The 445,744-nt window shown below is 37.4% G+C and overlaps 7 protein-coding genes across 13 annotated transcripts; 3 read left to right on the top strand and 4 right to left on the bottom strand.

The window, feature by feature from the left end:
* Positions 1–12,699: 12,699 nt before the first annotated feature.
* On the bottom strand, positions 12,700–295,837 carry BBS9 (Bardet-Biedl syndrome 9). Its single transcript, XM_054645353.2, has 23 exons — positions 295,386–295,837; positions 294,184–294,304; positions 290,722–290,872; positions 289,499–289,563; positions 286,933–287,046; positions 265,950–266,124; positions 262,195–262,279; positions 260,299–260,482; positions 258,943–259,072; positions 243,255–243,436; positions 239,910–239,986; positions 237,712–237,765; positions 235,756–235,858; positions 234,709–234,813; positions 232,715–232,729; positions 229,136–229,276; positions 226,862–226,957; positions 222,485–222,657; positions 220,497–220,649; positions 171,016–171,198; positions 154,035–154,257; positions 127,002–127,112; positions 12,700–16,389 (listed from the first exon to the last, which is right to left on the bottom strand). Exons 2-23 carry the CDS (start codon positions 294,293–294,295, stop codon positions 16,343–16,345), a joined length of 2,679 nt encoding a protein of 892 aa, XP_054501328.2. The 5' UTR covers positions 294,296–294,304; positions 295,386–295,837; the 3' UTR covers positions 12,700–16,342.
* A 44-nt stretch (positions 295,838–295,881) lies between these two features.
* On the top strand, positions 295,882–321,770 carry NT5C3A (5'-nucleotidase, cytosolic IIIA). 6 transcript variants are annotated; one of them, XM_054645365.2, is made up of 10 exons: positions 295,882–296,142; positions 309,582–309,688; positions 316,545–316,643; positions 317,088–317,157; positions 317,842–317,888; positions 318,037–318,122; positions 318,400–318,489; positions 319,726–319,888; positions 320,223–320,423; positions 321,158–321,770. In XM_054645365.2, the coding sequence occupies exons 1-10, from the start codon at positions 296,031–296,033 to the stop codon at positions 321,257–321,259; spliced, it is 1,077 nt and encodes a 358-aa protein (XP_054501340.1). In that variant the 5' UTR covers positions 295,882–296,030; the 3' UTR covers positions 321,260–321,770. The 6 variants fall into 6 exon arrangements, with proteins under 6 accessions (XP_054501340.1, XP_054501348.1, XP_077034467.1 ...); XM_054645389.2 differs by having other exon boundaries at positions 296,033–296,168; XM_054645382.2 differs by lacking the exon at positions 295,882–296,142 and adding an exon at positions 309,057–309,197.
* A 5,492-nt stretch (positions 321,771–327,262) lies between these two features.
* Positions 327,263–345,741, bottom strand: FKBP9 (FKBP prolyl isomerase 9). The gene is made up of 10 exons (XM_054643776.2): positions 345,322–345,741; positions 341,301–341,446; positions 340,509–340,698; positions 339,691–339,836; positions 337,932–338,121; positions 335,749–335,894; positions 334,427–334,613; positions 332,059–332,204; positions 330,266–330,429; positions 327,263–328,923 (listed from the first exon to the last, which is right to left on the bottom strand). Exons 1-10 carry the CDS (start codon positions 345,576–345,578, stop codon positions 328,741–328,743), a joined length of 1,755 nt encoding a protein of 584 aa, XP_054499751.2. The 5' UTR covers positions 345,579–345,741; the 3' UTR covers positions 327,263–328,740.
* Positions 345,742–364,009: 18,268 nt separating this feature from the next.
* RP9 (RP9 pre-mRNA splicing factor) lies at positions 364,010–376,937 on the top strand. The gene is made up of 6 exons (XM_054634785.2): positions 364,010–364,266; positions 365,874–365,904; positions 366,673–366,802; positions 367,127–367,218; positions 368,650–368,711; positions 369,802–376,937. The coding sequence occupies exons 1-6, from the start codon at positions 364,064–364,066 to the stop codon at positions 370,019–370,021; spliced, it is 738 nt and encodes a 245-aa protein (XP_054490760.1). The 5' UTR covers positions 364,010–364,063; the 3' UTR covers positions 370,022–376,937.
* Positions 376,079–383,060, bottom strand: LOC129118270 (uncharacterized). Its single transcript, XM_077178760.1, has 5 exons — positions 382,906–383,060; positions 380,311–382,203; positions 379,224–379,349; positions 377,206–377,371; positions 376,079–376,106 (listed from the first exon to the last, which is right to left on the bottom strand). The coding sequence occupies exons 1-5, from the start codon at positions 383,051–383,053 to the stop codon at positions 376,079–376,081; spliced, it is 2,361 nt and encodes a 786-aa protein (XP_077034875.1). The 5' UTR covers positions 383,054–383,060.
* A 3,321-nt stretch (positions 383,061–386,381) lies between these two features.
* Positions 386,382–400,247, top strand: KBTBD2 (kelch repeat and BTB domain containing 2). Of its 2 annotated transcripts, none has more exons than XM_054654327.2 (4): positions 386,382–386,579; positions 393,576–394,103; positions 396,926–397,091; positions 397,524–400,247. In XM_054654327.2, exons 2-4 carry the CDS (start codon positions 393,934–393,936, stop codon positions 399,057–399,059), a joined length of 1,872 nt encoding a protein of 623 aa, XP_054510302.1. In that variant the 5' UTR covers positions 386,382–386,579; positions 393,576–393,933; the 3' UTR covers positions 399,060–400,247. The 2 variants fall into 2 exon arrangements, with proteins under 2 accessions (XP_054510302.1, XP_077034388.1); XM_077178273.1 differs by lacking the exon at positions 386,382–386,579 and adding an exon at positions 389,689–392,897.
* A 3,456-nt stretch (positions 400,248–403,703) lies between these two features.
* AVL9 (AVL9 cell migration associated) lies at positions 403,704–445,307 on the bottom strand. Its single transcript, XM_054638446.2, has 16 exons — positions 445,101–445,307; positions 429,491–429,611; positions 427,369–427,454; positions 425,209–425,280; positions 424,306–424,395; positions 423,870–423,936; positions 423,184–423,224; positions 422,032–422,070; positions 418,460–418,529; positions 417,315–417,862; positions 414,402–414,536; positions 413,388–413,607; positions 411,918–412,035; positions 411,086–411,139; positions 409,116–409,204; positions 403,704–408,272 (listed from the first exon to the last, which is right to left on the bottom strand). Exons 1-16 carry the CDS (start codon positions 445,164–445,166, stop codon positions 408,178–408,180), a joined length of 1,911 nt encoding a protein of 636 aa, XP_054494421.2. The 5' UTR covers positions 445,167–445,307; the 3' UTR covers positions 403,704–408,177.
* Between the last annotated feature and the right edge of the window lie 437 nt (positions 445,308–445,744).

Raw genomic sequence — 445,744 nt, 5'->3', positions numbered from 1 at the left:
TGGGAGGGACTGCAGAAAACTGATACTGATCACCTTCTGGACATCACTATCAAAATCTCTCTCCCTGAGGAAGGAAAAGCTACTTTTTTCTTCCAACCTCAATCTGTACAGGTTGAAGCTGCATAGGAACACAGAATAATCTAGATGCCATTATCAGGGTTTTATATATACAAGTGAGGTCCAAAACTTTCTCCACGCTGTGCAGAATACATTATAAACTCAGTATATAAGTACAATGCATGTCACCTGGAAATATTTTTTTTTTCTGAGAAATATAATTTTTACATTTCCATGCATTTTAAACAAAGATAAGCCTGTAGAGGTACATATTATTATGCACTACTCCAGAACAGATTTTCACACATCCAGATGTTTTTTCCATTGGAAAGATGTACTGAATCTTCTGGTAAACTGGCCTTTTCTTTCTTCTCTATCTGTAATCAGTGGTTACATTTCCCTTTTCTAATTACAGTGCAGCCACAGCCTTTCTAAAGCAACAGCCATAGGAAAAATAAATCTACCCTGATAATTTCTTAAGTGACAACTACCACAGGAGAGTACTTATATTATCAAATGCATCGAATCTTCTCTTTATGCTGGTCTAAAATTCATTAAATATTAACATCTCCCGGTGTGAGAAACACACAAATCACAATGAGGGCATCAAATAACAATCCAGGCGTCCAAGTAACAGCAGGGAACATGCTAAAATAGTCTGGAAAATGCAAAGAGGAAAGTTCTTTACAAAATGAAGACAGGAGGTGACAACAACTGAGCATCACACTCAATCCCTGCCATAATTCATTCACTTAAGACAAATACTTCACAAAATCATACTAAAGCAGAGCAGTCACAAAGCAATATGTCCAGATTTGTGACATGATTTTCCATGGAAAGAAACCATTGTCATCATGACTAAAGCACCTTCCACACACTGATTAGGCCTGAAACTTACCTCTGAACATGTGCAGCATGAAAACATTGTCCATGGGGTAAGCTCACTCCATCTGTGCATCTTCTGTTGCGGCAGCAGTGCTGAGGAGAGGAATTTGTTCGTCTTCCTTGCTTGGAGCACCTGCTGAAAAGGGACTTTAGGTCTCCCTGTACCATGGCTACTCCACACCTCACTGCCTATTGCTGTCCAGTGGAAGAGCCTGCTGAGGACTGGTGCTGCCTCCGAGTCTCCCTGGTTCCCTATCTCCTCTGTCATCGGGGAAGAGGGGAGATGAGAGAGACGCTCATCCTTAGCAGCAACCTTTGTTGCTTCCTTGATATTGATAATGATGACATATCACAGGGGAAGATCACTCATTTAAATCTCTCATGAAGTAAAACCCAGCCTGGAAGGGAAATATGCCATCTTAATCCTCCCCCACCTCAGTTTCACCCGCTCAGTGCTACAGGTTTGTCTTGGCTTTTTATCTCTCCTTTACCCATTCTGCCAAGCCTGCCTTATCAGGGATCAGCATCCTTTTTCAGTGTAATGTTGTGTTAAGTTTCAAGGTGGGTTGATTATTTTTCTCTCTTTTGTATCCCTGTTTAAAGAGATATCTATTTTTCCAAGCAACATTCAAAGCTGCGGTCATTTTAGCAAAATCAGAGGGTCACACTGAAAAACACTGTCCTGCTATCAGACACATACAGAGATTTTGTGCTATGGCAGCAGTTAAAACAGAAGTCATGTCATCAGACCACTTACCTCTTTTGTATAAGCATTGCATGGTATCAGCTGTTATTGAAAGGATACGTTCATTAGTTCTATTTAGTGGTCGGCCTTGGCTCTTCCAGCTGATGGAGCAGTAGCTGTTCACAATTACCACTTTGTGCAGAGCTCAGCTCCTTCTCCAGGGATGCTTTCCCAGTGGTCAGCCATAAAAGAATGTCATGGTCACCCAGCACCCACCCTAAAAGAAAAACAAAGCTTTATGGTTAACAACAGCAACAGTGAAGAAGGCAGTGATCACATTCACATTTCTCTTCATGATTTTTTTTTGCAAGTCAAAATCGCTAGGAGGCCCATTCTTCATGAGCTAGGGAATTCTTCCAGAAGTGGCAGAAGGCAGCCATGAGTCATTAGAATTAGCATGTATTTTCTTTTTTTTTTTTCTTTTAGGAAGTTGCTTTTCTAGGTCTTGGGCATAGATTCTTCTAGAGCATCCCTATCATGCAAGAAAGCATGCAATAAACATGCTGCATGTACATCAACACTGCAGGTGCCCCTGCTTTTACTACTTCTATTTTGTTATACATTATTCTAATACAGTTTCTTTGTGTTTATGAAACTCTTAGCATAAAGAAGAAATTATGACCCAGATATACACTGTCTTGAAGGCTCTGTAGATTGGCACAAGTTGCTGCTTCCAGTTCTGGCTTGCTAAAGAACTATGCATTTACAAGGTAGTGAAGGTGGTTTGCATATCTGATCAAGCTTACACATTTCTATTGTTATTAACAACTTGCAAAAGATAAGGAACTCTCCATCCAGTAACTTACACCATCAAAACAAAGGTCAGGGTGAACACATTTGCTGTAGTTGGAGGCTGATAAGCTTCAGCCCTAAAAATTCTTGCAGAAAGACCTATAATTTGGGAAAGTGTTTTACTATCGTGGTGCATAGGCACACAGCAATTGAGAAGCTCAGTAGTAACTCATAGAATTGTGATGAAGACATGGCACTTTCCTGCAGGAGAGCAGCTGGGAGTTTGCAGTTCATTCCTCAGTTCTGAGTGGGCTGCAGCCTTTGAAATGTCTTTGCATGTTCATTCATTTCAGTGCTTAATCCTGTTTTAAAGTTAAGAGTGTCTGCCAGTGTGGACAAACAGTATTTCTTGCACGCCACTTCTCCTCTAGGAGATGATGTTAATAAACCTCAAGAGTGGCCTGATTATGTCAAAGAGGTGCTCCTGACAAAGCTCCCCTTCTGCAAAATATTCAGGAAACTTAAATGCAAGCAAGGATGCAAGCAAGGTCTGAAGACCACACCAACAGGTTTTAAAACTGTAACAGGATTAAAAATCACATATGGTCAAAGTCTTTAAATAAAAGCAAAGTACAAGAAGTATCTAAAATTTACAGTGAGACTTACTTGCATAAATGTTTATAAATTTTATCAAACAAGTCATAATTTTGACAGTTTTCCATAAACCCCTGGAACATGCAAAGCATTTAATTTATTTGTGGCAAGATAAAGATAATGAGCAGCATTTTAAAAGTTTATTAACATAAAATGTCCTGGCACAGTCATACTTACATACTTCTATTGTTTAAATTATATTTTCTAAGAACTCTAAAAAAAAAACCTTACAAAAGGGAGCTTCTGATTGCAAAAGCATTCAAAATTATCCTCATCATTTGTATTCATGGAAAAGTAAACCAACCAAACAACATAAACTAAACTGGATACAAGCACCAGCCGTACCTCAAACTGAAAAATGCTTGAGTGCAGCAGAAAATATGGCTCCAATATGGAGACAATAGGCTGCTGAAATAGTCCATATCAAATATGCTAAAACAACAACAAAAGAAGTAAATTACAGCAGAAATGCTGAGGCCATCCCAGTGATGGGGTTCCCAGCAGAAGCTGTTCCAGAGGCCACAGGCCAAGCAAATAGAGTAAAGCAGTGTATGCTGGTACTCCTTTCTGTTATTTCACAAGCTGTAAATAGCTTGCCTTACAGAGATAATAAAAATTATTTTATGTGAGTTATGTGGGGTTTTGTTACATTTACTCTTGAACATCTGCTGTGTCTGATAAAGGATAAGAGCTAATGAAATCACATGAAGAGTGGCATACATGGAGTACTGCTTTGTTTCCAATTTGTGAGACAAACCAAACCCTGCCTTTTTCTTGCCTGTTCTACTACCTGATGAGTGCAGCAAACAAGGAGTACCCAATAAACATTCTATAAAATGGAAGATTGATTGATTAATTGATTGATTGGAGATGATGATGGACCCTGTCTGTACTAGACAGGTTCTTTATCCCACTGCCTGCCCCTGCAAAAGACAAAATATGTTTATTGTGACAGCAGACAGTTCCTTCCAGCCAGGATCCAGTTGAAAAGCAGCTGCCTCTACTCAGCACAGAAAGGCAAAGGCTTTCATTTTTGCTAAAAGACAAGTCTCCATGGTATGCATGCTGTAAGAGCATCACTTCACCTACTAAGAGTGTACTCCATGAGTCCATTCCTTTTGCTGCTGGTCTCCTTCACAGCAGAATTTCTCCCAGGACTGTTTTTTCTTTTGAACGACATCCAAACGCTCACAAACTCAGCGGTGAGACTTGAGGAACGAAATGCACGGACTCGGAGCCTGCTCTCCTGCCCCGGGTGCCCTCATTGGCACCCAGGCGAGGCAGAGGAGCTCGGTGAGGTTCCAGCCGCCCGCGGGAAGGGAGCGCGGCCGGGCGGGCCGGGCGCTGTGCGCGCCGCCGCCGGCAGGTGGCGCCGTTGGGAGCGCCGAGCGCAGGGCGGGATGAGCCGGAGCCGCTCCCAGGATGGTCCCGAGCCGCGGGTCCGCTGGCAGCGAGCGGGAGAATCCGTGTGTCACCATGTCTTGATCCCATCTGCACCAGCGAAGTGCTCTCTTGGTTTATTCTCGGAATGTGGCTTTTCTTTTAACTCTTCTGGCTTTGTCTGTACAGGACATTCGCTTTTGCTGTCCCTGCGACACACCTTATTTTATCCGGAAACAAAAGAGTTTTACAACATAATAACCCCTATTTATTGTTATTTTCCAAATACAATGCCTAATCAATTTACTGATCACCTTTTATCTTCAGTATATTGGCTATACAACATTACAGCTGGTAATGTTGTATACAGCTCCTTACCCTTCCTTCTTGGCTTCTGACTGAAGTGAAGCACACTCAATTAAACAATAATAACTGATCGGTCCTGCTGACTGACTGTACCACACATACAGAAAGCAAAGATCCGACAATCATAAGCAGCCTTGTAAAGCCCCATCAATCAGGATGTGTCCAAATAATGCACCTGAGCAAACTGGGGCAATCCTGCACTGATCTGCCAAAATTTCTGCAAGTTATGCAGCTTCATAATGAGTAACCTGACCATTATTAAAGAAGCAATACTGCAAGATTTAATAACTGAGTTGCCCACCACTCTTACTGGCTTAATTAAACTCTGGATATTCTGCCTACGCTTAAATCAAGTAGGTGCACGTACACACACACAAAAAGGCAGAAATAAGAAAGTATACTAGCAACAAAGCAGAAATTCATTAAAAATGCATTTCATTTTGCTACTGATTTCCCCAGGTCAGATTAATCTCAGACCTTCACCAAAAAGAAAACACAGAGCCACTCGGGCAAGGGAAAAAATGCACTTCCAGAAGGCAGTGTAATTCATCTACCTGCCTCTCAACTATCTAAGGCTCTTTCAAGAGATGAGAGCAACATTACATGTGCCAGAGGTGGGCTTTTGGTGTCATTACACAAATCTGCAGGGAGTTTTTGCCAAATCCCTGAGTTTTCTAACAGTAGCATACCTCCAAATACATCACTTAGAAGCATGAGGTGAACATAGACAGGGAATAGTATTTACTTTGGGAAAGTATCAGTCACATGTCTTGTATATATTAGCAGGTTAAACCCAGGAGAGGCAGCTGAATTACTTGTGACCAAAGAAAACAATTAATCAACAGTTTTAAGGCTTCACAGAATTTTAAATATGTATTTACATGTGGTATACACTATTTATTTTAGGTATCTTTAAACCTAGACTCTGAAGTCTGAAGTTGGCAGAAGATGGAAAACATCTTCTGAGAGGTTGCTTGGTGATAAACTATTTTCAGACAGAACAGAATTTGTGGCTTAGGGGTTCTGGGGTTTTAATTCAGCTAACTTGAAAAACAACATTGAGCTGCCTCTTTACCAAGTTACTTAAAATTCTAATCAGTTTTAATATTGCTATATATTATTTTAATATTGATCTAATTATCTTCATTATTCTTATGTTTGGATTAAATTGAAGTCAGTCTATATGGCTGTAGGGTAGCTTGTATTAGTATGGAAGTCAAATAATAAATAAGACCGCTAGTATTAAACAGAGAAAACTATGCTGCTGAAAGTATTTTGGAAACTGCTCACCATGCTAATAGACCACATAATTTAGACTTTTTCCCTGGAAACACTCACACATTAGAGTAGTCCCAATGAGGTCAGTGTGAATAATCCCATCATGGGCAGAAGGTCCTCTCCTGCAAGCACTTTTGGCAGCAGGTGCCTATAGGAAGCCAAGCTAACTCCATTCAAAAGTGGGGTGACTGCAGCATCAGGGTGCCCCTGTGTTCAAGGCTCACTTTGTGTTGGATTACCCAGCAGTGAGTGCTGTGCAGTCAGCCAGCCACACCTGTAGCCCGAGGATACACAATCATGGTCCAGAAGGACACTGAGGACATTCCACCCCATTTAGTAATCCTTCACATTCCAACTGGCAACAGACCTAAAATAATCCACAAACTCAGCTCAGCGGCACCTAGGGTCACCCAGTGTTCCCTGGGACAAAGTGGTTTAATGGAAACCAGACAGAAAGAAACCCAAAAGTCCAACTGGAAACCTCTGGAGAAAAGATGTGTGATTGCTCCATGTTTACAGACTACATCATGCAAGCTGCATGACTTGGCTGCCCACTGGCATCCCTTGGATGGCTTGAGTGGGACAGCTGCAAGATGGAGAACCCCAGCTTTCCCTAGAGATCACCCAGGATGGCATTTCTAAGTTTTCACAATTACTTTCACAATTACTTTCTTAGATGGATTCGTTTTGAAGTAGGTGTTTACTTTCCTAAATGCTCCTATGAAGAAAGAAAAATATCAAATAACAAATTACAGAATTGAGGGTTTCTCCATCCCACTGTAGAGCTGCTTTCAATTGCTGCTGTGCCAGCAGTAATGAAAACAACTGGACTTCTTAAAAGACCATTTCTGTGCATTTGTATTTTTTAAAAAATCAACCTCACGATCCAAATTATGATGACTTCTCATCTGAGCATTTCACAAAATGACAATGCAGGCCATCTATTAGAGAAAGTAATTCTGTGAGCAATAGCCAGCGCTCACAACAATTCCACAATTTGCCTTTGGATCCACTCCAGCTGAATGAATAGACAGCACATTTCCCAAAATGCAGGAATTTTGCTGCCATGAAGCACACTGAGGACAACAATCAGGCCTCAGCTTTGTAATGATGGGATTTTAAAAAATGGCCATTTAATTTAAAATAGTCTGTGGTTTGTAAAGCTGTTTCTGCAGAGCACACAAGCACACGCTTTCACAGGCCTTCAGCTGCTGGCCCAAGTGCAAAGAAGGATTAAGGCAAGACAGCTTGAATTTACATGATGCAAACTAGAAGGATCAGGAAGAAAAGATGGCTCTGAAGACTATACTTTTTTTTTGTCCTAAAAGAGGGATAATAGAAAATAAATAGGTTTTTTTACAGCTAGCAAGATCCAGCCAGATTGCAAAGGTATGAGCATGGGAGCAGCCAAACAATAGCTCTATTCTCCCACAACCAATTTCTCCAAATCTGGAGTCTCACTTTCTGGGTTCCCACACTGAGCCTCAGGCCTCAAGTTTAATTAGAAAATGAGTGCAATCCAAAAAATTATTGGTTAGCTTTGATAATGAAGGCCTTAGCAAGGCAAAGGACAGGGACTGAACCTAGCCTAGCAGTGTGGCACAGTAACCCTACAATATTCCCATGGGCACACAGTGAAGATGAAGAGAGGTGTGGGAAACTGTAAAGAAAGGCAAAAAACTCTAATACCAGCTTATGAGTATTTGCTAAGCACCACTCTGTGGTATAGTTTACAATGGGTGGAAAATACATAAAGGGGAGCCAGAATACACCTTTGACATTAACTGGGTGAAGGCCTAGAGCTGCAGGAATCTGTGGTGAGTTGTAAGGGATGCTGGCACAACTCTGCTGGAGTTGTGTGCTGGAGCAGGAGACTTACCCTTGAGAAGTAAAACTGGGAGCATTCCCATTTCTGCTGTGTTCAGGAGCAGAGAGGAGCCTGTGGGGAAGGGGGAAAAGGGCTACTGCACAGCTCAGGGGCTCCACAGGGACACCATCTGAGCCTTGACTGAACCCAGATTCGTTCTGTCCTAGTTCAGAATAAAACCCACACTCTGTTCTCCACAGAAGGCATATTACTAACAGTCTAGCCTCGAGCAACAACGAAGTAGGCGCAAAAAATTAAGAAGGAGAAGGGTGCTCCTTTTGCTTGTACCCTATGGCTGGGGTTTTTTTTGAACAGAAATGTCCCCTGGCCACATTGGTGAGTATGTTTACCATTTTGGGAGCTGCTCCACCACACCCATGGGATGGTGAATCAGGGAGAGTTATACAACTTTGTTGTTTATGGGAGGTTTCACCCACTTACCGCTGCTGTGCTGCTCTGTCTGCTCGCAGTTGTGCACAACCAGTTTTGAAGGATGGGTAACCAAGAGTAAAAATGATATCAAAAAGGAATAATTTGTCTTGGAACTTGGTGAATAAAAATTTACAGTAGTGAGGGCCATCATCAGAAAGAGACAAACAAATTTCAAATCAGAAGTCAACCTGGAAATTATTTGGTAAGGAATCCCCATACAAAAAGTCACAGTGCATGTAGATTTCCATAAATGTTATGAGAAAGCCTCCCCCAACTCTACTGCAGCAATCCAAGTAAACAAATATTCAGGTAAATTCCTGAACTCACTTCCTAGCTCAGCCCCCAAGGTATGGACACACCCACTGGTTTGAGATCTAAGAAACCTAATTCAGCTAAACACTTCAGGGTTCAGATTTGTGTTTTGGTATCCCTAATTTTCTTCTCAGTGCAATGTTTTTCTTTTCAGTGCAATGATCCTGAACAAGTAGGACCAGACTGTGTTTCTGTGCGATCAAATTGTCAAGCTGAAGGTAGGGAGCTCACCAGGTTTAGCATCTCTCAGCATTCTGTAAACTGGAAGCCAAAAACCAGTGGGTAGGCTCGAAAAAGTTGATCTTGGTGAGAAGCAAGAAAGGTTAAATGCACGAAGCTCTGTTAGTCATTGGGATTTATTTGCTCAGTTCTAATTTTAACTTTGGTTAGCCCAATAAAAGGTATCACATCACCGTCTGGGTAGCTGTCGTACAAAAAACAATGCGGCTACCAACTTTCCTCCATTGGATGACATACTTGGGCAGTAGCCCTTTAAAAAAAAACCATCAGCTTCTTTAGTGCACATTTGGTTTTCCATTCATATTTTTCCTGATGGTGAAAGCAATGTTATTCATCCCAGAGAAGAATAGATACATTGTATTTCAAAAGTTTAACCAAAACACGCAGTTTGCTGCAAATTTTCCTTCTTTCAGGATTTTTAAAACACACCTACAAAGTGGTGTGTTTGCTGCTGGGCAAAATCATCAATTTACAGTCAGTGGAATTTGGTAGGAAAAAAAGGTAAAAGGAAAAAGAAATGAATGACAGAATTGCAAGAGCTGACTGCTACTTACAAAAATGCAGATGATGAGATCAAGGACTAAAAGCAAAGACTCCTCTTCCCATTAAATGAGCTAATAAATAAATGTTAAACATGGAATGATTTTTTAATAAAAGAGACAAAAATAGGAAAAAAAAAAAACCAAAACATTTCTCTGTGGTAGCTGGCATGGGAGCATTTCAACATGATTCTGCTGGGAATCCAGTTCCTTGGGTCTCCTCTATGGTCTCCTTGGGTCTCCTTCTATGACTTCTAAGCGCAGTCAGAAGGGACAAACCTCTACATTTGAAATACTGTTGTCCAGAACAATGGGGGAAATGCTCCCCTCACAAGTGACACTCCTCCTGACTGCCTCTGAGACGTGTGCCCTGAAATAGGCAGTCCAGAGTCATGATGAAGGAATCACGTCGTACCACCATGAAATATCCAGTTAATGCTGGAACAGGGTGTTCAAATACACTGCCAAGAGAAATTCTCTTTGTTTCTACTGGATCAGAAGCAATCACCACATATTAACCAAGACGTATTCTTGCGAGTTCATAAGCCCAGCCACGGCTCAAATGGAAGGAAGACACTACACTTCCAGGCAGCTGGAAAAAAGCAGTTCCTGTTATATATGCAGTAATTTGACTGTTCTCCAATATTTATGGATCTTGACTTCATTATGCCATCAGGGGAAAAAAAAGTACAATATTCCCCTTTATGTCTCTTGTAATTGAATCCAACCATGAGTATAAAATAATGTGAGCATTTGAAGTAACTATTAATTACTGACTGCTTTCTTCATAATGAATTGGAGTATCATCTGTTATAGACCAACTTTTTCATATATTCTCTAACACTTCCAAGATGCTGTAGGACTAAGCTACCCTTTAAAATTAATGCAGTATTAAAAATCAATAGAATAAAACCTTTTTCTTTCCCAATAAAGCTGTAAACTTTGCAAATGGTCTCATCAGATTTTGCAAAGTAAAGAGGACTGGTCTAAGTCATCCTTGAATCATACCCTTGCTGTTTCCTTGCTTGTCTAAGAATAGCACCTGTGCTACCTTCATTAACAATGATATAATGTCTCAGTCTAATCAGAGGACAATGGAGCTTCCAATGTTTAAATAGTATGTGAAATTCAGGAAATAGTAATTGTAACAACCAAATCAATTTAGAGAAACCATCACAACTTTTTAAAAGACAGAGGGCCAAGCTTTGTGCTGATCAAATGTCAAATTAAGTAAGATCATCCTTCTTAACAGAATGTGTTTTGGAAATACTTTCTTTCCACATTCTCTTGGTTGAGGAGCAGAGAGAGAGCATGCTGCCCATTGCTTGATTTCCTAAACTATTTAATAGTGTTGCTATGATTGTTGAAAAGTTGCTATCATCATCCTAAGAGTGACTTCATCTATAAGTGACTGAAGTATCATGAATAAAATGCTCTGGGGTTTTATTTTGCAAGTGCCTGTTTCACATGCAGCATCACTCTCTGCAGAGAAGCAATCACTTCTAGGGTGCAGTGTGGCAGCTGTTTAATGAATAGCCACTAGCTGAGCCTCATGCACATTGTATCATAGGAATAGTACCTTCTGGAAAGACCCTCATAATCTATTACATCGTCTAGCTAGGAGTTCAGTGGTGCCAATATGTCATCTTATTTTGACATGAAGCCCCTAGCAGGAGACTATGGATGCTCAAGAGCAAGAGCAAAATACTCGCTTAAATTTATCAAAAGTAGATTTGGGCCTCTAATCAGGTTACAGTAATGAGTCAGGATGAGTCAGGATCTCCCTTCAAGATTTCAGGCCAGGCAGCAGCTTACACAATTGGAACAGCTTTTATCTTGTTTCTACATCTGCATATACGGTCAGTCTGCTGGAGCTGTGGTGGAGGGCGAGCTATGATTGGCACTGATCACTCCCACTTAGGAAGCCCTCCACGTCTCTATTCTGCTTATAAAGACAAATGAAAATATCTTATCAAACACTGTTATCATTTTGTTCTACAGCATTAACTGGTTTTGCAGAAAATAATTTCCTAAAGGAACAGTTTTTATGATGACAGTGTGGTGTTACAGTGGTGCTAGCAAACAAATGAACAATACAATATGTTGATGCTTTATCAAATGGAAAACACTCTCATCAGAGTTAACATCAATTTACATGGTGTAGCCTGAGGGTGGGGATCTCTTCCAGGGCTTCTGCTTACTTTCATGATTTTTTACCTGATATGTAAGAATCCTTTCATTTAAAGCACCAGAATGGATATTGAAATCTTCAATATAGCAGGTTCATCTGAAAGCATGAATGCCTCTTACAGACATAGTAAATACAAACACATAGCAATATATGTAAAAGAAACATCAATCTACAGTAAGTGCACATGAAAACAAATTGGTATTCTACTCCCTTTCCTGATTGCAACGACATTAAACTCTTGGAAAATACCACAGTGTTTTAAAACAGTAATTATACTAATTTAAATCTATGTTCATGTTTCATTGTTTGTACTCCTTGATATGGCAGATGTAAAGATAGAGCAGTCAGGACACTTTGTCAGACAAGACCAGGGCAATTCAATTTGCTGGGTTATGCTTCCATCCCATCATTAACTACAGCACTTGCCATACACTTAATGCAAACAGAAGTGCAAATTATCCCTGCTGTAACCTGCTAGTCTCCTGGAAAAAAGCACATTTCCCCAGGTTAGCAGCTCCTATGCAGCAAACAACCAGCTGTCCTGCAAAGGAGGACAGAAATAATTATTCCTGATACTATTGACTATTACAATAATTTACATGACAGGGGACAAAAAAAAAAAAAAATTAGAGAGGAAGTTCAAGACTCTAAAACAAGCAACTTTTTTCACTGTTACCTAAAAAACAAACTCATGTTGAACTTGGTCTGCTAGAGTATTAGATAAATTCTCATTGAAACAATGGATTCATAAGCTTTCCTGGATGAATTTGTTAATTATAAGCCTGGCCCTATGGGCATGTGGCCTCAGATCAAGGCTCATGAAGCAGCATAATGCTGTGCAAACTTTACCTTTGAGCTGCAAAGGAGCTAAGTCACCTGCAAACAGCACATGAAGATACCACATAAATACCAGAGCAACCTCATGCTGTAAAGGAGTAAATGAAGAAAGCAACAATATAAGAAGCAAACAAAGCTGTGGGAAATTCAAGGTTAATTTCAAATGAAGAAGTGATACAGAAGCTTGGTTTCAGGAGTATGTCATATATTTTACAGCACTTTTTCACCAGTTTGGTTTGTTTTTTAGTAAATTATTTATAAACAGAAGATTCTGATAAGAAGGAAAGATATTTTTTCAATATGACGCATACTTGTAATTTTTAATTTTTTTTTTCCAATGCTGAAAGAACTTCACATAGAAATACAATCTCTGCTCAACAAATTTCAGTTTATGGCAGTAAATTACTCTTTATAAGCAATACAAGAATATTGAAATTTATCTCTAATTCTCTCTGTACAGTAAATGCTGAAGAAGACATTATAAAGGAAAGCCCAACCCCTTGAAAGCAGAGAAATAGAGAAATGCTGTTTTTCTGTGTCACAGTTGAATAATAGTTGGACAGAAGAATGAATCTGGGGCTGGAAACCACAGTCTTAGTTTGAACTCAGCATTGCGTACAAAGCCCAAAAGATGAGCAGCGTCCAGACCTCCAGATTTTGGTCATCAGAGTAGTAATTGTTTTAATCTGTTTTTCTAAAATGTAATGGCTGAAAAACAAAATTAAGGAAAAGCCACTGGACAATAACATTCTGAAAATAAACTTCTACCAAGAAAATAAACTTTAGAATTATTTACCTGTTTAACAGAAAAATATATGCTTTATGTTAGGACTTTTTTTAGAAAATGTATTTCAAAGTTCTAGATAACAAAAATGCCATGAATCACAGCATTCTTTTCAAAATGTCACAAAATTCCTTTCAGATTTATTTCAATAAAATTGTAATTTAAAATTAATTTTAGTCTTTGAGCCACTTAGCCATATGAAATCCTATTCAAATAGCTAAAAGTGAAGATAGGCTGCATATTTAAGTTGCCCAGAAGAGCTGACCAGGCATTACTATAAAATCCTGCTCAAAACAGTTTGACTGGCCACCAGTGCCTCTCTCAGCCTCAGAAACATCACTGATGAGAACCAAACAGATGGTCCCCCCAAACTAGCAATGTTTCCTTACATTCCTTACACCTCTCCAGCTTCCAAACTTCCTGTAACTGGCCTGATTTTTTCCCAGCCAAAAAGAAGTTTCTTAAAAATTCAAACTACATTTGAGAACTGCTAAGAATTACTTTACAATATTTCCTCTTAGGCTGCAGCATAAATGACTCCATTTCAATTACTTCCTTCCTCTGAATTAGATGGACTATTTGGCATTGGGGGAAAGTAAGTAATTTTTATTCAATGCAACTTTTAAATTTTGATGATACTATCAAATACTGCAATTTAGCACAATACAAAGAGGTCCTACTTTACTACGATAGACAGTTCTACCTTTTTCTTCCTTTCCCCCCTCCCCTTTATTACCAGCATATTTTCTCCTTTTTGTAAAACCTCATAAGACCTTATTTTGCAAAGCATGGAGCAGAAAAGGCAAATAAGAGTGCTTCTGAACATTACATCTTAAAATGACAGAAAATAACTTAAATAAGAGTGGATGATATAATTGACCTGAGTGCCTACTTGTCATTTACACTAAAGTCCCAACAAAGCCAGGCAGCTCTGAGCACTGGGATCACATTCAATAATGGGAATCATGACAGAGTAATATATTTCACAGAAGTCTCATAGCAGTGTACTTTCCAGCTACATTATATGTCTATAATTTAGGATTCTTTGGTCCAGGATTCTACACCATTATGGTATGGGCTTTCTGTAGTAACTGTGCTTGATTTTTTAAGATTCCCTAGTAGCCGCTGACAAGAGGACAAAAGAAGATTTGAGATCTATAGTTAACATTTAAGCCTAATAGCTACAGTAATTGATTAGTTCTCCATGGACTTTTTTGGTCACTGAGGTGTGTACAGAGACTACAGGAGATTATTTTATTGTGTAATTTTCACAGCACAGCAGGGTACCTTGACAATGGGCTGGATACCACCCTCCTGACAAAACACCACGGGGGAGGGATCCAAGTGAAGAAAACTCAGAGAGCAGAATCACTCCATAACAAGCAGGGGGTAGGATTTTTTCCTTCCTGGGAAAGAAGCAAGATTTCTGGCCCCACAATTTGTAGATAAATCTGAGATCTCCTGGGGGACAGAGTCATTTTTGTTGGGAGTTACAGCTCACTTCAGCCCTAGAGGTATCAGAGGCCTTACCCAGTTCCTTGGCTACTGAGCTATTTAATAGCTAACATGTTGAAAAAGGCTTCTTGAAACAGTTATATCGTGTACTGAGCCAGAATAGGGCCAGAGGGTTAAGCAGCAGATGCATAAGAGCTGCAAAGCTGGGGTTTTTTTTTGGGGTGGGTGGACGTAAAGAAATTGAAAGTAGACATGGAGATGATGAAGCTTGATAGCTTAAGACATTCTGAAAAATAATGTCTCCTCATTAGCCATAGATCAAGCTAGCATTGACCACAGCAACTATTACAAACTCTTTTGAAACAGCTCATAAGTGAGTTGGAGGGGCCTTTACTACAGCTAGAACACGAGCTGGTGAATCCCTGTTGAGGAAACCAACAGCAGTGGGGGATGTGGAGATGGCTCATGCACTTGCATCTACCACAAACTAAACTCCAGCTATCAGTGCATTCTGTATCTGCCATCCAAGAGACTGCAACTTGTATTTTGGTACGAACTAGCAACAGTTGTTCAAATGCCTGTTTATACACTTGATCCTGGTCTCATTTATTTTCAGTTCCAAGTGTTTTTCAGTAGTATCTCAACTCACTCTCAGAAATCCAGACATGAACCTGACTCTTCCAAATTCTAGGCCAAGTTTGCCTCGGTTGCTGGGTGTTGTATTTCAGGCACCTTGCACGGGCCTGACCTTGAGAAGGCAAATACTCAGAACTTTCAAAATACACAACACCCAAAGCACCCTCCAACTGGATTAATAAAAATGAAGGCACTCAGAAGTTGGTAGTTACTTTTGAAAATCTTAGACATAACTAGAGCAGACTAGTTGACAAGAAAAGCAGAAATCACTGGTAACCATAAAAAGATCCATGTGTTGCTGTGCTCAAGGTACTTACAGTGTAAACTTTACTCCCATTCATAGTGGCATAGTTAATGGCAAAAGGGTTTGCCCTTTATGTCCAGTAACCATATTTTACGCTATATCTCTAGAGAGCAGGAGTCTGTATAAGCAATGAGAGAGAGGGGAAAAGAGTTGATAGATTACCAGTTTTTCTCCTGGTGGTGAATTCAGCTGTCTGGAATCATGAATGTTAGTACAGGAGGAAACGAGATAATTATCTTTTGTCAAAACTGTGATATAACAAATGTTAATATAATCTCAAAGGGAGGTACAGTTCAGAATATCTTTTGAAAAGACAAAACATATCGTGAAACAAAGTTTGCTTTTAACTATGTATAAACAGTCTTTGATCAATCAACTGAATCCTTAGAAAGGGATGATATATCACAAAACACAACAAAACACCCCTACCACAGTTGGGTAAGTGCTTAAACTTTGCTCACAGAAAGGATGATAGCAGTTGGCAGGGAGACCCAACCAAATTATTAGAGCGGAAATTTTTTGTTTTTATATAAATTAGCACAGTTCTCTCCTTCTGAAAGCTGTAATCACTGCAGAGTAAAATGGATTGGTAGTGCTGCATTATAAATGCATCTGGCATCAGATAGAATTTTTTCCTGAGGGTTGTCGTCAGAGTTCATGGCTTTTTGTTTCCTCTTCTGCATCCTCAGACAGACCTGTAAAGCAAAAACGAGATGCTTAAAAATTTAGTGCAGTTGGCAACTACATGCACTATATTGTTGATTCTATCACTTTGTGAAAGCCTTGGTTATAGCTGGAGGAAACAATTTATTACATGCAAAACACTTAGGATAAAAATGCTTAACTTGCAAATTCAAGTGCTCACAAGTTCAGAAAATAAAAAAAAAATACAATAAAGGCAATTTCACATCAGCTTTTCTATACACATCATGGACGATAACAGTTGAAACTACAAAATCATGGACTACATTCGCACTAGAAAAAATGACAGAGAACAACTGGGCATATGATCTGAGACACAGTTACTCCAATTTACTACTTGCATTTATTCTGTCCCTTTTTGTGGGAAAAAAATGACAATACAAGTTGCAAAACAATAGAAAATTGAATGTATACACTCATTAACAAGGAAATAATTAGATATATATGTATAAAGATAGATAGATAGATAGATAGATAGATAGATAGATAGATAGATAGATAGATAGATAGATAGAAAGAAAGAAAGAAAGAAAGAAAGAAAGATATATATATATATATATGTAGTATAGACATATGACTATCAGCTTGGGCAAGAGGAAAATAGCCATACTCTTACATTGAAGGTAACTTCTGCTATAAGCCAAGAGAATGAGTTTCCCATTTTCAAATATTAGTTCAAGATATTAATCAATCTTAGATAGGATAATAATCTTAGCAATAATGAACCTGACAGAATTTGAAAAGGGGATAGGGACTCATAGAAAGTTGCTTCAAATATCTAGGAAGAAAGAAAACAGTGGATGATCACACAAATTTTTACACACACATACTTGAATCACTAAAATTAGAAGTTGTTATTCCACCCAGAAGCTTCTTACATATGCACTCTTAGTTTAGATTGAAAATTATTTAAATCCTTTTCTAATTAATTTAAGCAATCCAAAATAAATTGGCACTATCTCCAAATTATATATGACTAATAATAAAATAACACACAGATTTTATTAGGTTTGTTTTGATATGCTTTTTTTCCTTCTTATCTGAAGAAGGCTAAAGTCCCTCTACATACAATGAAATGATCCAGCAGGTCAGCAGAATAAAAATGTGAGCATCCAATGTTCTAAACCAAAGCCACCAGTCTCCCGTCAGCCTAATTGCTTTTACAATCATGTTCACACAGAATTTAGCACCAACAAACTACATAAAATTAAATCCATGTGCTTTCATTTAGATCTGTGCAATTTCACATGATCAAAACAATCTAGATTTATTTTCCAGCTTTTATTTTACACTTCCAATGTTTTTGGTGCTTGGGGATTTTAGAATTTACAGTGGTTTTCGTGGGTGATGGTACTAAACTGAACAAATGTTAGCTCAAGCCTTGAGATAAAAAGACTAAAGCAGTAACATTTCGGCAACAGCTGGAAGCCCAAAGCCCTGAGGGTCTGAGAAGTTCCCCTTACTGATGTTGCCACTCTTTTTTTTAAGGACAATTAAAAGTCTCATGTTAAGAGCTGACTTGGGGTTCCAAAGGTCAGCCCTCGAATGGCCATTCCTTTGTTCAAAGCTCTCATCACGCAGCCCACGCTGGGATGCCAAAGGACCAGCAGCAGGTCCCATCTTGTTTCATCAGTGATCATGGGGAAGGAGGTAGGTAGCATGATAAGGAAACTTGTGGATTATAGGAAACCAAGATGAGGTACAAACATTGAGGAGGAGAAAGAAATATTGCTCTAGGACCAAAAGATTAACAAATATAAGGTAGAGGGGATACCGCTTGAAATGCACCATGGAAGTAACAAACTTTAACTTTTTCCACTGTGCTACTTCTGCAGAGCTTTCCTCAGCAAGTATCTGTGTTTAAGTTGTGCACTGGCAGTGAAACACTCACCATGTAGCTCAATGCAGTGTAGAAACCAGTGCAAAGCTATAGTTAACACTGTTCCTAACTACATAGCTTTGTTGAGCTGTTTGGAGATCTGCCTAAAAAAAGTACCTGAGAATATCTTGATTTCACACCATAGTCAATGAAAATAGTGCCAGAATTATGAAACTGGCTGCTGCATGCTCCTATACACATAGGAGAACACACACAAAATCTGAATGTCCACAAGCTGGACACACACAAAATCTGAATGAGAAACAGAAAAAAAGGAGTTTGGACTATGGTCAGCTCTTTGTACCCAAAAAGAATGGTTGCAGATTTACCAGAGACCAAGAATTTACCAACTCTGCATTGGTGTTGCACATTTAAGCCATGACACTGCCACTGCACAGTGCCCTCAGCCTCCTGACATTTGAGGACTGGCTGGCTACTGGACCTCTAAGAAGCATAACAAAACAGAAATTAAAGAAAGGAGGCTTACAAAAATATCTGGGGGAAAAAAAAACTCTCAATGAAAAAAAAACCCTCTCAAAGCTATATCATAATGCATTTTTTTTCCTTTGTTAGGCTGAAAACATGGCCTGTTAAAAATTAAAGTGTAATGATAAACTTACCAAAAAAAATTCTTTGAGACAAAAAATAGTGCCCAGAGCCCAAGACACTGCCTTCAAAATCTGTTACTTCCCTGACATTAACTTCTTACAAGTAACCCTTGTGTCTATTTCTACAAATTGCTGTGCCAAAGTGAACCATGAATGGTTACTTTCACGAAAAGCCATGGATCCACTAAATCTAACACATTTACTGTAATTACTGGCTGGCAGAACTGAAGTCACAGAGAAGGATTTACCCTGGTTTCACACAAGTTTGCACAACAGCCCTGTAGGCTCCAGCTATAGGGAACCTGGAATACTTCTGCATGGATCAAAGAACTACTACATGAGTAACTGTGGGAGAGGTGAGCTGACAGGTGAGGCACAGACTGCAGCTATTTTTATTGTGCAACTCCAAAATGGGAGGCAATGCAGAATCAGGAAAATACTGCTTGCAATAACCAGCCTTCCCACCTCTACCCGGTATTTTTTCTGACATGCAACTTTTATTAGTCATCGAAGAGAAAAACATAAATGTCACGTTGATGTAACTGGCACATTCTACATTGTAGCTGATGAGATAATTAACATCAGAGAAGTATCTCATTAGCATATTCCAACAAGCTTAGGCAGATCCTAAAAAATACCAGGTATAAATATAAATTCTGAAGATTAAGGCTTCTTTACCTCATTTATCAGGGGAAAAAAAGCTTCCTTTCATCTTCATATCCCCCATTATGAAGTTCTCTCTGTTTTACAGAGCATCCAAAAATCCTATCATACCAACACTGGTCTGAGCACATACACACAGAGAAATGTATATGGAAAGGTTTATGTCTCTGTTTATTAACACAGCTACAAACTGAGAAGCTGCTTTTGGAAATGATCATGATAAGTTTTAACTCAGCAGTAGGCAACTCCAAGCACCTCCAAGAGCTTTTGGAGTTCAGTTTTCAAAACAGAGCCAGAATACATGATTATATTAATATCCCGATTTGTAACATGAGATGGAGGATATTTCACACCAAGAAAGTCACTTAAATCCCTCAAATGCCATGTATTTGTCAATTAGCACCCTCAAGAAAGCAGCTTCTATAAACAAAGACACAGAATACTTCAATCATGTTATTCACCTCTTCAAAAGCATGACTTAATACACACATATCCATTGAGTCACAGAAAGTTCATTTGTAGATCAAAATGTACTTTTGAGGCTTGAAAACCAAGTTCAAAGAAAATCAGTTACAGTTACAGAAGCACCAAAGACAGCAGAAAACCCCCAACTTTCCTGGGATTATTATTCATGCAGTTAGAAGAAAAAAAAAAAACAAAAAACCCAATGACACATTTAAAGGGAGAGATGATATTTGAGCATGATGGCAGTAGGGAGGAGAAAGAATCATTTTCTGTAGTCATATATTGTTCACACTCAGCATGATGCTGTAAGGTTTAAAGATGTTCAGGTTAAATAATTAGGCAATGGAAGAAACTACCCAGGGAGGTGGCTGAGTCAGGGATATGGGAAGTTTGCAGAGATAGGGCAGATGAAATCCTAGTGGGGATAGTGAAAAGGAAGATACACAGGTTTTGAATTGGATGACCTAAAGGATCTTCTCCAATCCTATCATTTATGCTGCTATGATTCATGCTGAGGAGAACATTTTGGACCCTTATGAATTACTGGCTGAGTTTCCTGGATACTATTGTACATTAGTCTACTCTAAAGCATGCATAAAACTAAGTCAAAGTTGGCTTTGAAGTGTTTGATCTACAATATCCAATACTTCCAGTCTCTTTTTCATACAGTGACTCAGAAAAGAGCTGTTATAACAAGACAAAAGTTATTTTGAGTTCAGATTAGGTTAGAAAAGGGAGGCACTCTGTTCTTCAGCTATTCCCACCTAAAAGAGGAAAAAACCCACCCCGTCTCATGGCCTAATGGTCAGTATTGCTATTTCTAGACCTGACATAAGACAGCTTTAGAACAAACTAGAGCTTTAAAGTAACTGTTTTTCATAAAATTTTGGATCCAAAACTAAATGTTCCAAATGACCAAAGTTAATAGCCTTTTGCTTTTTTGTTAACAAAAGATGACAGATTTTTCCCAGCACCTTTAAGTCATATTTCTGAAAATCATAATTCTTCTTTCAAGAAGGCCCATCTATTCATTATTAATAATTTTCTTTTCATTAAAAACTACTTGAGGAAATGTATACCACTTCCTTTTTCTTAGTATTTAACCTTCATTCTGTAAACACAATCCAAAGGGCTTTTCAAAAATTGAGGAAAGCACCAGTCTCGCTTATCAAACAGACACAGTTTAGTAAGAGTGCAAAATAGATTACTCTAAAATCAACAAGCTACAAATTTTCCTGTACTGCTTTAATGGGAGAAACTGGACTTCATAGGTATTCTGTATCACTTTTAATGGGCTAATAAGCTGAGAGGAGCCCCAGCATTGCCTCCCCAAGTCACCAGTGAGTCACTGACCACTACACACATAATTTAAAAATGCTCAGATTTTTGTATCAGGAAGTGGAGTGATGGTAGCTGAATAAGTGGGAAGCATGGCTGACTCATTTATGAAAGAATTGTGTAAAACAAATAGATTTGTTTTTCATTTAGTGTGACTGAGAGAAAGGGCTTCATTCAGTGAACTTTGCTTTGTCCTAAGGGACCATATACATCACAGGGTGGATAATGTGAAACAACCATTTCCACCCCTGTAAATGTGCCCCCCACTAACTGCGACTAACGCGACAAATCCAACCTACATGAAGGTATCCCCTGCTACGTTTCTAAATGCCACAAAATAGCAGGGGTAGAAGGGGCAGCTCTGACCTTGGGGAAGGAGGAGGGTCTATTCCCACAAAACTCACAAAAACCTTGCTAAAGTCTTCCTTTTGTCATTCTGACTTAATAGTGGCATGTAGTAGCCATGTAACACAATGGAGTTAATAAGGAGGTAACAATGACAAAGGCAACATTTACCAAATGTTCACATAGGGTTTTTTAATTAAGTTTTAAACAACTTAGAAAGTTTTTGTGCACTCATGCCTCTAGGCATTAGCCCTCAGTATGGTTTCTTTAGGATTTTCTTCTGATTCGTATTTGGAAAATGCCCAAGACATATGAAATGATTCTCATATAAAGTTTGAAAACCAGGAAAAACATCCAGTGGCATCACTAAAATTTCCCAAGGTTCACACCTGCTTCTTCTAATGACTCCAGTTACATACACATGTAAATATAAATATAAATACACACATACACACACTCCACATACACAGAGTTGGAATTAACACATTCTCTAAGAACTAAGGAGCTGTCAAACCACCAAATCCAGCTTTTATATATATATATATATATATATAGGAGATCCAGATGAATGAGATGCTAGTTAATTTGAAGCAAAGTAGAGCTCTGTAAACAGGACTCTAATAACAGTGTTTTAAGTTCCTCTTAGGAACAACAAAAAAAATATCCAAAAATTATTACAAAGCAAACTGAGTATGCTTGTAGGATGACAACCTGTTTAAAAAACAGTCACCTACCTAAAATCATGTCAATGATCATTATTATACGAACCATAATTTTGATGAAGCCAAAATTTTGGATGAAAAATACTCATTTTCTCCAAATATCTGACATCTCACAATCACCTACCAAATCCTGGACATTTTTCCTGGAAAGTTTGCAAAGTTTTGAAAATTGATTGTTTTCATTTAGAGATGATCTCAAGAAGTCACAAATGACACATTTCAGCTGGAACTGATATTTCTTGCCCGGGAGTAAATCCTGCAGATGAGTTTGCTTTTCAGTAGCCAAACCTCCCTTCTTTCTCATTAGCTATCTGCCCTTGTCAGGGAGGTAAATTAATTCAGTGGCTTCTAAGTCAAATATGCACAATACAAATCTAAGATTTAAGTAATTATGGCCATACAAACACTGTTGCTTCAATTTATTCTTCATCATGCCTATATCTTCCCATTCACTGCAACCCACAATCCTATTAAGCTTTTCAGAAAAGTTGAGTCTTTAAGAATTTGCTTTCAGAAAAAAAAACACTTGCATCATGCACCTTGAGATTAAACAGACTATAATATATTAAAACCAGAGTCTTTTTTGTGTGGACATAGCTCTTGGCTTTTTCCTGGGGAGAAGCAATGCCACAGCAATCAGTCTTTTGCCTGCCTGATTCGTTGTGCTGTTGTGTTGACTTCCCAGACAGACGACCAGTCAGCTGACTATTAACAAATCCTTTATCTTCCATCACCATGACAGATAGGCAAAACTCCAGGGGTAGGGTAGCTTTAGGGCAAGATTTTCCACCATTTTCATATGAATAGCAGTGAATCCTGCGCCTGGAGACAATCACCCAGAGTCTGCCTGCAGGAAGATCTAAGAGCCTTCACCGATACCATATACATATATACTTATACATATATATATGCATATATAGACACACACACACACACATATATCTATTACAGGTTGGCTGCAGCTCACAATTAATGTCTTGAAGACCTACAACCTCCAAACATTCCTCATCTACATAATGTCACTTGAGCTAATACTGAGCAAACTTTTCAGCTGAGATTATTTTCATTTGAAATCTATAAATACAGGTCAAATAAAGACATAGGTCAATTTTCTGCTGAATTTATCAGAATTATTTGGTTAAAAATTAAATAACTACAGCATTTAAAAAAAATTAAAAATCCTTTGAATCTTCATTTCACACTGAAGCATTGCAAATAAAATTCCTTGAAAATATATATATATATACACACATATTTAAAATAAGTTAGTTGATATGAAGTCTAAGTGAAATACTTCATTTGAGGAGAAAAAAAAGAAACCTGAATAAATAATTGGAGCTTGCCCCAAAAAAACAAATTGTCCAATCTTTTTTTTCTTCAAGCCAGAAACTTTTAAAAAACCCAAAACCAGCCAGCTATTCACAGACCTCTACTCTTGTTAGTGTGTACCTGTAACTTAAGTAAAAAAAGTGCAGTTATTCTCTTAATATGCCTGATATCATTGTTAGAATGAAGCTTTCAACAAACTTATTTATGATACATCCATATAAAGTACAGGCAGCTTTAGCCAACACCATCTTCAGTAAAATATAGAATAAAAAGTCTACTAAGTTTATAGTGGGGGAAAAAAACCTCACTTTTTTCTTGAATAAAGAGTCTGGTACAAACTTGCATTTAGAGCCTGTGCTGTGCTTCTTGAATGAGTTTAACTTGTCGGGCCACAAAACTCAGTACATTATGTACTTTGCACATAAACATCAGTTTCTCCAGTAGAGATTTCCAGCGTGTCCATTACAGCCCATGGCTCCTCAATACCAGAAAGATATAATCAAATAGAAGAAATTCAAAAAGAACAGCATAAATTATTGTGTGATTTTGTAGAAAACAGAAGAGAGGGGGAGAAACAAAATAGCTAAAGGCAGAGCAACATTAGGAATTGTTCAGTAAAACAGATATGAAAAAGGATCAAGAAAATGAAGTCAAGGAAAGGAATATTCAAAGCTGCTTTAATGTCATGTATTTTCCCTGGGGAAGTAGTGGAAGCCACATGGCTTATGACATTTGCAAATTAGTACCACAATGAAGACGAAAATCTGGTGGTCAGGGAGATGGTCAAGCTGATATAACAAGAGTTTTCCATTTCTAACTTCTATTATTGTACAACAGATCTGAGGTGCTACAAATTCCTAAGTGCTGTGTAATATTCACAGAAACATCAGCTTTTGCTTACCATCAAGTATTCAGCAACTGAATACTCTTCAGTACGTTGCTCCTTGTTAAAATGGAACATTACAGTGCAAATGATAAAATCATATTCAAGATTTCCATGGATTCTTCTGGAAATAACATACAACAGGATTTTACCATTTGATGTCATTTTTCCTTTGGAGTCTTGTGGGAAAAAATACTTTGGTAGAGAAGTAGGTTTGAAGAAAAATGTGTTAATAATAAAAAAAAAAAAGCAGGAAAAACTACTTTTGTATAATACTTTCCAATCTTGAATTTCACACATTTTTTTTAAGCTACAGTATATGAGAAAAATGCTTTCAGGAGGTTTTTCCAGAATGCAATCTTTTGATAAGTCTCAGGGTTGGCTTAAAAGCAAAAGAACAAAATAAAAAGAGCCTGTACTAAAGTAACAGATTAAATGTCTTACAAACGGACACTTAACTCCTTTCTATTGCTCACCAACATTCTCAATCTGCTTTTTCTCGTTGTTGTCTTGGGGTTTTTTGGTGCCATTGCCCCTTTTCATTAAATCTTATATTTGCAAATGCAAGGGGTGATTTTTGAGGGAGGGAGTGGCAGTGTGTAATAGAATCACAGAATAGGTGAAGTTGGAAGGGAACCACAAGGATCAAGTCCATCACGTCCAACTCCGGCATGAAAGCACTTTGTAGTTTTTATCTGATATGTTTTCTAAACTGTCTTAATATCTCAATATAATAAAGACCTCCTTATATTCACTACTTTCCCACTGCTAACAGTCTTCTCTCACACAAATGGAAGTGAGTTACCTCCTGCTACACCCCTGAATATTTCCAGGCATATTTGGCTATATGGGAACTATATAATGGGAATTTCAGTACTCACAACAAAAGTAACTATAATGGGAATTTCAGTACTCACAACAAAAACAGCAAAGCTACTCAGATTTGATGATCCAATTAAGGATTCTTATAGCCCAAAGCTGAAGAGCAACTAGAAAGTTCTGTGTCCTCCAACCTCACACCAATCAGAACCAGAAGGAGGGCAGCACTTTGTGGGACTGAGCCTTTTATCACCTCCAGAAAGAGAGTAGAAGCCAACACACCAGCATCTAAGGCTTGGAATGATGAAAGTAACAGTTTTAAATGTATTATGGATTTTCTCATGGGCTCAGGAAGCAATAAAAACTAAGTACAGTCAGACTGCAGGAAACCAATATAGCTTTCATAATTTTTTGTGACTTTAGGGAAAACATGCTCAACTTTTATAGACAGCTAGTTCAGTATTACAAATTTTCAGGAAATGTCACTGCTATGGGATTCCCACAACAAATGCAGGTTATGTTGAAATTACTGTTTTCTGCAAGGACACTGCTCAAAATAAATTCCTGTCATGTAAATGGTGTGAATTTACAATGCAACACAACTCCTTGATCACAGGCTTTTCACAGAACCAGATACAAAAGATGCTAGGAAAAGCAAGATTTCATTCTGGTGGTTATATAACATTGACTATTGATTAAGACGGTAAGTGCCTGAATAAAGCTAAGAAAGCAAAGACAAACATGCTAAATCAAAAAACAATCCTTAAAGATCTAATAAGATTAAAAAATTCCAGAAAATACACTGAAGTGCAAGGAGAAGGAGACCTTTTGTTGTGCAGTGTTTCAATTTATCAATCAGTGCAGTTCTTTCCAACTCTGGAGGAAGTTTAGAAAACATCAGTGGCTTGGCACATTTTAAAACAAAGTGCCAAATTCCAACATAGTTAAAGGGTATACCACAGATAGTTTAAAAAAAAATAAAAATCCTTGATTTAAGGTCAGGTACTGTAAACACTTACTGTGGTTTATGCATAAGTAATTCAACTCAACTTAAGGACTCCTGTAGGAATTCTCACACATGTAAATGCATGCAGTCAAGCCTAATTTTCATACTATACAGTCTTTTAACCTGCCAACTAGTTTTCTCTTTTTAGTCTGATGAGTAGTATAACATTACCAATTAAATATTATTAATTAATGCAAACAGTGATCTCTCTTAAAGTATGAAATTCAGGTTTCCCTGATAACAAAATCAATTTAGTAACAATTTTTTTCTTTTTTAATCTTTTATACTTTACTGTGCCCATGACTTGCGAGTAATGTTGATATGGGGTTTTTGTGGGAGGTTATAAGTCTAAGAAGAATCTGGTGACATCACCCGAGGAAATGCCTAAGTCCTATATTACATTTAACTCAATACAATTTTGTTTAAATCTTTTGAGACAGAACAGCATCTGTTTCCTAAGAAAGTGTTCTCAAAGGAGTCTCTGCTTTTACACATGGCAGTTCTGATCTCTCACTGCAGGAGAGCTTTACATCAAAGTTCACAAAAGCTCCAAAAGCTCCATTGGAGCCTCTCAAGGTGATACTTTCAGCAAAATTATAGCGAGAGAAATGTTACCGAGAGACATTTTGTTACAGCAAAATTGAAATTCAAATACAGTAGATGAAGATTTATCAAAATGTAGACATATTCCTACTGTGCCTGCCCATTATCTGTTCTATGAGGACATTATAGTAAGCTGGATGTTATTGCTTCTCTCCCAGTGCATTTGCAGTTTACAAATTACAGGTCTTGTTGCTGCAACCAGGGATATTGTTTGGAAGAAACATTTTGAAAGGAGCTGTGAGTTAAGGTATAGACCAGTTTTGGTTTAATCCTTACTTGCAACAGTGAGAGCGTTTTGCAGCCTCTCATCCATGAAATCACACTAAACAAGAAAATAAACATCATCCTCACAGTATTTTCAGCTAAAGGTGCAAAGATATGAAATGACCTGAATGAAACAGGCCAGCAGAAATGCATGACTGAACGACTGAAAACCACTCATTCAAGCGTGAAGATAACAAGGTTAACCCATAGGCGATGAACAAGGAAACAGCAAAACATATGAACAACAACATGTATCAAATTTTTAAATAAACTGTTTAAAGTAGCACCTACTCTTCTCTCATGCCTTTCAGAAGGCAATAAAACTGTTGAAGCACTGTTGAAATAGATCCCTGTATTAGAATCCAAATTCAATGGGTTGCTGTATGGACTACGCAGCAGCTCAAGACAGATGGTTCCTTTAGGCATGGTGGAATAGGCTTAACACAGCCATATCTTCTGCACCCACACAGGAGAAATCAAACTGTGCCATCAGCAATAGTATTTGCCTAAAAGATTCCATAGCTTTTACCAGCCTGAGTTCCTGTGCAGTAGCTTGGAAAAGGATTGCCAATCATTTTAACAAGTAACAGATTTTAAAAAGAATGAGCTGTTCTCATATTTATTACCATCATACATAAGATGATAAGCTAAATGACTTTATATTTGTAAATCTAAAGTGGATCTACTGAGATACCTATCTTCAGATATGCTGCAATACTGCTTCCCCTTCAAGCCAAGGCTGTCTTAAATGACACCATAGAAATGCTCCTAATACTTTTTTTACCTTCTAAATCCCAGGATTTCCAGGATCAAAATGCCCTCTCCCTTTATTCTTTCTCTAAATCTCATCTAAAAATCCCTTTATCTGGCATATGATGCTATCTTCATCAGACAATGCCAGACCTGGCATACTTCAAGCCTCATCTGTTTTTCCAGGCTCCTCCAGGAAAGGCAAAAATATATGAGGAAGAAGATAAAGTCTGAATAGAGTTTGAAATAAATCCCTCTCTCAGTGAGATCTTTTTGTATCATTTTGACACACTGAGCTCTTTATTGGACTCAATGACACACTGAGCTCAATGGTTGGACTTGATGATCTAAAAAGTCTTTTCCAACTCAGACGATTCTATGCTTTTATAATTCTATTATTAGTGCAATCTACCTAAAACTTTGGGTGTAGACTATTATAAACAGGAATAAATAATTTTAATTAACTGACTGATGGAAATAATACAAGGCCCCGCCATATCTTTCTTAAAGGCCCTGGCTCATTTGTCCACAAAGCACATCATCTACTTTCTTAATCAATGGGCACTCAAATTCATGACAGGAACTGGCATTGGCCTTCAGGGTGGGAACAAAAGTGACCCTCAAAGCTCAATGTGATTATGAGTCAACTGAAGTCGTGAGTCAACAGCAGTCTGTTGCTGATTGACTCTGCCTCACCAGTAGGTGTTACTTCAGCCATTAATGCAGAGTGCTGTATGGCTGCAGGGATACGCATGCCTGCCAAGGTACATAAAAAACATCCAAACCAAACTAAAATCTGCCAGGTCCTGAAAATATCATGTAACACCCTGCCCTGTATCTACAACAGCATCCAAAGTAATGTTTGGGAGAGCTGACCACGACCACACCCATCCCTGTGTCTGCTCTGCAGCCTGAAGGCTTTTCATTGACGGCCGTTCCACTTAATCATTCAAAGCGATGCTTGGCCATTTGATTGCTGTGATTTAACACAGTAATAACAATAATCCAGACTATGCTTAAACCACTCATAGTACTTCCAAAACTGTTTATTAGCATTGGCTTCTGCTTTACTAGCTATTTTCAACACCCTTAATACTGAAGTTCCTCCTCTGGCACCTCCAAGAAGGCCAAGAGTATATGAAAAAGGCTGCCTTATTTTTTGTTTGACTGAGTAGTTGATAACTGCACTTAACTTCACAGTTTATTTATTTAACCTCCGCTCAAGCCATCTAAAATGCCCGGTGCATTTCAACTTCAGGTCCAAGACAGAACTGTATACAGAACACAGTCTCTTTCATTTCCCTCTTGAAATGAGATTCAATAGCTCCTCTTCAACCCATGAATCAACTGCAAGGCCCTAATTTAATAATCCCATCCTTTTATTGCAATCACTGTCTGAAAATTCAGGCGCTCACACTCAACACCTCCAAGCAAAGCATCAGACACACCAGACTGAGGACTTCTGTCATGCTTTGACTAAATCCTGTCTTTGAGCTAGTTCTTTCCAACTGGTGGCTGAGACTCTTTGTGAAGACCTCCACAATGGGAAGCTCTCTACTGACAGTTTATTCTGTCATAGTCTTTCAGCACATGACACACGTTCCATGGACTGGAACGGCTTCTTTCTTAATGCATGAGTCTCATCCTTCTTCACAGAAGAATTCACAGGAACTGAATGCATAATTTAAGACTTGTACCCCAACAGAAGCTAACATTTTTTCAAGGAGCCATTAAGATTGGACAAAGAAAAGGGCATTTTCACTTAAAAGTAGGTTTTTTTCAATGGGCAAGTCACAAGAGCAATAGATAACAAAACAAAATTATTTTTTTGTTGAATATCTCACATGGGTTCTCTGAAAAACACCCTCTGTTTAAAATATGCACTAACATTTTTATCAAAATGTTTTTAAGAAACTTACACAACTTTTCTTGTCTGTACAAACACAGTACATAAAAGGCAGAACTATGTATTCTTTCATCTATACACAATAAGAAAGAACAGCGTTTCTCTGGGAGACTTTTATGCTGTAAATCCAGTGCTTATAAAATCAGTGTAATTGAAAGAAGGTGGGATGCAGCACAAGGGTTTCTCTTCGCTCTAAGTGTACAGTTCAGCTCACTCAAATAATAAAAACTCTATGCATATTCAGTCTTATACTTCTCTTAAAGTGAGGCCCCTTGATTGTGCCAAATAACGTGTTGTCCAACTTGGACCAAACTGAGAACACTAAGCTCATTTTCCTAGTGAACTGTGCTGTACTTGTGTGATTTTTACATTACAAACAGACATGATCTATAAGAAAAAAGAAAACTTTCTAAAGTCAGCTTTCTTCAAATTCCTTAGATTACTGGTGAAAACTTAAAGGATAATATACTTGAGATTAAAACTGAAAAAGATTATTATCATGATGCAAATATACCTATACAGTCATATATCATTAGGTAATCATGTACATACTTATATTCACTCTGCCAAATTCTGCACCATCACCATTATTTATATTTGATCTGATAGCTGGAAGACACTCCTTAGACCATTTTCTTTAAAACTGTAAACAGTAGATAGCATCATCTTTTACAGTCATTAAAGATTTACAAGTTGCTAACAAAACTTTTACCACATTCATTTCTTGCTAACTTAAAAGAAGGAAGAAGATAAAAGGACAACTTGCATCTCATTATATTGAATTGCAACATTGAGAAAGAAAAACAAAGATGACAAAGCAGAGGCTTACATGGTAAATCTGCTGATTGTTGAACATATTGAGATAAAATAAGAGCCATAAATCAACTTGAAACACTTGGAAGTATTAAAAAGACCAGGTAACTTTCTAGTGTCTTTCATTCTTCCTACTTCAAGTTAACTATTTTCATAAAAAACTCCTACATTTGGCTCATGGCGGATATCAAACACTAAAATTAGGGGTGACTGTAAAAACAGCTTTTTACTTTGAAATCTGACTTGCCAAGGAGCAAAAATGCCTTTGCAAAGGCAGTTCTTCTGAGACCTGAATACAACACTGAAGTACTAAGAGGCCAGATCAACAAAATCAGAATTTTTTTAAGGCTGACTTTCAATACTGGTACTGGACATACATATATATATACACACACATACACACACATATATATGTGTGTGTGTATAAGTAAATACTTGGAGCTATGCAGTCTGCAATTGCAACTCAATTCCGGAAATGGAATGCTTGCATTATGGAAAATGTTGGTATTTGCTATATCAAAACATGTAAATAAGGCAAATAAAGAATCTTTTTATTAAGTTTCAGATCGGCAATGCTACAATACAGAAATTAAAAGCTCCAATTCTGATTCCTGTATCTGATTTTTTTGTCAGATTTACATACTTCCTCTCCCACAGTTTGCCCAGCTAAAGCCACCTAAGTTTTCTCTCATCTCACCTCACAGCAGCTTTCACATCTACTAATTTCTTCCCAAGCAAGAACCACAAATTAGGCTGCTTTTGAGGTAAGGCCATACTTATTCAAATTCATATTAAACCAAACTGCTGACCTAAAGTCATTATTTTTGAGCCTTCCTTCTAGTAATCTGAACTTCTCCTTTATACCCATCTGGCAACTTCTACAAAAACTCTATGAAATTATATATTTTTGAGAAGTTTATCTCTCTTCATGAGAAACTGGCCATGAGGGTTGAACAAAGGCGAGGAGATAACACAAATCAACAGTCCTGGTTACGTAAGGTTTCAAAACAGATTAAAAATTAAAGGTATTTTTGTTCAATACAAAACAACTGGATGGAAACCATTTTGAAATTATAATTTTGATATGTTCTAGCTCAATAAATCCAAATGCCCCATTTCCATAAATCAAATTTCTTCATGTTAAATGAAAATAGATGAACTTTGAGCTTGGCTTCCTACAATCTACGTCTCAGAGATATTCACTGAAGCTGTGTGAAAAAGTTTATGTAAATTAATTCACCACTAATTTCCATTCAGTGGGGAAAAAAAAGGTATTGACGATTTTCCCTTTTTTAAATGAGAAATTTTGGAGAACTAAAGAACCCTTCAAAATCAAAAGTCACACCATGACATTTAACTACATATATGACTTGGAAAATCGTCCATGAGGAAGCACTTCTAAGTTAGAGGCTGGTATTAAACTTAAAAAATAACCCTATGATTTTGCCACCAGTCACACATTAAAGAGCAATCATAATTTAAAAAGCAGAGTCAAATCAATACTTCTAAAAATTCCTTCCTGACTGTAAATTTTCTGTAAAAGGATTGTACTGAAAGATGCATCATTTGAAGAGAGGAAGAATCAACACCATTTGAGATGCCCAATTTTTACCCTCACATTTCTGCAGTACAGAGCATGGGGCTCACAAGCCCCATATGTATGAACAACACCCTGGCAGGATCGGACACCTCCATGCTCGTGTACAAACCAAGTGCCAGCACTGGAGACCCCACATGTCCTGAGCACAGACAGCCCTGCAGCCCCCATGAGATGTGACCAGGAGAGCTGTAACCCCTCTGCTCACCCTTCTGGCCCTCAGCCGCTCTCAAGGCACAGAGAAGATTTCAAGGAAAAAGGTGGAAACCAATTTTTGTGGGTTGTTGCCCACAGAATAAAGGAGAAAACAGGAATCTATGCGGCAAAAAATTTCCCAGTAAGGGTTTGCAAAACAGGTGCTCATTTTCAAAAGGAAACAATGAGGTTTTGGGTTTTTTGATTTTTTTAAACATATAGCTCTGGATGAAGACTAAATTGAAGTCCTCATCCTCAGAAGTGTAAGAATGATTTGCAGTTCTTTCAGCTGCTACCATACAACCCTACAGGTGCACCACCAAAGTGACACTTTAATGGATCAGTGGGGAAAGGACCATGTAGTTATGCATCTGACACATGCACAGCAAACACAGAGCACCTCTGTGTCAGTGAAAAAGAAAACCTGCTGGAGGTAAACTGAGCAGAATTTGTCTATTTTAAAGGAATACTAGGTATTATTTAGCAGCCTTTAGAATGCTGCTGTTCACTGGGGGACACCACTTCAGGAAACAAAGCATGGTAACATGAAAACATATGCAAGCCACCCTCACTTTTCACAGATTTTAAAGAACAAAAGGGCTTCAACTATGATGTTCTCAATACAACCATCTAGTTGGATGCCTGGAACAATAATGAATATAGAATTTCATCCAATAATTTACTCAACAAACCCTTAACTTCAAGTTGAGCTTTTTGAAGTAAAAATTTCAAGTGAAGAATGAATCACATCTGTATGGAAGTTATTCTTCTCTGCCCAAAATTTTTCTTTATTTCTAGGTCCAATTTTTTCTTGCTTCTCCTTCCAGGCATGTACATATGCAATACATTGGCTCTGAAATCATTATCTGCTTTTGTTCATCTCTACTTTACATCAAACAAAACACAAGAGGAAGTAAAAAATAGTTGTAATACTCACATTACAGAGCACTTAATCTCATGGCTAGTGACATACAAACTACAAGATAGCGATCTGGAATATAACACACATTGTCTACTGGAATTGCCATTGCTTGGATAGTGAGCTCAATTTGCCAGTACTAGAAGGATTAAGTCTAGGTAAAGCACATATCCGAGCAAATTATGCCCAACATGGACAGTTCCCTCATTTGTAGGGAGCACTTATGGAATAAAGGAGACAGAAATGACACTCACTACACTGTGCTTCTGCAGATTCAGCAGATTTTTCTCCACAGGATAAGTAATAGTCTGGTGGACTTCTCTCTCTTTTTTCCACAGTGTGTTTGAAAGCCAGATGACCTGGCTTATGCAAAAGGTTTTGCTTTAATAAGTCATTCTACAGCAAGATAATCTTCTTTATAAAATAACGGTACTTCTGTTTACCAAATTTGCTACTCTGCACATTGAAACTTTATACCAGAAGGTTCCCTGCTGATTAGGAAGGATGCTGGTGTTTTCCTCACTAGAAGGCACTGGCAGACATATTTCCCCAGAAGCCTTCAACTACTAGTTCCATAACACAGTAAAAATGGTAGAATAAGCTTTTTGTTAAGAAAGATACACACTTTAACAATAAAGAAGAAATTAGGAAAGTCAGAGGAGCAACATGTGGCGAGATAAAGACTATATAGTGTGTCTAAAAATACCAATTGTATAAAATACCAGTGTCCTAAAAATACCATTTGAGCACATGAAGTAGGAAAACAAGTAGTATGGGAATACAGTAGCACCAAGCTGCATTGGTGGAAGAGGGAAGGGCAAGACCAGTTTTGAACCATGGTGATTCTCCATCACCTCTGATGGATGGCACTGACCAAAGACTGTGGCTGGCAGTGAAACCTTCAGCCAGGCTGAAGATTAAATGGCAGGCAGGGACGCAGCAATGCAAGCTCCCTGTGGGACACTGGCTGAACTGAGGTAACAGAATTCACAGTATAAACATAACATTTCAGAAAAATATCATTTTACCATGTTCATCAACAAACCAAGAACAATACCAGGAACACAGTTACACCCACATCCACATCATCTTTTACCATAGCCTCAAATCCTCAAGTCATTCCTGGCAGCTGCTCCACAGAAGGAGCAGTAATTTAGATATACATAGATACTGGGACCAGGTCCCCCGCTTGGGTCACCCGGCTGAGAATCAACAGGCTACTGTTGCTTTGTTTCTAACCACTTCCTGACTACAGTTTGGCTATTTAGTCTTTCACCACCTGGTTTATATTTGATTTGCAAAAATTAAAATAAACAATATCCCTCAAGGAGCAACAAGAATACTGCCCAGTTTGCAGTTTGTGACCAGAGAAGCAAGGAGCTGGGGCCATACATTCTCTGGTACCTAGGCCACAGGTCAGACCAGTTGCCAGCTAAGCCAATATTTCTGGTTTGAAGCATCTGCTGAACTCTTGCAGACAATTAGAAAGATTTGTTCCATCACTGAAATAGAAAACCAAATTTAAGAACGGCTGTGTAAATAAACTAGAAGTTCATTCAAAACCTGGGACACAGAGGCCAGCTATTTCTGGAATATAAAGAAAATTTGGTTGGGAAAAATTCTTAAAGTTTGAAGATATCATTCTGCTTATTTTCTTCACTGTGAATGAATACATAGGAATAAAAATGGCTCCAAAATATCAAGATTAATATTATTTCAGCTGTTTCTCTGTGGATAGAATGCAACTTTTTATTTTGTTGATGACCTTAAAAGTCACTTGCTGAATTAAAAAGCTGTGATTCCTATCTTTTCATGGTAAGTGCATGTTGTATTGCAAAGAATTGCATTTAGAACTGTAATATCATAAGCATTTTTTAAATAAACAAATCCATTGTAACATTTTATTAATCTCTCATGTCTAATAATTTTAGTTTATCCACTTTTAATTAACTTGGGGATTATTTCTTCCTACAAAATTAAGTTTCAGCATTAAAGTAAACTCTAGAGTCCAAAAGCCTGCTTAAAGTTGCTCAGGTAACATGTTTGCTTAAAAATACAACTTGTCAATTAAGCAAAATGGAACAACAGCATTTTAAACTCTTTTTAGAACTTTAATTCACAAATGAGTTCAGAGTTACGCAAATCTAATTGGAACATGATTATGATTATGCTCCTTAGCAGTCTTTTAGCATGGTGATTAGAACCTGAAAGGAATCCAGTGGGCACTTATAATCTGTCTCCAGAAAGTACAGAGCAAGCATATTTTATCACCTTTGTAAGCTGGACTGATAATGCTCAGTCCTGGCAGGAAGGCAGTAGGAAGTAAGTCCTCCTAGTAAGTGGGAAGAGAAAGAAGTGCTTTTGTTGACCACCCCCTTATTTTCATATGCCCCAAAACAGCTACACATCTTGTTCCTTATCTACTGATTCCAATTCTTAATTAACCAATAGAGGGGAAAAAACCCAAAACTTCTCTGGCAATGACTACACTTATTTTCACACTGAAGTGCAGGGAAAAAGAAAATTTAAAAATCTGTTGACTTGCAATTGCAATTTTCACATGGTGCCACATGCCATGGCACTAAACCAGGGAAAAACTTGATCTATGCTTACATTTTAGCACACACATATTTCCATTTATTTCTGTGTCAGTACTCACAAGTTTAAAGTTAAGCATGATCCAATTTTTTGGAATAAACTGGGTAACTTCTGCTTTCCATTTCTCTCCTTGCCTTCTGTTTCTGCCTAAAATCAAACCCTTCTTTACCTTTAAGAATAAAAATAATCTTTCAAACATTACTTAAATAAAAGCACAGGAATGTTGTTTGCTCTCAATTGATGCTTCTTTCATAAATTCATGCAGTCCCATTTGCATTTTGGGTTTCCACAACATCCTGCAGGAAGGTGTACTGCAATTTACATGCCATGTAGAAGGGCGTTCCCTTTATTTTTTTGCAACCTTCTGCCCTAATTTTAGTATTTTGAGAGTTCAGAAGTTGTGGATGCCCCATAACTGGAAACATTCAAGGTCAGGCTGGACAGGGCTCTGAAAGCAAACTGATCTAATTGAACACGTCTGTCACTGTCATATTTTCTGGAAAAATCCCTTTGCCCAGGATTCTTCTCCTGGGAAGCTGAGAAGCCTCAGAGAAAACAGAAAACAATATTATTTCATTTGCTTCTCCTGTGTTTTGCTGCTTTGGAATGTGTTTGGAGATTGTTTATCCAACAGGTGGTTGTTTCATTGGTTTCATGTGAATTGTTTTGACTTAATGGCCAATTACGGCCAAGCTGTGTCGGGGCTCTGGAAGGAGTCACAAGTTTTCATTATTATGTTTATAGCCTTCTGTAAGTATCCTTTCTGTATTCTTTAGTATAGTTTAGTATAGTATTCTTTAATATAATATAGTATCTTAAAAAAATAAATTAGAATTCTAAGAACATGGAGTCAGATTCATCTTTCCTCCCTGCCATGGGGGACCCTGCAAATACATGTCCTGACTTACTGCACACCATTCAAGCTTTTCTACTATGTCTCTATCATATCATTTACTTCTCTTCTATTCTACAAAATGTTACCATGAAGCACCTTGGCTCTAGCTTAAATTTTGTCCTTTGAATCGGTCTCCTCCCCCTTCTTTGTCTTCCCTGTCCTCATGGAGCAGCACCTCCCCTCTCCATTTTCTAAGAGATCCTGTAAGGGCCTTGGTAAGTCTATCAACTCTGCACACCAATTTCCTAACTCAAGGAGGAATTTGTCCCTTTTTGTCTAAGTGGTTATAGCTGGGCAAACTATGTTTTTTCCCCCAGTCAGACTCTGTTCCAAAAAGATTTCCAGTCACGTACTCTTTCCTCCTGCAGCAGGCCCAAGAGGAGATAGCACAGGTACAGACAACACTTGTGTTTGTAAAAGGTCCTGTTGCTCTGAGCAGGTGAGAGACAGGAGATACCAAACTGGCTAGATTGCTTTCTTGCACCCTTCCAGACATTGTGCATCCAATCCTGATCCTTAGATGCCAAATGCCTGCCAGCAGAATGTCCTCATTCATGACTGTCACAAGTACAAACAGGACTCACAAAATAAATGTATTCAAAACTAAACCTAATCCCCAAACTGTGACAGAAGCCATTTGAGTAATCCCTTATCTGTCAGAGCTGTACTCCACTTCCTCTCCACATTTCCCACCAAAAAGGGCAGAGATGAGCACCGCAGTTCAGTTGTGGGAAGCTGCTGGCATGGAAGGAAGCTCCAGCTGAGCCTATAATGGAAACCACCTGTGACTTTGCTATGACAGAACAAAATTTCTCATTATATTCCCCTATACTCCTTACAAGACAGGAGATTTTCAGTGCCATGCTAGAAAAGGAAAGACTATTGCAAAGGATAAATGCATACAAAGGAGGTTAAAAACAAAAGAGTACTCTATTCTTTATTTTTTTTATAGTGGGTACACTCAGCACCTCCGTGGGTTAGTAAAACAAAAACATATAGTGCAAAATGTGATGGAAAACAAATAGAAAGTAAGAGTTATTGCAGCAATTTCCTTTTATCTCAAGATAATGTCATCATTGCAGACAATAGGAAAAAAATGTCCATCTGCTTTTAATAACCAATGTGTTGTTGGCCTATCAATGTCCCAATCTGGGTTACCAAAGCATGAACTTAGAGCTAAGCACAACTGGCACAAATCCCTTCACCCTTTCCCCATCTCAGCTATATTTTCCAGCTTGGATGTCATACAGAGCACATTGAAAGTTAAGATTCCTTGGAAAAATGCATTGTTTTGGGTCTCAGACTTTGTGGATTCAATGCATTTGCTCAGTTTTGAATCTAAAAGTAATATCAGTTACAAGAAAGAAGCAGATGAAAGAAGTGCTGCCACTCTACAACTGGTTACAGATGATATCCCCCTCTTTTTAAACTGCTATCATAGTACCGAGGCATGAAAGTAAGAGGGACCATGTTTATTTGGGGGGACAACATATTGAATAGAGCATAACAGCCCTATGAGCTAAGTCAGGCAGAGATCATTAGGCAAAGTTCATTTGAGGGGACCTATAAGCAAGCTCCCGGACCCTCAAAGTCATCAAAAAGATGGTGGAATGTAACCTACCACTAAGAAGGAAAAGTAACAGGCACAGAGATATGCTGTCTAACAAGATTCACCCCACAGTCTTAGTGGGATACCGTTTTTTCTCCACACTCTGTCCTGAACTGTTGTGGAGTGTTGCTATGTACTGTTGAATACTTACCACATTCCACCCCAGGGGTGGCTCCATTTCAGTACTGGGTGAAGTGATCTTATTTAAACATTACTTAGCTCACAGGAGTGCTGTGAAACTTAATTAAATTAATGCCTGCAAAGTGCTTTGAGGTTCTCAGATGAAAGGTGCTACAGAAATCCAAAGTACTATTAGTGTTTCTAAGGATAGGTGAAGCAGTTTGAATAAACTAAAAACCTACATAAATCTTCCCTCAAAGTAAAAGCTTTTGGAGTATCGGTTAACCTGGTTTTTCATTTTGTTTTCATTTTTAAGACCTTTACAATTCCTAACTTCACTTGCAATTTAAACAACCACTTTAGAGCTACACAAGACAAAGCATACTAATACCTCATTCATTTTCAGCCTCAACTTTACCTCTGCTTAAAAAGGTGCACTCAGTATTTCAAACCTTATCACTGTTGAAGAAGATAGCCATCTTTTACCTGTGATCCATTATGCAGGCAACTTTCTTAGATACAAAATATCCAGGTCTTGACTCTTCAATAAGTTTATAGTTTTGCAATTAGCAATCAATTGCTACTGGAGAGTTAGCTCCAGTCTCTAAATGTTCTGAGTAACAATAACACGATGAAAGGAAAATGCAAGCCGTAACTACCATCGTCATCTACAGACAGGAGAAACAATAGTTTTCAGAGAAGAGAACAATAGCTTGGAGAGATGGGGCTTTCTCCTCAGCCTCCATGACTGCATTTGGAATAACACACTTTTTCGTATGTCCAAACTAGGACACTTAAGAGGTCCCAGTCCTAGTTTCCTTTCCAAAAAAAAAAAAAGAAAAAAACCAAACAAAAGGGTTCAAAATATTATAATCAAAGGGCTCTTTTAACATGCAAACCGAGGCCAGCCATCTACATGGCACATAGCTGAAGACTATGTAAGAAATGAATTTCTAAAAAGCATAAACACAGAGCATTATTAAAGTCATGTCACGACATGTAAAACTTGTACTCAAACAGAAGGTAATTAAATCCCAGAAAACTCATGAGAATGCTTGTTCTCATGAAATTCTCATCTTACTTTCTGGGTCAAAACAATATGAATAAATATTCCAAACAGAAAACTGCAGAAATTGAGCTTTTAATTCTTTTGAGATTTGTCTGTCACCATTTATTTCCTTTGCAGGCTGGAAATAAGGGAAGGACTGCTGAAACTCTGTCACCTGCAAGAAAGTACTGAGGGATGTGGGTACATAAAATGATATGGCTACTCCACTTCAGTATGCTTTATTCAGTGCAGACCAAGAGGAATTTTTATTGATTCAGTGCACTTTGGGGGTTTGGCATCTAGTTACAGGTTGTATAACACTACTGTGAGAAACCATTTTTAACCTTGAGTATGCATGACTGCTTGTGACCACTTTTATGTTATGAGGTAACTACACAGGAACAGAGGAGGCTGTGGTCAAAAGGAAGGAAGTCCCAATCCCTGCCCTATATATATTCACTGTAATTGCCATCTGCATATAAAAATATGTGCTCAGTTTGAGTAAAACCACATAGAACATACGCATTCTCTTGAAAAAGCACAAGACCATCAGCACCAAGCAAGATAATAAAATGCACAGAATGTGCATTATATGACAGTGCAATTTGACAAGCAAATAAACACCCACCAGGCCAGAGACTGATCAAACTACAGAGTATTCTGCTCACATGCAGCCACAGAAGTCAGATCTGGTGACTGCAGTAGAGTATACACAACAAAAATATGCCACAACTTCCATGGCAAACTCACCCTATCAGAGCCTGGCACATATTTTTTAACTTGTGTTGCCTACCACCATGGACCAGGAACCATTCACACACAGATTTCCATTCACCCAGAGCAAGAACCTGTCTAGGACATTCTCCTCACTTAAGTCCTCATATGTTCACTAGATATTTTCTTTCAAATACTTAGCCATTATTTTTCTGAAAACTGCAATAGTTGCTTCTCTGTTGCTTACTCTCTGGGAGCTCTACAATATTAATAACCATCTGTAAACAGTTATTAATATTGTAGAGCTTTTAGAGAGAAGGCAACAGGGTACAATTCCTCCTCAATTCCTTTCACACATGGCACTTCAAGTCTTGTCTATATCTCCTTGTTCTCTGCCCCAGACTCCAGTTCAAAAAGTCTTTAAAGACCCACTGTTTCAATTACCTTTAAAGTCACACACTTTTTAAGTGGAATCCGTCTTAATTCATTAAGATCCCCTTCTTTCCTGAAGAACTCAGATCTGGTTATTTGGCATACCTAAAATGCCCATATTACTGCATTATCCTAGCTGTCCTTTGCCCTGCTGTAACTTTTCTCTTTCAGTGTTTTTCCCTCTTTTAAAATAACATGCATTCCTTACACAGACCTAAAATTATTTCCTGCAGCTATTCCAGAATTTTTAAACAGTTATTTTTGCAGTTTAATATAAACAGTATTTATACAATGCCTTCTATCCAAAAAGCTTGAAGAACTTAACACTTTATGTTAAGTTTTACCATATCTCCGTGAACTGCCTCTTTATTTACAACTCGCTTCCCTCTGGGCAAGTAAGACTATATCCACATTACAGAACCAGGATCTAATGCAGCAGGGACCAGAAAACCCTATGGGCTGGCTTCACCCTTGGCTGAAGCTCATCTAAGTATGGGCTGCAGCCCAGAACGAAGGTCCACCCTTCCTCCTCCTCCCTCTTCTTGAGTCCCTGCAAAAAGGGCTCACACAGCCAAATCAGGCAACAGATGACACTGCTGAAAATAGATCTTGACTTTTGTCAGGTTGCTAATTGTCTCAGCTCAGCTGACCATCCCACCATGCACTGGTGGTTTCACCACAAGGCAGGGAATACACATGGCTGAGAGGCAAGCATAGCTCCTGCTCCTTTCAGCAGGAGCTTGAACTTAAATGATTCAGATGCCTGTAAAACTTCAGCCACAGTGTAGAGACAGGCAGATGGCTGCTCTAAGGAGTCATTAATACAAAATGGAGTGTTTACCTCCTTTCTCTTACTCCAGCTGCTTGTTTCCATTTCTTCCTTGTGCTGGTGCTAAGACCCACCAGACTTAACAACTGAATTATCACATAACAGCAAGGAAAGCTAAAGCAATACAAATCACACAAACATTTATTTTCTGATGGTTTAGTGAATAAAGTGCTAGCACATGAGCAAGGCAGGAGCAGGAGAAAGAAAGGGGAACAATCTCCTCTTTCCAGCGAGGAGTGATCCTGGACCAGCTTAGTCATCTCGTGTAGCTCCACGCTACAGGAAAAGGCCACAAGCTAGAGTGTTGAGAGAATTGACCAGAAATATGTACTGCCTGTTTAGTGCTGTACTTGCAAACACTTCAGGCTTTTATCTCAAATAGCCTTAAAGACCTTTTGTCCACTCATTGTTTGCCAGTATTTGCTGACTTCCTACTTTCTTTCTTAACCTCTTAGTTTTTAATTTCTTACAATTCACCAATTAAGCTCTGCTGAGTATTAGCTGACTCTTACATTCCCTAGTTACCCAAACTCCAAATCACCCTATTCTCTATGTATAAATCCCCTTCATCTTCCTTTACTGTTTTATCTTTCACTCAATTTCTTCAAAATACCTCTCACAGTAAAACATTGCCTTCCTTTTAACTTCTTCACTAGAAGTGGAATTTACCCAGTTTTACTTTCTATTACAATCATGTCTTTCCTTAACAGAGCTCTGAATTTCCAGCCTTCCCCTTGGAGCTAGTTCTCAGAAGACTCAATTTGTTTTCTCTGCAATGAAGAAGGGCCACCTCTTTCCCAACCCAAAAATGAGCAGCAGTTGTGTTGTACACACCACAACAGAATTTCATCCCAAGAATAACACACACACAAGTCAATAGAAACCATACAGCTACTAAATGATGCATTTATCATAACAAGAGGCTGTCAGTCTATAATGGTTACCTCCATTAAAAATGTGTGACAAGCATCACACCACAAGTAAGTTTTAAATTTAATTTCACCTTCTATCTGTTGGCTCTCGACCTTACATTTAGATCTAATTAGACTGTGTTAACAGACAGTGCTGAATGAAAAACCGTATAAAAAGGGACAGAATAAGAGCTGAGCAATATCCTCAGTAGAAGGACTTGATCCCATGAGGTTCTCAATGCCCAGAAGTCCAATGCATTTAATGGGTACCATTATTAATGGGTGAGGGTACCAACTGAGCAGTAAATAAATATACTGCCTCAACAACATTATGCCACCACTGATCTGAACAAAGTTCGTACGCCAGGCTATATAGCACTGCTCCCATGAATCCCTAGAAACTCGATTTACAGGAATGCTTTTCCAGAAAACAGTAGATAATCTCTTGCCTACATGGCACAATCACTCACAGAAAAGCAGTTGTGAAAATCTCTCAGCATTGCTCCAGCTACAAGAACCTATGTTTGCCCTTAACTGTAAACTCTTGCCCAGCCCTAAAGCATTAAGAAGAATGACACAATTGTGTAAAGATGGACACACAGGCTATTGCAGACCTCTTCAGAGAATAGGATGCACATTTCTTTAAAGCATGATAAGAAAGCCTTTTTTATTTTTAACGCAAGGATGCAATGTGTTTTTTAATTTCTGTGCTTTCCTACACAACTGTCATGCAAAGAACAAAACTCCAACTTACTGTCAGCTTAAGATGCCCCCCAAAACCAATTTTAATACATTACTACTAAGAGGACAAATTGGCCATTCTGTCAACAGAGAACACCAAGAAGTTGACTAGTCTCCTTACAAGATGGGCAAAGATGAAATGTGATGAATGTACAGCTGATGAAGGAAATGTATAGTGAAAACTCTTCAGGATGGTACTCAGTCTGCTAGCAGAGGGCTCTGCCTTGCCAGCTGCCAGAGCTCAAACAAAGCCTTTGATGAAATCACAACTACCCTTGTCTCAGTTTCACAAAAAAAAAGGAGACTGTGGACAGTTTAATTATCACAGAACCATTACCATCAGCGGCAGTTTCATAATCTTGAAATGCTGCCATTCTCAAAAGCCATTTGCCTGAAAAAAATCCTTAAAACACAAGAGGCTGTCATACTGTCCAAACAATAGAGCAATTCTTATACAATCAGACGCCACAACTAATTATTCAAAACAAAAACACCCCCCCTATTTTTAAACAAGGGAACAAAGGATGTAAATTTTATCCAGAAATATTAGATTTTAAAAGGAGTAAAAATATCCAAAAACCAAAACAGATGAACACTCTAGGACTTGCCTTTCTTTCATGCCTATACGTGCACAAAACTGATTCTGTGTTAAAGGAATGAGTACATACACTGTTCATGTTCCTAACAAAGACAATAAAAAATAATAAGTAATAAAAGCAAACTGTAGGAGCTGTTTTGGTCACTTTCACTTAGATTTCAAAGGAACTGCCTGCTTCATTCACACTCTATCTTATTTGGGTTAATCAAACTGTATTTTATTTTTTCTTTGACACCTATAAAGATTGCTCTGATAAAGTGCCTATTAAGATAAGTGTTTCAATGTTCTTTTTTCTTACCATTAGTCACAATTTCCTAATGCTGATATTTTGCCAGGATGACAGAGGAAGCAGTTACAAATGCAAGTGATTAGTATGTGTGTGAGTGCCTTGACACACAGTTTTGGTCACTTACTAATACAAATACTGAGCTGGCCTAAGGGCATCTTTGTGTCATTTTCCATTAATAGAAAAATATGAACCCTTTGTAGCAAGCTGCTACTAAGCATTATGTCCTTGACTTCTATTGAGTTAACTTTTCAAACATCTGATGTTTGTTATTCATTTTGTACAGCATTTGGACGTTCTAAAAACCTCAGTAATCAAAGCAATATGCGCATTGGAAAATGTTCTTTTTGTTAGTTTATACTGGTCATATATCAATCATCTGACTATACAGAGACTGGACGGAGTTCAGCTTTTTTTCTTTTTACAAGACAGATCAATATGTAACAATTATGTATGCAAATAGTACCCAAACACATGGGAAAAAAACAACACAGACAGATGGCAAAATCCTCAGCCAGTTGAATTGAGTAGGGCCAGAATTACATTCCTAAAATTTTGGCTTAAGAAATCCTGCTTGAGAAAGTAAAAGGAATCCAAAATGCTGGAGTTTATGAAGAGGAGACTCAGAGACTGGAATAAAAACACACTGCCAAGATCGGAAGACAAGTTAGGAGCAGCTAGAGAGGAACTGCTGCAGGAAAAGCACAAGTACAACTGAAAGTCTGAAAGGACAGTTTGAAAGCAATGACATGAGAGGAAGAAAATGGGTGATTCAGAGAGGAGACAGTAATTAATGTAAGCAAATAAAACCAGTGGTTGTCAATAGAGGAAACAAGAGAAGAGATGTACCTACTTTGCAGCCCATTTCATTTGACATAAATGAGTGGAAGGAAAATGGTTATTGGTTGTCAGAAGGGGTCCCAGACTAGCAGGGGGCTTTTAGAAGTGCTATAAGCAGCCCAGTGGTGGGTTTCATCCAAGTCTGAAGTGGGTATACAGGCCAGACTTCTGACAGCCCTGTACTTGAAGATGAGGCTCCATTGCCAGGGGATTTCAGAGGTCTGCGTGGAACATGTGGAAAATGGATGCAACAAAGGAAAGCAGAACCAGTCCAAGACTTGAAAACAATCAAGTGAATCAAGTGAATGGAACAGACTACTGAAGAAAAAAGGCTTGCACCTGGAGGCTGCAAACACCATAAGTAGCAGCTCCTGTTTCTAAGGTGGCTGATCTGCATTAAGACTCAAAGAAATCCTTTGGAAGAAATTCAAAAGGATTTCTGCTGCTACAGGAGGGCCCTGGCATTTGAGGTCACCCATGGTCCAAGAGAATATTTTTCTGGCTGACCTGAAATGAGAACAAGGCAGGAAAATTTTCTTTGCTTCATTCTTCTGACCTGGCTGCTTTTCCTGGAGTCCCTTAAAACAGTAGCAAAGATGTGTAAGGCAGCTTCTACAAAAATAAATCAGTGGGGATCCATGGAAATCAGGTATTGTAACCAAGATATGCCTTCCTTGATTTTAACTAGATGTTATCTAGCTTCATCAGAAAACTGTTTCTTCTTCTTTCTTCAGTGCCTGCTTTTCTTTTTTTCCCTAACAGAAAATGAACGTATAAAGTAATTTGGGAAAGGCATGCTGCACCACGTACATTATAGGACACATAACAGCCCATCAGAAACAACTCTGAAGATGGCTTTAGTTCACATCCACATCCCAGTAAGTTCTGCACAGCCAGCAATATAGGGAACTCAAAGCTCGCTTCAGTGGTGTCTCCTTCCACTGCCAGAGCAACTTTCAGCTCTGCTCCTAGCAAAACAACCATGTCTAGAGCAAAATGTTTTAAACTCTGTATAGACGTAAAGGCAGAGAGAAAAATAATCCCTTCACTTCCATGGAATCAGTTAAGGAAGGGATAAATTACAAAACAAATTCTAGATGTAACTAGAGTTGAAGTGAGGTGAATTAGTAAACCAGCAAGGTACTGCTGGCATCCTGTGAGACATTTCCATGAAGTCTAACTTCTTTTTTCCTCCTTAGGAGACACACAAAAAGGCTGTTTAAGCAGCGTGCAGAGCCCTAACTAACCATGTTCTGAACACAGTCAAACACTTGGGAGTCTCAGTGGCTGCCACTACACAAACAGAGAAAGCAGACTGGTGTGGCAAGAGATTGCTCATACGTGTAGCAAAGTAATTGGATCTAGCAGCCATTGCATCAATGTCACCTGCAAGGAGGTTTTTGGGACACTCTGCTTGGCAGTTTTGATTGGCCCTACACTGAAGCAGAAAGCACAACAACATCTGCATGCCTGGGTGTGTAACTTCCAAGAGGAGGTAAAATACAGTACAGAGAATAGCTCAACAATCCTGATAACAGTGAATTAATTGGATGTAAAATAATACACCATAATATAGGTGAAATGTAATTTAGACCATCAGTCTTCTACAGAATTCATATATGTGTTAGTTGAACTTATAGACAGCAGGAAGAATGATTATTTGGAAAGATACCACATTAAACAACAGAACAAATGCATAAAAAAATATGCATCCTTTATTTGGGACTTGGCATAAAATTGAACGGAGGGAGAAACACCGCCATACATTGTTGACAGAACAGAAATGTATTTAACACTTCTTCGATCTTATATAAATAGTAAGCTTATTCTATGAAGATTTATGACACTAATTCCACTAGATTATTTATTTTAAATGAGGTATTTAAATCAATTCACAAATGGATTGTTCCACGCCAACTTGGATAGCTCACAGGCACTGTACAAGGATTTTAACATAGTAGCCCTTTTGGCAGGGGAGGGGAAATAGCCATGTTTTTCCTTCCCCACCAAAAAAGGCTTTTCTATTAGAAATATAAACTCAAATCCAGGGTGACAGCTCATCTTTCCCTAAATCTAGGCATGTTTTTTTTAAAAGCCTATGAAATTATAAAGAGTAAGGAATTATATACAAAATAAAAATATGACAGAAAGGGAAGCTTTCATCTCTCATGGAAGCAAAGACTGTTTTTGTTGATACATATGGAAAAAATTAGGCCCAATTATATGTTGTGCTTTGGCACTGTGGTTCCAACTTCACCACAGGCTTATTTTTTTCACAGATATACCATTACAGCCAATTCTACCCTTGAACATTTGAACTCAAACCTCGTAACACAGGCATTTTTGTTGCTAGATTACTTGTACCCTGGATGAAATGTTCTGTGTTACTGTTGTCCTATATTTAGAAGTTTAAAAAGGGTTATCTGTATAGACTTCAGAGAACATATACTTATAAAAATATAATGAGATTAAAACATCTTGTGAATAAAGCACACTTTATTGGAGGAGAATATCTTGGTTTATAAATTAGATTTTAGAGAGACTGAATGTGATGTGGTAAGAGACAGAATAATAGAGATCATCAGAGAGACAGAGGAAAAAATTAAAAAAGAAATCTGTATAAGTTTTAGACAGGACAGATAAGGAAGAGGAAGCCATGACAAAGACAAGACTGTAACAGTCAAGGGAATGACAGAAAGGACACAAAGGCTAAAAGTGACAAAAATCTGAGGTTTACAATAAAAATTTTTATTAAAATTGTATTAATCGTCACTTAGGAAAGACAATAAAATAGGCATATTTAAATTGTAATAAATAGTTAATTAAAGGCCTTGAAAACACAAATTTTTATTACAGTTTTGCAGCTATTTTGGAAACAGTGATGAAATTTGCAAATCAAAAGAGTTTGAATAAGCACTAATCCAGTTACTCCATAAGTATCTCTGTGGCTAAGTCCTTATATAAGTTTACTGATATTTTACTATTTGAACAGAGAACACGGACACAGCTATGTTAAAATTCTGCATTAAGCATCTCTCTGCAATATCTGTGAAGATCATTAGTCATAGCTGGGCTAAAGACACAAGCTTCCCAAAGATCACAGGCATAAGCAAACATGGCCTGGCTATCTATAACCTGGAAGAATAAAATGTCAGAGCAGGCAAGCCATCAGCCATCTATCTGTGGTATTTCCTAAATGCCTAATATAGCTCGATATACAGTGTCACCTAACTGAAATACTATAACAATAATTGGTTCTTCCTGTACTTAGACAAGAATGAACATTATGCACAGAAAATGGAGAGGGACATAAAGGACAAGGGAGAAATATTAAATGGAAACCTAATGCATATAGTGCATACTAATAAATTGAGCTATTGTGGCTTGCAGAGGAGGACACCGAAGTTTTCCCCTATGTAGCAAAGGCTGCTGCAGAACCAGGAAAGAATTCTTCTCAAATGGATTAATTTCTATAACAACTACATGAATACTACAGAAAAAAATCCTGCAGATTCAGATGTTTAAATTAAATCTTAAAATTACCAAAACCTCTCCAAGAATCAGACAATTATATATCCCAAATAAAGTTTACTCAGTTTCCTCGTGAGTTTCCTCAATTTAGAAACAGCGGAAGAAAAACTGAAAGCGACTAAATGTATCCAGCATTTACCCAGTATTTGGAAAGACAGGGGTTTCTAAAGTGCTTTTCTGATGCTTGTTTAGGACATGTAATCTATTTTCTTAAAAATTATTACTGTCCACAAACATCAACAAAAGAAAACATCCATATTATTAAATATAATGTGAACTCAATTGGTTTGTTTGAAATTAACTCCAGCCATCTTGAAAATACCAAAGATACTTTTGTGAATACTGTGCCCCTTCCAGTCTTTCATGGGAAAATACACCTACTGTTGATATCTGCAATCTTGACAGTATGGATAATCACATTCTGATAAGATCATGTTGTCTGGGCACTGCAAAATTACATAGTTCTGTAGTCTGCTACAGGTTTTCCATTACATGCACAAAGAAAAGAGTAACCTGCAAATTCTGAAGCAAGTCAGGTCTCAGGCTGATGTCACTTCTCCTCCATATTATTCAAGTAAAATTTGTAACTAAAACCCAGAGTTTGATAAATAGACTTGAATACGAACTTTTTAAGATTTTAGAACCGATGTTTAAAAACCAGCAGAATAAGTAGGACATTAACACAAAAAACCCAAAACCATACAAACAAAAAAAAAACCCACCACAAATATATGGTCTCTTAATATATCGATTGTTTATTTCCTATATTCCAATTTTTCATCTCCCAAAAACTCTATTAAGGAGTTTATGCTTTTATAGAATTTTGACTATCCTAAATTAGGAATAAAAAAATTATAATGAAGAAAAAACATTATTAAGAAAAAAATATTTATGTAACTTGTTATTATATATTTGATCTGGCACACCAAATTGAAAAAACATCAACTATTATTTTTATCTTTTATCTCCAACATTATTGGTTCTTCTTCAAAACTTATAGCAGTAAATCATAAATATTTTTGTAGAACTATTTTTTCACCAACTAAAAATGGGAGAGTACAATAATAAGTTATTAAATTAAATCAGTAATGCATCCTTTAAAGGTGTATACTCACACTAGAGCAGCCCCATTCTCTTACAGCACTGATTATTGATTCAGTGGTATTTGAAAAAAAATGACACCATTTTACATTTTATATTTCCTGGAAAGTTTCCTAGGATGGCTTCTCACGAACAACGCTGCATTTAGTAAGAGACCAAACTTTCTCACAGTAGTCTCACAATGCCTCACAGTGAGAATGATGCTGAGATTGGAGAAGCCTGAGACAGTCAATCTACACAGTGCTATGGAATACCAGGTATATTTAAGAGTGGTAAGTGTAACACAATGGCTGTGGGAGTAGCGTAACTCTCTCCACATGCCACTTCCACTTCTGGAGAAAAATGCTGTGGGCTCTTTTCAACAAAATCTTCCAATTCTGTTCACATGATGAAGCTAAGCCCCAAAGAAACTTCACGTTACTGCCACAGAAGTGAGGCAGTGATCCACTGGCTGGATTAACCTCATGCATCTGTGTTCGTTCAGGGAAGTTAAAGTGATTAAGCAAAAAAAGTTTGAAGACAAATGCATTAAATAACATTTGTTACAGCTTGTATATTTTTAGCACCCTGGTGGCACACTCTACCATCATCCTAATTCCAAAAAGAGACCCTTCACAAGGGCAGTTTTGGTTTACATGCTTTATTTCTCAATCTTAAATAAATCCACTCTCACTTTCCTAATCATCCCTCTATACACAAGCACTCTGGAAACAATTCACTGCAATCCTTTTCCTTTCCTCTGTCTCCACAGAGAATTATACAGGCTACAGTTTTAAAGAAAACACAGTTTATGAGTCAAAAAGACTGTTTGGGGAAATACAAAGTAGATGACAGATGTGTAATACAATATGGAACTTGCATATGTGTATGTAGGGGCATACAGGTTAAATTATTGCCTGATGAATTTCCCATGACAGCGAAATATAGGCAGTCATTCTGACCTTTTAAAAGTTGTTCATTGGTGCTCTGGTGCTGAAAAACAATCATTAAAAATTATTTTCTGTAGTAAACAGATGGCTCACCTTTGCAAAGGAGATCTCAGATGTTCTGTATAATGACTCCTATATTTCCTTACATCCCATCATAAGGCAAGGAAAAAAGAGAAATAGCTGTAGTAGCCCTAACTCTGAGTAGGCTCTTGCTGTCAACCTTTTGGGTTTAGAACAGGTACACGCAATTTATGACAGATATTAGAAGAATGATTTTGAACACTACAGAGAAGCAAAGAGATCTATACTGCTCATGTACATTAGGTCACCTAAATCTCTGTTAAGTCAGTGAAAGGCAATCGAAGAAAGTAATAAATTTTTATTGGACACATCTTTTGGGAGTTTTGCCCAAGTAGCATTCCTTCTTTTCAGCCTGAGCAGGAAGCCAAAATACAGCATCCTTAGGGTATTTCTACTACAAAGAGAAAACTAAGAAAAAGTTGCATGTTTCTTTGAAGCGAATTCTCACAAATGCTATTATTTGCCTTTCACCCCAGATTCAGCCTCATCTTAGCTCAGTCTTTGCTTTTTCTGAGGCTCAGTTTTCATAACTGTGTGTCTACAATTCTCCACAGATTTGGTTTGTTTGTCTTCCATATATTTCCACAGAGAGAGGGAAGGCTTATTGGGAACTTTAATGGGTACCTCTGTGAAGATGTGGCCCCCAAAGACAAGCTACAGGCCTGCTCCTGGATCTCCGGGCTCCTTGGGTCTGCTGGCTTGTGCCACCACATTGCCACTCCAGCAATGCTGCAGTAAAGCTTCCTGTGCTGAAGGCACGTTCATTCACTTGCTTAGACATGGAAGCGTGTAGGCAATAGTCAGTAGGACTCCTGAGTCCACACATGTTTTGCTAAGAGTTAATATTAAGTGGCAAAATATCTCTGTATCTTGGCAGGAAACAACTTTCACCTCTCACCTCGCAGCTGACCCCACGGAAGCTTTACTTCTTCTTTTGCTAAATTAAGTCTTGCATTGCAATATAATAGCAGTACCACAAAAACAAAGAAACAAACAAGCAAACAAAACCAAACAAAAAAAATCAAAACAGAAAAACCCACCAAAGTCAAGATTAGGATTTAAGTTTTTGATTTGGATCAGAAAAACACTGTTGAAGAGCTGCTCTAAGATGTAAGATCTTAAGGCAAAATCAAGAGATTTATAATTATCTTACATGTACAAAAAAGTTAAATTGGATGCTTGCCATTCACACAACTACAAAATGCAGCACCTGGTGCCAAGCAAATGATGTCCACAGTTTAGACTGCAATTAACCACAGACAGCTTCACAGCCCAGCGCTGGAAGATGCTTTTTGTCTTTGAGATGCTCACTGAAGCTCAGACACTCTCATAAGAAACATTTGTAAATACTGCAGCAGTTTTCAGCAACTACCCAAATACTCTAATTTCACTGAAATGTACTGAAATCTGAATCTATCAAGAAGGATGTTTGGGGAATTTTCAAGGGGTGTGTGTTACAGACTACATATACCTTATTTTGAAATTAATGTTAATTTACCTTTGATGTCTGGTATCGGTAATTGGTTTTTCCAGATTCTCTGTAATTAATGTACTTGCATCTCTACACACACACTATTTTGATCATGGATTTACTACGTCTTTGAAGTAGAAAAACTCCCTTTTTTAAGCTAACACTACCCCTTTAGTATGGCTCTGGTACAAGACTACTTAACTAATCATTTCATTTTAATGATGTAATGAAAATACCACAAGGCTGTCCTTACAGTCCTAATTACTACTAAAGGGATCTATGAGGACACTTTAGAATATATTCATCCTGTACTCCATATACCATAAATTCAATTAGCAAGCTATACGTTAATACTTTGATTAATATACTTCAGAGAAATTAATTCTTCATTAGTGACAGGTATACTAAATACTTCATTCCTGTTTGTACCACTTGCCCTCCTAATTATGATTTATTCCAGGGATTAACTTAAAGACTTTGAAGTAACATAAGATTACTGTTGAGTAGCAAATACAAGCAAGATTTAACAGTACATATATTTATCATTCTCAAGAAGTTAATATGAACAAGTCTATCTATCTAAAATAAAAACATAGTTTTCTTTTCCAGACAGCAATCATCCAAGCTAGAGGCAACAGCAGAATTTTAACCTTGATTTTTTTTTGATTTCTTGCTTTATTATCCCAGCTTATGTATTTTCCTGTGAATTACATACCTCATGTCTCCATGGTTTTTTGGACTTAAGTTGTACTTAATTTTAAAAGGCTCCACACAAAAGGACAAGTTTAAACATTCTATATCATTAAATTAAATCCATAGGAATTTCTGAAGCAATTAAAAAAAAAACTCGGCCCCAAATATGGGGTTTTATAGACTTGGACTAAGTTCTTCTCTGTAGAATTCTTAACATAATTGTCTTCCTCCCAGATTTTCTCATTTTCTCTTTCCAGGAGGAGTCTGAATATGCTGTTAAAAATGAGCAGGTTGATTATTAACTATAATATTCAAGATCAACATTAACAACTACAATTTTCAAGACTGGCCTTCTTAAAGTAGATTTGCCTTTTCTGAGTCTTTTTTCAACCTGTCAAGAAAAGAAACCATTTCACTGCAAATGTATAAAAGCTGCATTATTTCACTGTCCACCAGCACAGATTTCTTTTTCTCTTACATTCTATTTATAAATGAAAACAGATGAACTCAATAAAACATAAGTCCACAGAATTATGACTTCCTTTATTCTAGTGGTAAAGAAGTTATACATAATTGGCTCATAATTTTATCCAGTGGTTGAAACTTTTTCTTGAAACCAAAAAAGGAACCACTCTTTAAAAACCTGATGGTTTCACTTCAGTGCAATCCATCCTATTTTCTGATGCTAGTGAACATGGGTTGACTAAACAGCACCCACATACTATATGTCTTGATACTCAGGAAAGTGGCTCTATTTCAGTCTCAAACCTGAAGTGCACACCATCACAGCGGATCAAGACAACTATTAGCTTATCGATAAGTAAGACAAGGTGGCCAAAGAGGATGGAGGCCAAATTCCCCTTTCACATCAATGTTATCAGGGAATTGAATCCCATTCAACAGAAAGCAGAACTTTGCCCTCTGTTATGCAAATCCAGTATTAATAAACAAATCACTCTATACATTTCATTGTTTTATGTCAAGTTTTATTTCAGGTGTACACTAGAGCTTAACATTTTGGTTTCCTGCCAAGACTCCGCAAAAACTGCTTTGTATTTTCCTTTTGTTACTTTTGGGTAAAACAATCAATTACCAAATGCTTCATGAGTAGGTAATAAATGCCAATTCTAAAAAGTGACTGACACAAATATATGGCAATGTACTGTATTTTGAAGACCCTAACCAAGTAAAAGTAAACATGAAAGGTCCTCCACACTAGCTCCAGAAGACAGGCCAGATCTTCAGGTCACATAAAATCAGCCAAAGTCCATTGACTTCAGTAGAACAGCACAACAGCACTGATTTTCACATAGAATGTGTTTCTGGCGTTCTAGAAAAGGCACTATTTCTTTCAAAGCATGAGAACACTATAATGCAAAGCCACTAATAATGTTAATGTTTCATTTGTTACCTGCTTTAGTTTTATCTAGCAGTTGACTTCATTATACAGAGGAATGGGGGGGGCAGGGGGGAGGAGGAGGAAGAGTAGGATTCAGCTTACCTAATGGTAATCATGCAAAAATTAGGCATCTACTCCAATAGAATAAAAGACTCTCCTTTGACAGATAATAGAGAAAGGAATTCACAACCACAGAGTAATCAATTTCTTTAGTAAGACATCCGTCTTAGAGCAGGATGATGTTTCACCCAATCCTACTTTCCTGCATAGTCTACAGCCTAAGCAGCGAGCACTGATCACATATCTGACTTTGACACTGTAATTGTGGAAAGTTGCTGATTTGGTTATTTCATTTTTCTTTTTCTTAGCATACCTGATGCTGAAAGACAAATCAGGCATAGTGCAGAATGTACATATTAGCTACTACATTATGAAATAACAATTATCAGAAATTCAGGGGTTTTTTAACTTATGTGGAACGGTATGAGTTGCAAATAGACAGGATGTGTAGTACTGGTTTTTTTTCAACAAATCAGTGAAGATAAGTTCCTTTAAAATCACAAAGAAGTATTGTTTCCATCTTGAGCTACAACATACTTAAATCATACAGCCACCTTGAAAAAATAAAATGGGAAGAGGTTATAAATTACAATCCAGTCATTAGCTCAAAGTTCTTTCCATCACGAGATCATACAGAATCATTTTTCCCTTTTTAATCTCTCCCACCATTCAAAAGAAATTAGTTTTGGAAAATTTTAATGCTATGAATACAATTGTGTGGATATATACGGAAATTCTACTTTTCAAGTCACTTAGGTCACTCAGCCAAAGACACACTGTTTTATAATGCACACCTTGTTGTGTGCTGTGACTTGCACAAAAATATTATTCATACAAAGTTTGTAATAACATACTTTTAGCATTATTATAATAAACATTGTTAACAAATGTTCTATAGTTGGCAAGAACAGTACTCCACCTTACACTAAGCTATTAGTCTTGCAGAATAAAGTTTCACTTCTAATAATTCTAAATCCAGATTTTAGATATGTTTTTGTGAAACTACTTGGAAATAAAAATGACCAGAGAAGCAGAAAAGATAAACACAAAATGAAGAAAAGTGGCATTAAAAATCAGAAATATTATGTTACAGATCAAATTAAGATTAGAAGTCATCAAGAAGTTTTCAATAGACTTTTTAAACTTGAAAATGTAAATTTTAGCAGTTCAAAAAACAAGGATTACAAAAATGCCTCCAGGCAGAAGATACACTTCAAAAAGGAGAGTCTTCAGGTCAAGAGCTGAATTCCATTATTTCTCCAGCTACCTGGACATTCCCTGCCTACCAATATATTGGCTCCTTGGAGGTGGTTGACTCATTCTATGCAACATTTTTGATAATTAAAATTCACTGGAGGTGAGAAGTCAAAAAATCTCTATTTCCTAAAAGAACTCAATGGCACAAACCTTCATTGTGGTCTTTCCCTCTCATCAATGCTTTATTTAAAATGAAACAATTTTAACAGAAGAGACTGAAAAAATATCAGTTCAAAATTATCAGCATAGCTAATGGTACAAACACATTCATCTGTCTTAAGAGAGCTATGGTCATACCTCTGCTTAGGTCAGTGAATAAATATCAACTATCAAAACACACCCACAGGCACAATTCAATTTGATTTTTCTCACTAATGTTACTTTGAAACTAAAACCATCTAAAAGTAAACTGAAAAGAACAAATAGCACTCCAGAGTCTACTGAAGGCATTTCATTAAGCAGGTATACCTGGATTTTGCACAGGTGAACCAGTCCTGACCCCTAACTTCTGCCCTTGGTGGGCAAGCTCCAGCCTGGCCACCTGAACTTGCTCCATTTCATTGGTATCCTTCCCTTCCCAGAAGTCCCAGACTGAATGCAGTACCTACATGTGGCCAAGTGTACCCAACAGGCGTCAAGAGGAAGGGGAAAAATATGGTCTCTCAGCCTATGTGCTGTGTTCCTGCCCATCAGGGGCTTGTTGCTGTTCTCCCTCTGCCAGGACATGCTGGGGACTCTGCTCCACAATCTGTCCAACCTCTGCAGGCCCTTCTTACCCACTGCTCCCAGCCAGCCCCTCCTGAGTATCACTGTAAGGGGTTAATTCTTCCTGCTGCAGCACCTCACAGTATCCTTGATGAATTTACTAACGTTCCTATTGTCCTTTTCCTCCAGCCTGCCAGGACCATCCTGAATGGCAGCCCTGACCTTCAGGGCCTCAGCTGCTCAACCCAATTTCATGCAGTGCACACCTGATGAGAGTACACTTCTCCTCCTCCTGATGGATGATAGAGATGTTCTATAGCATTAAGTCACAAACAAATCTCACTTGTGACTGACCTCCAGGCTGAGCATGACTCACTACATCTCTTTCACCAGTTTTTTGCTTACCTACTTGTCTAGGCCGCAAAGCCCCAACTTGGATACCCCTTCTTTTTGGGTGGTTATAGTACAGAGCTATGTTCTCATGTCATTTCTGTTTTATTCTTCAAAACTCCCCAATTACAAATGGTAAAAAAGGAGACCTAAGACACAGAAGCCAAAGCTTCTTTAAGGAATTTATCTTGCTACTGAGCTATACATCATAATTTATACTCCAAAATATGATCTATCATTTGGACAATTAATTATTTTAGAGTATTCCTTCAATTTTGCTAAATATTGCTATAGGAATTAAGAAAATCATTGCCATAGGAATTAGGTACATACAGTTCCTAGTTTCTTCCCAGCCCAGCTTGGTTACTAAGACTGCCACACTAGCACCAGCACCACTTGGTTCAGCAGATTAAGGCTTTATACCTCTAATACATAGACAAGAGTCTCTCGTGGTATCTAAATGCAGGTTGCATTATAACAAGTTGTGCATCTGTCTTGTCAGAGATTTTGTCAAAAAAATGTTTACTATTTAGATCATTATTTCTTTTCAGTTTGAATGACTTGCAAATCTTCTTTCTCAGCAAAACTATGGTATCAGCACCATGCAAACAAAGCAGCTAAACAGAATTGCAGTAAGTGTCCCATTTAAGGGTCAACTTTCAGTTTGCTAAGGACTCCAAAGAGTAACATAACATATAGTATGTAGTTTTCAACAAGAGCCTTCTATTCCCAACCCCCAATTTCTTTGAGCCCTTGGAAGGCTATCCAATTTAATGGTTACATCAGGAATCTTAATCCCTCCTGACTTGACTTTAAGCACTCTTCTGATTAGATAATCCAGACTGCATGAAGTTCCATTTGTTTTCTTTGTTTACAAGAAATATCTTCACAACAGTAGAAAGTATGTTCTCATTAACTACAAAAAATGGAGTCCATGAAATAAAATAGGAGATGCACTGAAAGAACAACTTTTGTTTTCAGTTCTATACAAGGAAACACTTAAATTGGGATATATGAGCCATCTTGGAAAAGTCAAGGTTATGAAAGAACTGACACTTTGCTCCTGCAGCAAACTCAGGCAGACGCAGATGCAGCCCAGGACTACAACTGCTAGTGGATCCAGTTCTTTTTGGGAGCATAGCTTCAACCTTTTTGGTCAGCCATATTAAAATTTTTGCACAAAGATAATATTACCTTCTTTTTTGTACTTGACTCAGTCACTATTCACTTAAGAATGGTGTAAGCCTCCAAATTAAAAAAAGACAACCAAAAAAAACCTGATTTCTTGGCCAGTTTGAAACACTAGACTTCCCTCTTGATTTATGAGAGTCACTTTCGCCTTTTTGGCATAACCTGTTGTAAGGCCAAACAACAAAATAATCCTCTGATCTCCTTATTCCATTGAAAATAATTGCTTTTTCTTTTTTTAAAGAAGAATTTGAGGTGGTTCTCTTGATCAGATACTAGTGAGAAAATAACCTATGGTGGAAAAAAATGATGCTGAGAGAGCCTTTGATTCCATCAGTGACTCAAAGCAAGGTCAGAAGCATTATCCATAAAGTCATGAGCTTTCTGGTCATTTTTGCTAAAAAAGCATCTTTAAAGGAGGAGGGAGGAGAAGAGTCAGCCAGGAAGCTACAGAAGTCACTCTAAGATGAGTGAGAACTGGCTGAAACTGGAAATAGCACCATGAGGGAAGAAATTCCTAGGGACAGAAAAATCATCCCTGTGTATGCCTTGGGAAAGGGAAGAATCACCTCTGTAAGACAATTAGTTCAGCTACAAAAAGTCTGAAAAATGGGTAAGACTCAGTGGTTTCCGCAGTCACAAGGAATTCCTTTTCATAAGAGAAAGCCTCAGCTCCTCTATTTTTTCAGTATAGAAAGAAACTACAGATGTTTAAAGAATAGACTTTCAGTCCAGCTTTGGCTGTTAATAACAAGCTGAAATCCCAGAAAAAAATAAAGTACCACTTAAAACCTTTCAAAACATCAGCTAAGATGGAAACAAGATTCAATTGCTACTACTCCTCTTTGTATTCTAGCCACATCCTTAATAAAAATCTGCCTAAGCCCCTGCAGCACTTGGACAGTACTTAAATGCTCACTTCCTCTTATGTCATTAATATAACTGCCTATGGAATTCACTGTCACAGAGGAAGAATTTAACAGAATTTCCAGATACATTAGACTGTCTTTGATTTAAATACTGAAAACTATGCAAAGATTAAGATTCATCAATGGGATTACTCTTCTCTGAAAAGCTACTGAAAAGGTGAATGCTCTTTTAATCAAGCAGCAGGTCAGGTTCTTTGTATTCACTGCTAGAACAAATCCTCCATGACTGCCTCAGTCTTCCCTTCTGTCATACAACCTCTACTCATTTTTAGAATTAATGTAGTCTTTGGCTGCACTTTACAGTAGGTGATGAATCATATCTGCTTTTCTCTAGCCACATTATATCCAAGTTACCAGAAAAAAAAGATTAGTCAGGAGTGCAGACCACAGCATTAAAAGAATAAGTGTCTTGGATTTTTTCTTTGTAAGAAACATTAGAAGTGGGAAGCCAGAAGTGAGCAGGTAACATTAGGAAAGCAAGCTCATTAGAGAAATATATAGCAGCAGTTCTAACTCAGAGCTTTGAATGTTGCACAAAAATCGTTGCAAGCCTCAGATGGCACCCCACATGCAAGTGATTCTGAGAGTCATCGTCTTAATTATTCAAATTGAAATATGTGCAAATCTTGCATAGACACATTCACATACACTAACTTCATAATGAACAAAAAACCAGCAATATGATCAGTAAAACACAATGGGAGCCTCTCGACTTGTGTTCAAAGGCCCAAACTGAAAATAATGCACTTACAGTTTGAACTCTGCGACAGAAGTAGGTAAGTTCTCCTGGCTGTGCCTTCATAAAGAGGTGATAATTCTAGCACTCAACAATGCTCCACGAAAGAAGTTCCAAAAATGCCACCATGAACTCATATATCACTGCCCAACACAGGATGTACTTAATGCTCATCAGTGCACCTACCTTTCATTAACACCTTCCTTTAGTTGCTCAATTTACTAACACATGATTCATTACTGTCAGAAAAATATCTTGAAACATTCTATGATCCAAGTTATTATTGTAATTGGCATCAGCCTAAGCCACATTCACTATTCCACAGCTAACTGTGAGCATCAGATGTGATTTACAAGTCCTACATTTCTGAATAGAGGTATGAAAAATATAACACTTTTCTGTGACTTTAGTTGACTTTCTGGTTTGGTTCCAGAAACAGTTTGTGCTCTGGCTAGGACAACTCACAGCACTTGCCTGTGTCAAAATCCTATGACACATTCAGCACCTTCAATTCCTATCAAGTTGACAGCACTTTGATCTTCAACTTTATTTCACCCCACACAAAACATTTGGCAGGTTTGTGAGTAGGCACTGCTTGTTTCGTTCTTTCTCATGAAAATGATAATGCAAAGTCATCCTGTCTAGTTTGTAACCCCGGGTGCAATCAAGAACTTCCTGAAATTTTTCCATTGTGTTGTTTTGCCTTATTTGAAGAATATAAACAGAAATTCGGTCATAAAGGTGAAACAGCTCGCTGTGAAATCTCTGATCCCTTCCAGCAATGTCTGTAAAAACTTACACATTAACATTTGCTTTTCTAAATCACTCACTAGCCTTTCCATAAGGAAAAATAAATCATCTTCACTAATGACCACTAATCATCATACTGGGTTAAAAAAAATTTCTCAAGTCCATTTTCCCTTTGATTTTTGTCTTTGGGGAATTGGTTCCAGTTAATACATAGCACACCCCTTGCTTGACTAACCAGCATTGGCTGGAGGTGATTTATCCGACTGCCATTACCTAGGTAATTTGCCATGTATCATTACACTGTTGACCAGTGATTTGGGAGTCCCAGCAGTATCCCTGGGATGTAAAACTAGTGAGAACCTACTATATGAAAGCTGGAGTTATTATACTGCTCCTCTCTGAGCTATTTAAGCTACTTTTAGGAGACCCTGGAGCTTGCTCCTTCAAGTGCAGTATTTATTTTCCATGACAGTTACAGACTTAAAAGCTCAGGGCCCAATCCAAAGACTCTTGTAGTGAGCGGTGAACTTTCTTTGCTTCACATCAAGGCTTCACACGCCACTCGCAGAAGCTACGGCCACAATAGGAGCCTGTTCTGAAGACAGAAGGGATGGTTCAGGAGGGCTGAGCATTTTCACTTCCCCCTACTGCTGCTAACAGCTGGGGAGAGCAGGAACATGCTGTAGAGCCATTCCAGTGCCAACTCATAAACAGGTACAGAGGGAGCAAAGAAGACCCTGGACTTCAAATCCCCTATTTTACAATTTGCAAACAGTTCATTCTTTTGTTCTTTCTCACTGACACACAGAAGAGTCATTTGGGGCAAGTGCCTTTTTTTTTAAAAAATAGATTATACAAATTTTCCCCAAGAATGAGAAATATTTGAGTCTCAAAGACCAATTAAAATGTTCTTTTCTTTCTAACTCTTCAGGATTTTGTGTAGGAAATAATTCCTACACAAAGTTTGAAAATATCAGCTGTGACTTTACACTTACGTGAATTTTACTAAGTTAAAAAAAATTGGGGACCCAGACCATTCAGGAAAACATTGGGTAGCTTCTGCAAATTATCCTAATCCACAAACTAAGGATTTAAAAACAGAAAAATATCTGATACAGGAAATTTTAAAGCAACTTTAGACATATTTTATACCTCAATAATTGTGAATACTACTTTTCTGTAGTACAGAGACTGTTTACAGAACTATGAATCTGTGATTTATCCATTGGATTTGCTTGGTACTTAAAAAAATCTCATTTTGTACATTTAAAACATCTGTTGTTCTGAACGTTCCTAGCAACAAGAAGGGAACTAAATCCAAAATCAAGATCATAATATGGCTCAATCACTCTTCAGTTTTACTTCTGTATTAAAGCTGCTTTGGGGTTTATGAGCCAAAGAAAGTTTGTCTCATTACAAAAAGGAAATGAACATACACTTTGAAATGACTATTTACAGAACAGATTGTCATCAGACTAAGAGCTGCTGCTTTCAGTAGCTAGAACAGACTAATGACATAATACTGAAAGCTATCAAAGTAATATGATATAAAATAAAACAAAAATTAATTAAAATTGTAATTCTATTATTACACAGCTATTTTTTATATTTTTTCCCATTTAATATAATAGAGATTAATCTGGTTTCACTATATTAAATATGAATTCTCTGTCTCAAAAATGGTAAAAACCAATTCCTTTTAAGACCAAGGATGCAAAGTTCTCTTCTTTTCACTATAGAGGTATTGAAAAACTGAAAGTACTTTTATAGCTAAAGAAAAACAAGAAGAGCAGTAAAATAAAATCATTAAAAGGTTCCTTGATTTTTTTTCCCCAAAGATCAGAAGGAAGGAGAAAAGAAAAAGAAAAAAATAAACGGAAAGAATTAGATTAAGAATTACTTTTATGTATGAAGATGTATATTTTTCACATAACAGAATGAAAGCAACTTCCTAAAACATTTATATTGTCTATTTCCAGACCACGCATCCTCCTTTCAGTTGGCCTTTCTCTTGACTCCAAAGCTGGCTGTAGGATCTTTCAGCTTGAATATCCTTGTTTCACACCTGCCTTACAACAGTGACACATGTTTAAGTTATTACATTATGCACGTGTTCATATGACATGCCAGGAGTTAATGTTTCTGATCTGTAAAGAAAACAATGGCTTCCTATTACCAGTTAACCAATACATTCTGCATGTGAGTGCACTGCAGCACAACTGCTGGGAAATTTTATGTACCACATACACTTCCTTGACCAGTGCCAATATTTCCCCCTATGTGTAGTTTTTACACTCCACTTGTACAAACTCTTCCAAGGATTGCTCTACCTTATTCATTCCACAACACAGATATAAGCACACCTTGGGCATGGCAGCTGCAGACAATCCTTTTTTTTAAGAATTCCACCAAAGGGTCAGCTATGCTTGTTAAGATATTTAAGGTGTCCGTTCTATTTAAACCAAGTCTAAAACAAATTTTTTTGAATGGAGTCTAGTAAGAGAGAACAATTCCGCATAAATGAAAAACATATGGAATTGTTCAAAAGGTCAACTATGTAAAAACGTGTTATATACGGTGTTTATAGGTATTTTATTCACAGACAAGGCTGGCATTGGGGTTTTATTGATATCCTGGTGAAAAGCACATTAATCAAAGGGTTGCAACCCCCTTTTCTCTGCATTTTAATGAAGACCACGAAATAGCACAGTAACATACAATTATTTTTGAAACATATTAACTTGAATTTAATTTATATTATGCTTTGATTGTAAATCACCTCTGGCTTTGTATCCAGATATTTACAGGTAACCTGTTCATATATGCCATGCCTGTTCATATGCCACATGAACATTTCTGAACCTCACAACTGTGATTACAGATCCAAACCAGAATCCTATACTATACTAGTCCAGGCTCAACTCCACTCAAAAGTGCTGAATATTTTACCACAACTAACTTGATAATCCATCAAAATAGTAAATACAGTCTCAGATTTTGCTGTGTTCGAGAACATTCAAGATTTGACCAGAAGCAACTAGACTAAGCCTAAATATGAAAGTCCAAAGGAAATAAAAAGCTACTGCATAGTGAAGACCTGAAGATACAAAATCATTTATGCACAGAAAGCAACTTAAGAAAGGGAGAAGTTTGTGCCTGCACATCACCTTTGCTTTCAGTGAAGCCAATGATATGATTGTGAATAAAATATGATGCAGTATGGTGTCTGTACATTGACTGTATGAATGCAGCACATGACATTTCTAGGGCCATTTACGTTTGGCCCTAGGAATCATGCCAGTTGTGCACAGAGCACGGTAACCAGTAAGAAAGTGCCAGGCACCAGCTTGGTACTCCTGGGTACCAGTTAGGAGCCTCAGTAGATGGAATTCCCTTCAATCACCTTGGTAACTGTCCTTATCCAGCTGCACCTCTACTGCATTTAAGGAACCAGGAGCCCTACAGGGAATGCACGAGCAACTACAACAGGAAGTTGTTAGCTGCTGGGCTCAGCAGTCAGAAATCTGCTTTCCATTTACACCTGCTCCAGCCAAAGCCTGTAGAACAGAAACAAGCCCTTGATTGAGGTTCAGAGGTGTAATAGTAGGTGTGATTGTAGAATACAGAAAACCATTTATGGGTAACGTTCTTTTTAACGTCCTCTATTTAAGAGGCAACCATGGATACTGGATTTTGTTCATTTTAAAACGTTTTAAATCAACAGGCATACATGGTGCAAAGGGTCAAATTTGATGAGAGATACTTGGAGTAAAATTGATGTTATAGATTGATGTATTTGCTCTCTATATTTCTACCTGTAATAAACACATTCAATATGTAACACTGGGCTATATACATGCATGCAATAAATATTTATATTAACTAGAGAAACAATATTGTTCAATCTTATTTTCCATCTACTAATTTCAGACTTGGAACAAAATTTTATCCAAATTTTAAAAAATCCACTGAAAATAGGAGAAACTTTGATCATAGAAAGTATTCTATCTGCAATTAAATATTCTGCAATGGATACAAGCAAGAAAATCTGAATACTAAATATTTAATTTTCAGACTTGGAGGGAGAGAGGGATATAAAAAAGAAAAAAACCTGAAATGAAGATCATCTTCTATGTTCATTAATTTCATTTGCAACATGTCCAAAGAGCAGCCTTTTTTCAGAGATATCATAGAAACAATATTGATCTATACAATTTCTGAAAACAGCAGAAACCTCAATAAAAATGCATGGACTGTTCAAATTAGGTAAAATTAAAATGCTTAATTTGGGGCCAACAGGTGCTGAAAATGCTCCACTCATATGCACTCATAAAAAGAGAAGATAATTAACCCTCCAATCTCAATGTTAACATCCAAACTACATAAATTCCACCATTTACATCAACAGACACTTCAGGTTCCATGTCAGTGTTCAAGTTATTTCAATACTTTTTTTTAACCATTGATTATTGCACCAAAAATGTAAGGTATCTACACATCAAAGCATGAACCCACATGAGTATATTCAGAATTTTAAATGTAGTATTTATGACATTGATTTGAAAACATTTTGCTCAAAGCACACCTAGAAATAGAGGAAAAGGCATGCAAATGTTGCTTTTTTAAATGGCCATTAAGATTTATTATTTGCTATGATAAATTCTTTTGATGAAATCTTAAAAGATTTATCTTTTAAAATATATTTTTCTACTAAATGTACTTATTCAGATTTTTAATCCTAAATCCTAGGAAACATCCCTCTGCATCCTTCTCATATTTATTTCAAATACAACTGACTTATCTACTCCATTATTTTCATTAATTATGTTTAGCATATACTCCAATAATTGAAAATAAATATATAGTCCCTGTTTCTTCTCCAGTCTTTATACTATTTAAAACATTTTTTCATCCCATAAATATGATAAAGCATAAACACATGCACACAGCACTTCTCTATGCTCTAAGTATCAAATTGGCAGCTGATGACTAAAAAAGAAAACATTCTAGATTTGAAAATTCTTCACAAGCTACTGAAACTACCCTCTAGGAAATACTAGGCATGTTGATACACAGCAGTCTTCTCTTTGTATCCTATATAATTATTTACATCTGTGCTGGTGCACATATATTGACTAATTCAGCACAGAGAAAAATCCCTCACCCAAGGAAAACAATATTTTTCTGTCAGGATCCGTAATCTGAAGTGGCATTGACCACTAAATCACTAAATGGTTATTTCACAGATTTTAGGGACTGATGAAGTTTAGCGCAATTCAGGACTCTCTATGTGCAAAATGCATATTGCGTTTGACCCTTTCTTCATTACCTTCTTCCTCTTGTTCAGCTAATCCTGAGACAATTTCAAGTCTCAAAGATCTCAGAAAACTGCAGCTTGAAGAGAAAATACTGTAGCTACACAACTTTCAAATGACTTCCTTATTCTACCTCTTGGACTTTTTTTTCCTTCTTTCCTTGCATAGTACCAAACTTCTACATAACAGTTAATAAAACTGTTCAGAAATAAAACTGTTCTTCTCTCAGTAAATTATCTGTAAAAATGCATCATTCACAGCTGCTTTATTAACCTAGGCCAGATTAAATGTGGCATTTCCGGTTATCTCAAGGGTCAAGTCACAGTCTGAATGTACCTAAGATGCTTCTTAAAAATTTGCTGTGCACAACTGTGCACACACTTCCCACATCCATGCCTGTTCTTCCATTCTTCCTTTTTCTTGACCTTTAGACCGTCAATAAGACTAGTTCCTAAACCAAAATTACTTTCTGTGTGGCCATGATTTCTTCTACAGTTATAATTTTGACCTCCAAACTCCTTAGCAAGTCACATTTAATCAGAGAAAGTACAGATAAAATTTAATTAAATGCCATACGCAAACTAAAAATCTTAAACAATTCAAGCAACAGTTGTCACTGATATTACAAAACTTATTCTAAGGGAATCCAGTTTGGGAGAATACAGTGCCTAAGATGAATGATCAACCTTCTTGTGACGCACATATAATTAAATTAATATGCCAGGGTAAACTTCCACACAGAAATATGCTTGAAAATAGAATTTCAATGAGGGCCAATATTCAGCCTACAAGAATATAAAATTTGAAATGCAAGAGAGATTTCAACAGAGGAACAAAACCCAAGCCATTAAACATTGCCAGTGAGGGGAGGATGATATATATGAAAGGAAACAGAACTGAACTGGAGTTCATGGAATTTTTCAGAGACAGAATGAAAACAATGTAAAAATGGGACAAAGAATGAGAAGAGTTACATAGTTCAATCACATGGAGTAGGATTTGGTACAGGACATGTTTCCAACATTGAAACTTCACAAGCTCACTTTCTGGGATTTGAGCTGAACAAGATTTGCAAAAGTCCTTAAAAGTAACTTTGCTCTTCCTGAATAAAACCCCGAAACTTACATTAGTCTCGAAAACATACTAACTCTTGAAGCATGCATTTGAACCACACACATTTTATTCCTTACAATTTTCATTCAACTCATTTATGTGGGGGAATGGGTGATCTGCAAGAATTTTTGGAAGCCTTATCAGAAGACATAAAAAATACAGATACTGGGAATAGGAAATCTTATAATGAAAAGCATGACACACAGCTCAAAACCCTGAAACCAAACTGTTTCCCCAAAACATCTGGCTTTCTTTTGTGGGATTTTATGTCCATAATAATAAATAAGTCAGGTTTAGGAGTGCCAGTTCATTAACTATTTAAGAATGTCTAAGGCACAGCAGCTGCCTGGATCTCACAGCATGTCCAAATAGACCGAATGTTCTCTGTTGGTAACAGTATATTCAAATACAAGTATTACTATTGTGGATTGATACTAATAAACACAGGTTTAATTTTAAATGGAGTTTAAAATCCATTTCCTTCCCTTACCATTTGTTATTTATTTTTTAGCTACTGAATATTCCTGGACAGTTAACAAAAATCTTAAACATTTCATCACTTTGCAGTACTGTTGAAGGCTTCGGATGTAACAGTACAATATTTCTGAATTAAAGTTACTTTTTTGACTCAAGTACGTAAATACATACCATGCCTGTATATTTTTCTTTTGAAACTTTCATTTAATTCATGCCTTACAGTTTCAACTCACCAATTCCTATCATCTGCACTGAGGCTGAGGAACAGTAAAAGAACAGTCTTTTAATGTCACCACTCCTACTTCTTACTCTCTTGAATACATTTTTCTTTTTTATGAGTCCATGAAGATGATTAAAAAGACAATATTTTTCATCTGGATTTAGTTTTGAAAATGTGTAAACTCCATTTCTGAAATTAGGAGATCTTCACAACCAGCTAATGAGGGGTTTTGATCCTTTGGGGAATCATTTTGGATTAGGCCACTAGGAATTTTACTGCTTTAAAGGAAATCTCTGGGTAGCAGGAGGACAATCGAATTGTTAATAAAACTTGTTTTAGAGAATCATTGCACATCAGGTGCAGCATGGAGAAGGAAAAGAAGTTAACTGTAGAGCTGTAAAGCTGTGAGTGCTCTTCGCTAAGACCCAACAGCTGTAAACAGTTCTCACAGTCTATTTATCAGGTTGGTTAGGTACTGGAATTTAGAGTCAATTACGAAGACTGTATTTTCATAACTAACTGTTTCAAGTAGTTGGACTAAGTAAGTAGGCTAGGGAAGAGAAAACTCCTCAAAAATAGATGCATATGATCATTGTAACGTTTAAAAGAGGAGATGCGTTCTCTGCACACGACATATAAAAAGACAAATACATAAATATGTTTGGAAAACATGCAAATCTCATAAAATACTCCAGTGTCATTAAATAGCCTTCTCAAAATTAGAAACAAGAGTAGATAAAGGTGGGGCATATTTTGAGGACCTAAAAACCTTTTGAAAAGATGATACCAGCCTTCTGCTCATGGTGAGACTGAATCCAATCCAAGGCAAAGACTTAGAGCAGTATGCTCCAGCATTGCATTCTAGGATTTGGCATATGATTGGAATTCTTCAAACATTTTTACTGTGATATAAGGATGACAATCAAAACAATTTCAGCCAAAAAGAAAGTCATTTTCTTTTACAAAATATTTTAACCATCTGGAATTTTTTGAAAATCATTTTATAATCCAAAACACAGCCTGCATCAAAACTAAGTTAACTAAATGGAATTTTTCTTGTCCTCCAAGAATTACCAAATAATTAGGGTTGGAAAAATCCTTTAAGATCATCAAATCCAACTGTCAACTCAACACAGTCAAGTCCATCACTAAAACAGGTCCCCAAGTACCACACTACATGTCTTTTAAACAACTCCAGGGACAGTGACTCAACCACTCCTCCAGGCAGCCTATACCAATGCTTGACAACCCTTTGAAGAATTTGAAAGAAATTGAAGAATTTCTTCTTAATATCCAATCTAAACCTTACCTGGGCACAACTTTAGGCCATTCTGCTCATCCTGTCACTTATTACTTGTGAAAAGAGACCAATCCCCACCTGGCTACAGCCTCCTTTTAGGTAGTTATAGAGAGAGATAAGGTCCTCCAAGAGCCGTTTTTTTTCCAGGCTTTAGACCAGCTTCCTCAGCCATTCCTCATCAGATTTATGCTCCAGGCCCCTTACCAGTTTTGTTGCCCTTCTCCAGACACACTCCAGCATGTCATTGTCTCTCTTGTAGGGAGAGGCCTAAAACTGAACACAGGATTTGAGGCGGGCATCACCCAGTGCTGTGTACAGGGTGACAATCACTGCCCTGGTCCTGCTGGCCACATTATCGCTGATCCAGGCCAGGATGCCACTGGCCTTCTTGGCCATCTGCGCACATGCTGGCTTGTGTTCAGCCAGCTGGTCACCAGCAACCCCAGACCTTTTCCATGTGGCAGCTTTCCAGCCACTCTTCCCCTAGCCTGTACCACCGCGTGAGGTTGTTGAGACCCAGGTGCAGAACCCAGAACTTTGCCTTGTTGAACCTCATGTAATTGGTCTCAGCCCATAATTCCAGCCTGTTGAGATCAAGTTCTGTGAAGTTTACTTGATACATGCTCAGCAAGCCACCATTTCAGTAGAGGCAGCTCATGCTCCCTGAAGGGCTTGTTAGGTACTCAGCTCAACCCTCCCTATCAGAAATGCAGAAATGCCCACCTTCTCCAGACCAGCCTACAATCTGCTTCCTTAAATTATTTCAGACAAGACAAGTAAGCTTGACTTAGTAATTTAAACTGTAGGATTTTGCTAAGTAAGGTCATTTTGTCTGAAGCAGTTTAGACTGCATTCAGCAATTAGCTCCACTCACAAATCTAAATTGTTGCTAATTACTGACAAGGAAAAAAAGAGGGGGGAAGAGGGAGAGAAAAATAGTGCTTATCTGTGAAAAGGTTACAGATTATTTCTTTCACTGAGGGGCAGAATAAAAACGCGCGTTTGCAATCCATTAGAAAATGGCACTTGTGAATTCTTAAAATGCATATTTCAGGGAATAGAAATCTTTGGGAATGAAAGCCTGTCTGGATTGATTAAATCATCAGATGCAAAGTGTTAGAATTGCCAGTCTTGTTTCCCTGTTTAATCTCTTGTTGAGGAAGTCCCCAAGGCACTCTTTAATTGTGTTTATACAGCAAAGCAATGATATATCACATGTGGCAGTACAAAAATATTTTCATGCTGATTCTATAGGTTTGCATAACTCTGATTAAGGTACTTTTCCTGTTTTAACTTCACAGATTAACTTTTAAATTTAAATTTATAACTGAAGATTTGCAAAATTTACACTTACACAATTAAAGAACACTTTAAAAAAATTATACTTGATTCACTTTCATTTTCATTGCATTTTTTTTTACGTGATATAAGATGTGATGCAAACATTTATTGTGCATTTCTTTCACATACCCTCACAAACAAAAGCAAGTTTGTTCCCCTGGTTATCACCCATTCAGGCAGCAGGGTACACAAGATTAACTGCAAGCCTATGCAGAGACCTAATTCCCAGTATCTCTTATGAAATGCAGACTGCAATAGTTTTCTATTTTACTCACTTGTCACAATGCCTCACAGTTTCCAAGGGTTTGTTGTTTGTTTTTTTTTGTAAAGCCTGACAGATGTGAAAGATTTGAAGTATTTCTTTTGGTTTTTGTTTCGGCTTCTTAATTGTACAATTCAACATTGTTCAAAAGAGTCTTAGGTGTGGCCAAGAAAAAACCTTTAATGGTCTCCATTGCAAATGGAAAGGGGAATAATTCAGATTGCAATCTAAAAAAAATTACAAATGTTTTTGAAAGGAGCACCAACTAAAAAATTTCTGTATTGTTTGAATAGGATGAAGTACATTGGAAGCTGCTAACTCAGACAAAAAAAAAATACATTTCCCATAAATACTTGAGTTTGTACTTGTGTTGCCGCACTGCCATGTGAAAAATGAGAAGATAATCAAACTGCAGCCCCACCCCAAGAAAAACTAGTCTGAAGAAGGATAATTTGTTGGGTTTAGCTCCCCATAAACAGACTCCATACACAGCAATACAAAACATAGATTTTTACAAACAAGGAAAAGGCATCTCAAGCCTCAAAAGTGGAAACAATCATACATTCCTACAAGGATCTCAGGTTTTGTTTGTAAAGTTGCAGCTAACAGAGCACTGCAACATCTTGTTTATATCTATTTTATCCACAAAGATACCCACTTTTATCTATATACTGTATGTATAAATGTTTATGGATACCCTAATGCTACATTCTGCAGACTTCAATTCAAGAGCATTAAGCATTGTTTAATCTATTCTGAATTTGAGTAATAATGAGAATCACACCGGAGTTTCTCACACTTAGCATGTGCAACAGGTATATATTTTCAGATATGGTTTTATGGCAGACAAGGTACATAAGGGAGTGAAAGTTACTCAGGCACACTCCTATAGATTTTGCAGACTTCAGGATCACATACAAGACAGGAGTTGGACCCCCAATAAATTACAGGCTCTTTTTCACTTTTAGAATACATTATTTTCACTAACATTTATGGAGCCCAAACAACCAGTCAACATGAAACACTTCTGTTCAAATGATGCCATACAGCCTGTGCAGAGACCTCTAAAACCTGCCATGAGTATTACACACCACACTTCTGACACAACAGTGTAAAGCCATCAGTGATTAATCCCAACTGGTTTCTTCCACTGCCAACACTCCTCAAAGTAAGATGTCCTTATCGGTGTGTGTACCCTGTGCCACCTTCCATACTGTGACAGAGCATATCAAAGGCTTTGCATGATTTTTTAAAAAGCAGTTTAATAAAAGCAAATGAGCCAGCAGGTTTTTAAAAAAAGAAGAGCTCTTGGCACCCAAATTCCATTACATTTCAAAGGAATTTAAGACCTCAACTCCCTTAAGGTCTTTAATGTAGGTTAGCAGCATACCATTTATTAAAACAGTGACTATTTGATCCCCGCTTGTGTAAAAAAAAGACGGGCACCAAGAGGCAGCTTCAGCATCCTGAAATCATGATTTACAAATATCAATTTAACCTTATATGTGGTGCCTGCACAGTCATTACCTAATAACTACTTTATTGCTTCCTGGCAGGGGCCTCCTTCACTGTACCAAAGCCACTAAATAATACACTCAGGCTCCCACATCTCTTCCACATCATGGGTCTGTCACTGGATCACTGACCAGGCAGTTGTCATCCTAAGATGGGAATAGTTCCAAAAAAAGCTGACTAGACTAGGTATGACTTATCTTCTTTGGAAAGAGCTCAGTAGAATTTTCATAGAGTGCTATCAGATCAGTTGGGTGCACCTAAACCAATTTTTTTAATATATTCACTTTACAACTGTAAAAATACTCCTAGCACTGTACACTGCCTTTGAGGGAATGAGATATTTGAAAAGTGGATGCTCCCATGTTTTTCAGGATACATTAATTCCAAGCCTAGACATGGATGGCTCTTCAATGCCACCTAGGCAATTTTTCATTCTTCAATTCAGCAGTTCTTCTTACACTGTGAAGGAAAAGCAACTGCCATTCTTATTGCCCAAGCAGTAAAAGCCTATAACTTTTAACACAAAAGCACAGAACAGGAGGTAACTACTCCCTCAGTGTAGATCAGCAAGACAGAAACTAAGGGCAGAACCCAGAGGTTGACCTCATGTTGTTTTGTAACATAAGCACTTTCCACCCAAAGGGCAAAAGTCAAGGAGAGTTTGATTGTGGAGTCAAAATAGTCCTACTGCTCTGTTATTTTAGCCTCCCTTTCTTCCTCCAGATTATTCCACTCAACATAACCTACAGCATTTAGTGATAAACCTGCTGGCACAGAATTTATAGAGAAACAACACTTGATTCTCTTTCAGCTACTTATCTTTTTAAGCAGTGGAAAGAGAAAGACTCCTACTATATATAGTGACTCCTTGGTGTCTAGCCATCCCCCCCCCCCAGCCCAGCTCTGTTTTTGGTATGCACACAGGACATGATGGTTTTAAGCACAGCAACAGAGAACAGTTCACTTTCCCAAAAGGACATAATAGGTGCTTTTTCACAAATGAAGGCCACTTGTAATGCATGGTTGACTGTGAAAAGTAACTGTGAAGCAAAGATAAGATCAAGTATCTTTGACCATGTTGAAGAATAGAAAGCCATGAAGTTTATGCCACTAATTGAGAATTTGTATGTACTTGCACGATGTACAACAAAATCAAAGATTATTCCATATAGGAATAATGTAGAGCAATAAAAAACCCTTTTTTTTAATAACTAGCCAAGTATGAGAACAGCAAAGGAAGCAAAAAAATTACTAAGTAAACTACTTTCCTATTCTTATGAGTCTGGAAAACTTCAGTGACTGATGTGTGGAAAAAAAACCATAGAAAATGAGAAAGGTATTTTTTAGTTTGCCAATTAGTAGTAAACATTATTTTGCAAAGGAACACTTCTAATATTGCATATGATTAACTTACACATATATATACACATATAATTAACTTACACAAAATTAAATATAACTCCCTTTCTGACTCTATAATTAGAAAAATTAATGTACTTAAAAAAAATTTTTAAAAAATTTAAAAAATTAGAAAATTAAGCACTTAAAAAGCTGTAAGCAGCACCCCAGCACTAATTCTATTAATCAAATATTTCCAAATCAAATTTTTAGACTATCAAACTGTTATTCCAGCACTGATATAACCAGCAATCAAAAATAAGACACTTTCCCCTCAAAATTTAATTTTTAGGCCAATCCTAAACCACTTCTCAGATAGAACACATAGCTTTTTGTGAAGTCATGCAAAGGTCATATTAAGTGCTGTATCTGAGCTTTTTTTTTTAATCCAGTAATATGAGCAAGAAAGAAAGTGGATTGCAAAAAAACCCCAAACAACCAAAAATCGCAACCAAAATAAAAAACCCCACACCTTCTGATGCCTGAAGTCTGGGAAGGCCAATTTCTCTGCCCACTATTTTATACATCTCAGACAAAAGCAAATATGTTCAAATCACAAGTGACGTTCAGGGGAAAAAAAAAACTTATTTATGCACAGAGAATTCTGATTTAAACCAGGCAAAGCAGAACAGCAGTGATTTTGCATAAAGAAACAAACCCAGGAAAGAGTAATTTGAAATTAATCAAAATTTTAGAAGTTTTAAAAAGTTCTCTGTACTTTTTAATTTGTTGCAGCTTGGTCAGGAAAAGAAGAAAAAAGGCTGTGTTCCACCTACTACAACCCTACTTCCGTTATAGTTATCCTTGTATCCTTCCCAGCCTGTATACGCTTATTTCCTAGACAAAATACTTTTTTCTTAATCACTTACACAAAACACAAGAAAAACTTACACAAAGAAACCTGGATTTACACATCTCCAATCTCTGTAAGAAAAATATCAGAAAGAAAGAATAATCCAGCTAAAAGAGCTGTCAGTCTGGATGCCATTATGGGGATGACTCATGAGTCCATAGGCACCAATCTTTGTGTAACAGGCTGAGTTTTGAGAACTGAAATTTCCAATTTGAGTGGTGTAAGTTTTTTTTTTAAGAACATGAAAATGGATCACGTTTGTGTTAGAAAGCTACAGCTGACAATCTGTTTTATTCTAGAGTTCAAAACTGTGTCTTTAAGGAAACGCCTTTTTTATTTTTAATTTAAACTAGCTTCTAAACAGTAATTCCCAGGTGGTTTCAAAATTCAATTTCTTCACAAACATGAGCAACATAGGGTGAGTGTTGAAGTTGACCATAAAAAAAAACTAATCAAGTTAAGTCAACTTGAGAAAGATGTTGGAATTCTGACTAATATAACACAGAACTTTCTGCAAATGTTTCTGCAATGCAGATCTACCTTCTTTTCATAGCTTTCTAAGACATATTAAAGGACAAAATTGAGCAAGAATAATGCTGTCCTATAAACAACAGTACAAAAAATGCACCTACAGACAGTGGCAATAATATGACTTGGCTCTTACATCAATAGGAGTGAGTATTCTTGTGTGCTGTCCATATGCAGGCTGTGTAACTCTGAAGGAAATAGCCAAGGGACTCATTTATATCTGTTTTTGCAGATGATACAATTTAATATGAGGATCCGTGGGGTGCATGACTGTAAATCTTTGACTGAAAATTACACATGGAGACAGAAAGCAACAGAATTATTTAAATAGTTTGAGCCTAACTATGAACATCTCAGAGCTCCTACAGCATCAGTACAGAGTGCCAAACCCATAAATCACTAGCCTGAATGAAAATGAAAACGTTTTATTTGTGTAAAAACATGAGAAAGGATGACTTAATTAGAGAACAAAACCTTCACTATATCCAGTTGATTTATATGTTTTTCTCATCCATGAGACAAATGAATCTTGCATTACATTCCTCTGCAATAAAGGGCATGAGTTATCCCTCACTACCACAGCGAGCACAATAATACATCAAAGGGCTCAGGGAAGTTACATTTAATGATATCCCTTAGATAGTCCATAAAATAAAGCAACACATATTGCCATTTCATTAATCCCAACCATCCTAACTCTGTAAGTATCTCAAAAGGCAGGCAAGCTTACCAGTATCTTAACACAACTTTAGCAGAAAAAGATGGCCCTGTCTCCTACTGCTAAGCAAAAACATTTTATGGTATCTTGTAGAATATTTTACAGAGTTTACAGTACTAAATAATAAGGTATGAATAAATACACTTATATAGTATGTCTGTACCTTCCCAGAACAGAAATACACATGTCTCTGTGCCATTCAGTCCTGCCCACAAAGCTTCTCAGTGATCAAAAATTCTGCCTGCCTGTGGTCTGTGTTCTCCTGAGGCTGGAGATCATGCAAGTACTTCAAAGCACAGGCTGTCTTCATGACCCAGAACTTAATATTTTTATTTTTCTGAGTTCAGGCTATTTGTACAGCCTGCCTGTCCAGCAGCAATGAGTTCAGGCTTCTTCAATGCCTCCTTTCTTATCAGCACCAGTCTCATGACAACATTTTAGAGGCAGGTGAGATCAATAGGCCCCATGGACAAGGCAGCATGCTTAGTTTTCCATATTGCATGTGAATGAGTCTAGGGGGTCTCTAAGTTTTCCCTTAAAGGCTGTGACCATGTTACACTAGAATTGACACTAAAGATGAACAGATGGCAAATACAGCCTTCCTTTGCACAGCAGGTGCACACAGAGATTCTGTATTACTAGTCTCCATGGAGGAAAATAAAATTCTCAGGTCCCTAACATGTGAGGCTTAAAGGCAAGGATCAAACAACTATCTTAGGCATTATACCACTACACATTACACCAGAGGGAGTCAGTTCCACCTATGTTCCTGCATCACTATCTATGGCATAAACCTGCAGAAATATCTAAACATAAAACACAAGGTGTAGTGGTAAGTGGAATTTAGGTTATCTATATTTGGTATTGGTCCTTCAAAGGAGACCTAAGTAATGACTTGATGGAGTCAACTTTCTCCACAGTGCAATTGAGAAGAGCTTAAACAATAAAAAAAAGTTTGTAGTAACAGCTACAGTGTTGCCTACTAGGATTTGGGCAGCATACATAACTGAGCAAGGCACACGTGCATTTACCTTCTCCAGTGCCAGCCTAGAGGACACATTGTTTTTGAAGAAGCAGGAGAAAGGAATCAGTTCCTTTTTGTAAAACTGAATAAAACCCACACTCCTCCTGTGCTCCTCCTAGAATACTAAAATACCAGGTTGCTGGTGATTTTCCTCTTTTAACCTCCCACTTTGGGACATATCAGGCATTTTATGGCTTCTAAAGCAAAATTTTCCCAGAAGCATTATTAGAGAACAGAGCTTTTACCACCTCCTCCAAAATGAAGTAGTAATTCAGCAGCAGAATAGTAAGGCTTAAAGCATGCTGAAATCCCTGCTTTGCATGCATACTAACACTGTCCCCTTGTACTCCATTGTCCTCTCTCTTTCCACTTCCTCCCTCCTGTTTTGTTGTCTGATTGAAAGCTCTGGCACAGGCTGCCAGGCTGCTCTCCGTTTATACAGCACCTACTATAACAGGGTCACAGCCTGTGAAACAAATTCCAGTGCACTAAAACACTATAAACAACCACCGCCAACAGGCCTGTCAGAGCAAATTAGCTGAGTATATTCTGGTGACGCATGATCCCCAATGGCTTCTTAAGCAGTTTCTCTTCCTGATTTATGAAATCATCCACTTTTCCACAATGAACCAGATGGCTGTTAGCGCAAATTATTGAAATTCTGCTTGACTTATGCAAAGTACTTTATAGTACTTTCATCCTCTGCTGGCGCAAGCTAAGACTTTCAACAGCACAAAAAGAACAACTTATACCACCATCTGCCCCTCCATCCACACTGACCTCGGCCCTCCTCATAAACACTCCAGTTTTGATGGTATGACTCAATACACATTCATATCTGAGCTCTCAGTCCTGTGGAAAAAAGCATCTATTTGGATAGGATGCAGCTACACTTAGTGCATCTTTCTACTCTTGACACTGCACATACCTGTTAGTGCCTATACCCTCTGTAAGAGGGTAGAGCTGGGAGAGGGAATATTGCAACTCACTCTGCCCTCCTCTGCTATCAGCAAAACCATCCTCATGTTTCAACCATGAGACAGAAATGGATGGAGCATACAGGACCTCCCTAGCATTTAGAAGATTTTTCCCAGCAGTAGCTGGTTGCTTCAGCTTGGTCTAGACATGAACAATTTAAGTTTCCTTGTAACCCCTGTGGGAAATGTCCAGCTGTGAAAACTGCTGGAATTTCCTGATAACCTCAGCGTCCTGCCTTGTATTTTAGAATAAACAATGTTGACAGCAACAGTGTGCCAGAAGTAGACTTTACCAGTTTGCTGCAGAAACAGGGAACTTCCATCTACTTTTCACTTTTGTTATGAGAAATGATACACATATCATGAGCCATTTCTGCCACACTCATACCCATTCCCCCAGTTACATAAGTGAGTACACATAGAAGAATAGAGAATACACAGCAAAGGAGGATTATTTCAAAAGCTTTTACCCATTACTCTTGTTTCTATTGTTATAAGAAATTAGTAATGATTATAAAATTTTTCATATTTTCAGCCAATTTTTATAGAGTAATTACAGTAAGTTAAGATTTCATGTACTGTATAAAATCACTCATGAGGAAAAATAATAATTATACACCTCTTTTAAACCAACTTCAAACAATGGGCAGCCATGTAATTGGCTTTTGACTGTTCTTTTCAAATCAACACAGTCTCTGGGTTGTATTGTCAAAAAGACCATGAGATACCACAACCTCAAATATATACACTTCATCTCTGTACACCCTTTAAAAAGTATTACTATTATTAATTAAAGATTATTATTATTCTTGTCATGTTTTGAAAAATTAGAACTCAGAATTCTATGCTACACTATTTTTAGCCACATGCCCACCTTTATGTACAACTTTAAATATATGTTGAAATTTATTTTATACACTGGGAACAAGGTAACACATCACGAACTAAAAAAAATAAATTCATGTCACCTACCCAACAATAAGCTGGCACTTCTTAACATGTAAAACCCACAGAATTTCAGGAGGGTTTGTTTTCCTCATATGACTCTAGAGATAAGTGATCGGTTCAAGTATCTGCATGTTCAGCCATCATCTGACTGAATGTGGTAACATGAGCATTAGCTATGGTGACAGGCCACTACACATTGTCTGTTCTTCCTATCTCACGTATTCAAAATTTGACAAAACCATACTTTAGGACTCCAGGAAACTCCTGCATATACATCCACCCAGCCTGATTAGCCTGCAAAAACAAATGGTGTAGTGGCAACTATGAAAGACAAGTTCAAAGGCAGGTCAGAAGATAACAAAACTCCACATGAAGAAGGATCAGTTGAGCTCAGCTGCTTTCTGTATGATCAAGCAGCACAATATCATCTCTTTTTCTTTAGGACTATACTCAATTCCTGCATCACTTTTTTCAAAATAAACTTCCAAAGCCAAATACAAATATCAAGCAGCAGACCTGCAGCAAGTGAATGGTGACAGCAGAATCAAATGGAAACAAATGGACAGGAACATCACCAACTGCTTCTGGGGGAGGAGAGCTGCAGGTCACCAGCTACATCTGGTTGTGCCAGCCAAAGGCAAAGAGATGATGAGAGCTGGAACATGAATAAGTATCTTGATATGGTTGTACTGGGAAAGGCATAATGGAAGGTGGAAACTGGCTAACAGGCCAAGAAAAAGAGAGAACAGATCTATTCAAACCAGAATCACACTTACAAATACTTTTAGTTGGATCAAGCCAGGTGGCTCATCTCAAATTACGTTACACTACCATGGTGCTCCTGTGAAGTACAAATCCAGCCCCCAGTGTTGAAGTAACAGTGCCAGACACACCGAGTCGCTCGTGCCTTCTCTCAGGCCATTAAAATGTGCTACAGGTCTCAGACCTGGTCCAGGAGAAGAAGTTTTATTTGACCACCCGAGCCAGCGAAGGTGGCAGGCAGCGAGTGTGTGCTGATGTCTTACCACAGGGAGAAGTTGAGTCACTGTTCACAGTGCCAGCTGGATTCAGGCATGAGTTTAATAAACTGGTTCACTGCAGTGATCATGCCTGGTTGTTGCTGGCACCAAATGCTTTCATCTCTAAATGTCACAGGCAGGTTACTGTGGCTTTTCTTTTTTTTTTTTTCCAGTAGGTGAATAAAAATGTGGAAATTCCAGCTACAAAACCCCAGCAAGAAAGAGAACAGAAAAAAAAAAAACCAAAACTTTTGATGTTTGTTGCCGAAATAAAATGGCTCCACAATTCTAGCTCCACATTAAAATAGGGACAAAAATAAGCCTGTCCTCTGTGGTCAGTCATAATTTCTGAAATCTTGGAATTATTTTCTGTGCAATCATTCTGCAAAGATTTTCTTGGAATGGGTCAGGGAAACATCAAGCAAGGAGGTAACATCTTGTCAGAACCTGAGGAAACATGTCCAGGCAAGTGAGAGCTAACCAACTTACTGCTTGCCAGGAAAGTTGCACATACATGCCACTGAAAATTCTCAAGAAGTGCATAATTGTACTGCCCCATTGCTTGTCAAATTTCCTTCTCTGGCTGGGATTGATCAATATTGAACTCTATTGCACTTCAGAAAAAGAACTAATCTCTACATGGGAATCTACCCTCTTGAGACCTCGTTCAGAGCTTTTCAACCAGATCTTAATGATCACATTACAACTTATCTTCTCTCACCATAAATAGGAACAAGCAAGCTCAACAGCAAAATTTTCAGGAAGAATCTTTAAATCTTAGTGCCCTAGTCAGCTTAAAAATACACCTAGTTCTCACTGCTCCCAAAGCTTCCAGAAAACAAGTTAAAGCCACCCGAAAATGTCTGTCACCCCCAAATGTTGGCACTCGGTAGCAGATGGACTTTTTTGCTGTGTCACACACAAAAAAGGCCAATGATAAAGAAAAATAAGGTGAAGGATTATTTTTCATTCCTCATTCATCAGGTTGCACATGTCTGCTGACCACTGAACTTGTTTGATTTGCAAGGGCAGCAGGGAACAATAACAATTCTCCAACAGAAAAGGAAACAGAAGAGTTATAGAATCACACATAACCCTCCCCAACATCCTTTTAACAATCAAAGGAAAAAAGATAACCATATTTCCATTGTGGATAATGAAATCTGATATTCAAGTCATCTTGCTGCCTCCTTGTTGGCACAATTAATTTAAGGAGAAAGTCTCAATTTCCCACTTCAAATATATGTGTCACAATCAAATATAATTTACACTTCATTTATCCCCTTGCATCAAAGAAACAATATAGATACAAACCAGGCTTCTAGAAATGGGAAGGCCATAAATTTGATCATATTTAAAAGGAGAACAAAAAAACAAAGTGTATTTTTATAACTTTTCCAGCATCTAAATAGGAAAAATTACTTGCTTTTCTCCTATTCGTTCTGGATACAGGTCAGATGTGTCTCTCAAGTAATTTGCGTCACCCATGGCCTCACTAAGGATTGCCAAGCCTTTACAAGGTTGTTTCTCAGCTTTGAATATTGCCAAAATAAAACTGCTTGTGTATTATAGGGAGATGTGAGGAACTTGTGTATTATAATATTTGAGTTCTGTCTGAAGCAGAGATTTAATAAGGTCTTGCTGCTTTTTGATAAAAGCTATTTCTTTAGAAATATAACACAAAAATAGCTTTACATGGACAACCAACAAAGGTAACAAGAGACAGGACCATTCACAGTGTCACTGCCAGTCTAGACAAACATGCAAAATCCTATGCTCAATCTCACAAGGCTCATTATATAAAACCATACAGAAAACAAACCAGGACCGAGTCAGCATTTCCTGCCAGGAAAAATATTATATGGCTTACCAGCTGCTGAGGACAGGAGTCTGAATTCAAAGAAGTAAAAATTATGTGATTCAGGATCTAAATGTCTCCTCAGAAAGAACAGGAGCAGGACAGTCAAGTGGTTTAGCATGCCCAGGGCAGGATGTATTAGCAGGATTACTGGAGATGACTTATGCCTGTTCTGCAACTCAGAGTAGGAAATGTAAGCACGTTTACATGCCTGCCTCAGTGCCTTCTTGGACAGGACATCAGACCTTTTAGTGACCTTCTAATTTCTCTTTCCTAAACCCATTTGCACATAAAAATTTTGGACTGCAATTTTTTTTGTTATTATTATGATAATCCATGTTAAATCAATGATGTTGCTTTATACAAACAGTTTATTCTAAAGTGATGGCAGTAAATTTTTACCACATTGGACAGTGAGGGGATTTGGGTACTGCATTTTTATATAAAGAAGAAATCACAAGCCCAACATTCTTTTTCGTTATTTACACAATAAAAATACACTAACATAATTTATCTTTTAGATGCAATCGATTTTTTCCCCCATTCTATGGATTACAATGAAGTCTGACCTTCATATCAGGTCCTAAGTAGTTGCCTCTCTAACCAAATTATTTTGGAGTTCCCTGATAAGCAAACACTGGTCCAATATCACACTTCAAATGGTTTTGGTTAGATACTGGTAGCCTGACATTGATTTTGCTTTTCTCAAAACTTTGGAAAATAGTGAGTCATGTAGTTGGAAACACAGCAACTGGTGGTGGAAACTCAACTTGCACCTTTTCAGCTCCACTGAAGTTTGTAGTGATGATCCAAAGCAGCATTTGGATGTCATGTGTAATATATACAAAAGACATAATCATTGCTTATTTACCCCAGAAAAAAACGCAGATGCTTAGGTCATCAACTGCCTTCTCTTGATACTTTAAAAAAATAAAAATTGCTATATATTCCTATAAAGCAGCTGTCTTTTTCAATACAGAAGAATAATTCCCATAATAGCAGAGCAAAGTTTTAACAAAAGAACAGCAAGGCTTTGAAGATTCATGAATTTTCCATACTGGAAATCTAAAATGTCAGAGCTAATCACAAAGATTTTTAAAATTGGTTCTTAGCCTTTTTTTCCTCCCACAAGCCAGAGAAGATACATTAAATTATTTTATTCTGAAATATTATTAATCATTGAGGCTCTTTCTCTTCCTTTGAACTTCAAGTGAAAAGAAATCAGAGCCATTAGTGTTGGGAAAAACAGCTTTTCGGAGTCAGGGCAGTGATTCAGGTTATACCTGAATTTTCTCCAATATGTTCCTGTAATTAGTGAATTTGACTTCCATTAAGTATAAAACACATCATAAAAATATCATGGTTTAGCATACTAAGTGTAAGATTCAAGTTAAGCAAATTCTATATTTTAGTCCTTAATTCCTCCTTGTATTTATCTAATTCATGTAAAAATGGCTGCTTTAGCTTCCCTCTGTGTACATACATGCAAATACTATTGCTTGCATCACTGACCATTTTGCTGACAAATTAATCCAGAAAATGTTTATGCTCATATCTCCAGAATGAGCATGGAAAAATTCTAATTTACACAGTTGCCTCTTGCAAAATATTGTGAAAGTTTGTTTAAGACACTGTGTGACAAGGAGTTAGCATCATTTCTGGGCCAGGAAATAAGGTAGAGAAACAACCACAGCATTATGGTTGAAGGTCAGAAACTGATTCAGGGATTCCTCCAAAGAAACTAACAGCAGCGGGATATGACCCACTTTGGACACCTGCGCAAAGCATTTGTACTTGGCCAATGTCCTTAAATAATGACAATTAAATGCTTTGGAATCTTTTTTTTTTTCTTTCCCTTTTCCTTTTCTATATTGTAGAGGTAGACCAAATACAACATCATCTTCCTTCTGGGGTGATCAGCTTGTTCAACTGGAAGTGTGTTTTATCCCAGAATTCAAAAATAAATGCCTGCATGCTCTTCCACACTCCAAAGGGCTCTAAAGGATACAGGAAACATGACATTGCCAGTTCAATGACTTGTGCAATATCACTTTATTGAAAGCAATTTTGGGAGGCTTAGGTTCAAACTTTTTCTCCTAGATAATCAATGAGCTTTCTTTTGTTGCATGTCCCAACACCTGGGTAGATGAAAGTACATAAAAATTAAGCAATAATGGGGAAAACGTGAATGTAGTTCAGATGTCTTGCATGGTTTGGAAGATCAGAGAAAGCCACAATATGAAACTCTTTCTTTCAAACAAAATGCAACTTTCAACACTTATTTAGTGCTTTAAATGTAGTATTTTCTATCACAGTGACAATTTCCCACTCTGGTAACACATTGTTTTTAAATTGAAAATCTTTGTAGCAATTAAAGGCTTAAAGTTCTAGTATAGAATCTTTACTGAACTGATTACATCCACATAATAGATTTTATAGTGTGCAAAACCAAAGAAAATACAAAGGTAAAAAAATATTTTACCATTTATCTGCTGATGATTCATTCTGAAAATAAACTACATTTGTATCCCCGTTGGCCTAATATTTTCAGACTATAAAAGTGAACAAGTTGTGTGGCACCTGTCAGTTTATTAGAAGCAAATTACCTATGGATGAAATTATGAAAGAGGAAGGTCATCAAAGGTATAAATATTTGACTGAGCCTTCTTGATCAAAAAACGTACCTCTCTGACCTTTCCTTTTCCTGTACTTGCCAGAAAGTTATTCCATACAAAACATTTTCTCACAACTGCTCTAATTTCCTAAAGGCTACTGTTTGTTATTCTAACTGTAAAGGTAGCAAGCAGCAATGTTAATTAATGACCTCCTAGAAATCTGCACACAATTACATTGCATGCAAACACTAGAATGTTAGTAAATTATTTCCCTTCTATACAATAGCAAGGTTGCTTTCTGCATATCATTACATAAACCTATGTAGAAAGATATTTCTGTAAATTATGTCACAAATTACCTTACTTCCAGTATCCCCATGTTAGCAGCTGAATGAATATGCTGAGGAGATGTTGCCATTCACTTTAGTGATATGATATTCCACAGGATTATTTTCCATTATACCCTCAGGTTTTGTAGTGATTTTTATGCTAGCAATCACTGCTAATGTTTTATTCAATATATTTAGCACAACTTTTTGCTAAATTGCTAAAGCAATGAGCAAATACTAAGAAAAGAAAAAAAATGAACAAGTAGAAAGTGAAAACACCAAATCATGGTCCAGTGAACTCTGGCTTTGCCTTAAACAAATTCGCAAATATGTTCCTCAGCTCCTCGTTTCTCCCACATTTCATAAAGCACTGTTAACCCCTTCCCTTTGGGTGTGGGTGGGAGCTCAGGGCACCAATATGATATGTTCAAATCCACACAGCCTTCAATGAGTTAACTTTTCTTCCACAAAGGTGAAGAGTTTTGCTGACCCAGTGCAAGTTGGCTTGAATAAAATTCAATTCTGCTGTAGTCAACAGGAAAGTAGGAAGGAAAATAGGATTTAACAAACAAAGCATAAAAAGTCCACAGCAGGAAATCATTATTTGGGCAATTGTTCACTTTGTTAACAGACTGGACTGTATTAATATCTATCAGTGCATACTGCTGTGTTTGTGGTTTCTCTGTAGTGGCACGTCTGGTCTGATTAGTTACAAAGTGGTCATATAGGCAAGTGAAATCTGCAATTGTGTGAGGTTTCCGAAGAATACAGAATACATATGTCATTAATGCTTAATCTGGCACCAGCTTATTCTGGTTAAAGTTTGAGTGGTTGACTAAAATTAAATCAATACTAAAAGAGGCTCAGAATGCCAATAGAAGTGGTTTACAGACATAGTTTCACTGACCATTACAGCTGCTATAGATTAGGCACGTGAAACGCTTCAGTTCAAGTTAACATTTTTAGTATAGATACACAAAAAACTGCAGCCACAGTATTCTGTGTGCTTGCAGTCAAAAACATTCTAGGAACACATACAACATTGTTCCAAGTTACCATTTCACATTTATCAATTTCAGTCATGCTTCTTACCACAAGAAGGTTAAATTAAAATTATTAGAATATATACATGTGTGTGTGCTTATGTGTGTGTATATATATACACACACACACACATATATATATAAAAACATATGACATTGCTGTTAAGAAATACATTTCTAGACAAAGATCCTATAAACCACTGGGGAAAGCCTGACATTCTACAGGGTTTTACATAATAATTATATTATAAAACTTAAAAAGCCATTGATATTAACCAGTGAACACAGTAACACCAACAATGTTTGTACTGGAACAGTTCCTTAACTTTCATGAGAGGAGTCATAAACCAGTTTCTTTTATGTATTCTGAAGGTTCTGGATACAAAGCAGCATCACAGGCAGAACACTCTTCTCATCTAGCTATATTTTAGGTCCCCTTTTCCCAAAGGAAATATTTCCCAGCCTGCCTGCCTTACTAAAGCTTCTTTGAAGCTACCTTAAAAGCTACAACTTGCCTCTGAGAAATGAACTTCTGGTTAAAAACTGCAGGTGGTGAGGTAAGAAAAGGCTTGCAATATAACTTTTTATCAGACTCAGACATTTTAGATCAATATGAAGGCAGTAGAGATGCCAGTTTTAATTGACTGTGAATGCAGTTCAGTGGTTGTTCTGAAGAAAGATTTTGATTTACTTGTTTTATGATGGGAGTGTGGCCACGCCAAATACTATTTCCCAATACTGTAGAGACTTAAACGAAACACATGGTGGATATATCACTCTGAGCCATTCATTTATCATCTTTTATGGAATTTGAGGGATTTACTAGGCCCACTTTCTCTTAACTATTAACATTTTATCCAGTTCACAGGGCATCAGCTATTCAGGAGAAAACTGGAAAAAGTCAATACATATAGCCAGCAATTGCAAAACATATCCCATGCATTGCATTTCACTCTTGACCCAATAACTTCCCTTTTCCAAACTTGATATTTCAGAAGACATTGGTATTTTTTATATCTGATAGTTCATAGGACTATCATTAGCCAGATTTCACTGTACTATGCTCTGACCACTTTCCAAGGTGTGGGATCAAATCCAGTATCTGACAACATTTGCAATCCCCTCTAGACAAATCATTGGCTGAAATGTACAAAAGTGCTTCAAGGCTCCTTGTAGCAAAGTCAAGCCCTACACAAAACCATTTGGCAAACTTGGGAATAAGCTCAAGAGACACCTGTGTAAGTTACCTGTGCCTCCTCTGCCTTTCACTTTCAGCCAGCTTTATATTTGAGCAAAGGGGGTTAGATTTACAGAGAACCAGTGGCCCCTTGGCCTCCATAACTAACATGGAGGAGATGCCCTGTTATGCCTATTCACTCTCAGCCACTTTTCAAAAATAAAGTGTATAAGATTACTTACACATGCCTCAGCACACTGCTTGGCTCCAATAGCCATGTGGCTTTACTACTCTGTGTATTGGATTAGTGCAGGAGTTTAAAAACTTTTAATTGAATAATTTATTATTCTGTCCACCTTGCATTTATTAAAACTTTGGTTTGAGCCATATTTAAGTCTAAAATAATTATTTTCAGTTTGGGTCTCCTAATTTGGAATCAGTTTCAGGTAGAATATCAGAAATTTTGTGGAAGTTATCTGTAATTTACAGTTTCATAAAATCCTCCATTGCAAATCTGAAGGATAACAAAGATTGTTGGTAATAACCTGAATTTACAGAACAGATTTTTTTTTCAGTTTATTGTGAAGGGTTACCTTTTAAATTTTACTTATATGGACCACTTTTTTTTAGATAATCCATTGTAAAAGTAACAAAGCTCATACTCACCTTTATACAAGATTGCAACTCACTGAGGTAATCTAAAGGGTGGATTACAAAGCACTAAATACTTGTCTTTTACAAATTACTAGCAAGAAGGAATCTCATCATTTATTTCAATTTCAGGTACTTGAATACCATCTCAGTGCACTGAATTCTGTTGACAGTTGCCAGGAATTTTGTAGGACAAATTCACAAGATTACACTGCAAGTTTTTGCTGTTAGTGTCTAAGTACTACCCATATAAAACATTCATTCTAATTATTTAAATGACAAAGTCAAGCCTTACAATGAGAACAATTAATCTTGTGGCTTTGAAACTAGGCTAGGACTGAGAGGTAGAGCCAGTATTACACTATGCTTTCAGGATGTCTTCTGAAATATATTTAAGAAGTCCCTTCAAAAAATGGGAATGGTCATATTTTTTAATTCAAATTACAATTGCCTTTTCTAGTGATAGATCATTTATAGTAGCACAATAGTAATATAATCTTGAAGAAACCTATTTTTCAACTTTAGACCACAATCTGCACTGACTAAATTCAGAAAAAATAGAGGAGCACATATAGAGATCAGTGATTCTGGAACAAATACAACAGTGGAAAGACTGCACTAGGTGCCTGCAAAGTGAAACCTGGACATATAAAACACAAAAACTAACACAAACATGTAAGGAGAAAGCATCTCCTGCTATTTTACACTCTCTTAACTATACAACGACCATTTCATGGCTTACACTTCTCTTATCCAGTGGCATATGAATTGTATTTCAGTTACATACTAAATCAATACTAAGATAGTATGAGACTTTTTATTCCTCAGATTCATACAATAACTGAATAAAACAGTCTAAATCAAATCTCCTGCTCCAAACAGGGTCAACACTGAATTCAGGTCAGGTTACTCAGGGTTTTATTTAACCTATCTAGGCCTGAACACCTCCAAAGGAGGAGATGCCTCAGTCTCACTTTGAAGCCTATACCAAAGTTTTAACATCCTCATCATGAGAAGCTGCTGGGTTTTTTTTCCCCTTCATATAATTTGGGAACCTCTCCTGTTTCAATTCATAACCATTGTGTCCTCTCCTCCTGCCTTGCAGCTCTGTGAAAGCAAGGCTCTTCTTAAGACCTCTTCAATTCTGGCATCCTACATTCAAGGTCCATCCAAAGTGTCCTCTTGTCCAGGCTAAACAAGTCCCATTGCCTCTACTCCTCCTCACAGAAAAGTTCCAGCTCTCAACTTCATAGTTCACTGCTGATCTTACACAATTTTACTGACACCTTCCTTATACTGGAGGGGACCAAAGCTGAACCCAGTATTGCCCATGTGCATATTTTCATGTGATTTTGGGATTTCTGACAGTGGTTTTGCTTGTTTAGGTTTTTTTAATTTTTTTTTTTTGCTGGTTTTTGTTTTGGGTTGGGTTTTTTTGTTTGTTTTGTTGTTGTGGAGGGTTTTTTTGTCCAATTACTTAGGTTAATCTAAATGTAGCCATTAATCAGAAATATTAATATAATGGATGATGAAAAAGGATATAAACCTCATGGCCTGTATCCTGATACTGTTATGAACTCCTAAGATAAAGGTTTGGAGTATATAATATATATTGTTTTCTGAGTATACAGTTTATTTATACTTAATTTATATCAACATTTGTTATTATGCACTGGTTTTGGAGTGTCTATTTAATCAAGAACAATATTTGAATACCATTTTGTTCCAAGAAAAGGTGTAATTTAGGAATAATAGATCTGCTGCATGTAAAGGACTAGAATGTTCTCATAAAAGTTTTGTTACTCAAAAAAGAAATTGTCAGATAGAAGTATTAAAATTTACACCAAGTTTTCATATTTTACTTCTCATTTTCTCTAGTTTATAATACTTGTGGATTAATTCCTGTGAATTAATTCCCGCTATAACTATTCTATTAAACAAAGTACCAAAATCACCCTCATCAGCTCCTGCTTGGGTTCTTCCTCGCTTTGGACCACCCATACACCAGGTTCATGTTGTACTCTGCTTTCTATACTCACAGTAGAGAAAACTCTTTGTTTCAACACTATGAAATTTAATCCTTCTCCATTGCTGCATTTTAAAAAGCATCATCCTTGCCTTCATACAGCTCAGTCATTATTTTCTCATGTCACACTTTTCATTGGAAGTCTTATGAATATAAAACTTTTCTCAGACTACAACACCAAAACCCCACAAAACCCTACCAAGCTTGCAGTAACAAAGCCCGCCTTATTTGCTGTCATCTTGATCTTTTCTGTTTATCAGTATCTTCAATCTTCTCTCTCAACCAGCATAATGTCTTGGAAAAAAAAAGTGCCTTAAATCTTTTTGTAGGCAAAAATAATTATTGCAATGCACAAGTCCCATTATATACAAAAAGCAATGCAACAATTACTTCATTTGTTAGGAAGAGGTTAACATCGCTCTGTGGGCTCCTTGTCAAGTTCCAGCAGTTACAAAATGTCTTTGTGTAATGTATCAGCATTCCTGAAGTTTTGTGAAACGGGGGAGGGGAAATCAATATTAAAAATCAGGGAGCTGGAGCCTTCACATGAAATACAGTTTTGTTCTTACCACAAAGCTAAGTGGTTTTGATCTTTCTGAACTTCTCAATCATGTGCGACCAAAGAATTCTTTGCAATGAATTATGTTTGCCTTCTATGTTAATGAAAAGCCAACATGCATAATTTATAGAAGCTAGGAACCAAACATTAAAAAATAAAGTCATAAAAAAGCCATAGGAGTCTTTAATGGCAGAGTTCTCACCATCTAAATGGAACTGTTATACAATATTTTTCTGTCAGATTTATTGGGTTTTATTTGAATATGTTCGACTTCGCAATGATGTTTGTACAAAAATTCCAAAGAGCAAAAACATTAAAAACCAATAAAATCAAACAAATTAATGGTCACAAGAAAAACAAAAAGTCTGTAGAATACTTAATTTTCTTTTAAAGTCAGTATTAGGCCTAAATCTCAGCCATAAACATCTAAAATACAATGTTCCTCTTTCACAAAGTTGGATCCTAGTGTTTTACTTTCTGTTTTGCTTTTATGCTGCTACTCCTCAGTACAACGACTTCCTGTAAGGAGTAACTGCCATCCTCTTTCTTGAGTGACAGAGAAAGGCTTCTTCCAGATGCAGGAATCGAAAAAGCAGAGGAAAACAAGAAAAGGTCTGAATCCTGAGCTACAAGCATCAACAAGCAGCATTTCCATTGGCTTGCACAACTTCAAAGTATACATTACCATGTATGTTTTGCAGTGCCATATCATCCCCACACCCTCATCCTCATATAAATTAGATTGTAGAGTAAACATTCTATTGAAAGACAAAGCTAGCAATACAAAATGTTTTCTCACCCAGTTCCTGCCTGCGGGACATATTATTTGCTTGGTATTCAGAGCAATCAGATTTTTCACATAACGAGTAAGAATCATCTCTCACCCTTAAAAAAAAAAAAAAATATATATATATATATATATATATATATATATAATTTGAGCTTGTCTACCTAAGGTGAGGTTTTTTTATCCGCCCCATCTTGCAAACTGGGACTAGTAGAGAAGAGAGTTGCTCTACTATCTAAGTGCTAAGCTGTCACTGATTTCACATGACAATGCAACTTGATTGAGATGTATTAAATACAGATTTCCAGAGAAAACAACTACTTTGTACATCTGAAGAATTAATTTTCCAAAGTACCTTCAATAACTAAACAGCAAGATCTTAACCAAAATGTTCCATTGATAGTAAGTTTGAAGGTATGTTTTGGGAAAGCATTAAAACTATCAGTAACACAAGCTTATTCTGTGCCGATGCAAAATACACAATTATGAGCAAAGTTAAGTAAGACTAGACTGCTTAGTTCTGTAAGCAGAGGAATGGAATAGTTTCTACTTTGAAAACAACTCAAGAGCTGGATCTCATTCCCAAGGAAAGCCTAATGAGACTGAACTGTTTCAGAAGTGAGGTGGTTAGACAGCACAAAACACCATTTACCTACAACAAAAACTGAATCATCAGTGCAGAAGGGAAAGAGCTCCCTAGAATAACACCCTTCCCTGCTTCTTAAAATCAGTAACTGAGAAATGTGTCCTCTCCATTTATTACTGCAATATTCTTTAATAATCTTGAAAATACAGTATTGATTTGGAGAGAAGCTGTTACAAAATTAATTGCTAACTTTAATAAGGTAATTCATTGGATCTTGCATTGCTTCTAGTGATAATTACAGATTACAACTCCAGAAACAACCTTCTGTTCACCTTTTCTTTGAGCTAACCTACTACATTTTGGCATTTCCTGTTCGCCTGTGGTAGGTCTGTCCAGAGGTTACAAAGAAAACAAGCTAGGACAAAAATGTGTACTCCTCACTCTGATTGCAGTCTTTTTTCCCCAAGCATAGTTCCTATGGTAAGACAGCCTTCTTCCTTCTAAACATTTTAACACAAAAAACCTACTTCTCAGGGTTAGACATAACAAATTCATCATCTTAGTTCCAAGAAGACATACATGCAAAGACCTGTTCTACAGGTTGTCAAAAATAATTGACTAATTTTCTTAAATGGCTGAATGACAGGAAGCACTGACAAGACATTACAAGAAAATTATAATTTTTTTCCCCCACATAGAAGTTTTGCTCCTATGGGGTAAAATCAATTGAATAAAAAAAAAATACTGAAAGAATTATTGTCAGGCATTTGCTTCCTCTGTAGCATCTAAGAATTAAAACCATTAAATCATCTGCTTCAAAGTGCTGGTTTGGCTGCTATTATTACAGAAATTAAGTCTTCAGATATTCAAAAGCCCCACTAGCTTCATACAAAAAGCATAAGCAATTCCAAATATCTCTATATATGATATTATCTCCCTGATGATGAAACAGATCAGGAATCGGAGAATAATTATAATAATTAAAAATCTTCATTTCATATCGGACCACATTCAGTACCACTGAATGGTATAGGGATCCTGATGTCTTTAGTCAGTGTACGACTAGGCAAGAAATCAACACTATTAAAAATATGGAAAGAATTTAACAGATCTTTCTGACACTACTATCATATTTAATTACATTCCTCTAAAATTTCTATGGGAAGATTCAAAACTCACACTGACTTCTATTAATGCCTTCAGACATGTTTAGAACACACAGAGTTATTAGATCTTTGGAAATTTTAGGCCTTAACTATTACTAAATTTTAAAGAACTTTGCATGAGAAGCCTGGACACTAGCAAACAACTAGCAACTCTGAGTTGACAGCCTCAGAGGCCAAAAATTAAAATAACTTTATATCCTCTGATTTCCTTTTTCAAATAAATTACAGACATACAACGGCAATATGGCATAAAGGAATCTGTACCATTGACGTGTTTGATTTTCCTTGTCTTTGGAATACACAGTGAAATAGACAATGGAGTAAATCATACAGATTCTTTAGTAAGCACTTAGTGAATCTAGAGTCACTAAATAAATTCTTTATGACTTAGAATTAATTTATAAAATCCCATAATAAATAAAGGATTTTTCTCTACTCTACACCCAAGTCGACTAAAAGACTGTTCATGAAAATTATGCAAATGTAACCTCCAACACAAATTAAGCACAGACCCATCAATTATGGTTTAGCTCTCCATAAGGAAAACAAATATGTTGCACACAAGATCACATACCACTCATTATAACCTTTCACAAATTAAAATTCCATAACTACATTAGTTATTACTTAATAGACTACCACACTGAGTAACTAATTTATTCATTGATTTTAGACAATTGAGTTAATAGTAAATCCAATACTTTACAGCCACAGATTTTGCTAAGATACCTTCTGCAGCTGAAGTTTGCATTGCTGCAATGACTCACACCCAAGCAGTCATTTGGCTAAATTTCAATCAAGATTCTACCGTATTATGCAAATTCAAAGCTTTATGATTACAAAATTAAAACTGTTTCTGAATGTAAATGAATATAATTTTTTAACTGTGAAAAGGTAATAGCATATTTATACTACCCTAGAAAATAGTCATTCTTATAAGTTCTTTCTTTACCAATACATAGCAATAAACTCAGCCAAAAGCCATTTTCTGTCTTAAGCATCTCAAAGTAAAATGAGTATCAATATCAAAAAGGGCCATTTGAATCCATTTAAATATCATTGACACTTTCTTTCACCAATTTTTTTTTTAGAGAGTGACCAAGGAAATTAATGCAATCCCATACTTTAATAGGAAAGTAGATCTCTATGGTTAACATAATGAAAAACTTCAATAGTTTCTAATTGGGTCAAACTGTCAGTAAGGGCCCTTTCTCATAATCTGAGATGAGGAGAATGAAAGTACTGCTCCATTATTTTATGCAGATATTCTAGGCGGCCAAACATCACTTTGACAGTCGATATCCTCATTACAAAAGTCTGATTTGATTAGGCACCTTGGATGCTTTGATAGAAAGACTGAAAATTACTTCAGTGATTGAAATCATCAGTGCTAATAAAAATGGAATTGGAAGAGATGTGTGTGCTGCACTGCTGTAAGTCATATTTATAATTTTTTTTATTAAACTCCGAGCTATGGATCATAAAATAAAAATTTATTTAGGCTAAGACAGAGATATATGTATAAACTTGGCATAACTTGAAGCTGAAATTATACTTTCCTACATAGTTCAGAACCAAGTAAAGCAGTAAATGTAGCAAATCAATAGGACAACACAATGCCAAACCTGAAAAATCCCATTTCTGATGACCACAGGTGCCATATCTACAAATACTGGTAAACTTTCTGGGTAGAAGTTTCAAAAGCATTACTAAGTAAATCCTAAATAAAAGGAATAGTAAAAGTTATACTAAGCATGGTTGTATCCAAATAAAACAGAATTTCACCTAACACATTTCTGTGGTTTGAAAACAACAAACAACACTTACCAAAAAGTAAGATTTTCATCAGCTGGCAGATTTTCACATCTCAGGAACTGACTATGTCTTTTACTGCTCTAACCCCAGTATTAGTCAGGATGAGTATTCACACTCCTAACCTGTTTATTAGTGATTTTTAACATAGCTATCAAATCATACACAACTGTACATTCATTCCTTTGATCAGCCAGCAAACAAACCCTCCTAAAATAAAGGGAAAAAAGAAGCCTAAGTAAACACAGAAAAAAGCTTTCTATTAACTTCTTTCACATGTTGCAACCTTAATTGCACAGTAAAGCAGCATTTCAGTGAAAAAAAAACCACCAACCAAAACCAACAAACAAGTAACCCTAGAGAGCCTGTTTCTACTTAACTACTTTCCCCATTTTGACTTTTTAACAGCAAGAAGAAAAACACAACCCATACAAAAAATACAAATCTTCCCATAAAAGCTCCTTCCCAGGTTGACTGTTCGTGCACGTGGGAATTTAGTACAAAGACATTTTCTGCAAAACTTCCAGCTTACACAATGATGACTGAAAATATTATATCTCTGTTAAAATGACTGGCTATTTATCAGGTCTACAGGGGAGACTGATTCTGGAGAAAATATTTAAGACTGAATAGAGACATGGCACAAAGAGAAGCACTTTTCATTTTATTATTGAAAAAGCTTTGCCTTCTACATCTCCAATTTCATCCTAATACACAGATGATTTTATACCTATTTAAGCTGTCACTGTACAAACACCATGTCCATCGTAGTCCTAAGTAGCAGAAAATTTTTAAGAGTTGAACTATTTACAACCACCAACCTTTTTTCTTCCTGAAGGAAAACACTGCAGCATTATGTATTTGTTTTACAATGTCTATTGTTAAAAATTTCACAAGGAACATATAAGTTTATGTGGAGAGCTGTTGTCTGTAAAGGGAGTAAGGTTACAGATCAACAACCAAATTTTACAAGGACTTTCACTGTCACCAAGGGGTCAGTTTGATTAACCCTTTATCAGTAAGGCTTTGCCTCAGGAATACAGCAATTTTCCAGTTTCAGAGAATTTTCCTCTTGCCTGTTCCAACAGCTTCACTCCTCCCAAGAAATCTGGCCAGTGTTGCTGACTTTAATTTTAGATTTCTGCTAATTTACTTGTTAAAAATAGTACTTCTGTCTTAATACTATGTATTTTGAAATATTGCCCATTCTGTAGCACTTAGAGACATGTATGAGAAAAAAAAAGAAAAAAAAAAGTAGTTAAAATATTCACTGCTTTCATGCACAGAACAGGACCAGAAATCTAATACTGTGTCAGCAGACAGACTGTTTCAGAACCACATCCACACACTCTCTGGCAATATGCAAACTCACTGCCTCACCCTTATACACTTTCTTCTTCAAAGCAGATACCAAAGAAATTATTTTGTCCCCAGATTTGAACATCAAAGACAGCAGGCAAAATTAATCCCTGGTGTAACTCAATGCAATTGGTCCTTGGTCTTAGTCCCTAAGGAAAGCACTACTCCAAAACACACATTTAATTAATATCCTCTCTTGCCTATAGATTCCTATAGGGCTTTTAAATTTTTCCTTGTGGCATGCTCTTTGCAACTAGTCTAAATTCATACAAAGGCCCCTTCTATCCTTGTGCTTTATTAGTGCTAGGAAATAATTTTAACATGTATGTTAAAAGATGTTTCCACAAGAACACGGATAACACAGAGTGAACACTCAACAGTGGAATTTTGCAACTAACATAAAGCAAAACCAAGGAAGTAGCTTTATAGTCTGTCACAGCATATGGAAAACTGGTGAAAGAGAAGGGGAAGCAATGGCCCAAGACAGATAAAACTGGGTATGGAAAAAAAATAAAGTTTGACCACTATCTTGCTCACAATAATAATCAAAGGCAAAGCTCCTATTAGCTAAAAATATATAGGATCAAGCTTTTCATGAAGTGGAATAAAATTCTCTCAGTTCTCTCAAGCAGAGATTATTACTGAATTGATGTAAGCATATACTGAAGGGTCTTTCTGAAAAATAATCATCTTGAGTGCACATAGAAGTAAGATGAATGATGTTTTTCTGAATCAGAGCTAATATTAGAAACACAGCAGCCAGGAAGAGAAAACTGAACAGAAGTGTAATGGAGAGGAGCAATATAACCAGAACTGCATTCAACTTCTTGATATTAGAATTAGACAAACCAGGTAAAATAAAGACACAGTCTTGTTTTAAAAATCCTTTAACTGCCTCTGCATGCATTACCATGTCTAGCTCTGAACTGAAGTGCAGGGATACTGGACAGCAGAGACATATGGATATTTTATGTTATAATTTGCAAATATGCGTATTTCCAAAGTTTACTTGACAAAGAAAACCAAATGATCCCTCACACCCATATTCCATGATTCTAAAAACACCCCCAGCATTAGCATACTTAGCCACAAGAAAAATGTGAATTTAGATTTTTATAAAGACAAACTATATAATTGTGAACTGCTATATATAACAAAAAAGATGTTTCTGAAATCTGCTGCAACATCATCCAGCTCCTTAGATTGCCTAGAATGCCAGGATCCAAGACTCCAATAAGAAAAGATCAGTGTCAGACCATGAGACCCAAACTAATGCCCTTAGCGAGGTGTTTGCATAGTGAGATCAATACGTAGAAAAACATCTGAAACTTTTTGTTCTTGGGCTTTTTCCTCTGCCTTGTACTTTCTCTGGAAATAGCCAACTGAACAGAATCACTAGCCATGCTAACACAAATGTCCTTGACTATAAAGTATCCATGAGCTCAGAAAAACTAAATGTCTGGTATTCAGCTTCTGGAAGCATTTTAAATTAAATCTCATTTTACACAGCTGATAAGAATATGACTTCATAGAATGTGCTATCTGTGGTACAATGTGCTCTTCTACTATGAAGGTCATGCCAAACATTCTATATTTCATTATTTTCTCATGTGTGCAGGCTTTTTACAATAAAAAAATTCAACTTTTATTGTACCATATTTTCAGCTGCTACGATTCCTAAGGTACAACATGATTTTTGAGAAAAAAATTAAAAGCAGTAACAGCTTGAAAACAAAATTAAGCTTGTGCCTTTAAAGTCTCTTCCCCCAAATTTAAATGATGTTGCAACATACACCCAACTCTGAGTGCAATCCAGTTTAAAGTAACTGATTATTTGCAAAACCATTCTAAGATACAGCACTAACATGCTCTTGCATGCCAATTAATGGGGGGAATTTATCATACATGCTGTTGATTTGTATTTTCTTTTCCAAAAATTTATAACTTAGGAGAAAAGTTCGTTAGAGCAGCACTCACAACCACCATGTCAGGGTTCTATAAATGACCTTCTTATCAAGGGATAAGCTTTGTAACTTTATCTACAGCTTTTGCTCAATTAAAAATTCAGCAGCAGCTTCCAAAAATCATGGAGCAGGAAGATTGTCCTAGCCATACTCACATTTTGGTGAGACCCTGGACATACTGCAGTCAAAGGGAAGGTGCTCCAACCTACTTCAGGGAAGGAAGCTCTCAGGCCTGGTATGATGTAGTACTCCATACGCAGTTCCACTGGTCAGCAATTATACAAGAGCAGCAAGACACAGTAGAATTACCAGTCATACAGCCCTTCTCAATTCTCAAGGAATAGCTATGTTTATTTGGCTTGAGGGACAGCTTTTAAGAAAATATTTTGAACCCCAAAACTTTCTGATCCTGACTTTCTACATGACCTTGGGTAAATTTCAAACTTAATATATTTCAGCTCCTCCTGCACTAAAACAAACGCACCATGGCATACACAGCTCTATAAATCTCTATCCTGCTTAGATGAAAGGCATAAGTGAAAAATGTTGTTATTTATTAAAGGAGGCTTCTACCACAGCCCTTCACTTAACACTGTTAGGGCCACCCTTTACCTTTAAATCTAGCAAGACAATTATTGATTAATGACCACATCACCTCTGTGAGAAATATAAAAGCAATATAAACATGCCTTTTCCTGACAGATCAGCTGTCTTAAGCAGTGACTTGTGTAGTTTTATCTATTTATTATAATGCACCCCCACTTTAGTAGTTTCCAGTAGTCTTGAGTGGATACATTTTAGCCAATCCTAGTTCCTGTGTGGTGTGCTGGGACACCACACTATAGTTTATAGTTTATCAGTTACTCACAGGCTCTTTTACAGATCAGTTCTTTTGTCCTCTCATTTAGGTTTTGCATCTCTTTGAAAACATAGGTTCAAATTTCCAACCCAACAGGTGGGACTAAAAATAGATAAATATTTATAATAAAAAATAAAATATCATCTTAAACTACAAAATATTTAGTAGTTAATATTTAGTATTATAAGTATACCACTAATAATTGAAGCTACCTTATTAAACTTGATAGGAATCTGCACTATCCAGGGCAATATTGGCCAATTAAATCCTGGGGAAAAAATTATGCTGCATTCAAAGACACCATACCATGAATGATGTGCTGTTGGGATTGCTGTAGTTCTTAGTACTGAATGCAATTTATTGCTCAGAATTCATACCTACCTTCAAATAGCTGGGACTGAAAATATACAATAATACTTATTATTAAGTAAAAGAAACACATTAGTAATCTATTTTTGGAGTGCATTACTGAAAGAAATTTCCCAGTTATTACACACACCAGTTATGTGGTGTTGCTGGCAACAATTTCATAAGTTACCAAAATTCATCTTAAAACCACACTTGGCCTGAATCAATCTTACTAGAAAGCTGTTTAGGAGAATCCCTGTACTTTGTAGGTGGTGAAGGGGTGACTTATTTAGCAATTATTTTATCTTGGAAAGAAGTAATAAAAAGCAACACCTTCAGCTAGAAAGTAACAATCTACCTGAGGGAGGTTATATTTTTCCAAAAGTTGATATATTTAACAATTAAGTGTAAATCTACTAAAACACACTATCCTCTGCTAAAATTACTTATTAAAATAAGCACTGAGAGGGAGAGTAAAACTCTAAGAATGGGACATGCTTGGTGACTGAAAAACATTATATTAGCCATAGATAAACTGACTGAAATAAGCAGACTGTCAAAATATGACAGGAGCAAACTGCTGCATCCCAAATATGAGGACAGCTTTATAACGTGACAATGAGTTATAACTAAGGAAGAATGCACACAAAAATAATTTTTCATCCCTCACAACAAGAATTTGTTATGAACAGTAACCAACTGCACATTGAAGTTGAACTACCATCGAAATCCATGCATTTAAGAATGCCAAAATCAGTTTCTAAGACATTGGATAAAATATAAGGAGTACAAAATATAACTCCTCTCCCATTGCCAATTAATAAACTCATCTCTAGGTTATCATGAATTAAACAAATTAACAAAACAACCTAAGAACAGCAACAAAAAACCCTATCATAACCAAACACAAATCCCCCACACATCTGCAACTCCCTGTAGCAGTTTTTGTAGGAGAGCAGCATTATTCCTTTTTCTAACAGCTGTAAATGTATCTCATCCTAAAACGAGCAAAAGATGCAAGGCATCCTCTAACTGTGAATCTAGGTCTAAACAGAACCTCTAAATCTCATGAAGCCTCAAGGTAAACTAAAGCTTCAAGGTACAGTGGAGTTGTTGGAGGCATTTCTTTACCTATATATTGTACTTTGAATGCATCAGTATCTGCATTATTTAACACTGACAGTACCAAATACATTATCGAGTTGTACACAGAAAGATCCCCAAAAAGCAAGTGAAACCACAGTAAGAATCATTGCTCTAAAATCCCAGCCTAGCCTGAAATAAGGGAAATTAATAGATTTTAATCAAATCTACTTCTGCATCTAATTGCCTACATTTTGCTGAAAACCTTTATATCCAATGGATATCATAGGCAGTGCTGCCAGGCCAATGCATGGGTAAGTCACGTGTGCAAGAATTTGTAGAAAACAAAGACAGCCAGTGCTGAGGTAAACACTCACTGGTACCTTGCTCATTAATTTACCAGAAGTCCCACCATTGGACCCAGCTGCTTTTAGCTTTCCTTTATTCTCCATTTTCTTTCTTGCTACTATCATATTTCTTGAGCATAGATAATTGTAACCTATCTAAAGAATCAGAGGTCTAAAATTCAACATCCACAGATCTGTAAAAGTACAGTCTTCCAAGAGCTTCAGTGTTTAAATGAAGGGGGAAAAAATTTTCAAGAGCTATAAAAACAACCGCCCTTCATTCAGTGAAAGAGTTTTACATTGCAAAGTAATCAATAAATTATCTGTATGACCTTCACAGCCTCTGTCTCCTTCCCCTTCCTGGGAGTTCAGTGGGTACAAATGAGGTCTCTATTGCACATCCAGGATTCCCATTCTTTTCCTCCAATTATCATGTTGCTCTGAGTTTTCCCTTCTCTCTAAACTACTTGGTAGAGAAGTAACCTTTTTTAAGTGTCTGTACATCAAGCAGATGACCCTTGATCATCTTCACTTTATGAAGTGTTCAGTATTGATGAAAATTGCAATCAACAGAAACATTTTTTTAAAAGGGCAGTGGGTGGTTTAGAATTCAACACTGGGGAAAAAAATTAAGAATTAAGTTTAAGCCATTTCTTCAACAAAGGTGTTTGTCTTTGAAAAAGTTTCATAATACAACTGGATCGAACTGTTCTCTAGACTTACCCATCTTTTCTCTCAGAATGCAAAATTTTTTCATTGCTAGCACTGTGCCATGGGCCTGGAATTCTACTCAGGAAAAGTCTCAGAAAAAAGAGACAAGGAAGCAAGCAGTTTTCCAATAGAAATTAAATTTGCAGTGTGATAAAAGTATATGCAAGGAGTTCACAATCTGAAGCCAGTATGCATAAAGTATAGATACCCACATTCCCTATGGAAAGCTTTAAAAAGCTCTGCAGGAGCTGCAAATAGCAGTGAGGCCTAAAGCAAAGCCAAGGAACACTTGGAACTTCTGAGAAACTGAATGTCAACACAATATCATTTATGAAAGTATGCGGTAAATTCTGAGAAGCTGCCTTGCAAGTCTCAGTTCAACCAATGACTTTAGCAGGAGCTTAATTGGTTTTCCTTCTACCCTTCCTCTTGAGCTGGTTCTATTTTGACCATTGAGTGAAAAGCAACAGGCAGTGTAAATCTCCTAATCCGTCACTCATGACATTTAAACAGACTGCGTTGTCGTGAACAGCATGACTCAGATTAAATTTCCATTAAATACTTCCCTGCTTTAATTAATTTTTCAATGAAAATTGACACTAGTAACACAAAAAAAAAAATCCCATCATAAGCAGGCAAATTGGCTGGAACTCTATCAGAAAGCTGTCACTAGGCACAGTGAAGAATTCACTATCAGGTGGTATCAGGTGGTTACTCATCAACAGAAGAAAACTCATCATATTGAAAGGCTCCCCTTTCCAGTCTGTATGAATTCCTGCTGATTGTGACATAGTTATTTTTTCAAATATTTAATACTGGAGTTCAGAAGAACCAAAAAACTCTGAAAATTCCAGACAGCAGCAAAGCAGAGCAATAGAAAGATTAGTGTCAAGTAACTATTACTTTTATCAGTATTAGAGCAAATAATTCCAGGTATAATGGACCCTGCAATCATGTGAGAATATACTTAATATGCATACTGCAATGGCAATAGAAAAAAGAGAGCCTGCGCATACAGAGGGACTGTTACAGCCCTAAATTTCAGCTAGGTGCATGAAATAATCATATGCATAAATCTATTCCTACTCAGTATAACAGTCCACTGATATTAAAACACATTTTGGAAACCATTTACTTCAGCAGTCTGAACATCACAATTATCATATTAAAATAGCTGACTAATTAATTGTGTACACAAGTGGCTACTCCATCCTAAAATGTATCCCAATAGCTTCAGTGATTTAAATGCCATTATGAAGAGAGATAGTTGAAAAATCTGGACCCCATTCACTTGCATAGTAAGTAATAGACTACAAAATGTGATTTTCTCATAATTATTAACCAGTAAAAAGGTACTTGTTCTCTTTTTATGTGGCTGCTACTGTTTTCAACCTCTGGAGTAATAGTTGAAAATAAATTCAAAACATTTACAACTGTAGGAGGAATTACTAGATCAATATAATAATTTTAAGAAAAACTCTAAACCTTACAGAACCATACCAATGACAAAATGCAGAAAATTCAGGAACATTTCCTTTGGTTAAAACAAAGAACATTCAATATATTGACATCTGGTAAAATATAAAAACTAGTAAAAATTATTCAACCTGACCAAAATTTGTACTTAATCTTATAAAATATGATGACACAAGAATTAGATGAGACTTTAAGCAAGCTTCTTCTACTGCATTCCACTTCATTACAATACACTAAATAAATTTTGAGGTAAGAGGCTAAAAGCCTCAGCATTTTTTATGCATAGAGGGGAGTCTTTTGCTTTTTAGTTGATGTGTCACTCAAATTACATCATTATCAATCATGAAGGAAAGAACAAGCTGTTTTAGAAAATCTGGAGATGTGGCCAATGTCTCTGGGAGATACAGGGAATGGCCACATCTTTTTTGAGGAAAATGGCAATCTCTCCTTGCCATTAAAAACAAATACAGCCCCTGAAGAACTTTGGGGAGTTTTTTAACCTCTTTAACTCATAGAAGGGACATAACCATGGTCATATGATGGGAATACAGCTAAGAAGTGGTATTATAATCTCTCCATCATCTGGCATATAAAGTGTGCCCCAAGATGCTAAACCTGAGAGCTCTGATGCCTTTTCCAAGTACTTCCCTTCTCTCAGAATGATTGTGAACCCCTAAAAAATAAAACGTCTCTAACTGAAGCAAAGACAAGACAGGCAGCAAAAGGGAGATCAGCAAAAGATCAGCAGGAGGAGAAAGTAGTAATGTCTGAGTCTATTCAAGTAACTCAAAGATCCAGTCATCTCCCAATTCACTTCAAATTGATCCAACAATCTTTTGCTTAAACATAGAATTCCATAGTCTAAAATAGAGTCTTCCTTTTAACCTCCTTAGACATACAGAAAATGCAGGATGATTGGTTGAACACAGATACATAAAATCAGACAAGGCACCCATAATAATGAGGTAAGTTGGAATTATACCAGTCCTATCTATTTTTGTTTAGACAGGATATAATCAGTTCTTCAGACTGAAAGTCAGCACAACCCAAGTCATGCACAAACAATTAAGAAAAAAATTACCTGAGCATATCTAACTTCCTCAGAGAAAATTTAGGAACAATTCATAAATTTGTCAGTTTTGTCATTGTTTCTTATAGTAATATAATTGTCGAGGAACATACAGATCTTATAGTCCAACCTCAAGAACTTCTTGCAAAAGGCTATAACCATCAAGGAATGTTTTGACTACACAGCATGTCCTGAATTAATGGGAACATAAGACCTTTTTACTGGTTTAAAACCATAACTATGAGAATTCATAATGTTGATGATAGTATAGCTTAAGAAAAAAATGGAAGAGGATTAATTAATTTGTTGTTTGCTTGGTTGGAGGGGTTTTTTTTTGTTTGAATGTTCTAGTTAGGGTATCCATTCAGTAATGTATCACATATGCATTGAGAGTCACAGAAAAGTTTTTATTGTGGGTTTAATGCATCAAAAGCATAGTTTTAGCTGCTAGAAAAATTCAAGCAAGTCCTTCAATTGAGTTGCACACAAGCAGGGCCACTATCTTCAAGATAACTCATGCTGCTTCACAAACTGTTCTTAAAAATAGTTATCTGTTTCCCCAATTGACTTGTTTTAATTCTCCAGTATGGTCAATGGGGTTTTTTCCCCACAAAATAATATTATATATGACCATAGAATCTTTTAGTTTCTTGAGCCTAAGTCCACAGGCCTACTTTTCAGGGAGCAGACCAGTTAGCCTAAAAACTGAATCTGAAATAAGACCAAAATGTTTTAAAAATGCATTAAAAACCACAAGGATTATTAGTTCTGCTTGTCAACTCCATTTTAATGGTTTTTACGAGTCTAATTCTGACATTGAGTGAGAAATAGCAGGCAAAAAAACCTAACTATAACTTATCAGGGAAAATACAAAGAAATGTAAGCTATCTTGAGTGATTCTCAACAGCTGCACTTTAAAAACAGAATCAGAATTGCAAGTGAATAAACTCTGATGAAAACAGTGATTTATTTTTAAGTATGTTGTACTTGGAAAAATCATTATAAAACAAAACAAGGCAGAATGCAGCAATGGAAAAGCAGCTAAAAGAAATCCATATGGGCTTCATTTTTTCACATTTCCCCCCCCCCCCGACGAATCCTCTTGCCCTCACTGTTCTTTTCTGTGCCCCCAATTGTATTCATCTATCTTTCTTGTATTCCTGACACCTTCACTAGAGACCTCAGAGTTGCTTGTCTCTATCCTTCCCTTTCTTACAACTAATTATCCATCTGCTTGGCATTCAGATCCTTTCCAAAATTTCCAAAGACATACGCATTCATATGTACATGCAGGACAAACTCAAATCCAGGGGAAATTAGGTCCCTAAGTGTACTTGCAAGCCTGGATATGAAAATCAGGCTGGAAAAACAAGAGGCAACAACATAGCAGTAATTTATTCTACATTTGATTCTGCAGACTGGATGGCCAATGCACCAGAAGTGGAATTGGAATTATGGGAGAGATCCAGAAGTACCTTCTCAGAAATCTTGAAGTTAAGGCTTGAAATACATAAGAAGTGGACATTTGATTCCAGACTGCAGTCCTGGTCACTTGCCTAACACAGTCTAATATTTTGCTGGGCACAGCAAAATATCTTCAAAGTAAGGGGCCCAAAACCCCAAAAAAGCTATGTTTAGAGACAATAACGACAGCAAGTAGGAAATATTATAATTACATGGGTTGGAACGTCATCTCCCTTCTTTATCAAAAGCATGACTGCCTACCGAGATTGTCCAGTTAGAATGGATCAAGGACAGAAGCCTCCACTGAAGACAGCCATTGTATCTTTGTAAAAAAACCTCTCTTGATTTTGAGTATGTATAGCTGTTATGCCAAGTTGTTCTCTGAAGCAGACATTGGGGGTGTATTTTAATAATGCTCAAAGAACACAGCTCCAGGGATTTCCAGGCATATTCCCCCCCTTACTTGATGAGAAGTAGTGAAATAAGGGAACTTTCAGTCCAACAGACTTCCTTAGTGCATTTAGGGCATCTCTAAGGCTAAAGTAGAGCCTGAGCTCACCACTGTTTTCTTAGGATTTTTTGTCCACTTCTTCTAAGTCCTATTTTAAACACCAACACAGGTGTTTCCAATCTTGCCTTTAGAAAACAGACACTGTGAAATCAATTTCGGTACAGTACACCACCATGAGAAGACATTACACCACTATGTGATCCAATAGACAGATAAACTACTGTATATCTTCTTTAAAAATAAAGATCTAAGTTGTTCTTAAAAATAATTATTGTCAATTGTATAATTGCATGTTGGTTTTGTTGAAGAGTATACACTGTACCAGTAAGAGCACTTGGAACAAAAAAAAAAGAAAGAAACCAACAACTTTCCTCAGGAGGAAATTTTGTATGGTATCTCAGTGAATGTTTATTTGTAATTGCAGCCCCCACCTTCACTATTCATGGTATTGCCTATGTGAAAACAGCCAGCAATTGTCAATCACACAGCCCAGTGAACAATAACCTAGTATACAGTTTCAGAGGAAGAAAACTGAGAAAGACAATAGGGGAAAAGTGATTTTGGCAGAAAGTTGAAGATACAGGGTTTGTTGCTGCTTCCATACCTCAGGAGAAACCTCCCTTCCTGCCTATTTAAATAACAGCAACAAACACACATAAGGAACAAGAATACAAAGCATTTAAAATTTGGGCTCAGTACCATGATAATAGATGATATAAAAGCACGAGGGTATGAGAACATCCAGTAGGTGCCATATGTTGGGAAGTGCCAAACACTGCATGCAAGGTACTAAGAGACTACAGCCTCTGCTGAAATAATTTGCAGGCACTTGGGATGACGCCTCTGGTTGTGCACTGCCAGCTGTTACACAACACATTCCTGGAATGAGATCAGCGTAAATGAGCAAGGCTATGTTTAGTGTGGGACATAATGGGTTATGAATCAGGAGCACTGAAGACAAGTTGGTCTCTTTTTTAAAAAAAGACATGTTTCCAACATGTATTAAACACACCAGTAAAACAGTGACTGCAACTTTGAAAATATCACTGCAACCATTTATTCCACTTAACATACCACCTGTATGACAGAAAACAAAAATATGTGAATACAAATGGAAAGTAAAATTCCACCACAGTTAAATATACCACACAGAGAGACCTTTTCATACAACATTATCAGTCAAAATAAGAAATGTCAGAAAACATAACGTCAGTGAAATCTACTAATAAAATTAAATTTCGTCAAGGCTGCAGCCAGAGGAGACAGCAATAAAATCTTGGTAAACAACGTTACGCTGTGTTTTTGAAAAATATCAGAGGAAGAAAATCTAGCATCATTTTTATTTTTATTTCAATCCTGACTATTTCACTCTATTAGAGTTCTTTTTGCAATTAACTGGAGAATCAAATTAAGGGGGTTAGTCATCTAACTACCTAGTAGGCAGGTGCAATCAAGCAAGAAGGTGACTAAATCCCAAAATATGGCTTCGCAATTAAACAGCAAAATTAAAGTTGTGCTTACAAAATTATAGGTCATCTTTCAAAAACAACCCCTTAGGGTAAGAAGAAGGAAAAAAAAGAAAAATAAAAAAGAGAGTTCCTTATACTTTCTCTGAGATTTGCAAAGCAACTGATCCTGATACTTCAGCACCCAAGGGCTTTTCTGTTAGAATGAAACACAAAATAAATGAAAGGAGGTTCATCAGCAACACTTATGCTTTTAATGTCCCATATAGCTTTATAATTAGACAGATCTGATCCATGTGAGTCAAATTAATCTACAAATTTGATTAAACCAAAACTCTAGTTGAGGTTTCCCTGTTCTGTGGATCAAGTTATTAAATCACTTTGGTCTACACCAGCATAGATCTAATGTGCTCTTCTTTAAAGCCACCAGGTTTATAAAGCCATGGTATCTTTTTCTTTTTTTTTTTCTTTTTTTTGTTCAGAAGCCTGTGGACAAGTTGAAACACATGAAGTTATCCAACCTGAACAATGTGAAGTGGAGGTAGAGCAAAGAACCCCTCTCACTGTTACTACCCCCACTTTTCTGTTGAATCAAAACTACAAGGTTTTATGGTGCAGCCAATTATCAAGTCAGTTTGGTTGCTTTTTCCTTTCTGGGTCTTCTCCTGATGCAGGTCTTGAAACTTCTGCCCCTGTTAAGCCTGTGAATCAGTGCAATTTACAGCACTCCTTACAATAACTGAAGATGGGCAAAAGGAAGCACAGACAAGAGATACAAGGTATTTTATGTAGAGAGGATAATTTATTTTTCACATACCAACTTAAAGAGAAATTAAGCTACAAGAACACTTGAAAAAAATAGGGGTTTGTCCTACATTTCATTTAAAAAATAGTTTGATATACTTCACTAAAACATAATGGAGAACCACAAACTCGTGGTACATTGCATAAGAACAACAATGAATGCTGCAATTCAAAGCAGTTACAACAAAATACTTTAAGAGCAGAGCTATCAAGTGGTAGTGAAGTGCTTTAGCTTCAAAATACTTCTACATTTAAAACAAAAAGCAGAGATAAATATTTACGGGACAAACTAAAAAGATCAGAACTACCTCGGGCCTCAGTTCTGCAAACCACCTGTCTATGAATATAAGCATGCATATAAATGGTGAATCTAGAAGTGACTGCAAAGACACAGTTGATCCTAAAAGCTACCATAAAGAATCTTCAAAGGCTTTTGTTATTTTTTTTAAGTATGCCTCTTTTTTTATCCTGCAGAACAAGATAAGAGAATATAAAATTAAACAAAATTTCAACTCAATTAAGAAAAAAGTGAGTGAAAAGATATTCATCCCTTGTACATCATTCTTCTGAGAAAAAGTTTTGTTTGTCAGACCAGCAATGCCTAAGGGAGAGTGCCCTCAAAGAAGCACTTTTTCACAAGACAATTTCTGTCTAAAGGAAATGTGTTTGAATTAGAGGGGTTTGGATGCATAAACCTAATAAGGTACAGCTGTATTTTTCCTTTCTCCATAGAAAAAAGTTTAAATCAGACTGAGAAAAGTAGAGTTAATAGTCTAAAGATGCAGCAAGGATAAGAAAAGTGGTTAGGGTAAACAATTTTAGACAAATTATGTACAGGGGGAGTTATCATATAAAGGATGAAGGTGATGAAGTCATATCAAAGTTCAAGCTGGTCAGAAAAACAATAACCTTTTAAAGGAATCTAGTATGAAAAAAATGTATTTTCTAATAAGAACTCTTGAAAAAATCCCAACCACATGAAAATCTAATTGTCTATCTATTTGGCAAGTACTGAGCAACCCATTCTTTCTTAAACAGTACACAGATCCTGAAGTGTACTGAGCATGTCTTTAAAGGTTCACTTCATTGATGGATAAGTGTAAACTGATTGCAAAATTTTGCACCTGAGCAATAAAGTAAAGAGCTAGTTTCAAAATTATATTGAGACTTTCAAAACTTCCTGTAATATTTGACTAGAGTTAAACTCTCAGACTAGAAGAATTCTAAAATTTCATCATCTCCTGATTACTGCTATTTATGGATTATATAAAAAGGTTTGTAAATTAAAAAGACTGCACAGCACACAATCTAGTTGACTTTTATTCTGCTTATATGAAAGATGCACCCACTGAATGGCAAATGTAATTGTGACTGCTACATGAAGACCAACTTAACCAGGCATTCACAAAACTGAATGAAAAGCTGATCCATTTTGCAAAGTCTGTTTCATTGCCTTACAAGGGAATAGTCCTGGACAGTCATAAAAGGAAAACTAAACCAGTATCCAAGACAGTCAGAAGTAAATTTTTGTCCAAAAGGCACACTTGCAGCTTTGCAAAAGTTGATCATGGATTGTACTGCAGGTTTCTCTCAGGTACTTAAAAATTCAGCTTAGGTTTCATTCAACTGATAAAGACACATTTGGCCAGCTCTTCACACAGTATGATAGCCCTTACCAGGTAAGGGTGTTCAAACCTTTTTAAACTCATATTGCTCTAAAATTCCACACAAAATCAACTAATAATAGTATAAAGCAGGGATAGACACAATAAGAAAAATTCCTTTAAGTTCTATATCACAATGTAGCAACATTTCCTATTCCAAGTGTGTGTGGGGGGGAGTTGTAGGTATGTAGATACGAACAGGGAGATTAGAGATTAAAATATACTTTTCGATTTTTACTTGAATGTGGGAATACACTTAAATACAATCAATACCTGAATGATCCATAACAGGAACTACTCAGGTAAAAACAGAAACAGGAGGACAAAATATGGATGAAAACAATTCCAATTACCATGTGAAAATACTTCATTTAAAAGTTAAGTACCATATACACAATTTGGATACTTAATAATTAAAGACCAATTACTGAAATGCTTTACTCAAATATGAGTAAAAATTGAATAGCATGTTCAGTTAATTCTGTTGCCACTACCAGTGACATATACTGGATGCATCTACACTACAACTTCAATTTGGAACAGAAATGAGCTTTTGAAGTCATCCCCACTTTCCGTACTCTGGTCCATATATCACAGAACTACAAGAACACAGATGAGAGTCATTTTATACGGAGCAATGCTAGAAAATGTACTCCAACCACTAATGGAGTCCATTGGAGCAGATTAGAGAGAGTCGGAAGTGAAACACCCTGAAATATAGATAGTGTGAACATCAAGCTCTCCACACAAACTGTTTCCTTCCACAAATGCCGAGCGGTTTTTGCCCTGCACTGCTCAGCACAGCCATTAAAATCACTTTTTAGACCACAAATTATGTCTACTGTCACAGGCACTTGCTTTTAAGTACTGCTGTGTAAACTGTACAAACTGCACTGGACCTGTTACTCATTCCTGCTCTTTGGAATCTGAACTTAAGAGCCCTTGGTCTCCACAGGCCCAAGCAGACAGGTAACCTGCTGATGCTACACATCTACAAATGTAGTCAAAGAGCATAAACAATACTCATTCCAAAATAGGCAACAGCACTCCTCCAACCCCCATCATTTAACTTTCCAGGACTGACTCAAACACTTCTGCAGCTGCACAGAGAAGTGGCTGACAGAACTGCTTGAGGTGGGACTAGCAAAACGTGCAAGCATGGCATGAGAAGTTCCAAAGCAAAGGCACTGTCAGACATGAATTCCTGAACCTAGTAGAGCTGCCCCTAATGCCATGTGGCCCCCTGCACAGCATTCAGGCACCAGGGTAAGCTCCAAAACAATCCATGGAAAGATATGGGTAGATATGGGTATCTTCACTAGTTCTTTAGAGGAAACAGTTTTCTCCACTAACTATTCAGAAGCTGCTAATGCAGGTGGAATGAATGATGAAGTTTGAACCTAAGCTCAACTTGTGTTTTCATATATTGAAACACTTTCTTAGGGGCCCACAGTGAGCAGTCAAAACACAGCTCTTTGTGCTTGATGCAAAGTGCATTTAATTTAAAAGACAACCTATCAGTGATATGAACAATCTTGAATATATTGGTGTTACAATAGCAATATTCAAAATAATTTAAGAAAATATTATGCCATCTATTTTTGCTATACTGAATTCTGAGCTCAGTGGACCAAAACTCTGACCTATGGATTCACTGGAGACAGTAGAAACTTATCTTCCCTTTTTGTCTTCATAAAATGCTAGGTATCTAGTAGGTTTGACCTTTGGAGAAGGCAAAAGCCTGCTTCTTTCCAAATCTAATAGATTAAGTAAATAACCTGAATATTTGGATAAACATTCCAATTAAATATGAGTAGCTCTACATAAATCTTATACAGATCCTGATGCTGAATTCAAAATTACACAGGCACAAACCTTCAAATAATAAATTACACCTAAAATAACTCAGAAGTTCATTCCAGAAGAGATTTAAAATGTTCATAATTTAGTAAGACGTTTTTGTTTAAAGTTTTAATGAATGAAATATAAGATACTGGCAGCCTTGCCTCATTCCACTGCTGTGAGCTCAGTAGAATTTAAGGGACATAAGTAGGGGGTCAAGTCACAAGCATAAGAAGTAGGAGTGCCTTACACACATGTTTAGCATTGTTTTCTTTATTTTACCACATACTTAGTAATGCACTTGGCTAAACATACTTTCACATTTCAAGTGCACCATTGAAGCATACTACAGATCTCTGCATATCCTCCAAAGGTGGAAAAGTTTATACTTTCCTATTGGCACCCTTTTTGTGTTGGATCAATCTAATCAGTTATACTCAAACAAACTTGTGTTTGATACTGCATTGCCATTGTTGGTGGTCCTGTATTTCCACTCCTGTCAAATGTCCTGCAGGTACTTAGCTACCATTTTCTATTAAATACCTAGTTGTTAACACATCATCTAAAACCATGGCAATGATTTGAAACGGCATGGAAGAAATAAAGAGCAGAATACCAAATTTCTAATGTAGCTTTGTCTTAACACACTTTCCTGAATGGGAGTGTTGGGGAGCAGACATTTGAAGATATTTTTCTCCATTTTGTTATTAAAATTTTAACTGAACTGCTCCTTAGGTTTTGAAAAATATTTCCATATAATGTTGTTATCCCTTACTGGCCCAAGATAAACCAAGAGTTGCTGACAGGTGTCTGTTATAAGGACAAGACTTAAGCAAACTGAAAATGGATTCAGAGTTTGTTCAGTCTTTAAAAAACTGGACTTCATAAATGTTCAATATTATTTTATCTCCACATAAATTTATGATCAAATAATTTGAAAGCATTGCTATTCAGCACATTTACCTGTACTAAGGCTCCTTTGTTCACAACATGATAGACTGTTTCTGATCTCACCTGAATGCACAGTACCCTTCAACAAAATTAATATGCCCAACCTTAGTTGGCAAGAGAAAAGATTGGAGTCTATGCCAAAATGAGTTGCCCAGTGCCAATGTTTGTATCACCAGAATACCTGACAAATCAGTTTGCTTATCACTCTCTCAGTATCAGAATTATTCTGCCACTTCAGCAAAGGTGAATCTATTACCAAGACATTCCCTTTTCTATTGACTGTAAATCTATGTTGGAAATTAAAGGAAATGTTTTTACAAATTTCACAAATTCATCTCAACATGAGACAAATTTTTCCTCAGAACAACTCAAAAATAACTATTCCAGCTTCCATTGGAATGGCAGGTGGAAAGAGGTGTCATATGACAGGACAAATGGATATGAACAGGTAGGAGAGATAGATATTTTTCTGGGAGAAAAGAGGTTCACAAAACAAAGGAAAGTCTATACAGAGATTCTTATGGAAAGTTTTGTCAGTTATTTTATATCTGTAAAAAGAAAGAAGGTCTCTTGGGATCTCTATCATGATGAGCCTGTTAATTCTACTTCAAGCAGTGCCTGCCAAGAATAGTCTCCCCTGAAACTGTTACTTATGACAAAATCAGGCAACAAGCATTGCTTAATGTATATTGCAGATTTTAAAACTCATCCCGTTTGCTGTAAAAATAGAGAACAAAGCATATCACCATGGATATGCAATATGGACAATAATACATATAAAGCAAAATCACATTCCAAGGACCTAAAATGGCTATAAAAACCTACCTCAAATCCAACTTCTATTTTTCTGTGCAAGGAGATAATGGTGAGAAGACAAGCATGAAAGACCTGCTTTTCAAGAGCTAACAGAATATTTCACTGGGAGTTAAGAAAGAGCCCCCTCCACCTTTCTTTTGGAACATAAGAACCCAGTATGTCACAATGCTTCTACTCTGAAAATTAGAAACGTTAGCATTCAGGTTGCTTTTAGTAACTAAAAAACAAACAAACAAAACTTAATAGGCTGTTTCTCCCGCAACTACAGGGCACTCAACAGGTAAACCCTGAAAGATGACAACTTTGAGAAGTACTGAAACTACAGATAATTCCAAGACCAAATAACTGTTGAAAAAAAAAATCATTTGTGTTTGAAATAGTGATTTAGGTTAATGATTTTGAGAATTAGAACATTGTTTACAATACCTAATTCATCTCATAACAATTTTTAAATTTCTATATAAACTTCAGTTGTTACCATCTTTTCCACAAATGCTTTCCTACTGTTTTACAGAAATAAGTCTGGAAACTCTTTCTGGTTTTCTAGACTGAATTGCATGGATACTTATTATTTCAGTTAGCTACTTTTTGATTATTTATTATAACTGTATTATATATTTCTCTCACTTCTCTTCTGTGATTTTGCAAATAACCAAGAACCTAATTTTAGGAGGAAGCAAAATCAGCTTCGCACACAAACCTGTGAGGGGTGCTTCTGGAATAGTTTGAGACCAAGACCTTTGTTGCCTTAGTTGTAGCTGCCTATGTAAATTCCTGCTGGTAACAATTAGTGCTCATTCAACCTTCTGGAGGAGTTCAGGAATGAACCTGGCAGAGAATCATTATTTTGAGCAATAAGAACTGAGAGGCAATGCTCAGCTCTGGAGGGAACCCTGAGAGCCATTGACCTAAGCTGCCTAAGAAATGACCCTGAATTTGAAAGCCAAAACAAATGGGTAGTAAATACAGATAAGACAAAATTCAGTTAGGGGAAAACATACTCTAATCACAGAGCAAACCATTGAAAACTTGCATTTATTTCAACTACCTTTCTCTAAATGTAATATAGTAAGTTTTACCTGCCACCTATGATTGCTCTTTCCAATTCAGGAACACGCAACACATTCAGAAACGGTTACCTAATTCTTCTGAATAAAATCCAGACTACAAAATCACAGAACTACAGACCAACCAATCATATCTGGACAGAAAATCTAGGAGTCATAACCACCTTCACAACTACCACTATGTGCTAGAACCTTCAGCATCTCTACTGAGCATACAAGCTAAGCACTGAAAAGAATTTAATATTCTCCAGTAAGAAAAACAACCCCAAGTTTGGAGAAGAAAAACAAGAAAATGGGAGTAGAAAGGGCATCACTTCAAAACAAAGCCAACCAACAGAAAGAACAGATCTGAAATACAGATCTTAAGGGTTATCACTTAATGAGAAAAGGAATCAGTTTTGGCTAATCAGTCTATGTTTTCATGTTTGCCCTTGCATTAGAGAATACAATATATAGAGAATACAAGGCCATGGGGTAAATATCAAATATTGAGGATCCAGAAAAGAAACTGAAATACAGGATGTGACACATGACTTTTAGTCAGTGCAAAATTGAACAGTTCTTAAGAAAGCAAAAGAAATGCAAAATTTTTTGTACCATTTATTGTTATTACACACTATTACACTGTGTTTATCAAATAGCCTCTCTGAAAATCCCTATTAACAAAGGGAAAAGAAAAGAAAGAATGGTATTTAATTTTAGACCATTCCAGATTGATCTCTAGTCCATGCTCAAACATCTGGAATTCACCCAGAATAAAAATTGTATTTTTACAGAAATGAACTAACACAGACTTTGAACAGTTTGTTATCCTAAAATTTAGCTGTTAGCTACAAATACTCCAAAATGTAAAACTGCTGCTCAAGGGTATTTATGTGTTGGCTTAGCTTAGTGTTCATGATGGAGTCTTGACCTATTCTCCATTTGACAAAACCAAGGAAATGCTGAGAATAGGAGAAGCAGCTGTCCTAATATGACATTTCTTTCAGGCTTACAACCAATTTTACTCCAAGAAGGACCAAGTACAGTTGATATAGAAAGACCAGAGGGCGTTTTCACTTTGCCTACTATACTCCCTTGTGAGTCCAGTGAGGCTACATATGCTTGGCAGTGCACGCTTAAAAACTTTGTTGGATTAGGTCCTGTGTCCACAGTTTTAGAGCTGTGAGAAAATTGCCAGGAAAAAGCATAAATGAGTTCTGGCACAATGGACTGTGAACACAAGAATGAAGAGGCTCCCCATCATACACAAACCATCTTCCATGGCATAAAAATAACCTGGTACTTCTAGCACTGGTTCATTAGGTAAGAGAACTCAGAATAACTTTATAATTACACTTAATAAGGCATGGCACACATAAAATATCCTGTTAGTACTCTGGGTTCTTTTCTCAACACTCCTATTTAAGGGTTTGATTGTGCTTTAGCTACTGGGACAGGGTAGGCTAACATAAGGTGGGGCAGTTGTGGCTTCCCCATTCCCTTATTCCTTGACCCAGCACTCATGTTCCTGCCACTGTGAGGGGAATGATTCAGATGGCTGATCAAGTCAAAAGCTAGAAGGCAATCACATTTTATACTTAATTTGACATAGCTATGGCCTGCTGCCACAGGGATGGTCATGCTCTCCCCCTGCATCATGATGTACATACCAACATCTCTCCCACAGCAGAACTAGCAGTTTTGCAGCTGTGGACACAATTACAGCTCACTGACTCCACAAGACAGTAACCTGTCCTTTTGATGGTCTAACCATAAGGATAAAGATTAAGGTTAGGAAAACAACAACTTGAACCAAATTTTGAAATTTTCATCTGTTCAGCTCCTTAAAGCTGCCTTACCACCTGATCATTAAAAATAGTGCTTACACCAGTGAATGAAGAAACACTTGGTGGCTGAGAGGATGAGAAGATAAAGCCATGGCAACTTCCCCACTCTAGGCTGTAGCTCATTTGGATACAACCAGTCTAATTTTGAGTTAGCTACCCCAAGTACTGCAGAAGTTATCTTTTCAGGCATGTTTTGCAACAGACCTGAGGGACAGTTGCAGTGATTGCTTGTTTAATGCTGCTAGCAGTGCAGCCCAGGGGAAAGCAAGCAGATGTTTTTAATCACATTTTTCACAATCAAAAGCTTTACTGAATTATGACTACAGGGGGGAGAACTAATACCCACGTGTTGTGGTACATTTATGTATTTTCTACTGTGTTATTGTCTTCTATCCCCTGTTCTTACCTTGCTCCTTTTTCATCTTTCTCACCAGCAATGACAGAAGTTCCCAAGCTCAAAGTGACAAATTGTTGGTATTCATAAACACAAAAAAAAAAAGTAACATTTGCTGGAATATTCACAACAGAATAAAGCTAGAAATGATTTTTTTTTAATAAATAGAGCCACAGGAGACCTCTGACTCTAACTGCAGATAATTTTACTATTTCTTACTCCTAGCTTTTCCATTTAAGATTTTCTTGAATGGGATTGAGATCACATCAAAATCCAAGTTGCAACATTTTGCTAAGGCTATTTTTCAGAAAACAAACTTAGCTTCTAACTTCTAAAGTAGTGTTCTCTGGAGTGCTAAAACACAGCTGGGGTATTGCACAGTCCTACACAGACCATCACCCTGTCCATGACACTCAAGGTATTAGATCTGAAGACACCTAAGACATCTATGAGACAAAATACTGATTCAATTCAATTATGAACATAAAGGTTCATAATTGTAGAGCATTCTACAGGGCAAGGCCCCAAAAGAAAATTTTAAAGACAACTAAATGAAGACTTCAGGTTTTATTAAATAGTATTTTACTTGCTAGATAGTTACTACGCAGTAAGCTGAAAAATTATGTAGTCTATCAGTGCCACTAAATTTTTTACTCTATTTAGAAACTGAGCAAACTAAGGAACTACAGGGTTTCTCTTGTGGTTCACCTTGTCTGTCAGCGCCCCAACATCCCAACACTTGTCCTGTGAGGGAATGTGGCTGAAAAAATAACCTGACACTAAAAAAAGAAATATGTCTTCATTAAATGATATCATGCATTTTTTTGGGGGGTACCATTAAAGGAATCAGACCTAGCTCTAACACCACTCTAAATATCATATCCTGTTCTGATTAACATTTTGGAACACCTTTCTATTTTTCCCTTTAAAAGAGAACCAAATTTTGAAAACAAAATCTTCCTAGGAGATGCAGACTATTTTTGCTTCCAGCCTATGTTTCCAAAGTACTAAACTTATTCAGCTTTGTGCACTGACTTACTGCTTAGCAAACCCTAATGCAGGGGTACATACACTAACAGAGGCCACGAAGACAGACCTGCTTCCTGCACTGCTTCGTGCAGCAGGAGTACATCTGGTTGTATGTTCCAGCAGTTATTAAAAACCCAGCACTTACCCAGTTTTTCATTCACTCCTACTTCAGCCTCATATCCTACTTTTGGAAAGATTTCAGTAGGCTTAATACTAACTTGGTGAGGGTGACACCCAACCACAGGAAGACATAATTACTCTAACAGGTGAAATAGCTGAGAGGATACTCTGTGGAGTACAACAGTACAAAACTCAGAACTAGAATGTGCTTAGCAGTGATGGCTGATAAATATTTGATGAGGCTGACAAATTAACTGCTTACCTCAGGGTAAGTTATAAGCACTGCATTGTTGCAACTGTTGATTTTAATAATAAGGGCTACTGCTCTGCTGTTGCTTGTCCCTTTTGTGGAAAGCTTCCTAAGCGTAATATTGTTTTTTCCCAGGGTACAAAACAATTCCTTAACAAACTCATCCAATCACCCTCATCAGTGTGGTGAACTTGAATCAGTTCTGGAAGCCTGACTTTTGAATTCTGCCATTACAACTGATCTATCCCTTGATCAGTAGGCATCAGAAGACCCGCATTAACTACAGTCAAAGTATCAATAACTACTACATTTAATTCTCCAGTGACTTAAGTTAAAAATACGATAGATTCAAGTATTAGGTACAACACAGTCACATGTGCTGCACTTCACAACCACAGGCAATGAGAACCAATTTAAGAACCAAGGAGCTCATGACAGTCCATCACCTGTGATGGTTGTGACAGCACACAGAGATGGGACCCCATAAGATTCTATTTTACAAGTAGAACGCGGATTAGGCATACGTTCACTCTGGAGAAGTGAGTGGAGAACTTAAAAACTGTGGAAGAGCTCCTAACACTACAGCATACAAATGCAAAATAAGAATTTTAGTGTCCATATTAAGTAACCAGTTTTAAGAATTACAACCAGCATGACCAAAATGTGCACTGCTCCAGCACACCAGAGTGAGAAAAATTTTGATCTACAATAGACTACTGGGATCTGAGGTAGAAGCCCCTTCCAAGGCATATCAACACCAGGATCACAGTATCCCCTACCTGTACAAGCATGGCAATCACATTGCCTCTATAGAAAAGCTGTGAGTGGTAGAACCTCAAGGGTGCAGTAGCATTTTGAATATTTCATTTTAATAATTAAGAGGAAAATATTATGATTCCAACCCCAGAAATATTTTAATACTATTCACAATACTATTTAACTAAGATGATGTGAACTTGCAATACACATCATCCATATTACCAATAATATCCATTCTGCGACAATTCAAAGCTCTAGCAAAACTCCAAAGTGGCTTATAATGGCACTGATAATTTCCACAAAATGACATGGAAAACCTATTTGCAGTTTCAGTAACATTCTCCAACAAAGAGCATGTGGGAATGTGCTCCCTCTTTTGAGGCGTGTCAGCAGTTGTTTAAATGAGAGTCACTGTTTCCATTCAAATCCCTTATTTTTCAGGGGGTTGCAGAGTCAGCCCTCAGGGAGAGAGAACTGATCCTTGCAGTTTCAGGTGCTTTCATGCAATCCTGTATCTCAAAAACAGTCCTTTTTTCCTTTCTCTGAAGAACGTTTAAGCCATTAGCTCATAATATGGATGGCTGCCTCCTGGAACGGTGAGGGGAGAAAGGGGCGCAAGACACTAAAATTACTTCTAAAAGAAGATATTTTGGAAAATAACCTCTAACACCTCCACAATGTCATTTTTTTCCAGCAAACAGTTCCTAAAGATCTAGAGCTAATCTCCATTTGGTGGCCAATGTTGACAAGCTATAAAGTGAGTCTTGGCATTTTGTATAACCTGGAAAAAAAGACCTGGAAAACCATTTTAAAGGCTCATCCTGGAATTAACAAATAACTAATACTCATCTGATATATCAAATGATGACAAAAATATTATCTTCAGGGTTCTAAAAAAGGTAGTGAAACAGTTTTTTGATAAAAGTAACCCTAAGTGTAATCTGACTTTATATAATATGTAAGTCATACAATTCCAAGTTTCTGCATCAGAAAAACTCCTCCCTTGGAGTACTCAGTGAGTTTTTGGGATTTCCTGAAATTTGCCATACTGGTTTTCAGCAGTAGAGGAGATCTTAAAGTGGAGTGCTTGGCTCTGTTTTGTGCTATTGAATGCCTCCGATTTAATTACTTCTTTTATACAAAGATGGATGGCAGAAGCCAAAAGTGTCTATCTGCCAACTGTGTTGTCCAGACCATGAAAACCTGAGCAGGATTCAATATGCCTGGCAGCATCTAAATTCTTCTTGGCTTAGAATTTTGAGCAGGCATTCAAATAATATATTGATGAGTGTCTCTGTCCTTTTATTCTCTTTATTTTAATAATAACAGCTTATTAGAAATAAGAACAGCATGAAATGTTTATAGCTCTCAAAGACTTACATGAACATATAGGAACCATTATTATCTAACACAAATAAATATAAAGAATCAACAGCAGAATGTAAAGTTTACAGATACTATTCTATAATGTCAAGAAAGTAGCACAGATATCTGTGGGCTATCTCATAAACCAAAAAAGATCTGACAAAAGAAGTGAAGCCAGGAATAATGCACTAGTCCAAAGAATGTATAAAGTTCAAAGCTATCCACGTTCTGTACAAAAATTACAATTTTCCAGTTAAACAAAAAACTAGGTACAAAGTTTTGTGTTGCAGAATTGGAGAGCCAGTAATGCATTAGGTAGATAAACACATGTGTTGAGAAACAAGTCTTCCTGAGTATTCAGTAAAAAAGACCTCACCTGAGCTAAAGAACACAGTGCCAGCAGTTCAAATCCATGAGAAAAACTGCAGAATGGTGGGCATATTTGTAGTGTGCACTTTAAACAGCACTTCTTGATGCAGTGGAGGAAGGAAAAGCAACACAAGAAGTCTTATAAACACTTACAAGGAAAATGGAGTATTAATCTGCACCAAGACATATGAGAAGTAGGCAGCAGCACACAGCAGAGAAGTCTGACTAGTTTCTTTCCTGCCCATCTTTACTTGCAGGAGACAAGTGCGTGAATGAATCCTAGTGACAGACAATCATCTACTTCTCTTAAGCACATAGTTATGCAGGAAAACTGCCAAGGAAATGTGAACACTAACATTTAGTCCCCAAAAAAAGCTTTTAAACTTCTCTTTATTTTTTTTATTCCTTTCACTGGGCTACAACTCCCCTTTCTTGCCTACAAAACCTAATCATAATTCCTAAAAATGTGTTTAGATTTTATTTCTGGGTTTGTTTCATATTTAGCGTGCCCTCTCTTCCCAACCTATCTTTTATGTGTTTCTTCCATTATCCATCAGGTTTCTCATGTTCAGGTCTCATTAAAAATAAGGAAAGGCTTTTTGAGAGATTCCAGAAAGCTTTGGATATGGCCATGAATATGTTGATATGCCTTGTATCACTCTTTTCTAATCCCTAACTGCAGCAATAGCAACCCTTTCCTAATAATTTTAAGAGCGCCTTTGAATTCTCTCTTCATTAAAAAATATAACACTTTACACAAACAATTCTTTCAATTAAAGCCACCAATTTGAAGGAGAAGGGTCAGGCTGTCTATATCATGACTTGTTCATTTCCTACCTCTTTTCTGTGATGTCGCAGCAAATTCTGAGACAACCCACAAAGCAGAGTGTAAGGGAGTCCTCAGTTCTTGGTTACAATGACAGTCATGAAACAAAGCAGAATTAATCAGAGACTTTTTTAACCTCTGAATGAAAACATTTTGTAAAACACTAACAACTGCTGGTATGGGGCAAACACAGAGATTGATCTCTTTACTCACTGCAGCTGGCAATATACATTATAATATAGTACAATCTGCAAATAATACAACGTATATAAGACTTGCTGTGTTCTCATGTGCTATATTACATTTCAGAGGAGATGTATATACAAGCTCCTGCTAAAAGAGAAACTGTACTTCATTTGGTATTGACTTAATGAAGGAATTCTCACATTAATCTCTTAAGCTGTACTGCTCTTTAGAAAAACAGACTGTGGAAAAGAAAATCTCCATAAATCTCTTCAACTCTCTCCAGAAAAATAGGCTTTTTGTAGCCCAGTGATTTTCTTTGCACCTTTTCTTGTGGAAACAATTAGCTTAGTAATTTTAAAGTATTAGGTGGGCCCAGCTGCAGGCTCCTGCTATCTTTCCTACTGCATAGCAATGTCTATACAGAAAGAAACAAGGATCTAGTCTCCTAATACCACAATACATCAGTGGGAAATACCTAAGTGAGCAACTAATGAGGTTAGGTCAGAAGGAGCTTTCACTTACCTGAGGCCATCACAAGTTTCCGCATTTTTGACAGATTTGTTTCTAATTCAGGATTCTTTGTTAACCAATGGCCAAACATTGGGTTGAAACTCACTTCTCAAAATGCTTGAAACTGAACTCCAACTGTCAGTATCACAATTACCCCTTCAGATGAGACCTGTTAATTGGGCCTTCACAACTTTTAAAAAATAAGTCTGTTAAAAAACTCATGCCATGAGTGTAGTAACCAAACTTCAGACAGAAATTCAGGTTCAAGACTTCAGCCATGAAGAGCTGAAAAGGCTGTGTTGCAAACAGTACTGATTCATTCAGCTAATTGTTTAGAAAGTTCACTATGGGCATGAAATCCCTCTCTAGACAGTAGGGATATTTTTTCAAAATTAGCTTAACTTAAACATTTCCCTTTTATTTAATCTCACGTACAATACAGTTAGTAGTACAATTGATTTCTGTCCTATTATACTGTCTAACCTGGAAAAGTAAATTGCCTTGTACATTGAAAATACTTTTGCTGTAATTGGCAAAAACATCAGTGTCCAAATGATTACTAGTGCAGCAAATTACAATTATTACAATAACGGTAGTAAGGCCATCTGCACCTTACTCATGCATGTTGAAAATTTAGGGCAGTTAGTAGTCCAATATATAGACAATATATGTATGAGAGAAAAGAGAAATCTTTCACAGACCTATTTTTGGGTTTTTACAGCAAATTTAGGCACCCTTCAAAACAAATTCCAAGATATGCCTTTCCTCATATGTGTAGGCAAGAAGTAATATTAAGAACAGTTCAGCACAAAAATAAAAAGACTCAGTGGAGAGCTGGCAGCAATTCATACCCAAAAGCTCCTTACTATCTAACTCTTTATAGAAAGCCAAGTGTTTAAGAGTACTCCTTTCTAAAATCAAATACATGAAACACTATCACAAAATTTCATCCTATATTACATCACTTTTTGATGAGCTACTTAGCAAATGTAGTCTGCAGTTTCACACAGTTGTGTATTCATAAGAAAAATTAAGCACATAGATAAATATAATGTGTCCCGAGACCCTTTAAAGGAAAATAGTTTCAATCTTGTTTATTAAAAAGTTAGTGCAAGTAAACATGTTTGTGAGCTGGAACCATGGGATAGTTCTTAAAATTGTCTAGGCTATTAAAAACAGCAATCTTTGATCAGAAGGGTGAAGTTGAAAGATCTCTTAAATGGCACCTACAGCATCTACACGAGCATTGCCATTCAATGCTGGAGAAAAAGTAACAAAATAAATAAAATACACTAAAGACATGCAGCTGTACCATGTCTGGGTGTAGCTTTGGAGGGTGTTTTGACAATCTGACACTCAGAAGGTCTTGTTTTACTGGAGTTTATAGCTCAACCTCACTGTTGTATAGGTGCCTGTCTATTTAATCAAAAATAATAAGGCACATTCAAACTAAAGACAGTTAAAAATCTACCCCAATCATAAATAGAAATGCTGACACAGTTTTTGGTCTTAGATACTTTGAGTATTAAACTATGGAAGTTTATTTACTTTACTAAATATAATCATAGAAGATGAGAACTTTTAAATTTAATCTTTAAGCCATCTAAATATTTGCATGACAGCAACATACAAAGAATATAACTAAAACAGTAGAAGCACAGTAGCAAATCCAAATGCTAAATATTTTGTCTTATAAATAGCTCCTCAGAAATATTTGTGTTTAAACAATAAATGTAAATACAGAGCCATACTGCTCTCTCAGGAAGAGACAATTATTCTGCATTATCATGGCAAAGTCAGGCAAATATTTCCCTTAAATATTAAAGATTTTTTTGTTGTTGTTTAGATAGATCATTTACAGAATAGGTTTACAGGATCTTAGATGAAAAATTCTCCCAGAAAAATCAAGTCTTACAAGTTGTGAAAATTCCACTACCTGCATGTCATGACACTTGACAAATCTGACTTCCAGTACTGTAAAATCCTGAACAAGTAAGGTAATTCCAGTGTAATCAGCACAATGGTTTCACACAAAAACCCAACAACAACAACCAAAAAAACCAAGATACATTTTTCAAGCCAAACATTCTTTTATTCATACTAACTTTTAATCTGCTTTTCCATCAATTTAGAGAAGTTAGTCATGATTTACCAGCATAAAACTCTTTATTCATAAAAAACCAACCAGACCCTTTCTATGTAAAACAATAAGTAGGAATATTTGTTGGAAAAAAAGGTCTTAGGAAGTTCTCTTTCATAGTAAGTAGCATGCAGCACAGGGCATACAAGCAGTTCAAAATACTTAAAGGACTATATACTGATAAATGCATATGTTATTACATCCTAAAGCTCACCACCAGCACAGTTTAATTGCTGTTTTAAGGCAGTTTCCCATGTTTCTTAGAGATTTCTCTAAAAAACTTGCACGAACAAGAACTGCTATATACCTCTTTGCGACAAACCATATTTTCAATCAATTCCAACAAAAATATTCTAGCACAAGTGAGAGCTTGAGAAGTAGAGCTCTGCAAATCTCTTAATTGTTACCTTCTAGAACACATGAAAACTTCTCAATAAAGTCAAATCACTCAAGCAGAAGCAACTCTGGTTAGGAATACATACTTGTAGAGAAGAAAACAGAAGACAGCAGGAAGAGTACATCAAAAGAGAAAGCAATTCCACAGTACATATGTAGAGTCTACAGTCACTACATTCATATTTTTGATTGCAGTAGAGGTCACCATTGATGTTATAGCTGTCAAATTCTCCACTAGGCTTGTGCAGTCTATATGCAATATATGCTCCTCTGTCCTCCTTCTAACTAAAACAGCAAGAACAAAATCAGCAGGGATTTATCATGCTAGCATTATTCATCCCAAAGCAATGCACACAGACTCCATGTCTTGAGGTGGTAAGAAATGGATGAATTCTTTTCCATTCACTGGGACAGAGAATGTTAAGGGAGTACTTCGTATCTACTCAAAGCAAAAGCCATCTAAAAGAATCTACTCCTACAACTGCAATAATACTGTTAGCTTCCAAATATCATGAATGTGATCCCATTCTTCACTATGAAATCACAATATACTTGGATTAGAAAAAAATAAGTAAGAAAAACAACCCAGTGAGAACTACTTCAGCAATTAAAAGAAAACATCATAAATCCAGTAATTCCCCTTCCAAAGAGACTCCATTATTGGGCTAAAACCGTTCATTCTGTCCTTGCAGACTTGTAGATGACTACTAGATGTCATTTTCAGCTCTCCTAAATAACTATTCCAAGTAAAGCTAAAAGTCTTGCTCGCATGCTTAGTAGGTCCCTGGAAAGTCTCAGTATAATACTTTGCATGAGGTAATTTGCAAGTCTGTGACAAGATGATGCCCTACAGCACAGTTTCTCACTGAGTTTCTCTCAGTCTTACGGGTCTCAGTCCCTCATTTCCCTCAGTTCTTTGCATAGCTCATCCAACACATTATCATATAATCACAGAACATCCTGAGTTGGAAGTGAGGTCACTAGGGTCATCAAACAACCAACCCACAACTTATCATAAGAATCTATCTTGAACTCCATTAGGAAATGAAGGAAGATATGACAAGAAAAATTACTTTTACTCTACTTTGTCCGTTTTTCCCTCTCATTTAATGCACATAGTTAAATTAAATGCAAATTTAAATAAAAAGATACATAAGATACAGAAAATATTCTTTGAGGGCTCTTTGTAATCACCATGGTCTTGCTGCAGTCTGTGGTGCCTGAGCAAGAAATCAGTCCAAAAATATCATGTACAGAAAAACATTGAAAGGCTGTGATTTCATGCCTACTGTTACCTTCAGGTTTAAGTAGCTCCCTTGGCTCTTACACTCATAGCAATTAGAATTTCCAGACAGCTTGGTGGCAGATATTCTAGGTGTTCTCTATATTGCAGCACTAGCTGGCAGATGGCAGTCAATTCTTACCATGAATGAATTAAACTCACTTGTATAACACATGGCTGTAAACCTGAAGACTTTTAAAAAGCTTTCAAAGTTTTCATTCTGCCTTTTATAGCTACAAAGCAACAACAGCCAACTATGTGACGTAAGTCTCAATTTATATCATGGGCTAAGACCTACACTAGGATATGTAGGTCCCCATGCTGTTGTTTCTGGAGCTCATGAATACATTTCTACACTTTTCCACTCATGCTAGTCTTTTCAGTAATAAGGTTATTTAAATATAGGAGAACACTATCTACTGAACAAATATGTGCTTGATCAGAAGACTGGAGCATCAGGCAAAGAGATATAACCTTCCATATGTTTGTGAGTCTAACTGCCTAAAGTTGGAATTTTATCAGGATTGTACCCCACATCAGAGAGATTATATACTTTTCCATTACCAGGAGGTTACTTAAGATATCCAGATGGCAAAGGTTAAACTATATTTATGTCGACTTTGACAGGCTCTCTTCTTCTACTGACCTGAAATCCATGAGGACCACAAGTAATTAACACTCTAGAAAAGTCAGAGCTGTAGGCCTTCAGGGGATTTTTCAGGTTGTTTTGTAAGCAGGTACTAATTTTTAAGTTACACTGTGGCATTATTATACATTGCTGCATTAGATACCCTTCTTTCCTGCCTACTAATAAAAGTTTTCTAATGTAAATTCTACTATTGAAATTAACTATCTATTCCAACTCCCTGCCTGTCTGTGCTACAATTAGCTGGACAAACAAGGAGCTGAATGCTTTTTAAACACACAATTAACTGAGTTTTGCAGATAAATAAGGACTTGTTATGTTTTACTGTTGTTGGTTGCAACCTCTAAGCTGCTTTTCTTAACTTCAACACCCATCCATAATGAAGACTTTTGATTTACAAGCAACATTCAAATACACTTTATAATAAATATTATAGGATAAAATCAGTCAAGGAGAGGGGAAAAGAAGTGTGAAGGTACAACTTAGCAAGCAAAATGTGAAATTGCTATAGTCAAAACCTGAGAATTTACCAGACACTTTATTAAACTGCAAGGCAGTACTTTACAGAGCTGCTTTTAAAATATGTTAGCACTATATCACAGTTCCCGGCAGCAAGAAGTCTTTCCAGAAAATGTGTCATCACTGTATGCAGCATATTTTATAGCCAGTATAATTTCATTTTATTATAGCCAATAATATTTTTCTGAAATTCTAGGAAGTCTCCCCACAAAAGATAAGTAATGACCATATTTTAATCAGCTGGCACAAAATGTAACCACCATACCACAGGGGAAAAAAAAAAAAACCCTTTATTACACCAAAATGCCCACAGTTTCATTTTGCCTCTGTGGAAGAGATCATGAATAAAACCTGTGAGAATCTCATTCAAGTACAAAGCACAAAACCTTTGAACTGTGAAGTTATTTCATTCCAAGACTGACCTTTACAGCTGAGCCATTCTTGACAGAAGAAGCTGAGTAAGTTCAGAATCCTACACATTGTACTATTGTAGTAAGAAAAGCTAGAAATTATGCCAACAAAGGCTGAAATAGATGCCTTTTTTTTTTCATGCGTCCACAAGCACTCTGAAAAGATGAGCTGTACATCCATAAGTGAAATAACATAATTTTCCTTTTCTTACCAGGCTTGGATTTCTGCTTTGTGGTCTGCCCATGACTGGCAAACACCGCTGTGGAGCCGGGTATAATGGTCCTTTCCTCTAGATCAGACTCTGGGATTGTAGCACAGCCACCTAGGTGAAAATGGACAACTCTTAATGTGGGGTTTGTGCAACAAAACAAATTCACTGGTGCATAACTGAGGAAAAGAGGCGATAAATTAGCTGACAGGAACATATAAAACTAAAATAGTCTTTACTTTCACTTCAAGGAAACAGTTGCTAAAGAAAACAATTACCATTGTATAGAAGACTGATTGTGCTTTAATGAATTCTCTTTACTACTTATGTCATCTTGAAAAAAAGTTGGAATTCATTTAGACCACAGAATATGCAAAACTGCTTCCATATAAAACATGGAAAATAATGCTATTTTTATTAAAGAACAAATTACTCGGAGCTATTTTTGTAATAAAGTAATTAAGTGTGAATGAAATAACTTTACAAAATCAACAAACCTATGAAGATTGCTAGCTTGCCACAGAAAATGACATACTGATTTTTTTTGATGGGCTATTAAATACAGTACGTTTATTAAAGGAAATGCAGGGACACTGTCAGTGTCCAATAACATGCCTTACTCAAGCAATTATAGGATATATGGTATAACATCTTTGTATGTTTCAACATTGTTTTATGAGCCGTTCATTAGGCAACACAATTACTTACAGCTTTTTCTTCAAATATGTTCAAATGCCTACATTTAAACGATGAAGCGAGGTATAATCTAGTAGTAGTATCAGCTGGAATAGCTTGCAGTGGAATAGGTTGATGTATATTTATTTCAGAACAGCTGTGGTCAGGACACTGGAGGATGTGTCACTATTCCACAGCAAGAAGATGGCCTCACAGTAAGCACATTGCCAACAATACAGCACACAGCTGAGCTGCATCTTTTTCTCACAGCCCTCCCAGGAACACCACTAGCAAGCAAACAAATCCATGTACTCATCTATTGGGCTCTGAAAGCACGCTTGTAAGCAGCACATCAACTCCCAACGGCACAGACTGACTTTTTACCTTCATGCAAGAGTTGCTCTGTTTTGAAAAGACATGTTCTACACCAGGCCCCATAAAAAGTGCATCAAATTTGCAGCAACACAGGCTATCCTCCCTTTACTAAACTAAATGAGTAAAATTTAAGAAAAGGCTGCGTTTCTAAGTAGGAGAGTTGCATTTTCCCTGGCAGTTTCAGAATGACTGGCAAACCAATGCACCATGTCTTGAAGAAATGTACCGCCCTGACTAGCCAGGGTAAAACATGGCAGCTCCAGTGAAGCCTCTGAAAACACTCAGTCCTACCAGATAAAGAACTAATACAGCATCTTTGGCTCCTAAGGAAGAGTGAAGACAAGCTGCTTTATCCGAATACACCCTGAGAGAAAGTATGAGTTGCATCACAGGATTTATGTTTGATTTACAGCAAGCAAATTTTTTTCAGTAAGAAAGGAAGGTGAGGAGTAAATGCATCAGACTTGCAACCCATGACAGCTTCAAATATTTAGGATACCTGCTATAAAAATGGAAGAGAAAATCAGAAATTTAAAAAAAAAAAAAAACCTCTTCATGTTAAAATACTGTAACAGTAGGGTCATGTCTGACATTGCATTAAATACAAATGTACCAACAGCCTAAATGAAAATAAATAACTGTAAACCAGTACTTCTGTTGCCATTTGAAAATTGTGACTAAAATGTAAACTACAAGACTCGAGGAAATAGAAGTCAGTGTTTTACAAGTCAATTTAGATTTTTCACATTTTTATTGTTCAGACAAAATCTACACGCTTAAACGCTAGCCTGTAAATACAGGATACAAAATTAAGGTCTCCTGCCCCAAAGAACTATTAAGAATGGCATCATATATTTTAATATTATAACATTTTGTAACAGCATGAGTGAAAACTCACCAAGTCAATCAGTATCTATTGAATTTCTACATGGAAATAGAGACATTTTCTAACATTCATTCTAAAACCCAAAATTCAGTAACTTACATAGCCTTGAGAATTGATGGCCTCTGGTGCCAAAATATTTCATTAGTTTTCAATCATGACAGTGACTGAATAAGAGTTGGAAAAGGTCTATTTGCCCTTAGCTACAACACAATAATTTTTAAAAGGAAGTAGGAAGATACACAGATACACATCCTCAAGATAACAACGGATACCCTTGACAACATGCTTTGATTTCCCATAGGAAGGAAGGTGTGGAGACCACACTACAATTACTGTCACACTGAAAGAAGGCAAACATTCAAAGCAAATTTCAAAATTTCACTAGACTGAAAAAGAAACTGGATAAGGCACAAGTACACACTACTCAATATAATATTTGGTAGACCAAGATTTTGTGATTCAAAGACGTTTTCCAACTCAAAAAGACAGCTATATAGGAAAAAAAAAAGAAAAAAAACAGAGGGGAAAAAAGACCTTTTCTGCTAGGACTACAAGCTTTTCATTTCATACTTCAAAAGTTCTACTCATGCTCTATATTCTGACTTCTCTGATCAGAACTTCTTTAAGTTAAAAGAACACTTTGATTTTCTTTATATCTCTAAATACATTTCAATAAGTATTCACTGAAGATCTGTTTTAGCAAGCATTTTCAGTTTTTATGTACATTGAATCCTAAAAGAAATCACAGCAACAAAATAATTCACGTTCATTCACAATTAACTGAATGGTACAGATCTGAAAAGTGGAATATTTAAGGAAAAAAGGGGAAAAGAGGAGGAATAGTAGTACATAAATCTACACACTGGAAATTTTCCAAGCTGAGAAGTCCTCCAGATGTCAGTCTGTAAACAGAGCTTCATAAAATTAATTTTCCCATTAATTGTTGGCAGGAATAACATCTAGAATATGTTATTACATCTGACCCACTCTTTCCCCCTTTTCCATGTAGCTAAATTCTTGTCTGGCATCACAGATCTTTTATCAGTTGCAATAAATCCAAGAAAGCAAGCTTTTGTCAACAAAACTGCTTGATAGGGTACAACATGCATAAAATTACACTCAAGCTAATTGTGAACTTTGTTCACCAAAGGAAATGAGACTTCTCTTGCTTATTTTCACTACATCTGTTTTTGTAACACTTTTGGTTCTTAAGCTGGAAAAAGATACCTACACCCAAAGGAAATATAAACATATAACACATATTGAACAAAAATTAAGTCATGACAGTTCTCCTACAGATTCCTATCACCATGTGTTTATGCATTTTAATATGGCTTTAAAAGTTGAAAAACAGGAAAACAAAAGTGGTATACATCAGAATAAAAATGAAAAGGCACTTTGAGGTAAAGATTATTTGAGTTTCTTTTTTCTCTTCTACTCAATCACAGCCTAAATTAAGCATAAGTTTCCATTTTCCTCTGAAATTAATTCTTACAAGAGTCCACAGAAACAAGAAAAAACAGCTTCCTGAGCAGTCTTTGGCAGCAAGATACTCAAAATGTGAGCAGTAAGCTCTGTAAATAGCAGGTTTTGCATCCATATGTATACCATTAGAAAATGGAGACAATCTAAACAGTAAAATTATTTCATAGAGATTTCAAAAAGCTATACCCAAAACTATGTTCACTTGAGTTTTCTGTTCTGTTGACAATCTTAGGAAAGTGTACACCAAAAATGCAGTGTAATGCTTTAGAGGTTATTCTCTCTTAAAGAGTTTATGAATTAATTGCACTGATTCTGCTAGTTGCATTTATTCAAGTCCTCTAAATTTTATTAGGATCTTCCCATCAGAAAGTAGCCTGTCTGTTGAAATAAACACTGCATGTAGGTGGTGAAGATAAGTAATGCTATTGCTGTTTTTTAATTGGAAGATAAAGCAACACATTCTATAGAAGAAAACAATACATATTTGAGTGTATTATGAGATCCATGGAACATTTATTCACATACCAGCCCCGGCTTAGAGGCCATCATTTGAATAGACACATTCCAGGAATGCAAACACATTTCCATTTCAGAGTCTGAAGAGAAAGAGGGAGAAGAATTATGAAGAAGGGGAAAAAATAAGGGGGAGAGAAAGAGGGGGTTGAGGGACTAAGACAGAAGGGAGGGCAGGGAGGAAGGGGAAGGGAAGGCAGAGAAAAAGGTGTGTTTGTTTGTTTGTTCTTCCTAAATAGGTGCCTGGTAAAAAACAGTGGTACATGTCCAATAGCAAACAGTCCAGGTTTAGTTTGGATATTCACTTGCAGAATGTAGAGTCACTAAATAATCAGTTATAGATTTCAGAACTTATCACTTAAGTCTAACAGTGGCTACAATCCTGCAGTCAAACAACTCCATTGTTTTCTGTGTGCTTTGACACAACCAAATTCAACAAAATGATGGGAAAATATTTCTGTACTACATTCCAGTAGAACAAATTAGGGGGAAAAAGTTATACTAACAGAATATGTAGTCCACGGTTATAGAAAATCACCAAAATATATTTTCAATAGAAGCATACAAAGAAATACTAAACTGTTGTTCTGATTTACTCATGTTTTACTGAAATGCTTCTTAACAAAACCTCCAGTTCTTAAATTCCATAGTTGTTTTTCCTATAATGAGTTGTCACGAGTTTCACAGAGAGCTATGCAAAAATAATTCACACCAATTGTGTGGCTTCTGTTTGAGCTTGTAGCCCATTCAAATATTTTGAACATGCCTGAGTTCATAAAACCTTGACTTACAAAGTTCAGGGTAGTTTGGCAGCAGAAGCTCTTTATGGGAGCAACTGTGGTGTTTAAACTGTCAAATAGTCTTGGCCATTCTTCCAGGATGAGGTTCAGTGCATGTGGTATGCAAGTCATAGGAATGGCATTGGGAAACACATTGCTAAGAGCAGATCCAACAGCTGTTTTCATTAAAGACACATTATTGGACATTTGGGCAAGAACACAAGATCAACATTCAGTAGTACCCTTACTAACTCAGGACTGAGAATGCAGGAACAGTGAACTGAATAAATGCCACCCAATATCTACCAAAGGCACTTGTTACACACTGAGAACAAAGGACAAACGATGACAGTTGTGCTTTGGCTACAAAAGTACATTGTTCCATCCACCCACCTATTCACCTGACGAACACAGGCTGCCTGAAAAACATGGTCTGTGTTCTGATATGTCTTGGGAGAGGCAACTTACTGAATTTTGTAGTGCTTGTAGGGTTTCCATTTGCTTTTACATAACAGAAAAGAAAAATCAGCTTACAAAGGGATTTTTCAAGGGGATTATCAACTCTTGACAAATAACACAACAATAAAAAAATCACTATTTTTTCAGAGCACACTGCCTTACAAAACACCTGGTGGTTTTTGTTGCCTGAGTCTCACATCCTCTTCCCTATATTCAGTGTATCACTAAGTATAGCTTTTGTTTATCATAACTGTCTTAGGTTACAAGATGTGACTAGGGGGGTGTATTCTATTGCCATCTGTTAGAGGTGGGACAGTTATCTTCTTAAATGGACAGTTTTCTTTATCTCTTCCACAACCAATCCTTCCTTCAGGGAGATATCTTCTGTTAATGGGTGGGCCATGGAGTGTCACTGCATGACTGATAAAATTACACCATCCCATTGTGAGATGCTCCATCCAGAGGGAGGAGCCAAGCATTCCTACCCAGCTAGAATCTGAGATTTGGAACACCATAGCAGCCTTTCCCCACTGGATTCTCAGAGGAGCAGCTGTTTTCTCCACTGGATTCCCAGAGGAAGACCAGGCCCATCTACATCACCACTGAACCTTCAGAGGAAAATTACACCCTTCTACAGGATCTCTGCTTCAACAGAAGCACATCTGTCACTCCAGGGGGACTGCAGCCACCATTTAACAGGACTGCTACCCACACCCTGACCAACAGGGCATCAGGTTGTATTCTGACCCTGTCAGCGGTTGTCAGGTTTTTTTCTGGTACTATTACACTTGTATTTTAATTTTCCAAGTAAAGAACTGTTATTCCTATTCCCATATCTTTACCTGAGAGCCCCTTAATTTCAAATTTGTAATCATTCAGAGGGAGGGGGGTTGCATTTTCCATTTCAAGGGAGGCTCCTGCTTTCCCTAGCAGACACCTGTCTTTTCAAGCCAAGACAATAACTAAACATGGTTCTCTTTCAGAATGCTTAAATAAAGCAGTAGCTGAAGTTTCAGAATATACTGTCATCAATCTATTCTCAGGACAACATTCTCCATTCAGTAACAAACTAATTTCATGCTAGCCTTCTGGGGAGCAAGAAGAATAATCATGGCTTTTGTTTTGGTTTATACAGATAAACTAATTTTGGACACAAATATACATATTTATGTATTTGGATATATTACATATGAAATACATAAAGAAGTTTATACAAAATATTTTTAGTAAGGCTTTTTTTAATCTGTAGAGCCTGCATTGCATTGCTTTGGTAATACACAGTTGTAAAGAGACTGCTAGACCTTTAGACTTTTATATTAACTTACATCAAAAACTTAAGTAGGTAATGCTCCCTTTGATAAACACTTTCCTTATTATTTTTGCTAAAAGCACAGTTAAAAGAATTTCCAATGCCATTTCTGGTTTCTATCTGCCAATGCAAGAGAGAGCATCTTAAAGACAGTGTTTGGAGCAGCTGGGATCTCTGGAGCATGCTTGACAAAAAAAACTTTCACAACATTGTCTTTATGTAGTCTCTAACCTTTCTTCAGCATACAGTGAAAGTAAACAGACTAAAACTGACTTTTATAGCCTTGATAACAAACCCTCCTGGCATCCATCATTCTGAAAATTCAGAGAAATATTTTGCTCCTATTCCCATTTAAAACACTTGTATTTCCTGGAGCACGTAGGTGAAATTTTCTTCCAGTTGAAGACTCAATAATGAAGACACATATATACCATCTACTTGTATGTATGTGCCTACACACACAGATTTTGGACTTACTGGTGAAGGAAGAGCAAGTCCTCATTCCCTGCACTCAGAAGTTGAAGAGACTGTAAATGTCTGTGGCCTGGTTTACAGTATTGTAACCCACAAGTTACAGAAGTGTTCCATCACACAACCATAGTGCAAAGTCCAAGTGAGCAGTCTTTGAGTGATTAAGGGGAACAAATAGCTATTTAATCAACAGGGAGTTTACAGTATATTGGCCTATACAAAACACTTAACAACAGGAGAAAGCTAAAAATGTAGGTCAGTGAAAATGTGATTTTTATCTTAGCTGTGAACAAGAAATATAAGACAATGCAATTTGCTGCATGGGGCCTTGTTATGCTGGGGATTTTGGATGTTTGAGACAGCCTTGAGAGAACAGAAGTAAGACAGAAACAGTTGATGTGGGATCTATGCCTAATCCAGATGAGAAACTGAGTGAAATCAAATAAAAAGCACATGCATGCTAATGCATGATTCTGAGCTAGAGAATACAGGAACAAAACATGCTGAAATAAGATGTAATATCAGATATGCTAAGGATAACAGAAGACAGTGGACTAGCAACTGGGATTAAAATGTAGTTACTGAAGAATGGATGTTGCTCAGAAAAAGTAAATTAAATTGGTAACGTAATAATACTTCATAGCACTATTGTGATGGACTACTGAAAGAGTAGTACACAGAATTGGCCACTTTGGAAGGAATTGTTTACAAATTCATTTTTATTTTTTCATCCCTGAATAGAAACCATGGAGGTGAATTATTCTATTTATGAATAAGACTAAATTACCTTATTCTAACACAGGGATGGAGTTTCTGAACAAGGGGGTTCTTTTCTTCCTTCCTTTCCAACCCCTCCAAATAGAAAATATAGGGGATAGAGGTCAAAACAGATACAGATTTATCTATTAGCATTCTGAAATTATCCAATTATCTCTTATCTAATTATGAATAGTTATCCAATTCCTAGAATATAAATTACTATTCTCTATCCATTTATCTATCTAGTGATGAAATAAACATGGATAAAAGCATCCTCTTTTAAAGTTATTGAAATAAACCAAGATCTTTCTGGTGGATTTATAAGACAAACTGCATATAGATACTTTGGGCACTAAAAGTTTAGTAAGGAAAAAAGAGAATTCTCTTTTTTAATAATACTGAAGGTCCCTTCCACAATTGAAAAGCAACTTTTGCTGAAAATTCTTGCTTCTCGGTAAATTATATCAAAGATAGCATTGTTTTAATTATTGGAAATTTCTACTTTATCAGTTGTACCTAAATATTAGGTTTTTCCATAGTATGTAGAACATGTACATAACGTTGCATTTGTTTAGTAATTAAAAATGTTGTTTTAACATAATTGTCAGCTATTACTTTTAGACATTGCACTGGGAGTTAAGAATCAATCCAATTATACTAACCTATCTTTGCTCCAACACTGCAAAAGGAAACATACACTACTTATATTTACTTTATTTTCACTAGCATTTAATACTTCATTCACTATATACTCCACTTAGCAAAAAAATCCAAGTATTATCTGGGGTTAGCTCAACTTTCTACAGCATTAAAACCTCTGGGATTAACTTTAAGAGGAATCAAGAAAAGGCAACTTTGGCTCCACTAAGGATTATAATACCATTTAATTAATTTACTTTATTTGGAGGAAATGAGCACAAAACTGTTCATAATAGTTTAAAATTGCATCTTATCCTATAGACAGAACTTTTTCCTTTGTTTACAGAAGTTCCTATTCAGAAAATTTTACTCCGCAAACTGTAGAATTTTATTCCTTCACTAGTATCACACCTGTACTTGTGCAAATCATGCAATTTTACTAAAGTCACTACCATTCAAATGTTATGAAAGTGATACAACTGAGGGATAAACAACTTTGCATAAACATTTTATGGCATATCTCCTCCTGCAAACATTTTAAGAAGTAGCCAGGAGATTCATGTGCTTCACATGATAAACTTTATATTAAATCAACTTTACAAAACTGCTAAGTATCTTTTGACCAAACACAAGGTATCTGAAGATCTGAAAAACCATGCTTCCAAAAATCTCTAATGAATGGGGAGAATCCTGGCACTGAACTTTTCAGAGAGGGGGAAGAGATTCAGTTTTATTAACATCATAAAATGAACTATACTTACTAGAAGATAATGAATAGTTAGGGAGAACTCTGTTCAAATTCAGCTGCTTTTTTTTTTGTAAAAGCCAGGTCTGCTTTTATAATAAAAATGCTATGTCTGAAACAAAGTGGCTTTTTATAGGAGAAAGCACAGGATTAACTGTTCTGTTTCATTTTATTTAAAAGCTGACATTGCTGCTACTGTCTAAGGTAATAAATAAAGTAAGTGACTGAGCAAGTGATGCTCTCAGTCTGCTACTTTTATGCCTTATGCTTATTTAATTCTCTAGGTTTTAAGGATCATCTTGTAGCTTGACCAGGATAAGGGCCTACTCATTTTTAAAACACACTATATTTCTGAATGTGACTGGATACCCTGAAATCTGCTTAAGTACAAAGTGAAAATTGTAGGCAAAGAGGAGCCCCTACTTCCCTTCCCCTCCAAATCACATTTTTCTTTGTTTGTACAACATCAGTACATACTAGAGAAGTCTATTTCAACTTAAACATACATTTTGAAATGCTTATTTTAAATAAAAATTAATTTAGGAATGTCAGGCTCATCTTTGAGGAAAGTATACAAAGCGAGACAAAGACTAAATTATGAAACATACTATTCCAAGTACATTTAAATGTATTGGACAATTAACACAAAACTGGAGAGATCTTATGGCTTGCTTTGCCCAATCACACCAATCAAGAAAAAAAGAGAGGAAACAAGTTTAGAGGTCCTGCCAGGAGTCTGCTCCAGGCCAGGCTCTCCATGGGGTCCCAACCTCCTTTGGGCACATGCACCTCCATGAGCTGCAGGTGGATAATCTGCTCCACTGTGTACTCTCATGCTGCAGGGGGACAGCCTGCCTCACCACGGTGTTCACCATGGGTTGCAGGGCAATCTCTGCTCCTGTACCTGGAGTACCCACACCACCTCCTTTCTCTGCTGACCTTGGCATCTGCAGAGCTGTTTTTCTCACACATTCTGACTCCTCTCTCCAGCTGCAGTTTAACAGAAGTTTTTCCTCCCTTCTTAAATACACAATCCCAGATGTGCTGCACCACCCCTGATGAGCTGGGTCTGGGCCAGTGATAGGTCTGCCCTGGAGCTGGCTGGCATTGGCTATGTTGGATATGGGGAAAGCTTCGGGCAGCCTCTCAGAGAAGCCACCCCTGCAGCTCCCTGCTACCAAAACACAACCAAGCACTACTGAATACACACTCTTACAGAACTAGACCAAAAGAACATACTAGTTTATCCCTTTTTCCTAGGCTATCATCACTACTTGGTCTAGAAAGTCAAATATTATTTGAAATTGGTTTTTATTGTTTAAAGCCATTCTCAAAGCTAGGATTTTGCAAATGTTGATATGCTTTAAATTATTTGGTGGACTTTATGAAGCTACTGATTAAACTAACACCATGCCTGCTGCTTCTCCTATACTTCAGCAACGTAACTTTTCCTTTACTGGTGCTTTTTATAGTCCATCTTTTCTTTCTTTAAACTCTCCGATTATCTTTAAATGGCACTGACTTACTAGCTATACTTTCTCTACTTGTACATTACTTGAAAGAAACTAACTAGGCCAAATACCTGTATCTGAGTGGCAAACCAAAGACCATCTAAAAACATGGCATCCAAAGACCATCACTGTAGCTTGTTGACTTCATACCCGTGATATGCGATACCAACTTCTTTTCACAGTTCATTAACAGCATAAGCAATCTCTTAGTGCCCACAATTGTGGGATATCTGAAGTCATTCTAAATATTTTAGAATCAAATTTACTACAAACACTATTATCATACATTGTCCTCTTCATGCCATTGGACAGAAGTAGTATTCAATATGAAAAAAGAATTGGGGGTTGGGGGTCTTTTGGACTTGATATCAACTTTGACTCCAACAACAGCAAAATTCCTGCAGACCTTGGTAAGATCAGAACACCTTCATGAAAAGCAGTAACTTGATGGGGGACAATTTCTATAAATAAACAAAACCCATCAAAAACCCCACAAACCGCCGCAAACAAAAAAAAAACCCACTAAGTAAACATCATGCTTCCTAATTTCCTTCCATTGAAAGTCTGCATTCATATGAAGAATTTGTTGTACAGCCAAACTTCCTGTGGCATTATGATTCTCTTCATTTTCTCTCAAGATTACTGAACCATGCTAGGTTGTCTCAGCTCCTCCCCATAAAATAAGCTTAATGACCTCAAACACAGAATTAATAAAGGCCAAGGATACATTTCATTGGTAAAAAAGTGTTCTCTACCCCTTTGCTTTAATTTGATCATGACTACAACACCAAGTGAAGCAGAGCAATGGTAGGCTGCACATTGAAGAGTAGTGTGGTAAGGTAGAGTGTAAGACTGCACATTGAAGAGTCAGTGTTCCCTCTGACATGGTTAAAGTACTTCTTGACGCTGTTCTTTTCTGCAACTTCAAGTTTTGAACAGGATTTCAAATCCAACAAACAGTTCCCTACAGGCCAATGAACTTTCTTCCTCGTTCAAAATTTATGAAATCAGACAAGTATCTAGAATGCAACACATCCCTCGAGTATATGACAATAAATTAGACATTTTCAAAGCCTTGAAAAAGGTTATCTTAATTAACTTTAACAGATGAACTCAGTATTAACTTCAAATAAAAGATTATATTCTTGTTATTAAGCACGACATCATTCACATTAAAACACTAGCTATACTTTGTTCATGTATAGAAAAAATATGTTAGAAATGCTAAAAAAGAAACTCCACAGGCTAAATATAGATTTTCCCTTTCCAAGTGACCCAGAAGAAAAAGAAATTGGAAAAGACATTGTCTAGATAATGATTTACCTAAATAGAGTTACTGAAATCCAGCTCCAGTTTCCGTTATATAGCCAAACAGCCTGCAGGTATAATATCTTCAGCTGGCACCAGGCTTAATGCTTCTTTATTGATCTGCTATGGCTTAAGTGCACACATAGGATATGGATTGTTAAACAATTCTTGTTATCTATCACTGATTATGGAAATATAATACATCTTGCAGCAGCATCTGCACTTTCTCTAACACGAAATGCTACTTAAAGCAAACTGTCCATTTTATCCTGTGAACTCTCTAACACTTGTGGGGGTTTTGTGTACCAGTTAAATGCCTGAATTTGTTAAGTACCAACTGCCCAAAAAGCCCTCTCTGTTATAGCCCATAGCATAAGAGATAAAGTATCATTAGATTCTTTGCATTTGATTTGCAACAAATGTAACATATAATTATAACTGAAAGTAATAAGTACTTTCAAGTTCTTTCTATTTCCTTCTCTTCCCCAATTGATCCTTTCCTTCTTCTCCTTTAAAGATTTTAACAAATTTGTGGGATTTGTTCAAGTCAGTCTTTGCAAAGGGTTTGGGACAGCTATTAATACAGCATGCTGAGTGTTTCCTATTTGGTGCTCAGTAGGAATTAAGATAAATAAATCAATGCTTTTTCATATTTTCTTTATACTTTTGTCTCTGTACTTGTCACAGAGACAAGAATATAGCAGTGCCATCAGAGCGTCAGAGTTACAAGGAAAAATGAGGCTTCTGCAGTCCTCTAGTTTTTTCTGCCCAACAGAGAATTCTGTAGTTGTGTTTTCCTTTCTACTAACATCAAATTTGCAAAAAGCTAAAAAAAAAAACAAAAAAAACCTTCTGTACCTTCCCTTTGTCCAAACACTGAAAGAAGACCCACCTGATGTGAATTCAGACTATGAAGGTACTTTTAAAAGAAGTCCACTTCAGGGTTCACTCTCATGCATTCTGCTAAGTCAGATTACCGAACACAACACAAATGTTAGAACAGTAACAGAGAACTGTCAAATAAACAGGAGAAATCCTGACTAAATTAAGTCAATGGCAAAACTCCCAGTGGCTTCAATGGGGCCAGTATTTCATCCTTATCTTGTTGATCAGAGCAATTATTTCACTGTTCAGAAGGACCAGACTGCTGCACCTGCCAAGAATTTCTTAAAGCAGCCTACCATGGTGAGTTTTAATGGTATATACCACTATAACTATTCCTTTTGCATTCTACTAAGGTAAATTCTTCAACTGGCAAAAATGTAACATGATTAACAGCACCCACAACAAAGGTCTTTCCTTTGTATCAGCCAATGTGTCAGACATAATAAAGCTCTCCTTAGCATAACCTTACCACAGGTCTGCAAACAAATGATTATCACTCCCTTAACACCTATTCCCAAACACTGATGGTCAAGCCTGCTAAAGTGGTATACCCGCATTAAATAAGAACTATTTGACCCAGCAAATGAAGTGCTTTCTTGGTTTGGCAATGTGTTACAAAAAATGCTTCCTATTTCACAGTGAATCACAAAGTACACACTGGAAGGAATATCTTTTACATACCATGGACCCAAATTCACAGTAGATTAACTGTGAGTAGTATAACTGAACACTTCTTCTATTTCTTCACAGGGTTTACAATATACACTGTAACTACACTAACCAAAATGATGTCATGCAGATACAATCCAATGGCCAGAGAGAATCAACTTATCCACATGAGAATCAATTTCACACTGAGCTAGAAGAAAACCGGTTTTAATGTGCTGCAAAAATGACCAAAACCAAGGCTCTTTTTGACAAGGACACCAGTACTTTTTTATTTGAAAATATTTGAGAAATCTGTTGTAAAATTGTGCCACAAGCATTTTTCCCTTGATAACTAATTAAATGAACTATCCAAGCACAACTGCTTCATTTTTTCTCCTCAGACTAGGATATAATTGCAAAGTATTAATTCTGCCAATACAGTTCCTTTGTAGGGAAACATGGCAGATGCTTACTGCCAAAGGCATCATAAGAACTTGTCTTACTTTCAGAAGGACTTTTAATCACAGGAGCATAAGAAAATCCTGTCTGTAAGACATGATATGACCCTTTCTAGATCTTAACATCTTTACTTCATCATATCCGGCTGGAGTCTATTTTACATTACTCCATAGGATCTCCCCCATCTCAACTCAACAACTTCCTGGTAAAATGTAACCATACCCAGGATATCTAACATAATTTACTGCGCTAACTGAAATCTCCTGCCTAACTCCTGTCGCATTGTTCCATGCTTTATTAACAACCTGATTCAAATGAGAACGTCAGTCCATAACTTCATTTAAGCATCTCTGAACAGCAACCTAATACCACTAATGACTACTCTGGTTACAAGAAACCTGCTCCATTTTAGAGAAAATAAAACCAAGTAATTCATATCTATTTAAATAGATTAAGATTGGAAAGTCTGATCATTCAACAAGATTTTACCCTGAAATGTCCTCTACAAATCCCTATATGTAATTCAAGCATCCATTTATTTATAAGCTGGTTTCAAGAATGTCACCAGCAATTATTTTCACTTTAAAACCCCTCAGGTTTGACTGAAAAGTTTATTTGAAAAAAGTGCTAGAAGAAACACATGCCTATCAATACTGATAGAGTTTTAAGATAATTACAAAAGATTTCTCAATGCAGCCATAAAATTTAATATAGTTCAGCACCACATAACTTACATTAAAAAGGTTGTTCATAATATTTATTACCTCTAGCTGCACTATTTCTGCTCACCCATCCATTTGAATTGAGGCATCCTTCATCATCCATATACATCAGACCTTCTCTTTGATCTCTAATGGTAAATTTAAAGGCTGAGTAAATGTTCTTTGAAACACAGAGTGCGGCACAGCTGTTTATTGTTACATAGAAGACAGTAAGTCATTAAAATTGAAACTCAATTAAAACAGTGGAACATCCCCCTAATCATTCCCCAACTTTGAAGTAATACTCTTTTTGGTGATATCTCTAATTTACAGTTAACTAGTTTCTTAAAGTGGAATAAGTCAAGCTTTGGTTAGGGTCAGAATTAATAAAGTACATCTTTCATCAAAAGACAGAGCACTCCTGGCAAAGCACCCTGCTGTGGTATTTGCACTTAGAACATGCAGCAAACACCCACCAGATACGCAGCCTACCATGATAATTGCATGAAACTCATCAAGCCTGCAGTTTTTACCAGTTTGCTGAAGGCTTTCACAATCCTAAAAAGAAAACTTCAGCATTATGTAGCTAAGTACACGTTACTTTTCAATTAGTTCTGTAGCAATATTCTAATTAGTAGAGGGTGAGCTAAGTCTTTGCTTCAAAGTGTAACTGAATGTAAACAAAACCTTAAGGATTCAAGTTTAAGAACTCCTTCCTTTTGCATCCTTGTTATCATCAGTCTTTGTGTTTCAGCCAGGACATAATTAGGAAAAAAAAGCATTACTTTTTAAAAATTTTTAAATCTGCCAGAGTCATGAAGCACCGCATATGCTTGATTTGATGACATTTTCCAGCTCAGATACCAGATCAAATTCTTAGGGATGGGCAAGTCTGAATGAACACAGGGGCAAGGGAAACATGAATTTATGGGCCTTCACTTACCATGTGAACATTAGCTGAACTACTGATACCAGGCTCATGAATAGACATAACAGCTGACTGCTCACAAAAAGCAGAACAGTCCTAAACATGCTCTCATTCTTTAAAAATCCAGAAAAATAAAAAAAAAAACCTGCAAGTTTAGTACTGATGATACACAGCTCTGTAATAATGTCAGGCATTTAGATTCAGGAAGATGCTGCCCTTTTTCACCATAAGAAAAATCCATCAAGACCATGGGGGTGCAATTCACAACATAGCTACTGAGGAACATTGACTGTCATTCACAACCCAAGATGCTGCCTTAAAATGGCACTATTTTCATCCTTTGGCTGATATGCAAGGGTATGAGCAATGCTGGCCGAGGCACTGGCTGTGTCTCATGCTCTCTAAAACCCAGCATGTCCAATCACATCTACCTCCAAGTCTAGGATCCAACCACCCAGAGGCACTGAAAACCATCCTACATAACCAGATGGAGCTGGCTGGGTAACATGTTCCCTGAAGTTCAAGAGCTCTCTCTCAAATTAGTGCAGTTAACCTCAGGGAATAATTCTTTAATTGCAGTGCAGCTTTCCACTGCAGAAAAGAAAAAAAAAAAAAAAAAAAAGGCAAAAAAAAAGAAAAACCAAACACCAAAACAAAAAGAGGAATCATTTATTAGCACAGACATCTCTGACTCTCTGAAACTCACAACCCAAGAAAATTTTTGCTGAATTCAAACTGCAGTTTAAAACTTTGTGAACATACAGTTACGCACTTTAAAAACAATCTGCTAGCACAGAGTTTGTCATGCTTAGACTAAGACCCAAGGAAATTTCAGCTTCAAATGTTAAAGTCACCCTTTTACCTAAAGTTAAAAGACCTTTAAAACTATTTTTTTTTTTGTTTCAGAAAAGCACTGGGAACTTTCCTATATGCAACTCAAAACCAGCTGTACTTTGCAAGTAAAAACTTTCCAAGTGCCTGGCTTTCTGCAGATTTTTGGCAAATCTGTTTGAAAAATTGAAAAGTGGGGGCCTGAGCCAAAGCTTACTGAAGTCTGTGGAAAAACTCCCACAGATTTCATCAGGATTTGGATTAGGCTCTGAAAAAGTCTGAAGTAATTGAAAAATCAGTTCTGCATGTATAAAATATGAAATTTTCACTAGGTTTAGATTTATTGGACTCCTTTATGGTAATGTGGAAGAGCAAATACACTGTAAATGGTGTTAGTGATGTACATATAGTTTTACACTGTTAATTCACCACAGAGTTCCATAGACTCGTACATGTTACTTATACTACATGTACACTACATTCCAACACCATAGAAATGATGAAATCAATCTCACATATACAAACCCCTTCCTTTTAAAGTGACTTAAATATTAAGAAAAAAATAGCATTAATATCTTTATTGTTCAAGTGGGTTTTTAATTTTTTTTTTAACTGAAGACCAAACATTCGCTTAATTTTTTTAAACTGAAGATTAAACAGACCTTCAAGAGCTGTAAGACAAATTCAGTGATAACATACATAAAAAAATAATTATGCAAACAACTGTCTCATTCTGGTCACACTTGCTTAGGGCAGTTTATAATTATGTAACACCAGCAATTTCACCAAAAGTGCACCTAATTTATGACAGTGTAAGAGAATCAGGTTTACTCAACCTAAATGTGTCAAAAAAGCAAGAATAGCAAAGGAAAAATAAATGGATTGTGCTACCTGAAATAATAGTCACAACATATCCTGATGTGTAAGCAGTTGCAACTCTGCTGACTGAAGGATGCTGCTGCCCATCAGAAGAAACTGAACAAGTCACTACACTTGACATATCCTGCTTCATTCTTCTGTATCATCTCTCTGCTTATAACTACTTGTGGATTGATAATTTGCCATGGTTCTACTTGAGGTAGACAACCCCTGTAATTTTTTGGTGGTCTTGTCCAGAAAGGGATTGCAAAGGAAAAGTAATGTCATGCAAACTGCAGAGCTAATTATGGTCTTCAAATGCCTGCAGCTCATGTACAAATACCAGCGCACTTCATCATATAAGCTGCTCTCATAGGCTGTTCTTCAAATATCACAGGAAACAAAAGCTTAAAGGAACCAAGACCTGGTAAATGGAAATCCAAAGACTAACTAGACCTACAAGACTGAATCTTCATTAATATCATACCTTAAATAAAATTATTACGCTACATTATTAAAATTTGGCTTTATTTTTTTTAAATGACAATATTTGTAGCCTCTAAAAATAACTATCCAGATTTTAGCTTTAAATTTTTTTTTACCTGCTATTATTGAATCTTCTGAAATGGAAGGTCAGAGACTGTACACTTTTCTCCATTAGCAATATTTTTTCCATAGTTTTGAACAACTACCTTATTAAAGCAGATTTTAGAAGTTTATTTTTGCTTGTGGTCTCTAATGGTTTCAAACAACATAGAAAATAAGGTCCAGTGACAAGCAGGATCATTAGGGGAAATTTTTCAACTGACAATTATTTTCACCAAAAGCTTACCTCAACATTATGAATCATTTGTGACCATTTCTACCTAAGTAGAACATATTAAAATTTAATTTCAACGCAAAGAGCCAGCAATAGAAGTGTGCACACCAAGGCACTAATGTGTTGATCCGAACTCTGCTTAGTTGAGGCAAGTTGGAATTGCAATACTGCCAACTAAATTTCACAGAACCACAAATGAATGAATCCCAGATCTCAAGAGGGATTCCTTTTTTATTCATTATGCATGACATTTTCCTCTTTAAATTATTCATTTTTTAAAAAATGTTATTGCTTTAGCCTTCTTAACCTTTGTACTCCTTTCCCCTGTGGTTTTTGCCAGCTGTAATATCAATTGAGAAGGGGAGATGTTCTAAACAACATAATAAAAACCTTTTCACAACCCTACAAAAAAATGTGTCTTGTTACTCTTCCATCTTATTTTTCCCCTTTTCACAACACTGGGACTTGGATTGCCCTGAGGAAAAAAAAAAAAAAGCTTATATTTTCTATCAGTTCTTTCATTTCAATTTAAAAAATATTTGAATGCTTTACCATTATTTATATAATCCCTGAAAATTAACCACTTGGGGAAATATCATTTGAGTCCTGCAGGGTGATGAAAGTTGACCAAGTGAATTAAAATTAAAGACCACCTCAAATATTGTTCCCTACTTTCTTCCCGTGTCTGACATTCAGAGTTCCTCCTTTCAGTGTGCTCACCTGAAACAAGCCAAATGATGCAAGAACAGGCTGCAATGCATTGTTAGGCTCACCACAATCTCTTAATCTGTGTTTTAATAGCAAAACACCCAAAAAAAAGTGCACATAGGAGCTACGACAAGACTGCAAGGCATATTTGAACTCTGTTTATACATGGGTATTACAGTATGACCTTAGGAACATCACTTATCTCCTGCATAGTTCAATTTTCCTTTCCACATAAATAAATGACCAAAGTTACTAAAACAATAGAAATAAAAGTTTTAAAGAGCTAATGAAGTTACAACAGAGAGAAATTACAAAGAGTAAAGATCCACATCAGAGAGCCAAGCAATCAAGTTTCTGGCTCCACTAAACTGTTCTTAAGCTTTTCTTCAGGAACCACAAAAACTTGTTGCTGTAAGCTCTCCCAAAATTCTCCCTAATGACTTGCTACTCCCCTTCCTTTTCACTAAATCAGCTTTATGGGACAAGGGACATATTTTAGTCTCAAAAATAGAACCCAAACAATTAGTTTAAAATGTTTGATATATTACTATTCACTTATTTCTAGGCTTTTATATCAAGGTAGAACTGTCCATTGTGAACAGCTGATAATTTTCTGAAGAAATTTTTTCAACACAAAGAACTAGAAGTTGAATTAAAGCTGCAGCATTGTATCATGTTCCATTATAGAGTATATCATATCTCATTGTTAGCTCACCCAACACAATTTAACAGGAGCGTATGACAATGCCAAGGGCTGCAAGAGTCAGAGCAACTTCTTTGCTCTTACCATTCTTATGTGATTATCATTGCAATTAGATGGAGAGAAGAAAGTTATGCTTAAATTGGCACAACAGTTCAGCCGTGCAGAGCTGCACAAGTTGGACACAGAAGCACACAATGATTGTACTGTTTATGGATTTAGTCTCTGTTATGCCTTTGTCAAACCTTGTAAAAATCTCTCTGCCTGAGAGATCCAGACTGATACCACAGGATTTTCCCTGCAGTTGGAGGGGATTGCTTTGGACTGCTTTGGGGGCCCCAGATTGACAGCTGACCAGAAAAGATCTTCCTACCCTTTTGTTGCCACCTCTCCCTGTCAGACTTATTTACTCCCTTGGGTGGTTAGTGGGGGTACTTGCTCCAGCTATCACAGTGCAAGGACTCTGCATGGACTTGCATGGACATCAAAGGGCACAGGATAGAGAAGGAAACCAGTGAAGCCAAATGTAGAGAGGAGAAATACAGAAAATAATTGAGGAAAACCAGAGGGGGGAAAAAATGAATCAGAGCCATACAGGTAGCCTTACTTGAAGGAAGAACTAAAAGGAGAAGATAGTTCACATTTTTACTAAATGTATGTTTACTTTGAGGCAGTATGAAAAATACGGGAATTTCAAAAATACTTATAGTGATGATAGATCTGTTTTGGTTTCAATATAAGTAGTACACAACTTTTCAACCTGCAAATATACATTAACTTTCAAAACAGGTAAATAGAAGTTTTGAGCATTTAAGAAAATGAAGAATAATGAATACAATTCTTCAGTAATACATAGCTACACTTTATATACATATATTAAATAAATTTAGCCAGCAAATGTAAAAAAATCTGTCTTTCTATTAAAGTGAGGAGTTCAGTTTTATATTATACATTAAAACAATAATTTTTCACTGACTGCAAACAACCCACTTCCCAGGGAAATCCATAGTTATTTAATTGATCAACCTGTATGATTTTAAGGACGTTAGGAAAGATGAGTTAGTTTGCCTTACAACTGTTAAAGTCACTTAATGTCAATTTCATATTTAAGGGCCTGTGCCAAGAAATCTGTAGGAATTAATTGACACGTTATAATGTGCTTTGGGTAGTAAAAGCCTCCAGGTACATTTAAGAAAAAAGTCCTTAGTAAAGTGATTTTCAATGAGAAATAAGCACTATGACTAAGGTTTAGATTTCCTGAATACAAAGATACTTACCGATGTCCTTTAGACACTGCTGTAAATGCTACTTGAATGGAAGCAGTTAGGGAAGAGTGGAAACAGGTGAGGGGCACTATGATAAAGATGGGTAAGATGCTGAATCTAATTTGGTCAATGACCACCAGTTCCAACAGTCAGCACTGACCAGTGCTCAGGTCTACAAAATCCTTTCAAGTACTTTCAACAACCTTTGTGAATACTCTTCCTTACATAGATTTATTAAGCAGTCCTAAAAATCTTTATGAATAACCAATATATTAAAACTAAAATAAGAAAAAAAATCTAAAAACATTATTTTAAGGGTTACTAAAGGAAAAACAAAAATGTAGTTCAATATTTTATTCCTACAGAAAATATATGGAAAATATCTTAAGTGAGAATCATACTTCATTATGGACTACAGTCTTCTGCAGAAATAAACAGCACTGGACTTGTGTCACATCAGTGAGAAACAACCTATATTTTTATACACTTTGCACCCAATGAGGGGCTACACAAAACTGACAGTGCATCATAGTCTCAAGCTCACAATATGTAAGCTACAGGAAAATATCTCAAACCATGTTCTGTCAGCCTCACATGGTTTTTCTAAGTATCTGCTGGTGGTTCAAAAGCATTGTCTGAGCCTCAGGGCCAACTTCTGTATCTGTGCCTTCTTCAGGCTACTTGAAATTCAAACTACATGATTCTAACTCCTCCAGGGGAAAAAAAAGTTGTTTTAATTGCTACCAAGATAACATTACAAACACAGACTGGAACCTGCATGAGTACAAATGGAAGCCACTACACTTTTCAAGATATTCTCAATTTAAGGCTCTTAAAGCTGGAGGACTTGACTTAGACTGCATGTTCTCTTCCACTAATGACCAACGAAAAATTCATAATTAAGGGTGTAAGAGAGGAATTTGCAACTACAAAAATCCCATTTCTTCAGATCAAACCATTACTAGTCTTTCTTCAGATAAACTCAGTTTATTAAGAACTTGCAGTAATATTTATGTCCAATTCTCATATATAGATTAATATTACTCTCCCAGGATCTCAAAACCACATGTTTTTCCAATTAATACTAACATTCTCCCCAAGTTTAATAGCATGTAAACAGAGAGTTCCATAAGGAATATGACACATTCTGTTTCATCCCAGTTTTCCAGTGAAGAAAACAGCTTTCAAAGGGGCAGTATTCACTCATAAATACCACCACAAGATTTTGAAAACAGGTTTTTATAATCTTATGCAAGGAAAAGAAACCCTAGAAAAATTTGTCTTCTAAAGTATGAATATAGATTCTGGATGCATATATATACTTAATGTGGTAAAGCTTTAAAGCTTGCATTTACCCATTCATAATCTAAATGGTAGAACCATTATTATACAAAATAAAATTATAATGAACTTGATAAATTAAAAACCTAGGAAAACAAAGTATCTAGTCAAGTAAACACCACCATGCTGATTCTGTATAAATACAGAATGGGAAACATCTGGTTAGGAAACAAATTTGTAGAAAAGGGTCTTGAAATTAAAATAGAGCAGAGTGCAGTATGATATACTTCCTGCACAGACTAAAGGAAAAGTATTCCACTTTGGTAAACAAAGAGCAAGACAAAATCATTCATAAAAAGAATGCTAGCATTTTGTCACAATTAGCATAAAAGTTACTAGAGGAATGGACTAAAAGCATTCCAAATTTTCAAACAATTAAAGAACATCGTTAACTGCCAGCTCCACTTTCAATATTCACAATAAAACCCTCTGATTTGCAGGAAAAATCGTACATATCAAACATTAGGAAAACCTTCCAACAATGACACTAAACTATTTTAACAGCTATCGAGATATTGTTCAAGGTGTTTATGAGTTCAGATAAACTCTGTCATGGATGTTCTGAATCCCTTAACCCCATTGCAACACAAAGGGAAAACTAAATGAGCAGTCATCTCACCTTCTAGCTCTAACTTTATATAACTTTCAAATATTACACTTACACAAAACTATTTATAAGTCCTATTTCAAAATATTCATCCTTTTCCTTATAATTTCATTTCTAAGGATTTAGTCATCTGGGCAGATTACAGTCTTTGGTATTCCACAAATTTCAGTGATGGAGACCAGTAATTGACTTTCTGGTTAAATAACGTTTTTTTCTACTGCTCTAGTTATACTTAACTATGTGAGTAAATCATGCTAAAACACAGTACAATGATGTCCTAACAAAGCCAAGAGATAAAAAATACTGGAGTTAAAAAAAAAAAAAACAAACAAGGCAGAAGAAAAAGTACGCTCTAAAGAAAAACAATTCCTTATTTAAATTTAAAACTCCTTGCTTGAACAAAGCCTTGAACTGATACAGGCAGTATTTGCACATCTCATTTATTATAGGAAAAGCAGGATAGCATTCTAGTCAAAGATTAACTGAGCTTCCCAAAATATGGGTAAAGCAATATTGTAAACAGGCCTCCAATCAGACTGACATCTAAATAAGTCTTCAAACACCCACACTTGATACTCATCAAGGTTTTAAAAGCAATCCTGCACAATACACAGATATTATAAGAAACCATTAAAAGCTTCAGAATTAACTCACTGCAGGTCATCAGGATTTATGCTATAAATTCTCACACCCATTAAACTCAATACATGACAATGTGGGTGGTCTACAGCACCTTTCCAAGCACTTCCCTGGCATTCACCCACACTTGGGGTTGGCACCAGGCCCTTAACCCCTCACCATTCCTCTCATCCAGCTGTTTATGCACTGCCAAAGGCAACACAGTACATGATATAGCCCGATGTGGTTTACAGCTATAATCATATTTAGCCAATGATTCTGATTAAATTTTAATCACCCGTATAAGAACATCTTACATACTGGGAAACTATCACGTCCCTCCTGAAATTTCTCTTTATTTTTCCCTCAGAAGAAACAAAACTGAACTTATTCAATTTAAGGTTTTCCTTAAATTGTGCTCCCCATGAATTCTACTCATGAAGAACAGAAAGAAATAATCATATCTCCTCATTAAAAGTCATATGACTACAACCCAAAGTTGGAATTCACCTTTAGGGGAAACATATTGCTGCCTTTTTCTCAGTTCATGGCCCAATATAACCCCACAAGTCTATCCTATGGCAATAGTGCTTATGGAATTATTTCTCAAATTTTAGTTTGTCAGATTGTTCCTTGCTAGAGTCCTTGGCGCTTGCTTCAACTGAAAATTGTCTTAACTTTAGATCCTCCTCTAATTTATCAAGATCAGAATTATTGCTCTCTCAATATGCCTCAAACTACTACAAGCTTGTTGCAAAGCCACAATTTTAACATTTGTGCTCATATTCCATCAATGAAACTATTAAAGAAAATAGTGAACAAAACCAGACCCAGGAGAGACCATGATCTACCTCTAACATATACTCTTGGATTAACTACAAATATTGACAAACACTTTGGAAGACATCTTTCAAATAGTTACACACTTCAAGATAATCATCAGCTTTTTAATGTGGCTTCAGGCAATTTCTCTAGATTTCAGGGTACACCATCTTGAACGTATTAAATATAACTTCTAGAAATTGAGCCTACTGCTACAGTGCTGCAATACTAGAATGGTCCTAGGCACTTTAAAAGAAATTTTTTTAAGTTGATTACTATGGAGAAAGGGGTTTTCATCATTAAGAAAAAATGGGCTTAAGTGGTATTGAACAATATTCTCAAGCCAATGCTCACGACCCTACTGAATAATTATGGGACCACCTTTGGCTTGGAGCTTAAACATCCTGAAGAACTTTCCCCTACATTACCATCCAGTACTGCACCATAAAGCCTCAGATAACAATACAATTCTCCGTCTCCCTCTCCACATATGGTTCTACCTCGTTCTCCTGTACCTATTCCAGTTCTCTCCTTTAAGGGCTGGGAAAAGGAGTTTCTCTATTTTCTAGGCATTATCAAAGAGCTCTTAACAGCACAAATATTTTGTGTACTGGTTTTCCTATATAATAAGACACCATTCTCAATTTCTTCCACGTGTAGAGACAACAGGTGCTTTTAGCTAGACTCAACAGTAAGCCAATTTTTTTTTTTTATTATCCCCACTAACAGCACTGTTTTCATATTGAAGAGTGGTCTTGAGCACAGGAATTAATTTCTTTTAGTAAGTCTAACCAGGCAAATGAATTCCAGGAACGTGCCTAGAGCACTCCAACTGCTAATGAAGAACCAGTACCGGCACAGAGCTAGTTCTGAAACAAATACAAGATACAAATCACATTGCCAGCCTCAACTCCTTCTGCCTACAGATCTGCTTCTAACAGACCACATTACTTGCCAAGGTAGAGATGGCCAGAGAAAACCTGAACAGGTGACAAGACAAACATGTTTAAAAAGTGTCAGTAAAACCTTTATTCTCACAAAGAAGTTCTAAGTTTTCTCAGTCTGTTCAAAGACAAACACAGTTTCAAATCACACAGCAAATCCTGCTGGAGGATAGCTATTTAAATACTATGCTATTCTGAGTGTTTGACAGCAGTATTTCTCTCTAATGAACTTCTCATTAATTAAGATAACATTTTTTAGTTTCAACCTCTTTCAAAAATTATATTCTCTCAACAGTTAATGAGTAAATGCAAAGAATATCAAGAGCAATATTTCTTCTAATTTGTTTATAATAGTTACAAATTTTTCTCCTTTCCTAACAGACTCATAATCTAATTGCATAGTTCTTTGAACTCAATAGTCAACTAAATAGGAAGAAGTGAATTTCTTTATTAAATCAAATCACCTTATTAGCTTAGGTGGAAAAAGTTGAACTGCAGCTACTCACACCCTTTCAAAATTCTTAGAAGAGAAAACAATGGTTATATAATCAAAGTTCAACAAATTAAACGCCCTTTGCACATATTTTAGTCTTGCAAAGAAATACTAGCAGAAATATGTAAAGCCAATATGAACTTAGTTATTATGCCTCACTTCCTTACTTCACATGACTATGAGTCTGGTTCCAGATATGACAACAGTATAACACTAAAGTAAATTAATATATGTTGATAGAATTTCTACCACTGCGTAGTCTGCAGCTGTTTTACCAGATCATTTATAGTGGCACATGCAAAGGAGGGCTGCACATAACAAGGACTTTTGAGTTGTTGAAACATCGTACAGACCATTCATATTATATTAAACAAGAATTTAATTATTCTTCATTATGTAAGAAAGCAAAATACTGATAATCAAGATACTGCCCTAACATAACTCCAATCTTAATCAATAACAATATCCATATAGCCAACAAAACAAACTCCTAGGTTTAAGCATGATGCATATATAAAATACAAACTTTTCCTTACATATGTGAAGACTGCTGTAGGAGAAGGAAGGCACCGAGGTCAAAGACCATAGCGATATTACGGTTTTGGAGATTATGAAGCTGAACAAGCAGCCAATCCAGATCTGGAGCAGTAAGATGGGGAAAAAAATACCTGTTTCCAAGTCACCAAGAGCATCTAATGTTTACTAAGTCTATCTATCTCACTGGAGGAAAACAGCAGGAAGAAAATGTCTTGCAACAGTACAAAGATGCTAAACTCCAGACTCTACAGAAAAAGTATAACTCTGCTCCCACTACAACTAAAAAGTCAGAAAACAGAAAAGGACATTAATAAAATTTCCTTTAAAAATAGTAATTCCTTGACAGTCATGTAAATTATTGTGAAATCTTGCTCACATTCTTATTCTATATGGGAAATAATACATACTCAAATTAGTTCCATCTTCAATTTCTTGCTTTCTATGAGATACCACCCAGTTAACTAGTACTTTCTAAAGTTACAGATTTTTAATTTTGTGTTATTACTACTTCATTATTTATCATATGGATAATGCCATAAAGCCACTAATACAAATATATTAATTTCTTTACCAAGAAAACAGGACTTTTCACTACTCCTTTTTCCATCACATTAGAAACGTACACATGAATATACACAAGCATACATCCAATTGAAAAGTGCAAAGAAATATGTGATAAGAAATTTCAGTATAACAGTGACCATCTGTATTTCATTTGCTGCATTACTCTGCACACTGTGCAAGAGCAACTGTAAGTGTTGAATAGAATGAGAAAGCTTCAAACTTGAAATTATCATATTACCTAAGTCATTCTACTTGTCAGTGACACCAACAGGGTTTGGTTCCCACAATCAATGGAAAACAAACTGCCAAGAAAATAAAATGTGCAAAATTTTTAGCTTTAATATGCAAATAAGTACTTTGGATTCTGAACATTCACGAACTTCATGTCTTTACCTGGCATAGCAGCAGCTGAGTGAGTGGCCGAGTCCATACTCAATGAAAGGCGACCGCCTTTGGCCAATCTATCACAGAAGAGGGTGATGTTTTTCTTCAGTCTGCTGGTATCTTTGGGCATGGACAACTGGCTGCTGAGAGTCAGGGCCTGCTCCTTGGAGCTCTTTGATAAACAAGTTCTTAATAAGTAAGAGACTGCAGCATCCACAGTTTCTTCCCAACCCTGCATTAGAGAAAAGGAAATTAAATAAAATTAGGTGAACTGCAATATGATATATCATATTAAAAATAAGGTAACAAATCATGGACCGAGAATTTTCAAACTAAATTGGTACATAAAATATGGCTTTGGGGTTAATGACTGTCATGAAAACCCAACTTCAACTTGTACAAGCAAAAGTTGAGAAAATAAACTTGTTCCAATATTGAGGTCAGAGAAATCAAATTTCATTAGTAACAATGTATGGACAGTATGTGATATAAAAGCTAAATTCAGTTGTTGCATTAATAACTGAAAACTAGAAGTTCCTGGTTGTGACATTTGAAATTAAGAACAGAATGGAGATGTAAATAAAATCATAATACATAGTATGTAATATTAGGATGATGAGACATCAAGGCCAGGAAAAAAAATACATATCCAATTGTACGTTCCTTGGAATCACAAAGAGTTGCATAATATGCCATAGCAGAGAACATCATGACTGCAACACAAAGGTATAGATATTCAGTACCCATTTATCAGATCAACTAACCCTAAGTTATGAGCACACGTGTCAGTGCTGTGATGAACAGGGACTTTGATTTCAGCAGAGTGTCAAGCTGTAAATATTTATGAAAAGACCAGCTTAGTAATCACTTCCAGTGAAAACAAACAAATTACACTCAGAAAAAGCAAGTAAGTTTCTTTTCAATAAGCACCTTGAATAGCACATTTAAAAGTTAGCTTTGAATCTGTAATCTTTACTGGGGTTTTATACAAATAAATCAAAGGCATTCCTTTAAGTAAGAATTCTGGATAGAAGTCTTACTATTTGTGACAAGGTTATTAGGTTAATGCATAAAATCTAATACATTATATCTATCTCATTTTTGCAGTATGACACACAGATTGACTCCTTTTGATGTATTCCGGAATCTTAAATTACACTGTGATGAGCCTATGTGATTAATCCACAGCATCTATAATTAATGAATTTCAAGACAGTCACAAAGCTTTCTCATGTCTTTTCATTACAATCTCACAGAGCTTGGATAGAGTTAGCAACTAATACAAAGGGCTTGGTGGCCTGCTAACTTCATGACTCACAACATCTCTTAGTATTCAGCCACCTGTAAGCAAGTTCCATGTATGTGCTGCCTACAAGCACAGGAAAGTATATTTAACCACTGCAGTATTAGTGTCTGCTCTCTCAATGCTCCTGATTGGCTGTGACTTATTTTGGCAAGTTAAGTGACTTTAGAAATTCTGACATGACAATCTGGAATCACCCAGCTCTACTTGCTGCTAAACTAGCAGAAGCTAACACCAAGCTTGCTCTTTATGAGGCGAGTACTCAGAAAAGAAAACTCAGAATCTTCTAGTTTCTAAGCTCTTTCTCATGATGTGCTCTACTTGATTGAAAAAGCTAAGCTGAACAGCAAAATTGCCTACATACACGAATTTCCATGACTCAGTAAGAGTAATGTTTGAAAGAATGACAACGTCAACCCAGACATAGCCCACTGAGCAAATAAGGTTTATGGGCTTCTTCAATTAAATACATCATGGCTTTTGTGAAGGACACTACTTTCAACACAGAAAATCAAAGGCCACCTTCCTGATCATGTTAAACTCCTAAGAACAAAACCAGGGCCAATGCTTACTAGTGGTCAAGTACACCAGTGAGATCACACAGTCATATGCACTTCATCATTGTCCAAACACACTCTATACTGAGTGTCCTGGAAATGTGATGTGTGTGTATAACATATTGATATTTTGTAGAGGAACAGGATCACCTAGTGAGGTTTTCTTAGTCAGCATTTGCCTTTCTGACTTCAGAAAAATAACATTAACCTATTATCTGGATTTTCCCCCCATAAAAAGTCCATAAACTAGAACAAAAACTACGTAAACCAGAAAAAACATGCCAATCAGTCAATCAGTGCTGTAGTAGTTTAACATTTTGCAAATATTCTAGAAAGAGTCCATTAGAATGCAATGCATCCAGTGACCTGTGATGGTGACAGGAAATCATCCATTCTGCAGCCAATTTAAAGAGGTTAATGAGCTGGTAAATGCTGTCTACATTCCCACATACTGGGCAATGAAATTTAATATGTACAAAGCACCAAAAACAGCCAAGCCAGCCACTCCTAATTATACTACAAATCATGAAAAATAAGAACAACATAAACATAGGAATCTTGAATTTCACTAAAAGACAAAGAAACACATGATTAACTGTTGTCAGCATACAGTAGCTCAGAAGCTGGCCAATATGTCTCTCCAAATAAGTTGTAAAAATGCAGGCAAAAGCATTTAAATGAAAGCACTGACTTACAAGCTAACAAAAGTCAGGAAATTAAAAGTGGATAGTATTCTGTCCTTGGCTCACACAGGTATGTTTTACTTTATACCACAGCCTTAACATTTTCCAACCCTTGTTCTTGTATTTCATTTCCATGTAAAACTGGTTTCTCAGTAGACCATAAAACTATCTTCTCCAATTCAAGGTCTGTTGACCTAGTAAGTCCAGTCAAATCCAAAGCAGCCTTTATGATTAATGAAAGGGTACACAAAGGCTACCTCTAAATGAAAAAAGACTTGCTGGAAAACAGTTAAGGTGATTTTGTACAACTAAGAATTAATGGCTGCAAATAAGACTGCATTTGTCAGCAATTTTTATTGGTGCAAGGGGAGAATTGAAGGAACAAGAAAAACTCTTCACATGTTAAAAAAGCAGAGATGTTTGAAAATGAAAGTATTCTCATCTATAGCCCATACTGCAGAATGTTTCTACTGCCACAGTTGTAATATTCACTAATGGATTTCTGTGTAGTATTCTGCATATTTAAGGACCAAAAGTAACACCTTCAACAGGAGTGCGATGCCAGTAATCCATCATTCTATGGCCAGCAAGCATTGCCGTGACTGCGACAATAAATGCCAGTCAAGACTCGCAGAAAGAGGCATTATTAAATCATCCAAAATCTTTGTGTAATTGAAATAGATAAGAAAAATATTTAATTCATCCATTTTACTGTTTCACAGGGAAAGGTGGGCTTCATGTTTTGCATATACACATTATTATTTTTCTCTTTTAGGTAATAGGTAGAGATTGGAACTATCTTAAAACCATATCAAATACACTGCAGGAGTCTGAAGACCAAATGCAGATTCATGATACTAGCATAGCTAACATTATATTAGTACATATCATTAGTGTTCTGTACAAATTGCCACAAAGGATCCTCAGATGTCATGGCATATGCATATCTGAGTGTAACCATAATTATACATTCAAACTCACTTTGGCATAAGGCTTCATCCAGAGTACCTTGTTTGTAGCCTGACACTTAGCTGCAACATTCCACTCCCCAAGAGTTTAGTTGGTTAAAAGCAAGGTCAACTAGACAGAGATAGGGGCAGGATCTGAGAGGAGGATTTCCATATTGTTGTTGTTAAGACACATAGAACACATATAGGTAGGGAGAAGTCTGATAGAGCTCTGTTGGCAGATTTTGTGGGTTTACTCCTATGTTGTACCTTCCTAACACATTTATACAGGTAGTATATTTCAGAGATCTACAAATTAAACCTATTTGTCTTAAGTACAAATAAATCATTCTAATAGCATATCAGTCAAACTTGAACAAGATTCCTAAGCTGTATGCATAAGCCAGACAAGTATTTCATTGTGTACCTTTTACTTCAAAAGCCTTTATCTTTATTAACAATACTCCTAAGGCAACAGCCATTTTCTGAGCTGCCTATGATGTAATTTATCCTGGAGTGACAACCAAGGCAGTTCTGAAAGAATTCAGATACAATGTGAAACATACTGAATAAACTATGCAAAATTGGTGCCAGCCAAACGATGGGAATTCTTACAGCTGTTCACTCAAGAATTTGCCTGGCTATATCTTATTTCTTTATTTTAGACACAACAGTGATTTCATCAGTTTTCAAAAATGCTAGAATACTTGGAAGTTCACAATATTAATTACAACCTTGGCATTTATGCATATCTCAAGCACCAGAGGTTTCTGTATCTGAAAGCATTGTTTATGCTAATTCACAAGGAACACCAGCCATGTGCCTCTCTGCACTCCGCTTTTACAGCAATTAAAAAAAAAAAATCTTATTACATATACAAACCAGTAATCCACTAATCCATAGCTACCGACCTGGTAGTATCCAACACAGGCACAGACTATCAGCAAATTTGGCCAGGAATTGACTGTGGTAGCAGCCTTCCTAACTCATATTCTTCAAGCATATTCTATATTTCTAACTTATTTATTTGTCTCAAAGAGGAGATAACAGCCACAGAAGCCACAAACTAGGCATGCAACACCTGCCTGTGCTATCAGAAATGGAAATGACAAACCTCCCTTGTTAGTGTTCCTGAAAAATTATGGCTAAAAAAGAACTGATAAACCCTTCAGGAGACCTTTTGAAAAGAATCGGAATAAAAGAAAAGGCAAATCAATAGACTCAATAGCTATTAAGCACTTAGAAAAAAAATGCACCAAAATAGTACTGAAGTCTCAATGTATTACATCTGAACAGTGCCAAGAGACAAAGAGACAGTATATTTTTTAAGAAAAGGCTTTCTAAGAAAAAATTTTTCTTCATTGAAGAATTATCCTCGTAACTATATAAAGCCAGTTTTCATTAATGTAATGCATTAGAATCACCAGCCACAGATTATCTGGAATCTTCTACAATTCACTTTTGCATTAAAAAAAAAAAAAAAAAAAAAAAAAAAAAAAAAAAAAACCAGAAAACCCAAAGCAAAAGCACCTCCACACATACAAATAACAAAAACCTACCACTGGGATAAACTAAAAAACAAGGAACTGGCAAAATCCTACAGACTAATGGAATTCAAGTCCGATGAAAATCCAGACAAATGACTCAAGCTTAAATACATTCCAAATCTATAAAGTGCCTAAGAAGGACATTTGTATTGAGCACACAACAGAAAAATCACAGCTGAAGTTCTTACATTAAACCTGCTTTCTCTAGTCATATCTTTTTTTAAATCATTTATGATGCATAATGTTTATAATATTAACAGATTCAATTTTGACTCCTACTGACACTTAAAGAAATTCAGTTCTAATACAAATTCATAGACTAATGAAAATTATATCGAAGTGAGGATATACTGGAACATCCCAGACAAAGTAAGAGCCAGAAAAACAAAATAAAACAAAACAAAACAAAAAAAAAAACCAAAAAAAAAAAACCACACCAAAAAAAAAAAAAAAGGAAGAAAATTAGTATGATATGTAGTTCCAGAAAAATAGTTCAAAACCATAGATGAATCAATTTCACTTTAAATTATGGAAACCATCCTTATTTGTGAGATAGCACTCGGATGTCAACCTGTCACAGCATATGCCACAGCACATGTCACAGTTGAGACAGCCACAATACATAGAGTATCACCATGCAGCTTCAGAAGGCTTTAAGCATTATTCACCCAAACAGAGCAACACCATACCATATGAGAAGGCTTCAAGCATCTGCCCATGCAGAGCAACATCACTTCAGAAGGCTGCAAGTGGCTGCCCTTGCTGTTCTTCAGCAGAACCTTTTATACCATTATCTTTCATACATTGCACCTGTGTGCCCTCTGCTCCCTTTGGTGGTTGGTCAGTGCACCTGGGCACACCATGGCTCATTGCTGTCAATGCTGCTCACCTGACCTACACAGCTGTAGCCCATTGGGGATGAGGCTCGGCCACAGCCCCACTCCCAATTACCACAAACTGTACCTACATCAACCTACTCTGAAGAGCTTTATGGACATTTAAATCTTATTAAGGGTTTGGACTTAGAAAATTTGCCTACTCCAAACAAATTACAGCTTACTTAAAACATGAGAAATAAAAGCCAAACAAGGGACAAAAGAAAATACAAATCCCAGAGAAATACAAGGTAACATCTTGATAACTCTGACCACAATATGAGCAATCAAGCTCTGTAGGGATCCTGGCACAAAAGATATGTAAAGTAAAAGCTTAAACAGTCTGTTAAGAGCAACAAATAAAAGACTACAGAAAGGAATCAAGATTGTACAGGAAACTGCATGAGATCTGTTTACAATATTTATCAAACCAGTCCAAATATCGCAAAACAGATCTGTGTAGATTTATTTAACATTAAGTATTTATGCCAGCAACTATTTTCCAGCTACTTAGGAATATCTAATTCAAATATTAGTCTCTCACATTTTGAGGTTAATAGACTGCAAAAATCAGATTTAGCAAAAATCCATTGTGAATAAAGTGGGTTAATTTAAAAGTCTGTCACAGACACACTTGTAATTCCTGCACAGCTGCGCTGTAATTGCCAGTCATAACAGAAACAGCAACTTTATCTGTTCAATGCAGAAATATTTATTTTATAGGAACTCTCCAGCAGCATAAACTACTCTCTACAAGAACTTTTCATTTTGAGTCCTACTTGGTAAACATCTATTGATAGCCAATGGCAACTTCACCTGAGAAAAATCTCTATGACAGATTATTTCCTGGAAAGTAGAATTGTCATTTAAAAGTTTCTCTGGTATTTTTGTCAGTTCACAAATGACCAAATGCTTCTGCATTAAATATAAATATAGCTTTTGGAGGATTCTATTCTATGGACACTTAACTTTAAAACAAGATTTGCCAAACTCTCCTTCTATAGTGTCTTCAGATATGGAAAGAAAGTTAAAAATGCATATGGCTTAGTAATCAAAATAGTGTTCTTAAAATTATCTTATAGAATAGGCAGTACTTTCTCTTTTAGGAATGGTGCTCCTAAACTAATCTAATGGAAAAATCAAACTGTAGAAGAGCAATATTTAAAGCAGTGGGTGTTTTAGAAATCTAGCAAAGTCAGCATTACTAAATAAAGGTTCTGAAAGCTGCATGCACAAGGATGATGACCTCTATCTTTTGAGATTTTAAGTTATTTTTCAAGTCTAATTCTGAGCAAAGTCCTGCTCACAGAAACAGGTTATGGTTATCAGCAGTTGTAGGGTTTTCTGTATTAATGAAACATCTGGTAATATGATTAAAGAATGTAAGAAAGCAAAACTCTGGGTGGGGATCATAGTTATAATATTTCTAACACTGCTTAACTCTTAGATGCTTTTGAGATAGTAATTCAGGAAAGTGCATGCTTGACAAAAAAATGTATTCCAGGATGAATATAGATGATGGTTCCATTAGCTCCTCCATTAAAATTTGACCTCTATATACTGCAGCCGAATTTCCAAATGGGCCGCATCCTTTTGCATTGGATGTTCTTCATTTGTACAGAAAGACTTTCAAAATTAGGTTAAAATTAGATTAGAATTAAATCAGTAAGTTTCTTCTTGACAAGTAATGAGTCTGTGTTACTCAACTCTTCTTTCAAATTGTCTCATATCTCAAAATTGGAGCAATACAGAGTGTTTCCTGATGTCTAATTTATGGGGTTTTTTTCCTGGACAACCATGGGTTTTTAAGAATGGATAAGAGGCAAGGAAAAGGACGTATATTTTCAAAAGATAAATTTTAACTATCTAATTGTACAGTTATTCATCTAGTAATGCTTATTTGTTGTAATATTAACACATCCTATCTGGAATAGTGAAAGTTCATACACTTCATGAGTTTCTGTAGACACTATTCCCCAATCCTCAAGTTTTGAGAGATTTTTTTCATCTTAATTTTCTTTCTACCTTGACTTCTTATGACCACTGGCCCCTTCTGGGAACTGATGAAATAAACTCTTGCAAACACTACATGAATGGAATGGCACGACTTCTTTTGTTGCCAGCTTCAGAAGTCTGTTGTTTTGATTTTTAGCGCTGAAATCATCTAACACTTCATCTTTCTTTTCCTCAATAACTTTTCACCAGTTAGTTAGGAAAACTGAGGTGCTGTTTGGGTCTTGCAGAGGTTGTCAAAGCTATCTACAGGCAAGAAAACATACCAAGAGTTGTGCATCTTGCTAAGAAGTGCTACACATCCAGCAATAGGTTTGCCATACATTAACTTTACAATTAGGATCAGCGAGATAACTTTAAGTATGGGGAAAAGGAATCAGATCTTGTTACATTCAGCCTGGAGGAAAAAAGTAGAAAAAACATATGCTAAAACAAGGTTATTGAAACTTCTCATTGCATCTCAGCCCATACTCCATCTTTATTGACACTGATATTCTTGGAGAAGAACTTTTCATCCTTCACTATATCTCTTATTAGGTTATTAATATAATATGTTATGAAATACTGACAAATGAGATTGTGTTTCCAAAACCTATGAAATATGGAAGCATGGAAGCACACACACTAAAATATAGTAGATCTGGAAAAAAAAACTTGTTATAAAGTTGATTTCCTATTTAAATTCTCACATTACTTTAGATCTACACACCACTATCTTTAAACTCAGTTGTGTTACTTCAAATTGTGGAATTTCTATTCTCCCAAAATGCACAGGTGAGGACAAAGAGGACAGTGGTAAACTGGACTTGCATGTTTACTTGGATAGACAACTTTTAAATTTATGCTAGGGGTTTTTTTTCTACAACAGTATCTTAAGCAAAGTTCATTAACTCCTCCACTGTTTGTACAGATTTGATTTATAAGCTGTTTTATTTTTGAGGTACCTAAACCATATTTTTTGCTTTATTAAACTTTCACTTACTTCAGTGAAAAAGCCAGGAGATGATGAAGGACATAAATTATGCAAACTTTATGTTCCTTTAATCTGGCCTATTTTAATATAAATCTCTCACTACCTGTGCAAATGTAAGAGAATACTGGTATATCACTCTTAATCTAGGAATTCTTAATCTAAGACAAAGCACCTTGCCATTAACAAAAATGAAAAAAATCCATCTGAAAAAATGACTACTCTAAAATCATGATTTAAAAAAAGTGAGGTTTTTTCTGGAATCTTGTAACAAGATGAAAAATTCATATGATGTTTTCTGTATGAGATCCCTATTTACCTACCTCTATCTATCTGGGTGATATATCTTTGTAAATTCCAGTAGACACCTTATACAGCAGCACACCATGTGAACAATAGCTGTAGGTTATCTAGTAATGACCAAAAAATGCTACATGACTGCAACTTAGAACCAAGCACAACCACCAACAAATTCAGAACCAAAAGCAGTCTCACCACAACTGGTTCCCCCCATTTCCCCCAAAAAACAAAGATTAACTTGGTAATTTGATCTTCATACACCCTCTCAGAAATATTTCTGACCATGAGATCAAAGGGAAATTATGGATATTGCTGCGTACCATTGCCACATGTTCAATATAAACAGAGAGCTTCACAAAACTATTGGGAGGTATGGTTAGATACAATGCTACTAACATAGCACTACAGTATTTGTAATAAAAGCATCATAGTTTTGAACTAATGCCAGACAATCAGAAAGTAAAACCAACAATAAATATGCAATTTTTATTTCTATAAACGCTGTCTGATTAGAAAGCCTAAAGGTCATACTCCAATGATGATAGAATAATAGATTTGTTTTTTCAGTATATAAGCAATTCCATTAGAATTTTACAATCAATCATAAATCTTATTACATTTCTAATATACTAGTACAGTACTGATCAATACACAGAATCACAGAATGGTTCAGGTTGGAAGGGACTTTCAGGATCCTCCAGTTCCATAGGCAGGGACACCTTCCACTAGACCAGGTTGCTCAAAGCCCCATCCAAGCTGGCCTTTAGCACTTCCATGGACGGGGTACACAATCTGTTCCAGTGCATCACCACCCTTCTAGCAAAGAATTTTTTCATATTATCTAATCTAAATCTACCACTGTCCAATCTAAGGCCATTCCCCCTTGACCTAACACTACATGCCCTTGTGAAAAATCCCTCTCTATCCTGCTTGTAAACTCTTTTACTGGAAGGCTGCATAGCAATAGTCTGAGGATCTTTCAATTAGGACACAATATCAAGGGAATTCTTCATTGACAATAAACTTCTTTAAAAAAAAAAAGAAAAGAAAAGAAAAAGAAAGAGCCACTCATTATATATACTGAGTGTTAAGACCCTTTGCTGAGCAACATTTCTGTAATCACTGTAATGCATCACTCCTGTCATTAAGCAGTTTAGATGACAACTGATCTGCACTCCTGGTATGCACCACATAGTCAGTAATTACTACTACCCTAAAATGGCTCTTTGTACCTGAACTAGACAGATCACCCTAACAAAGAGAAAGTTTAGAGGTCCCCATCACAATATTACATACAGAAAGATGTCAGATAACAGAAGCTTATTTAATTTATTAAACAAAGAGTACATCTCTTACAACTGCAGTACTTCACAGGGTACCCAAATTACTTTAAAAGATGGTGATATGTGCTGGAAGCAAACTAACTAATCAAAGCGGAACACACTGCCTTGACTAATTTACACCAAGAAATAAGATTCCAAAGTAGGTCCCTGCTTACATCAGAGACAGTGCATTGAAGATTAACTTCAGGATCTCCAATACCAGCAGAAAAAAAATCAGTGCTCAAGTTACAATTAATTCTCAAAACTTTTTAATTAAAATACATATAACCAATAGATATGTCAGATTCTCCATTAGCATAAGCTTTTTACCAAGGCTGAATGCTTGTTCTGACCTTGATACAATTTTCAGGGAATACAACTAAACAGGACAAGAATACAATTCTTTCTGTGCTTTGTACTTTGACAATTCATAATGCATACCAAACCTATTTCTGCATAATTTTGTTTAAATCCATTTTATGCCATCTGGAAGAAATAGAGAAAGCTTTATTTTTTGAAAACCATTACTATTGCCAACCACCAGAAGCAAGCCTGTTAAAAAAATAGAATCTTACAGCCCCTTCTTATCAAACACCAAAAAAAGAGCAAATGATAAAAAATTTGAAAATACAATAGGGCATAGCTTCTTTCGATAATCTTTTTAAGTGGAAAGCATCAGATAAACATATATTATAGATTTTTTTAGTAATCCATAAAAGCTTCCAATAGATCACATTAAGCCCTTCTTTCTCAGACCAAGAGAATATTGGCACTTTTCTATTCTACTCAGAGAATTCACTGGGAGGAATTACATGAGTTTAGCTACAAATGAAGATCACTCGGTAGTGGTGCAATGTGTCTTCAACTTGCTATTGCTGCCATAACCCACTGTCTTCTCAGTAAGTAAAATTAACAGCATGAAGAGAATGATTACCAGACACTTTAAGGAACTGTGATAGTGCCAGCAGTAGTGGTAAGACCACCTCTTTGGTCTTCAAATTTCCTCTTTTGCCCAATTTACTTAACATTTGATCTTTTGTGTTTAGACATTCCAACACTGTCAAATAATCAATGAGTTTGAAACTCTGCTTTTAAGGATAACAAAAGTAGAAACAGTTGCAGTAAATTAGTGGCTTTAAAACCACGCATCTTTCTGTCCACCTACTCATATTAAGAGCAACTGAGGGAGCTGGGGTTGTTTAGGCTGGAGAAAAGGAGGTTCAGGGGAGACCTTACCACACTCTTCACCTCCCTGAAAAGAGATTGTAGCCAGGTGGGAGGTGATCTCTTCTCCTGCACAACCAGCAACAGGACAAGCAACATTTCAAGCTGCACCAGAGGAGGTTCAGGCTGGACATGAGAGTGGGCTGCCCAGGGAGGTGGTGGAGTCCCCATCCCTGGAAGTGTTCAGGAAATGACTGGATGTGACAAAGGTTGGACTCCAGGATCTTGCAAGTCTTTTCCAACCTTAAAGCTTCTATGATTCCAGTTATCTCTGGCATACTCTGGTCCTCTTGAAAGCAGGCTAGCAGGCAGAGCACTGATTTCCATATCAAAACATACTATAAAAGAATGTTTGAGGTACTTGAACTATGGTCTCTTACTTCTCTTATTTTCTGGCTGGGTCACATACACACACATGAGCAAAGGAACCGGGCACCACTACTCCATTTTTAACTTTTCTCCCTAATACAGGACTTTCCCTGCCCAGGGAAGTGTGGCAACCTCATTTCTTCACCTTCTTCCCATCACTTGACAAATTTATGTTACCCTGAACCAAACTAAGCTTCAGGCTGAGACTGATCTTTTTTACTGAAAAATTATGGGGCTTATTGGGAAAAGCAGAAAGCGCCTCCCTTTTATTTTAGTGATTAAGGGTTTAAAGCTTACTAGCTTTTTGCCCCCATTTCTTTTAGACTTAGATGGTTCACTGTACCAGAAGAGTCTTTCTGAATTGTTCTGTTGCATGATATTGATTCAAATAGGTGGAAGACTTATCTATTAGTTTTTATCATTAAAAAATGTTACTGAATGTCATTTAATGTAATTTTCCAAGCTGGATAAAAGGCAACAAATTTCATGTGTTTTTCTCTCTAAAATCACTTATCTGCAGATATATTATCCACCTTGTTTCTAAAAAGAAGGAGGGGAATAAACATAATATATCTGCAGTAAACTTGTCTGTTCACAAAAATAAAGAATACAACCATATAGAAAACTGGCTTCAAGTTATCCATCATTACGGCCCACTGCCTTATGGTGGTTTTGTGGGATTGCATTGGTTTATGGGGTTTGGGGTGAGGTTTTTTGTTACATTTAAGAAATTTTAACTAAAAGATAATTTGTACTAGCCGATAGCAAACAAGAAAATATTAAATATTTCAGCCTATTTTTAAATATTTCTTTTTGGTACACAGCTGGAACTTTGTATTTAAGAAGTGGTTACAATGACAAGTGGAATATAGAAAATATAAGGCACAAAAAACTAATTCCAGGTGATTTTTATGGCAATCAAGAGCTAGGTTGGATTAATTACAAGAATTAAAGTGACAATTTCCAATAAATTCTAAAAATTAGAGTTTATAAAAATTACTCTTGCCAAAGATACAATTATTAGCTCAAAGCTTCAAAAGTACTGGACAGCAATGGAAAATTCAAAGAAAATTTTTTCTTATGTCAGTCATGACAGAATTAATCCTGCTGGAATTACAGAAATAACCTTAACTTTGATTTTGAGAGTTTAATCTCAGTAGAGGATTCTTTCCTTTACTGAGGTTAAACTCAGTAAAGGAAAAAATGGTATTTTTTACATTACTCAAGAACTGTAGAGTAAAACCCATTTGCTATCATGCATAAAACCTAGCAGGCTATCTAGTCTTTCCCAAATGATTTTTTTCTTTTTTTTTGTGCATTACATTCAGATCATCTTCTTACAGTAAGTAGAGACACTTTTGATAGTAACTCCTATGTGACTTTTACAGGCACTTCAGAAGTGTTTTCTGACACCATTTCTTTTTCGTCATTGCTTTAAAGTACATTTTTCAACTTTATCTAATCAACACTGTGAAGTGGTAAATTTATAGTCCCTAATGTAAGTTAATTACTGTAAATCATAGAGTCAATTAAAATATGCATTTCACCCTCAGGCATATTTTTCTTTCAAATTACAACTTCAATAAAATCCTAAGATCTAATAGAGACATTTATTTGGTTGGTATGACTCCAAACATAAATAAAGAGAGATGGAAATGTACTTCCTCAACACCGGTTTATAGCTGTTACTGTTAACTATAGTTACACAAATGTGACTACAACAAGCAAGGAATGATTCTGAGCAATGAAGCACTTGTATGTAATTATTTGGTAACATCAGGAGAACTAGGAAAATATTTACTCTTCAGTAAAGTTGCTGTTGATGGCTGTATTGCCAAGGGCCCTCCATCAGTCTTAAAGTCAGAATGTTTGTATCGACAGACCTATTCTCCCTTTGTAATGTGTTAAACAAAGAAAGCATTAATACCTTAACCATCAGGCATATGAGCCATCAGTCAATCCAGATGCCATCCAACCATTATATCAAAACTACCCTGTGTAGCATGAACCCTTTGAACCCTTTAAATTAGCCTGGACAAATTCCCTCCTCTCCCAAACGGATTTCCTATTGTAAACACGTACTTTATAACAAACTCAGCATTTTTCAAATCCTTTTCTATCCAGAAAACTCAGCTTGGTAAGGGATAATCACTAAAAAAACCCCTTAGAAATATGAGAGGGTTTTTTGTTTCAGACTTTACAGTACTTCAAACTGCTGTCAGTCCCTGTTACAAGCTAATAACAAATATGCTAGTCTAGCAGAACAGTGACCAACTCTCCATGTAACAAAATCTCTAGTACTTTTTAACATTATTAACAAATCATGGATTCTTTTGTCTCCAAAAGCACCCTAAAGTGCTTTTCTACCATATATTTCAACAGATAGAAAAATACAGAACTCAAAACCAGTATACATGTGAAAGTATAGTTTGCATACAGCTGTAACACTATGCTCTGAAATAGTATTAATATATACTTCTATATTCTAACTATGGATTTTATTTTAGTCCCACGGTAACAAAGTACATTGGGCAAACTGTACCTAACTTCCCGGCAAGTACTTTTCTTCAGTTTTGGCATCAATTTTTAGTGGCTTCATTATCAGAAGAATTAGCTCATTTACCCCAAGAGAGATCTCGTTATATTTCTGATGCTCTACTTCTACAACTGTGCATCATTCATGAAAGAATCACTGAAAAATTGGAATGTCCTTGGATTTCCAACACTAAACAATCCTTTTTAGTCAGTTTTATCAAAGCAGTGCTATCTAGGTGTTAGTTAGAAATTTACTGCCAGAAAACAAAACATGATGCCAAATATCTGTTATTCATATAAAATATGCAAGTTTGCAGTATTTCTTCCACTATTTCATTGTAAAGAAGAAAACTCAAATTTTATATGTTCTTAGACAAAAGTCTGCAGCAAGAGAAATCATTTAGTAGTCTGAGAAAAAGTGGTGACACAATGAGAACAGAGAATGCCACTTTCGCATTTGCTAAATATCTAACTGAAGTGATTGCCAGGTCTAGAAAACAAGACACAATCTGTTCTAAATGAAATGGCGTGTATGAGAATAATGTTGATGTTATGGTAAAAGAGGCATTTCTTTTTATGTTAACAGTGTATTCCAAACATTTCCCTTTTTTTAAGAAAACACTTCCATAGTTTAACGCTCACAAGGCAGAAAATATTCTGGAGACGTAGACTGCATCCAAACTGTCTTCTAACACATTCCCTCCAAATAAAAATACAACAAATCATTGTGCAGAATTGTTTGAAGAGTAAATAAAAATTCTTCAGAGTATTTTCTTTCACCAGTGTTCTACTTCACTGCTTACAAGGAAACCTGAACACTAGCTAGAAGCTTCTGTCTGTAAATATCATTGGTATGTCAGAAGATTTCCCCATTCCCTGCCTAAGCTTCTTAAATTACATTCAGATTTCTGTGGTACCATAATTTGGCACATAATTCAGTATTTTGTAAAGGTTTTGTTTCTATTTCCCCCTCCAGTTGTTGGTTTACATTTTTCATCCTGACTGCTCTGCAGGATATACATCCTTACAATGCTTATGTGAAGTCTCGCAGCTTCAACATGGAACATTGTTAACCACCACGTTAAAACCACACCGAGATATAGGCTGAAACAAAATCCTGCATTACAGGATACAACAAATGGTACCATATTTCATCAAAACATGCAGCAAAGCAACCCAATTCCTGATGGCAAAATAAAAATTAGTCATATAAAAAAATGTTTGTTTGGGCTTTTAGGAGATTCATAGGAACTTTCTTTGAATTCAGTTCATGGGAATGCACGTTCCTCAGTTTCAAAGCTTGGTTTTCCAAGTTTAAATGAGGACTAAATCCAAAACAAATCTCAACAAAACTGTTTTGCTTTGCCTGGTATGAGTCAATATCATGTAAAATGCCAAAACACTTTTTGCCCCCCAGGTGGAAATGGCAGAAGATCCTATATTCACTTGGAACCCAGCACAAGTTTTCTAAAAGACCACAAACCACTCTAAGTATTCCAGGTATGCACCGAAATCTGGATTCACTGTACATTGCAAAAACCCTGTGCAGAGCATGAAAATTGAAATTAATGTGTACTTAAGATAATTGTTGAAACTAACTGGGGATCAACTCTTAAGTTGAGAACATTCTTTAATTCAACTAAAGCAGTGTTTAGCTGTGGACCTTAGGTGTGGATATAAGCAGCATCACTTGTGTTCACAGACCAATCTCCAGATTTTATACACAATCTCACCTGGTCACACTCATTAAATCAAAACAGAATTAGCATGACATCCACAGAATGCAAAACTATATAGAGCATGGTTTGGAGTACAAGGAAATTGTCTATTCACAGTACTTTCCTTCATAAGTTTCATCCCTTATATAAACCACTGTAAATACACTGAGGACAAAGTATGGCAAATGATTAATAAACTCAAATGTATGTACTGTATTTGCTGTGTGTACCTTTTATGTTTCTATTGGAATGTGGACATGTATGTTATAGAACATTCATATTAGAGTCTTGAACACCTAGGGGTCTTATTCTGTTTATCCTAACCACAGGACAGAAGGTGAAACTCAGCTAAATTTATGTGAGACATTCCGACTTGGCCTGGTAAGGAAAGGCTAAGCAGAATTTAACTGGTACCACACATGTCCTCTTTTGAAACATTCTCTAATCTACTCCTACTTTTCCACTTTGCTGTGAAATCAGCACAGTCTGCACCAAACACCTACTTACTAAGGCTACTTAAATTACTTCAAAGGACAGTCTTCAGCAAAGTACAGGGAGAAATAAGGAAATTTAAAGGCTTAAGATGTGTGAATGAGCATTTTTTAAGCAGCTCTTACAGATTCTTACCAGCTCTTGTGTATCTTCTGCTAATGGCAAAAACGTAGCTTCCAAAATAGCAACTTGATCAGTGCTGAGCTTCTGCCACAAACTAATCAGCATAATCACCAGATGGGTGGCACTTTTCAACTTTGCAAATGCCTGGAACATGTTGGCTTGATTTTCTTCTGCTGCATCTGCTAGAGCTATTACCTGCAAAAATTACAAACATCTGTTAAATATAATTTTACCATCCGTGAACACTCAACACTGAAATTACCTTTGGCACACTCTTGTTTTCCTTTAGAAGATCCTGAGGAATTCTGTTTTCCATAAACACAAACCACCGAGTATTAAACGAGTTATCATTTATCTAGATTTTTCTTTTGCATACCCAAGGCAATTTCAAGTCCATATGGCAACAGGATTAATCCATCTAGTACAGTAAGTGTAGAAAGGATTTTGTTTAGAGCATACTTTTAAGGCATTCCTGAAATTAATCCCCATCATATCACATAATACGTGACAACAAACTAATTTTCAGGTTTATATCACACACTAATCTCCATATGACCAGTAAACCTACTGTATTAATCAAAAACAACACATTGATTTTATGCTATTAAAAAGGCAGCATATAATTATTTCCATTGGAACACAGCTGCCATCTGTTATTTTATTAACTCTCATGTCTTTCCATGTTTTGCCCTAGTTCCTTCAGCGTTTATGCCAAAATGTAAACATTATGGATCATGTACATGAAGGCAATATCACTTTAAGTCCCAGACATTATGAAAGAATTTTCAAAATAAAATAAAACTAACAGATTCACTTCTTCTAATATGGTAAGTGTTTTGCTGAGTACTTCAAGATGGGGAAAACCTATTATATGATACTCGGTTCAGAAATCATTTCAATAGGCAATTGCTGTAACTTCAGTATGACAAGAGACTTTCCACAGTATTTGCGCTGGAGAACTTCAAGTAAAGGAAAGGTACAAAGGTTAGGGATTCATCCTGGGGGAGCACAACTTAAAAGACCTGTTCTCAGGAGTGCCATTATATCTCCATGCTACCCAAACATCACTTGGTTTACAGAAGTGTTGATTATCTGATTGTTATTTAAATCAACACAAAGCACCTCTCTCAACCACTTTCTGTTTATTTATTTGCAAGACAGGGTAATAGGTGCTTGACTGGAGTTGTGAAAAGCCTCATAGAAATGCAGTTAAGTGTAATTAGTATTACAGCAGAATTTACAAAGTACAACTTGCAGAGCCTGATCCATTAACATTTTGGCAACAGCAGAAAAATGAAAATACTATATGATGCATCTTCAGCAGGGAAAGAGAGCCAACCAGCTGTTAGCATTTGGTGGAGGAAAACTATTTTTAATCTGCAATGCTGGCATTAGAGATGTATGTGTGTTCCCTCCAAGCTCCCATGTGACTGGGAAGATAAAGAAAACAGAATTTTAGGGAACTATAAATATGAAACATTTCAAACAAAATGTGTTGATAGCTTTTGTTTTAGATTTTAAAATGTAATCTTTCCAAATAAAGCAGAAAACCCACAGGACACCCATGAGTCCAAACACTACACAAATCAGAGCCAAGTAACGAAATAGACAAACAAAAAACCCCAGCTAACCATGTGAAGGAGAATGAAGAAATTAATCCTAAGCAGTGAAAACCAACATAACAAACTTTGGTCAGAGAACAGTAATGATACCACCAACATGTCACCTGATGCATCTGTGTTGGCATTCAGTTTGCCCTGACCAAAGCCTTGATGCTTTCCACACCTCATGCTCTACAAAAGGTGAAGTTCCATATCACAGTCAAGAGTTATGGGTGACAAAGAGTTATGGGTTTCCAAGAGTTATGGGTGACAAAGCCACTGATAAGCAGCACACTATGTAGCAACCTACACCAGCTGTCTCTGACCCATGTAACAGTAATTTTATGCATCGTACAGCTTCATCTTTCTGAGACAAGCAACAACAGTAAAATCTTCCTCAGTCTAACAGAGCCCTTCAAATACAATTTCTTTTCCTGTCCAATATACAACTGAAATTTTGGGAAGAACAATGAATGAAGATGAATTTAATATGCTAATGAGGTGTACTCATTCACTGGTATGCTTCCTCCAAAGTCATCACTGACTGGGGATAGTGCAATTCAGAATTCCTGGCAAGCTACCTGTACCCTACCATGGATAATGCTCAGACAACATTAATTTTATTGAAGATCTAAGCAAACAGAGTTACCCTTGTGTGACAACTACCTGAACCCCACTTACATAGCAAAGGCTACTTTCTGGAGTCATTCATAAATTCCCAGGTGATTTCTCACTCTGTGCTATATTTCAGCTGACACTCTCCTATGTACTTCAGAAACACAAACAGGATAAAGCAAAGTAACTGACATGGCCTTTTACCTTATGGAGCCTTCATTTTAGGATAGGTTTTCTTCCTATTTTATAAACATGAACAAAGGAGATGCTCACCTTTTCACAGGCTCTAGGTGTAAAACAAATATATCCCAGTACTTCCAAACAATACCAGATATACCAAGTCCATAACCTATTTTGAAAGCAGTTTCATAAAAACCCTTAAGAAGAACAGCTATTAAAAGTTCTTCTTTGGCACAAAATTCTACAGTTCTCATGCACAATAATATTAGGCAAATGTTATAAAAGTGGTAGACCTAAGTTTCTAAAGGAGAAGTGCAGTCTTTAAGCATTGCAGGTCACTGAAACATAGTAATTAAATCTTCAGATAACTGCATATATACAAGCTCTACTTTAAACTTACAGAAATAACAAGGAGGGGAAAAAACCACTTCTAAGCACTAATTATTCTGTTAACAGATGAAGTGACCCAATATAGCTTTCTGAGATCTGGAATATCCAGGACACAGGACAATACAATATGAATTACCACACTATAACGCAGGCACACACAGACATAGTAATTTTTAAAAAGCCTCAAGACTAAAGATTCCTTGACAATACATGGTTACACAGTAAATACTTGAGAGGAGGGGGGGAAAAAATCTTTTCTCATGGAGTAAAATTACTCTAAAAATCTCCCAGGACACGAGCTACAAATTTTAGAAGTATTCTGGGGCACTTCACTCAAACACTTGTGGAATTTAGGAATGAGTAAGTTTTAACAACATGACATTAATATTTTTAATCATTTTATTTTTGCCTGAACATCTCTATTTATATTTTGTAATATTTGAGGAACATAAAGGATCTGTACCCTTTGCAATCTGAGATCTTTGTCTCTTCAGACTCAATCATGATTTCTCCATCATTTCCCAATTTTATTTTCAGTTCCCAGAGTAGCTGTTCAATCTGTTTAATATCTATTTTATCTAAATAGATATAAAATCTTATAAAAAAAGAAAACCTCTCCCTGTCTCAATTTTCACAGGATAGGTAGGAAAATACATTGCAACCAACAGTCTCAAATGTAGCTTGCATATAAAGATTTTAGACCAACTGGAAACTATTAAGTAAAAAGTCCATCTACATGGCATAAGACCTATCATTGCCTACTTAACATTTTTCTTTCTCCTTCTTCAATATCACAAAGCTTTCAAACAAAGAAAATTAAAAATAAGTTCTTCAAATGATCTTTCTAAAATTTATGAATGAAAGGAAAGTATCTGATACAGGAAATATTTAAGAGATACTGAAATAGTGTGGATGTACAATATTGAACATATATTTTTATAACTGATCAAAACGTGCTTTTGATTTATATTATTTTGATTTTTTTTCTGAACAGACCCATACTCTCTTTCAATACATGTAACTACAGAAAAGTACAGTTAAGTTATTCTGAAAGTATACTGTAAAAAAACAAGTAATTATCTCTAAACAAAGATCATGTTTAACATTTTTACTACATTTCATATTCTCACTTGCAGTGGTAGAACTGAAATTCAGATTTTTTTTTATAGTCTTAAGAACTTCATACCCCAACACTATTACAAGGATTTGACTTCAATAATTTCCAAGTATAGAACATTTCTCAATGTTTTCAGCCTGAAGTGTTTAAGCAGAAAGATGTCTCTCCATGCTTATTTCATTGCTAAGTAGGTCTTGTAAGATGCCAAGCGTGTGAAAACTGTAAACTAATGCTGATGCAAGTTTTAAAATCAGTCAGAGTTCTCCATCATTAGAGGTAGTGTAAGATATTTTTAGGTCATTGTTTAACATCCAGCTATAACTTCAAAATTAGTTATGCCTCTTGAAAAAGGCTTGCAACATAGCCCACTCTTGTACATGCAGACAAATTTCTTGAGGCAATAATGGACCTTAATAATGACTCTACCAGGCTTCTTCTAATAATATAAAAAAATACAAACACAATTCCAAAAATACAAAACACTTTCTTCTTAGCTGGATAGGAAGTTGAAGAAAATTTTGAAAAAATAAAGGGCAAGAAATGATCGTGAAGTTCCAGGGAGCTTCCTTTGTGTTGGTAGTATATTTTCTTGGAGTCCCTAACACCTTTGGGACTGAAAACCCTGCCAGATTTTATGCCTTATCCTAAAATGGAAAGCAGGAAAAAGTGACAGATAATATGGTTTTCTTTTTTTTGTTTGTTTTGTTTGTTTTGTTTTTGTTGGTTTTTGTTTGTTTGTTTTTGTTTTTGTTTAAACAGAAGAAGAAAAAAACCAGCTATTCACAACTGGTAAAAAAAATAGCCAACTAGTCTCACTGTCATCTAGTTCTAATATATTTGGTTCAGCTTCCAGAATTCTGAAGTAACTTTACTTTTAGCAGAAATGAAGTATGAAGAAACAGAATTTTGGCATTTAAGGAATAGAGAATCTCTTTACATGCCATCCATAGCACTTATGAGCAACTCTTGTATGAAAATTTTGTTACAATGTGAAAGGTAACATCAGAAATTTAACTATTCTGAAATGAACACATGGATGACGAAGCTCACAGGTCTCTTCTGGCAATTGTTTTTACAGAATAATTTATTGCAAGAAAGTTAATTGATCTAACCCCTTTCAACTATTTTTAAGCAGAATTAGATCTTCATAAAGCAGGATGTTAATGAATATAAAGCAGGAAGAATTGGAGACCTGAGAAATGCTAATTATGGCTTCTTCATTGCTGTTGACACAGGACACTTACTTCGAGTCTCACTCTTTTCCCAATTTTAGAGAAGGAAATACAACTCACTTGCCAAACCTAAAACAAGGCCCAACAATTTTTTGTGTGTGGTTTTAAGAAGTCTCCATCACATATCTTAATTCACATAGGATGTGTAAGCATTTGAAGTCAAATATGTTTTTTCTTACAAACCCCTTTTTTTACCTCTATATATGAAATTCTTAATACCCTTACTCTAGAAGCAAACTTTTTGGTTTTCTAAACAGGCAAGTCTCAAAGTAGTTTCCAAGACAGAGAAGTAGTGATTAGCAGCCTGATTCCCTGTGCAGACGATCTCACTCAACAGCCATTGTGCACAGAGCTTTTGACAGGTGACTGAAGCTTTATGGAATGTGGGCAGAGATATCCATGTCAGAGGGCGATCTTTATCGAGCGCTCCGTCACCAGGAAGAATAGGCACATCCCTGTCACAAGGGAGCACTTCTAAACGCCATCGCGTTCCCACAGCGCGGCAGTGGCGACCTGAGAGCGCACGTTGGGATTAAGCACCCCAGGCCACAATTATCTGACCCTTATGAGAATGTCTCAGCTTGTGCTAACCATGACTGCAGCTCTTTAAATTGTGGCACAGGACCACCATGATGACAACAAAGCTTCAATTCACTAGACACCAAATACTCGACTTTCAAGTGAAGCTCAACATGGCCTTGATGAGAGAAGACAGCAGAGACAAAAGACAGTGCAGCATGATGACCCATGCTTTATCTGGATGCACACAGCTACCTCCTGAAAATCTACTGCCTCATTTGATGAACATGAAATTAACACAAGTAATTACTATAGCAGTCTGTGCCACTGAAAACAAGAGTTAGATTACGAAAATACTGAGGGCTGTCAGGGAAGCTGTGTGGTTTTGTTTTCTTCTGTTGCTTCCAAGACAGAATTATCACTAACAGCTCTACTGCACCTTTCTAAATTGGATTTTACCACAAAGCAATACTATCTACAAGCATAAGAAAGGCTGCACATTTTGATGACAGTCAACTCAAACACTTGCAAGGGCTAAATGCATTTACTGTTTACATTCAGAACCCTCTCTTGCAACTTCACAAGTATCAAAGCTGTGTCTTACACAAAACCAAAGTGGGAGTGGATTATTGCCACAGAGAATCATGCTGCATCATTTATTTTAATTCTTTCATTTTAAGAACTAGTGACAATGATGTCAATAAGAAAATCTTTGGGGATAAAGTAAATATAATTTCAGCTATACAGTAGCATAGTGGTATAAATATGGTCAGTTCAAAAGGAAAAAGTATCTCGAGCTTCTTAATTTTTCCTCTTTTGAATACTCATTAAGAAAATAGGCTTCTTCTTCAGAAGTCTCTCTCTCCAGCTTTTATCTACACTATTATAGTCTGAACAGAATTATTTTTGAAAATGACTGCAAAATATTTAGTGTGTTTAGAACCCCAGACACCTGAGTGCATTATCCAAAAGTACTTGATTACCAATACATTTAAACCCAAATAAAAACCCTGATAGGTCAATGTCACTCTGTTCCATAGGAATTTTCTATTTTGTCCGTCCTAAGTATATAAACAACTTTCCCCATAAAATCCAAGAATGAAGACCACCTGGTTAGCTCTACTTTAAATTAGTACATTCTAATTAATGTAAGAAATTCATATTCCTTTGATTCTTAACATGCAGCTCTTCATGTGCATAAATCAATTTCAAATTTTTTTCTGCCTTAGCAACACTAATCTAGTGGCAAAACCTGCTTGTTCTCATCATTGTTGCCAGTTTACTGCTTATTTAAACCATTTTAGTGCTTTATACTGCTGCCCATCCTTGACTGAGCTTCCTTGTGTAAAGCCATGGGAACAGAAATGAGGAATTCCTTTTGTCTCTGATGTCCCATCTGCAGTAAGGATTACAGTTAAGATTATTTTAACTTGTTCAATATACTTACCTATATTTGTCTCTTTTTTCCTATATTATCGGCTTTTAGTGTTTGTTTTTAAGAGTTTACCAATTTTGAGACACCAGATGAGTTAATATGGTCAATATTAACAATACAACGATGATTATTTAAATACCTGACACCTCCTCTCAATGGCCTACACACAGGTAAATATTGCAAGCAGTTTTGCATGGGAGAAATTGCAACAGTGAGAAAAAGTAACAAATTCTTATTTGGTACAACTGTTAAATACCAAGATGGGGGCGAAAAATTCTTGGAATTATGCTACAAACATGTTCCAAAATATATATGGTACTTTGCAATGCATTTAAAAATAAGTTCTACATTATAAAATCCAAATTTAAAAGTGGAGTTATAAAATTAGTAGCTTATCCAAGTGAAGTAACATCTGTTACAAATTACATAAAACCCACAAACACAGTGAGTTACAATGAATCCTTTACTTAACCCTTCAAAACAAAAGTTCTATTTAGGCAAAGGGATGTGCTAAATAGCACACAGATATGTCACAGAATCTGTGATAGTCAATGAATGTTGAAGACAGAGTTTCATTGTGAAGCAGTGGTTGAATTGGCAGCAATGTATATAAAATACAGCCAAACATGAGCTAAATGGAGACAGAGAGGTGGAGAACTTGGTCTGTGTCACCAAATACATGGCATTATGTAATGACGAACAAAAAAACTTTACAATAAAAGAAAAAAAATTAAACAGTTGAAGTTGAATGCTTCAACTGTGTGTTTAAATAAGCTTTGTACCTAAAAAACCAGTTGAAAAACCAGGAGACCCAACCTGAAAAATTTTAATTGCCTATCAGAGCAATTAAATTATGGATGGCCAAGAAATCAAGACAAATATATCAGATTGTACTTCTGCAAAAATTAATGTACAATGAAGCTCAATGGGTCAAACTAAGGATTCATTTACCCCAGTGGGAGCACTGCATGCATTCAGTAAAGGCAGGATTTCATCCTGTCAAAGACCACTACTCTCACTGTTATCAGTCATATGCACCTAGTGGGGGAAAAAAGCATTTGCAGCATGTTAGATATCACGTGATGAGAGTAGTTTTAGAAATCTAGAATAAATCCACAAATTATTGCTTCCCAGAAAGTACACTGTAAAACAGGTCCTAGAACAGCTTCGGTTCATATCTATATCTTATTGTAATAATGAAAAACAAGAATGTATTGACATTCAAATACATCTTGAAAAGAGCAATAAGAACAAATCCAAGTAATACATAATATAGCTATTTCCCCTCTGTATAAATGAACACAAAGCTATTCCACCAAATTCTATTCTGAGACCTTTAACAATAAAAATATCAATATCAAACAAATCAGCAAGCCAGCTGAAGATAGAGAAGTTCTAACCCGAATTCCAAGCCACTGCCAATCCCACTTGCAATTTTGGCACTTCTGCTTTATACTGAATTAACTGAAGAAATTTCCAGAACTCCTCATTCAGGTGGAGCTAGTACATAATTTTAAGTAATTAAAAAACATTGTGGTTGACTAATACTGTGTCTAAGAGTAAAAGTAAGGCTAAGAATGATTAAATTAAAACTACACATTCTGGAAACAAATTCCAAACATAGAAACCAAAGAAAATGGATGGCAGGCTAATTAGAAGCTCAGACTTAACTATAACACTCATTTCAGGACCTCTCTCATTAAAATTACTTTTCTATTTTGAGACACTTATGGACTTTCTCTGTTATTAGTAAAATCCTGAGAACACATGACAGTACATTTAGAAATAAAACAAGCTTCCCAAGTCAAAGTGCAAAGGTCATCATACATGAATTGCTTGCTTGAATACTTTGTCTTTGAATTCCAAGTTTTCCATAATGTCTTCTATTCTTTTTTTACTGGAAGAGACATAACCATTTCCAAACATAGAAACATCATGATGAAATACAGGTTTTGTAAAACTCAGTCAAAAACCACAATCTATTAACCTTGAAGAAAACGAAGCAGAGATTTAAGTTCTAGTCTTACTGGATTTACTAGGAGGAAAAAAAATGTTTCAAAAACATCATGGCATCATTTAGGAAAGTAAAAATTCATTGTTCATACAAGGTGCTAAAACAATATATTTCAGACAAAGAAAGCTCTTGTGTTTCTCCACAGATGAAGTACAGCACAGACCACATTAATGCTTGCTTCACCACAATACCCAGCAAAAAACCCTTTATGAACTGCATGCTACTTCATGTGACAATAAACTTCTAAGTCAACAGGCACTGCCATACAGCTATGATTATTTTTAGTAGGGTACTTTCATTTTCTGGGGGCAAGACAAGTATTGAAAGAGCAAAAATATCCTACTGCCAAGTCACACAGCAGGCTGTCTTAACCTAATAATGAAGCAGCAAAGAGCTGCATCATATCCCTGCTTGAAACCCTCGACCTACAGAAAGAGAACAAAACAAAAAAACACCTGAAGTAACATCACAGTGTGTACAACAGCAAATCTTCAGGTGTTGATGAAAAGAACATATATTTTTAGGTCACCAAATTAGTTGTGCTACAGATAATGGCCAATGATACTCATTCTTCTGCACACCTGGAGCTGCACCTTCTAACTCTTCTCTCAAAGTGAAGAATTAAGAAAATTCCCACCTGAAATACCCTGCTAAATCACAAGCACAAAGCCTACAGGTACACACCAGGTGCAGTTTTCTTTACCTGCACACCTGCTTTAGCCACACAATAAACTCAGGCAGCGCATTCTGCCAGTTAAACATAAGATTTAGAACTTAGGCAGAAATAAAAACAATATTAATTTTAAAAAATTAAAAGAAAACAAACAAACAAACAAAACACAAAAAACCCCAACAAACCAAAGTAAGAAAATATTCATCCCAAAAAATTTATGTTCAAAATAAGATGAACCACAAAACAAGTGATTATTTTAGAGTGCAAAAATCATTTAACTGAGGATTATTCTAATTAAGTAAGCATATCTCACCATAGGCTATGGGTAAATTTCAAAAAAGTAAGTCTGCCATTATATATGCACATACATACTTACAGGGGTGAGACTTTACTGTTCAGCGTAACATTCTGTGCCATTCTCCCGGTGCACTTCTAAACACAGCTGAAGCTATATGGCTTTCTAACTTTCATTTCAAAATACAGTATTTATTGATCCACTTATGTCACAAAAAACAATTCAATTGACAATTGGCAGTAATGGCAAAAGTCCTTCACTAATGTATTTGGAAATACGACTTTATACCTACTTGCAGTAAGACAACTACTAGCTCCACTCATATCCCTCACTGTTGTTTTCTCCTTAAAATGAACGAAAATATGGAAGTATGGAAGAGCTAGTAAACAGTATAATGAAACACCTCCCAGTATGTTTAGCACCAATTCTCTATCAAAAAAAAAGCTGTGTGGCAAACTTACCCATTTTTGACCTAGCCTCACTACCTATTACCCTAGCATGCTGACAGTAAAGCAAAACAGTTCAGGCCACCTGGAGTAAAGGGGAAGAATCTCTCACTTTTTAAAAGTCTTTGAAGTCACACTCAAAGATTCACAGTTCACCATTGCTTCCTAGAAGAAAGCCATTTTATCCATGAAGGAAAATTTTGACACCATCAAATGTACAAGCCTTAATGCCTTTAGATAACAACCTTCCATGCAAAGATCTGATTCCTCAACTTCTCCTTTATTCTAACAAGCAGCTGAGCTTATGGAGGAGATGGAACAAGATGTACAGTTTTAAAATTTTAAGTCCTGCTAAGGCTAAGATTCCCAGTGGGGCTGCTAGAGGTAGGGAAGCACAGGGTAGAGATAGCAAGTGTCAGGTACAATTCAGTGTCTGAAATGTGATAATTAACCTTGTAACTTTCTCTGGTTTAAATCTAGAAAAATCTCCTCATTGTCTGAGCAGAAGTTTAAGGATAATTCTACTGCATATCCACTCAATTATGTAGAGCAGGAAAGAGCTTGCTTTTCAACACTAATATATAATCACATGCAAACACACCCCACTAAATTAGTAACAAATGCTCTTACTGATTTTGGCTGAGATAGGCTTTCTGATAAGAAAAGATTTTCCTTTAAAAAAAATGCAAAAACTTAATTTAAACACTTTTCTTTTTCCCCTGATGTAATACAGCTGAAGTTCATGCCCCAGTTCAGTCAAATCTAATAGTTTTAACTTAGTTTCAACTATTACTGCCATAACAAGAGGTATTCAAAAGGGTATTTATGTTTCCTTTATTCTATTGCATCAAAGTTAGGAAAACACATCTGGGTAGCGTACACTCTAGCCACACTGCAGACCAAAAATCCAGATAAACGTTTTGTCTAGAGGGATGACTAAATAAGTTGGCCAAATATCAGAACAAATTCACTTTGATGTTTTCAGTTGGTGGAGCTCAGAAACATGACCTAAGTTATACAGTTACATCCCCTGAAAGAGTAGCAATGCTCTCTGCCTTCAGCATCTGTCAGGGTAGGAGAGGTGGAGGGAAAGTATTTGTTATGGATGAGGGCAAAATTCAACATGGATAAAATGATAGGAACTTAAGGAAAAACATTTGTCTACTTTCACTCATATTCATGAATAGTCCATATTCATATCTTTTCTAGGACCACCTCCAGTTCTTGCTTCCACTGTTTCCAACAGATGCCTTGCAATCTGATTAGGAGTCCATAAAGAAAGATGGCATTTGAGACTTACACTGCAGGTCCACAGAGCTGAAATCAGACTGCATTGACAGGTTCCATGCAAGCAATTCCCTCTAAAGTGATGCTAAGCCACTAGTCAAAAGTTAATGGTGAAAATATATAAAAATAGATAAAACCTCACATGAGGTGTATAACAAACTGCCTGAGCTCCATCAATCATGTAAGGAAGCACACAGCTGGACGGTTGTTAAATGATGGGACTGGAGAGAATTACTGAGCACCATTCCTGTGGAAAGAACTACTATAGAGAAACCACTGTTCAATGAGAATATGAACCAAACACAATGTTCTTTACTAAATGGAAATGGAAAATTCCTAGGGGAATATATAAGACAAAAATAATTTCCCAAAGGATATAACTCCATTGCAGAGCTTATGGTTAAAGGAACTGGAGGAAGAAGTGCCTGCTACCCACACAGTGCAAAGAAACTATGAGGAACCAGGAAGATATGTACTCTTGCTTTCTTTTGGAGCAAATAGAAGACCACAGCTGCTTAAAACAGAGTGAGATCCACAAAGAAAAACTGTAAGATGAGGTGGCTAGTTTCCCTTAATTTCCTTCATAAAAGAGTGGAGAGACCATTAACTTTTTTTTAACAATAGAAGGTACCTAACTTTCAATGTCTTTTACTCCAGAAGACCCTTCTTTGTCTCCATTGACTACAGAGAAAATCAAACTTCCCTAGATGAAACCTTCTTTTGCGAATCTCACCCACCTATATCATAGCAAAGCATTCCCCCCTTTTTCAAGGGATATCCATAGATGACCCTTAGCCATCAAGTCCATATGAGAAATAGAATCAAAGGACAATTTCATCTCATCAGACACAATCAATTCATTATCAATAAACGTCTTTCCCTTAACTTTATTGAAACGACTGACAGATTGTAAGCAAGATGTTGCTGTGTTTGAGTATTTCAGTGCAGATGTATTCTCATGCCTCACAACATTGCATAAGGAACCCTAAAACTGCAGGGAGGAGGAGGAGGTCTTAGCTTTTTTCAAAATTAAAAAGGAGAATAGAAATAAGCTCAAAGCATGTTACATACTAGTATTCACAACTTTTTACTTCCATATAGCAGCACAGTATTAAAGACACAAAATTACCAACACTTTCTTTTGAAAAGTAACATGTTTTAAATCTGCAAAAGCAGCCACAAAAGAGGTCCACAGAGAAATTAACCACAAACATTTTAGTTCCCTTAAGAAGAAAATTTTAGTACATTTAGGTTTTGATTCATGATCTATATACAGCCCAAAATCTAATTAATTCTGTCTATAAGATCTAAAGTTTTACCTGAAAACTGTTAACAGTATTTTTTCCCATTGAAACAAACCATTCCAACATAAGTCTATCCTTCTATTTAAAAGTCAAAGTACAGCTGAAAAACAATAAACATATACCCAAAGCAAACAAGTCTCCTTTATTTGGGGCTCAATTATTTTCCTTTTTTTGTGCTATTCCTAGTATTACAAAAAGCTACAGCTAAACAGAATTTTGTGATGGAGGAAAGGTTCTTTTAGACCACTGTAAAATAGTTACTCTTTGTCTGAACCTGAAGTTTTATCACAGACAACTATACACTGAATTCACATAGAAAGCAGGTTTTGAAACACAGTATCAAATATTGTAGATCTACATACCCATACTATAAAACACATCAGTATTAACAAGAAAGACTCAAAAACTACAGTTTAGAAAACACCTCACATACCTCTGGTAGCTTAGGGTGTCACAGTACTTACAAGTCAAGTTATGCAGAAGGCAGCCTAAATGTTTATTAGAAAGTTATTGCTTCAGAAAATCTCACTGATGTGGTTGCCTTTACTTGGGGGAAAAAAACATCATTGTAATCTGCCCTTCTAGTATGATCTGAGCACTTTAAAATTAACCAAAATAAATTTATTAAATATGGTATATGCAGGTCAAACTCATTATATCTTTTTCATTTGTCAACAAGTCTAAAAACAGATTTTTTGCTACACAGTTGTTCTATAGTAATCCTGTTTTTTAAAAAGTAAATATTGACCAATTATAAAACATAAAATTGACTCTACTTTAATGAAACCAGAAAAGAAAGCTTTGTCACTGACTTCAGTATAACTGAGATTTTACACACAGAAAAAATCAAGTGCAGAATGTAAGCAAGCTAGAAAAATACATTTTTTTCAATAGATAATAATAATTCTTAATATCTAATTAATATAAGTATATTAAATATACATAATTCTTAATATATAATTATATTCTGAAAAAGGAGTTTTCTGTGTGTAGAGGAAACGTTCAACTGCTATTGGTCATAACAATATTCACAGAAACAGAAAAACTGAAACAAACTGAAGCAAAGAGTAACCTTGATGCAATAATTCACTTAAGAAAAAGTAGCTCTCTATTAAATAAAATAAATCTTTCTCTCAATATTTACCATTTTCAACATTCAAAGATCCCTTCCACTATCAGGACTTACTATCAAAGTACTGATGGACAAAATCCCTTTCAAAATGGCAAGGGGTACTTCTGTCAGTAATTATCCCTGCTAATTGAAAACTGACCCCTTTCATTTAGTCTTTTCTAGTGAGTGCTTGTCTTATCTGTTTTTCTCCATGTGATATCAGCCTCTCAGTTCACCTGCTGCTCCATTAAAGAGCTTTACCCCTGCATAACTACTTGTTCTCTTTTCAAATATCTTCCAGTTTACAACAAAATTCATTTGGGTATTTCTCAATTTATTTCTTTATTATCAATCTGTGAAAATATTGCAAAGGAATTTTTTTTTGTCACTTGATATAATTGGTGTTTGAGTTAGGAGCATATCTTATTTAAGACAGAACATCAAAATAATTTTTTCTTTGAGCTTTGATGACGATGCTTCACAGCTGACATACAAACAGATTTTAGAAAAAAAAAAATATTATCTGAATCTGTAACCCATCTAAAGGTTTTTGAAAAGCAATTTAGCTTTTGTCCCCTCTCATTTATTTTCAGGCACTTGCAATTTTCCCTATCCTTTTGTGGTGATTTTGCAAAGTAATATCCAGAACAAACAGTAGAAATGGGAGACAAACTATACTGATTAACAACAATCCTTAACATATAGTTTTTTCCTTAACCATGGCACAAAAAAGTTCAATAAGAAGTAAATTTTTTTAATAGTTCAAATTAAACACATAATAAAAGAAGATAAATAAAAATATATCTTTCCATACAGTTGTATCAACCATTACTGGTTATATTATACTCTTAAATAATTTTCTAACAGAATTCCATTTCAGTCATTCCATTATTTTGATTCATGATATATGTCATGCCAATATCCTTACACAAATCTCAGTATTCATCTGCTTTATTCAAATATCAGCTTTACCCAGTTCTCTGGAAATGCCCTCCTCTGTCACTCCTTATTGACCTTCCTTGTATACAGAATTGTCTGTCCAAACTTTTACTGTTCTTAAACATGAGTTAAACTCTTACTGAGGATTTTAAAAGGTTTACAGTAATTTTTAATATTCTCCTTAGTAACTTCTGGAAACTATTAAATCATTCGATCAGAACAAAAACTTCTCCCTTTAGATGAGTGAAGCATACACAAGCATTACTCTTTTATGTCACATCATAGCTGAAAAAAACCCCAAACAAACAATAAAGTAACACTTCTAATGAATGTACCAGTCTCAGGAAACTGAAACTCTACAGATTCTAAAAGATTTAAACACAATATAGCATTCTAACATTCCTGTTTGCTGAATGGCCCCCTCACACTGACCCTTCTACATGCATTTCAAAACCAATCAGAAGAAAGCTTTAGGAAAAATATGCTATTAACTAATTAACTTAAATAGGCAGGGGATCAAGCAGGTTTCTTCCCTATTGTGCGGAGGTCTTTTATCCCTATCTTCTGTTCTCGACTTGACCGATACCGCTTCGAGACACACAAATTCCTCTGCAGGAAAGAAAACTCACACCTGCACTAAATGTATTCTTAGAGCTTTTTCCTTAATCTTTGTCACAAATTTAACTACAACAACTGAATTTCTATTTCCTTCCATTCCTCTCTGCTTCAAAAACATCTGATGCCACAAGTTCAGTAAGCAAAATATCAGCCCATTTGGTTTAAGCTAACCCAATAAAGTAATTTACAATTCGTTTTTTTAAGAGTTCAGTTTACATACACATAAACTTTACATTTTATTAGCAGTGTGTTTTTAGATTTCATACGATGAGAAAAGTATCTCAGTAGGTATACAGATTTTTAAGTATGTAAATTCATTGTGAAATGTGTTTGAAAGCATCAGTGGCATTTATGACTACAAAACTGATGAGCTGGTCAATTTGCTACAAGATGATTATACTATCAAGTAAGGCCGTGGGTGGCTGTAATTAAACTTTCCATTATATTTGAAACTTCTGATTGTACTACAAAAGCTCTATATAACATGGAAGCACAGAAGCAGTTATTCTCCATGGTAATACAGCATTGCTTGAAAGGTGTTTGCTTCCCAGTAAGGGTCAGATTTTGTTTATAAAGCACAGCCCTCTAAATTGGCTGAGACACTAGCTGTACCCAGGATTCACCATGGGAATTAAGATTTTCAGGAATCAACTACTGAAGATTCATGGGTTTTATTCTCCACAGCTAGGGAGAATAGAATTTTTATAGAATGGGATATTGTGAGAGAAGGAGAAGTTGTAGTTTTCTCTATATATGGACAACACACATATTCTATATATAATATAGAAAGGATATTTTTAGGGACACATCTTCACTGCTGCAAACCATTCTCTTAAGAAAGTAATTAACAGTTAATTTGAGTAATTGTTAGGCAAAACACGAGACTTCTGTGTCTGGACTTATTCCTGGTAATTTTTAGGAGTTTAACAAGGGCTTTTCCCTATATTCCATTACAACTACTTTTATTGACCTTCAAATAATTGATGATGTGATAGTACGTACCAATATACTTGTCAAAACAAATATATTCCATGTATTATCAGAACAAGACCCCTATAACTGAAAGGCTAATACATTAACCCATGGTGCCATGTACTGTGTGGGCAGCAAGAAATGTATATGTTTTCATTGCATATTCACCACTTTGTTTCCAACATTACTCTGACTGCTTGGCAGCCCACAAAAATATTTTAATGTAAAAATGCCCAGTTTTAAAAAGAAACTGGTCTCCCTAATCTTTTTCTATAATATAGTGTTTTCATTCCAGAACTAATAGAAAAGCAAGTTAGCAAAGTCCCACCACATTTTTCATATCACTACTAGAACATGGTAGCCTGAATTTTTTCTCATTCCAACATGATTTGTAATTGCTTTAGAAAGCATTAGTTGAGTGGTCTCTAATCTGAATCATTAATCTGGATAATGTTTACATTGGTTTGCCATATTTTCTCAGTCTTAACTCCGTCTCCTTTAAATAAAGGTATGCTTTGGTTTTGCCTAAGATCACTTAATTATCATATAATATAGTGCCAAGACTTAAGGGCAATCTTAACTTCATTTCCGTAAGTGGTATCAGCTTATCAAAAATTTTGCAAGCTTAATTAAAACATGATGGCAAACAAAGGATGAATTAATTTAATAAGTGAATATAAAACATGCCCTAGGTGTAAAGCACAGCTGTACATCACTATAGGCTAGATCCCAAAGTACAACTCCTCATCAGATTATTTCAGTGTCCAGCAAAGTGTTTTGCAAATAGGTCAGAATCTGTACAAGTCCTTGGGAAAAGTTGTTACCATAAAGGCGAATTTTACAAGCAACAGTCCTCCACGCCCACGAGGTTAATGTGAATGGCAAAAACATTCCTCACAGCATAAGATGACCTGTATTGTTTTTAATTGGGTTTCTATGTCTTCTTCAAGCCAAAGGAAAATTGTGTCTCATTAAACTGACAAACTTTTTACAGCCACCTGGTGCTGATGAACAGGAATACATCCACATGAGAAATGTCAGTGAACTTCAAATAATACGTTTTGCACTTTGACCCTTGAAGTCAAATCTACATGCAAATAAACCCCTGAAAGGCTTCAAGAAAGCAATTTCTACTGGTGCATATTAAAATACAAATTGTAGGAGATTATAATAATAGTCTAATAATTCACAGTTGCTGACCTTAAAATAATCTGCTTCTAATCCCCACTTAATTTAAAACTAAATATTTTAATAAGCAGGCCTTTACCAACGTTGGTAAAGGTTTTTCTCCATCAATACTTCCTCCCATAACAGCTATATTATTTCTCTGCATTTATCTTATTTTTTATCAGTATATCTGATTTGATATTTTCCCTTCAATGGAAATTAGGCAAGGATTCTGCCAAAGAAACAGAAGTCTTTTTGACTGAATTATTTTAATTTTTTCTACACATTTAACTGCTTTCATGCTTTCAGAAGTATTTGTGTTCTCCAAAATTACTTATTGCCTTATTTTTAACTTTATCTTCAGTAAAGAATTTTATATAGTAGAAATGTTACAAGCTCTTTGCATGTCAGGTGAAGAAGAATAATGTGACTGGGCACATTTCCCTCTTTGTCCTAGTTAGTGCTATTAAGACCTTTTAAATAAGAATTTTAACAAGTATATTCTTGATTCCCCATCTTTCTCTCAACTTGTCAGCAAGCTCTGCTCCCCATGGAATCAAACAATAAAAGACTAACTTGACATCTTAAACAAAGGCTCTGTCCTTCAAAGATACTGGGGTGAAGGAGCAATTTAATTAAGATGGGAAAAGAAGCTGCCAATCAAATTTTAAAACACCATTCATTAGATGAGTTAATAGATAAAAAGTGCCACAATTTCTGGAATCTAATCTCTTTCACTGCTGCAAGCAATACCTCACTGAACATGAATTGCTAAAAGGATTGACATAATATATTTTGGGGGAGGGAAGGTTTAGAAATGTTCAGATATTTCAGTGAATCACTCTGCCATAATGCTTGCAAAGCAAGACTGGTGTGTTCCCCTTGGGCAAACACCTGTTTACGAATTGGGACATATCATTAGAAGTGACTTCACCTTCTTTTATGCTCCATGCCAAATTCAGTACAACTCATTTGGGCTATGCCAGACCAGCATTCCATTCCCATGTTACGGACAATTAATTGCAACCTTCAGTTAGACTACTTATCTAAGGTGTTTAAAACAGGAAAAGAAACAGAAACAGCTTTCAGATTTTCCACCTAAAGAAATATTGCCACTAGTTTAGTTAACACAAATATACCCCAGAAAAGGATGAATGAATGAAACAAATTATTAACCTACAAAGTGCGTAACACTTCCCATTCATTAATGATGTCATTCAAATTTATACAGCTACCTTTTTTAAATTAAAAAACAAACACACAGGGAAACAATAGAGAAAAATTCTACTCGACAAACTACTCAAAGGACTAAAAAAAAACCTTTTGTCATCCACAGCATTTTTGCAAAATTCCAATATGGATATATATATATATATAGAGTAAGTTTTGCTGAAAATAAAAAAGAAATAATAAAGTAAAATGACAATGTATCTACTCCTTTAAACAACATCAGTAGGAATCATAAGTGCAAAATCAAAAACATGTAAGCTACTTAAGTGCCATAGATTGATGATGAAATGCACCAAATCTCTTCCAGTACTTTTTGAGAATACAAATAGTCTAAGCAGCTTAAAGTCCACTGTTATTTGAGGTACCTAAATATGGCATGGGAACTTACAGTGGATTATGTAAAATTCAGACGTGTAAAGACTGGTATTTTTAATATCAAGAAAATTCACCCATCTGCCATTTATTACTCTACACTCTTATTTTTATTATTGCCATCACTCTTTTGACTGTGCTGTAGAACTGTAGATAACAGTGGTTAGAAATAACATGAGAGATTGATGTAACATTATAAATACACACTGTTTTAGTTGTAGTGGACCACATCCTGGTTACCAGGCAGATGTTTGCTTTCTGCTAACACACAGTAAATGCATACCATCAAAGCCAAAATGGGGGTCACTTCCTACATTGCTTCCTCCAGTATCAGAAACTTCAAAGCAGCAAAGCCAGATCTGTGCCTGTAAGATTCCCTGTGAGTGTGCCTGAACTGTCTCTACCACTCCAAGGATCACAGCAGGTTCTGCCTTGTACCCACTGCCCCACGAAGAGCCTGGGAGCTGCTCCGCAGCACACGGAGTCCACAAGTAGTCCCAGATGCCAAGATCTCAGCATGCTCTTGATGACATCTGGGACATGCTGGCATGTCATCCCCATGCTTACTTAAGGGAGTGCTGGAGCCTCCCTCTAAAAGCAATATGGTCAGAGTCTATAACATGCCCCCATACTCCATCCCAAGAACAGCTGTGTTTGAGTAATTTTGACTGAAACAAAACTCATTTGAGGCCTGTGACAGCAAAACAGAAGGTAAAGACTTCCCCAGATCTCCCTAGCAGACCAGACAGGTCCTTTTTCTGATCCTAAATATTAAAAGGCAAGATATAAATATGACAGCCAATGCTTTTCTCAAGTTTTATGTCAGACAGGTCTAAGGATTGCACATCCAGTATTACTGCTTATGAAGACACTATACTGAACTAATAGTTAAACCCAAACATTTACATTTAGCTTATTTATTTATTAGTAAAATATTAATTAAAAGATAACATTTTAATGAGAAAACTATTGCCAAGCACTTAATAAATCATCAAAAGTATTAAGACAAATTCATATTCATGAATTCATAATTAATTCTGTGTGCTTCCAAGAGTATTTACAATAATATTGATGTAGTAGATTTCTATTGATAATATATGAAATCAAAAGTAATGCATATAAAGGACAGCCTGAGAATGGCAACTTTAAATGCCAGTATTTGTCTAGAGGAAGGTGCCCCATAGCAGAGAGGACTGGAACTAGGTGATCTTTAAAGTCCATTCCAACCCAAGCCATTCTATGTTTTTATGAAAGGACTAAATATTAAAATATTCTGATGACTAACATTAGTCACTTCCATGTAACTCCATATGTAGCATTTACCTCTCTTTTTATTTTTTTCGTGATATCTAGGGCTAACTTGTTATACTGTTATACTGTTCATTAAGCAAAACTTACTTGCAAAAAGTAGAACAAATATTTAGATTAATGAGCTGGGGGGACACAACTAGATTTTTTTACTTCTACAGCTTAACTGCAGTGTATTACAGTAGCCAGGCAATATTACAGTTGTTCTATCTGTCCTCAAGGATTGCACTTAGTATTCCTGAAAAAGGCATTGCACAAAAATATCTGAAACAAAATATTTTATCTCAGTCTTTGCTAGCAACTATCTCTAATATCTTAACCAATTTTTTTCAAAAAACAAAGAAAATTTTAAATGGCAATAATAAATTTTTCCAAAATCTGGTATTTATTTAAAAGCAATTTCCCACACTGTCTGTAAGGCTGAGTAGCTAACGATACAAGATCTGTACGTTTGAGCATAACCATTTTGTAAGTGTCTTACTACATCATAGATTTGAAAAATAGCACCTAATACCTTGGAATAGTGTGAAAGAAATAAGGGGTTGTGTTCTCTAATGTGGCCAAGCTCTGTGCACTTGGTACATTATGCTGTCTTTTAGCAGAAGTGAACTGAGCCACCTCCTGCAGCCATAGGAACTGTGCAGCCGTTCCCCATTTATCTGAGCTCAGGGGCTCTCAAGCATGACCCTTTATAGAGGTCTCATGAGTAACTGGTATTTCTATATCCTCCTAGAAGGATCTAAAAAACCCAAATCTAAGGAGGTAAGTACAGGTGGCACAGCATTCTCTAGTCACTACATTAACAAGTCAGTCAGGTGCAAGACAGCTCTAGCCAGAAATTTTACTAAGGTGCTTTTAGCGCTGTTTTAACCCAGTAATCTTAGGCACAGCTCTTCACACTATGAGTTCAGAACTGCAGCACAGCCAGAAGTAACTCATACCTGCCTATTACAGATGTGTAGACAAACCCAACCAAAAGCAGAACTCTCATGCATTCATTTTCAATATTGCCACAGAGCCAAGGATCTTGCCAAATAGAGGTAATGTTGAGGTGTAAAAAATATATTATTGCAATTTTAATTTTAGTTCACATTTCATCATTATCACTAGAGAAAGAAAGAGGCTGAGTGCTGAAAAAACAAGTACTTCAACTCCTGGCTCAATTCTCTGCCATCAATTCCTCATGTGCTAACTAGAATAAAATCTCACACCTCAGTCTCAAAAGACAGATCAAAACTACAATGTAAATTATCCAAAAAAAAAAGAACTCTGTTCCACCAAATTTCTGTCAGATTATATAATATATTAGGTCTAAACAAGAGAAAGTATAATATCCAACTTGGATCGTGTAAGCCGTGCACTCAATCCAGCCATGCAGACAAGGCTGTCCCACCTGTTTTATTACAAACACCTCACATGTAAGAAACTGAAACATTCTAAAAATCAAACAGAATGTATGCCGCTAGAGGTATCCTAAAAAACTCTGCTTTTTATATTCATATGAATCTATACACACAAATACATATTTGAACACGCTATATATAACATACTACAGACTACATAAATATACTTCCACGTATCAGCTATATAAAATTAGCATGAGGAATCCACACATTTCCTTTTCACAAAACTGTTGTGAGTTTTGGTAAAAATTAATACGACTTTACTGGCTTGGGACTTTTTTTATCTTCTAATTTTCATGTTGAACATGAAGCACCTACACTTAACAGAATTGGCCCTTTTAAATGAGAACCATAGCAGTGTTACAGCACAGATTTTTCAGAAGTGAACTGCAGCCTAATACAACTAATATGCATAGAGCACACTCTCCCAGGACTAGTATTCTGCTTCCAGAACAAGGGAGGCCCACTTATTCAGCTGACCTCCCATCCTGAGAGGTATTAGGACTCCTCCTCAAACTACTGAGTTTCAATCCTGGCATAACTCCAGTACTGCACTCGTTTCATAAACGTGCTTTCAGAGCCAAGACATCTGCGTACTTCAGTGACATGCATGTTATAAAAGGAGTGTTTATATCCAACTTCAGCATAATGTGAAAGTTTAGCAGCCACAAGACAGCTTTATACATTGACTGGACGTTACTTAAAGGCTTCATTGTACTTCCAATGACAGTATTCAGCAAAATAACTAGAACTCTATAAATTAATTACACTTTCTTCTAATAATTATTAAACTCTCCTGGGTTTATAAATAAGGTGGCCCAAGCACCAGGAAACATGGCAGGAAGCCCAATGACTGATTTAAAATTTATCCCTACTGACCAGTACTTCCCACTATCATTGTTCACTGCAGGAAACAAGAAAGTTAAGCTTCAAATCATCCAATATGCTGCACTGCAGCTGCTGAGCTGCACAGCTTTCTGAGAGTGCTCTGTCCCAAGGAGAGCCAGTTCTCTGATAGGGTAACACAGTGGAACTGAAATTCTTTCATGCCCATGAACCCTATTCCTGACCTGGCATTTAAAGTCTTCATTTCTGCCCCCTTACTGCTAGTCTTCCTACATATACCATTCACCCTGGCAAATTCAATGTATATTCAACTATTTTCCCAGTAGTTTGAAAGGAATGAAAAAAAACAGTAGTTTCAAATACCTGTCTAGCTCTTTCAGAGAGAAATGGTACATACTGCATACCTACAGGAATTACTTGTCTTCCAAATAAAGCTGGACACTCCACAAGCAACTTTTAAATGGGTTATTACAATGTTTATAAAAAGCTACTGCTATGAGCTTAGAGTGCAAATATGTTTTATCATCATTCACTGTCATCTGAATCTGGATGGAAAAGTCACAACTGCTAACAGTGATACCTAGACAGATACCATATTGGAAAAAGAATGCATGAGTAAGGATGAAAGAAAACATCTGAAAAAAGCACCATTTGTACCTAATCTTCCATGGAAGATGTTACAACAGTCCTATAAAAACTGTACTCACTCATCTTGTCACTTTCCTCTAATGCTCTGCTCTCATTTGCTAAAAATTTCCATTTTAGATTCCTAAATACGTTATTTAACTCCATAGTGAAACGTGTAGGAGTACCCCCTTAAATAGCTGAAGAATGGAATGGTGTCAGGGCCTTAGTAATTTCACAGAGTAATCTACATAATCTTTGCTGACTATAAGTTAGATATTTTAGCATTATCAATCATATCTCCCTACTCTTGCTTTTCCCTTAAAGCTTTTAAGGAGAGACCATGACTTTGAGCCATTTTCAGTAATAAGAAGAAAAGCAGAAGCCTGCAGTACCAGTTTGGAAAGCTTTACAGATGCTTTATTTCCTCAGAAAAGCACATTCCTCTTCTGCCTTTCACCTTACAGACTCCCACTGCTGCTTGTATCTTCCCATGACTTTCTGTACACATACCCCACATTCCCTGTTTGGTGGTGTTTACGGTCCTCTGCATAAATTTCCTTTCACTGTACACATGCCCTACTACTCCAGAATTAACATATATCCAACATACCACATTCTATCTCCTAAACCATTTACACTCATGGAAAAATATCTGAAGGGAAGAAACAGGTCTGAAATAAATATTTAACACTAATTGGAATTTCATCACTTTCATCAGTAAACATATGTTAAAAATTTAATATTTTCATCGTAATTCTTAAGAAAGTTTGTAAGCAAGCAACAAATAAACAGCCTTTTTCAGATGCTTTACAAATTAATACAAATTTGGCAGGTCTCAATTTTTTTCCTCCTCGCTTCACTGATTGTCTGGCAAGACAGTAAACTTTTTCCATAAGTGATGCAATAAAATCCCCATCTTAAATGTGTAATTCAGCTCCATCTTAATGGCTCCTTAAAATGTTTTATGGCCTTTCTAGATATGTCCAGTACTAAGGCAAGTGTAAATAAATTCAGAATTCTTTGAGAATACAATATTTAAATACAGTACACAAAGCTTCGTTTGTGAGGCTGGGGTCAATACTCAATACATTATGTTTTCTGAGACAGCTCTACTGCCTCCTTTTCATAAAGCCTTACTTGTAGAGGAGGGAAAAAATGCCTTTTCCTGTCAAAGAGCTCATCTGCTAACACTGTAATGAATATGATATTTTTAACTACAAGATGAATGTAGTGTGAAATGAATACAGGTATCTATGATCCTCCCAGCTCTAACAGCAGTTGTGTTATGAATATTTAAATAAACATCTGGAATCCCTTTAGAATTTAGCTGGAAAGGGAATGCTTTACTGAGAATAGTGAATGGAGAACAAGGATTCAGACATCTCTCAGATGCATGAAATTGTTACATGGTTCCTCTCTCTCTAATGAATATAAAAACATACCTAAATAACAGCTTGAAAAGTATGATTAACAAGAAGTCCAAGTTTTAACATTTTCATTTTGCAGAATATTTGGTAATTTAAAATCTCAATGCAAACCCATAGTATTAAAACTTACCAGTTGAATTTATGAAACCATTCCATTTTTGAGTCATTTAATTTTGTGGGGTTTGAGATAGCCATGCTATCAATATGAACAATACAAACCCATTTTACACCCAAAAAAGTCAAGAGTGGAAAATAACATTTCAAGTTCTTAATTTCAAAATGCTACCTCTTTCCAATTTCCTTCTTTAGTCTGTATTAGGAAATATAAGTCACTTTAGATTTCTAGATGAACAAGAAATATTCACATATCCTCCATACAGAAGTTCGAATAGAACATTCTGACAACTACAAATAATTGTGAAAGGCTGCAGACCAGCTAATACTAACTAACAGGCAAATTTTAGTGATTTGGCATTTTCTGATGAAAAAATACTCAGTCAAAAAAATTAAAGAGCTCCAGAGAAGGGACAGCGTTCTCCAAAATAACGAATAATTCTGCATGTGTAGTAAAAGCATAAAAAAGATAAGTTTAATATGGCAGAAAAAGGAAAGCAGAAAAAAATAAGAGCATGAAAGAGACGTATCTGCAGTAGACATTCAGGATGCCAAAAAGAAGTGGCTCCTGGACATCTGGATTTGTAGGTGTTAAAAGACATCAAATTAAATAAAATTTTGGCAGAAAATACAATGGAAATAACATTATTTCCCATTTACACTTAAAATCATAAAAATTTTTTTTAAAAATCAGAAATATTTTTTCTGCACCTCTGCCACATTGGAAAACTGATGTTTGTCCTTCATTGAACATCATTCTTGATCTGTCTTCCTACTACTTCTTACACACCCCACAAGCTTGTAATGTAAAATTTGTGAAGACATGTAAAATTCCATTTTCTTATGCTCCAGGTTTACAACTTCACTGCTAAAATCAATCAGCTGTTCAAATAGATGATAAAACAGGAGTCACATGTAGATCTCAAGTTAAATTTGAAGGAAAACTCCAAATTGCTAGAAGAGAGCATCCCATGAGCAAAATGATCTAACACAGTCCATCACAGGTTTTTTACATCTAGAGGTTGAATGTCACACATTAATCTGCCAATCTGTTATTTTTCCAAATGTTTATACAGCTCTAAGCCTCTGACTTTAGAACCTTTGACCAGAAAAGTGTAAGAATCAAAGTTTAGCAAACCAAGCTGGTAAAAATGCTACTTTTGAAACACACTAAAATGCACAGTCAAATGTTGATACCTAAACAGCAGTTGTTCTTGTTGCTGGATTTTTTTATTTTACACTTTTAAAATTATTGGTGAGATGGTTGGTTTTTGTTCAGTTGAAAAATCAAATATCTGGGCAAAGATCTCAGAGGATTATCAACTTTAACAAATTCATCAAAGCATTAAAAATGAAAATAGAGTATTTCAAACATTAATATGAAGCACACTTTGCAAAAATTACACCAAAATCATTTAAATAGGAGTACATATTTGAAAAACTGAAAAGAAAAGTAAATGGAGAAAGAATTTCATAAGATGACAGAAATTCTTCATTTTACTTGCTATGGTTAAAGATTGAGTCTCAATGTCCTCTTACTACACTGTCACTTGGAAATAGCATTTCCTGCTTTTATTGCACTTTCAATGTGTGCATCATAGTACTATACTCTAAACTGCAGCAAGTGAAGATTGTAAAAACTATCACAGTAAAGCTAAAAAAACATTCACGTTTCCCAGTGCCAGATCTCCCAGTATATTCACTGGGTCACATTGTCCACAATGCAACTAATTACATGTGATACATAAATTGTAAACATTTAAGTGACAGAGATTGCCTGCTGAACCTAATTATTTGGTTTTCTCAACTGCTGTTATCAGTTTGAAGGAAGCAAGAAAAATGGCTCTAAGAGTGTGAAACTTGAAAGAAAGGGAAAACTGTTTACAGAACAAAGGCAGAATTATATGCTAGCTATTATATTCCCTTACTGTTATTTGGTATCTGCTAAAAGCAGATTAGTAAGGTTTGTAAGCAATCAGTTTGTATTACTAATAAAGTTTTTCCTTCCCGGAGGTAGGAATAATTGACATTTACCACTATTTCTAAGCAATTTATATGTAGCCTAATTCTGTGGCATATATTAAAAATAAAATTATTTTAAAAGCTAAACACTAATTTTCATTGAGTAGTACCTAAAAAAACCCACGTACTGGACTTCATTTGAATTTCATTTAATCTGCATCAATCCTGACTGGAGACCACAGCACAGGAGGAGTCTGTGATCCAAACAGTATTTCATCTGCAGGGGCTCACACCAGTGCTGTGCTGCACACCCAGCATGGTCTTCAGGCCTGTGTTGTGGGGCACAAATGCCCTGGCCACTGGACACATGGAACCAATGCCTTGTGCAGAGGAGCCTATTGGCAGCTCCACCTCCATACCAGCAATTGCACCACTTGCATGGCCTTGTCTTTACCTGAACATGCACAGCAAGGTCTCCCAAGAACATAATTCCATTTCTATTGGAGGAATTAAAAAGAGTTGTTTGCTTGTTTTGCAGGATAATCCTTTAATAGCTGGAATGACCAAAAGAGAGAATCTTTCCACAGGGGGTGTCTGTCCAGCACACTGCACATAAGTTGGAGGTGGTGCTGGGCTCCCAGCATCTGAAGGGATGCTTTTTACAGGGTGAACAGCATTGTGAATGATGCCTCATGGAGTGCAAGTGCCTTTTTTATCGAGATCAACAGCTTCTAGCACAAAGCATCACCTTGTGTCTATGTTGTCTCTGTATCTCTACTGCTGGCTCAGCACACTGCAGCTAGCAAGAACATGGGAGCCTGCCTAGGGCTTTGCAGCAGCTCCTGCTACCCACTAAAGACCCAGAAAGCCAAATCCAGGAAAGCACCTAATTGATGCCCTGTAGCTTTACGCTGAACCCTTTAGAGAGGGCTTAAAGCACTGCCCTAGGAACTGTGATTCCAGGTCCCAACCCTCCTTAATTCCTATTAAGCTCCCTAGTCATCAGGATGAAAAGACCCAGGAATGGCACCCACAGAAGTTGGACCCAAATGAAGTAGGGAATGCAAAATTTATAATGCCAGAAAATAAATTAATGCAAACTACAAGACAGTGAGAAGAAATATCTTATAATCCACTGAGCTCTTTGGCTATGGCATATCCTACTCTGGCCAGACTAAATTCTTTCCCCATAACTGTGCTATTCAAAGGAATGCATTCAGATGTAACTACTATTATGAAGGTCAAATACCACACAAGTTATTATAAAAATTTTTTTCCCTCATATGCTGGATAATATCAGGTATAGCAGAGAGGAAATACCCAGGGGAGTGGGTTTCACTGATTATTGAACCAACCAGATTATTGAGCCTCTTCTCTGGTTTTTGCTTGCAAGTAGATTCATCCCATACTGTTTTAATTAGAATTTTGATTAATTATTAAAAATTCAGTTGTTATAATTTTCTTACATCATACATGAGCATGCTGCAATTAATGCACTATTTTAAGCACTCAGGCTACTCAAGCATGTTTCTGAAAAGCTGACTGTAAACACATTAGACAATGAATCAAAGTCTATTCTACAAAAACTATGGTAAAAGCAAAGAAAACATGAATATGTAAGCTTGTATTGAAATACTAACTTACCCAGATTTTCTATATTAAATCTACTCAACATCTCACAAACACAGTTTTACTATAATTAAGACACGACAACACTGCTGTAAATAACTGGGCTTTCTCTACTCATTTAAGCTCTGAGAGGTCTGTGTTTTAATAAGATCCAGCATGCACATCTCCTTTTCAGAGAAACAGAAAAAGATCTGCATATATAAGACAAGTGTCATTCAAAACATCTAGAGCCTGTTAAAGAATGCTTGCCTAGTTATTCTCCAAAAGACTGAGCAAGTCTTTTCCCCATCTTCAATAAAGACCATAGTACAATCCTGCCTCTTGGAATAAGCACTCATTTTCAACCAAAAATAATCACCCTACCCATCATCACCATGTAAAAGCAAAACATTTGGCTTCTAGTTCTTTGGTGTACTCTTCCTTTACTATTGAATCTATTCCTTTTGTCCCTCAAGCTGTCTGCCTTTGTTTCATCTTATTTATTCCTTAAAATCTAGAGACTCTTTCCCACCCTCATCTCATTTTTTTTTCAGAGCTGTGGGTCTGGTTATTTGTGAGCTTCCAATTTCCCCAGCAGACCTCCCACCTTTGTCCAGACTCTCCCTGTGTATAAAGATGAAAAATACAAAGAAATACGGTTTCACAGATGCCAATCATTTCTCCTTCATGATATATCTACCTTAAAGCATGGGATTTTTTTTAAGTATTCATGCCAAGAAGAGACTGTTTCCTTGTTTATGCAGCTGTTTTAAAAATGAAAAAGTTTGAGAAAAAAAAATTCTATTTCCTTCTTTTCCACATCATAAGTATTTAGGAAGTATGATATTTTTAAATTAATTATCATTCACCTGTCTAAAGCTTTCAATTTATTATGACCCAGATTCTCAAAAAAGTCTATGGAGAAGTCCATTTTTTTCAGAACTTAAAAAACCTCAAATCTTAAGTATTCATGTAAGTACACCAGGCCCAAATCAGTGAGTCAATGAGCAGGCTATCATTGAGTCTCATGCATGCTGGGCTGGGCCCGTTGCACATGAAAAAAAGTTCCTGATAAAATGATAAAGAAGTAAATATTAAAGCTACCAATGAAAGACTTCTTTTTCTGCTCTAGCATTAGGCAGACCTTCAGTAATCTTAACCACGATGAGTAGTTGGATTTGGCACATATTTGAATCAGCTCTACACAGAACAATTTACACGATCAAAATTATACCCATAAGATCACACATATGGACCAAAACACCAGACTTTTTAATCTGAAGGCTGTTTTTAATTCTGCTCTTGCTATTTTTTCAATATGATGGGTTTAGTAATTTGGCTCTTCTAAAGGCATTAGCTACCAGGAAAACAAAGACATAAACAAGAACTAAAATTAAACCAGTTCTTATATACTTTCTGCCTTTCACAATTTGGCTTTATAGGACTACAGTACACTTACAATTCTCATTTCCTTGGAGGGAAGAAGGGGAACAAAGTCTGAGTGGTATCAATAAGGTGCTACAGTTCACTCTGTCCTGTCACTAAATGTGAAACAGGATCTCAACCACAGCAGAATTTGCTGTACAAAGACTTCATACAAGATTACCACTGCAGAATTCAGCATAATGTTGGCATTGCTAATGGGATGAAACTAGAACAGTATGAATAATACATTACACACACCAATCAATGTTACACTGTAAAAGGCTGATGGAAAATAAATACTCTTCATGAACACCAAGGAAGAACTTCCAAACACAAATATTTTATGATTATTCATTTATTATCTTTACTAGATGAAAAAAAATCAACTGAGTGACAAAAGTGTAAAAGCAGCATAAATGTTGCTCTCTCTTTACCAAATATTTACTATTTCTTTGAAGCATGACTAGCTTCTGTACTTGCTGGGAATTCTTCCCCTCCCCCGTGCTTTCCCTCCCAATCACGACACACAAAATCTAAATGTCCAATCCTACTTTAAATAATTTCTAGGCCTCCATAGATGATTTGGATTTAAAAACTAAGATGAAGTTGTATGTATAAAAATAATTTGCCTGCCAGTTATTTTGTCTGAAAGTTTCAAATTCTCTTCCTCTCTTCAGTGTCACCTTACCCATCTCCTATCCCAAGTACAATCCCTACTACATTTCTCTGCGCTTCAGTCTTCCTAAATTCATACTTTCTTACCCAAAAGTAACAACCTTCCACACATATGTACCTCCCTTGAGCTAAGATCCATCTTTTTTAGTCTCACTAGCACTATAGGTACAAAGAATTATAGCTACGAAGTGCTTTCCTACACAATACCTTACTTCAAAATTGTCTGCACCCACCTCTCCCAGGGGCTTCACAAATCCATCCAAGGTTCAGTTCTCCTTCTCTATTGCCCCACAACCTCAAGAACAATCAGACTCTGTGCAGATCATAAATACCCCCTGCTAGTTGCAGTGCTTGGAAAAGTAAAAAGAAGGCTGCAAAGGTTCTCATATCATGATAACAAAGACATCTCTGTATTCCAGCGCCTTGAAACTCTCTTCTTTCCCTGTATGCAGTTCACAGTCAGTCCAGGAGCATATAGTCTGTATCATCATTGAAGCAAAAAAACACAGGGGCATCATATTCTCTTCAAGTTAACATTCCACCTTCTCTTTTCCTCTCTCAAAAAAACCCAAACACGGAGCATATTCTTTGTAAACACTTTCTTAGAACATTCTTCCCACTTGCTCAATTTTCGAAATCTTCATTTCACTTACAGAACGTGGTTGTCAAAGACTAAAGACTTCATCATATATTAATTTCAGAACCAACCTACCAAATCCCATCATGATAATTATCAAGGGGTTATGATAATTATCAAGGGGTCATGATTATCCCAAAGACTTCTCAATACAGAAGGCTTTTATTACTATGTTCAGGCTCATCAGATTATTGTTGTGATTGCTATATCTTTTCAATGATACATCTATATTGGCCACCTGTAAACTTTGCAAGTTTTTCAAATTGTGATTTCGTATCTACAAGTGGTCTTCCCAGCAGAATTCATGAAGCAACCAGCACCTGAAAATACAAATAAAAACTACCTACACAGAAAGTCCATTCTGCTGGCAGATATACAGATGAGTCTGCCAGAAGACAAAGTCAGAGGCCAGCTCCTGACTGCAGTCAGTGCCAATTTAAAATATTAATTTTTATAGTATTAAAGCAATGCTTCTGTAAAACAAATTGATTTTGTCTGCATTCAAACACTTTATATCTTTCCTTCTTTCCAAATTCCAATCAGTTAGAAAGTAAAAAATAAGTAAAAATCCATCACTGTGAAGGTACCCATTATGCTACAAAAAGAAAAAGAAATATTGTATTAGACTGTACAGTATTTGAGGCAATGATTGGTAATTTAAGTTTGGACTGCCACAGGGAAAGGTTCCAATGTGAGTGTGGTCACAGTGTACTACCACAAAAGAAATGCTAAGAGTAAAAGAATACTGTAGGGCAGGCCTAAAATTAGTCATTGCCACATGTCCCACATTATTTGGAGAGAATTTTAAGCTTTTCTTTGTGAACCTTATGGCCTGTACTTGTTGACCATTTTTCCTTTAGTTTACTGAAACTAACAATGAGCTTTGTAAAATTAAGTATTACTTTCACAGGAATAATGGCCATTCCAACAATCACATTTTCTCATTAGTGAGTGATTCTTAAATATATTCCCTCTTGTCTTCTTGTAAATAAAATCTTTACAAAGCTAAGGCCAGAAAAATACCAGATGAGCTTTGCACCATTCTTGCTCTGTTAAGTTTTTCTGGTATGGGAAAGGTCAGTAACTAATTCCCTTCAGACTACAGACTGAGACGGATCCAAAAATTTAAACAAAAAACAGTACTAAAAGCCAATAAATGAACAAGATTCATCTGATTGTGTAACAGCTTTCCTAAATACCTCCATGTTCTTATCATTCTGGCCTTCATCCTTACCCAAGGATAGTAGAGCCATTACATTCAAAATTTGGTTAGGATTTGGTGAACTGAAATGGCAAGATCTTCAGGGGGAAAAAAAAAGTAAAAACTTTTTTCTGTACTTGCAGAACATGCAATACACTGGATGTCTTGAGACTAACTGGAGTCTGTAGGTACCAGAAATATTTAATTACTTTGCACTGTATTGAACAACTTGATCAGAAACAAATGGGAATTTTCAAATTTAATAGAAACTTTTTTTTTACTGCCATAGAGAGATCCAAAGTCACAGTGGAAGCAAATTATTCAGCATGTCTCAGAGGCTGTTATCAACAGCTGCTAGAGCCAGAGGACATGGGAGAGCTAGGGAACTATTGGTTGCAGCAGACTGAAATGTTGGGATAGCCTCCTAAAAACCCTGATCTGATTTCTCTCCAAACATCCCTAGCCCTTCAGCATGGCAACATCAGTTTCTCCATACGCTACTTCTGCCACTGTGCCCTGGGGAATTGTCCTTATCTGACCAGTGAGGAGGACAGGGAAGGGACTGGTGCAACAAACCCTGCACTTGTACTGGGCAAAGGTGTCAGGGAAGGGCCACTGGTGGCAAGAGGGGAAAGGGACCCGCTGATGGATGGGAGGCAGACTGTGGGGTGATGGGTCACCAGTGCCCACAAAGGACTGGATGGGGATCCCAGCAGACTCACTCATCCTCAGTCTCTCATGTGACCTGCTCATGTTGATTAATGAGCTGAGAATGAACTCTCTGGGAACAGTTCCCACTTTAACTTTGGCAGTGCAAGGCATTTTGAAACCCAGGATCAGGAGGACCAAGGGATCAGGCTGCAACCCAAACAGTGAAAACATAAGCCTGATTACAGCTCTAAATCCAGATTCTGACATGGGAACAACACTAGAGACTATTAGTAAAAAACTACAGCTTGATTCAAATTATATGAATTTTAACAGACAGGTTAAGGAAAACCACATTCCTTTGAGATTTCTTAAGAAATATTTTATACAACCATTTTTATTTTCAATTCTTTAATATACATATTTAGCTAAGAAAATACAGAATATATGTCGCTCTTAGACTCATCAACGTGTTTTTAGGCTAAATTTCTTCTTTTCAGTTTCTGAAAACTACTACTGGGTCCAGTGTCATAAAAAACTATACTTTTAGATGGTGTCTTCACTTCTTCTATATTGCTGCTATCCAGCAAAGTTTTGCCTACATAAAGATAAGACATCCTTACTTAAGTGAGTTTAGACATGCAGACACAGAGGGAACATGCAAGAATCCTTTGGCATCATTGGGAATTTCCCCTCAAGATTTCTGGAAGATTGACTCAAATTGCATGTATTATCTAGATAGATCTATTTGCATACTACTCTTACTTACATTTTGGAGGGTCACAGCAACTATATAATCTGGTCTTAATGGGGTCAATTAAATTAGGGCTTTAAAAGGTTAAAGAAAGATGTTTGCATGTTATGGTGAAATTAAGGCCAAAACAATTAGACTTGCAAACTTCTAAGCAATTATGCAGGTAAAAAAAAAAAAAAAAAAAAAAAACAGACCAAGCACCAAAAACCACCAAAGAAACAAATATTAGTAGCTAAAATTATAAAAGACAGGAGAGGCTAATAGCTTAAGTATGGGGAAGAAGGCAAGAAACCTGAATTGTAGTTTCAACTCTTCCATCAGATTGCAGTCTGGCCTCAGATGAAGTACTAACCAGTAGCATTTAGCTACCTACTGTTCAAAGTTCTGCTTCTACTTATAAGGAATGTTTGAGAGACTTTAGAATTTACCTAATTATATAGTAACACTTCTTTAATGATAATTTTCCTAGTAAATTATATCAATGTTTCAGAAGGAAAAAATAGCTGAAAAAATTTAACTAGACTGCAATCTTCTTATACATTTCATCCATAATTTGGTATTTTATGTATGATAAGCTCCTTTTTTTACAACATACCAAGTCTTACCAGGAAAGCCAAACATATTTACAATATTTGTCTTTTGCTGCACTCTGCTGGAACAATCCATTTTTCCACTGAAAGTAAATCTCTGCCATACATGATGCAAAAGTTAATAAAAGAGAGAGGCAAAAAATTTGAGCATTTTTTTTTGTAAAAAGTGTACTCTTTTGAAGAACATATATTGTCAAACCAGAATCTAGACATTTAAAGCCATATTTAGTTGGCCTAATAAAGTGACCTATTTTTAATGTTAGAGCATCTAAAACACTCCTAGATAGAAGGAATTAAAGAGGGCTCCCCAGGTTCAGAATAAAACTACAATCAATTAAGTGCCTCAATAAGACACAGAAAAGCCTCTTGAAACAGAGATTGGAAGAGCCTGGATTTGCAAATGCATCATTTGACCTATTCTTCACCTGATAAGCATGCTATTTTGAAAAAGCAACATATGCACAGACACCTAGCCCCTCCATTTGATCCACAAGCAAAATACAAAAAAAAAGTTAAGAGACTACATAGGTTATTATAACGTTTGCAGAAAATGAGACAAGACTTTGACTCTATTTTAAAAAGATACTTCAATTCTCTTTTAAAAAAATACTTCGATTTCTTTTATGAAATGTTACAATTCAGTCGCATTTGTTTCAATTTTAAAAAATGAACAAGCTTACCTGGGCTAGAGAACAGACCCTAGCTTGTGCTAACAGTCAGAGCTATTAACTCCCGTGATAATTCACCCCAGCTGAGGATCTGCTCCAGAACCACCCAAAACATGCTACACAAATTAAATGTGACCTCCTACTAGAAAAATGCACCTGTGATCAAAACAAAGTGTTCTGACTTTTTTCTTTCCTTCCCTCCCTCTCTCCCCTCCCCTCTATCCAGAGAGAAAAAATTCCTTTGCAGTGGCCATTAACTTCGAAAAAAATTTTAAAAAAAATTAAGAGGAAGTAAATATCACAGATTCAACTGAACAGAAATATCACAGCCATGTTCTTGCATACTTCCAAGAGCAATGAGGAAAAGCCTTCACTCTTAGACCTGTCTTGGCTGCTGCAAACACAGATGTTGGCACCAGCTCTTGAACACAAAGCATGATATTCAATTTTACTAATACCTGTAAAATTGTATCTTGGCACTTTTGCTAGCAAAGAAAATTAAGTAATGACCCTTCTTAATACTTTGTAATCCATATAAATCTCAAAAACTCTTCTCAGGGAAGGGTTCCCACAGAGCTTTTTGTAGTTTTTCAAAAAATAAAAAACAAATAAATAAAAAACAGGTAGTCATTACAGACTGACTTGCTAAATCCAAACCCAAGAATAAATACAGTCAATAAGCAACAAATCACTCAAACCTTTGCATGAATAGTAAAGTAATGGTATCAGAGCCTATGGATACAGAATGTATAAACAGTGGCATAAAAAACAACACACAAAAAGTTTTCAGACAAACTATCGACTTCAAAGCTTGAAGTACTTAGCCTAGAATTGGACAGGCCAACCAGTTTCCCTGTAAATGCATTGCTGGTATTCCCCCATTTAACTGTTTTTGAGAAAAAGTTTAATATGTTTCAGGAATCAAAACTGATTTTTACAGGAACAAAAGTATACACTAGAGGACAAATGTTTATCTGTTCCATAAATGGGTTTCCCACAGAATCAAAAACACATGAACAAGATGAAGATTTGCATCAATGTGTTTTCTCCATTTGTCCCTGTTGCGTTTGTTAAAAATAAAGTCAGTGGTATTACAGCCATACACATAAACAGAGAGTTATACTTCTAACTATAACCATGCCAGTCTGCAATTTTTAACCTGTAATATAAGAAAACATATGGGAAGAATGGGTGAAGGAACTTTTTGGAGACACTGGCTTCCAAAAGCAAATGGACAGTGCAGAAAAGAATGCAATAACTAGATAAGGAGAGCAGCAGTTTGGTACAGGGTAGGAATCAAGTCAGACAGACAAATCTGTTGTAAATGAGCTTCCACTACAGTGGATCTTGAGAAAAAAAAAAAAGATAAAAAAAAAAGTAGAATAGGAAATTAAACAGGATGCCTTTGCATATGACAGGGCGTTTAGCATTATGGAATTTTGACTGATTGCAATTTTAAATTATAATCTCTTCATATGGTTTTATACTAATTAAAACATAGAAAAAGACAAAGCAATAAAAAGAGCAAAAAATACAACCTAGTGGATGTGAATAAAATACTAAAGATTAAGTCATTATGCAAGCAGTTAATAAGTTCTGCAGTATAATTTCTCCATACAATTAAAAGACCAAAGAGAAGTGATCTTTAAATTTGTAAGAAAAGACAACTCATCAGATGTTTTAATGAATATTATTCCTTGTGATTCGGATCAAACAAAACAGCCTTCCTCCCAAAAGGGGGTAAAAATCTGAAATATAGCTATTAGTAGCCAACATGTAATCTGCTTTATATTTGCTTCCACAATAAAAAGAGAAATTTACTGTATCAGATGCTTATAAAAGCTAAAAGGAATAAAAGTAACTAGAAGACATAGACCATGTCAAAACACAACAGTCCTTTTCAAAATACTTATTTTAAGACAGACTTTCAATTACCTATTGAAATGCAACAGACAGCTATTGAAATGTTCATTAAGGAGAAATGAAAAAACAAGGAAAAATTCAAAGTTAAAGCACATGAAGCACGTAATTTTCTCAAAACTCTAAAATCCTAAACACATTACAAGGCAAATGGCTACTGTTTTCTTTAACATGACAAATCTATTTAGCTAGCAAATATTTAACCAGTAGCTAGAGGTTGCTCTTTAAGTACTAAATAATGAGATGTAATTAAGGTAGCAAAGGCAAAAGGTTACTAATTTAGAGCATTTCTATGGAGTGGTGTTTAAATTATAGGTTTTGTATAAAATGCATGGGCCAGTGCACAAGAAAAAAAATCCAATTTTAACGGAATGCAGAACAAATTAACATTTTAACATTATAATACTACTCAATTGTATAATGGGATTTTGCTAAGTGTCACAGAACAGAAAATAAAAGTAACACTCCAAGGTATGCTTGTTAACCTCTTCAAGCTAAATATATTACAAGCCTACTGACAGCAGTAAATAGACTCATTGTAACATGAAAGACTCTGAATTCAAAGTCCTTTAATAGGTGTTGCTTTTTCTTAGTAGACTAGCCTTAAGAATATAAACAATGAACAAGATAAAAATTATGTTATCCATTCCAAATACTTTCAGATTTCCTAAAGGGAAATGGAATGATTCCTTTAAAAATACCATTTAAAAAAATCCAGTTCCTGTGATATATAAAGTCTTTTTCCATACTTCTCCTTTCCATATTACAGGAATTTAACTGGCAAGCATAGCCTTCAGCAGCCATACATACAGTTTTCTAGGCTCACCAAGAGGCTTTCTGGAAAAAGAAGGACCACAGTTGTTATGGTCAAACTCTGTCAACTCAACATTTCAGGGTCCTTGTCCATCCAACAAGAAATTCAAGCAAACACCTAATTTTAAGATATCTAAATAACATTAAGTCTGTATCCAAAACAAATTGCTGATATTAAACCAAGAAACTGGCAGCCACAAAACTTTGTCAAAGAACTCAAGGCGAGCAGAATGGGCAGAAGAGTCTATTTAATAAAAGCCTGAAAATATTATGTCTGCAGTTATGATACTCATCATTACTGTCTTCTTCATTCCTGACTTCTGAACCCCACAGTTCATTATGCCAAATTTTCCTTCATTAACTGACTTTCTCCTTTTCATACCGCTTTAAACTATCCACAACAGAATAATTATAGGCTTCACAATGTAGAAATACTTACTCTGTAGAAGTTAGTAGTTAAGCAAAACTGAGATATAAAATAGACCTGTTGAGATGCCAACTGGCAGAAAGAAATGGAGAAGAAAGTTCTTTTGTCTTTTGTTTTTGTCAGTTTACAGATTTAACCAACAGTTTAGCTCCAACATAAAGTGTACCTTTTATTAAAAGGTCTAAATTGAGAGAATGACCACGCAAGTCACATTTTTCTGCTGAAAGGTAGTGGCTAAAGAAGCAGCTCTGAGCTGACTGCAAGGGACATCCACACAAGGAAACCAATTTTTTTTTAATTGATAAGTCACCTATACTATTTTTGAAATATTTTTTTCTTCAGGAATCCACAGTCTACTACTATACTGCCTCTAGTAAGTAATACCACACAGAATCTTAATAGAGCTGAACAGGAGTGTGCAGAGCAGGGGACTGATAATGTGAGGTCTTATTTCCACCTCTGACATTGGTCTATCCAAGTCATCTTGGGCCAGCCATCACCAGTGACTAAATCAAATTTTCACACCTGCAAGACTACCCAAGAACAATAGAATAGTAATTTAGATACTCATTCTCTCTATGGTAATGGAAATAAGTAGCTGTACAGACCGATGTAAAACATTTTTAGCTTAAGTTTGTAGAAAAAATAGCTTGGTACTGCTGGGTTTACAATACAGCTACTACAGTAACCAAATTCACTTCAATACCCAACTGATACTAAGATCTGCAAGCATTAGATGAGCAAATAATTTAGTTAATTTGGCCATCAAATTCTTATTTCCTGTGTGGTTTTTGGTTTTGTTTTGGGGAGAGGGAGATCTTTTTGTTTGGTTTTAAATCTGAGTTTGGCATAAAATGCTATTGAATTACATGAATTATGTAGCTCTTCCCCTTAGTATTTATTGTTGGTATACTGAACGTATAACCAGGCATTTCACTGAATCCAAGTATGAAAGTCTGTGAAATATTTACTCTGTGAATTTGAAACCAACATACAGTTGATATCCATGGACAATGCTAAACTGTCATCTACTGTATATCAAAGAAATCAGTACACTTATCTTGACCTTACAGCAGAAAATTATCTACTTCAATGTTTTATTTCAGCTATCTGAAGGCACTGCACCCATGTACACACTGGTAAAACAAGTACAATAACCACCCAAAGGCAAGCTATTAGAATTACTTCCCAGGCCACCAAAAATGCTCATAGTACTGCATGCAGAAATTAATAATCATGTCATAGTCAATTCATAATAGCTGGACTATTCAATTAAAATGAGAAATTTCACTAATATCATGTATAGAAACACTCAAAGTAAACACTGTGGCTACTACCAGATACACTCAGTAGTTCTTACCTATAGATTTTTTATGCTTCTGTACTACAAAATTACAGAGCTGATACAGAAAACTTTCTAGGGAGCATGAAATAACAGTGTTTCCCTCCTTCCTTGAAGATGGTATCATTTTTTTAATTCAAGTTTTGATTACACTACCACATAGCACTTCCTCCGTTGCCTATGGAGTATACTTCTCCCAGTGAAAGAGACTGTCAGTGATTTAAACGCCGACAAGGATATCCAATAATCTGATTATCTGATATGACATTTCTTTCAAAGAAATAAAACATATCAGTATTCCTTCCTTTGAGGAATTGTAGCCAACTGGTTCCATTTTCACTCATTCAAATGCCCACAGGCTCATTCAGTCCCTACAGAAAGCCCTCATATATGGTCTGGTGACCTTATATTAGGCTGAGGACACAAGATCTACCATTTCAAGGGAACATTATTTCTTCCCCTTCAAAAAGTCATAAGCCAATGAAACAAACAGAAAGTGCCAGAGAATGTTTATAACACAAAGAGTGACAAAAATCACTTCTTACTGTTGCCTTTATACACCAGAGGGTACAACCTGCCCATGCCCCTGAGGACTGAACCAAAGTCTGGGGAATCCTTCAATAGGTCACAATGGTGCTATAGGTCTAAAGTGAGAACCCCACCCCAAGAGGAGTGGGGGAAAAAATTAATAAAGATCACACCTCTGGTCCTTTACTGATTTGAATGGAGCAGTGGGTGTTCAAAGCTGGCCATTCACAGGTTCAAGGGGAGTAATTCAGTAGACAGGGCTGTAGGACACAGCACAGTGTAGCTGGAACCCTCCTATGTGGAAAATATGACAGACCAGACTGAATGCAGTCCAACAGACTCCAGTTGAGGCACTCTCTGCCATATCAACCCACACAAGAACATACTACTGCCAATCTCTTTCTCTTGTGATGGCTGTGCCATTTCCTGCTTTTACATGTGTCTAATTCCCTCCACAAAATAGAAAAGCCCCTTACTGATAATGTGAACAATTTACCTATTTGTCCCACAAACTGACTAACCTGTCAGAAGACTGTCCCACACTGAAGTAATTGCTACCACAGACCAAAATACAGAAGAGTTTTGCCAGTAATCCTAATATATGCTTCCCAAGAACAGCTAACTACTTTAAGACCTTTTTTTGGAATACATCTTCTAATAAAAAGGGTCTTTGATGATATTGTAAGTATTCCACTGTTAAAGTTAAATAAGTCTTAAGGAAATAGAAACATAACACTATTTGAACACCAGTAAAATAGAGAATTTTAATTATATGTAATAGCCAACAAGCTGCTTCTAGTGGCTATGAAAAAACTACATTTAGCAAAAACAGCAATAAAACAAGAGAAGTTAAATATAACTCCTCTAAGGGACAGCATATTTATTCAAGCCAAAAAGAGCTAATTTATACTATGGGTGTAGCTCTCACTTACATTATCTGGGGAAAATGACTATTACAGAAGAGAGTGTGATATATAGCCTTTGAGTCATGCATGATAAACCCTAATGGTTTTGCTTTGAGGTAAAAGTCCTTACTAATCAAGTAATGAATCATTCCCAAAATGTCAAGTTCCCGAGGCCTTGTGTGTCAGAAGTGCCACTGGAGAGAGAATACTCAATCATTAACAATCACTTTTGAGATTTTTATCAACTGATTAATAAGCAAGGAAAAGAGTTAAGGGGCTTGAACAAAGAGTTAATGGACCTTTAATGACATTCCCTGTGTTTTAGTGAACAGAACATACTGAGTTTTATTTGCCACTGACTACAAACCACCAACAATCCAAGTGCTCCAAACATTGCAAGTGTTAAAATACGGCAAGGAACAGTACTTTGCCTTTCAAAACATTAGAAAATGGTATTTGCTTTAAAAATTGTTATGAACATACTTACTTTGTATAACACATAACAGTGTAGTAAATTACAGATTAGAAAATATGAGACTGGCTTCCTAATCAGTAGATGGAAAAGAGATAAGGAGAAAAATTAGGAGATTATATTTTTTTCTGCAGTATTTCAGGTGCTGGACCTGTTAGTACCAACTATCATAGAAGTAGAAATCTGAATTTTATACAGACAATACTAAAAAGACACCCAGGAACAACTCTGAGGACTAAAATGAAGATATGATGAATTATTAATAGTTATAGATATGTATATGCACATGTACATGAACACTGACATCTAAGTAGGACAAAGGCATTTGCCTTCAATATATTTTCCATCTTTGTGCTGAAATGATTATGGAAATATCAAAAGAAATTACAATATCTAACAGTCTGAAACCACCAAGAATCACTAACTTAGAGTTCTATTTCCAGCTCCCTTGAACAAAAAAACTGTCTAGCCAGAAGTCAGTTCAATCATGTGAGTCTCCAACCAAGAACCAGAAATGACAGACTTAAAAATCAAATGTAAGGCTGTCATTTGATAGCTGGGGGAATCTTATTCTGAGAGCAGAGAAAAATGGGAAACAGAAGCAAAGAGGGGAGAAAGGAAGCACAAACATAGCAACAAGATCCAAACCTCTTGCTGAACAGATGAAAAGAACTTTGGACCTCCCAATTGAAGTGGCTCTCTTTTCCACACACCTATTTTTCATGATAACAAGAAAATTCATGTACACATGCACATATAAAAATTCCTTCACAGAATTATAAAGTATCATAAGTGTCAAATACCCATTCTTTTGGGGGGAATTCAGTACCAGGAACAAGCCAAAGCTTAAAGAGTTGCCACCAGTTTGAATTAATTGGATTCCAGAAAACTCTAAGCAGGAGAGATACAAGATCAAACTTAGAGCATATACCCAGAGACCAAAAGACAGAGCACCTGAAGTACTGCTTGGTACAGCCCCCAACAGCACAGCTAAAGACTAAAACAGAGCTGCAGAGAATGTAGCAGACAGTCACAGAATTGCTCCACACCAGCTGAAAGACAGGAGATGGAGAACCATCCCCACCTGGGAGCCACACAGCTACATCAGTGCAGTACTATGGGAAGGTGTATTAGTACACCTTTTTGTTTGACTTTGACACAGGTGCAAAGCCTCCAGATGGCCTCACATTCACATCTAGCTGATGCTGAATGCAGGTGACCAGATGTGTGACAATAGCCCCAGCAAAAGGCAAGCCCTTGGACACTGGGCCAGAACCCCATGTTTTATAACCAGGCTCCCAGGAAAAATGAGGACTTAAATCAGCCAATGATCTGTTCTGAAAAGTGATCACAAGTGTTCCAAAAGGAGGACAAAGTACGCTAACCTTTAGATATTTTTCAACTGTTAATTGGTTTTTATATGAAGTGCCAAATTTCAGAGAGGAAATCATATAATTTGAAAGGTACAATTTGGAATCAAGTAGTTCTTTTAATCCTATAATGATTTACACCCAAAACTAACTTTGCCTGATAGTGTCAAATACTCTAAAATGGACAAGAACCAGCACACAGTATTTAAATACATAAAATATTATTCAACAAGGTTGCAACACTCTTGCATTTAATCACAAACCACAACAAAAGAGAGACATAACATGCATGATCAGTAACACTGGGCTAAAAATTCCTCACAATTGTCTGGTTACGTAAGATGTGCTCAGAGGGATTCTAAGTTCCTTTAAGTTCTGTCCAAAATTTAGTTTAATTACACATTCTGCTGAAATCTCAAGAAACATAAATATTTAGTGCACTTCTCTTGGCCTTCTAAGTTTGCTCATGGATGAAAAAGATTTTCTCCATACATTTGGTTTGGAAAGTTTGTTGTATCACAGCTTTCTTTTTTTGGAGGCTTTTATTAAAAGAAAAAAAAAATCAGTTAACTGTTTAACATGAGCTGCATGTTCTTTGAGCTGCAGATCTGATCTTACATGCTTTAACTGTGTGCTGCTCTAAATATTTTTCTTTCTTTGACAAAAAGAAAATGAAGGTAGCTTTGGATTTGATTACCAAAACATCAACTTTTAAGACCAGAGACCAGAACAGATCCTGTCTTGTAGTACTGTTACTCAGTCTGATTCTGAAAATTACACGGGATTGAAAAGCTCCAAAAGGATCAAAACAGTTGCCAAAAAAAAAAAAAAAACAACCAAAAAAAAAAAAAAAAAAAAAAACCACACACCAACAATAAACAACAAAAGTAAGGACATTTAAGCATCAATCTTGTGCTGCAACAAAATAAAACTATGGGCCAGTCCTAAGTTTTTGCAGCTGGCATTCATAGTACAGTTGCTTAAATTTCATCTCAAAACCATGAGATAGTCCCTCTTTCTGTTTAAATTAGGCTATGTCAAAGAAAAGCTGTGTAATGAAGTTCACAATGTTCTGAAAATATATGCACCTTTCTTCAAGACTTCCACATGAAAGAGAAAGGACAAGTCCTGTGACATTACTAATTAAAAGAACCAGTGCATTCATTTAGAGACATCTGGCTTCCAAATCCTCAGCAAAAATGCATTTGTTTCTTCAGAAGTCTCGACTGAATGCTCCAAGCTGCCCAACTAACTTCCAGGGCTGTATATGAGGGGACAGCTCACTCTCAGTCCTCAAGGAAAAGGGCTACCTTTATATGTGGATAAAGCTTTCTCAGTAACAGGCAACAAATTCCTATACAGTTTACTGCCATGTAAGTAACTAAAATTGATCCTCCTGATGGAATTGCCTTCTTTAGCCTAAATGAAGAACTATGGTGTCTCTACCAGGAAGCAATTGTGTTTGTTGACAACTTTTAACAAACTGATGGTAAAAAACTACACTTACTTTCCAGAAGGGAGAGATGAGGGAAGTCAAACTGGAAAACAAATCTGTAGGAATTGTGTTATTTCCTACTACCTTAAAAGAAAAACCTATGAGCACTTCATGAAATCAGAAAGACTATTTGTTTCAAGAAGAGTTTTTAGGTGAAAAATTCCCATGTGCATTTATCTCTTCAAGAAGCAATTCATATACAAAACTTCCAAGATGCAAGACTAAGATTAGATAAATACAAACTGTGTACTAAATACAGCAAAATAATCTGGATAGATTCTAATTGTTTATTGAGTAGGATCAGAAAGTGACATTGAAAAATCACCTTATTACTACTTACAGCCAACTATTTATGAGAGACAGGTTATTCAATACTAAAATAAATAAGATGAATACAGAGGAATAGCTGAATTACAAGAAAATAAAGGAAGCACATTTTCAGCATCAATTAGTTCTGGTTAGAAAAATGTGTTAAATCCTTTCACTAATGGAAGATGGTCTCAAATTTATAAAGCACCTGAAGGAAAAGTAAAATGTATCACTGATCTTAAAAAGAGCCAATCTGGAAAATACACAGTTCTTAAGTCTAGATGTCTAAGGCTATGGAACTGTGCTGGCCATTTATGTCAGATTTGTTCTGTCAGCCCATTCCTAGAAACTGTCATTTCCAATGACCACACAAAATTTTAACATGAAGAGCCAGAAATCATTCAGTTCCTCTATATGTGATTTTTAAATTTTATTTTAATTAGCAGAATGGGAGGTGAGAAACGCTATTTAGTTGTTTCTACTGAGAAAGAGGGCATCATCCCTCTTCTCTGGGTAGGTGGCTGCTGCCAGTCAGCACTAATTCATGCACTGGCTTGACAGTGCACAAATAAGCAACTGCCAGAGGGAGAGTGGGACCAGGGTAAAAGATAAGATCTCATCATTAGGAAGCACAAGAAAGTCAGTGGTTTTCCAGGATGAGAATGAAGAGACGTCAAAACATGGGGAAACCTGAGGTACTGCACAATAGAGCCATTAAAGAATAGGAAGGGAACTATACTATGTATGTTGGAAGTGTCAGGATATGGGGAAAATCATGATTTGCCTTGTTTTTTCTGACTTTTTTTTTGTAATACTAACAGAAGCAATGCAAGGTAGAAGTGATTGCTAATAACATTCTTTTTTGTAAACTGGAACTGCTCAGTCTTGTCTCAGATTCATGTTTTAAGTATTTAAAAGTGGCTAAAGAACAGTCAGTGCCCTGGGAGAACTCCACCCCATATTTAAAACTCATCCTCCTCCTTGCCTCAAAGAATGTAGCTGTGGTAGGCTTCCAAACAGGGTTAAACACAGCTTACAGCTTAATATTGCTTATATTCAGCAGGATAAAATCCATGTGCGTTGAAATAAGAAATTGAAGCATCTCATTTTTATGACATTTATTAATTCCAGCTTGTACCTGGAAGTCCAAGTAATGTTTGCCAAGAGGCAATGCATGAAAATTAAGATTTCAGGGTAAGAACCTGCAGCTACTGCCAAACTATGAATATTTTTTTCTATTATGACAGAAAACACATTGTAGACATAAAAGATTATTAAACTGCACTTTCAAGCAATAACAAGTCTCTGGTAGGGGAGCATTATACAAAGTACATGGTGTTTACAACAGCTACCATAAAATTTGCTGCAATCTCATTTCATATTTGAAGTCCTTTAAAATACAAAATGTATATGGAATCTCAACTACCATTCAATGGCTTTTAAATGTATCTTATTAAAATCCTTTAGGGCAAGTGTTAGCAGCATGTTCAAGTGCATATCTAAATTTTTTTTAGCAGATCAAGTGGGAATCTATTTCTAATTGAATTTTTTTCTAATATTTTCATAGCACCTTCCTAGAAATCCTCCTTAAACATCATAAGAATAACATTTCCTATTTCAAATGTACAAGACTACTATGTACTTAACAGCTTTCCTTTTCCTTCCAGAATGGAACACCTGATGTTACTATTTGTTAACTGTTGTTAACACTCACTTGAATCTATTTAGATCTAAAATATTGCTTCAGAAAGTAAAATTCTAGAAGAAAATGTAAACAGGACTATAAAACTAAAAACAAGCTTTTCGTCATTGCACACACTGATGCCTGCTTACACATCTCATTACTGTCAAGATGGAAAGTAAAGCTCAAGTTTCCTTTTAATAGACCAATCAGCAATTTTATTGGGGCACTAAATATGGCCTGCCTTGTTGGAAATGTACAAGGATTAATGCAAGAAATTGCTTCATAAATAGAAATACTTTTTACCAGGGAATGAAATGCAGCTTGATTAATTTTCTCCAGTTTGACATCTATAACTTTGGCATTGTACATTTACCTACCTATCACACAAACATAACTCTTACTTGAAGCTGAAAAGCTGAAAATCAACCTTTACAATCTACTTCAGTTGTAAAATTTGAATCAGTTCAGAAATTCATAACAATTTGCAGGTGGGCAAAGAAACCATACAGAACATGTTTAAAGTAGGTATTTATCACACCTAGGCAATGAAACTACATGAGTAGAATATTCATTGTTTTATTTGTATTTTAAAAGTTGTTCATAAAAAAGTTATACATCTGCAAGGAAATGCAGGCAGCAATACAAGGCATCTTTATATCTCTGTGGAATTGCAGAGGTTATAATACTAAAGTTTCAATTTTAAAAAAATCCTACACTATAATAATTATTCTACTAAGAATGTAATTCATATAGTGCCCAAGGAAATTCTGCATTAAAAAGACTAATAAAATCACACACTCACTAACTGTAAACCCCTTTCTGCTCTTGATGAAAGGGTTTGGAATACACTATAAAACCAAAATACAGACATTTCCCTTCTGAGTACAAAACACAATGTGAGAAGTAACAAAACCTTGCTTTGCTTTGCACATAACAATTACTTTAGTGAAAAATGAGGGAATAAAACAAGGCAATTTTTTATTTTCTCATTATAAAAATATTTAGCATAAGAGAGTATATGAGATTCTCAGACGATTATAAGAAAAGGCATATTTATTTCAATGTCAAAAAGCTACATGCCTAAAAGAATTTTTGGAGTGAGACTTCATACTGTTCATATTTAAACAGCTTCATTATTCCTTTTCAGAAAACACATTTATCATATTTTGGATACCTCAACTATTTGCATTAGACATACTTGCTCAAATAAAGACAGAATATGATACTGAATTAAAGAAAGCAAGGTCTTTTCTAATACAAAAATGCAACATTGAGCAATTTCATTTCACCTCCAGAGAAGAGTCAATATTAAATCCTGCCACAGCTCTCACTTTCAAAATAACACATGCAGCAGTGGGGTCTCTATGGCAATCACCATTTTACTACACTTCCTTTATAGTAACAATAACAACATTTCTTTTTTGGAAGGGGATTCCCACAAAGAAAAGAAATTACAAAGGAAATCTACCAAGAAATCTACCAAGTTTAAACAATTATGAAAAAATGTAAACATTTGTTCTTTGAAAAGAAATCTCTTTTCCTCATTCTTCTTTCACCTATTCTAACTCCAATTCAAAAAGCCTACAACAGTAATGTTAAGAAAAGTAGTCATCTAATGTTGGTATTAAAGACTTTATTAACTAAGCTTTGGCAACATGCATCTATTTCAACAACGTGACTTATGCCATATTCTCAGAATTCAGCTTTCAAATCAACTACACAAGGAAACTGTCAAGCACATCACAGTTGCCCTTACGTTTAAAGGCAAAAAGTTCTACACAGCAAAAGCAGACTCAAAAAATTCTCTTATGCTAATCTTTCAGGCTTATTTAGTCATGCCATTTCAAAGTATTAAAGAATAACCCATCTAGCACAATACCTAGTATTTATTAAAGCAACTAGAAAATCCCCACCTTCAAACTTAAATCATCTCATGTGAACTAAGTAAAGACTGGAATATAACTGTGAACTCAGTACAGACTGGAATAAAAGCAAATCTGACTTACATAAAAGCATACATGGAAAGGCAATTTTGTCCAATTTAAAATGTCTTCTTAGATGAACAGTAGGGGGAAATACTTTTTCTTTAACACCTTTGGATTTTAGTTGTTGTGATATACAACACTGCAAAGGTAAGTCTTTTTTCCAGTAAGGACTCTAATTGTGACTCAGCTTCTCAAACAAGGAATGCCAGAAAGTAAAATCAGATCCTCCAACAGAAAAGCACAACACATGTAAAATAACTTTTTTACAAAAGGGACACATCATGAAAAAGTTATCCTAAAGCAACACAGAGCTGAGGCAAGAAGAAAAATTGGTTTATTCTTTGTTCAGTATAGGGATGGTCTGGGAAGGATTTATTTTTTAAAAACACTGCTCTTCTGCAGATATCACATTCTGAAATGATTAGAACATAAATCCCCATAGGAAGGACATGGTCAGTCTCAGACAATTTTGTTGTGAATGTTACCCCAGCCAAACCATTCCACCAGTTTACAGTGTACTATAAAATATTTACACAAGCTATGAACTATAAAATATTTTCACATGAACTATAAAATATTTACACTATCAACATCAGTTAGGAAAGAATGATGTGCTGTCAAGCTGGTATGACCCAGGAGTAAAGATTTTGTGGTCACAGATTAAATAAAACTATTGCAAATCATCTGGAAAGTTACAGGGACTATTAGGTTAAACAAATTACTGCTTCCTGGTCTCTTGGATGGTAAATGTAACCAGGAAAGCATAGCTTATGTGCTTTAAGCCAGGTTTTACCAACAAGATAAAGAAAGGTTAGGCTCATAATCAAACTGACCTCTCTGAATGTTCCTTCTAGCAAGGTGTCCAGATGTTGAAGAGGAGCTGGAGTTTTGTCCTTGAATCGTGTCAGCAGTCGCCGCTCAATAGCTCGAAACTGCACAGCCCTTTCAGACAACAGCTCCTGATACTTCTCAGCATTCAAACGTAGCTGCAATTTAAGGGTTTTCAAGAATTCAGGTTAAGGGTCATATACATTCATGTATGCACATTCCAAATGAAATGCAAGAAGGATAGGAAAATTTTTGAGACAGAGCGTAATACTCAAATACTCAAATACTCAAATATGAATACCATTTATGCCAGTTTCATACTTTATACACCTTGTGAAGCTTAACACTTTCAAGAATTATCATTTGCCACTGAAATCAAAACTAATTGTCAACAGCCACAATAACCAGTGAAAATGCATAAGTATCTCACCTAGAAGCCTATTAACAAGAATGAAGTTTCACCACCAAGATACAAAGGCTTCTTCTTGGTTTGGTGTGCTATTTACAACACATGTGCAGTGTACTGGACTTGATATTCATTGCAGTAGAAAGTAAACAGTTATTCCCTCAGCATGAACAGAAGTACTGAATTCTGTACTGATTAAATTATTGTCTTTTTCTGAATTTAAATCCTCTTTCCCTTTATCTATACTGGTTAGCTAACAGCAACAAAATTCCTTGAAGTGCTCACAAAAGAATCTTTAAATGATAAAATGATTAAAAGATAAAATAAGAATTTTTATTATCTGGGCACTTGATGTACACTTTCCAGTACATACCTCAAAAATAAAAATTACCAAAGATGAGTCTTTCACAAAGCTGTGATACCACTGTACAGCTGACGTTATAGCTAGCAGAAGCATCAAGACACACAGCTTTCCAAATGCAGGCAAAAGTGCCCCAAAATGAAGAGAAAAGGGACGTTTCTTAAATTTACATACCAGATTATATTTAAAAATAAGCAGATGTCAATCTGTCCAGTACATTATTATGATAAACAGTTCAGAGGTGCTAAGGGAAAAAGAAACACTATGAAGTTTTACTAAAAGTAGTAGGAAAAAAGGGACATCTCCGGTAAGGGATAACTCAGGTAATTTTCTCCTAAGCTTGCCAAAAAAAAACCCACAGTATCTTGAAACTAACAGGGATGGAAGCATAGGAATGCCTTTAATAGATCATTTGACATTTTTTAGATCAGATAATTACAGTATAAATTCAGAAATTTTAAAAGAACCAGCTACAATATATTTAGAGTCTAAATTAGCATCCCAGAAATCACACCTGTATTTTGAACTTCAATGTATTTAAGCTTGATATATACTCAAAAGACGCCTAGGTTTAAGGTATTTCTACAAAAACATTCACTTTTTTTTTAAAAATTAACATTTTTTTTTCTTCTCAAATCAGTTGAAAGAAAATAGAAATAGAAAGAGCTTGAAATATAGACCAGGATCTAGGTTGACTACTCAAAATATCCCAGAAAATCCCAACGACACCTTCCATCTTTCTGAGCAGTGACAGCTCCACCTCGCAGAAAATTTGGCAGCATGAAAAAACATCCAATAGTATTTCTCATTCCTACCTACCTAGGTTGTTGCTTTGCTCAAATATATGAGTTTAACAGAAATTTTCAAATAGCAATTATCTCTTTTTATTGGAAAGGTATGGAGGAAAGAATGCATGAATTTTAATTGATTAGCTATTCCTCCTGGAGAATTCTGTACTGGAGATTCTTCATTGTCACCTGCATGGCCAAACAGGAAAAAGTAATTACATTTCTTTTATTTCTGGTCTAGTAAACTTCCTTGAGCCTCCAATGATACTTCTACAAGGGCAGTTTCTTAAAAATCTGAAGGGACTTTCCCTTAGATACAACTGTATTTTCTGAAAGCCAAGTGCCTGTGATACTATAGTTATAATCTGATTAATTATTGCACTAAAAACCAATTTTAAATTAGCAGACCATTAGCAATTCACATTTTATATAACATACCTCAAAATGTCGATCAATTAGTTCAAAATATTCTTGCAGGGGAATTGAACCAGAAAAGGTACATGCAAAATCCTTGCAGTTTTGCTTCTTGAAATGCTCTTGTAGTCGGTGTATGAGCTCTTTCGTTACCAGCCAAAGGTCTTCCAACTGATCACTCTGAATTCTGTATCGTTCTTTGAGTGCAAGAACAAATACAAGAATAATAAACACAGTTTTCTGACACATAAATTTGCTACACAACAGTTTAGCTAACACTCAAATAGAATTTGTTAACTGTATCCAAAGTCTAAATGAGATCTCCTTAAGACATGTACATTCAGTAGTGTTAAAGAAATACTTGTATCCTATTGACTGTGCTGCTTCACTTTAAATACAACTAATATTAGCGAAATTGATTCTTATCCAACCCATACTATGACTTGGTAAAAATGGCTCAGTGTACAAATGAAGAGTGTTAATATAAACTGAAGTGAAAAACCAAATCCTGATAGCTAGTGTTATCTGTCCCAGCAAATTCATTTAACTCATCAGATTTTAGTGAATTTCAAAGTACCAGGCTAGTGGAATGAGATTTTATTTCTAGTTCATGTTCATATAATCCTCTCTCCAGCTTCTATGAAATCAGAATTAACTAATATTACTATTAGTTTAATTAACAGAATTAACTGATAGTAACTAAAAAATGTTGAGAAAAGCAGTGTGGAAAATCATAGCAGCCTTTTAATTTTTTCAGAAAAAGCATTTTCAAACATTAGGTCCTTACATCTTTTCATTAAACATCTGCCAATAACTAACAAAAAAAAGGATAGAAATGTAGCTATGAGAACTTGACACAAAATCGTTCCTTTTTTTTTTGCCCTTGTTAAAAAGGTCCACAGTAAATCAAATTAACCAGAATTCTTTTAAACTTGAATGTACTTATTTTAAATTTTCTCAACATTACTAATTCAAGATTGTTTGACATTACCACTGGCATCATTCCCAGGATATGTATTTCACTGAATACCAAATGACAAATTCTGTTTACAGTGTAACAGGAAAGAAGCAAGTTTTATTTAAAAACATGCTTGTTAAAGAAAAGAACACCATCTGCTAAAGATAGCATTCGACCTAATATCCATTTTTTAAACACTCACAATGTAATGGCTGGACTTACTTGGATGTATGACCATACTTTGCCTTAAGTGATTTTTCCTTGACGGAAATTAGCTCAGATGTTTTCAGGCCAAATCAACAGTCATTCCATTTATAATTGACATATCTAATACATTAATGGTTTAAAAAGGACAAAACTAATTTCCTCCAAATTGCACATTTAGTTTCCATACACTGTTTGTTGGTCAATACAAACACAATCTAATTTTACCATGGTCTGAGTAGAGAACATTGCAGTCATTTGCTTTTCTGTGATGTTCCAAGTCTCAAAAAGGACAAATTAGATTTGGAAATGTTACAAAACTGAGAATCTGTAGTTAAACTAAACACATGCTTTAAACAGAAATACAGTGAAAGAGAAAAAATAAGTAACTGTGCTTCTGTTCATCCCATGCTTTTATGATGGTTAACCAATTTGTAGTAGTCTTTTTGTTAAAATAAGCTCCATTACAGAAAATTACAACAGATTTTCAGAAATTTCTCTATCAGAAAAGCAGAAAACTGATGGGCACCAATAAATTAAATAGCTTACAGTGTCTTTTCACACTACAACTATTGGCTGTCCAAATAGGACAACCTGCATTAGGAATAGCTGTTCAGCCAGTAGGAACTTTAGAAGATTCAGTTCACTTCTCAGCTAGGAAACCCACATCAGAAGAAAAACCCCCCAGCCACAGTTAGCAGTCAAGTCCTCTTAAATTTTGATTAAAACACAATTTTAAAATTTTCAGCCCAAAAAAAAAATGCCTTAAAGTCTTAATCTAGCTGGTGCAAGCTACTTTTATTATATATTTTCTGTCAATACCTACTTCAGGCTGAGTTTCTTTGCAGCAGTCTTGACAAGTTGAAGTAATATCTTCAATTGCTACACTGGTTAAAAGGGATTAGCTAATAGAATTAAAAACTAACAGGAAAACAGATGTTGCTCCTGTTTGCAGCTTCAGCAATGAAACCCAACTGAACCTGGCAACCTTAATTGCTACATGCAGCTCTTCCCATTCAGAACTTAAGGTCCATTTGATAAGGAATATTGGAAAAGAGGTCTTCTTCCATTGTCCATTATAAACTCCTTTCATGGAAAACCAGAAATAAGATTTGACCTTAAAAACTTCTTTTACTTTTCTGAAATACCATTTCTTCTAGTAAAATTTTATCTACACATAGAGGGTTCTTTTTGAAGAAGATTTCCTCAGTTAAAATGCTATACAAGCGCTTTTACAAAGTATAAACTCAGTGTTACATAGCAGAGTAAGTACCTATCAAATAATACATAATTTCATCAACATTCATTAGTTTCACAGAAGATCTGTTCAGTCAAGCACAATCATTTCAGTATCAGGATATTCTATCAAAAAATGCTTTTATATAATCCATAGTCTCTGTTTATAAAAATATTCTGAATTATGATTGACTATCAGAGTTCTTACAAATATCTACCTTTAAATAAGTTTTAGTTAGTTACATTTCAAATAAGCACATTCCCCACCTAAGACCTTCTCTAACCAACTCAGTTCAATGCATGAAGTGGATGCTGGAAACAGGCTGCTAACATACAAAGTGACATCATACTACTCATTTGTTTTCTAAAGTTAGGATTCCCATACACAGTAAATGAGTAGCCACACTAAGAGAAACAGACATTGTGAAGCTCCTTTGTAAAGCCAACTTCACAAGTAAAGCAGTGTGGGAAAGTTTATTCTAAGACTGCAAGCGTCATTCCTAGCTGGTGAATAAACAAACCTGAGAGGAAAAGATTGAAGATTGGGGGTAGGGGTGTATGTGATTAAAAGTTATGGCCTTCAGTAGAAACTAAAATATATTCATTACACAGAAACAAATTTGTCCTTACAGCAATCAGATTTAACAACTATGCAAGAGAAAGTCCAAATCAAAGATTTGAACTGCAATCCAGGAAAAAGTTATTTGCAAATCCTTTCAATTCTTTGATTTTTAAAAACTATTATTGCACTTCTAGTTTAGTTAAATCTGTTTAAGATCTCCTATTCAAAGAAATATTAAAAACAAAGTAACAATAAAACAGCATGTAAATAATGCATACAAAAAACAATACAGATGGATTTGATCCTTAGAAATGTAAAACAATTCTTGGTAAAATGAAAATTACTCTCCAGATGGTTTCTGTTTTTAACACATATGATTACATTACAAAAGGTATTAAATATTATTTCATAGGTCACAGCTGACCCCATCAATATTTATATTGCCCATCACAAATATGGATTTCTGAAAACAGTAAGGAATATTATCTCGGTGTTGAAAAAATTTCAACAAACCAAATTGTGATTTTTCACTCAAAGCAGTTTCCACAAAGCATTCACAGAGTGTTCCAACTGAACCCTCTGCAGTGCACAGTTGCTTTTCTAGCTTTTCAATTTGTAGTCTGCTGTATTAAATGAACACTTTGTGCTCTGCTGGCATGGAAAATGCTAAACACAATTGAACTTATGTGGTTCCAAGGCACATGCCAAGAAAGAGTTTAGCAAGTTGAGCAGTTGTACAGAGCAAGACCACAAACTCTTGAAAATTAAGAGAATCTATCTCTTTCAAAGAGCACAAATTTAGGTGGCTGGAACAGGACTACTTAAATCACAAACTGCCCTATACAAGAGATACTGGACCAGGTAACAGCTTATCTACATGCATGTTCATACACTCTTTATACATAATAAGAAGGATCTTGAATCCATATTCTCTTTCTTACAAAGATATACAGTCACCTAAAGAGAAGAGATGGGCATTTACTCAGATGTAGAGAAGCAAGTAGGGTCTGATGCTTAATTTAAGTCAAGGATGACTCAAAGTCAGAGGGAAGTTAGAAACTTGCTTTTTTAATCCCTTTCAAAAATTTCAGTAGGTGACTAATTCCAAACACAGATGTTGAAATTCCTTTAAGATGAGGGGTTTTTCCATTATTATAAGGACAGTTTTAGTTTATGAATAAAAACACTGCTAAAAACTTTAAGAAAATCCAATTTCTTCAGAGAACTACCACTGTAGTGTACTATATTTTGAGTATGATTTTTTGTTTTGTGATACAATTTTATTTTTGAAAGGAGGTAAGAAACCATCAATTAACACTTTGAAACTCCTGTGGTAATTTAGAAACACTGATTATCCTTTTTTGTATGATCCACATTTTCATTTTGGACATATTCAAACTGATAATCAAGCTTCTTTTACCCTAATACTGACAGAACTTACGTGATGTTTTTGAAGCAAGAAGAGTGGTTTTTGAACCAGTTAAAAACTGAAATCCGAGAGCATTTGCTTGGTCACCCTCAGATGGATCAACAAAGTCTGAAAAAGAAAGTTAAATACCGTTTTCTGTAATTTGACACTGGCATTCAGCAAAACTCAATCCATTGCCAGGACTATATCAATCTTTGTACAAGCAATTGAATGTGATTGTTTCCCTTCTTAGGTTCAAAAGTAACAAATATCAGCAGTTTAGTACACCCTTCCTTCATTCACAGGTGGAATGTGAGCCACACACTGTTTCCCTTCCCCAGCCTGAAAACAAAAATTGTTTCCCAGAGGTTCAGTCTGTACATTCTAAAAGAACTGCAATTATTGTACAGCCCAAAGACTACCACTTTCACCAGATGCAAGGTCACCTTTAATTCAGATATTTATGCAAAACTTTTGCAGAAATTATCATTAAAATGGTTAAACCCACTCTCTTTTTAGGTTTCAGCAGAGAGGAAAACAAACATTCAGCTTGCTAAAACCAGCTACTCTGCAAAGTCCATCCATGCACATCTTTCTTTTCATTCCATATAGTGGATTATACCAGTTAAAAAGGTGTAATTTTAGAATATTATGTTTTTAAAACTATTATTTGTCACCACTACTCCCACTACTTCTCCTGAAAATAAGGCAAAAAAGGGAGAAGAGATACTACTTTTATTGCATTTACCAATTCAAATTTTGTTCACAAATTACATCAAAATAATAAATATAAACATAATAAACAGCATACTCTTTTTATTTAATCACTGTAAATGGAATGAACTGAAATCAGAACATTTTAATACCTTCTTGGCCCTATGCTTTGCTTTGTATTCTCAACAATGAATCCCTAGGCTAAAAATAAAATACAATGTGCTATTCTGAAAGCATTATTGCTTAGCCATAATGGAAGCTCATTATTAAAAACCTCAAAATAGAGACCCTTAAAAAAATGCTGCACATCCAGTTGAGAGTAAAGCTATATTTACCCTTAAAATGAAGAGAATCATACTACAAAAAAACAAACAAAACAAAGAAACAACAACACACCAACAAAGCTTACATCACTGTTCTCAGACAAATACATTATATAAGCTTTTAAAGAGATGCAGCTAAACCTTAAAAATACAATAATAAAGTTGTTGGCCCATACAGCTCTTAGCAAATTGTTCCAGAACCTTAGTCATCTGAATTTCTAAAACTTAATCACTGCCAGACTGAACTTACTCACAATCACGTTATAAGCCCTGTTTATTAATTTCTTCTTGTGCTAATATGATCATTTAGACCAATGATATAGCCACAAAATATTTACTGAAGTCAACTGTATTATCTTTTTTTTTGCCTGTGTATTATTAAGCTAAATGAGTCACTTTCCTTTAATTCTCTTGAAATCTCTAGATAACATTTTTCTCCACTTTTGAGTTATATGTATTATATTTTATTTAATATCAGCAACTAGCACTTAGTTTGCCAGTGCACAGTAATATGATATTGGTTTCCTGCATGGAAACATTTTGTGTAATGCATCCTCAATTTTTATTTCTTTGCTTATGATTAGAACATATTGTACCACAGAGTACTCTGTGGTAACTTCCACCTCCTCTCTCTTCCAATTGCAAGCACATAATTACAGCAAATCTTATCTTCTTAACATTACACTTCATAGTACTCAATTTCATTCTTCTTCCTCCAGTCCTAAGTGGAAATGAACTTCTCCTTCATGCTACTTTAATATAATGCTGAACAGAGAACATAGTTTGGTTTCGCACATCAGAAAATAATAATATGTTCAAGTCTTCCTTTTGGTTGAAGAAGGTAACTGAAATTATTAAATATAATCAGCTTCATACTGATACATCAAATACTCCATAAGTCATCCTCCAAAGCAAATGTACCCCTTACGTACAACATTTACCACTCCTGCTTTGCCCTGCTCACCTTTTTTTAAATGAATGCCCATGATTTCCCCATTACCACACTGCTTAAGTAATTTTATGTAAAATTACTGTCTGCATACATAAAAATTAGATCTATACCATGTAAAGAAATCTGCAGTTTTACCAGAGACAGGTATACCCTGTCCACCTACCCCAGGTGTATTACTGTTGAAATATTATGCCATCATTTCTTCCAAAATATATTTTTTAATATACTAACGTAAGATTTTTTAATTACTTCATTACTTCACATGGACAAACAATTCCTGTTGGGAGCTTCTAACACCTTTTATATTTAAAAACCTACCTGGAAAAATGGTGACAAAACTGATGGGAGGTTTGTTGGTATCAATAGTAAGCTTGTGGTTTGCTGCTTTTGAAGGTTGAGCTGGAAAGCAAACTAACTTCAAAGGCAGACTGAAGCTACACTGTGAAACTCTTGGTATTCCTAAAATGAAAGAACACAGATTTTTCATTTCCACATTCTGAATACAGGATACTTAATACAGCTGTCCTCAAGGAGGTATAACAAGTTATTTAATGTGATTAAGGAATGTCTTAACACCAAAACTATATAAAATTCTCATTCTTCCTAAAATTTTCCACCTAAAATATCTTTAAATTTAAATACTTCCAATTACTTTCTCAAGTGAACATCTTTATGTAGATGGGAAAATAAGAGTTATTAGTAAAACAACTGCATACTATACTTACACTAACATGCAATGAAGATTAGTTTTATTTAATGCTCTAAACTAACAATACCACTTTAACATAAAAAAACCACTGCAATTACTCCCAATGCTTCAAATACAGAACTGAAGCATCAACATTTTCATCAGGAATATCACAAACTAAATGCTCTTTATAAGTATATTTACTCTTTTTTTATACACTCTTAAATAACATCTATGCAACCTTCATATTATCTGTCAGAAGTTTGTGGCTTAGAAAAAGAATGTATCCAATGGATACGTCCTAAATCTATATTAAATTCTGTATTTCAATTTATTGCATCATAATAAAACAGAACTGTAGAACCAACTGGCTACTGCCCTGAATGTTGGGATCTACTATCACAAGCAATGTCATCAGAATGGTGCAGGAGAAAAGAGGAAGTTTTAACATTAACATTTAGAAAACACATTTGAATGTGTCAAAAATTTTCTCAGATATAAATATTGTTTGAAATTGCTGGCATGTCAGAGATTGCCTGGTATGTTCTATGCAAAAGGCAAAAGTGCTCATTGCTGTGAAATATGGAGTACTTGCTCTGTCGAGAAGACAGATTGTGGGATTTTTAAGGACAATTTTTTGATGAAGCATCTACAGGAAAACCTTGTTTAACATAATAGATTTTTAGAGACAATAAAGTAAGCTGGTGTCAGAAAAGTCATGAAACTGATAGGTACACAGAGGTATACACAGAGAGTATAAAAATTGAGCTCAAACATTCAATAGCCATCCAAGAAACCTGTTTTGCTAGTAATTTTGTTTGTTTGCTGCTCCTCAGATCTCTTCCAATGAAAAAACTACTTCTAAGACTCATCTCAGGGAAAAAATGCTACCATAAGGCTCAGATTATTCCCTGTGCTTGTCAATTCACAAGCTGTTTTGGCTGACTGATAATGCCTACAAGTAACTGTTCTGCAGCAGCTTATAAATATAAAATCATAGAAAATTGAGCAGAAGACTCATTCAAATTGAAGACAGGTCTTCAAAATTAGAGTATCTCCAGGTTCCAAAGAAAATTCCTAAAGGAATAGTTGAAAATAAACCCATGATCTGTCAGAATGATTCATTCAACTGTATCTTCATCATCTGATGGGAAAAGTAAAATTTTTCTTGATGACAGCATAACACAAGCATCTTAGTATTAAACTTAGATAAGGAGATTTATGAACAGGAAATATTAGTAGCAAAAGTAGGCAAAAAGATTTTGATATATATTTATATTTAAAACAAGACACTTTTCTTGCTTTTTTCAGACCAGCTTTTTTCTACACGGTCTGCTGTCAGTCTACCTCATCATAAACATAACTTTTCAATATTTCAGACAAAGGTCAAATCAAAACTAAATCAAGTATTATCTAGCTTTTGGAGGAGACTGGGGAGATTTCTAGTTGATTAATCCAAAAAAGCTACATATAAGAAAAACAAACCAAAAAGCTGCAACAAAATTTATCACTACAGTTAAAACTTGCTGGGAAATGTTTCAGAGTATTTCAGAATTTTAAATGGCACTAAGGAAACAAAGTAGTAGCTACATGTGGGAAGCACAATTTCCTCAACCCGTTGATGTTCTGTCTAGCAACACATCTCACTTCATTTAGAGTTGTAGTACTTTGCATGATACACAATTTTAGCATTATAATGAAGAAAAAAAAAAGGAAATAAAAATTCAGATTCTCCTCTAATCTGAAAAAAACAGATGATGTTTAATGTTATCTCATAAGGTGCTAGTATTTAAAGGCATACTATGTACTTAAGTAATAAAACAGTTGCATGCCCTGTAGATACTATTTCATTTTCAAATTCCTCATGCATTTATTTAGTTATATTTGAAATATAAATTAATGTGCATGATAAAAAGTATTAAAACTCAGATGTCCCAATTTAGCATGCAAAATATTCAGAGAATTAATATTTGCTCTGGTATTGTTGACCCTGAGTTTATATAGTGCAATGTATCCCACAGTAATGCAAAAAAGATTTTGTCACAGATAATTCTACCGTGCTCTGCTATATTCTCCTCAGGACAAGGTTTTCATCTTGTTTTTTCTTAAAACAAAAATCCAAACTTCATTTTTAGAATAGTATCCTTTCAAATTATATACAGTTGTTTTTATACAGTTTATTGATCATTAATTTTTTAAATTACTTTGTCTAGCAGAAACATGCCACAGGGTAACAGTTATTCTTGTCAAGAGCAATATCTTATTGAGATGTTTCGAGCATCTATTTCCTGTACAACACCTCAAGGTCCATTGAAATATCCAGAAACCAGAAAAGGAGGGGAATGGTAACAGTTACCTTCCTGCTTCTTTTTACTGCACTTAGTAAGCTCAAAAGAGCATAAGTATTGAAAAATAAGACTCTCATATATTCATCTATAACTTTTGTTTAGAAAAACTGCAAAACTGGAAACTCCTTTTCAGTTGATCTCTAAATCTATGACAATCAACTTTTTTACCTTCTCAAAACACAGACAGAATGTGTATTTGTTTATTTTAAAGTTCATAAAATATCTTCTACAAGCAGCACATCTTTTCAACACATCTACAGCTACACTGCAAAAACCACCCTTCTCTTTTTAGTCTTCATATACATAAGTTAATTTTCCAGTCTTTTTTTGTCTCTTAATTGTACCTTATCCATGAATTGTATCTACCACAATCACAGCTAAGTTTTGTACTGCTGGTAGTCTCAGACAGAAAGCAGCCTTGCAGCCTTGAATGCAATGTTTCCAATAGGAATTGGAATGAAGACATGTTGTGACATCATTCTCAGAGCTACTCAGCCCAAATAGCATAAATGCCTAATTGCTGTTTCAGTTGCACCAAAGATATAATTTAGCTGCCTAGCTGCTAAACCTGGGAAAAAAACAGATATAAGAAAGTATAATTGTTTCCAATTTCCAATCTCAATGTACAAAGAACTTAATACTTACACAAAATTCCCATGTTACAAATGAGAAAGTACAATATGCTTCACCAAGAAATGTCCTTATGACCTTCTGTTCTCTATATCCACAGCTTCACAGCATCAAACCAAGAATAATAAGAACTTAGAGAAATAATAGGTAAAATAACAGCTCCCTTCCAAATCTGTTTAATTCAGCATACACTGTCACTCATAAAACTTGGCAATTTTTGTATTCACTCACCTTCAGGATTGAGCTCTGCCATATGAGCAGCAACAGGACAAAATGGGGAAAAAAAACATGATATATTACTCAAATTTTAAAAAAAGGAAATATAACATGGGTTTAAAAACTTAAGCCACATTTATTAAGTAGACGATACATAAAGACGTAATACTAGCCAAAAACAGACATGAGACCATATTCATCAATAGTGCAACTCCATCCAAGTGACTGACTCATCAAGCTTCAGCTGTCTGAATCCCACAGAGATAGACTGAAGAGTGATTTGGCCACAAATATGGATATCTTTAAAAACTAGAGGAAACAGTCTCTGTTCAGATAAAATGAAGTCGCAAAAGTCTTAAAGTTTGTTTACTAGGGTATTACACTTAGGGATTTGACTGCCAAGTAACACTAGTATTTGTACGTAATTTCACAGAATTATCTCAAATTAATTATTTAAAAATAAAAAAATTAGCAGATCCTATCCCTAACCCTAATTATGTTCCTTTACTTAGAAGTCTTTGAAATTCAACCAACCAAAGATAAGTTTTTAAAATTTATTCTTCAGTTTTAATAATTCTGTTAGTTGTCATTTCTGCTTGTTCTTTTTTTTAATAGAATGTAAACCATCAAACACATTCAAGATGCAAGCTTTTCTTACTTCCCTAACCAAAAGAGTTGCAAAATACAACTTAATATCTAAAATAATTTAAGCTTTATTAGCATTACCTGAAAGAAATAATACATTTATTTTCCAGTCTTAGGAAGCAAAATTAGAGAAACAAGACCAGCAAAACAAAAAGCAAGCTTTCAAAATCAGAGGATCCAAGACACTAACTAGTGTGCTACCTATTCAGTCATTCCAAAAACCTGTCTAAGGCCACATCACTAATTTGGACAGTTATGAATGCACAGCATCTCACAAGGAATATGCAGTCAGAATCAGAGGACAGAGGGACTGAAGTTGAACAAGCTGCTCATACAGGTTCCCAATTAAAAGGGAGGGCTTCCTTTTCTTTAGAAATACCCATTTCATTATTTTTCTAGAAATAAACATTTCAGTCACCACACAGCCAAGACTACCATCATAAACACAATGCTTCAAGTGTGAAAAGATACAAAGAAAATATTTACATAAAAGTGTCGATATAGGATAAGGCACTCAAGACCACCACCCTCCACAGAAGCCCTTAGTACACATGCACTTCTTTCATGCCAATCTACTCCATTTGTGCTGGCACAGCTCTGTCTTTGCACAGTGAACCAAATCAGCAAATCTGGCTGAGAAACAACTGGTGACTGTGTGACCAACAGGGGAGGAAGAGCAGGAGCAAAGCCAAGCAGCAAGAAGCGAAGAACTGACAGCTTAAACTGGTTTATGCAGCACTTAACGTGGAAGCCCTGCCTAAATACAGCTTCTCAGTAGCCTGACACATTCACAAGTCTGTGTGTAGAACACTAAGCTAATAAACTTTCAGTTATGGATAGCAGAATAAATTTACATATTCTATTACTAGGACACTGTAACATCACATAAAATAACGAGTTGGTTTCTATTTCTTGGGCTTAGTTTATTATTTGGAAGGAGTATGTTCATCTGTTAAAAAGGAAGTGAGGAATAGTCATTCCCAGTGCTTTTTCAGATCTCATTCTCTGTGAGGAGGCATTATCATCACATTTGTTGGCAGATCAGGAGGGTAAATAGTCATAAAGATGTAATCAACTTCTCACTCCAAGAGGTGAAACAGAACAGAAACAAATTGATAGGACAGGGTGAGAAAGCTGGTACAGCTGTTTCCCAAGCAATAAGCTTCTGATTTTTCCTCTTTAAGACAAATTATGCAAATTGATGCAACATAAAATATTAACTAAAACTGAAGACTAGATAAACATTATTTCTTCATTATTACTGCCCTTAGTAAATTTCAAAATAAGATTTATAAGAAATACATAGGGGAAAAGGCCTCAAAAAAAAAAAAAGGCACATCACTTTCAAGTCTCCAGTGGCTCACCTGTTGGTATATTATATGAAACCATGCAAGTCCCTTCTAGTTCTGGTGGACAACAATTCTCCTTTAAAAAGACAGACAGGACCACAGTTTCAGATGAATCTGGTTCTAAAAACAATACAAAATTAAATCAATTAACAGGAGCATCCAAATGAAAGCAGCATATTTCCTAGCACTTTGGGAATTATTTTACTAAATTATGATCACTTCTCTATTAGTTCACCTTTATCAAATCATGGTACAGCCTTTTCTTTTAATCCTTAATTTGTAAAAGGCAAAATAGGGCCTTCAAGCATCTTGAAGCATAACCTATAAAACAATTCAGCACACTGAACATGGCAAATATAAAAGAAATTAAATTTACATTGTAATTCTGGTATTTTACAAAGACATTTGCTCCTGTCACTCGTTGAGAAAATATAAGAATTGCCCCTTCAAATGAGAGTAGCAGTCAGTAAAGTCCTGTTTCAATAGGGACTATCACTTCCCATTTCAGAGCAGAAATGGCCCGCAGTTCCAACTGAAGCAGCAGGAACACTTGTCTGAACACTTCAGCTCCTCCACATAGTCTTAAAGGTAACCCCACCTGCAGTCTAACCAACAAGAGTGTGGAAAATCAGGATGATCAAAAAGCTGATTCTACTTTGGGAACAGATGGTAGACTGTTCCCCAGTTCACAAACTTACTGTCCCTGCTGGAAGATCAAGACTGGCATTTCTACATAGACAGAAATGTCAGCCAAACAAAATAACCCAAGACTACAGAATAATCGGGGTTTTTTTGCCTCTATCATGAAGCTGCCACCCTGTCTCTCTTCACCTGTCACACATCATATCATAACCAAGGACACAACTCCACTCTTTCCTACTTCATCTTCCTCCACCAAGCAGTGTCAAAAAGCTGTGGAGTGCAGGCAAGGCAAACTTGTAATTGCTTTAACCACTGTATATCTGCAACAACGCATTCACTGGAGGCTGGGCTACACCTTTTCAAACCTCAGAAAAAGTAACAGAATAATACAACAGCTGTGATGGTACTGCCATAATTTACCTAAATCATCGAAGACAAACTGGTCACAGGTCACTGCTAATGGAGCTTGCACACACACGGCCAGGCATGGCTTCTGTGCTTTCACTCTGCTCTGGATTGTTATCTAGATCAAGGAGCATACAGAAGTATTTAAAGGAAGTAACTAATTAATCTGTACAGCAAGAAAAAAAAATCCATAACCAACAGAAAGATACGAAAATCTGCAAAGACCAATTCAGCAACAACACTTAAGGACTTAAAATTTCAACTTCAAAACAAGTATTTTCATTTTACAATTCTTATTTACTCACAGCCAATAATTATACACAGTAACTTTCAAGACAAAAACCTGAGGGGATTTCTCATGTTTTTTGTAATTTTAAACCAAGACAAACTAAAGCTAAAGTATTATTTGAGGGCTTAATACCCTGCACGCGTCAAGAGCATTTCTTCTAATGCAAACAAATATAAAACTTTGCATTTGTTAGGTGATTATAGTGAAAAAAACCCAAGAAGAATAAAATCAAAGATAAACAAAGAAATTACTTCCTTTAACTGCATACAGTAATGCATAGTCTTCTGAATAACTTCAAGTTTTGGGGTTTTTTTACTGCAAACAAAATAAGAAAATCCATATACAGGATACTCAGCACAACAACTCCAGATAATGAAAGCTCAGCTAAACATAGAGTGGCCCTCATTGCTTCTATTGTGCACAGCTATTCCACTGCAAAACCAATGGATATCAAAATAGTGTCCCTAACTCATATCTTAAATGAAAGTATAGTATTGACTGAAATCTGAATGTGGTCTGCATAGACAGAGACCATATTTCTAATATTACCTATTTTGCATTGCTGGTCTACCAAGGAGGTCACTACAGCCAGGTTAAATGAATTTAGAATATTATTACTTACAAAATTACTCAAGTGTTAGGAAACTACTTTAATTACCATCAACATTGATTTAGGTTTAAAAATACACCAGTTATCACAGAAAAAAAATTCCAGAAAAAATTGAATTCATGGTAACTCCTACATTTAGTATTTTTGTTTCACTAAAAGGTAAAAGATGCATAAACAAGAAAAGAGAATGAGGAATTAACTATGTCTTCTCATTAAAAAAAGCTTATGAAATACATAAATACATCATTCATTTGAACTCCTTTGAGCAGACTTATCACTGATTTTATCAGAATAGTGGTTTTATCCTGTATCATTTTTAGCACTGAAAAATGCAGAGAAAGATGTTGGACCAAGTACAAGTAAACCACACTAGTCTGAGGGGATCTGGTTCAAATAGTTCAGTTACCCTCTGAATTTTTCACTCTAGACTCTCTAGAAAGAGAACTTGCAAGGTCCTAAAAAATTAAAATCCATTAATATTCTTAGAAGATCATCCTAAAGTCAAAAATAAAAATCATGATCCTTTTTAGGCAACACTGAGGAAAAACCATTCTTGCACGCACATGCATGTGCACACATACACACACTTTCTTTACAATCAGTTACAGGAACCAGCTGTCATGAAGAACTGCAATTTTCTAATTAGATTTTCCTACATTTTTAAATTGCTAAAGCTATGAAAGTATTTTTACAAAAGAAAGTCTATTTCTGTTAATTGACAACCAAAAAGGTCGCTGAAGATTACAAACTTCCCAGTTGAGTAACCAAACTTTTATTGCCATTGGAAAAAATATTCTCATGACTTCAAAAACTACTTCATTCTATCTAAATAATGTTTCTGTGATGGCTTACTGATAAGCCTATCAAAATTAAAACTGCAGTCACTTTCTGACTGTAGCAGAAGGCTTGCTAGAATGACACCATGTCTTACTGAGGAGAAAAAAAATTAACTATGTATTGTATTTCAAACTTCTCTCATTTTCATTTTCTAAGTGAAATACACAGAAAGTAACAGGTTTGTTATGATTTGCCACCACTATTCAAATGCTACTGTTTGAGTTAGGCACAGTACCTTTACTGTGAGTGATGGCACTGCCCCTGTTTTTACCTCACTCTCAATGGCTTGCTGTGGAGAAAAAAATAAAAATATATGAAATTCAATGTTCCACATGAACAAGTGAACACAATAAAAGCAATATTACTTTCATACCATCAACTTGGTAAACACAGAATTAACATTAAAGGACTTATCATTCCTATGACAGATTAAAATACACAAAACACATTTCTGAGTTCCTTCTGAAAATGTGAAGTCTCTGTTTGAAACTCCCTGCAAAAAGGATAGCAAAAGGTCATGAATGTAGTATATATAAGAAACTAATACACTCTGATGTATATAAGAATATTTGAAGCTGTTTTGATTGGCACACTACTTTTTACTGTATATTTATTCAAATTCTGAAAATACTTTCTGCTATTCAGTAGGAAAAGGTGACTTCCAATCTGTCAATATATTATATACACAACATAGCATCTACTATAAAATCATCACACACTATTTTATAATCAGAAATATACCTGAAACTTCAAAAGAAAATTCTAGCAGGCACTTCAATACTCCTGCTAATTTCTATTTCAATAGGCAATTCCATCTACTTCAACATTTATCTTGACCTTGTGGTCTATTTTAATCTTATTTTATGTTTATATTTTATTTTGAAACAGGTCAGTCACTACAGTTGAACAAAATGCTCCCATTTAAACTATTATAAAGAAACACTTCCCTCACTTCTGCTAAAATACCAAATTACTGATTTGACCTTATACTTTCTCATTATTAAACAGTAAATTAAAAACAGTAAAATAAGGGCCACTTCTGCAAACTTCGTAAGAAGTCAGAAAGCTGGTAGACTCTCTGGGTTTCAGAAGTAGGACTTTCATTTGTACATTGTGCACATTTCTCAGCTAAAAAAAGACAGATACTCTCATACAGGCTTGTCACGCTCTCTGGTGACCAGTGGTTGATTCTGAAACAATAGCAGGGGTATAAAGATATGGAACCTTACCACATTCAGCTTTCAGAAATTACCTGGATTTCCTGGATCAGAGGCCACACACAGGAAGTAGCATTAAATAACAGAATGGTCTTCCACTTGCTTATCTACACAATTTTAATACTCTATATCCTCTTTGCTTTTATCACACAGATAGCAATTTCAATCTTTTCACAAGTGCAGAAGTAGCATTGGAAATTGTAGCTCCCAAGGTAACTGCAGAAGGCCTAAAATTGTTCCTACTTTTGCTTATTGATCCTTCCCCACAAAGTATCTTATCAGATTTTTCCTTCCTAAGCAGCTACTGAAAGAACCCACAGAAAAGCCGACCACACAGGAAACTAAGATATATGGGCAGATAAAGATTCAGAGCTGTGGTTTGATTGATAGACTGAGTTACTCACATATGAAACAGACCAGTTTCTGGATGGTTGAGCAAATGAGCACAGCAGCATTAGAGCATTCTGTGCACCTAACAGTTCCAAGGGTTGTGAGCAGATTATTGCAGCTAGCCAAGACCAGGTCACACTGTCCTTTTTTCCACAGACAAGTGCCAGGACACTAGCACACATTATAAAGAGGTCCATTTATCAAAGAAAAACATCCTTATGTATTTTTTAAACAGTAAGTAGCTGTGAAAAATCAGTTTTGCCAAAACTAGTGGCCAGAAATGGATAATTAAAGATGTTGTAGTGCAATAAGTACTTTGTATGTACAAGTATGTTATGTACAAGCTCTTCCAAATCCCACTTTGACTAATTTTTGTAAACTACATATGTATACAACATGAATAAAGTAATTAGGCTGCAACACCAAAGAATATTGAACGATAGCTTGTTGAAGAAAGATTATTTCCTAGAATGCAGCTTGAGTAGTTTGAGTATTCTGTCTTTGAAAGATCCAAGGGTGACACTTTGTTTCCCCCAACATTTACCACTGCTCACCACTACAAAGTTATTCCAGACCCTAAGTTCCTGTTCACTTATATTTGCTCAGCCAAGGATCTAAAGGTCCCCAGACAGAATATAAATAAATAATTTTAATAATTCTAGTTAAAATCTTTAATAAAAGTGGGTGCTAATTGATGGAAAACTGTGGGCCATGAAGCTCAGTCACACAAATGTAAATAGTAATCGCTATGGATGATCAGTCTTTATTTACTCATATGAAATCAATGGGTTTTTTGGAGTCATTTCCTTTTTATACAGGTACGTACAGATTCTTCATCCAAATCAGGTGAAACTTCTGCTGTGACAGTTACATCTCTCTGTTTTTCAGATTCAGGCAAAATATCTTAAAGAAAAAGAAAAAAGCAAAAGCAAATCAGTTATCCTCGAAGAAACATTCAGCTACATTCCTAAAAACAATACTATTTCAACTGCATCAAGTCTGAAAGTTAGACCTCTACACCTACTAGTGTAAAGAAAAAAAATAGCAATGTGTATGATTTTGGAAACTTCAAAAAAAAGCGTCACAATTTCATTAGATTTCTACAGACAATCTATACCTGGATCTCATTCTGGGTTTCTGATTTAAGTATGAAAAAGGATTTAGATGCATTCTATAACAAGATTTTACACCTAATATCCATGATCTTCAGAGACTGTATTTTTAAGGTATTTTTAAACTTTTGTCCTCACATGCATATGCCAATATACGATGAATAACTACCTCCAAAATAACTCCACACATCTCATGGCACTTCCATATAAATAATTTTGTAGTGAATATGTTTAACAAAGAAAGATTCTGTGTCTAACAGTCTAATCTTCAGCAAATTCCTCTGCATTATGAGGTATATCAAAGTTTTATGTATAGACCATTACATGTGGTTTGACTAAATTAAGTCACCAGATTATTTCTAGGACTATCAACATACAAGGCAAAAGAATGCTACAAACTCACTAAAATCCATAATACAAAACCTTATGCCAATTTACACACGCAAAAAAAAAATTATACAAATTAAATCCTGAAAAACCTTGAGGAATTGCATAACCTCTTAAGAGTCCAGAAGTACAGCTCTAGGATATTTGCATTTTTCTGAAACACATTTCTGTTTTTTAACATACTAAATGTATTGGAAAATTAAAAGTCTGAACAAGAAATATATAGTTCCTAAAGTAACAAGTAAAGAGTTGATGTAAAGGGGCGATTAACATATTAATTGAATAACTGAGAGCATGAGCACATTCAGAAAGCTGCAAGAATTTTATTACACACAGAGTCCTGAAAATGACCTAGAAGTAGTAGACAGCACATTATATCTTTCTAACAAGGGGGTCAAGGGAAAAGATTTTGATGAAGACAGAAAATAAGTATTCATTTTCTTGTGCTCAGAGAGAAATGCCTCCTTTAACTACAAGAGAGAAAAGCAAAACCTAAACACATTTCTCCAACACCACCTAGAAAAGAAGTTTAGGACTATTTTATACTGCCACAATTGTAAAGAACTGGTCCTGCCAGTTACACATAGCTCAGCATGGTCCATTCTTTTTCTATCCCTTCTCAACCATTTCTCTTCTGGTTGCTTCTTCAAGCTAACAATGTTGCAACCTCTGTCATACAGTCATTTTTCTAATAGAAGTATAACAGAGATTACAATCAAAGTTTACATGTAAGTATCAGCTTTTTGTTACAATTAAACTGAGCCAAAACACGTTTAATCACTTATGTCATCCAGACTGATGCAAGTAACATTAGATTTAAGTTAGTATAACAGTTAAGATTTTTAAATATTTCATCAGTTTATACTGTAAATCCTTATTCTTCTAAATGTATAAAACAGCTTAAGTTCAACAGTTTAATGGTCAGCACTGGACAGAAATACAAGACATTTATGGAAATAACTACCCTAAGGTTTTTTAACACGATGACCTAATTCTAAATACCTTCTGCATTTGAAAGTCAAAATGAAACAAAGAAAAATTATTTCCATATAAGGGCAGATATTTTCAAAACAACAAAAGCTCTGACTGCACAAGCATGAATTCAAAAGACAAGAAATTCAACGGGTCATTTTAAAGACCGTGTTCAGGAGTAAATTAACAGCAACCAAGGCTCATGCTGAAGTTTTAAGAAAAAAAAGCCAAAATGAAACAAAAGCCAAAACATCCAAAATTGACAGGTATTCTTCACAAGTAAAATGTTTTGTTGTATAAGAATGTTCTCATACAAGTTTTACATCCAGATAAAGAAACTCAAGCACAGCATCATTAGGACATTTCTCCACAAAAAAAGAGCATTAGGACATTTCTCACAAAAACTCATCTGAAAACACCACTTGGATCAGATTAGACAATTTGAGGAAGAAAAGGAATTTAAGAAAAAAGAATGGTGAAAAAATCAAAAATATTCATAGCAAATTTATCATTCATGACAGTTATTACAAAATTTTAAAAGGACAGCTACAGTTCCTTTCTCTCTTCTTAGAGTTTCCAGACAACATGTTGAAATTAACAAGCTGAAGTGGATTCCCTTCAAATTTGTTGAGTTGTTGTTTTTGTCATGCTTTTCTTTCCTTAAGTTATGATAGACAGACAAGATTATCAGATACCCATAAGGATGGACTGTGGTAAAAATCAGTGGAATTTATGCACATCTATATGCTTAAATTACACATTACTGGATTCAGAAAATTAAAATCCTGATATATGTCAGTCTACCATGATAATGGATGAAGTTACATGTAATTACAAAATAAAGAAATCTTTGCGTTGCAGAATCAAACTCATGCTTGCAGATAAATAATTTTTTTTCTAAGAATTTCAATTGCGCAGTTTTTCTTTTTTTTTTTCACCTAGAAAACCATGACTTTTTCTTTAATGCATTTTAAGAACATGCTATCTATCATGAAGGAAAAAAAATTAATTTGTTCTTTCTATTTGTTGAAGATTTATCTATAGCTTCCTGTAAAATCACGTGCTTCCAATTCCTTGTACAAGCCAGGCTGTTCAAAAACACAGTTATGAAAACATAAACTTTGAGGGATCTCTGTAGAAATTATGTGCCCTTATTTGAATAAAATCAATGCAAGTTATTAGCAATGTATATAAATTCCAGAATTTATTATCATCAGATGTGTCATTCTGTTCTACAAATATGCTTTTGAATATGAACTAACAGAAAAGTTGCTTTTAAAAAAGTCATTTTTTGTTAATTTCATAACTTAAAAAGTCATTTGTATTAATAAAATGTATTTGGCAATACTTTTATTCTCTCTGAAACCTAACTACATCAGATTGTTGAAATTCTTCAAGTTTTCTTGCCTTTGTGTAGTCCTTGCACCATCAATTTTTATTCTGAACCGTTGCACTAGTGAGAAGTATCTGCAACCTTACGTAAATAACTTTAACCTTCCAACACCATTATGAAAATACAAAGAAAAACCCCTTTATCCAAGGGCTTTACTGTCTAGGATTTATTTTTTTAATCTTAAATACTAAATTTTCTACAGAAATGTAACTATGGGTAAAGTCTGAAACTAAAATATTTTAAAATGCTAAAAGGAAAGTCAGGTAGATAAAGGTAAGTAAAAATATAGAACAAGAAAGAAGTATACCTTGTGTTTTTGTGGCCTCCCTGATGATTTTCTGAAGCTCTTTCATTTCAGCATTCATTTCTTCATAGTTTATTTCCCTAGAGTCAACCTTAGGAGCCTGGAAGAGTGAAGGATCAGTTCCAAGGTACGAACATTGAAGATGCCCATCATCACTCAGAGTGACTATAACACCCTTCAAGTCTCTGCACAAAAAAAATAAAATAAAGCTTACTAAGAAATTGGGAAGAATCACAGAAGCAATAACATTAATAATAATATTTATTCCTTAATTAAGACATCTTCATTAATATTACTCCCACTTAGTGCAATCATACCTAAGAATGGATTTGAATGACTAAAGAATGACTAAAGGGCCCTCAGAACCTGTAAATCTGTACAATCAGAAGAGGTAATGGAAAGGATCAGAACAAACAAGCTGAATACACTGGACAGTTGTAACCTATTTATTCATCTAAGTCTTTTGAAGTTGCAATATTTACATTAGTATGCAGGAAAAGGAATCTGGGGGAGGGAAAAGGGAAGGGAAAAGAGGGGTTAGAAGAAATCATGAACAGATGGAAGATGCTCACAAAGAAGACAGCTTTAGGGCTTTGATGGTATTAATAGCTCCCCTAACCAATTCTTTGGCTGCTATTGCAGCTACTGTGCTGGCTTCAAACCCAGGCTGGCTCTTCCCTCCTGTATGCATCTGAAAGGAAACCACACAGATTGAGAGCATTCCCCTTACACTCCTCTGAATCAATACCAGTGAGTGTTTTACTAGCTGCACTATAGTCTCTTTTCTCTCAAGGGAAAAGTACCTCATTGCTCCTACAAAAATCTCACTTGTGTTGCTTATCTGATCTGTACAACGTAAATGCAAGATTCAGGAAAGTATTTAAGAAACTATGAGACAATAGGGACTATTGCCCGCATTTTGCATAATTTGAAGCTTAATCCAAACAGAAGAGAAACTGAACAGTAAAAACCAGCATAGAAGTTAACACCAAATGCTAGGAGCATAAAGTTTCACTTTATTTTTAAAAATGCCTACTTTTAATTAAATTAAAAGCCTAATCATAATCACAGCATTACACATTCATGGCAGTAACTTGCTCTTACTCCATCCTTAGAATACCTTATAGCAGACACTGCCTTTGCATCAAACACAACTGCCATAAAAAGCAAAGATAGATCAAATTTAATTCTTAGATATTAAAAGTGACTTGGACAAGAAGGCCTAATTCACTATCACACAAATCAAACCCTTGTAAAATATTGAATTTATGTAAGCGTTCAAGCTATAATTCATATAGAATTAACAAAAATTCTTTAAACTTATACACATTGATACCTTTCAAAGGCCTCCTCTAGTACAATAGAAATAGCTATGTAAAAGAAATAGAATTCTCTCTGGTTTCCTACACGGTCTAGTAGCATGGCTCCAGAACACACAGATGGAAAACCTTAATCCAAAATTTTCATTGGTAATAGTAATTACAAAAGCCAACAGATGTCACAGATTAATTTTGACCACTGATGGTCCACTTGTACTGTTCAAAATGTGTTTTTGTCGCACACTATTGCCACAATCCCAATGGTGGTTCTACAGCTGCAATCAAATAATCTGGAAAAACTATGATGTAACTGAGATCATCTGAACTCTGTATAGTCATAACTGCGCACAGGAATGAAGACCCTACTGGGCACTATACAAAAAAGGAATTGCTGTAGGTAAGTTTAAGCTTTCTCTTTCTACAGAAAGAAATTGTTACTCAGTGAAAGAAATAAATCTCTTTGTTGAATTATGAATGTATGGAAACTGCTTGTGAGGGTTTTTTGGACAGCAGGTACCTCCAGTCAGCCCTTCACTGAGGCTGGAATATGCAAATCTGAACTGCCTTCTGGAACAGAACACACATCAAAGGCCTCAAACACAATGTTCCTCTTATCTACCATATAAGCTCATCTTAAACAGAAACAGTCTTCTTTTTTGGGACTACTGCTTATTGCTACAAAAAAGCTTCCATCTACCACTGCAACTTTTAACATGCAACTTTTCAGCACACCCTACCAAAAAGGTAACAGGAAGCTGTCTTTGTGAGCACCATAAGGCTGGAGATGCCAAGACTCACACAACAAATATTTGAAGAAAAATAAGTGGAAGATTTATACTAATTTTCAACTTACATATCCAGTATCTGTGCTAGCAGCCATCCTGTGAATGTCATTACTTTTTTGTGACCTGTGAGCTTGGGGCTGGTATCCTAAAGGGACTTTCTGACAAACTGTAAACTATCAGCAGGAACTGAAACTACGCATGAGTCCTAGTTTCTCTCACTACTTGGATATTTGTTGTTGGTTTCTTTGCTCAGGAATGGATCTCTTCTTTTAATTACATGCAGAACTGCCCATCCTAATTTTCTTATATCCAAAAAGCTTGGCACAACACAAACCTGTGCTTACAGAACTCTGGATGGCACATGAAACAAATACATTGGGACAAACCTGAGTTCCCTAATATGAGAAATGCTAGGAGACAGACTATTATGAATACTTGCACCACAACACAACCTTAGCAAGCATCCAAATAACACCCAATGTACAGGATTTTTGTCAGCATCTGCCAAATGTTTGCAAGGAGCTTTGCCATATTGGTCAGGGGTGCAGCAAAGTCTTTAAAACTGGGGCATTGTTGAGGCAGTGCATGCTACCAAATGTACTGCCCCACTCTTTGCTATCAAATTATAGCAAATAATGACTTTTTTAAGGGGTGGGGGGCAAAACAAGAGAAACAGCACCAGGAGCTTTTTCTACAACTGGATAAAGAAAACTTCTGAAAACAAGACAATTTCTAGAATTATCCAGCAACGGCTTTGGACAATCTTAACATTTTTTCCCAAAAGTATGCATCTGTTAATCTAATAAGGAAAGATCCATGAGGAATCTGAATGTAAATCAAAAGGGCATGAAGAAATATCGCTACAAAGTCAGCAATAAATCTTTGATGATATACTACTAAGGTATAATACATTCAAAAGTGGTTTGTAAGTACCGCCTTTCCTATACACAATTAAGCTGGCAGTCATCTGCAGCTAATCAGTCTGTCAAATGAGATCCATTTAAACTAATGAGGTGATTTACCTATGTAAATTATGCCTGGCTTAACTTCTGAGTCAGCATTACAGAATGCACATTCAGAAGCTCCACCTTAAAATGAACTCATTTCAACCACCTTTTCTGATAGTCATGACACCCTTGACGTCTACACTATCAGAGACAAAAGCATTAGTTTAAGAAAGCAGCATTACAAACTACAATTTTCCTTTGCTTCAGTTAGTGTTCTGCTGGGTCCCAACAAGATTGTTCAACATGAAACATACCTAAGTATAAAAAAGCCTTTCTCAGTAATCTTTCCTCATTAAAAGCGGTCCATGAATTTGCACATCAATAGAAACAATAAGAAAAATATGGGTAAGCAGTTCTAATATTTTTTTTATAATACATTCATTTCTCTGTTGGAATGTTTGTCAGCCAGTCAAAATTGCACTATTTTCTCAATCTTTTTTTAACAGTGGTTAAGGACAGCAGGGGGAGGGGAAGCATATTTAACAGTTTTATAGAACTTTCCCCACAGCTACTGCTCTCACACAATATCCTTGCAAATACCATTACTTCATTTGGCACATTTTGCATACAATCTGGAATTTCTAGTACTTGTTAAATTTCTTTTATTGTAAGCTATTCTTTTTTTACTATGTATCACACAATAGTCAGAGTAATAGTAAATCTAAGGGGACATTTTAACAGTGAGGAACTCAAAGTATAAAACAAATTATTCTGATATCTAAAATAACTTTACAGTACAAAGCAACTCCTACACACATATGGTAATAATTTGAAAAAACTATCTTTTATTGGATTCTGGGTAATAATAATGGCATATGCTTTTTGTAGGTCTTTTCTTACTAAACAAATTGCTCATAACATAGTTCTTGAAGAAATTAAAATGCTTTGCATGTTTCCAGTTATATAATACCAAACTGATCACTCAAACAATTGATTTAGAGGTTGAATCAGTAGTTCTGTTTTACTTGAATGACACATGCTAAGCTTTGGACAACTCTTAGGACAAGGTCTGGTTATTGACACCATTTGCAGCTTTAATTATTTATATTAGCTCATAAAATTTCTACTTCAATTTCAGAAGTGGCCTTAATTGCTATTACTCAAACTAACCATTTTAGAAAACAAGATTCTCTACAATACTACTTTCTGTTCCTTATTGACAATGTATTATTTAAAAACTACTAAACTAGGAAACTAATTCCTGGAATTGTGCTCAAGCATTTTGAATCCATTTCTCTCCTCATTTTATCACCCTTTGAGGTAATTTTAGGCAAGAGCATATCTCAATAGCACTTTTTAGTTTAGTGCTTTTGAAAACCTAAATTATTCTAAGTTCACTACCATTTCAGTATCATTTTAAGGCATAACTACATGAAGTATCTGTAAAAGATACTAATGGAAGATCACACTAGGAATAACTAACTATAAGAATTTTCTAACATGAACTAATGGGAATAAAAGTGAAAAGTCCATCTAACTTTTATTAAACACACACTCCAAAATCTCAAGTATGCCCACAGCTGAATATTCAAAATACATCGAGTGTGACTCAATGCAAGCTACTGCTGATACCCAACAGTCCTGCACATCTCTAGAGCACTCTCAGGCTTCTTTAAAATGCTTTCCTCAGTTAAAAAATTTTGGTTCAACTTACATTAGAAGTAATACTTACATGTGTGAGCCTTCCCCATGCTGCTATTACACATGAAAACAGACAACCTAATTAATATTAAAAATTAAATTTTTTTTAAAGTCTTTATATTATATATTTAGCATGCTTTGCACACTCTGCAGAGGACACACAAACAAATAATGCAAACATAGTGCTCAAATATAATTATTTAACAATATGTAATTATATTAAATAACATAAAGGGACTGCTTTACAGAAAAGCATCCTTCATCTTTCCCATTTGTATGTTACCTTAGGATGGCTGAACTTAAAAGAATACCAGATACTAAACTAGTTTAAAAAATTATAAAGTGCATGCAAGAAGAAGAGGGAAATGAAACATGATTTCATCTTGATAACCAATGCAAAAGCAGTTTTAAAAGGGAAGTTATTACTAGAACAACATGTCAACATTTATCCCCTCTTATAAACACTGAAATGCAGAGGGCCAGACCTGAGTAAAACCTGAATGTGACCATTTTAAATGGCTGAAGAATTCTCCACCTTTCAGGTCCTATATGGGTACTTTTGTTCCCTACTTGTGAGTGAAGACATCTCCACAAGCAGCTTTACATGGCACCACTACACAGCAAAACAACAAAGCAGCCAGCACCAGGACAAACTTTCACCAGGCTTTAGCTTTTGTAGTCCTCCTTGCGTAGTTTTCTCTTTGAAAAAGACTCTGCCTAAAATGCTGCCCAGCAACCAAATAAAAAGGAGTATTTTCCGTCAAACAAAACAAAAAAGAATAAAAGAAGAAAAAATAAAGAAGAAGAAAAGGAAATTGACTGTTTTTACTTTTACTGCCAAGTTAAAAGCAAGCACTCCTCCCAGGAGTTTGGGTCGGGGGTCCTTTCTGCCAGAGCACTACTGCCACCTGCGGGGCAGCAGAGCTGTCATACAGGTGAGCCCTGAGCGCCACCACGTCACATTATGTGAAGCGGGGTTATAAGGTGCGGGGTTTTTTTACCAGGGTCACTGTAACAGCTTAACAGTTATTTCCTTGGCACAAGACAATCTTACCAGGCTAATATTTAACAGTAAATACCCTGGGACACACATCCCTGCATGAGACAACCTTCTGATCCCTCCAGGCAGGGAACACACACACCACACACTAATACAGGCAGACTAGGCATGAAATTTAAGCTCATGCTACAAGCTGCATACAAAATGCAGAATTTTATCTGAAGGATTACCAACTTTGTTTCTTGTTTTAAATATAAAATCAAAACTATTTCAGATCTAACAAAAGTTTTATTTAAAAATTACAGCAGATAGATATCCAAAATGCAGTTTTAAAGTAAAATTAGTATTTATCACCAAACAGAATAAAAACATAACATTCAGAGTGGTGACAGAGGCCTCCAGATATATATGTTCTTGCTTTAAGCAAAAAAATATAAAGAGCACTGAAGTATAATGTATTTAAGGAAAAATTCATAATTTACACATTGCATTTCTCAGTATCACAGTTCCATATCTAAGACACTTAGTGGCATTAGGAGAATTGAAAATGAACGTGAGGACTGACAAGCAAACTGGATTACTTTAGTAAGAGTGCAGCCTATATGTCAGAGCTCTAAATAACAAGAAACAAGAGAAATTGCATTGTGATTTCTCTGTGACAATACCAGCATTAGCAACAAGAAAAAAAATTAACGCCAGCTGTGACACATTTAAACATCTCCATGCTTCATTCTCTCTTAGAGTGTATTTCTGCATTTGCACTTTTTTCATGTGAAACCTACAATCTGTTTCAAGCCCAAGCTCCCTCACAGACAGACAAGTATATAACAGCTTTCAAGGGCTCTACTAACAGCTATGCCATTGTGAATTTATGATATGGAGAGCCTCAACATTTATCCTTCCTCTAAGCCTTCTCTTCTCCCACTTCCAGGTAGAGGTTAGTGTTCATATCGCTACAGGCAAGCTGGAGAGGCCCCTGGGATCTCTGCTTCCAAAATAAAAGAAAGGCAAGGAGATTCACTGATAAAATCTACATTCCAGTTAAGTTTATCATTTTAGATAAAGTATATTCCTAATGGTTGGCTTCCTGTAAGATAATACTGGGAGGTACACAAGGAAAATTAGACCACGCACAGATTATAAAGAGGTGAACAAGAATAACCATAATGTGTCTTTAAAACAGATTTATTCTGAAAGCTTGAAGAATTGCATAACTTTTAAAACACTCAACTCAAATTAGTTTACATCTCTTTCTCTTCACAGTTGCCTGCAAGTTTCAAAATTCACCAGCATTTCAGTAAGGGAAAAGTGTGTACACTTTCTACTATTAGTTTTGACAATATTTATAATTGTATCCTCACCCTGTCTGGTAAAGAACAAAACTGTTTTTTCAAAGCATCTCTAGCACTTTGCACTACTTGCTGCCTCTCAGTTCCACAGCTTGACATAAATGCCCCATGTGCTCCTCAGTGTACAAAAAAAGTCTTTCAGGTTATTAGCATAATAATCAAGACATTCAAAATCAACAGACTGAAACTCTTCATAAAACTGTTTTTCAGTTTTATGACAAGACATCCAGCACTTTCATGGGTAGAGTGTCAGAATACATCCATAAATTCCAATGCGCTGCTCAATAACCAGCTCCAAGACTGAGAGTTCAGAACCTGATACAAGTTATAGTCCACTCTGTCACAACAACTGGCACACACAAATAATGGGCTAGCCAAAAACACCCCCATGATATTTGTTTAAACACAAGGACCTTATTTAAAATACTAGAGGGGAGTTACTTGCCTTCTTATTGTTGAGAATTTCCACTTTTAAGGTTTTCTCTAGAAGCATGAAGGTAGCAATATTTTCAGTGCTATTCTAAAGTTGAAACACTTACAAAATCATATGAGTGTAAAAAGTAGGTTTTTTTGAAAAAGCAAATAAGTGACATGCAATAAAATTAGGAGAACTGGCAATATGGGCATGTGCTTATCATCATAGAGTAAACACCATTTGAAGCTGGCTTGCTAGAAAATCACAGTATATGGTGGATATAGTATGTGGCACATCTGTGTCATTTTCAGGATCAGAATCCTACTAAAGTAAAAGAAATACAATCACATTAATATTTTGCAGCTAGGATACACATATTAAATTTATCTCTTCAAAAGATCTTTGAAAAGGGTTGTATTTTCTATTGCCATCTCTCAAAAATCTAGTGGCAGATCAGCGATGAGAAAAACAGATGTAATCTTTTTTTTCCCCTTAAAAATATTTCTTTAAAATGCAATTATGTTTAAGTAGAAAGATTCTAGAAATCTCTGCATTTAATTTCTCAGATCAGGCAACATTCTTACAGAACACTCAAATAAAAATTTATATATATACATGTATAAAACTGAACAGTTCATACTGTACGTCATAACTGGCATTGCCTCTATTACAGTACTACTACACAGAAAGGGAAAATCTTTCAACAAACTATAAAGTTTGATTCCTGCAGTTTTCTTTCCATAAAACTGTGTAATAAGTGCTAAGTTTTTTTGGGTTTATATGTAATTTTTGCCATTTTTATACAGTGATCCTTTAACAGTTGTGGTAGCTGTGGTGATGTCAGTTATAATAAGGAATAACAGATGGGCTGGAATGAAGAACAAAGTATTTTCAAGCACCTGGATAGCTAAAAAATTCAATGAGGGGAGTTTTATTTTGACTCCACCCAGTATTACCATATATGTGGTTGCACTTTCACACCTTATAGAATTAATTCAACTACAATATTTCTCCATGTTTTTTCCAGTTAAATTCAATTCCTGTAATTCCTGTTGCCTTTCTACTGTTTGGAGAGCCCAGCTACATAAAGTACATTCATCCAACCACCCAACATACTACAGTTCTGTGCCAAAAAAAAGTTTTAATTTCAAGTTCATATTTGGTCCAGGCCAATACTTTCTCACTAACAAACTGATGGCAGATTTTAATTTTTTTTTTAAATACTGGATGCTAAAATTTCATAAAAGCACATTATCAACCAATGACTATACACCAGAATTTTGAACTCCAATTTTTTGATTCACCTAACTTATTTAAATTAAACTCATCAGTCTGTTGGGCTACATATGAGTTCAAATCTGGAAATTAATCCTGAGTCAAAACAAAGAATTTAAACCCTTGTTTATGTTCTCTTCTTTAAGGAGACAGGTTGCTGAATTAGAGACTTTTTATACAATTTTATTCAGATAAAGTGCCATGAAGTTGCAAGCAAGTTAACTATGTCAGGCTTAAGTCAACTATGTCAGGCTCAAGCTATTACTCGTACACACAAGTCTTGTTCTATGAAGCCAGTGAACAGCACCCTATAGGGACTTTAAACCTCATTAGACCAGTAAGTATACAAACCACACATTTCTTACCAACCATTCTAATACTATGAAATACTAATAAATCAGAAAATCCCAAGAGAGCATTGTATTAAATATTTTTCAAAAAGGAAAAAGTATTATTCTCTCTATTCACTGTATTAACTGTAAAACTCTTTATTGTTTGGTGTTGTGGGAAAGATAGGTTTAGTTTTAAATGCAATAAACACAATATCTCCTTCAGCAGAGTGTTCCCCTTCAAAATGCAAAATGGGCAACCCTGAAGTGCAGCACCACATGTCCATTGGCCATCCATGTCCACTGGCCTATGCTTCAAGTGTGTTGGAGGTGGTATAGGAACAATCTCTGTCTCAGTCACCAAAAATCCTCAGCTGCAGACTGATGGGGAGAGACTGGATAGGAACAGAGTATTGTAACACACAGTAAGGTACTAAGTCATAAAACCCACCCAAGCCTTCCTCACATATTCTTTCACACCCAGGGTTAAAGCACCTGGAATTTTTCTGCAGGTACTCATCATTTTAGTGAATGATTTTTAGTAGAGTTGGAGTAAAATGGTAACTCAGTACACATCAAGAAACTATTAAGAAGTCACTGTCTTTAAAACTAACTTGTATGTTAAAATATTGTAAAATACTCTTTTGCAATGCACCTTCGTAACTGTAACACAAGTGGGGATATCCTGAGAGAAAGTCCAGTAGTCATGGGTATCAGCACCACGTGGGACAGTTCAATATTCAAACACTTATTAACATGATTACACAGAAAATTAAATTTCAGTCCCTTCATTAGTCAAAGTCTCTGCTTCTTTATTATTTATGCAAGGGGAGAGACTCATACAAGAACAATTCTAGATGTAATGATTCACTTTATTTTGTCTTATAAGTAGTAAGAAAATTGGACACTACTATAGCAACTTAAATCAGTAATTTTTCAGTGATTCAGTAAACTGCAGGATCTCCTGCATCTCAGCCTACATAATGCAACCTTAAAGTAATAAATTTTGGCCTCTAATTCAGCAAAATCAAATACAGAACTGCATATGTCAGAAAATTACCACCAATAGCCTATGGGTAGCTGGTTTCAAGAGATGGCTGATGAATATATTACTACCTGACACAGTCATAACGGGCTCATGGTTCATGTACCACTGTTAGGAGTTCAGGCATGACCCCAAAAGTCAAGACTACAGTGATCATACTTGGAGAAGCAGTACTGGCAATTTGCAGAAAGAAATCACTTCCTGATTGCAAACTGAGCAAAACAGAATCAGTGGTGATTCGTGGGACCCTATGATATATTTGTAGGATGACTGTTCCAAATAAACCTAGACAGACTTGAAGTTCATAAAGAGCTGAAGTGTGGATAAAGCTTGCTAAGTAACCCCGCTTGTCATCTTGACCATATAAAGTCTACTCTATTTCCTGACTTTTCAACAGTAACATTTGTTTAAAAAAGAAAATCTATTTTTTCCCCCATCTCAAATAATGAAAATCTATTTACTAGCTGAACTCAAGCTAAAAGTTTGAGTGCTAGAAATCTAATATTTTAAGAAACTCAGAAATTCTAATTCTTTGGAGGTAATAAATTACTTTGGCATAAAAAAACCTTTCCAGACTTCTTTGTATTTCCACTTCAGAAAACACACTGTTCCACTACCAAGTAAATGATATTTATCTATCAAATAAACGAAAGTGAAAGCAAATATTCTAGCTACTTTCATCAACTTGTCCATACCTGTCAACCCCAGGTAATAAAAGCAACCTCACATTTTACATGGCACATGCATCGTTACGGGGTTTATTCTTTTCAAGAATCTTTCTTCCATGAAGAACAGTCTCACTCACAGATATAGAGGTAGATAAAAATGATCACAAAATAAAATTGGTTTCTGTATTCTAATTCCCAGATGTAGCTCCTAAAAACAAGAGACACTGCATATGCAAAGCATCCAGCTACCTACAGACAAGTACTAGAGAATCACAGAACATGCTGAGTTGGAAGGGACCCACAAGGATCACTGAGTCCAGCTCCTGGCCCTGCACAGCACAACATTATGCACAACTGACTCTATATACAAACCACAAGTTTTGAAATAATGGGTTCACAAATTTGGGAAATTAAATCACAATTTGCCATATTCAGAACAGGTGACTTATCCCAAACACAAACTCACAAATCTCTGCCTCACTACAGTGGCTCTAAATTTTTTCTTTTGGGTATTACTAACCAAATTCTAATGTGGCTGAAGGGGAAAATATCCTTCAATCAACCATTACGTTTGGTGATAAACTAAAGTACTAAAGTACTAAAAGTCCCCAGCAGAATAGAGAAGGAAGAAATATCTTTCCCACAACACACCCCCTAAACTCTGAGGCTGGCTTCCTGTTTGAACTGTGCCTGCTGATAAATTCCACATGAAATCAACATTTTTTTGCCATATGTATACCACCAGACTTCATTTTTTGGCGGACAATCAAAAGCACAAATAACCAAAATTAGACACATTGTGAAACACTGATTTGAAGAGGTATTTGAGCAAGTTTGCAGTCCATTTCATTTTAAAAGAAAAAAGTCAAGCTACCTTTTGGCATTCACCGGCTTATCAGATATAACTTGAAGACTGTATACAAACAAAACCAAGAAATAAAGTGGAGAGTAGTGAACTTTAAAAATATTCAGAAGGAAAAAAAGAAAAAAATAGTCCCCAATTTAAAGGTTTCATGCTTTCCTATGGCAAAACACAGGTTCATAACTTGGTAGTAATCAAAACGGAAACCCCTTTCCCAAGACTACATCCAAACTCTTAATACGTGTATATATAATTCTGTATCTATGTGTTTGAATTCAACTCCCACTGGCATTTCAGATGTTTGTGATAGAAATATCCCAGAGGCTGGCAACATGAGCTATTTTGCCTCAGACCAAATGCACCTTAACATAATGTTCTAGTTTCAGGCCAACAAGGATAGAGTAATTAATTCTCAGTGCAATCAATCAGCCATTAAAAGATTCACTCTGTGAAACAGCTCTGCCAAGTGTCAAATAAATAGAAAAATAGTTGTCTAGGTATTATAATCTACTCCAAGGACCTTTTATGGTCAAGAACATGGAGACAGAATAATTCAGATACAGAAAACAAATACAACTTGTGAAAAAAAGTGAGAAGAGAAAGAGAGAGAAAGAGAAATCTTAACACATCTCAAGAAGCATCAATCAGTGACAAAATTGTAACATTTATAATCTGTAAGTGTAAGAGATACTGCTTATAAAATTTCCTTTGCAAAGGAGATGCAGAGGTACAAAGTAGGTCTTAGAGGTCTCTCATGAAACAGAAAAATGGAAACTCAAGTGCAGGAAAAAAGGGAATGGACTTTAAAGTCAATTCTATGAAGATACTTACATAATTATAATGAATACCAAGCAAATACTGCTGCTTACAACTGCTATTTCAACACTGAAATTCTGAGCAGAGTAGGGATTCTTATCATTCCTTCGTGCAACTTTCATAGATTTCAGCTGTTTTAGCTGCAGCATATGGACAGTTTCTCTTCAAACCACTCTAGAAAGGTTTGGGAGGGGCTGTTTGTGGATTTGGTGGGTGGATGTTTGGGGGTTTTTAATCAACTCAGGCAGAACCATTTTCTTCTTCTAAACCATTTTCTTCAAGAGTTTCAGCTTCAGTGAGAATGTGTTTGCACAGCCACAGCTTGAAGGATAACAACCCAGGGCACACAAAAATATAACTGTTCAAGCAGGCTTATCCATGGGAAGATAAATTTGTGCTGAGACAGAGACCTAAGCAATTCAAATTAATTGAAATTGTCAGTGTAAGTGGTTACACTTCTGAAGCAATCCAGGCAGTGTGAAATATGTAGGAGTCCCCTTGACATTAAAAATATGTCAGAAACAGTAACTAATATATATTAGCAGAACCAGAACATAAACTTCCAACAAAATAAGGGACAAACTTCTATAATAATTACAAGAACTGAACTTGAAGTTCAGTGATTAGTCACAGAGATATTCAGGAAAAACCCAGAATAAGATAAGCACTCAAAATTTTGCCTGTAGTTCAAGTTTCTGATCACAAGATTTTGAAGCAAATTTTCAACATCCTGACAGAGAGCATTGAGGTTTTAACAGAAGGCAAAAAGTGTAATTTAACAGCTTAAAAACACATAACTTTTAGAGTGCAGAAACACCCAAAATATTCTAAGTAACCGCTTCTCCTTGATTCTATTTTTTCTTCCATGTTTCTGAGAATGTGATGGAAATCAAGCAGTTTGTACTGGAATTTAATCTCAAATGTTGTAGTATATTATTATCTTTTTCTATATACTGGTATTCCAATAGAGAAATACTGTATTACATGTTATTTTAAGAGGAAAAATCAATTCATAAATAATGAGGGGCATACACTGGAATCACAATGCTTTTGTGAGGCAATCATTACTCCCGTCCCAAGGGATTTACATAAAATAGCTTCTAATTGTGTTTTTCTTATCCAGCAAGCTAGAGTCACATATTAGAACTAACAGACATTATGACAAGGGGAAAATACAAATGAACATGTATGAACTGTAGAGACAACTGTTTCAGAGTGCTCCACTTACTTTGTAAGTATTATTGCAATAAAAGTGAAGAAAGTAATTAATTGGCATACATTGTATTTAAGGCACTTCAGTCTTTCAGCAGTGTAGGATTAACAACTTTATGCTTATTAAAGTCCTTAATATTATTTATGTTACAGTAGAGCTGTGCTCAGAGGCCCCAACTAAGACGGAGGTCTCTCTTGAGTACAAGAAAATCATTATCACATTGACTCACAAGGAATTCCCTTTCAAAATACTAAAAAAAACCCACCAAAAGGAACATATATGCCCTGTTTAAGCCAAATTACTATCTCTATAGGCTTTACTACAGTTTTTGCTGTTTAGCTCATTTTTTTTAATGCCAGAAGGAAGTACAAGCATACTGCATATTTTCCAATAGACAGGTAAAATCATAGCTCAGAAACACACAGCCCTGCATCTCTCCCAGTGCCTTTCAGGCCATGGGGGGCAGGCACACAGATGTTCCTTGGTTCATCAGTACCTGTATAAAGAGCTTTGCATCACTGCATTGCTGCCTCTCTACCTGCTAAAGAACACAACCTCAAGTCAAACCCTGGCATTCGTAGGTCTGTGGGAATTCTAACTAGCAAATTGAGCTGGGACAGATTTTAGGCTCTGAAATTTCTCCCTAATATCAAACTGCTGAGTGTTGAAGTTCACAGGGAACAGGCAGAAGCTGCATAAACATTTTAGACACATTATTGAAACAGATGGTTCAATATAATGGGTTCCCAAACAAGTAATTGTATATACAAATGTTACTGCAATCTGCTATTGTAAACGTCAGTGGTTTTTTTCAAATTTTTGTAATTCAAATATTTTTTTCCATACTTCAAAAGCTGTACTGTTGTATCCTGTATAATTAGCTTCTGGGTTATACTAAGTGGCCCACTGAGACTGTTCATTATTTTTCAGTTGTTAAGACATCTTGTTGGATGAAAGCCAGCCCAACTCTCTCCTAAAAAAATAAATTATGAATAATTTTTTTTTTTAAATTTGGTATCTATTAGTAACAAACAAGACACAAATATCCATCAGATGACTCTGCACAACTCAGTAAAGGAGTTAGTCAGATGTTCTATTTCCATTTGTTTGGAGGTAAAATGCTTGACTTATGATCAAATGTTTAGCAATCCAGTGTATGTTGGCCCAGCAGCCACCAGCCTGCTGAGGATCAGATCTACATGACAAGGACACTCCTGCTGCATCCCCTATGGTCATAGGCACTGGGCAACCAGCACCCAGCCCAGCTCTGGGAGCACACAGTACAGGCATAAATTGGACTGTATACAAACACTGGCTGAACCTTTCTGTGGTTTGCTTATCTCAGTGACAGTCCCAGCACAAGTTATAAACACATCCTACCTTCTCTTCACCCAATCACTTTTTCCTTGATCTGTCTCATGCTTCTTTTAGGAGGAGTTTTCTTCTGGTGCAGTGCAGCCCTCAGCAATCTAAACATTCTTTTATTTCCATAATTTAACACTGGATTTTAGTAATCTGTTCTAACAAATCATCTCTGGAATGCATATGCTCTGAAACACTTAATGAAGAACAGATTTTCAGTGAGCTTCTCTATTTTCCTGTCTCAGGGAAGGACCTTGCCAGATTGCACAACCACACTTTTCATTCTTTTCAGAAAGAAGCTGCTGGCCTGGAGCTATGTGATTCCAGGTTCAAACCTCACTCAAAAAAAACAAGAAATCTAAAGCACAATAGAGCAATTCTAGTATTGTTCTAGCATACATAAAGCATCATAAAGTTACCCCAGGACATGCACTCATTATTAAAATGAACATCTTAGAAAACAAAGGAAAAAAATTTAGAATTTTCCCTTTAAAAGTTACCTTATTTGTTACATACCTCAGATCTGTTTGTTAGGATCTATACACGGATAAATCTAAAACCAGAGATTAATCTAAGTAAAAAGTAAACTTTAACAAGCTACTTACTGAAAATTCGCTACTTTTACTGATACAGGAATGCAGGGAAGTTGACTGGCCCATTTCAATGTAATATCTTGATAAACATTCAATATTTTATTGTGGTTTGCAATTAAAGTGTTTATTGTTCCTTCTCGCACTGTTCAAAGACAAAAAAACAATTTTAGGATGAAAGATTTTTCAAAAGACAGTACTTTTCTTTATAGTTATGTTTTCTTTTATTTTTAATCCATTAGTTGTTATAAATTAATTTATTATAAAGCATCAAAACTTAGGAAAGTTACATTGACACAACCAAGGACATATGTAATTAATTACGGATACCAATTTTAATAGCATATTTCACAATACATGCCACAACTTTCTAGGGTTCTGGCCAGCCATGTTTGGTAATTTAAAACATGACAAAGACTCATAATGGCCATGTTGACATACCAGGATAGATATGACAAAATATACATCAATTAAATGTCTGCTATTTATACTATTCACTAATTCTTTCACTTGTGAATACCAATTAAATGTGCATGCATTTATAGGGTTTATTTATAGTACAATTCAAATCAGAAAGTACAAAATGTGAAGATTGCTAAGATCAAATTTCTTCAGATTAAAATTATATTTCAAGTTCAAAAGGAGACATACTGTCAAAAACTTATCAGATAGTTTTTGAAACATTAAAAGAGAATAGGTATTAACAGTCTATAATTTGAACCAAGTATCTAACCAAGTTGTTTCCATCAATGTAATAACAATAAACTTTGATATTTTTAAGAATCTGTAAATATCAGAAGGTCATAAATCAAAAGGTCCTCAAGCAGAAGGTCCTCAAACACTAGTTTACTCTTCCAAAGACTGTCATTCTTCCATGTTTGTTGCTTTCATAGCTGGGCACCAGACAAGTATCTTCATTTGGTGATAAGAAAATATTTAGATTCTAAAAATTATGGCACTTCACAAAAAGTAACATTTGAAAATAAACCTGCCTTGTTCAAAAAGAGAGCTCCAAATTCTATGATTCTACAGATCATAGACTCACAGAATCACAGAATGGCTTGGGTTATAATAGACCTTAAAGATCATCAAGTCCCAGCTCCCACTAACATGGGCAGGGACACCTCCCATTAGACCAAGGCCTTATCCAAACTGGCTTTCAACACTGCCAGCACTGGGGCAACCTGTTCCAGTGTCACACCACACTCAAGAATTTCTTCCTAATATCTAACCTAAATGCCATGGACACCTTCCACTAGACCAGGTTGCACAATGCCCCAGTCTGCTTATTCAGAAAAATATATTTATTCAGTGGTTAAAAAAAAAAATTAAAAAGTAACCAAACTAAAGTTACGTTTTCCTTTTACAAACCTGAACAGTAAGGAATGAAGCAACTCGGACTGTAGTCAAGCTTCTTCATGAATCGTATTTGCCCATTATCCTTTAGGCAAAAGAAGTTTCTCTCACCAAGCACAAAAACAGAAGAAGCTCCCTGATTAAAGGAGACAACGCATATATCCAGTGCTTGCTCTCCAATGTTTAAAACCCAATCCACCTTCAAAAAAAAAAGGCATGCTTCAAAAATCAAATGACAACTGCATATTAAAGACAAAGACTCAGAACTAATCAAATTATGCATCATTAACATAGATAGAAAAGCAAAATCAAGGTCTTTCTCTGGATAAGAATTATCCTCTTATTCTGAGGGCAGTCAGTAGCTTTCCTTAATGTGATTCAAGGAGCAAAAACATCTTAATAGTCAGGAATTGTTTGCTATGCAAACAGTTAAGTACATCTGGAATTTAAAATACACATCTCATTCAAAATGGAAATACTTCATACTTTAACTAATGAATCCAAGAATAGATATTTAGAGTAATTTTCATCTGCCACACTACATGTCCTTGATTATTAAAGGACAAGGATAAAGAGCAAAAGGTGACAACTGATTCTGCCAATATATGTAAATGGAAAACTAGACAAATGTTTTAGGTGTGTAAGCCAATATTTATGTTTGCAGACACTCATGTACACCCTCTAATCTGGAAAATGCTGGTGTATGTCATAGTTTGTTTACTTCTCCAACTATGTACATTGATATAATAAACAACTACTTCGAAATCCTGCCCCACCTGTCTTTAAACAATACTACAGCTTATTGACACATTTCATTGGTTTGTTTCTTCAGCTCCTCTGAGAAATTTCAACTAAACACATATGCAAAAAATGCTTTTGACTTTTGCCAAGCTGGTTAAACAGAAATTTAGAATTTTGAAGTAAAAATATATCAAAGTTCAAGTGTCAGCACTTCCTATATGAAGAGCACCTATTATTTTGCTTAAAGAGCATAGAATGTGTCAGCAAACATCCTGGCATATCTGATATATGAAACTTGAAGTGCCATCTTAAAAGTTAAAGGGAAAAACCCAGCTTATTACATTTGTTTCCAAGCATGCTTCACATTTTAGATTTAAAAAAAAAAACTGTTTAATCTGCAGTATAGCTGATGAAGTCTCCAGGTTTTTTATTTATAAATTGCCTTCTCCTACTGCTATATGGAGGACTCAGCCTACGAGTATTTGAAAAATTCTACAATTAGTCAGTGGAAGAAAGATGCTCTCCCAAGATTTTACTGTTGTACCTGAAATATGATGACTCTAGCATTTTATATATGCAGTATATTTAGCAGCCAAGCAATTCTACTGCAGGACCACAAAGCATTAAATTCTCTTCATCTTACAGAGAGGCAGCTCAAATATTAAACAAATTACTGACAGGGACTTCCAGAAGACTACTGAACCCACAGGTTCTTGACAAAGAGAGTTCAGGACACTATGTATGGAAAGATTTCACTGAGAATTCTTCTCTAAGTACAAAGGATTCCCTAAGGAGAATGAGATTCATTTTCCACAACACAAAGTCACAATCAGACTTCATTTAAAAACATGAGCAATAATTCAGGTGTACCTATTTATCTATTTTACTACAGTGTAGGTTCTGCATTACAAATTGCCCTGGAAATAGTTATTTTCACTGCAGTTGTTTTTCTTTTCTCATTAGAACAACAGCAAGTTTTAAGGCCCAGCCTAAAACAACTGAAGCCCAAAGAAACCTTAATAGAAATCTACTGGAGTCTTTCCATTGCCTTTAGCAGCACTTGGATGAGGTCCCTTGTCAGCAGACAATGTTTCCATTCGTTACCTAGCGTCAGCCATTTCAATATGTGTGCAGTGTCCATACAGGGGATGTAAAATAAACGGGTTTTACCACAAGCCTTTTCCCAGAACTGAGTTTTCGCTGTTCTGTGTCATGTCTTTCATCAGCATCTGTCGCAAATGCCAGCACTTGGTATCTGTTACAGGCAGTTAAAAAATATTTTTTTAGAATTGTATCTTTGTAGTTACCTTCTACATTAAGTAAAAAATAAAATATTATTATCATGAGTACACATACACAGTAAAATCACAGCCTAAGAGGATGGTTAGAAAGCCTACTACAACATGCCTACTGTCAGCAAGGATGTTAAGACTAGCATCAGTGTAGGATAGCAGCTAAATGTAAAGGTAGAAATTAAAACAAGCATTTCTATTCAGATTTTATGTGGAGTTAAAATAAATTCAACAGTCTAAATATTAGTAGATAGAAGTACAGACCACAAAGATAGAAGAAACAAATGATGAAATAGGAATTCTAATAAAAAATTACTTTTTCTTGCTCTTATTAAGCTTTCAAAAAACTTCTAAACCACTCAGAAATACAATCTGCTCTATCTAATAGTGAAACTTACAAGCAGCTCCATTAAGCAAACTAAAGTGGCTCCAATCTAAGAGACCACAGTAAACTGAAATGAGTTGGTGGCACATTTAGCAAAAGTTGAAAGTTTTGGGGAGGTTTTATTATTTTAACTGCCAACAAACCATGCTAAGAAAAATTGGCAATGAAGACATTTGAACAAACAACATCAACTGCCATAAAAACTCTGCACATCTATCTGTCCTCTTTACAACTATGTAAAGTTGTGTGTTCGAACTGCATCCTCACTGATTCTTCTGCAACTCTTTCCTGAATTTGTGCTGGTATCCTAACTCACTGATCTACCCCATTTCCTCTGTATGCACATAGGTAATCTGTAGAATACTGAAGGTTTCTACATAAGTGAAATAAACAATAGGCTAAGACCTCACTTAAACTGATCCAAAAAGTCATGGAGTACCATCAGCTCTGAAGCTTAAAGCAACACAACTCTGAATGTTCCAATTCAATCTAAAATAGCAGTACATATTTTTCCTCATTGTCAAAGTTGGAGATTTAAAATGATGACAACAATATTCTTCATATTTCATGAATGTATTGAGGTGCAGCAAAAGGACAAGATGTAATGGCCATATATTAAAACACAAGAGGTTCCACCTCAACATGACAAAAAACTTCTTTACGTTGAGGGAGGAGGCAGAGGCTGACTGGGGAGTCATGGAGTCTCCCTCTCTGGAGACAGTCACAGCCTAACTGGATATTCCTGTGTCTTGGCAGGGGGCTTGGCAGAGGGCTTGCACTAGATGATCTCCAGAGGTCCCTTCCAAACCTAACTATCCAATGACTCTCTGCTTGCTACTGAAGGATTTTAGTTTTACTTACAAAGGTAAACTATGTACTTGGAGTAAAAAAAAATCTAATTGTTTAAGTTGAATGCTATGACCTATTTAATAATACTGAGAGAGCTGCTTTTAGTACAACTAGGATGTCTTTAACTGTCCTCTGTATGAATGAATTTACTTCCCTTTCTCAGTTTAACACATTTATAAGAGAAGCTGCAGATTCACAGAATCACTGAATAAATTGAGTTAAGGAGTAAGAAGGATCCTGACCTAACAAAATTTTCTCTTCACTGTATTTTACTGATAGTTTTGGAAAGCACAATAACATTTTAATAACTAATCAGAGACCTAATACAGAGGTTTCAAATCAAGCTCACATCAAACAGCAAAACATACTGATATGTAAGTACCAGCTACCTGCATATAGTCTGTAATGAAAAAAAACTCAAGCCACAGATGACCAACACAAACTTTCAATTCAGCTATCACATCAAACATATAAGAGGCATTTTGCATTTAGATCTTGAAAGAATTCAGGACCAACACAGCAAAAATTGCTATCAAATGAGGCAATTGGTCTGTAGGAGCTATAAGAAGATGGGTAATTTGAAGTTTGGCAACTTGTTCTGCTAAAAGCACTAGATGGAATTGTTGTATTTTTTATTCAATACCATAAAAATAACCTCTTCTCTCCTTAGTATATCTATTTCCTTCACTTTAAAAGGATTACTTAACTCTGTTCTAATGTCCTAATATTTCAGACACACACTAGAGATTAGTTCCATTAGTGTCTTAACATTTGACATTAAAGACCAATAACCAAGTGAAAAATTCCTTTACAACGATATCCCTACAGTAACGATGGCACACTTTTGATTTAATAACAGACTGACGAATAATTGTAGCCACATCTTTTGTAAAGGTCAAGAATCTGAACATAATTTAAACATGTGAGATGTTCATTTTAAAGGAAAAAATGTTTCTTTATTCCTTGACAGCATTAATAAATTATATTACAATTTTATTCTAATACTGTATTAGAATTTAAATTCTTAGGAAAATTATTAACTGTTTATTAAATTACTTTTACTTGCAGCATGTATATCTTGTCCAGTTTTAAGAAAACAATACATGATACCTATAATCTGATTAATCTTAAGCAGCAAAATGAAAAGAATATTGCTTGAGAACTACAGGTGACAAAGCAGGGTAGTGTGACAAAGCACGTGTTTAACTAACATTCTCTGGATTAGATTCCCACGGCATTATTTATAAAAAGGGGCATTCTTATTTTCTTCAATATGTATGATTACCTCTGAAAAAAATCCTTAAGGTACTTGCCCATTCCTTCAGCCTCATGAGATTCCTCTGAATGGCCACCCTATCTAACCTTCTTGTATGAGCCACTTCCAGAAATTTGACACTGTCCTTGAATTTCAGGACATGCATTGTCCTTCTATCCATGGTGAAGATGTTAAGGAAATACTGGCTTCAGTATCATCATCACTCATCTTTGCCTGCTGGTTAGAACTGTGAACAACTATTGCTCTTACAGAGCAGACTGACAGCTCCGACTTTCTCATCCATTTTAGTGGGTGTGGATTTTTTTCATCACAGGTAGTAGCTCTGCCTCAAACACCACCCCAATTTACTGCTAGGGATAGAGAGTCTATAACCCTAACATTAGTCCTCTGTGAGAACAAGGGTCTGCAACAGGGAAACATCTTGAGAAAGGCTTCACAGCAGACATCCAACACAATGTCCCACTGCTCAAGCATCCATCTGATTCTAAACAGATGGATATTTGATAAATTCTCAACATGATGGTTGCATCAGAGAGCCCCATGGACTCAAGCTGATCCTCCACAGTAAACCCAAATGCTCCCTTGCCTGTCCATCAAAATCTTTCACATTCTCTTTCTTATTATCTATTAGATTTGTGTCTGGTTGGCCTTGTAACACACAGACCCTCTGCTTGGAGGAAATGGAAATGTCTTGTACAGTCTTCACTTTCCATATTGTTCTATTTTTCTAAATGTTGAGCCCATAAACTTAATATGGTCACAAGCTAAAACAGCTCACAACAGTTTCATCCATGTTCCAGTGCTGAAAGCACAGACTAGACTGAACTGGAGCAAGGAAAAAAACCTGGCACTTGGGAGCAACAGAGCCTTGATAAACTAGCAGACTTACTACCTTTATAAAAACAAAATAGGACCATAAAGTCCTCAGGACTCACAGCACACTTTCTTCTATGACTGTACTGAGACAGTCATCACTCAGCAGCATATAACATCTTTCCTGCAACTACTTGCTTTTGGATACTCCAGCAAAGGCATTAAAAATTAAACAAGATTACTTTCAATGTGTTTTCCTAGTAAATGATACCACCAAAATTGACTATAATTACTGAACATAAACACATACTTGTAACTCTCAACCTGCTGACAAGAAGAGACTGTAATGAAAGAGTCTGTGCGAGAGCTGTAAGCCAAAGGACCAGGCAGAAGAAAACCAGGTAAAAACCGGCCAAAAGCGTAACTTTCTTGTTCAAACAACATGAGCATCCCATCCATGGACTGTATGCAGATCAAATCTCGACCTAAGGGAAGCAAGAGACAGAAACACAAAGGAAACAAAGCAACATTATTTGTGTAGTTTTAATATTAAAACCATGAGTAAATTAAAATTTTACTCATAAGTAATCCTAACAAAAGCAAATTTTCATTTATGGCAGTGTTTACTACAAGGAAAAACACTAAATATTCCAACCTCAATAAAAGCTTACTTTCTAAAATAAACAAACTAGATTGTGGAGGGGAATAACATTCAGAATACGTTAAAAAAAAAGCAGCAAGATACTTTATTTCAAAACAAAATTCCTAAGGATATAACTATTATAATTTCTGTTTAAAGAAATGTTTCAATATTCCCATAACACTAAATTATTCTGGTTCCTAAATGCTTCCATACCTTACAAGCAGTCATAACAACTGTGGTTTAAATTAACCAATTCAATTCTTTCAAGTCTACTTAAGCAACATAACAGAAAGACCCACAAATATGTATTGTGAAAATAATACAAAATGGTAATATCTTCCATGTTTTACATTCACATTTTCTGTTCTCAAGGAAAGAAAAAGCAAAAAAAAAAAAAGTCCAACTCTGTATTACCAGCAAGTCTAAAAAATATCAAATAAAAAAATTGCAGCTTGAAGTAAATTACTTCAAGCCTCATGCATTATTCAGCAGCCATAAGACATGACATAAGCCACGGCTTGTCATGCCTCAAGTACACCAATCTAAATTCAAAGTCTCACTGGGAAGATTTCTTAGATCAAAAGCTGATTATGCACTTCATATGCAAGAGTAACAACTCGTACAAACAGTATTTTTTAGGCATTCAAAGAGAGCTATACCATTAGGACTAACAATTTCTGAAGCTGATAGATGCATCTCTCCTGAATTCATAGATTAGCTCTTACCTTGCAAACACTACATGAAATATTCAAATATCTATTGTCTATTCAAATGTAATCCGAAATGTCTATTCACCACAATTAAAATACTCTATTTTGTCTAAGGAATAATTCCGTATGCATGAAAAACCCAAATAAATTGTCTATTCATCAAGTTCCACCCTCAATCCTTTAATGAGTTTTCTAACATAAGAAGGTGAAGCAAAACAAAAATAGACTAAAAGTTCATTCTTACAGTTCCAAAAAGCTAACAAAAGTCAAAGAAATATTCAATATCTGAAATGCAACAAATGTACAGTGCAAAACATTGTTCATCTCCACTGTGATTCTTCACAGAAACTTTAACTACTTAGAAGTAAATAGTGTAAAAGGCCAGAAAGTATGTTGTATTACTTGTCCTTGTGATTGAAATACACAGTAAAAATTTAGATTAGGGTAAAAACAGGGAAAAAAAAAAGAAGGAAGATAAAGCAGCAGGGTCCTTCCCACTTCCTTCATCTCTTTTTCCGATTTTCCCATTTTCTAAAAATCCTTTTGTTCCAGATTCTGCATATAATTCATAACATATCATAAACCCTATTACAAATAACAAACACATGATAAGAAGGACATTTGAAAGCGCAATTCAGATTGCTCATTTGGTTGAGGCAAAGTTGAATCTTTCAGTCTCCAGTGAAAAGACAAGAGCAAGACAGACTCTTCTCTGTGGCATCCACTTACAGGACTAAAGTAAACAGTAACAAACTGCATCACATGAAATTCTCTCTGAACATGGGTTGGAGGGGTTTTTTGTTGGTGGTTTTTTTGTCGTTTTTGTTTTGTTTTGGGTTTTTTGGTTGTTTTGTATTTTACTGTGAAGGTCATCAAACACTACAGCCCGTTTTCCAGAAAGGTTGTAAATTCTTCTCCCATAGACATACAGAAAATACAACATGTTCTGTATGTTCTGTATTCAGAACACAATCCTAAGCAACTTCTAGCCAAATCTGCTCAGGAAGCGGGACTGGACTAGATGATGTCAAAAGAAGAATCATTCAAATCAGACATTCAAAGAAGTCATTCTGTCTTTTATCTCTGAACTACTCCAAGGCACCTACACTAGATTTCTGTCCCTTCTAAGCTGTGAAATTTCACAGGATTTAGTCCTATCACATGCTTCTGATCAGACAAGACTAGGAACCAGCAGGGAAAATTGAGCAGTTTTGTACTGGTATGCTATCAATGTTAATGATACCCAGTTTCTACTTCCCAACAGCTGCTGACATTATCATCACACTGCTAATGCAGTCTAGAAAGGGTACGAGTGAGCCAGCTGTATAAAATAATTATTAACCTATAAAAGTTCCCTTAGAAACTAGTATAAACACTGATATCTAGTAAAAGGTGCTAGCCCACTAGTTGTCACCACACTCTCTCAGATATGGTTATTTTGAAGTATAGTCACTGGCTACTACAAATAACTAGTGGCATTTTTGTTTGATGTGCAAGAAAACCATGCTTCATAACCCAAGTGTCCGTGTAACCACAGCCCTTCTCCCTTTGTTACCTCAAAATCACATTCAGCATCAGGCACTGTAAACCCTCTCACCACTTCACAGTAGCCAGCTGTTTGGTTCCACTTCTATCCTACACTTTTCTTAAGAATACAACCCTGTAAGTCTGGGTATAGAGAATTTTAAAATCCCCTTCCAAAGTCTACTATGAATTCTCCTTCCATCAGTAGTGTGCTACAAAGGAAATCTGCAGCCATCCACTAGCCCTATTTCCTGAACTTTAACTTTCAATATCTAACTTCAGGGGGACTCCCTGGCACCCATAACCTGAAGACAAATGGATTACAGATAGCAGCTTGAAATTTTTATGTTGAAGGGCACAGTGGTAGAACACACTTGTACTTTGGGGGTTTTAAGGCTGACTATTTTTCATCTTTTTTAACACAGAAAGATATAAAGTCAGGGGAAAAAAAACAAGAATGAAAAATTAAAACTGTAAATAAAACAATTTAAGTCACAGAAAAAAATAACGATGTTATGTATGTTTAAATTTTTACCAAATTGCTATTACATTTTGAAAAGTTCTAAGCATTGCTTGATATAGACCAAAAGTAAAAGACATTAATTGCAAAGTGAATGCCCTTACTACCACAGAAATCTTATCTATTTTGTAATATAATTAAATTACAGGTACTCCTGGTTATAATGATAATAGTAAGAAAACTGTCTCTTAGACAACTGCTGGCCAAAATCTTTGGGGTTTAAGGTTGTCTAAAATATACTATTAAGTTGTTAATTTCTACTCTTCTGATGAAAACTATAGCAGATACAATTGATACAAAGTGATAATCTAGTAGCCATATTACAATTCAAATAACAGAAAAAAGCAAAAGTCATTACAAACGTTGAGGCTGCTGCTTAAGTAACAAAGAGTAATAGCTTCTATTCTTCTCTATATTATAAACATCAATCTTCTTAGCAATTCCATAACATCATGAAAGTGATGAAGTGAAGCACTACAGCATTTCCTGCAATATATATGAAGCTACATGTCATGTGAAACATGGAAGCATTCATCTTTAGCATGCATAACCAAAATCACACACAAATCTCATTGTTAAAATCTCTCCTGTTTACACAGTAGTGACACAATATGATATGACATGACAAGTTCTTTAGAGCAATGATCTGCAAGCACACTGTAGTACTGAACTGTACTGTCTGAAGAAACAGAGGCACAAGACTAAATCAGCAATCACTCTTTTGGCTTTTAAAAGCACAGCAACTTATTAATATACCCACCACTTTGTTCATCATAATTGTGTTGTTCCTACTCACTAATTTTCAAATTTGGATTTTAACTAGCTTGTACTAATGCTTCAAACTCCAGTTATCCAAACTATTACATGTAAAGCACAATTAAAGAATGTTAAATTGTGTGTGAACTCCTATTTCCCACTTTTCATAGGTCAACTTATTTCCTTCAGCCATTTGTTTTTAATGTGTGTGTAGTGAATGGAGTTGTTACGTTTCACTTTGAGAAATGCAGTCTTCCAAACACTCAACCAGAAATGTCCATTTCAAAAAAGCTTATTGCAGCCAGTTGGCCTTGCCAGTGACACATTTATAAAGTGAAAATATAAACCACAGTGTTTTCTGTATATCAGATGGTACCACTTAGTGTACTCTACATAGTTTCAGCAGCTTGCATCTCAAGAGGAATGTCCCTTAGTCAGAGAGAGCTACTTTTAAGCACAAGACTAGCTACTGTTGTTTTGTAGTCTTATTATGAAAAATATATTCCAGATACGAATATATTTACATCACACTTTTAAGCCACAATGTATTTTTAGAGCTAATGCAAAGACAAAATGAGAGGCAGGTGGTAGTTCTTTGAAATAAGCTTCTAATTAAAGTTATTTTGGTGCTCAAGTTTTTTTGCATGTTAATGATTTCCTGTACTCTGAGCTTCCTCTCTGGCATCAAATAATTTTCATAGAATGTACATTATTTAATCACAGGGCCTGAGCACCACGTGAAATCAGGCAATGAAAACTGCAGTGGGATAAATTGGAAATCAGAAAAAAACATCATAAAATTACAGAGTTTAGGAAGATGTCAGCAGAGAAAACTTTAACTGCCTTCAATGGTAATCAAATGCCTCACTAAAAAAGGCTCATGTGGAAGGAAACATCAATGAAACAAAATTAAAAGATAAACTGGCATTTACAACACACTCAGGAGCCTAAGAGTCCTTTAATGATACATGGGAAATGCTTTCCTCATATGATAAAAAAGTGACCAGTGAAGTGATGCACATAAACTACATTCTCACACACAGGAAGACAAGTTCCTGTCCTGACTTGAAGCAAGCAAGTATGCTTTCCTTTTCCTTCATTGTTGAAATTTGCCCCTGAAATTTCTCACAGCATAGGGAACACAGATTTCTCCAGTTCAAACCCATTTTGGAAAACTTGCTGCTGAGTGTAGCTCCTTTAGTAAAGCAGATCTTGGGCAACTATGAGAAAAGAACTTCAGGGATCAGGTCTGGCAAATAGAAACACCATTTGAAAATAACTTGAACAGTTCTTCAAACAATGTATGCCGAGTAAAAGGCAAGTCTTAAATTACCTCCCTAACCCAGTGCACGAAGCAAGTGTCAGTGTACATTCAGAAAGAACTCTGAATTTACTGGCTTGGAGGTCTGGTGGCTGCTCCTTGCATAACTACAGAAAGGCTCAAAGTTCAGGGCTTCAGCTGTGGCCATTCATCCTAGGCCAGAGGATCTGACTGCCAATACCCTGAACACAAGCAAAGACAAAAATTGCCCTGCATTGCTCAGTGCTAATGCAAGTACCCACCCCAACTGATGCACAAAGTATACACATGTTCCAGCTGACACTGACTGGGTGCTTTTTTACTGGAATTCAAAAATCACTCCGGTGGGAAGGAAATAAAAAATAGAGTAGTGGATAGGAAGAGAAGAATTTCAAGAGAAACTAAGGAAAGTGTTTAAGGAAAACATGTATGTCCTTTCGTTTTAAGGAAAACATGTAAGTCCTTTTTCTACTGATGTTAGCTTGAATTATATCTTAAACCATTCTGGATATTAAAGCATTGCAGTAAAACATATTCATAAGTTCCAACATATTCATAAGCCCCAGATGCTCTCTCTGTAACAGCCCTCTCTGTAAGGAGCCTCCCTGGTCAAGTCATAGTAAAGCATGGAGTCAGCGCTGCCACAAGAAAAAAAACGTCATTGCTTCTCTCACCTGTCATACTGAATTCTAACCTCTCGTAGATTTCTGCCTGCCATAAAACATAAGGAGGATTTCAGATAGAAAGAGACTCTTGAACTATTGAAGTATCTCCAAAGGCCAATCAGCCCTCACTCACACAGTTAATCCCTTAGAGACTTGTGATATACGTCTTTGTTCTTGATTCAAGTCTTGCCACAGAAGATGAAATAGTTAAATTATGTTACTTGGGAATTATGCCTTTAAATTTCATATTAACCTGAGGTGGTGGAAGGACCCTTAGGAAAAACACTAGTATGATTCAAAGGAGTAGGATAGACCAGCATGCAGTATAAAGACCCCAAAGTGTCATAGCTGCAACATCCAACATACTAAAATGCCTACTGAAAGAAACATAGTATTTGGCACTGTGTATGCATGACAGGTAAAGTCTCTTCCCCTAAACAGACTGTAGTACAAAAATTTGTTTATCACAACCTCCATATTAAGAGAATAATTTTTTCTAAAAATAAATGTGAATGCTTCCACTAGTGCAAGAAATACCCTCAGTAAAAATGTTCAGGCACCTGTGAAAGCAGTGTCACTCAAGTTTGTTCTTTTTTTCAATGCAGAAGATTAATTATATATAGCATAAATAGAGGAGGTCCTGAAAATGGCTGTATGCCTGGATATAGCCTGAACAATGATGATTCATGAAGAGATGGTAAAATTCTTGTCCTTAAATTCTGTTTGTTGCCATAACTTGTTCAGTAACTACTTTTCAGGCCCCAGCAGCTGCAGAAATCTTTTTCTAAGAGCCTTGCATTCATACAGGCATTACAACACTTGCACTTTTTCTAAAGCAAGTAGGAGAAATTCCAGTCTGTGAACTTTTCTGCTCTCATCTAAAGTTATACACCTATCATACATTATATAAATATTACAGAACAATTCTACTGAACTAGCAAATCTCCCACAAACAAGTACTGTCACCAGCTGCCCTTCAAAATCAATAACATGACTGAAAATTTCAGGCACATGGATGTTTATAGAGAATCATAAATCAACAGCAGACCTTTCACTGAGTTAAGCTGAAGTTGAATGCATGTCCTATTTTTCAATATTTTTGGTACTTTCAAAAGTTATCAGTAAGATCTTAAGTCACCATCATCAAATAAATCTATCAAGTTTAAAATTCCATTTAAAACAGACCTGAAAATTTTGTTCTCACGAAGCAATGAGACAGAACTACATGATCCCACTGTTAAAACCCAGTGAAATTCCCTATCTTTTCTCCTACTTCTCCTTTTATAGTCTCCTTACACTAAGAAGCTTCATGATGGCTAAGCACTTCCCAAAGTACTTTGATGCATGAAGCCCTGTCTCAGGGAGGATGATGAGTGAGTTGAGAGCTTATGGGTTAGGATTAAAGGGCAAACTATTAAGGGTGACACTGTTGTGGGTAATTGCTACAGGCTGCCTGAGGGGGAAGAGGAGGAAGCAGATGAGGTCTTATACAGACAGCTGGAAGTAGCCTCACAGTAACAGGTCCTGGTTGTCATGGAGGACTTCAACCACCTGGACATTTGCTGGAGGAACCACAAGTAAGGCATAAACAACCCAGGAGATTCTTGGAAAGCACTGACAATAACTTTCTGGCACTGGTGGTGAAGAAGCCTACTAGGAAAGGTGTGCTGCTGGACCTTTACTAACAAACACAGAATGTGTGGTTAGAGATGTGAAGGTTAGGGGCAGCCTTGGCTACAGTGACCATGAGATCATTAGTGTCCTGTGAGGAAGAAGGAGGTCAGTGAGTAGGATCACAACACTGGACTTCAGGAGAGCTAACTTTGGCCTCTTCAGGGACCTTCTTGAAGAATCCCAGGGGAACATGCCCTAGAGGGACAAGGAGTCCAAGACAGCTTGTCCAAGCAGTTCTGCGGAGAAGGATCTGGGGGAAACAAGCAAGATGTCCATGAGCCAGCAGTGTGCCCTTATGGCCAAAAATGCTGATGGTGTCCTGGGATGCATCAGGAAGAGCATTGCCAGCAGCCTGAGGGAGGTGATCCTGCCCCTCTACCCAGTCCTGGTGAGACCACATCTGGAGTGCTGTGTCCAGCTCTGGGATCCCCAGAATAAGAGAGACATGGAGCTTCTGCAGCAGGTCCAGGGGACAGCAACAAGGATGATTATGGGATAAGGTCATCTCTCCTATGAGGACAGGCTGAGGGAGCTGAGCCTGTTTAGTTTCAGGAAGATGACTGAGGGGAGCCCTCCTCAACATATATACTAAGTATCTGAATGGAGAGTGTCAAGAGGATGGACCAAGATTCTTCCCAGTGGTGCCAAGCAATAGGATGAGAGGCAATGGGCAGAAACTGATCTACACAGCATGTTCCACCTGAACATGAGGAAAAACTTCTTTACTGGGAGGCTGTGGCTATGCACTGGACTAGACTGCCCAGAGGGATTGTGGAGTCTCCCTCTCTGGAAATATTCAAAAGCCATCTGGAAACAAACCCAACTAACATGCTGTAGGGACAAGCAGGGTTTGTGAACTAGATGACATCCTGGGGTACCTTCCAACTTTACACCTTCTATGTGATTATTTACTAATTTTTTGAGCTAAAGAATTCTTAAAGATATGTACTGAAGAATGATCTCCTGAATAACTGCATTCACATCCGAAGAACTCATTGAGAATATTTATAACAAAGTCAGATGGTCAGAAGCTTACAACACAAAAGTGAGGGTTTACCGTACAGAATATTAGATGAAAGTCCAATATATCTTCAAGAAGTTTTAAATATACTCTAAAAAAAGTAGAAATAAACAGCTTGACTTAATTTGCTAAAAAACACCAAGGAAACACAGCCACTTTTCACATTCAAGTCATTTGTCTATATATATCCTAGGCTAGTAACCAACATACAGAAAAGCTTAACTCTTACTTTGTGGTCAAATGACTCAGTGAATTACATGTCTATCAAAAAAATCACCATCCTACCAGTTTCCTTCTTGGCAATCTCAGAAAAGACATCACAGGAACAATTTGTTATCCTGTATTTTTAGACTGTTGGAAACACTGAGAATACTCAAATGAGGAGTTGGCTGTAAAGGGGCTGATCACTGATGAGGGCCATGCTGGGCATCAGTCAGTGGGTGGTGAGCAACTGTACTGTGCATTATTTGTTTTTCTTGGGTTTTATTTCTCTCTTCTTTTTATTATTATTATCATTACTATCATACTTCATTTAAAATTTTGAACTGTTCTTGTCTCAACCCACAGGTTTTACCTTTTTCTGATTTTCTTCCCCAGTCCACCCAGGTGAAGTGGGAGAAAGTGTGTGAGCAGTTGTGTGGTACTTTGGGACTAAGCTACCACAATGATGTAGCAGGGCGATTTTTGATAGGAATGATTTGCACCAAAATAAAATTAGTATAAAGCATTATAGTTTGTACAAGATACATTTCAACCCTCTAGGAAAAGCAACTAACAAGGGTTTGGTGACTCTCCAAATAAATTCATATAGGTTGGAGACTTTTTTTGTAATGGAGTAATCATTGATGACCACTGGAAAAATAAACAAAAGCTACATACACACACTTCTAAAAGACCCTTTGAGAAGACAAAATAGACTAAATAATTAGAAGCTAAAACTTCATTCTTTTGGAGGAAAAATTATGGGACAGCAAACAAATCTTATAGACAAATGCATTCACATGAAATGCTGGAACATTTAAATAAGAAAGTACATATGTAAATAATAAAGTTGTGCATAGGTTTGAAGTAATAGAAAATTCATCATGCCAAACTATTTACCAGACAGGATAATAACATATACTGCATTTCTAAACTTTAGAGACAGCATCTCTAAACTGAAATAAAACATCTGACGTGATCTCAGACAATTGACTCACAGGAAACCAGAGAATGGCAGGCAATAGCACTAAGAAGAAGAGTCTGGAGATTAGAGTAGGACGATGAATTAAAATGAGTCAACAATATGTCATCAAAAAGACAAAAGTCAGATTGGGCCATTATTAATATACATGTGCTATTAAAAACATATGAGGTAATTATTGTTTGCCTTTGCACTCACTGACTCTTGGCAGGAGCACTGCAGAAGCCATAACCCCACATGTAAGACACAAAACATTTTATACTACCCATGCACAGTCACTGCACACTTTTGGGTACCATACCTCAACAAGGGAAATTAGACAAACTGTCACATAGAATTTACCAAAGTTTTGAAAAACAAGTCTTTCACTTACATATACAACTGCTCTCAAAGTTATGTATTTCTGCAATTGATTTTACTTCACTTAAATTATAGTTCTTTTCTTAAACAAACAAATGATTAGGAGATTTATCTAGGAATTCATAATTGAGGCAAAGTTCTGGCCAACTGAAGGCAATGAGACTTTTTATTTCAGTTAGGCTGTGATCATTAGGCCACAATCATTACTGTTAAGAAGAGGAAACGGATGGTAAGAGATACAGAGAACATTTTTCTTGATGATTTTTCCATTCACCTCTTCAATTTAGAGAAGTTCTAACTCAATTATTATTAGGTAAAAAAAAAAACCAAAACACTAACAGTTTTCCAAAATTGAGTGAGAAACCATTTAGAAGTAGTCATCACCAGATCTATTCCATGAAAAAATTTCAAAGCTCAAACCTTTCAAAAAATCTGTCCTTACGCAGAAGCAATTTAAAAGGAAGGCAACAGTTAAATATCCTGCTCCTTAACAGAACTAGCCAATAAATCAAAGTCTGAATTTATACTGCTGCAGTGTTTAAACATAGTCATAAGAATCATTTAACCTTACAGCATAAAACTCAGCTGATAATTTTTTTTCTGACTAACACCTAATAAAATTTATTCTTGCAGAATTGTAGAAAAGTTAAACACAGTCTACCCTCCTCACAAAGTTTCCTGTTACAAGGTTGCATGGTTTATGCATATGTTGTATTTCATTATTAAAAAAATTCCTCCATATAGCACCCTCTTTGTTGTAACACTCAAACATACTTTGCCTCTAGGCCTGTGCTATAATAAAAGTAAAATGAATTCAAGGCCATTTGCTGAGAAAAAGATAGGTTCAAGGTATTTTCACACTTTTCTGCTTGTAACATTTTCATGTCAAGGCTGTATTTTCTTTTTTCCTTCCCTTTGCTATTGTTTTATTATCTGCCTTTACTGGTAGAGTATCCATGGAACAACTTCAAATAAATCTGAACTACTCTGGAAGCTGAATTAAGGCATTAAGGTTTCAGATGAAAATGTACATTTCAAAGCCTCTGCTTATTAGGGGGATCCTAATTACTAATTAGGGGGATCCAATACTAAATCATTTATCAACTCATTAGAAGAGTTATAGAAAACTGTGGTTAATTCACTTATTATTTAACTATTAGATAATGCAAGTGTGTGGAATCACACAAAGCAGTAACAGTGCTTTTGCAGTGCAAAACCATTATCTGTAAGCAAACATTATTCAAAAATAATTCAGCAGTTATGAAAGCAAAGTTATTAAACTATGATTTCTGCCTGTCATTAAATAACATCAGTATTCTATTCAAGAGCAACTCAATAGATTGTGTCCCCCACTGGTGAGCTATCATGCTGGTTTTTTACTTCTTAAGAAGATTTAAAAAGGTCTTTAAAATTGAAAAAAAAAATTTTTTTTTTAATTAAGAAAAGGTGGAAGCATTCAGAGTGTTTATACACCCACTTTAATGTACCACTTACACCCTGAAGAACAACCACAGAACTCAATCCTCACCTGGGAAAGGGCATCCTCCTCCCAGAGCATGTGATCATTCACACACTTCCTAAGCACTTCAGAGAGCAGCTCAGGAAACCTGCACTTCATTCACCAGGCCTCAAAGCAGAGAACTTTAGTATTCACTCCTTACACACTGATATTTGTTCATATATGAGCTACTATCCTGCCCAGCATTCAGCCTAATGCACAACTGACCACAGGAAATTTATGTGATAATCTGTAAAGCTGCCTTAGTTTCAAGTAACAGTGGCTTTGTTTTTACTTTAAAGCCCTTCTCTACTCTTCACATTACTTCAGCAGAAATTTATTGCACATACTTTCCTCAAACATAAGTCACATCTGACTCAAGGCAAACAAGGCAAAGAATGAAATTGTGGCTTAATCTGCAAACTTTTTCAAAGAAGTAATAAGGGCACTTTTCTTCCCCTATAAAAAGCATAATACCATCATTTCTTATAAGCAGGCTCCACACCAGTAAATCTCTTTTTAAGAACAGTCAGGCACAAGAAGTACATTGACTGCTTCACAAGATGTAGAAGGACTTAGGCTAACAGTATATTGTGGTTAAGTCCTAAACCATCCAACAGAAAATGGTAAAGTAGGAGTAAGATTCATTTACCAAACTACTGTCTTCTTTCTCAGATTTCTCTACAGGCAGGAAAACATACCCTTTCTAAATACCTTCAATATGGGCATTACAAAGTAAAGGCACAGGTCAGAGTCTATTCTGTATCTTGTAGGTACAACATTAAGGTAACTTCAGCACTAATTATCTAAACATCATGTTAGGAAAAGATGATAAAAATTAATTATTAAGTAATATGAATTTATTTGCACTGAGCCAAAAATTAGTTTTGCTTAATGTCCATTCCCTGCAAATCTTTTACTGTGCCAATATGTAAATTCCTGAGATTCTTAAGCAGCTAATAATTATCTCAACTAATCTCAGGGTGATTATGTATCTATAAGGAGTTTTTAATATTTTTACAACAATTTACTACTATTACTTCATACAACTAATGTCAACAATGGTAAATTGATTAACCAAAATGCACCGGTAGAACAGATCAAATTCACCATTATTTTAATTAAAATAACGTGATTTTGGTGTAACCATAAAAAATAAAACATGGGAATGATATAAAATTATGACCAAATTATATCAATCAAAAAATGCAACAATACTGGCTCAAAATCCAATCACTACCTAGCTACCAAAAACAAAACCCTTCTCACTGTTTTTCAATTAACATTGTTTTAACTTTATTAAGACTAAACAATATATGGAATATTGCTTAATAAGACTTGACTATTTCTAGATTAATACTAGATTTATGCCTTAGAAATTGAACTCGAGGGAGACTGTATGATAAAGAAGAATAAGAAAAGAAATTCTCAACTAAAACACTATATGCAGTTCACTTGCTTCACTCCATTCATACCTTTTAAAAATGGAAAAACATGCAACTTATTTATCAGAAGCTTTCAATCAGCAGTGACTTCCAATCTTCCAGGATGATCCGCTCCATAATTTTCCCAGACACAGAGGAGAGGCTCACTAGTCTGGAGTTCCCCAGATCTTCCTTTCTACTCTAATTATAAATAGGAGAGGTGTTCCCCTTTTTCCAGTTACCAGGGCTTTGCCTGACTGCTATGATTTTTCAAATACAATGGAGAGTGGCTTTGCAACAACCTCAGGCAGTTCCCTCAGGACCTTGGGATGTCATCAGGCCCCACAGACTTGTGGCTAATCAGTTTCACCAAGTAGTCCCAAACCTGCAGGAGGAATTTGGCTCTCCCAACTCCCACTAGATGTTCAGGAACTTGAGAGACGTGGGAAACCTGGCTGCCAGTGAAGACTGAGGCAAAAAACTCATTGAGTACCTCATTCTTCTCCGTATCTGTTGTTACCAGTTCTTCTTTGTCATTTATTGGTCTCCTTGGCCTTTCTTTTCTGACATTGTATACTTACAGAATAGCTTCTTGTTATTTTTCACACCCCTCTCTAAGTCCTGTTCCATCAGTGCTTTGACATTCTTGATCCCATTCCTACACATCTGAATGATATCCCTGTACTCTTCCCAGGTAACCTGTCTTCTGTTTCCACTGGCTGCATGTTTCTTTCTTCTCAGTTTGAGGACGAGATCCTTGCTCATCCATATCAGTGTCTGCCCTACCTTGTTTGATTTCTCTCACACTGGGATGGGGAGCTTTGTGCTCCAAGTGATAGCTCTAGTCAGCTATTTTGTCCCTAAGGACAGTTTTTCAGGACATCCCATTCACCAACTCCTTAGATGTCTGGAAGTTCACTCTTCCAAAGCTCAGGGTCCTGACTTTGCTTCTTGCCAAGACCATACTCCTTGAGATCACAAACTCAGCCAGGCCAGGGTTGCAACAGCCCAGGCTGCCTCCAAACTTAACCTCTCTAATGAGCTCATCATCTTAAACTATAAGCTGGAGCCAAATACCAGGTCATTGGTATTTGACTCATAAAGACTCAGAACATACTACAGATGTGAAAACAGAAAATACTTTCCAAGATAATTTAAACTATCAGCAAACATCACTTCATATAATGACAGTTGAATTCTTAGCAGAGCAGTCTCTGGTGGCGTAATTGCATGATGCCATAATAGTACAACCTGACCTTATAAAACTTATGTGATCAATGGGTTTATATAAAGTAAAATTTTTGTAAAGCTGAGTACTCACCATAAGTAAGGGTGAAACATAAATCTTAAGGATATATGCTTTTTCACCTTCATTTTCTTAATAAAAAAAAGGACAGCTTAAGGTAGAGTACCCTCAAGGTCTTTAAATTTTCTATCTGAAGTAAACCATGAAGTTTACAATCTGTTCATTACTTAAGGGCTGTGACATTTTGTGGCTAGGTTAAGAGTTCACTTGGTTCAAAACTAGGGTTCAGCACTACTGACTCACGGTTTTATCATGAATCATCCTTTCTAAAATGACCCATATGCTAGAACTGGAGCCCTGGATGACAAACTCAACTTATAGCTCTAAGACCGTAAGGAAGAGTTCAGATATATGAAAAGGAGATATGCATTCTAAACTTCAAAGGCAGTGTCTTGAAGTTAAGTTAAACTTTTCAAAATCTAGGCTAACAATACCAGGTTTTTTAAATATAAAATCAATAGCTGATGTTTATATGTCCCTTCTTGATAGTTTCTTGTTTTCATTTTAGCACCAGTGTTCAGAGACAGCAAGGAACAAACATTTAGCTAAAGCAGTAAAGAAATGTAAAGATCTGCACTATAATCCTTTGCCACAGATTTTAAAATTCTAAGTCACAACCAACTCTGCCTACACTATGTTTGACTTCTACATTTTCATCTTTGTAGGTGTTTTCCATTTACTATTTTTAAACATTTCCATTAGCTTTGTTTAGAATTCTAGCTAAACTTATAAGGGATTTCATCGTTATTTCTCACACCCCTGAACCAGTAACAGTTCTGCTGAAAGTAAGAATCAATTTCATCTCACCGTTTTGCTAGCATTCTACAACCACCAGAATACATTTTGTTTCGATCAATAAGACTCTTAGCTATAGAGGTTTTCAGAAAGTGCTTTTGTGCTTTCTATACCCCACTAAGTGTTGCAGTAAATACACCTGTAGAATCAGCTCGAGAATAAATACAGCTTTAAAAATGCTGACTGGTAAGTGTTGTAAGAGGACCATCTAGTGGTGACAACCACAATTCACACGCTCCCATTTTTAAGAAAAATGTACAGTTAATCTATGCAAGCCACTAGTCAACTTCTCCGTGTTTGGGTTTTTTACTTACAGATTTAATAGTTTCTCTAATTTAGATTTCAACTTTCTATAATAAGAATAAATGAGTTTGTTGTTTCTTCATCAGTTCCTGTTATGAGAACATCTGTCTCAATTCTTCCACATGTGAAAATTGCACATAGATCAAATCATTAATCTGAAGACACTAGCTAGAATGAAATTTAGAAATAAGGCTACATAATAGGTTTCTTTACTTCACAATACTCCCCACAGAGAAATCACTAATAGATTTTTTCTTAATACAAGAGTCAAAAAAATGAACAGTTCAGAAGTGACAGTCATACATTTTATATTATACATCTCCATCAGATTTCAGCCAAAGAGATTTGCTGTCAAATAGACCAAAATATTACAAGGGTCTAAGCTTGCTATAAACTAGCAGGGACAGAACAACAAAAACTTGCACTGAAGAAAGCTGAATGAGAATACAATACACATCTAGCAGTGTTTGTTTCTGTATTTCGAACATGTGAAACAACTCCAGAGACATTAAAATCATTGAATCATAGAACAGTTTGGGTTGGAAGAGTTCTTTAAATGTCATCTAGTCCAAACCTCCCCCACAATGAGGAGGGACATCTTGTAGATCAGGTTGCTCAGACCCCATTCAATCTGACCTTAAGTGTTTTACCACCTTCATTGTAAATAATCTTCCTCCTTATATCTAATCTAAATTGTCCCTCTTGTAGGATGAAGCCTTTGCCCTCAGTTTTCCTTTAGGCTCCCTTTAAGTATCTAAAGACCACATACAGGTCTCCCTGAATTCCTCTTCTTCTTCTCCAGGCAGAACAACTCCAACTCTCTCAGCCTGTCTTTGTAGGAGAGGTGCTCCAGCTCTCTGATCATCTTCATGACCGTCCTCTGGACCTAACAGGTTCATGTCTTCTCTGTGATGAGGACTCCAGAACTGCAAGCAGCACTACAGGTGAGCTCTCACAAGGGAGAAAATCACCTCCCTCACCTTGATGGTCACACAGCTTTTGATGCAGACCAGGGTACACTTGGCCTTCCAGGCTGTGAGTGCAAACTGTTGCCTCACACCCAGCTTTTCATCCATGAGAACACCCAAGTTCTTCTCATAGGGCCATTCTCAGTGAGTTCATCTCCCCATTCATTTATCTGGGATTGCCCAGACACAGGTGCAGCACTTCAACTTGTTGAACTCTGTCAGGTTCCCATAAGCCCACTTCTCAAGCTTGTTCTGGTGCCTCTGGATGGCATCCCATCCTTCAGGTGTGTCAATCGCACCACACAGCTTGGTGTCATCTGCAAACTTGCTGAGAGTGCACTCAGTCCCACTGCCTAGATCATTGATGAAGAAATTAAAGAGCACTGCTCCTACTACAGATGCCCAAGTCATTCTATAGGATGGTGAAAGGTCTGGAGAGGAAGCCTTATAAGGAGCAATGGAGGTCACTCAATTTGTTCAGCCTAGAGAAGAGGGAACTGAGAGGAGATATCACTGTGGTCTTCAACATCCTCCTGAGGGGAGGTAGAGGATCATGTATTGATCTTTCACTCTTGTAACCAGTGACAGGACTTGAGGAAATGACAAGAAGGTGAGTCAGGTGAGGTTTAGGTTGGATATCAGGAAAAAGTTTTTCACACAGAGAGTGGTTGAGCAGGCTCCCCAGGGAAGTGGTTACACCACGAAGCCTGTCTGAGTTGAAGAAGCACATGGTGTGATTCTTGGGGTGTCCTGCACAGGGTCATGAGTTGGACTGGATGATCCTGATGGGTCCCCTCAAACTCGGGATTTTCTGTGATTCTGTTGTATTCTAGATGCAACCACAAAACTAATTCATCATCTAATGAACAGCCTACCCATCAAAACCATCTCTCCCCAATTTAAAGAGATGGATATTGTGGGAGAGTGTGTCAATGACTTTACAGAAGTCCAGATAGATGACATTCATAATCCTTACCTTATCCACTGATGTAGTCACTCCATAGCTCTCTACCACTTGGCCACTAGTTGATCTGCCAGGACTTGCCCTTAGTGAAGCCATGCTGACTGTCTAGAGTCACATCCCTGTTCTCCATGTGACTTAGCACAGTTTCTAGGAAGTTCTGTTCCATGACATTTCCAGCACAGAGGTGAGGCTGACAGGTCACTACTTCGAGGGGGGGGGGGGGGGTGGTCCTTTCCAGCCCTTTTAAAATGCATTCAGTGTTCTGGGGCTCCTCTCAGATAAGTCCCATAGACTTAGGTTCTTCAGGTGGTCACAAAACCAATCTTTCCTTGCAGTGGGAGAGACTTTTTTCCCCCACTACCCCCCAGAAGAGAGATTACAAGTGAAGACTGAAGCAAAAAAGTTGATGAGTTCCTCAGCCTTCCACTCATCCACTCTTACCAGTTTGCCAGTGTTGCTTCCTTTTTCCTTTGACCTTCCCTTGGCCAATGCACCTGTAGAAACCCTTCTTGTTACTCTTTGCACCCCTCATCAAGTTCATCTCCAGCTGTACCTTGGCTTTTCTAACCCCATCCCTACTCAACCAGACAGCATCCCTATATTCCTCCCAGGTCACCTCTCCCTGTCTCCATTGGCTATGCATTTCCTTCTTGCCCTTTACTTTGACCAGCAAGTCTCAACTCAGACATGTCTATCTCTTGCCTTCCTTTCCCAGTTTCTCACATCTGGGGATCCTGAGCTCTTGCACTCTATGGAAGGCATCCTTGAAGATCTGCCATTTTCTGAGTCCTTGTCCCTGAGGGCAGTTTCACAAGGGGTCCAACTAACTCCCTGAAGAGTGGGAAGTTAGCTTGTCTAAAGTTCATTGTCCTGACTTTACTTTTCACCCGTCCTATACCCCTCAGCACTGCAAACTCAATATTTTTGTTCTTTTGTCAGCGTTAAATCCTACGGCTGAGTAGAATGCACTGCTTTACCACTGAAGGTATAGGATTAAGAGCTCCATAAAAAGAAAAAAAAAGCATAACCTTCAGGAAGAGAAATCTGAGCAAAGACTGAGCAGCTTCATAGATCAAGTTCTCTGTGTAAACTCCTACAGCATTCTTTGCTTACTCAGATGAAAAATCATGTTCCTGGGGGATTGACATTCACCCTCCTCCCCAACACTCCCACGGCATGCTTTCCCTGCACGCATGCTTTCCTCCTTCTGTTCAACTGCCATTCTCCTGCATCTGCTTCAGTAGTTCTGTGAACATGACCTGTGAAGGGCCTCTTTCACCCTCACATTGTTTCAAACATGCTTGAGTATAGCAGTAAGACACATATTAGTCACAATAGTAACAGATGGCAAGAAATGCAAAACCGCTCCTTGTATTTTCTTATTCTACTTCCAGACTGTGGTGCAGAAGGCAGACTGTTAGCAAAGCAAGCTCATTGCTGCAGGCTTATAGCACCACCAAGAATTAACCTCTACTGAAGGCAAGAGACACTGTTAGTAGATGCCTAAAAAGAATTCCAGAGAAGCCTGTGGAAGGCTGATGGTAAAAAAAAAAAAAAGTTAATTTATTTACAGACTCTCAGTGGCACACCAGACTATCTACCGAACACAGATACACAGTGATAGCATGGCAGGCTAGACCAGGACAGGCATTTGTTTACTAAAATTAACAGCACTTGCTTTCCTTTCTGGCTCACTCTGGCTGGTTTTGTGAGGTAGAAATAAAACCACAATACTGTCCTTCACAAGCCTCAAGGACAAAACAAGATATTAAAGATGATGCTTAAAAAAACCCTGAAATAGATTCACTGCAAAAGGCTTGAGGCAAGATTAGAAGCATTTCCTTGATAAAAAATCTAATCAGATAGTCCAGGAAAGCCACATAAAAAAAACATTCAGTCCAGGATACCTACCAAAAAAAAATTCCTTAATTTTCCAAAAAGAACTTTCCCCAGTGTCCTTTTTGACAATTTCTCTGATGCTTCAACACATGCCTTATTAGCCTCTTATCAGGTGACTGAACATTCACTATAATTTTCCTAGATTTTGGTCTTAAACAGAAAGCATCTTGATCTTACAATTTGAATATATATTATTCATTACATAACATAAACACCTGCCTTCTTTGTTTATTTATGACTTGAGATCATTCTTTGTCCAACAGCAATAAACACACATATGTGAACTGGAACATGGTGAAGCAAAAAGGAAAAGGTAATCAGCACAACATGCTAACACAGAAGACTCAGAAAAGGTTACAGAACTTACCAGAGTTCCTTCTGCTGTTCTTGCTGCTTTGTCAGGATTGGCCCTCATTTTGACCATCCTAGGTCAAGTGTTTGGCTTGCTGAGTAGGTTCTAGGGTAAACATTACCTTTTGTCTCTCTAGCTTGCAAAGACACCTTCTAAATCAGATTACTTGCTTCCACCACAGCTCATGACACAGGTCAGGCATCAAGATTGAGCTGGTGGTCAGACATCTTACTTAGGTCTCCATGGTAAACAAACATGCACGTAAAAAATCCAGAGAATTTCTTCTGCAGAACTGCATAGTGGTACATGTTTACTTGTTTTATTCTTTCTGAACTGTTCCAGACACTCACAACACTTAGTTTATTATCCCCTATACATTTGTTACTGCAACTCCACTGTAGAATGTCAGAGAACATTGTTCCCTCTTCTCAGATTTAGGAACCTCTGTATTGTCTTTCTGCTTTTAACAGGAATTTGCCCATACCATATACACTCACTTCTCAAGATACTCATAGCCCTTACACCTTCTCACCCACATGAGCGGACCATTTTCCCCAAGGTAGCTGTAAGAAATTACTAGCTGAAAATCTCTTCAATCAGTAAGGATTTTGGTCAGCCCAGGGACAAGCCTGAGTTTGAGTTAAGGCATTGTAGCATTATTACTGCAAGATTATTACAGACACAGAACTGAGGGACTGTCTACATATATTTGCCATATTGATGAAGGAGACTTTCTGCCTCAGAAAGTGACTTATCACGCTGCCAACAGGTTAGTGACACTACTTTTGTTGATGACTGCCACCCCCCAGATATTTTTAGGCAATCTCTACTTCTGAAGAAAAGGAGATGTTATGCAAAACCAATCTCAATGCTTCCAAATCAGAACACAAAAACAAGTTCACAAGTTCAAAAAATACTGATATCTATTAAACTCATTCAAATCTACAAATACACCATAAATATTACTGTCTACTGTTCTGTTTTCCCAATCTAAGTTTAAGTAGCTTTTTAGAAGTCTGCATTACATATCTTTCAAGACACTTGATACCTTAGGTTCAGCAAAAGAAGATGTGAACTTTTTAACTTGCTCAGGATAAGCAAGCCCAGAAAAGTAAAAGAGAATCCAAGCACAGAAGAAAACAATTATTTTTAGACATTGAAGTACTTTACAAGGGAAGAGCCAGGAATTTTGTCACATTTTTTAAAATCAATATTATCCTTGTAAACTCATATCCTCTTCAAAATGTGAGAAAACAACTATTCTGCATTTCATATTCTTCACTCATTTCAACTTGAGTTATTTTCAAGGTGCATCAGATAAAAAGTACCATGATGAATAGAAAGATGTTTTTCTCTAGACAACAGCATCATGCTGCCTTTCAAAATTCAGTTAAACAACTAATTATAAATAATATACAAGGAGCTTACCTTTTACACCACCAAATGGGCCATAAGTCATATTACAAGCAGTTCTCTGAAGATTGTGCTCGTACATCAGTTTAATCTGATACTGGTTCCCATGCTCCACATTCCCCTGAGTTCCTACAAAAAAACAAAGGATAAATATTTATTAATTTGATACACACACTGTGGAAGAACTAAAGGAGTATCAGTGTCAACAATCTGAAGAAAATGTAACTTAATTTCTAGTGACTTTTGAGATACGTAGGCTCACACTGCTGCTTCCTGAAAAAAAAATCACCAAGATATAAAATTCCAAAAGTCAGAACCAGAAATAAAGTCTCATTATACTATACATGGTATAAAGACCTCACAAAAGGCTGAGATTTTATTACTTAAATGTATTTTTCATGTTGGGCACACCTCTAAGATCAGGAAAAAAGCTTTGATTCCCCCTGCTCAAAGGGGCATTCTTATGATTCTCTAGCTATTTGGTAAATATACTATATCCAACAACCAGCTTCAGTAGCAATAGTCTTTGTCTCAAATTAAACTGTAGCTGGTCTTTAGCTCCAATTTGACAAAGCTGTGTTTAGGGCACACTCATCACTTGCCTTTATTTTGCCTGAAAATTGAATGCAGTGATCAGCAATGTGAAGATAAAAGACAAACATATGGTAACAAAAATCATTTTGTTATATGCAGATAGTCCAGGAAAGCCACATAAAAAGATATATGTCACAGAATATATGTCACATTCTCTGAAAAGGTCTGCATGAAATTTAACTTCCTGACTCCTTCAAGGAACTAACAGAAAATAAAAGCCTTTCTAAAGAAACTGAAGTTCCTCTTTTGAGAATCAAGTTTTTCCTGAACCCCATGAAGAAAGTAAAGTTCATTACATAAAATAATACTTAAGGACTAATATTAGCAAAGGGAAAAAAGTAAACAAAATCCTTTGAGAACAGTCACATCAGTTGGAAAAAAGGTGTTTTGCACTAAATCCTGCCACAGCTTTAATTATACATATATTATTCCAACAACAACTTAACATTCTATGAAAGATTTGTAGCTTAGGCTAACCTGTTAGGCAATTTCTCCAAACAAATCAAACACAGTTTTGACCTCTAAAGCAGGCCCACATTAGGGAAAAGACTGGAATAGACATGAGGGGAAAAGCCCTGCTGGGTAGTAACTAGATAATCATCAACACTTCAGGATAAACAAGTTGAAAAGTAGTCAGCCTGTGTATATTGATTGCAATACAATATCAAGGCCACACTTTAGTCAGCCCTGAAGGATGCTTTAATTTGTCCAAAGAAGCAGCATAGTGATTTTTATTATGAATAACAGATATGGTAGCATGTATAAAGCAAGTAAAGATTCCATTTTATGAAAATGTCATTTGCCTTAAAAGCATAAAGAAGTAATGATAGTTATTTCTCAAAGGAGCTTGTTTGAGAGTACCCATTCAGATGACAGAAATTACCACTAAAGCAGGAATGCTTACAGATTAGTATGAAAAGTCTGTTAAAAGATAGCAGAAATTTACCTTTATTATTACTTAACTGCTTAAGCCATGTAGACCAAACAGCAAATTATAACTGCTAAAGACTTCTAGACTTAGTATTGTATGCTCCTAAGGCAAATTTTAAAATAAATTGTTTTAATAAAAATTGTAATGGTAGGCTATAATCCTAAGGCATAAACACTATTGCAGCAAGAGAAAGCACTAAACTGCAGCACATCTCCAAGAATCCCTCCTCAGCAAAGACCAATTTCACAGGTGTCTCCAGATAGGCAAAGAAAGTACATTTTTGTAACCTGACTACAAGGCTGTAAATAGGAAACAAGCTGCTCCTACAAGAAAACCATGCTCTTGTAATGAAAGGAATCACAGAGTGTGTCCCTGCATGGAGAAAATGAACAACGCCATGCTGTCTATTGAATTTTGAAGATGGGTGTACCATTAATAGAAATCTGTGCTTTGCTCTGAGCATACAGAAGAAAAAAAATCAAAGTACAGAACATGTATTTCATTACTAGGCTCTTCACATACAGAGAGAACACATCATATAGAATTTCCAGCCAAAGGCAGTCGAAGAAAGAGGATTTAAGACAAAACACAGTGGTTTCACCTTCTTACCAGTATTAACCTTCTGTCTTCTTATGGGCTACCTTACCAATATTCTGGCTTTCTAAAAAATTATCTGGACTTCTGAGTTCAGAAAGAATCATAATTGTTTCTTTTTAAAGAGCTAAGTAGGTTGGCATTATCAAACCATCTGTTCATTAGCATGTTGAACAGTAACACCAATTCATAAAAACATAATAAGAACTAGTTGCTCACAATCACTACTAACCACAGACCATCACACACATCTCAGCATCTCAGGCATGGAGTAGATCAGCAAACCTCTGCTAAACCTAATTACTAATATCTCCTCTTCATAGGTGGGCTTGAGTGAAAGAACATGACTGCAGATCTTCAGTGATGATGAGCAAACATTGTATATACCAAGTTTAAGATTAACCTAATCTAAACTTTAGAATACACTTAAAAACAGTGGAAAGCTTGGATCTGTAAACTAACCTGAAACAGCATACACGCAGAGTTTTCGGCAATGCAACACAGCCAGATGAAGTCCTTCAGTACCACTGTAAAGAAGGGTATAAAAAACACTATTTTTAGATAAATTCAAATAGAATTCATACAGGATAAAATTCAAGAAACATGCTAAAATTGCTCTCATGTGTAGGCCAAATGCAAAGGTTTGGGTGTTAGATGCTAGTATAAAAACTCAGACGTACTGATCTTCCAAAATTCATGCTGAAGTGCTTGAAGTTAATTTCAAAATCAAAATGAATCCTTTAAGAACATATTTTGAGATGCAAATATGAAGAGCAACCCAACTATGTTCCCAGTTTAGTTTGCAGTTTAGTTTGAAACTCATTTGAAAGAAGGTGCTGTTAATCCTTCATGGAGAGACAATATGCAGATCAACCCTCCAAACAAGAATTATTCAGCAACATCAGACACTACTTTTTTTTAAATCCACTTTTGTAGTAGCTGCATGGAACCTCCAAACCTTCACATTCCTCTTCCTCCAAACACAAATAGTATTTCTAGCAAAATACTTGAAATGTTTTAGCTTATTTCACAGAGTAAAACATTATCATTCCTGCAAAGAGTCACTCCATGAGTACTTGACTCTTTGATCTCAGAGCACGAATCTTCTCCATGGTTAGTTCAGGTTTTACTTTCATTTTTAAATAAAGTTCATGCTACAGTATTAGAAGTTCATTTCAAAATTAAAATGAATCCTTCAAGAACCAATTTCTAGAATAAAGTTCTCTTAAGCAGATTCTCTTACAGCCAATTAACTATAAAGTGTTTTCCTTAGAGTCACAGTATCTCTCCTATATCTGGTCACTTGTTTCCACTAAATTCATTGGAATTAAGGATCTTCTATCCTCTATCAAACAGGAAATAATTGGCCAGTATTACATCCTAGACCGTAACAAGTTAGTCAAGTATTCTTAACACCTTAAAAGATAACTTTAAATGTTAAGTTTTTCCTGTTCTACATACTTCTAAAAAATTGCATAACTACCTGGGAGATTATCCTCTATATACCTTAAGTAAAAATCTCTCATATGAAGATGATTCAAGAAGCAGATCAAATGCATACTATAGGATTCATAGATGTGATTAGTAGTTTCCATCTAGAAACTGAAAACTCACCCTCCAAAACAAAGGAAGAAAATCACATCTAATATTTAAATAAACAGCACCATAGCCTGCCATTTACTTACGAAACAAACTTTCCCACTTCCACCTGCAATATTGGTTCTCGCAGCTGCACTTCCAAGAGCAAGTCTTCAGGCTGTACTTCATCTCCAGGTTTCACAGGATGTGGATTAAAGATTCTGAGATATCCATTATAACTGCCCACAATAACTTTATCTAAAAAACAAACAAACAAAAACAACACATAGGATACTACACAATACAATAGCATGCACATGTGGAATTCAATTTGCTGCAGAGTGCTTCAAATAATACCATAAATAAAAAGACAGAATACTAACATGATTCAATTATTGTTCATTATGCTCTGTCTTCTAGTTTAACTTTAGCAATTACATTTGCAATTTCCATATTCAATACATGAATATCTGTCAGCACCAGTGATGGCAGCAATAAAGTGTTTATGGGTAAGAATCAGGGAAAAGCCAATGAAGCAGATGTCATGGTTGGAGTCTGTTACAGACCACCCAACAAGGACAAAGAGGCAACAAAATATTCTACAAACAGCTTGAAGAAGTCTCACAATCACCAGCCCTTGCTTTCGTGGAGGACTTCAAGTTACCAGATGTCTGCTGAGAATATAACACAGCAGAGAGGAACTGTCTAGGAGATTTCTGGAGTGTATGAAAGATAATTGCCTTACACAACTGGTGAAGGAGCCAGCTAGGGAAGGTGCCCCACTGGATTTGCTGTTTGTGAACAGAGAAGGATTTACAGGTGATGTGATGGTTGGAGGCTGTAGTGAGCACAGTGATCACAAATTAGTTTCAGTTCTTAGAGAAGGAAGGAGGGGGAACAGCAGACCTGCTCTCATAGACTTCCTGAGGGCAGATTTTCACCCATTTAGGAGATTGGTGGACAGAGTCCCTTGGAAGGCAGTCCTGAAGGGCAAAGGGGCCCTGGAAGGCTGAACATTTTTAACAAAGGAAGTCTTAAAATGTACAGGACCAGGCCATCCCCATGTGCCAAAAGACAAGTTTGCAGGGAAGAACACCATCCTGGCTGCACAAGCTTTGGCTGGAACTCAGGAAAAAGAGAAAATATGACCTTTGGAAGAAGGGGGAGCTGAATCAGGGGGGCTGCATCAGCTGAATCATAAGGTTATGCAGGAAGAAAATTACAAGGGCCAAAATCCAACTAGAACTTAATCTAGCTACTGCCATAAAAGACTAAAAATGTTTGTATCAATATATCAGCAACCAAAGGACGACCAAGGAGAATCTCTATTTTTTATTGGATATAGGGGGAAATATAGTGACAAAGGATGAGGAAAAGGCTGAGGCACTTAGTACTGCCTTTGCCTAAGTCTTCAATAGAGCAACAGTAGTTCTCTGGGTACCCAGCCCCTGAGCTGGAAGACAGGGACAGGGAGCAGAATGAGGCCCCCATAGTGCAAGGAGACGTGATCAGCTACATCACTTAGACACAAACACAAGTCTATGGGGCCAGGTGGGATCCACCCAGGAACACTGAGTGTGGAAGTGTTCACCAAGCCACTCTCCATCATTTATCATCAGTTATACCAAGGGGCTCCCAGATGACTGGAAGCTAGCAAATGTCATGCCCATCTACATAAAGGGTCAGAAGGGGGATCCAGGGAACTCTGGGCCAGTCAGCCTGACCTCAGTACCAAGGAAAGCCATGGAGCATATCATCTTTAGTGCCATCACACAGCTTGATGGGACAACCAGGAGATCAAACCCAGCCAGCAGGGGTTTATAATGTGCAGGTTCTGTTTGACCAACCTGATCTCCTTCTAGGACAAGGTGACTATCTTAACGGAAAAGGGACAGATTGTGGATGTTGTTTACCTCAACTTAAGTAAACCTTCGGCAGCATTTCCCACAGCATTCTCCTGGAGAAACTGGATAGTCACAGCTTAAAAAGCTATATTGCTTACTGGGTAGAAAAATGGCTGGGTGGCTGAGCCCAGAGAGTGGTGGTGAACTGAGTTACATGCAGCTGGTGACCAGTCACGAGTGACATTCCCCAGGGCTCAGTACTGGGGCCAGTCCTATTTATTACCTTTATCAACAACCTGGAGGAGGGGATCAAGTGCACCCTCAGGAGGCTGCTGATGACACCAGGCTGGGTGGGAGGGTTATCTGCTGGAGGGTAGAATGGCTCTATGGCAGAATCTGAACAGGCTGGAACAATGGGCTGAGGCCAATTGTATGAGGTACAACAAGGCCAAGTGTCAGTCATTCCCCTCAGTTGCAACAACCTCACACAACACAGCAGGCATGGGGAAGAGTGGCTGGAGTGGCTACCCAACAGAAAAGTACCCAGGGTGATGGTTGACAGCAGCTGGAGCATGAACCAGCATGTGCCCAGGTGGCCAAGAAGGCCAATGGTATCCTGGCTTCTACCAGAAAGTGTGTGGCTAGAGAAGTATTGCCCCGCTGTATTCAGCACTGGTGAGGTTGCACCTCAAATACTGTATTCAGTTTGGGATCCCTCACTACAGGAAAGCCATGGAAGTGGTGGAGCATGGCCAGAGAAGGGCAACAAAGCCAGTGAAGGGCTTAGAGGTGAACCAGGGGCTGTAAAACTTAGATGGAATATTAAGAAAAATTTTACCAAAAGGGTTGTGAAGCATTGGAAGAGACTGCCAAGGGAAGTGGTTGAATCAGCACCCCTGGTGGTATTTAAAAGATGTGTAGACATGGTGCTCAAGGACATGGTTTAGTAACAAAAACAGGGTTGTTAGACTCAATGATCTTAAAGGTGTTTTCTGACCTAAATGACTCTTATGAATTTCTACTGAAAAAGGTTGTACACCAAATCAATAACAACTCAACTTTATTCAAATGATCCTGAAAAGGGAGAACCTTACATTAAAATAGTTTTAGAAGAGTATGGCAGCAAGGAAGTCAAACTCAAGTACCTCTACCAGGCAAAAATAAAGTTCCAAGGTGAGCATGATATCATAGAGACACCAAGAATTTATTCATTTTAGAAAATACACACACAAAAACTCTCCCTGACAGAAAGATTATTTCACATTATTAATGACTACACAGAAACACAGGGTTTACTCAAGCAGAGTCACTTACTTCAATTTTTTCACTTATTTTCCAGATCAAAAGGGTTGTTTATTTGTTTTTCTAAATTCTTAACTTTTTAGCTCTCACCTTCCTTTTTTCTCCCCTAGGTTTTTAGAAGTCACAATGTGTTTGCTCCCATGACTAAATGAAAATTCTTTATTTTAAAAAAATCTACCATTGGGAGAATAAGACATGAGAGAAGTTACTAGTGAACACAAGCAAGAATTAACATATTTAGCAGCATACAAATATAAAAAGATAGAGAGCACTGAATTTGTCTTCTTACAAGGACACATTAAAGATAGCAGACCTAAAACTAACTAGCCAACCAGCCTGGCTAACAAGCTTTCAGCATGCATTGGTCAAAGCAAACCTACAGCTGTGTGGCTTAAAAGCCAGCAATTTTAAGTCTGAATTTACCTTGTCCACTGCCACTATTATCAACATCAGCAACACACAGACAGCCTTGGTCAAATTCTTCCTTTTCTCCAAGTATAGTGGACCACCAGTCTCTAGCTTTAAACAAGGACATTCTTCTTTACTGAAAAGAAAACAAACCATTGTTAAAGTTTATACTAATATATGCAATTGTTTATACAAAAAACTTTTTCTTTGTAAGCAACAGGTTTCCTTAAGTATATTACACCTTTCAATTTCACATTGCACTAGTGTGAGCTAAATAAATGTTAATTTCAGGTGTCTGGAGTTTCTGGTTATACAGTTCTGAAAACAACCTCAGGAATATTACAGTCAGATGAATTAAATGTGATAGACACTGCTAGTTATATAAAGAAAATGCAACACAATAATAGACTTTTAAAAACGGTTAAATGCTAAATGTCTTCTGTTACAAGCACTAAGTAATAAAAAGTTTTTAAAGTCACAGAACTGAGTTCTCTTCTTTCACCAAGGAGTACCAACAAAAAAAAAAAAAAAGAAAAAAGATTCTGATGCAAGTCTTCTGCAAGAGAAATTATTTTTAGACAAGTAAATGGAGACATAAACTGACGACATCAAAACTTCCACCGCATAATCGCCTTGAAGATGCTCCAGTGACACGACTAAAGAACTCGGTCATACAGGGCACAAATCAGCTTTTCTGTTCCCTACCTGATGTTATTTTAAGAAGGGGGGAGGGAAGGAGCGAGGAGACTAATCCCTTTGCGGGCAGCTTGACAATAACATTATCCTAGCTCAAAACTCACGGCTCCGTGCCTATGGAGCCGGACACAGTCGATCCCACAGCCCGCACAGGAGGCGAGGGGCTGCCACTCACCGGCAGCTCCAGCGGGACGAAGGAAAAAAGACAGGAACAAACGCAGACTGCATGCCCGCGCCTTTCCTCTTTCAAGGAAACCAAGTCCGACAAACAAAACCCCGTATTTTCCACCTTTTTCACTGTCGCTATGCCCGCTAGGCAACCTGCTGCCGCCGAGTGCGGGCTGGCACAGCACAGCCCTCCACACACACCCCCTCACTCCCTGCTGCCCTCCCTCACAGAGTCCCTAAGCAGCACACACAGCACCCACACCGAGCCTGGGACACGGACACGGACACACACAGATACAGACACACATCCCCGTGCAGCCGGAGAAAAGAGACGGAGCCCGACGGGGGCTTACTTGGGCGGGAGGCGACAGCTCCCTGGCAGGGCGCAGTCCGAGCCGGCCCGGGGCGGCAGCCCCGCTTCCTCACAGGAGCTCCTCGCTCAGTCGCGGCCCGAAGCAAGGTACAGAGCAGCAGGGCTACAGGCGCATTCCCACCGCCGCCGCCATCTCCAGCATCCTCCGCTCCCCACCACCGGCACCAACCGCTCACCACCCCACGCCCCGCCCAGGGGAGAGCTTGGGAAATGTAGTTTGGGAAGCGGCGCCATGGGCCGTTGGGCTCTCCCACTTAGTCCTGTACTTGGGGGGAAGAGCAAAGAAGAGAAATATTTATTTTGTATTTTCTGAGAGGAGAAAAATTAAAAAAAACAACTCCAAGCATTCAGCAGCTTGTTATTTTTTTTTCTTCAAACCCTTTACAGAAACCTCTTGCTCTCGAGGCGCCCAGCTCCACCCGTGCATCCAGCCTTTCCCTCCCCCTTTCCCCTGTGGCGTGGTACGGCCGGCGAGGGGCCAGGACGGCCGGGCGCGTGCGGTGCCGTCGTTGCCGACCCGGCGGTCGGTCAGGGGGGACCCGTCGGGATCCCGCTCCTTCGCCCACACCGAGGGGCGCAGCTGCGCTTCCCCGCAGCGGCTCCCGGCGCCCCGGGAACTACTATCATGGACAGGACCGCCGTGGCCAAGATGGGAGCGGTGGCGAGCGCCAGCGTGTGCGCGCTGGTGGGCGGGGTGGTGCTGGCGCAGTACATCTTCACCATGAAGAAGAAGACGGGTAAGAAGACCAAGATCATCGAGATGGTACGTGGTAAGAGGCCGAGAGCCCCTCGGCCCCCGCACGCACGCCCTTCTCCTTGTCCTTCCTCTCCTGCGGCCGGCGGCTCCCCACGGCCGCTCCCGCGGAGCCAGGCGGGTATCCCGAGGGGATAACTGGAGGGGCAGAGGGGGGACCTTGAGCTCAGTTTGGGATTTCTGTAAGGACAGGCGCTGGAGGCTGTCCTTCCAGCTCAGCTGTTCCTTCCAGCTCAGCGTGACCTACTAGCACGGAAAAGGTGCGTGTGGAAAGGGTCTGTGCCGTCCTGCCCTGCCCTGTCCGGCCCGTATATACTTGTAGGATACATACGTACCCGTGGGTCTTGGTGGTAATTTACAAGCCTGCTCGCAATTAGTTTAAAAGAAAACTGGACACGCACACAACACGTGTTCAACCATCTGTTGAAACTGGGAAGCACAGTCTGTTCACGGCTACTATAAAAGGAAGATGGAGCTCGCTCTCTCTAGCTGCCCTTGTTAGACTTGTTGTTTAGGAAATTATTTAAATATCTGCTTGTTAATAATTGGGTCGTAGAAGATCTTAGTTTGGACAACGGGATGATTATGTGGAAGTCCTTCAGATTTTGTGATTTGGACACCGCCGTACCGAAGAACTGAACTGAAATCGTCAAGGCACTTGATGTTAGCTATTGGGTGTTTTGTGATCTCCCCTGCAGAATTTTACTGAAAGCTCTGATGAATTTTTATAATTACACGTGGAAACAGATTTTAGAAAGAGCTAGGATTCTGTATGTAAATTGTGAGCTGCCTAAGTGCTCGCTTGGCCGCACATTGCCATGCTTGCCAGTGGAATTCATGCAGGGCAGTTTGTGATAACGTGGGTCCAAAGAAGAATTCTACTTGGAGTTTTTGATAATTGTAGATGCATCACTTACTGTTGAAAAAAATACGGTTTCTAGTCATCAGTCATGTCATCTGACAATTTGGAGGGGAATGACTTGGTTTTTAGTTTCTCCAAGCACAGTTCCAACGGCTTGTGGGAGAGCAGAAAGTTTGGATTGCCACTTTATCTAGCAAACATCCTTAGTTCTAAAGATGCAGGTCTTCTTTCTTAAGTACTATTTTTAGTGGACACATGTATTCAGGCTGTGCAATTTCTTTGAAATAAGTGAAATAGTTATGTAAACTTCATACCAAGGAGTTGAGTTTGTCAAGTATAGGCAAAAATGTGTACATGCATTTTATTTGAATATGCTGCATTCTGAAGAACTTTCTTTTATCCACCAATGCAGATTTGATTCAATGTTTGTCTTTTACAAGACACTGTATCAGTTTTATTTTATGACAAGGGGGACCTTTCTTGAGCTGTGGAGGAGAAAATGCTGTTTCCAGTCTGTAACTTAGTGTAATTTACGATGGTGGTAAGAAACAATACTGCCTTATTGAAATGTATTTTCTTCCAATAGCAGGCTGGTCTTCTGTGTCAGATTAAAATTATGGGCTCATTCTTGTATTTTCAGCAGATTTTTTGGTTCAAATTTTCTTTGGGAGGCATTTACACTGTAGTTTTATATCCACATTAGACTCAGAATTACCTTGATGTATAACTTTTATTAAAAGCAGTAGGGAGCAGGCCTATTACATCTTAGTTATGTGAATGGAATATTATTTCCTTATAATTAACTACAGCAATTTTTTTTTCTTAGTCAAAATAAAGTTAGATGAGTATAAAACCCAAGTATAAGTAAAAAACAAATACAGCTTTAAGTGCTAAAAAGACAGGAACTTTTACAAATCAAAGAGAACATCTATAACAGAAGTTAATATCAAGGATTATGATGCCAAGAAGAAATGTTGTGAAGAAAAGTGGAAAGGATTCTCAAGCATTGTGGGAAAGAGTAACCCTCTTTCCTTGCTGAATAATGAAATCAAGTAATTCTTAAATATCTAGCTCACATTTCAGTAGATGAATTCCTTAAGCACAACAATTAGCCTGAGAGACAAATTTAAGCTTAATGGAGACATTTTAAAATTGCTTCATCTTATTTGATAAAAAAGGCTTAAACTTATAATTAAAATGTGTCTTCACCCACAGTGTGTAGTTTGCAAACAGGGAGTTTCCCTTAGGCACTCATGAATATAGACAGAGTTACTTCAGCTCCACTTCTGAAGTAACAGAGGCATTAATAGTAATGGTCACATGAAGTTTCACTCTGTGTGGTAAGAAACAACCATCTCTCCAAGCCTTGTTGCATAGCCACGTTGCCAATTTTGTGAAACTGTACAAGTGTTTACACAGTCAGGTGAAAGCAAAAGTTAGCTACAAGGTTGCTTACTGTAATTTAAAGAGATTGTTAACAATTAATTAGATTTTCAGAGTAACTTTCTAGAAAATGTTTCCAGGCTATTTTAGAAAGAGATGAAACCTTACAGCAGTATTCAGTCTTTTGGATTTTTCAAGCCACAGACAAGTCTGCAATTAAGTTGTGTATTCCTATAAAGCAAATAGTTGTATTGCCAATAGACTTCAATTTTTGATTGAATACTTTTTGCTGAGCTTTTGATCAGCTCGGCAGAAAACCGGTGTTCACAAACTAGAGTGAAAAACATTGCCTAAATATTTCAGAAATGTTCACATGTAAGCAGTAGCCCAAATTAATTAAGATATGCACTTAACCTAAGAAAAAACTTCTTCAAGGAGTAACAGTATATTTTGTTGTCTGTTTCATAAATAAATTTGTTAAAATCTTGGGGGTTTTTTCAGCAGCTTGTTCCTCACTCTTTGGTTTTGGAGCTTTTAATTTTTTTTTTTTCTGTTAGAATAAGAAACGCAATAGAGCTTGTTGAAAACAGAATAGGAGAGTACCTTAAACTGAGACTTCCTCTCTCAGGTTTGTTTCCCAGAAAACTGGACAAATGTGTAGTTACATTTGTCCATTTCTCCAATCTGCCCCTGAAGTGAGAGGTGTAATTACATGAAAAAGAGACTTTGGATCAAAGTTCAGCAACAACAAATTAAACTCAGCTTTAAAGCAGAGTCTCAGTTTACAGGAAACATTTCACCCACTCAACTGTCTCTGGACAGTGCACTTTTTATTGTGTTAAAGGGAAGAAATACATGGATATTTGCAGTAGCAATGTTTACCTGGAGGGAAATAAGGAAATTAATAAGAAGCAAGGTAACTGCTATCTATCTACTTGCTTAAGAAATAAAGGAACATATTCTGTGAGTATAACTGTTAGAGGCATTGGGAGGTGTATTTTTTAATTATTATTATTTTCTTTTACCTGGCAGTCTCTGGTGAGACTGTTCTTGTTTCATAGGGCATAAGAGCATTTGTGCCAGAGATGAAGATACAACTGGCAGCAATCACACACCACTTCTTTATTCTGGTCTTGTTGCTGGTAACTAGTTGTTATAGTAACTGTGACGTTACTCTGGCAGGTTGACCTCCCAGCAGAGTAAAAAGCAGAGGAGTGTGTAATGTGTAGCGTACATATTCAGGAGTCTAAGTGGTTGGTATTTGCAACTCCCTCATGTGCTTATGCCTCTACTGAAGAGCTGAAGAAGGGTTTGAGTCTGAGTAAACTGGAATCACTAAAAGGGGAATGGAAGGAAGATGGACTCCCTCTAATGAAGCCTTTGCAGGACACTGTCACTATCTGGATGTGCTCAAGAGCCATGCAGTGATATGATCCATTTGGGAATAATATTGTTCAAAAAGAATGGTGCTGTGATATATATGAAGTAGTGAAAGAACTCCTGAGACCTAATACCATTCTACCTATCGACATGTGACTGAGAGCCCTTACATTACTAGAGTATTAGAATAATTTTTAGATTATTGTTAACATTTTAAAACCAAGTTAAAGTTGACATGAGTACTGGAGATGCTATATAACCATTCCTATAAACCTTGGGTTTTGTTTAGACTGTATTCCTCAATAGAAAAATCAACTGGCAGTGGTAGACACCAATTACTAAAACAAGGTTGTTTTGCCCACACGCTGTTTGCAGAGATAATCATAATATATACCATCTAGATAATGCATGATACCAGGCTGCCTAATGTCAGCCTCTGTGCATCATATTAGTCACCTAACATGTGGCTTGTAAAGCAAGTTTTCACAGGGCAGGAAAAACTCTAAGGACATTGCATGTTGATACAACTTGGGTACTAGTAACAGGTTTCATTCTCACTGTAATATAATTCAGTTGGAAATTTAGGAAATTTGTATCCCAGGAGAATGAAAATTGACTGAATTCAATTGTTTTCTCCTCTCATTGTCAAAATTATGTACATATTAATATTTTACTTCATTTAGTATAGTAAACTGATCCTACAATGCAGCCATCTGTTTCAGAAGTAGGTTTTAATTTTCTGAAATTGCTCCTGCCTGTGTTGGGTTTTTTTTTAATTCAGTAGGTCTTGAAACCTACATTCTTACAAGGGATGGGTGTGGGAAAATTAATTAAATCTATAATTCTGCATTAGTTTCTTTAGAAATCATTTATGCAAATTATAACAGTTATCAAAAACATAGTGATGATCTGTACATGAAAACTGAGTTCCAAGTAGTCAGTGTAGACATGTCAGGATACAATATAGATTGTAGGTTTAGACTCAGAAGAGCTTTTTTTGCTGCTTTCTTTTATCTTTTGTATAAAGTCTTTCTCCAAGACAGAAAAGCAATCTTTCAATTACTCATTCTCCTCTGAAATACATTTACCTTTTAATAAATGCTTGCTATGTGTTAAGTCATATTTTTTCTCCTGTTTGTGATAACTCGTTTTTACCAGTTGACCTATGGCATCTGTTCTATTAAACTCTTTTACAGCTTAAATACTGTAAGTCTTAAACATGTTTACCTTTAACTGTCAAACAATATAAGCAGTAATAAGGGATTTTTTAGTTTTTAGCCTGAATACGCATATCATCACAAATCTGTTCATATTATGAATTAAAGTTACGTAGCATTCCAGTCATACTTTCAGTCTTGAGTTAACAAGAACTACCAGCTTTTATAGAAACTATCTGAACTGATTAATATAAGAGACCTAGGGTATGGATCCATGCATTTATAAGGAGGCGAATACTAGCGGTGAATTCAATAGTAGTGTACCTGTAAATTTAAAAACATCGCAATTTGTGTAAGTCTGGATTGGAAACTTGCAAAATGCCTGAACTTTTCAACTCCTTTCTTTAAAAGAAACCAAACAAACAAACAAAAAACCACAAAAAAAGCCCCACCACAGCTGCCTTTTACCTTGTATTTTCACTGGCATGAATTACATCATACAGGCAAAATACATATTCATTTCTGTATTGGCTAGTTCAAGCCATCAGCCACCACTCTTCCCCCTCCATGTGTGCATACACAAATGTATTTTTTGCAAGTGAAATACAGTGTACACTTCACCTCCTGCAAAGGGTTATTACTGGAGAGAGGAAAAATACTAGAAGAGAAGCAGACTTAGCTTTTGTTGGCGTATTTTGGTGCGTTTGTCAGAGAGTAATTAATTTATTTTCACGGCGGCAGGTCGGGCTGGTCGAGCTGCAGCAGACGGCTCGGAGCAGCAGGTGGCGCTGGCAGGAGCCGTGTGTGAGGCGGTGGCCGCTGCTGTGGAAGGAGCCTGTCCCTGCAGGGAGTCCTGGCCCTCAGCGCGGCCTTTTCCCGGCCACTGCCTCGCCGCGCTCAGGCGCGTTCAGCCGGACTGCTCTCGCAGCACCGGGAGGAACCTGTCCCTGCAGGGAATCCTGGCCCTCAGTGGGGCCTTTTCCCGGCCACTGCCCGCTGCGCTCCGACCCGTTCAGCCAGACTGCTCCCACTGCACCGGGCACACAGCAGCAGCAACCTCTCTGCTGCCGGCCAGTGCTCAGCGCCGAAATCAGGCTAAGCACAGCTGAGAGGCAGGAACACCTCACAGCTATTTCCTGGCTTCCTTTCCTAACCACAGCACAGGGATGGAAGGCCAGATAAAACTGGGCAAGAGAGTCGTTTATATTGTCATGGAGGGTGTGTGAAACAAAAGCGAGGGTGTGAAGTCTAACTGGCCTTCTTGCAGTCACTGTGCAGCAGTCGATCTGCAGCAACTGCTTCTTCCTGGGGCACAGTCTTCATCCAGCTCTTATCTTGACCAGTTGCTGGATGTCAGTCTCTTTCTCCCATCCAAAAGTCATCAGTCACCAAGGGTCAGCTGCTGTAAAACATCAGAGAACTTATGACTTCAGTAAGCAACATTTTAGTTCAGTGGCTATCATGCAGCAGCTTGACGGGCAATGTGCCATTAGATTGGAATCTGGGGCTGTTTGTTAGTCAACTTTTTAATAGGTTATTTATGGGGAGCTTCTGATGGTTCAAGAAAAAAAAAATCAGTGTCCATTAAAAGTCCACAGAATTTTTTAAATTTGCCTAATCAAGAATGCTTTGTATAAATGCCAAAAAAAAAAAAAAAAAGAGAAGGCATTTTTCAGCACACAGGTCAAAAAAGACACCATATTTAAATACTAAAAGTAACTATAATACTTCCATTCACTAATAGCTCAAAATAATAGAGAATTGCACTGACTTACCTCAGAAGATAATTACAAAAATAATTTTAAACAACATTTCTCTAAATTATAGCAATAATATCTATTGCTGGAAGGAAATGTGGCTCCTACTTTCATATATATAGATATTTTTAAAATATAATTATTTAATTTATTTTATTTTATTTTAAAAGGTCTGGGGTAAAGCCCAGACTTGGATAATTGTCTGAATACAGACTTTCAGACTTCCTGAGCTGGGTTTGCCACCAAAAAAATTCCTGTTCAAATGTGCTTGTTCCTACTTGTTTCCCACTCATTAACTGTCATTTCCTTCCTGCACTCCTTTATAAAGATTTGTTTGTCTGCTCTGCAAATTGGATCACTGAAATAATCCTAGTTTAATTGTGGTTTAGTTTGTTTTTTTTACCTAGGAGTTAAAATGACAGAATCAATACCACTGAAATGTTCCATTAATCTTGTTCCCTTAAAGCTTTCCCTCTTTGTCAGAAACTTACTAATTATCAGACCAAAAATGTGATTTTTTTCACTCAGCAGCTATTATGGCAACACTTACTATTATCAGCTGCATGTGCCTTTGCAGTGAGTATCACTGATGGGTAAGCCTCAGTTTGGTCTGCACATTGCCATGGAAAAATCATACATGAAACTGAAGGGTAGGAATTAGCACAAAGCAGTAGCACTCTCGGTACTTTGGCAATAGCAGGGTGCAAAGAATAGTAGTGGCAGTATTGGTTTTGAACACTTCCAGAAGGCAAGTGCACAGAGATACAAGAAATGTGGCATCCAGCATCTTTGAATGGATCCAGCAGTGAGAAACACCCATAAAACAAGGAGATGTGGAGTCAAAACAATCCTTCATGCCTCAAGTCATGATGCTTCTGCCTGTTACCTTTAAAAGGAGTGTTTGGTAGTTGTATTTCATCTTTTGATTTAATGGAATTTTTTTTCAAGAACTTTAAAAAAGAGTTTGTAATCAAAGAGAACATAACAGTTAAAAACTTCATTAGTATCAATGTGTAATTTAATTGGAATATTACATTAGCACTTAATTCTTCCATGCAGTGTCTGGTAATGGATTGTAGATTAAACTTTGTCCTGCTGACTTTGCTTTCAAACTGAGTCCCACAACTCCACTATTCAAGGGTCAGAGTTTATTTGATCTAGATACAGGATTCTTAGGCTTAGTGAAAAAAAATCTAAGCTGATTTTTTTTTCTTAGAAGCAGATAAGAGAAAAAGAGAATCAGCAGCAACTGCTTCAGTCCAAGCCTTGGCCTTAATGCAAATTCCATTCTAGTTAGTGTTACATGGGAAGCTTCTAGGGAAACAGGCATTTGTTTAAGTTCTTTCAATGCATGTCCATGTAGATATATACAGGATATTTAATTATAAAAGGTATACATGTGAATGTACAGTTTGGGGGGAAAATAGTATGTCTTATCAAAATGACCTTATTATGCAAGGTGAGCTTTTGCATACTTGATAGCTAATTAAGAATCAATGATTTGTAAATGTACCACAGTATATTTACATACTGCCAGTAATTAGAATTCTACACTGTTTGCCTAGGTATTTTGAAAAGGATTATTTGCACCAGAAGCCTCACCTGTAAGCATTCTTTAAGAAAGCATTAGATTCATTCTGTGTAATGTAGGGAAATGGATCTTTTGGATGGGCAGACTCCAACATACTCCACAGCAGTATTAAAGGAAAATGAGAGTACCACTCAAATAAAAAAAATTCTTTTTTTTCAAAAATTATTATCTGTGTGCTCAGAAGAAGAACTGGCAAGAAAAAGGAAGGATGGAGTTAAAACTAGGGCCTTTTCCAGTTCTAGTTTATTCCATGTAAGGTAGAGAAACCAGAACTGGTTTTGGTATTTAAGCTCCAAGTTCATAATGGATTTATAAAGATTTTATCCAGAAAGCTCTGGTAAGAATAGTGAAATGTATGTATGAAGGCCAAGAAAAAAATCCTCCATATTCTTCTACCAAGCAATGAAAGGATGTTACAACCTTGAATTCTTCTTTCAATCCTGGTGCTTTAGAAGCTATTTTTAAAAATTAAGTGTAATGTGATATATTGTATTGATCTGAACTTGCTTACATTTAGAATATTTTTATATTCTTTTTTTTCACAAGGGCAGGAGAGAAGCAATGATGATTAAAAAATCCATCAGTTTAAATTTGGATACGTAGTTGTGGTATTTCCAAGATTATCATTAGAAATGTCTGAAGATCTCTTCATCATTTCCAGATACTTACTGATAACTAAATAGTACATACCTTTTCTTTTAGCCTGCCAGTTACAGAGGTTAAATCTCTCCACAATGAGGGAATGGCAGCTAAGCACAAAGATTAATATACAATCAGAGAAAAAAATGCCTATCCTGACTTGCATTCATTCACCCCAGAACTGTTCTGTATGTTTTGTACCTCCTGAATTCTCTTGGACTAAATTCTTGCCCAAACTCGTAATTGACAGGATTACAGGAAATACTGGAAATGTAGACCCTAGTTATTATTAGTTCTTCATTTTCTTTTAAGATCCAAAATGTCTGTTGATCTATCACAAACAGAAATCTCTTCTTTTAGAATGATTTTGTAATCGCAAGAAGAAGCTGCATAAGGGACAATGATGCTGCAATATTTTTTATTCTATCATCAGAGAAATGTATTAAACAGAAGAAAAAAAGCTTAAGGATTTGTTTTAGTGTGTGTGTTGACATTAAGCTTTCGGTACAGCCATAAATGATCAACTATTAGATGATCACCAGTTTTCCCATGAACTGTAAAAAACCTGGATCTCTTGATCAAATCAAGAAAATCTCTATTAAAAGATATAGAGATTTTAATATCACAAGTATGTCTTGTGATACCATTCAGGTTAAGAGCCTCACCTTCTTAGCATGTCCCATCTCTGGATTTGTCACAATTTGTTGAATTCAGTCTTTAATATGTTCTTAGCATTTTTTCATAACATGTGCTGTTCAAGCTCTTTCTTTTTAGAATTGCTTACACTCCTCACAAGTGATCTCTATGACAGACACACACTTTCATATACAAATCATAGTTCTTTGCATCATACCAACTGTAAATATGGCTGCCATGGGTTTTTACACCAAACCCGTACTGCAAAGATAAGTGGTGTCCAAAATTCCTGCAAGCAACCTTCTAAACCTTTATGTACCCCAGCTTCATCAAACTGACCATTGATCTTACTTTCCTTGTAATTGTCACAGATATAAAAAGTTATTCCTGGAGCCATTATGCTGCTCATTAATTCAATTCACTAGGGCATGAATAATAATCATGTTTGAGTACAGTAGGGTTGTATTGGTTCCTTTCTTCTGCTTGGTCCTGGTACTTGAGTACCAAAGTTCAGGTACCTTTCCCTGTCTCATGAGGTTATATCAAGTAGGCTGTTTTGGAAAATATGTACTAAGTAAACTTAGTACAAAAGCAAAATTAGGCAACAAATACAGTTCTTTAATGTTTAAAATGGATCCCTACAATAAAGCAAGGTATTGCTCAAGTAAAGTCGAGCAACGTACTAAATATATAGGGGTATATTCAAAAATTGCTCAGTTGTGGTAGAGTCACTAAACAGGAAAAAAAGCTAGTAAACTCTTGAAAAGACACTAGCTAATGTTTACAACAAAGATTCAATCACTTTACACAGGATTCAGTCACCTCTAAATTTTGTAGGAAATCTAAAAAGTTATGACTTCTTTCTTGATCTTTAAAAGTTTATGTCAGTTTAGTTGAAGTATTCCATTTATTCGTTAAAGAAAAAGCTCAGCTTACTTGCTTAGGCAATATACCTGTGCTAATTCTTTCCATAAATGGATGCAACCTAGGTCACAGGTGTGGAAGGACTGGTAGAACCAGCTTTTCTTTGCTTTAGACTAAAACTTGCTTCATATTCAAGAGCATCCTCTACAAACCAAGTTCTCCTAACACATGAGCATATAAAGTTGAACCTTTTCCCAGTCTTATATAAATTATAAATCATCTAGTGTTTTCAGTGTTGTTCTTTTTTTCCTCACTCTCTTTTTCTGCATAAAATATTCTGTAGTCAAGATATGGCCCTCAGCCAAAGAGAAAATGTTAAAATAAAATCTATCTGTTGAAATAACTACACCTCTTTAGTTTGTGGTTCTTAAAATATATTGAAATGACCTTCCATATTTCGAGAGTAGAAATGTCATGCTGGAGTTTATTTCTCTCTCTGTAAAAAATCAGTGTTCATTTTAACTCCTCTTTTACCAGACATTAAACACTGTAAACAAAATGCTCAACAGGCTCAAATCAGCAGTAATAGAATGTGGTTAGTAGGAGCTGTGGTAATTAAAGTGTTGTACACAAAGATTTCTTGGAGTTGCAAAGACAGTCTTGTTTTGTAGCTGAGAAGTTTCATGTATGGCATTTTCATTAGAGTGAAAGTACACTGTTGATAAAGATAGTGTAGATGTTTTTCTAAGAATTAGGTGTTGGCTGTATTAATGTTTACAGAAATTTTGCTCATGCCATTTTCTAGGGCTTTCACTGAGACTGTAATAGTTCATGTAGAATGCTTTCCAATTAGTCTGGTATACCAAAAACAGTCTGTAAGAGTTGGACTTAATTTCTGTAACTCCTTTTTTTTTAATTTTGAAAAAAATTAATAAAATAAATTTTTAAAAAACCATCTTGTTTTTGTTTCCCCAGCTTTCTGAAAAGGAAACTAGCTTTCTTTAGATTCTTGACAGCTCAAAGGCAGGTTCTTTGCAAACTGAATGTATCAAGTGATGTCTTACCTGAACTACATGAATCATCTAGCAATAGTATTTTACGTCATTGTTTGTAACATTTTTTTTAACATTGGAAATCTAGCAGGGACATAAAATCCTTTTTTTTTTGTGCAAATAATTCATATTTATTCAAGACACTGCGCTATACGTATGTTTCCCAAATATGATTATAAAAATATTAATGAAAAGCATGCTGTCTATATAAAATACTATGAAGGGTAAAATTCTCTGAATGTTACCTGTTACAACAGTGTACAAATGCTATAACAAGTAGTTTAGTGCTAGCTATGAATCCTGGCAATACCAATGCCAGGTAAGTTCAATTTACTGTATACACTCATAGCAGGGATTATGTTGTATTTTGAACATATTTTTCAAACTCTTTCACTGCTTCAGGTTACAGCAGACTTTAACGTACATTTCAGGGGATCTTGGTCAATTCTAAGAGGATAAGTGTTGAGTCAAGTTGCATGTTTTGTATTAGCTCAAGTATTCAGTTGTTTTGTTGGCTCAAAAACAGAGAACACCTCTGAAAACAAAATGAAAGTGCACATGTAGGTCAGATACACTGAGGAATCCTGATAGACTACCTAGTAGCCTACAGTTGGAATGCAGACACAAAACATATGGATCTACTCTATTGTTCAGAAAGTCTGTTGTTTGTTTTTTTTAGTGTAGAAAGCACACCAGATATTTTCATAACTAATGAATTTCTAGAGCCCTGCTATTGTTGGGGGTTTTTTAATAGCGTTACAGGTTTTGTACATGCTACACTTGTAACCTGCCCTTGCTTCAGCTCTGACAATTACACTGGTCACATTAGTGGCCATGTATGAATTGGCTGATGTTGGTGGTTAGTCCTGGCATCCTGAAACAGGGATCATTAACCTGAGGTTGAACATGAGTTACGGGGTAGTAATAGAGAAGCTTGCAATGCTGCTATAGCAATAGTCAGCTTTGCGTGACACTAGCATTTACACAACTTCAAAATGTAAAATACAATTAGACAATAGGTCTTTCATCCCCTCACTCTAGAAAACATTTCTTTATAATCCATCTTCTGTCACCTAGTTATGGTCTTTGATCAGGCAGCATGCCTAATGACAAACTTCTAAAACTATGTGGAGTTGCCTTGGCTCTCAAAAATCCTGACAAACAAGGCTCCTTGATTTCCTGTTTCAGTATCACACAGATAATTACAGCCAAAACAAAGATTCATTAATTCATTTGCTCCTTCGACATGAATAAATGTGTGCTGCCTAGTAAATCTTAATGAAACCATGTCAATGAAGCTCTAAGAAATTTGTGGCGCTGTGCAATGGGGAATCCTAAAATACTTGGAAAGATTTTGTAAAAGGGCTAAAAAATAACAAAGTAGTAAACTTCTGCTTTGAACAACAACTGCCTTCCTCTATTAGAGCAGCCCAAATTTGCCTGCTGCATCCATGAAAGCTGTTCATTCAGTGAAGGTCAAAGGTTTTGTTGTTGGTGAACCAGCTGATGGATCTGTAAGCCCGTCGGGCTGTACTGCTGAGCATAACAAACTGCTGTGCAGTGCTGACGTGCGTCACAGGACCCTGGGGTTTTGCACGGGGATTAGTCAGGCTGTATTTGGAAACGCCCTCAACTGCACCCTGTGCTGCTATATTAGTGTGTCTCAAGCAAGAGGAATTTTCTTTTGCTTCTGCAGCTGCTCCTGCAAAACCCTCTGGTAAGTGTGCACAGCTTCTGTCAGCAGTATTGACTGTCTTCTTGCCTGTGTTTTTAAGCCAAGGTTATGAGCTGAGGGCTTACTTACAGTTGTTAATTGTGACTGTGAAAAAACCTAAAAAACTGTATTTTTAAATTAAAAATTTGATAGCACAGAATGAGCAACAGCATCAAAGGAATAAATATACTTAGTGGTTTTCATTGAATACCTTAAATGTTCCTCTACTTCTAACTATGTGTCAGACTATTCTGAAGTCTTGGTATTTTCACAGTGATGTCGCTATGTACCATGCATGTTGGCTTTTATTTTATACAGCAGGAATAGAAAAACCACATAATATAGCAGACCAATTCTTAAAAGGATTTGGTTGGTTTTTGTTGGCAGCCTGCATGCAAGCCCTGCATCTCTGGACTCTGCTTGCCACCTATGCTGTTGCAGTAGGACAAAATCAAGGACAGAAGAATCAGGAGTGCCCTAAGCTCAACGCACAGGTACTCTCCTTTAAAAACACAAGAGGAAATGCTGTTGTCATGTTTTCTGTGAAAGCGCTCTCTTCAGATTTTTATGAGGTTTTTTTTTTTCCAAATTCAGTATCAGAATCCAGCATATTAAGTATAAAAATATGTAAATGAACACAGTAAACCAGGAAAAATTGGTTTTAGTGTGCATCCTATTCCATGTCTTAAAATAGCTTAAGCAATGAACCCATTTTCAGTTATTTCATACAACCTGTGCTGGGTATCTAGTTTTACAGCATGTTATCAAGGAACTGTGAAGATACTTAGTGTTCTGTTGTTTCATTCTCATAATAATTACTTTTTAACTAAGTAGTCCTAAGGCTATTTCTTGGCAGAACTACTAAAATAGTAATTTGGTAATTACTAGTTACTAAGGATTTCTTACCTATTTGAGCTTGCATCATCTGAATATAACATGTATTATGGTTTTGGGAGTTATAAATTAGTGAGTCTCTGTCCTAAACTCAGATTATGCTAGAAGAGTGCACCATAACTAGTGAAGTTCTCCTGACTACCTGCACATAATGGAGTGATTGATGTGATTACACCCATGTCCAGTACCTTTTGATGTTCCTGTCTAAAATATAAGCCTACTAACAGCTGGAGCAGCTAAGAGGGACCTCTGTTGCACTCATGGGCCAGAATTCAAATTGTCTGAATTATAGGCAGTCTTGCTTTATACATGAGCATAAGCATATGGAGGAAAAGATTCTCACAGTGTCATTCTGTAGATTTTGTTATAGCTCCCCAGTTTCTTGCAACTCAAATGTTGCAAGCAGCAGAAATTACATAGAGAAGCTTGCATGCTTTCAGAAGCTTTTAAGTTTTTAAGCTTTGTTTTGTAGAGCAAGTCATGTTTCTGTAATAATAGAAAGGAAAAAAAAAAAGGATTGGAAAATAACATGTAAATTAATGAATGTACACTATTTCTTTATATTTTTACCAAACCTTTTCTTTCTTCCACCAAGAACACCAAAAACAGTTTTCTGTAGCTTCTGGGTATCAAATTTCACAGCTATCACTGCTGCCATGCCCTGCCTTTTTTGGTACATGTCCATAAGTGAATATATGTGATAGCTAGTCTAAGACCTTGAAACTGGGCATCTGCAGTTCCCAAAATAAATGTCATTTAGTCTTGGTTTATACTCTTGTACCTGGAAGCTGTCACCATAGATTAGAATAAAATTTACAAATAATTTTCCCCTAGCCAATTTATCACTTTGATTTCTGTTTGCCTCGCTCAGAAATAACATGGATAGCTCTCTCTCCCTGCCAGCCCACGCTTGTGTGTTCTCTCTATCAAAAGATAACAGGTTTGAAACCTAGTCTAGTCTAAGGCAGGTTTACCAACAAAGTAGGAAAACAGAAATTGTGTTATACTTGAATTTCACATTCTGTCAATAGCATTAGAGCTAGATCTTTATTTCGATCTTATTTGTTACCCTGTCCTTTTCATGACATTATGGTAATCTAAAATTTTGTGGAATATTTTTAATACATTTTCAAGTGTGAGAACAGTTCTTACTGTGATTCAGAATTACTGACATCTAACAAAGTACTCCATCAATCATTGAGATTTATACAGAAGTTCTCTTAAAATTTTTTCCACTTATAATCCAGGGTGTTTTCTTAGCAACGATTTGGTTTTTGGGAGGCTTCCATACTAGATGAGTCTTTATAAAATAAGAAAACTTGGTATTTGCCAAGTAGTGTAGGCTTACAGGGTATCAGTATAAAAATACTCTGCACCATTTTTTTATGTCCTTCGTCAGAGCATTACTTAGCAGACTTATGATGACAACCTCCTACAGTTTGAGTTAGTACTAGTAATATTTTAGGCTCTGTGTCTAGAGTTGGTTGTGAAATGAGCCATATCTCTATGTAGTTAAGATAGCAAGTAATTGATCAACTCATCCTTCCCTACTTAAAATAACTGACAGTGAACACAAAAGGTCACTCAGTTGTCCTTTATATGGAGTTCTTTATTAGATTTTTTTTCATTTTTGTGTTAATCATCAGGACTTGTTTTACTGGGTAGGGGGAGGAAAACAACTGCTGTACTTCCAACACTCAGTAGATTGAAAAATTCAGTATAATCCTAGCTCCAGAACATGACATTACTCCTTGTGGACACAATCAGGTTTTAATTTCCTGGGATCCCTAATTGGAAATATCTATGATGGCAGCTGTAAATTCACTTAGATCACTAAAATGAATGACAGGTCTTGTCACCAGCTCCTGTTTTATAATCAAACTGACACAGCATGCACTTAGATACACACTGCCTCACATACTAAGACAACTTATGTACTAAGCAGCACCTGGATACATAAAAGCAGTTCTTTTGCACTTCTGTTATCCAGTTGTATATAAGAAACTTCATTTCAAAACTAGAATTCAATATGGCAAATACTTCTCTTTACTTAACCCAGCTACACAGATGCATGTCTCATGTACTAAATAGATTTGTAATTTTCAGAACTATCCTTGTGGTAAATGACCCATTCTGTGGTTTGTAGGACTGGGGGATTTCCAAACCTGCGTGAATCCATTACTGTTCATTCCTCAAGGTATGACCATAACATTCTTAGCTACAAAATAATTTCCTACATCCTTATTCCAGTTACCTGCTATCACAAACAAGCAGATAATTGTTTTCTTTTTCATAAATCCAACTAAGCTCAACTTTTAAAATAATCTTTTTCAGTTTTGTTCTTCCTTCTCTCAGAGGCTCCTAAAAATGTCAGAGACTAGAAACTAAAGTGTATTTGTGGCCAGTGTATACACCAACCTCAAATTACCTTTGGGAGTTGCCATACATATGTTTTAAGACACACCAGGCCCTGAGCTATTCATTAGCATATAGATGCTCTTGGTAAGAAAGCAAAACTCTTCTCACACTTTTATAATATGACAGAATAAATAGGGGCACTTAAGTGATTTAACATGATGTACTTTCAGATGTCACAATGAATTTTGAATTCCTTTTCCTCTGCTTATGTAGTTTTAGCTCTGTATTTAGAAGCTCCTGGTTCTGAAAAGCTTTCTTGACTTGGTTAAGTGCTGTGGAGATTTTTGGTTGGCTGCTTCTCTATCTGTGCTCATCCCAGTCAACTGGTGCATCAGAATTTTGGGAGGTTTATGTGTGCACACTGAATTGACTGCTAGAATTTTCTTAAACAGTAAATAGAAACACTAACTTTATCAAATTGACTGAACTTTTCACCATTTACTCTTTCATCTGTCTTATCAGCTCTTTCTAACTAGAATCTGCTTTTTTCTTTGAACTGGGAAGAATGGCAAATATGCAAAAACAAAACAACAGCTAAACTGGGCAGAAGTGTAGAACATTGGAGGAGACAGTTTGCCAGAAAACTGGTGGCTGCAGTTTCAGTTTCATTTACCCAGTCCTCAGACAGTTTCATTTACTTCTACTATAATAATGATAAAGAATAAATAAAAGAATTTCTGCTTAATGTTCAGTTGCAAATATTAATACCAGGAACTAGTGATAGGAAAAGTGGCTATTTTGTCTAACCCTATTTGTCTGAGGCTTTATCAGATGTCACACTTGTAATGTAGACTTGTTTTTTCCTCTAAGAGTTCCTGTGAGAATGAAAATGCCTGGGTTATACTTGCTGCAGAAGACTTTCTCTCACCCCTAAATTAAAATACTCTTCAACCGATTTGTGTGCAAAAATGAAGAGTGTGTTAGAAATAAATTAATCTTATAAACTGATCTTGAGTATGAGTTTACAACATCAAAGCAGGAAGTTTTCATCATACTTGATATCTTAAGCAAGTTCTTGTTTGACGTGATCTACTAAAGTGTTTACCAAGATTTTTCCTCAGGTTGTTTCAGAAACTTACGAAAGGGCTCAGTCTGAAATGAAACAGTACCAAACAATCCAATTTTCCTCATCCAGTCCCTTCCTCTGATCTCTCCATCTACCCCAACATCTGTTTAAGTTAATTATATTAGGAAATCTGTTGCTTAGTATCTAAGTAAACCAAATAATGCTTTACCACTTCTTTGAAAAGCATGCATTTAGATTTCAGTGTTTGATTTTTGCATTCCAAATCTAAAAATACATATATAATTTGCTGAAAGTTAAAGGAATTAGATTAGTCAATTTACAGTACAAAAATTACCAAGTCAAAGTGCTTTGTGCTTCATTATAAAGAATATTGTATATGCAGAAAAAAGTGGAAAGCTTACTTTTGTTTACCAGCACCATATAACATACAAAAGAAATAGCATAAAGCACCTTTAAGGAGTTACAGATTATTAATATTTTGTTTTGTGAAGCTAGATGTGCTGCTAATTGTGAATAAATAAATGCTTTGTAAAGGTATATCTCTAAAGATTAAGGTATATCTCTAAAGATTAGTGAATTCTTTAATGGATATTTTTCAGGAATTCTATTTCTTATCAACACTCATTAGCTTACTCAATGACTCCCAGCCTGGGAAGTAGCTGAGAGCTGGAAGTCAATCCTGATGTACTTTTTGTGGCTTTGCTGTGCTAAAAGAAGTAGTAGCAAGGCACTGCAACAACACAAGGAACTCAGGGATATTGCCTTAGGAGATACCACTTTTACAGAAAATGTCTTTGCCAAAGGATCAGAAAGGAAAACCTTAATTCTTCCAATCAAAGTGAAATTAATAGAGTTTGTTTCTTTATGAGATTTATAAAGCAAAGAAGTAGTGAATACCCTGTTCAGGACAGAATTTTTGACAAGATACTGTGGTATAGGTGAAACTTTTTTGAATGGGCAGAAAAACTTGGAAATTTATCAGAGACTCATGATTAGGGTTCTAGAAGGATTTCTGTTTTCGGTTTTCAGCAGTGTCTTTGAGGATATCAGCCAGAAAGTAGCAGTAAGCACAGTGGGGATTTAGAATTATTTGTTTTACCGAAAGGTAGGAGCACTGGTGTGGAAGAAAAGATACAATCCAGAATGATTAAATATAAAATTTAACATTTTGCACAAATACCCATTTCTTTCTAGGAGTCATTTTGGAGAATATTTGGTTATTTCCAACTGAATTTGAGTCATTCTCACCATATTACCGCTAAGACAGGGCATGTGTTTTAATATACATGCAAAGATGCTACCTGAAGACAAGGGCCAAAGTGGCCCTTCAGCCAAGGCCTTATCAGAGCAGAGCAGAAAGGTTTTACCCACAGTCATGGATGCTGTGTTGGAAAAACAACGTGGTTCAACTGGGTGGGCCAAGACAACATCAAGAATGATCAGAGATTTAGAAAATTGTGTTCTGCAAAAGAAGATTGAAGAACACTGGGGTTTTACTTTCAGGCAGAAGGGAAAAATTTATCCAATGAGCATCTGAGAAAAAGAACACTTTTCTCCAAGTTGAATGACTTAAAATTACAGTAAGGAAGATTAGACATTAGGCAAACTTTTCTAAACATACAGGTAGTTGAGGAATGTGAGGAATATGTGAGTGGGGGTTTTGAACAAAGAGTTAGATGAGCCTCTGCTCATCTGATAAGGATGTAGCTGCAATGTTTTGCTCCCACCTGAGAACAGAGTGGACTAGAGCTGATATTTTAAGGTATGTTCGGATCCTTCTTGTGTCTGGCACACAAGTGTCTTTTCCCTTACAAAAACATATGTTTGCATACCTTAAAATGGCACCTGTTTCTTATGTCATAACCAAATTGCAATTTGACTGCAAGTTGGCTGTTACTAATGAAGAAAAGACTTGCTAGAATCAAGAGCTGGAAGAAACAGTTCTGCATGACTTACTGACAATTGGTGATACGAGAACTCTGGGTCCAGAAACTTCCTGAAATAGAATCACCCCCCCACACACCTTTTTTTTTTTAATTAGCTCATTGCAGCACTGATTTCATGCTAGCTATAAGAAAAGAAAGGGTGATTCTTTCTTCCTAACACTTTATCATCTCTGAAGTTTTATAAACAGAAAATAAAGTTTACTACTCATAAATGCCCATTTAGACAGATTGCAGATTCTTTTCTTTAGAATGGGTCCATACATGATTATAAAGGAAATAAATACCTGCTACACTGGGAAATTCCTGTAAATAAATAGTTCTTCTACCGTTCTGCAAGTTTAAAGATAAACTCTTAGAGTAAACAAAGGCTTAGGGAATTGTTTGGGAAAGAATGGGGGTTTGTGGATTTTAGGGGTTTTTTTCTTGTTTTATACCAAATTCTTCATTTATCAAAACATTCAAGAAATATACTTCATCCAAAAGGAATGCACAGAGTGATATCATGTTATTTCAAAAATGTGCAGTGAAATAGATAATGGTAGCAATTGATGGACTGGCTAGGGAGGAGGGATTGCTGCACAGCCTTGTTGTATTGAAGTACCCAGTTGACACTAATTCAGCATTCTCAAGGAAACAATAGATGTCTTCTTTATCTCTGATATTTTACGGGCACATTAATTGCAAAGAGAGTTAGTTTTAAGATTTACCATCTCCTAGTGACATATCTGAATCACAAGATGATCCCATATGTCCTGTTCCTACATATCTCCCTTTTTCCCTACAACTATAATGACCTTTTCTGAGTGTCAGCTTATTGAATAAAGTGATATTAGGCAAGGAAATGAAAACAGATGTTGTAAGCAAACAGAACAGTATGCAGTCATTGATTAATACATCCACAGTATTTTCTGCTTCTTCTTACTCTTGTCTTTCTGTCCTGATCATGTCTTGATGTCACATGAAACTGTTTGTAGATGCAGAGCTTCCAGCCTGATGGACAGCAGCTGCTGCCTTGGAGGTTTTCCTGTGCAAGTGTATTTATGTCTTTGCTCTTACTCTTCATAGATGCCGGAATTTCAGAAGAAGACTGTCCATATTAAGGATCCAGCAAGAGTAGAGGAGATTATTTGTGGCCTCATCAAAGGTGGAGCTGCCAAACTTCAGGTAAAGGTGCAAAGAGTTTGGAATAAAAGCAGCTGTGAGATTGTTATTCTATGCCAAAAAATTTAAGCATAACTGTATATATGTAATAGAATTCAACCTTCAAGAAATCTCCAAAACTTAGACATGTTAACTCTTTTAATAGTCCTTGTTGATTCAAGTGTAATTCAGCCAGACACTAGTTAAGTAAATGACATACGCATAGAAGCTTAGTAATTTCAGAAACTATTCTCAGCAAAGAAATGAGAAAAACAGTTTTGTTAAAAAAACCAATTACTCTTCTGGGATATGCTAGCTTCCATGACAATGGCTCAATAGAATAGGGAGGCTTCTATGACACACATGCTACTCAGCTGCAGCTATTGTTGATCGTTCAGAATTTCTAGCCATTCTTTATTTTGTTCCTCCATGTTGTAAGACAGTTTTGCTTTTTCTTTCCTTAAATAGATTATTACAGATTTTGATATGACATTAAGTAGATTTTCCTACAATGGAAAAAGATGTCCAACTTGTCATAGTGAGTACTTTTTTTTTTTAAATACAGATTGATTTGTTTGCTCCTTTTAGTTTTTCCTATATTTAATTTTATATTCAATTTATTTCCAAATGAGATTTTATATTGACTTGTTACCTAATCTGTACATTCTACTGACAAATATTCTAGTGACTGTGGTTTCTATGTGTATATATATAGTATATAAATCAAATTCTGTGTGAATTATATCAGATAAGTTGCCATTCACAATTAAAACATTAAGTTTTTAACTCTCAGATGTTAGTGGCTAAATGTGGCATGGTTGACTTTTGTTTTTCAAGAACCCATCATAGTCCTGATACCTGCAAGAACCAGATTGTAAACTCCTTAGAATTCTTGGCAATTTTATCCTTATGCTGTAGTCTTTTGGAACAAACAAGGAGAAGTGGGAAGTCTAAAACATATAGGATGCCTCAGGATGATTTTGAAAACAGTTAAATCTCAAGAAACAAAAGCTTGTAACTGACTTGTAAATCAGAGATTAAGGGAAGGGCACCTTTACACTTCTGAAGAAAAATTTTTGCTGGTTGTCGGTAAGAATGGTTCTGAGGAAACATATTGGTATGTCACCAGACATTGTCATCTGTGTCATTTACAGTGTTGTAGAGCAAAGTAAAAGAAATGTATCATCTTGTTTAACTGTCTTTTTTTTCACCCCTTTCCCAGACATCATTGATAACTCTAAGATCATCACAGATGAATGTCGGAAAAAGGTAAACAAAAAACCTACAAGCATTTGGTTTGTTGTACAGACATTTGTCATTATTCCCTGACAAGAGTGTTCTTTTGATTGCTTAGACCAAACTCCAATGTATTTTATGAAATACATTAAACACCTGATGGGTTTTTTTCCCCCTTCAGTTACTTCAGCTGAAAGAAACTTACTATGCCATTGAAATTGATCCAGCTCTCACCATTGAAGAGAAATACCCATATATGGTAGAATGGTAAGACACACCTCCTATTTTCAGATTGTACTAATATTAGATTTAGTAAGTCACTAAAAGCAAATTAATGGCAGTATTTAGCTTTTAGCTATCACATTAACAGAATTAATCTCCTAAAGTTTTGTACAACTGGTTTTGTTTTGCTCTTAACCTGAATAAGCAAGAATTAACCATACAGGATGCTTTTTTCATCATGAAATTTAATGAAAGGTGATTCTTAGTAAGTGTTGCGGTGTGATGTAAGCAACATTCAACCCATTTTCTGTTTATGTTCTAGGTACCATAAATCTCATGCACTACTCATTGAACAAGGCTTACAGAAGGACAAGTTTGCAGAAATTGTAAGGGAATCTGATGTTATGCTGAAGTAAGTTCTTTTTAATTTGAATTATATCAATCTGTTTCAGAGCATTTTCTGTAGATTCTTCCTGAGTGTTGGGGGGGAGGGAAAAAAAAAGAAAAGGGAAATTAAAAAACCCACAAATTTTCCTGAGAAAACCTTAACCTTGGACCACATTGAGCTCTCCATGCTCCCACTTAATTGGTGTGTTGTATCTATCTAAATGCAGACAGTAATCTCAGTATATAAAGCAGAGATCTGAAACTTTTTTTAGTCCCTTCTCTACAAGCTTAATTTCTGTAGACTTTCATCCTCCTTAAATGGCACTGGTGATCCCTTTTTTTTAAGAGCAATGTGACGTGTAACTTAATTCCTTTGAGAAACACTTGAGGAACATGTTTTGTATGTTGTATTAAATATTGTTCTTCTATGGCCGAAGGCAAGTTTAAAAGACAGCAAAATCCTTGTCCAAAATGTGCTGTGATTTCCATCTCTTTGAAAGCCCTGTAAAACTAAATTTTGGAATACTGAAACAGGATGTTAGAATTTAAATTGTGAAAGTATTTGTTTATAACACTGACTGAATCCTTATTTTTTGTACAAAAGACAAGGACCCAGTGTCTGCCTGTTTGAAAGCTTAAGTCCATGTTGATTGAATCTTCATCCACAAGCTAAAATTCTTTCCAGAACTTTCACAATACTTTTTTTTTAAATGTAAAATTCTACCAATCTATGTCTGTATGGAGAAAGCATATAGAGATAATATTATCTTGCTCCTGGAATGCTATACATAGGGTACTGCATACTAAAAATCTTTCAGTAAACAAAACAATAAATGTTTAGAAGATTTAAAGACAAATTTTTTTATAGTAATGACCCTAAAGAAAGTCACATATTTAAGCAAGGAAGATTGAAAAGAGATGTACAGCCTGATAGTAGCTAGAGTGAGCTCTGATAGCTTGTTCTGGAGTACTTAGGGAGGGGAAAGTGTTTTTAAATCTTTAAAACATTATTAGATATTTTGGGGGCAGAAATTATACAGACCAATACTAAACAGCTTGATGCAAAAGTTACTTGCAAACATGCCTTGTGTTAGGTTGATGGGTCTTGCTGACCTGAAAAGGTGAAGTAAAAGAAATGCAGTAAAGTGCTCAGGAAATATCAATTATTTTCCAGAAATGATGTGATTGTCTCCTAAAAACTGGAACTTTTCTTGGCTTTCTTTATTTGAGACTTGATTTGTATTTTCATTCTGTGTTGCAGAGAAGGGTATGAGAACTTCTTTGATAAGCTCAGTGAACATAATATTCCTGTGTTCATATTTTCTGCTGGGATTGGTGACATTCTTGAGGAAGTAATCCACCAGGCTGGGGTCTACCATTCTAATGTCAAAGTGGTTTCCAATTTCATGGATTTTGATGAAAATGTACGTATGAAATAACACATTCTTCTCAAACATGTTTGATATATACCACACTATTTGTAGCATTTCGTATCTATTTATACACACTACAAGATAGATATATATAGATATATATAGAGATAGATCTATACACTCCTCCAAGCAGGGAGAATCATTGTCTGCCTGCTCCTAACTGTGCTGTCACAGCCATGACATTACTCTAAACTAATTTATGTTGTTCAACATGACAGATTATGTAGTTCAGTCTTGGCTCAACAGTAACATCACCTCTTTCATTCTCAATGCTGTCCTGCCTGAATGGTACCAGACATAACTTCAGTGTTGCTTTTTTCAATAGGGAATATTAAAAGGATTTAAAGGAGAATTGATTCATGTTTACAACAAACATGATGGTGCCTTGAAGAACACAGAGTACTTCAAACAGCTAAAAGACAACAGCAATATCATACTGCTGGGTGATTCTCAAGGAGACTTGAGTATGGCAGATGGAGTAGCAAATGTTGAGCACATTCTTAAGATTGGCTATCTCAATGATAAAGTAAGTAGCTTTACATAACCTTGTAAGCTTTGAATGAAACACTGGGAGTTAGAAACAGGTTTGTTATAATGTGGTTCAGATATCAAACCAAGTGTTTAACCTATTTGGGTTGACATTTCAAACATTTTTTCATGGATTTTTTTCTAACCCTAGTAAGCTCAGAGCCACAAGTATATATTGCCTTGGTTTTTGTAAAGAACTACTTCTAAATAGGTGTTTCCTAGAGAAGTAAAATTCAGAGGCAATGAAAATTAATTCTGTTAAATTCCTGTGGCTTCTTCTCCTTTCAGTACTAAATTGATAATTGAGAAAAATTATAATCTCACAAATAACAAATCCAGGCAGTCCCTCCTCTTTTCTTTTTACTTTTTGGGGTTTTTAAGTGACACTCAATTGATTATTTGCTAAGTTATAATGAATATCCATTTGGATTGATGGGAGAGAAAACTTCATTTTTATATTTCTCCCTGCCCTTCCAGGAATAGTTCTTCTTTCAGTATCTCTATGTGTGAGATCCTGGAATAAACATGATTATTATATCCTGGAATGCACTTTAGGTCAGGCCACTCCTACTCTGTCCTCCTGTGGAATTCACTTGTAGGGGTAATACATTATTTACATGGCTTATTCTGAGAATCTGGGAAAGATTGGGCAATATTTTAATGACAAAAACTCTTTCAATAATTAATTCTATAACTAAGGGGGTCTTTCTCTTTATCCCTTCTTGCAATTAGGTAGATGAGCTTTTGGAAAAATACATGGACTCTTATGATATTGTCTTGGTGAAAGATGAATCCCTGGAAGTTGCCAACTCCATTCTACAGAAAATCCTGTAAATTGCAGTCTCAAGTCACTCCATTTCTTCCAGGAGACAACTGGACAGAAGAGCACACATGTGCTATCTTAGATGTGTTTATTATTCATTTACAGAACTGTTTGATTTAATTTAAAACTTTTATCTTCATTTTGGTATTATGGAATATATATTGTATCAATTATCAACTACAAGCTCCTTTTACTGCTCTTACACTGTTCTTTATTGTCTCACACTCCTGTTATAACAAGATCTAAATTGGATTTATAGATGTGATAAACTGCTGCTGATGGGATACTGTGGTTCACTGTCCTTTTTAATCAGGCATTTCAGAGCAGCATTTAGAAAACGTGGCTATTTTGTAAAATTGAAGGTGTAAATGCTCTGTAAGGAGACTGTGCATTTGTTGCCTTTTCAAAGACATTTTGGTCTCAGCTGTACTTTGAAGGATCTTACTCATATGCTACATAATTTCACACAAAAGTTTTTCATACATATATTTTTCATCAGTAAAAATGCTTTTATTCACCCAATTCAGGCAAAGTGTTTCTTCATATTTTTTGCATCATCGCACAACATTCTCTATTCTTACTGTTTCTTTATCCTCTGTGAAATGGGAAGAATGTTTTAAGTTAGCGTGTCTGAGATAAATTTTCTCATCTTTGTAACAATGGATGGTTTCACAAGCTGATAGTCCACAGCCTGCCTGCAATGAGCAGGGGCATCCTGAACTAGACCAGGCTGCTCAGAGCCCTATTCAACCTGACCTTGGATGTTTCCAGGGATGGGGCATCTACCACCTCTCTGGGCAACCTGTGCCAGTTTCACCACCCTCACCACAAAAAAAATCTTCTGAAAGTTTATCCTCTGTACTGAGCACATTACAGCACCTCTCAGCATTGTGTATAGAGTACAGCTTAATACAGCCACAATTTCAGAAGCTTGCTCAGATAAGTTGCAGGATGAGTTAAAGATGATGTTGTGACCCTGCTCCTGTGAGGTCTGGGCTGTACTAAATCTATTCATTAATAAAAGAGAGCAAATCATGCAACTCCTCTAATCTAATGTGGAATATAATCATTGTTCCCCTTTGCTTTCTTTTATACAGAACAGAAACTGTGCCATCTTCCGTTCCCTGAGGAATTGTAATGAAAATGTGGGAGAGTTTAGATCTGCATTCTCTTCCACCAGAATTACAACACATCTCAAGAAATGGCCACTTTCCTTACAGCCTCTGGTCTGTTATTAAAATTCTGACTTGGTATTACCAGACACATTTTTTTCCAAATCAGCAGCTTTACATCTGTTACTACCGCTGCCAGAACTTATCCAAGAAGGGAAGAGAGAGGATAGTTTCCATACCCCACCTCTGCATCCTCTGCAGTAAAATGAAATTAATCATCCCTGTATTTTGAATGCAGGGCAGAGGCTCAGTACAAAATCAGAGGTAGTGTGAGCATCCTTTCACAAATCTTACAGCACAATGGTGTGCCAGCAGGGAACTGCTGAGCACAGGGACCTTTTAGAAATTCCATCCTGCACCTGAACAGGCAGTGTTTGAGGGATGATGTCCTCCTTGTACAAAACCTACAGTCATGCAATTCCCTAGGCCTGACACAGGGGCAGCCAGGAGGCCAGAGGTGGGACCTTTGAGAAGAAAACCAGTAGGACAATCAAGATGAGGACCTTGAGGATAGTGCCTTGGCTGCCTTCCATTCCAGAGGCATGACTCAGGCAGCAGGAGCAAACTGGAAGAGCTGAAGGCACCTTGGCAGTGCCAGGGACAGGAGGAGATGGGAGCAACAGCTGCCAAGAGCCTGTCAGCCAAAGCCAAAAGATGGGGAGAGCTTGATGGCAACAGTGACAGCTGCTGAGGCAGCAGTCACAGGGACTGGATGTGAAGTTTGGCCCAGTCCCTGTGGCCTCTCTCCCTGTCTGCTCCATTTTCCTGGGGCAGGAAGAAGGGCAGGATGGTCATGGCAAAACAGAGAGGGAGCAGCCTCCCTACAGCCTCCCTTGTGCCTGCACCGCAGCTTCAGCACCATGGGCAGGACAAGCAGGGCCATGCTCGGTGGGACTCCTCATGGGCATCAGCATGAGCTGCCCACCCAGTGACCTGATCTGCACCACCAGGCACTGCAAGGATTTGGGGAATGCTGCAGCACTTCCAGGGAGTTCTGCAGACACAACTTCTTTAACAGCTCACATTTGGGGTTTTAGGCACCTGCAGAACTTACACTGGCTGGGCTAATATTAGGGTTTTGAGAGGAGGGGAGTAAGGTAAGTGAATCTTGGGTTTAGAGCTTTTTTAAACAGGCAAGCATGCTGGCTGTTTTGTCATAGCTGCCAAATAAAAGTCCAAAAGGCAAAGGCCTTCTGAAAAACATCAAGGTGTTTGGATGCACTGCTTACTCAACCAGCCTCTAGTTGCAAGAGTCTAATTACCAGGCATTATTACCAAAGTGTACCCTGGGACCAAGTTTTCCATTTACAGGCAGTTTATCTTTGGAATACAGATAACAGCTAAAATTTAGAGAATGTGAAGTGTAGCTGATAGTCACAGCTTCATAGCACAGATGTGTCAGCAACACTCTCTGACATTCTGACTACAGGTGTAATGGATTTCCCTGATTATCCCAGCACTGGTGAAAAGAAGGGGGCAGTTCTGGTCTCTCTGTGCAGTGCTTCTGAGAAGGGAAATGTCCCATGTTTCCATCAAACTTCTCAGGATACACATAAACTCATTGATCCTCTCTGCAGAATTTTTCCTCAGCCTCACTCAGCAGATGAACAAGCCACCACTCCTTCAGCATGATGAAGATCTTGTTCAACCCAGAATTAAAAAAAAAACCCAACAAATAAACAAACAAAACCACATGGAAGAGCATATCCAGAGTAATATAGAAAAGGACTAGGAAGCATCTTTAAAAGCAGTTACCAAAACAGATTTCCAACTGCATCTTACTCTGAATTACTGAAATTAGTATTCAGCCTCCCTAGAACCCACCCATATCAGAAGGAAATGAGATGGTTTTCCAACTACATATACATCTAAAACTGGTAGAGGATTTCAGATGACTACCATCTTTCAAGCATTATATAAGGAAGATTTTCCAACCTCACCTCCAAGCAGGTGGACAGTGAACATTCAATCCATAATGACAATCACTTAAAGAAAAGGATTCTTGCCCTTCCACAAAGATGCAGGTAAGTTAAGATCTCCAGCACACTTTTCTCCTGTCATTAAATCCTTTTAGTCTCAGAACCTGTGTTAAGGATCTGCTAGAGCAGTAAACCTCTGCTAGGACTTGAAAGCAATTCAGCCACATTGCAGTTCCTTGATAGAACACATTTGCTGTACAAGGGGTATCTCCGTGCCAAATAATTTACTTCTTGAAATGCCATTCATACAACTTTATAGAAAAAACAGTTACTTATGCAATCAACCTGAAGGAGGTCAGATTTTAAAAACCTGCATTGTGCTGTACAGATATTCATTGTTCATCATCTCGCATCCCACTGCCAGCCATAACTCTTGCTTAGTATTACATTAAGGGAAAACACAAGATGCATTTTTAAATATCCTATTCCACTTTATCAAAATCCCATTGTTTTATCATGAGACTGTTGTACAGAAATTAGAATTTGTATTATCAGTTGCCTCTCTAAAACCATGACCAAAATTACCTGCAAACAAAATTAACTCTACACCTACAGGTTAAGCCATCCTTCTCCAGCTGGTCTAATTCTTGCAATTGCTAGCAAGATTGTCCTTTCAATTTTAAGAAATACTGTGAGTAGTATGTCTTTCCAAATAAAATTTCTAACCAGAAACATTTTGCAACCCTAAAAATGTATTTAATTTATGACTTAGTTTGAAAAGAAAGATATGCATTTCCCAGACTATTTTCCCATAGCCAAAAGAGTATATCTAAAGTTAAATGAAAAGAATAAACAAAATTAAGTGGATTTGTTACTCTTTTTTCTTCCTCTACTCACAATATCTGTTCTGTCTGTAGTGCATGTCCAAGGTCAAGTATTTGGGACCTTTATTTAGCTGAAAATGAACCCTCCTCTTAGCGGGTGTTGCAGCCAGCTCAAATGTCCTCCCACTGTCAAATACTGATACTGCTCAACTGAGCTAAAAACTTGCACCCCATACTAGATAAATGTGTCACTTTCAAGTTTTAAGGAAAATCCAAATATTTTTTCCACAAAGAAAAACATAATACTGAAATTCAACAACTGCAAATTCTGATTTGAGTATAATGTCTGTTATACTTGCACCAGGTAGAGTTACACAGCAGAAAGCATTGCTATCAAATTAGGACACAAAAATCACACAGAAAAAACTATTCATAAATACCTGGGTTTTTCTGGGTAAAGCAACCCCTGTTGCTTTTCTTTTCCACTGAGCCCCTGACAATTCAGTCACCAATTGCCAACCTTGGCTGCCAGCAACTTCTTTCCCAACAGCAGTCAGCTGCCAGCTCTGAGAATAGCAGCTGCCTGTTTCATTAGAGGAGTAGGAACAGCCTGAGTTCTGGAGAGCCCCTCGTTAGCTGAGCCCAGTTACATCTGGTGCTTAATGACCCTTGAGAGCCAATATCTATTTTTATAAAGTAATCTCAGTTAAGTATTGTAAAAAAATATCTAGATACTAATTCTGTAAATAAACAAACCCAAAATAGAGAGATTCTATAGATAATTCTAAATAGCTAAGTTCTAAATACTAGGAGGTAGTAGATATTAATAGATAAATTCTACGTAGGCAAATTCTAAATACTAGCAACAAAATGCTACTAAATAGATGAATTGTAAATAGACAGCTAGATTAATTCTAAATAGCTAGTTTTTCCTTAAAAAAAAAAATATTTTACAGTTTGACATAGAAGAAGGTGGCCCCAAGCTTTCCTTCAAGGGAGAAGCTAATAGCTGCCAAAAGAAAGGAAAAGGACTGGATCTATGTTAGTGAGCAGAAAGTCTGGATTTTAAGCATATAAACACCATTATTTTATAGCAAGTTTTTCCATATATTCTCTGATTTTTCCCCAAAGCTGCATTCTTATTTCTAAAATGGCAACCTGCAGGCTTGGAGGGATGAGGTGAGGAGGCAACAAAGACTTCCTATTGAAGGAGAAACATCTTTAGCTGGATCATGATCTTTAGCTGGATCATGAGCCCTGTTTGCCCAAGGAGCAATGGCATGAGAATTTCAGATGTACTTGCCCTAGCCAGAGGCACTGGTAAAGTCATCCCTGCTATCCCATCACTGACAAGCACTTCCAAAAAAGCCAGCACAGCAATTTTTGGGATCACCAACTGACAGCACTTCAGTGCTGCTCCTTCTTCTGCATCTGCCCCGGAGGACAACTCTGCTATCCTGGTTACCAGGAACTCTTCAGCCCATCTGGGATCCATCTGGAATGTTCCTCCGTGCAGAAAAATGGGGTTCATTCACTATGGTTTTCTCAGACAAAACAATTCAGGATACCACAGAATGGTTTGGGTTGGAAGGGGCCTTAAAGACCTGAGAGTTCCATCCCCCCAAAAGGAGGGGGGATATCCATAAGACAGACTTGTTTTTTTGGGGGTACATATGAGAACAGAGTAAGGAGCTGCTCCCACATTGAATTCTGCTTCTGGCAGTTCTCCAATCACAACTTGCTTCCCACTCCTTCTCTCAGCTTTGTCAGCACACAGAAGGGACTGCATCTGAAGCACTGCAAAAAGTGAGCAACCCGTTTCCAAGTAAAGCAAAAGGGAGAAACAGTCTGCTGAAAGAGCTGCTTTCACAAGATGGTAAGGAGCCATTCTGGACCCAGACTTGGGAATAGAAGTGCCTGTCCCTGATAGCCACAACTTCTACATCTGCTATAAAATCATCCATTAATCATAGTTTAAAATATTTTTTATGAACATTAATAGCAGTATTGAACATATTCAGGGTAAGCCTATTGTGTACAAGAGAAGAGAGCTGCAGGAAGAGCATCTGCTTAAACTCATGGTCCCAACCCATCAAAACTCCAGAAAAAGAAAAGAAATTTTAATAGTTGATCAATATTTTATTTAACAAAAAGATCAGTTATCCAACATTTAATGGTATCAAACTCAAAAAAATATTTCACTGCACTTTTTGTAAGAACTGCATTAAAAACCAATACAAAATGTTCTCATCTGAAATACCAATTTTTAGAAAGAGCATCTCAGGGAGCTTACATCCCACATGTACAGACCAAGGAAAGCAAGAAACTAGACACAAAGCTTATAAGCTTATAATGAAAACACAACTCCCTGCCCACTCCTCCTTGACAGTGTCTCACTCTATGTGTTTGTGCTCTTGGCATGCTGTGTACTGAGGGGGATCCCAGGGCCTCCCAGAAAATGGGTCTGGTGTATTTAGTAGGGAGCAGCTCTGCTGCATTTGTCGAGCTAACAGGGGTGACTGCCTCGAGTCACAGAATCTGAGCAGCACTCCCAGGGCTGACTTTGTGTTGAGGCCTGGGCCAGAACGTTAGCACACACAAACAGATGGGGCTGTTTCTTGATTCTATCACTGTCTGTCTGTTTGTTTGCCATTGCAGACTTCTCTGCTGCTTAAACTGTAAGTACTTACTCCTTAATCTACCAATTCCCAAAATAGGAGACAGAAGCCCAACACAAAACCAACTGTGTCCAGTATTTATGACAGTATTTGGACCGTGTATGTTAATATTTAATGTCTAACAGAACTATAAATGAGGTTGCAACTAGAAAGGTTTTGGAATGACTGATGGGAACACTGGCCAGCAAGAGTCAAGGTTACTAATTCAGCACAGTACAGATGGTAGGAAGCTTTTAGTCCGTGAGGTAAAAAACCCAACACATACACAGTATCAATTCTAGGTCTGTTTAATTTAAGTCACAGCTTATGCAAATTTTGCAATGGCACAGCCATGTTTCTGCAATTTGCAAATCAGATTTTCTGCTGGCAAAAACCTATGTGAGTTTGTTCATTTACTGGGAAGAGTGCTCATGCCTTCTGAAAGGAACTGGGATCAAGAGCTGACAACTTTTACAGGTTATTGTTATGGGGAATATTTTGGTTCATTTTCCTACACAAATATTTCTGATACAGAAGGTTTTTTAAAACTCTTTTAAAAGCACTTGGTAGGTTTTCTCTCGACCATCCACCCAACTGACCGTGAATTGTTCAGTGAGAACTTTGGATCTTTAGCATAAAAGCAGACCCCACACACACATGTGGTTCACGGCACCACATACAGCAGGACACTCCTTACCTGTCTATACATCCCACCTTGAGGCACTTAACACTTTTTTCAGATATACCTAACAATTCCAACTGAAAATCTGCTCCTATTTTAACAGCCTACCCACACCCAGGCAGAGGCAGACACAGGCTATCCGAGGGCTCTCCTTCCAGAACCATGCTTGCCAAAACTCCTTCTGGTACACGTGTTTGAACAGCAGGTCAGCTCAGGATTCTTGGTTTTTTCCTTATCTTTACAGTTCATCGTGCTCCTCTCTGGCCTCCTGATCTTTCAACTTGAATTCTTCAGCAGTAACTTTACCATTTCCATCCCGGTCTTGATTGGTGAACATATTTTTAACAATCTTCTCAAAATCAAAGCCAGGAGCTAGTTTTCCCTTGCCAGTATCAACTTGAGTTTGGATGTACTCTGAAAACTAAAAGGGGGGAAAAAGAGAAGAAAACAGCTCACAGTGAAAAGGATATTTAAAAATGAAAAGCATTCAGTATTTTACTACTAATTAAGTGTACGTAGGGCACTGTTACTACCCTATAAAGTTTACCACCCAAACTGAACTAATTAGAACAGACACATGAGGTTAAATGACTCTTTGTGGAGCTCAGCAGGGATTTCCTCACTCATTCCAGTGGGTTTTGGACCCATAACAAGGAAAGTTCTTTTTCATCATTTAGGAGGAAGATGGGTTGGACAGCTGGAATAAGAACAGCTCTATACAGATGGAGGGCAGTAATTCTGCATGGCAATACATGAAGCTCACTGTAAAACAGAAACCCACCTGCATCTTAGAGGGGACAACACACAAGGATGATTGCTGATGTGGACAGCAACTGCCTCACCCCACCTCTTTCTCTAAACCAGTCAAAGCTTTTTTCTTCTCTGCAAGGACAGATGTGGAGGTAAACATAAGAGAGAAGATGGAGATGGAAGGAAAACAAAAGAGGTGGTAGAGAGTGCTAGGAAAAGAGAAAACAAGAATTCGATTTTACCATATTAGTTTTTAAATCCTCAAAGACATTACATGCTGTTCCACAGGGCCACAGCCTGCCCTGTGAGCACTGCAGGCAGCACCACTCCAGGGAGAAAAGAAGGGGCAAAGAAGAAAAGACAAAACAGGAGGATAGAGAAAGGTGACAAAGAAGACTTCGGAAGAGAATAAAAAAATATAATTTGAAAGAATATAAAGAATTTTATGTTATCAGAGGTGTGGCAAAAGCAAGTGGCTTTCAACTGGGGCATTGCAATGACATCCTCACAATGCAGATTTTAAAAGCAAGGAAGGGGAAGAACTTTGCACAGCACACAATTCACATGTGTAAGGAGTGGCCACTGGCACTGCCAGGCTCCAGAAGAGATTAGACAGCTCCTGGATACACTGCTGCAGGCCCAGCTTTGGCTCAAGAATTCACCACAAACTGCCAATTAACACAGATACAGACAGCAAGAAGGCTGATACAGCAAAGGAATATTGGATACCAACTCTGCCTTTTACACTTATGCCCTAAGGATTTGTTGCTGACCAAGGAAACCGCAACAGAAAATGATCTTATGCAGTTTGGCCATTCTTACTGTCCTTTTTTCTTTAACTCAAAAGCTGAATAGCCTTGTTTTAGCTGATACCTTGCCTTCCTGTTCCCTTGATGACAAACACTATTCCAGAAGAAGAAGAGAAGAAAATGAGGAAAGACTCCATCCTTCAAAATTGGCATTGATAGTGGTCAAAAAGAACCACTGCAAGTGTTTACATCATCTCAGCTTACCTCCTCCAAAAGAACCTCTCCATCATGATTCTGGTCTATTTCTTCAAAAAGGTTGGGAGAGACTTCCCCATTCCATACAAACATGTATCCTTCAGGCAAGCCAGACACCAATTCCAGCAGTTCGATGTCAAAAACTAATACAGCACTACCAGGCACTTCTCCTTCTGTCACAACAAATGGCAAAGAGGGGTATTTATACTCACTTACATTGAAGGGGATATTTCCTTTTTAACCAAAATTAAATTTATCTTCCTGCTCCAAAAGACACTTCTCTAGTGTGATCCCTAACCCACCAAATCTTCCTGATCACTTCACCAAGGGTGATCATAAAAGGAACTTTTCAAAATAAAACTTGAAGCACTGGAATAGATTGCCCACAGAAGTGTGGATGCCCCATTCCTAGGAATGCTCAAGGCCAAATTGGGATGGGGCCCTGACCAACCTATTCTAGTGGAAGGTGTCTGCCCATGTTAGGGGGCTTGGAACTAGCTGACCTTTAAGGTCCTTTGCATTCCAAACCATTCTATAAGTCCATGATTCAAATTGCATCCTTTTTTTTTTTTACTTTCAAAAACTAAACTTGTGGGAATAATCCATTTTCCTTTATCTTGCCAATACACTGTGTACCAGCATACTGCTGTGAGACTCAGCAGCCTGGGATATTACCTCAGGGAAGCCATGGAAGGAGTTTAATTTAGTGTTGAAAAAGAAAACTCACCTCTAATCTGTTTGCAAGAGACAGAAATTGCAAACAAGCAATTTCTTCAAATAGCCGGGCATATACCAACACAGTAACAAATCATACAATGTTTCAGAACGTGTATCAAATGTACCCTGAACAATGGCAAATACTTATGACAGGTATCTTACACTGCAGACTTTTCATGTTATGAGGAAATTTTCAATTTATTACATATAGCTATGCAATTACATATTATGTATAATAGATAAAATCTTGTATAAAACATTGTATATATGGTAAACTCCTAATTTTTCACAGAAGACAGGTCCAAGTGGAAATATATTCTTAGTTCTTAACGCAAATTAATTTTCCATTAAGCTCTGCATGTGATGCCTGACAGTGTTTATAAACTACAAACTTTTCTGGAGCTATTCAAAGAACACAGCAACTTATGCAACTGTTTCCATGCACATCAGAATTTGGTGATCTTGGTGATCTCATTATAGACTCCTTTCCCTCAAACCTTTTAACCAGCAAGACCAGAAACAACGTACCTGGACATAAAAGTTCTTGTCACTTCTATATCATTCTTTCTATTACTGCTGTCCACAGCATTAAAAATTGTTAAGCCTTAATGCCCTAAAGCTGCCTCAAAATGTATTTGTGTTGGAGTTTTAACTGCACCAATACACTGTTTCACATCTTATACTCAGTTTATGTATCTTCTGAATTTCCTAACATATTAGGGCTGACCAGTCCCCTGCAGCTCTGTCTCCTGAATAACACCACATGTCCAAACACAAGCACCCAACTCCCTGTCATGGAAAACAGTGTTTGCATCCCTCTGCAACACCAGACTGCCTGGAGCTTTCTGTTCTGACAAAGCAACATTACTGGGGGCACGTGCTGCCTTTTGTACTCTGTTGGCCACAGCAACAGCATGGCTTGAAATGCAACACAGACAGCATGTCCACTGGGGAACAGGGAAGAGGGGGACTGTCTAAAATAAGGACATGAAAGATCTCTAAAAAAAAACCCATCCAGGCAGCTAATAAAACATGCATGCCTGTGTTTCAGTCACTCTAGAGATGCTAAGTGGATGTGCACTCACCAACTCCATCTTCTCCATAACCGAGGTGAGGTGGGATAACGACTGTCCGTCGTTCCCCGACACACATGTCCTGAAGGCCCATGTCCATCCCCAACACCACCTGACCAGACCCCAGAACTATGTTGTAGGTCTTGCCAAGGCTGTGTCTGGAAAGGAAGGAAAAATGAAAAAAAAAAAAATCAACAGAAAAGAGAAAATTTCTGTTGCTCAAAGTTACCACAGAAGTAGCAGTTTCTAATAGTGTCCTGTCATTGCCAAAAATTAACTTAGTACCCAATGCTTTATTCTACCAAACAGTTACCTGAAGTTGTTCTCAAGTTACAGCCAGCACCAAAGAGACAAGTCTTTGCTGTTGACATGTCCTCTGGCACTAAAATTATAGGCTTCTTGGATGAAATCCAATTAAAATCATTAATCATGCCAATTACAACGCCAAGGTATTTTATCTTGAAATAAGGGCTTTTGCCTTTCACATGTTTTTAACTGTTGTAATTGGACTTTTCAGCAGATATAAGAATTCCAGATGTACATTCATCCCAGGACCACCAACTCCATAGAGGGATCTGAGTGCCTTCTAATGGATCAGCCATCTCTTGTTGCTCTTGTTTCATTGAAACAATGAAATCAGTCACTATAATGTAGCAGCTATTAACACAAATACCCACTACTGCTGCTATTTAACCATATTAAATTTTGAATTATACCTTGCTGCCCGTGGCTCATTTCTAAAATTAGAAAATATCACCAGTTAAAAGGCCAAAAGTCAAACATATATTGTGATTCTAAAGGCAGAGTATGCAGCATTAAGGCTCTTTATTCTATTGGTTGCCTTTCTTTAGTTATTTGGCTTGGCTGTGCCCCTGCAGGACATGCTTGTACAACAGAGTATTATTTGGAAAGAAAATAATTCAGTGGCTAAGAGGTCAGCCTTAAAATTAGGAGCACATGCTTCACAATCTTTCATTCCCTAAAAACTGCTGTGAGTGAGACGGTCTCGACATCCCTTGGTTCCTGCTACAAAATGGAAATTGAGCATTCTTGACATATAAACTGTTTTGAATCCAAACACATCACTTGTATACATCCTTGCCTACAGCATTGCACCACGTGCTCCAAATTAGGGCAGCTTTTCAGCTCTGCAAGCTATTGTGTACACTGTGAAACTCATGAGCTACTTCCTGTGTTAATTATAACCTGGTTAAAAATAGCTTTTCCCAACTTCCCTTCCAAAAAATAAAATATTGCTTGGATGACTTGCACTATTCCAAAGATTAAGGCAAAAAGAAAAGGAAGCTAACAGAAATACTCTTGTAGTTGTGTGCCAGGCTCACTTCACTGCTACATGAGACAGACTGGAGCAATCTTTTGCTTCCCTCATAAATCTACTGCCAAGAGAGAGGAGGAAAAGACATAATATTCTCACAGTTACAGTCAAGGCCTCTGATAGTTTTTCCATGCTGACACTTAAAGCCACACTACAGTACAGGAGCAGCAAAGTGTGCCACAGACATGACAGGTGAGCATTTACTATAAACCACACACTGCAGACCTCTCTCAGGAGCACTGAATCAGTACAGAGCACAAATCCTACCCGACAAGAAATTGAATAAACCTGGACAGTTCATTCATGGTGAGACCTGTGTTGCTCTGGCATGACTCACCCAGACGCCTGAACTGGCCCATTTAAACAGAATGCCATGCAACAAGTTTCATCACTCCACACATACTGTTTACGTTCTTCTCCAACACACTCCTACATCCTTTTTGTTCTTGGTTCTCTCATTATGCTATGACAGATTGTCTTTAAATTCTCCTCCTCCTATGCACCTTTGGCAGGCAGCCATAAAAAGAAAAATACATTTGACATAAATATTCAGTTTAAAAAAATAAAAATCTTTATTGTCACAGACACATTTTATGAAAAATCCTTTTGGTAGGATTTTTTCTCCTGAGAAGCTGAGAGACCTCAGAAACGAAATTTAAACAATAATTATCTGTTGCTGTGGAATGCAACAGGTGCATCTTTGATTGGTCTCATGTGGTTGTTTTTAATTAATGGCCAATCACAACTGTCTCAGACTCTGGTCAGTCACAAGATTTTATTATCATTCCATTCCTTTCCTTTCAAGCCTTCTGATGAAATCCTTTCTTCTATTCTTTTAGTATAGCTTTAATATAATATATATATCATAAAATAATAAATCAGCCTTCTGAAACATGGAGTCAAGATGCTCATCTCTTCCCTCATCCTGGGACTCCTGAGAACACCACCACACTTTATTCCCTGCTAGCTTGCTTTGCAGGGAATTCATTCTTGCCTTCACTGCTGCTGGGAGCTTTCTCCTCACCAGGGCACTCAAATACCTACGTGGAGTCCAGCAGGGTTCCATCCAGGAGGGAAGCATTGTAGTGGTATTTCAGGTAATCCCCCTTCTTGCTCAGCACGGTGCAGTTGGAGGGTTTGTAGTGAACGGTGATGCTGACCGAATCCGAGGGGTTGTGGAAGTCCACCACATGGATGTCAAAGACCAGCACTGCAGATCCTGGAATCTTTCCTAAACAGGAAACACATTAGACAAACAGAAGAAGAAATGGTACCCAAACAGGCAGATGATGCCCAGGTACTGCACACTGTAGGAATAGGCATTCCTGCTGTGCCTGCTACTGAATCATTTTGCTCTTCCCATTCAGAATTAAAGGATGTGAGAGATGCAAGCTGCAACCAATGTAGGAAAGACAACCAGTGGGAAAGCACTAAGCATGCACTCAGTTCAATGGTGAAAGAAAATCTTTTGTTACCCTGAATTTTAAAATTATGCACAAATGAAGCAATAACCATGTATTTCCTGTGACTATCCTAAATAACTCATTTGTGTTTCATGTACCAATTAAATATTGATCATCAAAATTCTCAAGAACTCTTGCTTCAAGGAACGTCATTCTATGTAAAAAGTTACAGTTCCTTAAAATAACCTAAAAGCAGGCAACCTCTTCCCCCTCTTCCCAGGATTATGTGCATCACCAGGATTAACAAAACACATCCAGCCTAGGATGGGGGTTTGTCAGTAATTCCAAAGCTGCAGCACAGACCTTGCATTCCCAGAAGAAAGGCTTTTTTTCCTAAATCACTTATCCAAGTAATATCCCAGGAGGCTCTTTTTGAAACACCAGCCACAACTCTGGGATGAGCTAGAAGGGTTATCACATTCAGCCTCTCCCAGCAATCTGTTTAGATAGCAATGAGTTTTCCCAAAGAAATGTTAATTGTATGTTACACATACATGGTTACTTCACTGTTGTTACATGCACAACCTGTGGCTGTGGAAGGAATAGGGAAGAAAACTTTGCATGATGAACTCCCTCAGGATAGAGAGTTTAAGACATGCAGGAGGGAAGATCTCACACTGCAGAGCTCCTGGCATCCAAGTACCAGTCTGCCTGAAACACCAATTACCCAAATGAGTTCAGGCTACCAGTTACATGTGAGATCGTTCTATATTTTATTCTCCTACCTATTTAGCTAATCAAAATAATCTTGCAAATTCTGGATGTGGCCTTGTCAGTTTGATGTCTACAAAATAATGAACTAATTCATAAACCTTTCAAATGCCAGAAAAATGAAAATACACACAGATTAACTAAGCAATAAAAGTTTAACTACAGAAGACTTGAATGCAAAGCCAAGCTCACCTCTCCCTTCTTCTCCATATCCAAGATGAGGGGGGATTATTATTCTTCTTTTTTCACCAGTGCATACACCTAGCAAACCTTCATCCATTCCAGCAATCACATAACCTTTCCCAACATAGGTGTCATATGTACGGTTTCGGGAATAACTACAGAAAATATTTGAAATATTTGCATTTCAGCAGTGTCAGGTGTACTCAAGAAAACATGGGCTCTTGCAATAGCTCTGCAACACAATTCTTAAACCAGTTTAGGTCAAACACACAGTCATTAACCAGCACCAGGGAGGCACAAAGGAACTATGTTCCATGAATCCAGGCCACCAGGTTTCATCACTCAGTGACATACGGGTCACTGATTACCCAGCAGTGAGACCCTGGCTAGTGAACAGCCAGCAAATCTGCAAATTCATTTCTACTGTATCTAGAAAGAAAAATCACACTTATTTATATATTTTAAATGAAACAGAAAACAGGTTTTGACAAGTAACTGAAAAAAAAAAAAAAAAGGTTTACTCCTTTAAAATTTCCTCTGCCCTGACACCACTTTAATAAGCACTTATCAACTAGCTACGGTTGATAAGTGCTTCATTTTCATGAGACACCGTGCAGACTACCTCATTTTGCAACCACAGCTATGTAGTTCAACTACCAGAAGGAGCAGGTGGGATAAATAGGTTATCCTGGGATGCTCAACATTAAAATGAGTCATGACAACAAAACCTAAGCCAGCCACTTAACACATAGGCTGAAGGACCTCCTTCAACACCTCATGACAGAATAAAACAAGGGTACAGCAAAAATGATGTTTCTTACATGGCCATGACTGTCTTCTGCCTTTCTTCAAGGCATGTTACACAAAGGCACATCCCAAGGAGAAGGCAGAAAGGTTTAATTCATCTTTACAATTAATCTAGGAAAGAACTAAACCAGTACAAGACCAGGCCCTGATTTAATTCTGAGGTTTATTCAACTGCTCTAAGTCCAGACAGCCTTGGCTGAGCTGCCCAGGGCAGTTCTGCAGCCGAATATTTCAGAGTAAAAAGGCAAAGGAAAATGTTATTAGAGCTCTCAACACCAGCCATTTGCAGAGCTTTTGGCATGTTCCCTGTACCAGTAAGAAACTTTGTCCTGGATAGCTCCAGGGTTTTCAATCCCTATTGTTAGCTGCTCTATTTTTTCATTTATGAATTCTGCAGGAGGTCAGGATACCATGTTTTAGTGAACAAGCTCTCTAACAACTCTCAGCACTTCAGAATGATGTAGAGGCTGCTGTCTACAAAGCATTTATTACTATTTCTTGACAGCAACCCTCATATAAATACTACAGCTATTTTCAAAAATTGATTAGTTACTAGAGAAGACACTCATATCTCAAAAAAGAGAAATAGGTACACTGTGGATAAGCTTTTGAGTTCTTAACTTATAAGCTTTCACAAATTGTAAATCAAGGTCTACGGAGATGGCTGTTGCAGTAGTGCTAAACATTTTTCTCTGAGCTTATTTTGTAGAACATTTTACATTGGCTCACTCTCACCTCCTTTTAGCCAGCTGTTCTGAAAGCTAGAGTAGGATAGTAAAGCACTGTTCCACAAAAAGCAACCAAAGTCACAGAAATCTACAAGGGTATTATTCATATGATTCTGTACACGAGGCTCGTGTTCCCACAGAGCTTTGAATTTACTGTCACAATAATCCCTCTTCCTTTATCACAGAAAACCCCTCTGACTGAATTCTGCAAACCCATAATTCAGTCTCGAAAGACTTCAAAACACAAACAGTTTCCAAGTATAAATAGGATAAACCTCACACTAGCTACAAGCACACTGGCAAACAATTCTCAGGACATAAAATGGAATCATAATAATTTTCTCTCTATTCAGTGGTATTACCTATTTGGCAGATAAACCCTATGGGGAAAAGAGTCTTCAGGCTTGTGCGCCTAAAGCACTTGGCCTCACTGGGTGGACCACTACCCCTAGATGGCGTCTGTGACAATGACATGGTACAAAAGAGCTCTTTTCCTTCCCATATGGAAAAGTTTTCTATGACTTTTAAAAAAACTCCAAGTCCACTTAAAATTTTCAAAAAGGAAGGAAAAGCAAAGAACTGTGTTTGAGCATATTATGGACACGACAGAGCAGTCAAACTGGAAATGAAATCTGTAGAGTTGAATGTTTTGGTTACCTGGAATCAAACAATGTGCCATCCAAAAGTGTGCCATTGTAATGGTATCGCAGAAAGTCTCCTGTCTGGCTTCTCCGCTCACAAGATTCAGGCACAAGCTGATTCTCAATAGCAATGCCGTCCTTGGGGTTATGCAGATCCAGCAAAACCACGTCAAAGACAAGGGAAGCTTGGCCAGGGATCTCCTTACCTACAAAAGTGTTAGAGCAGAAAATCGGTAAGAAACAGCAGGTGTTCTAGCAGAAGCTTAAACATGTTTGTTGAGGAAAAGTAACGTACTGCCAAATATCAAGCACCTCCCCTCCCAAATTAAATCAGAATCATAGATTATTTGAGTTGGAAGAGACTCAGTACAATTATCAGTCCAACTCCTGGCCCTGCACAGGGCACCCCAAGAGTCACACCTTGGGCCTGAGAGCATTGTCCAAACACTTCTTGAATTCTGTCAGGCTCAGTGCTGTGACCACTTCCCTGGGGAGCCTGTTCCAGTGCCCAGCCTCTGAGTGAGGAACCTCTTCCTAACATCCAATCTAAACCTCCTCTGACACAACTTCAGAGGTCCTGTTACTTGTCACCAGAGATCAGTCCCTACCTCTCCTCTTCCCCTCATGGGGAAGCTGCAGACTGCAGTGAGGCCTCCCCTCAGTCTTCTCCAGGATGAACAAACCAAGTGATCTCAGCTGCTTTTTACACAGCTTCCCCTCAAGCCCCTTCATCTTGGGACCCTCCCTAATAGCTTCATGTCTTTCTTATATTTTAGCACCCAGAACTGCCCCCAGCATTCAAGGTCAGGCCACCCCAGTGCAGAGCAGAGCAGAGCAGGACAATCCCCTCCCTTGCCTGGCTGGCCATGCTGTGCCTGACTCCCCTCAGGTTGGCCCTCCTGGCTGCCAGGGCACTGCTGACTCATGTTCAACTTGCCATCCACCAGGAGCCTCAGGTTCCTTCCCGTGGTGCTGCTCTCCAACCTCCCATTCCCCAGCCTGTGCACACAACCAGGGCTGCCCCATCCCAGGTACAGAATCCAGTTTGTTTAATTTCATTTATCTGGTAATTGCAAGTGCTCTAATTTATTCAGGTCTCTCTGCAAATTTGCTTCTAGTCAGTCATTTATTGGTTCAGGGTTTGTTTTTGTTTTTTTACTGAATTCTCCAACTGAATAATTTCCTTCTATTCCCACATTGCCTCACTGAAAACAAAGGCCTCTTCAGCCTCACAGTTAATGGTAATGAAGCCACAGAAGGGGTATGAAACCTCATACATCACAAACACATTCTTAAACACCAGAGCAGAGCAAGAATATAAGGAAAAGTCACAAACTATAATTTAACATGGGGATGTCTATATAATCTGCAGGCTGCACAGTCTCACAAGACAATCTATTTCATAGTTATCACTAGAGCATTTGTTAAAAAAAAAAAAAAACACAACAAAACCCATCTGGAATTAAAAATACATTTAACATATTTTTTCTTAAATTTTTTCTGCTTTCTGTGGCAGTCTGAAAGGATTATATAGTCACATCTCTTCAAGTTTTTGGTGCCCCTAGACATTATTCACAGACTGTATTCCCGACTGAAATAAAATTTCAGTATATAAATACTACAGTTGTATCAACAATATTAAGTTGTTAAGTAGTGTCTCTCTGAACAGGGTAATAATGCTGCCCATAAATTTAAAATACAGAAAATTTGTTTTAAAATATGCATGACTTGGGATTAAAAAAAAAAAGAGTAACAACTAAAGGAATAACTTTTACCATCTCCATCCTCTCCATACGCCAGGAAAGGTGGTATTGTGATAATGCGCTTCTCCCCTACGCACATTCCCAGGAGACCCTGGTCCATGCCAGGAATCAGCCATCCAATCCCCACATAGGTATCGTAAGTTCGCATCCGATTATGGCTAAACATGAGAAAGGCAAAAAAAAATCACAACCAAATGTCAGAGTGGCACAGGAAAGAACAATATTAACCTTTAAATCCACATACTCTGCACAGTGTAGCTCACAACTTGCTAGTCCAAGAGTGTCAGTCCTTCATTTGCCAAGGCCTGGCTGGGAAGTTTTCCAGAGTGCTTAGCTATGTCAGGAACCTCACAGAGGCTTTGGAAAGTAGCTCTCAGGCAGCTGTTACTAAAGCATCATTTTCCACTGGGTTCTAATGAAGCACAGATGCTGTACACGTAAAATCTCAGTAAGAAAATGTTAGTGGTTTACTTTCATTACAAACCCTGCTAAGGTTACAAAACTTGTATCTAATCTGAACAGCTATACTGGTTATGTTGACTTCTAACTGACCTCAATAAATAGTAATATACATAGAGGGAATGAAATTTAAAATTTAAAAGAGCATCTGGATTGGCAATGCCCACGAAGAAATAATGGACAGTTTTATTGGTTTGAGTCAGTATTGCTATCCTATAATCCCTGAAAAAATTACTAACACACATCCAATGCCAGATGTCATTTCCTGTGTTTCTGGGCAGTTAGCATTAATTGTTACACAGGTAAAAAGGGAGCAAACGATGGTGAGACACCGATCAAACTATCCAAAAACACACAACTCAGCTGCATACCTTGAATCAAACAGGGTCCCATCCAAGAATGTTCCATTGTAATGGTACCGTACAAAGTCAGACACCTGGACTGTCCGAGGACACTTCTCAGGTTTGAAGTAGGTCTGAACCTGCACTTCATCCTCCGAGTTCCACAGATCTATCAGGAGCACGTCAAAATGGAGCACAGCATTGGGGGGTATCACACCAGCTGCAAAAGCAAAACACACACAGGTTTCTTTCCCTTTTTACACAAGGTACCAGCGAAAAAGAACCAATCCATGCATACCCTAAAAAAGCTGCATAATGCACACCTTATTTCCTGGTGTACTTATAACTCTTTGGCCCTTTGCCATTGCTGCAGCTATTTATGGGGGGGGGGGGAATCTGGCAAGATGGACTTTATCACATCTGTCAATCAGGCACACTATCCTGAGTTAGCATTTGTTGCCTCTCTGAGGCTGTAGAACAAAGCTACTTTTGGAACTGAGAAGACCTTGTGCAGCACTGCAAAGCCACAATTTTGGTTTAATTAAGTATTTAACAGGGAGGTAGATATAAATAAATAGTTAACTTTCATAGCAAAAGTGAAGGACCTGAAGGTCTTCTGCAACAAACTGCTCTTCCTTCAGCGCACAGAGGGAGTCTGGAGAGATCCCTGCAGGCTATAGGCTTAACAAACACCTCTGAAGAACAGGGGATAACCTCCCAGAAATTCATTACGTGCATTTCCTACCCTTCCCTCCTGGGGCTCCGTTTCCCATCTGCTCTGTTGAATCCATACCCAAGCAGCTGACCCGGTGCTGTACTTACGGACGCCTTCACTTCCATAGGCAAGCTTAGGGGGAATCTTCACAAAGCGGCGCTCGTTCACACACATGCCCACCAGAGCTTGGTCCATCCCAGCAATAAGCTGACCTTTGCCCACAAACACGTTGAACGTGGATCCCCTGTCATAGCTGAAGGGGGAAAAGCAGGCAAGAATGTTAGCGGTTCATTTACACCTCCTTCCACTGTTTGGTTTGGTTAGGTTTTGGTGGGTTTTTTTGGTTGGTTTTTTTTTTTGGTTTGGTTTTTTTGTTGTTTGTTTTTTTTTTTTGGGTTTTTTTTTTTTTTTTTTTGGTTTTTTTTTTTGAAAGACAGTTAACTGCACCTTGTCTCTCTCTTGCCCTCTTAGCATAACTTTATTAGTCCTAAAGGATCAGCGGCTCCTAAAGGAAAGGGCAAATCCAAGCTATTCCTGAGACATCAACACAGTTCTCCTTCTGTCCACTGCTCATCACCTATCTGAAACACATTCTAGCAGAGTGCAAGGGGTACTACAGGCACATGAAGGCCAGAACTACATACAGGTAACTGACACACTGACATTAAAAGCAGCACTGGAAAATTAAGGAAGAAAAGGAAAAATTAAACACTGTTATGACATATGAAAGGATAACTGCTCCCACCATAGGATCTCAGCATATTGATTTCAGTCAGCAACATCACAAACATATTAAATAAGACCTAAAAGCTTTACAATGTGAAAATCACACTTCCAATCTCTGTGGGAGAAAGGGAGAGGGAAAAAATGCCTTTTAAGTAGTAGCTGTAAGGCTTTCCAACAGGTAGTTTATTTTCTCCTCCACTTTCACAGCGCTCAGTTAAAGCACAGAGACACGTTTTGAATGGCAGGTTTGCCAGACCAAAAATCAAGAAACAAATTATTCTCCTCTGTGATAATACGTGAATATTCAAAAGGTAAAAGAAACGATGCTTAAATGACTCAGTTTTCCAGAGAGGTTGGAGAACAGCAGTGTTACCACAGCAGAACACTGTATTACATGGTTCATTTGGCCACCTTAAATCTGCACAATGACCCCACTTTGATGTGCCTGAATTACTGCTATTGAACCTCTTGAAGCAGTATAAAAACAAATGTCAAGAAGCAACTCAAAAGCTCCATGCTTATTTTTAAACTTTTACAACTTCCGTTTTCCTAAATCCCTTTTATAATTTCGAGGACTTTTTTTTTTTTTTACAATTATATATATAAAAGTCAGACCTGGGGGGAGGAAAAAAAAAAAGGCTTTTGCCTTTTGCATGCTAAAATTCTGGAAAGCAGCCAGTAGCTAGACATCCCTAGGGAAATGATGTCAAACTTTCCTTCCAAGACTGTACACATCACTTCCACAACATACTGAGCCTCCTAACAGTCCCACAGCCTTGAATCTCTCAAATATTTTACTGAGTGAACTCTCTGTTTGTTCCATCATTTTTTTCCTTCTGACAAACATTTCTCTTAAAGTAGAAAACCCTCTATTACTGAGCATTCACTTTCAGTTGCAGTAATATTCCCACTCCCAGTAAAGGATGGAAAATATTTAAATTAGGCCCTGACAAATTCTATTATACACACAAAACCATAATTTAGATGTTAAGACTAGTAATATAATAGGTTCTAAAAAACTCTCCAAAATGGTATTTTGTAGCAATGGACAAAGCTTGGCAATACATCTGGGATGAACTCAGAACAGAAGAGCTTTCTTTTTAGTAAAATAAATGTACAATTAAGAGAACATTGATGCAAAGCAGAGAACTGAACAAAGCACTGATCAGACCATGCAGCTTTGCAGGACTGACTTTGCAGATTCCTTTAAACCAAGCAAAATTTGTTTCTATTAGTGGAATTGACCAAATTAATAGTAGATGACTAGGCAACTAAATTCAGCTTTTAAATGCAAATCATTTTATGGCTATTGAAATAAAAACTGCCAATGCCGAGGGAAAAAAATATAAACAACTAATGACAATAATATGGTAATTTATGTAACACAGTCATGATTAGTAAGACTTTGTCAACAGCCTGGTAACTTGAGGAGCAGTATTGCTACCTGCTCCTTGGAAATACAGAAAATTAATTTTAAAACTCAAGAACATTTTCAAGAGTTGAAGAAGGAACAAAGCAAAACTGCCCTTAGGTCAACATCTAGAGTATTTTCTAGACTGATTTCATAATAGTGTTCAATTAAACTGATGCTGCTAAGCATGCTCATAAACTTCAAAAAAAAAGGAAGCAAACAAACAAAGAACAGGTAAGAAAATGGGCTTATTTTTATATTAATTGACTAAATCTCTTTGACTTATAGGCAGGGAACACCAAAGATTTTAGAATAAACACTCCAGAATATTTCTTGCATTAACTCAGAGAAGACAAAATAGTCCTATTTTTCCATGTCTGAACATGATTAAACACTGTCATCAGTCTTAAAAAAGATCATAGTGAATAACAAAAGTGTACACCAATATGAGTTGCCATCTAGAAAAAAATCCCAAGCTGAACAAACCCAGTATTTTGCACCCATTTGAAATGAAGGCAGCTACAAAAATATCCAAGTTGGATCAGACTATCCCCATTACTATTTATTTACTAATATTTAGAGGATCCAAAGAGATAAATACTGTACAGTTCTGCCCAATCTGTTCTTGCCCCAAGTAATTCAGAACGCAATGACAAAAAAGTAAAATGAGAGCCAGCACCTGGGCAGCCCCTCCAGGTGCCCTTCCTCAATGCACAAGCAGCAACCAGAAACACACTTCTGAACACATGGCCAGTTTTCCCATTGTCACATATTTATAAAATAAGCCAGACGGATGCTGCCTTTGTGTGTCTTCACATACACAGCTAAGACACATGTCCCAAGCCCATCAGCTGCCAATGGATTCACTGTCTGTGCTGTGCCTTTTCACTGAAACTGCACCAACACCAGCTGAAGTGCCAGCTATCACATCCCACATTTTAGTCAGAGAAGTGCTGGTTGCATGGCACTACTGGCATACTAACTACAGACAGCTCCAGAGGGAGATCTGAGCTTTGAAGGACAGTTATTTCCCTAAGGCTGTAGATTTTCCTTGAAGCACAAGGGAGATTACCAGGATTACTGAAAATACAATTTGCTTTATCTTTCTAAATAATACTTTGATCAGTGGCAATGAATGAAGTAAGAAAAAACAAATAAGCTGGCAGCAGTAGCAGCATCCTTCACAATCTCCTGATCCCACTATTTAGGCTTCCTGATCCCAAAATAACAGCAGGAAAGCAGCCAGGCACTTCAATGTACATAGGTCACATTTATTCAAGGATAAAGTATCCAAAAAATTACAAGTAAGTACAGCCTGATAATTTCTGTATTCCCGGCAAGGATAATGATTCAGAACCAATCGTATTCAAGTAGGTTTGAGCCTGGAGAAGACATAGGAAATGTACAGAATGAATCGGGCAGGAAACCACTGCTGTGAGAGACTGTGATACCATATACACTCCCGTTTACTGGGCTAAGGCTAGCTGAATAACCTTGTGGTCTTCACTCCTGGAGCAGAAAAGCTCCATTCAGCGCCTTGGAAAAGCAGCTGAAAGAACGTGCTAGGAATCCACAAGGGCAAGCAAACTACTGGACCCAGCCACTACAGAGGTCTTGCCACACGTCCCCAGCTGTCACACCCCAGCTCTCTGCTTCAAAAGATGCTTCAAAGGCATCTTCCCATGGTGATCTGTAGGTCCCGCATGTAGGACACTGACCATCCTGCCGCTGACCTGCTTCCAACCGGACACCCCAAAAGCGCCCACGGGGCACTGCTGGGAAAAACAGAGGAACCCGAACCGAACCTCTACTGGTCACCCCAAAAGCGCCCACGGGGCGCTGCTGGGATAAGCAGAGGAACCCGAACCGAACCTCCACCCAGCGCCACAATCTCTGCACATCCACAAAAAACCACCCTCGTGGGCACAGCACCTCTCGCTCCTCTCCTCTCCCTCCCACAGCGCCCAGCCAAGGGCGGGCTTGTGCCAGACCTGGAGTCGAAGCGGGTGCCGTCGGGGAAGGCGCCGAGGTAGTGGTAGCGCACGAAGTCTCCGGGGCGCACGGCCCGCGGGCAGCTCTCGGGCACGAAGCGCCGCTCGACGCCGAGCTCGGTGCCGTCCGGAGGGGTTTCGGCGGCGGGCACCGGCGGCGCCTGGCAGGCCGCCCAGCTCTCCAGCAGCGCCGGCAGCAGCAGCAGCAGCGACCCGCAGCCCGGGCCCCGCCGCCGCACGGCCGCCGGCCCCGCCATGGAGCGCAGCGAGCGGGGGCAGCCGCAGGGCGCGCTCGGCGGGGAGGGGAGGAAGGGAGGATGGAGGGAAGGGGAGGAATGGAGGGGAGGAAAAGAGGGAAGGGAGAAAAGGCGCCCGCCCCGGCCCGCCCGCTCCTCCTCCTCCTCCCACCGCTGCAAACTTGCAAACGTGGATGAAGCGCTCCCACCCGGGACGGGGGAGGAGCAGCCCCGGCGCCGGCTCCCCCCGCCCGCCGCGGGGCTGCGCAGTCCGGAGCGCAGCGGTGGCACCGCCGCCCCCGCCCCGCTCCCTCCCAGGGCCGGAGGTGCGACGTGGCGCTGCCCCCGGCCGCCCTCCTGGCGCTCCTTCCGTTCCGAAGGTAGCACGGGAGACGGGCGGACCCTGAGAGTCGTAAACACGCAGACACAACCCCGCCATTTCCCGCAGATTTCTCGCAGCTCTTGGGAGCGGAGCTGCTGGACCCTGGGAGGGACCGAAAACACGGCAGCTGACCCCCTGCAAAAGGGGTCTTGTCACTCTACCCGCACACGTACTCGTGCAGAACTTCGAGTATTTGCAAGCTTAAAGTCCAATCGCAAATGTTCAATTTTAGATCAAGCTCTCAAAGATGACGAGACTGTGTTGGCAAATGCGTATTGATGCACACCAGTGTTGTCACGGGGATTTGCAACTCCCTGGCCGGGGACCTTTCCAAATGACACAAAGACACAATCACAGAACGATATGGGTTGGAGGGGACTTCAAAGATCATCTAGTTCCAACCCCCTGACATGAGCAGGGATATATTTCACTAGACCGGCCTGCTTTGAGCCCCAACAAACCTGGTCTTGAACACTTTCAGGGATGAGGCATCCACAACTTCTCTGGGCAACCTGTGCCAATGCCTTATCACCTTCACAGTAAATAATTTCTTCCCTAATATCTAATCTAGACTTACTCTCTCTAAGTTTGAATCCATTCCCCCTTGTAAATAGTCCCTCTCCACCTTTCTTGCAGGTTCCCTTCAGATATTGGAAGGCTGCAATTAGGTCACCCTGAAGTCCTCTTTTCCAGGCTGAACAATCCCAATTCCCTCAGCCTTTCCTTGTACAAGAGCTGCTCCATCCCTCTAATTGTCTTGGTTGCCTGCCCTGGACTCACTCCAACAGGTCCGTGTCCTTCCTGTGCTGGGACCCCAGAGCCAATGCAGCCCTGCAGGTGGGGTCTCAGCAGAGCAGAGCAGAGGGACAGAATCCCTTCCCTTGCCCTGCTGGCCACGCTGCTCTGGATGCAGCTCAGGACACGTTTGGCTTTCTGGGCTGCAGATGCACATTGCTGGGTCGTGTCCAGCCTCTCATCCATGAGCTCCCCCAGGTCCTCCTCCCCAGGGCTGTTCTCCATCAGTTCATCCCCCAGCCTGTGCTGATACCAGGGGTTGCCCTAATCCAGGTGCACCTTGCACTTCGTCCTGTTAAACCTCATGAGATTCTCATAGGCCCCCTTCTCCAGCCTGTCTAGGTTCCTCCGGATGGCATCCTGTCCTTTGAGTGGGTCAACCACACCACTCAGCTTGGTGTCATCTGCAAATTTGCTGAGGGAGCACTTATCACTCCACTAATGTCCTTAATGAAGATATTAAACAGCACTTGGTCCCAGTACAGACCTCAGAGGGACACCACTTGTCACTGATGTCCATTGGGACTCCGAGCCATTGACCAGATGGGACCATCCAACTACTTACTAATCTGTCATCTCTATCCACTCTAGAGAGAATGATGTTGTGAGGAACCATGTCAAAGGCTTTACAGCAGTCCAGATAAACAACACCCATAGCCCTCACCTTGTCCACTGCTGTAGTCACTCCATCACAAGTGACCACTGGGTTGTTCAGGCAAGACCTGCCCCTGGTGAAGCAGTGCTGGCTGTCCTGAATCATCTCCTTGTCTTCCACATGCCCACTGCAGCTTCTAGGACAATCTGTTCCATGTTCTTCCCAGGCACAGAGGTGAGGCTGACAGGTCTGTACTTCTCAGGGTCCTCCTTTCTACCCTTTCTAAAGAGGTCACTTGGGACTTCATGGGCTGCCGTGACTTTTCAAATATTATGGAGAGGGGCTTGGTAACTACATCAGCCAATTCCCTCAGTATTCTGGGATGCAGCTCATCAGGCTCCATAGACTTATGTACATTCAGGTTCTTCATGTGGTCATGAACCTGACCTGACCAGCACACAGTAAGACACAGCATCCAAAATGAATCACCATCCCAGTGTGCCAGCAATCCCCTTCCCCTCTCTTTTTGATCTTAAACACACTGATGAGGAGGAACTTAGGTTTTTTCTCTGTTATTGTAACTGGTTTCAGTGAACAACGATGGGAAAGCTAAGCATCTACATGTGAAGCACCAACCTCAAGTAAGAATAGGTAAAATGACACAATATTTTTGAAAAGCAGAGAAATTTATGATAGAAGGATTGGGACAACCAGTTGGAAATTCAGGCATCATGTAAAACCACCAATGATAAGATTTTGTTGTTGACAAATTATTAGACAAGCACAGTGTACTCTTGGGTGGTTGCAAACCCATGAAAACCAGGGAAGAGGGTGTGCCAGAGCATTGTAGCTGGGGAGCCAACAGCTCACAGGCCCAGTTCCCCACTTTTTGTGTATCTAACACCCAGCTGTACCAACCCAGCAACAGAAGGGATTCAGTCAAATCAAAGGTTTCAAATCAAATTCAGTCAAATCAAAGGTTTTTTAAGTGCATTCAAAAATTCTCTTGTATAATATTGATGTATTGCTAGGAAAAGGGTGCTGGTCGATGACCTAACCAGTCAAAAGTTGGGCAGTAATTTAAAGATAACAAGATTTGCGGTTACAAATCACATCCTCCTTCCAAAAACAGTCACACTGCACATTCCAAATCAGTCTTTTAAACAAGCAATGTGAATTGTCTGGCAGTTCCCTAGAATTAAATAGCTTATTTTTGATGTTGGTTTGTGTGGACACAATTTATTTTTTCAAGAACTCATAGTTCACCATTAGAGTATGTTGATACAACCAACATAAAGATAAAGCTTACCCTGAATTTGGTACTTCTTATTGCCAGGCAGTGACACAATCTTTATTTTTGCATGTTTATTTAAGAAGTTCTATGTTTTCAAAATAATTCCTTGGACTCTTAATATTTATGCAGATTTGCATAAATATTCTTCAATCCAATATTCTTCACCTGTGTCAATAACAGCTCTCCACTTCTGATGTAATTACCATTGCCTCAACACTGCTCTAAGAGTTGCCAGTTTTATTAACTCCTAAAAGAGCCAAATAAGCCCTTCTGTGCTACCAAATCTGCTCGTTTGATGCCTCAGTTCCATTTGCCCCATGGCTCATGTGCCTCTCCATAAGCTCATACAGAGCTCAGGACAGCTGTCAGCCAGGAAGGTGCACTCCCTTTTGTCCCCCAAGTTTTGTTCACGGAGGTAGCAAATGTGCAAATGTGGTATTTTCCTTAGAAATGTCAATTTAAACATTCTGCTGTCTTTTCAAAGCACACACACAGGCAAGCACACACAAATTCTTATTTATATGTCAGTTTGTTTGAACACTAACCCAGCTTCCCTTGGAAGCATTTTGGGAATGCTGATCTCTATCAGACCTGTTCTTCAGTCAGCCTGACACATAACAATGGCTAACACAGTGTGAGAAGGGTGAGAGGAAAGAACAGACATGCCTGAACCTCCTAGAAAAGCTGGTCCTGGAAGGAGGATCATCCTTTCCAAACATTAAAACACAATACAGCTGAGATTCAGCCTCCCTCTGAAAAGTTAGCTTTCAGGAAAGTCTTAGGTCATTAAATAAGGATTAAAGAGCTGGGATTCATGCCTTTGCATCTCCCTTTGGAGTACACCATGTGCCTCATGTAGTGTCCAAGGGGCTGCAGCTCTCATACCTTTGAGCTATGTTTTATCAATCTAAAAGAGATTTGATGCTGTTCCCAAATCTTTTGGAAGGGCAAGGAAATAAAATGTTGGCTCTCATTATTACCCCTTGTATCACACCAGCATTACCATTAGGAGCATCACACATAGGAGAAATCCAAAAGTTCAAACTCCAAGAAGGTAGATAAGAAAATTCCTTCATACAGTACTTGATACAAATCATGTCTCAGAAGGACTGAAGAAAGCTGAGGAGCGTGCTGATGAGTCACTTCAATTAAAGATTAATTTATGGTAACTTGGGAAAAGAAAGCCTCAGCTTAAGTCTGAGGTAGGCAAGATACCGCTGGTTTGTAACTTGAGATGCTGCCCTACTCCTTGGAATGTGCTTGAAGCCAAGCACCAGGCAGTCATGAGATGGTGAGCCTAAGGTAAATGAAAATGTTTGCAACACATTTGGTCACATAAACACAGGAGGAGTTGTGACTAGTGAAACATTCTGCTGAGTAGCTGTTGGACTTACTCACTACCTAACCACTGACTGTTGTCAATTACCCCTCTCCCAGCTAAGATTACAGGCCTGAAGATTCAGTCCCTGGATGCCCTCAAGTATGTATGCATTGTGCTTTGATCAGAGGTTTTCTAAAAAGATAACATACTGAGACAGAAAAACACAGAGAGGATTTGCAATGTTTTCTAAATATCCTATCAATTATAGATCAAGGAAAACAGAGGAAATCCTTTTTTTCCTAGAAAGAATATGTCAAATGCTGCAGCTTGCAGATGCATTGAAATTATGGCAGGCAAATTTAGAGATAATTAAGATACTAGAAGTAAAAAAAAGTGAGAAGAATGCAAATCATAGCTTGAACTGATACGAAATCCAGTTTTAAGAAACATCTATCTACTTTTAACAGGTAGGTAATATTCATAAAGATTAAAATATACTGCTGGTTTTGCCTGTATAATCTACAGATGGATTGTGGCAAGGGACTCTGAATTATTTTGATCTTCTGCAGTTTTCCACAGCTGTTCACCTCAGTATGTACTCTCTTTCAAAATCCTAAGGAGCTTCTTAGAGAATAGTTTTGGGTTACAACTAATGTGAAAAAAACATTGTGCTCTCACTGCTGAACTGTATTTCAAGAAAGGAAAAAAAAAGCTAATGTAATTTAAAAGTGTCTGCTTCTAAAGATCTAAGGTGGTAGAACTCTTCACATATTTTGAAACAACAATGGAAACACTGGTTTTAACTATGAAATACAGCTAAACTATAACCACAAAACATTCTCAGTAAGTACTGGTTTTAGTAAACAGGGTTTTGAAGAAATACTATTTCTATTTTATACAGCTACGTGATTATTCCAGAGCATCTGGAACCTGAAATACCTCTTTGCACCCAAAATATTGCAATATAAATTCAGTCACACATGATTTAATTTCATGTAATGTATAGTTAATGGTGTGAGTCACAAGGCACTGACATGACCCTAAATGCCTTTGGTGACCAACTGATCCAGGTGACTTGGGCTTCTTTCTTCCTTGGTGAGTCATGAGAAAGACTGTGGCATAGAGCTCTTCACTCTTCACAGACAGTCATGCTGGACAATTCAGCCACCTCCACAGGCTATATAACACCCAGCTTTTATCCTGATTTATTACTGGTAGTGGTTTAGCAGTGAACATAAAGAACAGAGCATCAGAGAAATGGATACTTAAATTTCTGATACCGAGATACATTTCACTTGCTCCAATCCATCTTCAGTTTATCTCTACTCCACCTGCTATGGATGTTCTAAGGAAAGTGAAACAACAGAGAGTAATGCTATGAACGAGTGCTCTCTTCCAGACCCTGCCCTGCCAGGAGGGTCTCACTTGCTGTGAAAAATGCGTATTTTATGATTGGCTTTTCACAAATATTAAAATGAATATTATATGTATTGTGTTAGAAAGTAATGCTGTATTAATTCTCTTAAGTAGTGTGTTAAATATCGTTTTAGGTTATAAAAAATGTTAAAATAGAAACTATGCTATGTAGGATACTTTTCTTTAAAAGTATCCCTTTTTAGAAAGGACTTGCAGCAAAATAGCAGCCACAGGACACCTAAATCTTTCAGAGAAAAAGAATTTATTGCCCTCTTATCAGAAGAAATGAACTTCTTCCCTCCTCGAAGGCGCTGTTAGGATTCAGAGGAAGAAGTTGACGATGACCAGACAGAATCCTGTCTTTGAATGGAATTTATTTATGCATCATGTATGAAGGGTATGAATATGCAACAGGCTGTTGCTTTTAAGGGTTAATCCTTTGTTAACGGGTGCCCTTTTTCGGGCTCGTGCTGCCCAGAGAAAGGTACCCGGACGTCCGTAACTCTTTGTCTCTCTTGTCTCATATTGTCCTAATTCAAATTGTCCAAATTATTATTACTCTAATCGTATTACTATTTTTATAACCATTTTATTACTATTGAACTTTTAAAATTTTAAAAACAAGTGATTGGCGTTTTTCACACTTGCCATAGGTACTCAGCAATTCCTTTACTGGATGTCACAGCACAATGAGGTACACCAACAGAGCTGTCCTAATTAGTGCTTATGAATCGCCCATCATTCCAAATGTGCCACGCTAAATTAGTATCTGAGTGATTTAACAAGTCTGGCTCACTTTGGCAGAAACCAGCTGGACAGCACTTACAAAAGGCTGCTGCCACCAGAGATGAGGCAGTGGCTCCCAACAGCCAAGCACCAGGATAAATTACAGTTGACTGTTGTCTTGCACCAACACTGCTATTGTTTGTAAGGCAAACGGCTCTCAAAAGCATCGGCCTGGATCGCACACTTCTGAGGCATCAGTCACGCCTTCTTTTGTGTTTGCACTCTACTAGAAGCAAACAAATAACTGTAGCAAGCCAACTCCGGGCAAAACTATTTTCTGATTACCCTGGAGCGCTGGTGTTGGCCTCAGTACAGACATGCCAGTGTAAAACTGCAGAAAAACTATGCATCCAGCTTGTCCCACCATTTCTCACAACTATATATATTTAAACATTACCCACTTCCATTCAATGTTCATGCATTTATCAGGCAAGATAAATATATGTGTATTTCCAACAAAATGCATTCACCCTAATCTCATAAAAAGAAAGGGGGTTTTCAGACCTAAATACCCGTGAAAGTAGAGACCACAGATGTTAAAACTCACCATTTCACCATTTCTGGTAACCATTTCATCAGTTACTAGATTTTTAGAAAACTTAACCTATGGAAGGGCTAAAATTTAAAAAATCTGGTTATAATGGACATACCAAATGTAACATAAGTAGCTGAAGACAAAATGAGAAATGTGTTGGATAACAAATTATTAAAACTCACCTAAACTAAAGCATATTCTAAATATATTGCAGGTACCCCACAAAGTCAGAGAATGGTTTTGAAACAATGGACTGCTTATACTAAACTGCAGATAGACTTGGATATTCCTAATGGATACAACAGATTCCTATTCCTAAAGGATATATGTAGTTAAACAACAGGTTTTGGTCTCTGGATTGCTACAGTGTCATGCAGAAGTGGCAAGGAAGCCTGCTGTCCACTGGCCTAAATTCCCAATTAATGGGGATTTGCATACGGAACGGAAATGATCTAGGAGACTGCACACCAAAAAAAAAGAAAAAAAAAAAAGAAAAAAAAAAAAGCTGAACTGCAGCCTTCTGCCATACAGAATGCAAAACAGTGAGTCTCACTGAACCTTCACATGCAGCATGAACAACATCAGAATTGTGTTGCTCAAACTGTGCAGAAAGAGGTGGTTCCTGCAACAAGGGTCACGCTGGTTGCCTTAAATGCATTAAAAACAATCAAACAGTTACTGATAGTTTGCCTATTATAAAGGATCTTCACTCACTCAAAAGGGAAGGCAGAAACCTTTTTGTACTTATTTGAAGACTAAAAAGCTTTTCAAGAAGCACAATAGACACTAAGGTCTGAAAAGCAAATGGTCACAATTGGATAACTAAGATATCATGACTAAGTTTTCATGCCTGATCTGTACTCTGTCTTCTAGAACTGTTATGGCTCTATAATTAAAAAAGAGTAATGTTTTGTTCCAACATTCTTTTAAACAAAGCTGCCTTAACAAAGTTGGTTTGCAAATTAGGTGTGGACTATGACTCCTGCTCAGAAAGACAGAACTCTTTTATCCAAGCTCCAGTCTAACCCCCACCCCCACATCCACCCATCCCCTGCCTATAGCATTTTCCATATAAAATGCCTTCTGAAAGCTGCATGTGTTGGAAGGAGAAGAAAAAATGGTTCATCTGCAAACAACTTGGCACAAAACAAACTATGCAAACTTTCCTGAAATGTAAAGGTATCTGTTCCACCAGGGGTACAGCCTGCTTGCATTTTGAAATGAGTTCACTTTGCATGTCTTGGGTAAAAGGATTATTTGTAGAAGTGATTGGAAACGAGGCAAGTAAGGTCAGCCACTTCTCTGCATACCAGGGCTCTAGCTGCCAGAGGCCAGTGCTTAAACAAACTGGAAACAGGACACCTTGTTATTTTTCCCCTCCTTCATTAATATTCACGTGTGAATCCCCTGGGAACTGCCTGAAGTTCGTAGGTGTTACAAAATAGTGCTCACTGGTTCTTATTAGTGTGTGTGCAAAGCATCAAAGCAGGTGCTTACCAGGAGTCCAGTGCAAGATTGCAGCAATCTTCTCTCCTAATTAGTAAGCATTTAGTGACTCTTGTGTGAATTTTTATTAACATTTTGCATCTCAAGAGAGAAAGACTCATGTATTCAGACATCGACTCCTAACACTTCACTTTTACTAGAAATGTCAGCATTCTTTTGAAAGCAGACTCACAGAGATTTATTGGATATTTACTGCATCTATGAGCTTGTTTTTAACAGCCAAGTCCATCTGTAGAGCAACTTCAGAGTGGTATTCCAATAACTGCTCCAGCCATCTGATCTGTGTACTAAAGAAGAGTTTTAGGCCCAAGCTTACAAAATTGGGACCTTGTACATTACACAATGATCCTTAGGTGATTGCATAGAGTTGGTAAGATCATTCTGAGGGCTGGGCACGTTCTGAACCCATTCCTGGTTTGCTGGGCTGTTGCAGCACAGGTCACAGGCTTTGTTGCCTGCCTTCTCAACTTCCAGCCAAGTTTTATCTGTGTGTGCTTATGGTTCAGACCAAACATCTCATGGAATCTAAGTGGACTAATGAAACAGTGCATAATCATAAAGCTGAGAATTAAAGTCTTAGCAAATGAAAGAGATTTTATTATTAGTCTGGCTACAATCGTGCTAAGATTTGTTGTCTAAATCAGCTAATAATTGAGGCTAAGTCAATAATGATATAATTAGAACTACTGTGCACAAAGCTAATATTACCTATGCCTTTCTCTGGTCTAATGCTCCCCTTTCCACTGGGTTCAAAAGTCAATAAAATCAGGCTTTAGGAAAAGCAAGGGCTGATTGTAGTAAGTTGTCAGCATCCTAAGTTCTTTGCCTTGATTACAGTGCTAATATTAATGATTTCTTCTTCCTCTTTGCCAGGAAATGATGTTAAGCATTTTCCTCTCCTCACTCAAGGTCTACTTGGGGTCATTTTTCATGTTCACTGTCTGTCAACTTGCTGTCAACTGTCAACTCATGTCAACTGTCTTGTCACCTGTTCACAAGTTTGTCACTTTGCTCCTTCCTTGTTGGCTCACAGTTCAGTGTTACATCCCACTTTACTGTAAGTTATAGGTTTTACCTACATTGCAGGTAAATCCCAAAATCTATTGACTCAACTTCTAAGGCTTCATTTCTTTAGTCATCTGTGGTTGACAGTCTGTGGTTTGTGTCATGGTCCTGAGGCCTCTGTTACCATCCTGTGCTTGAATTTTCTTATCTTGTACTTGCATTTTGGAAGGCCCAAAACACCCTGTTTTTTTAATCTACAGCCTTCAAGCTGTGGTTTCCAGATAGCTTAACTAATGTTTTACGAACACAGCCTAACCACCTGTAGCCAACATCTACATGTCTTGGCAAGAACACTGGTACTTTATTAAAATTACTTTATAACTGGGCAGAACACCTCTCATTTCTTAGTTTATTCAAGCATGACCAAAAAGCATCATGCAAGGCTGGCAGAAGCAAGCCCTGTTAGAGGATGCTAAATTGATTTTTTTTTTTTTTTTGCACACTCCACAAATGACAAATAGAAGCATAGGCCATGTACAAATCTGCCTAGATACAGAGTGGACTAGGAAATAATGTGGTTTTCTCTATCTATAATGATCTATTTATCTATCCATTTCTACATCTATATTACTACACATGACAGTAACTTTCAAGCAAAAGTAACTATGAGGGAGTGTTCCTGGATGTCATTCATAGCAAAACTAACATAATGGAATAGAAACATTGAGATTTCTGGCCCACCGTTGTAAAACATCATTTCTGTGTCTTTGGCAAAGAGTTTCAGCTGTCCCATAGGAGAATTCTTTTCTCATTCCTGTCAGAGACTCTACTAGGTCAACTTGCTTAACTAATCCTTGCTTCATTGCTGTACCAGTACTCCACCACTCTTTCAGTATTACCCTCGAGATGTGCAGGGAAAGAAGAAGGTCTAGAACTGTGAGTTTCCATTCCTTTCATTACAGTAGCTAGAAAGCTGTTGGTGAGTGGACATATGGGAAGTATGTTAAGCTAAAGAGCTGTGATTTTTGGATAGTTTTGAAAAAAACTACTGTTAAGTGCAAATAGCTGTTTTGCATGGAACCAACAGATCAGCTGCTTTAACAAGAGAAAGTCATCTTCCCATTTAATGGAGGTGGCAAGCAGAACCAAGAATCTTTGCCTTCAACTTTTTAGATTTTACTTTCATCACTTTATTTCTGCAGTTTTTTTTGACCCATTAGTAAACACTGGAGCCTTTTTAGGTTCCACTGGAAAGTTGGCAGCTCAGAGGGAACATACCAAGGACAGATGCTGGCACTGAAGATGCCTATTTCACTTGATACACTGAGCATCGTTTAAACGGGAACTGTTTTATCAGTCACCATATTACAGAGACAAAATTCAGGAAAGGAATCTGCTTTTGCAAGGAAAAAGCTCTTGTAAACCAATCACTGATTTGAGGATATAGCCAAAGCTCAGAAGGAGGAATTTCCTGCAGCTGTGAAAAAACCAAAAACCAACTGGCTACCAGGCAAAGAAGTTAGCCTTGATTCTTACTTAGTCAGTAGCAAAACTCCTGCCAACTTTGATGACAGTAAGACTGTACCATTAGGGGTTAAGAAGCAGTATATATATATATATATATATTTATATATATTTATAGGTATGTATTTATATTCAATACAAGAGAAACACTCAATCTGGAATAATTATCATCCCCCTAGTATGGGGTTCAAATTACAGCAATCCTGACTCAAACTCTCATCTGTAAAAGAACAGATAAATAAAGAATTATGGATTTCATTGCATTTGGCTGTTTCTTGTGAAACCAAAGTCCTGGCCACTAAGCTTGGGCACACATCCTTGTGATCCCACAAAGGATGGTATGCTTTGTAAGACATTGGGAGACTGTCCAAGGGTTGTCAGCCAAAATCTCTCTTCTCTACTGTTATATAAAGTGCCATTAGTGCCTGAGTGCTCCTATTGCTCACACAGCTCCCAAATGGGATCAGTCCTTACTCAGGTAAGGTTCCCTTGAAGGTAAATAAAACTTTGCCTCTCTTATGATGTACTTGGGGCTCTCCATTAGCAGAAGTGACAACATGTTGCTCTCTACAAGTACCTGAAAGAAGGTTGTAGCAAGGTGGGGATTGGTCTCTTCTCCAAGGCAGTAAGTGATGGTATGAGAGGACACAGCCTCAAGCTGTGCCAGGGGAGTTTCCACGTGGACATCAGGGAGAATTGCTTCACTGGAAGGGAGGTCAGGCATTGGAACAGGCTGCTCAGACAGGTGGTGGAGTCACCATCCCAGGAGATGTACAGGAAATGACTGGACATGGCACTTAGTCCTCTGGTCTGGCTGAAAAGGCCATGATCAGTCTAAGGTTGGACTCAATATCCTTGGTGGTCTTTCCAACCTTAATTATTCCATGATTCAGTGTCAGCATATACACAGAGGTACAATGCTATATCAAGAGTGTACCACAAATATACACTCATCAAATACAACAATTCTTATCTTCCTGAACAAAACTTGCAAATGGCACAAAGAAAAATGTCTGGGACTACATACAATACTACATTATTTGTATTTATTTATAAAGATGGGGGGGGGGGGAAGGCAAAAACTGATGAAAAAATTTATTCAATGATTCCATGCCTTTAAAAATGTAAGTGAATTAAAATAATGAAAAGAGATTAAAGAAAGATTATTTTCACTGAGTGGTGGCTTGAAGAGATGATATGCATTACATTTCTGATGGAGCAGCTGACAAACTCCAAGTGATAAATAAGAACAATGAACTCCATCTCCACAGAAGGATGGAGTTCATTGATACAATCACCTACCAAAGCTTTGGAGGACAGAATTTACAAAAAGAAAGACAAATATTCCTCTTTTAGGTTCCAGCTTATCAGACTTTGGGATAGATCCAATAAAAATATTTGAATGCATGAAATGGGATGTAGCTGTTCAAGGGACTTCAAACTAAAACTGCAGTTCAAATCACTTTGTTCAACAAATTTCCCGAGATGCTTCATTGCTTAGCTATAAAACTTCCCTGCAAATGCACATTTTTAAATAAACTACATAGTAATGTAGTCTTTATAGAAACAATTCAATGCTTAGTTCATACCTGTGCTTGGTTTGAATCCAGCTCTGATGGAAGTTTGATGTTCTTCTGCCCAATTTTCCTAAAAGGCTTATCCCTGTGGACATGTACAGATAATATCAAATGCCAACAGCATCAGCACTGTACAAAATACAGCTGTGGCCATTGTGTTCTTTCAGACATGTAAAAGGCATAAAGATCACAACTGCCTGTCTCAAACACTATCAAGGCCTCAGAAGGAACTTGCTACAAGATAAACCACCACATCAGGAACTCAAAATATGCACAGAAGAGAAGAATTTGCAACAGGAAGGTGCTAATTTCAAGCCTAACGGAGGTAAGGCTGGTGAGTACATTCTGGTGAGGCATCTCTCAATAACTGGGTCATACCACTCACTCATTCCTGTTAAGTGATGACATATGGCAGCAAACACCACAGTAAAGGTTCAGGTGTGTAGAACACTTCACTGCTGGACAGTATCACTGTAAATATGAGATTAATCTGAAAAGCAGGAACTAGGAGGAGCACAACATTGTCAGCTGGTGCGATGGTGCTAAACAGGGAAGAACAGGGCTCTGGACCCTGCTTAGAGTATTGATTTTGTGTCTCACAGAAAGAAGTGCAGTGTCCACTGTTGGATGGGCACTCCTCTTAGTGTACTCACAGCCAAATTCAAACACATTTGTCTTTCTGGCCCCATGAATCTCAAATGCTTTTCTCTACTGCTTCCAAAGAGTGCAATATAAAAGGTGCATGGCCCCCCCTGATGCAGCTGTTAGCCTGATGCTTACAGGGTATTTTATCCCAGTGACACAGAACCTCCCATCACTGAATACCCAGACCAAGGAGGGAACCAAATTTTCTAATTGCTAAACTAGTATCAAAAGAAACTGCTAGCATTTCCACTTCAGACAAAACTTTTCTCTGTAAGAAAGAATGTCAGCACCTCTCCTAATAGCTGAGGTTCCCAGGTGGTTAAAGGGCCACTGCTGTTCTGAGGCAGCCTTCCCTGTGGTCAGAAGTGGTGCAGAGCTTAGACTCACTCTGTTCTGAATGTCTCCATCTAGCTCCAGGCAGCCATGGGCTGGACATGCTGGATTTGGACTGTGCTCTGCTCAGCCTGCTCAGATCTGCTTTTTCTGGATCCCATTAGGAGGTGCTTAACTTCCCATGAAGCCTAACACAGGTTCTGGATTCCTCTCTCATGCGTAATATCTGACACATAATCAGAAACAGATCCTGGCCCAAAGCTCTAGCCAGCCAAAAATGGAGAAAAGCAGACTGGCTGACATTCTGCCAGGGCTACACTCTCACAGGAATACTGATGCCCATGGGATGACATAGATGTAAATTCATTTGATCCCAGAATTATCGCTTGTAGCTGAAACATTATATATAAAGTTGTAGTGGATGCCATGAAAAATGACAGCTTTTCAGATACTTCACATTGCAACAGCAATTAATGGTTCTGCTTAGATGTTTGGATCAAGCTGGAATTACAGTGCCATGACACCAGTTGTAAGACAAAATTTCCCCAAAAAATTAACTTCTTGAAATGTCTGAAGCACTGGATTCATATAAAGGAAAATAAAGCCACTCCACAACTTCAAATAAATACCCTTCTAAGTACCAGGAACCAGACCCTCAGTTAATATAAACCCTTTAAATAGAATGGATTTAAGCAATTTACAGATACTTCATGCCTTTGTTTCAGAATAAACAGAAATAAAAGTAACTTTTTTTTTCCTATTCCCTCCTTTTCACAATTCATTTTGTTTGGATCTCTCCTAAGGACTGATATGAAAGCAATTGCCTTCTTGGGTAAGTGTGCAACACAGGAATCCAGGGTTTCTTCTCAGCAAAGGAGGAAAAAAAGAAATTTTGGAGCTACCTACAGTTTTAAATAATCTCCTCTCACTAAAAAAAGCCTGACCTTGGTACTTCTAAGACAGGTAATAAAGTGATAAAGTTAATTTCCAAGACAGATGAGAAAATGCACTGAAAATTATTTGTACCAAACTGAAGAAGACATTTAAACCTCTGTGTCTGGGCAGGTTTATGTATCTATTGGATTTTAACTCCTGTGCTCCCCATTAAGTTACTGCAGTAAAGATGACATGCAAAAGTCCTGATCTGATCAGAAATTACAGCCTGGCTGTCCAAGCCACTGGGACACAAGGAACACAGCCAAGATCCCATTGATTTAACAGTAAGAAGGGGGTTCTATATATTATGATCTGTTTGTCTACCTCCATTGGAACCCCTCACTTCTGTTGAGACCATGCATTTCATTCCTGAATTTGTGCCAGATTATTCTGTCAAGGCTGAAGTCATTGAATCTGAGGCCATGTTAGCCAGGCCCTTACCTTCTCCAAACTGGCAGAAGTCTTCTTACTTCAGCCAAGTGAGGACAGTCAAAAGTGTATGAAAGCAAGACTGGCAGGGTTTCTAGAGAACTCCTGTCTTCTTTGCTGTTGCACATACCTCTGCCACAGAATACCATTCCTGAACTGGGAAACACTGCATCTTGGAATCATAATAGGTTTTCTGTCACTGTCCTATCACGCTGGAAAGCTGTTTCAGAGTCTGACTACTCTGTGGGTTTGAAAAAGTGAAGTAAAAAGGCACTTGAAAATAACAACATCAGCCTGAAAGGGGGGCCAAAAAAACTCTATTATATCACTTCAGTTTGCTTCCAAGATAAAGTCTCTATTTAGTAGGCATCAGTCCCGCTCGTTCCTAACTATTGGTAATAGTTAGTAACTATTGCCATTTCTCTAAACAGAGTGAAATTTTGATAATGTGTCTCACCTAAGTTCTTTCAGACATTTAAAATGTAATTGCAACACCTAAAAATATTTCTCCTACCTCACTTGTTGCTTGAAGATACCTGGCCATGTAAGGGAGTGATTGCAATTTGACATGTTCCCACATGCTAGGAGTGTCACAGCAGCAAATCTCTTAGCCTCCAGCAAGCATCAAGTCATCTCCTTAACCTGTTTCACAGTGGATTATATTAAACCACATCACCTTGCATTTGCCTCATACACAGATATTTAACTCAGATTAGCAAATATACTGATTCTGCCTCTAAGCCTTTAGACAAGAGGTCTATAATAGAGTTTTGCACCTCGAGTCAGCTGCCGTGATCTGCCTTTTCAAGACATGCCAGCAATTCAGCCTGTTCTGAGTTTAGGCCCAAGGGAAGTCTACTGCCAAAAGCACACTGCTAAGGAAAATACACAAGCCGTCTACAAACCCATGGGGTGAATGAAAATGGTTTACTCAAAACTTATGCACCATCTTATGACATCTCAGCCGGATGGATAGGTTGGAGTTAGTTTATGTAGAGCAGGAGTTGGGTTTTTTTGATAAGTCTATCTGCAAGGTTATGTTGCTTTGCTGCTGAGTGTTGTTCTGGGAAAGAATGGCCACTGCATTCTTTCCAGGGCCAGTAAACCTACAAAATGTGGCACATGAAATAAAAATCTTCATCAATAGTGAATATTAGTGTCATGTCTTGCAAAAGCTAGGTTATTTTGTTTAAACATTAAAATAAGCACCTTTTGCCTTGAAAAGGACTGTGGCAATTAATTGGACAAAAATAGTTTCCTGGGATCTGAAGTTACAATGGCAGCCACTTAACTGAAAGCAAGTGAGAAAAATGACACGTGAAGGTTCATCCCAGATAAGGTTTTACCAAGTAAAAGCTAAAGTAATATTAAAGTAGTGCTTGATTAACAATATTACATTGTCAGATCATGTGTAAGATTGCTTTTTGCATTATAAAAGATAGGCATTCTCAGGACCATGCTTGTCTTACTGCACTTCAGAATCACAGGGTGCTGTAACAGCAATTACCATCCTTTGCCTTTGATGTGCACTTTTGAAGCACCACAATGATCACAGTTAAAAACACCTTTAATTCCTGAACTTCTAAGATATATATTTTTTGCCTTTCACTCAGCTCTTAAGCAATTCCCAAAATCTCATGTGCCCTTGAATTTCAGCATGAAACAAAAGTAGAAAATTAAACTTTGCCTTCCCAATACCTATCTACCTCTGCTGATCATCCTCCAATAGAGAGACCACAGCCGAGGCAGGAAACTGCAAGGCTGGGAGTAGATTGGCCTCTCCAGTGGTGCTCATACACTGAAGAGCAGGTTGCCCTTTGCTTGTCAGCTAGGTCCCACCACAGCAGCATGGCCCAAGCCAGACCTGCCTGGGTTTGCTTCCAAAATAAAGTCTCTGTTTAGAGACTTTCTGGCGTTAGAACTGTGCCCCGTAACAAACATGTACCTTCCAAAACAGCAACCTACCCCCTAAAAAACAAACAAAAGAAAGAAAAACCAAACCTACCTCTGGGTTTTGGCTTGCATGCTGATCTTCTCCACCCTCCAGCCACACGTATTTTGGGCACTGGCAAGCATAGAATCATAGAACCATAGAATGGTTTGGGCTGGACAGGGCCTTTAAGACCATCTAGTTCCAGCTCCCTTGCCACAGGCAGTGACACCTTTCACTACACCAGGTTGCTCAGTGCTCCATCCAGCCTGGCTTTGGGCACTACTAAGAATGGGGCATCCACAATTTCCCTGGGCAACCTGTTCCAGTACCTCGCCACCCTCACAGTAAAGAATGCCCAGTGAGCACCATGATGGGGCCCTCCTTGCATGCCCAGTCCCCTTCCCTAACCTCAGAGGCCCCTCAGTGGCATCCTTGGAGAGGAAAGCAACCCCCTCAGCCTTCCCTCCACTCTGGAGACACCTGCTTCTTGACACCTCATAGCCAGCCCATGCCAATGTTCCTCCATGCATATCCATACACCTGTCAGTCCTGGTGAAGAATCACAGAAGGCTTTGAGTTGGAAGGGACCTTAAAGATCACCTGGTTCCAACCTCCTTACAGGGGCAGGGACACCTTCCACTAGGCAACATTGCTCTGAGTCACACAAACCCGGCCTTGAAGACTGCCAGGGATGGGGCAGACACAATTTCTCTGGGCAACCTGTGCAAATGTCTCACTACCCTCACAGTGAAGAATTTCTTCCCATTAGCTAATCTAAACTTCCTCTGTTTCAGTTTTAATCCACTTGCCTTTGTTATGTCACTACACACCCTTGTGTAAAGTTCCTCTCCAGCGTTCTTGTAGCTCCCTTCAGGTTCTGAAGGCCACAGTTAGGTCATCCCAGAGCCTCCTACAGGGTGAACAGTCCCAATTCTCCAAGCCTTTCCTCACAGGAAAGGTGCTCCATCCCTCTCATCAGCTTGGTGGCCTCCTCTGAACTTGTTGCAGCAGTTTTATATCTGGGGACCCCAGAGCTGGATGCAGTACTGCAGGTGGGGTCTCACCGGACTGGAGTGCAGCCCTCCTGCACGGCAGGAAAAATTGAGACGTTGGGTGGGTCGCGGTTTTTGGTTGGTTGGTTGGTTTTGGTATTTTTTGGGGTGGTGTTTTTTTTTTTTTTTTTTGTTTGTTTGTTTGGTTTTTTTTTTTTTTTTTTTTTTTTTTTTTTTTTTTTTTTTGTTGCTTTTTTTAATATATCGGTGTTTGGAAGGCACAACACTCCGCACGTTACTCCGAACCCCCGGTAAGCTGCCGGGGTTGCCTGAGGCCACTGCGGCGAGGGAGGCCCGCGCCCGTCCGGCTCCGTGAGGGGCGGGGAGCCGGGGCTGCCGGCGCCGGAGGAAGTCGGCGCTCGGCCGGAAACCGGGATGCAGAGGGCGGGCAGGGGGCGTCGCCGGGGCCCCGCCGTCCGCCGCGGCTGTGGCCGCCGCGCCCATGGCCCAGCGGGCGCCCAGGGGGCAGGGGCAGGACGAGGAGGAGGGAGCGGAGGAGGAGGCGGCGGCGAGGGGCAGCCAGGCGCGGGCCAGGAGCCATGCGGAGCCCGCGGCGAGCGGCGGCAGGACCCAGGACCGGCATGAGAGGAAGCGGAAGAGGCAGGAGGCGCAGCAGCTGCAGAAGATCCAGCACTTGGAGTCTTTGTAAGGAGCGGAGGAGGGGAGGCTGCCCGCGGCTCCCGCCCCGGCCCTGCCCCGAGCGCACCCCGCCGGCATTTGGGGCTCATTTCCAGTGCAGGGTGTGGGATTTTTTGGGGGAGTGGTGATTATTTCTCCCCTGTCCCCTTAGGGGTGAGCCGGCAGAAGGGGTTCGGGACCACTTGCAGAGTTGCTTGGTGATTTATGAAGGGCTTGTTGGGGCACAGGCTCTCCCGGGTTCCTCCAAGTCTGACAGATGCAGCATAGGAGCAGAGGTTGTTCCACTAGAATGGACTAAAAAAAAAAAAGAAATCGGGATAAAAAGGTGCTGTAAAGGTTTATGTTATTTCACCGAAAAGGAATTATTGTTTTAACGGAATAAAAAGGTCAGAAGGTATACAAGAACATGATTTTGTTTTTTTTCTTTTCCACGTGCAACTGAAAATCAGTTTGTTATTAAATGCGCCAAAAAGCACTCCAAAGTTATTGTTATAAAGATGGGATGAACACACTTTAACCACCCTGCTGTTCTGATTGTATTAGTATGATTGTGCCTAGCAATCCTATAGGTATGTAGGGGTGTCTGTGTGTGGACAGCTAAACCAATGAAATATTGCCTATGCCATCAAACTTATGGCCTAAAATTATGCACAGCCAGTATAAACATTTCGTGTCCTGCTGAGTTAATATGTGGATAATGTCTGGAGAGTCCTGTTGAAAAGAGTCTGCCATAAAGCAGAAGATTTTGGGACTCTGGGCTTGCACAGCGCTGTTCTTCTTGTTTCATTGGAAAACAACCCCCAAAAAAATCTCAGTTCTCTTCTAAGACCACTCTACACTAAGGCAGCAGATTACAGAAAATAGTGTATCTGTTTAAATACAGATGGGATTTGAGGGGGGAAAATACCCAGTACAAATTCAGTTATACAGACATGCATCTTTCTAATTAATGTGTATTCTTTACCTCCAGGACCATTTGTAAAATGCCTTGGCATTTAACTCCTTAGCACATGCATTATCTCAGTTGCTGTGGGCTCTATGTAGTACCTGTTTGCTACTTGGATTTTAGCAAATGTTTTATCTACTGTTGACTCCAAAGAAATGCTGCAGAAAATATGGTACTTTGCTCAGTAGGGCTCTGTCTTTAGGTTTAATGCAGAGAAGATGATGAAATTTTTATGTATTAGGTTTGGCTGGCAAAGCTAGATGTAAGGAACTGTCTGACTTGACAGTTTCAGCTGGCTATGTCTGTGATTCAGCAGTGCTGGAGTAAAGAAGTTTGGAGACCTTGGGGAGGGGTGCAGCAAAAAAAGAGAATTATGCATGTATGGTATTGAAACTAGATCAAATGTACCACATATCCCCAGGAAGTAGTTGCGCTCCCACAAGAATATGAATCTGAAGGATGTTAGACGTGTACTAATATGATAAATGCTGTCTCTCAGCTTGCTGTATCCATGCTCTGCTGTAGTTCTTAGTAATAAGTTACAGGGTAAAATTTTAGGAAAAATATGAGCTGAAGGCTTTAACTCAATACCACTGAAAAAATGTATTTTTTCAATTTATTTGTCTGTGCTAAGCTGCAGAGTAACAATATCTCTATTGCTTTTCAGCTATGAGAAACCTCCCCCTGGACTAATTAAGGTTGGTAAAAAGCAGTCATTTTCTAGGATTATGAGGGATTTTCACAAAATGTGTTCTTTAGGTGTTTTAAGTGTCTGTGATACCTATATAAATTACATCAAGAAGTAAGTGCTTCCCAGGAAAAACTCAGAGAATCATTACAAGCTGACCACTTCGTCTTGGTGATCCAGAGTGGAATGCCCAGGATCAGATAGAAGGAGACCAGGTCTTTCATCATCATCTCTTAGCATACTTCATTCAGTATTTAATAGTGTGGATAGAGGGGAGCCATTTATGGAAAGCAGATTTTTGGTTTGAGTGACATCTTTTCAGGATTCTTCTCTATTTTCTTAGGCCAATATAATTCTTTCATCATGATCATTACTTTTGCCAAATTTATGTACCTAAGCCATGAAGTAGTGTTTTTAAACTAAAAAATAACTGCTCTGTGTTGTAAAGGCTTCCTCGTAATTGTTATGTCTTTCTAGCAGGAAGAGGATAACAAAGTCTCTGCTTTGTGTTAAGTTTTCATTTCTATTATTTATTCAAATAAATGGATGAGAAGGATTGAAATTCCTGTACAGCAAAGTTCTGGCTGCAAAATTCAAGGGTGAGAAAAAAAGAAAGGGTCAAGTATTTTCAATCTTTTGTGTGTTACTAGGAAAAAAGATAATGGGGGAAATATGTTTCCTATAAAGTGAAGGTCTGTACACTTGAAGTATTAATTCTAGCAAAGTTAAAAAAAGGAAGTTATTTTATTGTCCTTATCTTTCTGCTTTTTCTTCATAGGAGAATGAAACAAAACCAGAAGACTGCATACCTGATGTACCAGGCAATGAAAGTGCACGAGAATTCCTGGCACATGCCCCAACCAAAGGGCTTTGGATGCCTTTGGGAAAAGAAGTCAAAGTTATGCAGTGTAAGGCTGAAAATATTCCAGATGTCATTAGACTATCATATACCATCCATTTACACTGTGGGAGGGCAGAATGTCTGGTGGACAGATGATGAAGTCCAGGTAGATTCACATCATATTGATAGAAAAGCATACAGTAGCTTGAAGGCTGTAATAGCCTAGTATTTTATGGACATTACATTTATCAACATAGTGGTTGTATTTCTCTGTTTCTTCCAACAGATTGAAAATATTTTGCAGAAATGTGGTTTTGGCTTTTTTATGCTGCTTCTTCTTCTGATCTGTCTCAGAGGTGCAATTCACTGCTGCTTTTTTTTTTTTTTTAAGGTTGGAGATGTAAACGTTATGGACACAGAACAGGAGATAAGGAATGCCCATTCTTTATTAAAGGCAATCAGAAGTTGGAACAATTTAGAGTAGTGAGTACCAATATTGTAGTATTACTGCTTGTATTTTTTAGTACTGATAATGCATACTCTTGCAACTGAAGATAAGCCTTTTAGGTGATGCTTTATTAAGGACTTTTTCTCTGTCTCTAGTATAACATAGATGCTGAAAATCTCCTAATACAGAAAAAGCTACAGGTGTGGTTGGATGTTTGACTACTTTGCAGAAAATCTACTCTTCAAGAGGAAAATTAATAATTTTTACATATAAATTGGAAATCTTCAAGAACCTGTTTCAACCATTATTTTTCTTTTGTGATTAAAATGTCAACACAACAAAAAATGTTTAGTCGCGCTTGAGCTGCCCACATTACAGCTGCTTCAAGCCTTCTGCTCTCACTGTGAACAACCACATCATGAATGCTGTTGTCTAGGTCTGTTATCCAGTCATTGTCTACAAGTCTGATCTCTTGCTGCATGAAGCCACATCTCAGTTCTGCAGATTCTTCCTGTGTGATCTCTTTAACAATTTCTGTTGCTCTGCATCATTGACCTATATTTCAAGCTGTCATCACATCATGTCTTATGTCCTCATTTCTGTCCTTGAAAAATGTAATCTTGGCTTAGTCTGTCCAAGTTCTGGATTGTTACTAATTGTATGCAACTGCAAAGAGTATTATTAGCTCTTTCCAATGACCAGACTGCCTCTAGTCTTCATTTTCCCTCGGGCTTCTTTCTTGCATCAAACTGTTGTTGTATGTCCAAGGCCCTTCATGGTGCATTCCCAACATCTTTCATTTGCTCCTGAAATTTCAGTTCCCACCTCTGGTCAGCATCGGCCATCTCTCCTCTCTGTTGGACTTGTTTGCGTAATCTTCCAACAGAAATGACTACCCCACCTTTTTTTCTGCATTCTTGCATGGCATAAACCCACCTTAAATGTCTGCAAAGTTTATTTGCTGTCTTCCTTCACAGCTATCTTTTGCTGCAATGCACACTTAATTTGATTTTAGAACCAGTAATTTTAGTGCATAGCATGATGGAACAACTTCAGCTTCACTATCCATATCTTATATTCCTTACTCCTGTATTCCTGTTTGTTTATATCCAGATTTTTAAAATGTGCTGTAAGGGTACAGATCATTATTTTGAACTTGAGTATTCTATGTAAGTCTAGCTATTCCCACAGATTCTGTATGGGATTCTCATAGTTGGCTGTGATTGGAGAGGTAGGGACATGCATACCTAAGGAAGGTCCCCTTCTTTGGAGATGTAGCTAGAAAACCTTTCCCTAAAGCAAATACAGGAAAAGTTCAGGTGAGCAGTGCTGACAGTGAATTAAGAGCTTGCTAAGCATATTCCGTCTTTTGATAAAAGCCTCTAGCATTTGGTTGCTTTGGTTTATTTTTTTAGGAGATAAAACCATTGGTGATAACATTGCATTTCCTGTTTTCCATTTTAAAGGCACATGAAGATCCAATGTATGATATAATAAGGGAAAATAAGCGTCATGAAAAAGAAAAGAGGTGAGTGTATCTGTAGTAAACAGCATTTTCAATTTAGTTTTTATTTTGGTAATGTGGCGCTAATGTATAGGTGACCTTTTTATAGGAGCTTATTTTTAGTTCAGAAGGTTTTTTTAATGGCAGTTTCTTTATGTTGATAGACTAATGCATTTCTACTTTCTAAATAATCACTCTTTTGTACTTCCAATCACTTCAATTCTTCAGCTTTTGTATTCTCCCCAAAACAAAGTTTAAAGAGCAGCTGTAAGCATTTATGCCATGATATTCTGGTACTTAGGTGTGGTTTTGGTTTAGGCCTGAAAAAAGAGTTGGATTTATTTTTTTTCTTTCACTGACTTCACTGAGGTGTTTTCTAAAATGCGGTTTGTCAGAATGTTTTCAGTAGAAATGAAGTGGGGGTTTAGAAAGCTAGTTCTAGGCAACTGATAATGCTACTTTTGTGAGGTCATTATTTAGTGCATAAAGTGGCAGTTTTTGCTGCTTTCTTGCTTGAACTGCTTCAGTGGGATAACTGAACAAACTATAGGTAGCCCATAGAGCAGCACTCTTGGAGAGGAGTCCTTGAAGAGGATAAAGAAGACAAGAATAAAATAAGCAAATACTTTGTCCCTAGTCCTTGAGAATTCAAAAGAACAGTGCCTTTCAAAAATACTTCTGCATCCAGAGTAGAGCCTGCTCTGTCAGCTTCACTGACATCCTCTCTGTATCAGCAGGACAATCAATGAATGTCATAATATCCTAATCCCAATATGCCTCTGTAGGGATAAGCATAGAATTTCTTACCACCAGGTGGGCTGGTGTTAGCTGTTGCCTTATTTTTTTGCACACATAAATAAGCTAATAAGCTAGTCTGCCTTTCCTATCCAATGGGATGGAAAGTCCCTGAAAGCAGAACATCTGCTTGTCTCAAAGGAGTTGCTTTTATCAGTCCATGATATTATCTGTAATGAGAGCGTAATTAAGCGAAAGAGGAAGCGTTCCCCTGCCCTTTGCATGCAGCTCAACCATTCCTCAAGCCAGGAAGGAAGGATGAAAGCTAGGGGGGAAAGACAAGCTAGAAAGGATTCTCATTCACGTATTTTAAACTCAGGATACAGCAACTGAAGCAGCTCCTGGAGGACTCTACCTCAGAATCTGATAGCAGTGATGACAGTGATGACGATGATGAAGATGGCAGCAGCTCCACTTCCTCAGAACATAAACACAAGAAGAAAAAGAGAAAAAAGGAAAAGAAAAAGAAAGAAAAGAAGAAGAAGAAAAAGAGGAAGCATAAATCATCCAAATCTAATGACAAGTCAGAATCTGACTGACAGCAGTCGCCTGCTGCATGCTCATTGACCTCTCTACTTGTGAACTGTGAGGAAAGATCCAAAGAATGAGGAGGAAAACACCAGAAAGGGCTTTATTAAACTTGAAACATACATGTGTATGCATACAGCATCCTACACTGGCATCCTTTTCTGCCCCTCTGCAGCCAGAAAGAAGAAAGCTGCATTGAACCATATCTTTGTGCTGTAAAACCCATGCTGAGACTCATCCAGCTTGGTCAGATGGGGCCTCTGCATTGCTGCCTGTGACCAGCAGCAGAAAGCAGCGACCACCAAGGGATCACTGACAAACCTGTAGCATTAGCAGACTGTCTGTTGAAGTGTCTTTACTCCATGAAGTTGTTTTATCATATACAAAGCCTCATTGTACCAGGACTGCAGTTTGCACCATGCAGAGCACTGAGGGTTCCCTTCCAGTGCTTGTAATGAGCAGGTTGTACTGTATTTTCTTCTGCGCATACGTGCTGAACTTCTGTGTACTTATCCTAAAATTGGCAGCTAGGGAAATAAAAGAGTTCTGCTGCAGGGGAAAAAAGGTAATCAAGGGGATTTATTCATGACAAAATTGCAGCATCATCAAGACTTGATTTTTTTTTTTTGGTGTGCGTGTGTAACAAAATCTCAACATCACCATCATTAATACAACAGTTCTGAAACACCTGAAGTGAAACATCTACAGTGTCTAAACCACAGAAGTGGGAGCCAAGTGTAATGATGTTAAATGTTCAACTTAACTGAAAAGAGGTAGTAGCTTTAGTTATTTTAAAAGGAGGGTTCCACATAAGAAATTTAAAAGATTAATATACTGCATATTCTGCAGTATCAGTTGTTTTGATACAAGTTGAGGGAGGTTTCTTTTTTAAAAGGCTTGGGGGTAATAAATTCCCACTTTTTTTGTTTACTGGATTTGATGAGGTAACATTTTTTTGAATCATCCCACAAGAATATAAATGTGTAAGCTCTCAAAATGGTTTTCAACTATATGCATGAAACCACAATAATAGTAAAGAATTTGTAAGTAGGAAGAAGAGAACATTTTGTGTACTTAGGAGACCTCACATACTGACCACACTTTTAAATAATCCTGCAGACTCAACCAGGAAGATGGAGATAGCTATAAACAGCATTACAGTAACCAACTCTCTTTGAAGCCTCAAGGTACATTAGTACAGAGCTGTGAATTGAGGAAGTAGATGATGGATATTGGTACTGTGCAAAAGGAAAGAGAAAACTGGATTTGCTTTGAAAGAACTTCTATGGAATTTAGTCTCTGTGAGTATGCTAAGATTGAAAAAAAACCCCCACATGATACAGCTCTAATACAGTAGAGTGAACATTAACAGTGCAATCAAGGAGTCATAGACCACAATGCAGCTAAGATTGTTTTATTTTCTTCAAAGCTTTGGAAGAGAGGACAAGGGAAGGTATAAATTAAAATGTTTTTTCTCCCTCCTACATTTCTTAGAGTGGTTTAGAAAAAATAACCCCCCATTCCTTACCAGTCATTCACAATATGTTCTGAGGAAAAACAAGATAAGCAAGGCCTGCTTACAAGAAGTTTCTGTATCATATTCCCAGACCTTGAAGGTAGAGTTGTATTTTGTCTTGTATTTAGCAAATCTCCCTGTGCTGGGATTTACTGGTGACTCATGGTAGTTCCCTATATCAGCAGCATTATCAAATTCTAAGGGCCTTGTTCTTTCACCAGAAAAAGATTTAACAGCTGAAATAGCATAGGGAGATCTATAATGGACTGATTCTCTTGGCCAGGTTGGACAGGGCTCTGGGCAACCTGGTCTAGTGGGAGGTGGCCCTGTGTATGGCAGGGGGTGGAAACTAGATGATCTTTACAGCCCCTTCCAACCCAAACCATTCTAGAATTCTTGTATTGCCACACTGAGGGCTGAGATTAATGCATTTATAAATTATTGAACAGATGGTGGAAGCTTGATATTGACCTGATTCGTTCCAAGAAAACTCTTACTCAGGCTTGTCTAGAGCAGGGCTAACTTAAGATCTCTTCAGTTGCTTCAGCTTTTGTCATTTAAGATTGTTCTGAAGCTCAGTTTAATATAAACAAATTCAGTTTTTCCTTTGCAATCCCCTTCCTTGTTAATGGAACTCTCTCTTTGTATCAGTCAGGGTTTATTATTTTAACAATTAAGAAAAATACATTAGGAGACCATTTCTAACTTGTATCAAATCTAATTTAAATGTTTGAGATGCCAAATAATTTTTCTATGCCTGACTAAAGGCATAGCATCTTTCCAGTCAGGGTTTATAGAACACACCCCCACAGTAGAGCAGTGCAAACTCTGCTGTTACTTCTGTTACTTCACTGAAATGCTCTCTCACCCTCTACTTCTGAGAGTACCTATGCTGCAGGTACTTAGAATCATGGGTTAGATTTTAGTGTTTAGTGGCCTTGGATAGATTTTCTTTTATATCCACGCACTGGTTATAAACTTTGCCATTTTCCTTAGCAATCAATTAATCTTCACTATTTATTACTCTGTAGCAATTGGCTTTCCCACTGCTTTGTACTAGTTTAATTTCACACACCTTTAATCTTACACTGGTGGGTATGTGAGTAACTGATTCCTGTTTGTTCTCCCTATATCATTTCCAGTTTTATAAGCCCCTGTCATATCCCATGTAGGTCTTTACTGCAAGTCATAAAAGTAGCATTTCAAAATTTAACAGTTCCAATAGACTAAGATTTATAGGAGCTCTTTTAACAGCCAGGGCTAGAGTGCTGAGAAGCATGATTCATGTCATCGTTTGGCATTTTAAACAGTGCCAAAGCTGTCATTTAAGATAAGTCTTTTAAAAATATGTAGACTAGAGATAAATACCAACACCCCTTTAGATTAATGAAAAGCAGTTCTATGTTGAAGTAAACGCAGAAAGCAGGATAGAAAGTTACAGTCTTGAAAAACTGACTAGCCTTACATTTTAAATCATAATCATTTAAGGTTTTTTTTCAAAAAACATTTTTTTCTTGCCTTCTTTATAGACATTTATTTCCATTTGAATGTTCTGTTGAAGCCCAAGTGATAGTAATAACATAATTATATAGTCCCATGAAACTAAAGTGTTAAACACAGCTAAAACAACCTTCAAAGGCAATACAGCTCCCCAGGTATTTGATCTTAATACTCTGCATCATTTTTGTAAGAAAGATATTTCAGGTAAAATACTGATACTTTCCTTAATTCTTTGGCCATTCAATTAGGTGGGGTTTATAGTCTTTTTGAGTGAGACAGCCAGTCAGGGGAAGCTAGTACTCTAAAAAAGGAATAAATTTGTTTTTCCTTGGTATGCCTTCACTTAGCATGCCATGAGTGTTATAGGCTTTTGGGGTTTGGTTTTGGTGGGTTTTTTTGGTTTTTTTTTCCCCATTAGCTCTGTTCTGCCTTTGTTTGATTTTAATAGAAAGACCTGTGGTTAATATTTTCCAGTATAAGGCAGAACACCAGACATTGTAAAAGGGGAAAAAAATTTTATGCCATCCAGGTGCTACCAAACTGAAAATTAAAATACAGAATTAATACCTGGCAAGCCAACAGAACCCAGAGCTCCACATCAGTAGTTACACCACACCCACTTTGCAAGAGGTTTCAGTTAGCTACAAATAACGATTTAGAAATCCTGAGCCACAAACAGTAAGTCTATCCAAACAATGCTCTCAGTATGGCAATCCCAGAGGCCTCTAAGGTTTGTTGCTGGTGTGCTAAGCAGCAAATAGATTCTTCAGCTGCCTTTCAGGAGATGCTGCAGGAAGCATGTGAAACTTCCAAGGCAATGCAGTACTGCGACAGTTAGAAATTCACAGCACTGCCAGCTCTGCAGTGAGTCACTGGGCAGTCAGTCTGGCTGCAGTGGGAACAAAAGCTGACACGTATGTGCATCTGCAGAACTAAATAGCACTGTGCCTTGGTTACCTGGCTGAATAAACAAGAGCCTAGGCTTGAGCTCCCAGCCTTTTAAATGCAGTTTGTACTTCAGTGCCTTTGTGAAGCATGGCCTTTTGACTCACTGGAACACTAGTTTCAGCTGTGAGCCAGTTAAGATGCAATCCACAAATTGTCCATACTGCTGAATGGAAAAAAAGCCAAGTAGAAGATTTAGTTTTCAGGTCACAGGACTAGTACTGTTAGAGTAAACTACACTGCACATAACCTTATCAAATAATTATTTCTTGAACACATTTATGCATACTGCTTTAAGTATTGGGCGTAGCACAGGTATAGTACAAGCTATAACTAGTTTAAAATAGCATTTGTTTTCAGACAAAGAGCTGTGTAAACTCTCCTACTGCTACTCCCTCAAGTCCTCTCAGGAGCATTACCAGGCCCTAAATTACTTCTTGCATCTGAGTGGAAATCACACCAAGTAGTGCAAAACCTGTAAAAGGATGACCAACATGATCATTTGGAGTACCTGTCAAGTATTACCCATTCCCAAAAGTAAGAATGCCATCTGATTGTGAGGTCATGAATATTCCTTTATAAGATAAGCAGCAAAAGATACAGCTAAGGCTATCAGCAGAAACGGGTGTTAAAAAGCTCCATGCTTGAATTCCTCATTTGATTCTTTGATGCTCTGGTGCAGAGATTTCATGCAGCACAGAAGCCAAATAAGAATTTTTAATGCATTTATTTTCTTTCATTGCTTGAAGTAAAAAGGAATTGAAAACTTGTCATCACAATGACTTCTTTCCTCTAACAGCTTGTGGTAAAGGCTGTAGTTATAGCAGAGCTTTAACAATTAACCAGGTGGTATTAGAAGTAATAGAGAGATAGGATCAGTTGGGTAGGGAAATATCAGTACTCCTCACTAAGAGGGAAAACAGCATAACTTCAGTTACAGGTCAGACTAGTAATAGGTGGGCACAAAACCCAAACAGTCACAGGAAATGCTACTTTTATCCATGTAGCTTACTCTAGGGCCCAGACAGAATAAGAAGATGGGAGAGGAGGCAAAAGACAAGTTCTGTCTGTGCATTCACCCCACCCTTTTTTTAAGGAAAACGAGATGTTTGTTTTGTTGTTGTTTTTTTTGTTGTTTCCCCATTTTCTTCACTGATGCTATCATTTTATTTGCAAATCATTCAAGATTGGCAATATCATATTTATTCTTCTCACACAGTAATAATAGCCTTCCTAGGCATGGAGAAAAAGAAACACATATTTTTGAGCTATCCACCTCATCTAGATCAGTCTGTTACCATTATTCCTAAGGCAGCTCAGCACAGACCTAATTTTATCATCTTAGTTCTGTAAAGAGACTTCCAGGGATAGTATCACCTGTAAATCATAGAAGTCATCAGTAGGAAGTCAGAAAACAGGGCACACCACTAAAATCTTCTGTTTTACCTTTCAGATCCATATCTCCAGCTCAGGGTCTCTATAATGGACTCAAAAATCTCAAGAGAAAAAGGGGAGGAGAGGGAAGCATCACATCAACTCAGTGCTTTAGTTTTAGTCCTCAATCATGAGATTAAGATCTGAGGAACTGCCTTGAAAGTTTAAAACAGCACTTGACTTCATACAGCTGTAACTATATTCCTTTACATTTTGACAAAAACAAATCCAGCTGATAAAAAAGGATCTTGTACTTATGTCCAGATCATATGACTATGAGATAACAGGGACAGGCTTCACAGACCTGCAGAGTTTAAGGACAGGGCAGCAATAACTGTCATGCTGTAATAGCAGTTGTGCACATACATTGCCATCTCAAGTTTTTTTGCTACTGTGTAAAGATGGAACACAAGAAGTCTCAAAAGTGCAATTCTATGAAATTTATTATTTAAATAGTGGATGTGCCAGTTATAAAAAGGTGTCTTTGGTGTTAAATATTTAATTCCATTTTAATTGTGTACTCAGTCTTCATAGTGTCATTCTTGCCCTTTTAGAGTGAACAGCAACTTACAAAATATGCAAGAGAATAGTAATCAAATCTTAGATTTATACAAAAAAAAAAGTTGGTATTCCCCCACCCCTCTTCTGCCCCAATATTTGCAATTATCTTTTCTTAGAGAGGGACTTCCTTGTTCCATGCCCTAAAGGTAAAAAAAAAAAAAAGTTAAGGAATGTATATATTCCACCTCAAAGTTATGTTAATTTGCTTCTGAAAAAAGACTAGATATTAGTGATTGTCTTTTCCTATTGCAGGCACAATGGTTGACATTAGAATCATGTACTCAACTTCCCAGCTAGTATAAAATGTGCATGAGTGGTTTTGGACTTCAGAATATCCCAGCATAACAGATAAGAGTCCCATGAGAAGCTCATATCACATTCTCAGTGTGCTCATATAACTGCATTGTTGAATGTACCCAAGAAACATCAGCTATTTCTGGGGAAAATACAAGGAGTGTTTTGGGATTATGCAAGTCTCCTGTAGCCTTCAGGGCTGATGCAAATTTTCACTAGTAAGATACTTCAGCCTAAGTTTGTTTCCAACCTTCCTTACATTTCCAAGATCAAAGTCTAAGCCTCTGTCTATTTTATGAGAGAGAGAGAGAGACACACTATCTTTTACTCATGTATTTCCTGATAGAATATTTGGGTTCATTTTTCTACACTAACTTACTCTTTTCGAGAAAGAAAACTGATTTTACAGATAGCTTCTTGTATCTACTGACCCTTTTTAATTTATAACCTTTTCAGACTCACAAATGCACAAAAGCATATTTGTTGCTGACTCAAGTTCATTTTGATTTTTCCCTCCACTGTTTTTCCCCATCTTCCTCCAAAATAGCCAGAAGTTCCTAATGGATTAAGTTGGAGATCTTAAGAATTATCTATATGCATTTGTGTTGTATCAAATTGCAAATCATTTGGGCTGAGGCAGATGAGCAACTTAAATAAAAGCATGTACTGCAAAGTGACACAGGACCCAGCACTTTAAAGAGACAGTACAGCAGTCTGAAGAGCAACTAGACTAAACCAGCAGGTTTTGGTGTGGGTTTCCTCCCCCATCCTTACATTAAACAAAGAAGGAACCTAACCTGGTCAAAGCTACACTGCATTCATAGCAAGGTGATCAAATGCTTAAAATTCAGCTTCCCCCTCACCTTTTCTGCATATTTCACAAACTATCCAACATCCCTGCAGTTCAAACCAAGAAAGATTAGTCCCAAAGATAGAAAAAAATACTTGTAACAGTCATTTTTGTAGCTTGTCACTGTATACCAACCTTTGTGTACACTGTGTTTAGGCAGCTCCCACATTTCTACTTCTTCCACCTCATGTCTCATGTCTCTGCGTTTTGAAGGTGGCTTGCCCATTCTTTTCTTCTTTGCTTTAACCAAAGGTGGGCACACTAAATAACAAGATACAAGTGGTGTTATTTCTCCAATGCATAGTCACAAGGCAAATTTAACCATGACTTTCACCAGCTGGTCTGTGGTGTTCCTCCCTCCCTTTTTTCTACCCGTTTTAAGTAGAAGTTAAAATTGACACTACACATGCCAAGCAAGTCTTACACATCTACAGCATTTAATCACTGTCTAACCATAATTCTGGATGCATTGTATTTTGAGTCATAATTTGGATAGGTGTTAACGTGGTAAAAAAGGAACCTAGTACATTGGATAATTCTGCCTTAGTTCACTTTTCAAGTGTTCAAGACTAGTTGGTGCTGTCCAAGTGACCCAATTCACCAACTGTCTTTAAAAAACTTCAGACCTGTGAAGTTATGCACTACAAGTACACTGCTCAAGCAGTCAAATTTAGTGCATGATATTACTGCTAAAGCCATAGATCTTGTTTAGACAAACCTCCTTACTCGTGGGGCACTTTAATTTGAAAAAGCAAATACTAATATAGGAAACATTTTTAAAGAGAATGTAATTTTAATAGCATTTCTGCAGCATCCACTGGCACAAACAGTGTTCAGAAAACAGTTCAGTTCCTGCTTCCTAACACTGAATGTGATGACTTCTTCCAACTACCTGGGCTAGAAAAAGAGGAAGAGTAAGCAAGAAACAGACCAAACATCCTCAGTTTGCTGCATCATCTCTGGATTCAAAGATGCAGAAGAGACGTGCTGGAAGTTAAAGGTAACTTACAGTTATTCTAGAACTATTACCAATATTTTTATACGCTGTAGTGGAGCCAGGAACAATGCTGCTAAAGTAAAACGTTTTCAACTCTTACAGAGCATACTAGCATTAAAAAACAAAATCCTGCAACACTGAACTCTGCATATAGAAAGCCTCCAATGAAAGAGGCAAATAATCCCAAACCCCAATAGGCTCAAGCAGGAAAGCAACACAAAGAAAGAACTAAGGAAAACACTCTCTGCTTGGTTGTTGATATATGAAAGCTGATGTATATTATCAGTGAACTGAAGACAAGCAAATCATCTGTTCTGAAGATAGCCTCACACCCATTATTTGATAGGCTGATCCTGAGATACTTGAAACACATGACCCAGGAGAGTGGCAATACCAACACTACAGCAAATTCTGTAGCTGTTCCAGCAGCACCTACATTCGAACACCTTTGAAAAGCATCAAAACCAGATCTGAACTCCAAGTAAGACATTAACTATAAAGAAGAAAAAAAACCAAAACATTCTGCTTGGTGAGCTAAGACACTATCTAAGCTATTACTTGGTTAAAATGACTGTTTTCTTCATCTTTTCCTTAACTAGATCACAATGATTTGCACTCCATTATTCTTCAACAGTGTCAGGGCAACAGTTGGTCCATGCTAGTTTTTCTGAGTGTTGGCATACGAAGCTACTGCATAGAACTCCCTTCATGTTTTACTGATCAAAATTAGGAGCTACCACTGCACATGCTACCAAGAGTAGCATTATCTGTATAAAGAATTAATATTACAGTTTATGGCAGTAACAACTTTATACAAATAAAGGCTTTGCTTTGGCCACATCAAAGCATTTAATGCTTTGATTTTCTATAAAATTACCTTAAAAACATCCCCAGAAGTATCTCTGATGCATCCTTATTACCCTGTTTCAGTTTGAGAAGGCTATAAATATATCCAAGGTATATTTATACACTGACTGACAGGCATTTTATAAATAGCAAAGCAACAAGGATTAGTTTTATTGTTTTCAAATCTTATGCAACTATCACATGCTTGCTATTTGTATCATATCCTTCTGGATGTTCCTTAGGAACAAAAACACACAGAGAAAGCTGTACCTTGTTCTTTGCTCCTTGCTGGAGGTGAGAAACTACCACGTATTTGGCTGGTAAATCTGGGCTTAGCACCGCTTCTAATCCAGTACTCTTCAGGTGGTATCCCCATGTTCTCTCTTAACAGCCTTCCTAATTAAAATTTAAAAAAAATAAAATTAAGGTCAGTATTTAGTCTTGGTAATGCTAACACAAGCCAGAATGCAAAGCCAGCTACTGGATCTGATTGTAGGAATCTGTTGAAATATAAACAGTTTTCTGGAGATTACACTTAAAAATTACAAGACACATTAAGTGTACAGATTTTGAACAAAGAAAATAAAGTTTAAGAACACTAAGCCTGTAAGTAAATCACCCTGTTTTGGTTGTTTATTACAATGCAAGACACTACTAAACAGCAGCCACCTGCTGAAGTGACCATACAACCAGTTGCAAACTGATAATTCTTCTTATTCTCAGTATACATTAATCCAATTTCTAAGAGGATCTACCTTGAAATAAATAAGATGTCCTTTCCCAGGTCAAATTTAATAATGTTTCACACCAATTTTCTGAAAGTACAAAACTGTTTTTGCTAAGAAAGCAGCAGCTACAATTTAAAAAAAAAATGTTTGACTCCTCAACTGCAGGAAAGTTACACATGGTAGGTCCACTAGATTGTAATTAATTCTGTTTAATGCACCCAGCATTAGTCTGTGATAGGAGAGTCAGACTGTATAAACTTAAATGCAGAGCTTCTAAGATATTAAGAAACAGTAAATACATAATCCAAATTATCTTAAGCTTAACAAGTTAATAAATTGCCACAAATGTCAGACAGTTAAATGTATCAAATCTAACATAAAGGCAAGCTTCTGCATTATTCTCTGCTGGCTGTAAAAATGCAGAGTCCTTATGCAATAGCTAAAAAGTTGCAGCAAACTTCCCTCTGTTTCAGAAAAAAAATATTCTGCAGGACTTCTGGCTCTTTGCCAAATTTGAAGCTACAACATGCTCTAATCTTCACACTAGTTTAAGCTACAATATGAAACTGCAATTAGGTGTTCTTTGTGCATGCTACTAATCAGCACTTGGTCCTTAGCAATTTACTCACCTCTCAAGAATTTCCGTAGCATTCGCTGGTGTTCGAGTCCTTCTCTTCTTGTCATAGGCCTCTTTCTTCCATAATACCCATAGTCACTGTATACAACTTCATCTTGTTCTCTCTTCTTTGGCTTGTAAACTACACCAATGTTTTCAACAAGCCCACTCCTAGTTTTTATTTTCTCTTGAGCAGGCCAGCTAATTAATTGTGCTGGTACAGCATTTGTAGGTGGTTTCCAAAGCACTCTCTGACCGACTTGGTAGAAATTTCCTTTACTTGGCCTCAAGATGCCATATGGAGGGGCTTCTTGAAAGAAATACTCAATTTCATCCATGTCATCATCCTCGTCCTCCTCATACTCATCCTCTCCATCTTCATCTTCCTCTTCTCCCTTCACAGAATATTCTTCAGAGTCCTCAACTTCTGACAAACTCTTAGTTGCTTTTTTGTTGGGAGAATTGACTTCTTTCCTACTAGAGGACCTAGAAAGGGCTCCCAGCTTTCTACCTTTACTGGAAGTCTCCTTGATCTTTGTGTTTGAAGAGTTGACATCTTGGTCATTCAGGCTGTTCACCTGCTCCTTTCCTACCACTTCATCTATGTTAGGGGATCCACCACTTTTAATTTGGTCTAAGCCCTCTGTACTTTTCTGAAGAGTGTACATGCTTTTCTGAAGCACATAGTCAGGCACAAAATAAGACACTGGGGCATTATCAGTTGATGAGCCTTCCTCTCCAGAGGACATGTCATCAGAAGACAGACTGATTACACTTCGACGCTTCCTTTGTGGCAAACAAGCATTGTAGTTTGTGTCCATACTGTCCAAACAAGCCAGCCAGCTGCTAGAGGGAGCAAACCTCTCAATTGATTTGTCACACCAAATACTTTTTTCTGTCTGACTTTCATTGGTTGCACTGTGGCTTAAATTCAGCTTTTTCTGCTGAAAGTCACTCATTACCTCCATATTAGATGGAAGTAGTCCTGCTTGTTGAATAAAGCCAGGCTCTTCTTGAGAAGCTTTTGATCCTGCAGACCTTTTAGTGCTAGATTTCTTAGCTATTACCACTGGTTGATCTACACCAACAGATCTTGCCAACTCTGTGATTTGCACTGCCATGGTTTCACCTGGGGGGGATTTTGCCATCTTTTCTGCATCCAGCTTCACTTCATTATTTTGCACATCTTTCTCTTGCACAGCTTCAGCACCCTGTTTGGAGGTGACAACAGCTTTTCTCTCATCTAAGGAAGCTCCTGGCAGCATATTCTCCCCTTCATGAGGGCCATATATCATGCCTTCACACGAGCTAACAGAAAACAAGTCGTGTGGCACTATGTTCTCTGGAACTGGTTTACCACTTGCCACATCATACAGTGGGATTGTTTCTTTAAAGGATTTCCACAGCTGAATAGCTGGAGAGCCATTTCCATATTCTATCCTCACTTCTTCCTTCTCAAAGGCATAGCTTCCAGTAGGAAGATTTCTATACTGTGTAGAACTGGCAGGGTTCTTATTATGAAACTCTCTGTCTACCACAATAGAAGAGCCAAACAAATTTTGTTTCTCTGAAGTATTTTCAGTCTCTGTACCTATACCAGGAGAAACACAGGCTATATTTCCTGCATCACAACCTTTCGTTTCTGTACGGATATCTTGATGCCTTTTTTGCTTGCTTTCAGGCTGTCTAGGATCAGTCTGTGTTTCTTTTGTCTCCATTTTCTTCCCAGGGCTATTATGATGTCTAAATCTTGTTGCATGATAAAACATAGGGGAAGGTGGGGCAGCATTAAAATAAGGCCTTCTGTTAATTCTTGCATGCACTGGATGCTGTGGGACAAAAAATCGAGGGTACTCATGGAGCGCAACAGAATAAAATGGAAAATACGGATTTCCACTTCGGAAGCCTAGACATTGGTGACAAAAAGAACAGACAAATATATTTCTGAAATTAGTCCTCCTGAATCATATTTACTTGCATAGACAGGGACAGCTACAAGATCAGACACATCTGTAAATAAAACATGCCACCTTTCAATGCTTAGTAGCAAATCTGGTGCAAAAACAGAGTTCTTCATTAGGGAATAGTTTATCTCAACATCTACACTTTAACCAGGGCTTGTTTTCATCCCTTGGAACATTCACCAAGTTGTTTTCTGTGCTTTTTTTGGCTATTTCACAGACTATTACAGAGCATGGATTTTGAAAAAGACAGCTCCAAATACAAGTTCACATAAGTATAGCACTTACAAGGTCTATTTAACAATATCTTTCTTATTTTTTTAAGTTTACATTTATCCATACCTATCATGCATGCACATGTGGAATTCATATATACCCACACATATTAATTCCTAAGTATATTCTGGAGCTCTGTATCTGCAGGATGACCATTAATTAATATTTTGCTTAGCTTCCATTCTCCAGAAGCACCCACAAGCTACATATTTAAGGCAGAATTAATGTAGTGCTAGACTGTCAAAAATCTGATTTATTAAGTATTAGTTAAACTCCCAAGAGGCTCATTAACACAGATACTGCAAGAGTGGAGGAAAGAAGCATGTAACTACGTAACCAAAGATCCCACAGAGAGCTGCTGTTTACCTTACCTGGAGCAGGTACGCAGTATGGACTGTACGCATAACTGAGGTACCATGGATTTGGATAAGGCTGTTGAGCTGATGGCTGTGCATAAATAAAGGGTCCTGGGTGGTTTGTGGAATATGATCCACTTTCTGAAGTTGAAGCAGTATTCATTTTTCTTTAAACACTGAAAGAGAGAAGTAATCATTTATCAACCACTTAAGAACTACGTGACTTAATTATTTTTATGCTCTGTCAGAATTTAGCAGACATTCCTCTCCCTGCCCAGAGAAAACATATCCTTCTAAAAGAAAGCTGCTGTCTTCCAAACAGCAGGTAACAAACTGACATGCTATCAAGGTCAAATATTTCAGTTGGGCTTTGCTAAGCAAGCTTTTGTACACAGCTCTCGATATTAGTCCTTCAAGGCAACCTTGTAACATGCTCTAAAGCTACAGAGCTTTAGTAGTCTTAGATGCATACATCTCTGTAAGTAGTATCCCAGCCAATTAAATAAAAAAGCCTTCAGTGCATTAGCCTTAAGCAAGAGGCCACACACACAAAGGAAAAACAGAAGCAGCTTCACACAATCAGACATTTAATGCTTCATGCAGAAAAAACTTCTTAATTTCTTAATGCTAATGCATGTGTTGTTACACAGTACAATAAGAACTCCATTAATTCAGGATTTGTACTTTATACTATACTTAAGAACGACAGCTAACTAACATAGTAAACCAAGTATTTCAGTGACACCCTGCTTCCTACGCTTAAACCAAATGATAGGTAGCAAAAACAACCCCACCAAAATCCTTATGTGTAAGTTTGCATTCAGAGCCATATAAAATTCACAAGACAGAACTTCCTCCCACACTTGGATGTCTCCTCAGTTAACTAATACTTGCAAGCAATACAACACTATCGCACAGAACTTAAAAGCAAGACTATAAGAAATCAGAGGACTCTTTAACTCTTTAGAAGATTCAAGCACTTCAAAGTTACAAAAGAACCAAAATTATTTTGAGACCTGTTACAAATTAGCACACGGTTCAGCCTAGAGTTTCAGAATGCCTTAGGAATGCTGGAGCCCTCTTCAGCTTCCATCTAGGGTGGCCTGTGCAGCTCTTGAAAGCACCAAAAAGCCTACAGACTCCCTCAGGCCAAAAAATTACTTTGACCTTTGAGAAGGAGGGCAGAGAAGGGAAAAAACCCCACCAAAACAAAACAAACCACCAAACAAAACCCCCTACAAGAACTAAATATTCCTCCCCCCGCCCTTGAAGCCCCAAAACCTAAAGTCCAATGCTGCTGCTGCTGCTGCTGCTGCTGCTGCTGCTGCTGCTGCTGCTGCTGCTTACATCCCAGAAGAAAACTAACCAGGTCCTCTTTATGGCAGGCAGCTGCTACTTGTCCACTCCTCCTCCCACCTGAGGCTCATTTAACAGTGATGCAGGGAACGTTTTTCCATCATTGTGTGGGAGGAAAATCAAAACACAAGGATAGGAATAGTTGTAAAAGCCTTCAGCTGTTGTACAGAAAGCTGGCAGTTTCATCCTGCAGATGTTTAAGCTGCATCTCTAAGTAAATCTGGTATTTCCCTTTTATGATGTTGGAAATTTTTTTTTTTTTGGAAAAAAAGGGAAACATTCCCAATCTTTTGATTCAAACTGCAGTTAAAAACACTTCTTTCAGAGAAAAAAAAAGAAACCACCAGGAGACACAAGGCCAAGTTTACATTTATTTTTAGGGCTTACCAGTTGTTCAGTACTGAGTAAAGGGAGCAATGCTCTTCCATCCTAACATGGCTGAGGGGGCTGACAAATGTAATGTTATTTCCACATGAACAGAAAAAGTATTTCTTCCCATACAGTGTACTCCATCATATGTCATGGGAATTTATGAAATGTGAAGCTGCAATTTGACTCAACCCTGCCTTTTTACAGGAGGTGAGACTCTGAGTTGCTGCTCTGGAATTGCACATCTCCGAATGAGAGACTACTAGTACAGGGGCAGGTGGAAGGACAGGAAAACACTGTACCTGTGCTACGCAGGCCGATGAGTGGTTAGGGGAAAACAAGGGGGTATGGATGCTTAGAGATTGTTTGTATTCCTGTGTTGGGAAGTTCCCAAAATCGATGTGTTTTTTCTTTCTATAACGCTCAGATTAACCAAGTCCTTTGTACCAAAACACAAACTATAAAATGTTTGGGAAGGGTTAGTGATCCATTCCTTGCAGACCTTCCCAGCCAAAGCTTGTCCTTTCCACTGACAGCAGCTCTTGCACTTTGTATGACAGGACAGTAAGCAATGGGTACAAAATGAGATGGGGAATTTAGGCTAGATATTAGTAAGAAATTCTTGATTGTGAGGGTGGTGAGGCACTGGAGCAGGCTGCCCAAGGACATTGTTGAATGCCCTGGAAGTGCTCAAGGCCAGGTCAGATGGGGCTTTGAGCAACCTGACCTAATGGGAAGTGTCCATGCCTGTGGCAGTGGGGCGGAACTCGATGGTCCTTAAGGTCCCTTCTAACCCTTAACATTTTATGACTCTGTGACTTGTCTGGTATGTTTTTAATCCCCAGCTCTGCCCTGCATCCATCATACTTTCACCTCTTTGAAGTGCACCTCCCAGCCTCTCTATGGGTGGATGGACCCAAAGAGAAATAAAGAAAATAAGTAACAGTGGATGGCTTTTAAAAAGGTACATGTTCTCAGGATTTTCCTTTCTCTCATACCTCCCTTCAGCCTCCTGTGCCCCTGTCAATTCCTTCCATCCCAGAGTAAGCTCTAGTCCCCACAAATTCCCCCACAGGTGAACTTTGCTTTTAGGGCAGCAAACCCACACTTGGCCAAAGGACATTCCAGGCCGCCTGAAGGACCAAAGGCAGGTCCCAGGGGGAGAGGACCCAGCTGGGTGTTAACCCTGAAGCCCACAGGCCTCCAGGTTGCAGCAAGTCCTGTGAGGAGCTGGTGTTGTTAGAGAAAGAGAAAAGAGGCTCAGGGCGGACTTTATGGCTCTCTACAGGTACCAGCGACAGGGTGAGAGGAAACGGCACCAAGTTTCGCCAGGGGACGTTCAGGTTGGACATCAGGGGGAATTTCTTCACAGAAGGAGTGATTAGACATTGGAATGGGCTGCCCGGGGAGGTGGTGGAGTCACCGTCCCGTCGCGGGAGGTGTGTAAGGGAAGACTGGATGTGTCGCTCAGTGCCAGGCTCGGCTTGGCAGTGCGGTGTCCGGTCGCAGCCGGTGATCCCCGAGGCCTTTCCCGAGCCGCAGGATTCGGTGGCTCAGGGGCCGCTCCCCCCGGCAGAGGGCGCGGGGGCCCCGCTCCCCCCGCGGGCGGCGCCGCTGCGGGGCCGCGCGGGCAGGGGGCGCTCGCGGCCGGGAGCAGGGACAGGAAACCGGGGGCGGGCCCGGCTGCCCCCCCGCGCCGCCGCGCCTCGCGCCCCGCATGCGCAGACGGGGCGGGCGCGGCGCTCCGTAACGGCGGGCGGGTGAGGAGGAGGAGGGGGAGGAAGAGGTGGGGGGGGCGGCGGCGGCAACAGCAGCAGCCGCGCCTGCGCGCCCAGGGGCCGCCACCGCCTCCGCAGCCTGGGAGAGAGACCGGATCCGCCGCCGCATCCTCTTCCTCCCCCACCGCTTCCCCGCGGCCGCCCGTGGTCGGGACGGCCAGGCACGAGAGGAAGCGGCGGTCGGAGGTTTGTCCGGAGCGGAGGGTGGGGGGGCAAGGATGGCGTTGGTGGCGGCGCTCCCGCGCTCGCGTCCCGCCGCGCTGCGGCCGCCGGGCCCTTTCCCGTCCCCGCGGGGGGAGCGGCCGCCCCGAGGAGGCCTCGGTCCCGGGGGCGCCCGCGGGGGCTCTGCGGCAGCCGCTCCCCCCGCCCGGGCGGGCGCGGCTCCCGCCCGCCCCCTCCCACCGCGGCCGCTCCCGCTCGGCGGCCGCGGCCCCGGGCCCGCTGGGCACCGCCGGAGGTGGCAGCGGGGGCCGTGTCCGCGCCCTCGGGCAGGGCCGGCTCCCGGCAGACCCGAGAGGAGGAGAGGCCGTCGGGATCGTTCCTAAGCCCGGAGTGCGGTGGTGCTGGAGAAGCGGGAAGGTGCCCGCTTCCTCCTGGGGGAAGCAGGAAAGGGATGAGGGCTGTGGAGGGACGGGACGGCGCGCCTGAGCATCGGGGAGAGGGGAGAAATGTGTTTCATTGCCCCTAGTCCAGCATCGCCGCGTCCCGCAGGCAGGAGGGGGCTGTGATGGGGGGTCGGGGTGTGCGGGGCTCCCCTTGCGCTGAGCAGGTGGGGATGCCTCAAACCTGGGTGTTTGTGTTGGCAGCGCTCGCAGGGACACGCACTGTGAAGTCTTGGGGGAGAACAGCGGTGGAGTGGCAGTGCAGGTCCTTGTAGCTGCCCCTGCGTTCCCTACTGATCCATCCAGTTGGGCATATGTACGCCATGGGTACCTGCAGTGACCGGGGTGGCTGCCGTGCTCGGATGTAGCTTTAAAGAGTCACATAATTCTTAGTAAGCTTTTCCGGACTAAATAAACACATAGTATCGCTTTGACGTTAGTCACATTTTCCCGGCGTTCACCATTATTTCTGCTGTGAAACGGGATACATACCTGCTGCTTTTGAAATAACTTTAATTATGATTTAGAAATGGATTTGTGCTGTACTTAGCATGTGCATTTTTAGAGGTTTTATTGCAAAGCCCCAGCTTGGCTTTTCTGTATTATGTACATCTACTTTGTGATCATAATGGGCCTGAAAAGCTGTGTGCTGTTGTGAGCTCACCTAGGGCTGTAGCTACATGAATTTTGTTCAGATGATGTATTTTAGAGATTATTAAAATGCACACTGAGTATAGTTCTGTTTCTCAGAAATCTATCTGGAGGAATAGGTAGTTTTAGTATTTAGTATTTAATTTAATTGCATTAAATAGTAAATGTACACATCAAGTAGTCTCACGATTTGAGTATAGGTGTCACACCTTTTTCCAAATTGTTTTTGTGTGTCGAGTAGAGGGGACCCTTTGCACTCAAAGATGTATAAGCAGTATCTTTCATGAACAGTCCAAAGAGGAAGAAAAGATGTTGCTGCTTATTTAATATTTTTGACTGCATTTTAGACAGATGGTTGTTGTTGGTTTTTTTCTTTGCTGAAGCAGGCTTTTTTGTTTTGGTCATGTGATTATGAAACAGACCAGAATTGGTGCAAACCCTAAAATTTCTCTCTCTTAGTTTACTGACTGTTGTGCTTTGAGAATAAATTTTATATGTATGAGTATGATATCCATTATAATACTTAACCTTTCAGGAACTAACTTACAATTAATTAAGCTACATTAATGACTAATTAATTTCTTAATGTAGAAATGCTTGAATTTATAGTTAAGTGTCATATAGTGAATGTTCAGGAAAATTACATTTATTTTTAACCTGGAATTTAAGTTGTTAAATACAACAGACTAGCTTCATTAATGTACTATAGTTCAGAGAAAAAAAAAATTGTTTATATAGGATATGTGGCTGGATCTTACTGGAGACATCCATGGCCCACTTTTCTTCAAAGGTTAATTTTCCAAAACAGGTCAAGTCTTCCACAAAACAGGAACACCCTTGGGGGTGGAAACTACCTGTGCTCAGCATAGAAGTCCAGTTGCCAATTGAAGCTGTTGGTTTATCATGTCATAAATGCTAATTTTCTTTCTGAGCAGGTATTTCCTTTAGTGTATAACTTCCTTTAGGAGCAGAAAAACAGGAGTGCATTGTGACCAAGCATGTTTTTAACATGGAGTCTGACACTTCTAGTCTCTACTTTCTGTGCAGCTTCAGAAAACTCACCTACCTCAAAGTTGTAACTCACCTCCCAAGAATAATATGTATGGAAAATAGTAGTAGTTTCCAAGTGAATAGTCATTCTCAAGATAACATTGTAGGATTAAACCTTGTTTTTAGTGAAATTTCACATTGTTGCCCTATTAGAATCTTCTTGATGTCCTCAGTTTTCTGGACTACTGTGCTATCAAAGACACCTTTGATGGCTTTAGAAGAGAGGAAAACTTCCAAGTCTGGAACTGCTTCATCAATTACCTATTTCTTTCTCAGTGCCAAGGATGCAAATTTGATACATTACTAAAGAATCTGGACCTTCCAACTCCTTTTTTCTTCTTTCTTTCTTTCTTTCCTATCTTTGAGATCTATTGGCTAGGTGTGTCGATTTACATAATTGATTCTAATCAGTTTTAGTACTCACATTCCCCCTTGCTATTAACTGGTATGTTAAGTTTGAAACTGGCTGGCTTGTAACTCAGAATATCCCTCATAGTAACCCAAGTGTTGAAGTGCCTGAGCTTGGCACTGTGTTGCTAGCTGGGAGGATTGCTATCTGCACACACCAAGGCTTGTGTAGTTTGGCTTAGGGTTGTTCAGGTCTAAATTCTGACCTTTTATTATGTTAAAAATAGTGAATGACTCACTTCTTTAGATGTGTTTTTACTTGTGATTTGTATGAAGCTGCCCTTGGATTTGGATGGAAATAAGATTTTGATTAAAAGTGCACAAAAGTAGTATTTAAAGTTTGGGTTTTGTTTGTTTGGGTTTTGTTTGTTTTTGTTTTTTTAATTAGTTAAAACTAGATTAAATAAGTTGAATATCCAGGGAGATAGGTTTGGGTTGTTGGGGTTTTTTTGGTTTTTTTGTTTTTGTTTGTTTTTTTTTTTTTTTTTTTTTTTGTTTTGTTTGTTTTTTTTTTTTTTTTTTTTTTTAATTTTCTTCCAGACATATGGAAAATGAAGTGTGCTTTTTAAAGTGTGAATTGGAGTTAGTAAAGTTAGAATTTAAGAAGTATTTGATGGCTGAAGATGCAGATGGGAACCTGTAACACTTTCATAGATCTTTTACATGTTTCCCACCATTTTATGGAAAGTTAGGCATCTAATCTGACAGACTAATTAATGGGATTTTCAGAAGGAATCAGAATCTCTTAAAAAACCCCAGACAAAAGATGCCTATATATCTTTCTCCCCTCTTATAATTTGGGTGGAAAATAAATTAATTTTTTAGTAAGTCCAGTTGAAGAATATTATGTCTGTGTATGTTATATGTTTCCCTACCAAACTGGAAATAGTCAATATACCTGTTCACTGTTACGCACTGTTATGCCACTGCCATGTATGTAGTGCAGTATGTATCTCTATCAATCTTTGCCTGACCTCAGAAAATAAACAGATTCAAGGAAGGCAATTAATAGCCTATCCCATAACTCATTAACATTTGATGACTAATTTTCTGAATGGTCTCATTCAGATTTGAAGTACATGAACAAGTGTTAACAAGCCACCTCATTAAAATTACTTAAGCAAAAAGGAATAATTACTTAAAAACAAACCCTCTTATCAAGGTGTTACTTAATGTTGCTCTCCAGCTTGATAGGGAGGTACTTTATATCACCTGGTGATTACATGGTTTCATTTGCAATGGTGCACCCTGTGGCCTTCCAGCAGCTACTTGCCAGTCCTGTTTTGGATAGCTGGCTTCCAAGAAACAACCCAGAACAAAATGGTCACTCCAGTGACATCGTTGAAGGGGAAGGTCTCATTCCTAGAACTTGTATTCAGGGATTATTTTTATTCTATCAGAATTTCAGTTCAGGATATAAAGCTAACTTTAGCCATAGATCTTTTAATCCATAAATGAGAAATGTCCACTGCTGCATAGTCATTGGGACTCAGCAGACAGTAGTGCATCTGTAGACGTATCCTCAAGTCCACAGTTTTTCATTTATGTATATAAAGATATATATGACTGTATGCCAAGCAGGCACAGTGCAATGAGAGAGATGTTGGGTTGGACTGGCTAAGGCTCTTGCTTTCCTCCTTCAGAAGTTCATGGCTTTGGACAAGCTGTTTTTTAATTCAATGCCTCAGCTTTTCAGCCTCAAAGTGAAGAGAGTATCTCCTTTAAAATAGTCTTGAACTCTCCAAAGAGGTGTGAGAGAGGTAGATAATCTTGGGTGATTTTCCAGGCACTAAATGATGTAACTACCACTTATCCTAATGTTTTGAACAGATTCAATTCTCTTGGGCAAATGACAATGTAAATTATGGTAATTTTGGATCAGTAATTCAGAGATCCTTGATGTATTTGTTTCCATTACAAGGGAATGGGATGTGAGTCCTGACTCTGTGACAAATACAAAACCTTGTTCTTTAGCAAATGGTTATTGTTGGCAGCAAAACACAGTGTGGATGTGGAAAACAGGAATCGTGTACGTAGCATGTTCCTACCATGTGCACTTCCCTGGAGTACATGACAGATGGTTTTCTGTAAACCAAAGGCTCCAGCTTTGTAAATGTATGGTTCAAAGGTGATCTACATCACATAAATGTTCTGCAACAGGATTCCTGTCAGCTCCTCAATCTTTTCTGCTACTGAGGGTCGTACTCAAATGTTCCAGTTATTTATAGTAATTAATTTCACAGTTTCAACTTGTCTTCTGCTGAACAGGTCTGCTTTTTCAGTTATTGACTATCAGCAGCTTTCTGCCAAAAATGTCTTTAATCTTACTAGCAGGTGTATATCAATTTCTCCATGGCATCTTTGACTTGTTCTGGTACCTAATGACTGAACCAGTGCATATTCATTTTCTTTTTTTTTTCCTGTTTCTGAAAAAATATTTCTATTCTTTACAGTTACATCAGAAAAGGAAGTAATGGTATCAATGAGTTCTTTTGCTAAAGCTTTGTGTTGCTGATGCTCTGCCCAAACAGAGCTTAATCCACCAGCTTGTATTGTTCTTGAAACTTTACTCCTAAGCCAGGACAAACAATGCTGTAGAGAGACTCGGGATACCAGCAGAGCCACAAGCTATTTATTGCTGTGGGCCTAACACACGTAGGGAGTCTGTGTCTGTAGCTGCTTAAAGTTCAGTGCAAAGTCTGTCAATGGATTGGGTTGCATGGTGATCTGTTCCCAGAGCAGCAGGAGGGTGGGCAGTAGTGCAGAGATGAGATGCACACTGTCTTGGTAGAAAGGAGCTGTGACCTGAGGCAGAAGGTCATGCTTTAGATGGAGCAGTATCTCTATATCCTCAATGTATTTATGGTTTAGTGACTTCAGAGGTTACCTGAAAGGTGAAGGTCTCCAGTCAAGACTCGTGCTAGTATCTCTTATTGTAGCACTCAGTAGTTTTTCAGTAGTAATATCTACTCCTTCCCCCAGGTATCAAAGCCTTTTCCGTTTTCCTCAGTTAACTGCCTTCACCTCAACAGTGAGCATTGGGTTTGACTAGTTGGGCTGTTTTGCAGTTAAACAACCAGGGAACACTAAGAGTTTCTGTTTGTGTATATTTATCACTGAAAAAGAAAAAGATTGGGCACACTAAATTAGTAGTAATTAAAGTGGCATTAATGAAGCATATCTGTTTCAAGTGAGTGAATGTTGAAAGACAACTGTTTCTGAATTGTATTACAGGCAGGGCTGTGTTGAAATAGTAGATCTTTGGTGTGGCTTGCAGGTATTTCAACTGTCTTGGTCTTACACTAAATCTTATGTTTTTGTGTGGAATTTAAGGAATGTCATTTCACCCAAGTTATTTCTGCATTCTCTGTTCATCGTGAACTGTAGTGATAGTGATATCTTAGACACAAGACAAACATGTCCTGGCTGTTCCTCAGTTCTGGAATGCAGAAGAACATTGCAAGATTAAATAAATCTGGAAGCATTAGATAGCTGTGGTACTCTAGTACCCATTATGATGGTAATTTTACCGTCACAACTATCCCATTCTTAATTAGGTTTTTTTTTGTTCAAGTGGAAGATTAAATAAAACCTGACCCTATTTTTAAGAGGAGAAATGTCCAAACAAGATAATAGACATTGGCAGCCACTGTAGGTGTTTTGAGCCTTGCTATTCCAGCATCCCTTTGCTCCTATTATTTCCTTGTTTTTCTTTTCTCCTGTCTGCAGCAGTGATGCTTACCTGGCTGTGTGGAAATTACTCAGAAGGAAAAACAATGTGAAAAATTAATAGGTGAAGCCCTTATGCATGCAGCAGCTAAATTTAATATGCGTTGGAAATATAGACTTTTAGGGCTTTTTGTTTTGTTTGTTTTGGGTTTGTTTTTTTTTAATCCTTAGTGCAAGTTCTGCTTCATCTCTACTAGAATGCCAAAGGTGAAATAAACAGGCTGATAATGATGTTGAGAGTTTAGCTGGAAAGTGATGGAATGTTAAAACTACTGCATTTATCTTTTTAGTGGCCTGGTATTGGTAAGCTTTCAGTAGACAAAAACAAAGAAGCAGAAAAACCTGCTGTTTAATGTAGAAATGGGGGGAAAAGTGGCTATCTTATCAATGGTTGAATGAAATTCACAAGTGTACTCAGTGGGAAATCTGGGTAATTCTTTGAAGAGGAATGAAGTCTTACTGAAACTTGTTTTAACTCTCCAGCTTTAGGAGCTGTGTTGACAAAATAAAGAATTTTAGTTTGTGAGTCTAGGTCATATGAGAATTAATGTACAAACTCCTCTGCTTTTCATTTCTCTTAAATACCTTTGTTGTTTAAATTTTTTTTCTTAGAAGGGTTTTATTGCAAATAATGAAGTACTAATTTAGAAATGTTTATTAGACAATTAGTTCTAAGAGGTAACTATGAAAGGTTTTCCAAAATGTGCTGATGTGTAAATTAATTTCATTTTCCTGCTTTCAGTCAGTCAAGTGCAGCCACTGATCACGAGATGTTACCACAAAATCTACCTCAGACTTCACTTTTGTTCATTCAGTTGCTGCGCCATAGATCTCAACGGGAGCTCTGCAGACACTCTTGAAAGTCTCTGAACAGATTGGGACATCAAGTCACAGCATGATGACCTAATAGGAGGTCAAAGTCTGAAAGATTGATTCAGCAGTTCAAGATAACACTGCCCTTTTATCAGTATCACTTCTGAAGGCTACGGACCTCCTGCCATTTCTTTCCTGGTTACTTCAGAAACACTCAGCTGACCTTTCTTTGGTGAAGAAATCTTGACTTTTCTCTCTGGTCCTGGAAATATTAATGGAATACAGTCATGTCTACCCAGGACGAGAGGCAGATAAATACAGAGTATGCTGTATCCTTGCTGGAGCAGTTGAAATTCTTTTATGAACAGCAGTTGCTAACTGACATAGTGTTGATTGTTGAGGGCACTGAATTTCCCTGCCATAAGATGGTTCTTGCAACGTGCAGCTCATATTTCAGGTGAGTATTGGTACCTGGTTTTAATTGTAATAGTAATTGATTGACAATGTTTAGCAGAGACTTAAAGATCAGTAACGTAAGTACAAAACCTAAATATCCTTACTTTCCAACACAGAGTAAAATAAAATTTCTGGCTTCCTGGGACTAATTCTAGATATTTATTGTAGTTCCTACAATGAGGTGCAGCGGGGGGGGGAAACACACTTGTGATGGCTCATTTTCTTTAGGGAGTTAAATGAGTCTGAAAAATTAGTAAATTTCTTATTCTTCACACCAAATCTTTAAAATACTTAATCTGTTTTTATTTCCCAAGGTAGGATAATAAGGAATTACTGAGACTTGGCTGCAGGAATTCCATTGTCATGTTTAACTGCAGTTTCTTAGTAGAAGCATCTGCTAAAAGTAGGGATTGCTCTGCAAGTTCATGGCTTTCTTTTCTGAATCATCTGGTTTTCCCTGCTCAGCAAAGCTGGAAACTCTTCCCTTGCTTGAGTGTTGTGGCAATGCAAGTGAAGTTTTTCTCTGTGTGGTTGGGGGTTTTTTTTTGGTTTGGTGGTTTTTTTTGGTTTGTTTTTTTTTTTTTTTTTTTGGTTTGGTTTTTTTTTTTTGTTTCATGGTCCCCCCAAGATACTGTTGAAATTTTAGTTCAGTAGCTCTTGTTTTCCAAATGTCCTGGTTTTGGTCTTTTAAAATATTTTTATTAATAAGATATGTTAAATGCTACCACATTTTGCAAATGCCTTCATAGTAAGACCTGGATGATGAGGCACCATGAGTTTTCTGCAGTGATTAATCATTTTTGTTGGCAGCATAATATAATTAATCTGCCTGCCTGGAATGAATTTTGAAGATTGAAACTAGTCTGAGTGACATCCACGCATGTTCTACCTTCCTGATGCATTGTGGAGGGATTATAACTTTTCTTTCCTGTTCAGTCACTGGAAAGTTTACAAATTTGCTTTTCCTGAGACCGGCTCGCTATACAGAACACATCAGAGATGTTTTCTGTACTTTGTCTCATTTCTTGTAGAAAACTGTGGAAGGATTAATTTATTACTTTTACAGAAAATTTTTGTCCCTGCTGGCTTTTCTGTTTATTTTTTCATCTCAGATGAATCTGGTCCAACTTTTAGCAACAAGTATTGTGTGATCACTAGATAATAATTATTACCATTGGCCCTGTGCAGATGACATAGTTCCAACAATTTGTAAAATAACAGCCACTGAAAATGTAGCCAGATTTAATGTGGGTGGTTAATCATAAGGTTGGAAAGCTGTCATGAGTCCACCCAGTGTGCTGCATCAGAATGTGCAGTCAAATCTCTTATTCATATGTGTTTGTTTATTATTTATGGAATGAGGTTTTGGCACTGGTTAAAAGAAGTATCAAACTTGTGGTTTTGTCGTGTTCTGTTTTTCTTCTCTACTTTGGTTTACAAAAAGATGTTCAGCCTCCTAAATTTAGCTTTATTATGAAAAATTGATAGCCCTGAAGGAGGGGGAAGAAAAGCGAAGCATCTTTCTGTGTGATCCAGCCATTGTGTGTGATTGCAACCAGCTTACCTTCCATCTTTGTGTCTGAATGATGTGCAGCCCTGCTCCAGCACAGGCTGCTCAGCAGTGTGTGAGCAAGACCTAGAGCCTCCAAGAGCTCCCTCTTCCATTCTGAGGAGTCTCTGTACCCTCTTGTACTTTTTTGTTTATCTTTAAATAGCTGCATAGCAAGTTGATATCAGTTTGTGATCCCTCCTAAAATGCAAGTTGCCCTGAATTAAGGAGCTTAGAAGAAGACAGAGAAATGGGGATGGGATACTGTCTTTGTATCGGATGCTTGCTGGAATGGCTTGGCTTAGGGAGTGTATTATCTCCATGTCCCTTTCATCTCTGCAGCCAGAAGCAGGACTAAAAGGTGCACTCACTGCCCCTTCTAACTTTTCTCATGCCTGGTTTCCTAAAAAGAAAAGCCCAAATAAATATAAAGAGCCTTGAACTGAATTTTTAGCACAACCATAAATACCAAACCTGAATCAATATAAAGCTCTTGAAACCAATGTCCCCTGTTTTAAGAAAATTGACCAGTACATAGTTTATAGTACCAGATTGCAGTTAGTTCTTAACTGTGTTACAATTAAAATACTAGGATGGGCAAGAGGTGTGTGAAACATTAAGGAAACAATAACAATGTTTTAAATTGCCTTTCTAGTCTTTCTCAGGAAGATGTAATGGAAATACTCGCTCTTTTTTTCCCAGATTAGATCTGATAGGTTTTTCTGCTATTGATTTTTGTCTGCAAATTTGAAGTTTACTGCATGTTATGATGAATGGTATATAAGAAATAATTCATAAAGTGCTAGTCCTTGCTCCATTTCTTCTCCTCCCAGAGGAGCATCCTTTTTGATATGACTTAGCTCAGTCCATTACATAAATCTGCTTCTTTTGGTTTAGAATCTAAAATCTAGCTGTGTATGTTTCAACAGTGTTTTCTGGAGGATGTTTCTTCCCTCTTATCACCTATCATAGAAAATATTTAAATTGTGTCATTAAAACTCCAAAATCATTAGCACTATCTGCTGATTAACACAGAAGGGTTTGCATGAATATAAAGTATTTCTGCAGAAGACACTGATGTTACTCTTTTGATGTTCTGTCCAAATGTTATATTGGAAATAGTAGATGTCAGCCTAAGGTAAATCCAAAACACCTTTGAACAGGCCTGCAAAAGGACTGTTCACCTTTAGGAGTGTAATCACCAAAGGCTTACAGGTGACTGTTTAAGATTACTCACTGCTGATCCTTGTCTTAATATGTGTGTTTCTCCTCAGAGCAATGTTCATGAGCGGGCTGAGCGAGAGCAAACAGACACACGTACACCTGAGGAACGTGGATGCAGCCACTCTGCAGATCATCATCACTTACGCATACACGGGTAACCTGGCAATAAGCGACAGCACAGTAGAGCAGCTCTATGAAACTGCCTGCTTCTTACAGGTAGGAATGTTTACAGGAGGAAATAACAGCTCCTAATCTCTGAACCACTTTATTCTTTATCTTGTTAAAAGATCTTTCCTATTTAGTAATTTCAAAACACTTTTGCTCCGTTCGCTCTGTATAGAGAGCAGTTGCTTGCCAAATTTGCTTCATGTACCCATCCCTCCTTGCATGACAGTCCCTTTGGAGGGCTGGAAATAAACCAGTGTACTTCTAACATTTAGAAAATTAGTTTTGCCAGCAGACATAATCACGTTGTGTACTCGGTCTGTGTGAAGCAGCTGAGTGAGTCACTGCTTTGTTTTTGTGTATGTATAGTATTCCATGCCTGAACTGTGTTGTTCAACACCAGACACAGGTACTTTATGTGCTGCTGCTCCATGACAGCATAGACTGTACGTGTAATACTTTGTGTGTTTCTTTGCATTACAGGTAGATGATGTGTTACAACGATGTAGAGAATACTTAATCAAAAAAATTAATGCAGAAAATTGTGTGCGTCTATTAAGCTTTGCTGATCTCTTCAGCTGTGAGGAGTTAAAACAGAGTGCTAAAAGAATGGTGGAGCACAAGTTCACAGCTGTGTACCACCAGGAGGCTTTCATGCAACTGTCACATGATCTACTGATAGATATTTTAAGCAGTGACAATTTAAATGTGGAAAAGGAGGAGACAGTGCGTGAGGCTGCTATGTTATGGCTGGAGTACAACACGGAATCCCGCTCGCAGTATTTGTCCTCTGTTCTTAGCCAAATCCGGATCGATGCACTTTCAGAAGTAACACAGAGAGCCTGGTTTCAAGGCTTGCCACCTAATGATAAATCAGTGGTGGTGCAAGGACTGTACAAATCGATGCCCAAATTTTTCAAGCCCAGACTTGGCATGACAAAAGAGGAGATGATGATATTCATCGAAGCTGCTGCTGAAAACCCTGGTAGTCTTTACTCATCTGTCTGTTACAGCCCACAGGCAGAGAAAGTTTACAAACTCTGCAACCCTCCCGCTGACTTGCATAAGGTTGGGACGCTGGTAACTCCCGATAATGACATCTATATAGCAGGTGGGCAAGTTCCTCTGAAGAACACAAAAACCAATCACAGTAAAAGCAGCAAACTCCAGGCTGCCTTCAGGACTGTGAATTGCTTTTACTGGTTCGATGCGCAGCAGAACACTTGGTTCCCCAAGACGCCGATGCTCTTTGTGCGCATCAAGCCGTCCCTGGTGTGCTGCGAAGGATACATCTACGCAATCGGGGGCGACAGCGTCGGCGGGGAGCTCAACAGGAGGACTGTGGAGAGGTACGACACCGAGAAGGACGAGTGGACCATGGTGAGCCCCCTGCCCTGCGCGTGGCAGTGGAGCACGGCCGTGGCGGTGCACAACTGCATCTACGTCATGGCGCACAACTTGATGTACTGCTACTTCCCCCGCTCGGACGCCTGGGTGGAGATGGCCATGCGGCAGACGAGCAGATGTTTCGCCTCAGCCGCTGCTTTTGGCGATAAGATATTCTATATCGGAGGACTGCATATTGCCAGCAATTCTGGGATAAGGCTGCCCAGCAGTACTGTGGACGGGTCTTCTGTAACGGTGGAGATCTATGACGTGAATAAAAACGAATGGAGGATGGCAGCCAACATCCCTGCCAAGCGCTATTCCGACCCGTGCGTCAGGGCCGTTGTCATCTCCAATTCCTTATGTGTCTTTATACGGGAGACCCACATGAATGAGAGAGCCAAGTATGCCACCTACCAGTATGACCTGGAACTCGACCGCTGGTTCCTGAGGCAGCACATATCGGAGCGCGTGCTGTGGGACCTGGGCAAAGACTTCCGGTGCACTGTAGGAAAGCTGTATCCATCTTGCCTTGAAGAGTCCCCATGGAAACCTCCAACGTATCTCTTCTCGCCAGACGGAGCTGATGAATTCGAGCTGGATGGGGAGATGGTTACTTTACCACCTGTATAGCTCCCAAATGAGACTGCACAACTGAGTCTGTGCTCAGTTATAAAATAATAAAAGAAATAAATGGCTGTGAAAGAACAGGTCTGGGGACGGAAATCTCAGAGCTGTCTTTCATGAGTTGTATTTTTATGCCCTACCTAACACTTGCCGCCATTCAGTATGAATTAGTGAAAAGAGCAGATATGCTTCCATAATCTCAAATACTATTATCAGATAATTGAGAAAAATATATGTATATCATGAGCTTGAGCATCTGACTTGTCTAAAGAATTAATTCTAGTTCTATAAACTCTCCATTCAGGAAAATTAGCTTAAGAAAAAAAGTAGTTATTGTTTCTAGGATGATGTCACAACTCTTTTGAAAATATCTTCCAGTTACATTTTAACTACTTCTGGATATTCTACTTAAGTGCTAGTTATATAATTGTCAGTGTGGCCTAATTAAAGGACTGTGCCGCACTTACTAAATACTAATATCTATGTTGGTATAGTAATGCCATTAAAAGAAAAAGAAACAAATCCCATGGATCTACACCTGTGGTAGGAAGGGTAGATCTTCCATTGTATGGTAACATGCTGGGCAAAATGACTGCAGGTTCAGTCAAGCTGTATGATGAGGTGCATGTATTCTATTTTCACTAACTTATACCTGTCTATTTAGAATACAGGTCTTCCAAGCAGCTGGTAGATTACCAGGTGTGGACTTAAGTTGCTGGGCTTGCGATAGGAATTGCCAGCCCTCATAGTGCGGGTCTATGTGGGGCTTTAATCAGTAAATGCCTCCACGTTCTGTATTACAGTAACATTGGCTCATGTATATTACTTCCTGCTGCTGATGTATTTTTCCATTGTAAAACGAAGTTTTAGTGTGGATTAACCAGGTCTTTATTTTCTGTTAATTTAATAACAAGCATTACTGTAGTGTGATTGTGTATAGATATCCCTTAGCTGTCAGGTTTTTTACTTTGGGGGGGAAGCAAACTTCAGGAATATCCTGTGCTGTGTGTGCAGGAGAGCAGATGCCTAGTGCTGCTCTGGCATTAATCCCAGGAACCACTAGCAGTAGCGGGGTGCCGCCAACCTAACATGAACACAGGTGCTTCATGACAAACCTTACTAGCATGTTCAGCTGCATCATGTTCTGGCACTGTATTTTGAATGACATTAATTTATTAAAAAAGACTGAATCCAGTTGCCTGAGTGTGCTTTTTGGCTGAAATAAATAGAGCTGTGCCACCCTCCCACCACATGCACACTTGTAGCAAGTTGCTTATTGAAGGCAGCTAGAAATAGTTAAGCTGCAAAAAGCCTGGAGATGAGTATGTTAAGTTGGTGTGCTCACTACTACTCAGCAGAAGCTGGAAATTAGGTATTGAAGTCAAACTGAGGATTACATAGGACTAGAATCCCCTGCTATCATTTTTGTAAATCAGCACTTCGGTCATGGTACAAATTCTGCCCTACTGAAAGTGAAGAACAGCAGGCATTAAGGAGGAACATTTTCTGTAAGTTCAGAAGATGGCAGACCTATTTTCAGTCTTAAGTAATCAAGAGCAAATTTATTTACTCCATTGACCAGACTGTCACTGGCTTTTCCTTAATTGTTTCTTATTGCAGTAGATACAACTGCAGTCTTCAATAATGACAACATCTTTGTATTGTTTGGGCTAGGTCTCAAGGGGCTTTACAAAGTTTTGTCTTGTACAATGATTAAAGGTTTTGACTAGAAAAGGGGCTTTAGATAAGAAAGCTGCCTTCTATAAAAACTCTTCCAGATGCTTTGGTATTTTGTGCCACGTGGAGGATTTATGAGACTCAGAGTAACAATGGCAAGAAACCAATTTTATTTTTTTTTTATGAAGGTGACATAACATGTTTGCATTTACCATTACATAAACTTTTTTTTTAACACCTACATATTTTAGATAAGAGGTGTGAGGTGACTCAGGAGCTCCTGCTGATAGGTCTGTTTATATTGCTTTCATGTCACAAGCCTGTGCAAGGCAGCATACATAAAAAGAAGGATAGATACTCCTTTATAATGCAATTTGGAGAATCACATACCTCAGGCAAAAACATGAGCTGTATCCAAGTAACTGCAGCCTGCATGGGCTGCTCACTTCTGTGGCTTCTTCTCACTTCACCCTACTGTTATCAGGCTGTATTAGGCTCTAGGACAAGGCTTTGTTGTTTTAACTGCAGATGATCTATAGCTAGTGAAGGGGCAAAGTGGGCTCATTCTGTTACTGAGAACATTCATCTTGAGTTTAAAACATTATGTGTAGTTTCTTACTGGAGGAAAACAAACAAAAAAAAAAGAGTGTACTTGAATACAAATAAGAAATACCAAATAGGAACTACTAAATTGCCATGGATGTAAGTCACAACTGCCTCAAAGAACCTGGAAGAACTTGGTTTTATCCATTTAGGAACATCTTTTGAAAGATGTTTTAACATCTTTTACATGCAGACAGTCTGTATGGTTTCCTGCTTGTCTGCACCTTTTATAATTTTTTCCTGTACATTACCAGTATGTTTTGTTTCTTATGTGGCCCAAGATTATATAGTACCTTATGTAAAATGTATTTGTTATTAATAATATGGCAAGTGGTGAACAGTCTCTAGTGACTGCTAAAGACATAGTAGTTCACTTACACAACTGCTTTCTGAGCCAGCATTCATCCCCAAAGAAAAACAGCTGGCAAATGCTATTCTCCAGTCTAAATTCTTGCCTTGCATAATTGAAGAAGGAAACTGTGCAGCCAAAGCATTGTCATCTGCCTGGAAGTGGTCACTAGTGGTAGAATTAGAGAAAGACTTCTGCAGGAACAAAGACAACAGCTGAAAAAAATGCAGTTCTCATGTCATAAATGGAGCAAATATGATTAAAGCCTCAACAGAGCTCTAACTAGTGTCTTACTACAAAGCTTCAGCCTAATCTTAGCCTATTCAGCATGTACTTGGCTTTGAAGTACATTTACATACAAGTTTCAGTGAATCAACTCATGTCCTCAAGCTCTGCTGCATTTGCAAAGTTTACCTCTTTTCTGGTAAAGCTAATTTAAGTGAGGCCTACATAGGTTCTGTTTCCCTTACCTAAAGTAATAAAAGAAGTGATCTGGCCTCTGCTAACTTTTAATGCATTCAATCATTTTTTGCAGTTGTTTAAACACATACATAATTGCAAGTTTCATTTTTGTTGTAAAGGATCAGTCAGATCTGGGACAGTGAATTGGGCCAAGCTTTGCAGAGACCAGGCTCAGACAGATAGTTAAATTTGGGGGGAAAATGATGACATTTTAGAGATTATTTCAGCATTTCAAGCACTACTGTTTTTCACAGTATTTCTCATTTCACTTCTCAGTGCCTCTCTAAGATGCACAAGTACCTGCCACATTGCACTACAGCTAAGGGACATGTGTGGACAGACCTGCAGACCACTGAACTTATTAGCCAGGAGAGTTTTTCCTCTTTTGTTTCCCATATCCAGCTACCTTCCAGTTGTTTCCTGTTTTTTGCTCTGAATTCCTACATAAAAGGAATTATAATTTAGGCAGACTCTGAACCAGGTTCACCCTTAAAACCAGTTTCTTTCCACTTCATGCTTAGCATTAGCCACACAAAGTTCTGTTTAGTTCCACTTTCAGAAGTATTTAAAATACCTCCCTCCTACAGCATTTCTCATGAGTACAGTTCAGCAAGGCAGAGTTGTTACAGGGCCTAAAAACTCAGAGGAGGAGTCTGAAGAGAAAAAAAAACATGAAACAATTTCCAAAATTTAAGAGCTGACATATGCTTCAGCCAGCTCTTTGGCACATGGCAAAATCCATATACACACACATTTTTCACAGCAGCAAAGTCAGTAACCACAGGTGATATTAGGCAGTATGTTAAGCTCAGTGTCATTTTTTGCCACTTCTTGGTAGGCCTGGACTTTTAAATTCTCCACCGTGCATTTCTTCAGATATGAGAGATCAACTGAGTTCCCTTCTCCAGTATTTTCCATCTATTTCATAGAGTGTGCAAGTGATGTTATTTCCCATAGTTTTTAAGACCAGATGGCAGCTGTACATCTGCCTTCCCTTCAAATAACTGTTCTTCCTCCAGTCTAAGCATTCATGCTTGATTATGCTCACCTGATCCAGAAAGCAGTGCCACAGTATTGGTGATTTGGATTCAGACCAAAAAAGAAGATTTTGTAGGCATTCTCTGCTACTATTAGGGCAAACAGTAGTTGTGCTTTCATCAATATTAGTCAATAAATTCAGGGGTGGAAGAAAAAAAACACATTACTTGATCAGTTGATTTTGAAGTATTATTACAAGAGGAACAACGTATGATCCAACAATTTTGACTCAAGAGAGCTAGAGTTCCAAATTCCATCCCAACTGAGACTGAGGCACCTGTGTAGAGATGTTATGCACAGATGATGTCAATTTGCAGGGAATAAGGTAATTTGAGTAAAGGTCACTATTTAACTGACACAAGTGATCCATTTGCCTATTTTTTATGAACCCAAACACTGCTTCTGATGTTTGTTAAAGAATGGGGTCAAGACCAGAAACATCACAGAAGTAAAGCTCTGTGTCTGTTTTTTTAAGTCAGTCCTTTCTCTAATATAGCATGAAAGACTCGAAAGACCAGGAAGAAATTTTTCATACATCTTTAATCATAATACAATAATGTAGTGTTTCTCCCTTTGATGAATAATCTCCATGTTGCCCTTTTTAATGAAAACCAAATACCTGCAAGAAAGTGAAACTGCAGTGCATAAAAAGCATGATGTAAATTTATCTTTCAGTGTCTTTGCCCAACTACTTGTACACAGTCAGAAAAACCTTAACAAATGTTAGGGAATTGCCACCATTCTCTAGACAGAACCTTTGTCTAACTCACATCTAAACCTTACCCAAGGCAGTCAGTTTCCTCCTTCTGGAAAACCCATTTACCAAATCCTTCTCAGACAGGTACAGTGACAGCTGCAGTAGAAGTTCTGAAGTTTTAAAACAGCTCCCTATGGCAGAGAACTGGGTGTGCAGCAATTAATTTACACAGCATCTTGATTTTGACCAGATGTCACAATCCACAGAAACTACAAGTTACTTTGAAGCTAAATCTACACCAAAATTTTAGTTGTACTTGAAATTCTTACTGATGTAAGAGAGGTCTGTGACCTCCTGAGGACTTCAATCAATCCACAAGAAGCAGCACCCCACAGGGAATAAAAAGTCACTCTAGAGGATCCTTTTGTCCTAAATTTTCAAAAAGCAGCATCCATAATCAGTTTAAATGGAAGACAAATTTCAAAAATACTGCCAGTGAATTACCAATATCAAAACCAGATGCCTGCAAGTGTCTTCTGGTGGAATTAATTTATTAAAATAATACAGCTTTCTGACCAGATGGAACTTTAAACAGGCTGGATGTATTTTATTTTTCAAGCAGCACAGGAAAAATCAAATACATTACTTGTATGTTCAATTATCAAGCAGTAGTTCCTATGTTTAAAAACTGCATTCACACCTTCACTTTTACAATTAAATACTGCCACATTAGTTTCTCTGCTTAGTAATAATTTGTATGGAAATCAGAAGCTTGTTTAGGCAAAATATTATATTTAATTACAAAGGTGCTTAAAACAGAAGTACAAAGTCAAACAAGTGCAATGTACCAGAACACTGACCTAAAAACTCTAATTAAATTGTGACATTTGAGGAAACTGGTGTGAGATGTGTACAGGAATTAAGGTCATGACATGAAAATCACTGATGAAAGATGCTGAACACTTCAGTCATATGAAATATAAGGTCAGCAACACTTAAGTCTTGTGGGGTTTGGGGGACTTACATCTCATTTCTCTGCTCAACAGGCAGTTCCTCAAATGCTGGCACATACAAAAAGCTGAGGTTGATGCCTGTGATGAGAGAAAGTTGAGAGGTTTGCTATTGTGTTACCTGTAAGTCAGTGTATGCTGCATGCTGACCGCCAGAAATACCTCTGCAACACCAAATCAGGACAGAGTTGTAACAATACCTTCACAGCTGACTGATTGGAGGCACTATCACCAATTCACTCAGGACCCTTTGTTTCTTACAGTGCAGAAATAGATGTCAGGGCTTTTGAAATGGAAGTCGACTGCCTAAATCTTTCTGAATAATTAATAATGCCTGCGCCGGAAATATTAAAGCAGAGGAGAGGAAAATAACTTGCATTTGCATTGGATTTAACTAAAGAGGTTACAAGCATTAAGTTAAGAAGAGAACTACATGAGCTTAGATGAACCTCAGTGGTTGCATGCCTTCCTACAGCCCAGAAGTAAGCCTAAGCAAATGTTGGAGAGCAAACGTAGATGTTAATGAAGACAACTAATTATGAAGATCACTTCACCTCCACCCACTCATTAAGTCTTAATCACTCTTTAAATCTGAGTTTAAATCTGAGTCCAACTTGCTAGCAGGGTGTCAGTTCTTAAAAAGATTGAAAAGCTTTTTATTCTGTCATTTGTAAGGAAAGGAAAATATTCTTAAGCAGGTTGTATGTTTGGTTCCACAACAGAGACAGCTGGGACAGTGAGAAAAAGGCTGCAAAGAAGGATCTATCTGGTCTTCATGCCCATAAGAAAATTTGTGATGTATCACAACAGAATCACTGTGCAAAGCAAAAAGCAGCCAATGAGGGCACTCCTTCTGTCTTTCCTCAGATTAATCCACCAGAAAACAAACAAACAAACAAAGGTCTGCTTTCTAATACTCCTAGGCCAGCGAGGGAACCTGTGGGAATAAGGGGAATGCAGAGAGCTAATAAATTTGCCATATAAATTTGGAGCATTTGAGAACTCAATAGAGAAAACTCAGGTGAGGAGGTAACAAAGACAAGGGTATTGAAAAGGGATCCTTGAAGGTCCTGCTTCTACAACTTGTACATGTAAATAGCCACCACTTGCCTGGCTTCTAGAACTCACCATTGTGAGCTCCTAAGCCTAAATCTACCTAGGTATGCTTTAAGTTGCTGGAGTTAGTTTTATAGGTGATTAAATCCTTTATGCACCTTTCTTCAGTCTTTATTAGAACATGGACTGTGACCACTTAAATCCCAGAGTGCAGATAATATGTTAGTCATTTCACAAAAGTGTTTCTTTTCTTATCTTCATGCTGGTTCAGAAAGCTCTAGACACGCCATGAATAAACAGCTCTAGTCTTAATTCACTGCATATAAATAATATCTAGTCTTTAAAAAGATATAAATGTCTATTACAGAGTTGTGGAATAAAACAGAAAAGAGCATCAGAAGTTTGAGGAGAGATACAAAGACACACAGATACCAGGAGCAATAGCTGCAGTTTGATAGATCCATCTTACTTGTGTGTCAGAAGCAAAAAATTAGTAGAGCTTTAAGGGCCTTTTTTTGCCCTTCTCGAATCAAATTACTCAAACTGGCTGCTTGTCTTTAGGTTTTCCACAGTCAGTCTATCTAGTCTGTCCCAGAAAAAAAAATTAAAGAAGGCTTTAAATCAGATCCCATCTTTTCAAATCACTGAAGCAAAAAAACTGACAACCAAGTTGCTGGACAGTGACAGTGTGATGCAAGTGTGGCTTTTCTATTAACTTTACAAATGCACAGAAGGAATTAAAACATAATTTCCTAAAAACATTCGAGCCTTCTTGTTTATCTGTCGTGCAGCTGTTGCATTTTATTTGAGGAATAGGAAATATAACCATGACCACAAATCTTGGCCCCAGAAAAGAACATGGCAAAATGCTGACAGATACTGATGAGGCAATAAACTAAGGGCCATTTGGTACAGAAAAGTTGGAACACTGGATAATGTAATGAAGAAAATGTTAAGAGCAACACGTAGGGATGTCAGAAGGCATCTAGAGGCACACACATTGCAAGAAAAAAGGAAATAATTTCCCTTGGAATCCAGAATTGTGGGAAGTGCAATACACTTGCATACAGAAACCACCACATACATGTTACATAGGAAATACAGCATTATGCCACATCTTTTCAAATAAACTATTGTATTTCTTCACACAAGGATACTAACTGAGCTGTTCTAGTTACTTTCAATTCTAGTGTTCCTTTCCTTATGAAAAAAGCAATTATCCAAACAACACATTCCCTGAGTCGACACAGAAAATCCACATTGCTGATTTTCATTTGGAAGAGTCCTCATAACTTTACTGGGGGGAAAAAAACCAAAAAACGCACAGAGTTTGCTACTGTGCTAGTTTTGGGTGGGTTTAGTAGGTCATATTCACATGTATGCAACTACATTAATGTTGTAATTACATCCTAACTTACAAAATTGTCTATGATCCAATCCCAGTTTGGGAGAAATGCTTTGTAATTCTTTCCCTGAAGAGATCTCTCCTGGAACTGGAATCCCATTCACATCCCAGGGGAAAAACTCAGCCAAAACATAGGCAAAGGTATGAAGGCCTACTGCATAACATGAAAAAAACTACTGATTTTGCAACTGTCACACAGATTTGGAGACACAAAGAGAGCTAGAGATAGATTCATTCAAACAACTCTACATGGATACAGGGGATAGAGGAAAAGAAAACTCTTGTCAGCCACAGTCTTACTCTGCACCTTGTTGATTTTAATTTGCAGGTAAAAGTGTGAAAGTTCCACTCTTTAAGGGTTGCAGAGATTCTCTCAAATCCAACCTAAAAGACAAATTATTATTTATATTCTGCTTATTTCTAACAAGAATTCACAAACATTTGGCTATCTGGATTGAAAAATAGAACTACTTTACATAAATATCTTCAACATCCAAGAAAATGTACAAATCTAAAGTCAAACACATTTGGCTTGCAACAAGCCCCGTTTACTAATGTCTTTATAAAGGCTCAGTTTTAAAGAGAAGTAGTCATTTTAAATATAACCAATACACTGCAAATGCCATCCCATTGTATGGTGACACTCACCATTCTTCTGTACTTCTAGGGAAAGTGAATAATAACATTCCACATCTGCTTGCAAGCAACATATACCTTATTTTGGTCCTGGGTAGGTAATCTCCACTCCTACATTTTGGAGTGGTCTTTTTACAGCTCAGAGAAAGATTGCACCTGAAATAGTCAGCAGCATTCTGCCAAACCAGCATTTAGTCCCCAAGGCTTTGGGTTGAGTGTGTGAAAGTGGAAAACCACGATGACATTGCTGATTTTGCACTCGTGAAGGCTCCTCCCACAGACTGACCTGCAATACAAAACAAAGATCAATAGCAAAGTGTTATCTTTACTGAGCTGCTACAAAGAAATACTAAAAAAAAAAAAAAAAAAAATTCAATCAGTTGTCCAATTTGGGATTTGGCACAGAGTCGGTGCCAGAAAATAGATTCTAAGAACTTGAACACAGCAGCTCAGCAGAAATGGCCTATGGTGTCCTTTGCCTGGGAAGGCTTGGTAGACTTTGGGCTGAAAGGCACTCCTGGCCAGAGTGCACTACAGCAAAAAAGGAAAGGCAGACTCCAACAGAATAAAAGAGAAAGTTAAACAATTTTTGGCACAGCTATTGCCAAACAACTATCAGACCCCTTAATGGATGAACTCCCATTAACTCACACTGCAAGATGACAATGTGATGATGTGCCCCTGTTCAAGTGCAATAATTGCTTTTCCAGAAAGTTACAGACTGCTGCAAAATCTACAGAAACTGACACAAGGACTTTTTCTGATCTCAACCAGCTTTGGATAGTTTCAGTCGAAGTGACATCAAAGTTGAGAATAACTCAATGCAGATGGTGGTCAAAGTATTTACCAGATTACATGGAATCTCTTACCTGAACATCTCTCTTCCCATATTCACCTCCAGGCCACACTGGAAAAGGAATATACACTAATTTCTTTATGTAGCTGCTTCTCTTTCTGCTAGTACACGATATATGGGGCCTCGATCAGCAGCTGTACCCTTCAAAATGTTGCTCTGATTTGTGCATGTTATAAAGTACACTTGGACTAAAACAAAATACAACTGAGAAATAGGATGCCTTTCAAAAAAGATCCAGCATGGATGTAAAGTGATTTTAAATAGATTTCTTACCTACAGCTTTTCCTGTTTGTACCACGTTCCGGCTGGTAGAAACCATCACATTTCCAAGCTTCTTTCCACGCTCACTGTTTTGCACTGAACTGAGCAAGAGAGATACTGAAGACTGTTAGTTGACTGACTTATTACTCCTCTCAGGTGTAAATTAACTAGTTAAAGTATGTACCATTACACACAGATTTACATAGCATACATATGTACAGTCCACATATATGGTCAAGCCCAACTCCTGCATTCATCTTATCCACAGAGATCAGTTAGGCAAGCTCCTCAGAGGATGAAAAGATGCTGCCAGCAGGACAGGAAATCAAAGCACCCAATGGTTCATTCTTACACAGCACACTTTAAACCTTTCACAGACTCCATCAGGTTGGAAAAGACCTTTGAGATCATGGAGTCCAACCCAGGACTGAACACCACCCTGTCAACCAGACCTTGGCACTGAGTGCTACATCCAGTCCTTCCTTAAACACCCCCAGGGACAGTGACTCCACCACCTCCCTAGGCAGCCCATTCCAATTTTCAATCAATCTTTCCTAAATGTTTACCGAAATGCATTTATGATCAAAATTACAAAGTCATATTTTCAGTAGTTTTGGGAATTCTTAGCCCTAAAACATAACCTTTAAATAGAACAACAAGTGTAAGTGATCAGTCCTTTTTTTCTAGATAAAGCTTACTTTGTATCTTTGTCCAAGATTAAATTTTTGATGAAGGACAGTTTACACTCATGCTTTTGTTAAAGAAATGCAAGAAAGTGACAGACATGATCATCATTTGGAAAGAAAAGCACAAAAGCGATCAGTTCTACTGCACAAATACAATCACTTGAAAATAATTAATTTCAGTTTGTTTTAAATTGTAACTTTCAAGTCCACAAAGTCCAAGGCTTTGCAAATCCATTAATGTGAAGCTTAACACCACATCATGCCTACTCTTTCCCCATTTTCAAAATCTTCAGTGTAGACAGAAAAAGCAGAAAAAAAACCAGAATACACCAAAACCAAGTCTAGGCTCAGTTTGCAAAGGCAAGTAATTTTAATGAGGATCTGGTATCAAAGTCCCACCTACAGAATCAAGGCACTGTTGTAAAAATACTTATTATTAGAAACATACTATGAACTACTGGTCCTTTTACACTGATGTCACACTACCCAGAAGAGTTAGTAACTCCCCTTTCAAACAAGGGGACAAAAACAGGCAAATGTTAAAGACACCTCCAGAGCTTTCAAATTAAGACTTTGTAGAAAGATCATCCATTAATAAAAGAGAGAGAGACTGTTGTTTAATGGTCAGCAGAGCTAATTGAGAAAAAAAATCCATTTTGCTTGGTGCATAAACCCCAAGCTGAATTCTGACTTCAGTTAGAGCTGAGCAGCTATGGAAAAAACAAGCACCACTGAGTTGTAGACTTGAATTTTAAAGGCAGCAGTTGAGATCAACTTAAAATTCAGATGACTCTGGTACAAGAAGACTATGCAAAACTCATTTGAAACTTGTAAATTGAAGGAACTAAACCACATCTCACTATGCATACATAGTGAACTGAGTTTTAGAACAATGCTGAATTAAAAACCAGGTAATTAGAAAGGGAAAAAAAGCTGTTTTCGCCTAATAATGAGACCTAAAGTCAAATCACTGATGGAAGTTTTAACAGCTTTAGCTGACAAATTACAAGTAGATGTACAAAACCCTTATAATTGCAATACAAAAAGTCAAAGCTGTATTATGTGAAGTCCAACACAAAATAGCGCATTTGCCTTTTTAAAAAATTATTATTTATTTCAGGCAAATGTTTCATCTTTAGATGTGGTGCTGTTTTGCAGCAGAACTTTTGAGTATAGTTTTGTGAAGATGGCGAATTTGAATCCTTATCTTGTTGAGTTCATTATAGCAACAGTTATGCAGTTATTGATAATTGACCAAACTTCTAAAAAATACGAGTCAAAGTACTATGTACTTACTGTGACAACCTTAATTTAACATCGGATACAGAGTACTGGCCCTGGAATGGATGGCTAGAAGAGGAGGAAAAACCCAAGAAAAAATGAATTTATTTTTCATGATGAATCTGTATCACACAATTATTAGCTGTATACCCTTCTGTGACTTACCAAAAAAAAAAAAAAAAAAAAAAAAAAGAAAGTTTAAAAAATATTTTGCAGATATACTGCTCTATAGCAGTATACTTCATACTCTATAGCTCTGTCACTTCACAGAAGTCTGGGCCGCAGTGATGTTCAATGACAGATTTCTTATGAGCTACCTGAAAGGTGCCTTCTATTTACAGATGAGATATTAACAACCTTTCCACACTAAGTCAAAAGCACCTCCTTCCAGCAGCACACAGCAAATAGAAAACATCCCTTAAGTAGACCAAAAGAGCTTTGGAGGTCTAAGGAAAAACCTTTTTCACACTACAGCAACTGAGAAAGTCAAAGCAAACAGAACTCCCTGCAGCAGGGTAATAACCCACACTAAACAGAACATATGCACAGCCAACAGTGGTACCAAGCCTGGCATGGTCAAACCTCCCAATGAAAACACACCCAGAACAGGCAGCTCCCCTCTATCCCAGCAGTGACAGCCTTGGACACAGCTACTCCCTGCACACCTGGAAGCAATTAACACAAAGCAGAACCATCTGAGGACAATTCCTGAGGAATGACAAACTTTCTGTAGCTGGGGACAGCTGACAATCAACTTGAACAAGTTTCACTTCTCCTGACTCTGGATATGTTTTTCTTCATAAAACTACTGCCCAGAATTAGAGTAAATACTACAAAGTTTCCTTACCTAGAATTTACCTCTGCAAGAGCTGGATGCTTGTTGCTATTCCATACTCTATAGTTGTGGGTATTTTTCCAGGCTGTTACAAATCCTGTTCCAAAGTCTGACAAAATCTTTTCATTGTCTAATAAATTAAAATACAGAGAATTTGAAGAAATTCATTAGAAATTTAATAATTACAAGACAAATTACTATTTTTCTTGTAAGAAAAAAGGTCATTTTCCCAGCTCTTACCAAGTCCATAACAATTAAAACTCCAGTACTAAAACCTGGGTACTTAAAAATGGTTTATTTTTATTTTAAAGTGTCAAAAATATACAGTACCAGGATAAGAAGGGAAAAAAAAACCCTAAAAATTACTTTTCTTATTTTTAATTCATCTATAAATCCCCAAGAGCTCCACTGGGAAAAAAATCCAAATTGACTTTTTCTCTGGGGGATGACAGGAAAGGGAAAAGAATGGCCACACAGCAACCAAGAACAAACACTATTTGCACTGGTCTTGGTCAGATACATTGGGTTTTGCTGTACTGTTATTACTCATTCAAATTTAGTAACTCCCAAATCCATTCCAAAACTGCAGTAGGAAATACTGTGGAATGAACTTATCATAACAACAATCCCTTTAAAACACTGAAGAGTATAGGAAATAATTTAACAGCCAGCCAGTGAAGTAGTATGACATCCCAGAAAACCCTGATATTTCATATCAATCTGGTAATCCTCTTAAAATATTAATTTTGTCAGACCAAGAACTTGGCATCTTCCAGACTTCAAAATCAGGTTCTCAATCCCATCATTTCTCACATATACCACAAAACAAAATCTGAATTTAATTGGTGTAAATAGAAAAAAATCATTATGAGAATGAAGTTAACAGGGTGAGTGCAGGGGAAACTAAACATTTATATAAAAACACTAATTCTTTTATTTATATTCACAAAGAAGGTTGGAACAGAGAATTCCTTCTGAGGTAAAACAAAAAAATTTGAAACAGGAAACAAAAGCTTATAAAGCCTGTAGATGACACTTTTCACAGTATGTGAATCCCTAATTAAGACCATAGCAAGGAGGGAAAAGGCCTGGAACAGTCTAGCAAAACTGCCTGAAGACAGATGCTTAACTTCATGCCTCCTTGAATCCAAGTAGTTTCCCAAACTTAACTTCAGATTGCAACACAGTCTAGAAGACACTCAGATTTGTAAGTCTCATCACATACAGGTTGCAGGTATTTCTACTTTTGAGGAAAACTTAATTAAATCAGGGAGAAGAAGACATTCTAATAAGAAAGTGTAAGACTGTGAATTAAGGATTAATAACAAGCTTGTCAAGAAATAACAAGGATAGCCAAAGACAAGTGAAAAAGCAGCCTAAAATGAAACTTTAGGCAGAGGGAGATCCACTGACAGTAAGAACAGAACAAATGCTTGACATGTCCACCCTCACCTCCATCCCTAGACAAGGTATCTGTTCTACCTGGTTGCAGCACAGCAGCAAGCAGAGCATGAAGATAAGCACTGAACTGAGCCCTGATCCATTCATCTCCTCCTTCCCATCCAGTGCCATCAAGGAACACATCATCTCTGTTCTCAGTGACGTGCTTCACCAAGTAATCAGAAAATCTTAGGTCAGCAGTTGTTGGGTTCAGGATCTTACGCAGTTCTGGATCGTGGATTTGCACATGAGCATCTTCTATCTGTTTGAAATAATTCCAAGGGTAAACATTTATCTAAATAAAACTGCTTATACAAACACTACTACATATTGCTACCTAAATCTTAACCCTCATTCCCCCAAAATACCAAGAAGAAACAAATGGCCAAAGAAACAATGAACTAACTGTTCTCAGAAAGTCAGATACTGCTCTGATTTATCCAGAATTCGATCATTTCCCTGGCACACAGTAAAAGCTGCTTATTTGACAGGATTTGGCAGAAAGTTTGGCAGGGGAAGTATGGTGCACTTTGATTATCACCTCTTTTTATTAAGGTGATTACCTATATGGTACTATCTTAGGTTACCAGATGCTGATTATGTTGTTGTGTCTATTTGCAGTTGTGTCTGTTTGCTAGAAGTGACACAGTGGGTGTTTTAGATGCTGTGTATTTACCCTCCTGATTAAATCAGATGGAAGTCAAATCAGTACCTGCATGTGATTCTCATTTGCAAGCACTTATTTTTGAAGACCTCACTAAAAAGCCATGAAAAAACCCATGATATGAAAAATTAAATTATATCACCAACACAAAAAAAAAAATTTAACAAGTGCCTTAAAAATTCAAATTTCAGATAAATATAAAAACATGGATAGTTGTTTTGCACAGCCTATCTAATTCTGTCCTCTCAAGTCATAGGAATTTAACAAACTTCTGCAGCTGAGAATTTATTTCATGTGGAAGGAATTCAGAATTCAGGCAAGCATGTGAAACTGTAAAGCTACAATTAAAACAGAATCTCAGTTCCCCCCAGCTCAGATGCAAAGATCCTTACTTCCACAATTGCATCGCTCAGGTGCTTCTGCTGACGGAACAGGATATTGGTGGCTCCCGCAACAAAGCCGCGGACGGTCACATCCGACAGGAGGTGATGCTGCTGCAGCGCCATGTACGGCAAACACAGGTACCCCTGGAGCAACAGAGACATTCACAGGAATAACATTTTTAAAAAGTGCCTGGATTCAAAAGTTTTCCTAATAAAAGCCAGCATATTTCACCCAGAATGAACCTTGGTTATTACAGTCTCAGCCACAATCATCTGTTGCTCTGCTACATGACAATTGCGAAGTGAATTGAATTTTTTAGGAGATTGTGTTGCCTTTCAGTCTCAGGATTGAAACAGAAATCCAAAGCAAAGAATGAGAATTTAATGTGTTTGTAAGGCAACAGAATAAGCAGTATAAGAGCAATGATAAGCAACAAGAATGAGGCCTCAGGTCAGTTCAGAGACAAGAAGCCAATGGAGATAAGGATTCATCTCTCCAGTAGTGCACATGATGTCTTCTGGTAGTTGTGAGGCACATAACGCAGGAATGCTACAGACAGCTATCCACATTTTGTGGGTGGGGATTTCCAGACACCAGAGATAGCAATCAATTTTTGATAAGCATATGCAAGCCTACTTTAAGAAGGAGAGGACAGAAAGTAACACACTGTGCTTTTTAGCCACTTCAGGATTGTAAATTAATCTAGTATCCTACGCTCCAATTAAAAAAAAAACCAAAACATTTTGAAAAAAGGCTTTGAGTTAGTCATTAAAGGATTATTGAGAGGCAGATGTAGGTAAATTCCTTTTTAAACATAAGATCAACATACTCCCGACATCTAATTCCAGCTGTTCAACTGCATAAAGCCCAAAGCAAATTTATTCACTACAGCTAATGGCATGTTGGACAGAAACAAAGAGCACACACACTTTATCACCCAGTACGTGGTAATTGGAAACATATGGAAGAAAGGAGCATAACTACTCCCTTTTGTTGTGTGAGACACAGGGATGGCCTTAGAGATGACAAGCCCTTATCAGTAGAAAACAAACAGCCTGTGTCAAAGGAACAACAGTGCTTTGAAAGGAATCACAAACCTAAGATGGAAAGTTTTCAAAAAATACAGCTCAAGAAGCAGGAAAAGGAAGGTTTAATTACTGTATACTAAAGTAGCAAAGTCTGGGAAATCTATCACTATTTAAAGTATCAAATGTCAGTTTACAAATGCACATTTGTAAGTACAACAACTTTTATTTTCATGAACATGTTCCATTCTTTTTTAAAAGAGTGCAGATGAAATTACTATTAGATCTGACAGAACTGGTACTAAAGAAACAAGTACCACAAGCTCTTTTCCCTTATACTCAGGTGTACCTGGATAATGTATTATGCCACCTGGCAAAATCTCCTCCCATTCAAATTTGTCAGATTTATTAAGTCTTTCCATGGCATGGCATAAAACAACCCTGCGTTAAGAGCTCTAAATGAGATGTAAACTTTCCAGTAAGTGGTTAAAACTGTAACTTTGAATCAGATTTTTCTGCTAACTCAGACATGCAAAGCCCTTTCTGCTTTAATTACATTGGCTGAACTCAAGTGAAAAGTGCCTTTGTGGAACAGAAGGCAAACATGTAGAAACTGTCAGCTTCCTTAAAATTCTTTTCCATTTGATGAGCACAGCAGCAAACAAAAGTTTGCACTTGGAGGTCCCCTTATCAATTATTTTATTCTTGCTTTCCATTTAGTATTTTCAAAGAACTAGACTAAATACAATTTACAGGTTATAGTTCACATTAGACAGATCATAAGGATAAACATCAAATGCAGATCTTTGTTGAAACAACATTTCTAATGGTGACATGAGGCAATACATTGAGGGCAATGACATTTGAGCTGCTCCCTTGGCCCACACAGTGTACTATTTCCAATGAAAGCTACAGGGAGAAACTTAAACACAATCAATCATAAAATATAATATTCTGTAAGGAAATGCAAATAAACCTCTGCAAAGGAAGAAAAAACACTTTGAACATCAGCAACTTGAGGAAATAAATCTGAATCTTCTATCTTCTACTATGGGCAAATGTTCATTTAAAAGTTTATTACATTAAAAACAAAACAATGAAATGTACTAAATAACTTTTTGTATCAATAGCAGTATCTTTAAAAGGGACACATTTTACCTGGTTTTTATGGGAAACTAGCCCTACTAACCAGCCCTACTTATCAGACCTATTGCTTGTTATCTGACTATGCCTATCAGAATCCTTAGAGATTCTGAAACACCTGGAGTTCAGTTAGATATCAGTGCAAGCTTAAAATTCAGCAGCTCAGCACCATGTACAGAGAAAGAGACAAACAGAAAGAGTTATCACAGACAGGAGGGTGAAATTTCATCTCATATATTTTTATGTGTGTATATATGTATTTATATACACATTTTGTGCATATATACACATATGCATTTAAAAATACATATACAGATACAAATGAAAAGAGGAAAACAGACTTAGGTGTCAGCAAAGGTAGAGCTTTCAGAATCTTTGTTTAGTTTAAGATATCTAAAGGCTTCTGAAGTACTCTGATCTTGCCCTATATAGGCTAGATCACCAATTCCTCAGAGTAAAAGAAAACTGTAGTTTCTGCTACATACAATTTATTAACCACAGTGGAGATGCAGGTTACCACCATGTAAAATTGAAAAAAAATTGCAAATGGTATTAAAGTAAAGGCATGAAAGTGGAATGCAAATATGCTTGCAAGGCCCTCTCAAGCCTTTCAACCTGACTAGGAGAGACCATACTAACATCTTTTGGAGAACCCTACTGTCCACCTGGAGCTCAGTAAGCAAAATTATTAGCCACTTCTGGAAAAAAAAAAAGTCTTCCTGAGTTCCCAGGTACCACAAAGAACATGCTTACCTTTGTAAAAATAGCCAGTGGCATCCCATACTGGTCCTCTTCCAAGCCAGACACCAGTCCTTGAACAAGCACCGTGTGCCCTGTGTTTGCCTGGGGCTGCACAGTGATGGGAAGGCCTTCGGAGCTCGCGCCTTTGCTCCGAAGATTTCCTGCCTCTTCTGACGCTGGGTTCTCACGTTCTTCTTCCTTCAAATGAGCCTCCTCCAAAATGCTGGGATCCAGGGTCTCCCAGTCACTTTCTGAGGAGGCTGGAGAAGCACGGGAAGGAACTTTCAGGCGCTGCACAGCTCCGTTGGAGGACTGAGCTCCACTGCAAGCCTTCTCGGCCTGGGAGAAAGGCACATCTGCTTTTTGACCTTCCAGTGAATTATCTCCTGCCATTTTCCCATCTCCTTTCCCTATTCCTAAGTTTGCATTCGAAGCATCAGCAGCAGACACAGAAACATAGTCATCTAACCGTGGTGGATTTTCCTGCAAGCCAGCATCTTCTGATATGCTCTTTCTTGGTCTGTAGTGTGAGCAGTCACTAAGACCATGTTCAATCATACCTGGGAAGAACAGCAAACACAAATATCAGCATCTCAATCAAAATTTTAGTGACTTTTGTGGAGGAAAAAAAATTGCTTTTGGGTACATAGAGGAAATAATGTAATTTAAAACACTACTTTGGGGAGGGAGGGGTGTTTTAAATAACCCAAACCCTACACTTTCTCTCCTAAAGAATCTGCCTTAACATTTTGCTTTAAGAAGACTGGTTAGAAGCTAAGGATTAGCAAGGTTAGGGGTTATGATTGCTTGTTTGTTTGTTTTTATGAGCATATGTGGAAGGAAAAGTTTATATTTTGGGGCTTTAAGCAACTAAACAGGAATGTGTTACTTATTCAGGAGCCCCATCTATGTTTCCCACAGGAAATACAGAAAATCCAGTGGCTCCAATGAAGCACAAGAAATAACCCATAAAATGCAAGTAGTAAGTGTTAGGAGGTGTGTGCATAGTACATGGACATGCACACAAGTCACCCATTTTTCAGGCAACATATCAACCTAATTTTATTATCACATGAGTTGATTTCCAAGTGACAGCACAACCTGTCTCAGTTATCACCAGAAAACATAGAAAAAGAAGTTCAAACTTCTTTTCTTACCAGGAAAGAGTGACAAGACAGTCATCAGAGCTCCCACCAATCTATTTACAGGAGAAATATAAAACAGCACCTAGTGGCAGGAGGGAGGACAATGGGAAGAAGAGAGAGTGCAAGAGAGAAAAGGAGAATTAGGGAGGGGAGAATGAGAAAAACAACATTATACATATGCATGACAAATGACACATACAAACTATTCAAGGCACTGCTTTTTATGTTATATTAGAAAGTCTGCTCACTAACAAAACTTCCTACAAGAGTTCAAAGTAAACATTTGTATATGCATACAGAATCCTTATATAATATTTGTAAGATAGGTTATATATATATATATATATGTATGTATGTATACATGTGTTTGTAACACACTTCTCAGTTATTCAGGTTTTTCTACTGGTTTTTAAGACTTTTTCCAAACTGATCCAGTTACTGAAGAACTGACAGAAAAAAGTTTTTCCTGGCATGCTGCATAAATTCTTGCTCATTTGTAGCACATTAAATTCTCTGTTATAAATCAAAGAGGCCAAATAATCTCCATTCCAGAACACTGATACAAACCTATGCAAAAACATTTCTTTTAAGGAATTATATTAAGGATATGTAGATAAACTAAAAACAGGATAAATGCTGCATGCATTTATTACAGTAATATTCATATGTAACAAAAAAGATTTTTTAGAAACAGAATACATGAGTGGTACTAACTTTGGTAAAGCACTTAAGGCATAACATGGAAAAACAGAATCTCCTTAATTAAATCAGAGAGACTGGAATTAGTAAATTAGTTAGGAATTCAAAAGGGGGTGTCAAAGGCTAGCAATGAAAGAAGAAATAGATGCCAGACTAAATATTATTACTAGAATTTCCTCAAAATAAGCCTTCAGGGAAAAAGAGGGGGGGAAAGAAAAAAAAAAAAACACAAAAAAACCCAACAAAACCAAATAACAAAACCAAACCAAAACAATCCAACCCCAAAAAATCCCCACAGAAGTAAACTTGTCTAAAATGCCATTTTTGCATTCTTAAGCAGCACAAAGCACAATATCAGTAAAAAACCATAGATAAGCATTACAAGGAATCAAGAGTGCAAAGGAATACAGAATAATCTAGCTTTACGACTTCGCAGTCCAGTTTACTAAGCAGACGATGTAAATAAAAGTGCAAGTTTGTAGACTTAGTCTTCATAAGATAGACACTTTAGAAGAGACTGATGAATAATAGCTCATGTCCCTCTAGTGTTTGCCAATCTCCAAGCTAGTGAACTGATGGGACAAAGACCTACACAGCCTTAACACAGGCCAGATGATATTTAATGGTACCACAGCTGAAAACAGACTCTGTATATTATCCTAAATATACCACAAAAACATTCTACAAGGTAAGTGAATTCAAATTGCAACAACCACTGGAAAAGCACAATGAGATGAACAAGCAGCTCATCTGTGGAAAGAGTTTTGGTTGACTCCAGTGGGAATAAAAATGTGTAACTTTGAAGATGTTGCTTTATAATGTATGCATGAAAAATGCATGATATAATAGCAATGAACTGCAATAGAAAGCTTATGATACTCCCACAGGTTTAGATTCTCAGACACCATGCATTCTTAGCCAAGCTTATTTTTAAGCCTACAGAAATAATTAAGTCTATAAAGAAGTACCTTGTTTTAAAGAAATCTATTCCAGTCTAGGTTTTTGTTTGGGTATACCACTTACTTAGAGCAAATACTTTTCTGTATTTGTTTCATCAGGTCCCTCTGCCATCTTTCTGTCTATAAGGATTCACTACCTCTCCCAGCCCCACTACATGGCCTACTGCATGTACATCAGCAAACTGGGTGGTCCTGGCAGGAGAAATTGAAATGATCACCATCTGGAAGTAGTCTTCCAGCCTAATAACCACTGAGAGGTGAAAAAAATTCTTTTAGCCTGTGGAAAAACATCAACCAAATTACTACAGATTAAAGGAAATTAGGCTGTGGCATTTTCCAGATCAAGGAAAATTGGCATTACGAATGGCTTCTTGCATATTATATTTAAAATCTTTGAACATACAGATTCCCACAGTTATTCTGAAACCATAACATTTGCCAGAAAACAGGCAGTGCCTGAAAACCAAAACTTTCTTTTGAAATTGCAAGTGTTGTCTTCCTGTCAGAGCTTAGGGAAAACCAGACACAAAGCAACCTGAAGGTTTGTTCCATAAGCATTCAGTTACTTTCAAAACAATTTTGTATGTCTGAGTAATGTGAACACACTTGGGAAACCCTCTCTCTCCTCTCTTCCTGTACATTTGCATCTTGTGGTTTGAGCAGTTTCACAAAAGAACTGTAGCTCAGTGAGGTATTTTCTCTGTACATGTCCAAATGCTGAACTGATCTGGTGACCCCTACTGTGCCATAATTGTATTTTCTCAAGTGTACTTTTGCATAGCCTTTAATATAGTCATCTTCAGCGTATGCCTCCTTAATGCAGAAACTGCATTTATTCTCATCAACAAATACTGAGAGCTGTCAAGGTATATCTGACTTACAGAATTAAGTGACAAGTGCAAAAACTTTGGAGAAGCTGCTACATCTATTTTAAAACAGAACAGCGTATTTACTGCCTCGTGAAAGATATCTAGGTCTAGGATATAGACTTAAATAAACACCACCACAACTGTTTTGATAATTTATAGATTAAATTCTACTGACTTTCCAGCTGCAGCTAACAGGAAATCCTAACATGCCTTCCCATCACTCTGAAGAAATTGGGTTTTAATACAGCAGGTTCACTGAAGAAAAAGTAGCATTTGGGAAACTGAAACAAAGCTTTAAATAACATTTTTAAAGCAAAACAAAACAAAATCCCCGCATAAATATGCCTGGCAGCTGATACAGTCATTCCACTCTAAGTTCTTGCTCTAGGACATTAATATGAACACAGAAGGAAAAAAAAGTCCTGATTTCACATCTGCTTTCACATTTTGCATATTACACTTAAATTACTAAAACAGCACTGCTTCTGAGGCAGTAAGATAGCCCAAAGCAAGCACTGATCCTAGAATCCAGCAGTTATTACCAATTTATAATCTGAGTTCAGCCTGACCTAACAGATACAGCTCTCTTCATTGTCTCCTGCAGGTGTCCATGGAATTCAGGTCTGAAAGATACTTCTAGCACTTGTTTCTTTTGGTCTGTCTATTTAAAGCCTGAACCAGAAGTTCTTCTTACTGAATCTCTATAAAGCTGTGCCTTTTTAGGTACCCACATTTCCTCAGTTCCTCCACACAAGTATCTCTCTGCATCTCATTTGTATCCCATCCTATATTTTACAGTAGGTTATGTTTCTCTGGTCACATTTCATCACATTTTACTTTGGCTGTGATAGCAATTAAAGAAACAAAGTGTGAACAGAATAGAGGTGGAGGCAAATGTATAAGTCAACACACAGCAGTTTCTTTAAGCCTAATAACCTAATTTATATATTGATGCAAAGTTGTTGATATGACTTCAGATGTTTCTATTTTACAGATGAAAAATACTTAACATCTATGTTTCTATTTAAACTACCTGCCTCAGCTTACAAAATGTTACCTTTTTCTCTAGAAGAATCAATTTAAAAAGGATCAAGACCTGAAAAAAAACACAAAAAGAAAAAAATTGGTGAGCCAACCAGTGCCATTTCTCAAAAATAATGTGCAAGCATAACCTCTTCTTCAAGGTTTTGTGTTAATCACTGCATAACAATCAAATGACCAAATGCATTTGACCAGTGAAAACCAGTGTACCAGTACCCTTTCTCCACCTGAGCACACATTTTAAAATAGCATGAGATGGAAAAAAAACCCAAAAAACAACCAAAACCTCCACAAAAAAGAACTGTATAATTTGAATCATACGTAGCTTAGCAGAAAGAATATGTTGCACAATTCCAGCATTTTAAAAAACAGTAAACTACATAAACATAAAAGAGTTCCTCCACAGAATTACTGAAAAAAAATCCAGCAAAATACCAAGAAGAATATTCACCTCACCTAATTTTAGGCATCTGGATTACAAGTGGCTGTCCAGACTCTCTACATTAAGGAAAAACAGAGATGCTTCTGGGGTATGATTGGCAGACATCTGAAGTTAAACAAAAATGAGTTCTACCCCAAAAATCTACTGAACAGGTGCAAATACACCATGAAATTCAGATCTTCAAAGTTGTTTCCTTGATGCATCTCAGTTAATAAAAGATTCTAAATGCTATTTGTACTTTAGCTATAGCACATATACTCAATTTCAACAAAAATTAGGAAAAAGAAGGACAGATCTAAGTCCCCTCAGGTTCTGTGATGGCAGAAGCTACAAAATTTACAAAACACAGGAAAAATGCTCCAAGTTGTGTCTGCACAGACTTTAGCAATAGTCTTTTTATCATATTCATCAAATGAGAAACAGGAAATAGAAACAAGATCACAAATGAGATAGCATTTGCACTTTGGGACAGGACTAAAAAATGTCCCACAAACTTAGAAATCTCCAGGAATCTCTCAGACTACCAAAACTTCTTAGTCTGGAATGTGCTTTCACTGAAGTTATGCAGGTGGAATTGGAGGGAAAAATCAGGAGGCTGTAAATAGCAGTACTTAGGAAACAGACTACTTACTTGTAGCTCAGGTATGTCTAGATATGTTTATTTTTCTATTATATTTCTATTTCTAAATAGTGCAGTCCTTTAAAAATCTAGTACAGAATACCTACCTTGTGTCTAAAATGGAGAACAAGATCCCGAGGAGACAGACCTGAGACACCAAAAAGAGAGCAATTGTTACAATTAAACAGCTGATAGGGATCCTAATTTACTTCTTGTCACCATTTTTCAGCATGTGGGAGACACCCATTATGGATTCTGTGTGAACCTGGTTATTTCAATAGCAGAATTCATAAAAAATGCCTTTTTTGGGGGGGGGAGCAAGAATTCATTGACAATAGAGACAAGAATAACATGAGTAGTTGTGCTCTGAGTTAATGCCACACAGCATTAGGGTGCCACTGAGGTAAATACTACACTGTGCATTCAGAAAGCACAGGGAAGAGTCAGAACTGGGTGGTGAGATATCCTAAATAACAGGTAGTAACACGCAAGCTTGAACAATTGGATGGTGTGGGGTGCTGAATCTAAAACTGAAGAAGGTATTGCTTACCAAAAGCAGATAAACAGCTGCTAGTCAGACTGTTAGGTCAAGGAGTAATATGGCTTTCAACCTGCAACTGACTCCTATTATGAAAGCAACACTACATTTTATATTTATTTAAATCCATTAATAAAGAAATGCAGATCTCTGGTGCTTAACCTGTTAATGCACATCAACAAATTAGCTCAGGAGAGGCATGTGTTGTTTAGTGTAACATCCTCTCTGCTGCTTTGTACAAAACAAGTCACTTACCAAGATAAACTTGTGACCCTTCTAAGGAAGTATTGCCCAAGGAACTATTCATATGATCATAAAGTTCCTGTAAAAGTTAGAACAAAGGAAAAAAAAAAACAAACCCAGAAGGTGTTAATGGCATATGGTCACACAAAATCCAGAATAAATAAAATTCACTTATTTAAGGATTTCAATGGCTTACTCCAGAAAGAAAGCAAAGTTTTACTAATGGAATCAACAGAGATACAGGCTGACAACCACACTTGTATCTCATAACAATCAGAAAGTTGACTCTGTCAGATTAGGGTAGTACATTAAGTTCATGTTAAAGTATTACAGGAGCTGAATAACTGAATGACTTATGCAAAAGGAATATTTGAGCATTAAATTAAAACACTGAAGTTTGTGGCCATACATTGAAAGCTGTTCTGTGTGGATTTTACTGGAAAGTTACCTTTAGAATGGAAATTTGTGAGAAGTCTTTTTCTTCAAAATATGCATGTGTGATGAGTTGCAGCTTTGCCTGAAGTAACCCATACAAAGGCTTGGAAGAAAAACAAACACAAAAGCAAGTGAATGAAACTATTTAGTCACTCATTTTGAACTTTAATCTTCTTCCATGCTTATGTTGCAATACTGACACTTTACTATACACAGAGTTCATGGATGAGCAGTCCTCAGTAGCTAACTCCCACCATCTTTCTTCTGTGCTCATTTTAAATGATGATAATTTCATTTTCTTCCCATTTGCATGTACCATACCCTCACTGAACATCTTTCTGGAAAAGTAGTTTCCTGCTTTAACACCGTTCATAATAGTAACAATTCCAGTAATAGTTCTTTCTTCAGCTTTAAGCAGAAAAATAATTTCTGTTCCCTGCCTAGTGACCAGCAGCTTTTGATGAATAGGTAGAAATAAAAGATATCTGTTCAAAACAAGAATATGCTCTATGTGTGGATATCAGAAAACCTCCTTCACAGTTGAAGGTGGTAGCCACTCTCTTCAGCTACTATGCTAGATGATCTTTGAGGCCCTTTCCAACCCTACCCATTCCATGATTATACTAGCCAAACTCCTCATTTCTACCACATTAAACTGAGTTAGTAGCATTTAAGAAGGATCAGAGTATCCTCATCCATGACAACAGGCAGACACTTTTCCAGTTACAAGCAGATACCACAAATCAAGGCAGCTCACTCAAATGCCACAGCCTTCCAATTCAATTTTACTCTAGTATTTTGTTACTCTGAAATGGCTAAGACAGATATTTGAAGCCAAATGTTCCAAATAAGAATATGGAAGAACAACTGTTAAAATTACCTGAAAGTGTTTTGGGAGTTAAATAAACATTCTTACCAGCTGGCTGAGAACACAGACACTTTTCTGTACAGTTTCTCGGGTGATGTCTGCTTGCCGTACTTTTAAAGCCTAAGAAATAGAAGTATTACAGTGTTTTTACCCAAACATAATTTCAAAAAGAATTATTTCCCAAGTCTAGTTGTCACATACTACTTCCCTATTTAAACAAAATCCTAAAACTAGCTATCTTCAGTGGTGGAATATCCAAACCATGAGATAGGCTGGGAAGGAGGGGCACGGGTGTCATCCCCTATGCTAAGGAATGGTGAGATTGTGAAGAGTTCCCTCTGAAAAACAGTCACAAACAGGTCAAGAGTTTGTGGGTAGAAATCAAGGACAGAACCTATAAAGGACACCTGGTTGGAGTCTACCACAAGGTGCCTGATCAGGGGGAGCCTGTTGACAAGGCCTTGCTTCAAGAATGGGAAGCATTGTGCTGAAAAGCTCTCATCCTAATGGGGGAATTCAACCACTTGGATGTTGGCTAGGAAAGAAATGCAATGAGTCTGTGGATGCCCCATCCCTGGCAGCTTTCAAGGCTAAGCTGGATGGGGCTTTGAGAAACTTGGTCCAGCAGGTAGCATCCCTGCCCATGGCAGGGAGTTGGAACCAGATGATCTTTAAGGCTCCTTCCAACCCAAACCATTGTATGGCAATTCTATGATTCTACCTAGTAAAAAGGGTCATAACACTGACATGTCAGAGCTGTATTCTCATCTCATCATGTCCAGCAAAGATCCAAACACAGCTGTGATGATGGGCAAAGCACCATTTAAAAGACACTAGTGTGAGAAAAAGGTAATAGGAAAAGGAAATGGCATTTTAACTCAGGGGAATGTATGGGAGAGAAACCACAACACATCACTTGCTCTTTAACATCATCTGTGAAAACAGACCAGATTACAAAGTCTCTTAGAAATTTCTTGTTTCATATTCAAGCATCTTTTTTGAGCCACTCATAAAATAAAAGCTTATCCACAAAATAGGCTACATTCTCAGCCAGAACAAATGGTCCCAGTACTTAACAGCAAACCAAGAAATGGTGAGGGCAGAACACACACAAATGATTCACTTAACTGTACAAAACAGAAAATGTATGGACTGCAGCCCACACATCAAAAAGGACAGATGGAGAGAGTGCTAGAGCTGTCATATGAAACACATTGGGTTGTTCCAAAGAGTTTATTTTAAACATCTATTTATCTTCTTAATTGGTTACTAAAAAGCATAAACTGACTCTAAATCACAGAATACAGTGAAGGTTGGTGCAAGAAATGAGTGAATGAAAACCAACATGGAATTTAGTTCAAAAGAAATGGAATTAAAAACTGCACGAGTAAAATTTCTCCTAGAGCAAGAAAAGGAACTTGAAATATAATCAAGATGTAATTAACACAGAAATAGAGTACATAAACAAGTCATATATTCAGAGGGTGAATCAAACCCACATGACATTCCAGATTATTGGGAATTCACTGAAAAAAAATAAGTAATTTTAAAAGAAATTTGTAATCGCTTCTCAATTCTAAGTGCAGAGATCATATGACCATTACTATTTTGAAAATATGGAATTATTTGAGTAGATCAAATACTTAATTTCCTCAGTGTGATCACGTGCACACTGTGGCTCTCCTCAATTTTTCAGTTTTACGGCTGAAGATTGGTATCACTAAGCAGCTACCCTGAATGGGAAGATTCCAGTCTACTCTACAAGTGTACATTTGGCAATGGGAGCAGGTGAAGAGAAACATCCCTACACTTGCATGGCCAGATCCCAGGAAGTACTCAAATGGGGAGAAATTTCAACTTTTTCCACCCAGAAGGCCTACTGCCTGAAAACTTAACTTTGCCACTTGACAGACTGTCAGTTGAGTTTTGCTGCTTCGTGCTGATGGCTAGATTGGCTCTCAAGAAACAAAATGTATTTTTCAATTGCCTTGAACATTTCAGAAGATCACCATACACCTGCTGATGTATGGGACAGAATACTTCTCAAGTTTTGGAGCTACATACTGTGAGCACTTTCACAGACTTTTAATGTAACACAATCATGCAGTTTTTGCCTGGTAATGTAATGCAAGCCACTGAATTTTAGGGCTGTTAATGCACTGAGCCTATTATTCATTAATATAATTAATTCCCAACTTGGAAGGTTACCTTTGCTTCAATCTGCCGATAGCAAGAGACACCATACACCGTGGTTCGATCCCCGCACCTCGGAGGCAGGTGGAAAAACACAGTATCTAGAAAAAAAAGACAAGACTGTTTTGTCATTCACTAACAAGAGCTTGGTATATTTATTTTCAGCATCCCTTGAAGGTTTACTGCAGAAAGCACTGGCAAACATTTGTTTCTAAAAAAAATAAAAATAAAAACAAACAAGTTACTTATAAAGTTATGTCTGGACCCAAATTAGTTTTCACATTGCAAGATAATTTGTGGTTTGCAGGACACCTGCATGTTTAGCTAGACCAAGCCAACACTGCTGTTCAGAAGCAGCTACTGACAGCAGAGAAGGGCCACTGAAAGCTACAGGCATTCCCAGTTCAGCACAAAGAAGCAGAGGCAAGGCACTGTGAGTCAGTGTGTACAGCTCAGAGTGTGATGCCATTAAGAAGGCAAACAGAGTCAATATAGGGGAAAAAATCTTGAATCAATCTCAGTTGAAAGGTTAGAGCAGCTCCTACCTCTGCCAAGGTAGATATCTGCACCACCACCAGCACTACACTACCAAAAAGAATTTGTGAAACCTAAAAAATTACTGTTTTTACAAATAATTATTGTTTTTGTGCAAGTGCAACATGAAAAATTAAAGTATCTATAAAATATCACAAGAGACAGACTTTTATGGCTTGAGATATACACGCACATATATCCACACACCTGCTGCTACTGCAAAAAAGTTGTTAAATTGTAAGCAAAGACAGTTGTCCTCTCCTTTCAAAACATGAGTGAAATCTTTTTTGAAACCAACTATTAATTTTTTGTTTGCTTCATAGTAAGAATATGAACAGGAGAGACAATCCCACATGCATTATGACCAACAGAGAGGGGGACTTTTTATAACAAAGCTTACTACCTTGATCAAGTTTGTATTCTGGAGATCACCCTAGGGTTTTAGAAAGCCTGTATGATGATTTCCTGGACCAAGTTATCCTCTTCGCACAAATGTAACCATCCACAGGAATTAGTTTAAAACTCAAAACCAGATATCTAATAAAGTTACAGTAAATGAAATACAGTTATAATCAGAAAATCTAATTGCCTGATTCAAGTTCATGTGTATTCTTGCCTACAAAACACAAGGATATATATTTCTCCTTTGCTGCCAACTCTTTTTTGTCCTTACCAAAAAATAAACAGTTATGTTATGTTCTTCTAGCACAGCAATAAATATGCTCAAAATTGAGTATTAACTGGAATGGTAATGAGAGAAGAGAGAGCAGGTAAATGCAGCTGCATGTGATTTTCCTAGGTTTGAATGTTGTCTACTTGTAATGTATTTAACAATGCAGAAATTCAGCAAAAATCATGGCCCAGAGCAGTCAGAGACATTCTTATTGCTGCTAGGAAAGGGACTATTTTGATAAACTGCTTTTGATTCCAAATGAAATCTCCAAAAGCTGGACAATAGGGAAGCTAAGTATATAATGTTAAAAAACTAAACAAATTAAAAGTAGTATTAAAGGGTTTTTGTGATTTTGCTGTTTGAAGTGACTTCCTTGTCTGCTCTGCAGAAAAAAAAAAAGATGAAACAACTGGACACAAATATAAATGTCAGGGGTTAACAGAACTGCTAATAAAGGAATAAATGCAATACTAAAAAATTAAAAGTGCCACAAACTTGGTGGTGACTATATGCCAAATGGATATTTCTGTCTTTATTCTGCCCAAAAAAACTCTTTTAAAGCTCACACCATTATACTGACATGGATTTCCATGACTTGTAGTTCATTTTTAAGCACCTCTAAATTAGTGAAGGAGAGTTTATTCACCCTTCCAAGAACTTCTGAGAAAGCCAGCAGCCTTGCTTTGTGCTAGAACTATGCAAAATCGATGTGTAACCCTGAAGTTTTTACTAACATCTGAATTCTGGATGTAGAAGGTACACTTTTACTTTCACCTAAAGAAATATATCATTGCCAATGTATTTTGCAACCTCAACAAAAAGTGCAGGAAGTATAGCAGTAAAAAGAATCACTGGTCAGCTGTTCAGATATCAGGCTTTTTCCCTGGGCTGCAGCAGAAGTACACACAACTTTTCTCTCTCATTTCTCACCTTCCTGATAGTTGTGAGCGCCATCCGGTAAGGCAAGAAATGGCAAGTACTTCCATTCCTCTGGTAAACTGTGACTGTCATGTCCTCCTCCAGGTTTTAGGGGAGGATAGGAAAATTCAACCTAAACAAACAAATGAAAACAAAAGGGAGAAAAAGAGAGAATACATTACAGTTACTATACAAGCAGGCCTCTATGATTCAGCCTAGCACTTTTTTCCTATCAATATTATGGCAAAAAAATGGTTTTCTTCCAACTAGCATTGCTTGTCTCTTCCTTCAATGCACCCACAGACTGACTTGTGTGGTTTAACTAACAGGCCTTGGGCAAATTTGGCTTTTAGAGCCTAATTCCTTTCCCTCAAGAGAAATGAAAAGAGATCTTCAAGCAGAAAACAGCACCCAAGAGCTGAATATCTTCTACCCTGTGTGCACAGAGCCAGCAGCACATTGCCACACCTGCAACAACAGCAGGGGTCATTGCTGGGGCACACATATCCTGAAAGCAGATTTGACTTCTCAGCCCTTGATGCTCATGACTGGGTAATGCTAACACATGCAGGCCTCTCTTTTACCCTGCAAGACATTGCATCATCTCAGAAACATACTAACAGAAACACTGGTTTATATATTTTTATGTCCCTGACTGCAACATGTTCTACACAATGGCCAAAATTTTTTTGCTTTCACTAAGAAATCCTGCTTTTCAATTTTGCCTTTCATTTAATTGCCATTTTCCTCTTTTTCCTAGAAACAGGGACAACCTTTCCATTTCTTGCACTACGCTACAAGTCCACCACAGACCCACACAATCAGCATCTTTACAGTGCAATCTTCTTTTCCTATGGAGATCCCTCTGGTTTCCCAGCCACTTCCACCAACTCTTTTCCAGACAGCATTTCTTAATTCAGTGAACAAAATCTAAACACAGATTCCTCAGTAAAAGAAACTGTTTATTGATACTGCAACTTCTCTCCAAGGATAGTTAATGAGCTGTAAAATGTATGTACACATGGAAAATAAAAATCATGACAAAGCAAGTATATAAATAATCTTAGCATTTGATGACTAATAAAATAAAATAGTAATAATAATAACATCAAAAGAAAAAACCTGTGAAAGATGAGCGTACCAAGGAAAAGTGAAATTCTTCACCTTAACACACGATGTCACTGTCTACAACTATTGCCAACTTGAGAAAAAGGTACAAAGGACAAGAAAACACCAGGAGTTCAGCCTTGCTACTTGTATCAATTTCAAGTTTTCTTATTCCTTGTTATGGTGCGTTGACCCTGGCTGGACACCAGGAGCCAACCAAGGCTGCTCTCTCACTTCCCTCCTCACCTGGGTAACATAAGAGAAAACATAACGAAAGGCTCATGGGTTGAGCTAAGGGCAGGGAGGGCTCACTGACCAGTCACTGTCATGGGCAAAACAGACTTGGCTTGGCGAAATTAACTTTATACCAATAAAACAGACTAAGATAATAAGAAGTAAACTCAAATCTTGAAATTATTTTCTCCTCACCCTGGGGTGGGTTAATTCCTTCCTGGACTTAACTTTATTCCTGATTCTCTACCTCCTCCCCCAGCAGTGCAGGGGGATGGGAATGGTTCGTGATCAGTTCATCACACCTTGTCTCTGCTGCTGCCTCCTCCTCAGAGGGAGGAATCCTTCCCTGCTCCAGCATGGGGGCCCTCCCCCAGCAGACTGCTCCATAAACTTCTCCCAAGTGAGTTCTTGCCACAGGCTGCAGTTCTTCATGAGCTGCTCACCAGGCTGGGTCCCTTCCACTGAGATCAGGAACAGATTCCAGGGCAGGTCCCCTGTGGGGTGACCTGTTCCAGCACAGGCTTCCCATGGGGCCACAGCCTCGCTCAGGTTTCTGCCTGCTCTGCCATGGGGGTGTCTACAAGGAGATCTCTGCTCCTCCATGGACCTCCCTGGGCTGCAGGAGGACAGCCTTGCCTTACTGTGGCCTTCATGACAGCCCACAGGGGAATCTCTGCTCCAGGGCATCTCCAGCCCTTCCTGCTTTGCTGGCCTTGGTGTCTGCAGGGCTGTTTCTCTCACATACTCTCACTCCTCTCTCCTCTGGCTGCAATTTGCTGCTCTGCAATAACTTTTCTCTCAAACACAGGAACTCAGAGGTGCTACCACCACCCCTGATGGGCACTAACCAGCCCTGAGTCTCTCCCTGGCTCTGTCAGACATGGAGGAAGCTTCTGGCAGCCTCTCAGAGAAGCCACTCCTGTAACCCCCTGTAACTATGAGGAATCCATAGAGTCTTTTAAAAAAAATATGCCCCTAAGAAAAAAAAGAAGAGCATCTGACTCCTAAATGAGATACAAACACTGGAATTAGCATCCATACAAGGAGTAGAGAAACTGTCTGCCATTTAGTATGCACATACATCCTGAGAATTCCCTGTTATCCTTTTCAAGTCACAAAACTAAAATGGTGGATAAAATTAAAATGGTAGAAACGTCACATAAATGTCTGCAGTATCATACCTTTTGCTGATGCTCAGATTCAAACTGGCTGGCTGAAAACACTGTTTACAGAATTATTATTAGAATCTCATAGGAGTAACTTTAGCAATAAATATAGCACAGTTTCTAAGTTTAAAACATAGATAGTCAAGGAGCACCTACACTTAGGTCCTGACTCAGGTATTTTATTTCACTGCATGGCCAACAGAGAGGGATTCAAATTCACCTCTGGAAGAGTTTCTTTCTAACAAATACAGAAGAAACCCTGAGTTCCCTTAGATTCCAGCAAATACATTCAATGCATCATTCCTGACAGGGAAATACTTTAAGGATTTAAGACATCATTGCTTCCAACCACCTTCAGAATTACCATTGTATTTTGCACTCCAGCCAAATAATGAATTAGGAGACAAATTTAAAGGAAAGATGGGTAAGATGAGTCAAGATCCATGAAAAACACATATTCACTAAGGAACACTCCTTTGTAAGGAGCAGAATAAAGCTGAGAAATCTGGATCCTGTGTTCTTTTCACAGTGTGAAATTTGATAAAGAACTACTTTGTTCTAGCTCACAATATGCTATTAACACCTCTGTTGCTATCAGATAATCCCAGTAACAGGGATTTCTGCAGGTTCTGTCAGTTCCAAATTCAATAAACTGTACAGGCATTAATGACACTGATGACAATCTTATTTTCTATTAGTTGTCTTCTTTCAAAAACCAGTTTTATTATAAATCTCTGTATGCATGTGTGTGTATAAGAGAGAAGATCACAAAAGTAGTTTTAGTTTTGATTTGCTTGAGTTAAGTGGCCTTAAATACTCCATTTTACACTTTATGATAGTCCTAATTTACATTATGACATACTATTATTTCTCCTCCTCCCCAAGAGGATCTATATAGGACATATTCTGGTTTCTAAGGAGGAACCACATTCACGTAGTTTAATAGAATTGCTGCTGGACAAAGTACCAAAAGTATGGAAGTAACAAAGAAACAGGAAAAGGAACAGTCCAACAGCAAGAAGAGCAGGGAATGGCCTAGAGCACTTCTTTCCATCCCTCCTCCAACTTAACAGCTCCCAGTGATGAGAAAGTTTGACTTTTTGATATTAAATAAGCAGTCACTGCAGGTGGGAGTCATGTCAGATGACTGTATGTGAAAAAGCAAGATCTCCAAGGCAGTTTTCCTAAGCATTCTGCAAAGCCAGAGAAAACAGACACTTGCAGAGGGTGATTCATCTGATCTGTTTCTTTTGACCATCTCTGAAGAGAGCTAGATCTAAGTCTAATTTGCAGATGACTGACTTAATGCAAATGAAACTCACCCTAACTGTTCCCCATCCTCTAGGTGTTCTGCTTGATTTCTCCAGCTCAGACTTGCATCAATTGCAGTTAGGAATCCTTTGCACAGAAAGAAACCATTATTTCAAAAACAAAGTATTGTAAGAATACTGAGCAGCCTTAAAACAATGGCTAAAACCTCACAGATCTTGAAAATCATGAAACTGAGCAGTGCACATGTATAGAGGTGGTAATACTGGGGTAAACAGAATTTCAGTCCTATCGTTTCTGAGTTTTCAAACAACTAGAGTCTCAGCAAAACCCTTCCCAGCCTGTGTGTGCAAATTACAGAGCAGTGCTCCTACAGAAGGAAACTTAAAAAGTTATTTTCTTATCATTTTCCACCTTAAACCCAAGACAAACCATGACATGGGGAAGAGATGGGACTACTGAAGAGACCTGTCTCATACCTCTTTTTCACCCTCTTCACAGAATGAAGAAAGAGGAGCTCATTTTTTATTTAAATATAACGGCTTGTTATGTAAATCCATTCACATATGCATGTGCATGCATAAACATGCACTTAAATGTCCCTGTATGTCATTAATACATGTATCACTACAAAAATGCCTGCAGATATGAAAAATAAAATGTAAAAGCCCAGTAGTCAACAGGAACAAAGATAAACACACAAGTTTTTAGAGCTGACTGCCAGAGAAAATTTCACAGGTTTTTGTCTCCTCAATTGAATTAATGAAGACTCCTCAACAAGATGAAATTCAATTCAAAGCTGAACTCCTGAGAGACTTCAAAATAAACTACATAAAACATGAACTACTATCTCCATGCATTTTTTACTCTTCCAAGTGTCAGGGATCTTCGTTCCAGCTGGAAATATTGGTCACACCTGTCAAGGGGTTTTGATGGCAATGCTTTTTGCCTGTGCAAACTGTCATGTTCTCTAAGCAGATGGGTCCTGATGGATTTCAGAACTAAAAACAATACAGAATATTGTCTTGAGGTGCAGGGGAGAAATAAATAACTGTGCTCTTCATTACACAAAATACTTCAACTCTTGTGAATTATCAAGTTAAAATAAAATGTAGTTTTAAAGAACTCCTTAAACAGAAGTACACCTGAATTTCTGGAACTATAATTTTTTATTTTTCTGGAATTCTGCTGCATTAACTAACCTTTAAAATGCAGTTTGCATTGAACCCAACAGTTTGGATGCAAAGCACCAATGAGCACACAATTCTAGTGAGAAGAAAAAAAAAATCAAGGCAATCTGGCTTTGTTCCTTCTCTTTAAAGGTACTTCCTAGCCAGAATAAATTTACTACACATTCATTAAGGCACAATAAGAAAACATGAGAGCAGGCAAGGAAAAATGCATTAAAGTTTCTACATCTAGGAATTAACATGATCGTTCTTTAAGAAAAATGCATTGATAGTGTCTTCTACTAAATTGCAAGTACACAATCAGAAGAGAAGTTCAAAAAGGAACTGATAAAAGAGGAATTTCCAAATATATGGGCATGTCCAGCTAATCTATTGCACTCAAACATTTGACAGGCAGTTGGCATTAATTTTACACTCAGGTAAGGTTGTTCTCCTTATCTGTGAAAATTGCTTAATTGTTAATCAAAGTAAAATCATCAGTGAGCACTAAACAGGGATAATTTAAAATGTTCTAGCAAGTCAGTATAACCTTCCCACCCTGCCCACTTCATCTACTATCACATTTGAATTATAGCCACAATATAAGCTCTCCATTTTAGTACAACAGGTATTTTGGTAGATTTATCTTCAGATAAGTTATGAAAAAACATCTGGACTCAAGTAAATTTTTGCATTGATACAATGGAGAGATTATTTAATCTCAAAAAAATCTGACATCTTTAGAATTATAGTGTTGTATTAAAGACCCAGGATGCTTTCAGTAAGTTATAGAATCTAATTTACAGGAAGCAAACCCATTCCATCCTCTGAACAATTGTTTTGATTTCTCCCATTGCTTCAACTGCAACAAGCAGGTTGGATAATTGCTTGAAATGAAGAAAAGGAGATAAGCAAAACCCACTAATTACATTTCTATTTAGAGAATCTTTTCCTTTCAATAATCCTTACAACACATTTAATTTCAAGGATACCAGCCCCTCCTCTCCAAAAATAAAGGCAGAATTATGCTAAATAGAGTATAACTACACAGCAGTAATCAAAAAAACCCAACAGATAAAAATTACACCTACAACTTGATACCTCTTTATAAATAAGTCAGTATTTGTGCTTCACTCTAAGTAGGGATTTCTAAAATCAGTTTTTGCAATTTATTAGTCCTAGCATAGCCAGACCCAGAGAAGAACAGCACAGCAATGACCTTATCTGAATCACCATAACAACTGCAGCATGCAGCCAAATGAAAATCTAAGAGCATTGTTTGTCTTTCAGCACTAAGAACTATTTATTATTCAAATAACAATTGAATTTAAATTACAAACTTCTCCCATTTTTGCACAGCAGAACCAACAGATCAGGATCTGCAAGCTGAAGAGGCCATTCACATGACAATAATGCCTATGCAGTAATATAATGACCTCTAACAGCAGAGTTGTAAATATATGTTATACATTTTTATAAATATGAATATTTGTAACTACTATGTATGATACATGTATATATGCATACAAAAATATATATGAAGAATACATGTAATACATACTTACATAAGTATATTTTAAAATACACTATATACACAAATAGCAACAGCAAAAGAAATCCCTGTATTACCAGGAGGCAGGGCATAGTTGTTTCTATCCTTTCAGCTCCTGAAACTGGTACTTCCTCACATTTCCATACTGCTAAAAAGCCATAGAGTGGCCGCTTACACAAGTTCTAAGGCACCATTTGTAGGCACAATATCACCGTTCAAGTTTGCTTCAAAACCTCTGACTAGGTTAGCAAAGCCCTGACTCTTACTGAGGCCCTTACAAGGTAAAATAACCTGAAACACCAAAACCTTTGTTTTCAACGCCATGCTAGCATGCATTCTAAACACTCTTTCCAATTATTTAACACTTTATTTCTATAGTCATAGAGTTCAAGCCCTATATCAATACTGTGCTTTGGAAGCTTGGCTCTTATTAGTCTCTTCAAAGAGACACACACACTCTTCCCAGAAAGAGAACTTATTACTACTGCAAGCATTCCAGCCAAGGGGACTTGCTAGGGAATTCTGTGCCGTGAAGACAAGATTTATACATTACAGAAAGCAAGAATGCATACAAGATCAATTCTGGCAAGAGAGAGCAGCTTCCCAGATTAAACAAGTGAGGGCACCCCAATCTCTACCCCTAACAAAGATGTCTGTCCAGCCCAGCAGCCAGTGGAGACTGGAGTCAGCAGCAGCCAATTGTTCACCCACAGAGTGGCTCTTAATGCCCATCTTGGTGCCCACTGGCTCTTGATAAGCACACCCAGCCACAAGGACGGTGGCATTTCCCCTCTCCAGGGACAGCACTCACACCTCACATGAGACTCAGGCATGCAGTCTTTCCTCAGCTCGGCTGTGCCGTGGTTCCAAATAGCAAGGAGATGGCAACAAGTTGACAAATGCTACACCGAATCCACCTTCCCCTGGGAAAATCTGAGGACCAGGAGAGCAGGCACACTTCTAAGCACTTGGACTCATGGGTTTAGAAACAGCCATTGAGTGTCACACACCCAGCACCTACTGCTGAACCAACGCAGTCCAAGTGAGCCATCACTTGGTCTTAGGAGCCAACAAGCATTCAGGCTTTTTGCCACAGGACATCTGAGGGGCCCAGAATTGCTCTCAGTGAATTTGCTCCTTCCTCACAAGTTTCAACATCAGAATTACTCCTGAGAGGCAGCAAATCTGGCTCACTACCACGCATGAGGCTGAGAAGGTGCACAAACAGAGTAACACAGTGAAGCACAGAACACACTATTCTGCTCTCAGTGACCCCAAGGAAGCAGGCAGCCAGCCCCGTGTCCTGCCCCCCAGCATGCTCAGACAGCAAGGAACTTGCTTTCACATCTTGTACCCACAACTTTCTTTGCTTTTAGAAACAGCATGCTGCCTAGGGGTATTAATTCAGCACCTCATACAAGCTATAAAATGGATTACCAAAATTAGGCACAGATCATGAATTCAGGTGATATTAGGACAGAGAACACAAAGTGGAGACCTGCAAGCTCCAATTTACTCCTACAGGAGTGACCTCTGTTCAGTGATTTTACAGCTTTGAACCTCCCTCTATTCTACATGTATGTAAATTACATTGCCACCTCTAGTGCTAAGAGCCCAAGCCACTGTTTAAAAACATTCTGAAAAGGTAAATGAAAGGTGCAGCAGAAGTACAGAAATATATGCTTTATTGATTTGGCATTCATTCACTTATTCAAGAGAAAGGCTGAGATTCCTGGCACAGGATATTTAAATAACTAGTCAGATGTTATGACACATACAAAGAACAGACAAATCATAAGATGAAAGTTAAGTATGATGACTATGGGAACCATTACGTAACTGCAAATGGGTATTTAGGAACCTTCTCTCAACTTGCATATCAGGGCAACTATGGAAAAAATATCCAGTATGGAATCCTTCCTTTAGTATGGAATACTTCACTTCCCGGGCAGCACTTCACAGAAGTGACTGCAGGATTATCAAAGTAAAAGGTTCTTTGAAAAATTAGACAAAGAAACAAAATAAAGAAACAAACTAATCAACCATACCACAAAGTTTTTCTTGAACACCGAATACTAAGTATTATATAAGTGGATTCAACCATCCTGCAGAAAATGGAACTCATCATTAACTCTATGCAAGAAATCAGAATCTGCAGTATTGTTTACAGAAGTACATGTGTACCAGCAATTCATTGTGTACTTAAAATTATTAGCACCCCACGCCAATTAGAGTAGCCTTGCAAATAAAAGCTAAAAGCCTCTTTAAAAGTTACAAACTGTTGAGCATAAAATCCACATATTTTAGACAAAAGACTAATCTTTGATACTTGATGTATGCTATGATTAACTTTATTAGAAGATTTCATGCTCATAATGGTCCTTTTAAGTGCTTTAATATTATTAAAGCAGGGAACAAAATCAAAGGAATTGTACTAATGTTTATAGGTTATCATCAATAGAAATAGGAACAAAACACTTCAGCTTGATTCCAGCCTAGTTCCTTTTCAACTTATTTTTGTTTCTGTTGTTCCATTAACAAGATCTTATTTAATCACTAGACCAGATTACCTATTGCATAATACCTGCATACTGTGCTCCCTGAAACAAAGACACTGGGAATTTAACGACAACAAAGCATACACTTCACTCACATGTTTAAGAGCATCAAGCACATCTAAGAGAATCACAGCAACTACTGGAGTGACAAAGATCAGGAAGGGAAAAAAAATAATTCTCCCGTAAAGCAGAGTCTTAGAAGAAAGGCATCAAACAAAACGGAGACTAAGACAGGCTGCAACGTTTTCCCCTGAAACTTCCCACCCATGGAATCTATGGAAGATAACTTCAATATTTCCCTCTTAAAAAAACATGCTACAATCAAGAGTGCAGCAGTCCTGGATACGTAGGCAGTTCACAAAGAGTTGATAAGAAGCACAGACTGACCTTGCTCATTATTTAGACATCTCCTAATCCTCCAAAGTCAAGTCTAAGTTGCCAACATTGCTTAAAGACCACTGCTTCCTAAGCACCTGGGAAAAAGGCCATGTGCATGGAAAAGGCCATGTCAGGTGCCAATTTCTGCAGACCACAACAAGCACCATCTTCCAGAGCTCAAGTATTTGAAGCTCTCAAATGATGAAGATCACATACACAATTCAGGAAGAATTAAAGGACATTCTTCCCTCTAAAGTATTATATTCAGGCTCTTCTCTTAAACTGGGTATCAGCTGTTTCGTTCCTGATCTTAGGTTTCTTTTGCATGCCAGGAAGAAAACCTCTGGTCAGGCAAGAGAGGGGCACTGGTCTTCAAGCACAGTCCACACAAAAACAGTCTCACACAGGCACTCAGACACTACTTTGGAGAAACTGGGCATCACATTTACATTATAAAGTTCAGTACCTTGAATATCCTTACAGCAAACTTTAGGATTCCATGGAAATTTGCCTTTTGGTATTTACAGTAATCCCTTCCCATGTCTGTGGGAGTTTGAAACGTCATTCCCCACAGAAGTACAGAGAAGTGGGTCAAGATACACTGCCGTTATTTCACAGATCAAAGATATCAGGCAAACAAAACCGACCGGCAGCGCGAGCATTCCAGGACACACATGGCACTTCCTCATTTCCCTACCACTCACAATCCAATTTTTTTCCCACAACACAGTAAGAAATGCATATATTAAAGAGAGCCAAGAGTAAAGTGGAATAATTTTAAACTCTTAGGAGGGTACATGAGACAATGGTCACCTGCTGCACAAGGTCAGCAGCGATGTGTTCAACTGCTCAGCTGAGCAAGTGCAGAAAAGCTGGGCCTTGCCCCAAATAAAGTGAGATTCTATGTGGCCTCACTGCTGGTGACACAGTGCCCGAGTTCACTCAGGTGTGATTAGCTTAGAAGCCTTGCAGCATCAGGAGAAGGTAGGGATTGTTGTGGCAGGTCAGGCACTGCAGCAGCAAAAGGACCATGCCCTTCCTCAGCAACCAGCCAGGGGGTTTACAGGAACTTGTGCCGAGCTCTCCTACCCACAAGTTTTTCCAGCTTTGCTGAAATGTTTCCATCCTCTTGTTTACAAATACATCAGCTCTCATTTTAACTCTGCCTTCAAAATGAATTATTTCTAGAGTACTCATGATATTTTAAGCCTTCCTACACCCTCAGAGACTATTATCTCTCTGCTTCTCCATGTAAATAAAGCTTGGAGACAGAGCTCAAGTGACGGTCACAGCACACGTGATCACAACTGGAGAACTGCACCTCAGGACTTTCAGTCTTCTACCATGACTATAAATCAAAGGTCTTTCCATGTATTTTCTAGTTAAGGTCTGTTCCGGTTGCATTTTTGCTAAAGACTTCTATTACAAGGTAGGTAAGGACCTTCCACACTAGTTAATGCTTTCAAAAATTAAAGTGTTGTAAGGCAAATCAGGTGCTTTATCACTCGCTTGTAATGAGAGAAAGTGTTTCATAATTCCAAAAAAAAGCTTTCTCCTTTTTTGCTCTGAAATTACTAGTCACTCACTACTACAGTTCCTCAAAACTACTGAGGAATTTGTTTTCAGCTGCTCCAGTAGAAAGGTACAATTAGTCCTGAAGTCCAAGTCTTACCACCCTACACTGAAGCAGATGAACAGAACCTGCTGCAGTAGGTAATGAGCTGGGCAGCTACAGACACTCCAAAACACATCAGACCATTTCTGTGGCAGACTTCCCTTATTGTCACTTTGTGCTCCAATGCTTTTGTGCCTTGAGTCCTACAGAGCCTGAGAAGTGTGCAGAACTCCTACTACACCAAAACTGTGTGTTTCACATTTATGGGCAAGAGTTTGAGCAACTACATACAATGAAGCACTGCTTTTGCTGTTACATTTTCCTGAGGCCATTCCTCTTATCCATAGCAAAGAGGGATCAAAAAAGGAATTTTTAATGTTTGTCATTTAATTTCAGATGCATAAAAACCATGATTGAATGCATACTGCCCATGAGTTCTGCCCACTGTGGGACATTTACTATTTAATGACTCACTGAGGAAGGTTCCCATAATAAGTCAGCCAGCACATACAAAGCCAAGAAACCTGTCACCATTCCTGCTTCCTGCCAATTGCCATTCCCTTCCTTAATGGGCGTGTTGAAAGTGTTTCAAATACTAGGTGGACCTAGTAGTTTGCAGCCAAGTTTCTCCTCCCATTCTCTGGACACTGCCATAACTACCTCTAATCCTTAGCAAAGAGACAGCAACCAGCACTGTTTGCATATCTCCTTGGATTCACAGTTTAACTCAGTAACAGTAACAGGGGGTCCAAAGAAACAGCATGGCAATCTGCTCATGTAGGCAAACAAAAGCCTGCAGGTCCTCCAAACAGTTTACTCCATACTTGCTAGAGAAAACTCCTCCCAATGTGTTCACAACTTTCAGCGCTTTCGTTTTCAGATAAAAGAAAGCCTTCCCAACAGTGAGTGGCAACTCCCAAGCTTTTAACAACTGCCTGGGTAACTGGATCCCCAGACTTAACAATGCATATATGGAAAAATTCACTTTGTCTCTTGCATTCCAGCAAAAATGACCCACAGTTAAACAGTTACCCTTTGAAGGGAGCATGAGGAACAATTGTGGCACTCGTACTCCCAGTCCAAAGGCACACAAAGATTCTCTGACTCTCCTTCTCTTTCAAAAACAAATGCATATGGATTGTTTTTCAAGTCTGTGAAAGAAAAAGATTATACATTTCCAAACTGCACATCAAAGCCTTTACATGATACACATTTGTTATCCTATAAGTTAACCAATAGGAAGAGCTGTACATTTCAAGTGATCAAGCTTCAGAAGCAAAGACAGCTAATGAAAGAACCTAGCATCAAGAAATCCATAGAAAAGCCTAACTCCACATGCATTTCCTAGTAAGACTACAGAGAACAGAGGTGAGAACAGAAACTGAAAGGAGCCTTCTCAGGCAAACCAGGTGGATTCCTGTTATGCAGCCTAGCTCTATGATCTTTCCATCTTAAACTTTCCAAATTCACTCTGAGTGATGTCCATTTGAGCACTGCTGTAGACCTTTGCTTTCCTGCACTTCACAGTTTCAGATATGCAGTCTGCAGCACATGCTCAGACAGTTCATATCCACTGGTTCTTGTGCCAACACTCATTTAGATTAAACGTCTGGTTTTTCCTCCTCATTGTTAACTTTCCAACAGTTTCTTGGAATGCAACTACATGTAATGCAGTGTTTCAATTAATACTTCAAAGGCCATTATCAATACTTTAAAGGTCATTGAGAGCAGCCCTGTGAAGAAGGATTTGGGGGTGAGGGTTGACCAAAAACTCAACATGAGCCGGCAACGTGCACTTTGCGCACTGTAGCCAACCACAAAGCCAACCACATCCTGAGCTGCATCCTAAGGAATGTGGATGTGATTCACCCTCACTGGTCCTCTTGAGCCCTTGTGTCTGTCCTCTGCAGCTGTTCACCTGGCAAACAGAACCTGTGAAAGAACTACCTCAAAAGCAACCCACCAAAACAAGGCTGGCTTTTCTGGTCACCTCAGTTCCCCATTTCAGCTTACCACAAATGCCTCTGCTTACCAGTTGTGAAGAGGCAGGAGAGGAAAAGGGAAGAATGTTCCCGTACCTACAGAGGTGAATACAGCCTCCAAATCTACTTTGTTAGTCCAGCTAGGGAAGCTCTTCTACACTTTCCTTTAATACAAACTGCCCAGGGACTATCTCATCCAGTTCTGGAAGGGAGAATTCAAATCCCTTTCTCTGAAAAGTGGATCAGAATTTACATGCATTGATAAACATTTTATCACACAATAGCATTACATACATTGTCATTCTTGCCCTCAAATCACACTACTTTGGTGACTTAGCCTTGTTCACATGTGGTCTCATTTCTCTTACAGACATTTCTTCATGTCAATTCCCAAGTTTATACTGTTATTACTTATTCCCATTGCACAACTTCATAAGGCACCCCATTTTTATCAATCCAGTATTCCTTATTGTCCAGCTCTTGCACAACTTTCCAGTTTTCCTTTGAAATACCGATTCCTCAAGTTTGTTTACCATAGTTCAATTTTATGGTGTAAACAATACCAGCACCACTTTTAATCTTGAGAAAAACTTCTTGCAAGTACCTTTCAAACCAGTAGTTCCTCTTCTGACTCAAATCTGTTTCTGCTTCCTCTCCTTCATACTACTCTTTATCCAAGTACCAGCTCTTGCACTAATTCTCTTGTATCTCTCCCTTAAGAATAAGTGCGATCTGTTATCAAGTTCCCAGCAGATTAGAGCTACTCCATTCCTTTCACAGAGAAAGGAATTCAATCACTTATTCTTATAAAAGATGCAGGTCAGTCAAGCATGATCTATCTTTAGCAAATGCACATAGGACCCAGTTTACTTAGTTTCATGTTGTTAATTAATTCTTTCCTTCACAAATTCTCTAGAGTCTTGCATACTACTAATGTCAAACTCATTAGGCTATAGCTGTGCCATTCCTCACCTCCAGCTCTTTTAGGAAACGTTCTCCAGAGTTCAGTAAAAAATCTGCCAAGTCAGAAGTAGGATACATTTAAAATTAGATTCAAGCCTGGTTGTGGTTCTACTGTCACTTTATTCCTGCAGTTCTCCTCCCTGTGACTCAGCTACCTTTTCCCCTTCCCAAACTGCCTTCCTCTCCAGCTTCTCCATGTCATTTCTTGAGATAAAGAAAACTTCAGTTCAGAGGTATTCCAACCTAATTTTTGACAACACCTCAAAATGTACTTCTATAAACATTTTACTGGCAATAAAAAAAAAAAAAAAATCGATGCTACTAATTTATAATTGGGGGTTTGTTTGGGTTTTTGTTCCTTTTTTTTTCCTTGCATTAACACCACTTAATGCGCAATAAAATTAATACACACTCCAGAAGAACAGAAGAAACCAAAGCCTACGTCTTTTCCAAGAGGCCAACAACAAGGAGAGGGCAAAAATATGCTCCACCTCCTACAGATATCCAACTAAGGCTCACCTTGTAACAGTGTTTGACAAGAAAGTGCCTGATAAATATCACAAACCTCACAACCCAGATGATCTAATTACTTCACAGGAACTGATCCTGTGAACATCTATATGTGAACAGCACCCAGACACCCTGAGGAGAAAGGATGCATTTGAAAACCACGCACATCTTTCAGAAATTGAGTTATTGCACCTTAGCCTCTGAGGAATTGTGCTTGGATATTTTGTTGAAGCAATAATTTAATTCTCAGCTACCTTGTATGGAACGTGTTATTGCAGATCAACCCTTGTGTAACAATAGCCATCACATTCATTATGTCTTGGCAATTTTTATAAATGCCAAGAACTCGCTATGGAAGAAGACTCACTGGAAATCCAACATTATTTCTATCTGCTCTTATCATAGCACAGCAACTTTGTGGGCAGCGCAGCTGGGCAACTGCACATCCTGTTTCAAGGGTTAAAAAAAATTAAAACAACCACAAAATAAACCAGCTATGAAATACATGACATAAAATCCTTCTACCTTACAGACCACATGAAGCAGTCAAGCATTTATGACAGCGGGGAAGAGACACGCAAAGAAAACTTAAATCCAGGATAGGCTTATTACCCTGGGGCTGTTTGGTACAAGATATACCTGAGCACTCAGTGATGGGCCGGCAGGGATAGAGGAAGGTAGATTAAAACACCATTTGGAGTCTTTTCCTCAGGATTCTCTGTCTGAACGCATCAAGCACGCAGGACTCGAAACAGATACGGTGCCCCACGGTGCCCCTCACTCCCGGGAGCTCCGCCTCGCTGCCGGCGGAGCGCCGAGGCGGGGCGGGAATGGAGGCAGCTCCATGGCCACGAACTGCGCGGGGCGAGCCGAGTCACGGCCCAGCCAGGCATCCCCCGGCCGGGGAAGGCCGCGGCCAAGCGGGGCCTCGCCGGCTCCCAGCCCCTCCTTCACCGCCCCCTGAGCAGAGCGAAGCCCCCCGGCCCCGCGGGACGCGCCCCTCCGGCGGCGGCTCCCGCAGCCGGGCAGGCGCCGCTCGGCGCGGGGGAGGGGACCGGGGGAGGGCCGGCAGGAAGCAGGAGCTCAGCGGAGAGGCGAGGGACACCCGCACCCCCTCACCTGGCAGCCCTTCTTGTGGTGGAAGCCCACCACCACGATGTGCAGCACTGGGCCCCGCTTCTCCATGGAGCAGCCCGGCGATGGCCGCGCCGGAGGATGCCGCCGTGCCCGGGCTCTCGCTCCGCCCCCCGGGGTCCGGCGGGGACGCAGCCCCGGCCGCCTGCGCTTCCGCACCACCCGGCCCGGGAGGGCGGGCACGGCCCTCAGCACCGCCCTCCGCCCAACCCTCCCGGAGCTCAGGGTTAGCTGGGGTGGGAAAGGTCTCTGCGATCGGCAAGCGCAGGTCCTACAGATGAGTGGCAGCCCAGAAAGAAGGCTGGGGGTTGTCTCAGTACAGTTTAGTCAGGTTGGCGGCTGAAGGTTAAGAGTGAGGAAAAAAATCAAGGTAAGGCTTCCCGCAAGGGGCTAAACCTTCAAGAGGAGGAGGCTCAGGGGCAGCTCATCGCTCTCTACGAGCCCCTGAAAGGAGGCTGTGGCCAGGTGGGGCCGGCCTCTTTTACCGGGCCTGCAGTGAGAGAGCGAGAGAGAATGGCCTTAAGATGAAACAGGGGAGATTCAGATTACATATTAAAAAAAAAAAAAAAAAAAATCTGTTTTAGTGTGGTCGGGCATTGAAACAGGCTGCCCGGGGAGGTGATGGGGTC

The sequence above is a fragment of the Agelaius phoeniceus genome, chromosome 1 (assembly GCF_051311805.1).
Source record: "Agelaius phoeniceus isolate bAgePho1 chromosome 1, bAgePho1.hap1, whole genome shotgun sequence".
NCBI classification, from domain to species: Eukaryota; Metazoa; Chordata; class Aves; order Passeriformes; family Icteridae; genus Agelaius; species Agelaius phoeniceus.
This window is presented reverse-complemented; position numbering and strand designations above follow the sequence as displayed.

Coding starts and splice junctions, on each gene's coding strand:
- LOC129118270 (XM_077178760.1), bottom strand. CDS start 383,053: ATGAATACTGCTTCAACTTCAGAAAGTGGATCATATTCCACAAACCAC. Junction 382,204..382,905: donor ATACTGCGTACCTGCTCCAG/GTAAGGTAAACA, acceptor ACCAATGTCTAG/GCTTCCGAAGTGGAAATCCG. Junction 379,350..380,310: donor GCTACGGAAATTCTTGAGAG/GTGAGTAAATTG, acceptor AATTTTAATTAG/GAAGGCTGTTAAGAGAGAAC.
- KBTBD2 (XM_054654327.2), top strand. CDS start 393,934: ATGTCTACCCAGGACGAGAGGCAGATAAATACAGAGTATGCTGTATCC. Junction 394,104..396,925: donor ACGTGCAGCTCATATTTCAG/GTGAGTATTGGT, acceptor GTTTCTCCTCAG/AGCAATGTTCATGAGCGGGC. Junction 397,092..397,523: donor AAACTGCCTGCTTCTTACAG/GTAGGAATGTTT, acceptor TTTGCATTACAG/GTAGATGATGTGTTACAACG.
- FKBP9 (XM_054643776.2), bottom strand. CDS start 345,578: ATGGCGGGGCCGGCGGCCGTGCGGCGGCGGGGCCCGGGCTGCGGGTCG. Junction 335,895..337,931: donor GGCACATTGTTTGATTCCAG/GTAACCAAAACA, acceptor TATTTTCTGTAG/TTATTCCCGAAACCGTACAT. Junction 330,430..332,058: donor TTATGGAGAAGATGGAGTTG/GTGAGTGCACAT, acceptor TTGTTGTGACAG/AAGGAGAAGTGCCTGGTAGT.
- RP9 (XM_054634785.2), top strand. CDS start 364,064: ATGGCCCAGCGGGCGCCCAGGGGGCAGGGGCAGGACGAGGAGGAGGGA. Junction 365,905..366,672: donor CTCCCCCTGGACTAATTAAG/GTTGGTAAAAAG, acceptor TTTTCTTCATAG/GAGAATGAAACAAAACCAGA. Junction 367,219..368,649: donor AGTTGGAACAATTTAGAGTA/GTGAGTACCAAT, acceptor TCCATTTTAAAG/GCACATGAAGATCCAATGTA.
- AVL9 (XM_054638446.2), bottom strand. CDS start 445,166: ATGGAGAAGCGGGGCCCAGTGCTGCACATCGTGGTGGTGGGCTTCCAC. Junction 414,537..417,314: donor CACTGGCTATTTTTACAAAG/GTAAGCATGTTC, acceptor CTGTTGCTCCAG/GGGTACCTGTGTTTGCCGTA. Junction 413,608..414,401: donor TGAGCGATGCAATTGTGGAA/GTAAGGATCTTT, acceptor TATTTCAAACAG/ATAGAAGATGCTCATGTGCA.
- NT5C3A (XM_054645365.2), top strand. CDS start 296,031: ATGGACAGGACCGCCGTGGCCAAGATGGGAGCGGTGGCGAGCGCCAGC. Junction 318,123..318,399: donor TACCCATATATGGTAGAATG/GTAAGACACACC, acceptor TTTATGTTCTAG/GTACCATAAATCTCATGCAC. Junction 320,424..321,157: donor TTGGCTATCTCAATGATAAA/GTAAGTAGCTTT, acceptor TCTTGCAATTAG/GTAGATGAGCTTTTGGAAAA.
- BBS9 (XM_054645353.2), bottom strand. CDS start 294,295: ATGTCCTTGTTTAAAGCTAGAGACTGGTGGTCCACTATACTTGGAGAA. Junction 287,047..289,498: donor CTGCGTGTATGCTGTTTCAG/GTTAGTTTACAG, acceptor GTTTTTTTGTAG/GAACTCAGGGGAATGTGGAG. Junction 16,390..127,001: donor AAAGCAGAAATCCAAGCCTG/GTAAGAAAAGGA, acceptor TTTGCTTTACAG/GTCTGTCTGAGGATGCAGAA.